This window comes from Ambystoma mexicanum, chromosome 1q (genome assembly GCF_040938575.1).
Source record: "Ambystoma mexicanum isolate Mex_15411 chromosome 1q, UKY_AmexF1_1, whole genome shotgun sequence".
Lineage (NCBI taxonomy): Eukaryota > Metazoa > Chordata > Amphibia > Caudata > Ambystomatidae > Ambystoma > Ambystoma mexicanum.
The window spans coordinates 439,486,951-440,063,666 of record NC_090922.1 but is presented as its reverse complement, the minus strand read 5'-3'; the positions used below and the strand labels follow the sequence as shown (position 1 = coordinate 440,063,666).

Here is a 576,716-nt window from a genome sequence, read left to right as displayed (position 1 = left end):
GATATTCATTTAATCTTAGCCGATTTCTGCCTGGAGTACTGTGACTTCTTGACTCCATGTTTCTTGTGGATTCTTTTTTATGCATCGGAGCGTTATTCTTACCAAGTCGTGATCACTGTTTTGCATATTAATTACCTTCAGTGATTCAGTGTCAGCGATTATATTTTCTGAGACATAGAAGTAATCGAGGATTGATTCCGAGTTGGTATTTCTCCATGTCGCCTTCGGAGGAATGTCACCATTCGTACAACCATTTAACATTTTCATACCTCTTACTTCCATCTCCTCTTCCCATGCTTGGATTAAGCAGACTTTTTTATGTTGAGACATCGACCAAAGTGGAGCTGTTTGTCCTTGCAGTTTTGGACTTTTCAAGCATTCCATGTTAAGGTCACCGCAAAGTATAATTCTTGCATTCTCATCATTTGACAGAGTAGAATCTAACAGGTCCCCTATCGCATCAAGGTACTCCCATTCGTCAGAGGCTTCGTGTTGCCAATATAAGTTTATTATATGGATTGTTTCCTTAATCGCCCCATTCCAGTTTGTGGCAACGTTCACATATTGGATATAAGGGGTCACATTAATGGTCTTTAATATTCGAAGACCTAGATTCTGTTTTACAAGTGTTAAAAGCCCTGCCATTGGATTTCCTTTAGGCTGTCTAATTGCTGGATTCCAAACGATTTCATACCCTTCCACAACTGGTTCGTTCAAGAGCCACGATTCTTGCAGGCAAATAATATGTAGAGGTTCGAGGCCTCCCAAACTGTTGTTAAACAGGTGCACAAAGCCTCTTGTATTCCATGCACCGACCTGTAATGTCGTAGATATAATTTCCTGTTGGCATTATTCTTTCCAAAAGGTAGCAGAAATTAGATGTTATGTCCTGCTTTTTTTTTAATCAATGGTTTTTGTATATCAAACGGTGCTCTTTTGCCCTTTCTCCAATCGTCTTGAGCCTCTTCATAACGTGTTTGGTCCTGTTCTTTCATTGATAATATCGATTTCATACTCACTTCTTTTCCAGGACATAAATCTCGTGAATTTGTTTTTTCACTTTGTTGTTTAATCAGGGCACAGTCTGATTGCGTATTAAAATGTAAATTTTCTGGAGCCCATCTTTCATCTAGAGTCACACGCCTTTTTATTGTTTGTGTTGTGTCATCAGGAATCTGAAACTGAATCGAACGTTTTTCTCTTTTTCTGGTGTCTCTTCAATTATTCAGATTCTTGATGGTTTTATTTTATCTAGTGGTTTACTTTGATCTTCATTACTGGTAGGCGACCCTGTCAACACATTTTGTTCACTTTCACTTTCTTGATTCAGAGCCAGGTCTTCATCATTTGATTCGTAAGTTGATAAATTGGCAAGTTCTTCTATCATTCGATTGTCGTCCTCCTCGTCACAATCATGTACCGAAGCTTGGATTTCTTCATTCGTCACCACTCCTATTAATTTTGTTATCTGGGTTCCCAGCTCAGGGACCTTATCCGTAGGTGGTGATTTGTTTGAATCAGTTTGGATCGTCACATTCAATGATTTAATGTTTCTTAGAAAATTGTTCACATTTTTGTTGTTTGCTTTCCTTTTATTTGGCATGTTTTTTGATTTCTTGGTCTGTTTTATAGTAATTTTTTTGATCGCTCCTTCTTTGGTTGAGCTTTCTCTTCTGGTTTTATCAAAAATGGCAAATGTTTAATTTTTTTCAGTGTGTTCGGGCGTTTGTAGCTGATTGCTGTTATCGTCAGTTTCTGCCGTTCCCGTTTGGTGCTCAACACTTACGACAGTACCAGACACAATCGGATCGGTTGTGTCCACGATCGCTTCAAGATCAATGACGTTCTCCTCTGATAGCGTCAATATGGGCTTTTCAAGGTTATTTGCCTTATTATTTACAGCCTCAACACATGGCAACTCAGTGTTAGCTGATGATGCAATGATTGGTTCAATTTCGTGGGCTGTTTCTTCCACTCTTGAACTCGTTAGTGTTTTGTGGTTTTGTGGTCGTTGCTTAGTATTTCGTCTCTCCGCGTTACCCATTGTAACTCCATCCACAGCACGTAGCACACAATTTTCTTCATTTGTCGTTTGTTGATTTTTTTAAATCAATATGGCCTCCCTTGCTAGTTCAGCTAAGAGACGTTTATCATCTGCACTATTTTTTAATTGCTCTTTTATTTGATCGACAAAGGCATAATTGTTTCTGAGATTATTTGCTGTTTGCGTTTTCATTAATTTCTGCTCCAGATCCATGTTTATTAATTTTACATTTACAGACCCCATAAGCAAGATTTGGTCTTTCAGACTCTCGTTTAGATGCTCATAAAGTTTTAGCAATGGAGCAACTGTAATTGTCAGTGCAGAGATGTTATTAGGTCTCAGCTGATTTATCACTTGTTCGACCAAATCATAGCATTCAGTTTGTAGGCCACTTCTTTCATTTGTGCTGCCTATTCTTTTTTTGTTATAAGTTGGATGTCTCCGTTTGTAGGGGCCTCTTGTCGGCCTTTTGTACTCAGAGTCAGAAGAAGAGTCTTCGCTTGAATCAATTGAATCAGGTGGTGTGGAATTCGATTCAGAGTTTTCTTGTATTTTTTGTTCATTGACTTCACTGTGTGTGGAGCATTGTTTCCTTTGAGTGCAATCACCAACCCTTGTTCGTTTCTGTGAACAAGGAATAGGTGCTGAACTTGACGTTACTCTTCTCCTCTTATTAAGGTGATAAATATTTTGTTGCTAACTTTGAGGGTCCACTCTTTTGTCCTCTAATTTATCACAACAAACTCCATTGATTTCTATATGACTTAAGGAGGCTTTTGTACTTTCCACGTGACCATTTATTTGTTTTGAGTTGTTCGTGGATGGCGAAGGAGTCATCCTTGCATTGATAGTTTCAAGGTCTTCAAGTAACTTGTCTGCCAGGAATAACGAATTTCGCCTTTCTTGCCGTATTTTACTTTGGGAGTTATATTCTGGCAGCACAATCTCCTGAGAAAGTTGATCACTTGGCACTGTGAAAAGTTCAGGCTCGGGATTCCAGATATCTAGTGTTTGGTTTTCAATTAATTAATTCCTCAGTGAGTCAATTGAATCATCAATTTTTGAGCAAGGTTCCGTGAGTCCAGTCACTAGTTTCGTTTTCTCTGGGTTTAGACAATTTTTCTGCAAGGGTTGATTAACATTTTTGTTTTTTTCTGAATTTGGTAATTTCTTGTCTTTGTTATCTTTCTGGATAACTCTCCAAGCTAGAACTCTGAGTGAGGGAGGGGGGGCTGTGAGGGGCTTGGACAGCAGTTTATACAAAACATTAATTTCATTGCTGGCAATCGCCCGGTCGATTCTGGCATTTGGGACAGGATATGTGCACATTGTCGTTTGTGCGGTGATTGAGGTGTTTACATTCCATATATGCCCAAAGGGGGGTACATGAGAACCATCAGGCAGTACGTTCCGGGCCCCGACAGCGCCCCCAACCACGGCTGGCATTTCCCGCTCCTTGCCTTCGGACTTCCCGACAGGTGACAACACTGAGCAGCAGGCATCGCGTGGCGGCCATGACAGCAGGCGGAGCAAGCGGAGGACCAGAAGTGCCGCGGACGGCGTCTCCAGTGGGGGACACGGACACTGATACGGTAAGACATGGAGGGGTTGGAACGAAGCTCAGGGGTGCTTTTTTATCCGTATTCAGAGGATCTGAAACGACAAGTCGCGCCATGCACCGCACCCGGTCTGAGAGCCAACATGACTCTTCGTAGAGCCGGCATGCCGTTGTGATGCAGGGACATGAGCACTATCACAATCATGGGCAGTGTGGATATGAGTCAGGTTTTCAACATCAATAATGGTAGCCGCCCCATCCCCTCCCTCAGCACGTTCACATACCGTTTGGTCCATGGAGTCCCTGGAATCCATTACGTCCGTGCACTGATCCGCTGTTGAAGAAGGTGTTATTGAACTGATTGTATTACAATCAGATTGAGCGGGAGCAGAATGGAGCCTCCGCAACCTTGCTCTAGAGACAGGGGTCCGGAGGCTAATGCAGGGTGTTCTCTGCTTTGCCAAGTCCATTGCTGCAAACAGCACCGGACTCTCTTGAACACTCCCGAACACTCCCAAACACTCCGCGAAGCTCCGCGTGGAAGTGAGGTTTTTAACAAAAATGCTCCTCCTCCTTTCACGAGTAGAGGTAGTAGAGTTACTGCACCACAGTCCAGCAGAGGGTCAGCCACATAGAACACTCCCAAACACACTAATTACTGTATACGTATAATGTATCGCAAAGTTTTGTCAATTCAATTAGAAATTCTGGGCAAATAAGTTATCAATGATATCATGCCTCTGGGCGGGGTTCCACACAGGGATTCATTTCCTGGTCAGATATTTCATTTGTTCGTGCTGCTCTAAAATATGGCAACATGTGGAAACAATCTCTTTATTTGTGTTTGTTCTCCTAAGGACAACCTTTGATGCTGTCCCAGGAGACAAATGGAGGTATTCATTGTACGCCTTAGGTGTCCCTAAAAATCTAACCTTGGCAATCCAGAGTGTACACACAGCTGACATTGAACAGTGAGATATGGCATGGGTCGTGAATAAACAGTTCCTTCTCCTGTCAACATGGGACTCAGACAGGGCAGTGCACAAGCCCCTTTCTTGTACTCCCTACATTTCAACAATTTAGCAGGGGATGCAGAAATGCAAGGCCCATGCTCCCGCTCTTCGCGGAGAGTTAACAAGAATATTGCTCTTAGTGAAAGGGGCCCCTAGGGGTCCCTAACGTCTATGGAAACAAGGCGAGTCACCACACACGATAGATACGCCAGACACGAGGTTGTAGTCCCAAAGCTAGGGTTTATTGCAAAGCAAAAGTCTCAGTTGGTCAACTCGGTCTCACGCCCCGCGACGTGTATCTCTAGACCTCGAGGGGCGCAAGAGAGTGAATTACGTACATCAGTTACATATATACAAAATGCATATCAAACAATCAGCTGTGACATGTTTCACCCCCCCTTTTATTGGGTTTCTTTGAACTTGGTGTGATGATGGACATCTCCGACAACTATGACACCTTCAAACATCTATTCTAGTAACAATTTGCAATTTGTGAGTGCGGAGGCATCTTTCAGTTGTTGAATAGAACACAGCGCTTCTGTTCTTGGAAGCGAGCTACATACGGGGGGAAGAGTTGCATTCCAAACCTTGCTATCTATTAGGTGCTATTCGTGTCCTGGGAGCCGACACGCTCTAGCGGGCTCAGCAAAGGGGGGCCATAAGAAAAGCATAATTCAAGCCTTTAGCTGTATTATTCTAACATATTCTACCATATAACGAGACTGGCTGGGAGCTGCAAAATGATTAAATGCCCTGCAGCTCTGCTTCAAGGCTACATTCGGGAGGGAGCGGGCATTCTTCCTGGTGCTGCCTACGTTTGTGTTTCAACGAACTCTTGTTATCCTCACGGCCCTACGGCCTTGTCCTTTTTACGTGCAGAAAACAATGTTTTACAGTCGAGCAGTGTAAGCGGAAAATATACTGCGAAGCAATAGGAACAGAAAGCAATGAGCAATTGTTAGCAAACAAAATGGCGATTCTTGTTACATCAAAATGGCTGTTCAGTGGCAAACTCGAAAACCTATTTTCTGTCATATCGTGCATGAGATGGTTGGCCCACGGCCACCAAAATACATTTGCGGTCACACAGTAGAGGTATCCATTTTTCTAGACTGACATTAGGTGATGATACCGTTTGATCTTCAAAACTATGATCACGCACCAAAAAAACTCATCCTCTTCTATGATACATTTTTGGCAAAAGGTGTACAGATGAACACCTCAAATACGAAATCAGTGGCGTGCATTGAAGCTAAAACTTAGGTTGATAGAAACAATGATGGATATGTTAGAGTTCTTCGGCTATTTAGGTGCTCGGGTCCACCAATAATCGGCTTGGTCGCATCAGGTCTGGAAGAGCACTTTGGCCTTATTGAGATGCTGGAGAACAATCCAAAGATGCATAAGTGCTTTAGGGCTGACCCACTAAACAATTCTTAGAGATGTATCGTGCACAAGCACTTTCTGCGGCCCTCCTCATAGCCAAACGTTGGGATTTCGGAAATATTAAGAAACAGAGGTACTCAATCCTTGATGGCCCTGCCTCATGACTCCCTGACAGTCCAGGCGCTTGGATTTGAGAACATGGGGGATAGCCCACACTGCCAAACTGAAACCCCTGCTATATTGGGTTAAGGTTTGGATTTCATTTCCCCATGTCAAGCTGCAGTGTGGCTTGGGTTGGTTTTCACTGCCAATTGGGTGCATTGCCTTTATCATGATGAGATTGATCAAGCACTCTGAACCTGCAGCACTTTTCTTAACTGCCTTGAGCATGTGATGAGTGATTTATTAGGGCAGTCATTGACTATGCTATTTGAATATTTATACTGTAAATGTAGTTTGTTATGAGTGTTGCGTCCATAATACTGAACCTTTTGAAGCAGTTTTAGCGCCTTTTGTTGCGTGCTGGAAAACTTACTCTGGAAGCAGCTGCTGGTATTCTCGGGCCTGCAAAGCGGACCTAACACATGTTTGACAATATGCTCAGCTTGCTATCGTTTTTGAAAGTGTGATTTAGACCACTTTTTGGGTAATCTGGTGTAAAATCAACCCAGAATGTTTTCTTCTTTTCTTGTACCAGCGCAGAAAGAGCAGTGGTTTGTGGAGTAGCCAGATTTTTACTTGGAGCCTGGCGCATTAGACTGGGGAAAGTACTGTCCTCAGTGTCATGTCTTACTATAAGGTCTGGCTATTGATCACTGCTTAGCAAGTCTGCTGGGGATTTCTATTTATGATTTTGGACCATTTTGCCAATGATTTCATTTGCGTTTATATTGCCTTTATGTGTTAGAGTTTTTAAATGTTTAATTGATTATGTATTGCCATATTGCAGATTTGGTAAATGTTTGTTTAATGGATTTTATCTGAATAAACATTGTTATTGGGATATCTATGATAGGATATGATTTCATATGGCATTTATAACGCGCCTGTACACAAGTGTTTCTAGGCGCGACAAGACAGGGAGGGCGAAGCAGAGGGAGAACAAAACAACGATATTAGTAGGCCTTGTGTCATTCAGATCGCGCAAGTGCGAGGGGGATCGAGGGGTAGAAGTGCAAAGGGGGAGGGGGAATGAAGAAGTGCCGGCAATCAAAAAGTGCTGCCAACGGGTGGCTCAGTGCAGGTATTCAGAAAGTGGAGCCAACGGGTGGCTAATAAGTGCAGGGCGAGGAGACTGTAGGGTTAGTGCTGGGGAAGCTAAGAGGCAGTGCAAGTTGCAACAGGACAGGCAGGGACCTTGGCCCAGGTTCATAGGGTGGCCAGGTGAACCAGTGCATGGAACAGACAGGTCCTCAGCAGTGGAGAGGAAGAGAGAAAGCGGAAGCGAAGAGGAAGGCCTTCAGTTGCTTTCCGGAACCGTAGATGGTTCCGGAGGCAGGGAGGCTGATTCAGAGGGAGGTCCCAGCTGAAGAAAGAGATCTGCCCCCAACTCTCCGCTTGGAAAAGCGACTGACCCTCAGAGAGTTGGAGGTGGATGAGAGGAGACCTCGAGAAGGGAGATGCTTAGGAAGAGAGTGTTGGAGGTAGTGCAGTCCCAGGCCCCAGAAAGCCTTGTGGACAATGCAGAGGGTCTTGAACTAGATACTTGCCTCCACTGAGAGCCAATGAAGAGATAGGGCTGGAGAGATACGATCCCTGTGCATGAGGCCAAGGACAAGTCCTGCAGCCCTGTTCTGGATAAGTTGTAGAGGATGCAGAGTAGAGGCAGTAAGATTTAGAAAGAGGCTGTTACAGTAGTCCAGCCTTGAGAGGACCGGGGCTCCTGCGATGGTGAGCTTCTGGGGGAAGAGAGGAAAGGAAGAATACCTCTGAGGAGGTGCAGCTGATAGTTTGACTTCTTAGAGATGTCAGGAATGTGAGGGGAGAAGGAGAGGGTGGAGTCAGTGGCGTCGCTAGGGGGACAGGGGGGCCGGGGCCCCCCCTGTGAAACCCTGTGCCCCCCCTTCTACCCCCGCTACCTAATACGAGCAGTGACCATGTGCTCCCCCTACTTTTGTCTGTGCCCCCTTACTTTTGTCTTTGGCTCCCTCTGTGCCCCTCCTAAATTTGATTCCTGGCGACGTCACTGGGTGGAGTCGAAGATAACCACAAGGTTCTTAGCCTCACATGTAGGAGCAGGAAGAGAACCCAGTGTGGGCGGCCAGAGAGAGAGAGAGGAAAGGAGGGAGCTAGTGTTCCGATGAGGAGGATCTCTGTCTTAAGACAGAGATCCATTGGAAATGGATGAAAACATTACACATAATGACATTGGGCAGAGATTATATGCTTAATTGTTTGCCATTCAGAACATCTGGCTTAATTTTACCATTCAGTGAGTCTACGAGCGCAGGCCTTGTCAGCATATCAACCAATCAACAGATAGAGCCAAGCACTGGAATATCCAAGCTTGCTTGGAGAGATGCCTAGGTCAAGCTTTGCTGACCCATGTAAGGTGCAAGCCCAGTGCTTTCATTATGATCCTTTCACCAGAGGGAGCGCCCCATTAGGCGAAGGGGGTGAGAGTGACAGGTTCGCAAATAAAATGGTGCCTTCGTTTTTTATTTAAAAAGTAACAAGAGAACTTGCAGATCTGACAGTTGTACTCACCCCACCGCTGTGCTTTCCCAATGACAAACAGGAGAGGGACTGCAGTATCTCACCTGGCCTAAAACCCCTCATCCCTTGGGGCACTGGATGAATGATTGAGTGGCAAGATGAGCCCTCATCTGATCCTTGTGGGGCCGGAATAGGAAAACGTCTTTATACCGCAGGCATATGCAAGACACGTGTCCATTTATATGCATTGACAAAAATAAACGCTTACTGACTAATGGTTCAGACAAGATAGTACCTGTAGGCCACTTAATGTGAATAACCGCAGGCATTATAAATGGAGCAACATTGATCAAGGAAGCGGATCATCTCCCCACTTGTATCCCCATACTATGTAAATCCCATGCCCTTTTTTTCCCCAGTGGGAGAACTTTTTATAATTGGAGGGAGTAGTGCAGGACTAACCTTAGATAGGTTAGGGAACTTGCCAAGTGTGAAAACATGAGCCGGGAAAAGCAATACGGATGCACGTGTCCCACCTCTAATCTGCAATACGCGGCTCTAAAATGATCCTAGGCCATGGAAATGAGCTTCCTATCAAGTGGCCAGACATGAGTTAGTCTCTAGCCTAAGGGTTTGGACTGGCAAGCAATAGTAAGGAAACAACTTGGGACAGGCTTGCATATAGTTACGCCTTTGCTCACGGTCTCTTGCTCAGTTGCAGCAGTATGGGGGAGGCATGGCGCCCTTATCTGGTCTACTCGTCTACTGATTCACAGTACTCTTGTTTCCGTTGGCCGAAAATCAGAAGCCCCCATTACGCAGGTTTACTTTGGTTCTTTGTTCTCAATTTGGTTCCTTGCAAGCGGTGATACTTTGGCCCAGCCTCGGAGTAGCAATCCTGTAGTATTGAACTTTGAATTCTCCATACTTTCTTCATTGCTGTTCCGTTTGTGAGCACACTAAGAATTAGTGGCGCTTTGTCCCCCTGGCGCATTATGGCTCGGCTACTGCAATGGTGGTGTCTTCTACCACAAACCTGTCTGCTTATTCATCACTGCATAAGGTTCTCAGCTCCGGACTCTGGTAGTCGGATCCTCAAATTTTCATTGCCTTTTACTTAAGCAGCATTATTCAATTTATAGGTTGGTTGAGTCGGTGTTGGCCGGTGGAAAACGTTCAATGGGGAATGTCATCTCTACTGTCTCCCTTCTTGGACTCAAAGGTTAAAGCCTCAAATTCGAGGGTCTGTATTCTCAACTTCAAATTATTCAGCAATGCACTCTGACTCTGGGTATGAGGGCGCCGGCAATGGCGGGGATAACCTTTTGGCTAAATGTACCCCCATACTAAGGGCGGACTGATTGGGGGGCCCTGAGGCAAAAGGTTCAAGAAAACAGCACCTCTCCTTTGGGCTGAGTGCCAACAGTTCAGTGGCATGTCTGCTCTGATCATCTGTGAGTGAGCACTACATTCTATTGGGCACACAACTGTTTAAATTCGTTTATCAGTCAAACTGTCTTCTTTTAAAGGGGTGGTATGGAATGGAAAAGGGTATGCAGGCACCTGTTGCACACCCTCTTTCATACCTTTTCAGGGCTGCTGTTCCGGCGCATGGTCACTTTTGGCACCGCTACCACATCCGCTACTGGCGGCTCCACCCTGCATGGAGCCTCGGTGACGCTGTTGACTGTGGTTCAGTGGACATGATTGCCAGGCCCCACGGTGACTGCGTTTCTGGCTCGAGGGTGCTACCATGTTGCTGGTAGCACGCATGCACGAGGACCATGCATCCCTGTTCCCCGTATGTGTAGTGCACACGGCATGGTGTGTTATTATAGGCAGCGTCCAGGACGGGGCTCACCTTGTGGCGTTCCACTCTTCCTCACTTCACAATTCCTCCTCACTCCGAGAGGTGACGCTTAGTGTTTTTCTGCCGGTTCTCTCCTGGACCCTGCCCCTGGAGCCTGTTTCTTCTTTGCTCCTACCTCTGGACTCAACCTACTCCCAGAGCCTGCTTCATTTTTGCTCCTGTCTGAGTGCTAATTACTCAGGTTGGTGGGAGGGAGCTTCCCTGTGCTGTTCACTCTGCAGACCAGACCCCCGTTTCCACATCATTGTGAAGATTCCAGAACACTTCCTGATCCGGACATCAGGAAACAAAGCGCATCACAGTGCTCACCTTGACATGTGACGCCTCCCATCCAGCACAAGCAGCAAAATGGATGCTCCATAATAGCTGCGTGACGAGCTACAAGCGCTGCGCTCAGAGGTTACCAATCTGCGTGAGAATGCTAAATTTAAGGAAGCACTCCGTATCACTCAGTAACCATCTGACCTCAGTATTGGCTTAGAGTTCATTGGGTCAATCAGGGGCAAAGCACGATGGCGAACCCAGGAAGCCGATCGAGTTCTGTAACCACTGCACAATTCATTCCTGGATCAGGCCAGTGCATTTATCCAGTGTTTAGGCCAATATTTGGTAAATTTTTAGTCACCTTTCCAGAGACACCTTGGCCTGGGCCACCCCATATGTGACCACTCGGAGCTCCTTGTCGTGAGACTTCTCGGGAATTCGAAAATGCCTTCCTGGAAGTATTCAAGTCACTGAACCAGGCCGAGACCAACCCAGAACCAGTTGTTGGACATCAAACCAGGATATCATTATGAGATTGCATACATTAGTCGCTTTAAGCTCTTAGCAAACAGATCCCTGTGGCACGAGATCACTCAACTAACACTTTTCAAGAGACACCTGCATGACTAATACAAGGACGAGCTAGTGTGCATGCCTGAAGAAGCATTCTTACAAGGTATGATTGCCCACATATTTCGGATTCATCACCGACTATCAGGGAGATGGGCCGAGCGTAGAAGGACCAAACGCTAAGTAAATGATGCTTTACCCCTTATGCACCCCACCCGATTCATGCCGTTCGGGAGAGATACCGGTCCAGAGCCAGTACAAACCCGGACCACGATGAGTGCCTCTTACTTACAATGGAAGACAGAGACTAAGAATTAATCGCCTTTGTGTATACTATGAGGGTGATCACCACCTCATACGAAATTGTCCAGTATGCCCCTCCTGCTGGTGGAAAACTGAATGGCTTGTTTCCCGATCGGAAGGAGACAACAGGCATACAAATAGCTATGAAAGACCTTCATTCAAAAGTACTACAGCCCATGACCTGTGCCCTTTTGTTAGCCCGGGAAATTCGGTTGCAGTTGCACTCCGTTCCTTGACCCAGAACGATACCTACCATGGCCTTTTTGGACAGCGTGCCCTCAGGGAACTGTATGGACCGAGGGTTCCTTCAACAGACTGAAATCATGATTCATTGGACGACTCGTTGCATCATTTTCTGCTCAGACAAATGCACATCAATTTGCTGCCAGGGGAACACCCACTATGCGGTCGAAGTATCAGGAACAAATACAGATGCTGCAGTTCCCATAATCAACCCCTGCCAAGCCCTTCTAGCCAATACTATGATTATCAGCGGCTGTTCTCAGAGATGCACATACCTTAACCTCCTCATCAGACGTTTGACTGTGAGATTCACCTCCCTTATGACCAACCTTTACCCAACAGCCATATTTATTCCCTGACAGTGAAAAAGAGGGAGGAACTCAAGAAATAGCTCACAGATTATGTGGAACGAGTATGCAGAACACCGTCCAAATCACTGGTGCCCCCCTTTTTGTGCCCAAGAATGATGGGACCCTCTGCCCCCATGTGGATTTTCACCATCTTAATTACTGCACAACCAAGTACCGGTACACTTTATCGCTGATCAGCAACATCTTAGAATCCCCACACACTGCCAAGGTTTTTACAACCCTGGACTTATTTGGCACATATCACCTGATACGAATAAAGGAAGGCCATGAATGGAAGACAACATTTAAAGATCTCTGTGCCATTTTTAATACAATTTGATGCCCTTCAGCTTGTGCAATAACTCGACTGCCTTTCAATGCTCCATAGACTCCCTCTTTTCAGATCTGTGGGGCCTCTCTGTATGACATCCTCATATGTTCACCATCAATGGAGACTCATTCTCACAGGTGCGAGAAGTATTCAGATGCCTTTATGTAAATCACTTATACGTTAAATTGGAGAAGTGTATGTTCCATTCGTCTAAGGTGGGGTTCTTAGGACATGTCACAAGTCTGTATGGCATTAACATGGATCCCAGGAATGTCAATGCCATAACCATTTGACAAACCTCAAAGAACCTCAAAGCTATTTAGCAATTCCTGGGATTTGCACATTACTACTTCTGCTTTGTATCTGATTTGCCTGACTTGCCTTGAACATCACCCATCTCTTGCGAAGAATGGGACGACTGCACTGAGGTGATTTTTCAATCCTTCAAGAAGGCTTTTGTATAAGTACCTACTATGCAACATCCAGATAACACCTTGGTATTCATTGTGAACACCGATGCATCAGAAAAAGCCATCAGAGCAGTCCAACAGGGCGTGCAATGTGAGAATCCTAGTGCATACTATTCACCGGAACTAGCACCTTGTGAGCAAACCTATTCCATCATTGAGTAAGAGCCCCTGGCTATCAGAGTTGTCTTTGAAGAATGGAGACAACATCTACAAGGCGGTCGGCATAAAGTGTAAATCCAAACCTATCATCACAACCTTCAGTACCCGCATTCTTTGCCCTGATGGATAGCCACTGGGCACAATGGGTTTTCTTTTGTCATGCAGTATGATTTAAATATTAAATGTATTCCTGGTACCCAAAACAAGAAAGCCGCTGCCATGTCTCGCTCCATTTCAGACATAGGAGAAAGAGAGCTGCAAAAATGTATAATTAATCCAGCCAGATATTTCTGTCTTGTTGTTCCACTCTTGGAGCAAGTACACAAACCAACAGCCTGATATGTGCTCCTTCCAGACCTTCTTCAAGTAATGGACAATAATATAGACGCAAAAAATTGTACAATCCACCTTCGGAATTTCAGACATAATTTCTATCTGCAGTCCATGATTCCTGGGTGTCTCAATAAAGGGGATTCTGGGCTACCTCCGAGCTAATCCCACTGCAATTCTGGTGGCCGGAGCTTGAACCACATGTCCAGAAATATGTCAGCACATGTCCCAAGTTCACCTGAGTCAAAACAGAGCACCAAAGACCTTTGGGACTCCTACAAACAATAGAAAAACTACTCTGTCCAAATCACATCATCAATGGACAAACTTGCATCATGGCAGTGGTAGACTTATTTTTCAAGATGGGCCATTTTCTACCCATGTCATGTTTGCCATCCGCTAAATAAATGGCTGACATGTTCTTCCATAATAGTTTTCATCTGCATGGGTTACCGGAGAATGTGATATCTGACCGGGGTAGCCAATACACGTCTTGCTTCTGGATTGCCCTATAGGAAATTGTCTTGCCTTCATTTCGGGTTACCATCCTCTAAGCGATGGCCAGACTGAAAATACAAACCAAACCCTGGAGCAATACTTATGTTTTTATGCCTACACTACACAATCCAATAGTTCTACATATATCACCACTTCAGAATTGGCCTATAACAACGCTCCTCAATTGACCACGGGCCTCAGTCCGTTTGACTGTACATATGGATGGCATCCAAAACTCTTGCCCACTGAAACCATTTCTCCCAGCCTAGTTGTTGATGCCGTTATGTCAGTATGCTGATTGCAAGACATTTAATACATTGTCTTGGAGCCCCTGCTTTAAGCTCAGGTCACAAACATGACAGCAGCGGGCAAAAAGAGGATCCAATTACCAGGTAGGGCACATAGTGTGGCTGCAACAAGACACCTCTTTGCAACATGGCCCTCGCTATGTGGGTTCTTTTTGCATTCTGTGCTGGCTGTCATCAGTAGCCTTTCGCTTTGATTTGCCTTCTTCCTATCATTTACCTTCAGTCTTCCATGTGTCCTTGCTGAAGTCTTAGCCGTTTATCTGATTTAGAAGGTAGCTGTATACACGTCATTGGTTTTTGTGTGCAGCATTCCATTCATGTAAAATATCACATCACATTCATTTTGTGAAACATATTGTATATATATTATCACTGGAAATGAAGAGCTATTAGTCTACAATTGAGGTTTTCTCTGGAGATTAAATGCAAAATAGGCTTGCCTTTCATTGTTGTAATAAAACTTTGATAATTCACTTATAACAAACAATAGACAATTGACATCCTACGTCCAGATGCTTCCAACCCCTCGTCTCTCCCACCCTCCGAAGCAGCGGCTGATTCAATCCTGGTGGCCTCCCCTAATCCCACACAAAACTCTTGGTCGAGGGTTCCCCGATTCCGGAAGAGGAAATAGCCAGATGCGACCCCATGGTGGAGCTTCCACTTCGATCGCAGCTTACAGTCCGGCACCATGATCCGATCTACACTCTCAGGAACACAGATAAGGTTTATTCTTTAAGCAGCGGGCAATATTCCACGACCCATGCCCGGTTCCAAGGCACAATCCATCTACGAGTCCTTGGAACAACCACTACGACTGCTCATAAAGTTAGCCATGTTGGCTACACACTGTTTGATGGCCCCGTTGGCCAAGGGAGGCATTAGACCCGCAAAAGGTCAGCCACCCTCAGTTAAAACTCGGTCCCCCCATTGGCGGCCCGAGAAAAAACCCCACAGGCAGGTTGGGGAATGGCTACACACTCCGCGACATGATGGCTGATTTCTCTATATCTCCCCCTCTCCCCCAAGACTCGTCAACCTCCCTGGTCCTGGCCCCGGAACATCAAACTTTAAGGTTCATCTCCCTGAATGTCAAGGGACTAAATTCACCCGCCAAACGCAAGTCTATCCTACAGAAGCTTCAGAACGTCGGTGCAGCTGTGGCTATGCTACAAGAAACCCATCTGCTGCCGGCAGACCACAGCCTCCTGGGCTCCCGAGACTTTCCGAAGCAACTTTTTTCGTGTCTGGGAACTCCAAGAGGGGTGGCACAGCTATCCTATTCGGGAGGGGCCTGAACCCTCAGATTCTGGACTCTATAAGCTGCCCAGAGGGGCGATACATGGCGGTGAAATGCCTATTACTAGGACAACTCTACTCTATAATCTCTGTATACGCACCCAACTCAGGCCAGGCGCCTTTCTATGAATCCCTTTGTACAACCCTCTCCCTGTTTTTGGAAGGCCAGATGGTGATCGGAGGGGACTTCAATGGGGTCCCGGACCCCTCGAAAGACAAATCACACCCACCCAGCGCTGGAGACCTCGCCATAGCCCTGGCTCTCTTACAACTATTTAGAACCTTGGGGGTGGTGGACTCATGGAGAGTTCTCCACCCATCCGAAAGAGACTTTTCCTTTTATTCCTATGTCCACCGGACCTTCTCCAGGATAGATCTTCTCCTAGTGTTCCCACAAATCTTTACGTTTACAAACGATGTGACGATTGGCTCCAGAATCTTGTCTGATCATGCTCCGGTGACCCTGGAGATCCGAGTCCAGGAACCAGCTAACCCCCAACAGCGCAGATGGACCCTATATGATCCGATTCTCAACGAGATGCCTCTCAGGGACGCAATCGCAACCACGATCTCCAACTTCTTTAAGGAAAACCCCAGTGAGGACACCTCTACCGCCAACACTTGGGACACAATGTAGGCAGTAGTGCGGGGTGAACTAATTGCGCAAGGAGCGGCCTATCATAGTCACAAGCGTCAAACTCGCCAGAGCCTTGAGGAGGATCTTAAAAAGGCAGAAAGGACCCATAAGGAGAAGGGCTGGACCCCTAAAACCACTAAAAGAAAAAGATTGAGGCCCACTATGCTGAACACACTGCCCACCAAATGGCAAAAGCAAAACAGTTTTATTATGCTAAAAACAAAAAAGCAAATAAGCTACTAGTGGCCAAACTTGCCAAAGCGAAGAGGAACAATACAATTGTGGGCCTGCGGGACCAACGAGGCAAGGTCCATTACGCTGACCAGGACAAACTGCGGCTCGCTGCGGCCCACCTAACTCAGGTGATGACCGCTCCAGCGCGGGACACGGAGGAACAGAAGGAATACTTGCGGGGTGCGGCACTTCCCCAGCTAAAAAGAACAGCCAGTGACTCTCTGGAGGCGCCGATCACTGACGAAGAAGTGGACGAGGCAATAAAAGCTCTCAAATCCCGAGCCCCTGGCCCTGATGGCTATACAACCAGGTTCTACAAGATTTTTAAACCCCAGGTATTAGCTCCTTTGGTACAGTTGTTTAACTCGTTCAGGACCACGGGCACTGGAACACCGTCCATGCAGGAGTCAATTACGGTCTTACTACCTAAACCGGGCGGTGATCCGAAAAACCCTGCATCATATAGACCCATTGCCCTGCTCAATATAGATGCCAGTATTTACTCTAAAATCCTGGCGTCTCGTCTGTCTCGATTTTTGCCTGAGATAATCAGTGCGGATCAGAGTGGCTTCCTCAGACACCGCTCCACGGCCGACAACATTCGCAGAGCCTTGGATCTAGTGGAGCTCGCTTCCCGAGATTCCCGGGAGTTGGTGCTCCTGGCCCTGGACGCGACCAAGGCGTTTGACAAAGTGGATTGGACTTTCATGAGGCTTACTCTGGAGGCTTTTGGATTTGGCCCGGAGTTCTTCACCATGACGCTGGCAAATTACAAAGCCCCCAAAACCCTTCTTAGAGTTAACGGCACCCTCTCCTCCCCCATCAACATAACTTGCGGAACCCGACAGGGATGGCTGCTGTCGCCGCTTCTCTTCACTTTAATTATCGAACCGTTTGCCCCGCGGATCAGGTTGAATCCTGCAGTCGAAGGCTTTCAATCAGGCTCGGCGCACCACAAGCTGGCCCTCTATGCAGACGATGTCCTCCTGACTATCACGAAACCCCGCTCCTCCCTCCCTCAAGCCCTGGCTGAGATAACGAGCTATGGCAGGGTCACAGGCTTCACAGTTAACTACCGGAAATCAGTCGCCATGGGAGTGGGCTTGACCCGAGAAGCCAGAGAAGCCCTGGTTCCGCTGTGCCCAGTACACTGGTCGACCAAAGAACTTAGCTACTTGGGAGTTCAGTTACCGGCCAGTCCAAGCGAAACTTATCGGGCTAATTTTCCCCCATTATTTACGAACTTGGAGGCAGATTTGAGACGCTGGGCAACACAGGAGATATCGCTGATGGGCCGTATTACAGCCTGCAAGATGAACTTACTGCCGAGATTTCTGTATGCATACTCCACACTCCCGGTGCCGGTCCCGGCGCCAGCCCTTCAACGCTTACGGAAGAAAATGCTGCAGTTTATTTGGAGGGGAAAAAAACCCAGGATCCCTAAATCCACGATGCTGGGCAACGCGAAACTGGGTGGGCTCGGGGTCCCTGCTTGCAGAAATACCAAATGGCGGCTCACCTGTCTTGTATCCAATCATGGCAAGTCCTTACCAACTGCCCTAGATGGGTGAACCTCGAACAAGCGCAGCTGCCCCTCCCACTATGCTTTCTCCCACATGTCCCCCCTCCAGAACAGCGACAGTGGCGGAATCTCCTGGCATCCACCAAACACACCATTTCGGTGTGGGACAAGGAGTTGAAACAGAAGAAGATCCCGACGGGGCTCAGCCCCCTCTCCCCAGTGTTCATGAACCCGACCTTCTCTCCTGGTCTGTCTCCCTGGAATTTTAAGGCCTGGATTGCAGGAGGCCTAGAGACCCTGGGTCAACTTTTTGAAGGGGGCCAACCCTGCACCTTTGAGCGATGCAAAGAACTTTTTGGGATCCAGGAACGAGATAGGTTCACATATACCCAGCTACGCCAGTGGTGAACTCATCCTCAGACCCGCCAGGCGGCTACTCGTCCCCCCACAGCCATTGAATTGACCCTTAAGGAGCTTCCGCCTCGAGGGAGAATCTCCACTCTGTACAGGTGCCTCCAAACGGACTTCCTAACCTCAAAGACCCAGTATATGGCCCTATGGGAGGCGGATTTGGGCCATCCGATTGAAGACCAACAATGGGTCGACATCTGGTCCCGGGCTCACACCTCCTCATCATGCATCACGAATAGAGAGTGCGCCTACAAGATCCTCCTCCGGTGGTACTACCCTCCCCTAAGACTCCACCACATGAACTCCACGATCAACCCTCAATGCTGGAGGCAGTGCAGCCAAATAGGCTCTTTTTTCCACATGTGGTGGTCCTTCCCCAAGGCCCAAGCCTTTTGGAAAAAATGCCTAGCGATGATAGCGGACATCACTCAGGTGCGACTGCCCTTGGACCCGAGCCTATCCTCCTTGGAGCACCGGTCCCCGGGATCTACCCCAGGTCTGGCCCCAAGGCCAAACTATTGTCACAGTGCCTACTTGCGGGTAGAAACGTGATAGCCCGCACCTGGAAAACGAAGGAAGGCCCTCTCATGCCTTTCTGGTGGATGAAGGTCTGGGACATCCTGATCGCCAAGAAGGTGACGGCTGCCGGAGCAGGCACCTTGCATCGCTTTCGCAACATCTGGGGTCCGGTATTGGAGTTTGACCAAAGGTTCCCAGCCCTGACTTTCAAGCCCCAACTGGCCAGGAGAACTATTCGGGATGGAGACCCCCTACAGGGAAGTGAAGAAGGAACTTGAACCCGAGGGGTGGGGTGGGAGGCGCGTCAAATGGGATTACTGTATGCTACATGTCGCAAGTGATTAAGCTTTGTATTGCCATAACCTGCCTGTTTAAAATAAACACGTTTGAAAAAAAGAATAGACATAGGAGGATTAAATGATCAGCTCAGGATCACAAACCATAGCTAAGTGGTCAAACCAGGACTTAAGCGCTGTCTGCAATTTAGGCATATAACCACATATCTTTCCAGCTCTAGCTTTTACAAACAATTGTTAAGTGTGTTTCAAGAGCAAAATCGATGTATAGTTTTACAGAGACATCTTGAAAAGGGCAAAAATGTCATACTACATTAACCTGACGATATATACATCGTTGTAGAAAAGTATTATTATTATTTCACACAGAAGTCAGCATTATACACCACCCCATTTCTAATTTCCCACTAGCTTTTATGGGACAATAGTCATTCCAATATCGAACTCACTGTTGTGCCTGCAGTCATCAACCACTAATCTCTTCCATTTAAATGCTCTGAGACAAAGCGATGTGCAAGAAGCTATTTGGAAAACATCAGGGAAAGCACCTCTGCCACCCTGCATGTGAAGCACAACCTGAAAAAAGACCAATGGAGTTCTTCCAGTCCGAAGGCTGCAAAGCCATTGAACTACTGACCCTGTGACAGACTAGCCAAGTCAGCCCTTTTGTCTGTCCCAGACAGGTTGTGTGGGGGATAAGGGACACAGGCCATAGAATTGGAATAATTCCAAAGAAATGTGGGACAGTATCCCATCTTACCACTTCCTCGTGTAGTTAAAGGGTTCTGGCTTGGTGTTGTGGTTAAAGGTCCAAAGGAAGCACATACAGGAGTATTTTTAACATGCTGTTGCTTCTGAAAGGCAGAGTGCATGTTGCTATAGTCCCTAGCATGCGATGATCATAGCATGCAACGGACTCAAACCATGCCCACATAGGGTTACCCGATGTCCTGTTTGGGGAGGGGTCATTTTTTTTACTCCCCTCCCCCTGAAGTTTTGGCAAAAATTACAAGTCTTGGTGTCTACAATAGGTGTATAAAGAAATCCTTATCATGGATAGTGGTGCATGCAGGTCAAGCAGAAGCTGCAGGGAAAGTCTAACTGAGTGTGCATGTATGACAGTGCAAAGAGTTGCATTTTTATTGAGGACAGAAAAGACAGTGTACAAATGGGATTGTAGGAGCTGGTCTCCAATCATTTGACCTATAGCAGGCAAACCTCTTAAGAAGCGAGTGCACGTTTTGTCCATAAAGCACATTTGTTGTACAAGTGGGCGGGAGGTTCTAGATGACTCTATGAGTCAAACTAACCCAAGTCTCCCTGAACCACACAAGTTGACACATTATATACATTTTTGCATTGGTTAAAAAACTCCCAGTTATTTTATTACAAACCACCCCCCACATGTGATTGGTTAAAAATCCCTCCTTTCTCAAATACCCCCATTCTCATTGGTGGTTGTTATGTGTAGAGCACACCTCTTTTTAGGACTTTCCCATGGTAAGTCATGACATCATCATACAATTATGCATTCACATACAAACATTATTAAAGCCACTTAAAATTCATCTTGCGAAACTCTGGCTGCCGAGTTTAATCGATTAAAAAAAGCGAACTACATGTAGATTTATAATTGACTGTGTATATATATCAGTGTGCATGCATGTTTAATAACTGTCATATTTTCTTCACAGTGGGTTCTCTATGACCAGTCCTCTTCCATGCATGCGCATTATGAAACTCCTTGTGGCCCAGCTTCTAGGCACTTCGTAGCATACCATATCTGAATCGTATATATATATTTCATTTGTCGATATTGGCATTTATCTTGCTACGCACGTGGAAATCTAAAATGTATCAACTTGATCACAAAGTAACACATACATTAAATTGCAACCTCGTTCTAACTTTGCCACACCCTCAGTCAACAATATGGCATGCACAACATGAACCCCTTTATCTCAGTGGGACCTTTCCCGACCGCCTCAACATTCTCCCCTTTAGTTAATACTTTAACTAATCAACCAATTCTTGTTCTTTAAAACCATCTTCTCTGGGAAAAGCCCTACCATCATCTTTCACATTGGTCCCAATATGAGCATACTCCTACACTGGACAAAACCAACTTGTCCCCCACCATTTCCGCAATCTACCTGCTGCTCCTCACAATCATCCCAACTTGGTAGAGGACAAAAAAAGCTTCAATCTGAGCACTCACGTGTAAAGCGTACCTTGGTATGCTGTGGAAGCGCCTGGACTCTCTGTTGAATGTTGCACACTACTCACCGTCCAAATCCTGTGTAGGGTAATATGAAACACCACTGGGTTTAGGGTGGAAGAAGTAGAAATGCTGAGAGATGCAACCCCCAGGAAAGGACTGGTGTCTTGTGTTGATGTGACATTGGTTACACAGGGCCAACACATAGGTGTCATTCGTGTTTCCCTATACCCTAAGCCCCTCCTCTAGCGTACCACCCCGGGGAAGGCTGGACTCACCTGTTGAACACTGTATGTGGGGTGTGATTTTATGGATACATCCATGCCAGTTGATTCACTAGTGTTCTGCTTGCTCAGACCAGCTGTAGTTCGCTGGATCTGGTTGCTTCTTGTTCTTATTCTTTCAGGCTTTCAATCTCTCACTTTTGTCTTTTGTTTTCTCGTTAATCCTCAGCAAAAGTCCTTCTTACTCTGCCTTTTGCTTTGCCCAGCAATAATCTCTTGATGTGATCTTTTCAGTATTGCTGGTTCCTTTGCTTTTTGTGTCTGCTGGCTTTTTCTGTCTCTTGTACTGGCTTTGCAATGTGATATGGTGCAAATGTCTTTCCTGTTATTTCCTTCCAGGTCAGATTTGCTGCGAAGACTCCGATCCCACCAGGATTCCAGAAGAGGAGGACAAACCTCTGGGTTGCTGTGGATACAGCGCGGTAAGCAGATGTATTCAGAATGTCTTTCTAGAATGTCGATTTAGTTCAACATGTGGGCTGCTGTGGTCGCGGATTTCACTTACTAATGAGATCCTTGTTCTGTCTTTCACAGGTGCTGCTGTCCACGGAGGACGGAGGGACCTGGGAACTGAATCTGTGATGCTGTCGAGCAGGTTGGTAAGTGTTAAGCTGATGCTTACAGTTTAACACAAAGCGAGGGAGAAGGCACAGGGATGGCTTTTATAGCGAGCCCCAACATGTGCACTGGGGCGTGTTTCAAGGTGGTTGACAGTCGGCCTCCCAGTGGCCATATTGAGTGTTAAATTTGAGGCAAAAGCAATGGCCATGTTAGGAGGAATTCCTCCCCATGTTCTGAAAACTGGATAGTGCACTGGATTGGTGCTCTCACATTAGCAATGGTCGGGCTTGGTGAGAGTGCCAGTAGAGCTGGTGAGCACACCAAGAATGTGCCAGTGCGTCCAGCCTTTCCCCCTTATACAGATGTGGGTACCAGAATGGGGTGCACTATCGGTGCTTTGAGTGATAAGGGGGTCCCTAGAACCCTTACTGCTGGTGCCTTTGCTGGTGATCATGACACCATGTGATATGAAACGGTAGTGGTTCTAGATTTGGAGAGAGTCACAGTCATCATGGTATCTGCTTTTGGTACCTCGGCGGAACAACATTGTAAGAGCATTTTACAGGAACAAAGATCATTAGAAAAAAAAATTGTAGGTACTAGAATTCTCACAGCTAGGCTCATCCAAGACAGAACCCATTAAAACAAAGAGTCAAACCAAGAGTCATTTGTGATTCCTGCCTCGTTCTCTATAATCACTCCTCTGCCAAGAGATATGAAAAGAAGATTTTTGTGCACCTAAACAGCCGGTCCTGTTCAGGAATGTTCAATAGAGCATTTGATAATGCTGCTGAAATGTAATTGGACCGCTTGGTCCATCGCAATTGTCCCAACCTTTCTGTGGTCAGATAGAGTGATCGATATGTCCATGTGTGGTGATACGGGGAAAGCAACGGGCACAGGGGATAAAGGGGGCACAGATGTGACTTTGGCCATCTGGCGGGCCAGGATCAAATATTCCTCCAGAATGACAAGGACATGCACATGTAACGTGCTGAAATTTCACACCCCTCACCAGGCTGAAGGCAACTGCCTGTAGGCGTACGATCTGCAAGTCCAAAAAATGTCCAGAATACCAGCGGTACCTTCATCCAGGTCAGCGATGTGCAGCGTGCAGCTACAGATCCGATTTGTGCCAACAAGCACTGTGCAATGACCTTAAAACACAGACAAAAATGGGTAAGTGTCTGTATCTTAACAGGCTTTTCTGACTCCTTGAGCCATATCAAATGGTGTAAATATCTTTGCCACACGTTACCACATTCTTCATTTTTCTGTGCTACCACTTCTTCTGAGAATCCTGTCATTCCTCCTGCTCTGCAACTCTTCACCCCTCACTCCCATTGGTTAATGATTATAATAGCCCCTTTTAAACTCAATTGGACTCTTTGCATACACTGAACATTCTTCTGCTCTTTAGGATCTGTAGCTGAACATTCTTCGTCAACAGGTAAAATGCATGCTGTGACTGCCCGTCGAACTGCCGTTGGACCCTGCACAAAACTAGTTGCACTAGACACATTGGCCCTCATTACGAGTAGGCCACTAACAGCGTGTTCATTAACGGCATGCCGGAACGTGCAAGTCCGTGCCCGCATGAACCCGCTAACAGCGGGTGATTACGAGTGCGCGAGCAGGAGCGTTCCCCCATGCCGGTAGTGGCAAAACCGCCATGCCGGTAAAGGGCCACCAACCCCCCTATACCGGCATTGCAGGTGCTGCCCATTGCGTAACCACCTCATAAGAACCCCTAAATACCGGCACGGTAATACCGGCACAGTATTTCCGTGTTCGCAAAAACAGGACCCGTAAATTACGTCATCGCGCAGGAACGGGAAATGGGCCGCCGGCCATCTTAAAAAACACAATCCATTGCCATCCTCCATAACCACCACTTCTTTCGTGTTGTTGTGTGCCACAACAGAGGCAGGATGTCTAAGGCTACCAAGAAGTCGACCCAAAGGAGGAGAAAGCAGCGTTTTCAGATGCAGAACTCACCATGCTTGCCAACACCCTTGCACAGCAGGCAGATACAATCAGGAGCACTGACCTGAATCATGCGGCCCAAACAAGAAAAAAAGAAATCTGGCAGGAGGTCGCACAGAGGGTGTCGGCAGTGGGGAGCACCCCAAGGAGTGTGCGTGACTGCCGGAAGCCGTGGGACGACCTCTGCCTCCGGGTGAGGAAGATCCTGCGGAGAACAGGAGGGCCGCAATGGCGACAGGCGGGGGCCCACACTCCCCTGTGAAGTTGACAGCATGGGAGGAGACTTCAAGTTCCTTCATCGACCCTGAATCAATCGAGGGAATTGGAGACCAGGAGGTTGGTGCCGCATCATCCACAGAGGAAGGTGAGTGAACCATCACATCCATGTAGAATAAACCATGATGTGGCACAAGTGATGTGGAAGTGAGACTAGGCAAGGTAATGCATGTCCCAAGGCTACATCAACATATCCATTCAAGAATGTGTGCCACACCCTGAACCAGACGCATGCTGAGTGCCAATCCCAATCCCAAAAGAGGTGCTACATGACCCAACCATGCCCATGGAACTCACCACACAGACACCAAACCAATGCCATGCCACCAGCCATGCATTGATTTTGCACATGCTCCCTCAGAACACCAAATGCCACAGCCTAGAAATGAAATGATGCCTGAATGTATGAACACATCACACTGCAATACATCAAAGCTGCCATTTGACAACATCACTGATGACCTGCATCTCTTCTATCCCCCAGGCACCGATGAGGAAGAAGGAATGCAGGACATGGGTGCAGGTCCATCCACTGCACGCCATGGGACCAGGGCCACCACCAACCCCCAGCCCAAGAAACTGCCTACAGCAACAGCCAGTGTACAACGCAAGGCAGTAACCCTGCAGGGGACACCTGCAGCCACAGAACAGCAGCAGCCACCCACAACAGTGGGAGGCGTTTCCATTGATGCCCCGCCAGCCTTCACGGATGTTATGTCTACAGAGGTGGATAATGAGGCTGACATCATGTCCGGAACACCCAACCCAAGCCACAAAACCACCCCTACCCCCTATAGACTCTGAGAGCATGGATGATCCGTGCCTCCATGACTCGGACCTAGGAGACTCGGACATTGGCATCTTTGCGGAGGACAGTGCCCTGGCCGTGGGGCCCATGCAGATGACAGCCACCACCCTGCCAGCCACCACCCTGCCAGCCACCACCATGCCAGCCACCAGTACTCCTGCAACCGACAACTCTTTCGAGGCTCGCCTGGAAAGGGTTGAGGCCAAACAAGAGTCCATGCTGGAACTCATGCGGCAAAAAGTAAACAATGGGAATGAGGCCATGAGGGCCATTGCCACGGCCATTGCAGCCAATACTGTTGCTGTGGAAGCATCGACATGTGCCTTTAGGGAGTGTGTGGGGTCACTTACCCAGGCCCTTCTTGCAAATCTGCCGCAAATGCAGCGGCCACACCTTGGCCCAGCCATGGGACTGACCATTGACACCTCCTCTGCAACAACCCCTTCCCCCTCGGCCCAATCGAGCCCTGTGCGGTTGACGCAGAGAAGTGCACGGCGCTTGACCATGGCACCCCCGGATCCAAAAATCGGCAAGAAATAACAGGACAGGCAATGGCATTTTGAAAAAGTACATTGGTGAAGGGACCATTGTTTGTTGGACACATGGGGACGTTTAGATTCTGTGGGGTGGGAGAGGGAGTTTACTGGGTTATTTCTGGGGTTTGTGGGGTGGGAGAGGGAGTTTACTGGGGTATTTCTGGGGTTTGTGGGGTGGGAGAGGGAGTTTACTGGGGGTTGTGAGGGGATTATGTTCACCATATCACATCTGCTGAAAATACACTATTGTGTGCAAGCAAATCATTGGCTGGACATCGTTCTTTTCGTACATGTACATTTATTGTGTGATGGCGTACAGTGGGGCAATTCGAACTAAAAAAGTGTGCATGTCCAGATACAGTGTGTTGCAGACACATTACTTACATTGTCGATGCGTTTCAAAAGTATTCGTCAATTAGTGCTTGGCGTATAGCTTGGCCATCCCGTGCATCATGTACTGGCAGGGGGGGCTCCTTCGCCTCCGTCTCCATCCCCTCCATCCTCACCCAGCCCATGCATGTCAATGTCAGGTGGCAGTGGTACATTCCTTCGGACGCACATGTTGTGCAGCATGACACAGGCCATGGTGATCTTTGCCACCTTCTCAGGCCTATAAAGGAGTGCTCCACCAGACCTGCTGAGGCAGCGGAACTGCGCCTTCAGCAGGCCAAAGGCCTGCTCAATCACAACACGGGTACGAGTGTGCACACGATTGTACTCCTCTTCATGGCTGTTCTGCGGGTTACGCACATTGGTAAGTAGCCACGGCCCCAAGGGATATCCTCCATCACCTACAGGCAGATACAAATAGGTGTGTGTCACACAGAACTGCCACCTACAGGGAGCACAGTAATGGCAGCAGCTACTTGGTGTGGGCATGCACATGTCCCTGTACATGTACAAAATGTCACCTAGATGCAATGTATACTGTAATGAGGTGTGGTACACTGGATGGGGTTCAATAGATGATTCTGGGTGTAATCATGCATGCACTGGCAGATGTGCTTTGGTAGTGCGCAAATGTGTGGGCTCCAAATCATGCTGTATATTCCTTAATATGCATGGTCACACTCGCCGCTTTGCCACAGTTGCCATCCTATTCATTCATGCATTGCTTGCCATCACGATGGTGCCCTGGTTGTGCTTCTTTACTTGTTGTCATCCATCTGCAATATTTGTGATAAGTGGCCCAGTGATGTGTTGTGTTCTGTTTTGCTGGTTTAGGGGAGGAGTGTTTAGCTCTGCATTCATTCTCCACTCACTGGCTAGTGCAACCCAGGTGCACAATTCCCCCCCCTTCCCACCCAGGTGCAGTAGCCCCCCCCCCACCTTCTGCATCTGCACACATCAGTACCCCACAGCATGGCCATGGGCCTGTTGTGCAACTCACCGAGCAGCCAGGCACGTGGTCCAGCATGTCGCTCCATGTGACGGGGTAGCGTTGAGTTGCGCAGTACCATGGCATCATGTGTGGATCCAGGAACTGGGTTTGTGGGTCAGAATGCAACGGGACGATAAACGATGCCGGTATTACCATACCGGCATCGTTTTTGCCTTACCGGCATACCTTGTAATGAGGCCCATTGTGTCTTCTAACTCCATTTTCTTCAGGATAAACAGCCTCGGAACACCAGAAACATTGGGGGTGAAAGCAGATGTCGCTAAATCCTACAGATCTCACTCTCCAATCCTCCTCATGTGTTTGTACCATACATTATCCGCTGCAAAATCATCTGCATCTACTATTGGTTCAACATTTTCATTATCGTCATTATTCAGGAAATTAACAACAATATTCCTTTTTGGCCTCAATATTATTATGTCCTCAAATTTCATGAGACTGGATAAATGCAAACCATTAAAATCCACATTGTCTGACATCTCAGAACATGATGACAAAAGAAACACAAAAAAATACAAACAATTATTCCAATATACATTATAAATTCAAAGTTTGCTTCTTCTTTTTAAAACAAGGAAATGTAACTCCTGGATTTCTATCTGCACCCCCCTTTTCCACTGGAATGAACTGCGAATGCTTAGGGCATACTTAACTTTGAGCCTGCTACTGTGCTGGTGGAGGGGTGATAGTATCTCTTCGTATATAGCTGATATGTACCCATTTCTTGTTGCCTTCCACCTTCAAAGCAGTCAGAGTCGCGTAAATCACATGGTGTGGCACATGGAAAAGATGCTCACTCCAGTGGCATAAGAAGGTCTGGATGTAAATCCAGTCTCCAGGGAGTACTGGTTGCTTGTGCTGATCATTAGCTTCTTTTCCGCTTCCTCCTGAAGACTGTTGGTGAGAAGACACAACCTGTGGAGATATAATCTTGACACTTTTGGTTAAAGCCCTAAGGTACTCCCTAAACTCCTCACCAAGGACCTCTGTGGTCTTATGTGCATCTGATGCAGTGTGTGCAGGTGAGAGGTGTGTGTAATCTACGCTCCATCATGGTTTCGTGAGGGCTGAGGTGGTGCTCTTTGCCTGGCTGATTTCTCAAATGAAACAACACCAAAGGCAGGGAGCGCAACCATGATTTTCTTAAATCCTCGCACATCTTGGCCAGCCAGGCATTAAGGACCCCATTTAACCTTTCTATGATCCTGTTGATCTGTGGATGGTACACTGAACACAACCTGTGCTTGATATTACAAAATTGGGTTCTAGTATCAGACTTCAAAATCTCACAAATTTCCCACTGTGGAAATACCTACCTCACCAGAAATGTTGCTGCAAACTTCACATCAGGTTGTATGCAGGGACCAACCTAAATCCACCGAGGGAATGGACAAACTATCACAATAAGATACCGGTATTTATTACATCTCATAAGCATATCAACAAAATCTACATGGGGCTCCCGAAATGGCTGAAAGGGCCTCAACAAAACTCACCTTACTGACCTCATGGTGTTGAATACTTTTGAGTTGCAAAAGCTGCTGCCGCCAAAACTTGCTCACAAGGAAACTGTCCCTGCATCACTGGGTCTAGGAGTCTGCAATAGTATGCTAAAGGTTCATGGCCTTGTGATGTTTGTTGGGTCAGGACTGCTGTCAAGACATGCCCGTTCGAATGTTTCTTTTAATCTGGAGCATTGCTGATCGCCACCTTTGTAAAACTGTATTTTGCATAATACCGCCCAATAATGAACATTGGCCTAAGCACATTTCGCATCGCACTGAAAATCCTGTTTGAAATAAACCTGAGTAAAACTGACTTTGCCGCCATCTTAGAATCATCCGCCATTTTGATTGTAACTCCTGCTTTCTGTCTCATGTTACATTGTGTTTTCGACTGCAGCAGAGCAAAGTGAACTTTGAGCTACGTCAACATTGAGGCTGCTGAGAGCAGAATGTTTGTCTTGTGCAAAGGAACCTTGGAGTCCAATTGAACCTCAATTGAAGTGTTGTCTGCACCAATAGCTTCATCCTTATTCAAACATTAGAACTGAATGCTGAACAACTAAAACCGTGTGCCTTTGCAGAAATCCATTGTGGTTGTTCTTAAAACTGGACTTAGATTCAGCTCAAGACACAAGTGAAGATCAACATGGCCGAATTAAACAATGTTGCTACTATTGTATTCTGTCTGTAGGAAAAACATGTCTTAAGCCTGAAAACAATACTGTTGTATTTGTCATGTGAACTGGGCATGAACCCATTTTTGTAACTTATTAGTTTGGACAAGGGCTGTATTAAGGGGCCAGGACTGTATAAATAAAGGATGTTTTGTGATGTCCAGCACTCTCTTCCCTCACTGTGTCTGTTGGTACACACTGCGAGGCACTTGAGTGACAGATATATCTGTACTTTGATTAAAAAGTATACTTGTAACTCTGAACTCGTGATTGGCGTATTTCATTTTGGTGATACTAAGCCTCGATATTTTCCTTTGGTCTTTCACCTTGACTTTCCAAAAGCAAGTTACCATTCTATCCGACCCTTCAACTTTTGAGCTTAAGGGCCCCAAGTTTCTAGAGTAGTCAAAGATCCAAGATCTACAATAGTTACTGAGCGCCAAAAACTGCTGCATTTGTTTCACTGTGACTGGCTGAGGTGTATTCTGAACTGCTGTGGCTCTCTCTGGCATAACTTTCCTTCCTGCGGGCGATATCACTTGCCCCGCTTGCCCACTTTTTGGTCAAATTTGCCAAACCAAATGAGTCAAAACAACATGGAAACGTTATCAGCCACAGCACTCAGTTTACACACAGTAAGAAACAAATGGACACCATTAGGAGTTCGGATCTACTGCAAGGTTTCTTGGCCCGTTCGGCCAATTTAGCGCGTGTCGAACTCTAAACCAATCTTATTTCCTGTTTACAATCAAATTGTGGTAAATTGGCCCCTATTAACCGTGTTAATAAATCTAGCAGAAGGAATAATCAATGGTTTAATGAGGCTTTGAGGATGAAGAAAAAGGAATATCAGCACAGGGGAAAATTATGGCTAAAACCCAGGTCTTCTGCTGATCTTTTGGATGTTAAAGTATCTCTAAAAAGGTACAAAGAGGGCATTGCTGGAGCCAAAGCAGACTGTTTGCAAAAACAAATATATTCTGCCATAAACAGACCAAAAGGTTCTATTTGAGGCCATAAAAATCTTAAATTGCCCTCCATGCACCATCTCGCACTTTGCTTCTTCTTTATCTGTGGCCAACGATTGCAATACCTTTTTTACAGAGAAGATTGATTTACTTAGAGCTTATAAAGATCTAGAAACTTCATTACAATCTAACCTCTATTCGAACACCAACACAAGGGGTGAGACTAATTTGGATGGCTCAAAGTTTGAGTTTCAAACTGTGGATCTGGAATTGGTCAGGAATCTTTTGTCCAACTTAAAACCCACCAACCACAACTATGATCCCATCTCTGCATATTTAGTTAGAAGACATGTAGAAGCCTTAAGTGCCCATGTGCTGGCGATCGTGAATGTTTCACTAACCCAAGGTTGTATCCCAAGGGAACTAAAAATGTTGTATGGTACACCTCTGTTAAAGAAAAATACATAAGACTCAAAGGTTTATTCAAATCATCGTCCCATCGCAGGTCCATCATGGCTGGCCAAGATTTTGGAAAAGATTTTCACGATCCAATTGCAGGCCTTTTTGGAGGATCAGGCCATTCTGGACCTGTATCAATCTGGTTTTAGGCCAGGTCATGGGACCGAGGCGGCATTACTGACAGTCTGGGATGATATCTTATGGTTATGTTGGACCTCATGTCTGCCTTTGACACAGTTGATTTTGAGAAACTTATCTCAAGACTCTCTACCACGGCTCAAGTTTCTGATGTTCCATTGCAATGGTTTATCTCTTTTTTACACGACCGATTCCAGCAGATCAAGCAAGGAACCTTTATCTCAGATTTTCTGAAAGTCAAATTTGGTGTCCCTCAGGTATCTTCATTATCACCATTGCTCTTTAACATTTATATCGTCCTTTTTTGGCAATTTTTACCAAATGTGGACTTCTCTATCACTCGTATGCCAATGACAGGCAGAGCTAAATCAACCTTTGGAAGCCAAGCTAGAAAGTACTTCCATGAACTTGTAAAATAAAGAGCAGGATGGTGCTAACAAGCTCCAGATCAATCCAAACAAAACAGAGGTTATTTTGTTTGGTCCCAAGAACAAGCTGGCCACACCATTATCACAGGTGACTTGTCCCAAACTGTTTGAGGCCTCTACATCATTCGCCTCAAAAGTAAAAACTGTAGGCTACATTTGGCAGTCAGACCTAAGCTGTAATTTACAGGTCAAAGAAACAGTAAAATCTGTATATTATCAACTTAGACTATTAAAACCTTTACTACCACTGATTTTACCTAAAGATCATCCCCTGGTAGTCGGTGCTTTGGTTAACTCAAGGCTCGACTATTGCAACACTCTGCTTATAGGTGCTCTGAAGAAGCAAATACAGCAACTACAGGTTGCACAGAATTCAGCCGTTAGGTTGATTTTCTCATTACCATGACGCTCACGTATCTCACAACCTCAGAGAAATCTCCACTGGCTGCATGTACAACAGTGGGTGATGTTTAATAGCCTCTGATTGCTTTTTAGGTGCATCCAAGGCAATACCCCATGATATTTGGGAACAAACATCTCAATTTACCAACATGAATGCTATTTGCGCTCCTCCAATCAACAGTTTTTGGTGATCCCCCATTCAAACTCTGTTCCATGGGGTGACCGACGTTTCTCTTATGCAGAACCAAGAGCGTAGTGGAATGATCTACCATATTAGCTGCGAAGCACAAAATCTCTGTTGGAATTTAGGAAAAAAGTAAAGACTCATCTTTTCATCTAAAACCTTTGCGGTTAGTGCTGGCTCTGTTTCATCAATTTCTTTTTCATCTGCGCCTAGATGCAACCTCGGTTGCCCGGTTCCCTTGTGATTTGCGTGATACAAATTTTCAAATACACAAATACAAATACCCCAAAATTAGTACCTCTGTCTGGCAGTACTGCCATTTTTCAATGTGCACTTTGTACCCCTTTTCTGCAAGCAGGGTGAGGAGTTATTGAATCTCCTCGAACCTGGTCTTCTGAAGTGTTACAAACTAGTAAATCGTCCATGCGCTGGATTACTCTACTAGACACATGTAAATTCCCCAAATCCATCTGACCCACTCTGTTGAAAACACTCGGAGATTCGGAGTACCACAGGGCAGCCTTGTGTACTCCAATCTCTGACCACGATGCGTAAACGCTGTGAGGTACTGAGAATCGTGGTGTAAGGAGACCCAGAAAATGAATTCTTCAAATCAGTCACTGTGAAGTGGGTCACCCTAGTCGGGATATTACAGAGAATGGTAGCAGGATTCAGTGCCACCGGAAATTCTGCATCAACAATATTATTGGGGGGTGCAAATCCTGGACCATCCTCCAAATGGACACCTTCACCTCCTTCACGGGGTATATGGCCTTGCTACATGAGGACACAGAAGTTTGGATTAAGCCTTGCTTCAACAACAGCATAATGGTCTCATAAATTCCCTCATCCTCCTCTCTAGACATGGGGTACTGCTCAACCCGTGGTAGTATTGCGCCAGGTTTTCATTTTATTCACATTGCTCCACCCTTCTTTAGCAGCCCCACACCATGAGGATTGCTGGTCTGTAAATGGCCCAGCACCTTTCCCAAGTCCTCCTACCAATGTGGCGATGTATTCCTAACGATGAGCATGGTCTGTGGTGCTTCTCTTTGCTCTATCGCGGTGTCCAGACATTTGGTCGACTGAAAACTGGTCGAAAGACATTTGGTCGACGCAATTTCGTCGAAAACCAAATGGTCGAATTTTTTTTAAAATTATATATTTATTTTTCGGGTTTTCGTTTTTAAAAAAAGGGTTTTTTTAGAAAAAAAAGGGGGCTGGGGGGACCCCCCCAAAAAAAATAAAAAAAGGGGTGAAAATAAAAAAAATAAAAAATTCGACCATTTGGTTTTCGACCAAATTGGTTCGACCATTTGTCTGGTCGACCAATTTTTTTCGACCAAATGTCTGGTAACCCTCTAGCGCTATCTGGCAAGGTACCCCAATTTCAAAAACCATCTCTCCTGTGTCTTTGGAGTCCTCGAACAAGTGCTTGTCGGACACGTCCCTTAGTTTTAAGATAGAATCGATGCACAGAAATGTGTGCCACTCTCTGCCTTCCTCAACAGTACCTCAGAGAACCACCCTGTTCTTCCTGATCATTACTGCCTCTAGGAGAATCGTAACAGTGCTGCCTTGTGTTGCCTCTTGCAACACAGCAGGCCGAAACAAAAACTCAATTGGTACCCGCCATGTCTGATCTCGAATTCCCGGGACCCAAATCAACAAAATCATTACCCCATAAAGAAGCTAAATTGAATGTACAGGCACCCCCCTTATTGCGCTGTCACTACAGAATGCATGCAAACGCGCTGCTTGTGTTACTGGATACAAACCTGGAGTAGAGCACACTATACCTTCCTCCATGATAGCAATCAACATTCGAAGCGTGCTCAAGAGATCTCTGCGCAAGAGAATCACTGGGGTATCTGTGCAATACACCACAGGAGCAGATACATGTTGTGTACCTGCCTTGATGCGTAGATCTTCAGTATAAGGAGCCAACAGGATAGCCCCAGAGAATCCCTATATGTCCATCATTTTGCCTGACAAGGTAACTCACCTTCCTTGATGTAAGATTTTATAGCTCATGTATCAACCATGAAAGAAAACGTTCAATAACGTATCCACACACCTATCTGGGGTTCCTCTTCTGGATCGGTGGTAACGGACAGGACTGGAGACATCAGAAATCCCTGTGGGCTTTCCAACTCCTGGTACATATTAGCACCGGGGAGCGAAAAAGGATTCCCTCCAAAACCACTTGCTCCAGTGTAATGAATCACCATTCCTTGAGGTAAAGGATTTATTTCCCATGTCTGTACTGGAGCCTAGCATGGTTGAGGGATACTATAAGTCTGTGAAGGCCTAGTCACTGGGTTCTGTTCAACCTGTACCTCCTGCAATTGCACAGAACCTGGGGCATCTGCTAAGATCCAAAGTTAAATTAAGGTAACCTGTCTTTACAATCTCGTGGCATGTGTCCCAACCAACACTGAATCCCATACAACCCTCCATAGTTATTTCCCATTGGCCCATTAAATTGAAGCCCCATTCCTAAGAACCCACTAAATGACCCACTTTGTCGTGAAAATCCTTCCCTACTCCTCGGAAACCCTCTCATTTGCTTTGGACCGGGAGCATACTCATCCATCCAACCTTGTGTCATACCTGAGTCACCATGTCCCTGTTGTCCCAATTGGCCCTGCTGTCCCTCCATGGAGCTGGTAATCACTGTCTCTTCCAAACAGATTTTCACAAACTTTTTCTAAACAAGATTGGTCTTTGCCTTTTGAGCCTGTTCTTTACTCTCCTTTTCCTTCTCTTGCCACCTTTAACAAAAATGCACAATGTTTGCTTGAATTTCTGGCCAACTCTTGGCCTCCATCCGTACCACTTTACCTAGATCGTGCTGGACTTCCTTGGGGAGTCCCTTCTTTAGGATGTGGTAAAAAATCAACACATTCTTATTCCACGCTTCTCGCGTCTCTGCCCTCCACATCTCCTGAATCAACTTGATACGTGTTACAGGATCATCATTCAACTTCACAGTTTTAGCTAAAATAGAATTCATATCCGGTGTTTTGGGATACATAATCTATAGCCACCCACCCCATACCTGCACCGTGCAATTATTAAAAACTGCTTGATCGTGAGCATTTGAATCCAACTGTACTCCTGGATACCCCGCTTTCCTCCAAAGGGTGTCTGACTGTTCCCCCATTAGAGCCATGAATAAGCTTTTCATGTCCCCTATGGCCTACATGACACCAGCAGTGTTTTTCTCTAATGCATAAATCCACTTCCCTGCCCCTGCAGTGAGTGAAGTGTCTTAATCAAATTATTCTGTTCCATGTGTGACAATAGGACATACTATGCCTTTCCCAGATCCTTCTGGAGCCAGAGAAACTGAGTTGCACCCACTTTTATTGGAGGATTCCCCATCTCTCCCCTGCTACTTACTATGGCCATGCAAGTACCACGGCACATCCTAAGACCCGATGGTGCACTCTCTGTTGCTGCTACTGGAGCAGGAGTTGAGGTTGCTACACCATGCTCTCCATGCTTGACATACGAATCCCATTCCCCTTCATCTCCTTCTCCTGTTATCACTTCTCCTGACACCTCCACAGGCATGGAACCATACTCAGCACTACCATAGGGTGCTGGCTCCCATTCTCCCTGCTCGAACCTTGTACCCAGGGGGGTAATTCTGTTCTCCAGGTCCACAATGACCTCTTTGATAATCAATATATCCAACCTAACAAGAACTTGCCCATGCCTCCACCTTCCTTCCTCTACATACTTTGCCTTTCTATTCCCTTCTTCCTGCTCTTAATTCCTCTGCGGCCGTAAAAGCATTACCTCTTCCTCATCTAGCCTCAGTGTTTCTTCCATTTTATCCCGCTCCTGTGTCTCTACTGCCATTCGCAGCCTATCCCCTATCCTAGCATTAAAAGGCATAATCTCCTCTTTCCCCTCTTTCTTAACCCTTCATCTGCTCTTCTAGCTGCGGGCCTCACTCTTTCTTGTTCTTCCACCCTTAATTACTCTGCAAACCTAGCAGTCAGGGGAGTTATTCCATTTCTGCTCTCCATTCTCAATCTTTCCTCAGCCATAACCATTTAAGAAGTTACCCTTCCACTCTCCTCAATATACAATTCTTTAGGAATTGTAGCTGATGGAGGTGTTATCTGTGTCCATATCGTAACCACGGGAGTGGGAAAATTGACTTTCGAGCTCAGGGTCTGGATACCCTTCTGCGGGTGATAAAGGATAGCAAACATATGGGAGCAGTGCAGTAGGACTTCTCACGTCCTCCTTTTTTGACACTTCCTCTAAGAATCTTCACCTTATAGCCAGGAAGTACCTGAAACGAATGATTGAGTAGAGTCTCCATACTACAACACAACTTACTCAAAATAATTTCACAAATAAAACCAAATCTGGACTTGCAGCACACAAATTCCACCCTGGGAACCCCCTTTTTACCCCTTCCCGGTTTCTTAGTCTTTCCCCACAATCACTCATCTTACTTGCTTACACTGCAATCACCTCACTTAGCTATTTACGTTAGTAATACTTCGCAACCTTACACAAAAGACAGCATCTTATCCAAAAAGCACACGCCGACCAATATCTCTGAGATATTTTCTTCACTTGAGCATAGAAGAAGCACAATGATTTCCATTACAACACTGCTGCTCTCGCTCTATTCATCACTAGTACGGTATTCTCTACAACAATACCATCTTTTCCTGACTACAGTAAGATACCCATTCACTACTTCCGACTAACCAAGAAAAGCCAGGTGAGGGCTCAGACTGTACAGTCAGTGCAGAATGATGGATGTCATGGGTATACTCCAGGAAGGTATCTAAGGGTGGACTTACCATAAGATGCGACCTCACCTCTAGGTGAGGGCTCCAGCCAAATAGACAAGCAAACTGAAGGGTGTCAGGAAAAACCCCACAGTGGATGTGCTGGTGCAAGACACCACCTCACACCCCTAAAATAACAAACTAAGTAAAAATATATACAAAGGACTTAAAACATAAAAGAGTTCACTCACTCCTTCAAAGCATTCACCTGTTCAATCTCTGTAACCCCGGCTAACTCCACACACGCACTCCAATTCTACCCTTTCCAGACCCCTTAAGTTAAAGGAAAACCCTATTTTTCCCTTATTTCCCCTCTTGCTTTACCCCACAAAGTGCACTCACATTAACCCAAAGCGTTCTGGTTTGGTTCTCCATCAATTCGTATTGCACAGCTGGACCACAGTACCACACCTCCGGGGAACAGACAAGCCTTTAACTAATATGGCACACGTAAACCTCTCTTTTTCACTGTGCCTGGAAGACTGGCCCCCGCAGAGGGGTGCCACAGCTGAGTTGTGCGGACAGAAGATCCCCAATGTCTCAGAAGGTCTAGGGTCTCTTTGTGGTCACCAAAGATTTAGGGGCAGGCCTCCAATCAGCTTAACCCAGAGTAGGCTAATCTCTTAAGAAGCGAGTGCACGTTTTGTCAATAAAGCACATTTACTGTACAAAAAGCCTGGATTGGGTAAATGACCCTATGGAGTCAAACTAACCTAATTCTCCCTGTACCTCACAAGTTGACACATTATAAGCATCTTTGCAACAGTTAAAACACTCCCATTTAATATATTACAAACCAACCCCCATCCCATCTTTCTCAAATTCCCCCATTCTCATTGGTGACCGGTATTTTAACAATCCATCTTCAGATTATGGGTAAAACACACCTCTTTTTGGGATTTGTCTGTCGTAGGTCATGACATCGTCAGACAGTTATACATTCACATACAAACATATTTAATTACAAGCCCCAACTGGCCTCAGACGATTTAATCCAAAATGTAATTTGCACATGGTTTGCACTGATACTTTAAACGACATGAGAGAGAGCAGAATGAACAGGTTCCCTTTGAACTGTCGATAACCATCTCACCCACCCCTGCTTACTGGCGTCATTGGAAAATTTGAATCTAACGACTACCTATTCAGCACGCATGACACATCCTGAAAACAGTCGAACCACAGTGTATCATTCAACCATGGGCTCAGGCGTCCTTCACTGAATGTTTATTGGTGGTCAGAATCAAATGTTCGGATCCCTCTGCAAGCCCCAATGAACTTAAAAAAAAATTACATCTGCCTTTGTGATACTACAGGGCCATAAAAGCCCTGTCCGGTTTGTTAGCTGAGCTGACCATCTGCTAAGGTCTTAGTTACTCATTTATCCTTACTCTGGCCACTGAAACTCTGGAAAACCAGTTTCTCCAAGTGACTTAAAATTAATCTTGCAAAACCCTGACTGCAGTGTTTAATCCATTTATAAAAAAAAGACCACTACATGTAGATTTATAATTCCCTGTGTTTGTATATGAGTGTGCATGAATGTTTAATAACAGTCATGTTTTCTTCACAGGGAATCAAACACCATCTTAGATATTAGCAGGCATATTGAAATTGAGGTCTAATTCTGCACTACGGCTAAACCCACAACCCTAGCCCCAAACATGGGAATGAGTGTGTGTATGCAAGAATAGGTTGCATCTTGGGCATCACTGAGAAAAGCCACAGCTGCAGAGATTCATAGACCGTTCATTGTCTCATGTTGCCAGCATTCGTATCCCAGGAGGAATGCGCCCTGCAAGGCCATGAGGGGGTTGTGAACTCCCTCCGAAAAGCAATCCAACAAGAAGGAGGGCACAAGCCTCTGAACTTCCCCCGTCCCAGGTCTAAGGAATAACGGCCAGAATCCCCCATCCCAAGACCCCAGATTTCCAAGGTATCAGCCAATGCCAGATCACCAACCATAAAACTGTTAGGCCCCCCCCTATCAATCAGAAAAGATAAGAAAGTAAGGATCAGTTACCTTCACCAGAAGTAACCTGATTTGTGCTGCGAGATGCCGGGAGGGGCAAAACACCAAGCCCAAAATGAGGGTGGAGAGCTTTGGATGGGCGCTGACATGTCTGGAAATGAGTTAGTGTGTGTGTGTGCGTGTACAAGTTGCAATGACCTAGAAGTATCCACTTAGCTCTTGTCTGCTGTACCAGGTGCACCTTAGGACAAAGATAAAGACTGTATTGTTTTTACTGCACATAATAATCAATTAGCTATAGCTATATGTCTGATGATGTGCAAGAAGAGACCAACGTGGGAGAAGATGAACAGACGGTGCTGGGACCAATGGTCTGGTACCCCTTATGGAGCAGGTACCCTATGTATAGGGTCTCACCAACCAGCCACTCGGATTTATACCCTCTGTAACTTACATAATTAACGGTGCTGTATGCCTTTTTAAAGTGTTGCTCATTCTGATTTTCCCAGAACGCTCTGCGGCGGCAGAGTGCTTTGCTGGTGTATCTCTATTTTTGTAGAAATAAAACTTTCTTCTCCTTGCAAGCAGTGTGCTTGGCATTGACCAGTCGCAAGCACGCAACCCACAGTGGTGTACAGGAGCCATTTTAACAGAATTCCTGTTTGCTCTTTGGATCGTGGTGCAGCTCCTAGGAGTGTGCAGGCCGTTATTGGGACCCCTTGACGGAGGAGCTCGGGTGAACATGTAGATGTAAGTACACCCTTTGCGAGAGGCAACCGATTGGGCAAGAGTGAGTGGGAAGATGCAGTATGTGTGTGTGAAGGGAGAGGGTGAAAGGCCACGTAGCGAGTTTTTGCATTTTTTATTACTATTCTTCTTGAGGAGATAACGAAGAGGAAAACAGGAGTGTGGGATCCTTTCAAAGTAAGCGGAGAAGGTGTCACAATTTTTTATTGTGATAAGGGGATACAAAAGTAGGAGCTCCGTATAATTAGACTTCTAGGCTTCCTGTGTTCAATATATTCTGGGTGGGGGGCGGAGGCAGAGTAGTGGTTGTTGTTTTGGCTTATTATTTTAGTTTATTGTTTTAGTGTATTGAACTATTATTGTGAAGTCAGTGGAGGCAGAGGGAGGGCCTGTGGAAGTAGTGTGTGTGTGAGGTGTGAGAAATGCACAAGTGTGCCTGGAGGGGTGGAGGTGTGGACAGGGGTCCACTGGGAGGTGGGTGCGGAGGACCGGTAGTGACATTTATGATAAAATTGCATGCAGCACATAACTAAGAGGTTTTTTATGTGAATACGACGATGGTCAATATGGGGGTAATGACTCCATTCAAGTATATGTAAAGCGCATTGCCATTGTATAAGGAAAAAATAGAGAAATACAATAAGCAGTGGGTGGCGGAGACGCAATGGGGGATGCGCTGCCCATAGCCAGAGCAGGGTACTAATAACAGAGAGGCATTAGAACACATGAGTACATTCCTAACTGTTTAATATAAGGGTAAACAATTTCAGAAACAGAAAGAGATCTTAGACTTGTGGAAGATGGTAGAGGATTCGAGGGATGTACGTTTTAGGGCAATAACGAGGTTGCCCCAGACACCGTACCCACGACAGCGCCTGGGGAGGCACCACAACCCCTGCTTAAAGTGGGGCTTTATCTGCTTGCTGCCTGCCCAGCCACGGGATACACAAACCCAACGCATGTGCCCCCGCCCACCAGTGCACCACCCCCATATGGACACACACCTAATGTTGTCACTCTGCTGGACAGTAAATCACAGAAGGAATTAGAGAAGGTATTAGGGGCAAATCAATAGGAATTGGCACGATTGAGGGCAATAAAGGAAGGGGAGAGCAACCCGGGATGTGCGTTGGACGAGTGGAGCACTCGAGACATTTTATTTAGACTCGATAGCACCGATATCAAGGATGTGCATGTTGAGAAACACGGTAGTGGCGATCGAAGGGCAGAAAGCACAGGTTATGGGATGGTGAAGTCGAACAGGGAAGCACATCAAGAGGTGCAAGAAGAAGGATGGGACAACATGAAAAAAATTGAGGACGAGGAAGGGGAGGCACAAGGGCGTCCAGAAATGATGCCAGGAGTAGAAAGTTTGTGGGGCGAGCAGCTGAGGAGCAGATTTGAGTGGGAAGCAGAGGCAAGGAAAAAGGTACGTGATGGACGGAAAGCAAGGCGAGGAGTGGGCACACAACTGCCGTTATTGCATAAGGGACCTGAAAGGGCGCATTAAGTGCCGTGGGCTCAGATGGATAAGAACTTTTTTATTAAAACGCTCCCGCGCCTTAATGTCAGGGCCGGGAAGTGGATATACAAAGGGTGGTGGAGTTAATTCTGGGCTGAGAAGCTGATTTTAGGGGTTGGGGCAGGGTTTGGCAGGGAGAGGGGATTTGTGGGAGGGTGGGATGTGATGTGTATTGATCGATAAATCATAATGGTCATCCATATCCAGGCTAAGCAGGCATGATTTGTGGTATTAGTGGCTAGAGAGGCATTTTGGTTCAGCCAGTCTAGTTATTTCTTAGTTTGGCTTGACTTATTTTTTTTACTGAGCATCTCTGATAAAGCAGTCCTGCTAAGTGTAATTACCTGGCTACACTGGCATTTCAGTGCTGCCTGTCTAGCCATTTTTTACTGCAGCACTGTATATTTGTTCTAGGCATCTGTGATAAAATAACCATGAGAAGTATTATTACTTCGACTGGCATTTCGGTGCATCCAGTCTAGGTATGTCTAAATGTGGCCTGGCATGCTTTACAGTGATATGTTATTATGTGTCTAGACTGGACTACATTGTTGAGCAGGTTGGACATGTTTTCACTGTGGCATGGCATTTTTAATAGCAACTCATTATATTAATTAAAGCATTAATGTTCCTGTGCACTGTTGGTGACTTGCATGTATAGAATATTTGGATTGGTTTTACCCTACAAAACAATTGCAAAGCTATGGCCTTTTAGCCAATTATTCTCAGAAAGCATGCCGTATAATGCATTAAACACATCTTTATATCTTTCTCCTAGTGCAGTGTGCAGTGTACCCCTGCAGCAGAACGTTTGTGCATATTGCACAAACATGGTAATCTAGGCCGGCCTAGAGTGTGCGCGACTCGTGATTTGTTTCCAAGTTGTGGGGGGTGGCCCTCAGCAGGACTCCAGGGGGGCCCCCTAATTTTGTGTTACGCCACTGTGACCATGATGTATCCACTTAGCTCTTGTCTGAAAAACCAGGTGCACCTTAGGACAAAGATAAAGACTGTATTGTTGTTTTCTGCACATAATGATCAATTAGCTGTATCCCTCTGTTTAATGACACGTGAGAAGAGGCCAACGTGGGAGAAGATGGCCAGACCGGGCTGGGACCAATGGTCTGGTATCCCTTATGGAGCAGGTAGCCTGTGTACAGGGTCTCACCAACCAGCCACTCGGATTTGTACCCTATGTAACTTACGTCATTGATGATGCTGTATGCCTTTTTAAATTGCTGCTCAGGCTGATTTTGCCAGAACGTTCTGCCGCAGCAGAGTGCTTTGCTGGTGCATCTCTAATTTTGTGGAAATAAAACCTTGTTCTCTTTGCAAGAGGCGAGCTGGGCCTTTTTCCCTAGTGGGTTGCAATTGTTCTTGTGTGAGCCTTGAGGCGTTTCTCTACAAAACTCCTTGCTGCCCGGCTTCTAGGCACTTTCATAGCACACCATATCTGGATTGTGTTTATATTCCATTTGGCGTTTTTGACATTTATCTACGCTACGTGCATGCAAATCTAATATGTATCAACTTAAACACAAGTAACACTTAAAGTAACACAACCCATTCACATTCAACTACATTGGATAAAGAACAGAAGGTGGAGAAAATTAAGGGTGTGGATTTGAGCAGATGAATGGATAGAAGTAATCATCTATAATGGAGCAAGGAATATCAATAAAACGACTATAAAATGTATATTGTAACAGGAAGGAATAGGACGAGAATCTAACTTCTGATGGGGCAGAGACAAGAGTCAAAGTAAAAGAACGTGTATGATAGAGAAAAGAAAATCCATGGGATAGAAAATTCTATGTGGGGGAGTCAAAGAGTTACATGAGAAAGAAAATGTAGAAGGAACAAAAGAATACATGTGAATGTGCAATGAATGCAAGGAGCTATAGAAGGGTTTGGAAATGTAATACGGGACAGAGGATAGAATTGGAGCAGATCAAAAGTATGGGAGGACCAATGAAGATCTAGAAGGGAAAGCAAATGTATGAATGAGAAGGGTTAATAAAATAAAAGAGAAAGAAAGGAAATAGAGGAAGGGGAACTATGTGTACACATAGTGTCACAATACACTGGTTTAACGGTGCCATTCTGGACTGTCAAATGGCACAGAAGTATGTGCCCTTCTTCTATGGCTATACTATTGACTTTGACAACTTATAGTCTTTCTTCCATTTCTCTGATCCGTCCCACTTTTTGTTCTGTAAATCTAGTCATGCAAGCCTACTGTTTTTCGAGAGGCAGTAGCATGGCTTTTCAGTGCGTCAGGGATATTTACTGTTAGTTTTTGGGGGTGGGGGAGAACCATTCGAGGAGAAAATGGATGGCAGGGTGCACACAATCTTTCCTCTTTGGGGCTACTACTGATCCTGCCTCATTATATCCAGGTGCACTTGTAATGCCGTTGCAGTGTCTCCAGTCTGATATGATAGAGGTACCTGAGTGACAGGCAGGGGTGTTGCTAGGGGGGGGCTAAGGGGGCTATAGCCCCTAATCTTTTGGTTGTAGCCCTGGATAGAATCTCAGGAGCTACAGCCAAAAGACTAGCTAGCCCCCAGTCCCAACAGTTCCGACATCAGCTTAGCCCCGGGTCTTTTCCAGACCTAGCAACTCCCCTGGTGACAGGTGACCATGTAAGGTGCCCCTCATGTCTCCAAGCCCCAATCATGAAACATTGCAGGACCATTTTTTAAATCCTGGATCCACCACTAACAGCAGCTACTGCTACCACTGTGTCTGTTTAAGCGAGCTGTGCTTCTGCTAGTACTGTCCATGTTGTGCATGTTTTGGGGGTTGGAGTTTTCACTGCTGATGTCCTTGTTTATTGTAGAATAGGAGGGAAACGTGTACCACTACGCTGGATATGTCATGTGTGGAAGGCGTGCACTGCAATTGGCCGGCATTGCAGGGGAGCGTTCACCACTACTGCCCAGTACGTGGCTCACGGTTAAAACATACCTTCTGAGATGGGGCAAGTCAGAGCTTCGCAAGTTCAAATCCCCAGCAGAGAGATGTATTGCGCCTTCATTTTTCCGAAGTCCATAACTCGAGCACCTTTAATAGCTGTTATTGCAGAGATGATACGCGGTAGGAATACGGCATAGGGATCTGTATTATTTATCATAAGTGATATATCTATTTTGAGATGGAGGTTTGCACTGCTATTATTACCGAGGCTTTCAAAACAACGCCTGTGTGCCACTTAGTCATTGGCATGTAATCCTTACCAGATAAGGCTGGAAGGCGACACAGTAGTAGCATTTGTCTTAGGGGAGTATTTAGACTCCCCGATGACGAAAGGGCACAGAAGGTTCCTTTCCATCCAGGCGATGGAAGGGAACCTCCTGTCCCACGACGGATTGCATAAACAAAAACGAAGCAGCAGTGTTATTAAATGTGCGGTCCTCGATGTCCGTCTGATATTGACTGTGGATTTATGAATTGTGAGAAGTCAAGCTGGCTCTCACGTGTTTGCTTGAGAGAAGTCACCCATCACTCTGTATGCCAGAGCGAGGAGTGTTTCATGTGGTGGGTGCCATTTGAGAGGAACAACGTTAATAGCCATTATATGGTGACTGTTTAAAAAGGAGTGGAAGAAATGTGAATAATCCCCTTAGACAACGGGATAAGACCCCTTTAGTCATAGGTCTCAGATGTTTTGACAGCAGAGCATCCTGGTTGCCACTGTCATAAAACCGCACTCTCGCTTTTGGAGATGACCATGCTGTTCCAGTTTTGTCACGGGTTGGGGAGGCGCTGGCACTGCTACTGACCGTGATGTGAAAAGGTTTGCACTGTTACCCATCAGGCTGAACCTTTCCTACAGAGATGACACTTGCACTGGTACTGTATGTGCTGCAACTGCATTTTGTGGCAGGTTGAACTAACACTGCTACTGACTATGCAGGGCCTGTTTTGTGAAGGTGGCTACCTAGGATGGAAGCTTGCACTGCTACTGCCTGTGCTGCAACTGCATTCTGAGAAAGGTTGAAATGGCACTGCTACAATGACGTGCCGGTCAAGGGATGAATATCGGTTTCTAAACCATCAATCAGCCCCACACCTCTAGTACACCAGAAGGGAGCCAAACAGATTGGGAACACAAGTAAATTATAAACCTCTTTGTCCAATTTTGGTAACGTGGACAGAACGGCAGGCTTATCTCCGCAAAGTTGAGGATCATTGGTTAGTTTCAACACAGTGAAAATACAATTATTGCCCAATGATAAAAGGGATTGTCCAGTCAAGCTTGTATAAAAAGATCTACTTTATTATTATTACAACAGACAGTTCTAACACACTACAAAATACAACCCACTCTGTAAAGGAACAAAGAGGACAGACAGTTTCACAAAGGAAAGGAATGCACTCTGGATACTGACAGGAGGATAGGCGGTAAAGCAATCAGTCTTAACTAGTCACGGTTATTTGGTTTCAGCACCAAGGGAGCAAGAGGTCATAAATGTCACATGGGGCCTTCAGAGAAGGACCAGGGGAGCAGAACCACAATGCACCCCGTGCTTGAGATGATCTTGATGCTCAACAGCGTCGAGTTGGTTCCAGGATGCTTTGCAGCTCCTGTGACAGAGTTCAAGATGAGAGACAGCTGCGGGTATCAGGAAGCTCAGCCAGCAAGAATTGGTTCAGGGGTACGTGGCCAACCAGCGAGCAATGCGGACATGAGTCCTTCAGAGCTCCCAGGGCCGCCGGCTTTATCCTGCAAAATATCCTGCAATTCCGGGCAAAAAGGGGTGGATCTACATCGGCTTGGTAGTGATGACAACCCGAACGAACTGACAGCAAAACGGTGGAAAGCCGCGCTGAACTACCGAAGATATTGGCAATGAGGACTGTGACTGTTGGCGCGAGGTTCCCGGGGTAAAATGGCTGCTGGGCTAAACTGCGCAATAGGGGAGCATCGCCGGTAGCAGAGAACCCCCTGTGAGGAATCTCTTGGCAGCATAACCAACTACGTGGTGGTTCCGAGAAGTGAAGCTACAGAGTGCAGACACGTCCTGGCATATCATTAAGATGCTGCTGCCAGAGAGCTGTGGAGACGCTGCGTGAGGACCGGGAGGCGGGTATAACGGCTGCCCGGGACCACTCATGGTTCAGGGACTGGTGGTGCACACCCAGAGCAAAAGAAGGAGATAGACTGTGAGAATCCCCGGGCACCAACATCCTGCACGGAGAGCCTGGGGCGGATCGAGAAAGCCCCCCTCCGATCATCCAACCGTCACCTTGGGCTGGTGGAGAACCACCGCCGACGTGCGGAAGCACGGGGGCCTGTGGAAAGAACGGCCCCTGTGACCTGCTGAGCGCCCCACCTGAGGGGCTCATGATGGAACCGGACTCGAGGCCAAGGCCCGAAGTGGCGGCGCACCAAAGATAAACCGAGGGGTTGTCGGGGACTGTGGGAACACACAACGGTGCGCTTCCCTCTGGACCTGGGATACCTGACAATATCTGCTGCCTACCCTACAACAACCTGGAGGCCGGGTAGGCGTGGAGCCCCTGCCTGTTGCCCTCCCCCGGACCATACTGCAACCCGGCTCCCTGTGAGGGGGGGAGCCGTTGCCGCACAGAGAGCCGGGAGTAAAACCTGGAGTGTTCCGGGAGGAGAAGAACCCGAATATCAGGTATGGCGGCGGAGACACCTTATAGCCCCACCCTCCGGGGTGCAATATCTAAATAGGAGGCGGAGGATGCTGGGCCGGGGGAGTAGGGAGAGGAACATACACAGACACTTGCCGGCAGTCGTGCGCTGGGTGAGGCAACCCTTTCTAGATACCTCATCTAAGCTGTGGGGAGACTGGACTGCAACCACATCACACCTGATAACCCCCCGCCTTGCGGCTGCGCACTGTTAGTCCCAGGTTGCTGAAGCGAAACTGCCTGGCTCCTGCATCTTTGTGAGGGAGGAGAGAGCCAACTCAACAATCACAAACACAGACATCCTGTTCTGGGTGGGGATTAAAGCGGCCATGCTTGCTATCTGCCATCCCCTTGATGCCGCACATGTAATTACCCTTGAGGAGGATGCTACCCCGCATACAGAGCTAATTAGCGGCAACGCTTGTCCCTCCTACACAACAGTACAAAGCGTAATAAAAACGGAGGACAGTGAGTTTGGCACCACGGATCAACCTCTGTGAGCAATAGGATAGGAGGTGCTGCTGAGGTCACATAGACTTTACCCTAGTGGCAAATACCATAATGGAAGGAACAAGGTGACCCTAAGCAGGCTGAGAACTAATTTCAACAAAGGTACTAATCTTCTTGCCTATTGGAGAGATTGGGGAAAGTTATAAGTGAAGCAAACACCTGGGGAGGTAACTACTGGTCAAACCCTGGCTGGGGCACTACCACACCTTCAAAGCACCAAGAGTAGCACGACTGTTTGGGCACAACTGCAGTCCCCCTGGGAGTCGGTCTGACCTCTGCCAGGCCGCAGTGGCATCAACACTAGATATAGTGAAGGCCGGCCACGGGAATACGGTCGAACATCAGCATGGGCAAAGAAAAAACCAAGAAAGTTATTACCCAAAGCAAAATGGAACAATACACAACAACCATGTCGACCTCCCCAACGCAACAAACAAAATCAGGAGACACAATGAATGCGGAGGACAGCATCTCTCTGGAGGACGTGATGAATGCTATCACTAATTCAAGAACCTCCATGGAGAAGAAGATGGACGGGCTGAATGCAGATGTGTCTCTCCTACACCATGATCTGCAGAAATTGATCTCTCGCACAGGAGAGGCCGAAAAACCTGCATATCTGAAACTGACGAAGGGATCCGTACGATGAACCAACAAATGACCGGAGTGATGTCTCGTCTCAAAACACTGGAAGACCGAGTGGCGGAAGGCGAGGATAGATTGAGACGCAATAACATCCGCTTTCTTGGCCTGCCCAAAAAGAACGAAGGACCATGTATGGAATTATTCCTCGAACAATGGCTGATGGAGCTGTTTGCTCCTAAGACATTTTCTAAATTCTTCTCCATTGAGCGGGCCCATCGAATGCCAACTGGACGACCCACGCCAGGAGCACCACCGCGTACGGTGATTGCCAAATTTTTGAATTACAAAGATCGCGACGCCCTGCTCCAGATGGCTAGAAATAAAGGCTCTGTTACATACAACAGATCTCGGATTGCCTTTTTACCAGACTATACTAGGGAAGTACAAAGGGTGAGACAATCCTTCGATCAGCTTAAGAGATGCCTACAAACACTCAACGTCAAATACGGCCTACTATTTCCTGCATAACTTAAAATTTACTATAATGGCACAAAGGTGTATTTCACAGACCCTAGAGAAGCATGGAGATGGTCGGAGCAGCACCTCAAGGCGGATTGGAGGCCAGACGGGAGTAGTAGAAGTGGCAGATCCAAGAACCGACCTGTGGGGCAACCACTAGCGCACCAGCCACAAGACCCGTAACAGGTGGTGGAACCGCTCATGGATAATGACTGAATGTAAGTGGCTAACTCCACCGTGAACTACAACCATCACCCAGGCCACAACGACTTGGTCGATGCATAGCTATGCTTAGTTACTGAAACGCAGCGCCTATCCCTGTTTCTGCAATGGATGCTGAGCGGCTCGATTTGTGCCCCACCCCTGAGTCGCTAGAGTGCTTATTGGCAGTGCAACTGGTTCTTTATAGTTGAGGCAATTTATGCCATAGGTTTGTTCTGACCAGGTAGCCTTCAACCGTCAGCAATGTTCAGGCGACAGATACTTCATGTTGGGCCGGAGTATGGGATGGGGAAAGGGTTGTTGAGGATTTTATATTGTTGGGTTTTGATATGCGTCTATTAAGAAACTCCGATACATTCACCGACCATGCACACATCACAAGCCTGCTTCATATAACTGCGCATGCAAGCCCCGTTAATGACCGCTAACTACGGTAAATCCCTCAAATTTCTTACCTGGAATGTGAACGGCATGGGCTCTGGAATTAAATGAAGTCTCATTACACAATTCCTTAACAGACACTCCCCTGACATGGCCCTCCTTACTGAGAGACACTTAGCGGGCTCGACTTGTAACTTTTTCCGCAGGACAAATTATCACACTGCGCTCCATGCAGGATATACCATACATCAGGGGTCGGTTTGTGGTAATGCAGGGCACACTTTGGGGAGAGACACTGGTCATTGTGGCCGTATACGCTCCGCCAAGACTTGGAGACGACCTTATAGATGAAATAACTACCCTGGTGGCAAAATATCAACCTGGCATGTAGATCTGGGGGGCGATTTTAATGACGTTATAAATAACACACTAGATCGAAGCCACATTCGTGGCCGTAATCCGAACACCCACCCAAAACTAGCAACATTTGCGACAGCACTCAGCTTTTGCGATATATGGAGGGAACTCCACCCAACAGACAGAAGCTACTCATTCCACTCGGAGGCCCATGCTTCCCTATCCAGATTAGATTATTTCTTTATTCCGACCCCAAAAGTAACAGGGTAACCACTGTAGAGCTGCTTCCCCGAGGCATCTCGGATGACTCGCCTCTGGTGATGGAGCTACGTGTGGACAGACCTACCCGCCCCAGGACATGGAGGCTAAATAGTTATTATCTGGGCTTCCCTGAACTCATCGAGCGCATCACAGAGAAATCTAATGATTACTTTGACATAAACTCTACCACAGTTGACAGCCCTATCGTACTATGGGAGGCTTATAAAACAGTGCTCAGAGGAAAAATAATCTCCTGGATGTCCAATAAAAGAAAGGAACAATCAGGGAGGGTGATGGAGGCTGAAAGGGAGGTAGAAGAATGGGAGGCTAGATATATCCTGGATACTTCCCCTGAAACAGATCGGTCCCTTCTCAAATCTAGGGAATGTCTTCGGAACATTACGTTAGATCAGGGGTCCCCAACCTTTTGTGCGCAATGAGCAAAATTGGCATATCAAATTAAATGGTGAGCAACATCAATTTTTAGACGGAACATATCGGCGCACAGTTGGCGGACAAATGATTGCAACACAAATTAGAAATGTAACAAAGTTAAAACTGCGTATAGAACATTTAATTTGCAGTACTTAATAGTTATCTAGAACACATGTTATTCTAGTCAAGGAAATGTGCAAGGTCTTTAACTTCATTTGACGTTATTTTGAGGAAATTAAGTGATGAGTTGTACATTTTGAGACATACAAGACCAGTCCAGCTGTTCAAAAATTGAATGGGAGTAAATAAACATTACCAGGGGTTTCAGGCTCTTTAGCAAAATATTAGTGCAAATATATGACAGTAAAAATGGCCACAAACATAGCACTAATTTTTCAGGTCTACTGGGATTCTGGCTAGGATTTTATGGGATCTTTAATGGGAAATGGTGCATACAAGATCACCAATACTGTTCCACAGTCATTGATGACTGTATTGTGGATTGTTTTTTTCGTCATTCATGTTATGAAATTTTACATTTCTTGTTGATCAAAGAGTATACACAATCCTCTTGAGTTCATTTCCCAATGGCCAGGGTAGGCACCACAAAGAAGCTGGTTGGCGATGCCTACGCTCCAAAAGGAGGCATTGGAAAGAATTACTAATTCACAAGAAATTAAGATATATCCTTAAAACTGTTGAACAGTTCATAGGCCACAAAGGAAAAGTGTCCCATTTTTTGAGTCTTTAGTAGAAACTATCCAGGACAGAGCTATTGGAAAACCATGCCCCCAAGTTCAGGAGGTCCAGGTTATACAAAGGGATGCACCATGGTTCGATGCAGAATGTAGAATCTCGAAAAGAAAAGAAAACTGAACCATGATTTAATGAGTGGTGTGTACACTGCTGGTCAGATTCATAGTTTCAAAATAGCATAAAAAATTGTCTTAGGACAAAAGAATTTGAGAAACAATGGGCCATACTAGGTTTGAAGTTTAATAAAGTTTTGAAAAAAAAGAAACAATGGGAGCTTTTTGAAAGACACAATCGTTTTATGTTTATTGCTGTTGTCAAGACAGGCATTATGCCATCCCGTTAGACAAGTATTTCTTGGATCACCAGCCCCTGACGGTTATTCGCCAATTCCCTTACTGGACATTGGGGCTCATTAGGAGTTTGGTGGCATCTCAATGGTACCGTTACTGCCACTTGATCCAGCGGTATCACTGCCAGATTCCAAATGGTGGTTTGGCGGTGTTAGTCCCCAATTATGGAGTCCGTAGCACTCCAGGGTGGATTTTGTCGGTATTTGATTGATAGTAATGTGGTGTAAGTTACATTTTATTGGAGTCTGTGACAAATCTGTGGATGCTGTCCCTTCTCCCCTAGTGGGTGGGGGGGGGAGACCATTCCCATGGGGCCAGGGCGGGATGTCCTTGGTACAATAGTTCTCCTGAGGGTGATGCACAGGGAGAGGGTCACATGGGAGAGGAAACCCCTCATGGGACTAGGAACGGCCCTCCCCTGAGAACGCGATATCCCCACCAATCACCAGGCCCTAGACACCCCTTCCTATAACCAAAGAACAACCCCTTCCCAAATAGGCTCATGAGCTATAGTCGCCCTGCCATTTCCCTAGATAAGTACTGGGACTATGATCAGCACAACTGACCCAAGGGAGATCAAGGGTAGAAATACTAAGACGAGGAAGAATGGAGAAGAGTTGAAAGATATGCTATTGACAACCACTGAGACAAAGAAGATGACTGGAGGAATGTAGAGTGTTTCGCATAACCAACTTGAGCATTCTAGACAACTTGGAATAAGTACTGGGATGAAGAGGAGGAGCGGAGGCATGAAGAGTTCTCCTAAAAACCACAATGAGCAGTCTAGTTGTTGCTGTCTGCTCATAGAAAAGGAAGAGAGACTCAGGAAGAAGTTGTCTAGTCCTCCGTGGAGGAGCTGCAGGAGCCAGCATGGTGCAGGAAGGTGCAAGGAAGCACATCAGGATGCCAAGAGAGGAGCTGGGAGGACAAGGGCCAATCCACAGTGGAATGACCAGAAGGCGAGCTGGCAGAGAGAAGCTCCCGGGTTTCCTGCAGACTGGGAAGTGTGTGAAAGGAAGACCACACTGCCTGGGAAAGATTGACACTGCAGTGTTCCCGGGCAGACCAGAGCCCACTACAAAGGGTGATCACTCAGGCTGGCTGGTGGGAAACTAGGACGGTGCAGTCTGCATCTAAATAGTCACAGTACCTGGCAGGCACGGGAACCAAGTCTGTCCCCCAACAAGAGAAACTTAAGTGTCTGGGACCCACCAAACAAAAGCAACATGAGTCCTCTTCCTTGTGGCGGTACTTGGGAGGAAAGTGCTCCAAGTACCCACACACAAAGAAGAGGTGTCTGGAACCCACTACACGAGAACCACACAAGTCATCTTCCTCGTGGTGGTACATGGGAGAAGAGGGCTCCAAGTACCCTCACACAAAGAAGGGGGTCTGGGACCCACTACATGAGAAACACACAAGTCCTCTTCTTCGTGGTGGTACTTGGGAGTAGAGGGCTCCCAGTTCCCCGAACATAAAGCGTGGTCTGGCACCCAATCCCATGAGAAGAAGCAAAACCACAAAGTAATTTACTAAGGAGCGTACTTGGAAGGGAAGTGAACCAAGTTGGCCCAAACGGAAAGAAAGAAGCAGAGATCTGGGACCTACAAGAGAAGGCACCAGGGCAAAGGAGTCATTGCTCCTGGTTGTGGTTCAAGAAATGGAGAATTGCCAAGAGAAGGAACCAGGACAAGGGAGTTGTTGCCCCTGGTTGTTGCGAAGTTTGTGCAACAGAGAAATATCTAAGAATTTTAAAAACTTTGTTTTACATTTGAGAACTTTGGTTTTGGAACCTTTGTTACTTGGAACCCTCTGATTGGATCTACAACATATTCTTATGAATTAACAAGACCTTTTTGTTTTTTATAGTTTAGTCAATAGTGTGAGGGATGGAAATAGTCTTCGAACTTGTGACAGTGGACTATTTACTTTAGACAAGACATCTTAACAGTTTCCTTAGTTTTGGTTGAGGTAGGGAAACCCCTCTTATCTTTAGGGAAAGGCAGGAGTTTCCCCAGTCCCCCACCCTTTTACATTCAATAAAAGTATATGTCAATCAACATGAGCCTACGGTGTCCGAGTTCTACTTCTACACTCTTAAAGGTCACTAATGTTTTTTTAAGTCTTATCCAACGGTGATACACAGACATCTCAGCATCTGTCCAATATACAAGATTATGGAATTATACATTGTTTTCTAACACCAATAAAGGTGACAAGCAGGGATGCCAGTTGGTCCCAATGTATTCCTTTTCGATGTTGATTCGAGTACTTCTGTTAGGAAAGTTAATCCACCCTCCACCTGCAGAAGACACAGCTATTTTGGACTTGCCCCCAGCAGGTCTCCAACAGGGCCTGCCAAACACAAGTTACTATTTTGGGAATTAAAGTTTGAAATTAAATATAGTAAAAACAGAAATAATGGTGTTCAGGCAAAGGGTGAAACCTTGTAGCTAGTTTTTAAATGAATGTAGAGATGAGGAGGCAGTCTCATTTTTATTTGAGCCTACTCTTCTGAAAGAGCAGTGCTTGTGTCAGCCATTTTAAGAAGATTGCTGAAAAGGCATCATTAATGATTAAATGGCTTTTTAATTTGTTATTTCAATTTTGCGGCATTCTGATTGGAGAAGTATCTGGATGTATATAAAACAAAGGTCTGTTCCATGATTTTAAGGCCGCAAAATCTAGGGTGGTTAGAACTGTTATTTCCTGGAGGGGTTGCAAAATAAATTCCTGTGCCAAAAGGGTCTCCCTGCAGATACACCTGGTAGCGCCTTGTGAGCAGAAATGGAGGTGTTCAATTTTAAAGTGTCAGGCCAGTTAAGAAAGTTCCTTATTTTTTAAAAGCATGTCCGGGATTTTCTGATAATCATAAAGTGAATTTCAGTGCAAGTGTGATTATAGCCTCCCCTGGTGAAGAAAAATACTTGTGGTTATGGGCGGTTGTAAGGCACTATCCATTTGGATAGGGATGGGATATAACTAAATTTGGTGCACTGGTCAAACCCTGGCTGGGGCACTACCACACCTTCAAAGCACCAAGAGTAGCACGACTGTTTGGGCACAACTGCAGTCCCCCTGGGAGTCGGTCTGACCTCTGCCAGGCCGCAGTGGCATCAACACTAGATATAGTGAAGGCCGGCCACGGGAATACGGTCGAACATCAGCATGGGCAAAGAAAAAACCAAGAAAGTTATTACCCAAAGCAAAATGGAACAATACACAACAACCATGTCGACCTCCCCAACGCAACAAACAAAATCAGGAGACACAATGAATGCGGAGGACAGCATCTCTCTGGAGGACGTGATGAATGCTATCACTAATTCAAGAACCTCCATGGAGAAGAAGATGGACGGGCTGAATGCAGATGTGTCTCTCCTACACCATGATCTGCAGAAATTGATCTCTCGCACAGGAGAGGCCGAAAAACCTGCATATCTGAAACTGACGAAGGGATCCGTACGATGAACCAACAAATGACCGGAGTGATGTCTCGTCTCAAAACACTGGAAGACCGAGTGGCGGAAGGCGAGGATAGATTGAGACGCAATAACATCCGCTTTCTTGGCCTGCCCAAAAAGAACGAAGGACCATGTATGGAATTATTCCTCGAACAATGGCTGATGGAGCTGTTTGCTCCTAAGACATTTTCTAAATTCTTCTCCATTGAGCGGGCCCATCGAATGCCAACTGGACGACCCACGCCAGGAGCACCACCGCGTACGGTGATTGCCAAATTTTTGAATTACAAAGATCGCGACGCCCTGCTCCAGATGGCTAGAAATAAAGGCTCTGTTACATACAACAGATCTCGGATTGCCTTTTTACCAGACTATACTAGGGAAGTACAAAGGGTGAGACAATCCTTCGATCAGCTTAAGAGATGCCTACAAACACTCAACGTCAAATACGGCCTACTATTTCCTGCATAACTTAAAATTTACTATAATGGCACAAAGGTGTATTTCACAGACCCTAGAGAAGCATGGAGATGGTCGGAGCAGCACCTCAAGGCGGATTGGAGGCCAGACGGGAGTAGTAGAAGTGGCAGATCCAAGAACCGACCTGTGGGGCAACCACTAGCGCACCAGCCACAAGACCCGTAACAGGTGGTGGAACCGCTCATGGATAATGACTGAATGTAAGTGGCTAACTCCACCGTGAACTACAACCATCACCCAGGCCACAACGACTTGGTCGATGCATAGCTATGCTTAGTTACTGAAACGCAGCGCCTATCCCTGTTTCTGCAATGGATGCTGAGCGGCTCGATTTGTGCCCCACCCCTGAGTCGCTAGAGTGCTTATTGGCAGTGCAACTGGTTCTTTATAGTTGAGGCAATTTATGCCATAGGTTTGTTCTGACCAGGTAGCCTTCAACCGTCAGCAATGTTCAGGCGACAGATACTTCATGTTGGGCCGGAGTATGGGATGGGGAAAGGGTTGTTGAGGATTTTATATTGTTGGGTTTTGATATGCGTCTATTAAGAAACTCCGATACATTCACCGACCATGCACACATCACAAGCCTGCTTCATATAACTGCGCATGCAAGCCCCGTTAATGACCGCTAACTACGGTAAATCCCTCAAATTTCTTACCTGGAATGTGAACGGCATGGGCTCTGGAATTAAATGAAGTCTCATTACACAATTCCTTAACAGACACTCCCCTGACATGGCCCTCCTTACTGAGAGACACTTAGCGGGCTCGACTTGTAACTTTTTCCGCAGGACAAATTATCACACTGCGCTCCATGCAGGATATACCATACATCAGGGGTCGGTTTGTGGTAATGCAGGGCACACTTTGGGGAGAGACACTGGTCATTGTGGCCGTATACGCTCCGCCAAGACTTGGAGACGACCTTATAGATGAAATAACTACCCTGGTGGCAAAATATCAACCTGGCATGTAGATCTGGGGGGCGATTTTAATGACGTTATAAATAACACACTAGATCGAAGCCACATTCGTGGCCGTAATCCGAACACCCACCCAAAACTAGCAACATTTGCGACAGCACTCAGCTTTTGCGATATATGGAGGGAACTCCACCCAACAGACAGAAGCTACTCATTCCACTCGGAGGCCCATGCTTCCCTATCCAGATTAGATTATTTCTTTATTCCGACCCCAAAAGTAACAGGGTAACCACTGTAGAGCTGCTTCCCCGAGGCATCTCGGATGACTCGCCTCTGGTGATGGAGCTACGTGTGGACAGACCTACCCGCCCCAGGACATGGAGGCTAAATAGTTATTATCTGGGCTTCCCTGAACTCATCGAGCGCATCACAGAGAAATCTAATGATTACTTTGACATAAACTCTACCACAGTTGACAGCCCTATCGTACTATGGGAGGCTTATAAAACAGTGCTCAGAGGAAAAATAATCTCCTGGATGTCCAATAAAAGAAAGGAACAATCAGGGAGGGTGATGGAGGCTGAAAGGGAGGTAGAAGAATGGGAGGCTAGATATATCCTGGATACTTCCCCTGAAACAGATCGGTCCCTTCTCAAATCTAGGGAATGTCTTCGGAACATTACGTTAGATCAGGGGTCCCCAACCTTTTGTGCGCAATGAGCAAAATTGGCATATCAAATTAAATGGTGAGCAACATCAATTTTTAGACGGAACATATCGGCGCACAGTTGGCGGACAAATGATTGCAACACAAATTAGAAATGTAACAAAGTTAAAACTGCGTATAGAACATTTAATTTGCAGTACTTAATAGTTATCTAGAACACATGTTATTCTAGTCAAGGAAATGTGCAAGGTCTTTAACTTCATTTGACGTTATTTTGAGGAAATTAAGTGATGAGTTGTACATTTTGAGACATACAAGACCAGTCCAGCTGTTCAAAAATTGAATGGGAGTAAATAAACATTACCAGGGGTTTCAGGCTCTTTAGCAAAATATTAGTGCAAATATATGACAGTAAAAATGGCCACAAACATAGCACTAATTTTTCAGGTCTACTGGGATTCTGGCTAGGATTTTATGGGATCTTTAATGGGAAATGGTGCATACAAGATCACCAATACTGTTCCACAGTCATTGATGACTGTATTGTGGATTGTTTTTTTCGTCATTCATGTTATGAAATTTTACATTTCTTGTTGATCAAAGAGTATACACAATCCTCTTGAGTTCATTTCCCAATGGCCAGGGTAGGCACCACAAAGAAGCTGGTTGGCGATGCCTACGCTCCAAAAGGAGGCATTGGAAAGAATTACTAATTCACAAGAAATTAAGATATATCCTTAAAACTGTTGAACAGTTCATAGGCCACAAAGGAAAAGTGTCCCATTTTTTGAGTCTTTAGTAGAAACTATCCAGGACAGAGCTATTGGAAAACCATGCCCCCAAGTTCAGGAGGTCCAGGTTATACAAAGGGATGCACCATGGTTCGATGCAGAATGTAGAATCTCGAAAAGAAAAGAAAACTGAACCATGATTTAATGAGTGGTGTGTACACTGCTGGTCAGATTCATAGTTTCAAAATAGCATAAAAAATTGTCTTAGGACAAAAGAATTTGAGAAACAATGGGCCATACTAGGTTTGAAGTTTAATAAAGTTTTGAAAAAAAAGAAACAATGGGAGCTTTTTGAAAGACACAATCGTTTTATGTTTATTGCTGTTGTCAAGACAGGCATTATGCCATCCCGTTAGACAAGTATTTCTTGGATCACCAGCCCCTGACGGTTATTCGCCAATTCCCTTACTGGACATTGGGGCTCATTAGGAGTTTGGTGGCATCTCAATGGTACCGTTACTGCCACTTGATCCAGCGGTATCACTGCCAGATTCCAAATGGTGGTTTGGCGGTGTTAGTCCCCAATTATGGAGTCCGTAGCACTCCAGGGTGGATTTTGTCGGTATTTGATTGATAGTAATGTGGTGTAAGTTACATTTTATTGGAGTCTGTGACAAATCTGTGGATGCTGTCCCTTCTCCCCTAGTGGGTGGGGGGGGGAGACCATTCCCATGGGGCCAGGGCGGGATGTCCTTGGTACAATAGTTCTCCTGAGGGTGATGCACAGGGAGAGGGTCACATGGGAGAGGAAACCCCTCATGGGACTAGGAACGGCCCTCCCCTGAGAACGCGATATCCCCACCAATCACCAGGCCCTAGACACCCCTTCCTATAACCAAAGAACAACCCCTTCCCAAATAGGCTCATGAGCTATAGTCGCCCTGCCATTTCCCTAGATAAGTACTGGGACTATGATCAGCACAACTGACCCAAGGGAGATCAAGGGTAGAAATACTAAGACGAGGAAGAATGGAGAAGAGTTGAAAGATATGCTATTGACAACCACTGAGACAAAGAAGATGACTGGAGGAATGTAGAGTGTTTCGCATAACCAACTTGAGCATTCTAGACAACTTGGAATAAGTACTGGGATGAAGAGGAGGAGCGGAGGCATGAAGAGTTCTCCTAAAAACCACAATGAGCAGTCTAGTTGTTGCTGTCTGCTCATAGAAAAGGAAGAGAGACTCAGGAAGAAGTTGTCTAGTCCTCCGTGGAGGAGCTGCAGGAGCCAGCATGGTGCAGGAAGGTGCAAGGAAGCACATCAGGATGCCAAGAGAGGAGCTGGGAGGACAAGGGCCAATCCACAGTGGAATGACCAGAAGGCGAGCTGGCAGAGAGAAGCTCCCGGGTTTCCTGCAGACTGGGAAGTGTGTGAAAGGAAGACCACACTGCCTGGGAAAGATTGACACTGCAGTGTTCCCGGGCAGACCAGAGCCCACTACAAAGGGTGATCACTCAGGCTGGCTGGTGGGAAACTAGGACGGTGCAGTCTGCATCTAAATAGTCACAGTACCTGGCAGGCACGGGAACCAAGTCTGTCCCCCAACAAGAGAAACTTAAGTGTCTGGGACCCACCAAACAAAAGCAACATGAGTCCTCTTCCTTGTGGCGGTACTTGGGAGGAAAGTGCTCCAAGTACCCACACACAAAGAAGAGGTGTCTGGAACCCACTACACGAGAACCACACAAGTCATCTTCCTCGTGGTGGTACATGGGAGAAGAGGGCTCCAAGTACCCTCACACAAAGAAGGGGGTCTGGGACCCACTACATGAGAAACACACAAGTCCTCTTCTTCGTGGTGGTACTTGGGAGTAGAGGGCTCCCAGTTCCCCGAACATAAAGCGTGGTCTGGCACCCAATCCCATGAGAAGAAGCAAAACCACAAAGTAATTTACTAAGGAGCGTACTTGGAAGGGAAGTGAACCAAGTTGGCCCAAACGGAAAGAAAGAAGCAGAGATCTGGGACCTACAAGAGAAGGCACCAGGGCAAAGGAGTCATTGCTCCTGGTTGTGGTTCAAGAAATGGAGAATTGCCAAGAGAAGGAACCAGGACAAGGGAGTTGTTGCCCCTGGTTGTTGCGAAGTTTGTGCAACAGAGAAATATCTAAGAATTTTAAAAACTTTGTTTTACATTTGAGAACTTTGGTTTTGGAACCTTTGTTACTTGGAACCCTCTGATTGGATCTACAACATATTCTTATGAATTAACAAGACCTTTTTGTTTTTTATAGTTTAGTCAATAGTGTGAGGGATGGAAATAGTCTTCGAACTTGTGACAGTGGACTATTTACTTTAGACAAGACATCTTAACAGTTTCCTTAGTTTTGGTTGAGGTAGGGAAACCCCTCTTATCTTTAGGGAAAGGCAGGAGTTTCCCCAGTCCCCCACCCTTTTACATTCAATAAAAGTATATGTCAATCAACATGAGCCTACGGTGTCCGAGTTCTACTTCTACACTCTTAAAGGTCACTAATGTTTTTTTAAGTCTTATCCAACGGTGATACACAGACATCTCAGCATCTGTCCAATATACAAGATTATGGAATTATACATTGTTTTCTAACACCAATAAAGGTGACAAGCAGGGATGCCAGTTGGTCCCAATGTATTCCTTTTCGATGTTGATTCGAGTACTTCTGTTAGGAAAGTTAATCCACCCTCCACTTGCAGAAGACACAGCTATTTTGGACTTGCCCCCAGCAGGTCTCCAACAGGGCCTGCCAAACACAAGTTACTATTTTGGGAATTAAAGTTTGAAATTAAATATAGTAAAAACAGAAATAATGGTGTTCAGGCAAAGGGTGAAACCTTGTAGCTAGTTTTTAAATGAATGTAGAGATGAGGAGGCAGTCTCATTTTTATTTGAGCCTACTCTTCTGAAAGAGCAGTGCTTGTGTCAGCCATTTTAAGAAGATTGCTGAAAAGGCATCATTAATGATTAAATGGCTTTTTAATTTGTTATTTCAATTTTGCGGCATTCTGATTGGAGAAGTATCTGGAGGTATATAAAACAAAGGTCTGTTCCATGATTTTAAGGCCGCAAAATCTAGGGTGGTTAGAACTGTTATTTCCTGGAGGGGTTGCAAAATAAATTCCTGTGCCAAAAGGGTCTCCCTGCAGATACACCTGGGAGCGCCTTGTGAGCAGAAATGGAGGTGTTCAATTTTAAAGTGTCAGGCCAGTTAAGAAAGTTCCTTATTTTTTAAAAGCATGTCCGGGATTTTCTGATAATCATAAAGTGAATTTCAGTGCAAGTGTGATTATAGCCTCCCCTGGTGAAGAAAAATACTTGTGGTTATGGGCGGTTGTAAGGCACTATCCATTTGGATAGGGATGGGATATAACTAAATTTGGTGCATTAAGTCAACTCAAAATAACTCCAAAAGCAAGAGCTTGTCCAATGGAAAAAGAGTCAGATGTCCAAAATATACATATGCTGCCCACTTTAGCCTTATATACAGACTTGCGTACGCAGATAAGATGGCAAGGAGAAATCTGTGAAATAAGATCCCCAGAGTGCAGGAGGCTGGTGGTAATGGTAAATTTAAATGTACCTACTCCTCAATAAATTAAGTGAGTGTGCAGGAGGAAGCACAAAGTGCACTTGCAAAATAGGAGTCAAAGAGTTATTTTTCTGTTCATTTGCCGTTGTTTCTCTGTTTTGCATAAGCGTGGAATGCATGGGAGCTATGGTATATATAATTAAGTGTAATGATCAGGCTTTTATATATAGCAAGTTTGAATATGTTAAAGTTGTTTTTTTATTTTGGGCTTGTTCTGTGTGAATTGTATGAAAAATATGAAACATATTTATAAACGTTGCTGACTTAATGGAGAAGTACGATTAAATATTAATTAGTACTTCAGGTCATTACATGGTAGGCTTTAAAGATCACTTCATTGGGCCTTTGCAGGTTACCTCCTGTGAATTATTTGGGAATGTTATGGCAAATGTTTTGTTTTAAAACTCCTGAAGGCTGTTGCATTGGTGAAAAAGTGGTTAGGAATAAAAATAATACCTTTCTCAATTATGTGGAGCCTATTTTCTCTGGCCAAAAGAGATTTTACACAAAACTTAGTGGCAAACATTGGTCAAACCTTTGAGCATTTGATGACCACTTCATAGAGGGGTGTGGTGGTGTTAACTAAGTATTTGAATCAATTAATTGGCTTGTTAGTTTAAACCTATTAACAATAACGTAATCAGATTGGAATACAGCGCAAAGTAATTGTGGAAAATGTGGCTTGAATTTACTGTATCTGCCCATTAACCATGAGCCAGATGGGCAGAGTATCAAACAATTACCATTTTTCCACTAGGATACTATGTAATAATAAATATAGGTGACACCAAAATGAATAGTGTCGATAAATATGCATGGTAGCATCAAACACATACCTCACTTATACAGAATGTGTGCATGCACATTATTTAATAAAGGAAAGTTGGGTATGCATATCACCTCATTATGCTGATAATAGCTGTACCAAGGAACAGAATATGCCAATTTTCTCCATGACACAAACATGGTTCAAATATTTTACTCATTAATACATTTGTCAGCTGGGCAAAGTAACTGGAGATGACAGGGTTTTAACAATGACACTACCGTAACAAGTAAAGACATTTACTGAAAAAAAGTATAAAAATAAGCCAGCTGGAAACACAGCAGCTCATTGGCCAACATTCTTGCACTGTCCAGGACTCTGTCCTGACTACAGTGCTACTGAGGTCTCATCCATTCAGCACCTCCTTCTAGGGCTCCACACCATGGGCCAGAGCAACTGGCGAGCAACAATTTAGGGTGCCGTGAGCAAAATGTTGCTCCCGAGCTACACGTTGGGGATCCCTGCGTTAGATAATGCCAAACAGGCACATTGGGAATCTAGGGCTCGGATTACAAACACAGCGATAAAGCGAGCAAGATGCAGGGCTGGCTGGAGAGGAGGGGGAAAGGGAACCGATATGTCAGAGAGGTTGTGAACGAGCAGAATGAAAGGGCCCAATCAGACCCAGATATAGCAGAGACCTTTGCCAGCTTCTATGCTGCTGTGTATCGAAGCCCGACGTCCCCAATAGATTCCTCCTTCCTAGATAATATCATGCTCCCGTGGCTGACCGAGCAGCAGAGGGCACAACTAGACTGTGAATTTGCTGAGACGGAAATTGCGGAAGCCATCGCCCAGCTGCAATCGGTAAAACAGCGGGCCCTAATGGTTTAGGGAACAGGGTGCCGTCCCTCCGGACCTGCAGAAGGCTAGCATCATAATCATCCCCAAACCGGGCAAACCCCCAGAACTATGTGCCTCCTACAGGCCCATCTCATTAATCAAAGGGGAGGCCAACATTCTCGCCAAGCTGCTAGCCAATAGATTGCAGTAAGTCATTTCCTCCCCAGTGCACCCTGATCAGTGTGGCTTCATTCCACATAAATCGACCTGAATGAAAATACGCTGTCTCCAACTACTTATGGAGCGTGCTCCTTTTCTCGATACGCCACTGGCCCTGCTAGCCATTGATTTCGAAAAAGCATTTTATTCGGTGATATGGGATGGCCCCTGGGAAGCAATGAGACGTATGGGATTCCGAAAGACCTTTCTGGGGTAGGTGAACTACTATATGAGGCCCCAAAAGTAGAGGTGAGGGTGAATGGATGGCCCTCTAGGCCCTTCCCATTGAGCAGGGGAACTCGACAGGAATATGATATGATATGATATTTTATTTGTATCGCGCTCGTACACAAGTGTTTCAGAGCGTGACAAGGCAAGGGAGGGGAACAGGGGAGAACAAACAATGATCTTACTAGGCCCAGTGACACTGCGAACGTGCAAGTGCATGGGAAAGGGAAAGGGGAAAAATGCATGGGGGAGTAGAAAGTGAGGAGTAGCAGAGAAAAGATAAATAATAATAAATAAAATACATAGATAATAGAGGCAATAAACAGTGGTAGTCCAGCCAGCAAGTGGCAAGTGGTGTGTTTACGGCAGCAGGCTGGGTAGGACCAAATAAGTGCAGAAAAAGTAGAAAATGGGGGTGGAGGTGACTGTATGGGTACAGATACAGTCCCCAGTTCAAGGGGTGGTTAAGAGGCAGTGCAGGCGGGTGGCAGGGTGAGCAGGTACCTGGGCCCAGGGGGCAGAGGTTGGTCAAGTGCACAGTGCCAAGAGAGAACAGATCAGCAGGGGAGAGAGGGAATGAAGGCAGAAGCAATGAGGAACGTCTTGAGGTGCTTCCGGAACCGGAGATGGTTCTCCTCACATTTTAGAGTGGCAGGGAGGTTGTTCCAGAGGGAGGCCCCAGCTGAAGACAGAAGTCTACCCCCAGCCCGTTTCTTAAAAAAACGACTGACCTTGAGGGAGTTAGAGGTAGAGGAGCGAAGAGCTCGAGAGAGGAGGTATTTGCGGAGGGATAGCTGAAGGTATTTTGGACCCAGACCCCAGAAAGCCTTGTGGACAATGCAGAGGGTTTTGCATTTAATCCTTACATCCATTGGGAGCCAATGGAGAGATTTCAGAGCTGGAGAGATATGGTCCCAGGACTTGAGGCCAAGGATAAGTCTTGAAGTCCTATTCTGGATTAGTTGCAGATGGTGGAGAGTAGAGCCAGGTAGATTTAGAAAGAGGCTGTTACAATAGTCCAACTTAGAGAGAACCAGAGCTTGGGAGACAGTGAGCCTCTGGGGGATGGAGAGGAAAGGCAGAGTACCTCTGAGGAGGTGCAGTAGGAAGTTAGACTTTTTAGAGACCTCAGAGATGTGGGCGGAGAAGGAAAGTGTGGAGTCAAAGTTGACCCCGAGGACCCTTGTCTCCCCCCCTTTTTGCACTAGCAATTGAACCACTGGCACAATGGCTCCAGCAGGTCGATACATGGACAGGGTTTAGGTGGCTGGAAGGTGGGGAGGATAGGGTATCCCTCTAAGTCGACGAACTTCTAATATACTTAAGCAATCCGATCCTATGGTGCCCAATGGTAACACAGATGTTGGCACGTTTTGGCGAATTCAGCGGATTGAAGGTCAATTGGGGGAAATCGGTTCTCTTCCCGGTGAAGGGCGGGGAACACGCAGTTCCTGGTGACTGCCCATACCGGGTGGAGTATGAAAGCTTTCGATAGCTAGGTTAACTGTTCTCTGGGGACCTCTCAGAGTATGTATCTCGTGATCAGCACCCACTTACTAACCGGCTTACACACGATGTCCAACACTGGGCACTCCTCCCCCTAACGCTGATGGTCAGGGCTGCACTTTTTAAGATGATGGCATTACCATGCTTCCTGTATGTGCTACAGAATGCCCCACTTAAAATCCCCGATCCAGAATTTGACCGAGTTGAGAGCCTCCTTAGGAAACTTATATGGGGAGGAAAACAACCCCGTATTGCATTAATTACGCTAAAAAGGTCGGTCTGGGAGGGAGGCATGCGGGTACCATGCCTCCAATCCTATTACTGGGCAAGCCAAATGGCAGTGATTAACAATCTGCTCCATGGTGCCCGGGAACTACTGCACATCAAGGCTGAACTGAGGGGGTGCCAGAGCATTCCGCCATTAGATATGATCTATCAGACCTCCCCCACGGACGATGGAAACGCATATCGCCATAATCTGGAGACAGGCACATGCATGCATTGGGTGGGAGAATAAGGTGACCCTGATGCAACCTCTCTGGCACAATAGCAATCTTGCAGAGATTGGGACACTTATATTGTGGCCGAGGTGGGGGAAGCCGGGATCACCAAAGTGGGTGAAATCCTTACTGACTGAGTTATTACCCCATTTGTAACACTGCAACAGAAATGTGGGCTCCTAGAGACCGAGCACTATCACTATATGCACCTTATCCATGCCCAGAGGAGACACCTGCCAGCACTTACCAATGCCCCCAAATGCACACTCCTGGAACGCAACCTTCTTGTAGAACATATACCCACCAGAGTCACCTCCATCCTGTATGATGCTGTGACGGCCTTTGCCACCAACCAAACAGCTGACCAATCTTAGATTAAAATGGGAAACAGAGGTGGGGGCCATTGACCCGGAGGTCTGGATGCAGGTCTTAATGTACCCGCGAGAAATCGCCATTACCTCCAGGCTTCATTTGATACAATTTAAAATCCTCCACAGAGTTTATTACCCCAGGGTTGCGCTGTATAGCTGGAAGTGAGCTTCTAACCCAAACTGTCTGAGATGCCGGGAGATGGAGGGCACCTTTGTACACATCCTGTGGGAATGCCCCCGGATCTAAACTTTCTGGAGACAATGCAGTGGCAAACTAGCTGCGGTCCTGGGGAGAACTATATTGCTCAATACCAAAATACTGCTCCTAGGTGTCCCCGATGATAACACTGTCAACAGATGGGAGAGACTATTCTTGTCCATGGCAAGCAGACTCATAAAACACAACATAGCCCAGCGATGGGGTGCACTGGAATGCCCGGGCCTGGCTCAATGGATTGCTGATGTGGATATGTGTGCAGCAACTGAACACAGAATATATACGGCACAGGGTTGCCCAAAGAAAGCAGATAAGATATGGGGGAAATGGGAGGAAGGGACGGATTGAAAAACTTTTGGAATGTCAAGTCAAGGCTGTGGGGAGCATTGATGGGATTTTATATACTTACATACATGAGTGTTGTGTATGCCTACCAATGCTGTGATGTGTTTTTAGCAGGGAGGTAAATGTATGTTCCTAGGATTTGTTTTGAAAAATAATAAAAACTGTTTCATTAAAAAAATATATATCGTCTCTGGGCTGGTTGGGTGGATCTGGAAACGCTGGTCGAGGTGTTTTGGGCGGCTTTAGTGAGGGCAGCGTGAAAACAGTCAGTGGTGCAGCCAGTCGAAGTTCGAGGGCTCGACTGTCTCGAAAATGTCCTTAAAAGATGGACGCTGGTTGAGGCTCGTTGTGGCACTCCTCATAGCTTCTTCACAGGGCTCATGTCGTCCTTTAAGGTGGACGGCCCAAAGCTGAGGAGAGTGCTTGCAGGCAACGGCCTTGTCCTTTGTTCAGAGACTCTTTGACACTTCCCATCTAGGAAGCTTGCTGGCAGAACATAGCAGGACACGCTGTGTGCTGGCTGGGTACCGGTTCGGGCGCTGCTGGACGGGTCCTCTGAGGTCGGTATCTCCCTCTGTCCCCTGGGAGATGTTTAGGGGAGGAATCTTGCTTGCCTCTTGGAAATCCTGGCCTTCCTTCACTGGCGGAAGCTGTAAGGCAGACTGTACCTTCATCCAGGGTCCAAATGAGTCCTTCTTTTTACTCCTTTCAAAGTCGTCGGATGATATCCTAAGTGAGGGGCTCAGCCATCATTTAAAGCCAAATGGGCCCCAGCTAAGCCTATGTTAATGAAACAATCCTGGGTCGCTACCAGCAATCTTCTGTTATCCGTGAGGTCATAACCAGAGTGCTTTGAAACAGGAAAGGTAAGGGGTGACAACATGTACTAAGTCCCACCCATCTTCCTGTCTGTGATGGATCAAGGGGTCTTTCTGGTTAATTGAGCTCTCTGTGACTCCTGATGGAAGCGCAGGTCTCCCTTGAAATTTGTGGTGAGAACAGACCTTCTGTCTCCATCAAATTACATACTTCTTCCCTCTGAAAAGGGGTTCCTTGCAGGGGTTGCCTACTATAAACAGTTGTCCCACACATGACAATCACTGCGCTTCATACAGAGGGGTGGGAGCTAGCTTCAGCTTACACATTGCATATCAAAGATGTGTTGGTGTTTCCTATCCCTTGTGTTATTTCTGTGACCAGGCCTCTTTGCAGGCCTGTTTTCATCTAACTCTCATCAATATGCACGGCCACCACACAGAACTTTGACAATAGAACAGGGCGGATCCATGAATCATTTGATATTTTAGTTAGGCTGGCCATGGCCGGAGGAAGGTGTCGCATTCCCCCTACAGAAATGCTTTGATATACCTGTGGCTGTCACATTCCAGCTAAATGTGACAGGGAGGACTGCACCTGTAGGCTGCTTCCCCATGGAGTACACTTGACTACGTGTTTGTTGTGCAGCGAGCATAGAAGCATGTGTGCGGATTAGCCCCACACATTTTCTGAGGTTGATCTCCCATCATTCATTTTAATTAAAAAACTTTAAAAAAAGCCAAGGCGAGTGCACACTCCCTGTGCAGATGGTCGAATTCCTCAGAGAGGCATTGTGGAATGAAAGCTGGCACTGCCACTACCTCTGCTGGAATTATATTGTGAGGCAGGCTGCTCGGCTCACTGTGCTGGTGAGGGGGCCTCTCTGATTCATCGCCAAATCAAAGGTCTGCTCACCAACACAATGAAAGTGCTCACTGTGATGGTGAGCAGGCCTTTTATTTGGGGGATGAATGGTGCTGAGGCCATCTTTCTGTGATGGTGAGCGGGCCCCTCTGATCCGTCACTGGCAAATCTGTGCCATTAATTCTGCATATCAAAGGCCTGCTTACTGTGCTGGTCAGCGGGCATTGGATTTGCCCCTCCCTTTCCCGGCAACCCCAAATTTGAGGATTTGAGGATGTAGAAGCGTGGGGCTACCATGTTCATGCACATACGCATTCACGCACGCACCCATACACATTCACTCTCATATCCACACATGCACCCACACAAAATACACTATTTCATTCATGCATCCATGTACATATGTTTTTCTAACCTGCTCTGCCCCAGTCCAGAATCCACTCCGCAAGGTCCCGCGATGCTCAGGCTTCTGCATAGCATGAACAGGCACATGGATGCAGGGAGCGCTTTCTGGTTCCTGAACATCCACACAGATGCCTGAACATCCACAGGGGAAGCGCCCCCTTGCACATTCAGAGCTCCAGTACCCCAAACAGCATCCCCAATATGTCATGCAAGGCTGGGGAAGCAAAATGCCACTGGCCTTGCATGACCCATTGCCAATGTGTGCTGGGATACAAACTGTCAAAGGGAAACTATGTTTTCCTTTGACAGTTCAAGCCAGTCCAGGAAGCAGCTAAGGGAGTGCTTATGGTGGCTCATTTCCAATGGGTGGGTCAACCGCCCCTTTGCGCATTAGGGACGAGCCACCACTGTTAAATTGCAAGTCCACTTAATGATGTATACAAGACTGTAGGTGAATAACTGTTATTGACCATGGAGTTCTATGCCATGCCGGAATTATTTAAACAATACTCTCTCACAGGGCTGCTTCTATGGCCCTGTCAGGGGAGGGAAGGAGCCAGGGCCTAGCACCCCAAGGTGCTGGAATGAATGAGTGCAGGAAGGCCCCTCCCAGCCCTTCCTTGCTCAACTGGCAGTTTCTCCACCACCAGGAGATGCTGGAGCAGAAGAGCCACAACCGGGAGCCACGGGGAGGGTGATCCCGGTGCCAGACCCCAGAGGAGAGGGTGGCACAGCAGCGGGGTGCTGTGAGGAAACAGGTGCCACCAACACTGCGAGGACTAGGGCATGGAATGGCTATTGGCGAGCTGCCAGTAGCACACTGGACCCGAAAGTGGAGGGGGGCAGGGCCAGCTCCAGTGCAACCACCTTGGTGCATCGATTAAACTAACACAGCCGCTGGAAGCTGAGTAGGGCTCCAGCGGACACCGCCTTCTGGAGCCCACACCCAAGAGAAGCCACTAAACCACCAGGGATATTTTTATTTAATAAAACAAGGCCTACATGAAGGCCAGCTTAATAAAAAAAGCCACTAAACCACCAGGGAGTCTTTTTAATGAAGAAAGGCCTAGATGAAGTCATGTAAATGAATGTGGCAGGTCTGCATAGAGACAGGGCGGAGCATATAAGCCCTTGTATGCCTTCTCAGTCACACACCCTCAAAACAGGTAACTGAGTGGCTAGTGTTAGTAGACCAATCCTGGGAGAGGGTGAGATATTTAAAGGGGAGGGTGTAAACAGCTTAGTGTAAGTTAGTTGGGTGAGGACAGTAGGCGCAGAAGGACATCCGAGAGACAACAAAAGGAGAGTGTGTAAGGAGTGTGGCGCTTACTGGAGAGAGGATTTTGTGGAGTGTTTGTGTGTGAGAGTAAGGAGTAAGTATAGTAGAAGTAGAAAAGCAGTAGGGGATATAGGATTAGTTGTATTGGGTGTAATGGAGTAGTGGTAGGAGAAGAGAGGAGGCAGTGGTAGTTGGACGTTGGTGGTAGTAGGTGGGAGAAGTCATAGTACTAAGAAGTAATGAGAGTAGCGGCTATAAAGAGTAAAGAAGAGAGAGATAGAAGAGGTAGTAAAGTTGTAGTAGTAGATCAGGAGTGGTAGCAGCAGTAAAGGCAGAGTAGTAGTACCAAGAAGTGGCATTGGTAGTAGAGAGGCATAATAGTGAGAAGCAGCAGTGGAGTAGGAGTTGAGGTAAAAGCAGAGAGGTAGTAGTAGCATAGAGGTAGCATTGACAAGTCAGATTAGTAGGAAGGAGGGAGGAGAGAGTAGCAGAAAGTCGAGTTAAAGTGGGGCGGCCCTAGTGTCAACTTCCCCAAGATGCTGGTTGGCCCTTCTCTTCCCGAGAATCCCATCATCCGAGTCTCCAGTCTTGTAAATTGTGGCAGTTGTTATATAGTTATATATCAATCTCTTATAATATTAATATGCTGGAGTCTCATATCAGTAATCTATATCCTTTAATACTATGTTCATGCACATACACATTCACACACGCACAGATACACATTCACTCTCACATCCACATATGCACCCACACAAAATACACTCTGGCATTCATGCATCCATGCACATATGTTTTTCTAACCTGCTGTGCCCCAGTCCAGAATCCACTCCGCAAGGTCACGCGATGCTCAGGCTTCTGCATAGCATGAACAGGAACATGGATGCAGGGAGCACTTTCTGGTTGCTTTACTGGCGCAATAACTCTTCTTATTGTCTCTTGGAATATCTCTGCTGCAGAAGAAATGCCAAAGCTCAATCTTTTGTACCCTCATGCATTGTAAACGTGGTTATGGGTCGTGAATCCAGGTCAATCACATAGCTGATGATATGCTTGATTTAGATCCGATTTTGTGAATCTGGTGGCTTGATTCAAACTAATTATCATGTCCTCAATACTAGGCCCTGGATGTCGCTCCCTCTGTATTGCTGTGTTAGGAATCCTCATATCCACACATAACCGAAAGCGACCATCTGTTTTAGGTACCACTACCAACGGCGATACCCATGGTGTAGGTCCGCCATCAACCCTCTCAATGATGTCATTGGGCCTCATTACGACCCTGGCGGAAAGGGGTTTGCGCCAGCGTTAACAGCGCCGACCCCTTCCGCCTTACTACGAGGTCCCTTAGCGCCATGGTGATTTTAACGCCTGCTTTTTGCAGGCGTTAAAATCCATGGCGCTAAGGGACCATGGAGTTAATTACGCCACCGTAATTTACGGTGGCGTAATTAACACCTTTCCCACTCCCATTATGCCCTATGGGGCAAGAATGGGAATGGGGAAGGGTAAAATGGGGATTGGGGACTTACCGCCCCGCCAAGGTCGGAATGGGGCGGTAAGTCCGCCAACCACCATGGCGGAATTGGCAGCTTAGCGCCATGGACCATGGTGCTTATAGCGCCATGGTCCTCCGCCATGGTCGTAATGAGGCCCATTGTCAATTAGTTGCTGTAATTCCTGAGACACTTTGGCCTGCAGATGAAAACCTATTTGCCTGGGGTGCTGAGGAACAGGACAAACTGATGGATCAATATGTAAATGTATCACACTACCCTATAGCTTTCCAACACCCCGAACTAACCGCAGAAACTTCTCTTTTATCTTTTCCAAGTCCAATGTCACCTTTACAAGTGTGCACACATTGTGATGCTGCGAAGGCACCCCTTGTATCTTTTTCGATTGTTTATACTTAACATCAATCAGTTGTAAATCCGTGGCAGTTTTGCAGCTAATGAGGCATCTACCTACTGCTGGAGTGCCTATAACATGCATGTCAACTGCCACGCAACGTCCATCATGAATCAAATCACATTGAAATTGTCCTTTTGATAATAGTGGTTATTTAGCACACCATTGAAATATTTTTGCTCTTGATGGTCTTAAAGGATATAATGCTGATATCCCTTCATATGCCCTTTCACTCATTACATTCACTGTTGCACCAGTGTCCACTAGAAACAGTATATCTTGACAACTTACTCTTTACTATATCTATGATACTCCTGATATTGATATTGATCTTTGTTCCCATACTCCTCCTCCACTGGCGGGTTTTCAGAGGGATCTCCAATCTGTGTTTCTTCCTGATTCTGACCCTGTTACGCTTTCACAGCTCGATCTTGTTCCAGACCCCTCTGCTCAGACATTTCTATTTGTAGATTATCCATTGCTCTTACAAGTCGCTCCTGCTAGTCCACTTGACTTTGTCACCTCTTTCTCTGGAAGTGGTCTTACATTGAAACCTCTTTGACTATCATACCTATGGTTTGAAACCATTGGTGTGTTTGCGCTATATATACGTGCCTGACGAGGTGCTGCTCCAGATGACACATTAGAATATCTCTTCTGCCATGGTACATTTTGTCCTATCGCAGCAATAGTGTCCTATTTCTTTGGATTTTCTATGTTCGCCACCTGTGTATCAACTCTCTCATAGACTCTTGCTAATTCAAGTACTTCTTTCAATGGAAGCAGTTTTTTTAACAGATGTTTCCTGAATTGAGATGACACGCATCCTTCAATTTTTCGTAATCTTATTGCTTCATTATCATTGCAATTTGCAAAGTCACAATATACAATATACTGCCTTTCGTTGTAGTCTTAATGCAAATTGTGCAATGGATTCATTCAGACCGTGTGTGCATTGGTTGTATATATATCTCTCATAATGCTTGTTTGGAGGAATTACCAGCCTACTGCTAATTGCTGTTACCAAAAGTTGATATGTAATTTTCTCCTCTGGAGGTATTGTCTTAATAACACTGTTCAGGTCTTTACCAACTAAATTTATAAATATATCCAATTTATTTACTGAATTTTGATTTCCAACTGCTCGTAAAAAACTGCTCAAACTCATCTAGTCACTCTTGCCATCTTTGACCTTGATCTTCTTGAGGGTCTAGACTAAAAGGGTTTGGACTCCTTAAATAACTGACTGGATTTATGGGTACTGATACCCCAGATACAATTTGAGTAGAATGTGTGCTTGAGTCCCCATTTGCATTGTCAGATGACATTTTATCCAATGTTTTATTTTATTTATCAGTCTTTTGACTTTGTTATCCAATACATTTTTCTTCTTTTCACTCTTACTGTATTTATTTATTGTTTTGCATGCAGGTTTATCTATGTCTCTGTTGTGGGCTACTTCACTTCAACTTGTTCTCCAATATATATATATATATATATATATATATATATATATATATATATATATATATATATATATATATATATATATATATTTTTTTTTTTTTTTATTTTTTTATTTGTGTTATTGTTTCAGCCTTTTATTGTCATTTTACTTTCATTCTCTTTCATTTACCAATGCTGCTTAAATATTTCACTTTCACTTTACATGAACCTCCAATATTTCACTTTGCTTTGTTTACTTTTGTTGTGTCTTGACTGTCGTGTAGTCAGAAGAGTCCTCTGTCCACAAATGCCACACAGAGAGAGTAAAAATCACTCTCTGTACAACCTTTGAGGCCACAGGTGGGAGATGATCTTCCGGAGCCGTGGACTTCTGGGAACCCCTGGACCACTGCAATGAAATCACTGGTTAAGAATCAAGCCTAGACAACATTCACAAACCAGACAACAAAGAAGTGGAACGGTCTTACCAATGGGTGACAGTGATGTTTCTTCTGAACCTATAGGAGGGGTTCCGGGACCCACCAGTGCCTTGTTCCCGGCACGGGGCAGTAAGCTCCGGAGATAGGTGGCGATGCGTGTGCCGGGCCCACCTGATGTTAGAATCCAGGCAAGGAAACCAAGAAACGTAGTACCAAAGGATGTAGCCAGTAGTAGTCCAGAAAAGCAGTCCGTAATCCATAACAAGAGTTCCAAATAACCAAAAACTGGAAGCCATGGAAATCCGATAGCAGTCCTTTAATCCAATCTGAGGTCAGTTCCCAAACAATCCAAACGTGAGTGATCGAAGTGCCGAACAGTGTCCAAGTAAACAGCTGTGAAGCACCGAGTACTATGATGCGGCTGTTTAACTAATGGCACTACAATTGTTTTCCGGTCATGTGACCCGCGACTGCATCCCGTGATCGTGCCTTAGTAACACGTGAGCGGGAGGCGTTGGTCACGTGACACAGAAGCAGGAAGCAAGGCCAGTCGCGTAACCACCAAGGAATACGCCAATGGAGCGGGCGTCTCCGTGAGCGGGTGGCATGCTGAAACACACGCCTTGGCACACGGGGAGTCAGGGAGAGCACACGTGGGTCCCGGACCCGGGCAAGAGGACGGGGTGGAGTGGAGGTATGGGGACTGGAGGTTTGGGGAGGGACTTTGGGTATACCGGGAACCCCGAGGGACGTGACAGAGCCCCCATCCAAAGGCCCACAACCCAGTGGGCACAAAGGATTGTCCCTATGGAAACGGGCCACCAGGCGGGGAGCACAGACGTCAACTGCAGGGACCCAGGACATCTCCTTTGGCCCAAACCCAGACCAATCCACCAGATACTGAAGGCGGCCCCTACAGATATGAGAACCCAAGATACCAGAGACCTCGACCACATCGGGGGAAGACACAGACACCGGGGCCGCAGGTGTACGAAGCCGCGTAGGACCGGGACAGGGCTTGAGGAGGGAGACATGAAAAACCGGGTGAACCCGCCAAGACCTCGGGAGGTCAAGACGATAGGCTACAGGGTTAATGACCTGGGTCACAACATAAGGCCCCACAAAATGAGGCAAGAGCTTGCGACAACCCACTAGTCGCAAGTGGCGAGTCGACAACCAGACGCGGGATCCCACTGAATAAAACGGGGCCATCACCCGTTTTTTATCCGCCTGAGCCTTCATGGATGCCTAAGCCTCGAGGAGGTGAGTCGAGGGCTGAGCGTGGATGGAGGCAGGTCCCTAACACAAGCAGTGGCAGCAGGGTTGACGGAGGAAGGTAGGTCAGGGATGGGCAGAACACGGGGGTGTTGACCATACAATACATAGAAAAGGAAAAACCCAGTGGATGAATTTTCAGCATTGTTGTATGCGAATTCTGCGAGATGCACCACTCGCAACCAGGACGTTTGCTGCTGCAGGGTCAGGCAACATAAGTACTGTTCTAAGATTTGATTGAGCCTCTCGGTTTGACCATCCATCTCGGGGTGCTACGCTGAGGAGAAGCGAACGTCGATACCAAGTAGTTTGGTCAAAGTACGGCAAAAGCGTGATGTAAATTGAGAACCCCTATCTGAGATGAGAACCGAGGGCAGCCCGAAGAGACAAAAAATGCTCTCAAAGAACAATTTAGCCAGCGCAGGAGCAGAGGGGATGCCCTTGCATGGAATAAAGCAAGCCATCTTGGAAAGCAAATCAATGACCACCCACAAAGTATCAAAACCCTGGACCCGGGGCAATTCGGTGATGAAGTCCATGGTTAAAGTGTGCCAGGGTCTGGGAGGAACGGACAAAGGAAGTAGAAGACCCACGGGATGACCCCTACGATGTTTACATTGTGCGCAGACTGCGCAGGTGTTAACGTGGCATTCTACGTCCCTCTTCATGGACGGCCACCAGAACCATCGTTTCAGCAACGCCAATGTACGAGCCTGGCCAGGGTGTCCGTGAATAGGGGCGTTGTGGGACCACTCTACGGCCATGTTGCGGGTGTCTGTCGTGGGTAGGAATGGACAGTCGGAGACGAAGGGCAGTTCGTCATGAAACGTCGGATCCCATTCGGACAATTGATCCGGGCGTAGGGAGACCCAGTTCCGAACCGCTTCGAGTAAAGGTGGAGATGGGGTATATAAACAAACAACCTTGCCGTAGTCCAGGAGGGTGTCAGGAAATGCCGGTAAGGCAACCCCCCTCAGGGGAATGAGACAAGGCATCGGCCTTACCGTGGGCCGAGCCCGAACGGTGCTTGGTGACAAAATCAAAAGCCGCAAAGAACAAATGCCATCTGACCTGTCTGCTATTGATGCATTTCAGAGATGCTAAATCCTACAAGTTTTGGTGATCCAAATATACCGTGACCTGGTGTTTAGCACCCAAGAGGTGGTGTCGCCAAACACGGAAGGCATCCATGACTGCCAGTAATTCCTTTTCGGTCACTGTGTAATGGGATTCGGCATTGGTGAATTTGCGGGAGTGAAAATCCACAGGGTGAAGCCGACCAGTGGCGGGGCAGACCTGTGATAACACCGCACCCAAGGCAAAGAAGGAGGCATCGGCCTCCACAATGAACGGTAGTTCTGGGTCCGAGTGTTGTAGAATAGGGGCATTAGTGAATGCTGTCTTTAGAGCCTCGAAGGCCCGTTCGTGTGACTCCGTCCACAGGAAGGGAATACGAGGACTTGCCAAAGAAGTGAGGGGAGCCACTAGAGACGAGAACCCAGAGATAAAGAGCCGATAGAAATTGGCAAAGCCAAGAAAAGACTGGAGCGCCTTCAGGGTTTTGGGAACAAGCCAGCCCAACACCGCCCGTACCTTGGAAGAATTCATGGCCAACCCCCCAGGTGTGATTTGAAAACCGAGAAACTCCACGGTGTCTTTATGGAACTGGCATTTTCTGGTTTACCGAACAAAGAGTGTTTTTGCAGACGAGAGAGCACCTCTCGTACATGTTGTACTTGTTCTCTCAGTGTTCGGGAGAAGATTAGAATGTCGTCTAGGTAGACCACAACAAACACATCCAGGATATCGGAAATAACGTCATTCATGAACCTTTGGAACATGGCTGGTGCATTGCACAGGCCAAATGGCATGACCGTATATTCATATAGCCCATAGCGGGTGCAAAATGCGGTATTCCATTCGTCTCCAGGGTGTACACGGACCAGATTGTAGGCACCACGAAGATTTAATTTAGTGAAGACAGAAGCGTGGGTGAGACGATCGAGCAAGGGCGTGATCAGAGGACTGGGATAGCATTTTTTTTCTGTGATGGCATTGAGTCGGCGGTAATCCACGCACGGGCGCAGATCGCCCTCTTTTCTGGGGATGAAGAAGATGGGACTGGCCGCTGGGGAAGTGGATGGGCGTATATGGCCTAAGCGGAGGGACTTCTGAATGTATTCCTTCAGGGCCAGGTCTTCAGCAGGGGAAAGAGAATATATCCCGCCTGTAGGAACGGTGCTGCCTGGGACAAAGTCTATTGGGCAATCGTAGGGACGGTACACCCCTACGTAGTCTTGGTATTGGGAGGGAACAAGTGTAGAAATCAGTCCCACTGTATGGTGTCCTATTGGTGGGACCGTGGTATCCCCTATGGTCAAGTGAGCTATATCCCCCAAAACCTGAGCGGGTGTATTGTCATTTGTGATTGCAGGAAGACAATAGTGTTGGCATAGGTCTGACTCAAAGTGTACAGAGCCTGTTTTCCAGTATATCAACGGGTTATGCTCCTGGAGCCAAGGGATCCCCAGTATTAGGCCAAACTGGGGCATCGAAATAAGATCGAAGCTCAGGGTTTCTTTAAGTATAGCATGAATAGTCAGGAACATCGGGGCTGTCTGTTGTTTAATGGGCCCAGAAATCAGTGATGTACCATCAACCGCCTGAACCGGTTCTGGCCTGGTTTTAGTCAGAAGAGGTAGATTTAGGGTTTGAGCAAGCGCAATGTCAATATAATTGCCCGTGGCCCCAGAGTCAATGATGATCGTGACTGGGTGTGAGACATTAGGTGTGGGTTGAAGGATGGCTTAAACCTGTACTGGCCTGATGCAACCAAATGCAGGTACAGGATTCGGGGGGTAGCAAGAAGCGCTTGACCTAGCCCCCGGTTCTAGAGTCGAGCATTTGGGTTTTGGGTTTTGGCCGGCGAGGGCATTCCTTAACATAATGGCCAGTCAGGCCACAATAATAGCATGCATTGTCCACCCTCCTGCGCTCTCTCTCTCTCTCTGTGGGTGTAATCGGGCTTCGTATGCCCCTAATCTGCATGGGTTCATGACTGGTGTTGGGAGCGGCAGAGGTGGCAGATGACATTGGAGTATGAGCAAAACCGGCCTCAGCCCTGCGTTCAGAATACCGGGCGTCCACCTGTAGGGCCAGATCAACTAAGTCCTGGTACGTAGTTGGCAAGGAGGGGATAACAGCAAGTTCATCATTCATGACGTTGTTCAGACCCCTATAGAACACGACTGCCTTTTTACTTTCGGGCCATGAGGTCTCTGCTGCAAGCTGGTTGAACCTGGTTATATACTCGATCAAGGGCCCTCTCCCTTGTCCCAGATTCAGGAGTTCCAGATCCCGGGACTGCACCTTGTGGCGAGTGTCGAACACTTGAGACATCTCTGTGACCAGCAGGTCGAAATCATAAAGGGCTGGGTTGTCGTTTTCCAAGAGGGGGTTAGCCCAGGCGGCAGCTATGCCAGCTAAATATGAAAGGGTAAATGCAGCTTTAGCGGTTGAGTCTGGAAAGGCCTGGGGCCTGCACACAAAATGTAGTTTACATTGATTTAGGAAGGTCCTAAACTTACTGGGATCCCCATGATACGTCTCGGGAGCAGCCAACGGAAAAGGAGAAGGAAGTACCACAGGCATGGGGTTCTGAGGAGATGGAACAGGAGGCGGGACAGGCTGTGGGGCTGGTGGCGCATCCCCGAATTCAGCATCAGGGGCCAAGGGGTGTCTAGCGCTTTGGATATTATCTAATCGTTGGTGAATGGCAGTGTTTGCTGCGGCCATGTCTGCACGTAACACGGTTATGGTTTGGACCAAAGCAGCCAAGGGGTCGTCCGTGGCACCCTCCATTGCCTACACGACAGGATGGCTTCACAGTCTGTTGTGTCTTGACTGTCGTGTAGTCAGAAGAGTCCTCTGTCCAGAAGTGCCGCACAGAGAGAGTCAAAATCACTCTCTGTACAACCTTTGAGGCCACAGGTGGGAGATGATCTTCCGGAGCCGTGGACTTCTGGGAACCCCTGGACCACTGCATTGAAATCACCGGTTAAGTATCAAGCCTACACAACATTCACAAACCAGACAACAAAGAAGTGGAACGGTTTTACCAATGGGTGACAGTGATGTTTCTTCTGAACCTGTAGGAGAGGTTCCGGGACCCACTAGTGCCTTGTTCCCGGCACGGGGCAGTAAGCTCCAGAGATAGGTGGTGATGCGTGTGCTGGGCCCACCTGATGTTAGAATCCAGGCAAGGAAACCAAGAAACGTAGTACCAAAGGATGTAGCCAGTAGTAGTCCAGAAAGGCAGTCCGTAATCCGTAACAAGAGTTCCAAATAACCAAAAGCCGGAAGCCAGGGAAATACGATAGCAGTCCTTTAATCCAATCCGGGGTCAGTTCCCAAACAATCCAAACGTGAGTGATCGAAGTGCCGAACAGTGTCCAAGTAAACAGCTGTGAAGCACCGAGTAGTATGATGCGGCTGTTTAAATACTGGCGCTACAATTGTTTTCCGGTCACGTGACCCGCAACCGCATCACGTGATGGTGCCTTAGTAACACGTGACCGGGAGGCGTTGGTCACATGACACGGAAGCGGGGAGCAAGGCCAGTCGCGTAACCCCCAAGGAATACGCCAATGGAGCGGGTGTCTCCGCGAGCGGGTGGCATGCTGAAACACTCGCCTTGGCACACAGGGAGTCGGGGAGAGCATACGTGGGTCCCGGACCCGGGCAATAGGACGGGGTGGAGTGGAGGTATGGGGACTGGAGGTTTGGGGAGGGACTTTGGGGATACTGGGAACCCCAAGGGACGTGACAACTTTTATATGCCAGCACTTTTATTTGTGACAAACTATAACCTCATTGCTTTCCTTCTGCTCCGTTTGTCAAATTCAAAACTTTCAGTTTCATATCATGCCATTGTTTTTTTTGGATCCTGTCTCATGTATCAGTGTTGTTATGAGAGTGTTTCAAAATACGTCTTTGTGTCAATATGGTGGCACGTTTTTAACGCCTTTGGGTGCTTTCCTCTAGTGACTTCTTCTGTGTTTTCCTACGCACGTCTTCCGCAGTTCAGTGAAACGCTTGCGCTTCAAGTAAGTACGTTTGCCGTTCTATTTTGAAAGATGCAGTGCCTTTCTCAACCTCACATGCATATTATTTATAATACTGAATGCCCCCTTTTTTTCATTTTGATAATATGCCGCTTTACACCTATGTGCGCGCCTTACCTTTCTTTCATTTGTTCCAATGTCCTTCAGCTTCCTTTTCTTTTTCCACGTTATTGTTCATTCACTGTCCGTTTATTTTGGTTGTTTTTTTTTCTTCTTTCTCTGTCTCTTTTTCTCAACGGTTACGTTTCCCCTCGTCGCCATTGTTATATATCAATCTCTTATAATATTAATATGCTGGAGTCTCATATCAGTAATCCATATAATTTAATATCCATCGTCTTACTGCCTTCCCCTCTACATTCCATTCCAGATCCCTAGACCCGTTCCAACTTCTATTACAGCATTCTACAATTACTCTTTATAAAAACCATATGCATCTAACAACACTCATCAGTGGTAGGACCATCACATATATGACATGCTAGGTACAGCAGCAGAACTGAAATGCACAGTAATTAAATATATCCTTCTCCTTATTTGATTCAGCTGTGTGACTTCTTTTATATCTCTTAAAGGCATGGTCTAGTAAACATTTTTATTGTCCCTACGGGTCGGCCATGTTTTTTTAAGCCTAAGTGGCTCGATTTTAGAAAACTTTCCTATGGACCTTACCCGAGTTTTCGTCCATTAAACGCACGCGAAAACAAGCACCAGGGAGCCGCCATTTTCTGATAATCCTATCTTTTCCCCCATCGCCCTGGCTGACCTGCTTTTGCGGCACTAAATCAATTCCCCCGCCCCTGAGCCTGTCATCAGCAGACTCGTACCGCCCATTTCCCAACGCCAAAGCACGTCTTGTGTCAACATTCGCTGCGATTCAGCTAATTACGTGTCGCCATGGAAATGGCAGGACGCCTCTTTCCTCAATAAGTATAAACAGACCGTTTCACAACACACAGCAGCAGATTTTTGATTCCATTCCTCTCTCTGTGTTACTTTGAGTATTCTGTGACTCGTTTCAGTGCTCTGGTCAGCTACCTTCGCTGCTTGTAGCCCGTGTGAACAGATACCAGTACCACCGCTATAAATTATTTTAGTTTGTTTAACACACAATGGCTACAATAATGCCCTACATGTACGAGCCCGAGTATACCGAGGAGGAACTACTGGAAAGGGAAGCACGCGAAAACGATGGGGATTCGGACGGCAGTTGGCAGGACGAATCAACAGATGAAGAGCCTGGGCCTAGTCGAATGGACGGCGTCTCCACCTGGTGCACATGCAATCGGTGCAAGCTAATGCCAACTGAGGACGAGAACTGCTGCTGCCGAGAAAACTCGGGATGCTTGGCCTACATTTCGGAAGGCGAGCCACGACCGCAATGCATCACCGAGCTGCCAGACTTCAGGGCAGCCTGCCTCACAAGGGCTGTGTTGAGAATAATGAACTTCGCGCAACTGTTTGTCCTCGTAATCCGAGTAACGAGTAAGTATAGTCTGCTTGTCATGCCACTCCTATTTCATGTTCTTCTACTATATCCAAAATTACATCTACATATCATTATAACGCATGTAAGTCGTTCAATAGTGTGCATTGTCTAGATAGCATTGTCCGTGCAGAATGCCATTAGTTACAAGAATTGTCATTGACAACAAACGTTTATTAAACTTATCTTGGTCATTTAAAAACAGTTTGTTTCATTCCTTTTCACAGGTAGTACAGGCTGGTGGCCTATCGTTCCTTTACATGGTGGCTCCGCGGGAGGCTTGGACACCGCGTTCGAAGAGGGATACCCGCCTGCGCCGTTCGTGCCATTAGAGAAACGTTCCCGAGAAACGTTCCCGAGTGACAGCGGTCAGTACAGGGGATTTTCTCTCGCTGTGCTGCAACCTGACCTGTATAATCTTTAAAGTCTTTTTAAATGAATCAAGTGTGTCTCCATTCAAGGATGGACGTCAGACATCAGTGCTCCGAATGGGTGAAGGTCTGGTCGCTGTGAAGCAGGGTGGTCACTATCTATCTAAGCTAACATAACATATTCTCGATAATGCATGCACTAAATAACACTTGTTCAAAGTCTTTCAGTGGGTTATGTCTCTAGAAAAGTCACACATATATCTATACTAACAATTACCATTGGATTATGCAGGCCTTAGGGTCTTGACCACTATAATACACCAGTTGAAGTGTGGGTCTGTGCTCACAAGAATCTTCGGTATGTGGCATTTGTTATTGATAAGCAATGATATACTATCATTGATATAAAGACGATATACTATATATTGATATAAAGGCGGTTCGCGCCAGTGGATGAGCGCTGGCATGGGGGGCTCTCAGGGGCGCGAAAGGCCAAGGTGCCAAAGTACATGTGCACTTCAAAAGGTATCCCACGCCAAGGGGTCATCGGTCACATGGCCTCCTCAGACCCCGTGTCTCCAGCCAGGCCTCCCCTTGAAGCAGGCCGCCCCCTGCAATCCACATAAGTGTTTCTCCATTCAGCAGTCTTCCTGTGCCTTATCTGCATGCCCCAGGCTCATCCATCCCACCCCCCTGTATCAAAGGCGGTTCGCACCGGTGGATGCGCGCTGGCATGGGGGGCTGTCAAGGGCACGAAAGGCCAAGGTGCCAAACTACATGTACACTTCAAAAGGTGTCCCACGCCAAGGGGCCATCGGTCACATGGCCTCCTCAGACCCGGTGTCTCCAGCCAGGCCTCCCCTTGAAGCAGGCCGGCCCCCCTAAGACCACGACATACATACATCATTCATTCACAAACACACCCCTGTTTCTATTACTTTATAAACCACTTGATATGTCTCATGAGAACATCTTTGTGCTTTGCAAGTCAACTCCTGAACGTGTTACCTGGCAACCACTGAGATCGGCGCTAATCTGCTCGTCGTCGTGCTATCCGTGAACTTCTGTGACCGCTTAGAGCAAACCTATCAGTGTGCTACCTGTGGCCACCCACCTATTCTCCTGCAACATACTGCTCTGCTTGCTGAATCCAACTGTTTGTTGGTCAAGGTAAGGCCATGTATCCTAGTCATATTTCGCAGATTTTTAAATTTCTATCTATTTGCGAGTTGAGTACACAATAGTGCTAGGTTCATTGGTCTCATTGCTATTGACTTGAGTTTCCATTGCTATGCTATGAATAGATCTATTTATTTTCATCTGTGTCTATTGTCATCGAATTGCACCCTTCGGGGGTCCAGTCTATAATGTAAGCATGTTTCCTTCTCGTGCAATACAGAACATCGAAGGGATGAGTCACATGTTCAGTTTTTAGTCACATAATTTATACATTTCTGCAACTTATGCAAATACTAAGCCGCACATAATGAACTGGTATAGTTCCTGCGACCAAAACAAACCTTGCATTGATCATTGTATGATTCATTTACTTTTGTATCAAATCTTTATTCTTGAAGATTGTATAATAATGTCGATATTTACTTTTCAGATTTATCAACAATGCCTGCCTGTTCGATTAGCGGTTGCCCTTCGAAGACTCATGCTAAATCTGAAGGCACTACAATGCATGTATTCCCGAAAACTGTTGATCGAATAAGAGAATGGGTCAGACATTGCGGATATCCACTGCAAAAGCTGGAAAGTAGAGTCCAACAAGTCTTACAGGACAAGAGGGGTGATCGATACCGCATCTGCAGCCGGCACTTTTCCTTGGACATGTACGCAACATCTTGGGTAACAAAGAAGAATAAACGGCGAACGACACGGAAATTGCTCAAAAACGCTATTCCCACTCTATTCGTCCACATTCCGCCACCGGTGAGTCAAGTGTCCGGATTTAGCTTTAGGCCTTGCGGTAGTGTGTAGGTATTCGAGCGGATTAATTGATATTGTAGGTGTTCTATCCCTTGTAATAATTTCGATATTGATATGAGTGTATAGTTTTTTGAATAATGACATTTACCAATATATTCTTTTTCGATTTCATAACCCACAAACGCAATGTATATATATGGGAACAGGGAACTGTGCTGTATTGAGCATTTTACAAGTATTCTGTCGCCTTACATGACTATTTTTAATATTGGCATTTCATTATCAATCATTAATTCACCTTTACAACTTCTTGACTATCCCTTGAATCTGAAGCAAGAACATTCTACATCCTTGACGTGGTCCCAGTTATCAACCACTTCTAGCGCGTATCAGGTAATCTTACTAGTCTAATCCGCTACAGACTTGTTTTATGCATGTCAAGTAATATTTTTATTTTATCGTGTAATCATTTTACCGAATGTTTGGTTAGTGCTTTCCAATTGATATACACCTTAGTTATCGTCCACTGGTGTTTGTTTTCAGATATAATTAGTGTTCTCCATACTAATGCAAGTACTGTCTTTCAGGGAGATGCTGAAGCGTCCGCCACATCTACAACATTTCTAGATGTTCTTCAACAGCAGGAGGTATGGATACTGACAGCTCCATCGAGCGTCATCATCAGAGCTGGAATTCTTGTCGTTTGATTGTTCTACACAATGTTTCATTCCTGGTTAGCCGTTGATATGTACCTGTGCTGTCGACCCCAGGTGTGTGTTATGTTTTCACTATTGTAATCCTCACTAATGCAAGTACTATGTTTCAGGGAGTTGATGGAGCGTCAACCCCTGCACTTGATGCAGAGCCTGACATTCAAGTAAATCCAGGGGAAGTGGAAGCGGGACCACGCGTATACGAATCGGCGCAACAGCTTTCGGAAGTGCGCACTAAATTTGCAACATCCATAGATATTCTTCAGCAGCACGAGGTATGGATAATGACAGCTCCATCATGCGTGATCATATAACGTGATTCCATTTGCTATACTTTCTTCCCTATTAACGCAAGTGCTGTGTTTCAGGGAGACGACGAAGCTTCCACTACAATCACAACATCCAATTTAGATGATGCAGATGTAAATAAATCGGAGAAATAAGTCAATGAAATGTGATCATATTTAGATTTTCCTTGATTCTTTTGGACAATGCATCATTTGCGGTTATCTCTTTATATGTACCTGTGCGTTCGACCCCAAGTGTGTGTTATGTTTCCAATATTGAAAACCATACTAATCCAAGTACTGTGTTTCAGGGAGACGGCGGAGCGTCCACCACAATCACAACATCTCATTTAGATGATGCAGATGTAAAGGAATCGTTGAAATCAGTCGATGAAATGCGATCATATTTATATTTGGATTTTCCTTGATTCTTTTGGACAATGCATCATTTGTGGTTATCTCTTTATATGTACCTGTGCCGTCGACCCCAAGTGTGTGTTGTGTTTCCAATATTGAAAAGCATACTAATGCAAGTACTGTGTTTCAGGGAGATGCGGATGCCTCCTCTCCAATACAACCATTCATGTCAGTCCATGCAGAGCCAGAGGTATGGATACTGACAGTTCCATCAAAATAGATCATCACTGGTCAAATACTTGTCGTTTGATTGTTGCACACAATGTTTAAATCGTGTTTGGCTATTGAGATGTACCTGTGTGTTCGTCCTCACGTGTGTTTTATGCTAACAATATTTTGATACATAGTAATGAAAGTTCTATGTTTCAGGGAGACGATGGAGCCTCATTCCGTGCTGTCTGTGCGGATACAGAAAATATAGTCGTTGCAGCGCAAGAGGAAAGGAGGACATGCGGAAACGAATCGGAGCTACAGCATGCAGATGTTGAAGGTCGAGTCAAAAATGTTGCAAAGAAAAAAAAACAAAAAAAGTTTAGTTACAAACAGTTCATAACTTGAAAAAAATGTTTGTGCTGGGGACTATTTTATGTTTTTTTCCAGTCAATTCTACTACACTCAATCTTGTGTTTAAACTGAACATCCCTTTTCCAATTTCTCCTCCAGTTACCCGTGGGTGTCAGAACTATACACACACAGACAGTGAAGCGAATGAGAGATGTGGCTTGCCAGACCGTGTACACTATGGAGGAACTATTAATTGAGGCGAGGTGTGTTCAGGCTCGAGATGCTCATGTCCAATGGCCAGAACATGAATTAACTGTGTTTGGAGAGTACAGCAAAGTTGCATTGGACCATAGCTACAGTGCGACCGCACCACCACAAGAAGATGTTATTGAATGTATTGAAGATAGCTCTGAAGTAGTTGCAGATCAATTTACACAATCTACACGCGCCAAAAATTTGCCACCAAAAAACCTGTCGACATTGTTGTGTTCTCCCATCAATGTTGAAGTAAAAGATGTCGAAATGACAGAGAATGAACCAGCCGCAGCATCCATAGACGCATCAGAACTTGATATCAGCAATATTACTTTCCAATGTGTTGAAATCTCCACAACGTCACCGGCCAAAACAACGTTGACGCAGGATGACAGTCTAATGAAAGAGAGCAAATACATTGTTTGATGGAAATTATAAGTATGCTGAAATGTGTGCATTCCATTAGAGGGAAAGTATGTGGGAAGCCATTGATTAATGTGACTCGTCAAATAAAAGGCAGTAACGTCAAACTAAATGCCGCCTGTAGAATAAATCATAGGTTCTCATGGTCTGCACAACCGATGCTGGGGAAACTGCCAGCAGGCAATCTACTGTGTGCAGCTGCATCACTTTTTAGTGGCTCCAGTTTTAGAAAGTTAGAGGCTTTCTTTCAGTTTGTGGGACTCCATTTCATTTCTAAAGCGCTGTACTACATATACCAACGTGATTATCTGTTTCCGGCCATTAGTGATGCTTGGAAAATTGAACAATTGTCTCTAGCAAGTACATTCGAAGGCAAACGATTCAGGCTAGCCGGCGATGGACAGTGCGACAGCCCTGGATTTTCTGCCAAGTACTGCACCTACCACTTTCAGGACATGGATAGTAAGAAAATTGTGAGTTTGGTGGTCGTGCAGGTAACACAATGTACATCGTCAGTGGCCATGGAGAAACTAGGATTTATAAAATCAGTGGAATATCTACAATCAAGGGGAATGCACATCGACCTCATAGCCATGGATAGACACGTTTCAATTGCCAAGACAATGAGAGAGCAGTTCCCACTTATTAAACATCAATTTGACGTATGGCATCTTGCTAAATCAATCAATAAGAAAATCTCGGCTGCAGGGAAAAAAAAGGTTTTGGAAGTATTTTGCAGTGGTCACATTCAATCACCAACCATCTTTGGTGGAGCTCAAAAACTTGTGAGGGGTCAGTGGAAATACTACTTGAAAAATGGCGGTCACTGATGCACCACTCTACCAACGTTCACCGCTGGACAGCAAATGAACATTTCCACCAATGTGAACATGGCCCTTTGTCCCCAGAGGAGGCACGGAAGAAGACGTGGTTGATTCCATCTTCACCGACACACAAAGCCATTGAGAAGATTGTTTTCGACAAAACTCTATCAAGAGATTTGAGAGGACTGACAGAATTCTGTCACACAGGGGATTTGGAGGTGTTCCACAATATGTGCCTAAATTACAGGCCAAAGCGCTTGCATTTTAGCTTTTGGGGCATGAAACATCGCACTCTACTAGCGGTCTTGGCCCATAACAGCAATGTTCGACGTGAACAATCTAGGACTAGGGGTAAAGTAAGGATGCCTCCCTACACTAAGGTTTTTTCAAAACGAAGTAAGCAATGGGTGATCAAACCAGTCTATGATGAAATGCAGTTCGACTTTGTGAAAGGCCTTATTGTTGCTGTGTTAGAGAAGCAAAGATATGGAATTTTGGACGTTTCTGTGCAGAGCAGTGATCCATTGCCACCGAACATTGCGACTGTGCCATGCCCACCCGAAGCACAGCTGATTCTGAAGTACAAATCCCGGTTTAAATAATTGCAATACGATTGTCTTTTTGTAAATAAATGTTATTGTACAGTGTACCTGTAAACCTAACCCCTACCTTCACCATCATGGGTGGCGAACAAGCTGGGTGTCATCTTTGAATTCTCTCTATTCACCTCACATATGTGTATGTATATATTTTTCTCATGTCTCATCTCATGTAAATGTAAATGCTGCGCACTGTTAACGGAAGGGAGGCTTGCGTATTGCAAATAATAAAACAAACAAACAAACAATAAATCTCACTTTTAACTCAACTCCTGTGGTACTTTATACTTTCCCTGACCTTCCGCAAAAATATAATGTCTCAATTTGGGCTGCAAAGCTCGCAGACAACAGGGACAAGCGGGCCGTGGCATTTGGGAGAGAAGCCAGTTCGCATTTGCACATTGAGGCGCTCTACATAGACGGATTCTAAGCTTCAAGTTCTCACAGATGCCTATACTATGTGATGTTGCAAATAAAGAATGCGAAGGACAGCGCCCAGATGAGGCCCACAAGTCGCACTGGAAGTATAAGGGTCTATTGTTTTTTGACCTTGAGACAGAGACCATGCTGAAAGAACTACATTTGAAGGGGGTGCGCAATAACGTAAGAGACGATAAGGCAGAAAATTCAGAAACTAGACCGAGTTTAATTTTAGTTCAGTATACGAAAAATTGTTATCAAGAGCACGGTCCGTTTTACAGACTGCATTACGAAGAGACACAATGGAAATTTCAAATATAATGTAAGTAAATCTTTACACGCTTTTATACCGGAATGAAGATTTAATGAATGGATGCATGAATAAATGAATGAATGAAGAGCTAGGAAAAGCAAGTAAAACGTGTTCGTAGTGGGCACATGGGCATGCAGGTCCACTGGTCTCACCGATCTTGGTCCTTGGCCCAGCCACTTTTCCTTGCACTGCCTACCTGCACTACGGGACTGTCTCTGTATCCTTCAGCCCCTTCTCCCGGCATTTACCTTGCACTTGCCACCAGCTGGCCCTATTATTTAATTTGTATTCAACTAACCATGTACAGCCCTTCCCCATGCGCGATCAGAAAGACACCTGGCCTAGTAGGATCGTTGTCTGTCTGCCCTTGTTCCCCACCTGCCTCGTCACGCCTAGAAACACTTGAGTATAGGCGCGTTACAAATGCCATATCATATATCATATCATTCCTCACGCATGTAGACTAACTGTTGTTTATCATTGTGTGTTGGCCTCGATTTATCTCGTTACTTTTCGCATTGATTTTTAGAGATGAACATACTCCATTGAACTATCCTTGCAAGCAAATAGTTTCTGATTGGCCGTAATAAATGAAATGAGTAATATTAATGAAATTCGGCTAGCGAGCCTAATTATAATTTTTTTGTTTTCATAACAGGTATTTGATCCCATTCTGCCACTGCCATCTGTTTGAGACAACGGCGGATGGATTCTTCAGCAGACACCTGCAGCTTTGTGTCAACAACTGGAGCACGATCACCATATTATGGGACGATCGCCAAGGGCCCACATGCCCTTAGGCTGTACTAGTGGCTAGAAGCAACATATCAACCTTTACGCTGGCCTAGTGCCTGCTTGATGGAACAGCCTTGTGGTTCACCGTGCTTCCAAAGTGATTATTTTTACGAAAATGAACACCCTGTGTACCATAAAGGAACAGCGCGTGACTCAAGATGAAACGGAACAGTTATTGCGGATACAGATAAAAGAAAATAAATGGCTTTCGGAGTTCATATGGCAATTGCTGAATATTCTCTAAACATTTAATGTCAAATAAATGTACTTTACCAAATGTACCGTGTTGCTGTTTCATTTTAAAGTACAGTTTCGTATTCCGAATTGTGGCGCGCTGTGTTGTGAGTTGATCTGTGTTGGTTTCCGGGTTCTGTCTGGAGTCGCGCAGAAGACGACTGTGCGCGTTTGCCTACGCAGCACAGTAACGTCACGGAGAGAGGCGGGGAATATGAATGTTTTGATAATGTCAGGCTCAGGGGCGGGGGAATTGATTTAGTGACGCAAAAGCAGGTCAGCCAGGGCGATCGGGGAAAAGATAGGATTATCAGAAAATGGCGGCTCCCTGGTGCTTGTTTTCGCGTGCGTTTAATGGACGAAAACTCGGGTAAGGTCCATAGGAAAGTTTTCTAAAATCGAGCCACCTAGGCTTAAAAAAACATGGCCGACCCGTAGGACAATAACATTTTTTACTAGACCATGCCTTTAAGCACAAGGTAAGGGTGGGCTGCACTAACCTGCCTTAAACCCCTTGAAAAGTGTCAATTCCCTGGCATATACATTTCCATGTACCTTTTTTGGGGCACCTGGGTTTAATGTTACACACTCATCCAAAAATGGGAACAAGGGAGAGATTGGTTGGAGAGAACGTTTATCTCTTGTGTAGGTTAACCAGCAACGTAGATGGGGAGTCACAGACATTTGCGGACCCCCACAGAAGGACTGGTTCGGACTGACCTGAGATTGAAAGAGGTTTTTCAGGGAGATTTCAGTGGGAGATGTGACTCAACGGGGCGCCTACCCACATAGAGTGGCAGATCTGATACAAGTTTAGTAGCATTGTGTTGTAAAGGTGTGGGTCTTTCTTTCCTTCTCATGTTTAGTCTTTTGCCTTATCCCAAGGTGGCACCTGGAGCTTGACTTCCTCCAAGGGGTTTGTTGGCACTACTTGCAAGCAGTCTCTCAATTCCTAGTGCCCACAGGACCACTAGTGCCATGCATTCTTCCTAGGTCCATCATGGTTTGGGGCCTAGGGTCTGTGAGGCACTTTTCGCCTTACCTCTCTCCAAGCAGGTGTGGCCTCCCATGGGAAGCAGGACAACAACTGGAAGAAGACACCTGTTTACTAAGGGGTTGAGCACTTGTTGTATGTATTAACCCACTTGCTAGACACTGACTTCCCTGGAGGTCACACCTAGCTTTTGGAACGGACTGCAACTTTTCATCCACATATCTCTGCATCAGGCCCACCACAGTCCAGGGGCGTTACTACGGAAATGGTGTCGCTGCCATGTTAGTGTGTCTCAAAGCAGGGAAAACATTGCTTGTCATGAGAAATCACAGTCGTTGCCCTCCTTTTCTGCAACAGACCACCATTATCTCGATGTGTAATGTGTACATGACATGAATGTATGCATGTATGCATTGTGTTTTACAGTATCGATGTGATTACTACGCCGCCCATAATGTCGTCTTTAAAAAAGCCGACTTCCATTAAGGCACGGCACAGTGATCACATAGATCACTCTGCCCTGCAGCCGCAACGCACATCCCACTCCCCTTCCTACTTACCTTTCGGCAGCACACTTCTGTGTCTACCGCCGACTCACCTCTGACGTTCGGCGTCAGTTTCTTCCACCTACGTGGGTCGGAGCTGGTGCTGCAGGATCCTTTTACAAAATGTTTTCTTCTTTTTTTAAATACACTTTTTTGTCCCCCGCTCTCCATCTAATGGAAGCCGAGGACACCTCTGCAAACCCCGACTCCCATTACAGTGTCCAAATGGAGCGGGGACACCCCCGCAACCCCCACTCCGCTTGGTCTCTGTAATCGGAGTTTGAGGGCCTCATTACAAGTGTGCCGGTCCGGTAACAACGGTGCCGATAAGACTACCGGCACCGTTGTTACCTGACTGGCATATTACAGGTCTGCCTGTCGGAGTTGCTGTGCCCAGAAGGTCTGACCCTGCAAGACACAGCGGCCTCGGTAGCCAGACTTACACGGAAGCACTGGTACCGTTATTAACAGTGCCAGTGCCTCCGTGTTCCCCATTCCCATAGAGTCCTTTGGGATTCTATGGGAATGGGGAATTCCATTTTTCTGGCGTCTGACTTTCTGGACCAGCGGGTTTAGAATCCCCCGCTGTTAACGGCAAGCCAGGCGCTGGAAAAATTCACACGTCTGGCAGCAATCTACCGGTTTTACCGGCACGGTTACCGCCGGGCTTGTAATTAGGCCACGCATTTTTGAAAATGATGATTGCGCAGTAAATGCCCATTCGGCATTTTCTAGTCGGTATTTTGGACCAATACCTTTCACTCGTCCAGACTGATCTTGTGTAACTTGCATGGAGCAGGACAGTTCCTTGAAAACGTCCACAGACCCTCTCGCACTAGTTTCAGATAGAGCTCAATTCTAAGACGCATTGGATATGCTAGGACCCTACCATGTCTTGCCATGCAACTGCAGGAATGCGCTTGTACCAAAAGATTACTATAAGTGACGAAAAGTAATAATCATAGAAAAAGTCACACAAAAGACTTGTTATATTTCTTTAAGACATTTTATTTATGTATTTGTTTTTTATAACACTCCTAATACAACACCTGAGTATGGTTTCTATGTGCAGATCTGTGATTTGAACATCTGTTGCTCTGCAAAGACCAGCGTGCTTCCCCTGTGCTATCCTCTGTTCAGAGAGGGTTGACCTGAAGCATTAAGCACCACACGTGGTGTTCATCTGTGGGGCAGTCTCTTAGCAGATCACATTAGATCAGTCATTAAATAAAGATGTTTGCATAATACAGTTTCATTGAGCCGTCTGCGCTTCCCATTTTTGTCTGGTCACCGGCCACAGTTCTTTTAGTCTCTTCCTCAAGCTGGTCTGGGAAAATGGAATCATACGGGGAAGGAAAGTATAACTTTCCAGACTCACATGAGAAAGAAACTTTGAGCAATATCACCAACTACTTGTTATTGAAGTCCAAGTGCCCAGAACCCTATCTGAAAGAGGCCGAGTCTGTGAAGGCTGCATTCTGGGAACTGAAGCCCAAGTACCCAGACCAACTTGAAGAAGCAATTGCAAGGATAATCTCAACCTGCTGGGAATTGGCCCTCTGGACATTAATGGTAGGCTCGCATGAGACAGGATCTTGTGTTATTTTATACGGACATCGTATCAGATACGCCCCAACTATCCACATGGAAAACACATCATCAGTTGACTTCTGGGGAATACAAATGTTGATCCCTGGGTGTAGAGCCAATCATCTTCTGCATCATAGGTGTCACTGTTTTGGACCCCATAATGCTCTTCTTTTTCAGTAATTCTCTCAGTGGTCCCAGTTTTCCAATGTAGATGTGCATAACTGTATGTGCGGTCCCATCGCTTTGACTTTAGATGTCAGCTTTTTAAATCTCCACTGCTTATTCTAGGGCTAGCTAATGACGTTGCCTAACCCATTTCCATAAATTCCGTGGTAATGAGTTATGGGATTGTATGATATGATTTTCTCCACAATGTCTTTTATGGCATTCAGAGGTTAAGCGAGCCACTTCACTATTGACACTTTGGCTTGACAGTGTTACTGGTGGGCTCTTTCATGGAGGGGGAACCTCAAAGAACTAAACCTTTCCTTGTAAGTCTCTTGGTTGAGTCCCAACCACTCCATGTGCTTGGAAGCTTTTTTAAAAGTCTCTGTCTGGGATAGGACTTGGAAAAGTCAACCTAGGGTTAGTAAGGTTTCTTACAACCCCAGCTGAGCAAAGCCACTCACTGTAGAGCATGACCAAGCAGCACGGCTGAACTAAGGAAGGGGGCACTGTTCTGTAGTTCAGTTAACACTTGGCAGAACAGGTAAGTAAAAGACCCACACAGGTACATTATCAAAATAAACACTTTTTTTGCAGATCTATACAAAGGCACGTCAAATAAGGTAAGTAAAAATACAGCAATTCAGACATATAGCTCACAGTAGGTCACCCACAATGGCTTCCAGTTCACTTTTAAATTTCTTGGCATAAAACACAGATATTCAATGCAATCTTTTAGAGTAGGGAGCAGGTGATGTTATCTCACAGTGTAGTAACAAAATCATACACTAAGCTTTAGAAGTCCCACCCTAACCTACCCCGAGTCTCTGTAAGTCTGTGAATGGTTTCAAGGGGTTCCTGAGGTTGGAGGTCAGTAGTCAGGAGGACAAAGCCAGCTAGTGCAGGTGCAGCACTTAAGTTGAGTCAATTCAGGTCACTTGTAGCAATGCAGAACAGGGCCTTAAGAGGCCTCCCGCATGATACTCCTGCAGTACTGAGGCTGGGGCATTTGGATGAACTCTATTTGAGGTGATGATAGCTCACAAATGCAGTAAAGCCTTTGGATGTTTTTCTTTTGGCTGCAATCTGTCATTCCCCTTGTGATTGTATTACTTGTTTGAGGGCTTGGATTTGTGAATCTGCTTTGTGAGCCTGGGCAGTAAGAATTTTGTCAAGCTGCTATTACCAATCTGCCAGTCAGAACCAGTGTGTGGTTGTTGTGGGAGCAATGGTGTCTCCTACACAATGCTGTTCCATTATGGCGCAGACCACTGTTGTTTTGCCGTTCTAGTGTTCATCAAAGATGGCGTCCGACACTGACCGCATCATGTTTCCCATTCATCAAAACAATGAGAGACACGAACAGCTTTGCTTCTCAAAGCAGGTATGAAGCTTCAGTTTGACGTTCCTATTTGAATTCTTCCTCCTCTCTGAATCCTCTTGTTCCCCTCCTGTGTTTTTCCTGCATTTCTCTATCCATTCTATTCTGTGGATTCCATTTTCCCCCGCTCTACCTCTGTGTTTATCCGCTACGTTGCTAGTGGTCTCCTGCTTTGCTCTATCTTCGCCTCCGCCTATACCTATGCTAGCGGACGCCCGTTCCGCTCCGACTGCATCTCTAACTGCAATTATGCCAGCGGTCTCCCGCTTCATCCACATCCTGACCCCAGCTATCTTCCATCAGCAACTGCTACTCATGTAGCCTATAATTTCCTGGACTTCTTCAATGGACCATCTTTTTCAAGGGTTTTTCAGGCATTAGCCTTTTTCCCTCTATGACTGTGCGTCTAGGTCTCTCTCCTGCCTTCCAATTTCAGTCCTGGAACGAGTTGAGTAGTACAGAGCGCTTGGTGCCATGTCTCGTCTCCTTCCTACATTCAGGACTGGTGAGTAGGAATCCTTGTCTGCAATCTGACACTGCCAAGGTTTTTTATCAAAGACTCTATGGTGGAAAGTTGTTCTCTCTAATCAAATTTGAAAATAAGTCATCTCAAAATGGATGTATTTTTACTAATTGTCGTCATAAACTTCTTTTACTGTTATACCTTATCCCTGAGTAGGACGAATCATCAGGTTCTGATGATCCCACTTCCAAAACCAGCAATTCATACAGAAATATTTTCTCCTTTTTTTGTAAAAAGAAATCATAAAAGGAATAAATAAACAAGGCAATGAAAAAGAAATTTCAACTGGCCACATACCATTACGATGAAGCATATCATTTAACATTCAGGTTCATATCTCCCTTACTAGTAATCAAATTAAGCTCCTTTAACAGAGCACCCACCTCCAAGGTAAGAAAAGTTTCCATTACCGAAATCAACCTGTTCCAGAATGCATTTGAGAGGAGCGAATGAGGGTCATGAACAAACCTTTGGAATTTCAATACTCTCAGGGGCCAAGTTTCCGAACATTCCATCAGCGAATGGCGAATAGATTGTATAACATTTGCATCACATTTATCACAGAAATTTGTCGGATAAACATCCCCCTGTCGGACATGCAGAATCTCCCTCGTTGAGAGTAGATTAAGCCTTAGCCTCAAGAAATTCATCTGTACAACTGAATCAGGAAATTCCCTTAGGTATTTCGGGACCGTTGACCTAGGTCTATCGATTAGAGATGGTGAGGACGATAGTTTGCAAAGCCTCATATTAACTACAGTCCTAATTCACTCCATATGATGGAGAGCCTCCTTCACTTTCATCGGATTAGAGATTGGAGTGTAGATGTCAGTATCAGCCGCTGCCAACGTTTCATTACACCTAAGTTTTAGTTTATTAAGAAAAATAGATGTGGAGTTATCCAGAGCAATTGCAACTTCCTCATACAGTGAAGATTTGGGGGGGACCAATATCAGCCTATACAGCGATACCCATTTCCATTCCATCCATGCACCAAGAGAGATGAGGCCAAGTTCGAATCTTAGACATGAAATGGGGACACTGTTCGGCAGTGTCAGTGTTTTTTTTTCCACATTTTGCTTTCTATTTTACTCCAGTCCACATCTAGGGCCAACAGATTGCATTCCATTCAAAAAGTGATTACCGGGACCACCTTACCAATATAGAATTTAAGAAGTGGGAGCATGGAAAATGTACAATATTGGAAACACATTTTTTTCATTTGGGCAGTCAAAGTTACAACCTTTAATTCTATGGTCTGGAGTAGGTCGACTTGAGTGGGGCAGGCTTTTAATTTAGAGCCCAAATAAGTAACCTGTTTGGACATAGGAATGGAAAAGAGTCCAGTTGCCAAAAAAAAAAATATTTTAGATTCTTTAAAGGATGTTTAAAAACCATGATTTTTGATTTATTTGGGTTGATTTGAAGATCATTTCCATTGGCATAGTCTGATAATGTAGACAATAAGTGTTGTAGACCGATTTGTGAATGATCTAAAATCACAATATCGTCAGCATATGCTAACCAATTAATTTTCATGCTGCCCAATTTAGGAGCCACCAGGCCACTTTTCTCCAGCCATTGCCACAAATCAGACAAGTATAGAATAAAGAGAAAAGGTGCCAACAGGCATCCTTGGCGCACCCCCCTTTCTATTTTGGTAGACTGGGAAAGAAGGCCTGATTGAGACAGGCAGACTTTTAGTGATGATCTTTCATGCAACTCTATCAAGATAGATAACAAATTATCTGGTAAACCCCATGATTTTAACTTCCACCACAGTTTATTCCTATTAATGGTATCGAAAGCCTGGGTAAGATCTACCCAGGCTCCGAATAGGGGGAGGCTCCTTTTATGTATGTCTCTGAACTTAGACAATTGAGGATTAGAGTGCTGAGGTTGGTAGAAAGCTCTTCCAAAGCCTGTCTGTTGCTTAGGAATAATCCTAGTTGCCTCCGCCCATTTTTCTAATTCGGTCAGTATAATGCCCGAGAAGATCTTCCCATCTGCATCCAAGAGCGATATGGATCGATAATTCAACAGGGATTGTCGATCGCCTTTTTTATAGATGGGGATTATGATTGATTGACGCCATGATTCTGGGATCGTTTTTGTGAGAATGATTTTATCAAACAAATTCTTCAGGACTCTGGACCACAATTCTGGGTTTATTTTGAGGACTGCATTACTCAAACCATTAGGACCAGGCGCCCTAGAGGCAGAGGATTTTTTATTAGTTTCTCAATATCCTCCCTTGTGTAACTCAAAGACCAAGTTGCAGATATTTCAAGATTGTGTATCCCGAGGATCAAAGGAGCTGTATACTACAGCGAAATAGTTTAACCAGGTAGATTCCTGAATCATAGTATCCTGGGATTGGCCAACTGATGCTTTCTGGAGCTCACAATTGACCAAAAATTGCGGGAATTTCTTGCACAAAAGGCTTTTAACATTTCTTCCCCCTCTTTCTGTCTCTTTAATTTTTTTTCTTTCATAAATTATTGAGTCGAAGTGATATTTATTCTGTCAGCGGTAGATAGTAGGGCCAGAGAGGGAGGGATTTAAGTCCCACAGAAATTGACTAAAATGAGTTGTTGGTCTGTGAGCTCATTAGTTACTAAATCTAGGTTGCTGTTGAGAGTACGTCCCCCTCTCTCAAATCTCTTCAAGCAATTACCTGCAGAATTCACAAATAATTTCTCAGAGTAATACTGAGATTGTGTTCTATGGTTGAGGGAAAAAGTGGCTTCTAACATGCGATCGTCATCTGCATTTCCCTCAGTTATTTTGAATTTCTTACACTTATCAAACAATTGAATAGAGGTAAAAGCATAGTCAACCATTGAAACCACCCGGTCCCTCTGCCAAGTATGTCTGCAAGGGATATCACCATGGACATTACCATTGAGCATTCTTAGTTCCCGATCTGTCATAAAGCTACACCAAGCATAGCCTCTGTCATTCATCTCTTTTTCTGAGACGTTGTTCCTAGTTGTCTTAAGGCACTGGGAATTGAGATCACCCATAATGATCACCTGGTCGTCTGGGAAACAGACTGAAAAATCCACTAGCAGGTCAGACAGGCAGCTCAGGAATTCAATTAGAGGGGTAGACATGAGGTTCCAATACAGATTAATTATAATCCAACCGGATTCCCGATCAGCCCCTCTTCTTACCACCCTGATTGCCAGTATTCTCTTGACATCACTAGATAACAAATTAGAAGCCCCAAACATCAAATTGCTACACAGAATAAGAAGGCCACCGCTCAGACGTCCTTTTAGTCCTCTTGATGCCATCTGCTGGAAGGAGGAAAAGCCATCAACATTTAGGATATCTGAAGCCAAAGTTTCTTGAAAGAGGACCACATGAACATTTTGTAAAATATAACACTTCTTCAATTGTTCACAGAAAGAGTTAAAGCCTCTTGTATTCCAAGATAGACATTTTACTTCCTCCTCAAATAGAGCTTCGGTTCCAGTAATCGGAGCTTCAGAAGAACTTGAGATATAATTTCAGGGACACATTCCCACATGGCTGGGAGTGTTGTAGATGGATTTATACTATTCATTACTTCAGGTGCTTCATTTCCCTTTACTTGAGGGGGAACAGTTGAAATGTGGAAGCCTCTTGATGACCAATCTTCTGTTGCTCCTAGGATAGTTTCAAATGCCTACTTTGAGGTCATATGAAGCTCTGCCATATTTGTCTCAAACTGTAGAGGAAAGTTCAGTTGTTGAATGTCAGTAGTTGAGAGGAATGTATTTCCTTCTCTTCACCATTACAGACACTCTGCTACCAGAAATTCACTTTCCCAACCGTTATTGGGCTTCATTACAAGTTTGGCGTACAGGAAAAAGTGATGAAATGCTGGAAACAGAATAACCGCGACCTTACCACCATTGTCCCGTACTGAGGATTTACCATATCAGAATTCAGCTCACGGTGAGCCAGCAAAAATCCCTATGGGATCCTAGAAACTCCACAAATTGAGATTAGAACTACCGTACCACACTCTTAACCTTGCATTAAATCAGCTGGACCGAGTGGCGATAATGATAAATGAGTTTGGAGGTAATTCTGTGTAAAAAATCTCTGAATTACCAATGTGCATTTTCTTTCTCTTTGCTCACCATTGTAGGCACACTGGTACTCATACTTTGCTTTGCCAACGGCCAGTGTGTTTACTAACTTCTCTTGGTGGGCTCTTCCATTTACAATTTTATTTGACAGGATCCCCAGTAGGGTATGCAGGCCCTTGCTCCTAGAACCTCCATAGTTGGTAATACATTGAATTTGAGACAGGTATAATCAAGTCTCGTACCTGGTCCTGGGAATTGCATGATATATTTTGGGATCATGTTAAATCTTGGGAAATGTTATATATAATCCTATGAATTCACCTAAATCAGTAAAGTTCTGATCAAAATCTAGTTCTTGGATCACAGGGCCAATCATTGTTTTTACATGTTTGACGGGGCTTGCTGTGTGATTAATATGAAGTAAAATGACATGTTCATTGGCAATTTTTCTAAATGTAGTCAGGATTGTGTTATAGGCCAGGGGTGCTTGATTCACTATTTATTTCTTTAATGAAATATAGTAGTGTATCAGGTGCAGCCTTCAGAATGCTAACGTAAGTGGTGGGCATCCTCTGCTTCGCCCTCATACTTACTGATGTTAGTCCAAGCTCCGCCCTTCTATATTCAACCAGAGTACACTTTGGAAGTCCAAAGAAGTTTAAGCTTTTACTTTTCGGTTTAGCAACAGATTTCAAATGTCTAGGAGACCAAATTTCACAACTCTTTAAGACAATTGCAGACAGCCTGGTGGTTATATATATTTTTACTAAAGGACATAAACTGTATCCTCCAATTTGCCACAAGTACTGTTTTAATAAAGAACAAAACTTGGGAACATTTACTGGTTAGAAGCAAAATGTGGGTATTCAAGACAGTTTCTGATCTATGCCATCTATACTATCAATTTCACTTTCACAAAACTCTTTGGTCCTTCTCTTCTCCACCTATCGCCTCCATCGCGCTGTAGTGGGAATTTCTCTGAATCCTTGTTCTAACCCCTTCTGTGTCTATTCCAACCACTGTCTCTTTACTGTCAAGGACATATGACCGGAGCACAACCCTTGCTGACTCCCTGTCCACCTGGACTCTGCTAGGCAACTCCAAGATCTCTGCAATGCTCAGAAAGTGTGTATGTCTTTGTGCCCTCACCACTGCTTACTGTCAATGCCTTGGCCAGGGGTCTGCATCTGTCATTCCCTGCAAACAACGCTGCTCTTCAGCTCTGCCTTCGCTCTCCCAACATTTGCAGGATCCCAGCCAGAGGCGTAGCCAGGGTAGGGCCTGAGCGGGCAAGGCCCACCCAGAATCTGTAGATGCCCACTCAGTAGCTCTGTGTGGGCATTTACAGATGTTAATGTCACTGCGGTGGGCCCAACTACATTATCTTCAGGCCCCACTTGTTAAACAATCCTGGTAACGCCTCTGATCCTAGCATTGTCAAGAGTACACTTTCATCAGCCGACAAATCTTCACCAGTTTCTTCTTCCTGTTCATTCACCTGTGGGCCAGTCAAATGACTCTACAAAAGACATATTATTGATGATTCAAGGTTGATTTTCAAATTATAGGGGTCACTTCACTACAGCTGGTTTAGCAACGCATGAATTGATTCCTGTGTGATCTGGAATATAATATATTGCACAGCTTCACTTTATCATCCCCAGGCTAATGGCTTTGTTGAACGTGTAAACAGTCCTTAATGTCTGTGTACAAATAGCCTTATTGGACAAAGTTGATGGTAGGTAGGATGCTGAGCTCATGCCAGAGGCAGCAGGAAGCAGGCGTACGTGGACCCGCGCAGCATAAAAGTGCGTGCAAACAACAAACAAGCTCAGACTCCAGGATGAATATACCGTTCCTAGCAGCAGTGGTCGTGGGATACCGCAGGAGGAGGAGGAGGATAGTCAGGCCCAGAATTTTCACACCCAGAACCAGCCTTTTTGGGATGCCTGTTGACCAGGTGTATGGGAGGTACAGGTTTCCACCTCACATAATACTCGACCTGGTGAGTGAGTGGGAGGATGACCTCACATCACCCACCCTGTGCTCCCAAGCACTCAGCCCCCTGGAGAAGGTCCTCAATGTACTGCACTTCTTGGCCACTGGATCATTTCAGCGGACAAGTGCTATAGTGGGGGGGTGTCACAGGCCATGCAGTCACGCTGCCTACACCAGGTCTTGGCCATCATGACTGCACGCCCATCAGTCCGCAGGCACATATACCTGCCCAGAACACCTGCAGAAAGGCAGGCTGCCGTCCAGGATTTCTACGGGGTGGCACAATTCCCCAAAGTCCTAGGTGCCATTGATTGCACCCATGTGGCTCTACGTCCCCGCAGGGCATCAGAGCACATCTATAGAAACCACAAGCACTGGCATTCCATCAATGTCCAGGTAGTATGTGATGCCAAGGGAATCATCAGCTCAGTATATGCCAACTATGCAGGGTCCACCCACGACAGTTTCATTTAGAGAATGTCAACCCTAAACCGGGACCTAGAAGCTGGGCGGCATGGCGATACATGGCTGCTCGGTGAGTATAAATGCCACAGCACATGCATGCATGTCAGATACTGAGTAATGTCAAAACCCCACTAATGATACCCATCACCACCTCCCCAGGGGACAGTGCCTACCCTCTGAGCACCCACATGATGACGCCAATTCGGAACCCCACCACGCCACCCGAGGTAAGATACAACACAGCCCACATTGCAATCCGGGGCATAGTGGAGCGCACATTCGGAGTGCTCAAGTCACGCTTTTGCTCCCTTGACCGTTCTGGCGGGCAGCTGTTACACGCTCCCCCAGTAGTGTGCAGGATCATAGTGGCAGCATGTGTCCTGCACAATATCACAACACGCCGGGGCCTGCCTGTGGACATGGTGGTGCCCCCACATCCCCAACACATGCACGGCCGCTGTGCATGGGAGGGGAAAGGGCACGGGGTGAGGCAGCTGGTGGCTAATTACTTCACCTAAAATCACACTCCTGTGGAGTGCACACAGCCCTGGCACGTACCATCTGACAATCAATGATGATGACATAAGGGACAGTCAACTGTCACAACCATACCAGCCTGAGATTGGTCACCTGGAAGTGTTATATTGTGTGCATTCCTACCTACACAAACACCACCAATGCTGTGTCATCAAAAGACACACTTCTATGTTGCTAAATTCATTTCCCCCTTGCAAAATACAACATGACAACAGTGCCATGTCACCCAACCCCTCCCCAGCACCGCCACCCAAGACACCATGGCATGTCATGCTATGTGAGAGCAAACAAAGCAATCCCCAAAACCTGACACAAGTGTCACAAAGTACAGTGTCCCTAATGGAAACTGGCCACACACAATATGCTTCCAGTAATGTAGAACTAACAACACACATGACCAAATACTTCCCAACAATACAATGCAGCTACACAACCTCAAACATAGCAAAAACATGACAGTACTAAGTTAAAGTAGTGGTAGTCTTACAACCTGATTATGCCAGCACATCGACCCCTTCCAACTGTAGTGTTGCTGCCACGCAAATGTGTAAGTGCACTCCTTACAACATGAACTCCATCTCCAAAGTAGACAGCCTTGTCAAGACATGAGGAATGAACCTGCAAATTAGGAGGAAGGCATGGATGCACAAGCACATATCAATACACCATGCAGTGTACAATACAACAACAATATCCACTAGGAATGTATACACAGTATTGACTACAGACTGCCCACACAGCTCATGGGAGTCCAACGTCACTGTGTAAGTCACTGTCACTTGGGCACACCCTTTGCAAGCCCATGGAAACGGGAAGCAGGAGGGGTGTGTGTCTCACGAACCCAAGCATCTAACCCAAACTCAGGACAAGCCTGCATGTGCCCAGCCGGATTACAGTGGATGCCCACGGGAGCCACATAAGACAACACACTGAAAAAAAATCAAAAATCAAAAATCAAAAATGGCCATGTGGGGGCTGGGAGGGGGAGGCCACCAAGGAGGTCCGAGGACAGGGTGCGCACCAACAGCCACCTGTGTGGATGTTGGGAAAAAAAACACCTCCATGGGCTCATGACCTGCACGGCTATGCCAATGTGGGAGAACTGCTGCTGTCGCTCTCATCACCCTCTGCTGCTGCATCAGGAGGTGGTGGTGCTATGGGAGGAAGCCCACGCAAAGCCCTGGTATGGTCCTCCATGGCAGCAAGCATGCGGGTGTGGAAGGTCTCGTTCTGGAGGATTATAGTGCGGAGAGCCCCATGCAGCACCTGACGTGATGCCCGGATCTCATCCCGAGTTGCCTGCATCTCAGCTGAGAGCGAACGTGTGACCGCTCCAGCTGCTGTTCTGTCCTGAAGTTAGTGGAAGCCTCAAGGTCAACAAGAGTCTCCCTGAGGTGATGGAGTTCTACCCTCAGGGCTTCCCTGTGGCCCTGGGACTCTATTGATATCGATTGGCGTAGAGTCTCCAGTGCTGCCCGTCTGTCCCTGTTGGATGCCAACATGTCCTCCATGTGTGATTGGCAAATGGAGTCTGTTGCCTGCTGTAGTTGCTCCATCTGCTTTTCAGGGGGGACAATGGAAGTGGCCACCCTCTACATTGCTTGAGCCATCATCTCAACTGATGCTACCTGTTGGGTTGCCATACCGTACATGGATTGTTCCCAAACGGTATTGCCTGGTGGCGTACGGCCACCGCGTCGGCGGGCTCCACACCTGTTTGGGGCAAGGCGATCTGCGTCTTGCTGTGCCGGCACTGCCTGAGGCTGCAGGACTGCATTCCCCCTCTGATCTGCTGGCCCAGGAACAGGATCAGATGTTGTGGAGTGTGACCCTGCATCCGTAACCGCCAAAGGTGACTTACCAACACTGACATCCCCATAGAGGGTTCTACCCCTGGTGCAGGTGGGTTGGACAGAACAGAATCCCTGCCAGAAACACTTACCTGTGACAGCACATAGGTCTCGTCATCCGAATCAGCACCTGAATAGAGGTCTGGGGAGGTGCAACCAGAGACACCCATGGACAGAATGGTCTGCAGCAAGATTGCGTTCTCACCCACCACCACACCAAGTCCCCCACTGGTGCCCTGTCGTGCCTGAGATTGCTCCTGGGTCTGCACCATCTCCTCAACCTCAACAGCATCAAGTGCGTCATCACACAGATGGCATGTACCATAGCCATGGTACATTCCACAAGTACATCCATATGTCAGTGAATGAGTACTGTCAGCCATCCATGTGAGATGGACATGATGAGATGAAAAATGCTACATAGTGTGACAAAATACGCATGTGCCACACACTGAAACAAATCCAGTGTACAAAAATACAGTGATTGCAGGCCGATGTACACATCAATGGTTGCACTTCAACATGACAGGAAACAACTATCATGTTCCACATTCAAACAGGCCCCAAAAATGTATGTGATCAGGCCAATACTCAATCAGCCTGCATGGTCAAATCATTCACCTAACAAGGTAGCACATGTGGGCCAATGTGGGGTTCATCAATGACAGAAGCATGTCACAAATGTGACAATAGGGCTGAGGAGTGTGTAGCAAAAGTGGGAGAATTGAAACAATCAGCCTGAACAGACACTGAAAAATACAAACAATGTTGTTGCAAGATGCCACTTCAAGGGCAACTGCTGTAATGTTGCGCTAAATTACTACTGTGGGCAGAAGGGATACTGTCACACCCAAATCCAAGGCCGCTGAATGTTTTGGATGAAGCACATGGGTGACCCATACACACCCTCACCTGGCACTCAATCAGAACCCGTCACCCAAACAACATACACATGCATTACACACACATGCATGGGCACTCACCGGACAATGCATCATAATCAGGTAGTTTTCCCACACCTTGGATCTGTTCCTCATGTTCAGTGAGTTTGTTGTCCTCTTGTGGAGACCCACCGCCAGTCACCAGAGTAGCGGCATGATTTGAGACCAGCTTGTTCTTTGCTCTGCGTTTCAGGTCATTCCACCGCTTGTAGCAATCATCAGCTGCGCGCCTCACAAATCCAAGGGCACTTATGCGGTCCGCGATTGTCTGCCAGTGTGCCCTATGTTGACCAGGTGTGGTCTTGCACCCTGCAGTCACCAACATTTCGCGGCTATGTGCCGACACATAGGACACAAGTGCATCAAGTTCCGCGTCATTAAAGCAAGGCTTCCTTGACGTGCCGGAGTGTGTAGCCATGTCTGGGGTCTCAGCCTGTCGTGCCAGAGCACCCTTCTTCCTCTTCTTTAAAGGTGGAGCGGAGCCAGAGTGGCTTACACCGCTCTGGTCAGTAGGGGCAGAATCACCGGTGGACTGGGTAGTAGGAGTGTGGGAATGCACAATGACCATAGGTCTTGATGCAGGCATTGGTTGCAGGGTAATGTTGGCATGGGGAACGTCAGTTTGATGGACCTGGACTGACACTGTCCTGGCTGGGAGAGTCAGAGCTGGGGCGGATGGAGCTGCAGCTGCCCCTGCAGCCTCCCCACCCTGCATACTTGGGGCAGCAGATGACATAGCTGCCCCAGATCCACGTGGCTTGGTGACAACAACTTGCACCATCACACGTGGCCTAGACTTGCTGACCTGGGAGTCAACCTGTGTCAGGTCAGGTGCCACAATGGGCTGGTCCAACAGGGGCTGAGCTGGGATGGTGTCAGACATGTTTCCCTCAACCATGGGGGAGGGGCATGGGTGTCCCTGATTGTTCCTCCACACATGGGAGTATAGCGGCACCCTGCAAATCCCGCCCACGTCCCCTACTGTGCCGACCACGCCCACCTTTTGAAGGTCGGCCACCTTTGCCTCCCTTACCGCTTGGTCGCCTTCCAACCATGGCACTGATGTTGTTGTGCGTATGGGAGTTGCAGTAAACTATTGTCCTGGGCAATTGGGGGTCAAAGGGGTAGGATACTAGATGGAATTCGTACCCTAGTGCTCTAACAAGGCTGTCTGTGACCCCTGGGGGAAGATGACGGGTCACGCAATGCACAGGCAGCCCAAAATCAAAAATAAACATGCATGCAACCCCTCGTAGACCACGTGCGTGAAAACATGAACCCGCACTACGCTGTGGCACCCAGAAACACAAAAATAAGCGTATGCGTAATACACGCAGCCTACAATGACCTCTGAAGGGGAACGCGACACACGGGGCAAGCACAGTTGCTAAGTATGTGCGGAACTCACCGTCTGCCTGGAAAAAGAACGTGAAAAATACACGCGTGTGCGCGTTGGCAACACCCCCGCCAAAAGAATTGTACGCTGTCTGAGGAGAAAGGACAAAAGGAGAAGTGAACTCTGTTTGAGGAAACAGGCCCAACAAAAAATCAGAAAAGAGCTGTCAGAGGTAACAGGGAGTACGAACTAGAAACGCTGTGAAGTAATTGCGTGTGAATCAACAAGAAGTACAGATTTCACCCACTCGCTCTCCACGAAAAGCACATACATGGAAATGGCGTCCTACACGTAGCTTTTAAACTGGCCCATACGTACACATCAGATACGCGTGTACGTGGGCCCTTTCCTCCAATTACACGCGATGACACTCGGACGTGCAGTTTTTCCAGGTGTGCTCTGTCATCACGTGCTATGAGGGAAACGCCCGCGCGCGTAATGTAACTTACGCGCTTACGCGCTAAGGCGTTGACACTCGTACGTGCAGTTTTTCCACATGTGCTCTGTCATCACCTGCTATGAGGGAAACGCCCGTGCACGCAATGTAACTTACGCGCTTACGCGCTAAGGGCCTTTGGTCCAATGAAATCGCGTGCGTGTGCTGACGCGCTTACGCGCTAAGGCCCTTTCCTCGAATTACACGCTGACGTGCAATTTTTTCACGTGGCAAATCACTCAGTATCAAGCTGGCCACGCGAAAACACACGGAAGACCACGCTCCTGCCCAGAAGGCTGCATTACTGCCCCCCAGAGCCCCGAGCACGCTCCCACCTGCCATCTGCTGCTGCCTGACTGCCTGCTGCCCAGGTGCCCTGCCATTTGCTGCCTGCACGTCAGCCAGGGGTGTAGTTGCTGTGACCACCCCTGCTGGAACCGGAGACTCCCGACTGGGATTCCATCGCTCCACAGCCCAGCCCCAGGACCCAGTTGCCCATCCACTCCTGCCTCTGGGGTTGCCATGTCCAGCACAACACCATCTGGCAGCACTGGCAACCCCCAGCCAGAGAGGCAGAGGGCCACCAGCTTCACTGCCACCGAAGTTGGTGTCCTGGTGGAGCAAGTCCTGGGGCAGTATGATGCCCTCTTTAGAAGTTTGCGCGCCGACAATGAAGGACGGACCAGGATCTGGATGGACATTGTGACTGCCATCAACACGGAGGGGGTGGCAGTCTGCGACTTACATCATGTCAAGAAGCGCTGGGAGGACTTCAGGTCCGGGACCCTCAACAAGGCCCGGTGCCTCGCTAAGGCAGCGGATGCCAAGGAGCGCCGGGGCCAGCTGTCGAACCATCAAATGAGGGTCCTGGAACGCATATGCCCAGCGATCTACGTCCAGATCCTTGAGAGGCAGACCCGTCTGGAGTCGAGCGGTAAGTGTACATGCATGTTGATAGTACGCTGTGCATGTCGTGGTGTGCCAGTAGTGTGCAGGTTGCACATGTGTTTATGTAGGGCCATGTAGGGATGTGTATGAACATGGGCGTGAGGCTGCCACATGTGAGTCCTCTCAGTTGTGAGACACATTGATGGTGTATGTGTTGGTAAGCATGCTGGGCAAATGCAGGTGTGGGAGCACACATGTTTGAATTTCTGTGTATGTACATTGGCATGGTTGTGGCATGGATGGTGGTTAATAAAGCATGTATCTGCACTGTGTACATGTGCATGTATGTGTATCTGACAAGTGTACAACTGTGATGCAACATGGATGCACGTGACACTGATATGTAGAAGGATGACTGGCAGATGTGACATGTATGTTGATCTCATCACTGCAACAGTTGGAGGAGATGTAGACATGCATGTAAGTGTGGTGGCGTGTGTGCATGTCTAGTGCACTCCTTGTGTTTCATGTAATGTCAGGCTCACCTTTGGCTGTTCATGCTGTTGTATGTGTATGGATGGTGCTGCCTGGTTCAATATTGCTGTTGAAATGTTCATGTGTGTGAGTTAAAATGACATGTGTGTCGTGGAGTGTGATGCCGTGTCTGTAGTTAAACAATGCCACTCATGTGCAACTATCATGTGTGTATCAGTCCATTGAAAAAGTGCCCTGATGCCTGTGTTTTATCTCTCCCTGTCTGCAGCGTCAATTGAAGAAGAGGGCGGAGAGGGTGCTGTGGAGCACAGCGGCAGGGATCATCCCGCCAGCCGGAGAAGCAAGGCCCGGCTCCCCTCACAGGTTGTCATCTTGTCGGGGAGTGAGGAGTCCGGTGCCACGTCCCAGGCCGCAGCGCCGAGGGAAGGTCCAAGAGGCGGAGGTCGGAGTTGGACTCCTCGGCAGCAGAAGGGGCAGCTGAGACCCCACAGGGTTCGACGGAGGAAGATGGCACGGAGTCATCCAGGTTGGTGGGGGGTTTGGTGGAGGAGGAGGCCCTGCAAGGGACATACACAGGGTCTGGAGGTGTGGATTCCACTGGTGCTAGTGGTGCAGTGCAGGGGCAGGGACAGGAGGCAGCACAGGCCACCGCGGAGGTGCCTGTGTGTAATCCTGTCCCCGATCCTGTGACTGCATCATCCCGCACCAGCAGGGATACCTACGTCCAGACCCGTTTTCAGGGAGGGGATCCGCTTACAACAACTGGCCTTCCTCTCCCTGCGGACATGGCTATCCGGGACCGGGTTGAGCCTGTCCTGGGTGGGGTGGCGTTGCGTCAACGAGCCATGCAAGGTGACCTGCAGACTTTTCATGAGGATGGCTCGTTGACCGCGTTGACCTACTGGGAAAGCTCACCAGGGCCGGATTCCTCCGTTTGCTGGATCTTGTTCCGACCCCCTCCTCAACTGAACCCCCTATGCTCCAGTCGTACTCCATGCCATCTTCCCACCCATGTATCACCTGGGTACCCTGTGCAGCTGCCTCTGACCCTGCGGCCAGGCTGGTGGAGGACACATCCTGGCCACAGTTGGGAGTCGGACGTCCAGCAGGGGTGGCCACATCAACAACTGCACCCCAGCCGGGGGAGGATGTGCAGGCAGCAAGAACCAGGGCACAGGCAGAGGCACAGCAGCAGCAGCAACAAGGTGGGAGCCATGATGGCTCGGGGCCTTTGTCATTGGAGGGGCAGGCATCGGCCAGAGGGCAGGAAGACCCAGGACTGGAAGTGTCTTCTGTGTGGCAGCGGTTAGGCCATGCTATAGATGCGGAGCGGCAGCGGGCAGAAGAGGCACGGCTCACGATGGTCAGTGCGGAGAACTCCATGCGGAGGGCCCTGAGGCGGGCCGAGTGCCTCGAGGCAATACGCAGGGAGTTGGAGGAGAACATGTCGTCGTCCCTGCGAACCCTCGGGGACATGGAAGAGGACCGCCTCCAGGACACTGAGCAGGAGTTCGTTGATGCCTAGGCCCGGGACATCCAAAAGTGAGCCGTCGGACTAGCCCGCTGCCATTGTAAATAGTTTTTAGAGTTAGGTTTCCTTTTCGTTTTCCTTTTATTTGTGGTCAATGGACAATGCCACACACATTTGTATATAGCTATATTTTTAGGTAGTTTCTTAGGTAGGTTTCATTTGTTTAGTTGGGCTCATGGACCCTTTACATCGTTGGACAATGGATTGATATATTCTTGGGATTTTTGCACATGGATCAATGGATTTTTATTGTGAACAATGGATTGTATATAGTTACATCATGGATTCATTTGGATTTTTTTTTTCATTATGGACATGGAGTAATGGTTATTTTTTTCATGACAGTGTATTGTAAATAGTTGGACTATGGATTGATTTCGCATTTTTATTTATCATTATGAACATGAAACAATGGATATCTTTTTTTTACCTTTTTTTAGATTTGCGTTGGTGGAGGGAGAGTTTGGACTTTTTTTCTTTCCAATTTTTTCGCATTGCTTATCATTTTCATTCTTTCATCTTTTTCACATGCTTTTCATTTCATGTTTGATATTTTGGTATGCTTTCATTTCATTTATTTATTTATGTACATAATACATTTTCATATTTTAGTTCCATGTGTGGGATTTGCTCATTGGGTTACATGTGAAATTGTGGGTTCACACAGGCAATGCCAACCAGTGTATGTGTGTGATGGACATGTGTTGATGTACATAGTTGAGTTTTGGTTTGCGTCTTGAGATAGGCATGTCAGTGTGGGGTGGATTGGGAAATCATTGCGTCTCAAGAATGTGGTGGCGTGATGTGGAATTTATTGGTGTAGAAGTGGGCCATGACTGTGCATCTTTATTTTGTGTAGGGGGGGACATGGGTGGGACATGAGTGGGGGCCTGCTGGCAGGTGCCCCTGACTGCTGGGGGGTAGGGGTGCAGGGGGACATGAGTGGGGGCCTGCTGGCAGGTGCCCCTGACTGCTGGGTGGTGGGGGTGCAGGGGGACATGAGTGGGACATGAGTGGGGGCCTGCTGGCAGGTGCCCCTGACTGCTGGGGGGTGGGGGTGCAGGGGGACATGAGTGGGACATGAGTGGGGGCCTGCTGGAAGGTGCCCCTGACTGCTGGGGGGTGGGGGTGCAAGGGGACATGAGTGGGGGCCTGCTGGCAGGTGCCCCTGACTGCTAGGGGGTGGGGGTGCAAGGGGACATGAGTGGGGGCCTGCTGGCAGGTGCCCCTGACTGCTGGGGGGTGGGGGTGCAAGGGGACATGAGTGGGGGCCTGCTGGCAGGTGCCCCTGACTGCTGAGGGGTGGGGGTGCAAGGGGACATGAGTGGGGGCCTGTTGGCAGGTGCCCCTGACTGCTGGGGGGTGGGGGTGCAAAGGGACATGAGTGGGGACCTGCTGGCAGGTGCCCCTGACTGCTGGGGGGTGGGGGTGCAAAGGGACATGAGTGGGGGCCTGCTGGCAGGTGTCAGGACCCAAGATTGGAAACATTGATATCGCTGGCGGTTCCGACAGTGATCGGTCTAGTCCTCACCCAACATGGCGCCCAACATGACGCTGGAGCTTATATAATCCGGCTCCGCCCACTTTTCGGCGCGTTGTATCTGTTGTTTCACTCTCTCAACGCTCCGACTTTGGATTATTGCCATCCTGTGTATACCTCCTAGTCCTCATTTCTCCTTGTTCCTTCCCTTTATCCCTATTCATTACCTTTCTATTGTCTCCGTGCTCGCTACAGTTCTGCTCGGCGCTCACGAGTGCCGCTGTTACATCTGCTGCGGTACCGCTTCCCTATTTCTTCTTGCTCTAAACTTCAATCTACCTTACTTCAACCTGCTACTCTGGCCGCGAGGGTGCTTCTCGCACTGGGTTCCGCGTCCGGGAACAGGAGTTTCCTTACTGGACTTGCTATCGGCTGTTCCTTCAGCCCTTCGGACTGGTAATTTCTTTCTTTCACAGACACGGAAGCGCTGTGCTAGTCGCCTCGGCGATTCTTAAAGCCTTTGTTACTTTTCTACCTTTTTCTACCTTCCCGGCGTAATACCTTCTGGCGAGTTGTTCCTTTCCGTTTCGCCGCGGTAGGTTAGCGCTGCTTCAGACTACTTGATACTTTTCAGTTGCCTTCTCCCTGATTTGGTACAGTAGTCCTTTCCCTGTTGCTTCTAACTTCTATATCCTTTTCTTTTCTTTACCTTCCTTTTCCTACCCTATTCACAGGGTCTGCTACCCCTTACTCCGTACCTTGGCTTTTGTCTCTTGGATTCCTACCTTCAGCTACACTGACTACGTCATCACCCCTGACATCTTGGAACTGCAAATTATAGATCTGTACCATCAAAAGGACCTACCTTCCGAACCCATCTATGGACTAGGGTTTTTTCCGCCTTCGGGCTTTTAACCTAGAACTGAGGCTGGCCCCCTGGGGTTCCCCGGTGATAGGTCCACTCTTCTGTCAAGGTGGCCTCCGGAGGGGCCAGACCTTATCTTCACAAAAAGAAGACCAGAACACAGAAAAGCAAGGTTCCAAGGACTAAGGAGAAGCCAGGCAAGGTTGAGACTAATCGTTGTGTACGTACCTCGGAGGAATCAGGTGAGGAGAAAGGGGAGGCGGACTCGGATCCGGACAGAATACAACGCCTGAACCCTAACATGGCTTCCTTGGAACAATATCAAGAGCTGGTGGCGGCAATGCAGAACCTCACAGTTGAAGTCCAAGCTTTGAGGACAGAGAACATAGCACTCCGACAGCAGGTAGTCCTACATAGAGACGAACGTGGAGATCTACCTGCGATGCCCCTTTCCTTTGGCAAGTACAATGGTTACCCGGGAGGAATGAAGGAATTCCTTGATGCCTGTGGTGTGTATTTTGCCTTCCGTACCCATGCCTATGAATCGGCAAGATCTAGGGTTGGATTCATCATTGCCAATCTCACAGGAAATGCACTGGCTTGGGCCACTCCTCTTGTTGCCAGAAACGACCCTTCTTTGATTGATTATGATCGTTTTATAGAGGGCTTCATGGAACGATTCGACAGACCAGAGGTATTCTACTCCTCCTTAGAAGCTATCCTGGATGTCGAACAAGGGAACACAGACGTCCAGACTTACATCGCCCGCTTCCAGAGACTAGCAGCTAAAGCAGACTGGCCCGATTCAGCTCAACAAACTATATTTCGGAGAGGACTGCACGACGAGCTCAAGGACGAGTTAGCTTGTGTAGCCCGACCAGTATCTTGTCAGGAACTGATGACCTTAGCATTACAGATTGAATTCAGATTAACAGAAAGATGGCAAGAAAGAAGACGATTCAGGAGCAATCCTCAGTCTCCCAATCTACCGAACCCTTCTCCAGCAACCCGGACCAAAGCCCCTTCGGAAGAACCCATGCAAGTCGGAATTACCAGGGGACCCCTTACACCGGGAGAGCGTAAACGAAGAAGAGAGACCGGGTTATGTATGTATTGTGGTTCCGCCAAACACTTATTGAGAAACTGTCCGGAAGTGCCACCCCGGAGGAAGGAAAACTTCAACCCCCGATCTACAGCAAGGGAAGTCTCGGGGGAAGTGCCAAGTACCCTTGCAACCACTCAAGAACCATGAACAACCCTGAGGAAAACAACCTGATGGTGTTCCAAGTCACGTTATGGTTATCTCCTTCGAGTTCCATTGAGGTACTTGCAATGCTGGACTGTGGAGCTGCAGGTAACTTCATGGATGCGAACTGGGCTATAGAACATCACATAGCTACCAAACGTAAGATAACTCCCATTCCGGTAGAGGGCGTAGACGGTCGACCTCTGTCATCCGGTCCTATCACCACAGAAACAATACCACTAAGAATGGAGATGAGCCATTACTCGGAATATCTGGTCTTCGATCAGATCAGAGCAGCCCATTTCCCTCTGCTCATCGGTATTCCATGGCTAAGGAAACACAATCCCCACATCGACTGGAAGGCTAATAGAGTGAGCTTCAACTCACTCTTTTGTAAGTCAACTTGTATGGACAACATGGTTTCCTCCACTCATCCTGAAGCAGAACCACATCCTACACGGAGTTCGACAATCATAGCCTCAGTTCCACCTCAATATCACAAATTCTCTGAGGTATTCATAGACATTCAACCCCGTGATCTTCCCCCTCACAGACCAGAAGATTGCGGCATTGACCTAGTACCTGAAGCAGTGATTCCTTTCGGGCGGATGTACCCTTTGTCACTCCCAGAAAGGAAGGTCCTACGAGAATATCTGGACTCTAATCTCCAAAATGGGCTCATTCAAGAGTCGAGATCAGCCTGTGGAGCCTCCTTATTCTTTATACCAAAGAAAGACAGCTCCGAACTGCGTTCATGTATTGACTATAGAGGGCTTAATAAGGTGACGATCAGAGACCGGTATCCTATGCCATTAATCCGAGACATCTTGGAGGCGGTGCAAGGAGCCGTATATTTTACCAAACTGGATCTAAGAGGCGCCTACCATCTCCTAAGAATAAGAAAAGGCGACGAGTGGAAGACCGCGTTTCGCACTCCTTTCGGATTATTCGAATACCGGGTGATGCCATTCGGCCTGGTCAACGCCCCCGCTGTCTTTCAGAGGCATATGGATAAGGTGTTCGCAGACATGTTGTTTGTCTCGTGGTGGTGTATCTGGACGATATCCTGGTATACTCCCGGTTGCTAAACGAACACAGGTCTCTGGTGAAAAAGGTACTCCAACGTCTTCTTGAACACCAGCTTTTGGTGAAACCGGAAAAATGCAAGTTCGAGACCACTTCCGTATCCTACCTGGGATTCGTTTTATCCGGTGAAGGCATAGAGATGGACCCAGCCAAGGTTAAGGCTATCATGGAGTGGAGAGAACCCAGCACTATCAAAGAGCTACAAAGCTTCTTAGGGTTAGCCAACTTTTATAGAAGATTTATACCTACCTTCTCCAACCTAGTGCTTCCTCTCACATCCCTGCTCAAGAAAGGAGTCAAGTTTGCCTTGGGAGATGAACAAAGGAGAGCTATTCAGACTCTTAAGGAATGTTTCTCCTCCGCTCCCATTTTGATACAGCCGGATCAGACCATACCATACATCCTGGAGACGGATGCTTCGATAGGAGCAGTAGGTGCCATCCTATTACAGAAGACAGCTGATGACTATGAACACCCAGTGGCGTATTTCTCGAAGACCCTCACCAGTAGTGAACGGAACTACTCCGTCTTAGAGAGAGAACTCTTAGCCATCAAGTTAGCCTGCCAAGAATGGCGACATCTCTTACAAGGCGCAACCCATCCCTTCGTGATCAGAACTGACCACCGCAATTTCCGAGTTCTACAACAAATGGAGTGCACCAATGCCCGACATGCCCGGTGGGCATATTTCTTCCTACAGTTCGACTTCATAATAACCTATATCCCGGGCACAGAAACCAAGAAGGCAGACGCCTTATCACGAAGTATTGGGGACAGTTCAGGAACCTACAATGAACATGACCACCTTTTCCCAAATCTCAAAGTCTTAGCCTCCACTGTCTCATTTTTCCGAGATCTGATACCTCATTATCAGTCCGGTGCAAGACTACCCGCCACAGTCATCCAAGGCCAGGATGGACTGTACTATCATGATCACGCCCTTTTCATTCCCACCAAGGATCTCCAGAAGCTCGTCCTTTCGTGGTGCCATGATACCCCCTTGTCGGGTCACCCGGGCATCAGAAAGACCTATGAACTCTTGCAAAGAGGCTTTTGGTGGCCAACATTAAAGACTGATGTATATCAGTATGTTACCTCTTGCTCAATCTGTGCCTCTAACAAATACCGAACTGGTAAACCGCTCGGACTCCTACAACAACATACTTTACGGTCACGACCATGGGAACATATCTCTACAGATTTCATCGTCAATCTTCCCCCTTCTGAGGGTATGACGGTGAGTATGGTCACAATAGATTAATTCAGCAAACTGGCCCATTTTTCAGCTTTTAAACAAATTCCTTCTGCTTCTGAGACAGCTGATATCTTCCTCCGAGATATAGTCCGTCTACACGGTCTACCCCAGACCATTATATCTGACCGGGGACCTCAGTTTACGTCCAAATTCTGGGCTTCGCTTTGTCAGGCCCTGGGTATCAACAGAGCCCTTCCTTCGGGATACCACCCCCAGAGTAACGGACAAACCGAAAGGTTAAACGCAAACCTGGAACAGTACTTAAGGTGTTTCTGCAGCACACAACAAGAGAGATGGCATTGTTTCCTTTCTCAAGCTGAGTTCGCCTATAATAATACCCTGCATACCACTATCCAAATGAGCCCTTTTTTGTGCACTTACGGATTTCATCCCAAACACCTACCAGGGTTTGGCTCCCTAGCCACTAAGATTCCAGCTCTGGACGGCGTGTTACAGGAACTTCAGGAGGTTCATAATCTCGCCAAGAAGGCACACCAACTCAGTCAACAATCACAGAAGAGATGGGCAGATAGGAACAGAGCTTCCAATCCTACATGGGGACCAGGACAACTAGTCTGGTTATCTACTAGATTTCTTCCTAGATGGGTTCATGCTGGAAAATTCTCCCCCCGTTATCTTGGACCTTTTTCCATTCTACAACAGGTCAACCCGGTTGCCTTTCGACTCAAACTTCCTGACTATCTCAAAAGGGTTCACCCGGTGTTTCACGTCTCTTTGCTCAAGGAGTACAAAGTAGACCCGTTCCTTAGACCCATCCGCAGGAGTCGAGCCCAGGCACATTCCATCCCAGAAGAATACAAAGTAGCATACCTAGTGGACTCCAGATACCACAGAGGTCGGCTCCAATACCTGGTTCACTGGAAAGGCTATCCCGTGGAAGAGAGGTCTTGGGAACCAGTAAGCCATGTTCATGCCCCTAGGCTCTTGAGAAGGTTTCATCGCCTTCACCCGGGCAAGCCGGGGGGTACCCCGAGAGGAAAGGGGTATACTGTCAGGACCCAAGATTGGAAACATTGGTATCGCTGGCGGTTCCGACGGTGATCGATCTAGTCCTCACCCAACATGGCGCCCAACATGACGCTGGAGCTTATATAATCTGGCTCCGCCCACTTTTCGGCGCGTTGTATCTGTTGTTTTACTCTCTCAACGCTCCGACTTTGAATTATTGCCATCCTGTGTATACCTCCTAGTCCTCATTTCTCCTTGTTCCTTCCCTTTATCCCTATTCATTACCTTTCTATTGTCTCCGTGCTCGCTACAGTTCTGCTCGGCGCTCACGAGTGCCACTGTTACATCTGCTGCGGTACCGCTTCCCTATTTCTTCTTGCTCTAAACTTCAACCTACCTTATTTCAACCTGCTACTCCGGCCGCGAGGGTGCTTCTCGCACTGGGTTCCGCGTCCGGGAACAGGAGTTTCCTTACTGGACTTGCTATCGGCTGTTCCTTCAGCCCTTCGGACTGGTAATTTCTTTCTTTCACAGACACGGAAGCGCTGTGCTAGTCGCCTCGGCGATTCTTAAAGCCTTTGTTACTTTTCTACCTTTTTCTACCTTCCCGGCGTAATACCTTCTGGCGAGTTGTTCCTTTCCGTTTCGCCGCGGTAGGTTAGCGCTGCTTCAGACTACTTGATACTTTTCAGTTGCCTTCTCCCTGATTTGGTACAGTAGTCCTTTCCCTGTTGCTTCTAACTTCTATATCCTTTTCTTTTCTTTACCTTCCTTTTCCTACCCTATTCACAGGGTCTGCTACCCCTTACTCCGTACCTTGGCTTTTGTCTCTTGGATTCCTACCTTCAGCTACACTGACTACGTCATCACCCCTGACATCTTGGAACTGCAAATTATAGATCTGTACCATCAAAAGGACCTACCTTCCGAACCCATCTATGGACTAGGGTTTTTTCCGCCTTCGGGCTTTTTCCCTAGAACTGAGGCTGGCCCCCTGGGGTTCCCCGGTGATAGGTCCACTCTTCTGTCAAGGTGGCCTCCGGAGGGGCCAGACCTTATCTTCACGAAAAGAAGACCAGAACACAGAAAAGCAAGGTTCCAAGGACTAAGGAGAAGCCAGGCAAGGTTGAGACTAATCCTTGTGTACGTACCTCGGAGGAATCAGGTGAGGAGAAAGGGGAGGCGGACTCGGATCCGGACAGCAGGTGCCCCTGACTGCTGGGGGCTGGGGGTGCAAAGGGACATGAGTGGGGGCCTGCTGGCAGGTGCCCCTGACTGCTGGGGGTGGGGGTGCAAAGGACATGAGTGGGTGATCAGTAGTGCAAGCTGACATGTGGCTTGGCTGGGGGGCATGCTCATGGTAGATGGGCTGCCTGCGGGACATGACCAGGGGTGCAGGGTAGTCCCCTGTGGTGTGGGCTGCCTGCAGGGGCTATGGGGGGTGTAGAGGGAACACCTGGGAGGACCCACACTGCCAATTCACGTGTAGGACTCCCTGCACACCCCGAAATTCAGTACCCCACTCTGACAGCAAAATCGCGTGTGACACTTCCTGCGCACCCCTGAAATACACGTACCCTGCTCAAATCACATGTGAAACTTCTCATGCACCCCCGAAATACACGTACCCTGCTCAAATCGCGTGTGAAACTTCTCACGCAACCCCGAAATACACACTGTCATGATTTACCCAACTCCCTTGGAAGCAGACCCATAACCCAGGTTCCGAGTGCCAGCCAGTCCCAATTGGGACCTTTTGGACCCTGTCCTGGCGCCAGTGGCGCCAGGCTCATAAATATGCCCAGTCCCAGCGCTGCAAGCGCCGGGCTCATAATGCTTGGGTGGACTTACCTGCAGCAGACCATGCTGCTTACTTACCTGCCAGTTGAACCCCTGATCCTCTTCTGTTTGGGACTACTTTTCCTGTTGGGTGGGGCAGGAGCCACTCCCTAGGTTCAGAACACTGGAACTCTTCTGGAAAGCAGGAACTCTTTTCTTACCTAGGCGTGGCTGTGGAAGGAGACACCTAAGCACTACAGGAGGCTATTTAAACCACACCCGATGGATGAATCTTGCTTTGCGTTATTCTGCATCCTCTGCAGCAGAACGCTCATCGTGTCTTCTGCATCTGATCCTGGGCCTAAAGGAAAAAGGCTTACCATCCTGAATCCAGTCTTCAGCAACATCTATAAAGACAAGAAAGAACAGGTTAGCACTACGGTCTTCAGTGACAGCGCATCTCTTACCTGGTCCATCGGCTGTCACCAACGCCTCGCGCAGCATTCCTGCATCTGAAAGACAAAGGCTTACCTACTCTTCACGCGCTCCGGAGGTCATCGCACTGCATTCCGGCATCTGAAAGACAAAAGCTTACCAACTCTTCGCACGCTCCGGAGGCCTTCGGCGCTGCATCCCGCATCTGTAAGACAAAAGAAGGTGTGTTTAAAGACATTGGGTAACGTTCAATACTCACGTGCCATTACTCCATCCACGCCGAACTCAGTGGCCATTCCAGCATCCTTCAGCAGCTCCAAACTGGTACCTGCAAAATAAAAGGACAGTTAGTGCGCATCGTGAAGCAAGCAACAAGCGCTTACTTACGCGCTTCCAGGCACTTCTATTCCGCATACGGGTCCATCCTCAACTCACTTCAGCCAGTCAACCGCCATCGCCGGAACCCTGCAAAATAAGAGACAGCATTACAAAAGACTTTTAAAGACATTTGAAATATTCGGAACTCACCGTTCGTGAAGTAAACGACGGACAGCAGTCCTCTGAAGTCAAGAGGCCTGCGCTACCTATCCAGTGAAGAAACTGGTTACAGCACCCTGCCCCGAGGCAGATGGAGAGCTCGGCGTTCACTTACCTAAGGTGAGAGCGTTAACCTTTGGGGTTCTACAGGAGAGGAGAAAAGGAAAGAGATAGGGACACCCCAATAACCCCAGTTCATTAATCCCATATTTTCTATCTGCAGACATCTTACTCTTCGAGTCAGGCATACAGTGCACAGAGGTCCAGCCCAAAGAGCCAACCGGGTGGTGCACATCACTTTTGAAGATACGGTAGTCGCCCAGTCAAGACCGGCGAGAATCAGGTGAGCGTTACAGAACGCAAAGCCTACCGCAAAACTCTCGCCCAGGCGCTATGGAAACCTCGGATACCGACCACCTAGCCCGGTTACTTGGGGAACTAAGGGCAGAAGTGCATGCAGCTCGTCAGGAAACGAATGCTCTAAGAAGGGAACTAATTATTTCCAAGGAGCGAACAGACGATCTTGCTAGACAATTGCTACAGTCACAAGCCGGACAGACCCCGTTACCCGCATCAGGGGCAAATCTTCCTTCAACATCCCCTATGAATCCAGTGCAGATCAACCTACCTGGGAATGTACCTCTGGCTCCGCCCGAACGATTTTCTGGTGACCCAAAGAGGTTTGCAGTATTTATCAATCAGTGCCGGTTGCATTCTTTATGCCGGCCAGCAGCCTTTCCAACTGATCAAGCTAAAGTAGCTTTTGTGCTTTCGTACCTTAGTGGCAATGCGGCAGACTGGTCGATCCCTCTAGTTAATCAAGATGATCCGGTTCTCCATGATTTTCAAGCCTTTCAGCTTAGTATGGAAAAACTGTTAGCAAGACATTCACAGGGGCAGGCCTTGGACAATGAGCTTCTTTCGTTGCGACAGGGTAATCAAGACCTTTTGGCTTATATTGCATCTTTCAACAGACTAATAGTGGAAACTCAATGGCCTGAGGACAAAAGGATTACGCTGTTTTATAGAGGTCTACGTGGAGAGCTCAAAGACGTTTTAGCCCAAGTAGTGAATCCCCCACACGACTGTTCGGATTATATAGACTTAGTCGTTCAAATAGATCACAGACTGCAGAACAGGAAGGCCGATCGTTCCAAGTTTGATGCTCGAGTATTTTCCAAATCACCAACTCCTTCCAAAGGAGTAGACTCCGGGGAACCCATGCAAATAGGGGGCCTGAAAGGACCACTAACACAAAAGGAGCGGGAAAGGAGAAAACAGTTGCAATTATGCCTCTATTGCGGAAACTCAGGGCACTTTCTTCGAGACTGTCCGGTGAAACCAGCCAAGAAGGCGGTAGGAGCTGCAGTTACCAAGGTCACAAACTCTGAGCAGGGAAACAACCTCGCCCGACAAGAATAGAGGTCCTCTTGCCGAGCCTTAAAACCAGTTCCGTGACCTCGCATTTCGTGATACCTATGGTCCTCATGAGCCCTGATCATCCAGATCGATTACATGCGATTGAAGCTTACGTCGACAGCGGTGCCATCGGCAATTATGTGGATCAGGAAATGGTTTTGAGGATGAATCTAACTCTTTGTCCGAAGGCTGTAAAGGACGTCATTACTACGGTGGATGGTACGGAGATAGCCTCCGGACCAGTAACGCATACCACTCAAGAAGTGACGCTAGTAAGTCAAGATGGACACCATGAGAAGATCGTGTTCGATGTGATCAAGGCCCCTCAGTTCCAGATTATTCTAGGGATACCTTGGTTAGAGAAACACAATCCTCGGATCGATTGGCGAGCAAGAACGGTTCAGTTCCCAGAATGTGTCTCTACTTGTCACCCTCCAACTGGTGTTGCTCTAGCAGCAATTTCTTCGGAGACTCCCCAGTTACCTCCCGAACACCTAGAATTTCAAGATGTTTTCCGGAAGGATCAGGCTAACTCTCTACCTCCTCATAGGTCCTATGACTGCCAGATAGACCTGATACCTGGATCTACTCCTCCGTGTAGCAGAATTTATGCCCTCACCGAGCCTGAGAACCTTCACCTCCGACAATACCTGGATCAATACCTAGCGAATGGGTTTATTTGTCCTTCTAAGTCCCCTGCTTCTTCAGCTTTGTTCTTCGTTCCAAAAAAAGAAGGGGACCTTAGAACTTGTATAGATTACCGCGCCCTGAACCAGATCACCGTTAAGAATAGATATCCGTTACCTTTAATCCCTGAACTCATGGACCAAGTCAGAAGAGCATGCATATATACAAAGCTGGATCTTAGAGGAGCCTACCACTTGGTACGAGTAAAAGAGGGCGATGAATGGAAGATGGCCTTCCGCACCAAGTATGGGCTATTTGAATATCAGGTCATGCCCTTCGGGCTTTGCAATGCCTCGGCCGCCTTTCAATATTTTATGAACGATGTCCTCAGAGAACTCATAGATGTATGTGTTGTCGTTTACATTGACGACATCCTCGTTTATTCTTCATCGGAATCTGAACATCGGAAACACGTGAAAATGGTCCTCGAGAGGTTGCGTCAACACAGACTTTTCGCTAAGTTGGAAAAATGTGTTTTCAACGTGACTGAAGTTGAATTCTTGGGATTCATATTATCACCTAGAGGAGTGCGTATGGATTCAAGGAAGGTCGATGCAATTCTCAAATGGCCATCACCATCCTCCGTAAAAGGGGTTCAAAGCATGTTAGGCTTCGCCAACTTTTACCGCAGGTTTATCCCCGAATTCTCTCAAATAGTCCAGCCCATCATCGCCTTATTAAAGAAAAACAAACGTTTTGAATGGTCTACCGAGGCGGAACAAGCTTTCCAGAATTTGAAGACAAAATTTATCTCTGCACCAATTCTAAAACATCCTCGCCCCGAACTCCCCTACATCGTTGAAACTGATGCTTAGAGCCTTGCCATGGGGGCAGTTCTATCACAGAAGGACCCAGTAACCAATCAGTTACATCCCGTGGCATTCTGGTCTCGCAAATTCTCGCCTCCTGAGATCAATTACACTATTACTGATAAGGAACTTCTGGCTATCAAGTCTGCCTTTAAGGCTTGGCGGCATTATCTTCTGGGGGCCCGACACACCGTTACTGTGATTACGGATCACCGAAACCTGCAATATTTGAAAACTGCAAAAGCCCAATCCTCTAGACAACTCTGTTGGGCACTATTCTTTGCCGAGTTTGACTTCATAATTACCTATCGACCTGGTACAAAAAACGGTAAAGCTGATGCCCTTTCTCGGATGGGAGTGGAGGAACACTTGACCAACCCTAAACCTTTACCTATCATTCCCGAACAAAGAATTCTGGGTGTAATAACCACACAATCCATAGAGGAAATTAAGGATAAAACCAGGCAACTTATAACTCCAGCAGAAACACAGAATTGGCATCTGCAGGGAAAGGACTTTGCAGTAAAGGACAACTTATTGTATTTCCAAGAACGATTATACCTGCCCAGCACAGATTTACAGAAAAAGGTGATCTCTTGTTATCACGAGTCTCTAATGGAAGGACATCCCGGTATGGCCAAAACCTCAGAAAAGATCAAGCGCTACTTCTGGTGGCCGTCTTGGAAAAAAGATATCAGAGACTTTATAATGTCCTGTGGAGTATGCGCCCAAAACAAGAGTCAAAAGGAAAGACCAGCCGGCCTCTTACGCCCTATTGACATCCCACCTCGCCCTTGGCATACGCTTTCTATGGACTTCATCACCGACCTACCTCCATGCTCCGGATACAATACGATCCTGGTAATCGTGGACTTATTCTCCAAGATGGCGCATTTCATTCCACTCAAAGGCTTGCCAACAGCAACAACTCTGGCCCGAGAATTTCTCGAAAACATTGTCCGACTGCACGGTTTTCCTTCAGTGCTAATTTCGGATCGAGGTAGTCAATTTATTTCTCATTTTTGGCGAAGTTGTTGTCGGTCGGCTCAAATTGATGTGAGATTATCGACCAGTCACCACCCTCAAACCGACAGACAAACCGAGAGGACCAATCAAACTCTGGAACAGTATTTACGCTGCATGCTGCAACAAACTGAAAAAACTTGGAAAGATATCCTTTGGATAGCCGAATATGCCTACAACAACTCTGTCCACTCAGGAACTGGGAAAACCCCGTTTTTTCTTTTATACGGCTGTCACCCTCGAACCTCAGAGTTGGATCCACCCCAAGATCTTGGAACACCAGCAGTAGACTACCTGCACTCTACAATCACCCAAGCTTTTAAGGAAGCCGTTTCTCACCTTCAAAGGGCTAAGGAACAATACAAGAAAGGAGCAGATCAACATCGGAAGGAAGCCCCCCAATATCAAGTAGGAGATCAAGTCTGGTTATCCACCAAATATCTACCTCTAAAAGGACCACGCACATTCAACCCAAGATACCTTGGTCCCTATTCCATCACTACCATAGTAAACCCAGTAGCGGTTAAGTTGGACTTGCCCCCTCAGATGAAGATACATCCGGTCTTCCACGTCTCTCTTTTAAAACCCGTGCAACCTCAAACCCGACTAACTAAATCTCCAAAACCTATCCTAGTTGATGGAGAACTCGAGTTTGAAGTCAAAAGCATCCTGGACTCCAAGATCTCCAAATCTAAGCTATTTTACCTAATGGACTGGAAAGGCTACGGCCCTCAAGAAAGATCCTGGGAACCTGCAGAATATGTCCACGCTCCTCGTCTAATCAAAAGATTTCATCAAACATTTCCTGACAAGCCAAAACCCCCGGGGAAGCCCGGTTTGGGAGGGGCCTTGAGGGGGGGTACTGTCATGATCTCTGCTTCCAAAAGGCCAGGACTTACCCAACTCCCTTGGAAGCAGACCCATAACCCAGGTTCCGAGTGCCAGCCAGTCCCAATTGGGACCTTTTGGACCCTGTCCTGGCGCCAGTGGCGCCAGGCTCATAAATATGCCCAGTCCCAGCGCTGCAAGCGCCGGGCTCATAATGCTTGGGTGGACTTACCTGCAGCAGACCATGCTGCTTACTTACCTGCCAGTTGAACCCCTGATCCTCTTCTGTTTGGGACTACTTTTCCTGTTAGGTGGGGCAGGAGCCACTCCCTAGGTTCAGAACACTGGAACTCTTCTGGAAAGCAGGAACTCTTTTCTTACCTAGGCGTGGCTGTGGAAGGAGACACCTAAGCACTACAGGAGGCTATTTAAACCACACCCGATGGATGAATCTTGCTTTGCGTTATTCTGCATTCTCTGCAGCAGAACGCTCATCGTGTCTTCTGCATCTGATCCTGGGCCTAAAGGAAAAAGGCTTACCATCCTGAATCCAGTCTTCAGCAACATCTATAAAGACAAGAAAGAACAGGTTAGCACTACGGTCTTCAGTGACAGCGCATCTCTTACCTGGTCCATCGGCTGTCACCAACGCCTCGCGCAGCATTCCTGCATCTGAAAGACAAAGGCTTACCTACTCTTCACGCGCTCCGGAGGTCATCGCACTGCATTCCGGCATCTGAAAGACAAAAGCTTACCAACTCTTCGCACGCTCCGGAGGCCTTCGGCGCTGCATCCCGCATCTGTAAGACAAAAGAAGGTGCGTTTAAAGACATTGGGTAACGTTCAATACTCACGTGCCATTACTCCATCCACGCCGAACTCAGTGGGCATTCCGGCATCCTTCAGCAGCTCCGAACTGGTACCTGCAAAATAAAAGGACAGTTAGTGCGCATCGTGAAGCAAGCAACAAGCGCTTACTTACGCGCTTCCAGGCACTTCTATTCCGCATACGGGTCCATCCTCAACTCACTTCAGCCAGTCAACCGCCATCGCCGGAACCCTGCAAAATAAGAGACAGCATTACAAAAGACTTTTAAAGACATTTGAAATATTCGGAACTCACCGTTCGTGAAGTAAACGACGGACAGCAGTCCTCTGAAGTCAAGAGGCCTGCGCTACCTATCCAGTGAAGAAACTGGTTACAGCACCCTGCCCCGAGGCAGATGGAGAGCTCGGCGTTCACTTACCTAAGGTGAGAGCGTTAACCTTTGGGGTTCTACAGGAGAGGAGAAAAGGAAAGAGATAGGGACACCCCAATAACCCCAGTTCATTAATCCCATATTTTCTATCTGCAGACATCTTACTCTTCGAGTCAGGCATACAGTGCACAGAGGTCCAGCCCAAAGAGCCAACCGGGTGGTGCACATCACTTTTGAAGATACGGTAGTCGCCCAGTCAAGACCGGCGCCTCTGCGAGAATCAGGTGAGCGTTACAGTACCCTGCTCAAATCGCGTGTGAAACTTCCCACGCACCCCAGGGATGCACGTACCCTGTTAAGCGGCTTCACTTCAACACTACAGCTAAGTCAATGCCTAGTCTGGGATGCTGATGGAAACCCTTATTTATATATTTTTATGGCAAGTTATAATCTGGATGATGAACCCTTGTATAACACCCCTCTCTGAGAATCCCCCTGACCCCACTGAGCCAAGAAGTAGATTTGTTTTGCAAATTTAAAAGGTTTATTTGGAAAATTAAACAATATATATATATATATATATATATATATATATATATATATATATATATATATATATATATACATATATATATATATATATATATAGATATATATCACACTTCTATAAATAAATTGATAATGGATAGTACACTTGTGAATATGAGCAGTAATCAGCAATAGGTAATCCTACAGTAGCACAGTTCTTTACAATCAATGAGGAGCTAGTATATGATGGATAAGGTAGCAAAAATACTTTTATGGTTTCAAGGGAAAAGTAATGAGGAATAAAATGCAGTACAGAAATACTTGATATGATTTTAGCAAAAGATAAGATAATCACTTTTTCTCTGGCAATTCACCCCCCCCATGCAATGTAAGAAATGGAAGGAGATGGAAAGAGGAGCACACAGTTCTCAGGAATGCAATCAAATACAATACGAAATTCAGTTCCCCCCCAGCAAGCTTAGAGGAAACAGGTAGAAGTTTGAAACACAGGCCCAAAATGCTTTTAAATGTGATGGCAATGGATGGGAAAATGTGCTAACTGATTTTAATTCCCTCTAGAGATTCAGGGTGAGTGAGAGATGCTTGTTGGTATGAGTTCAGGCTCACTTTAGCAATGCTCTATGAGTTATTACCAGGTTGCAAACGGATTTTAACAAAGAAAAGAATGGAGCTGCTATTTTGACAAGTGGAGAAATTGAGCCAAATCGCAAATTGCGGTAAATTTCGCGAGTGTGTAAATCGCGATTGCGAACAAAGTATAGGGAGTAGGAAGTCGGTTCTAGGTTCGTTGGAAAGCCTAGAATCACAGCTTTAAAATGAAATGAAATTTCGCTCCTAGCCCAAACGGTTGAAGAGATACGGACGATTTAATGAAGGTAGATTTTCGGATTTAAAGTAAAACTCAAAATGACAGATGACAGTTTTCAGTTTAAAAGATGACAGAATGACACGATTCTAGGAGGCTGTTCTACTTAGGTTACAATAGTTTGGATTAGATTATTTTAACTAAGAGATTGGGTTCTGCACAGTTCTGGCGGATACTCACTCCTAATTTTGAAATGAATGAGCCTCGTCACGGATCTGGTCAACACGTCCAGCGGCGGTTCTCTCTGCTCGGCGGGTCAATCAGGCACCGGTTCTGCTCACAGCGATCCGGATCTCTGGTTCTGCTCACAGCGGTCTGGGTCTGGTCTGCGGTTCCGGCAAAAGTTCTTGGCAAAGAATTCAAACAGCTCGCCCGGCTGTTGAATAGTTTTCAAAAGATTTTGAGGCCTGCTGACAAATACTTTTGTTTGCAGTGGGCCTTCTTGGTTCAAAGTTCTGTAGTCTCTGTTTAGCTTGGACGTCTAAGTGTTGGATCTCTGGATGTGAAGTCGTCGGTCAGCATGCTCCGCAGCAAATGGAATTGAATGTCTCTACCTGTCCCAGCAGTCCCTTTTTATGTGTTTTAAAAAGTGGGTGGAGAGGCTAGCATCACTAAGCCTGCCCCTCTCTTGATTTGATAGGTCAATAGATTCTTTGGTCCCTGATTTGGGAAGGGGTAGTGTGTCAGAGTGATGTCATTTTTATGACCTGCAGAAATGACACTCCCCTGGTCAATGTGCACACAAATCTATTCCTGATCCAAATACATATTTCCCAGGTACACAGTTGTTTGACATCACATACACACATCACATATTACTAAAGATAGTGCCTGTCCCGACTCTGGCGTTTCTAGGAGCTTGCATTCAAAAATGGCAACTTATTTTCGATTTTGGTGGGTTTTGCAACATTGGTTTTTCATCAAAAATTATACAAAGGTACATTTCCCTTCCACATATATCCCAGTAACTGTCCATGTCTCTAGCTCAAATACAGTGTCTACAATATTCATAATTAGCGGGGTTTTGCCCCAGAACATGGTACAAATTGGAGTTTGGACTCAAATCATGAGGGCATTTTCCATACTAAGACTCTCAAAGTTGTACATTCCTGTCATTTGGTTACTATAAGTTATCACTGTTTCTATAAAATATATATTTGTTGCAATTCAACTCCCCAAAGTGTTTGGGTCCGCCTCCAGAAGTCTGGGTGGGTCAGTGATCACATGTCTCTCCTTGCTGGCAGAGAGCTGTTGACAGGAAACACTCAAAATTAACATACCCCATTCAACTGAAAGAGCCTTTTGTGTGGGCTCCAGCAGGCTGCCTGGAAGTCTCTCCTCAATCAATCAACAGGGTCATGTGATATCCTGCCTCCTGGTGTGGGAATCTCTGAGGTGTTAAGGTTTCCCAGCCTCTTGGCCTCTGGGAACAGCAGGTGGCTAAGATTTTCAATTAACCAACATGCTTTGAAGTCCCTGTTGACTCAGGTCCCTTTGTCAGCCAGTTCTCCTGTCAGAGTTTAGACCGCTAGCGCCGCCTTGGGGAATTTGAAAGTACTGCATCCATTTTTGAGTTGTCTTGAATTTGACATGAGATTTTTGCTATTGTTTTTATAGGCATCCTGACATTAGAGTGGTTATGTGGGACCCCCCCACAAGAAGGTTGAATCTTTAGAGTGGTCTTGTGCCAACTGCGCAGTTCTCCTGGATTCTGGCGTGAATGTGGGCGGCGATAGCTCATCCCCACATCCACCCAGTCTATTGATTTAGTTTGTTCTGGGATAGAATAATGGGCGGCGACAGCTCATCCCCACATCTGCCCATTCTATTGATTCAACATGGGTCAAAACCCTTCACAACCCCACTCGCACAGGGCCAATATTCCCGGGGTTCGCGTGAGGTTTTACACGCGAAAGGGCCCTGTGCGAGTGGGGTACGTGTATTCCTGGGGTTCGCGTGAAGTTTTACACGCGAAAGGGCCCTGTGCGAGTGGGGTATGTGTATTCCTGGGGTTCGCGTGAAGTTTTACACGCGAAAAGGCCCTGTGCGAGTGGGGTACGTGTATTCCTGGGGTTCGCGTGAAGTTTTACACGCGAAAGGGCAATGCCCGTGCGCGATATGTCACAGACGCGCTTACACGCTAAGGGCCTTTGGTCCAATCAAATCGCGTACGTGTGCTGACGCGCTTACGCGCTAAGTGCCTTTCCTTGAATTACACACTGACGTGCAATTTTTTCACGTGCCAAATCACTCTGTATCAAGCTGGCCACGCATACACACACGGAAGACCACGCTCCTGCCCTGAAGGCCATTTTCCTGCCCCCCAGAGCCCCGAGCACGCTCCCACCTACCATCTGTTGCTGCCTGACTGTCTTCTGCCCACGTGCCCTGCTATTTGGTGCCTGCACATCAGCCATCTGCAGGGGTCCAGTTGCTGTGTCCACCCCTGCTGGAACAGAAGACTCCCGACTGGGATTCCATCGCTCCACAGCCCAGCCCCAGGACCCAGTTGCCCACCCACTCCTGCCTCTGGGGTTGCCATGTCGGGCACATCTCCATCTGGCACCACTGGCAACCCCCAGCCAGAGAGGCAGAGGGCCACCAGCTTCACTGCCACCGAAGTTGGTGTCCTGGTGGAGCATGTCCTGGGGCATTATGATGCCCTCTTCAGAACATCACGCGCCAACAAGGAAGGACGGGAGAGGATCTGGGATGACGTAGTGCTTGCCATCAACGCGGAGGGGTGGCAACCCGCGACATCAAGCACGTCAAGAAGCGCTGGGAGGACTTCAGGTCCAGGACCCTCCACATGGCCTGGCGCCTCGCGGAGGGGGGCCGGGCACGCATGAGTAACATCCAGATGAGGGTCCTGGAACGCGTAGGCCCAGCGCTCCACGCCCAGATCCTTCAGAGGCAGACCTGTCTGGAGTTGAGCGGTAAGTGGCCAAGCATTGCTGTGTGAGACAGGGCATGTTGCAGTGTGCTGGTAGTCTGATGCTTGCCTGTATGTGTGACATAGGCCATGTATGGATGCGTGTGTGTGCAGGGACATCATGGTCATGCATGTGAGACCAGTTATGTGTGAACCACATGGTTGGTGCATGTGTTTTAATGCAACATGGGGAGCTCTATGCGGAATGCACACACGAAAGCATGGCTGTCTCTGTTCCTGGACATGAAGGGGGGTTGAGGAATGGGTGCTGATGTCATGTACATGTATGTTGCACATGTGTGTTTGTGTGCCTGAGAAGTGTGTGCGTGACTTTGAAATGCCATGGATGCATGTGACTTTGAAGGCAACATCTTGGTTTACAGGGGCCCTTCTACATGGATGTTGATGTTGATTGCAGGCGCCGGGACTGTTTCTGCATGTGTGTTGCGTGCATTCACCCATGTGTTGTGGAATGACAGGATGGAAGTGACATTTGACAGTGCCACTCATGTGTTATTGCTTCCTGTCTAGTGTGTTTTGTACTGTACCCTGATGCTTGTGTTCTATGTCTCCCTCTACGCAGTGTCAAGTGAAGAAGAGGGCGGAGACGGCGCTGTGGAGCCAAGCGGCGGGGATGCCGCCACTGGGCGGCGACGCAAGGCCCAGCCACCCTCCCGGGAATTACCATCATCCGGGAGCGAGGGGGCTGGTGCTGCGTCTGCCACAACGGCTGTGGCGGAAGGGCCGGGTGAGCCCCCACAGGGGCTTCCAATGGTAGAAGATGGTGTGGAGACATGGTGGTCTCCACAGAGGAGGAGGAGCCGCACATGGGGCCTGGTGGGGGTAGTACCACTGGTGCAAGTGGTGCAGTCCAGGGCCAGGGTCAGGAGGCAGCACAGGTCACCGCGGAGGGGCCTGTGCATGTCGCTGTCCCTGACCCTGTGACTGCACCACCATGCACCAGTAGGGAGGCCCTGTCCCAGGCCCGTCCCGTCCGCAGGTAGGGGAGGGTGCCATGTCATCTGCCACTCCACTACCTGTGGATGAGGGGTCCCACGAACATATGGGCTCCGTCCTGGTTGGTGTCGTGTTGCGCACGCGTGTCATTCGTGATGACGTGCGTTCTTCCTGGGCGGAGAACGCACGCCATCACGGAGAGCAGCCTCGTGACGTGGCACTGCTGGGAGGGGCCCTGGTTGGTGGGTTCCTACATGTGTTGCGCACTCTGGCGGACCTCTCCTCCTCTGTGGAGACTATGCGCCAGTCGTTCTCCACACCGTCTTCCGGCCCAGATCCCACCAGAGCCCCCTGTGGACCTGGCCTGACCAACACAGCCAGCTTGGTGGAGCTCACATCCCTGCCACAGTCGGGAGTCGGCGGCCCACCAGGGGTGGACACCACAACTGGAGACCAGCTGATGGAGGATGTGCAGGCACCATCAGACACGGCACATGGACAGCAGCAGCAGGAGCAGGCTCTAGGTGGGAGCAATGATGGCTCGGGGCCATCAACATCGGAGGGGCAGGCATCGGCCAGAGGGCAGGAGGACCCAGGAATGGGAGTGTCTTCCGTGTGGCACCGGTTGGCCAGCAGATAGGTGGACTGCGGCGGGCGGAAGAGGCGCGGCTCACCATGGTCAGGGCGGAGTTCTCCATGCGTCGGGCTTTGAGGCGGGCAGAGTGCCTCGAGGCAACTCGCAGGGAGTTGGAAGAGGCCATGAGTGCCTCCCTGCGAGACCTTGGGGCCAGGACAGAGGCCCACCTCCGGCAAATAGACATGGAGTTCGATGATGCCCTGGCCCGGGACACCACAGAGTGAGCCGCTGGACTTTCCCGCCGCCATTGTATATAGTTAGATAGTGTTAGGTTTCCTTTCGTTTTTTCTTTATTTTGGTTGCGCTTGGACAATGCACCATGTTTTTGTACATAGTTTTTTATTAGCTAGTATTTTTGATAGGTTTCATTTCATCAGTTGGCCTCATGGACCATGAATTGTTCATCTGTACATAGTTCGCCATTGGATTATTCTCTTTTTTTTATTTTCACCATGGAGCAATGGTTTTCACTTTCTTTTTTCCTTTGGATTTGCTTTGTTGGACTGTGACTTTGGACACCATTTCTTTTGGATTTCTTTGGATTATGATTTCTTGTTTTTTATTCTTTTACAGACATGCAGCTTTTCTTTTATTATTCCCATTGTTGTGTGTTGGATTTTGATTACATTCATGTTGTGTTTAATACATTTTTTTCTTCGTACTTCGATGTGTGGTATTACCTCATTGGTTTCATGCATGTCATGATATGTGTTTTCACATTCACTTGCACCCATTGTGTGTGTGTTACGGACATGTGTTCATTTACATACTTGCCAATGGGGTTGTATCATGTAATTGCCTTTTCTATGTGGGTGGATGCAATACTTGGTTGGGTCTTTGGGCTGGGGAGGCTGGCCATAAGGGCCATGATTGAGGATCGTCATGACCTGTGGGCAGGGGGACATGAGTGGGGGCCTGCTGGCAGGTGCCCTGCACTGCTGGGGGCTAGGGGTGCAGGGGGACTTGAGTGGTACATGGGTGGAGGCCTGCTGGCAGTTGCTCTGCACTGCTGGGGGCTTGGTTGCACGGGGACATGAGTGGGACATGAGTAGGGGCCTGCTGGCAGGTGCCCTGCACTGCTGGGGGGTGGGGGTGCAAGGGGACATGTGTGGGGGCCTGCTGGCAGGTGCCCTGCACTGCTGGGGGGTGGGGTTGCAGGGGGACATGAGTGGGGGCCTGCTGGCAAGTGCCCTGCACTGCTGGGGCGTGGGGGTGCAGGGGGACATGAGTGAGACATGAGTGGGGGCCTGCTGGCAGGTGCCCTGGACTGCTGGGGGGTGAGGGTGCAAGGGGACCAGAGTGGGGGCCTGCTGGCAGGTGCCCTGCACTGCTGGGGGGTGGGGGTGCAGGGGGACATGAGTGGGGGCCTACTGGCAGGTGCCCTGCACTGCTGGGGGGTGGGGGTGCAGGGGGACATGAGTGGGGGCCTGCTGGCAGGTGCCCTGCACTGCTGGGGGTTGGGGGTGCAAGGGGACATGAGTGGGGGCCTGCTGGCAGGTGCCCTGCACTGCTGGGGGGTGGGTGCAGGAGGACATGAGTGGGGGCCTGCTGGCAGGTGCCCTGCACTGCTGGGGGTGGGGGTGCAGGGGGACATGCATTGGTGATCAGTAGTGCAAGGTGACATGTGGCTTGGCTGGGGGCATGCCCATGGTGGATGGGCTGCCTGCGGGACATGACCAGGGGTGCAGGGTAGCCCCCTGTGGTGTGGGCTGCCTGCAGGGGCCGTGGAGGGTGTAGAGGGAAAACCTGGGAGGACCCACACTGCCAATTCACGTGTAGGACTCCCCGTGCACACCCCGAAATACACGTACCCTGCTGAAATCGCGTGTGAGACTTCCCGCGAACCCCAGTAATACACGTACCCTACTCGCACAGGCCCATTCGCGTGTGAAACTTCCCGCGCACCCCCGAAATACACGTACCCTGCTGAAATCGCATGTGAGACTTCCCGCGAACCCCAGTTATACACGTACCCCACTCGCACAGGCCCTTTTGTGTGTGAAACTTCCCGCGAACCCCAGTAATACACGTACCCCGCTCGCACAGGGCCTTTCGCGTGTGAAACTTCCCGCGAACCCCAGTAATACACGTACCCCGCTCGCACAGGGCCTATCGCGTGTGAAACTTCCCGCGCACCCCCGAAATACACGTACCCGGATCCAATGGCGTGTGAGACTTCACGCGAACCCCAGTTATACACGTACCCCGCTCGCACAGGGCCTATCGCGTGTGAAACTTCACGCGAACCCCAGTAATACACGTTCCCCGCTTGGCGTTTGCTGTTTGGCAACCCTGTAAACTGGTCCAGGGTTAGCGCAGCCCTTTGCGCTGGATTGGGGATTTTGATGGATTTTCCTTGCGCGAGGGTGTTCTAGGGGGCGTAACTGGCGCTGCTGCAGGGTTGCTGTGCCACTCTGCGCCACGGCTGGTTTTGGAGGCTAAAATCCATGAATACGCGGTGCGCGGAAATCGATTTTAGCGCACGCGGCTGGCGCAGACATTCCCACGCGCACACTGTGCGCCAGCCGCGTGCGCCACTTGTGCGCGAAATTCTATGAATTACCCCCATAGTATTTTATGAACAGTCTGTTCTAGCACTTTATGACATTGTTGTGAGTTTCTTTGAAGGAATAAGGAAATGTATTTTATGGTCATGCAAATGTTGAGGTGCAAGTATATCACAGTATGAAGACATGTTGTAAACTCAGGTACGACTGTAAGAGTGATACTTTAGCACAGGAGAATTGATGTTTGTGATGTGAATAATGATTGTGTGAATGTTATATATAATTATTTATAGAATGTGATATGCCGATGACTTATGGCAGTCGATGCTAACTATATTTGTATAGGACTATTTTATGTAAAATTAATTGTACTTAAAAACAACAATATAAATAAATAAATAAATTATCATACCTGAGTAATAAAAACACAGCAAATTACAGGGCTTAGAAACGATCCATCTGCATAAACACTGTACCTATATTGGCAAATTAATATTATTAATGAAGGAATACGAGGAGCCTATTTGAGGGGTCCAGGATAGGTACATTTAACACCATTTTAAAAAAATGAATAGATGAATACCGCACATATTGGCCTGTTACAGGATCATGATAGTTTTCAAAATGTGCAGATTTCCAGCAAGGCATCTTGTGATGTCAAGAAAGGGGTGAAACCATGCTAGTTTTGTGTCACTGATCAGGTATAGTTAAATCCTTGGGCACACTGCATACAGAATGGCAGTGTGCAGTGTCCCTGTAATGATTTAAGAAATGTTGAACAAGGCTGTTCGCATAAGCGATTGTAAGTACGGGAATGTACAGTGTTGCAAAATACTGGCCTTACAGTGAACCCAGTAAATCAAAATCAACAGACAGCTGTTGATGGTTGATTTTAGATGATTGATAAAGTGGTAATATTAAGCAATGGAGACAACTGGTGGATGAGTTTCAAATTCCAGAGGATGATCCAATGATTGCCTTACACTCACCAATTGTAGAAGCTCCTAAATCCAGGTGGGCACGTACATCTATATAGGTGGTCCAGTCCCAGGTTGAGAGGGAACGGCCACACTGATTCGGGACAGTATGATGGATAACCTGCCGCTCTCAACCTATAATGTGATTGTTGGGGTGTGCTGGGTATGCACTACCCCACAGGTTCTGGGAAGGTTGAGTTAGTTACTAAGGGGCTCCTAATTGCAAATACCAATGTTTCAGAAAAGTAGAGGTCCATTTATGTACCCACAATGGATCATTTAATGACCAAGCTTTGGGGGATCTTGAGCAATGAAACACTAATGAATATTTTGCGCAGCAGGGCCCCCCTATTTGCCAATTGGGGAACAACATGTTTTTTGATTATGTTAAACGTCCTTACAATGACTTCTTACATGTCCAAGGTGGCTGAGAGCACTGGGCTTGCTAGGCTCTTGATGGAGGCTTGTTGCATGGATGTCACGAGGATGAGGAAGTGGTCTGTGCATATTTTGCATGTGATCTTGTACAGGAAGGCTGGGCATGATTCCGCTGGTAATTGGGTGGGTAATGGGTTTGTGAGCTGCAGGTACATGGGTTATTTATTGGGTGGGGGCTGAAATTTAAAACACTGTTCATTTTAAATATATGTATACCAGAAATTCATAAATACGGGTTGGATGTTCTTAAGTGGCAGAATAGCCCAAGTTGTGTTGCCGTTTACCAAAGATCCCTATCTATAATTGACAATGTTTATTTTGGACACGAGAAGAGACGATTAGGTATTTTAATGGTGGATTTTGAATGTGTCAATGGAAGATTTGGTATATCCACCATCTGCACATTTACACTCCACTGTGTTGGTTTTGTTTGCATTAATAGGACACTAGTTTTGGAAGGGTGAGCGGGGAGGCGTGTGATCTAATTTTAGAATGCTATAAGGGAATGTAGACATCCATTGCCATTTGGCAGGGGACTTGGAGATGTATGGTCCAGTCTATACTGGGGAATCAACCTCTTACCTCTCATGTGCCAGTTCATCATTACTGGAAGCCGAAACTCAGGTACAGCATGTCTAAATAGCTATTTCACTCTTAGAAGCAGGATCTAGGCCGTAACTCCAACCAATGGCATCAGACGCACCAACAGGGGCCTCAAGGTCCAGTCCCCAAGAGACATATAGGTGCACTTTTTTCGGGATATCCACGCAAATTACATTTGAATGCAGTGGCTCTAAGTGGGGAGTTGTTTGCATAGTCAGTGCTGATATGGAAAACCGGGCATGGCTGAGTCTCTGGTGGAATGGACTTGGAGAACTCTGCTCCAAAGGATGCATATCAAGCAGTGAGCAATGATCGAAGTGAGTGGGAACGGTCGGGAGCGGTGTTCCACTACTTTCATTTTATTCTCTTTACCATTCCACAACTTTTTATGACCATATTTATCATTCTATAGAGAGGATTTATCCGTTCATATCCCTGTGCAAGTGTAAAGTTGTAATAGGAGCCTTAGTTACTAGTCACTTAGACGATTGCAATGCCCCGGCTGCAACACCTTGCCACATGTTGCACTCTGCTTCCGCCTACCCTCTCCCCTGCCAAGACCACAGTTCCACTATGTTTGCCAGTACACTTCTATCACTGGCGGTGAGACCTTACAAGAACTTGAAGACCACATCACTCTAGCATTGAAAGAGCTCTATTGGCTCCCTGTGGCACAAGGGGGGCCCCGGGGGGAACGCGAGCCCCCGGGGAGTTTTTTAGCGCTGCACACGGCCAGCGACTGGCCGTGGGGTGCAGAGCGCCCCTCCCGGGGTATTTAAGGGCTCAGGGAAGGTTCGGGAGGCAGGCGACGGTTAGGACTTGGCGATTGTCAGGTCCTGTTGCCTGCTCCCGAGCCTTCCCTGTAGTGCCTGGGGCCTAGGTGGGCGTACTTAGAGCAGGTGAGGAGGGGAGTATTTGAGAGGAGGGAGTTTAAGTTTCAAAAAAAAAAAAATAAGTCGGTTACTTTTAGAGTGACATAGGAGGGGTGCCGTAGATAAGACACCCCTCACATCTTACCTTATCTTCGGGCCGCCGCGCTTTCAGCCGGGTTTATCCCGTGGGCGGGGGGGTGTGAGGGCTCCTGGTTTTGCGACAGGGATCTGGGGGGAGCGGCAATCCGTGCCGCGAGCGTGCTTCGATTTGGCTTCAGGCCACGGAATTAGCAGAGCGGCGGCGGCTTCTCCGCGGCTCATTAAGTGGGTGTGCCCGCTGTGAGCGAGCGTTTGTCTCGGTCTGGTGGGCCGGGCAGCGGGTTTAAAGGGGCCGCGTCTTGCATTCTTGGGAGAAGTGCGGTGCTGTCTGGGCACCGCCAGGGGGCAGCGTTTCGCGACAGGGAGCAAGCACTAATTAGTGCTGTTTTTCTTTATAGTGTGTTTCTGTGCCCCCCCTTTTCCCGGGTTTTTGCTAGCAGTAGGGAGGGAGGGGTTTTTATAAGAAAGTTTGTTAATTAAGATTAAAAAAAAAAAAAAAAAAAAAAAATTTAAATTTTGCAAATTAGTGTAAGGAAAGCAGCATAGCGGCAACACTGGTAATAATTGGTAATTAGGTAAGATAATTGGGTTAATTTTTCTCTCATTAATTATCAATTTAAGGAGGTTATTTCCGGGTACTCACTCGGGTGGTGTTTTTGTTTTGGGGGCTGGTTATTTAGCGTTTAGGTTTTCGCAGGGCCAGGGTGTTTTCCTCGGGTAGGTCCCGGCTCGGGGGCGTAGAGTAAGTAGTTTTAGTTAAAGGGGCATATTTTTGGGCACACGCGTTTAGTGTGCACTATGACAGGCCGGGGGGCGAGCAAGAAGGGGCTGGTGGATGCCGGGGCCTTGAAGAAGGCCCTGGAAATCATTAGCAGGGCAACTAAAGCCCAATTGGAAGGGGCGGTAGGGGAAGTTACGGGAGAGGAGGAGAGCGGTGGGGGCCGGCCGCAGCGCAGAGCGGCGGCAGACGGTGCATTGGCGGCTGTGGTGGCTTGCACCCCTACGGCAGGGAGAGGGGAGATTTGGGAAGCTAGGGGCAGGAAGATGAGGAGGGAGATAGACAGGAGGGCGGATGGGGGATTAAGGAGATCAGGGGGGCAGCCAGGGAGGGAGGAAGGGTATGATAGCGCTAGGGGAGAGGGTAGGGACCAAGGGAACACCAGTGGGGGCAGGGGTGGGGGGCAGGTGGGGGTGGCGGGGCAGAGAGGAAGAGGGGGTAAATACCTGCAGAAGAGCGCAGGTGGGAGAAGGAGGGAGAGGTCCCCGTCAATTGAGGAGGGTAGGGTGGGGCGCGGAACGGCCCCCCCGGATAGGAGGAGTGGGGGCGGAGGGCGCTGCGCAGCCCCCGCTGTGCAGATGGAGGAAGAGGGTTTCGGTACGGCCCCTCCTCGGTTAGCGCAAGGAGAGCCTAGAGGGCGCAGCGCAGCCCCTAGCAACGAGGATGTCAGGGTGGAGGTCGGAACGCCTCGCCCAAGAGAAGAGGACCAGGCAGAGGTTCCCACAGCCCCGCCGAGAAGACGTCAGAGGAGTGGCGGGGCGGAAGCCCCGGGCTCGGAAGAAGATCAGCAAATCATCTCGGGCAGGAGCCCGCATCCTCAATGGTATTTAAGGGGTGATGAAGTTGGTTGGGAGGAATACGGGGGGCAATGGGAATTTGAGGATTACAGGGTGGAAAGGGAAAGGGCGGAGGAGAGACGAAGTTCAAGGTGGGACAAGGAAAGGGAAGTACAAGGGGGTCGGGGTGAAAGGGGTCAAGGAAATTATTGGCTGGGTGATTGTGCTGACATGTTTTGTCCCCGCAGCAGGAGCCCTCTAAGAATGGAGAGGAGGAGCACCGGTGTGGATGCCAGGCCGCAGATGGCAGGCGTGGAAAGAGGTGAGCGGTAAAGGGAATGGTCATCTGCATGGCAGAGAGGGGTCACAAATAGGGGGTTGGGGGATGACCGGGGTGGTCTTCAAGGTGTGATGAAGGAGGTCGGGGTGCAGGCTTTTGGAGCCGAAGGGGTTGAAAAGAACATTTGCTCAGTGGAGGTCCAAACGGACAAAGTGGTGGAGCCATTGGGGCTCGAGGTGCAGGTGGGAAAAGATAAAGAGGTGGAGGTAAAGGGAAAGGAGAAGAAATTGCCATACATGGGGATAACAAAACCATTGGGGGCACATTTGATGGCAGCGACCAGGGAGAAGATACAGGGAGGTGAATTTGTGGATATCTTCAAATTGCTTCATAGGGAGGTGAGAGCGAAAGAGGGGTCTAAGGAGGAAGAGAGAGAGCTGGCTTCACGCCCGAGGGTCCCGGTGACCATTGAGAATTGGACGTCGGCGTTTATCATTTATGCCAGTGTGTATTGCGAAAAATTCCCGGAGCGTTGGTGGCCCTGTTTAAATATATGGATGTAATAAGGAAGGCTTTTACGAGTTTTGGGGGCTTTGCCTGGGTAAGGTATGATGAGGAATTTAGAGCGAGAATGGCAGAGGACAGTCAGGCGGTCTGGGGGGAGATAGATATGGATCTTTGGCTGCAATGGATGGCCCCAACGAGGCCTGCCCCGACATTGCACACAGCAAGTGGGCTGCCTGTGCCTTACCGGCCCTTTCTTGGTCGCCCCGCCCATGAGGTGGCGGGGGGAGGGGGCGGAGGACAGCTTTCGACAGCATGTTGGGCGTTCAATAAGGAAGGCTGCACGAGGTGGATGTGCAAATTTAAACACGAGTGCAGCAAGTGTGCGGGTCGGCATCCAGTTACGGATTGTTTTCAGGCAGGGGACAGTGGGGCAGGGCGAGGAGCGGGGCAAGGAGGTGGGGGGGAAGGACCGCAGGATAGGTAAATTGTGGCGGGCTGGTAGTTCGGGCTCAGTTAACGTAAAAGGAGGGGGGGGCACAAGGTTTGTTGAAAGGTTTTTGGGGGTGACGTAAAGGGGGTAGGAGAAGGGTGAGGAGGAAGAAGAGTAGGTAGAGGAGGGCCGCAGGAGGGATGTAACTGTGGAATTTGTAAGAGGCGGTGGCCGTCGTTTAGAGGGCAGGGACAACGGTGGCGAAGCTCTCACGCTTGCCGCACGACAAGGTGAGTAAGCTTCAGGCTGCATGGACGGAGGTGCGGGAGCACCTCTGGTGCAGCTAGGGGAAGTGATGAGCTGGGTCTGCATGGACGGGGGTGCACTAGGGCCCCTGGTGCAGCTGGGGGAAAGACGTGGAGCAACGAAGCAAGGTGCTGTAAGAGGAATTTATGTGGAATGGACTGCATGGACGGGGGCACAGGTTTGGCCCCTGGTGCAGCGGTGGAGTGGAGTAAGGAAGAAAAAGGGGCCTGCATGGACGGGGGTGCACTAGGGCCCCTGGTGCAGGGGGAAACAGGTGGTAATGGACGCGAGGATCTTGGAAATGAGTGATAAGGAAGGGACTGCATGGACGGGGGTGCAGGTTTGGCCCCTGGTGCAGGGGCGGGAGGAACAATAAAGCAAAGGGCCTGCATGGACGGGGGTGCACGTGGGCCCCTGGTGCAGGGGGGGGGCAACGCAGGGCCAATACTAATAAGGTGATGGAAGGTGGGGGGGAAAAGGGGGGAGCAAGGGGGTAATAGTTTAGAGGAAAGAGGGGGTCTAAGTAGGTTTAGGTGTATGGTATAAAGGTTAGGGAAAGGGGCGAAATATCGGGGGACGGTAGGAGAAGATCTGAGGTGTGCGGAGAAGGTTAAGGAGATGGCCAGAGAGAATAGGGTACTGAGGAGGTGTTACTAGTGATGTGGGAAAGGTTAGGAGGTTGGAACTCATTCATTCAGGAGGGGTGCAGCATCTGAAAGTAGCAGGGTGGGCTATTAAGAGGAATAGGTGAAAAGGTTGGGACGCTGGGAGTAAGGGAGATACAAAGGGTATGTCAGGGACCGGGGCAAACGGAATGTCTTTATAGAATTCTTTCAGTAGGTAGCAAGAGTGTTGCATTTATTAGGATGTTGTTGATTTGTAAGTGATTTTGTAATTTCTTTTTCAGATGCTGCTAAGAGGTCCGGTCAGATGTCAAAATCTGGTTTTTGGGACATTATAGGTTTAAGTGGGCGGGGAAAGTAGCTGAAAAAAGGGTTGTTGGCGGGCAACCGGGGTGCAACTATAAGGATGTTGTGGTAAGATGTCCGGGTTTGGGAGGCTGGGCTGGGATTAGTTGCTTCCTAGGTTGGCTGGGGTGAGGGAAGCTATGGGCCTTCAGATGGGGGGGATTAGTTTTGCTGGGGAAAATGATCTGGTGAGGGATACGGATGGCTCTTCTTAGTTTCTGGGCGGGGAGACTGGGTAAAAAGTTTGAGGTAGAAAAGTTTGGGGGGGTGGGGCAGAAAGAACTCCTCGGGGGAGGGTTTTTCTGGTGCCGAGGGCATGGCCCCTTTTGATGTGGGGGGAGGGAAGCACAATGGGGGAATGACACGGGAAAGGAGGGGGTGGCGCTGTTTGCACAAGCAGGTCACCCCGGGGGATCAGGTATTGAGCCTGGAGGGGCATGGCCCCTGGGGAGAAAGCGGGACGCCTGGAAAAGGGGCAAGGATACGGTAGGATCTAAGGGATCATTAGGGAGGAAATGGGTTATTTAATTATTTAATTGTTGGGGGAAAATGGGAAATGTTTAAGTTATTTATTTGACTGTTCAAATAGCTATTTAGTTTGTTAGGCCATGGAGCCAGTTAAGCGTTTTTGATTGTAAGCTTTGGCCTGTCACATTAAAGCGACCTTTTCCACTTTTAAATGAGTCTGGGTTTTTGTGCAGTAAGCCAAAAGGGGGACCCGGGGGGAACGCGAAGCGTTTCCCCCCGGGGAGTTTTTTGGCGCTGCACATGGCCAGCGAGTGGCCGTGGGGTGCAGAGCGCCCCTCCCGGGGTATTTAAGGGCTCAGGGAAGGTTCGGGAGGCAGGCGACGGTTAGGACTTGGCGATTGTCCCGCCCTCCCACCCCTTCATTTTGTTTAAGGAAGTTAGTTATGGAATAGGGGGGGGACGTTCGTCACAGGATTATGAGGGGGGGGTGTATGGTTTAGGGGTCTGTTAAGAGGGTAGGGAGGGTGTTTGGTGTGACAGGTCAGGGCATCGGGAAAGGTGTGTGTAATATTGTTGCTGATGTGGCAGGTCAGGCTGGCTGCAGGTCAAAGGTAAGAGGAGTTTGGTGTAGAAGGGAGTTTCAGGGGGTCAAAGTTGGTGGGGGCGCCGGGGGCATGGCCCCTTTTGATGTGGGGGGAGGGAAGCACAATGGGGGAATGACACGGGAAAGGAGGGGGTGGCGCTGTTTGCACAAGCAGGTCACCCCGGGGGATCAGGTATTGAGCCTGGAGGGGCATGGCCCCTGGGGAGAAAGCGGGACGCCTGGAAAAGGGGCAAGGATACGGTAGGATCCAAGGGATCATTAGGGAGGAAATGGGTTATTTAATTATTTAATTGTTGGGGGAAAATGGGAAATGTTTAAGTTATTTATTTGACTGTTCAAATAGCTATTTAGTTTGTTAGGCCATGGAGCCAGTTAAGCGTTTTTGATTGTAAGCTTTGGCCTGTCACATTAAAGCGACCTTTTCAACTTTTAAATGAGTCTGGGTTTTTGTGCAGTAAGCCAAAAAGAAACTGATTCAAGATTCTGTGCACCGGATTCAATGCAATTAAGTGAAAATGTCCTAAAAAATGCAAAGCTAGTTCCCAACTACGTCCCAGCTGTTGTCTAGGGCACTCAATGAGAATCTGATAATCAAAAGCTGCACCAATCACTAAAAGGAGGGTAGCAGCATAACGAGGCTGGAGCCCAAACTCTGGCACGTGATGCACTGAACCCGAGGAAACTATGAAGCTGCCATCTACGAAGATGCCAAATTGGAACAAATGGGTCCAGACCAACCAAACATCTCTTAAGATTTGATGCTAGACGCCTCCTAGTTTTCGATCTGCGTTTGTTACCAGCTCCTCGACTGCAGGCCGCATGCATGTTCCTTAACCAAAAACCTTGGTGCGTTGCTAAGTGGCCGAAAGACTAAGGGTCTGATTGATGAAAATGTTTTAACACGGGAAAGTCCCTTTGAAAACATGTTTGTAAATCAGGCCCAAAATGTCAGTGTATTAGAAAACAATGTAATACATAAAGACATCTTAGAAGTTCAATAAACTACGATTATCTAAATGTGTACGTGCAGTGGGCACGATGATGGCAACTGGTTCCAGTAGAGCCCAGCAGAAATGTGAGTAGTAAGTAGGTTCTTCAACGCCTCTGGCTCCCCATCCCGGAGCTCTAGAAGCCACCAAAGGCTGCACCAGTCAACTCTGGGGGACACAGAAAAAAATTGAGTCTGACTCTGTCTCCTTGGAGCAGTACAATTCCTGAGCCTCCTTGCAACTTCCGACAGTCACATCTTTTTCATCAGTGGTATGTGGAATGTTCCTTTAATTTTAATTAATGTTGATGGCATGTTCCCATGTAGTCTGTTTTCACTTTTCCAGGCCTGCTAATGCAGTCCTTACTTCTATGAAGCGCGATTTCCCCCTCCAATAGGACTTGAAACTCTGTGATCAAAGCCGCGTGTTTCAAGTAAACAGCGGCTCGTCGAGTAAACTGCAGCTTTGATCTGTGAGCTGGAGTGGAATATACACTACCGCGCTTTGTGCGGCGAATATGGAGGGATTAGCGGCACTGGGGGCCGGCCATTTACGCAGTCACGTCGCCTTTGTAGGGGTCTGAAAAATGAGAAGTTCCCGCTCATTCTGAGGAAAATATGACACCAGCAGCGCCTGGGGTGGTGCGCTCTGGCAGAGGGCCAAGAAGGCGATAATTATTGGGGTCCCGCTTTGCGGTATCACTTCACTGGAGCTTGATGCAAAAACGGCAGCTGCTTCTCTCATCAAAGCCAACCAAACCGCCGCCAACTTCAAGCAGCGCTTTCATTTTTTAATACGCAGCTTACATTCCAGTGGTGTAATATACAAAAGTAAACTAGGCATTGCAAATCCAATGTCGAGCCTAGTAAAAACAGACCTATCACTGGAAAGACGCTAAATTGGTGCTGACGTCCTACGAGAATACAGCCTAAGAGGATGTGACGTGCGGCGTAACAGAGCAGCCCACGCAGACGCTGAGTTGGGCCACTCGCTTGGAACATTGTGCGGTATACACGAACAATGCTTGCACGTCCGCTATTTTAACGTTTTTCAAAAGAGCACAGTCGTCTAGGGGAACACATAAGCCTGAATATAATAAATTAAAATGAGCATCAGTATACCTGTGAGGCAGAAAGTTCCACTGTGAAGCTCAGGCTGCATCGTGGCCGACATTCTTTCCCTTGGTGAATGGGGGGCGGTGGTGGCAGGATATTTGAAAACGATTTGGGGTGGCCCTCTGACCTACCGCGGTGAAAACCTGACTGTATATATCCATAATATAGATTTTTGATTAGGTGTAGGATTTAAAAAGGAAACAGGCATTTAAAAAAAGGTACATACGTTTTTATTTGGGGCACAATCAGTTTCGGTTGGTGAGTTTTTTTAAAAATCGCTGGTGCCCCTATCTGATCACAAAATCCATATATCATGTTATGTTGTGATGATTTCTACCGCGCACCACTGCCATTTGCATGGTCTCTAGGTGCGCATGTGGCTCTATCCGAAAAGTAGGTGGGATTGATTAGTGAGGGAAGAGGGATATAATAGAGGTTGTACTTTTCTGTTAGATGTTTGCAAAACCAGGAGAAACTGGCATCTGTGCGTGTCTGCTTTCTGGGTGTGCTTTTTTTTTGACTGGGCTTGTTGTGTCCGTAGGGGTAGCATCAAGTGCCTGAGTTGTTTGCTGTTTTCAACTGTTTGGTCTTGTGAAGTAGTTAGCAGTGGATGTTTTTTTGTGTGTAATTTTGCTGGCCTTTTGGGCTTGTTTAGTACATTCGAGGTATGTGGTACATAAGAGGTGTGGTTGTTTTATTGTTGGTTCGTCGATCCGTATTGTCCCAGAGTATGGTTTGTGGGGATGCTCGTTTTTATGCTTGTCTCAGTGAGTTCAATAGCCAGGTTTTCAGTTGTTTTCTGAAAGTTCGTTGGTCTCCAATCGTTATTTTGTCTTTCGGTACTGAGTTCCAAAGTTTGACTATCAAATAGAAGAATGCGGTTCCTCTGAATTTCCTTTTCTCATAGTGTTTCGTTTCTATTTGAACATCGTTGCTCTTTTCTTCCTGGTTGGTAGCGGTTGATTTTATCATGGAGAAATGTGTCTCCTTGGTAGTTTAGTGATTTGTGGGCGCTGCCGATGGCTTTAAAGTTAATGCATTCTTTTACTGGTAGCCATGGTACACTTCTCAGGGATGGTGTGATGTTGTCTATTCTATTTAGTCCCAGGAATAGTCTCGCTGCACTATTTTGGATGTGTTGCAGTTTCTTTGTGAGGCGTTCTGACATTCCAAGTTAGAGACTGTTTGCATAGTCTAGTCTCGATAGTACCAAGGAGATGATTGTGAGGGTTCTGTGTATGAAGTTGAGTTAGGGGAGTCTCCCTTTTATTAGACAGGAGGTAGAAGCATTTTTTGGGTATTGCATTGACTTGTGATTCTAGAGAAAGTTTGTTGTCCTTGAGGATTCCTAGTTTTTTCTATCACTGACAATGTCTTCTGTTGGGTTCCCACCCCTGGTGGCCAGCTCACGTATGTCTGTGTTACATTGTCTTCTGGAGGGGAGATCATTTCTGCTTGGGTCAGATTTAGCTTCAGATTGTTGTTTGTCATCCAGCTGTATATGTCGGTGAGGCATTTGATGAAGGTGTTTGGCTACTTGGGCCGAGGTTATCTTGAAGATGAGTTGGGTATCGCCTGCTTAGTTGTGGGCATTCAGTCCTTGGGTTTGAATGAGTTTCATTAGAGGGGACATGTACATGTTGAAGAGGAGCGGAGAGAGGCTTGATGCTCGTGGTACGTCACAGGTGATGTTTTTGATGTGAAATGTAAATGGTGGTAAGTGTGTTCTTTCTGTTCGGTTGGTGAGGAAAGATTTCAGCCTTTGTAGTGCAGAGTTTTTTATGCCACATTCCTAATGTCTCTTTATTAGTGTTGTGTGTATGATTGTATCAAAGGCAGTTGAAATGTCTAGTAGTATCAGAGCCAATTGGGTGCTGTTGTCTGCGTTTATTTTTAGGGTGTCCCATATGGAGAGAATTACTGATTCAGTTCCTTTGATGGGTCTGAAGCTGACTTTGGAGTGGTCAAGTATTCTGTTGCTTTGTACATGGTTGAGTAGTAATGTGTAGATGTGGGTCTCTTTTTCGGAAAGCGCTGTTCGACAAGGGCTGTCAGTGGCTGCACCTCCGACTTTGCGGGACTTTCAAGATTCAACGAGCGATTTCCGGTTCCATTGGATTCACGGTATGCATCCTGCCCCAAGCTTTGAAAAGTGAACTTGAGAAAAGACTGTCAAAACTTTTGCAATCTTTTGCAGTCCTCACAGACTTTTGTCTCCCTTTTTCCCAATTATTAGAGGAAAGACTGCTGGACCTGCCCCCTCTTACCCACAAAGCACTATAACTTTGCAGGATTCACGCTTTTGCGCGCGCGCTTTTTCGGAAAGCGCTGTTCGACAAGGGCTGTCAGTGGCTGTGGTCTGCTGGGGTAGAGGGGTGAAAGCAAACTTGCATGTGAAAACTTCCTATAATTTTTAAGGCATAAGTACAGAAGCCTAATCGATATCACTGAGTGAGAGAGGGTATAATTTTATCATTATTCTTTGCTTTATTATTTTTTTTTTTCCAAATCAAGTGTCTTGTTTGTATTTAGAGTATCTATCTATATTAACCTATTTTGTTCATTTATATTAATGAAGTGATTGATTGCTATTGTTCCACTCCTTGTGCAGCAACACTAAGAAAAAAAACATGACATCAAAAAAGTTTACACTTAAATTTGGCATGCCAGCGACGGCGACTGTCGCGCTGCTGCAGTACAAACCACAACTAACTACAACGAAGCGCTCCCAGGCAAAGTCTGCGCTGCCAAGAGCGTGGCCGGGGAGTTCCCTTCTCCGCCGTACACACTCGCTATCTGCGGACATTCGCTCCTTTTACGATATGGAAATCCAAACTGGAACATGTATGGGCTACGAGGCAAACAGAATAAAAAATCCAATAGAAACACTTATGACGGAGCAACAACCAGAGGAAACAACCTCACAAGTAAAGAGCCGAGATAGGAAGGATGAGAACCCTCAAAGCAACGGACAACCAGCGCCTGAACACGCCAGTAACAAATTATTTAATCCATCATTAGTTGATCATTCTAATTGCAATTTGCAATTACCAGTCATCCTGCCAATTTCATCTAAGACAATGTCCAGTCAAATTGCTGTTGAATTTAGCGAACCAGTAACTTCGCAAGACTTGCCGAATGTCAACACTGAAGTGATTGCGGCTGAAAGTAAATTATCCATTGACAAAATGGAGCATGAGGCAATAGCGCAAAAAGAAAAAGAGACTTTCGGTGAACAAGAAAGATCACAATGTTTAACCTACCAGGCATCCAAACAGGGCCATCAAAATGAGTTCACGGACACAACACTGGAACTGGCAGTAACATCAGGAGATCTTCTTATGAAAGAAACACACCAAAGTATTGCATCTACAGAAGAAATAACAAAAGAGTGTGCATTGAAAGAAGCAAAACAAAGCGAGACAGCTACTAATAAGCCAATGCCAACACCCCTCCAACCAATGGAGCCTATTATATGCTCAATCGAAGCCCAAGTGAAATTGCGCAAGGCATATGAGCACTTAACCTTGATGGGGGAAATTGATTAGGACGCGCTCGATTTCATGGATGCCTCCTTGAGTTCGGACAACCCGGAAGCCGATGTTCTATACATCTGCTCAAACACTGGAGATCTCATACAGCTCCAAGAGAGTCACACACAGAGTTTGTTCGACAAACCAGATATATCACCGACTAACCCACAGGGGTGTGCTTGCAATGCCATTGATGATGCTCATTCTCCTCAGCCTAACACCTCAGCTCAATCAGATGCTCAAATGGTAAATGAATCTCCTTCATTCATTGCTCCCACTCCAAGGCGGACAAGATTCCTTGATGAACCACGGGAATCTGATTATTTCATTCAAAATGCACACACAAAACGTTTTTCATTCCCGGAGGCTCCGGCGCTTAACAATACGCTTAGCGCAATGAATACGGCTCTTCTGGCGATAGCGAAATTGTATGAAATGCTAGATAGTAAAATGACAAATCAAACGACCTTACTCGAAAAACTGCTAAAAAAGAGTGTCATCACTGAATCAAGTCCGGAGAAATTAAGAAACTTAGGAGCATCACGAAATCATGCAGAAAAACCAATGGATACTAAGGGAAAACCAGAGTGTTTAACTCTTGCATACAATTATGGGCCTTCGAAAGAATCAGGAACAGCTGAAAACAATTTATTATTACTGAAAGATTCAGAAAAATCAATAGTAGAAATCATCGAACCTTCGATATTACAAGTCGAAACGAACTTGCGAGAACTGGATGTTCAACCACATCCGAATCAACATACTGGAAAAGAACCAATTGCAGTCGTAAATTCCTTACTGGAAGCAAGTAGTCAATCGCAATCAAGTAAAAATATATTCGATGTATTTGAATCGAGTAACAAAGGCCAAACAATCCACGCCAGTAAACTTAAGCCGACTGAGTCTGGAAATCAAATACAGGATAAAGCCAATCCTCAAGCTGGCTCTAAAAAGACGACAATGAAGAAGCGCAAGTATGTAAGATTACAACACAAAAACCCGAAGCAAATGAAGCTTCCACAGACAACAATCGCATCAGTACAAAGAACAGTGCCATATGAACCTCTAGACTCCTTATTGGCTCTAAACAAGAAATTAACTCAAGCAAGCGGAGAACTAGCCTTTCGAGATGTAAATAAGTTAATCACCCCTGCAATAAATACAACTATGTTCAAAGAAAAGAGTCCAGCAATAGTGATGGAATCATGTCCTATCGCTAGTGCCAATGAGCTGCACCGACTCACGACGATTGAAGCTTTAAGAGAGTAAATCAGAGAATCTATTAAAGCATATCAGAATCATCAAGCTGAGAACACCCAGAAAAGTGACCCTTTCATAACTCAGGTAGCTAAATCCAATAATGTACCCATATTTACAAAAGCTCCTGACTCTCTGAAGACCACAGCATCTTTTGTTCAGAATCCAGAAGGATTGAGAGAGCAAGCCCAGGGACACATTGAAAAAGTACTGGAGAACTCGAGTTTAGCAGTTAATTCACAGTGCCAAACGCAAGCCAATCTTGACGTTTGCAAAATTCAACCAACTACTGTAAAAAATGTTTTGCCTAACATCTCATCCCAGCAAGATCTTCGTGAGTTGATCAAAGCGTATATTGAATCATACATAAGTGACACAGGTCATTATATCTCCATGTCATCAAAGCAGTCTAATGGAGCCTTTCCAGAAGTTGGGCAGTTACTACAAGGCCCAAGCATACGGGGCAGATCCAATGAGCAAGAACTAAGTGTGCCTTCAAAATCACTTACTCAGACCCAGCTATCCTTACAAGCGTTGGCGAATCCAAACTGGCAAAAGCCGAACAAAAGGCGAGATGTCCCCTGCCTGAACTTGAAATGTCGAGAACATCCCTTTCAAACATATGTGCTTAATTGCACAAGCATATTAAATATATGCACGGAAATTGAAATCTTGAAAGAATTAACATCATCTGATCTCAACTTGATTGAATTTGTCAGTCAAGATAACACATCCGAAGCCAACATCTATATTAAATCCGCCCTAATATACAATCTAATATGGCAGGCCAGAATGGACTTATTTGATATGGGATTTGCGCTAACACAAGTAAACGGTGCTTCTAATGATCTGGCAGTTAAACCACATGTAAATATCTATCAACCAAGCAATGACAGACGAAACCCGGCAATGCTATCAGTGAATAATGGAAACAGGTCATAACAACTCAGCGCTCAAACTTCCATCAAATTAATATCATGGAACACAAGAGGCAATAGACATTTCATAAATTCCAAATTAAGTACGCTTGAAGATTATGATGTCATAGCATTGCAAGAAACGTGGCTAATGGAATCTCCAGCGTGGGATACTCATATCATCTTTAACACTTCAGCACTCAAAAAGTCAAAAGGTAGGCCATCAGGAGGTCTTTTACTAGCAATCAAAAAAGTCATGTGGTTTCATCGGGAAAATGCACCACTCTCCATCCCCGTACTTTCAAGTTGTTAATCTCTCTGTGACAAATTTTAATCTAACCATTATGAACATATACTGGAGTAGACTGAATCTTACGCCAGAATTTTTTTTTACCACCCTCTTGTGGCATCTTGATAATATTGCAGCAGATGCGAATTCTGGGGTAGTCTTCGTAATGGGAGATTTAAATCTGCACCTTCTATCAACTCAAAAGACCCTATGGACGAGCGATGAAAATATGTGGAATAAAATTATGAAGGAAAGAGGTCTAATTATGCTCAACAATGCCTGTAAGGGAAACAACTCTCCGTGTAACACATGGCAAAGGGGCACCGTCGGTGCTATTCTGGATTACATCTATGTAAGCAAAGAATTCCTGCCACAAATTCAATCAATGGTTATTGTGCCAGCGACTGAAAGTGACCACAACAAATTAACCTTAACTTTTTCGACCCCAGTTCCATGGTATATGGAGGAGGTCAACGAAAAAGTTGCATGTGTTGCTATTAACAATCAAGGCAATCGTCTTAGATGGAATCCTCAAAATCTCTGGCACTTTGAGAAAACACTCCATGAGATGTACAATGACAATCTAACTAATACCCAGAATTGCCATGTGACCAAAATGCAATTGTTCAAGCAATCTAGTTCCTCGAAATCTATAACCAGGATCAGCCATCGTCATCCGTTTAACATGCAAATCCAACAAGCCAAAATCAATCTAAAAAGAGACATAAGAGCTTTAATACACCATCCAGTTAATTCAAGAAATATGATGCGAAATCAACTTAAGAAAGCTTACGCCCAACGGCTGAAGGGGCTGAAAATTCAGCTGCATCAGCAGAATAGTGAGCAAATGCTCAGCCACCTGGTAAAGAAATCGACCAGTGGCATTTGGGCGTGCATGAACAGTGTATCTACAAGCCCACAAATAGCGCTTCTGAGTAATTCAGTACAGACAGAAGATTGGAAAAGGCACTTTGAATATCTTTATCAATCACCCTTTAAGAATTTAGACAAAGAGTTTCATCTGCATTCCATACCATGCGCGTTCCAAATTAGACTGAGTGACATCTTAACATGCATTAAAGGCTTGGCCAACTCCAGAGCCAGTGGACCTGACGGTCTGCATAATGACATGTTTAAAGCGTATCCGTATGAATGGGCCTGCATTCTTATGCAAATATTTCAAAATACACTAACAACCAAGCGAATACCCCCTACCTGGAAACAATCCGTAATAGTGCCAATATTCAAAAAAGGCAATAGAGCGGATCCAAAAGCCTATAGGCCTATAGCTCTCTTAGATTGTCCTGGTAAAATCTTTGGACGATTAGTTCTTACTAAATTTAATAAAAGGCTGGATAGCGGTTACTTGCGTGATACCTTCCAAACAGGTTTTATACGGGAAGTAGGTACAGGAATAAACATTATCACCTTAAATAGTATCATTTATCGAGCACAAGAGAAGAAGGAACCGCTATATATCGCCTTTATTGACTTTCGAACAGCGTTTGACGCTGTCCCCCGAGAACTGCTGTATTTAAAACTAATGAATAAAGGTTGCCCATGGTCAATCCTTAAATGGACAATTGAATTTCACACAAACACCTCAATTCAAATCAGACTAAACAGTACAGGTCACTTATCAGAGCCAATTAAGACCACTCGCGGATTGAAACAAGGATGCCTTCTGGCATCAGCTTTGTTCACTTTTTTCATTGCAGATATTAAAGCACGATTTGATTTGATCGTGACGGATTCTCCGAAAATAGATAATGTTCATGTTAAGCACTTATTGTATGCAGATGATATGGTGCTGCTCTCTAAAACACCGAATGGCTTACGTGTTTTATTAAATGCCTTGGGAACTTATTGCGAACAAAACCATATTTCTATAAATGTTTCAAAGACCAAAGTTATTCAATTTGGCACTCCCAGACAGAGACTTGAACATCATCAATGGCCTTTATAATCAGAAAAATTAGAGTCAGTAGATGCTTATGTCTATCTGGGAACACTAATTACCCACCATCCGAGTACCCTGAGTTATGAAAACCATATAAAGAAAAAAGCAATCATGGCCCTATCCCAGGCACGAGTAATTAAGGCTAAGTTTTGTAAGTTTTCTCTGAAACCTATCATAATATATTACAAGCAAAAATTTGTGCCGTTTGTCACATATGGCAGTCACATATGGATTAAAACCTATGAGTACTGGACCACCTTGGAGAGTACCTTTTGGAAACGGGTTTTGAATCTGCCAATGTCGATTCCTATAGTGTTATTAAGACATGAACTAGGACTATTGTCATTATATGCAATATACAAATGGAAACTGTACAGAAAATGTTTGATAGCAAGTGCTCGAACATATAAAGGATTGATGTACATCGTAGCAAATTACTTGCTAAAGTCAAAAGATAGTTTCCCTATATTATGGCGGACGAAAGCACTGAGAACCCTAAAATAACTAAACATCTCTGACGGCACGTTAATTAAGAGGCCCAATGCGGTCAAAAAACAATTATGGAAATTAGACTGGATAAAAACAAGGGAGGCTTGCTCCATGTACACATCTTTTAAAAACAATCCGTTTAAATTAAAACGATATGGCATGATTGAACATTATATGATACTTTTTCCTAACTCGCGTCAAAGAGATGATTTCATGCGCTTTCGTCTAGACATATGGCCCACTCATGAGGTATTATGCAGAAGGAAAATATTGCCACCAGATTAATTAGAGGAAAGACTGCTGGACCTGCCCCCTCTTACCCACAAAGCACTATAACTTTGCAGGATTCACGCTTTTGCGCGATCAAGTATTTTTAGATTTTATGGTTGAAACCATGCAATCAAAAGTTGAGAAAGAATAATAATTGATATAATGTTAGAATATTTAGAAATGTTGTATATGAATTCTGTTTATGTTTATGAATTTTTAGCTGAATTTGACACTATTGAATTTTATATGAATTAATGTTGAAAAAATCAAGTATTTCTATACTTGATTAAAACAACAATAAAGAAAAAAAAAAAAAAGATGTGGGTCTCAAGGATTTTCGTTGGGTAAGCTAGATTCAATATATGTCGGTCGTTGGTAGGATCTTCCCCATTTCCTGTTTCAATTTTTAGGAGGGGCTTGATATATGCTGGTTTGAACATTTCCGATACTATTCCTGTGTTTAGGGATAGGATCATTAGTAGTCGGAAGTATGAGGCTGGTGTTCTGTTGTTGAGGAGGGAATAAGGAATGGGAAGAGTGAATTCAGTGCAACTATGTAAAGGACTTCTGTTAGGGGAGGCAGCTGTGGGCCGCATAGATTATAATACCAGACTAAGGGCCTCATTACGACCCGGGTGGTAAGTACCGGTCATTACCGGCATGGCGCAATTACCGTGTATGTGCTGGCAATAGACCGCTAAAAGCGGCCCATTACGAGTTCACGGGCATGAGCTATGCGCCATGCCGGTAATGACCTCACCGCCATGCCGTAAAACCCCGAAAAAAAAACCTTACCGGCATCGACTGAAGTGGAAATAGCTCCTCCGGCATCCAAGCCTTCGGCATTGCGGTTCCGCTTATTAGCGGTGACCGCTAATAAGCGGAACCGAAAGTAGCGCCATCGCACAGGAATGGGAAAGAGCACGGCGGCCATCTTTAAAAACACAATCCATTGCCATTCACCACAACCAGAAGTCATCTGACCCCCGGAACCCTTACACACCTCCACCGCTACCTTTTTTGCATTTAACCATGCCAAAAGTTGTGAAGAAAATGGGAGATCGCCAGCGCAAGGAGCGCTTCTCCAGAGAGGAGCTGACAATGCTAGCTGGGACACTGCAGGAGCATGCAGATGAGGTCTTTGCAAACGAGATGTCCCGTCCAGCACTACAGCGGAAAAAGCAGATTTGGGCAGAAGTCAGCCAGAATGTCAGTGCCGTTGGCACCACACCCTGCACACAAAAAGAATGCCGTAAGCGCTGGGATGACCTGCGTTTACACATACGCAGCATACTCTCTGCAAACCGCAGCATGGGGATAGCGACAGGTGGAAGTGCAGAGTCCCCCATCAAATGACAACCGTGGGAGGAGATATGCGCCACCACCATAGGGGCAGAGTCAATTCACGGAGTCAGGGACATGGAGCGAGGAGCACCGTCATCGGCCGATGCAGGTAGGTGTCCCAAATGATACAATGCTAATACCACCAAGATGATGTCCACCTGAACTGACAGTGCAATGATGCAGAGCAGGGTCCACCAGACCCAGAGTACAAGACTGCCTAAAGGCAGTGCAGAGCATCACCTTGTCCACATGCTGAATGCACCCCATATGTGTAAGGCCACACGCCTCTATGCATCATCCACCCAAAGGCCAGCAACTCGTATGTCACTCCCCCAATGTCAATCATCTGCCATTCCACATGGATGCAGCCACCCCAATGCATGCCCGATGCCTGTAGACCCATCATTAACCCTCTCCCTCTACAGGTCCCCCCCAGGCACGCAATCAGACAGTGGTGATGAGGACAGCAGGGAGGAAGATGGAACACCATGTAAGAAGGCCAGGGCCGAGGAGTGACAACCCCCCCCACTTCAAGGGGCATAGGCCAAACGGCACCACATCGGAAGGCCAAGACAACATCTCATGCCACAGCACCAATGTGCTCTACGGCCCCCACTGCAGCGCCCAGAACAGCCACCAACACCCAAGTGGCAGCGGCAGAAGGGACTGCATCGGCTGCAAGCAGCACAGTGGGCAAGACAGCTGCCACAGCAGCAGTCTCTGATGATGAGGAAGAGGATCAGCTGCATGTTGCAACTCCCACCACAGGCCCCCTACATTACCCACAACTGTCACCATGCAGCATGCGCGACACCAGCATGCACGTGTAGTCTCTGGATCAATCATGGCCTGCAACTCCCAGCACCACACCAACTGTGCCTGAGGAACATAGTGTATTTGAAACCCCTCAAAGATCCACCGCAGCCCCAACCACCCAAGAGGGGATCCAGGACATTCAGAGGTGCCAGCAGGAGCTCACTGGCCTGTTGACGCAGCACATAACTGAATGTGGGGCTGTAAGGGATGACATCCGGGAATGTGCTGCGTCTTTGAAATCAGCCATTGAGTCTTCCTCTAAGGACATTTGTGCCGAATTGGCAGCGGTGCGGCACGTCCTCAGTGAGATGGTGGCAGCGATGCAGGCCATGCGTCCAACACAGTCATCTGAACAACCGGGTACATCATGAACTGCTAATTCAACCAGGACCAGCCTCGTGCGGAGGTCTGGCAGGAACCTGCAGAGATCGGACAGGGGGGCACCTGATGCTGGAAGAGGGGGAGGCCAGCAGGCACAGCCATGCGACCACTGGTGCAGCCTACTGCACACCACGGGGAGGAGTTGAGGGGGGGAGAGGGTGTGTGGGGGAGTTGAGGGGGAGAGGGTGTGTGGGGGAGTTGAGGGGGGAGGGCGGAGAGGGTGTGTGGGGTGGAGGGCTTGTTCACTTTGTCATAAATCTTTAATACACATTTTGGTAACTCATAATTCACATGTGTGGACATTGCTTATTGCGTACGTGTGCTTTATTGCTGAACAGTCTACAGTGTCCATGTCCCTGACACACCCAGTGCCCGGAGTGCCATCTCCATGTCACACTCCCCGTCCATGAGTGCTAGAAACATAGGTTGATCAGAGTCCGACGCATGTCACGTCCCTTCTGTGCATCGCTGCCTCCCTGAGGTGCTGCCCCATCCCCACCCTCCTCATCCTCATCGTCAGGTGGTTGCAGTTCAGCGTCAGGGGGCAGGGGCACATTCCGTCTGATGCACATATTGTGTAGCATGACACGTGCCATGACGATCTTTGCCACCTTCTCATGGCGGTACAGGAGTGCCCCACCAGACCTGCTGAGGTAGCGAAACCGTGCCTTCAATAGGCCAAATGTCTGCTCAATCACCACACAGGTACGTGTATGTGCACGATTATAGTCCTCCTCGTGCCTGTTCTGTGGGTTCCAGAATGGGGTCAGGAGCCACCTCTTCAAGGGATAGCCTGCATCACCTGCATGTGGGCAACAATGTATATGTGTAAGTCATCACATCAAATGAGACCTCATTAAGTGACACCAAAGCATGCATTAATTTGTTCATTTCAACCCCGTTTCCATGCATGAATGGAGACACAAGATACATGTGTGTATTCCTCTAATGGACTGGTGTGCGTGCCATCAACTAGTGGGCGCAGGGGGGTCCAGTTCCTTGTGAGTGCTCATGCACTGTGTTAGTCCACGGCGGTTGTTTCTGTGATCTGGCAGATGTCCAGTAATTTGTATGCTTTCATCCTGGCACCTTTGATGTCAGCCTCATGATGGTCTCACTACGCACAACAACTGGTGTCATACAATTCAGTTGGGCCTCTGTGTCAGTGTAGTGGTGTATTGATGTATTTGACCCTCATGTGACTCCTTTGTACGCAGTAATGGGGGACTGTCCTTTCAGTTGATGGTGCTTGGTGCTATGTATTGGCTATAGTCATTGCTTGTAGCTGCATTGTGTTGAGGGGGATGCGATCTGATTTGGTACAGTGCACATGCAGATGGCTGTGGAATGGTTGTGACACTGCTTCATTTACATGCTAGGGCTGCTTACGTCTTGCATTATGTGGTCAGATGTCAGGTCCAGTCTGGGCTGCTTTGGGGTATGAGCATGGTCCATGCCCTCTGGCACTCGCAGCCAGGTGAAGTATGCATCTATACCCCAATCACCTACCCACATCACATTTAAATGGGTCTCACATGCGACTCACCGAGAAGCCAGGACCTCTGCCTTCTTTCAGCTCTTCGGAGTGGGGTAGTTAATATGATGGGAAATTAATAAAGTTCAACAATGGAACTCATCAAGTTATCCAACCTTAAAGCTAAAACCAGGGAAAGCACTCGTCAATTTACATTAGGAAACTTAGGGCCTCATTACGACCCGGGCGGTTAGTGAATAACGATGCCGGTAAAGGATTACCGGCATCACTTACCGCTCCGGCCGATTATGACCTGATAAACCGGTATTAGCGGCACCGTAATTAACGGTGCCGCTAAAAGCACCAAGTGCGCGGGCATGCGACCACCCATGCCGCAAATACCGGCATGGCGCAAACAGTGGAACATTACGAGTCACGCGGACATGCAATTAACGCCCTTTTAACTTACAGAGTGATCCAGGGAAGCGCTACAAGCAATCTTGCCAGCTACCTTGTTGGGGTATATACCCAGATTTTGGAATTTCGTGGGACATCCTGGGATAAGAGTCTCACACAAGTGGTAAGCGGAGTATGCTCAACCAATAGTTACCATCACGGAATTAGTTACAAATTACCATTGATCGCTCGCCATGACCAAGAGCCATTCAGAAAGATGATATAACAACGATTAGCTCCTTATTTACATACAGGACTTTTCCTGTTTTTACAGCTTATGCTATACATATATCTTTGATTGTAGGTTACCAGGCTCTCCAGAGTAGGAGTTCAAGCTAATAGAAGGCCATTGAATTTGATTGAACATCAACCAATACAACGCATTTTACACATTGAATATCCAGGTGATTATGGATCATTAAAACATGACAGACTTGTAATTAGAAAATTGTGTTAAAATGAGTATGATATTAAAACTTTATATTATTAACTACATCTTTTAGGTTGACAGAACAGATACAAAAGAAAGGGTGAACTAATCCTCAAAAAGGCGACCTTATCCCCGAAACGCGTAGAGTGCTTAAACACACAAGGATCATCCAATGTGCAATGTTTTTCATGAATTTGTTAATTGATTGAAAAAGGAATTTGTGTGTTTAATTGTTCACCTCAACAGACCATTGGGTTCACAGTATGAAAGAGCGCATAATTAAGGACATTTTGTATACTTATGTTTTCCAACATGTGACGTTATAACATTGTTAGGAATTGTCATTTATTCAACTATATGCTTTGATAATAAGAAAATAAGGATCACAATATTTTTACCAAAATCGAGTTATTGTTGTTTTTTTACAATAAGCGTGGAAACGACTATATTCTAAAAACCATCAGATGGTGAAACTTTTGTTTGTTTTATACAATAACATTTGGGTGTGCAGGGGATGGGAGAGTTCCACAAATTTGTGGATGACTGTTGTTTTTACATTGGTTAAGTACAACCTAGTGCCAAGGTTGGTTTTCTCCCCGGCACCCCACTAACTATCTCTAAAAACCCACAAATTAGTAATTGAATTTAGGTGTGCACAGAGCAATTTTATTCACATTCTAGTCAGGTGAAATGTGTGGACATTACATTTAATGTGGACTGTAGTATGATATTTGAACCACAATTCCCTCTGTCAGCAACCTTCCTCATTTCATGTGTGTTTTGGCTTTCTTTCAGTGTGTAATGTGCTTTTTTTCACAAGGGTACAGGTAGTGAGTACGATCTGTCTCTTTAGGTCAGGCAGACTGGATGCTCCACTTCAAGAGCTTCTTATATAGAATCAACGTGACTGTTTTATCTTTCTACGGCCTATCATTTTGGGCATGCCACAATACTCTACTCTGTACTGATCTTACTGTAGTCTAGAGTTTCCCTAATGCTGCGAGAATATGTTATTATATCAAATTCTTACATAAAGCGCTTCATGCCTGACCCCTCCAATTTCATAGTGCTGTAACAACGGTGATATTAGATTACCAAATGTAATGATACCCAATTTATTAATCTCAGAAGGATGAAGGGCTGATAATGCACTGCCAAGATTTGAACTTGGAAAGTGCAGGCATGCACATGTCACAGTCGAGCATTTAACTTACTGAGCCATCCACTTAGTGCACTACAGTATGATGTCTGATCAACTGTGCAGCTGAAAAGAAATATTTACTATGTTTTCCCCGCACCATCTCCTGACCGCTGTTCTCTCTAGTCCTTTTTCAATACAAAATATAACATTGATATTATCGCATTTCCAGGAAGTGTACAATTATCTATTTGTCCTGCTTCTAAGCACTGTAATAAAAATTGAAATAATAGGTGTTATATTATTAGGAAATGTAATCCCCTTAGTCAAGGCATTACCAAACGTTGTGGGTATGCACATGCAAGGAGAAATGCCTAAATGTTAGCATGAATAATTCCATACAAAGGTACAGAAGGATGTCATAGACTTAAATCAGTGTTGCTTTAAGAATGACTGCAGTGATTCTTACTAAACTTGAAACATGCCTCTTCAAAAATCATCTCCCAAGCAGTTCTTGCTTCCATGTGATATCTACAAATCTAATTTGTTTGGGCTATGCTGAAACTATTGCATTAGAGTACAGATAGTGATAAATGGCATATGCGGAAGGACACACATCTTGTCGGTGTTATTTGTTTATTTGGCCACCCATTGACTGCCCATGGCTGTGCTAATCCCTATGTCCATTCCTACCCAGTTCCTAATCCTCGCGGCCCAAAAGACCTCCTCAGGGGACTGTCGGAGATTGCTTGAATTAAGCGTTACATCAAACTTTCCAAATTAATTGCCTGAGAGTGTTCTTTCAAAGCAGTCTTTTGAGAGTTAATGGCCCTCATTACGATACCGGCGCTAAACCATGGCGCTATTAGCACCATGGTTGCTGCCGGTATCGTAACATGTCCGCCATTGTGAAATGGGGAAATACCACCCCATTCCAAGGTTGGCGGAGCGGTATTTCCCCATTTCCCCATGGCCCTTCCCCATTTGCATTTTTGCCCCGTAGGGCATAATGGGAATGGCGAAGGCGCTAAGTACGGTACCCAAATTGCGGTACCATAGTTACCGCAAAGGTCCCTTTGTGGGTCTCTACTTTAACGGCTGGTCTAGACCAGCCATTGAGGTCGGGTCCCGCAAAGGGACCTCGTAATTAGGCGCTAATGGGTTAACGGCGCCACAGCCTTTTACGGCGCTGTTAACCCATTAGCGCAAGGGTCGTAATGAGGCCCAATTACTTTATTGTGGCCGTAAATGCACTACTAGTGTAATACAGATGACCTAGCCAGGTCTGCCTGCCTCCACTGGATTTATATGCACTGCACATGTCCTTCTCTGAAGTCCTGTTAGAAACAAGCGTTGGCAAAGCCAACAGATTCAGCTTGTGTATAAGTACTAGGCACTGGCCAGTGTCATGACCCTTGTCCCTGGCCCTCACTGGCAAGTCAGCCTTCCAGTTAGGGCCAGGTCAAAGGCCTTAAAACCTCATCCAAGACTCTCTTGGAGTCAGTCCTGGCGCCTTTGGCACCAGGCTCATATCCATCCTGAAGACCAACATTAGAATGGGACTATTTACTTGGGACTATTTAACTTGGGGGGGTTCAGCCAACATGGAGGCACACACATAGCTCAGTTACAAGGAACTGAGCTATGCCGTCAAGTCTTTAGGGTGTGGCAGGCCTGGGACTACTTTACCTGGACTACTATGGGTGTGGCAGGCCTGGGACTATTTTACCTGGACTACTTTACCTGAGACTATTTAAACCGCACCCAAACAGCAGAACATGCTTTGCGTTATTCTGCTGTGGGCAGGTTAACGCTCACCGTGTCCAGTCCTTTGATGCCAGCTTACCTGAAACCAAGGACCTGCAGAGAGAGAAAGAACACTACGAAACTTACCTGGAACAGTATCCTGTCTTCAATCCATCGCCGACTTCAGTTCCACTCACCTAAAGGTACAAACTCCATCATCCTGCACCGCATGCATCCTGGAATACCATAACCTGGAAAGAGGAGAAAGAAAGACAGCTTTAGTAAGCGTTTACTCACGTTTCCTCCTGAATGAAGAAACCCACACAATTCTTACCTGGGTAGTCATCTCCTGGTCAGTATCATTGCTGGAACATTACAGCGCTCTGCGAGGAACATCGCAACCTGCAAGGAGAAGAAAAGACACAGGTTAGCAATATAAAAGGCAAAACAGCGCAGCGCATCGCGCTTTACTCACCGGACAGCATCGCGCACACCGCTCTTTCGCCTACCGGCCCATGCTCATCTTCAAACTGCATAACAACACCAAAATACCTTTCCATACCTAAAAGGAAAGAAGCAAGACATTATTGTTCGAAATAAGAGGAACATAAGAACTGCATATAAAGACTTTAAGGCAGCAAACCTACGGAGTCGCAGCAGGCCTGGATTCCCACAAGGGGGCTTGCACCAGTGAAGTAACTTGGTCGCTGCTTGCCCCCCACATCTACGCACCCCTGCCATGAGGAGCAGGACGGCGAATCCACCTTTTACAATATTAAGACCTACCTTTAACCAGAGGCCTTACCAAGGGACGGGGAAAGGGTTTCAGAGTGCAAATTATCCAACTAGGGCTGGGTGGCGTCCCCGTGGATACCAGGTGAGCGTAACAGAATGCAAAGCCTCAATAATATTATCCACCTGGGCGTCATAGAGACTTCAGAGACTGACCAGTTAGTTCAGTTGTTGGGACAATCACGCGCTGAAGTACATTCAGCCAGGCAAGAAACCAACGCTTTTAGGAGGGATTTGATTGTTACTAAGGATCGTACCGACGAAATAAGTAGACAATTGTTCCAATCACAGGCAGGCCAGACCCCATTGCCTGGTAACATTCCGCCAGCACCTGTACCAACTTCTTCCACCAATTCAGTACAAATAACCCTTCCTGGGGCAGTTCCTTTAGCTCCACCTGAACGATTTACAGGGGACCCCAAGAAGTACGCAACAATCATGAACCAGTGTCGTCTTTATTTCCTTTGCAGACCTGGGGCTTTTCCTAACGACCAAGTGCGGGTTGCTTTTGTCTTGTCATATCTGAGTGGCAGTGCTGCGGATTGGTCGGCCCCATTGGTAAGTCAGGATAACCCGTTGTTACATGACTATAGGGGTTTCCAGATGGAAATGGAAAAACTCTTTGCTCGTCATACCCGCGGCCAAGCATTAGACAACAAACTTTTGTCACTCCGTCAAGGAAGTTAAGACTTGCTTACATATATAGCAACATTTAACACACTAGTCGTTGAAGCTGGGTGGCCTGGGGAAAAAAGGACCACACTATTTCATCGGGGTCTAAGAGGGGAACTAAAGGATGTCCTTGCTCAAGTGGTTAACCCACCTAAAGACTGGAGAATTCATCAACCTTGTGGTGCAATTAGATCACAGATTACAAGACCGAAAAGCGGACCGGATAAGGTTAGACACTCGAGCTATGTATGTCCGGTCAAAGGATAATATTCCACGTACATTTGTAAAACACGGTAGAACCCATGCAAATCGGAGGTGTATGGCCCCCTTTAACTAAAACTGAAAGAGACAAGGGAAAGGCAACAGCAATTATGCTTATATTGCGGAAAATCAGGCCACTTCCTCAAAGAATGTCCAGTGAAACCACCAAGGAGAACCTTTGGAGCCACAGAGAAGGAAGATAATAACAAGGAGTCGGAAAACTACCAAGCCCGGCAAGCGTAGAGGTCCGCTTGTTAAGCGAGAAGGATGAGACACAGACCTCACACTTTGCATTACCAGTAATTTTGATCAATCACCAACAACCGTCTCGGATGCATGCTGTCGAAGCATATATAGACAGCTGAGCAGTTGGGAATTATGTAGACCAAGATCTGGCAGCAGAGATGGGGCTTTCCTAATGCTCTAAGTCGACTACTGAAAAAGTTACTACGTTGATGGGACAAAAATAGCTTCCAGACCAGTAACCCAATGCACAGCAGCACTAACCCTACTGTGCCAGGATGGACACCGAGAATCTATTGCTTTCGATCTCATCAAAGCTCCTCAGTTTCGACTAATCTTAGGGATGCTATGGTTGATAGCTCACAACCCTCTAATAGATTGGCGTGCCAAGAAGTTGGCCTTTTCCGATGATTGTACTCACACCTGTTATTACCATGAAAAGGGGAAAGCAGACTTATGTACATCTGCTACTCCCAGTACGGCGGCGATTGTACTAGGTGTGACTAGTACTCTACCTAATGAATACCAAGATTTTCAAGACGTGTTCCAGAAAGAACAAGCCAATACTCTACCACCGCACAGGCCCTACGATTGTCAGATCGACCTCATACCTTGTGCGCAAATTCCTTGTGGTCGAATCTGTGCACTTACTGAACCAGAAAACCTCCATTTGAAATCTTATCTTGATCAGTACCTGGCAAATGGATTTATCCGCCCATCTAAATCACCGGCAGCCAGTCCCTTATTCTTCGTACCAAAGAAGGAAGGAGATTTGAGGACTTGCATCGACTATTGCGCATTAAACCAGATCACAGTAAAACACCATTATCCGCTGCCCCTTATTCCCAAATTATTGGATCAAGTCAAAGACGCCCAAATCTATACCAAACTGGATCTTAGGCGGGTGTACCATCTTGTTCGAGTGAAGAAAGGAGACGAATGGAAAACCACCTTTCATACCAAATACGGCTTGTGTGAATACCAGGTAATGGCTTTTGGACTTTGAAACGCTCCTGCTGCATTCCATTACTTTATGAATGATGTTTTGCGGGAGTTAATCGACGTTTGCGCCCTGGATTACATTGATGGCAGCTTAGTGTATTCTGCTACAAACGAGACCATGTCAGGCATGTCCGATTCGTCCTTACTAAACTCTGCCAACATAAACTGTATGCTAAACTCGAAAAATGCTCTTTTCATGTCACCGAAGTGGAGTTCCTCGGTTTTATCCTCACACCAATAGGTATCAGAATGGATAGGCACAAGGGAGATGCCATTCTTAACTGGCCGTCACCAACTTCATTTAAAGGAATCCAGCGTATGAAGAACTTAAGAAAAATTCACTTCTGCTCCAGTTCTACGGCATCCTCGCCCTGACTGTCAGGCTAGAAATACGGGTACCTCTATTTTGAGACCGCAAACGCATTTTGGTGGCCGTGGGCCAACCGTCTCATGCACGATATGACAAAATATAGGTTTTCGAGTTTACCAATGAACGGCCATTTTGATGTAACAAGAATCGCCATTTTGTTTTCTAACCATTGCTCATTGTTTTCTGTTCCTATTGCTTCGCAGTATATTTTCCGCTTACACTGCTCGACTGTGAAACATTGTTGTCTGTATGTGAAAAGGACAGGGCCGCAGGGCCGTGAGGATAACAAGAGTTCGCTGAAACACAAACGTAGGCAGCGCCATGAAGAATGCCCGGCTCCCTCCCGAATGTAGCCTTGAAGCAGAGCTGCAGGGCATTTAATCATTTCACAGCTGCCAGCCAGTCTTGTTATATGGTAGAATATGTTAGAATAATACCACTAAAGGCTTGAATTATGCTTTTCTTACAGCCCCCCCCCTTTGCTGAGCCCGCTAGAGCATGTCGGCTCCCAGGACGCGAATAGCACCTGATAGATAGCAAGGTCCGGAATGCAACTCCCCCGTATGTAATTCGCTTCCAAGAACAGAAGCGCCGTGTTCTATTCAATAACCGAAAGATGCCTTCGCACTCACAGATTGCAAATTGTTACTAGAATAGATGTTTGAAGGTGTCATAGTGGTCGGAGATGTCCATCATCACACCAAGTTCAAAGAAACCCAATAAAGGGGGATGTTAAACATGTCATAGCTGATTGTTTGGTATGCATTTTGTATATATGTAACTGATGTACGTAATTTGCTCTCCTGCGTCCCTCGAGGGCTAGAGATACACGTCGCAGGGCCTGAGACCGAGTTGGCCAACTGAGACTTTTGCTTTGCAATAAAACCCTAGCTTTGGGAATACAACCTCGTGTCTGGCGTCTCTATCGTGTGTGGTGACTCGCCTTGTTTCCATAGACGTCAGGGTCCCCTAGGGGCCCCTTTCAAGATGGCACCCGAATAAGGACCCTCCCCCACTTGTTCCATCGCGCAACGTTGTAATTGAGAAAGGCAGAGAACGGCGAGGACGGGACAATCGAGCCGGGATCAAGAGGTGTTCGGGGCGCCCTCTAAAAGTGATGAGAGACTCCTTTGCAGATCTGCACACATCTGATCCCTGATCGACGTGCCTGGCTAGAGAACAAGGAGGCGAGGGCCCCAAGACGAGGCGGAAGCCAAGAAACGCAGACACAACGTCCTTTGGTGCGTCAGTATACAGACGACTTGATTTATCAGGTGCGTCATTCCCCGATTCAAAGCATCCTGATATTGGTTGAGAGTTGACTTTGCAAAATCAAACGCCCTAGGTAAGGTTGATTAACCAAGGGGAAGGTTGAAACATGCCTTGGGTATTGTCCACCCTAGCAGGGTTTCTCCGCTGTGGTAGACAATCTTTGGAAGATGGCCAAATTGCACCACCTGGGGGAACGTCCGCGTATGAGATGTATGTGAAGAATGTAGTGGGTGCGATAATATTCTGTGAGACTTGGCATAGGCAAACCAGAAAGCAACAAGACCATCAGTGGCCGATTAATGGTACTTTTGAGATAGCGAGGATAGATAACCTGGAAAGGGTGTTGATAAGAAAGAAAGCACATCCTGCAGCATTTGAGACTATTAAAGATTGGAGGAAGGAAGCAATGCTCTGATTTAAAAGCAGAGCAAAGCATGCGCGCCGGCATAATTCGAAAGGTGAAGTAGCGGATGAGAAAGAAGAGGAGGAGTGGACTGAGAGTCTAAGAAGGGCAGGTAGGCGTGACCAGTTGAATATAGAAAAGATATACCCACAACGAGAATTACACATAGCAGATGAATTGATAGAAAATATATTGACCCATACAAAACAAGGCCCAAGATCAGAAGTAAGACCAGACACGTCAGTAGCTATTGCCCAGCCCCCTTCCGTAGCCCAAGCTCTCCCTCCAGTAGCTCAAGCCCTCCCACAGCCACAGACCGCGCGCGTAACACTTCCTATTAGCCAATCAGGCCCACAACAGACACTCCCTGTTCCCATTGTCCCATCCGGACCTCCTGCCTCAGGCACAGACTCGGTACCATCCGTTCCTCCTGGGGTTGAAGTTGAAACCACGGGGGCAAGAGGCGGGACTGACCAACGGGGGTGCAAGAGGGTGACCCGCAGCGCAATCAGCAAAGAAAGGAAGGTGGAATTGCAGCAACATGCAGAGATGTATATAGACAGGAATGATGGGACGGTAGCAGTGGCTTCGATATATGACTTTCGTAGAAGCAACGAAAGACAGGTAGTGTTGGAATACATGGGTGAATATTTGGTGGAGAAATGGAAACAGCTAATTGGGATTTACCACTGCAGCGATTGTTAGATTTGAATGCATTAGCACGCTGTAGAGAGAGGGACGAAGAAGTGAGAGAACATGTATATAGACTTTTGAGCTTAAAGATGAATTAGATAATGATTATGCCGAAATGTTTGCTACACCTGGGTACAGGATTAGGGACATCAGGAGAAATAGGAAGGAAATTGTAGACCCATATATACAACGACGACATTCAATGTCGTCAGTACAAAGGGGCGATAAGTTAAAAGTATGTATACGAGAAGCGTTTTGATGGATGTCGGATCCTAGTATCCCCACAGTGGAGATACACGAGATATTTGATGAATATTCCATGCCCATGAATAGAAAAGCACTACAGTCGATGGCTGAACATTTATTAGACAAAGATATAAAAAACAATAAGGCCAGCCCACCCGAAATAATGGCAGTATATAGAAGAGCACTAGAGCGAGGGACAGGAGAAACAGCCCTATCATTGGATCTGGGAATATTGTTACATCTAAGAGAAGGGGGGGGCGGTAAGTGGGGCATTTCCTATGAGAGAGGTCCCACCTACCTTTGTGCCCAAAGTGGAGGTTCACGCAGCGGGCGGTGCAGCGGCGCAGGTGACACCAGCCCATTACACCGCCCAATATGTGCATGTCCCCTTTTCCAGACAGGAGGTGAACAACATAAAGCAGACAATTCCTGATGTAAGAAAGAATCCTGCAGGGTTTTACAAGGAAGTAGAGTCCTGCCTACAATCATCCGTGCTTACCATGGGTGTTATAGACCTAATATTCCCAGTGATCCTGCCAGCAGACATATGGAAACAAATAAGGAAGGTAGATGACACAACGGCCTTTGGTGCCACATGGGCGGACTTGATAATAGAAGATAGAAATAAAGCGGTTGGAGGGACACCAGGAGCGAACCTGGCGGCGTTACCAGCACGTATAGTACAGAAGTTAAAAACAATTGTCCCAGAGAAAAGAATCCAATGGGACAAATTGACTGCATGTGCACAAGGCAAGGATGAGTTGGCTACAGATTATTTTAATAGATTTGAAGAAATATTCACAGACTTCAGTGGGCAGGATGTGGGTTCGGAAGCAGGAAAGAGGTTATTTGTTGACAAATATGTGAGGGGGTTAAAACTTCCAATTCAGGATCTAATAATGACATCAGAGAGTGCATGGCAAGCAAAAACATTGGGCAAAGTACTGCATATGGCCCAATATTATGAGCGCAGAGTGACTGCAGGAAAAGAAAAAGAAGAGAGGGATAGGGTAAATCTAAAGACACGAGTATTAATGCAGCAAGTAGTAGGACATAATAGAGGGCGAGGGAACGCACAAGGAAGGAGTAATTTGAATATGCATGGGGGAACAGTGGGACCGAATCAGTGTGCATATTGTAAAGAGGAAGGACATTGGCGAGCGCAATGCCCGCATCTACAGAATAGAAATGGGTCTGGTCGGCAGAGACAGCAGAGAGGACACCCAGACGCAAATGGACCAAATAGAAATAGTATGCAGCAGCATCGTAATAAGGGAAGTAATCAAAACCAAGGCCAAAACCAATATGCCCCAAGCCAGAGTCAGGGAAAGCAAAATCAACAATATGGAAATCAGAGTGGGGGAAATAGAGGGAAGAGTGGAAATGTTTTCGGTACACAGCCAAACACGTATTACAGTAATAGTAATGATTACACATTGGACGATGTGTTATTTCCCCAATAGGACAGCCCAGGACAGGGGTCGGAACCAGTGTCTATTCCCGTGAATCAGAGAGGACCCTACGTAGAAATGAGAGTCGGGAATGAGGAGCACCGCTTTCTTGTAGATACAGGAGCACAGAAGTATTCAATAGACCATCACTTGGTTCCGGGTATACCACTGTCAGGGCAAAAGAATATTTCTGTAGGGTTCGCAGGTACACCAGTCATAAACCCAGTGTCCAAACCAGTCCCAGTTACCATATAACCATTTACTGAACATTGTCCTTTCCTTCTAACAGAAAATTGTGGAGAAAATTTGTTGGGATTAAATTTGTTGAAAAAGCTACGTTCTGTTATACATTGCACGGCAGACGGAGTGTTTCTAACGATATGGCCACACGATGCCCTTGTGTCAGAATTCATGTCTGAAGTGTTACCAGGGGAACTAAGTAAAGTACCAACCTATATATGGGCAATGCATAACAACGATGTGGGATGTTTCAAGATAGAGCCAGTAAAGATTATTTTGAAAGAAGGTGTTACCCTACCGCGAATACCCCAATACAAAATTTCGGTTGAAGGTGAGAAAGGATTGAAGAGTATTGTTGCTGATTTGGTGAAATTAGGGGTAATCGAGGAAATCACAGGCAGTACATGAAACAGCCCGATTCTTCCAGTTTATAAAAAAGGAGGTAATGAGGTACCATACCGTTTCATAATTGATCTACGCGCATTGAATAAATTAGTAGATCCGCAATTTCCTCCAGTGCCAGACGTCACTACAATATTGGCAATGATACCTGTTTCAGCAGAATATTTTAGTGTAGTAGATTTGAAAAACGCATTCTTTAGTATTCCAGTGGACAAGGACAGTAGATATTTATTCGTGTTCACATTAGGAGGACGATCATTTACATTTACGCGGATTCTGCAAGGTTACACGGAAAGTCCAAGTATTTACAGTAGAGCATTAAAAGAACAGCTAGACATGCTGGAATTACCTATGGGTTGTATACGTTTGCAATACATAGACGATCTATTGCTAGCTGCAGACACAGATGAGATTTGTAAAGAAAGCACTGTATTACTACTGTCACACCTAGCAGCACATGGCCATAAAGCTAGTTTGAAGAAATTTCAGTATAATCGAAAGGAGGTGGCTTATTTGGGCTACCTACTTTCGAAAGGAGGGAGAAGACTAACGCCAGAACGCATAGAAAGTATTTCTTGTATGCCTATTCCAAAGACACAAAAAGGAGCCAGAGCCATTAAAAGGCATGGCTTCATATTGCCGACAATGGATTGGTAATTTTGCGTTAATTGTGAAACCATTCGTGAATTTAACTAGAAAGGATCCGGTTATGCCTTTGCAGTGGGATGAGAAATGTCAGAAAGCATTTGATGGATTGAAAACTGCATTATGCTCGGCTCCAGTTTTGGGTACGCCGAACTATGAGAACATTTTTAGACTATTTGTGTTTGAAAGTGAAGGATGTGCATTGGCGGTTTTGACACAGGAACAAGGTTGAAGAAATAGGCCGTGCGGCTATTTTTCTTCTGCGCTGGACCCTGTGGCGTGCGCACTACCACGATGTTTGCGATCTGTTGCAGCGGCTGCTGCGTCAGTGAAACAAACGGAAGGGATGGTATTGGGGCACACTTTAATTCTGATAGTGCCACATGCCATAGACGTTCTATTAAATAGGACACAGACGCAACACCTCACTACTGCTAGATTGACAAGATATGAGATTATCTTGTTCACGCCCCATATCCAAATTATGAGGTGTAGCGCTTTGAATCCTGCAGAATTAATGCCAATGACCTTAAAAGAAATTGGGAAGAATGAATCACCCCCCCCCCATGATTGCTTAATGGTCACTGAGGAAGAAACCAAGGGAAGAGTTGATTTAAGTGATATTCCACAGAAAGAGCCGGATGGAGAGTTATTTTGTGACGGCTCATGTTTTAAATTACCTGATGGCACGACAACTGCCGCATACGCTATCACTACCCTAGAGAGTGTTGTAGAAAGTAAAAGAATCCCCTATAATTCAGCACAAGCCGCGGAAATAATAGCATTGACCAGAGCCTGCGAGATTTCTGAAAATTTGAATGTGAATATATATACTGATAGTCAGCATGCTTTTGGAGTGGTTCATAACTTTGGTCGACTCTGGGCAGAGAGAGGGTTTCTGACATCACATGGTGCCAGAATTCAACATGATTGTATGATTGCTGTCTGCACTCACGTTTCCAAAGCGCCTAGCAATAGTGAAATGGGAGGCACATAAAAAAGTAACATGCAAAGTAGGAGAGGGAAACGCGTTTGCAGACAGAATTGCGAAACAAACTGCCACTTATTTCAATACCAAGATGATGATGGTTCAGACAAAGGAAGTACCCTGTATGATAAAAGATGGAGTTGCGACTGTCAAAGAAATGCAGGCCGAGGCTACGGCCGATGAAATAAAGGGATGGGCAGAGGGATCTGCTGAGTTGGATCTGGAGGGTTGTTGGGTGGACAAGGGAAATAGAAACTAGATATTGCCAAATTCGTATGTGACTGCAATGGTCACAATGGCCCACAGCCCTATGCACATCTGTGCCAAGAAAATAATACAGCACCTTTCTACAGTATGGCAGAATGTAAACATAAAAAAGAATGCAGAGAGGTTGGTGCAGAACTGTACAACGTGTTTACAACACAATGTAGGAAAGGGAACAGTAACTCCAACAGGCAGTTTTGGCCCGCCTTCCATGCCATTTGAGGTAATCCATTTCGATTTCATAGAGACGGAGAGGTGCCAAAACTTAAAATACTTCTTGGTGGTGACCTGTGCATTCAGTAAGTGGGTGGAGGCATATCCTTTGAAAGACTGCACAGAAATGAGTACGGCAAAAGTAATGTTGAAGGAGTACTTTTCCAGATTTGGCTTGCCCCGAGTCCTATGGTCCAATAATGGACTGCATTTTGTGGGTGCAGTGGTATTACAGATATGTGCTGGTCTCCAGATTGATAAGAGTTTCCATAGTTCAAGGCATCCGAGTTCTGCCGGTCTTGTGGAGAGGCACAACGGGATTCTTAAATCAAAGATTAGCAAGATTTGTGCGGGAAGCAAGTTGAGTTGGGTGGATGCATTACCAATAGCACTATTATGCATGCGTACGTCTGTACAGGCTAAAACTGGGCTCTCCCCGTACGAAATCATAATGGGGAGGCCGGCGAATGTTTGGTGCGCACCTCAGCCAAAGCGACTAAGCGAGATAGAACATCCTGTGCTTAGTACTTATTGTGGCCTTTTAATGCAGACATTGCGTTTGATTCATCAGCAGGTGCAGGAGGCATTACCAGTGATATACACCGGTCCGGGGCACGTGCTGGAGCCAGGAGACTGGGTGCTGCTAAAAAACTTTGAAAGAAAGTCATCATTAGCACCCAGGTGGCGCGGGCCCCATCAAGTACTTTTGGCGACGCAGACGGCAATACGGGTGGATGGAAGGAAGTTGTGGATCCATGCCACCCATGCCAAGAAGATTCCAACTGCACTGAAAGACTTGCCTGACACTGAGGACCGGAAAGAGACAGCGGTCCCAGAAACTAAAGAAACTGTTGCCAGTGAGCAGCCACCTAATCTGCCAAAACGAGAAGTGAAACTCGAAACAAAGCCTGAGACGATTGCCAAAGAGGGTGAAAGGCAAAGAGTGCTCCAACGTTGCCCAGCAAAATCGACATCACTGCTAACCGACGCGAAATCTGCCTTGCAGATACCAGCAAAACCAAATTGTGTACCCCTTTGGCACCCACCAGCACTTGCCGGCACGCCAAAGACGGATCTGCACCATTGGCGCGGCGCACACCAGCACCTGCAGTAGTGCCACAGGCTGACTTCAAGCCTGAATCTGGAAGTGCACCAGCACTGTTCACGGATCATACGATACCAGGAGCAAGGTGATACAACCTGCGGCCTCGGGAGACAAAGTGATCCGCAGTCTATTTGGTGTTTATGTCAACCTCTGGTTCAGCTCATGGACGGAGAAGGAACCAGAGGTGTAGAGGAGAGAAGCGTGAGAATTGTGCAAGTCGGACAATTCAAGACTCGCGGCTCCTCAGTGCGATCATAAAAAGTACATGTGTCCTGAACAAGAACGGACAAACTGGGAACACATGGTACTATGGCAAGTGAGATAACCGATTAACAGTACATGTGTCCTGAACCAGAGCGAACAAGCTGGGCGCACATGATACTAAGGCGATAGGATAACTGATCAAAGGTCCTCTGAGCAGTAAAAGAGGGGACAAGTGATCTCGCCTAAAAACGAATAATCAAATCCAGGCTAAAAAGGACAGACAGAAATGAACTGTGACAATTCCATTGAACTTATTAACATCAGAGCAAGCGCGACGAAGAAAGATATCCACAACGAACTGTGATAAAAAAAGAAGAAGGACGACGAGAAACATGACGGGACCGGTTCCAGCCTCCTCCTGCTCCACCACCGCTGAGAATGAGTCAGTTATAAAGACTATGAGTTTAAGAAAAACGCATGGTAAAACAAATTGTATGCTGGTACTAACGATAATAATGTGCTTTATGAGCGTGGTAGCACCAATATCGACAGCCCTAATATTATGGTGGATAGAAACAATACACTCATTAGAAATGTTTTTACCAATAAGTAATATAGCCACTACTGAAAGCCCGGTTCAGGTGATCACTTATACCCTACCCCCAATGGAAGAAAAACACAGGGAAGGTTTTGGAAATAACACCTTACTGCTGATAATGAACATGACACATGCAATCCTGAAGAAAACAAACTTCTGGGTATGTGCCCATTTACCACAGCATGCCGGGAAAAGAATAGGGTGGTATGTGCAGCCATTACCATTAAGTTCTGCATGTAGTGCATCTTTAGGTGCAATGTTCTATGGGAAATGGAATGAGGGTAATACGGGTCAATTAGACAGAACCAACATGAATGAGTTTGAGGAGATAATAATGAAGCCTGTGGGTTGTTCCATTTTCCATAAAGCACAAGTAATAGCCCCAGAGCCCACGAGGAAAAGTACACGAAAGATAACACGACAAAATAGACGAGATAGATTGTCCCCACCAGAAAAAACATCTGTAATGACGTTTCGTTTAAGAACAGAAGGGAACAAAGATTCAATTCCCCCATCCTAAACTGTGAATTATACCCCAAAAACTGTCCCTTTTTGTCTTAAAAAAAAGGCTCTTTTCCAGTCGGAACATATACTGGTTGTATGAATACAGTGGTACTAAGATGGGAAATAGAACCAGTATACGTAGGTGATCCAGTTTATTTTATATGTGGAGAGAAAGCATACCCTTGGTTGCCCATAAACTGGGGAGGTACTCCTCTTAGAAACAGCAGCCATGGCCAGATTATCCAAAACCAGAGTCAAAAGGACTGACCAAGGTGTTTTAATAGCAACTGATGTAGCGAAATCATTCATTACATTCTTAGGACAGATAGTGAACTCCTATAATATAAGGCAACTGTCCAGAATCCTAAAGAATACAATAAACACAACAACAGATATATTATTTAACATGATGTTGGAAGAAAGAGGAATCAGGTTAATGACACTGCAAAATAGAATGGCTCTTCATTTGATCCTGGTTGATCGTGGGGGAATTTGCAAAATAGTGGGATCAGGATGTTGCGTCGATGACTATTCCCCCACGATCTTTGAAGCAATAAAGAAAATGCATGTTCTAAGCTCTGAACTCCCTACTGGAGAAGGGAGCTGGGGAATAGGATCTTGGTTTTGGGGAATACCACGATCGTGGGGATGGAAGTTGATCTCAATATTAGTAGTGGTGTTGGGAATATTCCTAACGTGCGTTTGTTGTATACATTGTTTACCCATAGTTTGCGCTGAGGTAACTGAGGGACGTACGGAAGGATGCATGCATATGATAACAAAGAAAAAACAACCTCATGATCGAACTAGCCCAGACCCAAATGAGATGAGAGCAGTAAAAGAGTTGATGGCAATAGATATTGATGAAGACAATGATGTCCACGATAGCATACAAGACTCAGACATAAGTATTTCAGATTCATCATCACTAGAGGAGGTTTCAATAAATAGATGAGACGTTTGGCACACGGCCAAAGGAAGGTTTGTCAGTCTAGAAATACGGGTACCTCTACTTTGAGACCGCAAACGCATTTTGGTGGCCGTGGGCCAACCGTCTCATGCACGATATGACAAAATATAGGTTTTCGAATTTACCAATGAACGGCCATTTTGATGTAACAAGAATTGCCATTTTGTTTTCTAACCATTGCTCATTGTTTTCTGTTCCTATTGCTTCGCAGTATATTTTCCACTTACACTGCTCGACTGTGAAACATTGTTCTCTGTATGTGAAAAGGACAAGGCCGCAGGGCCATGAGGATAACAAGAGTTCGCTGAAACACAAACTTAGGCAGCGCCAGGAAGAATGCCCGGCTCCCTCCCGAATGTAGCCTTGAAGCAGAGCTGCAGGGCATTTAATCATTTCACAGCTGCCAGCCAATCTCGTTATATGGTAGAATATGTTAGAATAATACAGCTAGAGGCTTGAATTATGCTTTTCTTACGGCCCCCCCTTTGCTGAGCCCGCTTAAGCATGTCGGCTCCCAGGACGCGAATAGCACCTGATAGATAGCAAGGTCCGGAATGCAACTCCCCCCGTATGTAATTCGCTAACAAGAACAGAAGCGCCGTGTTCTATTCAATAACCGAAAGATGCCTTCGCACTCACAGATTGCAAATTGTTACTAGAATAGATGTTTGAAGGTGTCATAGTTGTCGGAGATGTCCATCATCACACCAAGTTCAAAGAAACCCAATAAAGGGGGGTGGTAAACATGTCATAGCTGATTGTTTGATATGCATTTTGCATATATGTAAATGATGTACGTAATTCGCTCTCTTGCGTCCCTCGAGGTCTAGAGATACACGTCGCGGGGCGTGAGACCGAGTTGGCCAACTGAGACTTTTGCTTTGCAATAAAACTCTAGCTTTGGGAATACAACCTCGTGTCTGGCGTCTCTATCGTGTGTGGTGACTCGCCTTGTTTCCATAGACGTCAGGGTCCCCTAGGGGCCCCTTTCAAGACCTCCCTTATATAGTTGAAACAGATGCCTCTAGCATGGCTTTAGGAGCTGTTCTCTCACAAAGGGACCCAGGAACTGGCCAGTTACACCCTGTGGCCTTCTTGTCATGAAAATTCTCACCTCCCAAACTCAACTATGCTATCACAGACAAAGAACTCTTGGCTAGAAAATCAGCTTTCAAGGCATGGCGACACTATCTCCTTGGTGCTAGACACACTGTCGTGGTCATAACTGATCATCAAAACCTGCAATACCTAAAGACAGCATCCCGTCAACTGTGGTGGGCTCTTTCTTTTCTTTGCTGAATATGACTATGTGATCACATACCGGCCAGGAGTCCGAAACGGAAAGGTTGACGCCTTGTCCCGCTTGGGTGTTGATGAAAAGGTATACATAACTCCAGATCCAGTAGCCATCATTCCAGAAGACAAACTCCTGGGTCTTACGACAACATTGACACAGGGTGAACTCCAAAACAAGATCCAACTCTTAATGGATCCCACTTTCTCACAAGAGTGGTGTACTCAAGGAGAAAATTACACCATTAAAGACCAGTTACCATATTTTAGGAACCGTCTATACTGCCAAGTAAAGATTTACAAAGATTTACAAGAGCAGGTTATTTCGGGTTATCACGACTCCCTGATTGAAGGTCATCCTGGAATTGCAAAAACTGTAGCTAAAGTAAAACGATACTATTGGTGGCCCACATGGCGTAAAGACATCATACAATTTATCAAATATTGCGGTGTGTGTGCACAAAACAAGTCCCAAAAGCAGAAACCAGCTGGTCTTCTCCAACCATTGGAAATTCCTCCTGCACCATGGCACACACTTTCCCTTGATTTCATTACAGATCTACCTCCCAGTCAAGGATGCAACACCATCTTATTAGTTGTAGACTTGTTCTCTAAAATGGCACATTTTATTCCTTTTAAGGGTCTTCCAGATGCATCCAATTTAGCAAATGTATTCCTGGAGGAAATCGTACGGCTACATGGCTTTCCATCGGTCTTGATCTCAGATCGAGGTAGTCTGTTCATATCCAACTTCTGGAGGAAATACTATTCAAAGGCCCAAATTGACATTAGACTATCCACAAGTCACCATCCTCAAACAGATGGCCAAACAGAAAGAACAAACCAAACCCTAGAGCAATACTTACGTTGCATGTTACATCAAGGGGAAAGAAATTGGAAGGACTTGTTATGGATAGCTGATTATGCCTATAATAATTCATCACACCCTAGCACTGGACAAACCCCTTTCTACACTATATATGGTAGACATCCACGTACTTCAGAATTGGATCTCCAACCCCTTCGGAAATGCCAGCAGTTAAAACCCTAAACATGACTATTTCCCAGGCCTTCAAAGAAGCAGCAGAACATTTACTCCAAGCCAAGAACAGACAAAAGAAATTCACTGACCAACATCGTAGTAAAGCCCCCAACTATCAAATTGGAGACAAGGTCCGGTTAGCATCAAAATATGTGCCCATAAAAGGGACTCAGACTTTTCATCCCCGATATCTGGGACCTTATTCTATTGAATCCATAATAAATCCAGTGGCATTTAAATTAGCCCTACCACCCACTATTCAGATTCATCCTGTGTTTCACGTATCACTCCTGAAACCGGTACAACCCGGTACTCGGGTTACGACACCACCAAAACCAGTATTAGTTGACGGAGAACCAGAGTTTGAAATAAAGGATATCCTAGACTCAAAATACACCAGATCCAAACTATACTACTTAGTTGATTGCGAGGGATGCGGCCCTCAAAACAGATCATGGGAACCTAGTGAATACATTCATGCACCTCGCTTAATTAAAAATTTCCATCAGAATTACCCAGCCAAACCAGGACCAGGCAGAAGTGCCACCGTGAGAGGGGTCTTGGGGGGGAGTGCTGTCATGACCGTTGCCCCTGGCCCTCACTGGCAAGCCAGCCTTCCAGTAAGGGCCAGGTCAAAGGCCTTAAAACCTCATTCAAGACTCTCTTGGTGTCAGTCCTGGCGCCTTTGGTGCCAGGCTCATAACCATCATGAAGACCAGCATTAGAATGGGACTATTTACTTGGGACTATTTAACATGGGGGGTTCAACCAACATGGAGGCACACACATAGCTCAGTTACAAGGAACTGAGCTATGCAGTCTAGTCGTTTGGGTGTGGCAGGCCTGGGACTATTTTACCTGGACTACTTTGGGTGTGGCAGGCCTGGGACTATTTTACCTGGACTACTTTACCTGAGACTATTTAAACCGCACCCAAACAGCCGAAAATGCTTTGCGTTATTCTGCTGTGGGCAGCGTAATGCTCACCGTGTCCAGTTCTTTGATGCCAGCTTACCTGAAACCAAAGACCTGCAGAGAGAGAAAGAACACTACAAAACTTACCCGGAACAGTATCCTGTCTTCAATCCATCGCCGACTTCAGTTCCACTCACCTAAAGGTACGAACTCTATCATCCGGCAGCGCATGCATCCTGGAATACCATAACCTGGAAAGAGGAGAAAGAAAGACAGCATTAGTAAGCGTTTACTCACGTTTCCTCGCGAATGAAGAAAGCCACACAATTCTTACCTGGGTAGTCATCTCCTGGCCAGTATCATTACTGGAACATTATGGCGCTCGGCGAGGAACATCGCAACCTGCAAGGAGAAGAAAAGACACAGGTTAGCAATATAAAAGGCGAAACAGCGCCCCGCATCGCGCATTACTCACCGGGCAGCATCGCGCACACCGCGCTTTCGCCTACCGGCCCATGCTCATCTTCAAACTGCATGACAACACCAAAATACCTTTCCATACCTAAAAGGAAAGAAGCAAGACATTATTATTCGAAATAAGAGGAACATAAGAACTGCATATAAAGACTGTAAAGCAGCAAACCTACAGAGTCGCAGCAGGCCTGGATTCCCACAAGGGGGCTTGCACCAGTGAAGTAACTTGGTCGCTGCTCGCCCCCCACATCTACTCGCCCCGCCACAAGAAGCAGGACGGAGAATCCACCTTTTACAATATTAAGACCCATCTTTAACCAGAGGCCTTACCAAGGGACCGTAAGAGGGTTCGAGAGTGCAAATCATCCAACCAGGGCTGGGTGGTGTCCCCGTGGATACCAGGTGAGTGAAACAGCCAGGCACTTCTATTAAATGCACAGGCACTTGCACAACTTTGCACCTGCTATTATGGGGGTGGACCTTTAATCACCTTAACCAAAAACAGGCCCACTACTTAGGTAGCAGGTACACAGTTGTACATAACGCAAGTTTATTGTACAAATTCTCCGGGGAGCAGTTAGATGGTGCTGCAGGACCCAACTAACCCAAGTCTCAACAATACATCAGTTGCAGTTTATATACGTTTTTGCAACAAAAAACACTTCCAGATACATTGTATTACTTTCCACCCACCAAATACAATTGGACAAGACCTCTTAAAAAAAATCCCATCTTTCCCCTATTCTTCCCAATTTAATTGGTCAGGCTTATCTTCATTATTATCTTCAGATCATATTTTAAAACACACCTCTTCTTTGGATTGGTTCTAGTCGGTCCCGGCGTTGGTGCATAGTTCAAACATAACTATTGAAAACATAATTGATTGCTAGCAATAGTTGTCCAAAAACCTTTAATCTTTAACTATGATTATACATGGTATCGCTGACTTATTTAAGCAAATAGAGGAAGGACTGCTTAACCACTATTTCCCTTGAACTATAGATAGCTATCTCCATTCCAAAGGCTTCTGGTGCCTTTAAAAAGACATTCTAAGTTGTGCGGCTATATACAACCTCTGATGACCTGGAAAAATACTTAAAAGAATAAATGAATAATCCCCTCTAAAGATTTTAATACAAAGGGCAAGATAACATTTTTTCCCTTGCAACTTTTCCAATCTACAAGGCTCCCACTTTATCGCACAAGTTGAAACTCCTAAATAGTTTTAGGCATTTAGCTTATCCCATGTTTTACTACTGACCAGAATAAACAAAAGAACTCTTTTGGTCACGCTCTCAAACATCAGGAGATTATATCTACCATATACGAGACTTATCAGGCCATGAACTCGAGTCTATTTCTGCAGATGCTGACTGCAAAAGATTGGGATTACTCATTTATCTGCCTTCTGTGTCTGAAAACCTGTTAACAAGTCAAAAATGCATTTTGCAAAAGGGCCCTAACCACTTTGTTCTGATTCATTGTAAAAGGGCACTTATTTTTAGATTAATGAATTGCCCATGTATTTATATTAAGGTACCTGTATGTCTTTACATTTGGTAGATTTGATACTTCATCTTTCTTCGCACATGCAAACTAATATTGTATCAGTTCTGAACAAAAAGTAAACCGCGCTGTGTTTCCTGCACCTCCAGTCATCAATATGGCACTCCCAACATTAATTCCTCATAATAGAAGGGACCCTCTCTGACCACCCCAACACTACCATCAATGGCCAGTTAATACTTGCCCTGGCAAGTGCCTTTTCCATGTCTACACAAAAACCAAAACTGTTGGTATTGCCAATGCTTGTTTTTATACTGGCATGCACCAAACTGAGTGAGACTGGTTTATCCATGGATTGGCAGTGAGATGATAGCGCATTCACACAGAATGCTGGGAAGAAAAATAATCAGAATCTTACAAATAAATATATTGTTTTTACATCAACCCGTTGTTAAGATACTCAATTTGATTTGACCTTTCCCACAGTTGTATTGCTAATAACATTTGACTTAATGGACGGATTTGGCTGCAATGTTCCAAAACAAATATCTGTGACAGGATCGTGTAAATTTGAATTTCTTGGGGAAAGTCCTTGAATGCTTCAAAAGTTATTACAGAAACAAAAAAAACATTTTCCCGGAGTGTCAGTACCAACACAAGATTGAAACAGGGGTGTGTTCTTCAACCCCTCTTATTCAATCTATACATATCTGATCTGGATGAGGCATTGAACGCGGTTCGCAATTTTCCGCCCTGCATATGGGGTGAGACAACATCTTGGCTAGCATATGCTGATCATACAAACCTCATGGATCTCACGGCAGTTAGCCTACAATGCTCCATCAATGCCCTTTCTGCCTATGTTGCCACTAACCACCTATGTATCAATGTGTCTAAAGCAAAAGTCTTAGTGGTAGGTAATGAGATCAAATGTAATTCTACCTTTGTCTGGAAATTAGACAACTCGAGTTTAGAAGTTGTAGATAGATACGTCTATTTGGGCTTTCCCTTTTGATCTTCTATGCCGCATCCTTTCTATGGAGAATATATTACAACCAAAATTCTTAAGAAGTGGCTGGGGATAAAGAGGTTCATAGCAAGGAAGGGTGGTAATAAACTAGATGGTCTGATGACGATATATCGAACTAGCATTATACCAGGGGTTGACATACAGACTAGAGATACTATTTTAGTCACATATAGGGCGGATAGATAAGATTGAGGGAAGAATCCTGAGATCCATTCTGGGTATCTCTAGAGCAACACTGGTTGAAGCACTTAGGTGTGACCTGGGCTTACCTTCCATCAGGTCGATTTGGCTCATTAAACGCTGCAAGCTGTATATATAACTGCTTACATCCTCGGATGATGGTAACACACCCTCTTGGGCCTTAATGCATCTACGTTGTACTCAGGAAACCATAATCCATTTTCATTTGCATTAAAGAAAGCAGCACTAATGCACTTTGCTAACATTACATTTCTGATAGATAAAATGTTGGAATTATCTAATGTCTTGGCAATTCTTAAGCAGAGGACACAGGTTTGGGACATGGCTGTCAATATCCAAAAACGGCATAATAAAAGGCGCTATCAGGAATATTGCCAACAAGGCTTCCGAGTAGATTCCCCTTGTACATATCTAATTAGAATTTATGATGGCAAATTAAGAAGATTTTCCATTTACGGCTTAACATTTTGCTGACTTTTGAATATTACTGACGGCTGGTTTAATGTACCTTACGAAGGCAGAGTATGTTGGCTATGCAACTTAGCAGTTGAAACTAGTCGTCATGTACTAACCCAGTGTCCCTGTTAAGAATTGCAATATTCGAAGGGATATCAAGCATTATTAGCGCATGATAAAGGTATCCTAGGTGATCAATTTTGGAACACTCTTGTTGGAGCCACTTTGTTAGTGATAACATGTGCAGGATATTATGTGCGGAAGGAGACCCTGATATTATCTGATATTATTTGGGATACATCCCCTATATGATAACTATAGTGCACGTTAACTCTACCGTAAGGATCAGAATAAATATATAGGATGTTGGACATTCTGTCCACCATCTGGGGAGTGCTGTCAAATGACCTGAAATGTGGATGAGCACATATAAAATGCAGGCCACCTGAGGGCGGTGACAAAGATTTGGATCCCAAGAAAGAAAGAGGAGATAAAGACAATGAAAGAAGAGAATTTGGTCAAAGATTCGACCAGAGGAGGGAATGTAGAGGAGCAGGTAGAAGCTAGCCTATCAGTTCCTGCCCCTTGGCCACTGTCATATTGGAACAGTCAGAGAAGAACCAGAGATATATGAACCTATGTTGAAACAATATGAAAATACTAAGTAATGATGTAACTAAAGCACTAAGAGTAACTAAAGTATTCATGGATCTAAAGAAAATAAAGTAACTTACTGACAAATAACTGTAAATACGCTGTAATGCAAGGTAGAAAGACAATCCATAGAAGCTTGCTATAGAGGAATATATAACATGACAATGACGGCCATATTAAGAAAATGAATGCTGGCTCACGTTCAACATAACCAAGCTACCTCAGAGACAGGATGAGGCTGTAAGAATCAGGAGACTCATGAAAAATGTTTTGTGTGTAGAGCCGACGAACAGTCAAGGTTAGCCCTGAGTAAACAATTCTATTTTCAAAGGATAAGCACAAAGCACAAAAGGAGTACGTGGATAAGCGCTGAATGTGGGACATTCTTCAATAGATGGAAGAAGATGAAAACATCTGTGAGAGCCAAACTGTTAGTCAATTAAGGGTCTATAAAGGTCATATGAGATAGAGTGAGCAAGTCTCTAGAGGCCAAGAGGAGCAACAACATTGTGCATACATTGAATCAAATAGCAGTAATGGAAGGATGAAATGGACACATTTGTGGTATCTGCACATTTGACTCAGAAGTCAAAAGCAAAGGAGATTCATTAGAGCCTTAAGCTGAGATAATGGTGTGCTCACATTCCCTTGAATGTTCAGAACAGTGAGCAGGCACAAGGTCAACTAAAAATGGAAGACTTTGGCTGATGGCCTACCGATGACAGATGATGGACTAATTGGGAAAATGGGGAGTATTCTGATGGGATTCAAACACCTAGGTTTTTTTCCTAGGTTTTTTTTCACATACGTTCTGCTAAGGAGCCAAAAGTCCAAGGTTGGGATAATATGCCAACCAGTGAGTGGGACTGGGGGACAACCTAACATATGATGTTGTAGGAGCCAATCCACTGTTGCTATGTCCACTATAATCAGTCATATACATATGTATAGGTAGTTCAAGGCGTGCCCTACAGGTAAGGGGTAGCCAATTGTGCACTAATACTTATATGTTCTAAAAGTAGATATGTTCCCTTCACTAATCCCTTCCCTTGATAGGTTTTGTATTTTGCCACATAGATTGATGTGATAGATGATGCATATTGGGGTATAAGACCTCCATGTAATCAAATTTGGTTGTGAGTGTGCAAGCATCAGTCAGATGTCTGCCAATTGACCCGCTTTATTCAATTGATAATAAAGCCGTACTTTGCCATATTATTTGAGTCTTTCTGATTATTTGGTCTAAGATCTGTTATTGTCATTCCATATAGCATAAAAGACACTTCAAGGGCTCTATTGCGCTATAAGGAAATCATGCAGTATACACAACCTGCACTGTAAGCCCCATGCCAAATCCCTGCTTGCCCTGACATGACATCCTTGGAACCTGATAGAAGTCATTTTCTTTTGACAATCCAAAATAATCCTTATCTGTAGCTTCTGAAATATTAGCACATTGCTAGTTTGGACAATATGGCCAAATAAATACACAATGAAAATAGAAACAATTGTGACATGTCTTCAAAAATAGCAAGTAGCTTCACACAATCACCATATTTATGGAATTCCTTCCACAGTCTCATGATGTTTTCAAACCAACGTTTAAAAAGGACCTTTTTCAAACAATATTTCTATCAATTACATCTGGGAAGACGTGTTCAAGTGCTGAATTGCCTGAATGGCAGAAGACTGGTCTCAAATACCCACTTCAACACTTAACCAAGGTGTGTTCTCCTGGGCAAATTCTTTCATATCACTACGCCTTATTTGCCAAAATTAGAAGTCTCTACAAGGTATTTTCAGCTCACACTGTCAGGTTCTTGAAAAAAAAGCTTCACTCCTGATATTGCCACATAGGTAAATATTACAGTGGCAATTCCTATACTGAATGTCACAGAGTATTTGTCTCCAACCTTACTCATGGCAACATATTTTTAATGTAACTTCCCATGCTACTGAAGAGCAGGTCCCTGGAATGCTCCTCCTCACGCCCTTCAGCATGACATCCTGAGGAGTTAAGAACTTATAAAGCAACTCACTGTTTGGACAGCCCACAGGAGAGCCAGTGACATCCACATATGTGAACAGATATTCTCTTAGGCAGCCATTCAAACCTGATCCATTCAATGGGCCTCATTATAACTTTGCCCGGTCTGGAAATAACAGTGCCTGTAAGCTTACCGGCACCGTTGTTTCCGGACCAGCAAGTACATGTCTGGCTGCCAGAGCCATTGTGCCCGACAGGTCTGACCCTGCCGGGCACAGCCCACGGTAGGCAGACTGTCACGGAAGCACTGACACCATTAACAACGGTGCCGGTGCTTCCGCGGTGCCCATTCCCATAGAGTCCAAGAGGACTCTATGGGAATGAGGACTTACGATTTGCCGGCTCCGGACTTCCCAGACCTCCGGGGTTGTAATGCCCCAGTGTTACCGGAAAGTCAGGCGTCCGTACATTATTCAGAGTCTGGTGGCAACCCACCGGTACCACTGGCAGGGTTACCGCCAGACTCAGAATGAAGCCCAATGTCTATATGGATACAGGTGCCACTACCCTGATCATGAATCCAAAAGCCTTGATGGGTCAGATTGACTAACAATGGGAAATCATTGTGCTGACGTCATTAGTGACAAAACGACATTAGTCACAAAGTAAACTCACAGCCATGCACAAAGTTACACAAACACACACGAAGAACATGCTTACACAGTTCTGTAGATAGAGGACAGATACATATACATACTGTCAAAAGATTTTATTATTTTTCTCATTAGCATAGTGCGGAAATGCTGAACGCAAGGCAAAAGAAGAGATGCTTATGGCAACTAACCCTATGAAACTACAGGATCGTATAAGAGGCCTGAAAGAAGCGAATACTGCTAAGCTATAGGCAACATAGCACAGTATGAATATAAAAAAATCATACTATAACTATAAAGAGGTTACATGCAGCCCCAAGCCACAGGGCGAGAGATGAAGAAAAGCAGAACTGAACTACGCTGCACAGAATAGCAGACCAGGGCTTGCAGCCAAGGTCAGAGACAATCAGCACATTCCGAAGCTAAGAGAAACAGAGCCATTTACAGAAGAGCAGAATAAATCCTCATAAATCTCAGACCAGAGAGCTCGATTTCGTGGTCCTCAATCACATGATGCAGCCGAGACAGACAATGGTCATTCACCCGCGGTGGGAAGATGAACGGTTCTCAGCAACACAGACATGAAGTGAAACATGGAATCGTTAAAAACTTTGCAATGCTGAGGGAACTCTCACAGGCAGAAGTGGAGCCACTAACAGTTAGTTACATTGGGAACACATAGGGCCTCATTACAAGGTTGCTGGTCCGGTAAAATTGATGCCAGTACGGTAATACTGACTTAGTTTACTGGACCAGAGTATTACAAGCCGCGATGCCAGTGTCACCGGCATCAGCTGGGACCCGCAGGTTCCAGCCTCACCCCTGCAGTTATGAGCGTCGACTCGCAGCAGCCATACCAGTGACACCGGCATGTCGCAGTTAAGTGCCCATTAGGAGGTGCTCAGACATGCAATTACCGGCATGGAGATGCTGGTAATAAGGAATTGAATGATGCCGGTAACACCGGCATGGCTGTGCAGGCGTTAAGAGGAATCAGGTGTGTAGAAACCTGCCACAGATGCACACAATGAGCACAGGTGGAAGCAATGGAGTGTGGCACAGCACAAAAGGAGCACTCTGACACACCACACCCCTCCCAAATCCACAATGCTAACATTAGCACTTGCAGTATTGGAGCTGGAGGACATGCATGCACTAGTGCAGAGGAGGTCCCAAATAAAGCCTGCACTCCATTCACCCATTTTGAAGTTCCAGGAATGTTCACACCAAAATATGTGACGTATGATGAGCAAATAAAGCAGCAGAGAGCCGCAGTGGAGCTCTGCCCAGTGCCTTATTAGAAGGGCAACACTTATTGAAGTACCAATACCCAGAAAACCATGGACAGTAAGGTATCCATTGAGGAAACCCTACCAGCAAATGAAACGAAATGAAGATTGCCTAAGTACTGTCCTGGAAGAAACCAAAAAGGCGTTAATGGAAGACGAATGGTGACGTCACGAGGGCCCGGACTAACGTGCAGATAGAAGAAATGACAACCAAAAAATTACACACAGAGACGAAACGCCATGAATAAAGATATCGTGAACCTAAAAGGGGAGAATGATGTTGAAATACAAAGAAGTTCAAGCTGTAAGCAAGATAAAGATATTCAACCAGTTTACACCTGTAAATATGCTTGGAACCGCAAGAATGCTAAGGAAATAGTGCAGCTTGCTATGCTAAGTAGAAAAGTAGTGCGGCAAGCGGCATTATACAGAAACTACTTCAAACGAAGTACCTTATTATAAGTATATTTCCACTTTGCAAACAAAGCAGAACCAACCCAGGTTACTAAAGGCCAAATGAGCAGAGATTCATATTTAGCAAAACGAGAAGAGATGGCTGAATCGAAACTCGGCAGAGGCAACTCATGCCAAGGAAGCCAAGGTCATACCAATAGAAGCTATGAACAGTAGTCGCTTTTAATTGAAACTTAGAACAGAATATCCTGCCTCTGAAGGATCGAGATAAGAAGGCGAAGTCAGGTGGCGGTTGAAATGAAAATCAAATACACAAATTGAGAGAAAAGAGACAAATTCATGGTGTGGGAATCACGTGATCAGCCGAGCAAGAAGAAGCACGGGTTCACACCTACGCATGGCACCAGGCTAAATGAAGATATCAGGATCTTTCTAGACTGAAGATGCAGTTTCGGGGCCAACCACAGTGAACTAATTGACACATGGCTATTAAAGTAATGATTGATTGTAACCATAATCAGAAGAAGGCTGGGTAACGAAGGGGCACCCTGCACCTGGCTGACCGTTCTGCATGCTGCTAAGCAAAGTAGAAAATTATGCATGGGGTTGGTGCCAAAACAATCAAAATGGAACAAATAATCTAGGGTCCTATAGTTAGTAGAACCAATGAGACGTCGTACTTTTAGTGAAGTCTACAGTAGTCATTTTTGAAGGAAGGGCTTAGACGCCCACCTGACAGTGTTTACCCAATCCCCTCACTCTGTTACCATATACAGATATAGTACCTACAGTAAAGTTACCTTTTCCTAACCAATACAATTGCATTTTTACTTTTGATTGTTACGCATCAATTATGATGTGTTTTGAGTATAAATGTTACAACTTGTATGAAGTTCGTTGGAGCTGAAGCAAAAAGGACGATCGCATCACTGCTGATATCCAAGACTCCCCGTTTTTTGTACTTGTCATTAAAATGACTCCCTTTGCCAAACCATTGAGTTGTCCTTATTGATTGGTGTTGGAGTAATGAATCTGCACCCCATCCATTTTAAGTGTGCAACTATCTTGTCTTAAAGTACTTCTGAGCAAACCTCGGCTCTATGGGCTGGCCGGGGGTCTTGGAGTACACTTTGTATCAGAGATCGGATGGTTATCGATTATCGATTATTGATTAGAATAAGACACCCATTGACCATCGACATAAAGTAACTCTAGGTCTTCGGCAATATCACAAGTCATTTGCCATTCGGCTGAGTAGACCGTGAAGCTCCGCGTAGACAGTGGTAGTGTAAAAGAAGTCTGCAGACCAGGGTCTGAAGGAACCTGTGTTACCCACCTAACCTCTTCCCATTCCTACGGGCATCTGAGCGGGCGAAAAAAGCCGAAGAAGGCGGTAACAAAGGCGGTGATCCCGAGGGTCCAGAGAGGAAAAATGCGAACGGTGAGTGAAAAAGACTCTGTGTTTTGGCAAAAGTGCATGCTTTAGAACAAGTAAATGGAAAAGGTAATGGAGGGAGGCGGTGAGAAAAAACAAAATATAGTTAGAAGTAGAGAAGAAAGTATATATCTAAGGGGAAGGGAATAATGACTCCAGAATAATTAAGCAAATAGAGAGAAGATACCGGGGTGGACACCCGAGAAGAGAGAGGTTACCAGGGAGGACACCCGAGAAGTCAGATGATTCTCCTTATTCCTACACTTTTAATATAAGCGGCTAGAAGAAATGTGTATCCATCGTCCCAACTAAAGGGGAACAAATAGACTACCAGGGCGATTAAAGACGCCGTGAAAGGGATACGTTTAAACTCCATGTCGGTGTAATATTTAGAGGCAGAGATACATGTGACCAGCTGGTGTCCATCTAGTCTGTTAAACGTCTGTTTTACATGTTGTTTGTTGTGCCATCACAAGTCGAAAAATTTCCTTTGTGAAAACTGATTTTAATTTTACACGATTGAATAGCTAAGATAATGTTGCATGCGAATCAATGTTTTTGAGTAAAATAGAAGATGTACAATTTTGTGGAAAAAATCGGGATTGGAGCTTGCAATATTTAGTGCTCGCTCATATTGTTGGAAGTTGTTTAAGTCACGGGAAGCGTTGACAAGTGTTATATAAGGCGAAAAGGGAACAGATTTAAGCATGGAAGACATCATTCCATTGGCAGACCTATGCAAACAGTTGGCAAAACATGGACCTAAGTAAAAGAAAATACAGCAAAGAGTGGGTTAAAGGAACTGCCCACAAAATGTTTATGCCATGGCCACAGGGTGGGTCCTTATCTAAAGCTGTCTGGCAACAGATGACGACATATTTGCAAGCCACATACACGGGCAAAAAGTTAGACAAACGCCTCACTGTTCTAGAACTTTGGAAAATGTATGAACAGTGAAAAAAGGAAGAGGAGCCGCCAATAGATTGGATACTTAATGTATGCACAGAGGGGGGTGAGGCGCCTACTGTGCCACCCGCCCCATCCGAAACGAAGGTTGAAGAAAATAAAGACAAGGGGTTATGCCTGCTGAGAGAACTTAAAGCAGCTACAGGGTACAGTAATACAGCAAATGAGTCACCTACGCAAAGTAGTGACGAAAATCAAGGGAGAGAAAAGGATAAGGATATCGCCTCCACGGTCCCAAGTGACAAGAAGAGATGCGATGATGAGAGAAGGGACCAGACACAGACAAGTGCATCTCTCAATAAAGAAAGAGAAATGAAAAGTTGGAAGGGAAACGAAGATAGAACTGATGAGATAGCATTCACAAAAAATGAATGGATGGGAGGGCACATTTTATTGAAACTCGATGGCAAAGGCATTGATGATGCGAAACAAAAGGAGAGATTAGACAATGTACAGAGAAAGGGGAACGAGAAGGAATTAAGAGATGAAAGAATAAGGAAAAAAATAGACAAAGGCGGGAACAGCTATATCGCGAAGAGCAAGAAAGACAGCTCGATCGCAGACAGGGAGCAGCCCATGATCAAGACAGACAGGAGCAGCAAAGGTCAGAGGAAGAGCAAAGAATTTGAGAGAAGAGAATGAAGAGATGGAGGGATGAAGAAATCCAAAGGGCAGATGAATGTAGAAATGAAAAGAAAAATGAAGAAGATAGGGTTAAAGAAGAGGCGAGGAAGCGCAGAGAATTCGATGACGATGTAGAACGTAAGTGAAGACAGAGAGCACAAGATCTTGAATATCTGGAGAGCGAGGTTAAAAAACCTGATCCAGTGGTAGATTGGGAAGACATCGAAGAATTAATCCCTGCGTACGATTCAGTACCAAGAATGCCTAGGGCGAATATCGAGGATGACTTTGACACCAGAAGCATCAGAGAAATGATCGATAGAATATATGATGAAATGGGGTTAGAACAAACACACCAAGAGGGTGATGGCGCCTGGAGGGCACTCAGCTATACGACACTGAGGATGTCTCCCAAAGTAGTGGGAATAGAGAACTATCCCTGGCTAGACTAGAAATAAGTAGGAACAAAGACGACACAAGAAGTGACACAAGTTGGGCACAGACAATGTCCGACTCAGAAAGGGAAGAGCACGAGGAAAAAGAGGAAGGGAGAAAGCACGAAAGACGACTCCCAAGGAAGAAAGGGATAAGGTGGACAGACACTAGTGAGTCTGCACCGAGGGCATCAGAGTCAGCCACAGTCAGACCGACATGAAGAAGTACCTCACGGTCAGAGGGGGGTGTCATCACCGCCCTATGTGGACAGGCTAAGGTCATTGCCAGGCAGGCGGCGATGCAGGAATATTACCCCTGCAGACTGGAGAATAATGAGAGAAGAGAGAGAGAACTATTCATCCCAATTGTGGAGCAAGACCAGAATATATTCCATGGCCACACATGGATCGAGAAAACTTGAAAAACAAGCTTCCAATGCTGATATCGGGAGCCAGAAAATGGATACATGAGCTAGAAAAAATGACAGGAGGGAATATGTTAGCTATAGGGGATATCAAGGGTCTCCTAATCGCCATACTTGGTGAGAGAGCAGATGATGTGTGGACACGGGCAGGCTACCCAGGTGTGACCACAATTAACCCTGCACATGATGGAGCTCCATTTAACAATTGCAAAGCTGCATTATGGAAGGCACTACGAGTGCTTTACCCAGACACTTCCGATATGAGAGCTATAATGACGCGTAAAATGAAGGAGTCTGAGGATCCTTTGATTTACATACAGAATTTTCAAGACGCATGGGTACTCGAGACTCATGAATCTTGGACGAAATCTATACCTGTGTTCTACCATATATTGTGCCAAGGGCTGCCAGAGCCGGCACTGAAACAGCTCAAGAAATTGGTAGGAATCGAGGCTAAACCTTGCGCAGAAATACAGCTGACCATCGCACACTATTGCAGGCTGCTGCAAGAGAAGAATCGCAAAAAAGAAGCTGCACGAAAGGGTGAGGAAGCTAAATGGGTGCAGAAGAAATTGTAAAAATATGCTCTTGTGGGAGCAATGATAACTAGCACAGCTGAATCGAGCATGCAGCAGGTCAATAATCTGCAGCAGACTAATCAGGGCAGTACTGGGTTTTACCCCAGGGGAAGAGGATTCAGAGGAAGGGGATGGCAAAGTAATCAGGGAGGTTTTCAGAATAATCAAGGAGGTTTCCAAAACGTGCAGAATGGCAATCAAGATATGTCAAATGGGCAAATGATCCGACCACCGCTAGTATGTTGGTTGTGTGGGATGACTGGGCATTTAGCATTCACATGCAGAAACCAAGGCATGATGCAAAACGGCCAGCCAAGATATGGGAGCAGGGATGGTGAATCCACCTGCAGTTTTACAGCAGGGAGTTGCACAGAATCACACGGTTCAACAGCAAACACCAGGAGCTCAGCAAAACTCACAGCCCCAACATATGGTGAATTTTCCACAAGGTCAGTCCCAACAGTCACAGCGAGCTCAGGGCAGACCATGAACACTGGAATGAGGAGTAACTCTGGTAATGGGGGAAGTCCATTCGCACAAGGTGGGACAAAATTATATATGGACTAGGACAGCTCACTGGGAACCCTGATGTGTTCTATCCTATCAGTGACACCAGATCCTCACTGGGAACCTAGGGTTGGTGTCATTATAGGGGATAGAGAATATTCCTTCTTAGTTGACACGGGTGTAACACGCTCGTGCATACATGAAGGCAAGTTTTCCTTGTCCGGCGAGGCCTTAGATACTCAGAGTTTCACAGGAGCTACAAGTTGTGTTCCCTTCACAAACACACTTCCAGTCTCTATAGGAGACTGTGAAATGAATGGGCCGTTATTATATTCACGTCAGACCCCAGTAAACATTCTGTGTCGAGATTTAATGACGAAGTTAAACATGACAATCTCATTCACAGAGGAGGGCATAATATGTTCAACTCCAGGAATGCACTATTCAAATGTATGTGAAATTAGCAGAGCATACACAGGACACACAGCTATTAGGGCCATACCATTAGAAACCAAAATGTTTGCATATGGTATGCGCATACTATCGGCAGGGCGGCCAGGCCTTGCAGACAGAATCATGAGAACCCCAGATGAGTTTCTCTTTAGACCAAGAATACCGATGCACAAGGAGAAGCGACACGTATTTCCCTTGAGGATACATACAGTTGCAGTACGAGGGAGAATGGCCTTAATAGATGGTTATGACGATGAAGGCCGACAATGGTGCAGAGTAATTGCCATTGAAGAAGGATATCAATCGATTGACATCACTGATGACGATCTGTTTGAAGAACAAGCAGATATGGGAGAGACAGTGGTGGAAGTGAGTCTCACTTTTGGGTGAGAATGATCAAAAGAGAAGTGCCTCAAAGAATGATGTTGGCACGGAAACGTCATGAATATTTTGATGACGACATGGCCCAGGTGCCTGTCTCAGTATCGACTACAGGACCCTATGACATAGACCTCCTGAAAGGGGTTGGAGAAGTGAAAATTAAGCTAAAACCATGAGCAATTTTACCCAAAGCAAGACAATATCCCATGTCCAGAGAGGCAGATGAAGGGATTTTTAAGACAATTTCAGCTATGATGGAGCAAGGCATCTTAGTGACGTTAGAGTCGTCATGCAATACCGCGGTTTATCCGATCAAAAAATCAAAGGGAGGGTCTTGAAGGCTAATCCAGGATTTACGCCGAATAAATGATATTGTTGAGGCCGAGTTCCCTTTAGTCCCTTACCCGGCTACAATCCTATGCAATATACCTGTTGAGGCAAAATATTTCAAGGTGATTGACTTGAAAAATGCATTTTTCTCAATCCTGTTGGACCGTGACTCGCAAGATCTGACGTCATTCACATTCAGACAGATGCGTCTGAAAAGCACAAGGCTACCCCAGGGGTACTGTGAGTCTCCTTCTATTTTTTAACAGAGTCCTACAGATGGACCTGAGCAATATTGCCTTGGAAACTGTTGTCCTGCAATACGTGGATGAAATCTTAACTTGTAGCACAACAGAAGAGCAATGCAGGCATGATTCTGTTCAGCTATTGGCTATACTGGCTGAGAAGGGATATAAGGTTGACAAGGAAAGGCTACAATATTGTCAACAAGAAGTGCTGTACATAGGCCAGCTGTTCTCACATGAGGGAAAGAGAGTGACCCCAGAAAGGGCTAAAGCCATACTGAACACATCTAAGCCACACACGATAAAACAGATGCACAGCTTTTTAGGCCTATGCAACTATGTCAGAGCATGGGTCTTCGACTGTAGCTCTTAAACTAAGCATTTAGTTCAGGCCCTAAAGAAGGGCCAAGTGACGAAAGAAAAGATTGAATGGTCTGAGACCATGGAGGAGGGATTTGCTGAACTCAACAAAGCTATTTGCACAGCACCAGTTCTAAGGATTGCCAGAACTGGTGCTGACTTTTGGCTTTTGTCAACCTAAATGGTGCAGATGAGGAAGCCTAGCCTGCACCATGAACCAGGATACCTGAGAACCCTCCAGCAAGAAGGAGCCATATAGATGCATTCAGGGATGTAGTGATTGCAAATTACAGGAAAACACTAAGAATCAAGAGGAGCATGCATAGAGATGACAACGATCTAAATGACTACCTGGATAGTAACGCACATCTGAGAAACAACATTTGGTACCAGCACATGAAAGAAGTTGGAAGATGAAATTTAGGAGGGGAATGCTTTGTTTGTGCACTCCTACCATACGGCATGGGGAAGTTCAAGAGCTTCGTAGCAGTAGAAATTGATGTTCGGACAGCACACTGTCTGTCACACGTGGCAATGTGCAAGACTAGAGGCCAGTTCATGGGAAGTGATGCCTCACTGAAATGGGCAACTGAAGCAACTGAAGCAACTGATCCAAATGAAGACGATTATGTCCAGGACATAAAGACGAGAAACAATGGAAAGACGAAACACATTGTGATCAGATATGAGAAGCCTCGAGTTAAAGGAGCAGAAATCAGAAGAGAAGCGAACCAGAAGCTAAATGTCCAAGGAAAAACCCCAGAAGAAGCTCGGAGATGGAAGAACAGAGGCCAAATGCAGATTTGGGGAACAGTGCTTTCACCAGACGGATGGGAGAAAGGAGTAGTGTCTGCAGAGCATGGATGGGTTTCGGTCACTACGAGCCCACCATCAACATAGTGCGAAATGGATGCAAGCCATTATGGCCAAAACGTGCAACTTTTGACATAGGTCAAAGACAGAGGAGGACCCTTGCAGATAGTGCCACTGGAAAGCCCAAAATTCTGCTTCAGGAATAATGGCATGAAAAAAATGGGAGAGAATCAGAACTGTGGACGAGTTTTCGATGCTCCAATAATTGTTCATGTGACTGTCGTAATTATGAATCATTATTGGGCATGTGGATCTAAAGCATACATCAGACTGCCAAGAGACTGGGGAGGTATATGCACAATAGTGATTGTCCACATTACAGCATTAGTGATCCCGAAAAGTGACCTCAATATTGACAGTTTCCCAAAAGTAGATGCTCACCTGAGGAAGAAGAGAACTGTGGAACTGCTAGCTCGAATGAAGAGAGAGAATTACTTCTCTGCTAAATCAGAAAAAGCCTTTCACACAATCCCATATGAACACAGGCTGTTTAGCCTCACCTCATCAGTGTTCACAACGTTTTTCGTGCCGAAAATCCAAGTTTGAGTAGATACTAAATGGTTACAGATAACCAGATGGGAGTTACTGCAAACAATCAACACGACCATAAAAGGGTTCAATGCAATCAAGGAAGAGATAAGAGCCATCTGACTGATGACTCTCCAGAACAGATATGTCCTTGATATGATCACAGCTATGGATGGAGGAGTTTGTGCAAAAATCGGAAGAATCATGTTGCACATTTATACCTTCTCACGATGAGGAAAATGGAACTTTAACAGAAGCTATAAATATGCTGACAAGTCTGCAGAACCCGATGATTAATGAAGCTAACAAAGTTGATGATGACAGCTGGTTTGGAGCACTGTTTTCATGGGGCCCACAGTGGATGGCAGACGCATTCAACTTCTTGGGAGCCCTGCTAGTGATGATATTACTAGGATTTTGTGTCATCAAGATAATAATCTGTCAGTGCCAGAAGCCTGCTAAGAAAGCCATAGGGATGAAGATCATGATTGATGTCAAGCCAGGATGGAAGCCCAAAGATCTGACTGATGAAGAAATAAGAGACATTGTGAAGACCAGCATTCAAGCACCAGAAGGAACAAAGTTTCTGTATCCCAGGAAGCACAGAAATTATGTGGGAAGGTGGATTTATTGCAGCCCAAATGGACAATGTCAACTGATGACATGGAATAAGGACAAACATGTAAGTACAGCAGGAAGCCTGAAAGGAGTAATAATGATATGGACTCCAAAGAGACACTTCTTCAAACCATAATGTATAGACCCGGAGGAAGAAGAAAGAATGAACCCAGATGATGGAGTGAAGATGAATACAGAAGAACAAAGTAAGATGGACCCAAGGACGAAAGTGAAAGTGTTTGATGAATCGGCCAGAGGGGGGAGTGTAGAGGAGTTCCCAAATAAAGCCTGCACTCCAGTCGCCCATTTTGAAGTTCCACGAACGTTCACACCAAAATATGTGACGTATGATGAGCAAATAAACCAGCAGAGAGCCGCAGTGGGGCTCTGCCCAGTGCCTATTAGAAGAGCAAACCTTTGAAGTAATGATACCCAGAAAACCATGGACAGTAAGGTATCCATTGAGGAAAACCTACCAGCAAATGAAACGAAATGAAGATTGCCTAAGTACTGTCCCGGAAGAAACCAAAAAGGCCTTAATGGAAGACGAATGGTGACATCACGAGTGCCCGGACTAACGTGCAGATAGAAGAAATGACAACCACAAAATGACACACAGAGACGAAACGCCATGAATAAAGATATTGTGAACCTAAATAGGGAGAATGATGTTGAAATACAAAGAAGTTCAAGCTGTAAGCAAGATGAAGATATTCAACCAGTTTACACCTGTAAATATGCTTGGAACCACAAGAAAGCTAAGTAGAAAAGTAGTACGGCACACGCCATTATACATAATCTAACTCAAATGAAGTACCTTATTATAAGTATATTTCCACTTTGCAAACAAAGCAGAACCAACCCAGGTTACTAAAGGCCAAATGAGCAGAGATTCATATTTAACAAAACGAGAAGAGACGGCTGAATCAAAACTCGGCAGAGGCAACTCGTGCCAAGGAAGCCAAGGTCATACCAATAGAAGCTATGAACAGTAGCTACTTTTAATTGAAACTAAGAACAGAATATCCTGCCTGTGAAGGATCGAGATAAGAAGGCGATGGTAAGTGGCTGGTGAAATGAAAATCAAATACAGAAATTGAGAGAAACGTGACAAATTCACATTGTGGGAATCACTTGACCAGCCGAGCAAGAAGAAGCACGGGTTCACCCCTACGCATGGCACCAGGCCAGATGAAGATATCAGGACCTTTGCAGACTGAAGAACCACAGTGAACTAATTGACACATGGCTATTAAAGTAATGATTGATTGATTGTAACCATAATCATAGGAAGGCCGGGTAACGAAGGGGCACCCTGGACCTGGCTGACCATTCTGCATGCTGCTAAGCAAAGTAGAAAATTATGCATGGGGTTGGTGCCAACCCAATCAAAATGGACCAAATAATCTAGGGTCCTATAGTTAGTAGAACCAATGAGACGTCGTACTTTTAGTGAAGTCTACAGTAGTCATTTTTGAAGGAAGGGTTTAGACGCCCACCTGACAGTGTTTAGCCAATCCCCTCACTCTGTTACCATATACAGATATAGTACCTATAGTAAAGTTACCTTTACCTAACCAATAGAATTGCATGTTAACTTTTGAGTGCTACACGTCAATTATGACGAGTTTTGAGTATAAATGTTACAACTTGTATGAAGTTCATTGGAGTTGAAGCGAGACAGATGGTGTGCGATGCACGCAAAATCATCACTCATTGCTGTACAAGATTCTCTGACTCCGCACTTGACGCCATGGTGCTGCGCAACTCCACGCTCACCCACTACATGGCACGACACTCTGCAGAATGTACCTGGCTGCTGGGTGAGTCTAACCACAGGGCCATGCGGGTTGTTGAGTGGGGGGGTCCCAAGCATAGTGAACGTGTCTGCTGGCTGGGATATGAGGGGTGTTGGAACATAGCATAGGATTGCATGCATGAGGAGCACAAGTGCACACAGCATGCATTAATCCATCATCACTCCTGCAAACAGATGTAAACATTACCATGCACTGGGTCGGGCAATAGAAGGCAAAGTCAGATGCGGAATCAGACCTAGCAACCTTCAAATTCCCAACCAGCACAACAACAACCACACACAATAGAATGGAAGAAGACCACACACAGCGTCCTGGGTGACTCCAACTGTGACCTTAATAAATTAAACAGAATGTGCATCACAGCAAATTGCTTGCAGATGTGCAAGGCCTACACAGCTGTGAGCACATTCAATGAATAAACACATTGCACACAGCAGCACATGTATCAGGAACATCAGAAAACATGACCCACATGTACCACAATGCACCACTTTCTAGTGACAATGCATGAATTACATGATCTCAGCAGAGGAATCACAAGTCATGCTGCCCTGCCTGAGAGAAACCCATCTGCCACACTGAATAATATCAGTCACTGCACTCAGTCCACAGGTACACCGCAGATCTGTATGCCCATCACGTCACCTTAAGGGAGACCTCCAAGTACAATGGGTCAAGTATGAAGAAGATTACAATCAGCTATCATTGACTAACACCAATATATGTGTGAGAGGAGCAGGACTCATCCAAAGTACCTTTGTTCCACCATGCCAAACACAACCCAGCCCTATCGCAGAAATGTAACCCTTCACCCGTGGGTCATACCAGCAATGTAAATGTAACCTATTCATATGGGAGAGGGTGTGGAAAGACATGTGAATGGAGACATGCATAAGTAGAATGCATACTGGGGATAGCACTGTGTGACATGAAGCCAATTTGGCCAATGCGTGATTATCCACTGTACATGCACAGTTCATTTCCATTGGTAACACATCAATGAAATCTGAGCCCATCATGGACATTTGGAATTGATATGTGTTAGTGCAGCTTCACATTGAATGGTCCTTGGAACCGCAACTGCGCCGATCCCCACCCACCCATGGGTCACCCTTAAATACACTTACCTGTCTCATTGAAAAATTGACATGTCATGTACAGTAATGTATCCTTAGTAGCTCTTGATCATGAACACTACAGGCAGTGTCAACATGGGATTAGCAAAATAACCACAAGTATCCATACTTTTCCTCCCTTGGAGGGGATGCCGGGTATCCCCCGAAGGGCTGGCTCATGACCCCCATCAGGCAACCAGTGAACAGGCATGAAGAGGACTACAACTGTGCACACATACGCACTTGTGTCACCATTGAGCAGACATTTGGCATGTTGAAGGCCGGGTTCCACTGCCTCAGCAGGTCGTGGTGGGGGCCTCATGTACGGGCCTGAGAAGGTGGGAAGAATTGTGGTGGTATGTGGTGGTATGTGCCATGCCCCCTGACATGGACATGATGCCGCCTGAGTATGATGATGATGATGAGGAAGATGGTGGAATTCCCTAGCGGCACAATGTAAATGAAGGATGTGCGATACAGCAAGATTTAATTGCCCAATAATTCTGATGGACTGGAAAAGAGAAGGCACTGAGCATGGGTCACACTGGGAACTGGGCACTGTACACAATTAAATAGACACGCACTGAAGAAGCAATGTCCACTTATGTGTTTTTCTTTTTCACACCAGCTGTATTGAAGAATGTATAACTATTTACAAATTTGCATTACTACCTACCATTACTGATCCCTTACATTGACCCCACAACCCCTCCCCCACTATCCCCACACAATACCCCAACACCCCTTCCCCATCTATCCCCACACACAGTACCCCAACACCCCCTCCCTCCACTACTCCCACACCCAATATGCCAACACCCCCTACCCCACTACCCCCACACCCAATACGCCAACACCCCCTCCCCACTACCCCCACAACACCTTCACAACTACTCCATCCCCACATGCACTAGTGACTAGTCCTATTCAAGCCCCCTTTTTGGAGGAGGGAGTTCAGCGTCTGTGCGGCAAACGAGTTGCTGTGAGCATCGCACATGGCTTGTTTGGGTGGAGCTGGCTGGTGTTGTGCTGGTGGATGGTCCAGGTTGTGGGGTTGTGGTGACCTTGTGCTGTTCGACTATGGCGGTTGCCAACTGTGTGATGGCCTGGGCCATGGCAGACATCACAGCATTGCCTTCCCGCACATGCCTGGCGATGCGGCAGATGACTCTGCTGACCATCCTTGCCGTGTCTTGCAGAGCTTCCTGCATTGCCTGGCGAGTCTGTTCAGCGTCTGACACATACTGTGTCACTAGGGCCTGCATTGCCTGCTGGCGCCCTTCCATGCGTGACAGTCACCCCTCGAGGTCCCTGATATCCTGTAGACCAGGTACTGGCAGGTGAGGTGAGCTGTGAGGGCTTGCAGGGCTGAACCCAGCGTCTTCGCTGTGGGTGACAGGCCCACTGGCCTCCACTGTACCGTGTGCACCAAAGCCTTCTTCAGGTGTGGCACCTGTGCTTGCCCGCCTGGGTGGCGTTGAGTCGGCCTCCTCATGCTTGCTGTGGCCTGGGGACACTGCCTCCTCCTCCTCCTCACTGTGCAGTGCTGATTGAGCGGCCTCACCCTGCACTGCAGATAGTGCCACCTCCTGCTCGCATGCCACGGCAGATTCCTGCTCTTCCACTGGAAGTGACTCCTGTGCGCCAGGTGTAGATGTTTGCCGGGGGCAATGCCGGCAGCAGTGGATGTGTGGCGGGGATCCTTGCTGGAGGTTGATGGCGGCTGATGGCCAGCTTGAGTTTCTTGTTGGTGGGGGGCTGTGCTGTGGATGTAGTGCCACGCATCTGCCTCGCCGTGGAGGTAGACGGCTTCTGGCTGGAAGCGGTGTCTTGTCCGCAGCGGCGATGTGCATCGGCTCTCCGGGGAGTTGTGGCATGTTTGCCCTCACTGTCTGTTCCTGTGCCTGTGGGGGACAGTGAGGCAGGGCATTAGTTATGGGTGTGCATCCATCTGATATAAATCCATGCTAGTATATTCCGAGACATGTGCATTCTCATGGACATGTTAGAGGGGCTGGCATGGTACACACAAGAATGGGGGGTGCAGCATCGCTGCATCCTTCTGGTGCGTTAAGAGTATATATGGGGTGTGTGAGACCCTCTTTTTTGATCTCGGGGGCCTAAGTCATTAAGGTGTCGGACAGTATATATAGCGAAGCAACTTAGGCTACCCCACCTGTTTGGCTCTGGCTGGTACTCTTGTGTTGTGAAATACTACCGGCCAGTGCCAAAAATGTGGAGTAGCCTAATATCCTTCTGGTGCAGTCATGTTGAGCACGTTGTTTGTTTGGTGGGGTAGAGGTGTGTAATGGCCTGCGTGTTGTGGCCATGCCACAGGGGCTGTATGGTATGTGCTGTTTCATTATGGGACTGATGTGTTCCGATTCAGTACGTTGATGCATGTTTACTCTGTGTGTATGCACATGGTGGGTGTGACAGGTGTGCAACAGGTGGTGATGATGTGCGCATCTTGCCATGAGGTGACACGGTGGTGACGCCTGCAGTTATACATTGATGTGTGTGTGTGGATGTGTGTGTGTGTGTGTGTGTGTGTGTCCGCATGCAGATGGTACTTGTGTTGGCAATACAGGGGTCATGTGGGGTGTGCCAGTGGGGTTTGTTTAATGTGTTCATGGCAGGGACATTGCAGTTTTGTGCGAGGTGGCTTTCCGTGGGTGCAAATGCTGCAGGAATCTGGTGCCGCCTACTTGGCTATTGCACTTCGCCATTGCCATTGGGGATGAAGGTGTGTGGTGTGCATTTGGGATTACGGTAAGGGACACTCACCATCATCATCTGTTGTTGGAGCTCCCATCTCCGCATTTCCGACACCCTTGATTCCTTCCATATGGATGACGGTGCTACAGGTCTCCTCCCAGGACGTCAATTTCAGGGGGTATGGCTGTCCGCCTCCTGTGGCCATGCCCTGGCTGCGCTCTGCAGCAAGGAGGTTTCTGACCTGCAGATGAAGATCGGCCCATCGCTTGCGGCAATCACAGACAGTCCGCAGTATTGTCCCCACTGCCGACACCTTGCGGGTCACCTCCTCCCATATGGCTTTCTTTCGTAGTTGTGCTGGCCGCCGCAGGTTAGCACAGAAGACCACATCCACATATTTCACTAGGGTGTCCGCCAACATGTTGAGCTCAATGTCACTGAATCTTGGTTTCTGGCAACTGATAGTGCCTTGCCTGGATTACATGTTCCTCAGGATTCTTGCTGCCTACTCAGTTCTCCTGTTGTACTGCTGTAGACTGAAGATTGCAATGGATTGCGTTTTAAAAGATGGCCGCCGTTGCATTTCCTGTTCTGGCGCGATGACGTTGCTTCCTGTGCCGGTATTACCGGCATCGGCATAACGATAATAACGGCATCGTAGGTGCCGGTGCCTGCGGCATCGTGGATGCCGGTATCGAGGGTTTGGGAGTCGGTAGCAGCATGTCAGTGCTACCATTACCAGCATGCCAGAATGTGCGTGCACGCTGACTCGGAATCTACCGTAGATTCCGGCAGCAGTGCTACATGAACATGGTAGCACCGGCATGCCGGAAATTTCATTTTTTAACAGCAAACTCGTAATGAGGCCCATAGTCTTTCTCATCACCTAGAGAAGGTGCACAGAGCACTGTGAACAGAGCTGCGGCCCAGGCCTGGGGTGATCAGCTACAGCCAATCAGGGAACAGAAACCCAGGGGTGGATGTCAGAGGCCAAGGGCCAATGGTAATCCTGCGACCCTGCAACAATTTAATAGATATTTTCTTGGGGAAGGGGCAGGCAAGTCACCTGACATGTGAGGACCAATGAAGTAATATCTATAGGTGCTGTGCATAGGCACTACCACCCCACTACCCAATCCTGTCTTCTCGTAGGTTTTTGGGGAAGAGCATCATGTTGTGATGCAGAAATTGAACAAAATGGCCCGGCACAGGCTTAGGAGCTGTGAGTTCTGGAGATTTCAAATGTCCTGTATGATCTCTGTCTGTTTGTATAATAAATGACAGTTCTAACTTGCCCTTGGCTGAGTCCTCTGTCTGTGCACTGGTTGGGGGGGAGGGGTTGTTGGGCCATGGGACCTGAAATGGTGAGCTCGTAGTGTGACCCCAGTCCCTCTCATATACCTAAGTCAACAAGTTGGTAGCAGAGGGATGGTTCACTACACCCGTTCGGCATAATCCCCATCTTCCACCACAGCGCCTGGAGGGCTGTGAGGTGCCTCAAGGAAAGTGAGGCCAATGGGAGGTGCATTCCCATGCAGAGGCTGTCATGAGTAACAACCCAGAACACAGCGCATGATGGTTCGCTGTTTGCTAACTGCCTAGCAGCTGTATGGCTAGCTCTGCTGATGCAGTAGCCAAACACGTCAGACATTAGTGCCATTATGGCACGCAGAATGGGGGAAGACGAAGACCTGCTACAATATATTCAGGCTATTCAAAAGCTTTGGCGCCTTGAAACGCAAGAAGCGTAGGATAAAACATTGGCATTATTCTGTCATATACTATGCCAAGGGTTGCCAAACAGGTGCAAAGGCACGTCAGGACCCGGACGTACCAGATTCTGCTGGATGCGAGACAGAGGTTTTGATTCGGTCCAGCGCCCCGCCGAGCTGTTTAGCACTTGGAGCATACGGCAGCTGCACAACATATTCCGGTGGCTGACAGCGCACAGCGACGCCATTTTCGAACTAGTCTTGTTCATGGGCAGCTGCGGAAAAGAACTGCTATGAGCTACCATGCATGAGACTTTTCGATCGTGGAATTTAGATCGTTTGCATATCCTGTTTGGGCAACCATCTGCAGCGCACCACTGCCATTTCATCCGCCTTGCCCTTCCTCAAGACGGAACTTTGATGTCCTTGCTCAGATACCAGTCCACAGAAGATCACTTAGAATCTCCACTATTCGCATAACACATGGAGACACATCGACTTACCAGTTGTTGTGTCGTAGACGCGCCCTCAACCTTTCATTCGTCTGTTAAGGTTTATGAAGTGTTTTTCAAAAGCATTTTTCAAATGCCCTATGCAACCTAGATTGTTTCCCCCATAGATGGGTTATACTTTTGCAAGCATTTTAGCTTTGTTTGATTGCATCATACAGTGCTTAACCTTTACCCCTGACAGTCCCTGACGAATTTCCTTGCACTATTTTGCACTTTGTATGGAAAGAAACCTTTTGGATGAATCTTGTTGTTAGTATGTGGATGAGTGAATGATGGTGAGAATGAATGGAGTGTTGAATGTAGTTTAACTTGCATATTTGCACAGCATATGACACTTTATTGACACCATGGACATTACAGGGCTATTGATTTGAAAGCCCAGTAAACTAACCAAACTACTGTCTGACCCTATTATTGCACTGTTTTAAAGGTGTTGAGTAGCATCTCCAGCAGGAGGAATACATATTGTGATATGATCATATCCATACTGTGATGTTTAAGACTATCTCAACCCCACCCCCACCCCTTTTTTATACTACTATGACCATTGTGTGGCGCTAATTTGTAAATGAATAAAATTGTTTATTTTTTGACATATCTGTTTTGCTTCATCATTTAATGGACTAAGAGGCATTTATTCTTGAGTTTCACTGGTTTCTCCTTGGCATTTACCTGGTAGCAATAGAGATTGTTGCCCATCTAACCCTGTTGTATGTATCTAAAGGTGATGTACCTTAATGAGGGTCGGTTAGAAGTGGGTTCTCCACTCCCTTAATATCTTGTTGTGTGTGCAGGTGCAAAGGCAACTGAAGAAGCTGGTGGGAATGGAAGCAAAACCATGGTCAATAATACAACTCACAATGGTACATTACTGCAGGTTAATGCAAGAGAATGTGAGGAAGAAGCGTGAGGAAAAAAAGCAGGAGGAGGAGAAGTTAGTACAGAAGAAGCTATCTAAATATGCCATGGAAGGGGCAGTATTAACAAGCACAGGAGGAGAAGGGGCACCACAGACACAGTACGCACCACTGCCCGCAGGAAGGGGGGGTTCATGGGGCAAAGGGACATGCAGCATGGGTTTCAAAGAAGTGGGGGGCCACCAAGGGAAAAAGGGTATGGGCAACAAATGCAACAGAACCAAGCGGGATTTCCGAGAGGGAATCGGGGGTACGGACAACAAATGCAGCAGGGTCCACATGGTTTCCCTGGAGGGTATAAGAGGCAAGTGAGAGAACCGCTCCAGTGTTGGGTGTGTGGACAGATAGGACATATCTCAAGTGTGTGTAGGAGCAGGGGAGCAATGCAACAGAATGGGGGAATGCAATACCAGCCAGCATACCCAGGGGAACAGAAGAGTTCTATCCCCAGGACAAGACACAACAACAAGGACAGGCACTGAACGCATACCCGCAGAAACACACCTCCATGACACACACACCACAAATGCAGTCACCCGTATAGCAGCATTCGCAAACACCACACATGCAGGGCAACACACAGCAATTACACGCAGCACAACAAATACTGTAGATGCAGAACAGCGCACAACCCAGCGACGGGACAATTGCACGCACGGACTCCATGACAATGATTCCCATAAGTAAATTGAGTGGTCACTGTAGTGGGGGCAACCCATTCTTGGGATACTGAATGTTCTTATACCCTCAAAAATAATAATGGCATGGCTCTCAGGGATTCAAGGCAAAATGTGGCGCCTCCCAAATTAGTACATATTCAGTCAGGAAATACCATTAGATGAGAAGGAAGGGACAGTAGTGCCACTAGAATTAGAGGCAGTAATAGTGGGGGACCACTGGAAAGCAGTGCATGGGACCTAGTGCCATCGGAATTACCATGCAACACGGCTGTGTACCCTGTCAAAAAGGGGGGTCATGGCATTTCATGCAGGACTTGCACCCTCTTAACCACATTGTAGAATCAGAATTTCCTTTAGTTCTGAATCCGGCTACACTTTTGTGTAGCATCCCCACTGAAGCTGCCTACTTCACGCTCATAGATTTGAAGAATGCATTCTTTTCTACACCATTATATCCAGACTCTCAGGACTTAACTTCATTTCTATATACAAATAAGAAGTGGAAACATACAAGACTTCTTCGGGGATACGGTGAATCACCTTCCATATTCAACAGGGTACTCCAAATTGACCGAGGACACGTACAGATGGAGAGAATGGTTATACAGTACATAGATGACCTATTGACTTGCAGCAAGACAGAGGAATAGTGTAGAAATGACTCAGTGCATATGTTGACAGTACTAGCAGAAAAAGGGTACAAGATAGACAAAGCCAAGTTACAATATTGCCAGACAGAAATGGTGTACATTGGACAGATGATATCCCAAAATGGCAGAAGAGTAACACCAGAAAAGGCAGAAGCAATATGCAGAACAGCAAAACCCACAACTGTGAGACAAATGCAGCAGTTTCTAGGACTCTGTAATTACTGCAGGACATGGGTATTCGACTACAGCCCCTACACTAGGCCCTTATTGAGCGCACCTAAAGAAGCACAGCGAGGGGAGGGCATATTAGAATGGACAACAGAAATGGCTCAGGCCTTTTATGAGCTCAAAGAAGCAATATGCACAGCTCCAGTGTTAGGGATCCCAGATTATCAAAAACAATGTGTCCTATTCTCACACTCCAATGGAGTAGTTATGACCGCAGTACTGACACAAAAGACAAGCATGGAGCACAAGCCTCTAGCATCCTACAGTGGGAAATTAGACCCAGTCATGAGAGCACACTATCCATGTGAACACGCATTGTCTGCAGCCGCGTTTGCAGTGGACAAATCTGCGAGTATTACCATGGGATGCAGCACCACTCTTTATGTGAAGCATGCTCTCTTTGCAATACTGGAAAGACCAAAATGCCCATTGACAACACACAGAGCTTCGGGGTACGATGTTACTGTCAACCCAGCTCTCAGGATAGTGAGATGCAGACTTGTCAACCCGGTGACTTTTATCGCTGATGTCTTACAGAGGGGACTATGCACACGACTGCACAGCAAACATAGAAGAATTCAGTGACACTAGCAAGGTACAGGAGGACGCACTTGAAGGGTGAGACCTATTTTACATTGAAGTGTCATCAACAATTGACCAAACGACTGGGGAAATGCATACTGGGACAGCAGCTGTGAGATTGAGACAGGACGGGACAAGTAAGGTAGTGACAAGCGCACATCTGCAGTCATACTATTCAGCACCAGCAGCAGAATTAGTGGCCTTAATATTGGCACTAGAGCACAACGGGAGAAGGAAGTGACAATGTATCCATATTCAGTTTACATGACATCCACATTGCATTCTGGGCAGTAGTATTGGCTGAGATGGTACTTATGGCGTGCAAGACCACAGCCTGAGAATTTATTTTGAAAACAATTACTTTTTTTAAATGGAGGAAATGGGCTCACTGGGTCAGATTGGAGCATAAAACGGTCTCAGGCACCAATGAAAAAGTGGCCCACAGTTGCAAATGGTAATTCATTCCTTTGGTGACAGACTGTTTGAATAGTAGCCAAGGGTTTTTCTTTTGTTCAAATGTAAGCAAATTGTGATGTTTAAAGACTATTTTTCCAGCAACAATGGTGAAAACTACTAGCTGCATAGTGAAGTAACTCATCAAACTGGCCCACATTGACCGGAAAAGTGCCCCTTTTTGACCCAAAGAACTGGCCCACACTAGCATTTAGCATTTTTGGTTTGGGCATTTCCCTATTGCCCTATAGGCCAGTCAGAGCCTGGTGGCTCATCCATAATGGGTGAGGGGGCGTCAATCCAGTGACCCCCTCACTCATTATGGAGGAACTGAGGAGCCGGCCCTGTGAAACATTGAGCACTGCCTCAGCTGCTATTTCCAGCTAAGGGAGTGCTCCTGGGCTGGCTGAATTGTCAAAGAGAAACACTGTTTCCCATTGACAGTTCAGTTCCCCAGCTGCACATGCTCACTGAGGCATGCAAGGCTGGGAACTGCATGTCTGTATGTGCGAGGAGGAGCTCCAGCGCCTCCTTGCACATACGGACAGAGCAGCCTGGAGCAGGGCATTTCAACACCCACACGCAGGCCTCTGCACGCATGTGCAGGAACCAGGAAGCTCTTGCCTCCCGATTCCTGTTCATGATGCGATTTCTGTTCATGATGCAGGAGCTGGAGCACTGAGGAGGAAACATCAGGACCGGGGCAGAAGGTACGTCTTTGTTCATTTATTTTTTATTTAAATATGTGTAATATGTCATTTGTTCTGCCTTCTGGGGATTATGGTATTATTATGTATGTAGTCTGAACATATTTGTGTTGTTATCTCTTGTAAATGAATAACAAATGACCTATTCTGATGCAGGCTTCAACTTTTATATAAAGAGAGAAGCTATGTACTATTCAGGCACCTCACTTCTCCACTCTCCATAAAATACTGGTTGTGGAACAACCTGAAGTCGGTACGAGTGTATGATATGCGCAAAATAAATCTTACCTTTTAATTTTGAAACTCTGTCTCAGATACTCTACTTTGTTTGAATTATAGTGCTTAGAAGACTCAAAATGGCACGCAATGTTGGGCCCGACCGAGGATGTGGGCACTTTGACTAGACATGACAGAGAGGAACCTGCCAAATGGACTGCTTGTATTTGGGCATCCCTGCCATCATACTTATTTGCAGCTGACACTGGCCTTCCTCGGCGGACTTCTCTCCATAGATGCACTCTCCTGGCTCACGCCACTACGAATTGCCCGCAAAATATCGCCCAGAGCAATTGAGACAGAACTTTGTTAGTAGGTATAGATGTTTGGCAGGTAAGACTTGGTTGGTGGGGTTAAACCGAAGATATTTGCAAATACCCTCTTTTACCAGAGAAAATCAGAATGTTTTATGATGCCTGGTCCCAATCAACTCTGGAAATGTTGGTCAGGACTTTGTTGCGTTCGCTCTGCAAAGGACTTAGAATTTGGTCAGCCTGCACCCCAGAAGGTACCCCGGCATACGAGATGTATGTCAAATACGATTTAGGGGTGATCGTATTTAACAGTTCATTGCATAAAATAGACTAAAGATATGTCTAGTTTACGATAGCCAGAAAATGGGTTTTTTTATGTATCCATAATTCACCATTTAGAATCTGTATTATTAAAGAATAAGGCTAGACCCTCCGCCTTTGATGTTATCCGCGATTGGCACAAAGAAGCCATGCAAAAGATCAAACACAAAAAGAAATTTGCTCGTAAACACATGTCACAGGCTCATAAAGCTTTGGTTCATGATCAACAAAAATATCAGCAAAATAATAGAGCGATAGACAGAGATTGTCAGTTACAAAGAACAAGACTTTATCATGTTATACTTACTACTACCCAGGATCCCATAATAGAACAGATCCTTAATAACCCTCGCCATCACCTCCTTCCGTCTGCACCCCCTCCTCCGTATGGTCAACCACAGAGTACATTGGTATTAGGGCTCCCAGGCCCTCAACTCCCTCCCACTCTCCCAGAAACCCAAAATCCTGCCACTCTATCAAAAGAAGATTATATATCAGATGCCAGCATAAATTGTCCTAGTGAGCATATATATGGCACAGTGACTAAAAAAAAGGCAAGGATATTAGAACCTTTTATTAGGAATACACGAGCCGCTTTAATGCCTACCCAACGAAGTAAGTTGCGAGAGCAGGCTGTTCAGTCACTATTGAGCGGAGTCAGACAGAATGTGGTTGATGAAGTACTTGAAACCCAAGGTCCGGAGGGACTAATTTTGTTAGAATGTTTGGGTGATGAGATTCGAATCCAGTGAGAACAGAAATTGCCTTCGGCCGTTCCCATGGAATTGCAAGATTAGCTGCCTTCTCTTGTCATACGGAGAAGGATGCCTTTTCACACCTCGGGATGCCTTTTCACACCTCAAAGGACTTTGGGAGATATTGGATGAAATGAAAGGACTAGAGAAAGCTCGATTGGATTTAGAAACTGAAACTTATACTTCTGAATATGTCCAACAGCCTGTATTTAACACAGCATGTAAAGAATTTTGTGTGTCGGAACAAGAATTACAGTTAATTACACGTGCCGCTCTTAGATGGGCCTCCACTTTGACCTCTCTTTCAGTCATTTGCAGTACCTTTTGTGAGTATGCTCCCCAGATGCATGCCATGAAAGTAATGTTGGATGCAATTATACAACAAAATGAGGATGGTGAGTTACAGAAATCTATGGATTTGCAACACTTGAAACTTATAATAGACAATACATCCATAATGAGTATCCCAGAGCAACTCAGGCACTTAACGGCACTTAACGGCACTTAACGGCACTTTTAAAATTATGAAAACTACCTAGTTGTCAGCTCCCTATGTGGGAGGTGCCGCATGTTTATATACCACAGCAGGCTATTCTTCATGCTCAAGGAAGTCCTGTCCTTGATAATCAAGGGAAGCCAATTATACAGCCCACTAAATATGATACCAATTTGTTCATGTACGCTTTTCTAAGTAAGAATTAAATACATTACAACAGACCATTCCTGACATTAGGAAACAATTTACAGGGTTTTATAATGTATTAGAAGCCGTTTTAAATACCTCTGTCTTCACTAAGGATTTGGAAACGTTGTTTTCAGTAATTTTGCCATCAGATATTTGGACACCAATTAGAAATGTCACTGATCCTGCAACTTTAGGGAGGACATGGGACGCACTTTTTCAGCTTGATGCTGACAGGACAGCTGGCGAAAGGCCCGCTACTGCAGTACACAACCTTCCCACTATGATAGTTGCACAACTTAAAAGGGTGGTACCCGAGAAAAAGATTAATTGGGATAAGCTCGGCGCATGTGTGCAGAATAAAAATGAAAGATTAACAGAATATTTTAATACATTTGAGTAAGTATTTATTGATTTTTCAGGACAAGAAATGACTATTCCAGCAGGGAAACAGTTATTTGTAGATAAATTCCTCTGACAATTGTTACCTGAAATTAGCGTTCTTATAATGCAATCCGAGAGTGCTTGGTAGACATTTTGCATATGGCTCAATATTATGAGAAGAGAGTAAAGGTGGAAAAGGAGAAAGCAGAAACGAACAAAGTGGATATCAAGGCAAGAGTGTTAATACAACAAGTACAACATGGAACTAGGGCAGGGCCATTTATTGGTTCGAGAGGGACAGGTATTGGTCCATTTGTACCATTTTTACTGCCAGGTCCTAATCAGTGTGCATATTGCAGACAGGAGCGCCACTGGAGGGCACAGTGTCCATCCTTGTTGAATAAGGGAAGCAGAATGTATCAAAGAAGGGGAAGAGGACATCAGGGAGGACAGGTAGGATGTAGGGGAGGATGGGTACCACTTGGGTTGACGATTGGCTCTGCGCCAACTATTACAGTCCCTATTAACTCCAATGTTTTCGATAATCCAAGCAAGTCTTTTGTCACTAATCAATTCAATATTGAGGATTTCTCTTGGGATTTCTCAGGATAGGACAGCCCTCAAATGAAAATGGAACCAATCCCCAACCCTGTGGAACAGTCAGGGCCCTACGTTCACATGAAAGTTATGAGACAGGAGCATTGATTTCTAGTAGACACAGCGGTGCAAAAGAGCTCCATAGATCATGCTAAGGTTCCAGATATTCCTTTGAGTGGGCATACTAATATTTCAGAAGAGTTTGCTGGAACACCTGTAGTTAGTAAAGTATCGGCCACAGTGCCTGTCCTTTTAGGACCTGCAGTTAGTGAGATACCATTCTTATTCACTACACAATGTGAAGTAAATTTGTTGGGGATAAATTTGTTGAAAAAGCTGTTTGCTACTATTTATTGTACACCAGATGGAGTGCACATTATCGTATGTCCATCAAGAATGAATCCGTTTGTAGCAAAACCTTTGCCACCCAAGTTTGATAACATCCCTGATACTTTATGGGCAGTATCAGATAATGAGGTTGGTCTTAGGGATATTTCACCAGTAAAAATACAAATTCGACAGGGAGCAATTTATCCGCTTTTTTCTGCAGTACGAGTTATCTCCTGAAGGTTATTCAGCCCTTGAAACTATTGTTTCAGACTAAGTAAAACAAGGGATCATAGAAGAAATAATGGGGAGCATCTGTAATATTCCCATTTTTCCTGTTTTTTAAAACGGGGACACGGGTCTACCATATTGTCTTGTTATTGATTTAAGAACGATTAATAAGATTGTAGTGCCTCTGTTTCCAATAGTTCCAGACATTACTACCATTCTTACCATGATACCACCATTTGCAGAATATGTTTTAGTAATTGACTTTAAAAATGCATTTTTTAGTATACCATTACAACCAGAAAGCAGATTCGTGTTTGCTTTCTCCCTCAGTGGGAGAGTGGATACTTTCACTAGAATACCACAGGGTTATACAGAAAGCCCAGGCATTTACAGTAGGGCACTTAAGGAGCAGTTGGATTCCTTCAAATTACCTCAATCTGTTGCATTGATTCAATATATTGATTATTTGCTTATAGCAGCTCCCACGGAGGAACTCTGCAAGCATGCAACTGTATTGTTATCTTCATATTTAGCCTGCCATGGTCATAAAGCATCTTTGAAGAAATGTCAGTATTGTAGACAGGAGGTAGGATATCTTGGGTACCTCCTGTCTAAGCAAGATAGGAAACTAGCACCTGATAGAATACAAGCGCTTTCTAAAATGCCACAGCCAAAAATGCAAAAACAAGTTAGAGCGCTTATAGGCGCTGCTTCCTATTGTAGACAATAGATACCCAATTTGTCGCTTATTGTCAAACCTTTGATACAACTCATGACTAAACATGTACAGGATCCATTGCCATGGACTGTTGAACATCAAGACGCATTTGTTTTGTTGCGCACAGCGCCTTGTTCTTCTCCCGTTTTAGGGACTTTGGATTATAACAAAGAATTAGTTTTGTTTGTGCATGAAATTGATGGATGTGCTTTGGTTGTTTTGACACAGGAACATGGAGCAAGGGATAGACTGTGCGGCTGTTTTTCCTCCATGTTAGACCCTGTTGCATGCGCTTTGCATAAATGTTTGCATGCAGTAGCAGCTGCAGCTTTGTCTGTAAAACATTGGCCCTCGTTACAAGTTTGCCGGTCCGGAAACAACGGTGCTGGTACGCATACCGGCACTGTTGTTTCTGGGCCAGTAAACTATGAGTCTGCTGGCGGGTTCCGTTGCGCCCGCCATGTCTGACCCTAGCGGGCAGAACGGCACCCACCAGCTGACTTTCACGGAAGCACCGGCACCAATATTAACGGTGCCGGTGCTTCCATGGTCCCCATTCCAGTGGAATCCTATGGGACTCCACGGGAATGGGGATCAACATTTTACTGGCGCTTGACTTACCGGACCGCCGGGGCTCTAATGCCCCGGTTATTCCGGCAAGTCAGGTGCCGGTAAATCATTACGGGTCCGGCGGCTACCTGCCGGTTTTTCCGGCACAATTACCGCCAGACTCATAATGACGGCCAATGTGAAAGTAAATTTTAGGTCACTCTTTAACCGTGATGGTACCTCACTCAGTCAATGTCCTTTTAAATAGGACTCAGACCAAATATATGACTACAGCCCGACTTACCAGATATTAATTGATATTGTTTGCAATTCATATCAAAATTAAAGGAATAGTGAGCTCAAAAATATTATTGCTTTAAAAGATGGGCAATAATCCAAAACATACATTAAACATATTTTTAATGAAAGTTCCTATGTAAACTTTTGAGCAAAGAGACTCAAAGCGTTTACATGGGAGCATCCATTTTGCCATTTCAGGCAGCCTCCTCAGCTCATGTTAAGCTCTGCCCTGGCGGCACTAAACAAGCAGCAAAAGCCCCCTACTGGGAGCTTTTGCTTACTCTAGTCAGAGCAGAGCTCAACATAAACTGAGGAGGCTGCCTTCACTATCATTTTACGTTTTCGGTGCTCCCCAAGCCCAGGGAAGCACAGAAAACATAAAATGAAGGCAAAAAGCAAAGGTGCAGCAATTACAAATACAACATTGTTGTATTTGTGATTGCTGTGGTTGGAAAACCACGTAAATCATAAATACAAGAACATTGTATTTCTGACTGTGGTGGCTTTCGCGTGGAGTCTCCTGGGCTCCCCCAACGCAGGGGAACCCAGGAGACTCCAAGCGAAAGCAGCCGCAGTCAGAATAACAACATTCTTGTATTTGTAAATACTGTGGCATTTACAAATACAACAACGTTGTATTTCTCACTGCGGTACCTTTTGCTTGGAGTCTCCTGGGCTCCCTCATGGTTGGGGGAGCCCAGGAGACTCCAAGCGAAAGCCACTGTAGTAAGAAACACTGTGGCATTTCGAAACACAACTGTGTTGTGTTTCAACCCGCAGTGGCTTTCACTTTCAAAGGGAAAGCCGCTGTAGGCAGAAACACAGCAGCATTTGGAAACACAACCATGTTGTGTTTCTGCCTGCAGCGGCTTTCCCTTTGAGTCTCCTCGACTCCCCTGAGGGAGCCCAGGAGACTCAAAGTGAAAGCCGCTGCAGGCAGAAATACAACGCTGTTGTATTTCAAAATGCTGCGGTTTTCTTTGTAAGTTTCTCGGGCTCCTCCCACTCAGAGGAGCGTGAGATACCTAGAAAGAAAACCACAGCATTTTTAAATACAACAACATTGTATTTATGTTTGTGGTGGCTTCAGCTTTGAGCCCAGGAGACTCCAAGCTGAAGCCACCGAAAACAGAAATACAACGTTTTAAAAGCTGCAGTTTTCTTTCTAAGTTTTCCGGGCTTCTCCAGCTTGGAAAACTTAGAAAGAGAACTACAGCTTTTATATGTGCAGTGCTTATTTAAAAAAGGAAATAGGCACTTACATAGATCCAGCTTTCCTGCCTACATTCTCTGGTCTCCGGCACCAATAAAGCAAAAGCCACTCAGTGGTAGCTTTTGTTTATTACAGCCGGCTGGCTTTTGCTTCATTAGTGCCTAAAGGGCAGCACAGGAGGCTCATCCATTTTACAAAATGGATGCCTCCTACTGCTTAAAATGTTTGAATTTGCGCTTCATTTGCTCAAAACTTTACATAGGGACTTTGTTTAAAAATATTTTTATATTTTTAAATATAAAGGTAGAGGCACCGCTTTCTACCACCTAGCCGCGAAAACCTGGAACAACATCCCAAAATTAATAAGGAACACCAAAGACCACCTTAAATTCAGAAAATTACTAAAAACCTACCTCTTCAACACCAGAGAATAAAACCAAAACAACAATAAGACAAACGAATCATCAAAAAAGGACAGTGACAAACCGCTAGAACCGACAGAAGTACCCGGGGCACCAACAGGGCTGACGCTGGACACAGGGGTCCACCCGCGAGACACAGAGAAACGGATACAACTACTCCAGCCAACCCTTACCATCCCCCACCGCCCTTACAGCCACAACTAGGTCCCACGAGGCTGTGGAACAGACAATATACCACCAATCACCACACAACCGGGTGTATGGACACTAGCAGCGGCGCTAGTCATGTGGAGGGGGGAGGAGCATGCAAGGTTATTAAGGGAGCGGGCGGAGGGGGCAGCTAGATCCTCAAACGGCCTCGAATGGAAAATCGGGCACATACCTCCTGAGGCTCAGGGTGTACAAGCATCCCGTCGGGTAAGATTACACGGTTCAGTCCAGGATAGAGATGACTAACGAATACCACTAACAATTTCCTTCTCTGCATACACCTCTCAAACTCCAAACCAAACACAACCACAAACCTCTAGCGCAGCAAACCGCACGAACTTCACTACACTGCAACAACAAAACAAAAAAAAACACATAGACTCGCACATCAGCACACGACGACTACCGGCCGCATACACCCCAGGCCCAGCCGACGGAACCACCGGGCTGAGGCTGCCAACAGCACATCACTGCAATCTTGCACTTTTCCAGCCTCCACCCACTAACCCACCATCCCCCGCCTCTTTCAGAGCCGCCAGAGCGCCAGGGGACCACTCCGGTGGTGATAGTGCGCGGTACAAATGACCTTTAACATTAACATTAACATTAACATTAACATATATATTTTTGATTATGGGCCATCTTTTTAGCCAATAACATTTTTGAGCACACTATTTCTTTAAGTGCTGCAACACATTTAACCCCGCTGAACTATTACCCATGCCAAATTAGGGTATCAGGGATATAGTGCAGCCGACCATAATTGTATCTTTGCAACTGAGGAATACACCAAGGGCCAAATTGATTTGCGAGATACCCCCCTTCCGCAGGTGGAAGAAGAATTATTTTGTAACCGATCATGTTTTAAAATGTCTCATGGAACTACAACCGCAGCCTATGTGGTAACTACTTTAAAAACTATAGTATAAACTAAATGAATGCCCTTTAATTCAGCACAATCAGCAGAAATCATAGATTTAACTTGTGCCTGTGAATTATAGGAAAATCGTTCTGTAAATATTTTTACTGACACTCACTACACTCTCAGAGTAGCACATAATTTCAGAAAACTATGGGCAGAAAGAGGATTTTTGTCTTCACATGGAACTAAAATACTGCATGGTTCCTTAAAATTACGACTGTTGTCATCTCTAACGCTACCAAAGAAACTAGAAATAGTTAAATGTGCTGCACATCAGAAAATAGTGACTGAAATTCAAAAAGGAAATTATTTTGCTGACTCCATAGCTAAACACACAGCTTTAGATTGTACCTCAGGGATGTATAATGTTGAGAATATAAGAAGAGCTCAGGACTTAGGATGTATGGAAGAGACCTCTGTCAGCATTAAAGAGATACAAGCAATAGCCACTGAAGAGCAGATCTTGGAGTGGGAAGACAGCTCTGCTATGCAGGATGAAGAAGGGTGTTGGGTCAGGAGGTATAAAAAACAGTGGATGCTATCTAATGCTTATGTGCCCCTGGTTGTGCGTATGACCCACAAACCGGCCTACATACATGCTAAATCTATTTGTAAACTATTGGAAAATATTTGGTGTAATTCATTGATGTCTAAGCCATAATGTAGTTCGAGGGACTACAGTGACACGCAGGAAATGTTGACCCTCTTACATTTCCATTTGAAGTGTTGCATTTTGACTTTATTGAATTAGAAAAATGTAATAATTTGAAATATGTGCTAGTAGTAATCTGTGCCTTTAGCAAATGTGTAGAGGATTTTCCCTTGAAAGATTATACCGCTATCTCTACTGCGAAAGCTATCTTGAAAGAGTATTTTCCCAGGTTTGGATTACCCAGGGTAATTTGGTCTGATAATGGCCCCCACTTGATAGCATAAGTACAACATAATGTGCGTAATGTATTGCAGATCAAAAAGAAATTTCACACAGCTAACCATCCCCAAAGTGCAGGGTTAACTGGGCACCACAATGGAATTTTAAAGAACAAGATAGCTAAAATATGTACGCACAAAGGACTTAAATTGCCAGATGCTTTACCTTTAGCATTACTCTCTATGAGGACTACAGTTGTGTCCAAATCAGGGCAAGACCCTTTTTAAAAAAATATTTTTTATTAATTTTCAAACAATAAATAACATTATTCGTCTATTCAACCAACCCCTCGCCCCCCACCTCTCACCCCCAGACTAATACCACTTGTGATGTCTACCTCTGATCTATATTAACCTGCTTGAACTCCACATCATAACCCTATTTCGTGGTTTGTGGTGGTTCGTGTATCTGAGACTGTCCCCATGCACAGGCGGCTCCAGTCCTTGTAGCATTTGTTTCCAGGCCATTAAATTCATACTCTGCTCCTCCTGCCCCAGCGGGATGCTTCCTGCCAAACAGCCGTATCTGCCAGTGACCATTTCTCGATGTTCCTCAACCACACACTTATAATTGGGCCTCTACGTGTCTTCCACCCCATTGCTATTCTCTGTTTCGCCAAGATGTACACTAGATCTCTCAGTTTACTAATGTGTCTCGTCTGCTTTGGTCTCGAGAACAAACCTAACAGGTATGCCTTGGGAGAGACCACGTCTGCAGATAGGCCAATCTTAGCTAGGGTCTGGGCCACCTCCTCCCAAAATAGGCGTATTTCGTACAGGACCAAAACATGCATCAGGTCTGCCTTGATCAGGCTGTATTTTGGACAGGCTAGTTCTGCTGTCTTACTAAATGTTGCAAATTTCTTAGGAGTTAGATACGTGCTGTGTGTAACATACAATTAGATCAACTGTAGTTTTGCATTTCTCGACACTTTCTTGTGGTACCCCATAATCCTATTCCAGGCCTCGTTTGGCAGTTGTTCTTGTAAATCTCCTTCCCAACCTTGCTTGACCTGAATTAGATTGTTTTCTGGCTTTTCCAACAGGAGCTCATATAATCTTGATATTGTGTGTACCCCTTCTGAAATATCATAGAGTGTTTCTATTGTTTCGTCTTCTACCAATACTCCACTGTACCTGGCCGTTTCTCTTTCAAACTATGTAGAAGTGAGACGTAGGTTATTTGCTGCCCAACTTGCACTCCTGATTCATAGCGACCTCATTAAAGATCTTTGGCTATCCTTCTTTCAGTATATATCACCCAATGTCACCACCCCACTGGGTTCCCAGTATTTCCTAACATTCAGCCTAAGCTGCGCATTCTCACTTTTAAGTGTCACCAGTGACATCTGTGGTGAATAGGGAGAGTCTTTGCCCATAAAGCTGCATGCCCTTTGCCAAACCATCATGCCTAGCTTCAGTAATAGTGGGGGTCTGCGATCCTGTGGGACTGTGGCCCACACCATCTCTTTCAGGAAGAATGTGGTGCATGCCGGTTGCAATAACTCTGTATCTTGGAACTGTTCATCAGATAGCCAATACGTGACGAACTGTAGTTGTCATGCTACAAAATACCCCTCAAAATACAGCACTTTTATCCCTCCTTGTTCGTATGGTCTCTACAATTTCTCCAGTGATAATCTACACCTTGAATTGTGCCGTAGGACAGCAAGTTGTGTTTAGTGTTCTAAAGAAGACTCTGGGTATGTTATGTGGGGCGTTCGTAAAATAATGAAGCAGCCTCGGGAGCCCTACCATTTTCAACAATGCGGCCCTCCCCAATAATGAGAGGGGCAGCTTGGCTCAAAATTTCATGGAGTTCCCTGTTTTATTCACCGCCTGTACCTTGTTCTGCACGTGTTTGACTTTAGGATTGTGGAAAATGTCAACTCTCCAGTATCTAAATGTGTCCATTTCTCATTTAATCAGCAATATTGGCACCACTCCTCCCAAAGGGTTGTCCTTTTGTACCCAGCCAGGGGGAATAAGCTTGACTTCTGTTCATTTATTGTAATCCCCGAGAGGTCTGTGTAGCGCTCGAACGCATCCAGAATGTCTTGTAAATTGGTCACGGCTATTCCTTTATAAAATTGTTATGGGCAGACCATGGGCAGACCAGTAAATCTTTGGGGTGCTCCAAGAACACGATAATTGAAAGACATTGAGCACCCACTGCCTGTTGATTATGCTAAACAATTGACTGAACAATTGCATTCTATCCACCAGCAGGTGAAGGATAGCTTACCGGACACAAATATACGAGAAGGACATCGGGTGAAGCCTGGAAACCTGGTGATGGTCAAAAACTTTCAGCGAAGCACTGCACTGAAACCACATTGGTTAGGACCATACCAGGTGTTATTGGCCACCCAAACTGCAGTTCGAGTAGAGGGGAAATGGTATTGGATCCACGCTGCTCACATTAAATTGGTTCCTTTGCACTCGCCCTCCGATGAACATCATCCTCTTTCAACTGAAATAAAGGATTCTGGCACTCCTGTGAGTTTGTCAAAATCAGAGATAAAGTGCCTCATTACACGGACGACGGAGGACCAAGGTGCTATTAGCACCTTGGTCCATGCCGGTAAAATACCGGCACCACCTTGGTGGAAAGGGGAATTACCGCCCTATTCCAAGGTTGGGGGGCGGTAATGCCCCCTTCCCCCATTGCCCTTCCCCATTCCAATTTTTGCCCCATAGGGCATAATGGGAATGGGGAAGGCGCTAATTACGGTGCCGCAAATTGCGGTACTGTAATTAGCACCCTGGTCCCTTTGCGGGTTGGTTTTTAACGCCTGCTAAACAGCAGGTGTTAAAGTACCTACCCGCAAAGGGACCTCGTAGTAAGGTGATAAGGGTTTACCGGTACCGGTGCCCTTACCGGTACCGGTAAACCCTTACCGCCGTCCGTGTAATGAGGCCCTTAGTCTTGAAAACAGACACCAATCTTGTTCGAAAATCATACTATTCCGGGAGCAACTAGATACAATTTAAGACCCAGGAAGGAATAGGAGTGCCCACTGGAAACCTACAAAGTGCAGATCTGGTTACTGAGGTCAGACTGTGGCCACTGAAAACCTACAAGTGCGGGTTTGATATTGGGGTCAGCTTTGCACCTACGCAAAATCATCGTGTCTTGATCCCTGTGCACACCAGGAGGTAACGGGGTATCAAAGAACTGAAGAAGAATCTGCATTATGGAGTTGCATCCATTCAGTAATCAGACTCGAATGAAAACAAGGATGTGATTTTACCTTCTTGCTCACATAAACTATGGACAAAGAAAGATCGTACATGTTAGGGAGAATTCTCTGTTTAGGCTGAATTTCCTACCCTTGTGAGTCCCCCAGCAGCTTTGCTGGATTTTTTGGGCTTTATTTTTTTCTCCTGCCAAGAGTGAGACTCTTTTACCCTCACTCTTGGACATGATTTGAGTGTGTCTCTTTGATTCTAGATGTGTTTAATGGGCTATGGGGCCTTTTACTCCATAGGGCTTCATGTGTTTTTGTGATGTGTGTTACACAGCACCCTTAGTGCAGTAACACAGGGGTGTCATAGTGACCCCCCAGTATAGACTCCATACCCTGGGACTGACTACTGTCTCCCAGGGTATGTAAAGTCACCATTGACTTTACTAGTCTCAAATTCTGAACAGAACCAGTACAAACCATCATTTTGTGGACGTACTGGCCGGGGCATTTCGATTGCCCCGTGGTCTGTTAGTCGAGGGGGCACGTCTCCGTCCCCCCTGATCAAGTTTTGGCTGGTGGCAGTGGATACTACTTTTTATATTCAACCGCGAATATATCCCTATGGGATTTCCCATTGTTCGAGGCTACCAACTTTAATTATTTAATTCCTATAGCCTCGAACATACCGCCGGTTTATTTATTTAATATTAATTCTCCGGTTGGTATTTTTTGCCAGAACTCGGTTCTAAAATGGCATTTGTGTTCCCTTCTGTGACGCCAACCCAAGTTGAGCCCTTTGTTCCACTATTTTGGCGGGCTTCTCCACAGAAGCCCTCCAAAGTGGTGCCACTCTGTCTGGGGTACTTAGGAGGGGTGGAGGGGGATTCAGGCACCCTGGACTGAGTTGCCTAGGCAACTCAAGTCGCACTCCGTCGTGATTGGCCCAAGTGGTGAGCCGGCCGGCTCACCACTTAGCATGTTTGAGTGACAGCTAGGCTAAGTGAATGGGGGTTTTCTGCATAAAAGCAGGGCTTTGGGGACTGGAACTTCAGAAGTCGCCACAGGACCTAAGAATCCGACGAGGGAGAAGCTGAGCCGACCTGCTACGACGACACCACCGGTGGAGCCCTGCTGAACCGTCTCACCACTTTTCCCAACGACAGAGGAGATCTCCAGCCCAGAGAGTCTTCTTCCTTCGACTGGTGGGGATAACCAGTCTGCTTCCTTTTTTGCTTCCTGGAGCATCTCGTGGCCGCCTTGCCTGTGCCAAGCACCCCGGCAACCGGGATACCACGTTTTACCACTACTGCGAATCAAAGGGTAGTACCTTTAACCAGAAAACTCCGCGGCTGCTTTCTTCCCTGGCAGTGCAACGACCTTCATCTTTCCTCCACATCGAGATCTTCTCTTCCTCTGGACAACACCGCGACTTGCACCCGCTGCCAGGAACAATTGCCCCGCTGGAGGATCCTTTCCACATAAGGTACCGTGTTCCGCCTGGCTTCCCTTGCAACTGACTGTATGGGGTAGATTTAGCCCCCGGCTTTTGACCCTCGGTTAGCCTGGGACACCCTGGCTAAACTTTTCTGAGCCTAACTAAAACCTTTCTGAACTCCCTGCAAGACTTTTTAAGCCTGTTGTCATTGTGTGATCTTGGGTGCATTTGTGCCCTGCTCTCTCCAAGAGTGGGCCCGGCCTATGAACTTTGGCTCACAAGTAACTTTTGACTTTCCTGCCTTGCTTAAGAGTTCCTAAGTATTAGTGTGGTGTATTTCCCTACATTCTGCCTTTTTCCCCTCCCTTGTTCGTTAACTTATTGGAGTGCCATCTATAGTTAAGCGCTCACCTCTGTCTGGAAATAAGTGGTGTTAACTAAGACTTGTCTGATAAGGAATAAGGAGTGTATATATAATAATAGTAACTGTGTTTAGAGTGAATTACAATTATAGTGCTGGAGTGTTTCAATAAGTGTGTTTTTAAATAAATAATTATATACCTTGATACCAAATCTCTGGTCAGTGTTTGCTTGTGCTATTGTATCTGAGTGCCTATTGTGTATACTTTGCATACTGCCTAACTCTTCTTGAGGGAAGTCTGACTGCTCAGCCACAGCTACCAGGTAAACCTGGGTGGTACAGACTGCTACCAAGTGGGTTTACTGCCAACACCTGTAGTCCTAAATCTTTTGCAGTGGTCCCCAAGGGAACTGCACAGGTGTCTGCCTAACAGTACAGTAATATTGATATTTTGCACGATTTTAGTAAGAGGAGTTTCTGCCTTCTTCTGGTTCCTTGAACATGATTCTGTGCATCTTTTAAAGACACTTCTTCCTAATGACAGTAAAGCTACTACCAGGCTCCCTTTAACCCCTCATATCTTAACACATACTCATGAATGTGTTTCAAAGATATGGGTACCGTAATAATTCCTATGTACAGGTTTTGGATAAAGTTCAGAAAGCCATTAATAGAACAAATTGTTGACTTTGTTCACATGTTCCACAGAGTGGAGATGGTGTAGGGATACCCTATTATGCAGTCCCAGTTAATAGATCAATGATGTGTGCTGTACTTCCTTTATCTCATAGTAGGTTGATAAATTATTGGGATAGAGCACAAGCTCCTCCTGGAAGGATAATGTTTAACACTACTATTAAAAACCTTGAAATATGTAATAACACCCTTAATAGCAATCGTTCAGGTCTTAATATGGTGTCTCAACTCCCATGGAGATCCTAAACTTCTTATATGAATGTTACATATCCTTTGTTCCAGGTAACTCATAGGATAGGAGAACCTCTGTCTGCTACAGGTAGGGATAAATATAATATTCGATCCTTTGATACTATTGTTGATTATACCAATTATACTAATTCCATTCTTCCTTATGTGAATTGATATTATGTTTGTGAGGACAGGAAAGTATATCAGTAGTTGAAGAGGGGTTGGACAGGTGTATGTTATCTTGCTAATATATTTCCTGGGGTTTATGTGGCCTCCACATATAATATATACAAGCGTGTAAAATTGCAGAGAAGAAAAAGAGAAGTGGACCAGACTGATACTGATGCCCAGGTAGCAGAAGACTTTGGGAAAGGAATAATATCATTCTTAGGTGTGGCTCTTAACTCTAGAAGCATTCGTAGACTCAGTAGAATGGTAGAAAGTATGTTGAACGAGACTGCATATACATTTGCGAATTTAACAACTGAACAGAATGCTATTAGATTGGTGGCATTTCAAAATAGGATGCTATCTAATGATATGAGGGGTCTGTAAATTAGTGGGCTCTTCTTGTTGTATTTTCCTACCAGATAGCGCTAGAGATATCTTTGTTGCTACTGATCAATTACATGTTTTGGGAGAAGCAGTGTATTATGAGGTGGAACAGGAGAACAGCTGGTCCGAATGGTTTCTGAGTCTGCTAAAGGATTGGGGATGGAAATTACTGTCTATATTATTAGCGGTCTCTGGGTTAATGTTAGGTTGTTGTTGTTGTCTCCAGTGTAGTCCTTTATGTTGTTCCTTTTTATCTCAGAATTGTGTTAGGGTAGAAAAGAGAATTAAGCCCCTCCCCAAAACTAGTTATAGAATTAACACTATGATGATGCAAGGAATACAAATCCAGAATTTAATGGACATAGATATTGAAAGTCTAACCGATTTGGGCAAAAAAGGAGAGTTTGTTAGAATGTAAGAATAATATGCATCTGTGTTATCCCTTAGCGTATTCCTTTTTCGTGATCAAAATCCTGTTCTTTCAGTAATATTCCAAATGGAATCGCATTTGTCAGTCATTGAGTAGAAACAAAATAGAAATGTGTTCCTGGCTTCCTCTGTCAGTCATTACAAGAAAAGACTGTGTCTGTGGAGAGGGCATGTATCAGTCGCCTTGCCTGCACTGATAAACTTAGGTTAAATAACATTAAGTATAGGTCCATATATTCTGCCAAGTAAGTTATGTTGTTCCAACATAGCTCTTAAATACTGACTGCACTAAGCAGAGGTTAGTTACACATTGAGTCACAGTGGTCAGCCTTCCCACTTTGTTAAACACACAAAAGGTATCTTTTTAAGGTTATACAAATAGGGTGACTATTGTTAGAACATAGGGCAAGTGGATTCTGTATTTAAGGCCTCATACATAAGTCACTGTCCATGAACTGGCCAAAAGAGTTTGCCATTAAAGCCATAAGTAAAGTGGAAACTCGCAATAACAATAACTGTTGAATATGTATTTTTTTCTGCCTTCTGGGGATAAGGGCATTATTATGTATGTAATCTGAACATATTTGTGTTGTTATCTCTTGTAAATGAATAACAAATTACCTATGGTGATACAGGCTTCACCTTTTGTATAAAGGGAGAAGCTGTGTACTATTCAGGCACTTCACTTCTCTGCTCTCCATGAAATACTGGTCGTGGAAGAACATGAAGTTCACTCAAGTGTATGATATGCGCAAAATAAATCTTACCTCGTAATTTTGAAACTCTGTCTCAGATACTCTACTTTGTTTGAATGATAGCACTTAGAAGTCTCACTGTGTGTGATTAAGATCTGTATTACACAATGTTGCAAAACAACTGAGAAAACGATAGGGATGAAAGTGATAGTGGATATAAACATTGAAGAAGAAAAGGACAAGATAGTGGAAGAAAAAATAACCTGAAGGCAAAGATCAAGCAATGGCCACTATTCCCTACAGAGAACATGCAACGATGCCTTAGACAACAACAAGTACTGGGCAAAATGGGTATGGTGCAACTCGGAAGGAGACTGCAGTTCCATGACATGGAGTTTCGATGACCATGCAAATTAATATGGCCATCTTGGATGAATAACAAAGATATGGCTGTCAAAAGCAAGGGTGCCTAAGTATGGTGGTTCGGTAGACAAGCCGATCAGAGGGGGACCGAAGAGAGGGTCCCTGTAATGCCCCTCCTCGCCCCCGTCAACATGACAGCCCGAAGAGTCAAGAACGCACAAAGAAACTCTGTGTTTGGACAGCCCACAGGAGGGCCAGTGACATTCACATTTGCAAACAGATATTCTCTTAGACAACCATTCAAACCTTATCCAGCCAACGTCTTTATGGATACAGGTGCCACTACCCTGATCATGGATCCAAATGCCTCGATGGATCAGATTGACTAACAACTGAAAACCATTGTGTTGATGTCATTAGTGATACCACGACATAGCAACATTTGTCACAAAGTAAACTTGCAGTCATGCACGAAGTTACACGAACACACACTTGCTCCCACAAAGAACATGCTTACACAGCTCTGTAGATAGACAGATACATATAAATACTGTGAAAAGCTTTTATTATTTTTCTCATTAGCCAAGTGCAGAAACACTGAATGCAAGGCAAAAGAAGAGATGCAGAACTAGCTTGCAGACGCTTATCGCAACTAACCCTATGAAACTACAGGATTGTATAAGAGGCCTGGAAGTACTGAATACTACTAACCTATAGGAAACATAGCACTGTGTAGATATATAGAAATCGTAGTATAACTATAATGAGGTTACATGAGGCCACAAGCCACAGGACGAGAGATGAAGAAAAGCAGAACTAGGCTGCACAGAATAGCAGGCCAGGGTAAGAGACATGGAGCCATCTGCAGAAGAGCAGAATAAATCTTCATAAATTGCAGACCAGAGAGCTTCATTTTGCGGTCCTCAATCATGTGATGCAGCCGAGACAGACAATGGTCATTCACCCGCAGTGGGAAGACGAACGGTTCTCAGAAACACAGACATGAAGTGAAACATGGAATCGTTAACAAAGTTGCAACACTGAGGGTGCTCTCACAGGCAGAAGGGGGGCCACGGGGGGAACGCGAAGCGTTTCCCCCGGGGCGGTTTTTGGCACTGCACACGGCCAGCGAGTGGCCGTGGGGGGCAGAGCACCTCCCGAGGGTATTTAAGGGTCCAGGGAAGGTTCGGGAGGCAAGCGACTGTTGGACTTGATGGTCAAGTGCTGTTGCCTGCTCCCGAGCCTTCCCTGGTGTTAGCTGGGCCTAGGGGTGTGCAAGTTAGTGAGGTGATGCAGGGGAGTGGTGGTAGAGTGGGCGGGCAGGTAGTTTGTTAGTTTAAAAAAAAAAAATAATAAATATATATATATATATATATATATATATATATATATATATATATATATATATATATATATATATATATATATATATATAATATTGTGGAATGTGTAGTAGGGGTGCCGTAGATAAGACACCCCTTGTCTGCTTACCGGCGGGTCCCATGTTTTCTGGTGCGTGGCGGTAGGGAGGTCCAGGAAGTTGGTGGCTTGAGGGCTCTGGGGGTGCTGTGGGGGATTTTCTTGTCGGGCTCTTCCTTCCTTCGTTCGAGTGCCGGCGGGGTGTTGCAGAATTGTGAGCAAGGGGTTTAGCGGCTTTCTTTTTCAGCCTCAGGGGAATTCCCTTGTTTATTTAGTCAGGCCGAGGTGAAGGGGTGTGTGGGTGGGGGTGTTCCTCGTTAGTTAGTGTGCACGTCTGTTTGCCCAGGCAGTATCAAGTTTGGCTCGAGCTACGATAGAGGGCACTGCAGTTCCCTTAAAGGGACAGCTTTGATTTTCATTCTGTCAGTGGGGTGTGGCCTCTGAGCCGCCAGGGGGCAGTGTTCTACTGTCTTTCTAGGCCCCAATTTGAGTGGGGATCCTGGTTTTGTGTTTTTCTTCTAGTGGTTAGGTTAGGTTCAGGGGAAGGGGGGTTTTAGGGCAAGGGTTTTATGAAAAGGGGGGATTTAAAATAAAAATAATAATAATATTTTTTTCTTTTTTCCAGAATAATAATTTGCTATATTCAATATATTGGAAGTATAGATTTGATTAACACTTTTGGGTGTTAGGAGTTTTTTATAGCCCAATTTTCTTTTGAGGTTTTTTCACAGGCTAAGGATAGGGATCCACGGGTAGGTATCTGGCTCAGGGGCTTACCTAGGTAGTTTAACTTGCAAGGGGCATATTTTAGTGCACACCAAGATTATTGGTGCTCAATGGTGGGCCAGGGAGCTAGCAAGAAGGGTCTGGTTGATGCTAGGGCTCTGAGGGAGGCCCTGGAAATTATCAGCAGGGCGTCTAAGGCCCAGCTGGAAGGGGCGGTGGTGGAGGTTACAGGTGAGAGGGAGCTAGGTGGGGGCAGGCCGCAGCGGAGAGCTGCGGCAGATGGGGCTCTCGCGGCAGTGGTGGCTTGCACCCCCGCGGCGGGGAGAGGGGAGGTCTGGGAATCCAGGGGCAGGAAGTTGAGGAGGGAGATAGATAGGAGGGCGTCCGGGGGATAAATGATTTTGGGTGGGGAGCCAGTGAGGGAGGGAGTGAATGATAGCCCTAGGGAAGCCAGGAGTGCGCAGACAGAGGTGGTTCAAGGGAACTACGGTGGGGCGGTGAGGGGGCGCAGAAAGGGGTGACAGGCCAGAGGGGAATTGGGGGTAAATACGTACAGAAGAGTGCAGGTGGGAGAAGGAGGGAGGGGTCCCCATCAATTGAAGAGGGTAGAGTGGGGCGCGGAACGGCCCCCCCGGGTAGGAGGAGTGAGGGCGGAGGGCACTGCACAGCCCCCGTGGGTCAGGTGGAGGTAGAGGGTTTTAGAACGGCCCCTTCCTCGGTCAGCGCAAGGAGAGCCTAGAGGGTGCAGCATGGCCCCTAGCGATGAGGATTCCAGGGTGGAGGACGGAACGCCTCGCCCGAGAGAAGAGGACCAGGCAGGGGTTTCCGCGGCCCCGCCGAGAAGACGTCAAAGGAGTGGCGGGGCGGACGCCCCGGGCTCGCAAGAAGAAGATCAACTCAACTCGGGCATGAGCTCGCATCCACAATGGTATTTAAGGGGTGATGAAGTTGGATGGGAGGATTATGTGGGGCAATGGGAGTTAGAAGGTTACAGGGCGGTAAGGGAAAGGGGGGAGGAGAGAAGAAGTTTGAGGTGGGATCTGGAAAGGCAGATGCAGGGTGGTCGGGGGGCAAGAGGTCGGGGGAACTGTTGGCTGGGTGAGTCTGCTGACATGTTTTGTCCCCGCAGTAGGAGCCCTCTAAGAAAAGAGATGAGGAGCATCGGTGTGGACGCCAGACCGCAGACGGCCTGCGTGGAAAGAGGTGAGGGGGAAAGGGAATGGTCATCTGCATGGCAGGGAGGGGACACGAGAAGGGGGATGGGAAATTAAGGGTCTGGACTGCAAGGGGTAAGGAAAGAAATAGGTGTACAGGCCATTGGAGCCTTGGGGGATGAGAAGAGCATTTGCTCAGTGGAGGTCCAAACGGACAAGGTAGTGGAGCCATTGGTGCTCGAGGTGCAAGTGGGAAAAGAAAAGGAGTTTGAAGTGAAAGGCAAGAAGAAAAAACTGCCATACATGCGTATAACAAAACCGTTGGGGGCGCACTTGATGGCAGCGACCAGGGAGAAGATTCAGGCGGGGGAATTTGTAGATGTTTTTAAGTTGCTCCATAGGGAAGTGAGAGCAAATGAGGGGTCTAAGGAAGAAGAGAGGGAACTGGCTTCGCGCCCAAGGGTCCCGGTGACTATTGAGAATTGGACGTCGGCATTTATCATTTATGCCAGTGTATATTGTGAAAAATTCCCGCAGCGTTGCGTGGCCCTGCTTAAATATATCGACGTAATTAGGAAGGCGTTCACGAGTTTTGGGGTTTTTGCCTGGGTACGCTATGATGAGGAATTCAGAGCGAGAATGGCGGAGGACAGTCAGGCGGTCTGGGGGGAGATAGACATGGATCTTTGGCTGCAATGGGTGGCTCCAACGAGGCCTGCCCCGACATTGCACACAGCAAGTGGGCTGCCTGTGCCTTAAAGGCCCTTTCTTGGTCGCCCCGCCCATGAGGGGGCGGGGAAGGAGGCAGAGGACAGCCCTCGACAGCATGTTGGTCGTTCAATAAAGAAGGCTGCATGAGGTGGATGTGCAAATTTAAACACGAGTGCAGCAGGTGCGCGGGTCGGCATCCGGTTACGGTTTGTTTTCAGGCAGGGGACAGTGGGTCAGGGCGAGGAGCGGGGCAAGGAGATGGGGGGAGGACCGCATGCCATGTAAATTGGGGTGTGCTGGTAGGTCGGGCTCAGTTTATCGTAAAAGGAGGGGGGGCACAAGGTTTGATGAAAGGTTTTGGGGGCGATTGAAAGGGGGTAGGAGAGGGGTGAGGAGGAAGAATCGTAGGTAGGGGAGGGCCGCAGGGGGGTGTAACTGTGGAAATTGTTAAGGGGTGGTGGCTGTCGTTTGGAGGGCATGGTCGACGGTGGCAAAGTCCTCACGCTTGCCGCACGACAAGGTGAGTAAGCTTCAGGCTGCATGGATGGAGGTGCGGGAGCGCCTCTGGTGCAGCAGGGGGAAGTGATGAGAGGGGTCTGCATGGACAGGGGTGCACTAGGGCCCCTGGTGCAGCTGGGGGGAAAAAGTGGAGCCACAAAGCAAGGTGCTGGAAGAGGAATTGATTTGGAATGGTCTGCATGGACGGGGGCGCAGGTTTGGCCCCTGGTGCAGCGGTGGAGAGGAGTAAGGCAGAAAAGGGGCCTGCATGGACGGGGGTGCACTAGGGCCCCTGGTGCGGGTGGGAAACAGGTGGTAATGGAAGCAAGGAGCTTGAAGATTAGTTATATGGAAGGGACTGCATGGACGGGGGTGCAGGTTTGGCCCCTGGTGCAGTGGCGAGAGGAGTAATAAAGTAAAGGGCCTGCATGGACGGGGGTGCACATGGGCCCCCGGTTCAGGGGGGCAACGCAGGGCCAAATTAATAAGGTGATGGAAGGTGGGGGGGCAAGGGTGAGCAGGAGGGTAATAGTTTAGGGGGAAAAGGGGGGCTAAGTGGGTTTAGGTGTAGTGTTTAAAGGCTAGGTGAAAGGGGCGAAATATAGGGGGACAGGTAGGAGAGGACCTTGGGTGTTTCCGGAGAGGGTTAAGGAGATGGCCAGAAAGGATAGGGTACTGAGGAAGGTGTTACTAGTGGTGTGGGAAAGGTTAGGAGGTTGGAACTCATTCATTTAGGAGGGGTGCAGCATCGGAAGGTAGCAGGCTGGGCTATTCAGAGGAGTAGGTGAAAAGGTTGGGACGCTGGGAGTAAGGGAGATACAAAGGGTATGCCAGGGACCGGGTCAGACGGAATGTCTTTATAACATTTTTCAGTAGATAGCAGGAGTGTTGCATTTATTAGGATGTTGTTGATTTGTAAGTGATTTTGTAATTTCTTTTTCAGATGCTGCTAGGAGGTACGGTCAGATGTCAAAAATCTGGTTTTTGGGTCATTCTAAGGTTAAGTGGACGGGGAAAGAAGCTGAGAAGAGGGTTGTTGGCAGGCAACTGGGGTGCAACTATAAAGATGTTGTGGTAAGATGGTCCGGGTTTGGGGGGCTGGGCTGGGATCAGTTGCTTCCTATTTTGGCAGGGTTGAGGGAAAACTATGGGCCTCCAGATGGGGGGGGGTTAGTCTTGGTGGGGAAAATGATTTGGTAAGGGATACGGGGGTGGCTCTTATTAGGAAAATAAAAAGGGTTTTTTGTTATGGGTCGGACAAGTGTGGCCTAAAGCAACTGTAGGGGGGACTAAGTGTTTGCCACAGAGAGTTGGGAGGGGAGCGAGAAATGAGGGTCCGATAGAGTGGGTAAGGAAGGGGATAAACAGAGAGATGGTAGAATTTTGTACATCGGTGTCAGTACAGGTTTTGGACCGTAAGGAGATGGTTTAGGAAGGATTGATGAGATTTAGAGAGGATGGGTAAACTTTCCGGTTTTGGGGAACAATCATTATATGGCGGACTTGAGCTCCTGGCTGGGAGATTGGTTGAGGAGTTGGAGGTAGGAAAATTGGTGGGCGGGGGCAGAAAGAACACCTCGGGGGAGGGTTTTTCTGGTGCCGGGGGCATGGTCCCTTTTAATGTGGGGGGAGGGAAGCACAATGGGGGAATGACACGGGAAAGGATGGGGTGGCGCTGTTTGCACAAGCGGGCCACCCCGGGGGAACAGGTATTGAGCCTGGAGGGGCATGGCCCCGGGGAGAAAGCGGGACGCCTGGAAAAAAGGTAAGGAGACGGTAGGGTCCAAGGGATAGTTAGGGAGGAAATGGCTTTATTTAATTATTTAATAGTTGGGTAAAAAATGAGAATGTTTCATTATTTAATTGGTTGTTTAAAATATGTCTTTAGTTTGTAAGGCCATGGAGCCAAGTAAGCGTTTAATTGTAAGCTTTAGCCTGTCACATTAAAGCGACCTTTTCCACTTTTAAATGAGTCTGGGTTTTTGTGCAGTAAGCCAAAAGTGCCGGCTGGCACTAACATTCGTACATTGGGAACACAGTCTTTCTCATCACCGAAGGTGCACCAAGCGCTGAGAACAAGGCTGGGTCCCAGGCCTGGATGGAAAGATCAGCTCCAGCCAATCAGGGAGCAGAAATCCAGGGGTGGATGGCAGAGGGCAAGAGACAATGGTATGATATGATATGATAGATTATTTATAACGTGCTTAACACCCAGAGGTTTCTAAGTGCAGACCCAGGGATCGAACCTGTGTTGCTCCATGTCTTCATGCTTCCAAGGCGAGCACGTTGCCACTGAGCTATCATCCCAAGAGAATGGTAATCCTGTGTACCTGCAACAATGTAATAGATAGTTACTTGGGGAAGGGGCAAGCAAGCCCCCTAACATATGAGGACCAATAAAGTCATATCTATAGGCGCCATGCATAGGCACTACCATAACTATCCAATCATGTCTTCTTGTAGGTTTTTGGAGAAGAGCTCCATGTTGTGATGCAGAAATTAAACAAAATAGCCCGGCACGGGCTTAGGAGCGTTGAATTCGGGAGATTTTGAATGTCCTGTATGATCACTGTCTTTGTGTAATAAACGTCAGTTCTAAGGCGCCCTTGGCTGAATCCTCTGTCTGTGCCCTGTGAGCCGAAACAGTGAGCTCGTAGCGTGATCCCCAGTCCCTCTGGTATACCTAAGCCAACACTACCTTTGCATATTAAAGCCTCATTCCGTGATACAATGTTCTGTAATACCAGTGATGTCACTATTTATGCAAATCGGGGGCGGGGGGCACATCTTTTGTGGCCCAGAGTTCATCAAATCCTAAGGCGGGCATTTTACCTGTAACCTCTGTCAAAGTACAGCAGTACAGCACTCTGCTGTCTCCCGAAGACCAAAAAAAATGGAACTGTGTACCTGCACCAGAATAAATAAGCCCTGCCTTGTTATACAGCGCTTGTTCATGAAGTCTTCCGGCTTCATGGCGCTGCTGTTCCTACTGCGAAATCAATGGTAACCGTGGAAAATCTTTGACATCTGCGTGCAATCTTTGTTGCTCTAGTGAAAGGTAATGCCGCCTGCAGACATTCTATTGCTGTCCCGGTCCAGGCCGGCACGGCGGCTGCAGCCCTGCCGCGTCTTTGTGCACGTGCGCGGCTCTGGAGACAGCTTTCTATTTGAGGACAATAGATGTATTTGCATGGCGCTCGCGCCAACTTTATTATGAGCTGACCTCGGGCACGCGCTGAGGCTCCCCTTTACACATCCGCGGTGACACACTGGGGAGGAGGGCAGCGTCATCGTGTCAACCCTGGTCAGCCCCGTAGCTCTTATTCTGGGGTCTTTATAAGGTTCGCCAACACAGTGTCCTTTAGTTACGCGGAAGAGGTGGGAGGGAGGAGGCGAGGTACAGAGGGGAGTGCAGGGGAGGGAGAGGAAGGGGTGGGGAAAGGTGAGGGAAGGCAGGGGAGGGGCGTAGGCGGTGGCTCGCCTCCAGCAGCCTCGGCACACACTTACTGTGCATGTCTAGGCTGCAGGAGTTTGGCAGGAGGAGGAAGTGAGTATGAGAGACTGTGAGCGCCTTGGAGCAGTACAAGCCGGTGCGCGAGCGAGAGTCTGAAACTACCCCTGTGACTGGATGTGACCAGAGCCGGCACTGACAGCCTGGAGTCATTCCTCAGACCAGGACTGTGAGCACCAGGCAGCCTGGCGCGACAACAGCTCGTCGTGAGACAGGCGCTAGCCCTGCCTGGCACCAAGGACCCAAGTGCCAACCCTGCCTCGGGCCACAGCTCTGCGTGAGACAGGCGCAAACCCTACCCGGAACCAGCGATCCAGCCTGCTACCAAAGTCCCAAGAGCCAACCTGGTCTGGGGCCAGAGACCCGGGAGCCAGCTCTGTCTTGGACCAGAGACTCAGGAGCCAGCAACCCAGGAGCCAGTTCTGTCTTGGACTAGAGACCCAGGAGCCAGCAACCCAGGAGCCAGTTCTGTCTTGGACTAGAGACCCAGGAGCCAGCAACCCAGGAGCCAGTTCTATCTTGGACTAGAGACCCAGGAGCCAGTTTTGCCTAGGACCAGAGACCCAGGAGCCAGCTCTGTCTAGGACCAGAGACCCAGGAGCCAGCAACCCAGGAGCCAGTTCTGTCTTGGACCAGAGACTCAGGAGCCAGCAACCCAGGAGCCAGTTTTGCCTTGGACCAGAGACCCAGGAGCCAGCTCTGTCTAGGACCAGAGACCCAGGAGCCAGCGACCCAGGAGCCAGCTCTGTCTTGGACCAGAGACCCAGGAGCCAGCAACCCAGGAGCCAGTTCTGTCTTGAACCAGAGACCCAGGAGCCAGCAACCCAGGATCCAGCTCTGTCTTGAACCAGAGACCCAGGAGCCAGCAACCCAGGAGCCAGTTCTGTCTTGGACCAGAGAGCCAGGAGCCAGCAACCCAGGAGCCAGTTCTGTCTTGGACTAGAGACCCGGGATTCAGCTCTGTCTTGAACCAGAGACCCAGGTGCCAGCAACCCAGGAGCCAGTTCTGTCCTGGACCAGAGACCCAGGAGCCAGCTCTGTCTAGGACCACAGACCCAGGAGCCAGCGACCCAGGAGCCAGCGACCCAGGAGCCAGCTCTGTCTTGGACCAGAGACTTAGCGGCCAGTTCTGCCTGGGGCGACTTGAGACCCAAGGGTCAGTCCTGCCTGGGACCAGAAAGCAAGAGACGCCGAACAGCCACCTGCCCTTTATAAGCCCACGCCGTGAAATCCCGGGGCCATAATAAACTGCCTAGCACCAACTTCTCCAGTGAGACCCCTGAGCCACCATCACTCCCTGGGACCAGATCGAACAGTGAGACCCCAGAGAGTGACATCCCTGTCAGTTGTCTGTGCGCACCCGAAGCCAGCCCCTGGAGCTCGGCCTGTCATTCCCACCGGAGACACCAGCTCTAATCTCTGCCCGTTACTGGAGTTCCTGGAGCCGGGGATCTTTGCTCGGGGAGCACCGGCAGCGGGTCGAGGAGACAAGACGAGGCCCTGGACCCCCTCGCCGCCTCCCCCGTCCTTCCCGGATTCAAGATGCCCAGGGTTGTCCCGGACCAGCGCAGCAAGTTCGAAAACGAAGAGTTTTTCAGGAAGCTGAGCCGAGAGTGTGAGGTGAGTTCCGCGGGCGTCTGGTGAATCGCGGGCTGTTTTGGGCTTGGAGATCGGCCACTTTGGGGCGTCATGGCAATACCCGAGGCCAGGCCGAACGTCTCATGGGGGACATGGCATGGGAGTGTATGCAGGAGTCATCAAAGGCACCGAAGCTCCCCCGGTGTAGTGGTCTGGAGCCAGAAAGGGCATAGAAGCGCCCCTGGATGCACCGTGGCAGCACCCCGGGCTGACGGCCTAGGGCATCAAGGGTGGGTAGGGAGCCTGCCATTGCCGTAGGGGCCTGGGGCACTGGGAGGGGGGCATAGAGCCACTGACGGGCTCCGCGTTGAGGCTCTGCGCCCAGGAGTGAATGTCCAGACGGGAGCTGGGGCGCGCCGGGATTGTAGGGTGCAGGAGAGAAGGGCAGCAGAGCATAGCATACGCCCGCCGCCCTTCTCTGCCCGCGGCGCTTCTACACCCGCTAGAAGGGGGATGCCGAGAGACTGGGCCTGCCGGAGGCGGGGTGGGACCTTTCAAAGACCCTTCTCTCGCCCAGCCCAAGACAGATGGATTGGCACCCTAGGCACCGACAGATGCGCCGCGGCGGGCATACCTTCCTCCTCGGAGGGGGCGGGTGGGTTTCGTGAAAGTCACAGGGCTGTTTGGGGGCAGCGATAGGGGCGTTTGGGTGAGAGAGCGATGATTGGGGTGCGTGATGACGCCTTACATGGAGGGTGGCACCCACGGGACGGGGGTTAGGGGGGAACTGGGGTACATCTGGAAAGGGGGCAGACGCTACATTGGTTTCTGCAATCCCGCTTCACACCGGAGCCCAGCTTCTAAACGCGGGGCGGGGTATCGGCGTACTCTGGTTTCCAAGACGAGCGCGTTGCCCCTGGTCCATCCTCCCGGCCCTGAGTAATGGCGCAACGTTGCGGACATTGGAGGAGCGCAGGATATTTGGGGGCAGTGGCTCGGAGAGATGGGGAATGAGGGTCTGAGGTCAGAGGCGCGTGTTAAAATGGAAAAGTGCCGTGTGGCACGTTTTTCATGAAGGCATGTGTAACGGGAGAAGCCCCCCACTCCTGTGAAGCCGCGATTTATGGCGTGGCAGCAGCCTTGGCAACCACCTCACGTGTGAGGGGCTGGCAAGGACTGCATTCAGAGGCCAGAACACCCTTCCTGCACCAGCCAAAGGATGCGGACATTAACGCCTCCCTTGGCACACCCATTCTCCCATTATGTAGATGCATTTCCCAGACTGCAGCACCACTTTTCTAGTTCAATGAAAGTTTAAGAAAACTTTCCTGAATTAGGAAAGTGGCCGTCTTTTGAGAAATGCTCGCTAAGCCACTGGAGCACATGTTTCCCCTGCAAAGATAGATTTTAGCAGCTTTTGCTGCTGGAAAGCGCAACCCCCGCCCCCCAGTTTCCAACACCTCCACGCTATATTTAGCACCGGCTCGGAATCAGGCCCAAGGTGTGGTAATGTTAGGACCTGGGATATTGCGGAGCAGTAATGGGGGTCATGGGAGAGATGAGGCGGTTGTGGGGCAGCAGCGATGCGGATTTTGGAGGCAGGCGCAAGGATACTGGAAGAGCTTGGAGGGGATTTTGGGACAGGTGACATGGGAATATTGGGGCATCAGCGATGGGGTGTTGCGGCAGCAGGGATGGGGTTATACGTATAGTGAGGATTGCTGTAATGGGGTAACGGAGATAGGGATGTTGGGGAAGCGGTGATGGGGATGTTGGGGCAGCAGGGATGGGAACATTGGACTAGGAGGGATGGGGACATTGGGTCTGGAGGGTTAGAACATTGTCTATGCAGGGGAGGGGCCCCTGGGCAGCAGGGGTGTGGATATTAGCCAGCTGCGGGGGGATATTTGGCCCTCAGGCATGGGGTCATTGCCCTGTCAGGGGCTTTTGGAACAGCAGTTATGGGGATAATGGGGCAGTTGTGATGGAGATATTGAATCAGCCCGATTGCCCTAAAGGGCCAGTGGTTATGGAGAAAATGGGGCACCAGCAATGGGATGATGGGACAGCATTTAAGGGGATTTTTGGGCAGCGATGATGGGGATAGTTGGGCAGCCGTGATGGGGATATTTGGGCGGTCGTGATGGGGATATTTGGGTATTGGTGAAACGAATAATGGAGCAGCAAAGCTGGGAATATTGAGGAAGCCGGGATGGAGATATTTGGGCAGCCGGGATGGGGATATTTGGGCAGTCTTGATGGGAATGGGGATATTTGGGCATTGTAGAAATGGATAATGGAGCAGCAAGTTTGGGAATATCGAGGAAGCCGGGATGGAGATATTTGGGCAGTCGTGATGGGAATGGGGATATTTGGGCAGCCGTGATGGGAATGGGGATATTTGGGCAGCCGTGATGGGGATATTTGGGCAGCCATGATGGGGATTTTTGGGCATTGGTGAAACGGATAATGGAGCAGCAAGGCTGGTAATATCGGGGAAGCCGGGATGGAGATATTTGGGCTGCCATGGTGGGGATATTTGGGCAGCCGTGATGGGGATATTCGGGCAGCCATGATGGGGATATTTGGGCATTGGTGAAACAAATAATGGAGCAGCAAGGTTGGGAATATTAAGGAAGCCGCGATGGAGATATTTGGGCTGCCACGGTGGGGATATTTGGGCAGCCGTGATGGGTATATTTGGGCATTGGTGAAATGGATAATGGAGCAGCAAGGCTGGGAATGTTGAGGAAGCCGGGATGGAGATATTTGGGCAGCCGGGATGGGGATATTTGGGCAGTCGTGATGGGAATGGGGATATTTGGGCATTGGTGAAACGGATAATGGAGCAGCAAGGCTGGGAATGTTGAGGAAGCCGGGATGGCGATATTTGGGCAGTCATGATGGGAATGGGGATATTTGGGCAGCCGGGATGGGGATATTTGGGCAGTCGTGATGGGGATATTTGGGCATTGGTGAAACGGATAATGGAGCAGCAAGCCTGGGAATATTGAGGAACCCGGGATGGGGATATTTGACAAGACTGGATCTTGGTATTGGTTGGCTCTACCTGAACCCCAGCCCACTCAGCACAGTGAGCCCGGCCTACACTACCCCCACTACAGCCGCATACCTTAAATTCCTGATTGCGCGCTAATTCCACTACAGCAGGGGACCACCTCTCCCTCATTAGTGGTTTCGCTCTACCCCCTCTACCTGTCTCCTCTTCCTGGCCACTTAGTGCCCGTGCCCCTACCAAAACAATGTCCTAAATTCCCTGTTGCAATGTCTTGTTATTCAGATTTTACACTGCACCCATCCCCACCAGAGGGGTATTATGGCACTGACCCTTGTCTGGATAGGGGCATCTTTTCACCCAGTCCAGGGAAAACCGGGCCGTGCTCTATGTGTGGGCGAGAGGTTAGAGAAAAGCAGCTAGGCTGAGTGCAGGTAGCATATAAACAACAAGACATCTGGAAAGGTGCAAGGGACGCGAGGGGTTGGCGGGAGTACTAATGGGTGTACAACGACCACCTTACTTGCCGTGTCCCCTGCGATCCAAACACAGTGTTGGATTTCACACCAAGCTTTCTGGAGCTCTGGCTGTTTCCCCCTGCCTATAGCACCCCCACCACACACACACTTAGCACACCTTGCCTCCTATCCCAGTTAGCAGCGGGCCTGCTTCCTCCTCAAGCTAGCAGTGTGTGCCTGCTTCTTCCTCATGCTGGCAGTGTGTGCCTGCTTCCTCCTCATGCTAGCAGTGTGTGCCTGCTTCCTCCTCCGGCTAACATTGAGTGCTTGCTTCCTCCTCATGCCCGCAGTGTGTGCCTGCTTCCTCCTCATGCTAGCAGTGTGTGCCTGCTTCCTCCTCATGCTAGCAGTGTGTGCCTGCTTCATCCTCGGCTAACATTGTGTGCCTGCTTCCTCCTCATGCCCGCAGTGTGTGCCTGCTTACTCCTCATGCAAGCAGTGTGTGTCCGCTTCCTCCTCATGCAAGCACACTCATGCTCGCCATGTGTGCCTCCTTCCTCCTCGTGCAAGCAGTGTGTGCTTGCTCCCTTCTCATGCTAGCAGTGTGTGCCTGCTTCCTCCTCACGGAAACACTCATGCTAGCACTGTGTGCCTGCTTCCTCCTCATGCTAGCAGTGTGTGCCTGCTTCCTCCTCATGCTAGCAGTGTGTGCCTCCTTCCTCCTCATGCAAGCAGTGTGTGCCTGCTTCCTCCTCAAGCTAGCAGTGTGTGCCTGCTTCCTCCTCATGCCCACAGTGTGTGCCTGCTTCCTCCTCATGCCCACAGTGTGTGCCTGCTTCATCCTCAGGCTAACATTGTGTGCCTGCGTACTCCTCATGCAAGCAGTGTGTGCCTGCTTCCTCCTCAGGCTAGCAGGGTGTACCTGCTTCATCCTCGGGTTACATTGTGTGCCTTCTTCCTCCTCATGCAAGCAGTGTGTGCCTTCTTCCTCCTCATGCCCGCAGTGTGTGCCTGCTTCCTTCTCATGCAAGCAGTGGGTGTCTGCTTCCTCCTTATGCGAGTACACGCATGCTCGCCATGTGTGCCGCCTCCCTCCTCATGCTCGCAGCGTGTGGCTGCTCCCTCCTCATGCCCGCAGTGTGTGCCTGCTTCCTCCTCATGCTCGCAGTGTGTGCCTGCTCCCTCCTCATGCCCGCAGTGTGTGCCTGCTCCCTCCTCATGCCCGCAGTGTGTGCCTGCTTCCTCCTCATGCTCGCAGCGTGTGCCTGCTCCCTCCTCGTGCAAGCAGTGTGTGCCTGCTTCCTCCTCATGGAAGTACACTCATGGTAGCAGTGCATGCGTGCTTCCTCCTCATGCAAGCAGGGTGTGCCTGCTTTCTACTCACAGAAGCACACTGATGCTAGCATTGTGTGTCTGCTTCCTCCTCATGCAAGCACTGTGTGCCTGCTTCCTCCTCATGCCAGCAGTGTGTGCCTGCTTAATCTTCTCGACTTCTTCCCCAGCGTGCCCTCGTTTATATCTCAATTAGCAGCGTACCGGGGCCCTGCCCATTATCAGTTTGCCAACTGCCCCAATTCTTAGTGTGCCTGTTTTCCCCTGGCATGGTGTCTGCCCCTCCCCATTTGCAGAGTGCCACCCCTTCGTATGATTGACTTCGATCCATGTCAACACCACAGTTTTCAGACCACTGCCCAACAGCCATGTGCCCGCATTTCTCACCGCTTGATGCCCACCTCGTGCCCGCTGCCACCCTTCAGATGGATTAACCCGCCCAGCCCCCACCGCGCCCCCCCCCATCAGCCCCCCCAGAGTCAGATGTGTACGAGCCCTCGGGCAAGCCAAGCACTGTAAAACTGTATTTTTTTCTCTTTTGCAAACTTCCTCTCTCGCTCTCTAAATTTAAACTTCCTGTTTCGAGCAGACAGGAGCGTTGCATGTCAGACGGCAGTGGCAGGAGGCCGAGCCGCAGTCGGGGGGGGGGGGGGGTTTGGGGGGGATAAATGCATATGTGAGCCCAGCCCCCGCCCGCCCAGAAGTCCTCGGCAGATACCGAGGCCGGATTTCTTGAGCTGTCCCGCCAGCCCCGGATTTCCTCCCCGCTGGCAGCCTGCAGGAACAGATAGTGCCAGCCCATCACGACCCCGAGGGCCTGCGTCGTGCCTGCTGCGATAGCACGCGTCCTCTCAGTGGCTAGAACAACTTTCCTCAAATTCCGCGGGAGTCCCCCTACACACGCGCCTCTCCAAAATCGCGCGCTTTACCGTTGCGCAGAAAAAAACCACTCCAATAGAGATAGCAGAAGTCACAGTGTCTGCGTAGACAAGGGCCTGATTTACTCAAATGTTTCAACATGGGGGAAGGTCCCATTGAAAACATTTGTAAATCAAGTCCTAAGTCTTGGGGCCGACGGGGTTGGATATTATAACGTCCTGTAAAAAGAAGGGAGCATTCAAGATCCAGCTTAGTACCCAGGTTTCCACATAACAATTCGAGGTATAGCAGGTTTATTCCCAAAAGGTAGCCATTATTCTTTTGATCCAAACAGTCTTTGCTGGTAGCAATTCCTGCAAATGAAAAGAAGCATTTGTATCATATAGGCCGTCTTCACAACAGGCCGCAATATGGCAGAGGCCTCCTTCATGGAGGCTCATTCACGCCACATCACCTGAGCAGTGAAGCTGGCATAATGTGTATTTAAAAGCAAATATTATACCAGAGGGCTTGGTGATTAGGAGTGAACCAGTTTTGTTTCTGGACGATTTGGAATATCGAATGAACTTCAGCCAAATTCTAATTAAATGCAGTAGAGATTTTACGGTTCTAACAATCACCACCGCTCAGAGAACTTGTGAAAAGATTCAAAAGGATCTCGATGAGGAAGAAAATAAATGTAGTGAAAACGCAGCCCTAAGCAATGCCACGGAAAGGCTGAAGGAGAAAAATATACAAATCGACCAATTCAAAAAGGTTGCAATGATTAGGAAATCTAAGAAACTTACACGAGACATTGGGTTAGAAAATAAAATTAAGGAAGCTAACTAAACAAAACACTACTCTCAGAGACCCTGCAGACAGCGGGTAAACTTTTCAGGGTCATCAAGTTTGGGTTCCCGGACAGATGACCAGGGAGACAATAGCTACTAGAGCCAATCACTAATCAGATGGCAAGGGAGGTCTTATCCCATTTTTTTAGGGAGAGGAGGCCCCAGACAGAGATAATGGGGTCCCGGTCCAAGTGTAGGCAGTGGAACTAGGGCCCCCGAATGACTCAACCCTGCAGGAGATGAGCCAGGTTGTAGAAACAGATTGGGAACTATCAGTTTTTAATCTATCAGGCAAGGAACAGACTAAAGATGCGATATCGGTGTGGTGGAGTAAGGGCCTGTAATTTGTCCCCACCTCTGGAACGAATTGGCCTGAGAATAAAGTCAGAGGTGGGGACAAATATGCCAAAGGAAATAGTGACCTTTGTGAAGTGCATTCTGAAAGAAATAGAACATTTCAAAACCAAAAAGCAATCGATGAGAAACAACCTAACAAACATGGAACAGAGTGCACTCAAGAAACTAATTTAACAATCAAAACAGCAGACAACGCGGGATGTATTGTAGTGCAATCTCATGAGCAGTATATAGATGGTTATGGATCTGCTCCAACATATTGAAACTATCAACCTTTGGATAGAGTCCCAGCGCCTGGAATAACAAAGGCTGGAGGCCACAGAATTTGGGATCAATTGGAAATGGTTCACAGAGCAGGAGTTTGAGTACCTAAATCATCCAGAAGGAACAACTCCCTTATTTTATGCTATACCAAAAATTCACAAAGATGTGAAAAACTTCCCAAGAAGCCCAATAGTGTAAAACTGTGGCTCAATTTTGGAGCCAGTGAATAGATTTATTAACTCTTTTTTAATACCAAGCATTATGCTTGCTAAATCATACCTACAAGACACTACAGATACACAATCAATTGCTTTGAGGGGCAGCCTTTGGACTCCACTAGGGAATCACTGGTCATGGTCGACATAACAGCCCTATGCACCAGTATCTTGCAAATAGAGGCATTGGATTGTGCCCATTCGGAATTGACCCTACATGATTTACAAAGAAGGGTATCCATTGGCTTCATCACTGAACTCCTTCAAGTTGCCCTACCAAAGAACTTTTTCAAATTTAATGATATATTTTACCAACAGGTGAATGGCACAGCAATGGGGGCCACTTTTGCACCGAGCCTGGCGATCATGTACATGGCTTGTTTTGAGGAGAAATATATTTACTCAGCAATGACCCCTTCGTGTTGAAAATCCGCCATTGGAGGCACTTCATCGATGACATTATCTTTATATGGAAGGGAAGCGCAGCAGACTTGGAACAGTTTTGGAATTGGGTGAATAAAAATCACTATCAATTGGAGCATGGAAAGAATCCATTTTTTGTATCTTAACATCGCACACCAAAATGGAGCCCTTCACTGTAATCTCTTTAGAAAGCAGATGGACAGAAATACCTTACTGTGTTATAACAGCTTTCACTTCCTTCCGCTGAAACAAAATCTGCCATATGGGCAGTATTTAAGAATACAGAGAAATTGCTCATGCCTGAAAGATTATGAAACACATTCAGCCTCCCTTACCTAGTGACGGAAGGCCAGGGGATACCCCGAAAATCTACTGAGTGACTCCCAAAAGTGTGTCATGTTAATGCCATGAGAGACTCTGCTAGCCCCGAGGCTGAGGGTTGAGGAATATAAGGATACGAAAATGACCTGTGTAACAACCTATAGCCAGAGTACATCTAAAATAAGAGCGATGGTGAAGACATATTGGCCCTTGTTGAAACTAGCTTTACCGCCACTTCCAAGAATGACCCTTAAAAGGTCAAAAAACCTGAAGGAGTACCTAACGCATTCACAGTTTCAGAAGAAAACTGTTAAAACCTCGCTGTGGAATCTTAGACAGATGTCAGGTCACCACCCATGCAGAATCTGCGCAGTTTGTAGATTTACAAGCAAAATAACATATTTTCCTGTGCATGTCCGGCAATGGGAACTGAAACAGTTTACGAACTGTAAAACAGCCAGTACCATCTACTGTATTCAATGCCCATGTGGCAAAAAATATGTAGGGCAGACAAGTAGGCCTACACACAAAAGAGTCGGGGAACATCGGTCAGACATTAGATGTAAAACACATGCAGGTCCCCTGGTGGAATATTACATGTCACACCACCATTCGGCCGATGATATACTATGGTGGATTTTGGACACAGTGAAAAACTCCTCCAACACCTACATGGCCCTTCTACATAAGAAAGCAAGGTGGATCCATAAATTAGGATTGCACACCACCGGACTGAATGAGGAACTGACCTTCTCATAGGCAAGAGAAATGTTTTTGACATCACATTGCCTTATCTCTGATAGCATCATTTTTCAGCACGAATGAAACGGGACATACATCAGGCCGGATGCTGTATGTGTAATAATACAGTTGTGGTCTCTACAATAAGATTTATACAAATTGGAAAGACATGAATGCACAGCATTAAAGTGAGGTACAATATATACTCATACGAGGGCCACACTGCATGCACAACAAGACCCATGGGCTACCCAGGCCAAAGTCTTCTCCACATTGGAAATGAAGCACTAGTCATCCAAGTACTAACAAAGTCTTTACAAGACCGGGAGAAAGTGGTTACTCTTGTCTATCCGGCCCACCAAAACAGGCAACCATTACCAGAAGAGACGAAACAAGGCACAATCAGTATCAAGGCAGAACAGTAGCAATCCAACACACAAACAGTTATTATATGGGAATCCAGCACCACCTTGAGCTAATGTTTAGTCTCAGCCAAACTACTAAAAGCAAATACGAGGATATGGAGCAGAACATCGGTGACCGCTCCAATTGTTTACGTCTGGTCACCATGACGACGAGTGTCAATTACGTGAATATAAAATCGATGTCCCTCGGTTTGCATCGGACTTGGCGAGGAAAGCAGGAGACGCGACTGCCAAACGCCACCGGTAAGCCTCACCTTCCGAACAGTGTAGGAATGTCATAAAGATGTACTGGCTGAGCCTAGGCCGGATACTAGTGATGCAAGGTTTCTTTTCCCTTGACCTGCTTTTATATATATATATATATATACACATTTCTATGTGTATATGTACACATTTCTACTCGTTTTTTCCACCTTCCAGCGTTCAGACTAACAAGGTGACACAGGAACGCCCGTACGGCTAATGCCAGCATTGGAAAACACAACCGGAGAGTGGAGGACATGTCCAAGGTGAGTATCCTCCAGAAACAGGCTCCATTATGAGATAAAAATGTAAAGCCTATGTGGACATACATTTTTGTAGTTCTGCACTCCCATGACTCTGAGCATGGGTGCCGGGGGATTGCGAAAGTTGGTTTATGGCACTCTCCTCACTAGTGGTGGGCACAATGGGAAGGCACTAGCACCAATTGATCAAACTAATATGGGCCCAGGTGGACAGAGTGCCTCCATTCTAAAGGGTAAGACTTTTAGTGGGGCAATTTACAATCAAGAGAGAGATGTGAGGTAGTAAGAAGAAACTGTTACCAATACAAATATTTTATACATATACTTTCAGACTAATACAAGCTATTCGGATGAAATATAACCGCCCAAGCTGATGTTGTACTCACAGATAGACATTCAACTTCAGGGGTAAGCACATTTTACTTTCACACGCTGCGAGTCGGGTGACTTACAGAATCTTCCTGGTTTTTCACACAGTGTCTGGCCAAAAATCAGGAAACTGGACTAATGAGGCCATACACAATAGACGCAAAGGGGAATATGGAGATGCTAAGCAGGATGCAAGGCAAGTAGCCAGCCAGATTTTAATGGCAATGCAGTTTGGTACTCTAGAATTTACTGTATATATTTATTTTTCGAAATGCAACAGAAAGAAGGAGTTGCGTATACACTTCTGGTTTATGTTGTTTTTCAGGGTCAGGTGACAATAACATGAGGTCCTGAAGAAGGCGGTTAACTTGCTACTCCCCCGAAACATCAGGCTAGCACAGAGGGGCCGTCAGGACTCTCCAGCAAGGCCTTTTCATTGCAGGAGAAATGTAACTTATATTTTCTGAGATGTAGACCCTGTTTTAAGAATGTTCATGTAGTGGATTTATTTGCATAGCAGCACTTGGGGGTTTAGAGGAATTATAAACACTTGGGGACAGAAGGAGAATGGTTGTTGGCCCCGTTGAGATGTGTTGCAGGTTAATTTGTATTATAATGATGTTTGTATTGTTTTCATAAAAATACATTGTAATGCTGTATATTTCTTGAAATAATCGAAATCCCATCTTAAATGTTGAAAAGTAAATAGGTTGTAGATAACTTGACACTAAATTCATGAAGAGTGTGAAACAAAAAAAAGAAAGAAAAACAAAATAAGATTATGCACCAATAAACATTGCAATTGGTTGTGATCACTGAGTTCCATGAACTTTGGTCTCTCATTAGTTGAAATTAGCCGTAAAAAAATAAAACAAAATTTAAAAAAAAAATGTAAGAGGGTTGGGTATATATTTTTGTAAAAATATTTATTCCAACCCATCATACCCAACACAAGGGTTTCCCTTGTGTGAAGGAAATGTGTGGCGGCTGGCATACCTCGCACACCCTATTCGGTTCTTTGTTGGGAGTATTGGCCTGACTTTAGGGAGTAAGTGAGCTTCTTATCTGAGCCCTGTTGGCATTTCAGTGGCAGGTAATGCCGTAGCATCGTGTTGGTTGGAATGCCAGCCTGGGCAAAGGAGAAGATGTTAGAGCCATAGTTTTGGGGGGTGAGCAGGAGTGTGGGGGCAGACAACCTATTCCACCACCTTGCCCAGAGTGCCTTGCTGTCACCAGGCCTGCTGTGTGGGTTTCCAGGCCGCATTCCGTATAGTTAGCGTAAGGAGTCTAGGAGAAAATGGGCAAAATGGAAATGAAAACCTCCATTTTATAATGCATATGGAAGCTCAGCAATGCGCCAGACGCCACGTATGGGCAACTGTATGCACCCTAGTAGTTATTTTGCCAATACTGTGTCTAAAGTTTGTAATAAACTAAGTGCACAATAAAAAATAAAAAAATAATGTTGGCAATACATGCCTATTATGTCACACCGTCGTAGAATATTTATTTGCTAACAGAGGTCCCCGCTACCCTCACATGTATGCAAAACGTGGTTTGAGACTGGATGCATTCTGGTGCAGTTGTTACCTAGGCTCTTTTTTGCTGATTTAGCAGATATTAAAACCGTGTGGGGCCTTGCCCTCCGCGAATGGGAGTATGGTTACACAATGCACCGTATGCAGACGATGTTGCGCTCATAGTGGATGATACTGCGGTGGGGCTGCAAGATCCATCTGGAAGATCATCCCTTTAAGACAATACACGTTCCATTCTATCTTAGACTAAAAGTGGGTGTCAGGCGTTGCGGTTGCGCCTGTGTGGGAGAATGAGGATTGTAATTGAGCTGCTAACTGCAGGGTGAGTAGCATACAACCAAAAGCTACAGATACTGGAGCGAGAGTGTGATAAGAATCACCCCTGTGCAGCTGCTACACACTCAAATCTGTATAAGTCAACAAGTTTATTAACATCATAAACTGCCACAGATGATTACTGTACATAAGCACTTGAAGCGTCTTTGGTGAAAATGTTAGTGACTGCCACCGAGCGGGAGCTGTGTGTAGCTGCAAGGCAAAGGAAACTCTTGCCTACTAGGTCAAGATATGGACCTCCTCTAACTACCACATACTTTTGCCCATGGGAACCAGCCCTTTTGAAGACTTGCCTTTACATTGTCAACATTGCACGCAATCAGCCTAATCCCAGTAGGACTTCTAAAATACATTGTGTTCACAGTTTTAAGACAGCATGATGCTTGCCTTGATAAAGCCCAGATGGGGGCGAAACTCGTGGCCATGCAGTTGGCGGTCTCCTTTTTGCTATTTGTGGCAGGTTGCATTGTGATTCATTTACAATAAGATCTGATGTTCAGTTACTAGAAAGCCACTTACTAACATTTTCACCAAAGAAGCTTCAAACAAGATTCATTCTATAGGGGCATTTAGATGACAGTGCAAATTGCACGGGTAAAACCGCATTTTGTTATTCATTTCTTATAATGCGCAGCACGCCCAAAGGCCTCAGTGCGCGCCAAATGAACATGGGGGTAGGGCGCAGTCATGTCAGAACAGGCTGGAAAAGATCAGGTCATAAAGCTGAATGGGGCAGGACATAAAACTAAACTAGCTAATCTTTAGAATTAAAAGGGAACATTTTGATAGCTTTCTTAAAATAGAGTTCACGTTTTCACTTCGGTGCACATAGGTCCCTTCTGTTGAATTTTCTTTGTTTGCACTACGAAGTGCAAACGTTGTTTGCTAAACCTGCTCTTGCAGTAATAACACCCTTTTTGTATACATCGCAGTGCAAAAAACTGTAAATGCCACCTGGGATGTCAGACAGCAATTAAAACGGACTCCTATGGAATCCGCCTAATTTCATTCCCTGGGAAACCACTTGTGTTCCTGCTGGTGAGAAACCATTTGCTTTTGGCAGGCCAAGCGGGAAAGTCGAAGCAGAAATGCATTTCGTTACATGCACCCACTCGTACTGTCTAAACCTAGAAAATCCCCAGAGTGGTAAAAAGGTGTAAATAATTTTAAACAGCTTTTAAACCGGGTTACACCACTTGTTGAACCACTCAGGTGGACTGCAAAATGACCTCTTTAATATGGAAAAAAGGTTGGCGGTTTGGGGTTTCAGGTTAAGTGGCAACTATGGTAGGATGAAGTGGTGTTACTTTGAGGATACTCGACTGGAAACTGCATCAGTTCTGTTGCCTCGGTTGGGAAGCGCACATTGATGGAGCTGCACACACACCTGAAAACCTGATGAAGGGTTTCCCTCTGTCTGGTCTCCATAGGCTCTGCATGACCTGAAGATGCCGCAGGTGATGTGGACAGGCTAACGAAATGGCGCTGCTAGAGCCGCATAAGGGGCAAATATCGTCAACACAGGCACGCCAGGCTTCAGTTTGGTCTACTCTGCAGGCGAATCCTAAGGATGAACCAAAATGCTACATTTTCATGAAAGAGGTTGAGAACCTCGTGGACTACTGTGCTTATTAATACACTGCACTGGATGAAATTATTCAGAAGAGCTTAGAAGTCTTTCGAGAAGGAGGCGAGTAGCCAGAGGTGTAGCCAGGATTGTCTAACAAGTGGAGTCTGAAGCTAATGTAGTTGGAGCCACCAGGGTGACATTAACGTCTGCAAATGCCCACACAGCATCTGTAGATGCCCACATCTACAGATTTTGTGTGGGCCTTGCCCGCTCAGGCCCGATCCTGCCTACGCCTTTGCGTGTAGCTCATTTAATTTTCCCAATCTTTCTGGGCTTTGCTTCCAAGCACAGTCGCATTGACAACATTGTTCGTTTTTCGAAGAAGTACAAAGCGTGTGGTGGAGTGGGAAGATGCATGCATGAATACTTGGCATGTTATGTTCCAGGGTCTTGCTGGAAGGTGGCTTTTTTCAGTTTGCACGGCACCTGGTGCTACTCTCACAGTACACAGACCGAGGCTTGGCAACCAGCGTGGGGGAGGAGGTCACAAAATCCCCTCTACACAGACCAGGCTCTGTGCTGTAAGACCACGATGGTGGTGATGTGTGCACGATATAACATACACATGACATAAGATCAGTAGTGGAAATGGACTTATTGGCTTCTTACTGGGGTGTCCCACCTAGGGAGTAAAAGGTTTTGGCAACCTGACCCTTGTACGCTGTCCTTTCAGCAATGTCCTTGTGTTCATGTGTGCTCTGATGCCTGCAGGCTTTGGTGCGTGACAAATAAATAAATAGCACGCAGGGGGGGGGGACGGGGACTGTGGGCCTGGCTGCCGGGGGGAGGAACTGTAGGTCGGGTATTTTAGTCACCCCCATAAACACGTGCCTAATAGCCCCTCAGAAGCTTAATCATGAACACCTGGAAAATAGCTCAATTTTTGTATAACATCACTAAATTTAAAATGTGCACATCTTTTAAACCCCAAAAAATACACATCAATATTTCATCTACAGTGCAATATTGACAATGGATTTTACAGAGCTCCTGCTCAGTCCTTGAATATGTCTTGTGGGGAAGTGTCTCACTTGTGAACATAGCGATCAGGGTTCAAAACCTGCCCCCCCCCCCACAATCCCCGCAGTAACCTAGCATTCTGAGATGAATCTGGAGTGCTTGTGGATTTCCCTGGATTGTAGAGCTGGATAAAATAACATAATAGTGTGAATATCAGAAAATAGTCTTGTTTAAGCTTTGGACGCACGTGTGGGGTGCTCAGGGGGGGATTCTGAATTACAGGGGCCAGGCAGGTATGTGTGTAGTAGCCAGGTTCTCACAATTGTAGGTTGAGCCCAAATCAAATCAAAATGAACATTTTTTTAAATCAACAACGTCGGCTGGTGGGGAGGAGGATCGTTTGGTTACTTTTTTTAGGCTTGCCATTAAGGGTTACTATATTTGTAAATGGTCACCATTGACATGTTCCAAATACTTTATAGGCGTAGCACGTGGTGATCAATTGCCATCTGGCAAGGGTGCAGAAGCCCTGGCTTTTTTAAATGTGATTAAATAAAATCATGCAGGTAATTCCATCTCAGAGAGGGTGATCTGCTAAATAGATCCCTCTTTCATGAGCTCTATGCCAAAAGCAGGTGTCCTGCTGCACCAGTCTCCTGATCTGCAGTGCCTGCTCTCCAGTGGCCCAGAGCAGATTCAGAGGGCACAGGTGCCATTTTAACAGGTGCTGTGACAGCCAAGTCACTTCAGCACTGATACTGCATTTGAGGTCAACGCCTCGGTTCCAAAAGTCACATAATTGTGAGGAATAACTATTCTGGTGGCCGTTTAATTTTTAAATGTAAACCCATACCTAGGTTTAGGGTATGGTAGATATTAATTCACACAACTATAACAAGCCATATCTGAACTTTAGCACTGTGAGCCCAGCTCAGCTGTGGAAGGATTGTGTGTATCGTTGGCCAGGCACCTTGGCCCTGCCTATGTGACTGTGCCTCTCCTTTGATCCTTTTTGAGGTCTGGCAACACTCTTCGATTGCAGGTAGCCTCCCAGTAGGAGCTACCCAGGGATGCAGGAATCCTTTCAGCACCAAGTAGTTTAGGTATGATGTAAGAAGGCAAAGACCACTTGTCACACGCCCAGTGATTAGCCCCTTAAAAGAAGCTTGCTTTTACCCAATCACCTGTAGACTTTTGCATATAAAAGATGGGGCGTCCCACTCCTTCTTGGATTTACTTTTGGACCATCCAGGCAGAAGGAAGAATTTGCATGGACCTCTTGTGGGAGTGTTGACTTTCCAAAGTCTTCCACCAGTGAGGTGAAGATTGGGCATCCAGGGCAGAGGCCAGTTCTGCTCTTTAACCATCCCCACAGCACAATGGGTGTGACCTGTTGCTGGAGCAAGACCTGTCTCTCTGCCAGCTACACTGGTACCCAGGACCTCACTGGAGATGGCTCCTACAGGTGTTTGCCGGCCTCCACTGTGTTTGGGAGAATGAGAATGAGGACCTCTCTTGTCCCTGAGGCCTTGGATTGGGACTCAGCAGCCTGAGAGCCAGAACAGCCAGGATCCATGCGCTTGCACTGTCGAACCGCTGTGAGCCATGTTTAGAACCCATTCTAAATAGTCAAACCAACAGGACCCTTGAGAGATTCCTTTGACACTTGCTTGATCTTCAAGCCACTGTGCCGCACATTTGAACAAGTTTTCCACTGCACTGCACCACCAGCTGAGCTTGTCGTTGCCCCACCTCAAACTAGCTCATTGCTACAATTGCCATCTTCAAACCACTTATTGAGCCACAAGCCCACTTCCGTGTCGATCCAAATAGACAGCCAAACTGACCCTGGTGGCCTCATTGAACCATGACCTTCGAACGCAGGATCGAACCGCTCGACTTAAACCGATGCATCTATTCACCAGCGTTTTTGCCATTGAACCGACTGTCGAACTGACCCTGGTGGCCCTCACAATCAGCACTTCTTATGAACACTGCTTCAAACAGCAGCGAAACTCAGCTAGCTCATCACCTGCGCCTCATCCGGGACAACGCGACTGCCACATTCAAGCCTGATTCAAACCGATCTCCACAGCACAAAGAAACCTGGTTCAACACTTTTGAACTCCCAAGAAAAGCAGAAAGGTGTTATTGATGGTTTATTGCCTCCATGGTCTATCTTTGGTCCCTAGAGACTTTTTATGTTACGTTTTAATCCGTTTTTCGCAAAAGAACATATCATTTTATAAGCATTGTGGTCTTTGATTGCCTTTCACCTCTATTGCGATACCCAGAGTGCTGCATCTTTCTGACTGTGCATATTCTGTGTTTTTTCCACAGGGTTGGGTTTTTGTGGTGTTTTTCTATTTTCTATTTAGGTATTATATATTGTGTTTAATTAAAGTGTGTGTGTGTGTGTTCATATGTGTGTGTATATATGTGAACAAGTGCCCGTTAGGGCACTAAAGGCCTTGCTGGCTGACTCCTAGCTGAAAAATGTTTTCAAATTAAAATGAATATATGACAGACTTTCTATGTCTGTCTGTTCTTCGCTGCTTATCCTGTGCGACCTTGATCCCGTTGGTATTTTTTGCTTTCTAATATATATATATATATATATATATATATATATATATATATACCTTGATTGGACATTGCTTTAATTTTGGACTGTTGTACTTTGCTCTTTAGGTTACTACTGGATGACATTCGTACTCCCCTTAAGAGTATATAGCCTGCCTTCGCCACATGTTACCACAAAAGGCAAAGGCGGGTTGTCTCTCGGCTGTGCCAGTTTCACCTTTATGATTGGGATCACTCTTGTTTTGTAGAAGTGTGAGGGTTGAATAGGCGGTTTTACCCACTACTTATGCGTGTCATCCTGCGGTGGTGAAGTCCTTTCGTCACACACGTACACGCTCACCTGTAATGTTTTCTCAAGATCACAACGTTGCACTTCAGTGCAAACCCTGCTCCCCTCATGGCTCATCGCTTTACTGCCTACCTGGGGCAGCTTCACAGACTTTATCTAGGGGTGTTTGGACAGTCAGAGGAAAGGTCAGCTGCAAGTGGGCCACTGCTTAAGAGCTTTCCCTCTGAAAGTACACCTCATACTCCCTTCTCGTGGCCTCCCGCTATGCCCCACATATGACAATATTGGTTTGGCTCAAGATCAAGGGGCCTGTGGGAAGTGGCACCCATGTCAGTAGAGAGAGGAGAGAGTACTGCCCTGTTCTTCATGAGCATGCCCCTGTGAAGAGAGGCCATTGGAGGGCCTGAGACAGTGGGCCTGTGGGAAGTGGCACTGATTCCAGGGGAGAGAGGACTGCTGTGTTCTTCATGCACATCCTCCTGTGAAGAGAGGTAATTGGAGGATCTGAGACTGTGGGAAGTGGCGCCTATTCCGTTAGAGAGAGGACTGCCATGTTCTTTGTATGCATGCCTCTGTGAAGAGAGGCCATTGGAGGGCCTGAGACTGTGTGAAGTGGCGCCCATTCTAGTAGAGAGAGGACTGCCACGTTCTTCGTGCGCATGCTCCTGTGACGAGAGGCCATTGGAGGGCCTGAGACTGTGTGAAGTGGCGCCCATTCTAGTAGAGAGAGGACTGCCACGTTCTTCGTGCGCATGCTCCTGTGAAGAGAGGCCATTGGAAGGCCTGAGACTGGGGGAAGTGGCGCCCATGCTAGTAGAGAGAGGACTGCCACGTTCTCCGTGCGCATGCTCCTGTGACGAGAGGCCATTGGAGGGCCTGAGACTGTGTGAAGTGGCGCCCATTCTAGTAGAGAGAGGAGTGCCACGTTCTTTGTGCGCATGCTCCTGTGAAGCGAGGCCATTGGAGGGCCTGAGACTGGGAGAAGTGGCGCCCATGCTAGTAGAGAGAGGACTCCCATGTTCTTCGTGCGCATGCTCCTGTGACGAGAGGCCATTGGAGGGCCTGAGACTGTGTGAAGTGGCGCCCATTCTAGTAGAGAGAGGACTGCCACGTTCTTCGTGCGTATGCTCCTGTGAAGAGAGGCCATTGGAGGGCCTGATACTATGGGAAGTGGCGCCCATGCTAGTAGAGCAAGGACTGCCATGTTCTTCGTGCGCATGCTCCTGTGACGAGAGGCCATTGGAGGGCCTGAGACTGTGTGAAGTGGCGCCCATTCTAGTAGAGAGAGGACTGCCACGTTCTTCGTGCGCATGCTCCTGTGACGAGAGACCATTGGAGGGCCTGAGACTGTGTGAAGTGGCGCCCATTCTAGTAGAGAGAGGACTGCCACATTCTTCGTGCGCATGCTCCTGTGAAGAGAGGCCATTGGAGGATCTGAGACTGTGAGCTTGTGGGAAGTGGCGCCCATTCTAGTAGAGAGAGGACTGCCATGTTCTTTGTGTGCATGCCTCTGTGAAGAGAGGCCATTGGAGGGCCTGAGACTGTGTGAAGTGGTGCCCATGCTAGTAGAGCAAGGACTGCCATGTTCTTCGTGCGCATGCTCCTGTGACGAGAGGCCATTGGAGGGCCTGAGACTGTGTGAAGTGGCGCCCATTCTAGTAGAGAGAGGACTGCCACGTTCTTCGTGCGCATGCTCCTGTGAAGAGAGGCCATTGGAGGGCCTGAGACTGGGGGAAGTGGCGCCCATGCTAGTAGAGAGAGGACTGCCACGTTCTTCGTGCGCATGCTCCTGTGACGAGAGGCCATTGGAGGGCCTGAGACTGTGTGAAGTGGCGCCCATTCTAGTAGAGAGAGGACTGCCACGTTCTTTGTGCGCATGCTCCTGTGACGAGAGGCCATTGGAGGATCTGAGACTGTGAGCCTGTGGGAAGTGGCGCCCATTCCGTTAGAGAGAGGACTGCCATGTTCTTCGTGCGCATGCTCCTGTGACGAGAGGCCATTGGAGGGCCTGAGACTGTGTGAAGTGGCGCCCATTCTAGTAGAGAGAGGACTGCCACGTTCTTTGTGCGCATGCTCCTGTGACGAGAGGCCATTGGAGGATCTGAGCCTGTGGGAAGTGGCGCCCATTCCGTTAGAGAGAGGACTGCCACGTTCTTCATGCGCATGCTCCTGTGAAGAGAGGCCATTGGAGGGCCTGATACTATGGGAAGTGGTGCCCATGCTAGTAGAGCAAGGACTGCCATGTTCTTCGTGCACATGCTCCTGTGACGAGAGGCCATTGGAGGGCCTGAGACTGTGTGAAGTGGCACCCATTCTAGTAGAGAGAGGACTGCCACGTTGTTCGTGCGCATGCTCCTGTGAAGAGAGGCCATTGGAGGGCCTGATACTATGGGAAGTGGTGCCCATGCTAGTAGAGCAAGGACTGCCATGTTCTTCGTGCGCATGCTCCTGTGACGAGAGGCCATTGGAGGGCCTGAGACTGTGTGAAGTGGCGCCCATTCTAGTAGAGAGAGGAGTGCCACGTTCTTTGTGCGCATGCTCCTGTGAAGCGAGGCCATTGGAGGGCCTGAGACTGGGAGAAGTGGCGCCCATGCTAGTAGAGAGAGGACTCCCATGTTCTTCGTGCGCATGCTCCTGTGACGAGAGGCCATTGGAGGGCCTGAGACTGTGTGAAGTGGCGCCCATTCTAGTAGAGAGAGGACTGCCACGTTCTTCGTGCGTATGCTCCTGTGAAGAGAGGCCATTGGAGGGCCTGATACTATGGGAAGTGGCGCCCATGCTAGTAGAGCAAGGACTGCCATGTTCTTCGTGCGCATGCTCCTGTGACGAGAGGCCATTGGAGGGCCTGAGACTGTGTGAAGTGGCGCCCATTCTAGTAGAGAGAGGACTGCCACGTTCTTCGTGCGCATGCTCCTGTGAAGCGAGGCCATTGGAGGGCCTGAGACTGTGTGAAGTGGCGCCCATTCTAGTAGAGAGAGGACTGCCACGTTCTTCGTGCGCATGCTCCTGTGACGAGAGGCCATTGGAGGGCCTGAGACTGTGTGAAGTGGCGCCCATTCTAGTAGAGAGAGGACTGCCACGTTCTTCGTGCGCATGCTCCTGTGAAGAGAGGCCATTGGAGGATCTGAGACTGTGAGCTTGTGGGAAGTGGCGCCCATTCTAGTAGAGAGAGGACTGCCATGTTCTTTGTGTGCATGCCTCTGTGAAGAGAGGCCATTGGAGGGCCTGAGACTGTGTGAAGTGGTGCCCATGCTAGTAGAGCAAGGACTGCCATGTTCTTCGTGCGCATGCTCCTGTGACGAGAGGCCATTGGAGGGCCTGAGACTGTGTGAATTGGCGCCCATTCTAGTAGAGAGAGGACTGCCACGTTCTTCGTGCGCATGCTCCTGTGAAGAGAGGCCATTGGAGGGCCTGAGACTGGGGGAAGTGGCGCCCATGCTAGTAGAGAGAGGACTGCCACGTTCTTCGTGCGCATGCTCCTGTGACGAGAGGCCATTGGAGGGCCTGAGACTGTGTGAAGTGGCGCCCATTCTAGTAGAGAGAGGACTGCCACGTTCTTTGTGCGCATGCTCCTGTGACGAGAGGCCATTGGAGGATCTGAGCCTGTGGGAAGTGGCGCCCATTCCGTTAGAGAGAGGACTGCCACGTTCTTCATGCGCATGCTCCTGTGAAGAGAGGCCATTGGAGGGCCTGATACTATGGGAAGTGGTGCCCATGCTAGTAGAGCAAGGACTGCCATGTTCTTCGTGCGCATGCTCCTGTGACGAGAGGCCATTGGAGGGCCTGAGACTGTGTGAAGTGGCACCCATTCTAGTAGAGAGAGGACTGCCACGTTGTTCGTGCGCATGCTCCTGTGAAGAGAGGCCATTGGAGGGCCTGATACTATGGGAAGTGGTGCCCATGCTAGTAGAGCAAGGACTGCCATGTTCTTCGTGCGCATGCTCCTGTGACGAGAGGCCATTGGAGGGCCTGAGACTGTGTGAAGTGGCGCCCATTCTAGTAGAGAGAGGACTGCCACGTTCTTCGTGCGCATGCTCCTGTGAAGAGAGGCCATTGGAGGGCCTGAGACTGTGTGAAGTGGCGCCCATTCTAGTAGAGAGAGGACTGCCACGTTCTTCGTGCGCATGCTCCTGTGAAGAGAGGCCATTGGAGGGCCTGATACTATGGGAAGTGGCGCCCATGCTAGTAGAGAGAGGACTCCCATGTTCTTCGTGCGCCTGCTCCTGTGAAGATATGTTGTTGGAGAGCCTGAGACTGCTTTGTGTGCGCTTCTTCTATGTGGGAAAGTTTGAGGTGGAAAGTATTTACTTTTTTATGAGTATTTACTTTTCACTTTGATTGAGAAAAATGAGTTCTGCTGAAGTTTAAGGAAATGTAATACAAAATAAGAAAGGTGGATGAACCTGTCATGCCTAACATTGTATTGCACTACAAATGTGTACACACTGGTGGGGGGTGTTCTTTAGCAGATTGTGTAGAGAGGACAAAATGATCAAAACAACTAAATATTGATAGACAAGTGAACTGTATCACCTTGAAATGTATTCATACACAACTAAAGGCCCTGAAAACATCTTAAAATAAGAGCAAAACTTTACAAAATGGGCACTAACCCTCCATAGCTCTCAGCCGTCTTACTCTCACTGGTGGGTGGAGTGAGGTGTGCTTGGTGGGTGGGGATCAGCTGCTCCCATTGAATTAAGTGGGAAGAGATGCAGTGTGGTGTTAAATGATGTCCAAGGCGGATGAAACTGCTGAGCTGAGAGGCGTGCCCCCCCCAGGCCCCAGGTAGAGCGCAGTGGTCCTGTTATGGACACACGGTCCCACCGGCTTCACGCACAGGCACCACCTGTGCACCTTTAGGTGTTCATGAGAAATGTATGCCCCCCCACCACCACCCCATTCCACTTGCACCATGTTCCTCTCCACACCGTGAGATCATTGTGACGGCTCCCAGTGGCTCAGGGTCCATTGGAACCGAGACGACCAAATGCATGATGGGTTGAAAGATGACCACGGAACCAGTTTCCAAAGGGTGTGCCGCTTGTATTGGGCGTTATTGCTAAACCCCCTGCTGTGGCATACCGGATATCAGCTGGTGAGGCCTTCCTCCGTGGAAGGCGCCTCCTGTACCGTAAGCAGACGCACGCCTCTTGCTGTTATATCGGTGCAAGGCCAGCGGGACCGCTGTTTCCTCCATTAATGGCGCCAATAACCATATTAAATGTATCTGTATGTTTTGTAAAGAGCCACCTCGTTTCGTTGGGTCTAATCTTTGCAGGGGGTATTGGCGAGTTGGACTCTTCTTGGGCTTGACACCTGATGCCCTCTCTCTCTCTCTCTCTCTGCAGATCAAATACACGGGCTTCAGGGACCGACCGCACGAGGAGAGGCAGGCGCGCTTCCAGAACGCCTGCAGGGACGGCCGCTCCGAGATCGTAAGTGTCCGCTGCTGCACGAGCCTCTCTTCTGCGCATGCGTGTGATTTTTAAATGGGTTTGTTCACGTTGGCTAGGTTCCAGAATGGAGTACATCGGAATAAGATGGCAACCTGCACAATGGGGCATAATGAGGTGGTATATCGATGTGTGCAGGATTACAGTTTCAAGTGGGGGAGCCGGGATTACAGTCCACTTATATGTGTTGGATCTTAAATGGTCACGTTGTCGAATGTGAGCAGCTCACACCCGGCCACTGTCTTTTCGTAAAGGTCTGCTACAGATGCGGCATTATCAATAAGTACAAGGAAAAGTGGGGGCGGTGTCTGGATGAGCTACTGACACCGGTATAGAGTCGGGTTTGCACACCTGTATCTCTGGATTTTCTCCTGCTTCTCTGTGTCCCTTTGTTCACCCTTTCTTCTTCTAAACCCTTAATCCCCTCACGTCGCTTGAAGCACCTGGGTATTTGGCGAGGCCGCCATTTCGCTTCTTTGTTAACCCACATCCGCGTGCTGCTTCCTGCCGTTTTCACAGTCAGTGTATTTTGGGGGCTTTGACTTGAACACAGTCTATACCCTGCACTCAGTCTGTGCTGGAGCTAAAGAACCAAAGCATCATGGGCAGAGTTGAACCAGGACGTTTGGCTTAGCTGGCTCCTAGTGCCAAAGCAAGCCTGGCAAAAGACCCATACATAGATTAGACACTGCCTCACAGTGGCACAACACCATTGAGCTCACCCTCTTCCAAATATTGGGCTATGTTGACTCGACCTGGCTGACCTACAGAGCCCATGTACAGAACAGGACGCGGATGTTAAACAGCCGGTCTTCCCTGTCGACAAAGGCCTGGCACATTTCACTGTTAGCCCCTGCATTCATATGCATACATTTTTAGGTTTCATAAATCGTCATGTGGGGTGAGTACTTGCATGCCAGGGGAGTGATTAGAAGGGTAGAGAGGGGACAGGGGACTGTTTATTAAGTTGGTGCTTTCAGACTTAAAGGAGTGAGTTCACTGCTTGTAACATTGAAGCTTCACTGGAATAGTGTTATTAGAATATGTAAAGAAGTTAGATGCCCCCCACACAAAAAGGCATACCCCTCCCCCAAGTTAGTACCTCTCCCAAGATTTGACGAGTTAGCCCCCCCCACCCTGAAATGTAGGTTACGCCGTGCCCATGCCTCAAGACACAACCTTGAACTGGATTATTGTATCCACCGCTGCCCACCAACAGCACAGAGCCCATAACTGCTCTCCCCGTTTTGGAAGCAACTGAGAAGTGAGATCAAGTTATTTGTCCAGGATCACACACTTTGGTTAAGAGCTGAAGCTGTGGTTGAGTTAGGCTACTTCCGACACTTGAGCACAGCATTACCTCATCAAAATATGTGTCAATGTATTACTTTAAAGGGCTAATAGAATGCTTTGTTTTATACAGACTACTTGAAAAGTACATACAAAACATTATACACCATACTGATAAACATATACATCCCTAAAATAAGCAAAAATAGTATGATTGTAGATTTATTTTTCCCATCCTTGATGGAAGATTAAAAGTATCAGAATGCAGCAAAAAAAATGAGTTTTGCCATTGTGTTTTAAAGACTAGAGTGTGACAAGGACACCAGCTTGTGGTCATTTTTAACACAGGCCTTCAGCATATTATGCATGGTGTGAAGAAAATGTGAAGTTCCACAAAAGGGTAATTTTTTTTTTCATTTTCAAATAAGACGTTATGGAAATAAACAACTAGAGCTGTGGGGGTACGGGGGTTGGTGGGGTCTTAGAGGTAAAAATGCACCCACCTTTCCAATTGGTATCACCTAATGTTAACAACTGGATGGCCTAATACAGACATTGCCATGATTCTGAATGGTACTCTCAATTACCCCAAATACTATTCCTTATCACTTGAGTCATTACTCAGGGAAGAATGTCCGAACCCTTCCACGGGCGAACCTCCTATCCCACATATGTTTTCCTCTTCTTTTTATCCTTGTTTAAGCATAAGTGGATCTCTGGACAGCACTGTGCAGAATCACAGTAGCAGCTCCTACCCCACTCTTCTCATCAATAATGGTAAGCAGCACATTCATTAACGCCTTAGAAAGGAAAAGACCATCTCCATTGCTCAGCGCATCACTGACATGCTTAAGGCTTTGAGTCGCAACGGGCAGGGTACATCTCTATCGGTAGATGACATGTATTTTAAAAAAAAAGATGCCCACGTGTTCCCAAACGTGCCCTCCCACGCTGTCAAGTTTGAGTTTCCATTGGTAAGGACTGCCACACTTGAGCATGCCACATCGGTCAGGTGACCACCGTTTCAGCTGATAGCAGGAGATGGGCCATCAAGCAGTCCTTTGGCGACGAGCTTTGAAAAAGTTGGTCATGGAAGGCACCTAGTTAGAGGGCATTGGGTTACATGGGTACCCACCCCTATCACCTGAACCTCACCCCAGCCCCCTGGCTAGAAAGGTTTGCATACTTTTCAAGCCATCTTTTTAAACATTTCTATGTTTATAAAAGATGGCTTGAAAAGTACACAATTCAATCCATCTTTTATAAAGATTTGACGATGGACAAAGCCAGAGGCGCCTTTGTCCATCGGCGACATTTTATATAAGATGGCTTGAATTGTGTACTTTACAAGCCATCTTTTATAACACAGAAATATGGCACAGAGTCCCCAGGTTCGCCAAGAGTCGAAGCCGCCTCAGTGTCCTGGGAGGAGGGAAAAAAAGGACAGTAACTTCCTTTGGTGACCCCTCATGACTGGCAGGCACTTCTGTCAGCTTGCGGCTGCGGCGGGATAATGTGTCCCGCCAATGTTGTGGTGGGACTGGGAGGCACCTGCAGGGCCCCCGACTCAGCCCCAAGTTTTGGAGACTGCCAGGGCCCAGCCTGTTAGGCAGAATCCTGTGCAGGGGACCACTGCACAGAGTTAAGACTACAAGTGGTAATACAAGTTCACCTTTGGTGCAAGCCTGTACTACACAGTTATAGTGGGAGCAGTAGCGGAGCAGCCAGGCTTATCTCAAGAGTAAATGAGCAGTAGCAGAGATTACACAAAGGGACCACAATTACTGTGACTCAAGCAAACACTGACTCAAGGTTTTTGGTTAAAAAGTAAAAGTACATTTATTTTTAAACCATCTGTTCACAAAACACTTCACTTCTATTAAATTAAAACCACACTTCAAATACATTACACATAACCAATCCCCCTTGTGCAGAACAACTCAAGGTAAGTACCTTAGCATTTGACAGACCAGTGTTATGAAACAAAAGACGTTACCGGGAATACATATGCGATCACTTTTTGACAGTAATGACAGTTCGGTCTTACTAAAGATACGCGTACCTGCGGGAAGAAATGTTACCGGAGTTAAAACACACTTAGCACCTGAATTAACACAAGAGGGTTGGGGATAAAAATCATAGGCAATAATTTTGTCAAGGCAGACAGAATCAGAGAACACTTTCTAACAAGAAGATAAAAGCCAATAGGCCTGCGCCAGTGTCAAGTGCAACAGGGTTCCTGTTGTCGAGGATTACACAGTCAGACAGTTCACGATTCAAGGTTGGCAGGAGTACTTGGATATTGGCAAAAGAGGAAGCAAAAGTTATAAGAGGGAAGGAAGAAAAGGACAAGCCTTTGGTGAGGAGCAAAGGGTTCACCCTAGTTCCTCGAAGTCGGACACAGTACCTTATTCTTTGAAGAAGCTGGTGCCACAGCAGTTGTTCCTGGTAGTTTCCTGCAGACCCACGGTTCCTGGAGCTTCAGTCATGGGGACAAGAAGGAGGACGTCTGGAGTGATCTGTAAGACCCAGCGATGAGGCCAGCAGCAGCGACGGTGAATAAAAGGTGTGCTCCTTTAAAACAGGAGAGGCTCTTCAGCTGGCTATCAGGCCCACTACAGCAGTGTGCAGCGATTTCGACCACAAAGAGGATCCTCTGGCTGTGGAAGATGAGCTGGTTGACCCCACCAGGCTCAAGGGAAGAAGACTCCAGACTGGATCCTCTCTGGTCGTTGAAGGGTAGATAGCTCAGGACTGCAGCAGGGGCTCTCACTGGGACTCTGGGTTGCAGCAGCCGTCTTCTTCTCCGCTTCTCTTCGGTTCCTTGCAGTTCCAGTGGTGACTCTGACTTCCAGCCTAAGAGAGTCCTGCCTTTTATGCGAAGATTCCCCATTCACACAGCCTGGCTGTGAATCACAAAGCATGGGGGTTGTCCAGCCCGGACAACCACCTCAGCCAATCAACACAAAGTGCGACTTGGGTCTCCATGGAGACCCTGTGCAGGGGGTGACTACACCCTTCCCCCACATTCAGCCCACCTAGACACCCAGGCGCCAAGAGGAGGGCTTCTCTGTAGAAGCCCGCCAAAAGACGGTGAACAAAGAAGGCAAACCTGATTTGCCGAAAACACAAGAAGGACTTTAACAAAAAGAAATGGTGACTAAACCCGAGCGGAGCCGAAATAGAAAGTATTTGGGCAAACGGGTTTAAGTCCGAGGCTACCACATTAGCCTGGAACAATACCACGTTTAATGTTATAATCGCGGTCGAAAAGTTAGGGTGGATACCACTGCCACCAGCCAAGTCTAAATGTTAAAAGAGCAAAACAAAGCTCAGAGAGACACAGACAAAAAGGGGTAGGAATTAACCCTTTCTGATACTCCATGTAAGATGGGGTGTACTGGGTCTGTAGTTTAAAAGTGATTACATAAAGTTAATGGCAACTTTACAAGTTTCTGGGGGACAGTAGTAAGCTCCAGAAAAATGGGGTCAGTGGGAAGTCTAAAAGACAACCCTGTGTCACTGCACGTGCTGTGTAACACACACAAAAAGTGGGGCTCATGGAGTGGTGTGCTCCAGAGCCCAAGATCACACAAACAGTAGAAATACACATGGCAAAACACATGTAAGAGTGGGAAAAAGGCTCACGCTCTTACCAGGTGGAAAAAATAAACCCCAGAAATCCAGCAAAGCTGCTGAGGGACTCACTAGATGAGGGAAATTAGCTATAAATGAGAATTCTCCCTTACACAGGGCCCAGTGCACTTGAAGAACTGTCCTCACCAATGGAAACAGTGTGAACCAAAACACGCACCTTCAGTTTGTGAGAGCTGTTCCTAATGTTCATGCCTAGCTGACTACATCATAGCCACCGAGTTGTGATGTCAATAAACACAGAGCGGAAGCACAGTTCTTGGGTGATTGCCAGATTGGTTTGCGCCCCAGAAACGCGGCATAGGCACTCACTCTTAGCTAGATAGACTTACTAAAAGTGAAAGATAGCCTTTCTAAAAAATACACTATTTTAAAAATGCTTTGCCACCCTTCAACTACTTTAAAACTGGAATATTCATTATCAAGGGGGTAATATGCAGAAAAGTGCAAAATAAAGCGACAGTAGAAGACAGATGGCTGCTGCATCTGCACAAAATAAAAGTATAACTCTGAGCAGAAGCTAATGCGCTGCTGTAGAGATGTGTGAGTGGCATATTCTCGCGTCCCAGCGGTGTCCGTGTCGGATTCAGCATCGCAGTTTGTGGATGAGCTGAGTTCCATTGGGTAGAAGGACACCCATATGTACGGCGCTGGACGACTGTCCCTGCTACGAGTCATTTGTAAGGCCTCTGGTTGGCCTTGTAGCACCAGGGTCTGTGTACAAGCATGCATATAGAAGCAGCAAGCAGATGTCATCTTATCTTTTTGGCGGCCATTTTGACTGCAGTGTCCATTTTACATTTTTAAAAGGGCGCTCGGCCATTTTAATGAAAGAATTGTGGTGGTCCTTGTTTTTTCTCCCCCGCCCTCTGCCTCTTGACATCTTCGTTTTATCGGAATGTGGTTCAATATTGTTTTAATTGGATGCTCTTAATTAGGATCTCTCACTCTCCCTGCACTGACCTGTGTTGACCTTAGATTTATGCTCTGTCAAGCACGCCGGCGTCAGTAGCCTGTTGATAAGTGAAAGTGCTCTCTCTCCATTTTTTCTCAATAATAGTAATCAATGTGCATAATAGTTGCTTCTCCTGAGGCAGAATTGTTTCAGTTGCAGACAGCTAATTGGAGTCACAAATAAGGCTAAAGCTGCAGCACCAAATGAGCAGCGTCCTTCGCGCAAAGTCACATTTATGCCAGACACATAATGTTTATATAAGAAGTGGCTCAATCTTAAAAAGCTCGACTCGAATGATGGCGTAAATCATTTACATAATAATTCAAATCAGTTAAAAACCTTCATATGCATAGTCTTGTAAGGGAATTGGAACCAAGCCTTTAAATGCTGGATTCACCTCGCTTATGCTTCAAATCGGTGTGAAGCAACTTTCAAACATAGCGTTCTAAAAACTTAGTTTGACTCAGGTTCACCCATTGAATTCTAAATAAAGGCTAATTAAAGAAGAAAGTCTGATACAAATACAGTAAGCCAAAAAAATATATATATATATAAAAAAAATAAAGGAAATGAAAAGAAATTATGCAAAAACAGAAAAAACGGCCACAAGTTCGAGCTGAAATCTTCGGGCTCAAATCTTTCAAACCATTTCGAATTTCTGCTCTAAATAGGTTAAGTCACTCCAGATGATTCGAACTCGCCTTCTTTGGTTCAAATCACATTCAAGGCAGCTCAGCCAACCCATCATTATATTATTCTGAGAATTTGCTTTTGGAGTGCACCTTATCACAAAACCAAAATGGTGATTGGAAGAAAATGATAAGATTGCATAAGATGCAACCTCCGGTAAGTGGCCAATGCTGGAATGAGCACAGGCTCCGAGCTCCCTATTAACTCGCTTGAGAAGGAATGTGCATGCTCCCGGGGTAGCATGGGGTCTACAGGGCCGTGGAGGATTTCAGCCCCCAGTGCTTAGAGTCAAGACCCTTTTCTATTAAGCACCAAAATCAGCACCCCCCAAAGATCCCCTAAAGGACAGTTTAAGGGATTGCTGTCAGGAGTGCTACAGGTTTCTCTCTAAATGAGCACTGCGTCCCGAGTCATCAGCAGATGCTGGGCAGCCATTATCCGTTTCTGTGTACAGGCGAGAGGTGCATGTACTAATGTCACCTTCACGGTGCAAATGATCTTCTCCCCACTAGCATGCCCTGGGAGCCCTGAATCTTCATCCCACCCATTGGAGGCTGGACTTACAAAGGACCATCATTTTTTAGGGCGCTTTGGCGCAGCGTCAAACGGAGATAAATTTGCACCCATCAGGGTGGGGGTCATCCACCGAACAATCCATGCCAAGAGCTTCCACCACTGCCTCCACGCTGTGCCTTGTCCTTCTCGCATCCCTGCCTCACCCAAACCCTCCACGGAAAGTCTTTTCCAGCCTCCCTCTCCAGGCCAGCACCCCTTTTCCCAATTCCTCAGGCGGCACACGATCAATGTACCTGCGCTGCGTGTTATGCAGCCCACCCGCCGTTCTCCTGCGATGAGGTCTTCTCTCTGTGGTGTTTCTTGACTGGCCTCTTTTGGGAATGGTCCAGGAAACGCAGTCCAAAGTTTATGGGTGGACTACTTGATTTTGGAATCCTGAAATGTATTCATCTTGTATACTGGTCAAAATCACAACCGTTGCGGTTTCAAAGCACCCAGGCTTGTTGGAAGTTGGAGTATTTTTGCCCCTGTCTGGGGTATCCAGACCGTAGTTCGCAGAGGAAATTAAAACAGAAGGGGCTAAGTGGTGGGGGAAAGTGGGTACTGAGAAGGCAAACCTGGTGGTTCAGGTTAAAGGTAGGATATTGTTTGCGATAACATGGCTGCACAAAGATCCAACTAAAGTAGATCCTAGGTCAGGATTGCAGCAGTTAACAGGTTAAATCATGAGGTGTCTGAAGGACAAAAGGATGTTTATCTGAGGACTGTTTCAGAGCGATAGATGGGTATTACTAAAAGTAGTGCGTGGCTGCGGGATGGGCTCGAGATATGCTCAAGCAGACCCTTGAAACATGTCAAGTTTAATTGCCTGGGGCTTGTTTCTTCATCACAAATCTCCAGAATTGTCATTATGGGAATTGCAGGTGTGGCAAAGTCAAGAACAGACTGTGTGATAGGCGAAGTAGGATGGAGACCGGCTGGGCAAGTAGCGAAGGATAGACCAGATACAATTGCGTACTTTTGTGTGTGAAATGTACCAGTGATCCAAGCTTAATTTTGGCTCAGTGGTGGTTAGGCTTTGAGGTCTTCCACAATGGCTGGCGGTCATTGCTAACATGGGTGTGTTATATAAAATGCACCCGGGACGACGGAGACCAAATGCCCTCTTCCCGAATCCCTCAGTCCCATACAGCCATAGGTGGGAAAGCTGCGCGTTGCCATGGGTGCGCTTAGCCGAGGGGAGTCTTGGAACTCTGGCTCCCCGGGGATCAATGCCCTGGACCGGGGTTCCTAGGAGTTCTCATCTTTGGCTCCTTTCTTCTGCATGCCCAGGGCAGTCCTGTTCGTATGGGTCATTTTCTTGCAGGATTATTTGACTGACCAAATGACTATTTTAATGGATGAACACTCCTTTTATTATAGTAAAACGTTCACTCTCTTTTTATAAATTCTAGTTACGATTTCATAGAACTTATGTCACACCTGTTTGATATTTGTGTGCTTATTTGAGCTAGGACGGACCTCAACAGGCACCTAAAATGTTGACTTGTAATCCAAGTTAGGTACAATTTGAATGCCCCAATGAAAAGATGAGCATCATTAATTAAACAAGCATACGCTATCCTTTGCATTGCAGTTCGCAATCAGAATCTAAGGTTGGCGGATGAAAAACCATCAGCAATTGACAATCAGATCACAAACCACTTTTACAAAATCGAATGGGTTTGACAGCACAACATCTGCGAGTGGCGAATAACGGTTTGGAGACAGTAGCTTCTACTAGGCTTTCTAGGTGTGACGAAATGACTATTGCTCCGCAGGAGTACAGGGAAGAGAAGTGGCTAACTAGCCTACTCAGCCCCACAGTACTATCAAACCAGCAGTGACCCTATCATAGAGGTGCTACAGGCACAGCTGAACAGGCACATCTCCTTTGCCTTTTGTGGCAGGGCACGCCGAGGGCAGGCAGGAGTCGTCAGGAAGGGTTGGAGCTGGTCACAGTAGCTACCCAAAAACCATAAGTGCAATTGTTGCAAAACAAAACCATTTCCAAACATAGAATTTTAATCATAGAATAAAATTCAATAAACTCACTCTAAACTTGAGCAAAAGCCACCCTAGCAAAGAAAGCACAGAGCTGTTGTAGACTGCCTCACTGGGTAGATGAGCAGGGGTGTTCAGGCACTTATTTGGCACAGTGTTCAAGAATGGCTCAGAAGAAAAAGGCAGTGAAGCGGGGGGAGGGGGCTGTAAAAGTCATTATGTTCCCAGAACCGGACTAGCGGGTCAGGGGCTCTTCACAGGACCTTCTTTTTCTCTTTAGGGCGCAAAAGCACCAAGACAGGTTTCGAGGAGCTTACCAAGGTGATGATTCAGCAGGAAGTTCGTGAGTTGGTGAACTGGGTCCACCACAAGGGGCCTGATGCATGGCAGTGTTTTATAATGGCGCAATCCCATAGGAAAACATTCCATGAATCAATGTGTGGTCCAAGCAGCAATGGAACGTGACTTGGGCAAGCATGGGACAGACAGGCAATGTCCAGGTCGGTGAAGCTCAAAAACAGTTACATTCAGGAATTAATGCCCAGAAATATTCCTGGACATGTGGGTTGCTGGAAGGCCCAATCTGGGAACAAAGCTGGTCCTTCTGTTACGCACTCCCACTCCAGGGAGGTTTGGCTGGCACCTACAGGGAACCCTTCACCTCCAGTGAATAGAGTCCTGGTTCCAGTGCAGCCAGCAGTGAGGCCTTGGTTCAACAATGGTCTTCCCCACTGTTCGCTGCCAATGGTTAGGGGACATAGCTCTCCTCTGCCTTGGATGCCTTCTTTCTTCACCTGTATTGCAGAGGACTTTGGAATGGACTGCATGCCCAACAGAGGTCCAAACAGGCATCCTCCTCCTTCTCTTGATATTCCAAAGATGAATCCGAGATGAGGGCCGAAGCAAGCCTGCTATAAAGGGACTAATCCCCATTGTTGGAACAGGTGCCCTTTGCCTCATGACATCACACCCGGAGTAACTTGCTTGCAGGAAATGGAGGGGTAAGAAAAGGAACTCCAACAGAAAGCGAGAGGGTGGAACCCTTTTCCAAGCCCACATTCCCTCTCTGGCTACTCAAACCCTGCTCCTTCCCATGCCTTCTGGCTTTAAAAGGATTCCAGTGATCGGTGCCCTGGTGTGAGGCAGGCTTTGTCAGTGCTACCTCTGAAGCATCTTTCTCAAGAGACATCCTGGGAGACGTTTCTATGCCCTGGGAGGAATTTGTAACCCTTCCTGCTGGAGAATCAAAGAGACATCATCCTGGCTTTTGTTCCACATGTCAGGCCTGGATACAGTCAGCCTTGATGCCAATATACATCATTTCTGCCCAAGCTATGCCCTGCTTAGTGAGCTGACACTGGTGTGATACTAAAGTAAGGTATGAGCCGAGCCGTAGTTTGAGATCCGCCAAACAAGGACTGATCAATCCCAGCCTCCCAGGTAAAGCCACTGGTCTCGGTCGAGCTTTTCCGAGCCTGGCGACTTCCCACTGGAACAAACTGCCTTGCAGCCTTAGACTGGAAAGCAACATCCAACTCTTTAGGAAGCAATTGAAGACATTTCTCTTCAAATAATTAGGCAACTACTACACCACATCATGTTGCCATCTTTCTGCTTCTCCTCTCTCTACTCTCTTTTTGTGTCGTCCCGTTAATCTTCGTCCTTGTGCCTTCTTTCGCGCCCTGATGCTTGCGAGCTTCGGCGCGTTACAAATAAATAAATAAATAAATAAAATAAATGTGGCTTTATAATTGTGTGATTCCAGCAGTCATCAAGCCAAACCAAATATGGCTTACGTTTACAGATTTACCCGCCACCAGACTTTCTAGATTCCACAATCATTTTCATTTAAGTGAGAGGTTCAGACAGTTAAAATGGCACCTCTGCCTACAGGGACTTTTTATCCCAACAACTTCCAGGGATGTACATGTGACCTCTGAACCTGCGGTATGACACTGCAGAGCTGGTGCTGCAGATGTCCATAGACTGGATACAGCGAGGCACATGTGCGCTATGATTTTGTCATGGAGCTTTTATGAAAGAGTGACCCGATTAGCAGGCCTCCCTTTTATAAACAGAATTGCCTGCATCGTTTGATTTAATACAAATCAAAAAAGCCAGGGCTTAAACAATTTTGCAGATGGCAATCCGTCAAACTAGTTCCTTCAGCTTGGCAAATGTTTGGAACTTTCATATGGGCCAGAAAAGGATTGAAAGCTGTAAACCGCTGTACATTGGCAGAGGAGAGGCGCCAGTTCCTCCGTGGGAGTCGTGAACTACCTCCATGTGGCTGACCTCATCCTCTGTTTCACAAAGCTGACCACTGAGCTTGAGACTTGCGGGTAAGCCAGGGATGTAGGAGAATATGTTGTCTGGCGATGTGAAAATGTGTGCTTCCTTAACTCCCAGAATGGATAGTTCATTACACTTTTCTGAATCTATAGCTTAAGTGTCTGGGCCGATATACTAGAATTGTTTTATGCAGTGTTATATTTGTGCATTTGTATGACAATGGGCCTCATTACGAGGCGGGCGGCTGCGGAATGAACGGTGCCGGTAAGATACCAGCACCGTTCATTCCGGGCCACCACATTACGAGTTTGCTCGCGAGTGGCGGTAGGCACGTCTGGGCCAGACCAGAAGTCCATACCGCCGCCCATGAGCAGACCAGCATGCTAACAACGAACCTGTCATTAACGGGTCCGTTGTTAGCATCCTCCCCATTCCCGTTGAGCCCTATGGGGGCTCGAATGGGAATGGGGATGTACTGGGTCCGGGTCCTGAGAAAAGGGAATTACCGGGCCTGCAAAAGACGGAATGGCCCAGTAATTCCCTTTTTTCGGGACCCGGACACGAGTTTGGAGGCAGCCATGCTGCTAAGAACAGCATGGCTACCTCCAAACTCGTAATGAGGCCCAATGTTTTGTCCGAGAAACAACTTATAAAAAAGCAGATGCTTGGAAGCACTAGTCACTGTGTATGCACTAGAGACAGAAATTATGCATTCATTTCAAAATAAAGAACTAAAATGGTGGATTGTACTCCTTGGAGATCATCTAAACGAAGAGACTGTGGGGTCTGCCGCGTACCTGGGCACATAGACGTGGGCATCCCACGATGCACCTGGCAGTGATTATCAGCAATCAACTGCAACTTTCTTTGAGTCCCAGTTCCTTTGATTTATAAAAAGTTCTTCCTCTCTTCTCCATTCCTTTCAAGCTCCCAATGTTTGGGAACGTATTGCTATGACCTTCTCCACACCTGGAAGTACTTCTCGTTGGGGGGTAGGTCTGGCATGGGCAGAATTATGGCAACACTGCTCAAAGACAGGCTGGCAATCGATGCCCAAGCCAGTAAGTGCAGCCAATATCCTAGACACAGGGTGATTTGGTCAAGCGCCCACAATACAGACCCAGAAGAGGCTGGTGCCATCCAAGGAACTGATTTTAAGGCGGCGCTCAACTCTGCAGTCCACTTAATTGCTTTTCGCTATCCACATGTGCATTTATAGCGCCGTGGCTGCCTTGCTTTCTTCATAATTAGGGATGACAGCCCCATAACGCTTTTTTTGTATATTCACCTGAGTATTTGTCCTTGATACCACTGGGGAGACGGCTCACTGGGTATTATGTCTACTGGGGAAATCTATGCGTCAACTGTGGGTCACGTGGTCGAAACCTTTTGAGGTCGATAAAATGATGGCCATTGACTTTGCTAAGAGTAGCGCTTGTTGCGGATTGGGTGAATATATCCACAGTGTGTAAACACCCTCGTTAGTATTGTTGTATTACCTGTTTAATGCACGCAGGCTTGACCATCAATAGCTAAGGTCTGGTACAATGCTGCATTTGGAATGTACAACGTATAGTTTGGTAAAATAGTCGTGTACTTCTAGGACCATGAAGAACGGTGAGAATGTACTATCAAGACGGATTATTCAATGTGCTCTTCATTCATTTTAATCACTGAGGACACTATTCAAAGATCATCCCTAATTTTGGGGAAGGATCTTAATAGAGGTGGCATAAATATGCTCATTTATAAAATATAAATCCAAAGACATTGGCAGTCAGATAGGGACCAGCACAGTAATTTAGTTTGCCCGGTTCTCTGCTTGGGTAGCACTGCAACCCGCTGTCTGAATGGTGCCATGTCTCCTGGCACCATATTCTGGATGGGTGGCATTCAGCGGGCACATTATTTAGAGGGCGCAGCATTGTCCGCTGCAGCATGGTTGATGGCAGCGGTTTGCCAAGCAGCATTCTGTGCTTGGTTCCGCTGCCCGTGCACAGCGTTTTTGAAGGGAGTCATTTCGCCTGGCATTGTACACATGACCGGATTTTATGGTGCACACAACTTTCCGTCATGCATCCAGTGCCTTGCTTAACTCTTGCCAAAAATATCATAACTGTCTCCAAAAGCTATTTTCAGCGAATATTCATGGAAACTTGTTATTCAATTGCTTCATTTGGCTTCAATGAAATATATCCTCTTGCTGTGTGTGTGGCCCTGAGCCACCCCACCCTTCAATAGGGAAATGGGCACGAACCCTAGAGTTTTGGAGAAAGAATGGACTGGGCAGCATGCACACACATGGAGTCTATTTTATTTTTTATTTTATTTTTTACAAAATCGGCTGCAGATATTCACACAAAATCACAAATTTACAGAATTCAATAAGATCTTTGGCCATGCAGATGGTTTGGACAAGTCCCATCAGTCCTAGCCACCATAGTCACTGGTGAAGGACAGTGAGAATTGAAGTCCAAAACATCTGGGTGCTACAGGTTGCAGACTCCTGTGGCCTAACCCTATAAGAGTAAGTAACAAGAGTAACTCGCCATCCCAGTGTCCAGAGGTTGGTGCTCACAATGGGTCCCGAAAATTCTTGTCAGGAAAACCCAATCAACCTTGTGAGTTCAATCAAGTCTTCTTTTCAGGTGTGGTTTACAAGATCTGTACAGCCAGGGACTTGAAAGAAGAACAACCACCCTTCCTAGTGGTGGGGCCCTCAAGTCAAAATCTAAAGCAGCAGCGAGGACGACTACATAGAGGCAAGAGAGCCCGGCAAAGCAGGTTCCATCGTTTCGATGAACGAAGAAAGGCAGATCTCCCAAAGATGAAGGTACCACGAAAAACGACTATGGTTTGGGCGAATCGGGAGAGTCCCGAGGAGAGGAGCAGATGAGGAAGCGTATTGTAGTCTCAATCCCTTTTCAGGCGGCGGCAGCTTCCAACACCAAGGTCCGACGACAGGGGTGGTAAAACGTGATGTCAGTGATTAAATGGCCCAGAGGCTATCTCAGCAAGGAAGACAGAGAGAGTCCAGCAGGAGGATGGAGGAGGCCCATGACAGACAGCAGAAGCCTAAAATCCAACCCGGAGACACAGGTCAACTAGTATGGCCAGATCTGGTCCTTAAATTGCAGCAATGGCCCACAAATGGGGGATCCCTTTAGCACATAAGTAACACATTCACACACACAAGCAAAGGGGCTGGCCCAGACCAGCTCACCAATCACACTGAGGGATTAGAAATAAAGGGTTAAACGGCCAGCCAATCTGGTTGGCCTCTAAAATTGCCAATCATCCTAAATGAATCCCACACAGCCAGCCCAGGGCCATGAACTGGTCTACACAGTTCAAACTACTTCAGAGGGTGCGTGGCTGGGCTCATAGAGAGCCCACATAAGCAGAAAGACCATGTTATGCCTGCCTCATACTTTCCTCGAAAAAGGAAGCCCCTAATACAAAATGGTTGCAAGCAGTACCTAAAAAAGTTATATTGGTACCTTAATTGCAACCAAAAGGTACAATGGGCTATTGTGCAGCAAATGGACTTGCACAATTGGTGAAGCCAAAACTGAATTACAGTTGCCAGCAGCCTACTGCCTAAAACAGCATTGCTGTTCTCTATTGTCTCGGTTGCTGCAGGCACGCCATTGTGGCTGTAGCGTTCCCTCCATGCCAGTTGCAGCTTCCGGTTCATGTACGGTGCAGGCACGCCATTGTGGCTGTAACGTACCCTCCATGACAGTTGTAGATTCCGGTTCATGTACGGTGCAGGCACGCCATTGGGGCTGTAACGTTCCCTCCATGCCAGTTGCAGCTTCCGGTTCATGCACGGTGCAGGCCGCCATTGTGGCTGTAACATACCCTCCATTCCAGTTGCAGCTTCCGGTTCATGTACGGTGCAGGCACACCATTGTGGCTGTAACGTTCCCTCCATGCCAGTTGCAGCTTCCGGTTCATGCACGGTGCAGGCACGCCATTGGGGCTGTAACGTTCCCTCCATGATAGTTGCAGCTTCCGGTTCATGTACGGGGCAGGCACACCATTGTGGCTGTGTTTCCTCCATGCCAGTTGCAGCTTCCGGTTCATGTACAGTGCAGGCACGCCATTGGGGCTGTAACGTTCCCTCCATGCCAGTTGCAGCTTCTGGTTCATGTACGGTGCAGGCACGCCATTGTGGCTGTAACGTACCCTCCATGACAGTTGCAGATTCCGGTTCATGTACGGTGCAGGCACGCCATTGGGGCTGTAACGTTCCCTCCATGCCAGTTGCAGCTTCCGGTTCATGCACGGTGCAGGCCGCCATTGTGGCTGTAACATACCCTCCATTCCAGTTGCAGCTTCCGGTTCATGTTCTCGAGTGTGTTCATTTCTAGTGGTTAACACCTGGAGGACTTTTTTATGTTCAAAAGATGGAAGTGTTTCAGAGGCACCCGCTTTCCTCAGTGTTTAGGATCCAGTTCCTTATCGGTTGTATTTAGGATCAATGAGGTCTCATGAGGCTGGGCCTGGTTGTGTGCTCACCACTGCTCTTTAGATCTCCTTGGTTGAGGGCCTTCCGTTCTCTCTTGCTAAAGGGCGTTTCTTTAATGTGAGTTAGGATGTTGTATGTTGGTCTGAGGATGAGGAAGAGGGTGGTGAGGTGAGGTGGCAGTCGGAAAAGTGAGGCTACGTTTGTGAGGCCCTCCTGCAGAAGATTCTGTGCAATGCGTGGCGTGCTGAGTGTGCTTCTCTTTTTCGCCGTTTACATTAAGGTGTAGCCTGTTAAACAGAAGCCATGGAGTTTTTCAGAAAAACAAATCATGTCCAAAATTCTATCGTTTGATAATGGCCTATTTTTTAGATCACTATGTATATCGGTGAAGTGGGTCTTTGAGGGAGATGTTTTGCTACGGATCACAAAATGGCTACCCTACATCAGACCCAGGGTAACAATGAATGGATCCGCTTCAGACCGAGAAAAGGTATCCATGTTGGGTACCGCCTGGGCTGTTTCTGAGACAGGCGTTTTATCCTAAATATAAATGGATCCATTGCTTTGTTATAAAATGTGCTGAAGACACAATTGGCGGACACTGCAAACCCTGCACAAGGAAGCCAAGAGCCACCTAAATATCTGCAGTGCCTGGACAGCCATACAGGTGAAAATGGCCTGGGTTTAATGTGGTATGAATCTATGTGTTTATTTCGATATTTTGCACAGTTCCAACCTGCCTGATTCGGTCAGAATTGTTCCAGTGGATGGTACTGCTTTGCACGTGACAGTGGTTGACATGCGTGGTGTCCATGGTTGAAAATGACCCCCCGCGTGTTTTTATATGGTGGAGTGATCCAAATGAAAGTGAGTGGTGGTCCCTAGTAGCTTTCAATGTGCCTTGGCTTCGACGCGAGGAGGCACCCAGTATGATTAGTTCGTTTAGGGAATGCCCTCACCTGGCGGTACAGTTCAATAGGTGGGGCATATCACAACAAGAACTATTGAGTGGAAGGTCGCAGGCTGGATTGGAGGAACTCTAATGAAATGCGCTACACCACAATAAGGTTAGGGACACTCTTGAGGGGCAAAAGGATGCACATGCCTAGCGTGTACTGACTCGCGGGTGTTGCGAGTAGCGGCATTCTAACCGCACTTGACAGGCAGAGAGACGTGGGGCAGCCCCAGCTACGATACTATCAAAAAGTTTGGCCTCAGGATAGTAAAAATAGCAGGGGCTACAATAGATCAATATTTTTGCCTGGTGCAGAATGATTGGTTGCTGGCAATTCTAGTATTCTATTCATTACCCCCAATGCATCTATATTTGGTCACTCTTATTTTAGGGCAGATTACGTTTTGGGACCCCAGCAGTTTCCTTTTTGCACAATAGAATAAAGCCCATTGGATCCTCTGCTTGCAAAGTGAAAGGACAGGACGCACTCGCTGTGACGCAGGTTCACTTTGCCAAATTCAACCGGGGCAATCGTAGCCACAAATAAAAAAATAGAAGAACAAATATTCCAAAACAATGTGCACACTCAAACTAGCTCGAATCTCTTTCCGTTTCCTCTAAAGCTAGTATTTATGTCCAAAACCGAGCCTGTGCAAAAAAACATAGCTTCACTTTAAGACTAGTCCTGCAAATTACTGGCAATCAAACATTTTGTATCAGCCAGTAGTGTTTAGGACTTTCTCCTTTAAGAGATGGCATATTTTATTATTCAGCTGGATAGCCGCTCAGTTATTCACCCACCAGTGAGTATAGTTGTGATGGCTGTGTGTTACACGACAAGTAATTCGTTCTGAGTTACACGTTTGTCATGGAGGCTGAGTACAGCAGTGTGTTGGCCTGACCAGCATGAGGGGCTGGCGCTGTCCCCTTTATGCTCATTGTTATTCATGAAACTGCATATTTGGCACAGCAGTGCTGGAGTGCCCCGAACTCTTGTTGCTTGTTGTGTGACTAAGACTGATTGACAGTTAAAAAAAAAATAGCAAATAAGTGTGGGTGCTCAGAAATACGCACTGGGGCTCAGCCGTAGCAAAGTCCCCCAAAGACCTGCTTATTGGTATCAAGTTCATATCTCTCACCTTCAAGGGTGCCTTTTAGTTGCCCTCCAGTGTCCTCAGCCTTTGTACTTCCGGGGTACATTACTCTGGATATCTCGTCTTCCCAGGTTACATATATCTCATCCACATGGAATCAAATCAACTAATGGACCAATCCCAGCTAGGTTTCAGACCAATGAGAATATCAGAATCACACTACTTTCCATATGAGACGACCTAACGACGAATGCTGACAACAACATACCATCAGTTCTTATGCCACTGGACATAGCAGCTTTCAACAGCATCAGCCACACAACCTGAATCAAGAGATTACAAGAATCCGGCATCCAAAACTCTGCACTGCAATGGTCAAAATCTTCCCTCGGACCAAACCGAAACAACTTATTTACCCTCTTGCACCTCGGTAACCAGAACCACCAATGGAGGCATCCCACAAGGACCAAGCCTCTCAGCACACATGGCCCCTCTCATGAAACTACTAAAGAAAATGGGCTAGCATGTTACAGCTACACAGAAAACACTCAATACATGTTCAAGATGACTACTAGCACTTACACAATCAACTCCCTGAATAAGGACCTCAACAAAATGATCTTCTGGATGACCATGAGCAACCTAAAACTAAACTCAAACACAACATAAATACTTATCAACCCACCCAATGACAATCAACCACAAACTTCACTCTATCGGCCTCCAGAAATGGGAATAATACTGGAAACCGCAATACAAAATCTGGGAGTACTCATGGACACTGGATTTACACTAGAACCACAGGTCAACACACTAGTACGAAAATGCTTCTACCAACTACGCTCAATCAAATGCATCTTTCCATACCTGAGCTTCCCATACTGCATCCTCGCCATGACGTCACGTATAATGTCAAGAATAAATTACCCAAACAGCCTATACCTAGGAATGCCTGACTACCTCACCAAGACACTACAGTGCATCCAAAACACGATGACAAGAGTTCTAGTAAGAATGAATAGGAGGGAACATATCACCTCAGCCTTGAGAAGCCTACACTGGTTTTCCAGTTCTAAGCATTGTGCATTGCTCACAGAGCACTGCATGGACAGGGAGTGGAATTCCTCCAATTCAAAATCCCCACCTAAGAAGGACATTGAGATTACGCAGTGACATACGAATAGAATCAAGGTAAAGCGAGAACAACAAGTACAGAGAAAGTGCCTTCTCTATCCTCCTAGCAAAACTATGGAATGGAGTCCAAAAAGAAATCTGGACAACAGAAGACCATCTGAAATATTGCAGGAACTGTTAAAAACCTGGCTATTCCATGCAGCAGTATCGAGATCCGACCACAACCCTAGGATAGGAAACCGAGTACACCAGGCCCCCACAACAATGCCACCACTGCACAACCTGACACATTTTTAAGAAATGACCCATCAAAATTAATACAATGACCAAAACCTGTTTAAGGAACAACATAACACGACACAACCTGACAACTTCCTCAGCAAATGAAACATCAAAAGCAACACAATTTCCAAAATAAATTTTAAGGAACAACACAACAAATCTTTAAAACAAAGTAAGATCACCAAACAGGGCTAACCTTTAACACCCATCCCCCACCTGCCATAGAACGCAGGACTCATACCTGGAACAAAGATAAAACCAGAAACACACTTTCAAGGCAACATAAAACATGCCCGCAAAACCCAGTCCAGCAAAGCTGTCCAAAGAATAAAACAGACTAACAATCTCCCTTTTCAAACACCTTACTCCCGACACACAATTATGACTAAAACAGATGCTTTGGTTCATCACAACTTCGTCACAACTGTAAACCTCTCGGAACCAATTGCTGAAGCCCACCCACTATGCACAGATCCCCACCCCCCGCGTCTACCATCTTGAAACATAGACCACCTGCGAAACCCTACAACCACGTATGAAACTCCCCTGCACATAGTGCAGTTGCTACTGACTTTATTGGCACCAACAGTGGAGCACAACACCTTGTTTTTTCCCGCAAGGCCCATAACCTCACCCATCTTCTCTTTCTGGTCCACGAGAGCACCTGGAGGGCATGACCATGTCATCAGCGCACGGTTCAGATCCCAGTGACATAGCATACATCATGCCTGCCTGCAGTCGTTGGATTTCTTCGATCCTGTGGAATCCCGTAACCCTAATTCTTCCCCTTGATCTCCTAGCGAATGTTCACAGCCTCCACATCTAGCCCTCAGAGGGTTGCCATTTTACACTCCTTGGGGACTATCTTCCCTTGTTCTTAATTTGCCTCATTCTGCTCTGTCAGCAGTCGGGGCTTCTTCTAGACCGTGTGCAACATCGAGTTACCTTGGGATTTATATATTTCCAGCCTATGCGGGGAGTAAACGAGCAGAATAATTGCCCTGTTAATGCATCAGGCCTAGATGCCCCATTAGCAGTACTGTTGGGGGCGGGGAGAGGGGCACGTGCAAATGGTGGTCAGTTAAGAGCCCACCACACCCAAAGGGCTTCAGCAGAAAGAAACTAACCAGCGTACGGTGGGAAACGTGGAACAAATGGCGCTTTGCGGGAATTGTCCTTGAAGAGACAGAAGCTCAGAAAGGCCAGTGTAGTGGCTCAGTATTCTGGGCCTATGGGGGCCACTTTAGCTACAGTTTGTTGTGCAAGTCGCCATTTGTAATTAGTGCGCGCCTCTTTGTTTAGCGCCCAGATCCTTTCATATGCCAATTCGAGCCTGCTGAGCAACACACTGTGCTATGATTTCTGGACTTCACCGCCACCGCTGCCCCCTCTTGGGCAGCAGCAGCGCAGGCGCAGTGCAGCGCCCTGAGGGCCCTGCATCCCCTGTAATGCCAGGCCACCGGAACATGGCCATAATTGGTGGTTATCGTGGCTCGAGCACTCCCTGGGTTGATTTTACAAAAACATCAACATCCTTTCTAAATCGCTTAAAAGCTGCTCGGTCCATTGCTTTATTGTGTGCTTTCATCTTCAAGAGAAAAATACCGTTTTTATGTTTTAAATTGCCGTTTTTAGGGACCTCCAGCGGACAATACTTTGTTGCCGTCTGATCTCACACACTGGATACGCATTTAAACACCTCGATGGAGAGGGAGGGAGCAAGTGAAGAGCGTTCACAGTTGCTAACTGGCCCCTTGTTGTACATAACACGTTATCCTGTTGTGTCTCGTTGCATGCTGGGGCTTGTAGTTCCGTTTGTTGCCAGTATGGACCTACAAGCCGTGGTGTAGCCAGGACGTTATGCTGCGGAGAGCTGCACCTGGAGGCACATAGGCCTAGGGCAGAAGTCTCTCTGTGCTATGCTGTGGTCTGTCAGAGAGGCAAGTTGGGCCCTGGAGAAATGAGGGGAGCCACGCACAGCCTGTCTGCACCATTGCCTGCAAGTCACAACATGCACAGTACTGCTAGCCAATATGGGGTTCCTGGTGGTTTGAGGGCACGTGCCAACCCCGAGGGTTTATATCTGCTTTCTTGGTGCTGACCTACCTCAGCTGCAACCTTTGCACTCCTGCACATTTAGTCCAGTCTGCCTTACTGCACAACAGTAATGTAGAACAAAGAACTCGTTTTCTTAAAGTGCTAGAAGGTTCAGTGAAAACGTGAGTGCTGCGAGTTCTTACAAGCTCCGATCAACCTTTCATCTTTCAGAAGTAAAATGAGGAGCAATTGAAAATAATTAATAAGAGGTGAAACTGAATGAACCTATTTAAAGTGCTTTGGCAAGGAAGTCCTGCCTGAATCAGATCAGTAATATTACACACTACTAATGATCCAGTTCTAGTTGCACCTGGCGTATCCATCGCCAATCTAGCACACTTTCTCCCTCTGGCTCTGTCTCGCTCTCTGCACTCTTCCTCTCTCTTTCCCTCCTCTCTCGCTGCCTCTGTCTCTTTCTATGTGGGTAAGAGTCACATTTTTTTTATTTTTTTTATCTACTTGATTCAATTTTACAAAATACATTTTTTACAAGTTAACGAAAAACGAACATTTCGCATCCTTTCCAGTTTTGTTATGTCCATTCCAACTTTAGGAAAGAAAAAGATGAGGATGAAAAGCAGAGGTAAGAAAAAGGAATGATGCTCAGCACTGAGCTAATTGTAGACTTGGGAAATGTCTCCTTTCCCGTCTGGCGGAAAAATAAGGACTCTCGATCTGGCCTCGTTCGGGATCTTCAAGTTTCAAGTTCACAAAGAACTGCAAAACTGCAATCACATAAGAGGTGTTGTCTCCCTCTATTGATCTATTCCACCAGTCCTCTTCTCCACATCTAGTCGACTCTTTGAATATGTGTGCTAGATGTCTGCTTCTCAGATTCGTCAAGTTTGTGCATGTCAGTAGCAAATGTCGCAATGTCTCAATTTGATCCTTCTTTTTGCAAAAACATTGAGAGTCACATTGTCAGGTGTGTGTTTGCTAAAGCCACCCCAGCCGTTGCTGACAGGAATGCGACCAGAGGTGAAAACATGTCTTGAAGGGTGACTGTGATTGTTTTTTTTCAAAGCAGATATTAAAAAACAAATCTTTAATGTTAATTTCTAATGGATCACTTCCAGTAGATAAATAGTATTAACGGGAAGCTTACACCTGTCTTACTCAGCAAAGCACATTACCAACGCCCAGAATAACCATATGCATTATTTTCTGATAAAAGGTTATCATTCCAAGATAGACAGACTGGTACATTCCTATTATATACTCTTTCAAAGTGCTTCTATGGCAAAGCTGAAGGGGTCAGATAACATGCGTGAAGGTTCCAGCTGCTTTGCATAACATGAAAGAGCATTTTTGGAGCATAAGAATGTCCAGAGATCTTTCAGTAAGAGTTGCATTCTTGCATCCCTAAGCACATAATGGCTCGGTGCTCATTTCATGTTTCCTTACACTGACCCATATTTACGGATTCGGGGCGTCACAAGGATTTGGATGCAAGGATAGAGTGGCTGTGACATCAGTTGCTCAGTGTGGCCCAAGGGCCATTTCATTGTCCACAGAGATTTCCATCCAGGTCTTTGGACAAGGGCTGTGCACATGCTAAGTTCCCACTGTGCAGACATCCTAAGAGTACTATATAGAGAGGATATACAAGAGGTCAAGTAATGCCTCCTGGTTCATAAAACCATTTGTGTAATCATTGTGTGAGCATTCAAATATCAATCTCTCACGCTGAATTTCCGCATGGTGCCAGCTGGTTGATCTGGCGCCAGTGCACAACAGATATGAATCTTCCCAGATGTTTCGATTCTGGAGAGTTGCGCGTTCCGATAAACACTGCTATCTAATTGGTGTTGGTGGTGGAGGGATCTTTCAAAGATGACTCCATTCAGCATGATTCTTTCGTAAGTGCCTCTGTGCATCGAAAAGGAAGAGGTGCCGGGGACCCCGCAACAAGCCCCTTTAGCACCCACTGTATTATGCCAGGCTAGAAGACACCGGCCTGTAGCTTCATCAGCAGAGGGCCTTCACTCCCTCCGTTCCTTTAGCACTCATTCCTCTCCCACTCACACACAAATGCAAAATGCAAAATATGCACATGCTGTAAATGCTGATATCAACGAAGGAACGTTTGCCAGTAGTGCCGGGCTGCAATGGAGGCGACACAGGAGTAGAGGTTCCTCCCCACAATGTATCTTTTTTTTAAATGGGAGTCGCTGTGCATCATCGTGCACCACAGCAGTGAGTGGCAGTTTGGGCAGTTCAGGTTAGGGGGAGCAGTCCCTGACACCAGCTTACAACTGGAAGCCGCCTGGAACCTTGGTATCTATCCGCGCAAGCTTGTCGTGAGAGACCCTACGCAGTTTGGCACTTGTAACCGCAGCAAAGGTGTTTAAGGCATTTAAGCTCCAGTAGGACGGCTTGCTAGTTCTAGCATGCCCGTGCATGTGGGTCTATGAGGCTTGAAGCCCATCTGCTCCACCACGGAACCAAGACGTGTGATTATTACCACTTTTCCACTTCCTATTTTTACTTCTGCGGTGCACCGGGGGTGGGGGGTAGTGTGGACGGGGGGGGCTAGGGGGAACCAAGGCCGGCAGTCTCGCTGCTCCCATTCGGAATTGGCAACTGTGGGATTGCTATCATTTCTCCACTTCCAGGACCTTGAAAAGTACCTCTTCCTGGACATTGCACATGGATTCCCATGACCATGGAGACCAAAGAGCCCAAGGTCCTGGAGACATGCATGGTCCTATAGACATTGCTCCTGGATTCCCATGACCATGGAGACCAAAGAGCCCAAGGTCCTGGAGACATGCATGGTCCTATAGACATTGCACCTGGATTCCCATGACCATGGAGACCAAAGAGCCCAAGGTTCCGGAGACATGCATGGTCCTATAGTCATTGCACCTGGATTTCCATGACCATGGAGACCAAAGAGCCCAAGGTCCCGGAGACATGCATGGTCCTATAGACATTGCACCTGGATTCCCATGACCATGGAGACCAAAGAGCCCAAGGTCCCGGAGACAAGCATGGTCCTATAGACATTGCACCTGGATTCCCATGACCATGGAGACCAAAGAGCCCAAGGTCCTGGAGACATGCATGGTCCTATAGACATTGCACCTGGATTCCCATGACCATGGAGACCAAAGAGCCCAAGGTCCTGGAGACATGCATGGTCCTATACACATTGCACCTGGATTCTCATGACCATGGAGACCAAAGAGCCCAAGGTCCTGGAGACATGCATGGTCCTATAGACATTGCTCCTCGATTCCCATGACCATGGAGACCAAAGAGCCCAAGGTCCTGGAGACATGCATGGTCCTATAGACATTGCACCTGGATTCCCATGAACATGGAGACCAAAGACCCCAAGGTTCCGGAGACATGCATGGTCCTATAGACATTGCACCTGGATTTCCATGACCATGGAGACCAAAGAGCCCAAGGTCCCGGAGACATGCATGGTCCTATAGACATTGCACCTGGATTCCCATGACCATGGAGACCAAAGAGCCCAAGGTCCCGGAGACATGCATGGTCCTATAGACATTGCACCTGGATTCCCATGACCATGGAGACCAAAGAGCCCAAGGTCCCGGAGACATGCACGGTCCTATAGACATTGCACCTGGATTTCCATGACCATGGAGACCAAAGAGCCCAAGGTCCTGGAGACATGCATGGTCCTATTGATCCAGTGGATCTGTTTGATGTGTTCAAGGAGGCAAGTTACTTGACCGTGGGGATTAGGGGCGCGGAAGCTTGCTCTGTGGTGGTGTAAGAGGACAGGGGAGCCTGCCGCTGAGAAACATCCCAGGTAGCGCTTACCCCACTGGCAGCGAATCAATCAATACCATTGGAGGTTCTGTGCATTCTGCACTTTTTTCATTGGCTGTTGTATTGCGGTGAAAGGGGAGACAGAAGCCCGCTGCAGAGAGAACTCTTGGGTGCCCTTTACTGCCTGGGGGGCAGAACAAACTGATATCATTGCACATTCTCTGCACTCTCTTGCATGAATTGTTGGTGAACGGGGCAATTTGGAGGACTGGAAGCACGTTAGTCACACTTTACTCCAGTCCACCTGCTCAGTTGTATAATCTAAGCACCCAGTGGTTCAAAAGCAAGTAATTCTTTAATTAATTTGTCCAATTATCTGCTGAGTCTGATGACCCTTCCCCTTTCTCCTTATGTATCTGACACTTGCGCATGATGTGGTGGTGATGAAGACCGCAGATTCGGGTGCCTGGCAACGGAAATCATTTTTGAGCTTTCCCTGTTGCTGGCACATCCTGTCCACTTGATCACTCTTCTTTGCTTAATTCAGCTACTTCACCAACTTTTAGTGCACAATATTATGGTTGCTCCCTTGGCTCAATGGTGTCTTAGATGTTTCCTGCACATCCTCCTTCTTGGTTTATTCCCACCCATGGGCCTTCTTGATTTATTCCCACCAATGGGCCTTCTTGATTTATTCCCACCCATGCACCTTCTTTGTTTTTTCCCACCCATGCACCTTTTTGGTTTATTCCCACCATGTACCTTCTTGGTTTATTCCCACCCATGCACCTTCTTGGTTTATTCCCACCATGCACCTTCTTGGTTTATTCCCACCCATGCCCCTTCTTGGTTTATTCCCACCCATGCACCTTCTTGGTTTATTCCCACCCACGGGCCTTTTTGGTTTATTCCCACCCATGGGCCTTCTTGGTTTATTCCCACACATGCACCTTCTTTGTTTATTCCCACCCATGCACCTTCATGGTTTATTCCCACCCATGCACCTTCTTGGTTTATTCCCACACAAGCACCTTCTTGGTTTATTCCCACCAATGGGCCTTCTTGATTTATTCCCATCCTTGCGCCTTCTTGGTTTATTACCACCCATGCACCGGTTTATTCCCACCCAGGCAACTTCTTGGTTAATTCCCACCCATGGGGCTTCTTGGCTTATTCCCACCCATGGGCCTTCATGGTTTATTGCCACCCATGCACCTTCTTGGTTTATTCCCACCCATGGGCCTTCATGGTTTATTCCCACCCATGCACCTTCTTGGTTTATTCTCACACATGCACCTTCTTGGTTTATTCCCATCAATGGGCCTTCTTGATTTATTCCTACCCATGCACCTTCTTGGTTAATTCCCGCCCATGGGCCTTCTTGGTTTATTCCCACCCAAGGGCCTTCGTGGTTTATTCCCACCCATGCGCCCTCTTAGTTTAGTCCCACCCATGCACCTTCTTGGTTTATTCCCAATCATGCACCTTCTTGATTTATTTACATTCATGCACCTTCTTGATTTATTCCCACCCATGCAGCTTCTTGATTTATTCCCACACACAGGCCTTCTTGGATTATTCCCACCCATGCACATTCTTACCTTTTTCCTGCATATGCAACTTTGCGTATTACTGCGCAGGCGCCCTCATTGGTTTAGTCTCACCCATGGACCTTCTTGGCTTATTCCCACCCATGGACCTTCTTGTCTTATTCCCACTGTGAGGGTCTAGGAGTAAGAGACGGACACAAGGGTGGCATGTTGATTGGCAAAGACATTTATTAACAAAACAAATGAGGGGGATTTGGAGGACATCCTAACTAGTCCTATCTGTAAGCGGGGTTTCCCTGCCTCAACACAACTAGCTAATGAAACTGTATGTGTCAGAATGTCAACATTAAAGTTAACTGTCCTTTGTCCAAATCCTAACCTATCCCTCACAAGCTAAACTTAATATAATGTGACACAGGAAATGTCTTTTGGCTGCCGTCCTGCAGCCCTGCTTTGCAGTTCATAACAAAAGTTACAAAAGGTGTAGAAAAGCAACCAAAAGTTCCACAAGACTCAAGGGGTGATTCCCTTTGCCCAGAGTCTTTCCAGCTTTATCCAACAGTATTTCTGTCTCATCAATGTTCAGGATATGTCTTCCTCTATGTTTGGCAGACCTGTCTCTTCCAGGACCTTTTTGAGCAGACCCAGCTTCCAGGGTACTGCGACGAGGAAGAATGGCATGGTTCTCTTTCCCAGACTGTGCCGAGGGTCCCTGACCCTGGTTTCTCGGTGTTGGGGCATTCCACGAGTTTGGTTTCACCGTCCTTCCCTCTGGTTCAACTTCCACCCACAGCCTTGATTTACTCTCATGCCAAGGTCTCCAAGTGTCACTTGTACACAAAGGTTTTGTATTTCTCTGTATCACTGATCTGTGTGCACCTCCCCAGCACGGGTCCCAGGCATCCTTTACTTGGTTAATCTCACTGTTCTCTTTATCTGACACGCCTTGCTGCCACAGACTTGGTTTACTCACCTGCCAAGGTCTGTTAGCCCCCTTTTCTTGGTTAGTCTAACTGTTTTCATTATCTGATGCTTCTGGATGCCACAGATTTGGGGTACTCCCCTGCCAAGGCCCGTGAGAGTGAATTGTGACTGTAAATTTTGTATTTCCTCTCAATACTCTTTGGGACATATTTTTACAAGTGGATCCCAGGCCCTGTGATCTTGGTATCTCGGTTTCTGAGGAAAGGGTTTCCATACAGAACTCTCCCCCAACTGCTCACTTACCATGCCTCAAAGTCACTGGTGACTTTGGTGCTCTCTGGGGACCCCACCCTCAGACTTAGCCACCCTGGTACCTGTGGGGACTTGGCTTTCATCCTCTGGTCGGTCGCAGGCCTCCCCGGGCTTCCTGGGATCAGGCCAGCTCAGTGGAGCCCTTGCTGCTTCCTCCGGCATCTGTTTGCGACTCTGCAGCTTATGTTCAGACCTGCCTGGCCCTTCACCACCCAACCACTTGTCTCTGACACTCGTGGTGCTGCTAACATCCTCACCAGCCAGCCTCCAGCCTTCCCCTCCTCCGACGTATCCTGCCAACACCGTCCTTCGCCAGCTGTGTCCTGCAGCAAGCATTTGCTGTACTCCCAGTCCGTACCGAGAGATGGAAGACTGCATCACTCCGTTCCCTCGCCTACTTTGAATGACAGCCAGCTAATCACCAGATGCGATAGACTACACTGCATGTCTTGGTTCTTGGTATCAATCCATATTGCTCTTGGCCTCTTCCTCATCCTTGTACTACCATGGGGAACCTAATGGGATTTTTCCTTCCTAGTTGTTTCCACCTGTGGTGTAGAGCAACAGTACATTGGGGCATCATGTGGGGGTGTAAGAGAAGGGTTTTGGGGAACTGTAGTAGGGTCAAAGGGGATACTGCATTTTCCCAAAGTGGTCACTACTCTCAATGGCCTCCACCCTCCCCATGAGATCCTCCAGCTGAGTACCATCTCCAGGGGGACTATCGGGTAGCGGCCTCCCATCCCTGGCCCCATGGGATTGGTCGCCCTCCCGGGAGAAGCGACGACTTTGAGGGATTCGTCACACCACTCATGCACCTTCTTGGCTTATTGCCACCCATGCACCGGCTTGGCTTATTCCTGCATATGTATCTTCTTTGCTTATACCTGCATATGCGCCTTGTTGGCTTATTCTTGCACCTTCTTGGCTTATTTCCACCCATGCACCATCTTGGCTTATTCCCACCCATGCGCCTTCATGGTTTATTCCCACGGATGTCACTTCTTGGCTTATTCCTGCACCTTCTTTGCTTATTCCCATGCATGTGCTTTCTTGGCCTATTCCTGCATATGTATCTTCTCTGCTTATACCTGCATATGTGCCTTTTTGGATTATTCCTGCACCTTCTTTGCTTATTCCCACCCATGCGCCTTTGTGGCATGTTCCCACCCATGTGCCTTCTTGGCTTATTCCTGCATATGGTCCTTTTTGGGTTATTGCTTCACCTTCTTTGCTTCTTCCCACCCATGCGCCTTTTTTGGCATGTTCCCACCCATGTGCCTTCTTGGCTTATTCCTGCATATGCATCTTCTTTGTTTATACCTCATATGCTCATTTTTGGGTTATTCCTGCACCTTCTTTGCTTATTGCCACCAAGGCACCTTCTTAGCTTATTCGTTGTGGACTCCAGCCTGTAGGATTTCTTTTAATGTTTAAAATGTGTCTCTGTCTCTGAATTTAGCTAGCTTTCCGATTACATTTCGTTACGGTTCCCTACACATACCTCAAGCTCATGGCCCTTCCAACATACTGGAAACCCCAAAGGGAGACGCACGTGATGATTTCAGCATGTCCTTTCTTGGAACCTCCAAGTATTATTGTGAAATGAATTTGTTTTCCATTTTCTTTGTGCCTTTTGCTCTTTTTCTGACTTCTGGCCGGGAACCCACCTACATGAACCCTTGGGCATGCCGCGACCCCACCCTTCCCTATCCCCTTTCCTTCCGGGACGCCTGTGGGAAGTAAAGCATGCAGTTTGTATATACATGCAACGATATTAGTGAGGGATTGTGTATCTGGTTTGATTACGCTGTTAATTTGTAACAGACTTCCTCTTGGCAAATTAAAAATTCCTTTGATGTTAAATTGTTTTGGAAGTGCTCCCTTGACTGCTGATCGTATCTTTGGTGATGAGGCAGTTTGGAACCGGTTCCATTGAGGTCTGCTCCAGGTTACTCGCTTCTATAATAGACTTTTTTGACATTCTTCAACGATGTACATGGCCTTGTGCAACCTTAGGTACTCGATTTACTTTCCATCAGGATAACGATTCTCCGATAGCAAGGATCGGGGATGTCGTTTTTCCGTCCTTGTTTTGTTGCCGGATATTGGTCTTGGCGGTGTGGTGTACTGTACCAGAGGTGTGGTCTAGCTGAGGTGTGCTCTCCTGCAGATTCAGTCTGGTGGTGTTCTCTGTGGTCTAAGGAGATGTGGCGCAGTGGCCTAAGGGGTCTGGTCCTGTGAATAGGATGTGGTCTGAAGTGGTGTTAGGCTGCAGTGTAGTGGAGGAGTGGTGATCTAAGGGTTGTTAGCATGTGTGGAACAAGGGAACCATGTTCTTCACTGGTTTATCATCTGTGGACCTGGACTTCTCACTGGTGTCTCAGAAAAGCTGTGCTGGGCTGATCACTTTAGCAGCCAGTACACTTACTATAGGTGTTCCAAAGCAGAACGGGCATATCACTGTTTAAGATGCTTGGACCACGTTTTGCTACTGCAGCTGAGCGTAAAATGCAATCAGATTTTCGGAATGACCAGCAAACATGCACAAACTCTCCAAAGTGCACATTTCTCTCATACATGTGCATTGTGAGTATCCTAAATACAGGACTGGGTTTCACTGGGCAGTGGGCCCAAACCAAAGTGTAATGGCTTAGTGGTGTTTTGCAGCTGGGCTCAAATTCCACCATTGCAATTTAGCCAACACGTCTGAACCTGTCCACTTCATGTAATCTTATAGTACCTATCCTGTCAACATTGACAGTCCTTCAATATGTAAAAATTGTCCGTTCATAAGAGTGATTTAGTTTCCAGGGTACAGAAGTCTCACTCGTGGTTTAACTGACTATAGACTTGCTTCATGTATAATAACAGCAACCTTTCCTATATTGCATACCCTTCCTGTGTTGCATACCCTTCTTATGTTGGATACCCTTCCTGTGTTGCATACCCTTCCTATGTTGGATACCCTTCCTGTGTTGCATACCCTTCCTATGTTGGATACCCTTCCTGTGTTGCATACCCTTCCTGTGTTGGATACCCTTCCTGTGTTGGATACCCTTCCTGTGTTGCATACCCTTCCTATGTTGGATACCCTTCCTGTGTTGAATACCCTTCCTGTGTTGGATACCCTTCCTGTGTTGGATACCCTTCCTATGTTGGATACCCTTCCTGTGTTGGATACCCTTCCTGTGTTGGATACCCTTCCTGTGTTGGATACCCTTCCTGTGTTGCATACCCTTCCTATGTTGGATACCCTTCCTGTGTTGGATACCCTTCCTGTGTTGCATACCCTTCCTATGTTGGATACCCTTCCTGTGTTGGATACCCTTCCTGTGTTGGATACCCTTCCTGTGTTGCATACCCTTCCTATGTTGGATACCCTTCCTGTATTGGATACCCTTCCTGTGTTGGATACCCTTCCTGTGTTGGATACCCTTCCTGTGTTGCATACCCTTCCTATGTTGGATACCCTTCCTATGTTGCATACCTCCAAGTCATTTGTTTCTTAGCTCGCCAATTACAACATACCTTGAAAGCCAAGCCATTCTTCTAATCTCATTAGATGTTTGGAGACATGCATCTTTCTGGGCATTTCTAATCTGTAACCTTTGCCTATGCTAGGTGTGTGCATCTTCCACATGGCCAGTCTACCACCTGTGTCTATGCTTCAGGAGTTGCACAGCCTGCAAGACTTCTAATCTGCTTCTCGCATCCATGAAAGGTCTATGGTACCTTCCGCATTGCTTCTCATACTTGTACTGAATTTCTGCTAGACCGTGCTGCCAATCTGCTGCTGTTGGTAAAACGTGTACCTATCCTAGAACACAAATACCCTCTTCGTTGACTGCTAAGGATATCCTTGAGATGCCACTTGTTTGTTCCGATTGCTGCGTGCATGGAGGGATTCGGGGATTCGGGGATGCCGGAAGGAGTGCCTGTGCTTATTTCGATCGCTGCAGCATGTTATTGGGATGGTAGGTGGGCAGAAGGCAGCTGCCAAACCCAGATGATTGGATCCCTTAATTTCTTTTGTTAATGCCTGTGTCCCAGACCCCAGAAACCCCGAATCTGGACTCGTCTGTATTGATGCATGAATGAACGGTCATTGCTATAGGTTGCCTTCCCGGAAACCAGTGTTGCTCTGTTAGACTTGCAGCTTAAGTTGATGTTATAGAGAAGAGAGGGCTCACACTCTGCTCCACCATGCATTTTCCAAGGAATGTAGTTAAAGGTGTCAAGAATTTAAAAATGCACCAGCCACACGTGTTCACTCATGAAAACAGGACATTTTTAAGCTCATTTTATTTTGTATCTCAAAACGAATTAAAATGTGTAATTGGTTGGATGTTTCTTTACGGAAGTGTGATTTTAGGACTTGATTGGATAACACTCAAAGCAGTGGCACACGTGTGTACACAAGTAGAAAGAATCCCTGCAGTGTCCCTTTTGCAGGCAATAGTAGCTCTCCATTTGTTTCAAAATGGAAGCCACTCGATATATAGAGGTGCCACAGCTAAAGCAAGCTTACACATAAGACAAGGGGAACTGATTAAATAAAAAGTTTGTAATTAAGTTAATGATCAACTTTGCAAAGAAAATTGATGGGTCTCAATCCTGCCCATGTCTTTGCTTCTGCATAAGCTTTACCCACGCGCATCTGTGCAGCATTCAGTAAGACCCAATAATGGACGGCTTCCACTCAGCGGCATCTGTTTTAGAACATCCTCATCAGTCCTCCTGCTTGCTCCTCACTTGTCCTGGACACTCCTCGCTCAGACTCCTCCTCCTAACCCTCCTCACGCGCTGCAGCGCATCCTCACACGTCTTCCTCACATATCCTTATACGTTAGTCCTCCTACCGTTCCTCACTCATCCTGCTTAATTATCCGTAATCCTCTGGAAAAGCAGAATGCGCAGAAGCGGGGATAATGTGCGGACCACCAGCGGTCATGCTTCCCCTATGCACTGAGTTTTTGCAGCTCACAGGCTTTACTTTGATGTCAAGCGCGGTTTCCTTCGTTACAGGTTCTTACTCGAGGGAACCACTTCCAAACAGGGCTGCATTGCCCTAACTACTGCTGCCTGCTGACTAGTGGGGTCACTTCAAATCAAAAGTTTAGTTTCGATCATTCACCTCCATAAAACCAATCACAATAAAACATTCCATAAAATCACAAGTAAAAAATATAGTTTGTGCATAATACCAAAATACAAAACAGACTAGATCACATCATCCTCATACACGAGGGCCCTTTGTTACTTCTGTAGTCGTCCTAAGCATGACTCGCCTTCCGCACGCTGTCTGCAAAAAACACCCAACACCGAAAAGGACCACAGGCTTATCCGAGGAGAGCAAAAACAAAAGGGTGGCCTGGCAAGACCTAATGCCACTCTCTCGTAGAAATGTGACTCCGAATTTTGTCCAAAGGTCTTTGAATAATGGGCAAACTAGAATAAGACAGGATAAGGTCTCGCTCCCGCCGTACACACAATTGCAGTTTGGGTCCCCCCTCCAAATGAATTCCAGAACTGAGTCACGGCTCCCACCGGCAAATGGTTCAACCTGAATTTAGTCGCGAATGCTCTGTGCAAAGGCATGGTTACCAGACGCAGATGTACGGCCGATTATTGTGAGGGGCTAATGGTAAATTGGCCCTCACCTGAGTTTTTGATAACATTTAGTCTTCCCTTAAAGATGACAAAAAGGCCAGAGCTCCATCTTTAACCTATAGCTTTGGGAGACCGCTCGGCTGTCCCAGGTCGCTATAGTAGTAGGTTTCCAGTGAGAGCTTACCTAACAAAGATTTTATATGTGCTAACCAACCTTGCTACAACCGCTTTGAGTAATTATGTTCATAGTTAGATCCTTATTGCGGGACTGTGAGTGCCTGTCCATGATAAAGCCCACAATGCAATGGGCCTTATAAAAAGAGTATCTGCGAGGTAGGCCGTGCCAGTTATCAAATGCATGGAATATACTGGTGTTGAAGGGAGGACCATAAGCAGCCTTCGCAGGAATGCATTTTCCAGTTTTTGTAAACAGGCGGCCCTCGTATACCCCAATATTTCACACCCAAAGGTGCCGGTGACATTGGCCTTCCCAGTGTATACTTTGATCATATGTCCCACTGAGGAATGTCCAAGATTCTTAGCTAGTCTGAATATTCCCCCTGCGGTTTGGCCCATCCTGATGCTTAATTTAGAGATAGGATTAAGCATCAGGATAGGATTTCAGTCGGTTATTGAACCTCAGCCTTAAATAACCAAAACAAGAGCAACGTTCCACTTTCTTTCCCTTCAAAAACATCTGCCGCTCCCGTTTAGGTTTCCTGGACACAGACACAGTATAGCATTTACTGCTGTTAACACGCAGCCCCCGTTCCCTCTTATATTTGTTGCCTGCAATGACGATTTTTGGCTATGAGAGCAGCGTCATCAGCATAGCTGAGCACTGGCACCTGGCACCACAGCGGGGCACATCAAAACCAGCAAAAGGCTCTAGGTGGGAAGCAAGACTATTTACGTACAAATTAAAAAGGATTGGGCAAGACCATAGCGTTGGTGAACCCCCTTGTTTACAGCTAAACAATCTGAGAGTTCACCATTCTGATCATACCTTGCACATACCCGTGTATTCTCATAATATGACTCTTATCAGCCGTGCTAGGGGGCCAGGTGCACCCATGTCTCGTTAAGACTTCCACAATAATCCTCTATCTCGATGGTCGAACACTGAACTAAGGTCCATGAAAGCCACATGGACAGAGGAATCGAAAACCCAACCGTGCTTTGCCAAAATAAAATACAGATTAAGACTCTGATGTATCGTACCAGTGCCTGGGAGAAAAGCTGATTGGGTGTCTGGCAAAATGCAATGGTCAGCTGGCCAGTCCTCCAGCCGCTGCCAAATAATGCCAGAGAACAACCTGGATGTCCCGCCTAGGAGGGTAGCAGGTCTGTAGGAGGAAGGAAGGCTTTTATTACCCTTGTTAAATATCGGAACAATAATTCCAAGGTTCCAGCTCCGCAATTTGATCTGCCGTAGTAATCGCCTTCAATACCTGTGTGAAGAAGGGGGCCCATAGGTTCAGCAAAGAACAAAATAAGTCATTCGGGACACCATCCGGACCAGGGTCCTTGAGTGATTTTTGTCTTGAAAGGACAGAGATAACTTTCTTCAATGTCACCGGATCAACACACCCCTCTGTCACATCCCCCATAATATTGCCACTTGCGATGGTGTGCACACTATCCTTGCTACCAAACAACTAAATACCGTGATTTAGCCAAGTGTCTCCTGCTATAAATGCCTAAGGCATAAATGAACCCCCCGTACCCAGACTGCTAGTATTCGTGGATGCGATGTTCCAGAAAGCCTTGAGTCTGAGCTTTCTGAGGCCGGGCAATTGGAAAGGGCAATGTCCTTCCTCCTGTCTAAAAGCATAGATGTATGTTCCCTGCGCCTTAACCGAATTTCAGTAGGATCCCCAGTTGACCTTTATAATGCACCAAGGAGCAGTCTTTTCTTGATCTTACGGTTATCAGGCAGCCGTGTAGGTGATAAACGATGGCCTCTCTTCGCTCTGGAAATGCCCTTGCAGACCTTGATGTGATGGGTTTGTGTAAAATGAAATGCATTCAGTGTTCTCACACAGTGTCACGTGATGTGCCTGTGGTAACTGAGATGAATGGTGGAAGATCTGCGGTGACACAATCCTAGACCTAGAAACGTTACCTTTGATAGATGTGCTATAGAAAATAAGGTTTGCAAACGAAACCTGCGCACCGTTTTTGGAGTTTGGTTTTCTTATGTGTGGGCTCATTTTGGTGAGGTCATAAAAAGGGACAGAGGCAAGAAAAGGCACGGGGAACAGTTCTCCACGTAGTTTACCACCTCTGTGCTATTTTGGACATGACTCCCTGCAAGGCCGCTCTGCATTTCCCGCTCCATGCAGGGAATCTGCATGCATCTCTGCCTGCCTCATCATTCTTAGGTGGGCGTAGAGGCATGCAAACCTGTGAATTATGCTCATCCCTTTCTAGCTAAAAAGAGCCTCCCTCCCAACATCGTCTAGCTCTACCTTACTGTTGGGGAGAATCCCCAGCTATGCCAGGTCGATACTGGAAGTTCACGGACTTGGAGGGCCCAACACTCTCCCCCAGAATACATGGAGGGCTCAGTCAACAGCAAGTTCAAACTGCGGTTTATTACAGCCAAAACCAACAGGGATCGATGCAAGAACTCCGAAAAATTCCAGCATGTCACACAGTAAATGGCACGCAGGCCTCTTTTGTCTTGGAAAAACGTCACTGCTCCGTCATTACTCTCTCCAGAAACCTATCATGGCATGGGATTGGCCGTCAGGAGCACATTTACCTATATGTGTACCTATACATGTTATTCCACTGGCTCTTCCATGTCAGCTGGCAGGCCTGTTCCATCCCCAATTTACTAACTATTACATTGTTGCAGTGTTGTGGACTTACCATTGGTTCATGCACGTTACTACCCACCCCATGGGTACTAAACTGTGATTGGCTAGAGCTGACGTCCCCTGGCCTGAGACCCGGAGCGGTTCTCAGCTCACTGTGCACCTTTTCAAGGTGATGAAACCGATTATGTGTCTGTATTTTAGCTTGTGTGCACCACCTTTGCCTTATGGGAATATTCTCCTGCTCGGGCCAACACTTGTTGCAGTCCATGTCCGGCTGCCTGGCATCAGCTCTCCTTTCTCACCACTGATCACTGTCCATTGTCTGCTTCAGCTTCGTCACGTGTTTGGAAACCACGAAAGTGAGCTCTGCAGCTCCGAATTGTGAGGATTTATTACCTTTTTCTGCAGCCGGTCGCTTTGTCATCTGGGTATTGGAATGTCTTCTGTATCTCTTGACCTTGGCTGCGGGTCCTGTCTCATACGTCTTGCTCTCCATCCAGCCTGAATCAGCTCAGCTCGTCCCTTGCTCATTTGTCTGAGGCCTTCTGTAATTTTCCAAAACCGTATAATGCAGTTTACATTGTCCACGCTATGCTATATTCTACATAGGTTAGTCACACTTGGCTCTGTCAGGTCCCATAGGTGCTCTTGCAGTTCCATAGGGTTATTTTGTTTTAAGCATCTGCAAGCTTTGCTCAGGATCTCTTGTGCCTTGCAGTTTCGGCGTTACTGCAATTGACTAATGGCAAAAATAATATAAGCAATGACAGTCAGCCTCATTCTAAGTCGGCCGGTCTGGTAAAAAGTGCTAGTATTCGTGCATACCAGCACTTTACCGGACCGGCCAACTATGAGTTAGCCGGTGGGGCACCTGCCTTGCCTCCAGCTAAAAGCTGGCAAAAAAAGCCCTCATTAACGGTATCGGAAAGGTGCCACTAATGACGGCAAATCCCCTCATTGTGTCCATGAATGGAGATTTACACTGTCACTCTGGCACTCAGAAACTGGCATCAATGCCGCCGGACTGAGTGCTGGAAACAGTATCTACATTTGCTGGTATCCCGACAGCTCTACCGCCAGGATACCGACAAAGTCAGAATGAGGCTCAGTATGTATATGTATCTGTCCTCTAACTATATAACTGTACGCTCATGTTCTTCATGTATTCGAGTGTGTGTTTGTGTCACAAAGTGCAGATGGCACGTTTGCTTCATGTCTAGCGCTGCTACATTGTGGTGTCTCTAACGACATCAGCAACATGGCTTCTTGGTGCTTAGTCCAGGCTGTCCATATAGGTGTCTCTGACCAGGGCCTGCTGCTCTTCATTCACACATGGATAGATTTGTACCGCACCTGGTCTGTATGGCTGGCTGACGTGCTACCGCTCAACATATTTGTTGATAATTGGTGCACTTGGGACTCGTCTAAAATAGAATGGCTGATTGCTGTGTTTTCTGGCCTTCCTCCTTGTCAAGAACTGGATGGGTGGGGTGGTGTCAGGATCCCAACTTCGTCTTCATTACGTTTAGTGGTCCCTATTCTACAGCAGGCATGGAAATCAGATTGGTGTTCCCTAAGGAGTATCTTTGGGGAAAAGAAAAAGGAAAGCTAGTCTGCCGAACACCCATGAAACAGTGAAAAAGGGATTTGCTTGGCGACTGTTTGGTAAATAATGTCACTAGGAATCGACAGAAATGGTGGCTGCCATGTTTATTCATGGCATCTGTCATTACCAATTATAGGCAGAGAGCTGATGCAGGCACAAAACCCCGGTATCACCCAGGGACCACCGGTTCCTGCATAGAATTGAACTAGTACAGGCTACTGTTGCCATCTCCTCTTAGAGCACAAGTCTGTAAACCTGGAGCTACCAATAAAATCAATCAAATCATTGTTTTTTTTTTAAATGCAAAATCGAGGTGCATGCGTCATGCTGAGAGTTTGAAAATATATGATCATCATGTGTCAGCAATCAAACAGCATCTGAATCCGCCAGCCTTGCTGCATGTCACCGAAGGAAGTATAATGCAAATAGGCCACTGAATGCCAAATCCTGTTTCCTGCATAAGGAATGTGCCCGTGCTGTAAGTCGGCCAATGGAAATCTTCAAGGATGTAAGACACTGTAGAAATCCTACACTGCAGAAACTTCATATGCCCCAAAGGATCAAGTCAATGAATACAGTGTGTATTTTATGGAGAAAATCCAAACTATCCAAAATAGAATCACCTCCAAGCGTCCAAATGAATCTGTTTAAGCGCCTTTCTGCATCTTCTGGCCACTGTGAAGGCCATTACTCTCCCTGCTGTTTTTGTCTGGAAAATGCCTTTTGGCTGCCACTCCCTAATGCTTCTTTTCAGGAGTGCATTTGTCCTGGGTCATCAGAAGCGGTCCATGTGCTACTGATTATTCTATATTTGTACACCGATTTCTTGACCCCTTGGATTACTCCATTTGCCAAACAATCAGCAATCATGACTTATTTGCTGTTTTTGGGGGCCATTCCTTGGGAGGTGTCTAGCAGATCACTTTCCCTTTTCAGACTTCTTGCACAGGATTTGTATTGTCTGCATGGAGCCTCTGGGAGACCCGGTGGGCAGAGCGCGTCCAAGATGCACAACTCCATCTATGGAGGGCCATCCATGGTGGATCTCCATCGCCCAAGAGACGGGCTTGGTGCTGTTCAAGATTAGAAGCCTTACTTTCTCGACAACTTGACCCCGCAACCACAAGCTTTCTTTTGGCTTCTTCTTATTTTATTCTATTGTGCATTTGTAAGGTGCTTATACATCAAGTACATTGTGTTTGAAAGTGCACACAGGGCAACAGGGAGGGAACAAGAGAAAGGGCCTCATTACAACCCTGGCGTAGGAACATGGTGCTATTAGCACCATGGTCCATGCCAGATTCCGCCATGGTGGATGGCGGATTTACCGCCCCATTCCAAGGTTGGCGGGGCGGTAAATCCCCACTCACCATTGCCCATTCCCATTTTTGCCCCATAGGGCTCAATGGGGATGGGGAAGGCGCTAATTAAGGCACCATAAATTACGGTGCCGTAATTAGCACCAAGGTCGCTTAGCGCCTTGGGGCCTCATTACGACCCTGGCGCTAATGGTTTAACGGTGCCGTAAAGAGCGTTGGCGCCGTTAAACCATTAGCGGCTGATTACAAGGTCCCTTAGCGGGTTGGAGGCTTTAACGCCTGCTTTTTGCAGGCGTTAAAATCCAACCCGCTAAGGGACCTTGGAGCTAATTACGGGAACCATAATTTACGGTGCCGTAATTAGCGCCTTCCCCATCCCCATTATGCCCTATGGGGCAAAATGGGAATGGGGAAGGGCAAATGGTGAATGGGGAATTACCGCCCCCGCCAACCTTGTGATGGGGGCGGTAATTCCGCCATCCACCATGCCTGAGACCGGCATGGACCATGGTGCTAATAGCACCATGGTCCAGCGCCTGGGTCGTAATGAGGCCCCTGGACTTTAACGCCTGCAAAAAGTAGGCGTTAAAGTGTGAATCTGGCGTTAAGGGTTTACCGGCGCCGCAGCCTTTTACGGCGCCGTTAACCCCTTAACGCCAGGGTTGTAATGAGGCCCAAAAAAAGTAAATATAACAATGTAAGATAGAGGTGGACCTGCTGGGCCTTGTGAGCATTCAGAGCGTGCACGTGCAGTGCAGTGCAGGCTATTGCTCAGCATTGCTCACCTAGTCACAATGTGTCTCTTTATTATCTTGGCATCACTCCTGTCCTAGTCTCCTCTATAAAATCGCTGGGTTTTAGTCTCCAGTCCAATATTAATGTTAAGGGCCAGATTGCCCCTCTGATAAGATCCTGTTTTTTTCCACTGATCCCGTCTCAAAAGATGAAACCTTTTATTTCTTCCTCCGATGTGCGCAGTGCTGTTCCAGTGTGCTATCTCAGCTTGTCAGGGGTATCACCGTGTGGGCAGACCTTCCCACTGCCCCCTTGGCACAGTCAAAGACTGGACTCCACTCTGTGACTTGCTTGATTATTGCCATGCACGCCATTTGAGCACTTCACCTCCCCTACATCCCCCCCCCCCCGCCCCTACTTTGATCCCTCTATCTTGGTTACCCGTTCATATGACCACTTCTTTCAAGATTTGCTGCAGTAAATGCAGAGTAGAAGTGTGACGCCTCCTGGCTTCACTGGCAACCAAGTTAGATATATCTGGTGCTCTTTGACTTGTCAACAGTGCTGATATTCTGTGACGAAATAGATCAGATTCTGCCGCTCGCATTTCTTTCTGTTTATTGACATTGTAATGGTGCCTTTTTTCTTTCTGCCTGTAAAGTACATTACGGGTGTGGCGGTAACCGTGCCGGTGATCCCGGAGGGTTGCTGCCAGACCTGAATAAAATTACTGGCACCTGACTTCCCGGTAACACCGGGGTTATTGCAACCCCGGCAGCTGGGAAACCAGGCGCCGGTAATTCTGTTAATCCCCATTCCCATAGGACTCTATGGGAGTGAGGACCACAGAAGCCCTGGCACTGTTGTTAACGGTGCCAGTGCTTCCGTTACGGTCTGCCTACCATGGCCATTGTGCCCCGTAGGGTTAGACCTGCCAGGCACACCTACTCCGGCAAGCAGACCCATAGTGTGCCGGTCAGGTACCAACGGTGCCGGTAGGCTTACCAGCACCTCTGTTGCCGCACCGGCACACCTGTAATGAGGCCCAATGTGTTCTGTTTACATTGTAAAGGGTGTTTTATATATTACTTTTACTACGCACTTTTGGAATGCTCATACGCTGACCCATACATTTAAGCTTTGGGTGTCTTGGGTGTGTCAAAATGTAGCAAACATGTAGCTGTGCAGAGCTGAATGCTAGGGTCTAGGTCATTTCCCCTCCTTTATGGGAACTTTCCTGGCACTCAAATGTCTACACCAGCTTTGCCCAGCACTTTGACTCTGCAGTTATCCTAACCCACCTACAATGCTAGCCCATGCTTAAAGAACACTGTATCATATTCATTGGTAATGATGTTTTTCAACATGAGAATGAAGGTAGCCATGCCAGCGATTGGTTACTTGCTCTCTAGTGTACGTCAAATGTCTAATGTAATGTTATGCCTTGCTGGGGTCCCTCTTGCTCCACCTTCTTCCTTCTTGCTCCTCTCCCACCCCCTCTTCCGGCAGAATATGGAATGCTGCAACTGTTCTTAGTCATGAGCTACCCTAATGCCCTCCTCTTTGCTGTCCCAAACCTCACCACTCAGAATCTGGAATGCAGCCTGCAGGCTTAGCTATGAAGGACCCATACCCTCCTCTCTAATCCCTCGACCCTCCCTTGCTGTCACTTACCTCTCCATCTGGGAGGTGCGCTACAGCTTGCAGGCTTAGCTATGAAGGACCCAGACCCTCCTCTCTAACCCCTCGACCCTCCCTTGCTGTCACTTAGCTCTCCATTTAAAAGGTGGAATGCAGCCTGATCTATCAAGGACCTATACCCTCCTCTCCAATCCACTCGACCCTCCCTTGTCACTTACCTCTCCATTTGGGGGTGGGATGTAGCCTGCAGGCTTATCTATGAAGGGCCCATACCCTCCTCTCTAACCCACTCAACCCTCCCTTGTTGTCACTTACCTCTCCATTTGGGGGGTGGGATGTAGCCTGCAGGCTTATCTATGAAGGGCCCATACCCTCCTCTCTAACCCACTCAACCCTCCCTTGTTGTCACTTACCTCCATTTGGGAGGTGGGATATAGCCTGCAGGCTTAGCTATGAAGGACCCATACTCTCCTCTCCAATCCACTCGACCCTCCCTTGTTGTCACTTACCTCCATCGTTGTCACTTACCTCCATTTGGGAGGTGGGATGTAGCCTGCAGGCTTAGCTATGAAGGACCCATACTCTCCTGTCCAATCCACTCGACCCTCCCTTGTTGTCACTTACCTCCATCGTTGTCACTTACCTCCATTTGGGAGGTGGGATGTAGCCTGCAGGCTTAGCTATGAAGGACCCATACTCTCCTGTCCAATCCACTCGACCCTCCCTTGTTGTCACTTACCTCCATCGTTGTCACTTACCTCCATTTGGGAGGTGGGATGTAGCCTGCAGGCTTAGCTATGAAGAGCCCCGGCCCTCCGCTCTATTCCCTCTTTGTCCTCTTTGCTGTCCCATACCTCTGCCATTAGGCCATACAGTGCTTAATTTGTAAAAAAAAAAATAATAATAATAATAAGTGCGGGTGATCAAATATTTCCTGACACGCAACATGACATGTCAGGATGAGCAGCTCCCCACCCATTGTTGCCACCACTCACAGCTGCTGCTCATGCTCTCAACATATATGGGATTAAAGCTACAACTCCCACTGGCTTCTTGTGGTTGATGGATGTACTCACTACAGGAGATGCGCGATTTATAAACACCAATCAACATACAAATAAAATAACATCCTCGTCGTGTCTTGTCATGAGATAAATGTTTAAGCGTGTCTTTAAACACAATCATCATTTAAATGTTGCTCTGATTCCATAGGTGTGTATTATGTGACTTGCAGTTACAATAATAAAGAGTTGCCAAAACACTGCATCATAATCAAACGGTGTCTGAGACAATAAGTGCCGGGGCTGAGGCCTGGCAAACACCGCCACAAATAAGCACTGGCCATAGGATGCGACTGTGGGCTTGGCTGTGATTGGCGGCGACCCTCCCCTCTGGCCCTCTCTGCTGCTGCTGCTTCCCTCTCTCATCACGGTTTGCGCTGTGGCCTCTCTGCTTGGCTTGCAATGGCCATCGCTTTCTGTCCCATCCCTTTCCCATCAGGTTTAAAAGCAGCCTCGCAGCTTGGCCACGAATTCGCCTTGACTCCCTGATGGTAATACCGCTCGCTCCTATACTTCGGGTGCAGTCTAAAGCCAAATAAAACTCCAAAAATAAATAACGGCACACACAGGCGCCCATTATATTAAACTTGCAGCGGTGCACGTGGAAAGCAAAAGCCTGCACTAAACAGAAAATGTCAAAGGAAAGTACAGACACGTCAATAGCGAATTGAGCTGGTCCGATAGCACAGTGAGTAGGGCGCTCGCTTTGACATCTGTGCAGAACCAGCTGACACAGACTCGAATCCCAGCAGTGCCAAGCTCAGCCTTTCATCCTTCCGAGGTCGATAAATGAGCGCCACTCACCGTGGAAATAATAAGCAGCGCTCAGATGCATGAGGGTTCGGAGTGCTGAATTAGTATTATTAAATGGTGGAAAATATAAATTCCTTCTTTTTACCTTATTCATTTTACTTCCCTCTCCCGGACCCGAAAACCTGCAAACCTGTTTGAAAAACCAACATATATATATTTTTTTAACCATAACCAATTAACACCCTTTTCTGATACCAGTAATTTCTGCAAAATCCCCAATCAATTAAAAATGGAGGCTGTTTTCACATGAATGTTTTGCACACTGCTGAATAGACATTACACCGTTTCAGAAATGGCTCCCTTACACTCTGTGTCGCCGTGTCACCGTGTCAGGGAGAGCTCTCCATTACACTGTGCTGGGACATGCCTGCTCTCCAGATTTACCAATGCCAAGGGGGGCGGGGAGGGAGGGGTCACTGAGACATGCATGCTTTTCCGAAGACCAGGGGGGCTGTGTTGCTGCCAATTACGACCCGAAATGCCATCATCCTCCACCTTGAAACAATGCAAAATGAAGCTGGGGCTGCACGCGCCAAGCAGCTCATGGGGGATAATGCGGTCTCAGGGAGGACGGCGGCATTCGATGTTCTCCCTGCTTATATGGCCTGTCTATTGGTATATGTTATTGCTCTATTGGACTGTTTCAGTGTTGCTTATGGTTTCCAGCAGAGCCAGGGGAGGGGTTCCATGTGTTTTTACAGAAAAGTTGTCTCTGCGGCATTTTTATTTTTTGTGTGCAAGTCTTTAACCTTTTATAATTATTAATTTATTTATTGCTTAAAAATGCGGCGGGAGACCCCTCTCGGGCCTCTCCATCACACACACTCCCAGCCCCATGCATTTTGCAGCACACTATCTCAGTGAAGCGTGCTCCCTCCATTACGCTGCCCTGGGCAGAGGGGAGCCGTGTGAGCTGCTCCTATGGAGTGGCATCAGGGAGCGGCCTAGTCTTGGGTATATCTCTACTGGCACTGGGCAAAACATGATGTTTGGGATGAGCAGAGATCCTGGCGTGGGGGCCTGTGGAAGCCAAAGGAAAGCTCCAGTGATAGTTGGTGGGAGCCTGCGGGCAGACTGCCCCCTCAGTACCCGTCTGCTGACCTACTTACGGTACACTTACCCAGGAAGGGTCCAAGTGGGGGATCCAGTTGGAGTCTTCCAAATACTGGGAGCCCAGCTGGGCCTGCAGGGGCAGTCTTCAGATGCCATGTGGTGCCTGGCTTGGGTGTGCTGCGTTCAACCCTGGGAAAGAACTTGAGTAGGACCCGGGCCTTGGAAGGGTTTCTTCAGATGCCATTTGGCGCCTGGCATGGGTGTGCTGCGTTCAACCCTGGGAAAGAACTTCAGTAGGTCCCGGGCCTTGGAAGGGTTTCTTCAGATGCCATGTGGCGCCTGGCATGGGTGTGCTAGGTTTAACCCTGGGGAAGAACTTGTGCAGGACCCGGGCCTTGGAAGGGTTTCTTCAGATGCCATGTGGCGCATGGCATGGGTGTCCTGCGTTCAACCCTGGGAAAGAACTTCCCAGTAGGACCCGGGCCTTGGAAGGGTTTCTTCAGATGCCATGTGGCGCCTGGCATGGGTGTGCTAGGTTTAACCCTGGGGAAGAACTTGTGCAGGACCCGGGCCTTGGAAGGGTGCAATGTGGTCGTGGCGACTGATGGATTAGAGCCTGATGGCAGACATGGCCGAATGCAGGGCCCTGCCACGAGTTTAATTGGCATTCTCCTCCACCACATGGGGCTTGAAGATGCAAATGAGCCAACACCAGCTAACATCTAATGCATATATATGTATATATATATATATCTCCCAGTCATGTTTTCTATTTTTTTAATACATTATGCTTCATTGATTTTACGGAAATACAGAAAATGACACACATGTGACGTGAGAGACACGGTACCAAGCAGAAATAAGGTGGCAATTATGGCCCATCAAGGTAACAAGAACGTGCATATCTTCCAATGGTGCTTTAGCGGTAGGCGGGGATTGTGTGATATCACAAAGTAACTAATCCAATTACAAGGAATCCAAAATAACTAATTTCAAAATAACGAATTTGGGAAAAACCTAAAAATGGGTCTGCGAGTGGGAATAGTGGTTTTAGGGGTGAGGAGGTAAAGTATTCGGAACAAACAAAAAAGGAGGGGATTTTGGAGGGGGAACCACTCCAAAAAAAGGAAAGGAAATTTGTTATTTTGAAATTGGCTATTTTGGTATCAGTTGTAATTGGATTAGTTATTTTGTGATTCTGCATAATCGCATGTAACCGCTTTAACTTCATTCCACTTTAACGTGGTTAAGTTAAAAAAGAAACAAAAAAGATAGGCAGGGGCGAACAAAAAAAAGATAAGCGGGGCAGAGCTCTCTTGAGTTCGGAATGTCTCTGAACACTGGAGACAGCTGACTACAGTGGCTGATGGATCAGTGTGCTATGGTGGCTCGGGCTTTTGATTTCCCTAGTTCCGAACCCGCGGAGGCCATTTTGGTCGGACTCCGAATCCTAGGAAAGCTGGGTCAATTCCAAGGCATGTGATAGAAGCATGGGCCAGGGAAGCAGTGATCAATGGGAGGGATCCCAAATTCGACGGCTACACACTTGAGTGTGTTTTATGTGTGCAAAGGGGAACATTCCCTCAGCATTAGGATTTCTGCTAATCTCGCATTCTGCATGATGGTTGGCACTCTAATATTGGCGCACTCGCTGCTCAGAGGGCACCAGCACGCAAGCAAAGTGTCACAGATGATTCCTTGACCGCACTCGGGACCACTTGGCGGAAGGTGGTGGCACCACGCACTCCACTTAACTTCGCCCCGTTCTTATTGGAAAGGGAATGCGTTAAATGTGTGGCAGTCCGGCGACCTCTAAATAAGCCTGCGCGCGGTCAAGGAATCCTCCATGAACACCCCGTGTGTGTGGAAGCACTCTGAGGGCCGCCGCGCCAATATCTAAAACCCACCCCCAAACCACAAAAGGGGGAGACTTGAGGAGAAGTCTGCTAAGACGCAGAGATCTAACCAACCACCGTGCCTGCATTAACTCTAGGGCCGCCTCCGGCTGGGAAGAAAGACGGAGGGGAAAAAATGATAATCGTGTGGCATAAATAACCATATTTTATTTGGCAACTGAAACCCCCTACGCTTCACTGTGAGGCCCAGACCTCGGCTGGAACTTGAAACACCAAACCCTAACGTCAGCAAAAAGAAATAGAATTGACTCAATGCTATAATTTCTCTCTGAAGCACCGATGGCAAATGACGTTAAAATGGAATCAGATGTTTGTAACTCGATGCGGGGAGAAATGATGAGTGTGTGCTTTCCTGACTTTTAAGAAGTATTGTCTTTGCTGCCGGGCTGGAGACATAAAGTGATGTAAAAATAAATGGCTGCTTGCATAATTTATAAAATGGCCGGCTCCCTGATCCTGTTTGTATTGATTTCTCTAAAAGGCTTTCGTGGCCACGGGAACCAATCTGTCTCTGCAGTTTTTTCCGGCCAGCTGGCAGGCGGAGCAGCGGCAAGCGCCCACCCGGGAATACGTGGACTTGGAGAGAGAAACGGGCAAGGTAAGCGGTGAACACCCTCAAAAGAGACTGTGCATTGACACCATGGCTTCCCCTTGGGCAAGGAGTGGGCGCCCTCGTGCATGCAGTGCCCCGTGGCTTCCCGTTGGGCAAAGAGTGTGCACGTCCTTGTGCTTTTATAACATGGCTTCTGGTTGGTTAAGGAGTGTGCTCCCCCCGCCCCCCGCAGACATGTCATTTTGTAACATGGTTTATGGGTTGGTTTCAGGGACGTAATTTCTCCAAAATGCTAGGGGTAGAGGAAGTGACATCACACGACCCTTGACCTCTGGTGTCATTTGACATCACGGGAAGAGATGGAACAGAACCTTTCACCCCTTGGCAAAACGGAAGTGGCATCATATAGCATTGTTCCTAAGTACACTATGAAAAATATGGTTATGATATCACTATAATGTGATATGCTTTTCATACAAGAATGGCTCACCATATATATCGTTAATATCAGTGTGTATAGGCCCATATAACCAAATTACTGTGAATGCAAGATGGCGTCCAAGGCCAAATGATAATGATGCGTTATTATATAGCACTTGCGCTTAAGCGCTTTTTATAGAACAAATATACATACAATATCACCCAACCTGTGTGGTACTCATATCGACCTCAGAAGGATGAAAGGCTGAATTGAGTTGTTTAAGAATAGACTAAATCAGTGACTCGCCCCCTGAAGTGTGTCTGAAATAAACCTTTAATGAATCTAGCAATTATTGTATAGAATTCCAGAAAGAGAAATTATTTGTTATTCTTTCTTATTTAGGGTCACTGCTCAAAGTGTTACACTTGCGGAACCCCCAGTTTTTTTTAAAGAGGCCGGAACAAGAAAGCCGGCTACTCCAGAAACAAGGAGCCACATGGTCCTGGCCACCAGCCAGGATCTTACATTTTAAAAAAAAGTTCAAAAACGTTTTAATTTCCTTTTTTTTAGGGGTAGCAAGGGAGACCACAGGGGTAGCAAGGTAGACCTCGGGGGTCAACATTGCAACCCCTAAGTGACATCCCTGGTTGGTTTAGAGTGTGAGTCCTCATACGTGTCCTTGTGCTGTAACTACATGTCTACAAGCTGGGCAAGGAGAGTACATCCTCCTGCATGTCATTGTGCTGTAGCAGCATGGCTTCTGATTGGGGAAGGGTTGTGTGCCCTCCCACGTGTCATCGTATATTAATATCATGACTTCTGGTTGGATAAGGAGCAAGCACCAGCATGTAAATTAGGCTGTAACAACAAGGCTTGTAGTTGGGCAAGGATTAGGTACCCTCCCACATGCCACTGTACAGTAATACCGTGTCTTATAGTTAGGTAAGGATAGTATGCTCCCACACATGTTATTGTGCAGTGGCAAGACTTCTCATGTGCCCTCATACATGTCATTGTTCAGTAACATGGCTACTTTTTGGAAAGGTAGCCTGTGCCTTCATACATGTCATTAAAGGGAAACCTTGCTTCCTTTAGGGTAAGGAATGTGCGCCATCACGCATGAAGCTGCGCAGTAACATCGTAGCTTCCAGCTAGGTAAGGGGCGTGGCCTCTCCATTGTACAGTAATAAAAAGGTTTATGTTTGGACTAGGCCAATGCATGTGCCCTCTTGTATCATTGTGCTGTAACAATATTGCTTCGGGTAAGACATGTGCGTCGTAAGCGGTGTGCGTCTTCATACATCTTGGGGTTTAGTGAAGCTCCTTGTGCCACTTTTCGGCCACCTCAGACCGCTGAGGAGGGAGGCTAGCAAGAAGGACAAGGCAGGAAAAAGACAACTAATCATGGGAAAACTGTAGTACAGGGGAGTGTCGTGGATGCCTTCCCTTCCCAGTGGGTGTGTCTCAGCCCTGTGGCCGTGATGTCATGAGTGAATGATGGAATGCATGCAGATTATGGGAGGTTTGCCTGTAACCTATGTGACTACGACTTGAATAAAACAAACCTGCTTCTACACATCCGACCCGCTGGACTTTGTATTACTACATGCATAAGTCTGCCTTTAGGACAAGCACAGTCATGCATGGGCAGGTAAGTGAGTCAGGTGATGAGTTCCCATTAGGAGATAGGATGTGGAGGAGCAATAGGATCCCGGAGACCAAGTCTCAATCAACCTGAGGACACGCGGACAAGATGGGGTTCAAGGCTCTGCAGAACTTCAGGAAGTCCTTTTTTAGCCTTTTGTTAAGCTGGGAGGGAGCCCCATTCTGAATATCTTTCCGCTGTCCCCGAAAGCCTTACGTGTGGTCTTTTGCATGTTGGGAGGCTCATCAGACGTTGTCACGATCATGTAACGCTAGTCAGGGGTTGCATCCAGCACAGCGTTCAGCAACACCATGGCTTCCAGTTGGGTATAGAATGTGCGTCGTAAGCGGTGTGCGTCTTCATACATCTTGGGGTTTAGTGAAGCTCCTTGTGCCACTTTTCGGCCACCTCAGACCGCTGAGGAGGGAGGCTAGCAAGAAGGACAAGGCAGGAAAAAGACAACTAATCATGGGAAAACTGTAGTACAGGGGAGTGTCGTGGATGCCTTCCCTTCCCAGTGGGTGTGTCTCAGCCCTGTGGCCGTGATGTCATGAGTGAATGATGGAATGCATGCAGATTATGGGAGGTTTGCCTGTAACCTATGTGACTACGACTTGAATAAAACAAACCTGCTTCTACACATCCGACCCGCTGGACTTTGTATTACTACATGCATAAGTCTGCCTTTAGGACAAGCACAGTCATGCATGGGCAGGTAAGTGAGTCAGGTGATGAGTTCCCATTAGGAGATAGGATGTGGAGGAGCAATAGGATCCCGGAGACCAAGTCTCAATCAACCTGAGGACACGCGGACAAGATGGGGTTCAAGGCTCTGCAGAACTTCAGGAAGTCCTTTTTTAGCCTTTTGTTAAGCTGGGAGGGAGCCCCATTCTGAATATCTTTCCGCTGTCCCCGAAAGCCTTACGTGTGGTCTTTTGCATGTTGGGAGGCTCATCAGACGTTGTCACGATCATGTAACGCTAGTCAGGGGTTGCATCCAGCACAGCGTTCAGCAACACCATGGCTTCCAGTTGGGTATAGAATGTGCAGCCTCATACATGGCCTTGTGCGCTAAGACCATGACATAGATTGGGGTATGGATCGTGCACCCCCACACATGGCCTGGAGCAGTGCCATGAAGGCTTTCCTTTAGAGGTAGCTTTTGGCCTGCTTTGGCTCACTGCAGAGGGATGCGAGTCCCAATTGAGACCCCAATTGAGACCTCACCAAAGACCGCCCCACAGTTTGGTAGAAAATTCTGCTCCCCTTTTCGCGAAGGACAGGCATCCCACCTTCCTTGGGGCATCTTTTTTCGAATCTGATTGGGCTGAACTCCTTCCGCTGTTCAAGACCTTTCTAGTATAGTGCAGGGATTCCCACTTCTGAGAATGTATTGCAGTGCAGAGGTTCTCCTACCTTTCATAAATAGCCTAGAATCAAACTAGAATTAGAATGAGTCCTGCACTCATCTGTGTAATTGTTCCCATTTCAGGGAGATTTTCAGTAAATCTGTGGTCTTGTTTAGTGATATTATAGATAATCATGCTCCCTTCAGGGAGATTATTGGCCTATTTCCGGGTCAGGGAGACTGCAGAACAGTCCAGTAGATTAGTGAGACTTAGAGTGTGTAACATCTCGACGCTAGGGCCTATCCTGGGAAAATTCTAAAAGTAACCAAAGCATGAGTACACCATAATCACCTTTAGCATGGCTTCAGAAAAGGAGCATGTGAAGTATCAACTATGAATAAAAGTGCATATCTGAATGGGGGTGTCCAAAAGAACCAAAAGGGATACCTTTACTCAAGAAATAGGATGTTTGCCTTCAATGGCTTTTGAAGTTCTGCTATTACTTTGAGAACACTGCTGAATTTCCTGTTTATGAATGGTTGTGCCACACTCTTTAATTCAATAGCATGTTTCTATAATTAACTTTTAATAGCAATATTTTTCATGATTTGTTATCCATTCATCCGATTCTATGTTCTTTAATCAACAGCTATTTTTCCGCTGGGTTTTTTAATGAACATTTTTCAATAAAAAAGCCCATCGAAAAATGTATTTTTTGGGGGTTACACGAAAGACAATCGGGTTTTCGCCGCTTTCATGGTACAGAAAGCGCCTTGGTGGACCTCCAAACTCATATGTTATCCTTAGTAGAAAGGAGTAGATCATGACTGCTAATACTTCTAGATCTTAGCGCTGCCTTTGATCTTTTGGACCATAATGTCCTACTAAATAGGTTGTCGGATACGGGTGGCTTGGCCCCCGAGACTATAAGTTGGGTTAGGTCCTTCCTAGAGGGCAGAAGATCGGGGGTACACTGGGGAGACGCATCCTCTGAGGTAGAAACTATCTTGTGTGTTGTCCCCCAGGGAGCATGCTTGTCGCCCCTGATTTTTAATATGTACATTGTTCCCCTCTGTAGAGAATTGGAAAAGCTAGGCTTTTTCTTTACTAACTATGCCGACGACTTCCAGCTATCTATGGAGCTGTCAGGAGATTACCTGGAGGATCAGCATAGATTAAACGAAGTCTACAGAGTGATAAAGAACTGGATGACATCAAACTGGTTATGTTTGAACGCAGGCAAAACGGAACTAATGATTTATGGACCCAAAAAATCGAGAGAGGCACTAGCTCCTACCTTTGCGATTTTTATGGTAGAGGACAGCCTTGTCAAAGTGGTCGACAAGGTAAAAACCTTGGGTGCACACCTAGAGGCCTCCTTGGATGCAGGGGCCCAGGTAGAGGCTATTGAAAAAAACACCCGATATCATCTCCGAGTACTGAGACAAGTTGCCCCCCTAATTTCCAAAGAAAATCGAGTTAAGCTAGTAAGAGCAGTTATCTTGCCGCATCTAGACTACTGCAACGCTTTACTAGGGGGTGCCAGCAGAGAAGACATCCTCAGATTGCAGAAAATTCAGAACACTTCTGTGCGAATAATCCATGGTATGAAAACGCATGAACCTACCTCTATGGCTAGAAGGGAACTGCACTGGCTGCCAATACAGACTAGAATCACTTTTAAAGTATTGACTATGTGCCATAAATGTATCTATGGGACGGCCCTGACTTACCTAAGAAATAGGATTACCATATACCAGCCTACAAAAAATCTTCGCTCTACCTCCACCTGCCTTCTACAGGTGGAAAGGACCAAGAGAGCTCGTGGAAATGGACGCTCCTTTCCAGTGACTGCATCTAAGGCATGGAATAATCTACCGCCTGGCCTTAGAGAGGAAAGTAACCTCCTATCGTTTTGAAAACGTTTGAAAACAACACTCTTCGTCTAACTCTCGGCTCAAACTCACTGAACCTTTTCTGCTTGTGTAGGAGCGCTTAGATGCCTGAGGGCTTTGGCGCTTTATAAACGACTTAACATAACATAACAAAACCCCCACTTGTATTTTTTTTTTACTATTCCCAACGCCGCAACCCTTTATATGCCCTTCCCCCCAACCCCCCTATATTTTTTTTGATGTTTTTTTCAGCAAAACATTTTGGTTAAAAAGCCCATTAAAAAAAATAGCCATCGATGAAAGAACGGTATGCGCACTCCGCCACCTCGCATTGCCAATGCACAGCCGTCGATTTGTCGAAACCGTGTTGAGGATCATTACACATAATATGGGTGAAAGCAATGTGAAAAGAGGTTCGAAATCCATTGGAGACCTGTCCTCTCAAACGAGGGCCCATTTCAAAGTCTGGCCACAGGTGACTGTGAGCACGTTTTATTTGTACCTATTTGTTTTTCCTTTGGTTTCAGACACAGGTGAGTTCTTTCTTTGTGGTCTTCTGAGGTCAACAAATTGAGCATTCATGACGTCTATTATTACAGCGCTTAGAGACGGGAGAAAACTGCCAGGAAGCACCCAGTAGAAATCTTATATATCTAGTCCAAATATTCCTGCTGGTTAAAAATAGACATCCTTTACAAAAGAGAATTCCTAAATCAGAGGGGAAGTAATAATACAGGCGCAATGTTCTGCAATTGAACCTGTAGGGGACCTTAAAAGGAAAGGACCCGCTTCCAGGATCTCAGCGGCTTCTGCTTGCAAAACACGCACACACTTGAGAAAAGCCCTGGAGCTCCATCTGCAATGACACTTCAGACTACTCCTAATCAGGGAAACGGGTAAAATGTGCTAATGAGGGACCTACCTTCTGCAAACGTGGCCCTGGTTGCAGAATCAAGAGATTCATAGGCTAGCGGTGGCCAGTTGGGTTTCCAGGAGGGTTTTGCCCAGGATCCATTGATGTGTGAGGACAGCTGCGTAGATGGGTTGTTCTCAGATTATCCTGACCCGCACTAGACTACCTATTCCAAAGATGGGCTGGTAGCCTATAACAGGCGATCCAGAAGCCAAAGGAATCCTAGAAAGTTCTGCTTCATGCCATTGTATGGCTAGCAATGGAATCCCCAGTAATAACAAGGATTCGGCAACCTTGCGCGACAGGTATAAACCAGCAGTGCATGAAAGGATGTGAACCTTCTATCAATACCCACATATTGGAACCTTCAAAGGCCAGCTGGGGACAATGCAGCGTCGAAAGATGTGAAAGCAGCACAGCCACATGGGCACCACTTTTGCGCTAACACAAACTCTCCCAATCTCTTTTCTTGTAGGGTTTATCAACTTCGCATTAGAGCCCGCGGTCCTAAGTTATGTAACCATTTTAAAAAACGATCATATCAAAGACCGATATAGAAAGGCTGCTCTGTGCTCGCACAGAGAAGTCTTTCTAAATCAAACTGGCACGCCCCTGCCGTGCATGAATACGTGCAAGGGCTGACGGGATGACCAGGACCCGGAAGCAACGTCTTGGGAGAACGGGTAAGTGCATGTGTGCGTGTCTGTGTGTGTTTTGTTTTGGGGGAGTCTTCTGTGGGGAGGCAGTGGCGGGAGATCAGGGAGTGAATTTCAGGGGTGAAACCCCCAATTTCGCATACATCCGGCAAGCTAGGGTGGGGGTTGGGGGGATGCAACGTAGTATTTTCACTTTTAGTAGGCCGCCTAAAATCGCCAAAAGAATTGGTCTTTTTGTTAGGCGACCTACAAAAAGCAAAAATAAGACATGGGAGCGGCACTCACACCAATAAGGTGCCCGGAAGCCAGCCTTAATGGTCGTTGCTTTAGTTGGAACTATCATAGAGTGCTTAGAGCATCTCATCAACGCAAATACCACCACCGAACCTGCTAAGTGTATTAGCACCCATTGTTTGGGAGGCGGGTGACTGTTAAATTGGGGAAAATGAAGAATAAATTGAGAAAATGCTAGGCTTTGCCATTTTGCCATGGTGACGCAGCGCTGTGCACTGTGGGAGGCTTGAAGTTGGGGAGCCGTCACCATCACTCTAGAGGAGAAGAACGAGATCTGCTCCGGCCATGGTGGAACCACAGTGGATGGCCCCAGGAGACAGACCAGGACGGGAGCAGAAAATCAAGGGGCAGGGGCGGAGGGACCCTGCAGCAGCCAGGAATACTCTGTGTGAGGTGAATAAAGATTTCAAGTGAATACCAGGCATGCGTGCCTGCAGTTCACTGAAAGTCCTTGTTCCTGATTGGCTGGGCCAAACGAACTGTAGAAATAGGGTACTAAATGGTGGTTAGCCGGGCTAGGGTTTCCTAGGTAGTTTCTTTCTGAATTTGTCTTGGATACTTTACTATTTTCCAATTCATTTTTCAGTAAAGGAGTGTTTCTTTGGTATTGGTCTCTAAGCTAAATGGTTCACTGGAGTCTCCCTAAACCTTTACATAAGAATGTCACTGACATTCAGGGACAGAGCTGATTTGGGACACTGAATTTATTGAGAGAGTGTGACTCCCCCCCCATGCTTACCGTCAAACAGATCCATTTGTTTGTGATTTGTACAATGTTAAACAGTTGCAAATGTAGCACATAAAAATGGTTATATTTGGATGGGATGACATCATCACCTAGGTTGCTTAAGGGATGTCCTCATGACCAAAGCACAATCAAAGGACTCTCTACCACGTCCTTACTGGACAGTGGACCTGTCCTTACATGACAATGGGCCTGTAAGCTAAGTTAAAGGGCCTGAGCCCAGGTTACTCCTGCATAGTGTTGGGCAACATTTGCTCTTCCATCTTTCTATTCTCCCTGCCGGTGGCTTAGGGTATGTTTACACCCACTATGCATAGAGCGCCCTTCGGAGGTCGAAATTGCCAAGAGCTGGGAGCTATTTAACTTCTGGTTAAAGCCAAGGGGAGTCTGGTTAACTTGAAACCAGCAGCTACCCGGAGCTACTTTTGACTCCCCAGGAAAGTTGTGCTATACAAACATAGGTATGTGATATTAACAGTGAGGGTTAAGGAATGTGTGTACAAAAAATAAAGGACCCACCAAAGGGACAATTTAAAGCATATTCCATAATATATAATGGGAAAAAAGGAAGTTTCCATCTTGTTCACAAGTTCAATTTGCTGCACACACTGTACTAGCTCCTGGGTCCCCAGAGGTAGCTCCTGCCTAAAGGGTGATGCCGATAACTAGGAGCTGCTATTTTCTCCTGGTCAAGAAATCCTAATTTTGACTCCCGCCTGTAGCCATGATATGAACAGGGATGGACGTGACAATGCTATGTCTATTGTCATTTCACTCTGTACTCCACATCAGGACGTGTTTCATTAAAAGAAATATTAAGCACAAACACAGCCGCCAAAGTATCTGCACTTAGAAATAGGAGCGTAATTCCAGGGGCCCTGCCCTTTAACTACTAGGGAGTTTTATTCCAAGGAACACATCTCCCCCTATTGGTTTTAAGATTGATGAAACAATACAATTGTGACAACAGAGAAATAAGAACTATGGATCCACTCTTGTGTGCATTAGAAAGGACTGATACCCCACCATCATCATCTATGCGCCATGCACCCCCATAACCTTTATCATATTGTTTAACCCCTAATTCAATGCACAAGTGGAAGCTGGGAGTTTGTCAATCGTCATGGTATATTCCGACCTGACACTCATAACAATGTCTAAACCTGAAGGCAGCACCACTGTTAACATCTCAATGGCAGCCAGATGGACAATTCGCAAAGCTATTCTACGGTCTGTGAAGGCATCATGAAGGAGACACAGACAACCGATTCAAATTCGGTCTCAAATGTTTTATTTAACTTAAAATGCAGGATGGAGTAAGGCCTCACTTGCCGTAAGAAAACGAAGGATGGTCTGCGTCAGGATGTCTAAATCAAATGATTCTCTGTGTCTAAAACCTATACTTGCCTTCACAACAAATTGGATACAATGTGTAGAGAAGTCAGCCTCAAAATGAATAGTGTTCAAAAGAAAGTGTAGAGTTTCTCCCGGCTCTTGGCTTATGATCAGCTTCCCCTTCCGCAAGTTCAAGACAGTCCACAAAAGATTAGGGTTCCCTTCCCCAAGAGTTCAAGTCTTCCAGCTTTTCAAAACAATGCAGTTCTTTGGGACACATCCCAGCTCTCTTGTCATTATTACTCTTCACATGTTCATAAAGACAAGCCTGTTTCTTGACTTTAAAATGATGTAAGCAGCTGTTGCACAACACATGCTTCTGTATGAATACTTCCATTGGCTTCCTCCATAAAGGGCACTCTGTCTAGGTGCTGTTATCAAACAACACGGTCCACCCATTACAGGTTACGCAACCAATACCCCTTCTTAGCTGCTTTCCATCAACAATTGTCCACTGCTTTCCTTGAACAGTTAGACTTGTTCCTTTCATCAATGTTACACTCTTCCAATGCTTTACCGTGGCCTGGTTTGCCACCATGCACTTGGTTATACCTTTTGTATTATTCTGGCTCTTGCCAATTCAGGTTTTCGCTTAACCTACAGTTGCTTGAACTGTGTTAACTTTGTTCAACACTTGGCTTTGCTTCTCATACCCTTCTTGGTAGACTTTGCCAACACTTGTTTCTCAAACAGCTGTGTATTCTTCTGGCTCTTGCCAATTCAGGTTTTCTCTTAACCGGCAGTTCCTTGAATTATATTTAATTTGCTTTTTCTCTCATATCCTTTTTGATAGGCGTTGCAAACACTTGTGTCTCAAACAATTCACTCTGCGGTATCTCTTACTTGCACCACCTTGTTTCCATTCCATTCACAAGTACTTATAACTTGCTTTTGCTTTACACAGCCTTCAAGTGTTTTCACAATGTCTTTCAATTTGTTCGGTATTCAAAATACTTATTTCGGCATTCAAAATTGCTTGCTGCAACTTTCAGTTTGTTCAACTTTCCAACTTTTGTATAACTTTCAGTTCATTCGGTAGTTAAGAGTGCGTATTTCAAGCTACCGGAGTGCGCCGGTATGAGTGTTTCCCTTTTATCACTCACCGGTTCCACACGGCAGCTCCGATCAGATTCTCTCCTGCTCTCTGCACTGCTGTCCAGCTTCCTGTGTCTCCGCTCTTCCTCCGCGCACAACAGAGAAAGCACCGCTCACTCTGCTGGCATGCTGTGGCCACTGGAGTGCCTCGGCGCACGCCCAGCTCCTTCTGCATGCACCCAACAAGGAGGGTTTGCAGGCCTTCTAGACTCTCCCTTGGCAGGCCTCTGTCACGGCATTTCGTCTCTCCTGCCCGACATGGCTCTCAACTCCTGTGCCTCCTGCTCCTCGTGTTCTCCAGCTCGTGTTTGCAACCCGCTTCCGGGTTCCTTTCTGTGCCTCTCTACTTACTGTAGAGCCAGGCTTCTTATATCTATTGGAATGGTTAACGGCCCACAGGTGTGGATCATTTAGTTCAATTGCCTGACCTTCATGAAACCTATTAGCTGGACATGCCAGGTTAGTCCAGTGGTGCACTTCCATAGCCCTCTTCTTCATCTCACTACCAAAGTGGTGTTTGGGGAGGTTTGAAAAGGAAGTGTAAATTACTCTGTGCTGTCTCCTACTCATCTTGGTACTTGACTGATGTGTGTCTGCATCAACAACATAAGGTGAACATGTGTTTATCTCACCTAAATGAGGGTCTGTCCTCCTAGTTGGTCTCTTCCTCGTCCCAGTGTTGAGGTGATCATTTTGGGGAACATTTCAGAGAGAAGAAAAGGGAAAGGGATGACAGTAACATACAAAGTCTTGAGGGATAGAAGGTTCATTTTGGAAAGGGAATGGGGGATAGCTCAGGGGCAACATGCTCGCCTTGGAGACAAGACTACACCGAGCAACACAGGTTCGATCCCCAGGTCCGCGCTTAGAATCCTCTGGGTATTAAGCGCGATATAAATGACCTATCATATCATACCATGTCTCACCTAAGGATGTCTTCTCCCCACTCCCCAAGTCCCTTCCAACCGGGTGATCCTCCCTCTCATATCCACTCCCAGGGTCAGGATCCAAAAGCGATGGCCTTTTTCAGGCCACCTGAGAGGATGATTTAAGGGGAGAAGAAGTGAGGATGCCCTCCGGTTCCTCACAGGTCACCGACGTGTTTTGTCGACTTGGAGGATTCGCCAGTGTGAGGCAGTTATTCATTTGATTTTTGTTGCAGTTTTTGTAGCCACAAACCTAAGCCAAAAGCATATCAGTGCACCCATCGAACAACACAACAAAACTCCCCTAAAATGGGATACATTAGACCTATATCACAATGTGGAAAATGCCTAAATAATGTAAACGGCCATAAAATGATTATCCTAGATTAAACCTATTCATAAGATAAAACCCGAGTATGTTCTCCAGAAACTGCCATAAGATATGTGATAGCAAGATGGCCTGTGCCGTTACAGAATAGGGAAGTGTTCCGTGTTTTCCTGAAAGATGGAAGGGATGGACAAAAGTGGAGTGCTACGGACAAGGAGTTCCGTAGAATAGGAGCATATTAGGAGAAACCTTGTTTACAAGTTTTTGCCTTTTTTGAACCCCAAGTCTTAGAACATGTGGCCCACGTGCTGCCAGAGATTTAAAGCTTGTTCAGCTAAATGCAGAGGTTTTCCCAGCCTGATAGCTTTATAAATAATACGAGTTGTCTTGAAGAAAATGTGTCATTCCAATGGAAGCCAATGCAGCGAACCTAAAATAGGGGGGTCGTGATCGAATTTCCTGTTTCCTACCGCCAGCTTTACTGCAGCATTAAATACAGTCCTCCGAAGTAGCAGTACAGATTTCTGAGCCCCCCCTCAGAACAGCATCCCCCCCCAACGATGTGAGCAACAACCAATGCACGCACATCTGCTTGACATGAAACTGCTGGCAAAGCAGGTTGTATAATCTTCAGGACAGAGCTGAGAGTCTGAGCCTTTTTCTCCGCATTTGGCATGCTTCCAGAGTGTTGAGTCTTAAAGGGTAGTTTATCCAAAGCAATAGCGATGGCACTGTCAGTGGGAGTGGGTAGAATATGTCTGCTTTGTAGGAGCTATCAGAAAGCAGCTGGCTTCTTCCCGCCACGCCCCCTTTCCTGGGATGGTCCATAGTTTCTTATGTGCTCTGGCAATTAGATTTCTCAAAACATTTCAGTGGGTGGCAGAGGATGAAATGCAAAATGTTTGGCCTGTCAAATTGGCCATAAGGTCTTGTGATGATTAAGCGAGTCAAGGAGAGATGCGGGATAAACATGAAAGGCATTGTTTCTCCAGGTGCCTCCACCTTAGGGGAGCACCTTCTTCCCATTCCTAAATAACAGTAAACAAACTATGAAACAGACACTGCTCTGTGCAGCAGGAAAAAAACACTACCCCAGCAACGATACAGGAAAGTGAATACAAACCAGGGTCCATTGTTCGGTATACAGTTCTTTTGCCGCGGAATTTTTCATTGCGGGACTATTCATCGCCGTTTTATTATCGAAAAAAGAATCGTATCTTTTTTTGGGGGGGGTGGGGTTAAAAATGAAATAAATATCTGTGGGAGAAAGGGAATAATTTAAAAAATAAAAATAAAGGGTGGTTTGAAAAAAAAAACGATGTCTTTTTCGATCAAAAAACGGCGATTGAAAAGTCCCGCGACGAAAAATCCTGCGGCAAAATAACGTAGAACCCATTGTTCATGCCGAGGAAAGTGAGTACATTTGGATTTTTCAGAATAGCCACATGGTGGCTCCCACTTGAGTACTATTGAAGATAGTTATTGTCACAAGATAGTTCCCTACATACTAAATCTACTTAACAGCGATTGGAGGGGCGGGCTGTACAGAGTATCAGTCTGCTGCCGGGATGGCCCCCAGCAAAGCAGCAGGTAGTTAAACACCTGGTCCTGTCTGCTAGTCGAATCATTATTGCCATTAGCAGCCCCGCAAACATATCCAGTGGTAATGGGTTTTGATTTTTGCAAGATAAAAACCCTGCACAAAGCTTCGTTCCAATCAAAATAAAGTATAAACAAGATGGCCACCATGGAAATGGCAAAAGGCACTATAATCAGAGCTCGTTTTCCATTTCCATTGACAAAGCTGCTGCAGCAAGTAATTCCAGTTTTTAAAATGTCATTTAATTTGGGGTCGGTGGCTGGAGGCAAAGGGCTATCCAAAGTACCAACTATCTTGTTCAGAACACAAGCTTATATCATTGGATTAAGCCTGCGATCTGTGCAACCCGATTGGCTGCTACAGCCAGAGGGTGGGAATTAGGTGTGTAGTCGCAAGGAGCATGGCATGTGCGATGCGTTGTCATAGTCAGCCTCCGCACAGCTGGAAATTCCAAATTCCAAGAGCAATCTAGGAAAACTCAGTTTCCCACAACCATCAGTAAAGGTTATCAAAGGCAATTAACAGATTAAATGGTATGTTACCAGGTTATATACTGCACACCATCACCAATTGCAAAGTCTCTGGGCGTTCTGTTGAATCTGAAAGAGATGGGGGTGGGATAGGTTAGTTCTGGGGGGGGGGTGCAAAATAGCTTTGCTGCTGTGTTGATGCGTTCAGTTTGGAAGCACCCTAGCTACCCTGCGTGGGTCTTTTTCTGGGTGGTCTGTGTCGAGGGCATGTACCCATTTCTGTCCCTATGGGAGCATTTAGTGCATGTGGAGCCGGGTGCATTGGCAGGGGCGGGGGTATGTAAGTTGCTTGTAGAGGTGTACGGTTCTGGAGATGAGTTTTTTTTGCTGCAGCATAGTTTTGGGCTTCTTCGTTGAAAGACGAAGGCAGGCAAGAAAGGGGGTGTCTTGGTGGAAACTGCACTATTCGCATGTGCTGCTTAGTTGTAGGTCTAATCTGAGAAGGAGCCAGGTTATTTAGTTATTCAGGGGTTTCAAAGAGCTACATTGCAGCCCCTTGCTTGATGTATATGCTGCAATCGTGGAGGAAATGTATTTTCTATTATCCCCCAATAATAAAAAAGAAAACAATGGCGTTATGGGTTAACATTGACTGTGTACACTGCAAATGTCATCACTTGATAATATATTTGGGAAGTGCTGCACAGGTGCAGTGTCCTCCCTTAAAATGGCTGCTTTTCGGGCCACTGGGCATGTGTACCTCACACCAGTCTATCCTACCTAACTGAGCCAGACTAAGGGGAACAAAGAAGTGTTCTGTTTTCAGTTAATTGCATTGAAAGAAATGGTCATTTAAAAGTTAGGTGGGGTAAGCAGTCATGGGGGTCTGTGAAATAAACTGAATATGAAGTCGAAAGAAGGCAGCGGGGGGGGTTGGGGGCATTGGTGTGGCTTCAATACTAAGGGGGGGATCCCCCAGGGTGTTTCTTTTCTTCGCTCAGCCTGCAGATGGCAACCTCCAAAACCAGCTGCTATTTGAGCACAGCTGAAAGCCTTTACTTTACTTCTCCATTTCGAATCTTAGTTTTATTTAGTGATGGCCGAACCATAACATGCTTGACTCAAATCATGTTCTGAGTGAGAAAATGTTTGTCTGAATCAGAACCGCTATAGGATGGACCCATGTGAACTAAGCTGTCAAACAGACAAGGGACCTTGTTTGTGATTCAAATCATTTCAAGTCAATTTCAACCAAAGACTTGAATTACATTCAAATTGATGGCAAATAAATTGAGGCCTGCTTTCAAAATGTTGACACATGAAATAGAATGAAAACAAAAAGAAAGTCAAAAGAAATTAAACGAAACCTGATTAATGTGAGAAAGGTTCGAGTTGGTTGAACAAACAAGTGCTCTTTTCTGTGAGAGTCTTTTGAATCTTGGTTATATCTTTTCATGTTTGCGCTGGATGAACCGCATTACTGAAAATTCATGGCACCGCAAACGGCATCGGCTCGAGTGTAAATGCAGTGCAGATTCATTTGCAACAGTGCTGTTTCAGCTGTGCCTGTGCAAACATATATGGATGTGCAAAATGCATTTGTGCTACCAGGATTTTTTGGGAAACTTGCCCCAGATAGCTCAAATCATTAAAAACTCCATTGTTTTAATAGGTTCTGTTCAAATTCGCCAAAGCTATTTCAAATGTCCTTCAATGCTGGAAAGTGATGGACGCTTTTAAATGAAAGTGCCCCATAGCACACATACCATTCTTTGATCCTTATTCTTGTGAAGAGGCTTCATCAGTCAATAAATGCAAATTGCCCAGCTGTGCTAACTGGCCCCCTACCACAAGGAGCTCCCTTACCCACGATTGGGCTTGCAGCCAGAAGCAATATACATGCCTAGACTGGCAGCGCCCTTACTTCTAAAGGAAACAGTCCCAGCATGCAAAGTGTTCTTGATTAATACACCCCGATAACGGGGCTCTTGATGACCTGACGCGAGGGCCTAATCCTGATTTCCCCAAATTCTTGCAGTCACTGTTTTGGCGCATGCCCAGAGCCTAGCACTGCCTTCTCAACCCCATTTTTGTCCCAGTGCAGAAACTTTATATTTTGTTGCCAATTAGCTACAGAATGTCTTTCCAGGAGTTTAAGAACTGTTCCGACTTTTCTCTGGAGGTTTAAGGAGCCATCCCAAAGTAGATTTTCCCAAAAGGAAATTTTGATCAGTATCGCCGTTGATTTTTATTGAGTGTTAGTTTTTGTTTTTTATAATTGTTTTTGAAAAATCAATCAATGTTTTAAAGAATCCATTGATTTCATGAACAAATCAATTGTTTTGTAAAAAAAAAATCACTTTGTTATTAGCGAACGTTTTTCTTCTGTAACAAATGGTTGTTTGCCTTTTTCTCGAGGGAATAATACCTGAGGTGAAATGGGTGGGAATGAAAATCCGACAGCAGAGTTCAGAACAGAAAATGCACAATGTATTCTTATGCAAATAATTCACGCCATTTGTGAGTGAAAATGCATAGAAGGTTGTGGTTTGATTATTAGGTTTTGCTTTTGGCTGCTTATGCTTGAGGCACATTTCTGAGCCGAAGCCCTTGCTGCTCTACCCAGGATTCATTGCAGTTGGTGAGCGGTTATGGAAATCGAACTGTTTGCGCCGAGTAAACAGAACCAGCCCTGTTATTTAAGACGTTCAAATATTGAGAAGCTGACAGAAGCATAATCGTTTAAAAAGAACAGGTAATTCTGGTTTGGTTTGATAAAGTATGAGACTGGAGTTGTGTCTTGCATTGATCCAGTGCTCGTGTTTAGTCGCAACTTCACCTGCACCGAGCCCTTACCTGAAATTCAGGCCCTTTGGCCGGCCGGTCGGCAGGGAGCAGACCCATTCAATTTTTCACAGTGGAGTCATTTTCAATGCATCGAACTGTGTGCTATGGCAGAGGGTAGCCAGGTTCGGACTGCGCTAAAGGTCAATAGGCCAATGCCCAAAACATCTGGCAAACAGGCTAGTGTGAGCCTCTTTTGTGGGTCAACGTGTGGCAGTTTAATGAGTTGATGCCCAGTTCAGTTGGTAGTTTGAATAATATAATTCTGCCAATGTGCTTGAAAATGCACTATCTGGCACCCATTGTACCATCTGCCTAAATCGGTCATTGTGAAAAGCACCGAATTGCGATTTGCCGATGTGTGCAACTTTTAAAAAACATTTTCATTCCTGGGCTGATTCTGTGCAGGTTGTGGACAGGCCCACACAGTCGCACAAAGCAGGATATGGGGTGACTGATAAAAGAATGAAGCCACATTCGAATTCCTATCTCTGAGCGCCACAGGAGTTCCAAGATGCGGCTGGATCCAGGATCCTCCTTTGCTGGGGAGGAGTGTCATGAAAACTCACACCTGCGTCTTCATCACAGGCAAGGCCCCATCCCATGCCTTGGGGAGGAGAGCAGGCAGAGTGGGGTTAACCCCCATCCATACCTGCCTACATTTCCTAAAGAAAAACCCAGAGGATGACGCCATCGGACGCCCCGCCCCCTTTTACCCGGGACCCCGCCCACATTTTATTTTTTAAACACAAATCAACGCTCTCGGTATTAAACCGAGCGTGAAAGGAATAGATTCCTGGTTAAGCCATAAGTGCTAAAAACATGTAAGATGGTGACTTGAATTATGCTTTATTATGGGGTGGGGGGCTGGCTCTTATTACACACAATCAGGTCTGTATTCTAACGGAGGGTTGTATGGTGCACAAATGGACGCGCTTGCTCTGTCTTACTTCACAAAATGCCCGCACTGTGAACGCCTGCACGTCTATACCGGTGTCTTAATCACCAGTCAACTTGTTTGTGGAGTTCCCCGCTGAGGGTGCAAACGGGCAATGGGTAAATCCTGGAGACCCAGAAAAAGAGTGTAAAAACCTGCAGTCTCCGGTATAAACCCAGAGATTAGGCAAGTGTCCCTCCATCAGGTTCGCATAAACCCATTAATCTGTTTTCCCTGTTAGGACTCTAGGGTAAGCAGACTTCCGACATAGAGACCGACACAGGTCCAGAAAAGCCATCTGGGCCTGTACTGAAACATCCATTCACTTCACCCATCACCTGTTTACAGTTTCTAGATTTTGTGTATTTTGTTTCCTCGTCATTGTTCTGTTTTCCAGAGTATTGTGTAAAAGTATTGTGTTAAAATCTGTTCTTGGACCTTTCCTTTTCTCTCTTTGCACCTCTCTCATTACCCCTTTCATCTCCTCGTTTGGCATTTCCCATCACTTCTATGCTGACGATACTCAACTCTTTCTTTCTTTCTCCTCCTTCTCACCTGACCTCCACCTTAAGCTCTCCTCCTGCCTCACCGCTATCAAGAACTGGATGTCCTCCCGCTTTCTCTCTCTTAACACCGATAAAAATGAAGTCCTTTTCTTCCCCTCTAATTCTCTTCCCCCTCCCTCCCCTCCTCCTTTCATTCACTTTCCTCCCTCTAATCTCTCGATCTCCCCCCAAGCTCGCAATCTAGGTGTTCTTTTTGATTCCTCTCTTACCTTCTCACAACACATTTCACTCACCTCCCGCACCTGCCGATACCACCTCCACAATATACGCAAAATCCGTTCCTCATCACATTCCACGCCACCAAACTCCTAATTTCCTCTCTCATCTTCTCCCGCCTTTTCTACTGCTCTTCTCTGCTCTTCGAAATTCCAGCATCACAACTTGCCCCTCTTAAATCCATATACCACTTTGCTGTCCGTACCCTCTGTCTCATTACCTCCCGTGACTCCATCTCTTCCTCGCTCTCATACCTTGGTTGGCTACCTTTCCACTCACAGCTTAAATGCTACTTTCTTTGCCTTGTCTTCAAATCCCTCCATGATCTTGCTCCTCCTTATCTCTCCTCCCTTCTCTCCTTCTACTCCCCATCCCGCTCCCTCCGCTCCACTGACATTTCCTCCTCACTGTTCCCCCTTCCCCCTGCGCTTCCTCCCGTTTCCGCTCATTCCAGCTCCTTGCACCTTTGCACTGGAACTCACTCCCTCTCACAATCCGCTCTTGCACGACCTTCGCCTCATTTCGCACTTCCCTTAAATCCCTCCTCCTCCATTCTCCTCCTTGAAAACTTCCCCTCTCACCCTATTCCTCTGTCCCCCCTCCTACTCCTCTCTCTTCCTCTTCCATTTCCCTTGCACTGTCCTACTCCCCCCCCACCTCCTCCCTCTCCCCTTTTCCACCCCCCCTCAGTTAATTGCTCTTTACACTGTTTTGTTGAATGATTCAGGATGTAAATTTGCTCCCATTGTTAAATGTTATTGGTTCTTTGTATTTTGTTGTTCCATTGTGCAGTGCCTTGGTGTAAAGCGCTCTATAAATAAATAAATCAAATCAAAATCAAATCAAAGGTACATAACATTACAGTAAGTTGCTGGTTTACAAAAAGACGGAAATACCCCCATGATCCTGATGTGCGAAGAGGCCAAGCTGCAATGGCAAGCAAGAAAAGATGGAAAGGAAGGACGGACAGCACCAAGAGCGAAGAGCCAATGGTGGATGCTCTGATTACTTAATGGTAATCTTCATTACTCCTAGTCCTACTCTTCCTCATCACAGTACTTACCTCATGAGGCCCTGCCTCCGACACAGGACCTTCTTTTATTTTTACTATGCCCTATAACTTCTCTTCTCCAATGACGTCATCAAGTTTAAGTAACATTTTTCCTGCCTCTGGTAGGTTGGACTTTTTTTTTTCCGGTACGGGTCGCCGGGGAACAACGATTGCTGGCCCCCTAGTGGGGCTGTGTGGTGGGGCCTTCGGCTCCAGCAGGTGCGGCAGTGCTCCTGGGCTCCCTGAGGGGCTTGGGGCCCGGTTGAGCTGGATTGCCTTGTCCGGTTTTCTGCGGGGCTGTAGGCTGGCACTGGGCATCACGGCCTGGGTCCAACGGGCCCAGGATAAGGTAAGGTGCTAGGGACATGGGGGGTTCCCAATGCTTGAACGGGGTGGAGCATGGGCCCACCAAGGACAGCATATTTTAATGCATTGTCTGTTTTTCAGCCGGTGAGGCCATGCATCCCTGCCAGGTTCAGAATGTTTGTACTATTCACCTGATGTGCACCGGAGGCGGGTGGGGTCCGCCTCCGGTGGTGAGGAGAGCGTTTCCTGCAAAGCTGTTTCCGATTGGTTATGACTTTCTGGCCTCGTTTAAATGGCGGCTGGCGGTTTCTGTTGTTTGTCTATAATCCCACGGACTTTGGCGGTGTACCAGGATTACTTTGGTCTCCGTAAAACAGATTTCGAGCATTGGGTAAACATTCTGCAAAACGCAGGCCTCTTGTCGTGTCCTCTTCTTCGTCTTCCTCTTCATCTGAGTTGTACAGTAGTAGAAAGAAGAAGACAAAACGTTTTTCCCTGTCCAGAAAGGAGTTAAAAAAGCTGCTCAGGCATCATAGAGGGGTCACAGCTGTGCACATGGACATAAGCCCCAGCTTCTGTCTTCCTCTTCATCCTCTTCTTCTGGCGCTGAGTCCTCGGCCTCTTCCTGTTCCTCAACGGCTGATGCAGAGGGGAAATATCTGGGCAGGGAAGGTGTAGAGGAGGTGTTTGCTCAAGTTTCAGGGCTGCGTGGCGTTTTTAGAGCCCCTGGTACTGGTGGAGGGGGCTGACCCTTCTATTCGCCAGTATAGGCATACCCATAGGAGGGGGCTGCCATTGGTACCTGATATCCGGAAAGCTATCCTTCGGGAATGACGAGACCCTGTGAAGATTGCGATACCCGCTTTATGTCCAAACTTTACCCATTGAAAGGAGGTGAGACGTTGCTGTCTGATCCAGTTGAGGTTGGCGATATCCTTCCCAGCCTGGTGGGTCGCTCCTCTTTGTCAGCTGAGGAGGCGGCTGTCCGGGACGTGGAGGTAATGAAGGGATCGATATCTCGGATTGAAAGCGTCCGAGTGGGTTGGGAGACACAAAAGAAAGGTGAAGGTATATAGAGAAATACAAGAGGAAAGGTGAGGAGGAGCAAGTGCTGAATGCATGCGCCATTGAAAGACGAAGATGGCGCCTACAGAAGAAGAAGCCTGTTCAGATTTGCGGAACTAGTGGCAATGTGGGATGCGTGAGGAAGCTCAAAATGGAGGCGCGTTGCACACTTGCTGATGCTTTCTGAGGGAAGATCGAGTCCAGAAGAGCACACGAGATCGAATTCAAAGGAGTGCAGAAAAGAAAGGATTACGGACTGAATGCGTATTTTATTAGGTAGTAAAGCGATTAATTTTATCACGATGACGGATCAGATAGTGACAGGCGGGTAATGGAGAGAGGCGTGGTTAGTGTGAACAGAGACATAGAGATCCCGTGCGCATTTGGATGCGGTGGTGGCTCATCGTGGAAAGACGAGAGAACGTGCCCAGGGGGAGTGGCTTGTGGATGGTGCTGGAAAGAAAGGACTCTCAGTTTTGGTAGGTTGAAGAGGAAGAGAGATAATAAAAAAAGAAAGCATTGATGTGTTGACGGAAGATGCAATGCATCAGGCACAACAAGCGCCTCATTATGCCTCGTGTTTGTCTCCAGCTGATGATGAATGCATGAGCTCACTGTTTACCCTCCCACGCAGGGTAAATTAAGCACTTCTCACTATTGAGTGGGTGGATCTAAAGGCAACCGGCCGGGGCACACAAAATGAAGAGGCATGCAGCGGAAGTATTGAATAATACGCCCATTTAGAAATAGCAAAGAGAGGGGTCCCTTATCAAACTGTTGCAGGGCGTCTTTTCCTATTATAACCTTTGGAATGTTGATAAAGCGTTTTTATTGGACAAACTCAGGCTGTACAAGCCGGCATAGACCTCGGATTGTTCAGAATGCCACATTGAAAGCAGCGCTGGGACGACCTGCAGCCAATTCCCTGTAACCGCCTGTGTAGATGTTTGCACTGTGAACAGGCCCATGCATAGGTACCCACAGCCAATTCCCCAGGACTGCCCAGGCGGACTTCAAGTACCCACAGCCAATTCCCCAGGACTGCCCAGGCGAACTTCAGGTACCCACAGCCAATTCCCCAGGACTGCCCAGGCGAACTTCAGGTACCCACAGCCAATTCCCCAGGACTGCCCAGGCGGACTTCAATATTATCAACACGTCCCTGCCTACCCCTGTTAATGTAAACACCTAAAGTGGTGTGGACATTATCCCGTGGAAATAGAGACCACTAACCCACCTGTTATAAAGACGTACATATATTGTTTTTCTTCCATGATTTATGCCCCGTTCCTTCGTTTTTCTTTTCTCTTTCTCATGAAAGAGTAACTCAGGATATAATCGCTTTCTAGGCCCCGTCTGAAGACTGTGTAAGGCCTTATGGGCCCATAGATCTTGTTAAACGCCTTTACTGTGCTCAGGCCTTTAACTCAGTCCTCGTGGCCCTTAACGCAGCGTACGGCCCTAAGACAGGGTCTATGACGCTTAATTAGAACACTGGAATGTCGGCATTCCCATGTGAACAATGTGGAAGAGAGCAGTAATGGCTTGTACACGCCTTCCATCCTAACATTTCAATGTTCCTCCTTTGTTTTAAACAGAATATTCTACCCTCTTTTCTTGGAATGCTCTAATACCAGGCATGTACCCATCCTCAGATCATTGCTAGGTGCCAAGGTAACATCACTTGGGCCAAAGGCTCTTACCACTCGCTATTGCCCTCAGCTTGCGATCTTATTGCTTAATTACATTGTTATAGTCAAAGAATTCGTCCATGGATCTTTCTCGAAACCAAAACTTTGCTGTCCTTTCTTTTGACTAAGATTGGCAGAGTTTTATTTTTCTAGATCACTATTTAGAGAGTTTCCAAAATGTGGTCATTTAAAAGTGCAGCCTATGTTCCTTCTGTTAGTTTATTGTTTTCTGTGTCTGATGGTCAGACGCTTCTCCAGGCAGAGAGTGGGAGGTAGATCTCTTTCCTCTGGAGGTGCCTCCCTCTGGAACAGCCTCCCTGGCCCTCTCAAACGTGAGCCGGACCACCTGAAGTTCCGGAAGCAGCTCAAGACCTTCCTTTTCACTTCTGCTTTCTCTCCCTTGCTGACCTCCCTGTCTGCTGCGCTGACTGGCTGCCTGGCTCCCTTTGGATCCCAATGGGCACCAGGCTCCTCCACGACCTGTAAGCACCCGCACTGCCTCTGACCCCCTGCGCACTTAGAGATTGTATCTGTAGCCCTGCCACCTCCTTGCACTACCACGGCTGCACTTACTCAGAGCAATGCTGCCCTGATGGCACTTCCCCCCCCCCCCCCCGGCACGTCTCCTATACGTCTGCCCCCTGCACTTGCACAATCTGAATGGCACAAGGTCCACCTTCATGTCTCCCTTGAAGAACATTACCAATTAAACCTAACAACACTGCGATGAAGTGCATAAAGAACCTACGGGCAGCCAGTCTAATCTGCTGAGCGAATATTAGAAGCCTCGCCAAGCAGTGATCGCTCCATCACCAGTTGGGCATCCAACAGCAATGGGTCCCCACTTACACCACTAACGATAATCATACCCATACATAACTTTCACCTACATTATCGCCCCGGCTGTGAATCAGTGTCAGTGCCGTGAGCCCTGTGTGACGTTTCATGTAGAACACTTACAGTCTGCAGCATAAGAGCAAACACTGTGATGGAAGTTGCTGACCAAAGGGTATAGGGGCTGGGCAAGGTCAGGTAGCATGGGTTTCTAGATTGCTTTAAGGGAGGTAGGATGAGCCAGAATGATCTTAGTTTGGCTGGCAGGTGAGAGGATGTATGCCTTTATCCAGGATGACCTACAGCCCAGAGCTAGTTGGTGAGAGCATGCAGTCACACTCTACGGGGAGGGATACATCTTTTTCTATTGACGGATCAATCTTTATTTATTGATATTTTGGCTTCAAGCAAATGGAGGCTTCACAGGTCCAAGTTCTTATAGGGATTGGGATTAGGTATTTGTAAAGATAAGTCTGCTATGAGCTGAGGCAGGGCCTTGCAAAGTGTGTGGAATGATGTAAAGAACTTGCCAGAATTAGCACATCATTTCTTAACAGCACCCGAATAAACACATACATGAACAGGGTTCGATCATTGCTTCCATTTCCCGCTGTTCTGTTTGATGGATCACTGTTGGACTGTGGTAACGGACAGGACGTTTGTGAGAACCATATGTTTATTTATTTGTTTTTAAATGCAAGGTCGTTTTATGCTGTGACCACGAAGCAGGTGCTTTCTCCAAGAGTATAGCTATGTGCATTGGTTTGTCACACGCTTGTGCAGTGATTTGCACAGCAACGTGTGTGTGTGTGTGTGTGTGTGCGCGCGCACGCTGTGTGAGTGTTGTGTGATGGAAGTTTCAAAGAAATGCTCCCCAAGAGACAACTTTCAGGCGGGTCTCCATGAGGTTCCTGTAGGCCAATGTGAGAAACGTCAACGGGCTAAAGGGGCACAGAACGCTGGATGCCAAGAACATCAAGTGGGCAAGCGAGCAACTGGCAAATTGAAAGGCCTTGGTTAGGCGGGTCTGGTGTCCAGGCGAGAATGGTGAGGAGATGGTCGCCTAGGCCTTGAGTGTGGTAGGGAAGGGTGAGATACTAGAGAGTTTGTACAGCTTTGCCCCTGCTCTAGGTTCTTCAGGGAGACCTGGCATGCTGGAGCGGGGGACAGAGATTTAGTTGTTAGTTGCTAACATTGGCCAAAGTCAACAGAGTTTCCCCACAAAATATGTCTCCCTACTGGGGATCCAGAGTGGCTTAGGTCCAGTGCCTCCTTAATTAACCCATCAGCAGAATCCATGGTGTAGTCCGGTTCATGCCATGAACTGCTTTGGGTGGCGTGCTTCTCATATCATAGCCTATGGGAAGAGGGGACGGGAACCAGAACCTCACGCTGTTAGTCAGCATGCTCCTAAAGATTGATAGGCGTGCACCTCACACCATAGCCAGTGGGAGTAGTGCATGGCCTGTTGTGACAAGAGGGGAGTGCACCAATATGATAGCGCCCTGATGTGTGGATCGGAGAAAGTGTCATTCTGGTGCAACCTGTTGTCTATACTTCCATGGCTTGTAGATATGTCTGTTTATGCCCTGGTCTGGAACAGCACTCTCTTCTGTGGTGTTGGTTTGTGGTGGTGGCACACATTCTCTGGTGTTTGGGTAAATACATGAGTGGGTGCTCCCCACTGAATTTGGTCCCTTGATTGATCCTTGAGGCTGCTGTTGCCCACATATCTAGCCACGGTGGTGTCATCGGAGGCACAAAGGGGAAAGTGAAGAACTGTGCTCTGAACTGGGTCCCCATATTGTATGAAATCTCAATGGATCCATCAAGTGATGGGGATATCAGTTGGGCGACTCCTGTAAGGGGCAACGTGCTATTTGAAGAAAATAAAGCAAGCTTGATGGATTAGACAGCATAGCACCTAGAAGGTGCTAGGGCTATGAGGAGCATGAACTGGTAACAAAGTGTTACTGTGACAATTTGGAGAACTGATTGTGTCCACTGAGTAGGGTACAGTACCTGCCACTCAGTCCTGCATGCTGTTCACTAGCCAGCTACACCCACACAGTTCATGTTCACACGCAGGTCAGATGAGCAGGGAGTTAAGCACTTACTACAGAGATTAGTGTTCACCTGGTGGGCTCACAGGTTTCGTCCTCAGCATAATGAGTTATTAAATAACTAGTGTACAGGTCCATGTACACAGGCCAAAGGGCAGGTTTTCATTGGCACGGTAGGACCACTAGCTCCCTCTAGCGGTGACAACAGGCAAAGCTCTGCAAATCGGACCGCTTTATATCCTTAGGCAACAGCTCCCTCTGGCAAAACATACTGTGCATTTGGGCAGCCTCTACTGCGCATGACATCTTCAGCCAAACATACATCTGGCCTTTTATTATATAATAAGAGGTAACACCAATTATTCACAGAGTAATGTAAATGCCAAAACTGCAAGATTAAAAAAAAGCCTCCCCTGGGACGGTGTAGGTTTAGTATGGCCCATGTAGAGACCCACATTTCCTCACTGTTTAATAGTGTGAGTACATCTAATAATAATAATAATAATCATGAAATTCACACTTTCTCGCAGTTGGCTGAAAGTCAGCAAAGGCAACTGGGACCAAAAATTCCTTTAGTGTTGGCTTTCAGATGCTTGTAAGGATGCAGCGTGCTTAGCTTTGCTGTTTCCTCTCTGTAGATCATTCATCCAATGAAGCTGTTGCCTGAGCCTTACAAAGGCAGCGTCAGGCACACCCTGGTTGGATGAATGCTCCTGTCACTCCATTACCTCTCGTCCCTCTTTACCCTTCCAGCCTCATGCTTGGAAGAAGGTGCACATTGATCCTAAGCAATCAGGGTTGCAGGTGGGTCTGTTTGGTGCGGTTTCTGGTGCTTTTGGGTTACAGTGAACGGTGGCAAACACTGGGTTGGTGCAGTTAGGAGCGATTCGGTGGTAAGGGGTGGAATAGGCAGATTGGCCATTAAACACAGCAGCCTGGTATCAAAACGCCCAGGGCTGTTTCCGGTTGAGTTAGGGCTGTCTTGCTGCAATGGGTAATTCCTCCATTAACTCCCAACAGAGCCATTGTAGTAACGGGGAGAAGCTGTCTTCTTTCTGTACAGTGCTTCTGAGTGGAGAGAGAAGTGTTTATTTGTAAGTTAATATACTGATCAAGCTGAAATGTGCTGTTTTGAAAATGCAAACACAGCTCGCCATACCTGCTTATTTAAAGAGATAATTTTGCATCTGCAAAGTTCTAGAATTGTCCTGTGTCAGAGGGATTAGCTCATTAATTCCTGGCCTTTTGCTTTGCTTTAAGTGTTATATATTTAATTACACAAGGATTCAAATGGAAAAGCAAGAAAGGATGTGCCTTCCTACCGGATGTGTGCCTACTTAAGGGCTATGCACCTTTCATTGCTATGCGATTGCTTTACAAGTACACCGGAGCTACATTTCATTTCTAAAATAAATATAATGCATATCTAATTTCGCTTCTCAGAAAAGACTTACTAAGTGTTACTGTTCCTGTACTTTTATTCTAAAACGAAACTGTTCCGGAATGGTTTCATTTTAAAATAAAAGTGTAGGAAGGAGTTGAAACTTGCACTTCAGTGCACTGCACTGGGCGTTCCCTTAAACAGCAGGTGCATGTGTTTGGGGGTTTGTATTGTGCGTGGGAGGGGGTGTGGTGATGGGGTTTGCAGGGAGCACTGGTTCCTCCCCTGGTTACTTGCAGATCCATTTCTCACGATTGACCACCCTACCCTTTTGTTAGATGCCCACTCTCTTGTTTCTCTGCTCCCTAACCTTCTTCTTCCCCCCATGATTGTAAGGAGCCCCATTGCTTCCGGAAGCTCGGCCCGCTCTCAGCAATTACCCTGATAATAATAATAATGCCTCATACATTGAAATATGGGTAGTTGTGCTATCTATGTCCTATACATAGAACAAAGCGTCATGCCCGCAACATTGGTGCTGATTGGTCGATTTTTATGTCCACCTAAATTATAATAATAATTGTTCATTTATAAAATGCTTAATACCAGAGACCCGAACTGGGATTCACCCCTGTGTTGCTATGCGTTCTCTTGTTTCCAAGACAAACGTGTTGGTCCCTGAGCTATCCTCCTCGGGCCTTCTGAATGAGTTTTCATTTCTGACAACCGTTACAGTAACCAGGTGTACAGTTAAGAAGGCAGTGATGGCAGGTAAAAAAAATGAATTTTAACATCCTTGTTATACACCTGCAATAAATACACAGACACTGAGGTTTTGTGGGACAACCGTCTTTATTTTTTCGCATGTGTAATGTATAATGCCTAGCGTTTTCTTGGCTGACTGTGGCAGTTCCTGTTTCCCCCTACCACTTACCTAATCCTTGCCCGGTCACATAACAATGAGGATACAGTGGTGTAACCAGGAGGAGGAGCGGAACGACTGCCTCCCTCTAGCTCCTCCTTCAAATCCCAGCACACCCTCACTGCCTTCCCTGCCTTCAGCTTCCAAGCCTGGTTCCAAATATGTCACCATATAGACCGCACTTAGTCCGCACTTACTGCAGCTTACTGGTTGCTAGGCAACCAATTTCAGATCCACACCGGGCCCACACGTGTGTGATTACTTCTGCTGCCAGGCTTCCAGGCTTCCAGAATCCTCCTACCCCCAACAGGGGTGTACATTCCAAACATACATGACGTACAATAACACATTTACAGGTGCAGTATGAATTCCTCGGAAGGACACCTGTACAGTAGCACAAAGACGAGAACAAGTGTTGAGTCAGTGTATGAGGGTGAGAACAAAGTGGTACATATACCAGGGACAAAACAAAACAAACCTACACAAAAATAAGAAACAGGTGACTTAACAAAGGTGACATTAACCTAGGGGAGCAGGTTCTTCAAACGAAAGAGGAGAACTGTACAAATACACAAAATTACACTATTGCAGAGTGGTGGGATCAGATAGGAAGGATGGGGGAGCTCCCCTTTGGCAAGTAAGTAAAGTGTTAGCCGCATTTTGAAGATAGCCATAGTCAGGCTGGCTTTGATTGTGATGGACAACATGTTCCAATGGACAGTGAGGTTGAGTGCAGAAAAGGGAGCAGCTGTGCATGGAGAGCCAACCTGCATGTGTACGTAGGTAGAAGTGGGGAGGATGTAGGTAGGTCATAGAGAGTGCAGTTAGTGAAGATGAGGACTTTGTCTGGGGATGGAAGGAATAGCGGGGAAAGCTAGGCATGGTCAGTAGTCCAGTTTGTTAAACAAGAAAAGGGCGGGGGCTAGAGATTTGCAAGGTGGTGCCCAAGACATTGACACATTTTCTGAATGTTGAGAAGGGTCATTTGATCAGCAGATGCAGAGATAGTGATGAATTGTTGCAGTCAGAGATCACTATCAAAGAGAACTCAAATGTTCCGATTTCTAGGGGAGGGAGCAAAGTCGGACAGAAGGAGATAGGAGAGGGGAGAGCAGGATGGCGTTTGAAGCAAAAAGAAAGATGGCTTCTGTTTTTGAAGTGTTCAGCATGAGGCAGCAGAGAGCCATCCTGTGACAGATTGCAATGAGACGTTTGGTAATTGAATGAGAGATGCCTGGTTTGAAGAAGGGAAAGGAGAAAAAGATTTGAGTTTTGTCTGCAAAGGGGTGGTAGTGACAGCCAAAGGATGAGCTAAGTCTTCCTAGGGTTGAGGTTTAGAGGGTGAAGAGCAGAGGTCCTGATCCTGCGGGAATTCCGAGACTGAGAGGGTTTGGGGGAGAGGACTGTGAGTTCCAGGAGATTATAAAGGAGCAGCATTCGAAGATAGGAGGCAATCCAGGCAAGAGACGCTTTGTGAAAATGAAGGTCCTGGAGAGTGAAGAGGCGGAGATAGGAGTGGTTGGCGGCGTTGAAAGTGGCGGGAGGTTCTGAAGGGTGAGTATAGAAGAGAGTTTGGAGTGGTGAGCGTCAGAGGGAAAAGTAGAAGAAATGCATGTGCTCATCCTCGGTGGCGTGTTTACTATGGGAGCCAGATTGAAGTGGACCCTAAGGCCAGGATCCTCAATGTACTTAGTCATCTGGTTGAAGACCACCGGCTCAAGGACCTTTGAATAATGGGGAAGGAAGGAAACTGGGCGATACTTTGCTGGTATGTTCGTGTCATCAAAGGGCTTTTTCAAAAGGGGTCTCACATGGAGAGAGAGATGATAAAGAGCACAGAGAGATAAGGATATGTTATGAACACTAATTAAGTCTTTAATCGTTTAAAGGAGCAAACCGGTTCGTAAGAGCAAATGGGGTTGCTAGGAAAACAAGGTGGGTTTTGGTTGCAAAGGATGGGTGCTAATTCTGTAGGAGGGGTAAGGGAGTAGTTGTTGATAGTACAGGGGCGGGGCATGTGCAAGTTTCAAATTTTAGAAAGAGAATTTTACAGTGGCAACGCTGGCAAATGTGGGCAGAGGCATCATGAAAATATTTTAAAAGGTTCTTTTATACTGTTGGTGGTCCAAAATCTATTCGATTTTAAATGTGTTACCCTCCTGAAATAATTGTCAATTGCCTGGCATGTTACCCTTTTTTTCTCGACAACTGCGCCATATAATGGATCATTTTAACCCATTTGCTTTAAGAAAATTCTTGGGGGGCATCCCAAACCCCCTTAGGTTACTTGCGGTTCCACTGCTATGCTGGGTCGCACTCCTTCTGGGGTAATGCATTGCCCCTCCAGCGGAACACTTCACCAGCCTCCACTGCCTCGAACCGTTCAGAATGCTGGTGCCACCTCAGGAGCCACCCACCCTCAATGGCACCAAAAGCTGCCCCCGTCACGTTGCGGATAAGACACAACAGTGCCAACGTCATGCAATCTAGGGCAGGGCTGCAGGTACAATGAACAGCAGCAGCAGCCCACCCGTCCCTCTCCCCACACATGTACACTGTGGAAACTGGGACGGCCGGCTGCTGCCGATGGACCTTCATGCAGGCTGCAGCACAGAGGCACTGCTAGGTGGTGGGGGGGCTATAGCCCCAGGTCTTTTGGTTGTAGCCCCGGATAGAAGCTCAGCGGTTACAACCAAAAAGCTAGCTAGCCCCGAGTCCTGACAGCCCAGACATTAGCCTAGCCCCGGATCTTTTCCAGACCTAGCAACACCCCTGGTGCAGCATTTCAGGCTTTTGTTAAGTTAGTGCATGTGCTGTCACTCTTGTACCCTTGCATGTAGATGCACACGCTTAACGTTTCTGGATGCTGTACAGTAAATGGTTGGTTCACATGGCAAGCCCTAGCTGTGGGCTTCACACGGATATCCTCACACTAACCATCCTCCCATTGTGATTGATGTGCCCACCCTCAAACCCTTGTGTCCATTTCTAAATGCTTTTTGTACTATCCATTCATCCCCATGTCACGAATACCTTTATCCATCCATAAATCCTCACTCTAACATGTGCCCTTTAACTTGCATTCACCCCTCTTCAGAACACTTTATTCTTCCCTCCAGAACCATACACTTGCACAGTCAACTATCCTCTTAATCATTCATTAACCCAACCTCGCGTTCATTCATTCATAAATCTGCATATTCGTACTCATTCATTCAACCTTACTCCACCCTCAGTTTGTCTGTGTGCATGAACTAAAATAAATAAATACAATACAACAGACCAAACTATTGGCTTTGGCAATGCTTGCTTTATCTTTCTGTGCAGTACATCGGAGCACGGTGGCATGTGTAGTGCATGGGTGAAGAGAAATACGCTACACATTTCTCAACAGCTATAGACCCATGTTACCTGCACTGCTGGGGGCATCCCAGACCGTCTGCCCATAAGGTAGCACAGAGGTTTGAGCGCTAGCTGCTGTGATTTGTGTGTGATCTGTAGGTCGCAAGTTCTAAACCCGGACAGGCCAACTCAGCCGTTCATCCTTCCAAGGTCAATAAATGAGTACCAACTTGGTTTGGGTGATATTGTATGCAAGTATCTTCTCTGTAAAGCGCTTTGGTGAAAGTGCTATATACACAACACATCATTACCTGCCCCACCTAACTGCACCCGACCCAACCTAAAGGCAGCCCCAGCGTTCATGCTTTCAATGAATGTCTTGATTAAATAAATGAATGCCTTTATGTTACGCCGGTTGACCGTGGGGTCAGGCGTGATCATGTTTTCTCCATATGTGGTTCTCGTAGGCCGATGAAAGCATCCAAGGGCCAGTTGGCACCTTATTGATGGTGTGGGGTCCCTTGCTGGCCTGTTGCCCTTTTACACTGGCGACAGTCCCTCGTAAAGAGGTGGGCATTTGCGTTTATAACACAGCGACTGTCATGCGTGGAGAGGTCCGAACCAGGCACTGCACTCTTAGCTAGATCAAACATTCTGCGTTGGCATGCACGAGAAACAGTGCTGGCAGCAGGGGTCGGGGGTACTCGCACTGGCGTAACGGGGGGCCCCGCAACCTCATGTTCTGGAAGGGGGCCCCACTTGGAGTAAAAAAAAAAATTTTTTTTTAATTTTTTTTTTACATTTTCTTTTTGAATTCACTCTGCATTTCTAAAGAAATGATTTCTGTAACAGAAATCATTTCTTTATGAAGGCAGAGTGAATACAAAAAGTGCGGCGGTGGCTACCCCCACCCCATGACATGAAGACCCTAGGCTGGAGCCCTATGACTTCAAAAATAAATAGTTTATTTTTGAAGTCACTCTGCCTTCATAAAGAAATTATTTCCGTTATGGTTCAGTCCTTAACGGAAATAATTTCTTTATGAAGTCAGAGTGACTTCAAAAAGAAACAATGGGCCTCATTACGAGCATGGCGGTAGCTGTGCCTGTATGGCAGGCACGGCTACCGCCATGCTCGCTACCGGCCCGCCTCCCGCGATTGGGCAATAACCGGCCCATTACAAGATGAATGGGCCGGTAATTGCCCATTCGCTGGTGGCGGAATTGCCGGGCTCCCGATCCCCATTCTGCCCACTAGGACAGAATGGGGGTGGGGAGCATGGTTGCGCCGGCACCGTTGATAAAGGTGCTGCCGCAATTACAAGTTATGCTCGCAGGTGCTGCACAGCCCGCCCGGTAAGACCTGGCGGGCTGTCAGGAACCCGAGAACAGAACTCGTAATGCAGCGGGACGGTATTAACGGTGCCAGTGCCTTACCGGCACCGTTCATACCGTCACCGCCAGTGTCTTAATGAGGCCCAATGTATTTTTGAAGTATTATGGCTCCCCTCAACCCATGACGTGTGCGTTTGTGAGTGTATGGTGAAAGGATGCACACTGAAATGTATGGGTGGCTGCCTGGGTGTGCCTGTATGGTGAAAGTGTCCACACTTAAATGTATAGGTGACTGTGTGAGGCTATGGTGAAAGGGTGCACACTTAAATGTATAGATGACAGCCTGTGTGAGTGTATGGTGAAAGGTGCACACAAATGTATGGGTGGCTGGGTGTGCATGTACGGTGAAAGGATGCACACTTCAATGTATGGGTGGCTGCCTGGCTGTGTGTGCCTGTATAGTGAAAGGGTGCACACTTAAATATATGGATGGCTGTGTGTGCGTGTGTATATATGGTGAATGGTGTGTGTGCTTGTGTTCAGGGGCGCAACAAAACCTACATTTCAGGGGGGCTAACTTTTCAAATGTTGGGAGAGGTGCTAACTTCACGTGTGGTGGGGAGGAGCAAACTTATTTGTGTGGGGTCATCTAACTTCTTTACGCATTTTAATGAGACCATTCTAGTGCAGCTTCAATGTTACAAGCAGTTAACTCTCTCATTTAGGTCTGAAAGCACCCACTTATGGGCTGCTGTGAGAATGACTGGTCTCCTGTTTCCGCTCTACCCTTCCAATCACTCCCCTGGCATGCAAGTACTAAACCCACATCACAATTTCAATTGCTTAAAAAATTTGGCATTTGAATGCAGGTACTAACAGTAAAATGACGTACATTAGTAGTTGCTGGGCCGGGCCCTTGTTAATGGCAAAACCCAGGTGCCGTTTAACATCTGTGTCCTTTTCTGTCCGGCAACTGCTCTGAAGGTCAGCCAGGTCAAGTCAACATAGCCCACAATTTCAGTGTGGGGGGGGGTGGAGTGCTGAAGCCCAGTCAGCTCAATGGTGTTGCACCACTACTTGTGTTTAATGCCTTTATGAATTATTGATAATCTTCTTTACACCTAGCCCTATTCATCCTCATCCCAGTACTTGTGTATGAGGCAGTACTTGTGTTTGAGGCACTATGCCTCATACACAAGTACTGGGATAAGGTAGAGGTACATGAAGGTAATGCCTGACTTAGCTACCTGTAATCTTCATTACTCCTAGTCCCACTCTTCCTCCAGTACTTACCAGTGAGGCAAGGAGCCTCATACGTAAGCACTGGGACAAGGAAGAGAGACGTGGAGGTAATTCTGGGCCAATGAGCTGATTTTGGAGGTTGGGGTAGGGGATGGGAGGGAGAAGGGATGTGTGTGGGGGGGGGGTGTGCAATAAATCATAATGGTCATCCATGTCCATGCTAAGCAGGCATGATATGTGGTATTAGTGGCTAGAGAGGCATTTTGGTGCAGCCAGTCTAGTCATTCCTCAGTTTGGTATGACTTTTTTTAACTGGGCATTTCTGATAAAACAGTCCTGCTACGTGTAATTACCTGGCTAGACTGGCATTTGGATTCTGCCAGTCTAGCCGTTTTTTTACTGCGGCACTGTATATTTTTCTGGCCATCTGTGATAAAATGATATGTTATGATATGATAGGTCATATATAACGCACCTGTACACAAGTGTTTTTAGGCACAACAAGACAAGAGAAGGAAAACTGAGGGAGGACAAGACAAATCATCTTACTAAGCCTTGTGTCATTCAGATCGTGCAAGTGCGAGAACGAGAAGGGGAAAGGGAGGGGGGAAGTGCAAGGGAGAGTGGAGGGGAAACAGGGCAGCAATACTCTGAGTAAGTGCCGCCAGGCCAGCGCGGCTCTGGGTAGTGCAAGGAGAACAAGGGATTGTAGGGTTACAGCTACAGCCACTAACTGCATGATAGGCCTGGAGGCAGTGCAAGGGTGACTGATCAAGAAAGAGCCTGGACTCAGTGAGACAGAGGGTAGCCAAGCAACCAGTTGGTACAGCGGACAGGTAGGTCAGCAGGGGAGGGATAAAGAGAAAGCAGAGAAGAGGAACGTTTTGAGCTGCTTCCGGAACTTCAGGTGGACCGGCTCAAGTTTGGGAGGGTCAGGGAGGCCATTTCAGAGGGAGGCGCATGCAGGGGAGAAGGATCTACCCCCCCACTCTCTGCCTGGAGAAGTATCTAACCCTTAGGGCTCGAGAAGGAAGGTATTTTGGTAGATAGCATTGGATGTAGTGAAGATACCCGCCCCAGAAAGCCTTGTGGACAATGAAAAGGGTCTTGAACTTGATCCTTGCAGCCACCGAGAGCCAGTGGAGAGATTTCATGGCTGGAGAGATAGTCCCTAGGCTTGAGGCCAAGGATAAGTCTTGCAGTCCTATTCTGGATTAGTTGCAGAGGGTGGAGAGTAGAGGAAGGCAGATTGAGAAAGTGGCTGTTGCAGTAGTCCAGCCTAGAGAGAACCAGAGCTCTGGAGACAGTGAGCTTCTGGGTGAAAGTGAGAAATGGAAGAGTCCCCTTAAGGAGGTGCAGCTGGTAGTGGGATTTCTTGGCGACGTCTGAGATGTGAGGAGAGAAAGAGAGAGTGGAGTTGAAGTTGACACCAGGAATGAGCGATAGAGGAGAGTAGGCTGAGGGGAGCCTGAATGAAAGCTGAGTGTCATCCACATAACACTGTAAATTAGAGGAGAAAGTAGAGATCAGGTAGGTCAAAGGGGCCAAGTAGAGGTTGAAAAACCTGGGTGAGAGGATAGAGCCCTGGAGAACAACACATGTAGAGAGAGGTGGCGGAGTGAAAGGGACAAAGTTAGACCTGGGAGGGGCGGTCCAAGAGGAAGGAGGTCAGCCACTCCAGGGCCTGATCCTGATGCCCAGGTTCTCACAGAGTCAATTGATCAGGATGGCGTGGTTGACAGTGTCGAAACAGAGGAAAGTTCCAGGATGATGAGGACAGAAGGAATGCTGGAATCAAGGTTAGAGATCAGATCTTCACAGGTGTTCAGCAGAGCAGTCGCCATGCCTCTGGCAGCTCTTAAGCCAGACTGATGGCCATGGAGACAACCAGCAGATTCAGTGTGGAGTGTAAGCTGGCAGTTGGCCAGCTTTTCCAAGAATTTGGGAGAGGGGAAAGTTCCAGTGGCAAAAGAATTATTACAGAAATTGGCCAAGGCTGGATCGTGTCAATGTGGTCCTTGACGGTTCTGGAGGAGCAGACGAGCACCTTTTTCAATGACACTTCCATAGATGGGACTTGTCTAGAAACCTTGTCACGTGTTAGAGAGAAAGAGGAGAAAGGAGGAGGAGAGGGAGAGATGGCCAAAGGGGGGCGAACGAGGAAGAGGGAGAGGAAGAGGAGATAGTGGACAGGATGACCTGAGTTTTAGCAGAGAAGCGAGAGGCCAAAGCCGTACAGAGGGCCTGTTGAGGGAACAGGAGAGGTAGAAACCGCAACAGGATTGGCCAGTTCCTTGCAGATTTTAAAGAGTTTGGCTGCGTTGTTAGAGGCGTAGAGACGTAGGCTTGAATGTGTGCTCTCTTCTTGATGAGTCTTATTGCTTCGACTGGCATTTTGGTGCAACCAGTCTCGATAAGTCTTAATGTTACTGTAATGTTATTATGTGTCTACACTGGTCTACATTGTGCAGCCAGTTGGACATGTTTTCATTGTGGCATGACATTTTTAATGGCAAAGCATTAATGTTCATGTGCACTGTTGGTGACTTGCATGTTTTGGATTGCTGTTACCCTACACAACAATAGCAAACACTGTGGCTTTTTAGTAAATCTTTCTCAGAAAGTGTGCTGTATATTTCATTAAAGCACATATTTATATCTTTCTCCTAATGCAGTGTGCGTCATACCCCTTCAGCAACACGTTTGAACGTATTGCGCAATCGTGGTAATCTAGGGTGGCCCAAAGTGTGGCCCTCAGCATGGCTTGCAGGGGGGCCCCCAGAGCTTGTGTTACACCACTGGCTACTCGGAGTGTAGCGGCTGGGCCGGGGGCACAGCCATCTGCATAGCTAGCTGAGTAGGGCAGAGCAGGCGAATGTAGCACTCAGTCCTCACTGCTCGTGCTGTATGTAGCGCGAGATGGAAGCCCAGCAGTCATGGTCACTCCCATGCCACGAAGGCAGTGCAGAACTGGCGGCCCTTCAGGACCAAGGCCGGGCGGCCCCTCAGACAATGAGTGGCACCACAGTGACACCTGGGCTGAAAGGAACCCCCCACCACAGGGATCCTAGAGGGCGGGCGCTGGGGCAGATCGAAGGTTTTATTATGTAGCTGTCCTCCTCCGAGAGCACATAAACGGCACCTTTAATCCGGCGCTGCCTCTTTTACTATAAAGGTGTTAGTTGCAAAATAAATAAGTTTGTTCATCATATATAAAAAATTCATAGTGCCTGCAAAAATTCAAATGTATACTTAGTAATACCAATAAATGGACTATGATGTTATCATGTACCTTTAGGGTAGAAATGCCCAATATTTGGGGGGGATTAAGCAACTTTAGTCTGTCTTCTTGTTCCTATGACTGCAAAGTGGTAGCACGCATGCATGTATGTATGTGTGTAACATGCATCTATGTTACTATTGGGTTTTATATTGTGCATCCCTGGCTGGGAAGCACAGCGTACTGTACAACATATGGGACCCAATAACACGGGCACAATTGGGGAGATAGAACAGCCTGGGCAGAGTTCTGTGCTGCAGGCCGGGGATACAGGCTGTGTGTGTGCCTGTGCTGTTCTATAGTTAAATATGTGAACTGTTTGCAACTGGTTTGTGAAGTATGTGTGGCATTTGTGTTTGCATGAGATTTTGCAGTAGCAAAACTCTTGTAGAAAGGCTCGCATACAAGGGCTATAATCTAGACACATCAAGAAGAATTTTTCCTCGTGGTGGCCACTAAGGGCATTGGCCATTGAGTTTGTGTGCACTATTTACATGCTAAATATTACGATTATCTCCAAATAGCACGGACCCTCAAGCGTTACCCCTCCAGTGGAATCCATCTTTCTGTCCGCAATCCTGTGCACAGTCCCCCTCAAGGGTGCTGAGGTGGGCGTACATTCAGGGGACGAGGGTGTTTGGCCACCCCAACTTTTGTGACACACCATTTTGTCCCACTCATTTGGCAGGGGTCCCTTTCATTCTGTCCCACCTACCCCCCACTCTCCCCAACCTTTTCTGCAAAGTTACTCCACTGCGCTGAAGGACATGTAAAGGTTTTTCACCCTCGAGCGAAGAAAGGGAGGCGGCCGCCCAATGTCTGCATTGGGGGTGGGAGGTTGGGTGGGGGTGGGGGTTGTGAAGCGTGTTTATGCAAAGCCCTGTAGTGCTGTGTCTAAAATTAGGAACGCCTGAGTAAATAAGGCCCAGGCGGGTCTGGGGGAGGAGGACGGGCACGGATAAATACCTGCTAGGTAAACCAAGCGCTTGGCAGGCCGGCCATGTCTGCTGCGCATAGTTGTTCGGTCGCCAAACAGGTTGGCAGATGAGCCCAGCAAGACACAGAGTCGTCATTGTGCGGACCAACAGTTTCCTCAAACATTTCCCATGGCGGATGGACCCAGCGGCAGCAGCCGCCATGTGTATGTTGGCCAACAGCGCCCGTGTCAGACACAGCGTGTATTCTGTACACTTCACCTGACTGAAGGCTCTGGAAGGACTCCAATGTGCCTCGCCAACATGTTGCGGAGACGAAAATCGGTGCTTTGGGGCCCATATCCTTTCGTTGCATCTTGAATTGAGAGACCGTGTTCAAGACATCTTGTTCAAGATGTTATATCTAGTTAATTGTGGCCCTAACTTTTCAATAATCACCAATGAGACGAAATCTCCAACAATGCGATTGTTTTTGATTCATGGCTGAGGTTTGGTTTACCTGTTATTCACACCCTCTCCGGAGGATAGCCCCTACCTGTCCTGGGAGGATAGTTCAGGGGCAACGTGCTCGCCTTGGAAGCAAGATGACACAGAGCAACACAGGTTCGAGCCCCGGGTCCACGCTTAGAAACCTCTGGGTATTAAGCACGTTATAAATAACCTATCATATCATACCCAGGCTGCCCAGCAAAATATATATCTGTTGGCAGTCTTCAATCTTTCCACCTTATGGTTGTGGCCCTCACTTGTGTTTACTCTTCACAGGGAAATATTCTGTGGCGCAGGTTGCACAATCATTGGATGCTTGACAGCTGCTTACTTTAGCTAATAGCCAGGAGATGAATGCACCCAAGTGCCAAGACACAAGCCTGCTAAATCTGGTCGAAATCAAATGCTAAGGCTAACATCTGGCAGTGTTATAAGGGGTCGTCGGGGAGGAGGCTTTCTGGCTTTCCAACTACGGATCTGTCGCTCATCTGAAAGAGTGCACATGAATTTAAATGTCAAATATTGGGTACGTACTGCACACAAATCCCCTGCGCTTCAGAGTCACTCAGATGCCTTCAGCTCCGTTACCAGATCCAGCAAAACTCTGCAAGAGTGAGCAATGGCAAGGCCATCTCTATTCCCAATTACTATTGAGGGTTCATTTTGACTCAAAGGCCGGAGATTGAGAGGCAGTCTATCAGGCGTCCTGCAGCTTCCGCTGAGCAAGGAGCACGTGCTCAACCTCATCCTTGATCACTCATCTTCTCTTGACTGCATCATCCTCCCGGCATCTGAACTGAGAAAAGGGGCATCGAGTGAGTTGGTAAAACGGGTGGTTCCGATCTTTTCAAAGAGTCCCTGTTCCTGCCATCTTTGCATACTTACGAGACGCTGCAGCATGTCATCCACGCGCACTAGGACGTATTCCAAATGCATACCCACAAAGTTCACACTCAGAAAGCCTATTATCTACTAGCACTAAGGTTTTTCTGGATTCTGCCAGTCCTCTATCTCTTTCTACTTGACCAGAAGTTGACTCAGCGGATGTGATGATGAGACTGGGGTAATCCTCATTGGACAGAAAGACTGGTCAACCACGTAAATCCATTTGACAAACTTCCCACCTTTTGCAAGAAAATTCCAAGTACAACAAATATTTCTGGGAACCTGCGACTGTTCCAATATAATGCACAGTCTAAAAAAAAACAGGAGGAAGTCAAATTAAACGTCTGTCAACGTCAAAACATTTTTCAAAACTAACAGTAGCTGAGATAATTGTTAAAATTGACTGATCCCCTACAAACTACAATGTAGCAGTGCTTTTTACTTGGGATTTTTTTCCACCCCAATGGACAGATTGCAGTTCTCTGGGAGCTAGCCAGCCACTTCTTCATGAGCTGTGTGAGGAACCAGGAATGAGAAATGGCCTCAGACTTATGGTTTTGTCCATAAACTTTTCTTGACAAAGGAACAAGGTTTGGAAAATGCTCCTCTGTCCCTGCACTAAGAGGTGCTTTCCCTGCCTCAAATACAACTAAGCGTCTGTCGGATGTCAGAACGTCCAAAGTAAAACATCCCATGTCCAAAGTACTATTCTGGTCCTCACATTCTAACAAAATTAACTGTAAGGTGAAAAGGGTAATGTATATGGCCTTGAGTGATTTATAAATGTTCTAAAAGAAAAATGCTTAGCTCCAACACAAAAATTGCAGAAGGACACTGTTCCTTAGTCCAGAGGGCGGTTCCCTTCCCCGGGATTTCTCTTCCCTTTGTTGTATGTTCAAAGATATCAGTTCCTCGAATTTCTCTTACTCACAATGCAACGGTTCCACATAAACAACTTGGTTCTTTATCTTGTTAGGATACCTGGTGTACTCTCCTGCCAGGTTTCACACCTTGTTTCCTTGGTTTCACACAGCCTTTGGCTAGTCCTGTTATAGCCTTCTAAGGACACTTTTAGCTGATGTATTTCCTATACACTGTTCAGTTTATCCTTGCCGCTTGTGTTTTTCTCTTAATCTACAATACAACTGTGCCACAAAAAAAAACAATTTGACTATTTGTCTTTATCTTGTTAGGATACCTGGTGTATTCTCCTGACAGGTTTTTACTCCTTGTCTTCTTGGCTTCAAACAGCCTTTGGCTAGTCCTGATAGATCCTTCTCATGACCATTTTAGCTGATGTATTTATTTGAACTCATCTGCACTTGCCTGGTATGTTCTCCATCCAGGACTTTCTTAAACACACTTGCAATTTCCTTGTATACTATCCTATAAGGGCTTTCTTTAAACACACTTGCAATCACCTGGCATACTATCTTGACAAAGCTTTATTTTAAACACTCTCGTAATTGCCTGGTATACTCTCCTGCAAGAGCTTTCTTTAAACACTCTTGTAATTGCCTGGTATATTCTCCTGCCAAGGCTTTCTTTAAATGTGCACACTTTGCAGCTTTACTTTGGGGGGGGTAAACTCACTTCAGGGCTTTTCTCACATGTGCTCTGCACACACTTTTAAACGTAATAGTTTCTTGAGTCTGCTTTATTTAACACAGTACCTGCCTGGTACACTATCCAGCCAGGGCTTTTCTTCAATGAGTATTGTATACACTCACAGAACTTAAAGCCTCTTACGTTTCGTTTGATTTCACTTTTTACTTAAAATTCAGTATTTTCTTCTCTTTCATGTATTTCATTTGTATCCTTTAAATTTATGCGCCTTCGGCATGTCTGCCCATATGCCCTGGTGTCCCTGCTTCCCTTTCGGGCACTCACCAGCTCTCGCTGGAGTTCTTTACTCTTCCCACGGTCAGCTGGTGGTGGTTGTTCAACTTCTCTTTCCATTTTACTGCCTTCGTTCCTCTGCCAAAACGCTCCTCATGGTTCTTGTTGGGCTCGTATGTTTTCCATTTGGCTTTTCGCAAGGGAAACGCTGCTGCTCCGCATCTGGAAACGTCCAAGAGCTCTGTATTGGCTTCTGAGGTTCTTGCAACTTGTCTCCTCTTGTGGTCAGCTTTCCACTTCTGTTTTCTTGAGCCGGGTGGCTCAACGACAATATATGCAGCCCCACAGTCGCTCGGTCCATCCCAAGAGAAGCAGCTTTCTCCCTCCAGAGTGCGCTCCCCAGTCAGCTGTTGCTGCAATTTGAATCTCCCGCCTGCTCACAACAACTAGAGTGCAGCCTGTATTCTTGGTCTTTTCCATTCTGCATTACTTGGCACATCTTTCTCGTCCCAGCATTCACCATCACATCCATCACAGCTGACATAATTGAATGAGTGCATTACTTATTTATACTGCATGTGTCCTGAACCAAATTGCCTCTATGTCCTTGAGGCCCAGTGCAATGACAGTTCCCTTCTATGTAAAATACATGATGTTTTTGTATTTTCATACATAAGCTCCATACAGGAAACGTTTTTTATATTGATTTCTGTCACCTGCTTCCCTAAATCTGAAAGATTCAAAAGTGCGCTAGAAGACCCATCTATTAGCTCAGCTGGAGGAAGGTGTTCTCTGAACTTATTATACAAGTACCAATACAATTGCAATTATATCTGGACTAGCTATGTTTTTTATCCATCCAGGGGCTAGTGGAATTATTTTGTTTAGTCTGCAGTTTAAGCATTGGCATTTAGGAAGGCCAAGATAGATTATGTTGGAACAGTGAAGCCCAAAACCCATAACATCTACAATACAACTGTATTGGCTTTGTGACGAATCAGATGTGATCATCCCAAGGACCCTGGCCAGGAACCCTTCTCATGTGACCAGGGAAAGGAAGACGCTTCCTGATCCTGACACTGAGGGTGGTGTTGTGCGCGAGGATCACATGGGAGGGGACTCGGGTCAGGAGGATTGAGAGAACCCTCTAACCAATTTCATTAATGATCCCACAATCTTAATGGCTGCCTGATAAATTGATGCCTTTGGTGTTAAAAGGAATGCTCTTAGTACTGGGACGAGGAAGATAGATTCAGAGTCACAGAAGTATGGTGTACGGTCTAGTGGGTATAATGACACACACCTGAGCAGGACTTTCAAACATTTAAAAAACCCTCAGTTGTGGGCCATTAGGGAAAAGCAGCAGGAGAAGCAGTGGCAGAAGCAGTGGGAGCAACTGAGGCAGGTGGAGCAAAACAGAGCTGTCGCTGTAGTAGAAGCGGGATGCTGTGTTGTGGAGGTAACAAAGGTCGGAAGCCCAGTGGAATGCAGAGGACGCGCAGTGGGAATCGGTACGAAGACTCGCTGTCCTGAGGGAGGGAGGATCTCTCCTGGTCCTGCGTATGACTCCGGTGTGTGGCGTTCACTGGAGTGCAAGCAGAGCATCAAAAGCTCCAACTTTAGGAGGTGCGAGTGAGGAAAACATTACCGGAGCTGTCAGAGACCTGTTGCGAGCCCAACAAAGGAAAATGGAGCAGCAGGTCCATTGGATGCGCATAGAAAGACCAGTGAGTCGGCCTGTGTCAGGTAACCATGGGGCATTCCAAAGCAGATCGCTGCCTACCGATAAAGATTTTGAATACCAAACTATTGAATGGGAGTCAATTAAGCACAACTTGTATAGTCAGAGATATTGGGTTGAGGATCATTGTATCCAGCATTGTCAATGGGTGTGCAACTCATATATTAAGAGAGATTGAGTTGGAAACATTGTCAAAGCCAAAAGGGGATAACATTTAATCAGAGTGTAAAAGAATATTGCAACCACCTTTCCAAAGCCAAAAGGGAAACATATTTAAACAATGTTAATGTAATTTAAAGAGAAAAGCACGTGTACAAGAAAACTGTAACAAATATTACCAAAGCCAAAGAAGGTCAATTAAGGAAAACCAATGTTGCCAAAGCCAAAGAAGGGAAAGTAAGGAAAACCAGTGCTGCCAAAGCTGAAAATAAAGACTGTTAAGAAAATAAAAGATGGCGGAATAGAAGCCCTCCTTGTAACAATTAGCAAGAGCGAGAGGAATATGGTCTACATTGTGTGGAGCAAATGTAACAGAATTAAAAATATTGGCAATGTGTTGTGAGCTATTTCTTGGGTTTTACTTTTCTATATTAGGGATTGAAGTGTGGAATGCTTGAAGCAGCCTCACCACAAAATAATTGCAGTGTTAGGGGTTTTATCCTGGCAAGCGAGTATACCAAGAAAGGGACTATTAGGGGTTAGTCCTGGCAGGTTAGTGGACCAGGAAGAAGATTTGAAGTACTGCAATGTGGTAGACGGTTGTGGTGGCAAGAAAGTGGCAAGACCATTTAATGCGCTGTGATGAACTGTGGTAAAACCATCCTGACAGAACTTTGTTCTTTATGATGAAGAGATGTGGGAGTAGTTATGCTTTTCAAAGAAGAGAAATTATTTTGAAAGCTGACTTGACAAAGTCTTTTTGTTTATCGAGCAAGAACTGTGGAACTTTGACAAGTATTTTGAGAAGTGACAAATTCTGGATCACCATAAGATTGTTCAAGTGGCAAGTGAAAGACGTGTGGAGTGAAAGGACTTTGTGCTGCGCTTGAAGCAGAACTTGGCTATTGAAAGCAACTTTCTCAATTTGAATTTTGGCTTGGGAAATCCTGAATTAATCCTGGGCAAGGGATCCGACCCGGGTTACAAGGAGGCATGTTTGCAAAGTTTATGTTTGAATCTAACTATTATTTTTGGCCGTATGATACCTGCATGATTTACTGTATGTATAAGTGTGAGGGACAGATACCTTTTTAAGAGTGTTTTCCTTTAGTCTTTGTTGGACATGTAGGGAAATCCCAATTAGGTTAAGGAAAGCAAGGTGTTTCTTCCACCCTTATTATGTAATAAAATGGCTACTTGTGAAAAACCCCTATCTATTTGTCTGTCTCGCATTTCTGACTCCTCACAGTCCACAGGCCAATACAAGAAATTAACTACTGTAGTGATTTGTCATGGGCAGCTTGGTTTATACATATTTACATGTGAAACTACAGGAAAAGATCTGACTCAACAGAGTACTCTGCAGCACACACAAAGCATCTGAGAAATTGAGCTACGTGCTCTGAAGGCAAACATCAGTGGAGAGGGAACTAGGGTTGGTATGGACAATATGAAAAACTTTCTAAATACTCTCCATCATGACAACGGGCCTCATTATGAGGTTGCCGGTCCGGTAACAACAGTACTGGTATGCTTGCCGGTACCATTGTTATCGGACCGGCAAACTCCGAGTTGTGCCGCGGGTGCCTTTCATTCCGCCAGGTATGCCCTGGCGGAATGAAAGGCACCCTCGAGCACAGCATGACTGTACGACCGGCACCATTATGAATGGTGCCGGTGCTACAGGCATCCCCATTCCCATTGAGCCCTATGGGGCTGAAATGGCAATGGGGATCTACCGGCACCCGCGAAAGGGCAATTACCGGCTCCAGCGGGGTCGGAATACCCCAGTAATTGGCCATTTCGCGGATGCTGGACTTTCATGCCGGTATGGAGGTAGCTATGCCGCTCTTACCGGCAAGGCTACCTCCAACCTCGTAATGAGGCCCAATGTGTTTGATTGCATTATGAATACTAAACAATACTGGTCCTATCCGCAAAAGTACCCACACTTTCTGGTGCAAAAATACTCAATTCAGACAATGTAATCTACCTCAAATCTCTGACTTTCAGAAGAAGGGGTTTTGTGGCTCTCTGTGGAGTCAGTCCTGTGCCTGTCTTCTGTAAACTGTTAGTTCCTCTTTCATTGGTGTTTCCTTCAGTACTTGTCCCATCAGGCAGAGCATGACCCGAAGAAAATGTACAGAGAGACCAACACTGTACGTTCAGACCCCTGCATTATGGGCCAGCTTTGTCTCGTTTTGGACATATGTGCAATTGAAGATTAGGTAGTGGGAATTCTGGGGAGTAGCTGTGCTGTGGGATCGGCATCATGAAACCATCCTCAGCACCTAGGCTTCTGAGACGAGTGGGATTGATATCCTGTGGAAGCAGAATCCTGGCGACATTGAAGGGAATGTTCCATGCTCGGCCCCAGTGGCTGCTACCCGACACAATTTGAAGGATCATCACGAGCGCCTGGACTACTTAACATAACTGCCTGATGCATGATCCAAGTGGCATACTTTTCCTGCCATTCCACTGCTGACCATCGTCTAGAACGCTGACATGCCCTTTCCTTCCTCGTCCTATAAGATTCACCAGTGAAATAATCCCATTAAACTAATTCCTTCTTTGCCACTCATTTTTGCCTTATGCGATTCACTCTAATTTACATTGAAAGTAGCCACCTGATGAGTAGTTACGACCCTGGCACCTTCTGTAAGATTTGACTTTCTATTTACTTCCCTATATCTGTTTCCCTTTTTCCAGCCACCCGGTAACCTGGAGGCATATTACACGGATGTACGTTAAAAAATCGAGTTCCAAAAGATCGAATTACAAAATTGTGAACACCACTTGCTCGCATTTTGTAACTCAATCTTTTGTTTTTTGGTCCCCCGCCACGCATGCAATGTATGCGGGGGACACCCCTGGGACGCCCCTGCAACCTCCCGCTCCCCTTGTTCGGTATTTTGGGATTCTGTCTTTTCAACCAGGCCGAATCCACACCAATTGTGCATTCAGTCTTTTTTTCGGTCTTTTTGTGCAAACCCATACTACACGTCTAGCTGTCAATTTCCTTGCCATAATATAGGTCTGGGTTTTGGGTCAGCGAACTGAATTGATTGTGTATGTTCTTCGTTACCTGTTGTCTTAAAGTACATTGACACTTAATGCTTTAGTAACCGGTTGCTGCCATTAAGCTTTTTCTTTAGATTCACATTAGATGGGCAAGTCCTACAGTTCCAGTTCTGTGTTTAGCCACTTCTTGTTTAGGCTCTTCTAATTGCAGAGCGACACGGCTTTAGTTTTGCAAAGTTTGACTGATCGTGTTATAAACCACTGTCCGGCGTCCTTTCGCCGATGTCTTTTCTTGTCGGGTCAGGATCCATCCAGTGGCTGCCACTATGGAATTGATCGTTCCCGCTGTCAGGACACTTCAGTTCCGCAAGCATGGCTGCCTCCGTTACTTCTGTTTCCATCATTTGGTGAGGTTGTCTGAAAGTCTGACAATGCAGACCTCTTAATTTCTTGTCGTCTTTCCTTCCCCCGTCCCCCATGTCATCTGCTTTTTGTCCCCCTATATGTAGTAGTGGATTCCACGACCTGTGGTGCTCCTTGCAGCTCTCCCGACAGAACCATTATACGCTGCCTTCAATAGGGATGGTGCACTCCAAGAAGTTAGCGGTGAAGACCTCAGGATGCTGGTGGCAGGTGATCAGTGCCTTTAAGGTCACTCTGGGATTGGTGGAAGGCAGGGCAAATGTCCCCAAACGTGTCCCATGAGGATATGTGGGTTAACGAACCAAACATTTGGAGACCAGTGAATATTTGCAGCTCACTTTTAAGGGTGCGATCGAGCCACTCCGCAACCTCCTCAATGTACTGGAATTCCCCCGCTACTACTCACGACCTCCCTCTTCTTCCCCTCAACAGCACAAGAATAGTCTAAATAAAGGCCTGACTATCGTGAGAGGGCCTGCCATTTTCTGGAATGGATGTGTCACGTGTTATAGAGCTTTTGGGGGTGGGGAAGGAATGTCACCATCCTCTCAGAGCACTCATTTTGTACCAATGGGTGACCATGTACTTTTCCAGGCAAATCTCCATAAAAGTTCAAAACTTTAGCAAGCCTTGAACCAACCGAAAATCAGGCAGTACGGTTTATCCCCGACAGGTTCGCCCAGTACTACATAGGAGTCATAATCCTACTGATTATTTTTAATGAGTGTATGTGCTTCATCTGTTCTACTCATGAAATCAAGAAAGCGAAACGTATCCAGGTGGATGTGGGACTGGGCAGGACAGCTGCAAAGGAAATCCCAACCTACATCACACACCATAATAAAAAACTCTGGCAGGATAAGAACTACCCCCTAAGACATTTGAACAGCCAACAAACATTTGTATGCAGTCCCATTGTGATGCTGGAAATGCATTGGAGGGACAGGGCCTCCCTGTCCTTGTCCTGTAGTCCTTTTTCATATGTGTTCTGTATTGTTTTCTGCCCAGGAGTCCATGAGGGACTCCTGGCAGTGCAGCTCTTCCTGTTTTTGGTTTGGTGTACAGACCCATGGGATACCCTTATGGCACCCATGGGTGGGGGTACAACCCTGTGCCCCTAGTGTATGTTTTTGGGCACCTGTGGGTGGGCCGCAGAGCAGGGTATGGGCTGGTGGCAGCTCCATACTGAATTTGACAGGTGCTCTGAGTATCCTCCATTTTGGGATACCCAGGCCCTGCCATTGGAATCAGTTGATTCCTGATGGAAAACAAGATGGCCCCTGTGGCCTCTTGCTTTCTATTGCCTGTTAACTTGTTTTCCCAAAGTCCTGAGAAGCCCTGACTCTGTCCCTTCCCCCGACTAGCTGTTGGGTGGAAGTTCCATATATGGCGTTGTTGTGAAGTCCAGCCCAGACTGGCTGGAGCCTTCCCAGTGACTGTATGTTGTGGGTACACCCTGTGGGTGGTACCTGGGTGAATGGAGGGTGTGACCAATATGCACTTCTTGTTGTGGCTGTCTGGTTTCTGGTATGAGAGACAAAGACTGAGACAGCCCTGCCCGAAACTGGCCTGAATGCAGTGTGTAGTGTTGAATGGCTGGGTACTTGTCCCAATCCACATTCCTTGTTGTGAGTGTCTGAGAGGGAGGCGGATGGCCTGAATGCACTGTTTGCCTGATTGGCTGACTGACTGCATGAATGCCCTTCTGTATGATTGGCTGCTGAGTGTGAGCCAGCAGTTTGGATGAGAGACAGGATAGTATATCTGGGGACCTCTCACCACTGGAAATTGATCAGAAGCTGTGTCTACACTTGAAGAGTAACTGGAACTGCTGATCCTCGACGCCCAGCTGGAAGAAGAAGACCTGCTGTTGCATTTGCTTCGACCTGATCTGAAAGCTGCCGAAATCGTCGAAGACTGATCCGAGAGAGGACCTGGTAAGGCGCCCTCTTCCCGTGCTTCGGGGGACCATCGAGCACCGCTGACCTTCGCCGAAGCTCCCTGGGAGTCAGACCCTCGAAAGGCTGCCGAACAGAGACAGGACCGCCGAGGAGATCGAAATGAAGCACCCGGACTTTGCCGCTTTCGAAGTCCATTGCGGTCAACCGGGGTTTGCAGGTTTGTTTAACCGCTGGAGGCCCGTCGAAGTTGTGTTGCCCCAGAAGAGGGGATCACTTGACGCCGTGCCACTGACGACCGGAGCCGCCCGCTCCTTTGCCTAAGAAAATTTGAATAGAAGGACTCCCTTGACCGCACCGACAACCACTTTATCCTGCCGGAGAGTGTCAAGGCCGCCAACGCGCCGAGGAGAATCCGCCGGTGGGTTTCCCACCACCTGAAGGCCACAAAGACTTTGACGACACGACGCCCTTGCTGGGACACAGTTCTTCTGAAACTCTTTGCTGTCCAGAACTATCAAACGCCAAGCTGCCCCGCACACCTCATCCTCGCAGGACGTCGCCGACGAGCACTGCCTGGATCGACGCTGTGGTCTCGGCACCCTCGAACTTCTCATCGACGCCGTCGACGCCAAGTTCACTTTCTTTGATGCCTCCCGACAATCTGTGGCTCCTGCTTGAAAGGGGGTCACTCAAGAAGGATCCATCGACGCTTCTTCGAAGAACTCTGCTACACAAGGTACATTGGGGGGGTAAAAACATTATAGGAGGAAATAAGACTATTGAGCAATATATGGACTGGGCTTGTGCTATATATCTTTATTTTACAGGTTGCCCAGGTGGGGTGATCTCCACACAGAACTGTGTCTAGGTAGCTGGCCAGTAGTCTGCCAATTGTTTCAACCATCTTGCTTTCCTTCCCATCTCTATTGCTGGTTTCCTTATTATTGATCTGTGTGACATTCTAACAGTATAGTTGATGCACTTTAATGAGATCTGATAATATTGGTGATACCACTTTAAAATTGTATATATTTACCATTGTTGATTTCTGAGTACAAAGTGCGTTATTGTGATAGTGTACATACCTTTGAATATTAATTATATAAAGACTGTGTTTTCAGTAATACAGTGTGTGGATATTCCTTTGTGGGGGCTTGGGGACTACACTGTACTTAAGAACCAGCCTGCATCACCTCCTGAGAAGCTAGGTCTTGATTGCTCGACAACGTTACCAATAATAGAGAATCTCGGCTGGGGTCCTCTGTGCCTCTCCTCTGCCATATAGAGAGCAGAACTACAGACACCCCCCTCCAGTATTTTAGACCCATAAAACTAAAAAAGGTATAAACATATCTTCAGACCTGTTAGTTTGAATCCCATGCACCAATCTCTTGGGGTGTTTGGGGCTGCACTATTATTTACGGCGTAGCTCCCATAGCCCGGTCAGATTTTGGGGGATTGTGGTGTCTGTTTAAATCTGAGCAATAGCTAAGACTCTTCCACTTTACGCCGTGGCCTGCCAATGGCCACATGCCGAGGAACGGATCCTCGTCAGCTGCAAGCCTGGGAAGGGATTTGATGGTGGGCCATCTGCCATTTCATAGACCTGGGTGGGGTCCGCAGTCATCCTCCTCTCTGCTCCTCCATCTTGCTGGGTGGGTGCTGGGGGACCTGTGGTGCAGCACTTTAGCTCTGTCGAGATGATAATGTGCAGCCCGCTGCACTGGGAGCCTGGCCGCGGCCCTACCCACTTTCCCATTGCAAACCTGAAAGCAGGGAAGATTGTGCTGGCAGCCCCAGGTGTAAGCAGCGGCTTGATTTACTCCCCTGCAGATTAGCCCCCCTATCTTTTTTTGAAGGTGCCCCATAGCACATATATCTGTGGCAGATGAAAGTCATCCTAATTAGCAAAAGAAGCCCTTGCATGTTTAATGGGTGGCCGGTGATCTGGATTTTCATTGGCCCTTAAGGTGTAATGTTAGCCCACCTCTTCTTGACCTTCTGCCTTGCTCACCTTTTTCTTATTGATGGCACCTACTTGCCCACTGGACTGTTGGCAATAGATGGGTAGGTCAATGCCACATTACTCCCCTACCCTCGTTTCTTCCTTTTTTCCCCCATTCCCCGCTAATTTATTACAATCTGCTCCATCTACATGTTCTTTCCACCTTGTGCTCCTTCCCATTTACCCTTTCTCACCTTTTCCAGCCTGTTCTTCTCATCCTCCCCCTTTCTTCCTTTCCACTTATTGACTACCTCCCCTCTTACCCGTGTGCCACTGCAACCTCCCCTCTTCCGTTTCTCTGTTTCGCATGCACCTTTCTATCCCTCTTCATTCCCCTGCACGTCTTTCTGTTCTGTCACCTTTTGTACCCTCCTTTTTTGTCATCTCCCTCACCTTTCACTCCTCTCGTCCTAGTGCCCCCTGTTTCATTCCTGCCTTGCATTCCTCCTTTCCTAACGCACCCTTGCTCTTGTCCCTACCCGTACCAATTATTTCCCCTCATTTTTCTCACATATGCCCCCTTACAATTCACATTCTCTGCCTTCAGTTTGTTCTCATTTCCCTTTCTTTCCTTGTCTGTCTTCTCCCGTGATTATACTTAATGTCCCTCTTCCTCCCACCATCTGTGCTCCCCTTCCTTATGCATCCTCCTGTCCGTTGTTTTCTGTAGCCATATGCTTTCTTGCCTCCTCACCTGATCCCTACACATGCTCTACTTCCTTTCCAATCATGGGACTCCCTAGTCTCACCAGGCCTCCTTTACAATTATCTCATTGTTTTCTTCTCTGCTGCGCATGGTGTGTCACGTGTGAAATAAGACTGCTACTTCTGAAAGTCTCGGGGCATACCATTTCACAATGCAGCCAGGCACACAGTCAACTCACTTCCTCAATGCTCCACATGCACACAGCACACCATTTCTTACTTGCCAAGAGTAAATTCTCACTTGCCATTGGGGGGTGCCGAGTGCAAATGTTGGCCCTGTTTTAGGCCCTACTGTTTACATGCCTGTTGTTCCAGAAGGAACAACACACGTATTTGAACCACCTGGTGGTCAATTCGGGTTCAGGTATTTCATCAGCCAAAATTCTCCACACACATTTTGCTTTCATAAGATCAAGAAAAAAAATGTAATTGGCTTCTTATAGCATGCTTAATGCCGGAGTCCAGCCTCTAAGCACAGGACCGGCTTTTGAACCTTGGGTATCGAGCAACGCCCTATAGGCAGGAGCTACCTCTGGGGTGCCAGTAGTACATAGCACGCCGCAAATGTAACTTGCAACTTTCTCATGACAGACCAAAGTACTTTTTGTGCCCATTGTTCATGAACTATTGTGTTTGAAATCTGTTCTAGATAGTGCCCAAAGCTTTATAAATGTTCCCATATACTCAAAGTTAATGTTACATAGGTATGTCTGTATGTCACCTGTTAGCTAGGGGAGCGAAAGGTAGTTGCTGGTTGCTGTTGGCAAAAAGGTTGCTAGGCTCTCCTAGGCTCCAAGCAGGCGGTAAATAGCTCCTAGCTCCCAGCAATTTCGACCCCGGAAATAAGCCTGTCCTATAATTCACCCTAACAATATTTTCAGTGGAATTATAAACACAGCACCTCCCTGCCACTCACGCTCCATGACGCATGTTGTAAGAAGCACTGTGAGTGGCTCATGAATCATCCAGTGGGTTAAAAGGGACCCTAGTCAGCTGATTGCGCAGTATTTGGTGAAATATCTCCTCCCTCCAGAGCCCATGCCTAGTGTCACTGTGTGCATGCCCTTCACAGAGGCCTACTTTTTTTCTTTTAAGAATGTCTACCCTCCCAAGGTTTCGTTTAGAGCTGCCCGTTTTGCAGCCATTTTTCACTTTTTTACCGGTACAGGTAGGCATGTTTCTACTTCACCTGCATCCTTCCAATCCCCTTCGCTTGCTAGCTTTCGGGTTAGCTATATACACACTATAATGGTTGCAAGCAACCCTTTTGCCATTATGCGGCAGCACAGGTGAAAGCATAGTGTGGTTGGAACTATGAGAGAATGAGGAAATGGCCCAAAATGTCGACCTCACAATTGTGACAGCCAAAATGGCCGATTTTTTTTTTTAAACACCCCCTTTACACCACATATTTATGTGGGGGTGTATGGGATATTATAATAATATGGCGGGACTGCGGGGGGGTCTCCCCCGCATATCTATGTGTGGAAAGGGGGTTTAATTAAAAAAAGAAAAGTTGCCATTTTTGGCCGTCGCAATTATGTGTGGTCGCAGTGATCACATAGATCCAAGAATGATGGAGAATGGCATTGGTTGAACGGCTCTCAAGGGATGATGCAAGCAGCCAGAGGGTATTAATACACGCCGGACTGAGCTGGAAGGACACCGCAGGATGACGGAGTCCATGTTGGATGTGGGACGACAGAGGGCGGCAGAGACACACAGCATGGAATCTGCTACATTGGCGTGTGTTATGCCACAGAAAATGGCACGTATTTTTAACTTCAAACATTGTATTCAATCATTTTTGTGACACTGTGTTGTCATTATTATGAATCCCCATTCACAAGTAACAGGTTCGATTTGCAGAGCTTAAAGAAGCTATTGTGTGTGTGTGGATTGACCGACTTTCAGAACAAGTTCTGGTTGGTGTGGAGTGACCAGACGTCCCGGTTTTTGGTGCTCTGTCCCCCTTTCTCAAGATTATGTTTTCATTGGAAACCGCAGTGGTCCCGGTTTTTGGTAGTTGGTCTTCTTAGCTGGCAGGCAGGAATGCACAATCTGACACAGAAGAAATGCTGCATTTTACAATTTAAGATAGTGTCAGTTTGTGATACATTAATTATGATGTATGTATTTGAACAGCAACACTTAAACCCCCTTCTCCTCCAACCTGTACTGAAGTGCAGTGCCTTGACAGCCACTTTCAAGAGTTAGTCCTACTTTTATTTTAGTTGCCCTGTCCCAGTGTTTTAATTTTAAAGTCTGGTCACCCTAGGTTGGCAGAGACCAACAATTGTTTCCGGTCTTCTTATGCACAGCAAAGGAATAAAGAAGGTTCCTGATAACACTCTATGGGCCTCATTACGACCCAGGCGGTAAGTTACCGCCTGGGCCGTGACTTTACCACCATGGCGTAAACTACGTTTACGCCATGGTGGTTGGCGGATTTACCGCCCCATTCCGACCTAGGCGGGGCGGTAAGTCCCCAATCCCCATTTACCCTTCCCCATTCCCATTTTTGCCCCATAGGGCATAATGGGAGTGGGGAAGGCGTTAATTACGCCACCGTAAATAACGGTGGCGTAATTAACTCCATGGTCCCTTAGCGCCATGGATTTTAACACCTGCTAAAAGCAGGTGTTAAAAGCACCATGGCGCTAGGGGACCTCGTAATCAGGCGGTAAGGGGCGGCGCTGTTAACGCTGCCGTTAACCCCTTACCGCCTGAGTCGTAATGAGGCCCTATGCGTTATTTCGCGATGTGATTTTTTGTTTCATAAAGGTGATGGGCGGAACTGGTTTGTTTGCTGTGCAGTCTGATAATTTGTAAGCCATATGCCGGCTTTTAATAGTTGTCTGCCAATAGTCCTCCATTTGTCCCGGATTCCTCCACTTATGTGCGCTGTACTGCTATTTCCAAATGTAATGATCGCCAACTCATGGCCTGTGGAAAAATAAACTACACGTTTAACGCGGCCAAGTGTTGAAGGTGTCTTAATGCAGGCCGTGCACACATTTCTGCAGTGAGTGCTTAACATGCTGAGCTATATCACAAGGATGTGTGAGAGATACTGCTTTTCAATTCAGAGCACGAGTCCTGAATGCTTTCTCTGGGCAAGGATGCAGTCACTTCTGGTTGGTCTCTGCTGACATGGAAGACGTGACACGTGCTAACAAAACCTTTACGGAAACTGTTGAAAATGAGACTTACCCCAGACACTAAACTCTCCCGATTTCTGTTTGGAACTTAATTGAATTGCAGAGTAAAAATGTGTTTTCTCCATAGCGCCCTCATATCAACATAGATTCGAGTATGGCGTTGTTGTGTAGTGTACATCTTAAGAAGCTTGCACGCGCCTTTTTTTCACAAAGAGGCCCCTTCTTGGAGCAGACAAGTCACTACATTGCGTAAGTAACGGGAAGTGCTTTGCTGTTGCGGGGCGACTGCTGTTTTCGCAGTTGGGAGGCTGCTTGAGCAGTTGGTCCGGCCGTCGCCTGCAGCCTTAACTCTCTAGCGAGCCCTTGTCTTCTGAGGGATGATTCAGGGTCAGGTGGGGTGTCTGTGCTCGTCCAGCACGCATGCATCTGACTCCCGCGTGAATGGGCCTGGGGCGGTGAGTCAGGGATGAATGGCCTCCCAAGGAATGCCCCCCGTGCTGCTGCCTGCTGCTGGGAATAGGCTGCGGAGGCTGAGTGAGCGCGCGCGGCTCACTTCCTGGGGGCGGCCCGGGCCCTGCCGAGGCGGTTGAATCATTGGCCCGTGGGCGGCGCGCGCTGCGCCTCCACTGTCTGAGAGAGCGGAAGTGGCCTAGCTGCCTGGGAGGCAGGAAACCGTGTAAGCACTTCTTTTCAATACCAGATGTAGGGCACCGATAACCCCTTTTCAAGGATGCTGCTCATTACCCCGACCCGTTTAGTGACTCATAGCCCTGGTCTCTTTTAAGGTTTAATAGTAAATCTTACTTTTACGTTAGTGACTGATCACACAGACCAGGCAGACCATCATTGGAGGCACTCAGCATACGCCACAGCAGCTACCTTTGCGGGCTTGCCCACGGGCACACAGGCCAGCCCAGGAGTGCTGGGGGCACCCAACACACTCCGATCATTGCAAGGATGACCCTGTGACCTCAGCTGCCAGGGGCTCCCAGACAAGTAGCTGCTCTGGTATCACCCAGAGGGACAGTGGCCTGGGGGCATCCAGGTTATGCATGCTGGTCTGGAGGCACCCAGATCATCAGGACAGCTGGACCATGATCACACGGTGTGGGCCTGCAGGCCCTAAGAAATGATACACAGGGAAACAGTATCATTACATGGAGCCTGCCGCCGTTCTGGGGCACGCCGTTCTATGCTGGCAGGGGCTCCTTTTATTTACAGTCAGTCATGATGTTGTCATGACACATCATTAAAGGGACAATACATGTTCCATATATTCTGTGACCAAAAATCTGTAGGAATCATAAAGTTTCAAAAATAGTCAGGCGAGGAGGTAATGATAGGAAAAGGGCACATCAGCAGCCCATTGTCATTGAATGAGCCCGCCGCCGCGGGTGCATTCAATGACAATTAGGCGCCTGCCGCGCCTTCTGCTACCACGCCAGCTCGGGCGAGCCCTTGAAAGACTCCCCCGAGCTGGCGTGGTGGGGGGGCTAACGGTGCCCTTTGTCAAAGGCACCCGCGGCAGAGGGGCACAGTTAGCCCGCCGCCGTGGGCGCCTTTTACATCAAAACCCTGCATGCCGCGCCTTCTCCTGCTATGCCAGCTCGGGGAGCCCTTGAAAGACTCCCCAGAGCTGGCGTGGCCAGAATTTTTTTTTACAAAAACATTTTTTTTAAAAACGCTTAAATCGGTAGGGTTGGCAAGTATGCATGTTCTTTAAAGGGAAATGCCACAGTGACTTCCAACGAACCAAAAAAATAATGGGGCTCTATTATTGAAGTCCTGCAGAGATGTCTATGTAACATGTGGATAACATGTTTGAATCCAAGAGAAATGGCGCAGTGGGTTAACTAATACCCATAGGGAGATATCTGTGTGAGCTACCTTTATGCAGGTTCAAATACCACCAGTTGACTAGATCATTAAAGTTATAGATTATCTTTTAAAATCTGATATACATCAGAATCCCTGTAACTCCCAAGATCATACAATGGGTTAATTTGGGTTGCAACCTTTGCTGGGAAAAATATTGCTTGTGGAATTTAAGCACAGGGCTTTAAGTGGGCCGGGGCCAGGTGGGGCCAAGTCCCGGCAGGCTCCGAAATCTTGTTTTGAGACGGGGCCCTGCCGCGGCTCAGTAATCTCCCCAGGCAGCCCCGGCCACTACATGACAAGGTTTTTTTTTCTAAAGCCAGAAGCTCGCACTCGCGTGCAAGAGCTTCAGACTTCAGAAAAAAATGCCTTTCATCCATAATGGTGGCGCCGCACCTGGAAGGCATCCCTTCAAGCAAGAGATGCCTGTGGGCCGGCGCCACCATTATGGAGGGAAAACTGAGGCAGCCGGAAGCGTAGGCCTTGTTTTCTAAATCCTTAAGCTCCCGCGCATTCGCGGGAGTTTCAGTCTTTAGGAAAAAGGCCCTAGCTGGCAAGAGGCAGCACCACCATTAAGGCTGAATAGGCGAGGCACTGGCCCCTGCCAGGCAAGTTTATAGAAAATTAAATGCATTGATCAGCACCCTATGCACCACTAGGGAGAGGGTGCTGATCTCTACAAAAGGCTGTTTGGCAGGGAGGCCTGTAGCCCATTGAGCCGGGGCCATCAGGGGGCGTGGTCTAATGAGCCAGGAGGTGACCCCGCCGGTAGGCCACGCCCCCTTGATGAGCCCTGGCTCATTTTGCAGTGCCACTTAAGGCTCTGCTTAAACGTTTTCCTCGAATTGGTGCAAGCAAGTGATCAAAGGGAGGCGAGTCCAAGATGTCCCTTTGTTGTTCCCCCTCTGAGAACAATTTTTAAATAATAGGTAAAAAGGGTGCATTGGGTAAAAATCTGAATTACTGGCAACGGCCACAAATATTAAATTACTGTCTGTTAGCAACGCTGGATGGTGGTACTGCTGTGAGTGTGGACAGGGGGAAGGGGTTTCTGTAATCCAGAGAGAGTATTTGTAGGGCTCGGTAAGGTGTATTGGTGCTGTGTGGGCAGGGATTGTGGTGGCTGCTATTGCTGCAAACAACGAGAGCAAAACTTGAGTTATCTATCAGATGTCAGTGGGAACCCTCAGCTGGAACATACCCCTATTGGTGACAGCCAGACATATATCATTTCAATGTAATCCGCTAGTTATGACATCACAACTAGCTGATTATGTTATCGGCTAGTTTGGGCATTATCATATTGTACAGGACCCATCTGACATCTCTGCTCATAGGCCCCTACATCCTGAAGGCTCAGCCCGCTCAGAGGCTGTTCCTTGGTATGAGGCCCATCCCCACGACAAAACTCATTCACACTCTGAGGCCCATCACCACAGCAAGGCCCATCCATGCATGTCAGTAGGCTCAAACTAGGAAACAGTGCTTTAAAACATTTTCGAGAACATGTATTCTCAATGCCTTGCTGTTTAGGATAGTTAAAAGTGAACATGTGTAATCATCAGCTAACTTTGGTTTTGTATTCTAAGAATTACAAATCTGCAAAATTCCCAAATTAAGGATATTTTAAATCACCTCTGAGTTCTAAGCCTGTATGGGGTGCTCAGCCTTTCAGCCTTTTGCTTCATACGGCACAGACATCCCCATTTGATGTTTATTAGCATATAAAACATAGCCCGAAATTGGATGTCCATGAAAATACTGAATGGAAAAATGGCTGCATCTTTTTTTTTTTTTTATGCAGGAGAGACGCCTGCCCGCCCTTCCGCCCACCTTAAGTATTACCCTTGCCCCACCCCACACCTATATTTTTTTTAAAAATCCCAAAAATTCACAAAAAAGGTGCAGTCATTTTTCTATTCAGCATTTTTCTAGCAAGCATTTCTACGGATACCCCCACAATTCAATAACATATTTGCATTATTTACAATCGCAGCAAATTACTCATTGGGAATCATCAGCTGGTAAATTGTGGAAGGCTCTGAAGCACAAGTAGAAATAGAGAAACAAAGAAGCCCAGCCTTTGGCTTTCCAACTGTAATGGGTGCGATTTATAGTAAACTCCACAGAAAAGACAAAAAAAGGCTAAACATCTTCATTTGCCTGCTATTATAGATTTGTCATTGGAGAGAAGAGAATTTCCAAATTAATCGAACAAATTAAAACCAGTATAACAGTGAAAGCAGTAATAATCAATTTATATTACTACTGTGCATTAATCTCTGATAGTCTACGTACTCTGAATTATGTACCAGCAAGATCGGTCAAGAAAGCTAAAATAACATTTGTACTTTTGGAACAGATTCATACGATTAATGTTACACAAAAGAAATTTGCTCTAGCTATAGCTATTTTCAAAAGTGGCATTAGTTGTGACAGCATGGCTGGTGTCATGGTTTACCACAGCTGTAGACTGTCAGGAAGCCAGGACCAAAGAGCATCAGGATCAGCAAGCACTTCTGAACGCTGTCTATCGTGCTGCAAGACTCATGCATCTCTCCAGCCAGCCCCTTTTTAATTGATATTTTTTTATTTTGTTTGGTAATGCATGATTATGTCTTTCACGCCCTGGCAGTAGGACGGACATGACCAGTAATGGCCCGCCAGCCCGAGCCATGGCTGGCCCGACCAAAGCGAGTGACTCGAAAGTCGGGGCACGAAAGCCATTTGCACCCCAGGGTTTTTTCGGGGTACGGATGGTTTCTTTTTCCCCTCTGGAGATTTGCGATGCTTGCACAGCCAATCCCCTGAGGCCTGAGGGGGAAAAGGAAAAAAGGAAAAAAAAAATGGCCGTCCCTAAGTCCCTTTAGCTTTTCTATGGCAGCGGCCAGGATTGGAAAGAGCACGCAGACCGGAGCTTAAGCTCCGGTCTCGCAGGTAAGATGGAGGGGGTAAGGCGACAAGGAAGGGGTTTGTTGGTTTTGGGGGTGGGAGAGGTTTGGAGGCAACAGGCATAGGCTCCCTTGCTAGTTATAGGACATTTATTTGTATTTGAGAGTAATTTAAAAAAAAATTGACAACATTTTATAATAGTGTGACAATAGTTTAATTTGATTTCCATGAATGTATATGATTTATTATATCTGGAGGATGACTTTTACTAGGCAAGTGACACCACATTCGAAGTAGAAGTCTTCGTTCGAGGGACGAGACGTGCCGCGTATCAGCATCTCGTAGCCTGTGGGGATAACTACATTTCCCAGGTCCCCAGGGTTCACACGCCAGGTCTGACGCGTTTGATAGGCGTCGCAGCCTATAACTGGCCCGCGTCAGTGCAAAGCGCTGACGGAAAGCCTGTTAGAGGCCTGTTAGCAGGCGAATTACGGCAGGAAGCTCTGCCCGTTGCTTTTTGGGACAGACTCCTTATCGGAACGCAGGTGAGGTACACGGGGAACTATATGTTGAGCTAGAACCCTGAAAAGATACTTCGAATGATAGCATACACAAATGCAGAATTAACGGAGTTGGGGGTGAGGGGAGAGTCTCTTTCCCTGCATACACTGGACAAAGTTAGGAACCTGGGCATTGAGAGGAGGATGAATACTGGGACTTTTCCCACAAAACATATTAAAAATGGAAAATTGTTTAAAGCAGCCCTTCTGAATGTCAGATCAGCAGTCAAGCATGCCATAGAGATTCATGGCTTTATCCTATCACAAGATTTAGACTGCATCTTTTTGACGGAAACTTGGTTCAATGGCACCTCTCGGGCCATGTATCATGTTCTGGTTCCTGAAGGCTACGTTATACAAACTATAGATAGAATTGGAAAAAGAGGTGATATTGATATTGATATTTTATTTCTATCACGCTCGTGCACAAGTGTTTCAGAGAGCGACAAGGCAAGGGAGGGGAAGAGGGGATAACAAAACAGCCATCTTACTAGGCCCAGTGACATTGAGAATGCGCAAGTGCATGGGAGAGGGGAAGGGGAAAAGTGCATGGAAGGGGGAGAAGTGGAAAGTGCGAAGCAGATGAGAAACAGATAAATAATAATGAATAAATAAATAAATAATAAAGGCAACAGACAGTGGTAGTGCAGCCAGCAATTTGCAAGTGCTAGGTTTAAGGCAGCAGACAGGGTAGGTCTGATAAGTGCAGGAAGAAAAAGGGGGGCCTGTTTGGGTGCAGATACAGACTCTAGTCGCAAGGGGTGGCCCGAAGGCAGTGGGGGAGGGTGGCAGGGTGAGCAGGTACCTGGACCCGGAGGACAGAGGGTGGCTAGGTGCACAGTGCCAAGAGAGAACAAATCAGCAGGGGAGAGGGAGAGCGAAGGCAGAAGAAAAGAGGATGGTCTTGAGGTGTTTCCGGAACCTGGAGATGGTTCTCCTCAAGTTTTAGAGTGGCAGGGAGGCTATTCCAGAGGGAGGCCCCAGCCGAAGACAGAGATCTACCCCCACCTCGTTTCTTTGAAAAACGACTGACCTTGAGGGAGTTAGGGGTAGAGGAGCGAAGAGCTCGAGACAGGAGGTATTTGCAGAGGGATAGCTGAAGTTATTTTGGACCCGGGCCCCAGAAAGCCTTGTGGACAATGCAGGGGGGTTTTAATTTAATCCTTGCTTCCACTGGGAGCCAATGGAGGTGGTGGAATATTGGTTATTATAAGAGAAACACTAAAGTTATCCCATCTGCAATCTTTAGAATGGGATGATTCTACCCAGATAGGACATGCATGTATTCATTGCACTCCTACTAGAACTATAAAAGTCCTGTTTGGGTATCGTTCACCAGCTCCTGCGAGAGCATTCCTCGATAATTTAGATTTCTTTCTGGCAGAGACGGGTAGCGAGCATAAGGAATTGCTATGCCTTGGTGATTTTAATATTTGGGCAGAGTATATGACCTCCATAGATACTAAGGAACTATTAGGGATTTTGAATGCCCATTGAATGAAAATGTTGGTCACCTCACCCTCACATTACCATGGTCACTGCCTTGATGTATTACTGTATAGAGGGGATATTGTAAAGTTGTTGGATACTGTCCCAGTATCATGGACAGATCACTAAGCCAGATTGTTTAAACTGGCTTTGCCAGAGAAAACCTCAGAGATGGATGATAAGGGTGTGAGTGGTCAGTTCCGTAAGGCTAAAGACTTATTAAAGATTTCTGGGGAGGATTTGTAGCAAGCTTTTGCTCATATTGATAGCTCTTTGCCCTGTGAGGAGTTTTTAACATAGGTACAGAGCTCATGGACAGGCTGTGCAAAGAATTGGCCCAATTTCAACAAAGTAGACACAGGAAAGTGACCAAATCGTGGTTTTCGCACAATCTTGCTAAACAAAAGATAGATTTGAGATCTCTGGAGAATAACTGGAGGAAAAAGCGCACAGGTGAGAATTTAGGGCTGATTAAGATCACCCAAAGAGAGTATATAAAGGCCATGTTTGAGGGCAAATCAAAATTCACGGTACAGAAGATCGAGAAAGCTGTCAACAGACCCCGTGAATTATACTCGGTGATCTCCCATTTTGTGGACCCAAATGTGCGTCATCCAAGCTAGAAACTTCACAGACACAGGTAGATGCTTTTAATAACCACTTCATGGAAAAAATAGACGATTCGAGAAAAGATTGCTCAAGCCACACTGATCGATCCCCAAGAACAAGTGGAGGTGGGTGAAACCATTAGTCCAGATAAAGTGACGGTGCAGAAACCATTTGAATTTATGGAAGTCTCAGAGGATAAGATATGCTCCTTACTTTCTACCTTGAAGCCCACTAATTATGTTTTGTTTGCAATCCCATCGTCAGTGGCTAAACGCGTAGCCACGGACATTGCTCCATTCATCAGAGAGTTTGTGAACAAATCTTTAATGACAGGCATAGTCCCAGCAAATCTGAAGAAAGCAGTGGTTACCCTGTTGTTGACAAAAAGCCTACTTAGACCCTAAGAATCTTCTGAATTATAGACCTGTGGCAGGACTACCTTGGCCGGCAAAAATTCTGGAGAAAGTTGTTACGTCACAGTTGCAGGAATACGTGGAACAGGAAAGCATGTTGGATCCTCTGCAGTCAGGATTTCGTCCAGGATTTGGAACAGAGACTGCCTTATTGACAGTCTGGGACGATCTCCTGGAAACGGCAGATCAGGGGGACATGTCTCTGTTGATTATGTTGGACTGATCTGCCGCATTTGACACAGTAGATCACAAGATCCTGCTGAAGCAATTAAGGGAGGTAGGAATGATCTCCGGACAAGCCCTTCAGTGGTTTAAGTCATTTTTAACCGGGAGGGAACAAAGGATCAGGCTGGGAGATTTCCTGTCAGAATCCTTCCTACAAAGGTGTGGGGTCCCACAGGGGTCCTCACTTTCTCCTCTGCTCTTTAACCTGTATGTTAAACCCCTCATGAACATTTTGAGGAAACATTGCATCAAATTTCATTCGTATGCGGATGACACTCAAGTATATTTAAAAATTGAGAGATCGGAGGAGACCTTTGAATTGGTGGAACAGTGCCTTAAAGAGGTACAGATGTGGATGTCTGCCAATCAGCTGTTGCTGAATGCTAGCAAGGCAGAGGTTGTGGTATTTGCCTCAAAACATCATTGTAACATACCAAGCAGGCGCTGTTACCCTGCCTTTTGGGCGTACAGTTGGACTTTGCCCAAAAAATAAAATATATGGGCTGTATATGGGAAGATAACATGGGATGTGGAGGGCAGGTTAGCGTAAAGGTGCAGTCAATGTTTTATACTTTATGACTGCTTAGACAAATTCTGCCGTTCATAGCGAACGAGGATAGATTAACAATTGTGGGAACTCTTGTTAATTCGAGACTGGATTATGGTAATGCATTGTTGTCAGGTATATCAGCATTCCAGTTGCGAAGACTGCAAGTAGCCCAAAATGCTGCAGTCAGACCAGTGTTTAGGGTGGGAAAATCTTCTCCCATCTCAGATCTCAGAAGATCAACACACTGGCTGGCGTTGAGGGAGCGCGTCGATTTCAACATTCTCTGCTTTGTTTTCAAATGTGTGAACAAAATTGCCCCAAGGTATCTATCGGACAAAATAATGACCTATATTCTGAGTCGTCAACTTCGTTCATGTGATAAGAACCTGTCGCATGTCCCGCGCTCTAAATGTGTGAGCAAAGTGGATCGAAGATTTGGGGTATATGGACCAAGACTCTGGAATAAGCTCCCAGGAACCATTCGAGAGTTGAAAACCCTCAAGTCTTTCTGGAAGGCTGTGAAGACCCATCTGTTTTGCTAGGGAATATGTATCACTAGCTTGTGCCCTGTGCAACTTATCATTTGATCGGATACTATTGTGACAATTGCAGACTGACTGTTATCTATGTCATCAGCGCCAAGACACGATTAAGTTTGTTAGGTGCGTGTTTATAAATGTGAGTTTATAAATGTGAAATTACATTGCAGTGCAGCACAATGATGGAAAACGCATGTACCACAAACAGCATGGAAACAACAGACACTCTTGAAAGCAACATTCAACAAATCTCTCCAGAATTTAGACAGTAGCCCTTGCTGCTACAAAATGGATGATCCTATAACAAAGCATTTGCCGTGATGCACTCGTCAGATGAGCTGCACATTTGTCTGGGAGATTGTATGCTTCTCCTACGTGTTGCAGTTCTCCGTCTTTAACTTAAGTAGATGGGAGAGGAATGTTGCCTCATTTTTGTGGCCCAAAAATACTTGCCAATGTTTACCCATGCATCATGGAGCATCCTCCTCCCTTTTCAAAACAATCATTGTAAAAGACAACAGTTTTGGCGTTTGACTAGACGTGAGATTTTCTTTTTTCAGGTACTGCCATAATGGTACCACCTTGCCAAAAGATGGAAAAAGCTGGCAAATGGTGCATGTTACTGGGCATATTATGGTGGGGACTGGCAAATGTCTAGCTAATGCCTGTACAAGAGCCAACAGTGTTGGCTTTGTCAATGCTTGTTTTTAACAGAAAGTCAGTGCAAGGAACAGATGCAAGGGCCCACATACTGATTATGAAAGCACACTTTAAGCCAATTTTACAACACCAGGAGCTGCTTTAGTTTATTTATAGGTGCAATTAAGCCACTACCTTTCGAAAGGCTGCCAAGAAAGCACATAGCTATATTCAAAGAGACCTCAGGAGAATGTTTTGGGTGGGGAGGGGCAGGTACCCGCCAGCAGACTTTGACGGAAGCACTGGGACTGTTGCACACGGTGCCGGTCTTCCGTCCTCCCCATTCTCATTTGAGTCCTCTAGGACTCAAATGGGAATGGGGAGTAACAATTGCCGCCGCCTGACTTACCGGACCACCAGGCTGTAATGCTCCAGTTATTCTGGCAAGTCAGGCGGCGGCAGTAATTCATCACGAGTCCGGTGACAGCCTGCCGGTTTTACCGGCACAGCTACTGTCAGACTCGTAATGAGGCCCATTGAATCAGACAAGGGCGGCAACAAGGAGAGGCACCCGCTTATCTGCTACTCTCTGATTTTTTTGTGGTTGAGTTACACAGACTGTAGAGCAGCTTATCTGGAGGCCTGGTCCTTATGAAAAAAAGAAAAACTATACAACATTGTTTCCAAACACGTTTTAGTAGCCTGTGCGGAAGGTCCGCAATGAGGGTGGAACACGCGTGCAGTCCTTGCATCCGTCAGACCTGTTAATCTTGGCTAATAAAGCAGAGTATAAAATAGCACTGCCCTATAAGACAATTTACCTCAAATGGATGAAAAGTGCAAGCTTTTTATTCAATGGCTGTGCAACCTGTGGCTTTGAGCTGTAGTCGAGCTTTCAGGGATGGCTGCTAGTTGTTGCCGGTGCCTGTTGTGTGACTTGTTTTAGCTGCGCTAAAGGGTGATGGGTTCAGACGTTGCCTTTGTAAAACTTGTTGCCTTCCTCTACACATATAGGCTGTGTATTGCAGCTGCTGAAGCAAGTCCCAGTTACATTCAGAAATGCTGGAGAGGAAATGTCAGTGGTGGGGCTGAGGTGGGTTGCACTTCAGTTAACATTAATCTGAAAAGTGTGTGGTTGCTCTGGTCAAGCAGCGCGGGCAGGCAATTTCCCTCCTTCGAGCGGGAGATTAATGGAGAGGAAATAACGTGAATGTGTTTAATTGACCTTTGTGAGGGGATCAGTGGCTGGGTGGGCGTCGGCAGTGTTCTGAATTCAGGACACAGGAGGGTCCCCGCTCTATAATTCTTTGACGGCTTCTGTGTTTACCAGACAAACTCCCAGGCACTTGCTCAGTCTTTTTTTTTCTACAGGAAGCTGCAAAGACCTCTACTTGAGACAGCTCACGTCTGGCTGGTATCCAGGAAGTGAAGCGTTCTGTCTGAATGGACCAACGCAAGGGGAGAGAGGGCGGGACTTCTGCTGTTTCTCAAAGAAACACGAATCCTCCCTCCTATTTGAAGGAGAACAGCAAACCCAGAGCACTATTTCAAGTTTTTAAAGAATCAAATGATTAGATTCCCTTGAGGAGGAAGCGCTGTTGCGCATTTGCCTTTGATTCATAAAAACGTGGGCCGCAGCAGACTCTGAATGGTTGAGTGCACGCCAAGAAATAAGGCCTTAATCCAATTCTTGGCACCAATGACGATCTCCCGCACATACTCCAGGGGTCGTTTCCTTGTGCTTTACAGCATCTGCCTGGATCCTATACGTGTTGGGCCACACCCCTTATAGAATTTCAGCATTATGTAGTCACTGAGAGCTTTGGTTGCAGAAATGTTTATCTTGCAAGGAGCTTTCAGGCTGGAACTCTGTTAGCCCTCAAAGGGGCTCGATTTTTGCTCTATTTGTTGATGCTGTTACCGACCCACTTGGAGGCATTGAATGACATATATATTATGCTGTTAGGCCGAATCCTGTGCAGTGCCTTTAGGGACCACTAGACACAATTAAGACTACAAGTGGTAGTACAATTTCACCTTTGGTACAAGCCTGTACTATACAGAAAAAGCGGTAGCAATGGCTGAGCAGCCAGACCTAGCTCAGCAAATGAGCAGTAGTAGAGATTACACAAAGGACTACAATTACTGTGACTCAAGCAAACACTGACTCAAGGTTTCTGGATAAAAAATATAAGTACATTTATTTTTAAACCATCTGTTCACAAAACATTTCACATCTATTCAAATAAAGCCACACTTCAAATACACTAGACACAACCAATTCCCCTTGTGTAGATAAATTCAAGGTAAGTACATTGGGATTTGACAGATGGGTGTTGTGAAACAAAGACGTTACCGGAGTACATATGTGATCACTTTTTGATAGTAATGACAGTTCGGTCTTACTAAAGATAAACGTACTCGCGGGAAGAATTGTAACCGTAATCAAACAAACTTAGCACATGAATTCACACAAGAAAATTGGGGATAAAAATCATAGGCAATAATTTGTCAAGGCAGATAGAATCAGAGGGCACTTTCTAACCAGTAGAAAAAAAAGTGAATAGGCCTGCGCCAGTGTCAAGTGTGACAGCGGGACTGTTGCTGAGGATCACACGGTTAGCACAGTTCACAATTCGAGATTGCCAGGAGTACTTAGATAGTGTCACGAAAGGGAGGCAAAAGTTATAAGAGGGAAGGAAGAAAAAGGACAAGCCTTTGGTGAGGAAGAGGGGTTCACCCCAATTCCTCGAAGTCGGACACAGTACCTTATTCGTTGAAGAAAGCTGGTGCAACAGCAGTTGTTCCTGGTAGTTCCTGCAAACTCACGGTTCCTGCAGCTTCAGTCGTGGAGACAAGAAGGAGGACGTCTGGAGCGATCTGCACTACCCGGGGAAGAGACCAGAAGCAGCGAAACAACAGTGAATAAAAGCTGCGCTCCTTTAAAACAGGAGAGGCTCTTCACATGGCTATCCAGACCACTACAGCAGTGTGCAGCGATTTCGACCACGAAGAGGATCCTCTGGCTGTGGAAGATGAGCTGGTTGATCCCACCAGGCTTAAGGGAAGAAGACTCCGGACTGGATCTTCTCTTGTCATTGAAGGGTAGATAGCTCAGGACTGCAGCAGGGCTTCACCGGGACTCGGGAGTCGCAGCAGCCGTCTTCTTCTCCGCTTCTCTTCGGTTCTTTGCAGTTCCAGTGGCGACTCTGACTTCCAGCCCAAGAGTCCTGCCTTTTATGCCAAACTCCCCCATTCACACAGCCTGGCTCTCAATCACTCAGCAGGGGAGTTGTCCGGCCCGGATAACCACCTCAGCCAATCCACACATAGTGTGACTTGGGTCTCCAAGGAGACCCTGTGCAGGGGGTGACTAAACCCCTCCCTCACATTCAGCCCACCTAGACACCCAGATGCCAAAGGAGGGATTCTGGACAGAAGCCCGCCAAAGGTTGGCGAACAAAGAAGGGAAACCTGGTTTGGCGCGAAAAGTAAAACACAAGAAGGACTTTAAAAAAGAAATGGCGACTGAACCCGACCCGAGCCAAACTAAAAAGTATTTGGTCAAGCGGGTTTAAGTTCGAGGCTAATATAATATCCTAAAACAGCACCACGTTTATATAGGATAATCGCGGTAGAAAAGTTAGGGTAGATACCACTGCCACCAGCCAAGTCTTAATGTTAAGAGAGCAAAACAAAGCTCAGAGAGGCACAGACAAAAAGGGGTAGGAATTAACCCTTTCCAATACTCCATGTAAGATGGGGTGCACTGGGTCTGTAGTTTAAAGTGACTATATAAAATTAATGGCAACTTTATCTGTTTCTGGGGGACAGTAGTCAGCCCCAGAAAAATGGAGTCAAGGGAAGTCTCAAAGACAACCCTGTGTCACTGCACTGAAGATGCTGTGTAACACACACAAAAGTGGGGCTCAAGGAGTGGTGTGGCTCCAGAGCCCAAGATCACACAAAAAGTAGAAATACACATGGCAAAACACATGTAAGAGTGGGAAAAAAAGGCTCACACTCTTACCAGGTGGAAAATAAACCCCAGAAATCCAGCAAAGCTGCTGAGGGACTCACTAGGTGAGGGAAAGTAGCCATAAATGAGAATTCCCCCTAACATATGTAAAACAAAGAGATCCCCAGTAAACCAAGCCCACAATGTACACAGAGGCTCTGCGAGTGTAGCCAGGTGATCCAAGGCATTGTCTGTTTTTTTGGGAGTAATCAGACTGGTCATGCGGGGCTTTTTCGGTGGTATCCATTCTCTCTTCTAGCTTCCCAATTTCCGCTTTCAGTTCCCAGGTGGATTGCTTGATCTCTTCTTTCAGTGCTGTGAATTGGTCCTGCAAGGAGGAAGTTATTATGTCCTGGAACTCTTCCAGGCACTGGAACAGTTCTTCTTTGCTAGCCGCCATGGCGTCCACGCCCCACTTAGGTAATGGCGATTCAGGTGGGTGTTACTTCCTTTTCTCCCCTGCTCCCACCGTCTTCTCCCGCCAACACTGTTGAATACCCCCTTCGTGAGCCTTGGGGGCATGGGGCTGCTGAGGCGAGGTGATCAACCTCCCCGGGGTTCCCTTTGTCTTTGAACGTGGCATCGTCCAGGCCCCCACCAGATACGCACCCCCTTGAAGTTTCCAACTTGCCTGTGGGGAGCCCTCCTCCTTCTCTGGCCCTGAGCTCGCCTCTATTGGACCAACTCAGCACTCCACATGACCAGATCCTATTTTGCCTATATTATGTGCATTCTTTGATGGTTTTCCACCTGCCGCCTGTCCAAGGACATGGTATACGGTAGCCTTTCTCACACCAGGCTATCCGCTGAGGCCCCCACTCTCTCCCAAGGCCCCAATGGTTACTTCTAAGCACCTGGTGTGGGCCCCATTGACCAACAGAGGGCCCATTCCCCACTTGACAGGCAGAGCTTTTAAAGTCTGTGATCTGGAGTTTCCAGACCTCCGCACCAGCATGTTAGGCCAGGTATCCACAGGGACCAGGCTATCGCTCTGGGCCTGCTCCACTCAGCAGGAGGGGGGTTCCATGCCTCCCCTTCTTTCTCCTCTTCCAGGGCCCCGTGGCCTTCGAGACTCTCACCATTAACGTGGGGATGGGGGCGAGCATACCGCCGGTTTCACTGTGAGGGGGGAGTCCACGTAGCCCCACCTCCCATTAATGCACAGACTCCATAGCCCACTCTTCTAAGCTCTCTGTGGTGATGGGTCCGGCCTCTGCTGTCGGCTCTAGCTCCCTCTGTCCGAGCTCCTCGTGTCCAGCACTGCATCTCATGTGCAGGTCAACCCGCTTCAGGTTCTCCACTGAACTGCCGACACTCGCTATGAGTACCCGCGCACTAGCAAGTCTCCCACATTGTCGGTACCGGATCCTTTGATCTAACATAGACGGACCAGGTTGTCACTGTGGAGCTCCTGAGGTTTCCAGAGCTCTGCCGGGTCCACACCCGGTTCCTACTGCATCACTTCTCTGTTTCTCTGCTGCCCCGCAGGGCCTCACTATGCCGCTTTCATACTCTGCTCTCACAGGGGAACCCAGCAGTCACCCTGGAGGGGTCTGCTGTGTGTTGAAACTGGATTGTCGTGCTATTATGAGAAGGCTCGGAGGGAGAGCACAGTTTCTACGTCCTCTAGCATCCGGCAGCCATCTTGAGTCACCCAACCGCACTGTTTGATACTTCAAAAAAGCCTCACTCCTGATATTGCCACATAGGTAAATATTGACCGTGCCAATTCATATACTATACTTCACAGTTTGTCTCCTGCTTTACTCATGGCATTGTTTTTTTAATCTAACTTCCCATGTTACCTTTGAGTATCAAAGACTCATTCTATGATCTCATTTTCTGTAATATCACTGATGACACTATTTATTCAAATAAGGGGGACTCACACATCTTTTGCTGTCCAATGCCCCGTAAATCCTAGGGGGTATAGGGGCTCCCACCTGGGCAGGAATAAGCAACCAGATGCTGTATGCAGATGCCATTCTTTTTACTCTATATCCCCAGAGTCCGATCACCTGAAAAACAATGCCAGAGGCAGAATACAGCAGCATATCATGGTTCACGGGTAATTGAAATAAATCTAAACAGTGGTGCAACCAGGGAAGCCTGTCGCCCACTTGGGAACCTGATTCATGCTCTGTCTGTATTCCCACCTCCCGGTCAGGTGTGGCTAAGTCGTTGACCAAAAAAAAGAGAAAAAATGCACAAAGGAGTGAGCCACGTATTGAGCCCACAGGCTGCTAGGCAACTTACATGAGAACCCACCCATCCAACATACTTGTTCCTTCCAGAGTAATGCCTGTGCCCCACCTGAATGGAGAGATGGCCAAAGCAGCAGCGTGTAAAGGTATGTTTTTTAAAACAAATTTGTATGCTTGCATTTTTTGATGTGGTGTGTGAGTATGCACGTGAGTGCAAGTATGGTTGTGTGTATGTGTGTGTGTAAGTGGTTGAGGGAGTGTGCCCACAAGTGAGTGCATGTATTTGTGTGTTTTTATGTGTAAGTGTTTGAGTGAGGGTGCGTATGTGTGAGTGCGTCTGTGTATCTTTGTGTGTGTAAGTATTTGCATGTGTGTGCGAATCAGTGAGTGAGGTGGGGTCAGTGGCCTTCATCTGGAACAGTTATTTACAGTGGCAATGCCAGCATGTATTGTGTGTGCAATTTCAAAGTGAGTTTTAGTGGTTATTGTGGCATATAGTGTGTGGGCAGCATCATAAAAGTGATTTATAATGGCAAGACCGGCATATACTGTAGGTGCAACATCACGAACGTGAAATACTATGGCAATGCTGGCATGTATTGTGAGCGCAGCTTGATGTTGTGAGTTGCACTGATAATACATTAAATTGATTTACTGTATGAATGCTGGCATATATTGTGGGTGAAGCATCATGAAAGAGATATACAGTGGACATGCTGGCATGCATTATGGGCTCAGCATCATGAATGTCATATAAACACAAGATTGGCATGGATTGTGGGTGAAGCTTCAACAAAGTGTTTTGCAGTGGCAATATTGGCATGTGTTGTGGATGCAACATCAAAGTGATTTACAGTATGCATGCTAGCATATACTGTGAGTGAAGCATCATGAACCCAGATATACAGTGGCAATGCTGGCATATGTTGTGGCCACAGCTTGTTGGAAGTGATTATGTGGCAGTGCAGCTTCTTGAAAGGTATTTGAAGTATGAATCCTGGTATGTATTGTGTGCATGGCATCAAAGTGATTTACAGTGAGAATTTTGGCCTACATTGAGGATACAATTTCATGAAAGGGATTTACAACGGCTGTGCTGGCATATAGTTTGCACAAAGGCATCATGAAAAATGTTAAATGGTTCGGTGAACAGTTATGGCCTAGCCTTTATTGGATTTCTATGTTTTACTCTAAAGAGCCAATTATAAGTTGTACAGATTTTTACCACAATTCTCTCACAAATGGTGCTGTAAAAGTACCATTAAAGCCCATCATTAAAAAAGAAATCTATATGGACAATCCTGCCAAACTGGGGCTTAGGGCTCCCTCACTTGCATGGTCACTCATGTTAATGTGAGGGGGGTGTTAATGCCCATCAATGTACACATTTACCAGCCACCAATGAACTTGAAGAATTATTTACAATACTGGTGTCCCTTCAAGAACCACATACCCCATCTTGCACCAAACGCTTCCTCTGCCACTGAAATCAAACATATGGTACTGAAGAAAAGCAGAAGTGAAAAGTTGTACCGTTTTGCCGATGACTATGATTGACTGGAGGGAACTCATCAGCACATACGCACTAACACTGGCATTTTACTCAATTCAATTATTGTTTTTCCCCTAAAATGACCTCCCTTCCTTTGGGTCTTCATCAATTGAGACATAGGGTTCTTATCTGTACTTTATAACTTGCAGTCCCCCAAGTCTCCTCGCCACAGTCACTGCAACGAAATATATTGAAACTACGCATGTGTGAACTTTATCAATGGTTCTTTTGAAGGCTACCATGAACGGTGTACTGTAGCGTGACAAGCAGCAACAGTGGGCATTGTTATCAAGAAACCCTTATGGTTGTAGTGTACGTCAATGTGTATTTTTGGATTTGCAGTTGTGCAAATGACCCATGCTTGTTTTTGGGGTGTCTGCATGCCTGTGAGGGAATGCTATGTATTTCCTGAAAAGCATTGCTTGTAATTTGTAGTTGCCTCCCGTATGTAGTGACAGTCTTGTGTTGGCCAGCTCTGGGACACCTAACTTGCATGGACCAGCACGCGGATTAAACCAACCGTTGCTCTTTAATTGCTCTTCGCATCCCTTTTGAAAAGCAGTGGGGCTTTTCTCGCCGTGATTAGCGTCCTAGCCTTGTTTGCTGCTTTTATTTGACTGTCAAGGCTAAACCCCAGCGAGCCCAGAGATTGAACCGAAGGCCAATTCCTCCGTTTAATTAAAGAAATGGCCCTACATTGCGTGATAAATAGTCTAGCCGAAATCATTGTGCACTCAGAATATGGTGCTATTCCCAGGGAATTTCATTCAGGGAGTTCTTGTGTGTGCTGCGTTGAAACCATTTCATAGGGGACGATCTTTACCTGGACTGAAAGAGCTCTGTCATGCAGCACACACACTCTCACACCTACAGCACACACATGCAAGGAAGCACAGACTGCTCCCAATGGTATGTATAGGCGAACTGCGTAGGGAAGTCATTGGAGAGACGAGCCATTTCATCTACCCCGTATCGCCCCACCTCAAACAGGCAATGTATTTTGAAGGGCTAGCTAAATTCCTTTTGGTTGGCATCCGGGTGTTTTTTCTGAAGTCCGAGATGAGCCCTAGAAATGTGTTTTTAGTTTACATACACTGTGCGGGATGCAGTGTTTTGAGGTAAGCATCACACACCAGTAACTTGAAACATTGTTGCTGGGCATCTATGTGACGAAAAGTTGCGGACGGCAAATAAAGCATGTCAAATCCGACAGTGGATCCTTTGATTTGCTCATTCGTGTCACTACTGATAAAAGGCCGATCATGGAAACAAAGACCAATTAAGTTTAGTCTAAGAGTAGGTTCTGCAGCCGACATGTGTTTCGCTCGTTTCTGCGTGCTTTTTCAAGGCCATTTGTTCTGTTGGTTATTTTTTTACATTCGCTAACTATTGATGCGCCGGGGCAGGTTAGGCCCAGGTTGAGTGGTCTACCTTAAGCTTGGGAAACGTGCTGAGGGGATATGAAAAGCACGTCAGCATACATAATTTACTCTTAAACATACCCTGATAAGCAGTTGCTTTCCTTATTAAAGTTTTGTCATCAGTGACCCGTATGCAAAAAAAATAATACTCACAAAAGAAGGAATTACGGTCGGAAATGACATGCCTATCTAAGCTGCCGCTTCTAAGAAAGTGTGATGCTGTCCCCAGACATAGCCCCGCGCCGGCCCTATGTCCTCTTGGGAGGATAGCTCAGGGGTAACGCGCTCACCTGGGAAGTGAGACAATATGGAACAATACAGGTTCGATCCCTGGGTCAGCGCTTAGAAACCTCTGGGTATTAAGCGCGTTATAAATAACCAATCATAATATTTTAGTTTCTGCACAGTTCTGGGCCGGCGGCCTGTTCCACCTGCAGTACTCGCCACACATGCCGGAGCCTGCCTTACCGCCACCACCTACGCAGCATGTTTTGCCTTTGGCCAGGAATCTACATTGGTGCCTTAAATGCCTGGTTCTGATTTTCCACAGGTCTATGCAGTTCCTTCATGGATTCTATGGTGGCAGAGCACTGCGTTTTGTTTGTGGGCCATTCTACTCAGCTTCCGATTTCCATCCCCCCTTTGTGCTGTGAATGGTGTGTGGGGCGCAGGCGAGCACAGGAACTATAGAAGCCCCTGAATTATGACATCACGTGCATGAAAAAAAGTTAATATCAATGTTCAAGTGAGAAACGGATGCATATTCGTTGCAGCAGTTATATGTTGCTATATACCTGATATGTAATGTAGGTTACATCTTTTATGTATATCATGTATATGACATATGTAATATAGAACTTATGCATTTCATGTAAGTAAATATATATATATATTTCCAAACCAAAACGGTCCGTACACGTTGAAGATGCACTCCTCCACCTCCAAATGTATGAATGAACACAGGAGAGAATACTTCAATTGGCACACAGTCCTTTATTTTTGGATCTCTATGCATGGGCACGAAGCTCGTATTAGGCGTTTTGCAACTGACCTGTTGCTTGATCACATACAATACAAACAATGTGAGATTACGCTCTATATACATGAAAGTAGTCTCTATGGTCACACTATGGTGCACAGTCCCTTCTTTATGTTTGCACCATGTCTCTCAGAGCCACAGACCGTATAAAAGCGGTCGACCATGTTGGAGCGTTAAGTTTACAATGACCTTAAGACCATATAGTCAACAGTTGCAGATGAGAGTGCAATTTCGCAACAGCATTCACAAAATGTATTTAGAATTCAAATTGAATCACAAGATGTCAAACCGAGATCTATATTTTTTAGATAATGGTTAGGTGTAAATAGGACCATATGCTTAAAGTGCTTAGTGCATCCTCATCAAAAAGGTTAACAATGTAAACATTCAGTTTCCAGCTATACACCATGACCAAATAAAATGAATCATTAGACACCATGAATGGAATAGGGTGCATGTGCAAAGTGCACTGCTCTGCATCATGCATACATTGCATGGGATTTCTAAAGGGCATATGTGAATGTATCAAATGATTCCACTTAAAATATAAAAACATGAAACAAAGCGCGAGGTAAAGTGCATGGTGCTTACCTCTTGGTAAAAGCCCCTTTTTAAAGTGCATACATACTGCTTAGACCTGGGTGTCCACAATAAAGTGCATAATGCGCTAAAGTGGCATGTGCATCAAATCATCAACAGGATAACTCTATTAATGTACATGGTGCTTAACCTGAGTATCTCCAATGGGAGCCATGATGTTATCATTGTGCAAATATGCAAATTAAAACTAATGAGTTCACACTTGATCTGATGATTATTAAACATACAATATGCACATGCTAGAGTAAAACCATAATAACATGAATTTAAAAGTGGTACCAAACACACAGTTCATCAAAGGAGACACATTGATAAAGAACCCCATTACTCTTGAAAGGACCTAGACTACAACTATAAAACATGTAGTGTATCCGCATAGTAAAAATAACAAGAAACCACCATGTCGCAGTGACCTGTCACAGATATGAAAACTTATCAACACTTTGAATAAACAAGCCTGATGGAACAGTGCACAATGCACTTCATTATGGGCTAATGATTAATCAATTAAAGTAATGCCCTTCATATACTTTGGAAAGTTGAAAATGTGCAAATCAATGAACCAACAAAACACCAAAAAAATGCCAAAAAGCAAAACCCGTGACAGTAAGAATATGAAGAATATATAGAAACATATTTTTTAGATACAAAGTAAAAAATAAAACACAGAAAAGGATGTAACAGAACCAAGTAGAAAAAGATGTTTCAGAACCAAGAAGAAAAAATCAACAAAAAAGGGAACGAGAGAAGAGAAAAATGTGTGCCGCCAACAGAACATAGTCAGAAACAAATGACCTTCATGATTTAAGGGCATTGCCTGGTTTCCAAATTCTCACCTCAAATATGCATGTCATGAATAACGTCACTTCATAAAATCAATACATGGAATCATAGACATATCACAAGAAAGTGTGCAATTCTTTGTCTAGGAAATTGAGTTTTAAAATCGAATATTGTCTTGGTCTCTTGCTCTATCAGTTCTCCGTTTCCTCCTCTAATTGGTGAAGGCATGGTAAGTAATCCAAAGAACTTAAAACCTTTCAAATCATTTTGATGTGCTTCTGTTGCTATATACCTGATATGTAATGTAGGTTACATCTTTCATGTATATAACATATGTAATATAGAACATATGGATGTAATATATATATATATATATATATTCAAGGAAAAAACTTTGGGTGCAGGGACATTAAGGTGAGCAATACACTGTAATAAAACCCTTGAAATTAAAGGAAACAACTTTAGTTGCAGGGACGTTAAGGTGAGATGTGACATGTGATGTCATCATTGTGGCTGTAGTCTGCGCAACAGGGGGCGCGAAGGTTAAGGTGGCTTTAGCTGAATTTCCAGGGTTTTGTTGCATCAAGTTCTCACCTTAACGTCCCTTCCATTTCAAAGGTTTTGTTAGAGTGTATTGCTCACCTTAACGTCCCTGCAATTTAGGGACGTCTTTTAGGGGTCACCAGGGGTCACACTTGCGATCCCTGGGGTCTCCCTTGCTACCCCTAAAAGAAAAAGTAAAAAACTATTTTTTAAACAAATTGAAGCTCCTGGGCTGTGGCCAATGCCATGTAGCTCTTTGTTTTTAGCGTGGCTGGCTTTTCTGTTCAGGCTTCTGAAAACAAACAGTGGTTTCCACAAGTGTAAAAATTTGAACAGTGACCCTAAATAAGAAAGAATAGGAATAACAAATAATTTGTCTTTCTGGAATTCTATACAATTATTGGTAGACTCATGAAAGGTTTATTTCGGGTACACTTCAGGGAGTGAGTCACTGATTTAGTCGGTTCTTAAACACCTCAAATTCACAATGCAGACAAAATACTCTAAAAAGCATTTAGAGTAGAATAAGTATCCATTTCGGACTATGTATTTTGCTTTTCGCAAGTTGCAGTTCTAGTATGTTTTTTTCTGCTGATTCATATGGTGATCCATTCTTGTATGAAATGTTTATCACGTAACAGTGAAATTGTAACCATATTTTTCATAGTGTACTTAGGAACAGTGTTATGTGATGCGACTTCCTGTTTTGTCAAGGGGTAAAATATCATGTTCCATCGCTTCCTGGGATGTCATATTGGGGTGGGGGTCAAATGATATCACTTCGTGTGATGTCATCAGAGGTCAAGGGTCATGTGATTTCACATCCACTACCCCTGGCATTTGTGTGAAATGACGTTCCTTAAATTTCAAAGGTTTTCTTACAAAGTATTGCTCACCTTAATGTCCCTGCAACAAAAGTTTTTTCCTTGAATTTCAAGGGTTTTGTTATTCCATAGATTTTCGAACACTTCCAGACCACTAGCATGGTCTTTCTCCATGGTCAGTGGGCATGGTCTTTGGCCGTGCCCACTGTCCATTTTAAAATAAATGCTACCAGACCACTAGCCATGGCATTCAGATTGCAGGCTTTGAGAACTCACAATGTTTTTAGGAAATGCGCAGTGAGATTCAATTATTTGCCATGGAGCACACACTTTGGTTAAGCAGCGTTCTCCAAGCGGTACACCCCTTTTCGGTGCCATCATTTTGGCATGGGGCGATTTGGTACGTCCATTCTGACCGCAGCTGCCATTTAGGCGCGAAGGTCATTCCGGCGCCGTTATTTTGGCGCGAGGGATGTTCGGACGTGGCTGACATTGCAGCCACGTCTAAATGCCTTCATGCTAAATAAGATCACAGGACTGCACTGCAAAAAACCTTGCCACCTCCCACTTGCGTTGCTTTTCCTTTAATTAAATAAAATTAGTTAAATTTAAAAAAAACATACAGCTTTGAACACTGGTCTGCCAGAGTTTGAGGCTCAGCATTTAACTACTAGGCAGCAATGACTTGGTGCTTCTTTGTGCATACATTTCATACTTAGCCAATAATGCAATATGTTCAACGATAAAATGCTTGGTAGGAAACTTGTGAAAATCCAAACAATAACATAATTGTAGCATAATGGTTAAGTGCTGCGTCCGAACTCCTTAAGGCCAGGGTTCTCTGATAGCAGTGTTCAGCATAAATGTGATTTATAAAATTTAATTTGTTCTGTTTTATATAAATGCGGATGCTGTGTGTTATGAGATATTTAAAACTAAGAAAACACACTGCATTCAGGACCGTCTGCCATCCATGCAGTAACCGGGACCGATCGTGCTTAGTTTCATAGCGTGGAAGGATGCAGCCCCATTAGGCCATGTTTCTCTGAGTGTTCTTCTAAGGGGGGGCATATATTAGGCAACATGGCCTTAGTGGCCTGTCCCCTTCCACAGCGGGGTTCGTCCCAGTTACTACAGGCATGGGAAACCCACTGTTGCTGTAAAAATACCTATTTTTTGATTTTTTATTATTGAATGGGAGACTACAAATACAATAATGCAATTCAGCAAAAGGCTAAAAATTGCAAAAACTGATAGTAGTATGGTTTAGAAAAAAGTAAAAGTATCACATGTCCATTCAGTTGCGTTACTGTAGATTTCTTTGAATACCATTTTCCCTAATGTGATTTCACTGAATCCATTTCACCGAAAATGGTAGGGGAAATGGTATATGTATAATGCATAATAGGTGGGGTGTGAGGTAAGGGTATAATTTAGGGTAGGGAGGGGTGATGAGGGTTGCAGGGGGCTCGCATTAAAAAACAAAAAAAGAAGTGGTTTTTCGGTGAAATGGATTCAATGAAATCTCCGGTAGGAGAAATCTATTTGAAGAAATCACATACATCCATTCATTTGCCTGTCCATGCAGTAACCAGGACTGACCCGGCTTAGCTTCAAAGCGGGCGTACCCTGCTTAGCTTCAAAGCAAGAAAAGGTCCAGCCCATTCCTTTATGTGGTCTTGCAAGTTTGTCTCATATTTCAGGCAATAGGCTGACCCCTTCCTCACTTTGAAGCTAAACAGAGTCTGTCCTGGTTACTGCATGAATGGGAGACCTGGATGACAATTGAGTCACTGGCCATAGCCAGTGATTTTTCACCCCCGACGTCACTATAGTTATAAAACTATCTTTTCAAAAAGAAATTTTTAAAAATCTAATTGCGAACTACACATACCTGCGGTTATCTGTAGTCCTTTGGAACCTCAGATATAGCCACGGCCAAAAAACAAAAATACTTCCCTGTCCCCCCAGGCCATCACCAAGTGTCCGACTCATCTGTGCCAGCTCCCCCTACTCCTCACCTCCCCTGCCTTCTCCCTTTCACCCCAGAGCACATGCTGCTTCTGTGATGCAGTTTGCTTTCAGATGTCAGCTATAGCCGAGGCTACAAAAAGCTTTGTCTTGTAAACTCCGTCCTTGCACCTCCTCCAACTCCCAAATTTCTCTCAGTGCTTTCTAGCCATCCCCCCATCTCTACCCTGATGACATTTGTATGTTTTTATACCTGCAAATAGCTTTTTACTGTGTTTCATTTTCCCATAACCTCGGCTATAGCCGCAAGTATCTCTTGCATCGAGAGAAAAACAAGATGGTGGTCGTTTCATTTCTGGAAACCATGATCCTGCAATGCACCATGGGACATATAACTATAATGTTTGTGGAAGGTAGAACCCCTTTCTCCGTCAAATTTGTTAATAACTATGCCATGGAATAACCCAAAACCACGCATGGCTCTCGAGTCAACGCTTTGTGCCCAAGTTGTTTCGAACTTAGTCTAAATCCGTCCAGCAGTTTAGGCTGTGCGCTTTGGCAAAAATTGACCTTTTTTGCCTATGGGAAAATAAATGGGAAGTAGGCAGAATCCGTTACTCGAATCAAAAGTTATTAACTATAGAATTTTGAGGGGTTCCTATGTGTCTCCGACTTACCTTAACTATAGGGAAGCCTTAAACTGTAGGGTTATGCTATGATATTTATAATGTGCTTAATACCCAAAGGTTTCAAAGCATGGACACCGGGATCGAACCTGTGTTGCTCTGTGTAGTCTTGATTCCAAGGCGAGCACGTTGTCCCTGAGCTATCCTCCCGAGACAGGTTTGTGCTGTTATTACAATGCACTTACCACTTTATCTTGTGAGATCATGTTTACATATATTTTGCGCTAGTCATTTTGACTTGAGTGACAATGTTTACAATCTGCAGGGTTTGTGTTATTACAATGCACTTGTCACTTTATCTTGTGAGATCATGTTTGCACTTATTTTGCACTCATCATTTTTCACTTGAATGACAATGTTTACAATCTGTACTATCCAAGCACCTTATGACTATTTGTCATTCCTTGTATTGATATATGATATGATATGATAGTTTATTTATATAGCGCCTAAACACAATGTGTTTCAAAGCTCTTCAAGGCAAAGGAGGGAACAAGGGAAAATACAATGCAATTCTTACAGGCCATGAACAGTAAGGATGTGAAATTAACTATCTTACTCGGCCTGACGACATTTCAGAAAGTGCAAGAGCTAAGACATAGATAAGGAAGGGCGGGGGAGAATGGGAAGGAAATGGAAATAGACAGGCGACTACCATGCTAGGCCTGATGACATTTCTGGTAGAGCGGGAGAAAGCAAAAGGTGAGGAAGAGGGGTTCAGAAAGGGAGGGGAGGAACAAAACAAGTGCCTATTGTACTAGGCTTGACGACATTTCAGATAGTGCTGGAGTGGGTGGGGAGGAAATAAAGAAGTAAGGGGGGGAGGAGACAGACGAGGTTGCTATCATACTAGGTCCAGTGACAATTCTGATAGAGTGAGTGAATACAAGAAAGTAAGGGGAGGAGGGGAGGAGATAAGAAATGGGAGAGGAGGAGAGAACAGAGAGTAAGCAGTCATAAAGAGTGGAGAAGCAAGAGGGGAGAGCGAATACAATTGCAGAAGTCAGTAGTAACACATAATGCTGCAAGCCTGGATACAAGATGAAGATGGGAACAGCGTGATTCAGGGCCACCATGAGAAAGGGTGATGCATTGTGAATCAAGGAAGTCCATAAAAGTCAAATCCAGCATTGCCCACAAGACGGTGATGGTGAAACCAGAATGTATTGGGACATACTCCTGCAGAAGTAGGCTGGACGGGGGAGGGAAGGAGGCAGTGCAGGGTAGAAGAATCAAGCAAAACAGGCAACACCTGTGTGCAAGAAGGGTGGGGGGCACAAGGGAACATCATGGGGGGACCAGAGGGGTTGGGGGGGCCTGAGGGGACAGAGGGGGTATACACATTTTGGTGTATGCTTACCTGCTGTCTGAGCAGGGGGTTGGTCCCTGGGTCTTCCTGGTTAACAGGAATTGCCTTTTGCTCTGTCAGCCCTTTGCTTCAGACACCCGGGCGAGAGACACCCTTGATCTAAGAGTTTAGAGCAGAAAGGAAGAGGCAGGGCTAAGAAGGTGGGTGCTGCTTAGGCCAGGTGACCTAGATCCACTTGCACCTGCTCCCCATCTGCAAAGGAAAAGAGGCTGGAGGGCTCCTGGAGACAGGGGGTGGGGGCAGGGTAGAAGAATCAAGCAAAACAGCCAACACCTGTGTGCGAGAATGGGGGCGGGGCACAAGGATTATCACGAGCGGACCAGAAGGGTGGGGATGGCCTGTGGGGACAGAGGGAGTAAACACATATTGGTGCATTATATTTATTGTTGATATGAATTGGTAACCAATGGTTCATTGTATTGAACAGGTCACTTTTTCAATTTTGCTTGTTTCAACATACATGGACTTCAAGCACTGTGGCGTTATTCATTCATGTTGGCCGACTTTCAGCTGCTGTGCGGACCATTTTCCATGCACTTAACGGTCATATTTTAGCACCAATCTATAATTGGCATGGATTTTTTATGCTGGGTAATATTACAGATAACTGCAATTGCCATTGCAGATTGGTTGCGATGATAAGCAGTTTTCCAGCTATTCAAAGTTTACCAGATGGCCTTTATATGTGCACTAAGCGTGAATGGCTTTCTGTGCTTGGAAAGACAAGCTAAGAGGGCCGAAATGGTCGCATGGCTGTGTAAGGCATCAGTGCTTGAAGTATATGTATTTTAAAAAGTATCCTGTCATAGTTACTGGATGACATGTGCTGCAAAAGAGAACAGGAGAAGCACCCCGTTCTTCCCCATTCTCCATTCTCCCGCTCTTTCTCCAATGATTGTAGCGACACCATGAAAATGTGCTCTTTCAAAATCCTCGGAAAGTGGATGCGGATCGCCTACTGGGCCCCAAAAGCAGCGGTTGAGCGCCATCAAAATTGAGGCCCATGTATTTTAATGGTCGAGCAGGGTCGGACTGGCTTACAGCTGGCTCTGATACCAATGTAAAAGTAGCCCACAGTCGCATGGGCAATCAGTCCCTTCTGTGACAGACTGCCTGAGTAGTACTCAAGAGTGTGTTTTTTGATTAAGTGTGTGCAAATGATGCATTTTAAAGAATACAGGGATGATTCATTGAATTATTTGCATGTAGAATGGGGCGCAAATCCCTGTTTGTCGATTCATGTAATCGACTGCGCTGGACTTTTCCTGGACTTGTGTGGAGTTCGCGCAGGCTCTGTATGTCTCTGCGTGTCATCGAGTGCCTTGCACGATACACCGCACGGAGCATGGGCATGGCTTGCGCAGAGTGCTGGGAGGGGGCGGAACACAGAAAATGTGGAAGAATAAGCGAAAAAGTAGACCTTCTGAGGGACGGCAATCCCCCACACGCCCACAATTGCACCAAATGACACATATTCATGGAACCACCCGTTCAACCTCTTGGCATATTAATGGGCACGCAAATCCCTCGATCTCTATGCCCTCCGGAATGGGTTTGCATGTCGGCTACAGAGGTGCGTGTACACAACCGGGGTTCCGATCTAACTTAGGGGTGCACGTACGCAGTCTAGCAGGGTGCAAAAATGTTTTACGGAGGTTCGCACGCAGATTTTCTGAGTTTTTACAGTTACGATTTTTCATATGCATGTTGTTGAGGTGCCGACACCATTATGAGGGATGCTGCGCAGGGCTCCCGAGATGCAGGTCTGCTTGCGGGCGACCCACGCACTGTTTGAAGGGTGTGTGTATTTTTTCCCAGTTGAGCACGCAAAGGTAGCTGTTCTGGCTTTTCATGCTTTGCGTGGGGGCGTGTCAGGGGCATTCTGGCCACGACTTGCATATACGGTTACTTTGCGCAGTAAATTCCATGAATACGCGGTACATGCATTTTTTATTCTGCGTGCAGGTCCATGCAGTTTCCTTCTCGGCGCACGTCCCTTGTCGGATTTTTGCGCACATTTCCATGAATCGGGCCCTATGTGTTCAGTATACTGTTCAAAACTACTAAATACGTAGTGTAATAACTCATAAAACAGGCACATTTTGACCAAAATATTGACCCATACTACCACCTCGGACCTTCACTTCAGGCCTTGCCTTTTTGCCCTTTGGACCAGTTGGAGGCGGTGGTAAAGGCACACGTTATGGGAAACAGGTTCAGATGAAACGGGGGTGTGGGGTGGCTTTTAACTTTGAAATCCATCAAGAAAACCTACAGCAACTGAGCGACAACACCGCGCGCTGAAGTTCACTCCGGTTTTATGTTTGTTATGGTTCCTATTTAACGGAAATTGAGCCAAACACTTTCAAGTGCCACTTGAAGCGAAGTGAAATATTGATGGAAGAGTGCAACCGGCCCTGGCACTGCCCCTCTGCCGCCTTGGCAGCCTAATGGAAACGAGCTAAACTGGCAGGCAATCTCTAGTCTGCGTACCCTGCTCACGCAATGCTCTGTGACTGGAGCACTCAGCGGATAAGACTAGCGTGTAGGTGCAGAGGGGACAATGTGGGCAGCAGAGGCGTCGCTAGGTGGTGCCTGAGGGGGCTATAGCCCCAGGTCTTTTGGTGTAGCCCTGGATAGAAGCTCAGGGGCAACAACCAAAAGGCTAGCTAGCCCGAGTCCCAAAAATCCCGACAATAGCGTAGCCCCGGATTCTTTTCCAGGCCTAGCAACACCCCTGGCAGTGGGCAGGATTAGTAGCCAGTTTCGAGGGGAGAGTCACCTGGTCGCACTGGACCTTATATCACACCAGCTTCATCTTAGATGCTTCTTCCGTTCAGCTGATGTTTTAGGGTATGGAATGCGTCAAGTGGCATGACGAGTGGTAACATTCAACTTGGAGATGACAATGGGGATGGTTTTAGCTGCCAAGCATCCCCTTGATCCGAGGAGGGGTCCGTGCCCTGGTGCACCACTCTCCGTGCTCGAGCCTCTCAGCTAATTCTGCTGTACATTCGGCAGGGGCGTTGCTAGGGGGGGCTAAGGGGGCTATAGCCCCTGATCTTTTGGTTGTAGCCCCGGATAGAATCTCAGGAGCTACAGCCAAAAGACTAGCTAGCCCCCAGTCCCAACAGTTCCGACATCAGCGTAGCCCCGGGTCTTTTCCAGACCTAGCAACTCCCCTGACATTCCGTAACCCAGGGAACGGGGTCTTCTTCCATTTTCTTATGGAGGATTCAGCATGTCACCGATTGACAAGTTTACTAGAAGTTTCTTGAGGTTGTTCACCTTCTTTTGCTGCAATCCTGGCAGATATTGACTTGGCTTTGGCCTGCTATGTGAGAGCCTGTCCCCACCCGTATCTGCTGGCCTTAACCATCGCATTTCTAGCCGCGTGTGTGCGGTGGAGGCGCTCCAGATCCCGTGCATGTTCCGTGACTTGAAATGCCAGGGTCAGGAAAAAGGGGAAAGCAGTTGTGTACAGATAACAATAGTTGTTTTTATTTAAGCACTTGCCAGCACATTGCTTTACTTAATCTGTATCCAAGTTTCGCAGTTGGTTTTCTATCTTTGCTTCACCTCCCAGGAGCAGGCTGTGGTGTTTGAAATAATTGTTATTGACTACAATCTTAGAAACATATATGACTGCACTGCTTTTCTGAATTCACGCGCTATGACTAGGTTTGAATGTTGTCCTAACTCGCCCGTGCTCATCAGGCTTTTTCAGGATTAGTCATTTCAAATATGGTCAGGTCCAGGTTTCCAACATCAAAGTCTCTGGCTTCCCGCAGTCTCTGAACCATCGCTTGTGCACCACTGTCTCCTGCGCTGGATGTCACGGCAATTGCAGTCCTCCCAGGAACCTCACATCTTTGTCTCCGCTGCACTGGGCTCGGTTGCTGAAGTGTCTGTAATACAACGTTCACAATTCTGCTCTACTCTGTTTGAACTTGTCAGCACTTCTTTCCTTCTTTCTTTCTTTATTTAAATTCATATTGCGCGCAGACAGCCTTTGGGCATCGAGGCGCTGTTACATGTGAAGAGCTTAGTTACAGGAAGCATTCCACTTCTGCACCAGGTTCATCGGACTCTGTCACCTATTCATGCTTTTTTAGCATTTCACTATTTGATCAGTTTAACTTAGCTCTCTCACAGTTGGCCCACACGACTGGTCTAGCGCTCTCACAGTTGATCCACTTAACTGGTCTAGCGCTCTCCCAGTTGATCCACTTAACTGGTCTAGCGCTCTCCCAGTTGATCCACTTAACTGGTCTAGCACTCTCACAGTTAGCCCATTTGACTGGTCTAGCACTATCCCAGTTGATCCACTTGACTAGTGCTCTCCCAGTTGGCCCACTTGACTGTTCTAGCACTCTCCCAGTTGATCCACTTAACTGGTCTAGCACTCTCACAGTTGACCCACTTGACTGGTCTAACGCTCTCACAGTTGCCCCACTTGAATGGTCTAGCACTCTCACGGTTGATCCACTTGACTGGTGTAGCACTCTCGGTCTAGCGCTTTCATACTTGGCCAACTTGACTGGTCTAGCGCTATCATATTTTACCCACTTGACTGGTCTAGCGCTCTCACAGTTGACCCACTTGAATGATCTAGTGCTCGGCCCACTTGACTGGTTTGGCACTCTCACAGTTTACCCACTGGACTGGTCTAGCGCTCTCACAGTTTACCCACTCGACTGGTCTAGCGCTATCACAGTTGATCCACTGGACTGGTTTAGTGCTCTCACAGTTTACCCACTGGACTGGTCTGGTGCTCTTTGTACTTGGCTTTGATTTCTTAGCGCTGGATTCACTTAACCAAGTTAATGTTCCCTCACTTGATGCACTCGTCTTTCTTCATACTTGCGCACTTGGTTTTCTTGACTTGCATAGTGCCTTTGCACTGATTGCAGTGGTTGAACCACAACTTTCATGAGTCAATTCGTCACTGGTGTGATTCACCGTATTAACGCTTCTGCGCATGCGTCCCGTATTCCTTCATTTGCTTGGTTTGCCAGTGCCACTGCTCTCCTATGAGGTTGGAAATACTGCTCCAATAGAGCAATTCTTCTCTGGTTTGCTGAGTTTTATAAGTGCCTCAGAGTGTACTTCAGCTCTTCTTAGCTCCCTTGGTTTCTTAGTGCCTTTGCACACCTTGGAGTGTTGGAAGGCTCCTTGAGTGTTTCAACGGCAACTAACATGGAGCATTTCTTCATCTCTGGGCTCCCCCTTACTGGCTTCCCTCGCATCACCTTGTGCATCTCAACTCTCTGGCTTTGAGTCCCAATTTTTCAACTCCTCCTCTAGATCTCTACACACGCCTACCCTTTCTCACTTTCACACCAAGGCATGATGGTCTAGGTTTTTGCAGCAGCTCACTGGGGAAGTGCTAGAGCTTTTTGGGGACAGCCTTTCTTGGCCCCGATATTGTTCCCACCACAGACGCCTTAGCGACCCAGTGCTTGTCTCTCTGCTGCCCTGGACATCGCTGTCTTCTCTAAACTGCTTCGCCGAAGTGACATCTCGCATGGATTGTTGTCCATCAGCATCTCGTCAGCGTCCTGCGCTCCTGACCCCTCCAGCATATCCACACCACTGTCGTCTCGCCACCAGCTTTCTTCAACTGCCTGTTGCATGGATCTCGACTACGTGGGTTCTTGAAACGGAGTAAACCCCTCCAGCACCCCTCCCTATCTCTGGTGGCCTTGCTTTCTGTCGCCTCACTATTTAACTCCCCTCACTGCTGTGATCTTCCTTCTCTTTCAATGACCCGTGGCTTCGCGCTTGTCGTCAGGTGTTCACTGCCATGGAAAAAATACTCAACTATTCTTGTTCTCTGCAGTATGAATGGGGAACTTCATGGCAAAGTGTAGATGATGTGTTTCCAAGTTCCTCTTGTTTCTCTGGGAGATGAGTCTCGGATTCGTATGCTTAGGCGCTTGAGGGTATTGTAGACTCTTTCTGTTGGGGTTGATGTCTGTCCTTTCATGAGCTGCATCTCATAGTCATGGGTACCCTCCTAGGTCTGCTTGCTAATCATGGCTGGGAGAATTGCTGCAGGCCCAGAAGCCTGGTTTGCAAAGCAGCAAGTGCATTCTTTCTGTTGGGCTTGTGACTATTTTGGTCCCCACACTTTGCAGCCAAATAGGATGATAGTTTTGCTCCCACAGTCAGTCTATTGGCAATGCCTACTGGATCTTGCAAGCTCATGCCCTCCGTCTCCCTTTCCAAAACACAATGCAGCTCCATCAACATGCCTTGCCTCTGGACACTGTGGTACTTTCAGCAGAGTTTGCGCACTCTGAAATGAGACTTAAGCCACGTGGGAGACGAGGACAAGCAGTAAGTACAAGTTGCGCAATTCATGGCGCATTTCATGGCGCACACACCGTTCCAAACTGTTGTGGTGCAGTTCAACTTTTATAGTTGCTCTGAAATGGAACCCTTCTCTTTTGTGCACTCAGCCTCTGGTTTTCATTTGGGTTTCCCTCTTGTCCCTGTGCATTAACCTAAGCATTTTTCATGGATGTACATTGTACCTTTTATAAAAACACAACATTTTAATCATAATGACTGGCAACCCAAATGTTATCTAGCTAATCTGTGCCATTACATAGTAGGGCCAACCCTATGCAAATCAGTCTGGACCCTGCCACCTAATAGAACATTGCGGTGTAACCTGGAGGGCACGTCCCCGCTTCACATTAACACTGCAACTCTAAGCATATTTACCCCTTGTCTTACCTCATCAGTGGGGTACAGATTAGTTCCCTAGGCTAAACGAGCAGATTGCCCACATCTGCAAATACCCACTTCCACTCAAAACTTCATAAACACACCAAAAGGGGATGCATGGAAAACTTAGACTCACTCATTACTATTAGCACCTTGGCGGGGGAGTCAGCCAATCGGGTGGCTAGGAACGTGAGATTGAACCGCCATTGAAAGCCTGTGTTCCATCCCACCTGACGGCTCGCTCCCCCACCATCATTTTCCCAACCCTCCGTCCCCTTATCCTTTTTTTTTTTCATTCTCCCCCACCCACTTAACTTATTTGGGCTGCGGCGGCCCTTGCCGCACAGCCGCACCTTCCGCTATTCTCCCGACCGCCGTTATGGAAAGGGAAGAGGGGCTCTGTATGGAGCTCCACCTTCCCTTTCCATGGAGGCCATCTTTAGACAGTATTTTCAGTCATTGAACGGGACCTGCGAGGGGTCCCTTTCAATGACTGAAAATACTTTTTTTTTTTGCATCCAGGGTTACTGCTTTGGTAGCCTGGGGTGCTAATGGCCTTAAGCCCCCGTTCTTCCCCCGTCCCCCCCCCCCCCCCCAGGGCTGGAACGGGGTGAACGGCCCGGAGTCCTCGTTAATGGCCGTCGCTTCACTCGGCCCGTTAACTTGGGCTGCTCTCGGCCGTTAACTTGGTCTGCAGGGCGTTACCCCCGTTCCAGCCCCTGTAATAGGGGCTTAACACCCCAGGAATTTCTTTGGACTGCTTTGCACTCCTTTGTTTTTTAGCCTGTCTGTGTTTAACTCTATGCCCTAAACGAGCCCTCTCAAAACACCACGCTCCTGAATCTGGGAGCATTGGTTTGCAGGCGTTACATTGACGTTCATTAGACAACGCCTCGACTCTCGCTCTTTAGAGCAGCCTGACCCCACGCTGCATATCAAACCTTTTTGGATCCCGTGTTGAGAACAGACTGCACGTCCAGGATATTTGATCCGTCTCAGCTGCTGGCAATTTCCATACATAAGCTCTTAGGGAAATAGCCGGGAGGAAATTGTTCTTTTTGCAAATGGAAGTCCTGGCCGAGGCATTGCAAGCTCTTTTCCCTCCGTGAGACTGAGTGAGTGGAGCAATAGTGCAGCCATCCATCCCACTTCATTATGTCTGCTGTGCTACATAATACTAACCAAGCAATATAAATAAATATATATACATATTATAAGCACGCCCCTTTACTTATGGAAAGATCCCTAAACAGTTTTTAGTTTTGCCTGTGGTGTGCTAAAGCGCCACCTATACGCTAAAAATATTGCATTGGAGTACAGTTAGGTGAGAGATCACCTGCGACGAGGGACACGTAGATAGCTGGTGTTGTTTGGTTATTTGTCCAGCCAGTGACTGGCCGTAACCCTATTAAGCTGTAAGCCCCTTCCCGCGCCCTGCCTTCCCCTCTTGTCCAAAACACATCGTCCTGGTATTTCTGAGCTAGCTCTATCTAGAAGTAACCTTGAGTTTTGGCCTGGCATTCATGTTTCTGCAGAGATTACTTAAAAGCTTCATGCAACTATAGCTGTGCTACTGATGTAATACAAATGTCTTAACCGAGTATGCCTTCAGCCATGTGATTTGTATGTGTCCCTTGCGCTGAAGTCCGGTGAAAGATAAGCATTGACAAAGCAAAAGGTTGTGGCTTATCTATCCGTGTCAGATAGGCAGTCGCAGTGTAGCACAGGGCTCAGGAACCTCAGCAAGTACACACAGCATCACCGGGTACAAGCAACTTGGCACTGAGTACCGCAGAAGCACTCGACTCACAACCGGAAGAAAACTGCATTGCTGCGTGGGCTCTGGTGCCAATACTTGGGTTCTGTATCCGTGGGTGGGCATTTCTTAACGGCCCCTGGTCGGTGAAGAGGGGCACTGATAGGTGAAATCTTCCCACACCTCGCCGCGCTGATGTGAGGAAGCCGGAGTCTCGAGCACAAACGTTTCCTCCAAGTGCACAGCCTTCAACAAACTTTGGGGAACAGAATATTTGGTCCCACCGACGACTAGCAGTGTTTTGGCTGAATTTTCCAAGCCAACTCCAGGAATGATCCACTATCTGTCGCTAAAGTCCCGGGTGAAATTAGATTACGTATTGTGAAACAAGGGTCACAAATGCCACCAATGGAGTGTCACAATAAACGATCGAAATGGCAGTGTTGGCAATATGTTTCTTCTAGGAAGTCAATACGTTTGCTTTAAAGCAATATTTGCCCAAGAGGCTGTGCCAGGTGTTCAGGCCCTTCACAGCAGAAGCCATTTAGAAATGTATTAGATGATCCACTGGGTTCCAAACACGAACACTAAGGCCATGTTGCATCAAGGAAGGCAATCGTAGACTGCCACTTAAGCAATGAGTTCCAGGTGCAAAGCCACAATCAGCCAAGCAAAAACGATTCCCTTCACGTTTTTAGTTTGTTAAAAACCAAAAAACTAGAACGGCTGTCAACTCCCAAAAATTGAGAAAGAGGATTTCTCCAAGAGAAAGATCAGGTGTGTACTTCACTTCCATTCATGATGCACGTGTGCATAAGTAGCAAATACGCTCTTTTGTCTCGGGAGGATAGCTCAGGGGCAAAGTGCTCACCTTGGGAGCAAGACAACACAGAGAAACACAGGTTTGATCCCCGGGTCTGCGCTTAGAAACCGCTGGGTATTATAAATAACCAATCATATCATTAGAGTATGTGCAGCCTGCCCATGTCTCTTGTTTTTTCTAGTTCAGTAAATGTTTGCTGTTCATTGCAGGCTCAAGGCCCATGGCCGAACCAAAAATGCAAAATGCTGCAGTGGATCATTTTTTTTGGGTCAAAGTGGCCTACTTTTTTGGCCAATGTGGGCCAGTTTGATGAGTTACTTCACTATGTGTCTAGTAGCTTTGACCAGTGTTGCTGAATAAATATTCTTTAAAATGCACAACTTGCATCACATGTTATCAAAAAACTCCTCCTTGGTATTATTCAAACTGTCACAAAAATAAGAATTGCCCTTTGCAACTGTGGGCCACTCTTTCATTGGTGCCCGAGACAATTGTATGGCCCAATCCGACCCTTGTTCATTGTATCCATCTTGCCATAGGCTGCTTGAAACACTTGGCAAGAAATCCGTCACCATTGGGAGGGCCTCAGCTTTTCATGTGTAGCTGGGGCGTCAAATAAAAGGTCTGCAGCTGGATTATGTTCCTGAAGCACCATCATCAGTTCCTCCACATGGTCAGTGTACACAGGGCTTTAAGTGGGCCTGGGCCAGCCGATGCCAGGCACTGGCAGTCTCCAGAAAGGGCTCCCGAGCCAGGGCACTGTCGGGGCCCACCCCCAATGAGCAACAGCCAGCCGACACCCGTGCAGAGGCTGCACGGTTACACGAGCTGCCTGCAGGTGTCAGCACTTCGGTTTAGAAAAAAGAAAAGACATTGGGCCTCATTACAAGTTTGGAGGTAGCCATGGTGCTATTAGCGCCATGGCTGCCTCCAAAATCGTGTCCGGGGTCTGTGAATGAGGAATTACCGGGTCATTCCAACTTTGGGGGACCCAGTAATTCCTCATTCACAAAACCGGACATCTGTTCTGGGTCCCACGAGGGAACCTCGTAATAGGGCGGAATGGGTTCTCCAGCGCCGGCACCATTACCGCTGCCGGTTAAAGCCATTCCACCAGCCTCGTAATGAGCCCATTGCCTTTCCTTTTTTCTAAACGAAGTACTGACAGCTGCAAGCAGCAGGCGTAACCGTGCAGTGCGGGCTGCCTGACGACTATGTACTTGAAACAGGAGGTGGGCTGGACTGCCCAGCTCTCCTTCTGTTTCGATATGATGACTAGTTACTCGCATCAGCCAGCATGATGCTGGCTGATGACTAGTTACTCGCATCACCCAGCATGATGCTGGCTGATGACTAGTTACTCGCATCAGCCAGCATGATGCTGGATGATGACTAGTTACTCGCATCACCCAGCATGATGCTGGCTGATGACTAGTTACTCGCATCACCCAGCATGATGCTGGCTGATGACTAGTTACTCGCATCAGCCAGCATGATGCTGGATGATGACTAGTTACTCGCATCACCCAGCATGATGCTGGCTGATGACTAGTTACTCGCATCACCCAGCATGATGCTGGATGATGACTAGTTACTCGCATCACCCAGCATGATGCTGGCTGATGACTAGTTACTCGCATCACCCAGCATGATGCTGGCTGATGACTAGTTACTCGCATCACCCAGCATGATGCTGGATGATGACTAGTTACTCAAAAACAAAGGGAGAGACTGGGCCCTCCAGCCCTCCTCCTGTTTCTATTACAGACCTTTCATTCAAGGAGCCGCTGGTTAAAGCGGGTTCCTTGAATCAAAGGGCTGCCAGCAGTGTGCGAGCTGGGGCACACTGGTGTCACACCTTTTGGTGCGCCCAGCCCCTTCTTTTGTTTAAAAGAGGGTCTGGGCGCATCAAAGGTAATAATGCCAGTGTGCCCCAGCTCCAACTTTTACCAACCGCCCGCATCCCACCTGCCCTTAATCGTGGGGGGTGTTCTCGTTAGAGGGCGTGTCCTTAGGCCACACCCCCTAACTAAGCCACCACCCCTTGATTACCAATCCCACTTAAAGCACTGAGTGCACATTGCATAGTGCAAAGTAAAGACTCCATTCACCCTGCTGTGACTTTCCGTATCATGAGCGAAGATGCTTTCATAAGTAGCTGCTTAACTGGAGAGCACCCCCCACTGAACTCAAAGCAAAATAGCCGCAAAAGGATACAGTGATGAGTGATAGTCCAAGCAACCGAATAGATGCATAGAAATAAAGTGACCGTACCATTATAATAATCAGTTATTTATAACGCGCTTAATACCGAAAAGGTTTTGAATCGCGTACCCTGGGTTCGAACCAGTGTCGTTGTGCATCGTCATGGCTTCCAAGACGAGCGTGTTGCCACTGAGTTATACTAACCAATCGGCATCAAGTGTCTCGAAAAAGCAGAATGCTATTTTAAGGCATCGTTCACAAAGAGAGAAAGATCAAGCAGTCATGAAGTGTGCCATGAAACCTCCCTATTTACAGGAGCACACCCTTGCAAGGATTCCTCCCCGGACCCATTTTCAGTATGTGAACCCAGGATGAGTTTCCAATCATGACTAAACTACTAGATCACGTTCTAGAGCCTGGAGCAAAGTATTAGCTGCGCCATTACTTACTCCCTTACTTTAAAAGAGACCCGGGTAACAAGATCACAAGATCACAGTGCACGAATAACTCCAACCGTAAACGTCCATCCCAAAGTTGTGTCGCAGTTTCAGATCCCTACTGTCCAAACCCTTTCATATCTGAAGAGGGTGTATTTCCAGGTGACATTTGCCTGCTGCAGTAGCGGCAGCGGTATCAGGCCCTCCTCCAGCGGTGATATGATGTGTGCACCATTCTTTCTAAGAGGCACCCAATGTTCTCATGGGGTTGAGCACGTGCTGCACTGGAATGCTCCTGCGCACTGTTGCTATGGCCATCTGAAGTATTGCAATATTCATGTATATTAATTACCCTCTGACTTTTATCCAATTTCTCCTGCAGTTTGTGCTGTAAAAAATGGCAGTTTGTGCTGATCTTTCTAAAAATATCTCTGAAGGCAAATGGCGCTCTCCACCCCCCTGGGTGGTTTCAGCCGCCTGGCTCACTTTGCTTAGGCGCTACTAGTATTCACTTGCACTAACGAACCTCTTTAAGAATCCGCCACTGCTGTTACCCTTTTAATTCTTATCATGTTCATGGTGTGGCCCACCTGGCACCCTGGCTGTGTGAACTTGACACCGCTGAAGCACACCCACCATTGTCAGCCATCTTGATTTCCTTCCTTCTCGATTTTGCAGGTGTACCTGAAGGCTCCCATGATACTGAACGGAGTCTGTGTCATCTGGAAAGGCTGGATTGACCTGCAGAGGCTGGACGGGATGGGCTGCTTGGAGTTTGATGAAGAAAGAGCGCAGGTAGGCGCAAGGATTTTCTTGCATGTTCCCCAGTTTCTGGGAGGGAATGAAGAAGGGAGGTGGCAGGGATGGAGTCTGGTTGGGAGAAAGTGCTCTTAATGCTCACAAAATCCCGCGAGTGGGAACAAAATATGCTGCAGTTTAGAACTTGGCCCGTGTTATATAGGGCAAAAAGAGCCTGAGGGTGATTGCCTCTCGGGCATCCATTTATCCTTCCCTGTTCCGTTTGCGGCCCCCTTTTTCCTGTTCCTTTGTTTCTTTGTTATTTTTCTTTTTCCTTTCAGTATACCTGTGCCACCTGGGGCATGATAGCCCCTTCCTTCCCCCAGGGCACCCATGAGTCTGCCTTCTGCCTACCTACCTGTGATGAACCATCAACTTCCGGGGTACCGGTGGTCCAGGGATGAATATTGGTTTATAAAGCATCAATCAGCCCCACATCACTAATAAACCAGAAGGGATTCGAAGAGATTGGAATAACAAGCAAATTATTAACCTCCCTGTCCAATTTTGGTAACGTAGATGGAATGGCAGGCTTATCTCCGAAAGGTCGTGGATCGTTGGTTAGTCGGTATAGTAAATAATCACAACAGTTCAAGGTTACTTGGCTTCAGCACAAAGGGAGCAATGGGTCTTAAAATGTCTCTAGGGGTCTTCTGGGAAGGACCAGGGGGACATAACCACAATGCACCTTGTGTTATGGGTGTTCTTGGTGTTCGACAGGGTTGTGTCAGCTTCACTGCGCTTTGCAGGCTTCTGTGACAGAGTTCAAGATGAGTGTCAGCTGCGGGTATCAGGTGGCAAGGCAGTTCGGTACGCAAAGTTGGATAAACTGATCCAGGCTGGTTTACATGGTGGCTTGGGGTCAGGAATCATTGTCTCAGTGCTGGTTGGTGGTACTGAAGCACTGGTTGAGATGTCTCAGATGTCCTTCAGCAACTGTAGTGTAACAACAGTCAGTGTTGCAGTCGGTTGCAGCTCAAGGAACTCAACTGGCTTGAAAATGTCCTTTAAGGCGGACATCTGTAGATGCTCATCAATGCGCTTCTCCTAGCTTCTTCACTGGGCTTGTGTTGTCCTTTAAGGTGGATGCTGGTAGATGCTCGCTGAGGCACTTGTCCCAACTTCTTCAATGGGCCTGTGTCGTCCTTTTTCGTGGACGGCCCAAAGCTGAGGAGTGTGTTGCAGGAAGCTGCCTTGTCCTCGGTTTTGGGTTCTGAGACCTTCTGGTACTTCCCACCTAGGAAGCTTGCTGCAGAGCCTAGCAGGGCATGCTGTGTGCTGGCTGGGTACGGTTCTGGAGCTGCAAGAGGGTCCTCTGGATTCAGTATCTCCCTCTGTTCCCTGGGAGATATTTAGGGGAGGGATCTTGCTTCACTCTTTGAAGGTACTGGTCTTCCTTCACTGGCGGAAGATGTAAGGCAGACTGTACCTTCAGCCAGGTTCCAATGATGAGTTATTCTTGCATCCTTTCAAAGTCTTCAGATGGTCTTCACAGAATAGAGGCTCTCACTCTTTTAAAGCCAAAGGGCCACAGGGATTGGTGCAGGCCAAGCCTACCTTAATGAACCAATCCTGGGTCCCCACCAACTATCACCTGTACACGTGAGGTCATAACCAGAGTGCTTTGCAACCAAAAAGGTAAAGGGGTGAAAACATGTGATAGTAAGTCCCCTCATCTTCCTGTCTGTTGTGGATCAAATTGTCTCTCTGGTTAATAGGGCTCTCTGTGGTTCCTGATTAAAGCTGAAGCTCTCCCTTGAAGCTGCACCATGACCAGACTCTCTGGCTCCTGCGAAAAACATTCTCGTAACTTATGAATGGGGTCCACCTGCGGGGTTGGCTACTGTAAACATGCAGCCCCAGACATGACTGCTCACTGTCAATTGATACTGAGGGTGGGAGCTAGCTTCAGGTTGACACAGTTGCATAAGAAAGGTTTTTGGGTTTTCCTGTCTCCTTTGTTAACCTCTACAGCCAGGCCTCATGTGGGCCTGTTTGAAGTACACCCTATTCTTATGAGAATCGCTGCCACCAGCTGCAGTGCCCAACAAAAGGGCAGGGCAGATCCATGGAGCCTTTGTTACTTAATCAGGCTGGCCATGTCCAGGGGATTGATCCTCCCCCTTCTGGAGATGCATCGTGTACTTCTGCTGTCATATCCCTACTAAATATGACAGGGCAGACTGTGCCTTATAAGCCGTGTCCACCAAGAGTACACGCTTCTATGCATTTTTTGTGCTGTGAGCATAGGAAACTGTGTGTGGATTATCCCCACATATTTTCCGGAGGTTGGTCTACCATCATTCATTTTAATAAAACATTTTTAAATAACCCAGGCGAGCGCACACGCACCGTGTGGGTAGTTGAATTCCTCACACTTCCCGAAACTACCACTGAGCTGTTAGTGGTGAGGGGAGGACGCCTGAGTGCCTCCCTCCCTCAGGTGGCCCCCTTGCCTGTCACACCAACGTATCCCCCTGATACCTCTACCTTCAGGGCATGCTGCCCTTGCAGGTCCCAGGGCACAATGCAAAGCTGCCTTCATTCCTTCTGAGGTCGCAAATGGAGTTCCACTTTTGTGGGTAATAATTGCTCATTGTACCACCTGTTTAACAAAACACTCGGAAACCACTAGCCCTCTTATGTGGTGCTACACAAAACACCAGGGGCCCGATTCATGGAACTTTTAGTATGGTGCAAAGTGACTTTGCACTGCCAACAAACACCCTGATTCACAGAGCGGTGCGAAGTGTATTTTTGCAGTGCAAAGGGACTTTGCACCATGCTAAAAGTTCCATGAATCAGGGCCCCAAGTGTTATTGTCCAGCATGGGTATGGGCAGGCCCACATGGAAAATGTAGCAGCTAGAAACATAGCCAATGCTTCATGGTCATACAGGGGGCAGAATTAATAAACGGTGTGCTCTGGCACATGGGGCAGTTTGGTGCATGTCTGCCTGCACAGCCATGTGTGCCTTTTTGTGCAAGCTGCTATGGCACCAAGGAAGGTACGCTGTAGTTGGAGGTTCCTAATTACCATATGGTGATTTCTATGGTAATTATGGAAGTCATTGTTTTAGCACTGCATGCACTTTAAAAATACATTTGTAGACAGTTTGTACCTTCATGCTTGCACCATCGGTTAGATTGTGCGAAGACTGAAGCACGTCCAAGAAACAAAGTGAGACCACTTTGTTAAGAAAGGCGCATCTCAGTTAGCCCCAAATAGGTTGCCAATATTTAATATATTAGAGATTAGGTATCCAGTTTATGATATAAAAGTAATGAATTTCAAAGAAATATTTTCAAAGAAATATTTTAACAGGAATTGTTTAATTCACATTCCTGTGATGTTTGCCGCCAAAATTTGTTCATGTAAATCACACAATGAGTTTGCATCTCCAATTGCCCATAATACTCTAGTGCCAATGCATTTCGGAATTAATCCTTCATCAGGGCGGTATCATAGCAACAAACAATTAATAAAATATGACTTATTACATTGTTAATAGTATATATACATACAACAACCATTGTTTAAGGGTTATTACAAAAATCACATACCAATCCGCGAATCACGTCCATTTGTAGAGATAATGAAAAAAGCAAAACGGGATACCAATTAGTTAACTGGAGATAGTGTGCATATTCTCTCTTACAACTATGCGTGCGTGTCATACCTTAGTCATGCCGAACGCTGAAATCGTGGTGTTGTGCGAGGATACAACACGATCTACAAAAAAGTTTAACAAAAACACTATGTCATCCTCAAGTCTTTCCGTAGATAAGGCCTGTGATAACGTGACCGCAGAGTGAGCCGCTTACAACGCGCTAGCGTTAGTTTACCTTTCGTTTTAAAGGTCACCATGGAGACGGTGCCAGGCGTCGTGGTCCAGACTGGAGCACGTACGCCTCGCGCCCCACCCTCGGGCGAAAGCCAGGGGGCGGGGATGTTTCCATGGTGACCAACCCATTCGAAGTAGACGCGCGTGATTGTAATCTCATGTCTACTGAGCCAGAGCAATTAGGGGACTGGCAGTGTGTATTCATTTAGCGGATCATAATAATGTGTGCAAGGTTAAAGGTTCAAAATGACTTAATTTGAGTAGTAAGGCATATAAAATAAACCATAGTGTTCAACCATGGAACATGTATTCTATTACTATGATGTTATTTTAAGCAAAGAGTTTTCACTATTAAGAAGACATAAACCTAGATCTTGTGTAATCTTAGAAAAAGACATGGCAAGGAATATAAAATGCGGTTAAATAGCGGAACAATAGCAGCGGTTGTCTTCATAGAAAATATCAATCTACTGTGAATAAAATCTAGAGTTGATTCTCTTTTACAGACATGATATTATAAGAAACACATAAAGTTTATTTCTTCATTGAGCCCCCTTGGAGTCAGGGAACTCAAACGGTCTATCCAAAAGGATTCTCTTTGATCCATTTTCCTTTGGAAATTCTCGTGGGTGTCTCTTTTCAAAACCACTTCTAGGATAACAAAGCGGATTTGAGCCAGGTTGTGTCTCTTCTCATCCCAATGTCTTGACACCGCTGAGTTCAGATTGTGGTTCCTTATGCATGATCTATGTTCATTCCACCTAAATTTTGCTGCTCGTAACGTCTGACCCACATAGTACAGTCCACACGGACACTTGATGGCATAAATCACATTAATTGAGTCACATGTAGCGAAATCTTTCAATCTGATTGTCTCTCCTGTATGGGGATGTTTCACTGTTTCTCCTTTCATCACATAACTACAATTGCTACAGTTCAAACAAGGAAATGTTCCAATTCTTTCTGTGAGTTTCTTCTTAAGTATAGGTTTTGTTTGAACAAGTCTGTCTTTTAGGCTTTGACTTCGCTGATAGGCAAATGTGGGTACTTCATTAAACAGGTGTTCTACTCTCTGATCACATAATAATATGTTCCAATGTTTTTTAATGATACACTTAACTCGGTTACTTTGACGTGAGTATTTAGACACAAAGACCAGTGGTGGAGCCGACTTTTGCTTAGTTGTTGTCTTCAATAGGTCTTCTCTGCTTTGTGTGGCTACTCGTGACTGAGCTGTATTTATTTCTTCTTCCGAATATCCCCTCTCAAGGAACTTTCTCCCCATTTCTTGAATGGCTATCTTGTAATCTTCCGGGTCACTTACCAATCTTTTAACTCTAAGCATCTGGCTGTATGGAAGGTTTTTTATGAGACTCGGTTGATGAAAGCTAAGGCGTTGTAATAGATTGTTCCGATCTGTAGGTTTTCGAAAAATGGTGGTCTGATAACCTGTGTTAGTAATCTTAATGTCTACATCCAAAAAGTGGATGTTAGTCAGGGAGTGTTCTTGAGTAAATTGAATGCGGGCATCTATGCTGTTAAGATATGTAAAGAAGTTGAGCAGTTCTTCCTCTGTATCTTTCCATATTCCAAATATGTCGTCGATGTATCTGATCCAAAGACCCAATTTTGGGTACCAATATTCATTCTGTAGTATGTTTTCAGATTCAAATTTGTACATGAATGAGTTAGCATAAGAGGGGGCCATAGTGGCTCCCATGGCTGTCCCAGCCACTTGGAGATAGTAGTCTAGTAGTCATTCTTGTATTGGAAATATGAGTTATTGCTAATAAACTCCAGGAGTACCATTATGAATTATTTCTGAGCTGGTATCTCTTCAGCATTCAGTAGCATCCATTCCACCGCCTCACCCCCTAGATCGTGGGGGATCGATGTGTAGAGGCTTTTTACATCGATGGTAAAACAGATGTTGTTGCAATTAAATGGAGTTCCGTTCAAGAGGTGTAAAAAATGGGTTGAGTCCTTGATGTATGTATTGGTTTTTCGAATCAGTGGCTGTAAAAAATAGTCCACATATTTACCTAGAGGTTCTAAGATGCTGTTTATCCCTGCTACAATAGGTCTCCCAGGGGGTTTGATGAGGTCTTTATGTACCTTTGGAAGGGTATAAAAGTGTGGTATTTTCGGGTGTGAATTGGTCAAAAATGTCTTCGTATGGTGATTAATCCACTCCAATTCCTCCGCTTTATCTAGTAAAATCTTCAAATTTATTTTTATCTCAGGTGTGGGATCTTGTGTCAATTTAGCATACGTATTACCGTCACTTAGTTGTCTCTCACATTCTTCTTCGTACTCTTTAGTATTAAGCAGTACTAAACCTCCTCCTTTGTCCGCAGCCCTTATTGTGATTGCTGGATCACCATATAAGTCACGTATCAACCTTACTTAGTTCATGAGGTTTCATGTTTCGAGGTGACTGACCTTTAAACTTAAGTTTTTCAAAATCTCTCGTAACTTGTTTCTGGAAGATTTCAATTGAAGGTATACTTATTGGAGGGATAAAGGTACTTTTACTTCTGAATTCCTTGAGTTCTGCTTCTTCCCTAGCTTCTTGATGGTCCAGTTCGCTAAAGAACACCTTTAATTTCATCTTTCTGATTAGTTTAAAAAGTTCTATTTTAGACTCAAATAGTGTGCTGTCATATGTTGTACAAATGTGGGTACTTCATTAAACAGGTGTTCTACTCTCTGATCACATAATAATATGTTCCAATGTTTTTTAATGATACACTTAATTCGGTTACTTTGACGTGAGTATTTAGACACAAAGACCGTGGTGGAGCCGACTTTTGCTTAGTTTTTGTCTTCAATAGGTCTTCTCTGCTTTGTGTGGCTACTCGTGACTGAGCTGTATTTATTTCTTCTTCCGAATATCCCCTCTCAAGGAACTTTCTCCCCATTTCTTGGATGGCTATCTTTTTTAGACAAAGGAAGAAGAGAACGAGACGGGGGAGGAGAAAGACCCAAAGGAAAACCCAATACGAGACTTGAACAAAAGAGAACATAGTAATACATTTATCAACTAGTGTTTTGACTGATAAAGAAACAGAAACATTACAGAAAGGCCTGAGTTTTGTTCCAACATATGACAGCACACTATTTGAGTCTAAAATAGAACCTTTTAAACTAATCAGAAAGATGAAATTAAAGGTGTTCTTTAGCGAACTGGACCATCAAGAAGCTAGGGAAGAAGCAGAACTCAAGGAATTCAGAAGTAAAAGTACCTTTATCCCTCCAATAAGTATACCTTCAATTGAAATCTTCCGGAAACAAGTTACGAGAGATTTTAAAAAACTTAAGTTTAAAGGTCAGTCACCTCGAAACATGAAACCTCATGAACTAAGGTTGATACGTGACTTATATGGTGATCCAGCAATCACAATAAGGGCTGCGGACAAAGGAGGAGGTTTAGTACTGCTTAATACTAGAGAGTACGAAGAAGAATGTGAGAGACAACTAAGTGACGGTAATACGTATGCTAAATTGACACAAGATCCCACACCTGAGATAAAAATAAATTTGAAGATTTTACTAGATAAAGCGGAGGAATTGGAGTGGATTAATCACCATACAAAGACATTTTTGACCAATTCACACCCGAAAATACCACACTTTTATACCCTTCCAAAGGTACATAAAGACCTCATCAAACCCCCTGGGAGACCTATTGTAGCAGGGATAAACAGCATCTTAGAACCTCTAGGTAAATATGTGGACTATTTTTTACAGCCACTGATTCAAAAAACCAATACATACATCAAGGACTCAACCCATTTTTTACACCTCTTGAACGGAACTCCATTTAATTGCAACAACATCTGTTTTACCATCGATGTAAAAAGCCTCTACACATCGATCCCCCACGATCTAGGGGGTGAGGCGGTGGAATGGATGCTACTGAATGCTGAAGAGATACCAGCTCAGAAAGAATTCATAATGGTACTCCTGGAGTTTATTAGCAATAACTCATATTTCCAATACAAGAATGACTACTATCTCAAAGTGGCTGGGACAGCCTTGGGAGCCACTATGGCCCCCTCTTATGCTAACTCATTCATGTACAAATTTGAATCTGAAAACATACTACAGAATGAATATTGGTACCCAAAATTGGGTCTTTGGATCAGATACATCGACGACATATTTGGAATATGGAAAGATACAGAGGAAGAACTGCTCAACTTCTTTACATATCTTAACAGCATAGATGCCCGCATTCAATTTACTCAAGAACACTCCCTGACTAACATCCACTTTTTGGATGTAGACATTAAGATTACTAACACAGGTTATCAGACCACCATTTTTCGAAAACCTACAGATCGGAACAATCTATTACAACGCCTTAGCTTTCATCAACCGAGTCTCATGAAAAACCTTCCATACAGCCAGATGCTTAGAGTTAAAAGATTGGTAAGTGACCCGGAAGATTACAATATAGCCATCCAAGAAATGGGGAGAAAGTTCCTTGAGAGGGGATATTCGGAAGAAGAAATAAATACAGCTCAGTCACGAGTAGCCCACAAAGCAGAGAAGACCTATTGAAGACAAAAACTAAGCAAAAGTCGGCTCCACCACTGGTCTTTGTGTCTAAATACTCACGTCAAAGTAACCGAATTAAGTGTATCATTAAAAAACATTGGAACATATTATTATGTGATCAGAGAGTAGAACACCTGTTTAATGAAGTACCCACATTTGCCTATCAGCGAAGTCAAAGCCTAAAAGACAGACTTGTTCAAACAAAACCTATACTTAAGAAGAAACTCACAGAAAGAATTGGAACATTTCCTTGTTTGAATTGTAGCAATAGTAGTTATGTGATGAAAGGAGAAACAGTGAAACATCCCCATACAGGAGAGACAATCAGATTGAAAGATTTCGCCACATGTGACTCAATTAATGTGATTTATGCCATCAAGTGTCCGTGTGGACTGTACTATGTGGGTCAGACGTTACAAGCAGCAAAATTTAGGTGGAATGAACATAGATCATGCATAAGGAACCACAATCTGAACTCAGCAGTGTCAAGACATTGGGATGAGAAGAGACACAACCTGGCTCAAATCCGCTTTGTTATCCTAGAAGTGGTTTCGAAAAGAGACTCCCACGAGAATTTCCAAAGGAAAATGGATCAAAGAGAATCCTTTTGGATAGACCGTTTGAGTTCCCTGACTCCAAGGGGGCTCAATGAAGAAATAAACTTTATGTGTTTCTTATAATATCATGTCTGTAAAAGAGAATCAACTCTAGATTTTATTCACAGTAGATTGATATTTTCTATGAAAACAACCGCTGCTATTGTTCCGCTATTTAACCGCATTTTATATTCCTTGCCATGTCTTTTTCTAAGATTACACAAGATCTAGGTTTATGTCTTCTTAATAGTGAAAACTCTTTGCTTAAAATAACATCATAGTAATAGAATACATGTTCCATGGTTGAACACTATGGTTTATTTTATATGCCTTACTACTCAAATTAAGTCATTTTGAACCTTTAACCTTGCACACATTATTATGATCCGCTAAATGAATACACACTGCCAGTCCCCTAATTGCTCTGGCTCAGTAGACATGAGATTACAATCACGCGCGTCTACTTCGAATGGGTTGGTCACCATGGAAACATCCCCGCCCCCTGGCTTGCGCCCGAGGGTGGGGCGCGAGGCGTACGTGCTCCAGTCTGGACCACGACGCCTCGCACCGTCTCCATGGTGACCTTTAAAACGAAAGGTAAACTAACGCTAGCGCGTTGTAAGCGGCTCACTCTGCGGTCACGTTTTGTGCACTACAGAAGCTTAGTAAGTACAGGAGTAATAGTTAGATTTCACAGGCCTTATCTACGGAAAGACTTGAGGATGACATAGTGTTTTTGTTAAACTTTTTTGTAGATCGTGTTGTATCCTCGCACAACACCACGATTTCAGCATTCGGCATGACTAAGGTATGACACGCACGCATAGTTGTAAGAGAGAATATGCACACTATCTCCAGTTAACTAATTGGTATCCCGTTTTGCTTTTTTCATTATCTCTACAAATGGACGTGATTCGCGGATTGGTATGTGATTTTTGTAATAACCCTTAAACAATGGTTGTTGTATGTATATATACTATTAACAATGTAATAAGTCATATTTTATTAATTGTTTGTTGCTATGATACCGCCCTGATGAAGGATTAATTCCGAAATGCATTGGCACTAGAGTATTATGGGCAATTGGAGATGCAAACTCATTGTGTGATTTACATGAACAAATGTTGGCGGCAAACATCACAGGAATGTGAATTAAACAATTCCTGTTAAAATATTTCTTTGAAAATATTTCTTTGAAATTCATTACTTTTATATCATAAACTGGATACCTAATCTCTAATATATTAAATATTGGCAACCTATTTGGGGCTAACTGAGATGCGCCTTTCTTAACAAAGTGGTCTCACTTTGTTTCTTGGAAGTTTTTTGTTGGATTAGGTCCTAGTGCCACAGGACCGTTTTTGAATCGGCAGCTCCAGGCGAGAACATTATGATCCACCTACTGTATAGTGAATTCAGTATTTTTTTAATATAAGCAACTATTATAATATGTGGTGCCCTCCTCACCCTCTTTTTCTAAGACTGAAGCACGTGGCAGCGCTGTAAACGTTTCTTTGTGGTTTTATAAAACCAGATTCTAACTTGTTTTTTTTTTTTTTTAACAAAAGGAAAAGGGAGTATGGGGGCAAAAATGTACTGAGATTTATCATAATTTTAAGATTACCTTTTTTCTAAAATAATGTTTTCATTATAAAATAAGATGAATAACCTTTCACTTGTGTACGAGTGCCATATAAATAAAAAAATATCATTTCATTTCTCAATATGTTCTGAGACAGTGGGCCTCATTATAAGTATGGCGTTAAGGCAACAATGGCGTTGGTATCGATACCAGCACCGTTGCTACCGTACCGCCATACTAGGAGTTCTGCTTGCGGGTGCCCTTGCAGCCACCAGGTCCGACCTGGTGGCCGTACCAGCACCAGCGAGCAGAACATGATGATAGCACTGGTACCGTTATTAACGGTACCGGTGCTACTCCCCATTCCCATTGAACCCTATGGGGCTCAATGGGAATGGGGATGTACCGGGCCCAGAACCCGCAAAAGGGCAATTACCGGGTCCGGCTGGGCCAGAATAGCCCAGTAATTGCCCATTCACAGGTGCCGGACCCGGATGCGAGTTTGTAGGGAGCCTTGCTGGTAAAACCGGCAAAGCTACCTCCACCCTCGTGATGAGGCCCAGTGTGTCTGTTAATCAGTAAGCCCTACATCACCGTACCTTCAACCAATCAGGTCACAGAGATCGTCACAATTTGCAACTCCTCACTTTGCAAACATAGGCAGTCCTGCCAGCCTCCACCACGCCCTGCTTCGGCACATGCCCTTTATTAGAGGATTAAACGCTCTCCCATCACCACTCCTCTTCTCCTTGTTTGCAACTAAGTATGTACAGTGCCTCTCCTCTGTATTGCATGTCTCTAAGATGTCTGTAACAGCGCCACGATGCCCCTGGGCTCCTGCGCTCTTTATAAATGTTAATAATACATAAATAAATAAATAAATAAATAAATAAATAAATAAATAAGCTGGCCTTCTTTTATTAAACCTGGGCCAAAGAGGAAGAGAAAACAGTTTTACCTGCTTTGGAAATGGGAACTTCCACCCAGGCATTTTCTTTCACAGCCAGACTTAAAGGGCCCCTTGTTGAGAACCTGCCCATGTTTGTAATTTGATGGTATATTGTGCAGATTCCAGGCGGTGATTTGCCACAGGCATGCATCTAGACCAGAAGTATTCAAACTGTGGGGTTCCCCCCCCAGGGCGCCGCATCCCCATTCCCAGGGGGTGCCGGGGGGGGAGACCCCCACCTGAAATGAAAAATAATAAGTAATGTTTTTACATTTTCTTTTTTTAATTCAGTTTTTTTTTTTAAGTGGGGCAGGGGGAGCCCTGGGCAAGGGTGGCTCATCCATAATGGGTGAGGGGGTGTAAACCCAGTGGCCCCCTCACCCATTATGGAGGACCAGCCCAGTGAAACATTGAGCGCGCTCTCAGCTGTTTCTTCAGCGGAGGGAGTGCTCCTGGGCTGGCTGAACTGTCAAAGGGAAACACTGTTTCCCTTTGACAGTTCAGTTACCCATCCACACATGCTCAATGAGCCATGCAAGGCTGGGGGGTGTTTTTCTTCGCCAGCCTTGCATAGCTCATTGTAAATGCTGACTGGAGAACTGCATGTCTGTATGTGGAGGGGGGAGCTCCTGAGCTCCTGCGCTCCTGCGCCTCATCACACATACAGACCAAGCAGGCTGAAGCGTGGCCTTTCAGCACCCAAGCTCATGCCTTCTTCCTTCCCGATTCCTGTCCATGATGCAGGAGATGGAGCGCTGGGAAGGAAACTTCAAGCCTGGGGCAGAAGGTATGTTTACGTTCATTTACTTTTTATTTAAATATGTGTATGGATACGTGTATGCTTGTGTTATGAGCGAGTGTATGGTGATGGGTGCTTGTGTGAATGATAGAGTGCTTGCTCTGTGAATGTGTGTGTGTCTCTGTTAGGCAGAATTATATGCAGTACCCTTTGGGAACACCACACAAAATTAAGACTACAAGTGACAGTACAAATTCACCTTTGGTACAAGGCTGTACTACACAGTAAAGTGGTAGTGATGGCTGAGCAGCCAGACTTATCTCAGGAATAAGTGAGCAGTATCAAATAGTTACACAAAGGACAGCAATTACTATGATTCAGACAAACACTGACTCAAGGTTTTCAAGTAAAAGAATATACATGTATTTCACTCTTCAGTTGTATAACATTACACTATTATAAGCAGTTTAAAAATCACACTCTTAATACACCACACCACTTCCCTTAAATCCCAGACAGGTTAAGCTCACAAAATGAAGTGTGAGCAAAATGGCACTCCAGCAATTTAAAAGGGAGGGAAAGACAAAGTTAATAAAAATTGAACCACACCAACAGGTAAGTACTCAGGGCAATAGAGCAAGAGGAACTACAGTCATAGAATCAGGTCGAAAAGGCTTATTTCCAAAGTCAATAGGACAGAAGTCTTTTGCTCAAGATCACACGGTTCAGGGTAGTTCGCGGTAAAGTTTTTGCCACGGATTTCGGACAAGGTTGGTTGGTAGAAAAGTTAGTTCAAAGAGAAGAGAAGGACAAGCCCTCGGATTGGAGAAATATTTCCCACACTTTCCCCGCGGCTGAACGAAACGAGCAACCGGGTTTGCGCAGTACCTTAAAATGGAGAGGAAGCTGTAGCTGAGGTGGACGTTCCTGGTAGTTCCAGCAGGCTCACAGTTCCTGAAGCGACTGTCGGATTGACACGAAGTAGGAAGACTGGAGGGTCCTGCACTACCCAGGGGAGAAACCAGCAGCACAGCAAAACAACTAATAAAAGGGGCGCTCCTTAAAACCCAAGCAGGGTCCGACCTTCCTGGCTACCCGGCCCACTGTAGCTCTGTACAGCGAATTTGACCAGAGGAGGGTTTCTGGCTTGCAGTTTGGGCAAACTGGTTGGTCCCACCAGCTCAAGGGAAGAGGTTTCCTGGAGGATCTTCTCTGTCATCTGATTTTGAAGATTCGGACCTGCAGCAGAGCTTCACCGGGCGGTTCAGTCGTTGAAGGGGTCCTCTTCCATCAGCTCCTCACTGGTTCTTTCGTTCTAGTGGCGACTCTGCCTTTCCAGTCCCAGAGACCTGCTTTTTATGCAGTTTTCCCCCATTCATTCAGCCTGGCTGTCAATCACACAGCAGGGTGGATGTCCTGGCAAGGACAGTCACCCAGCCAATCAAACAGGAGTGCGACTTGGGTTACCAAGGGTACCCATGGCAGGGGTCCTAAGACCCCTCCTTCACATCTGCCTACCCAGACCTTCAGGTGCCTTAAGGAGGGCTTCTGTGCAGAAGCCTGCGAAAAGACGGCGAACAAAGGATTCAACCCCAGTTTGGCGCGCAGAGAAGAACACGAGAAAGACTTTGACAAAAAGAAATGGTGAATAAACCCAGCCGGAGCCAAAATAAAATGTATTTGGTCAAGCGGGCTTATGTGCGAGGCTAATATAATAGCCTAAAACAATACCATGGTTATATAAGATAACCGCAGTAGAAAAGTTAGGGTAGTTACCACTGTCACCAGCCAAGTATTGATGTAAAGGGAGCGAAACAGTGCTCCAAGAGTAATAGACAAAAAGGGATAGCAATTAACCCTTTCCAATACTCCATGTAAGATGGGGTGTACTGGGTCTGTAGTTTAAAGAGACTACATAAAGTTAATGGCAACTTTACATGTTTCTGGGAGACAGTAGTCAGTCCCAGAAAAACAAAGTCAGTTGGAAGTCTAAAAGACAACCCTGTGTCACTGCACTGAAGGTGCTGTGTAACACATACAAAAATGGTGCTCATGGAGTAGGTGAGGCTCCAGAGCCCAAGATCACACAAATGGTAAAAACACACACAGCAAAACACATGTAATAGTGGGAAAAAGGCTCACACTCTTACCAGGTGAAAAAGAAAATCCTAGAAATCCAGCAAAGCTGCTGAGGGACTCATTAGGTAAGGGAAATTAGCCATTTATGAGAATTCTCCCTAACACTGTGTGTTTGTGTTGGTCCGTGGAGCTGATTTTGGTGAGTGGAGGGGCAGACGTGGAGTTGTACAACAAAGGCACTTTAAAAATGCCTTTGTTGCAGAATCCATCTTTCCACCTGCCACAATCAGCTCTCCTTCAGGGGCACTGTTGAGTCCAGGGGACAGGGATGGTACTTTTTTACTGGACATCTTTCATAGATGTCCAGTAACAAAATATCATGCTTTCCCCTGGGCCCCCCAGTGCCTTGCATACACACATTGGGGCTGATTGATGGAATTATTTGCGCCGAAAAACTGGGATTTGTGCGCCATTCTGCCCGCAAATCCCCATTTGTTAAACAGGGATTTGCGGGCAGAATGGTGCACAAATCCCTGTTTTTCGGCGCAAATAATTCCATGAATCAGCCCCATAATTATGTTGATCGTGTTAGGCTCTGTGAGGCCCAGAAGACAGGGATAGTATCTTTTTAATGGACATTTATCATAGATGTCCAGTAAAAATAACAACGCCTGCCCCCTGGGCTGTCCAGCGCCTTGCATACACACATAATCACATTGATTGTGTGACTGTGTTAGGCACTGGGGACCAGGGCAGAGGGATGGTATCTTTTTACTGGACATCTATCATAGATGTACAGTGAAAAATGCCATGCCTTCACCTTGTGCCCCCCGGGACCAATTGCAAACTGTTTGGCTTTTTACCCAATTGTTTTTAAAGTATAGTCTAAAAAGCAACTTTTTAACCCATTATTTTAAAACATTTCACAGGGGGACAAACCTCCCCCGAACACCCGTTAGTTGGTTTGGGCTACCTTGCTCCACTTGGTCACTATGGTATATCTGGGGGAAATATTTATGCCCCTCCACTTAAAAAATTCCCCTGCCTCCACTGCCCCTGTGAATGTGCTGGGTGCGGGTTTGGGGGGAGCTCAGGGACTGTGGTGGGAGCAGGATGGGTGGGGGGAACAATGGGATAGTGGTGGGAGCAGGGTGGGGAGAGCGCAGGGACTTTGGTGTGAGCAGGGTGGGGAGATCCGAGGGTCTGGGTGGGGAGAGCCCAGGGACTGGACTAGGAATGCGATGAGGGAGCCCAGAGACTGTGATGGGCGGGTGCGGGGACGGTGGGCAGGGGGTGTTAGCATACTTGGTCAAAAAACATTTGACCTTTTACTTTTGACTGAATTTTTTGGAGTCTTTTTTGGTCGAAATGGGGAAAGGGAATGGGAGCAGGATTGTGGGCGGTCTCCCCCTGCATATTCGACCAAAAAAAGAGCAAAACAAATTCGATCAAAAGTGAAAAGATCAAATATTTTCGACCAAGTAGACCCAAACCGATGGGAGCAGGTGGGGGAGCCAAGGGACTACTATACTGGGAGCAGTGTGTGGTGACGGCACATGATTCTTCATAGCAATTTGGACTTACTGTCCATTTGGCATTTTTGGGGGTCTCGGTCTGCCCACATTTTGCTCATGGGGGGCCCTCAGGCCAAAAAAGTTTGAAGACCACTGAACTAGACTAAAATTCTGGGGCTGGAAGGGGGGGGTTAACACTTGAAATATTCGGATAAGGGCTAACTTCAGAGACTCTGAGAGGGGGACAAACTTACTTATGTGGGGGTATCTAACTTCTTTACACATTCTAAACTAAAGAGAGCTTCTGGTGAAGCTTCAATGTTAAAAGCAGTTACCTTCCACCTTCACGTCTGCAACTAGCCACTTAGAGACTGCTGTGAGAATGAGCCTGTCCCCTCCTACCCTTCCAATCACTCCCCTGACATGCAAGAGCTCACAGCCCATCACTATTTCAATGGCCTACAAATATATGCACACGAACGCAGTTGCTAGCAATGAAATGCTGTACATTCGTAATTGCCGGGCCTTTGTCAACAGTGCAGACCGGGCTAGTAGGTGAGCCAGGTCAAGTCAACATAAGGTGTCATTTCGGGGGAGGCGGGGCTACAGCCCAATTTGCCCAATAGCCGTTGCGCCACTGCTTTGCCATGGCCATTGTTAAACCCTATGCCGCGTTATGCCTCCCTCTGTGCTTACACTGAGGGCACGCACTGTGAAGAATCAGGACAGTCAGGAGCTTCTATAGGGCAGGAGGAGCGGGCGTCCCCTTGACGCCATGTCACATGTAGCCTTAGGCTGCAGGACACTTGCCTTGGGCAAAAGGAGCAATTTGCCGCTTTTCAAGGCTTTGGACGTTTCAGCTGCAATTAAAAATGTAACGCGTCGAATCCCCTGCTGCCAAAAACGCTCGGTTTCCAAGCAGCGGATCTGCTCTACTTTCCAGACTTAGGGCCAGTATATCTTAAATTGTCCCCAGGGGAGCAGTGGGGCCTGGATTGTTTTTTAATGCCTGCTCGACTGGTGGTAGACAAATGAAAAAAGGGCAATGTGCGTCGGAAGGGCGAGTAGGGCCGGCTCAGATTCCATGCGTAGGCCTGTGGGTGGACTTTGCCATGACTGCTTGAACCCCCGCCTTCAATCCTTGTCTGTGGCATCTGAACTAAAAGTATATTGCTAGCTTGGACAACATTGCCAAATACAGGCACCGAAAAAATAAATGCAATTGTGAAACTGTTGGAAAAACAGCAGTTAACTTCAGTCAGTAAAACAGTCACATTTTTTCAATGAATTCCACCGTGAGAGTGTGTTAATTAGATAAACCTGTACGCGAAATTCATTTGGAACATTCATATGGGTTCATGAGGCTCGAGTTGGAGGCTGGCTGGGAGCATGCGCTGCACACGTGCACATCTTTGTTGTGCATTCAGTGAAGCTGCGCTCTCTACGCTCTCAACGTTGAATGAATGCACGCGAGACCCGCCATCAACGTCACTCCCACGGCGACACTCGGCCGTGTGTTGTTCTACAGCGCTGCGGCTGCGCCCTCTATCACCGTGTAACACCACAAGGCTGTGACTGCCGCCGAGTCTCTGGGCCTCATTTACAGCAGTGTTTTTCAGTGGGACAGCTCTGTTGAACAACGCGTGGTAAAGCAGACCCTCTGTCTCTCAGGGTGAAGCGGCGGGCTCGGCTGTCCTGCACGACCTAACAACTAAAGAGTATATTTGTGAGAACGCTCAGAGCAGATCAGAACACTGAGCCCTCAGCTTCGCTCGAGGGACAGAGACTTCCTCCGCGAAAGCACTGCTACAGTATTCGAACTCTGCCCTGCCGTGCAACAACACGCGGCACGCTGTGGCAGAGGAGGGGGGATTAGAGTGGGGACTAGATATTCACCAGCCATTCCTGTTTTGACGTGGTTGCTTCTGCTTTGTGTAGTCCAGATCCTCAAAATGGCGGCACAATCTTCAAGACGAGCGCAGGGCACAGCAGTACAGTCCACCCGGGCAGACCATATGATCACTTGGGCTGCGTGACGCGGGAGGGGGTGTCAGAGAAGCATGGCATTCAAGGCACCAATCTGCTGTCCGGACCCCTCGACCCCCACTCTAGAACAATGTGTTTGCTTCCAGGCCAGGGGCTGTGGCAGGTCGGATCCAAGATCTGGGGAGACATATTTTGCCAGATCTCGGACCCGCAAAATGCAACCCAAAAATCAGCTGTGTTGTAGAGGAGCAGATGGACACGTCATCCCTAGCACGGCTGCCCCCTCACTTCTCCTGCATATGGAACAGCAGGAGAAGGATCCCAGGTAGGGCACCAGGTAGGATCCCAGTACCACATTGAGTGTATGAGAGACGACATGCACTCAGACAAACATATCGAATGTGCACTCACACTGAAAGGGTGGAAGGGTGTCTGCAAACACCATCGGACATTAAAGAGCTATAAGTGAAATCAGACGAGCACAGAGTGACGTCATGAGGGAAAGACACACTCAAACTAAATGCAAATACTTAAAGAATGATAAAGTAACTGGAGTCATGAGATCAACATGTAATCGAACACGAAGAAATCATATGCACCAAAGAAATAAGTGAGGACATATGAAGTGATTGTATATATGCAGAAACACAAGGTAGCTGAGAAATATAGAAGCCTACGCAGAAGAAAACATAACATAGCTAAGGCACCCATGGTGGAAAGATGGACCGGACTTGTGTTGAAACCAATCAAGCTACCTCAGAGAGGGACCAGGGCTGCAGAGTCAGGAGATGCTGGAAAAAAGGCTTTATTTGAGGAATAAAGAGGAGTCTCTTCACCTGGGATTAAGGATGCCACATCAAGGAATAATTGCAGGGCACAAGGGGAGTTAAGAGGATAAACCATATACGTAAGACATATTTCTTTTAGATTAAGCAAAGAGGAAAACATCTGCAAGCACCAATTATAGGACAGTCAAAGATGTGAAAAGCCTATGCAAGATGGAGTTAGCAAGTCTCCAGACACCAAGAAGAGTAATGACACCCAGCCTAATTAAATCAAATAGCAGCAAAAAAAGGTCAACATGGACAAAATTGTGATCTCCTCACACGTGATTAAGACGTGGAAAACAATGGCTATTCATTAAGCTTCAGATGAAGATAGTGGTGTACTTACACTCCCTTAAAAGTCCCAGAACAGAGAGCAGGCTCCAAGGTCAACTATAAAGGAGAAGCCTTGGCTTGGGGCCTGACCGATGAGAGATGATGGACTAATTGGACAAGTGGGTAGTAGTCTGACATTGCTCTCTGCACCTGAGCTTCATGTTGCTTACGTGCTGTTAATGGACCGAATGTCCAAGGATGGAAGAGAGTGCCAACCAATTAGAATGGCCTATGCAATGGTGGACCATCCACTGTTGCAGAAGCCAATCTGCTGCGGTTTTTCTACTATTATCTATATTATACGTAGTTCGAGGTAGTTCCAGGCGTGCCTATTTGATAAGGGACAGCCAATAATGTTACTAAAACCTAAATAAGCTAACGGTCTATATGTACCCTTAACCTATCCCTCCGCCCGATAGGTTTTTACTATTTGCCACGTAGGATGACATCATAGCTGACGTATATTGAGGTACAAAGCCTTTGTGTAACTGAAATGTATTCGAGAGTGTGTGAGCTACATGTTATGCTTGCAAGAGTTCTCTACTTTATTGAACTGATACTAAAGTAGAACTTTGCCGTATTCTTTGAGTCTGTGTGGTTATTTGGGCCTGAAATCAACTATTGTGGTAATCCCGTCCAGCAATTGATATGCTCCAAGTGCTACTGCACATTTACATTTACAGCTATGCACCTGAAGAAGGGGAGCAACTGGCTCTTCTGAAGAATTCGTTGTCTTTAGAGGAATATTACAAAGATGTGCATAAATGGAATGCTTGACTGTTAGTGAGCTGAGTGTGCGGGGGATGGGAGTGTCCATAGATTGGACACCTACTCTTTATGCTTCTGATAATCACTCAGCTTTAGGGTCTCGATGCTGCTTTTCTGCCACTATCCCATCCCTTTTTCCTCCAGTAGTATCACACCTGGCGGCAGGTTCTCAAATGTGACTTACTACTAAACAAGGTGCATCTAGCCCCCTGCATCACACTGTGAATTAGGATCTGGATAATCATTCCTGCATGTCCCAATCCTGGGCTTTCATTTCACCATCAATTGCCTTGTGATGATTGTAGCCTTCAGAAAGTGACTACAGTTGTCAGATGTGTCATGAGCTACAGTAGGCAAGCTGTCTTCAGAAGCAGTAACATATCAACTCTGCTGACCACAATGGGGTCCTGTAGGCATGGGCATCCTATTAAAAATACTCTCCTACTGATGTTAAATAATCTCCTACTACATTTTTTTAAAGTGCATTGCTACTTTTAGGAAAGTCATCCAGAGGGCTGTGAGCCATGCAGTTATAACTTCAATAACTTCTATGATGCAACTGCTGAGCTCTGATTCCCCCCACGGCCATAGAAGGCCGCTTGGATAATTAAGGACATTGTTTTACGCCCACCAAATCCCTGCTATAGTTTCTACTCCTTGCCTAACAGCTTTCCCCGTAAACCTGCCCTTGATCCTCCCACTTACATCAGCGGCACTTCACGCATGCCTCCATATATGCTGTCTTCACTCTAGAAGGCAAAGTTTCACCCTGAAAAGTGCAATATTGTGTCATCCTCAATGTAGTATAATCCCCTTTGCAGATAGTTAACACATGACTCTTTCCCCCACTGAGCACTCCGAGGTGTCAATACACACAGAATTTAGGAGATGAGATAAGAGACAGAGATCAGCTGCTGCAGTGGACCTGTGGCTTGGATTCTCCCTGCACCTGGGCCCTGCAATCCGGGATTAAAGATGGCAACCAAGACCACAAAGCCCTGAAGCGCGTCCGCCTAGCTGGTGGGAAAAGGGGAAAGTTACATAAAAGGAATATGTCCACAAATCATTTGCGGAACTAAACAAGAATTGGCAAGCGACCCAGGTGAGAGCGGCGACTCTGGATCAAATACTCAGTGAACACAACCATGAACAGGAAAAGTGGCCTGCCAGGGTTCGGCAGCTAGAAGAACACTACTAGTCGATGCTTGACAAACAGGAGGCTCCTGAGAATAGATCCCATGGAAATAGCATCTTGTTCAGAGGGATTCCTAAGGAGATTTAGGACACTGACCTTGAAATCTATGTGCTGGACCTGCTGTTGGAAATACTCTGGCTGATGGATAGCGCTTAACAGGGCGCACATGGTATTTTTGCCATTCCAAGACAGTAAAGGCCTTCTACCCGCACATTCATACACTTTTACAAAATCCAAGAAGACGTACTGTGCAAAGTCCACAATTAACGGGGGATAACATTTCGAGCCACCGCCTTCCATTGTTCTCAAGTCTTTTACAAAGTGACCCGGTGGCAGAAATGGAAGAAACTTGCACAAGCAGCAACATAATTGAATGAGAGATGCATTACATAATGTTGTGGTGTTCCTTACAATCTCATGTTTGAATATCATGGTCAAACCAAAGCAGTGTCCAAGATTGACGATGCAGCTGATGTCTTAAGAATCGAAGACTTGACATCTCTCACGCATAAACTGCACATTCTGCAAAAGATCACAGATAAAGGGCAGCATGGACCTGAGGGCAGCTGAGAAGGGAGCACTGCCAGGCTGAAATGTCTAGGAAAGATGAGGGGGAAAAGAACCTGGATCCCGGATTAGAGGGGTCAATCAAGATGTGAAAGTTGAGATGAATTGGACGCTAAGAGGATACTGCAGGGCTTGAATACGGTTATTCGCTGTGGTCTGGGCAGGGGGTTGAGTTCTCCTGGCAACTTTCTGGAGGAAGTATTGAGATTCATGGTTTTGTTTGTGGGCTTTGTCGTTAAAGTGTAAAAAAAATAGTCCATAGGCGCCCCTCTGCGAGAACGAACACGACCCATTGACCTGTTCTTTGGGAAGGTACCCACTCGAGAGTCCGCAGCCACACTTTAGCTCATTGTACCTTTCAGGGATGGGAAATATCCATTTGCATATCAGTCTTTGTCCCGCCCACATGGGCAGTCCAGCACCGAAATGCTGTGTTAAGGTGGTTGAGTGTGTTTTTCATCTGGAGGAGAGGTAATTCAATTGATAGTTATGGGTTTCTTGTGGTTTTTCTTGCCCAAAAGAATTATTGGAGGGGTGGGTCTGGTTGGGGGATCAATGTTGCATTTCAAGTGTTTGAGTGAAGGAAGTGTGGAGGTGCAGGCCTTGACTTGCCTGCTCACATAGGTAATGCGGTTGGAGGTTAGGTACTCTTCACAGGAGGACGGCAGGGTATGAGGAGTATATACAAAAATGTTTTTTTTATCACTTATCGTATTCATGGGATCGTTTTGTTTGGCATATGGGATGATGAATTCTGGGGAAGGTGACGCATGAGGTTCACATAAACCAGATTATGCAGCTTTCAAGCAGTTACGGCTCGCCGTCAAACCATATCATACCCATGATTGAGTATCAATTTGTCAGTTTAAATGTACAAGGTTTGATCCTGGCCAGGCTTGCAGAGGCTTGATAGATTTCATGTGGATTTTTCACGGATTCAAAAGACCCCCACTCCCAGTCAGTGCAATGAAATACAGTTTTACCACAGATTTTTGGACAGAGTTTTTCCTCGATGGAGGTGAAAACAAGAGACGTTGCAATTCCGATAAACAGTATGGTGCGTTGGCAAAACACGTTGACAATGAAGGACGATTTGTTTCGATTAAAGGGGCACTGGGGAGAAAGACACTAAGATTTCCCTCTTTGTATGCCCCCAATGAGAAACAGAGCCATTTTGAATCCGATTTCTCTATCTAATCGAAATTTGCAGAGGGCTAAATCCTAATAAAGGGTGATTTCAAAATGTTGCTAGATCCCCACACTAGACAAATCAGACATTCCAGAATGTACTAGGCTCTGCCACAGACTGGTGCAGAGACTTGCGCACCTTCACCTGATTGACATTTCTAGGCACGCCAACCTGTGGGGGAGGGCATGACTACTCTCACTTTTCTCACGTACACAAGAGGCACTTTAGGATTGATTTACTCCTTTTGTCAGGGCTATTATTGCCTAGGTTAGGGGATTCTAAAATAGGTCAGAGCGTCCCATCAGACCACGCTCCAGTGTTTCTCACTTTAAGCCTGGAGGGCTAACACCTAGGAAAAACCACAGTGGTGGCAAAATGATGCTCTATTACTGGATCCGGCAGAGGTTGAAGTAATATCCTGCTCTGGTCGGCAGTATTCTGAGGAAAATTATGTTGGGTTTTTGTTAGTAAGGTGCCATGCATTGCGAGTAAGGTCGTCGTCCAGGTGGTCATTATTGAACAGAGTGCAGATTATTCTAGGGGTAAGAAGAGAAACTACAGATAGCTGAACAAGCTCATTAGACGTCTGAGTCAGTCCGGGATTGGAAGAGGATGCAATGTACCAAGAGTAGGATGGGATCTTTCCTCTCTGACCGCATGGTCACATCGAAGATGAAGACTCTGTAATTGTACTATACAAGAAGAAACAAGGCGATTAGAATCCTTGACTGTAAACTCAGTCGCCTCCATTTTAGGAACCAAAAGGCAACACTTACAGATGTAGAGGGCAACATTCATTATAGAGAAAAGGATCTGGAGGGATGGTTTAACAATCATACAGCAGGCCGCCATTAAGTCAAAAAGGGGAAGGCCCTCAGGGGGCCTGCTGACAGCAATTAAAACTTTGAGAACAAAATTCATTAAATTAATTTCTGATAATTTCCCTGGTATTAGACTGGTTGCAATTCAGATTAATCATCTGGTTAATACCCAATGCACATTGCTCGTAAATTTGTATTGGATCCCGGCGATGAGCGAGCTGGACTCATTTTTAGATGCCTTGTCAGATTTGTTGGGCAATTGGTTATCCACAAATGAGTCTCATGTAATTCTAGCCGGTGATTTTAATTCATATTGCCTGGTGCAATGAGTAAAAGCCATAATGTACTCCAAGGGAAAATATGGTGAGCCATGTTCTTGCAATGGGGATTGTGCTTTGTAAATGGTAATGTTACAGGTGATCTCCCAGCAAAGGTCACCTGGAAAAGCGGTGGACAATCTTCAATTGTTGACTATGTAGTCCTCTCTAAATCCATGTTTGACATACGTACCTCCCTGCAGGTGAAGCACACCACTTCTAGTGATCATAATATGTTGTGGGCATCATTTAAAATGGACTCTAACATAAATAATTGGACCAAAACATTTAAAAAAGGTGGCTCCACTCTGATGAAAATAATTGAAGAATTTGTTAACTTTGCTTCAGAGGGTGAGTTGAGTACAGTTTGTTGCAGGCAGAATTAAAAAAAAATGTTGTGGAAGAAAGAAATGCCAAAAGACCTACAGCCATGTAGACCTAGCCATGAACATAGTTTTGATCAGGAAGTATGGGCAAAGAAAAAGAGTTACCGGCAGAAACTACACCACCTTTCTCTAAACCACTTGGATGTCGAGGGCTACATGAAAAAAAGAAAGTTGAAATCACAAGAAGGTATACAAATTGGATATGAACCCACAAACATGATGGTAACACAAAACAGGGAGTACATGCACAATAAATTTTGTAAAAACAACAAACGCAACTTCTGGTCCATAATTAACAATATATGTGTACATGTAATCCCCAAAATGAGTTGCAGGGTAGCGGGGAAGTGAAGCAGAATGGCATTCCCTTTGGCTCAAAATGAATGGTGAAACGAAAATCTGAAAGGCTTTTCTGAACAGGCGGCCTGGGAATTGGAATTTGACAAAGATGATATAGAACGGGTTATTGCCAAAGCCTCTTCTTCTAGGGCCGTGGGATCCAATGGGTTTACGAATATCACATTGAAATCAAACAAATAATTGTGGGCCTTTTTGCTTGACATGCTCTTTAAGGATGTTTTAAAGCAGCGGTCAATGCCAGAAACATGGAAGTAATCAATCATAATACTGATTTTTTAAGAAAGGGAATCATGAGGATCCAACACATTTTAGGCCAATAGCCTTCTTAAACTTTGATAGTAAAGTCTTTGGTTCTCTGGTTCTCGAAGAATTAGTAGCATGGGCCATGGGTATTGATATCCTTTTGAAGTTCCAGACAGGCTTTATATGGGGGATGTCAACTACCCTCCAGGGTATAGCCATCTCAGTTTTGAGAGACAAGGTGGGGTAATCCAAAGTGGCTCCCGGTCGATTATTATATGCATCTATGATTGATTTCTCAAAGGCCTTTAATATGGTCAACCAACACTTTCTGTGGCAGAAGCTGAGGACATGGAAAATACCCCTGGCTCTACTATCCATTCTGGAATTCATCCATGAAGACACCAGGATAGAAATTGGGGTGGTTATGGAGGGTAATCTAACAGGTTCTATACCCACTACCAGGGGGTTGCGTCAAGGTTGCATACTGGCCCCATCTCTTTGTAATCTTCATTTATCAGATCTTCAAGGAGCCTTGCAAGAGGTATCATTGGTTAGCCCAAAGATTGGAGGATTAGCTAAAAACTGGCTGGCGTACGCAGATGATGTCGCCCTCCTAGACATGACACCTATTGGCCTGCAACGGTTATTAGCGGCCATGAGTATGTATGCAAAGTATAATGAATTGATCATTAACTATAAAAAGTGTTGCATAATTCAGTTCAATAAACATGGCAGAAAGAAAGGTAAATTAAAGTGGTTTCTTGACGGCATTGAAATCGATGTCATGAGTGAGGTCATTTATCTCGGCTTTTGTTTGGTAGGCCATGCCAATAAGGAACTTATTATTAAGATGATAGAAAATAAAATAGATTAGTAAAAACATCAAATGAGGAGAATCTATTGTAAGTTTAGTAAATGTTCTATTAAACCCTAAATAAGATTTTATATTGGAAAAGCGATTCTCAGGATTTTATAAGGATTGGTGATTGATGCACTATCGTTTTCTCTGACATGGGAGAGATTTGAAGGTAGGATTTGGAAGAAGGTTTTGTCATTGCCCCCTCAATTCCCATGGCATCACTAAGATACAAATTGGAAATCTCTGCTTTTCAAGTTTGGGTTCAATGGCGAGTTGTTTTATTAATGAGTAAGTTGTACTCGCACATTGTAAATTCACTATATGAGTCCCTTCAGTTGGAATTAAATAGTAAATCTTCCAATCTCCTGAACACTTTGGACTCTAAAACCATTGACATATTGGATCTTTTCGGGAGGCCCAAAATTGATCTGATATAAAATCCAAATTGGGTAAAAAAAAACATAGGTGACTGGATTGAGACGATAACAAAAGCACACAGCTGTGCCATTCATTCTACTTTTTCATACCTGTATAAACCCTTGGGCTCTCTTCCAAAATACCTTGAACAATTCCCATGCCCTAACACTCAAAGTCAATTTTTACGTTTTAGGTTGAATCATCTACCCACTGGGGACATTTTATATGTTCGTTCTAAGGATCATGATTCATCAGAAATTGTGCTCATTGTAAACATCCATTGGTTATTCAAACCCTTAAACATATTGTTGCAGAATGCACAGAACTGAAAGAAATAATAACGAAATACTTAGGGCTTTTTTTCCAGCTCAGTAATGATGTTTGTACCGAGGGTTTGTGGAATTGGTTAAATGTGGACAATGAAATATTTTTAGTGATGATGCTTTGAGAATTACGATTACAAACAAAGTATTGAGGCGAAACATATATTTGCTGATTGTTAAAATAAATGTATTGTAAATGAAATGAATGATTACTTATGGTAGATAATAGGTAGTAGTATTTTATAACTTTAGGGCACATTTAATTAACAGTTTTAGAATTTTCAATGAAGGATACATAGTCTATTTTAAAAAAAGGTGTGTATGGATTTGAGTAACTCTTGCTTTTTTATATATTGTTTAACTATTGTATAATGTTCTTAACTAATATCTATAACACTGTATAAGTATGTATTAAATGCTTTGTGAATGGCCAAGGTTTTGGCCTTAACACAATACAAAAAAGGATACATTACGAGTAAGGTGGGATTCTTTCAATAAACTATTGGAACCAGAGACAGTTGTTGAGGGTGAACAGCAAGAGGTACTTGGGAGGCTGAGGTTCACTTGTATATTAAATGAGGTGATGGACGAACCAGAGCAGGATATGACACTTGAAGAAATAGAGCTGGCCATCAAATCCTTACCACTGAGTACAGCCTCTGAACTTGATGGCTGCACAACTCGATTTTACAGGCAATTTTGTACGACTAATTGTGAAGCCACTGCAACACTTGTTTAATTCCTTCATGACCTCAGGTTGTGTGTCCGATAGCTTTGCCGGTTGATAATCACATAAATTCTGAAATGTGCAAAACAAAACAGACTGTGAGGTCTATTACCCCATATGACTCATGAACACAGGTGCAAAAAATACTCCAACATCCTCGCAAAATGACTTGCCAGGGCACTATCAGATCTCACCTACCCAAATCAGACTGGATTCAGGCCCGATAGGAAAGCCCATGATAACATTGATTAGGCAGTAAACAACATGAAAGGGTAGAAAGAGGGGGCCAACTAGCACTCCTAGCTCTTGATAAGCCTTGAGCATTTGGTTGGGTCATTTGTGAATATTTCTGCTTGATCCTGATGTATTGTGGCATTTGTCCTAGGTTCCTAAGGCTTGTCATGGCCAGTGGTAGAAGTGTACCAAAAGAAGTAGTGGAACTGTGACCCCGGCTGGGGACAGAATAGGCAGGAAGGGAACTATATGCAAACATTTTTTCAAGGCTTGCAGCCATGCCGGTTGGCAGCCAATTGAGTTGAAACAGATTTCAGTTTAGCTGTAATTGCTATTGAGTGGTAAAATGGAGATGTGTGCTTTAACTTCACAAAGAACAGTTCTGGAATGGTGAAAATGGTTGCAAAAAGTAGTGGAACTGTTAACAGTAAAATAATTAAAGTAGTGGAACGCCACCCCCGAACGTTCCTGCTCACTTCGACCACTGGTCATGGCTAACTATGAAATAAAGAGCAACCGTATTAGGTTAAGAGGTGAGGTGATGTAACCAATCAAACTCCTCACGGGTGCTGGGCAGAATTGCTTCCTGTCTTCCCTTCTAGTTGCCCTTGCCATGAAGCCAACCACCACTGGGTATGGGATAGGGAGGCTGCAAGAGGCATGGTGGCCAGGGGCACAGAACACAAATTGGCTTTGTGTGTCCACGCCATGGTTTATTTTTTAAGGAAGAGCTCAACCAAATGAATTGACTTATTAGAAGAGTTTAGAAGTGTCTCTGGCTTCACTATAAACCTCAATAAGTCCAAGGAGTTTAATATCGCCGAGGGTGCAAGGGTCGTGATGGAGAAACTTATGCCTTTACCTCAGGGGAAAACAGTTTGGAATATTTGGTAGAATAATTAGCCAGAGCTACTATAGTATACACATATAATGTTAGTGCCATTCTTTAAGAGCTTGCAAGAGATTTGGAGAAATGAAAGAAGTTGGAAGTGTGTTGGTTTGGTATGATTAGCTCCCTGAAAATGAATACATTAGTCTGGTTATTGTATGTTTTCCAGGCGGCTCCCATGGCATATACTTTAACTCAGGGTTGTCCAACTCCAGGCATCAAGGGCCGGGATCCTGACAGGTTTTCAGGATATCCCTCATTGACATTCATCAGATAAAAATGTGCATACATTTAGAAACATTGTATACAAATGTATCTTATGAATATTAATGAGGGGTATGTTATGTTATTTTACTTTGCATTTATATAGCGCCTTATGTACCATTGGTATGGTCTGAAGGCGCTGGTAGGTTGAACGCCCTTGGGAACCAGAGTTCAAGTCAGTAGAGAGAGTAGAGAGAGTCAAAGGTAGTGTGAGCACCGGGTATGTGTGCAGCTGGTGCAGCATTTGTGTAATAGCTGCTTCTTAGCGGTAGGTGTGCTGGTTGAGAGATCAGGAGTATGTGTTGGTTCTGGCAGGATTTATCCAGACCGAATGTGGCTGCCTTAGGCCTTAGGAGAACGCCTGGCTGGGGGGGGGGGGGTGTAACCAGCAGTGTTTACATAGAGTGATGGGGAGTATGCGGCAGATGTTGGTATGAGAACAGTTATACCAAATGATGTCATAGTATCTCTGTGTTCTAGTTGAATGATGGTGTAAAGAAGAGCGTAAGCGTGGTGATGGGATATGATGGGTTACATGCTCTTTCAAACATTCCATGCACTCCAAACCATTCCATGTATGTCATGCAATTCTATGCACTCCAATCCGCCCCACGCACTCCAATCCGCCCCACGCACTCCAATCTGTTTCATGCATTCGAATCTGTTCCATTTACTCCGATCCGTTCCGTGTATTCTAAGTTGTTTTATGCATCTCATCCACATATTTCACCCGTACCACCTACAAACTTCGTCCGTTCCATCCACATAATTCACACGTTCCACCCACATACGACGCCCGTTCCATCCACATACGTCATCCATCTACATAAGTCACCCATTTCATCCACATACATCATCCGTTTCATCCACATACGTCACACATTCCATCCACATACTACACCCGTTCCATCCGCTCTACGCATTCAGCGGCTCTACATACTCATCCGCTCTATGCATTCTTTCGCTCTAGGCACTCATCCGCTCTACATGCTCTATGCACTCATCCGCTCTAGGCACTCATCCGCTCTACGCATTCATCTGCGCTACGCACTCATCCGCTCTAGGCACTTGCATGCTCTAGGCACTCTCATGCTCTACTCACTCATTCGCTCATACCCACTAGTCTGTTCGGGGCACTCTTTCTCTGTTCGGCGTACTCTTTCACTCATCGGCTCACCCATCACTCATCCGCTCCCCGCACTCATCCGCTCCCTGCACTCATCCGTTCCCCGCACTCATCCGCTGCCTGCACTTATCCACTCCCCGCACTCATCCGCTCTATGCACTCATCCGCTCTATACACTTGTTCTTTCCACACGTTCATCTGCTATATGCACTTATCAGCTCTACAAAGTCGTTCGCTCATACGCAGTTATCCACTCTACACACTCATCCGCCCTACACACTCATCCGCTCTACACATTCCTTTGCTCTAACACATTCATTTGCTCTAACACATTCATTTGCTCTACACACTTCTCTGTACTTACACACTCATCCGATCTACGCACTCATCCGATCTACACACTAATCCGATCTACACACTCATCCGCTCAGCGCATTCATCCGTTCCACAATCCATTCTAACGATTTCATCCACTCCATTCACTTCGTTCATTCATCATGCATTTCATCCATTTCATTAATTTAAATCTCGTTATTGTTTTCGGACAATTTATTCTTATTATCCATTTCACTGCTTTGATCTACTTTACTCATTCTATTCTGTCTGTCCTTTTATTTTATATTAGCGGTTATTAGATGTCAATTTCTCGCATCTAGTAGTTTGTTGGATTGGTTTCATTGAGATGCTGTTATTCTGTTTGGGTTAGTTTGCGTATGGGTTGGTTTTAGGGGAAGAGCCAGGTTTTTAGTAGTTTGCGGAAAGACATTAGATCTTCAGTTAGGCAGATGTGGGGTGGGAGTGCGTTCCACAGCGTGGGGGCCAAGGATGAGAATGATGATCCGCCTAACCTGACTGCGTTTGTTTTAGGAATGACTAGGAGGCCGGCAGAGCTTGATCTTAGAGTGCCTAGAGGGTGATGGGGTTTTAGCTTGTCTTGAAGATATTGAGGTCCGGTTTTATGCAATGCTCGATGGGAGATGCATAAGATTTTGAAATCCTGAAAACCCTACATGGATCCGGCCCTCGCGCCCACTGAATACGGTCCTTAGCATCGTTTGGCTGGGTAAGCCCCTGAGGGTGCCCTGCAGTGTGTTGGTTGGATCAGTTGAGGGCTAGGAGTCCCAGATCTGACTATATACCTCAAAATATGACCCTAGCTTTCCCAACTGAATTGTTGGCTGGGGTCACTTCCAAACAAACAAAGGGTGGAAATAGAAAAAGCAGCTACTAGTATCCCACTCTCTCTATACTCTAATGTTAAGCACCATGTGATGGGCGCAGAGCAGGACTTCTGCTGTGTACCTCTGGCACTGCCCATCCCACAGGGATTCTCTTCATAAGCAAATAAGCAGGTAGGACTGAGCTCATCGATAGGGCGCTTGCACTGGTTTTTGACTATCATGCTTTATGCCCAGGTGTGAAAAAGAGGCATTTGAAAGTGGAGGGCCGGACATCTGAAGACACTCGGGCAGCTGTACGAAGGGGGAACAGAGCTTGATTTTTAACAATGCGCGGCCTCCTTTTAGTTTTGGGGCAAAGGAGCTTTATACCTACACGCAACTGAGACACTGATCACGCACCGAGATACCAAATCTGCAATCAACCTGAGACTTTCGCTGTTAGAGCTGTATTTGGATAACAGTCCTAAAGACAAAGAGACATTTAAAGGTTCTACAGGGTCATAGACTGAGAGGATCCACTTGAACGGTGGGAAAATATGGTCAGGTGGGAGCACGGTCTGCGGAGGGCAATCTGGAGGAGCGTATATAACGACTCGCAATGTACTACAGTGTGGGAAGGGGCATATAAACTACTTTAGGTGCTATCTGACACCTGACAACCTCTGCCCACAGTCTTCATAGTGTCTTCCTGGGCGCCTTAACCGTGTTGGAGGGGGTGTGGCTAGACAGAGTACTCTTATGCATGTAGTAGATTTTGCAGAAAGCTCAGCTCACTTATATTTCCTGTACGATTGACCCTCTGGTCATGTTGCTGGAAAATAGGGACGACCAGGGGCTCTACGCTATGTTTGGTGTGTGATGGCTTAACTCTTGGCACACATACCAAGCACTGCCAAGGTTGTGTTGACACAAAACATGGAAATCCAAGGAGGAGCTGCTATTGTCAGTGTGGTGGGTGAAAACATGGGAGGTCACTGTTATGGGAGAAATCTTGTCCTCTATGAAAAAGCCCAGGCTCTTCCTGGAAGTGTGGCCTCACCTTGCAGACGACTTCCAGGAGAATGGTCCCGACGTCTTCACTATTCACCTTTTGCATAACGGTGAATTTTGAAGATAGGATGGTTGAGAAGTCGGGGTGGCTGAGGAATAGAGGGTCCTGACTATAGTCATTTGAGGGTGTTGAAGGTTGAGGACCTGTGAGGGACAAGTCCTGATTGACTGAACTTTACTGATGTATTCTGTGAATGATCTCTTTGGCAGCAGAGCACCTACATGACCCTGCTTGGCTGCCAAACGCAGCTGCCCATTGTTGTATACTTAGAAATGATAAGTGTTGAATTACAAATAGAGTTTTGAAAAAAAAACAACGAGAACCAATGCCCTATAATATTAACAAGAAACAATGCCTATGAGACAGGAAGCTTTTCTATCATTCACTTCAGGGACTCAGTGTGCGCCCCCTGGCCTCCCGAAATTAAGACTATTGCCACTGTAGACTTTTCAGGCTGTCGCCAAAGAAGGAGCTACTATTTCCCATGGCCCCCGGTCCATGCAATGGTAGCCTCCCCACTGGTTCTTATTTGTAAGTGCTGCAGATCATTGAACTATTAGTCTGAGCCGTCCTCTTTTTATAGTTCCCAATATCCGCGTCCCCCACCTGGTTCCTGCTGCATCCTGAGGTCAATCCAGTGTGATTGTAAATGTGGATGCTCCACCAGACCTTGTGGCCTACAGGGGTCGACGGGGAACAATAATGTTTCTGATCAAAGTACTATGCTATCCCGAATAAATAAATACGGAAAAGGGCATTTGCGGGCATAGTATACCATGTGTCCGTTTTGCCGAGCATTGGGCTTCATTACGAGGCTGGCGGTAGCCGTGCCTGTATTACAGGCACGGGTGCCGCCAGTATTCGTTTTTTGCCGGCGCCCAGAAAAGGGCAATTAGCGGGCCATTGCGACCTTCTCGGACCCGGTAATTGCCCTTTTCTGGGCACTGGAAAAAATGATTTCCCATTCCCATTGAGCCCGATGGCTCAATGGGAATGGGGAAGGTGGTAGCACCGGTACCGTTAATAACGGTACCGGTGCTACCATCATGTTCTGCTCCTGGATGCCAGTAATGCCTCCAGGTCAGACCCGGTGGCTGCAAAGGCACCCGCATGCAGAACTCGTAGTTTGCCGGTACAGTAACAACGGTACCAGCAAGCTTACCGGTACCATTGTTACTGTACCGGCAAACTCATAATGAGGCCGATTGAGATTGGATAAGCATGGGCTAAAAGCAGCTCCTGGGATTGGATAAGCAGGAGCTAAAAGCAGCTCCAGTGTATCCAGCATTAACCAGTAAGCAGGAGCTACCACTGGGGAATGAGGAGCTAGTACATAGCGTTCTGCGAATCTAACTTCTACATAAAATGGAAAAATCTCATATCTATTATTTATGACCCCTTTATGCTTTAAATGTTGTATAGATGTGTCCTCATGTTTATTTAAAGATTGTCCCAAACACAAAGAATTAAATTCACATAGGTGTGTTTGTTCGGTATCAGTTGGCCTGGGGAGACAAAAGTAGCTCCTGGTAGCTGTTGGTGTCAAGCTAACCAGGCTCTTCTAAGCTACAAGCAGAAGCTAAATAGCTCCCAGCTCCCCCCAATTTCGAACTCCTCAAAAGCAATATTTAAGAAGGGACATATGGAAGCCCCTGGGGAATAAGCCACGTTTAAACCCAAGGATGGCTAATCGGCTATCTCCTTTCAGAATTCTGTGAACAAGCAGTAAAAGTAGGTACTAGGTTTCAGAACAGCTTTCCTCAAAATGTGCTCTAACACCTTGAAGCGTCTCATGTTCTCTATGGAATTACCAATAATGGTCTCAGATTCAAAGAACCGGACAGACTCAAAGAATATGGCACAGTACTACTTTATTATCAGCTAAAAACAAAGTAGGGCAATCTGGCGAACAACAAACTGTAGTCCACGCACTCACACTTAGGTTTCGATTATATAGAGTCTTCATACCTCGATATGCATCATCTATCACATCATCCTACATGGCAAACTGTAAAACATATTGAAGGGATAGATAGGTTAAGGGAACATATAGACCTACATATCACATAAGTATAAGTAATATCACTGGTTGCCCCTTATCTGGTAGGCATGCTTTGAACCACCTCTAAAAAGATGTATAATACAGATTATAGCGGAATAACAGCAGCGAATTGGCCTATGAAATATTGCATAGCATATTGTTATATAGAACCTTTGATTGGTTGGGTGTCTGTCCCAACCTTGGACTTTCATCTTGTTAGCAGTACATAGGCAAAACGAAACTCGGCTGCAGAGAGCAATGTCAGACTTCTACCCACTTGCCCAATTAGTCCATCATCTCTCATCGGTCAGGCCCTAAGCCAAGGCTTCTTCTTTATGGTTGACCTTTCAGCCTATTCGCTGTTCTGGGACTTTCAAGGTAGTGTAGGTGCACCATTATCTTCTTCTAGAGCTTAATAAATAGCCCTTGCTTTTGACTTCTAAATCACATGTGAGGAGATAACGATTTTGTCAATTTCGACCTTTTATTTACTGCTATTTGATTCAATTGAGCTGGGTATCATTACTCCTCTTGTCCTCTGGAAACTTGGTTGCTCTTCCTCAAAGAAGCTTTTAATTGTCTAATGCTTGGCACTTGCAGATTTTTTCTTCGTTGTTTAATCTAAGATGAATATGTCTTGCGTACATAGCTTATCCTCTTGACTCCCTTTGTGCCTTGCCATTATTCCTTTATGTGGCATCCTTGATCCCAGGCCAATAGACTCCTCTTTGTTTCTCATTTGAATCTGTTTTTCCAGTGTCTCCTGACTCTGCAGCCCAGGTTTGTCTCTGAAGTAGCTTGATTGGTTTCACCAGGAGCCCTGCATGCACCTTTTTCTCATGGCTGCTTGAGTCATGTTGTATTATCTCTTGCAGCAAGCCTCTGTATGTCTTATCTACATTGCGTTTCTGCGTATATACATTCACTTCATCTCTACTTACTAATTTCTTTAGCGCATTTGATTCCTTCGTATTTGATTATATGTTAGTCTTGTTACTCCAGTTACACCTTCATTCTTTAAGTATTTGCATATCTTTTCAGTGTGCCTTCTTGTCTGTCCTACATGACGTCACGCTGCCTTCATCCAATTTCATTTATTGCTCTTCGATGTCCAATGGGGTGTGCAGACATCCTTCCACCCTCTCAGTGCAAGGGCACATTCATTGCGGTTCTCTGAGTGCATATCGTCTTTCATACACTCGAAGAGGTAGTGGGACAATACCTGGTGTCCCACAAAGGGCATTTCTCCTGCTGTTCCAATATGATGGAGGTGAGGGTGAGGGAGCTAGGGATAACATGCCCATCTGCTCCTCTTCAAAAGCAACGGGATTGGAAATTGACTCAACTGGTAAAAACAATGGATCTCAGCAGGTTATCATGAAAACTTTGTTTAAAGGAATTAAAACCTAGCTGAAGACCCTCAGCAAGAATAGTCTGATTGTCATTGAAATTGCAAAAATCTTCTGGCAAAGGTGCTTGATTGGCTGCACCATGAAAAGGATTCACATAGTGCCACATGCCACTCAAAAGGAAGATTCAGGGAGCTTTTTATTACTGTCCAATCTGAATAGAACAAAAGCAGAGCAGAAAATATGGATGGAAACATTTTTCGACAGTGAAACAGCCCAGAAGAAAAAGTGAATAGGAACACTTTCTAGACACCAGCTGCCGGGGAACGAAAGACTTCCTAAATAATACAGACAACAGGTGTCAGACACGTCATGGTGCAAATAAACGTCAGCACGTAAAGAATGCCATCGGAGCTCACAGGGGGCAGGTTGGCCTTTAGATTGGACATTCTCCTCGCTGGCCTGCAGCCTGAAAACCTCCAGGGCTGGTCTCCTGGTGAATTGGGAATCACTGCCCTCCTCCCTTCCCCATCAATGAAAGGGCTGCCTCAGCAGCGACAAAATAAAACCACCTCAGTGTATTAGAACAGAGGACCTCTGAGACTCTTCATTACCTTGCTACCATCATCATCATTGCAACCAGTTGTCTGGTCACTAGTCATCCACGTCTACGCAGCACAGCTCTTAGTCACTTGCAGGACAGATAGCTCACTGAGTTAGGTTCTTGCTACTGAGATCTGTCTTCACACTCAGGTCACATGTTCATATACCAGGAGGCCCCTCTCACTAGTTCATCAATATGGGGTTGTTGAGTTGTGCACCAGTAAAATGGCTCATATCAAGACTGGTACGATGAAGCAGCTAGACATTGAGATTGGATAAGCAGGAGCTAAAAGCCGCTCCTGAGATTGGATAAGCAGGAGCTAAAAGAGCTAGTACATAGCGTTCTGCAAATCTAACTTCCACATAAGATGGAAAAATCTCATTATATCTATTATTTATGCTTTAAATGTTGTGTAGATGTGTCCTAATGTTTATTTAAGATTGTTCCAAACACAGAGAGTTACATTCACATAGGTGTTTTTGTTCAGTATCAGTTGGCCTGGGGAGACAAAAGTAGCTCTTGGTAGCTGTTGTTGTCATGCTAACCAGGTTCTTCTAAGCTACAAGCCGGGTCGCAAGCTTTCTTTCAAAATAAAGTCTCATCATTTGAGATGATTTTCCCCATGGCACACGCACAACCTTTTCAAGCATATGAAAGAGAACATGAATCCCTTGCTTGATGGTGGAGCCTTCTTGGCCAAGGAGTCCAGGGCTTGTTTTTCAGCAGCAGTGCTCTTGAGAGGGGAATATTTGAAGGGGGTTTGAAACTAGGCTGCCGTCTCCTACTGCCCGGGCTGCCAATGGCCACCCAGTTGGCCCCTGGAAGCTCACCTCGTTGTTCGGATGTCTGCCCGGCCGAGCACCTGACTTACTAGACGTATGTCAACAGGATCTAAAGATAGACGTGATACTGTCCTGAATGCTCTGTGCATCCTATGAAGGAGCAATGAAGGGCTCGATCAAGTGCATTCTGGGCAATGGGGAGAACGTGCATCTATCAGACTCTTCTATGGGGAGCAATTATAGCAATGATATGCTCTTTAATGGCAAGAATGTATTGTTCGGACATCATTCAGGCTTCTGCAAGACTACAGAGAAGCTCATCAGTGAGAATTGTCTTCATATCTATTTATGGAATTCATTGCTGCCAGAAGTCCTCTATATGTACACACATGGCAGATGTATGTTATGGAGTGGACAGTCACTCCCATGGTGTTGGCACTGATAACCGATGTTGTTACCCAATGCCTTCATTCAGGCTGTTTTGGGGACTGGTCCATAATCCCTGTAGAATCACATTCTCCAGCTCATGCTCTGAAGGACGAGGGGCTGAGTGGGCCGGCTCGGACTCACACCTGCAACCCTGAGGCTCGGCCGAACACGGATCTCTGCAGTGGATGCCCTCGCGCAAGGATCCACCTCTGATCTGTATATACTCCGTGAAATTCAGCAGGTGTTGGAGGCCACGCCACCTTACCTCCAAGCTGACCCACTGCACAGCCTAAGAACACCCGGGTGGCATCACTGAGGACATCACTGGTGTCATCATCAGAGGCGTGGTTGTCTCTTATTTGGCAAACATCTGTCCTGTGGTTTGGGATGTGTGCTTTGGCGAAAATTACACGTTCTCCCTATGGGAAAACAATGCAAACATTGAAAAACCCACCTTTTCCAACTCTTTATATCTTTTAACTGTAAAACAGATTTGCACCAAATTTTCCAGCTGGGAGGCGATGGGGAAGGGGGCAGTCCAGACAATTTATTTCAAAAATGTCATGCGGATCTGTTCCACGTGTCAGAATGGATTCGACACAGAATGTTCTCATCACATGGTCAGGCAGTTTTACTGAACACATGCGCAGTGGTTTATTTTCACATAATTCCAGATGATGCAATCCTTCTGAAGTATAACATCCTTAGGTCATGGGGATGATGTCATCCCAATGAAGTATTTGTTTTCTGTACCTCGTTCTCTTCATTGACACCAGAAATGCATTGATTTCTATGCCATAAACAGCAGCAGAATTCCCAGGCTCCCTCTCGCGGGTCAGCCAAGCCAACATGAGGCTCATTACGGGTTGGCCGGGGCCTTATTAACATGCCGGAAAGTACGCATACCGGCATGTTACCGCACCAGCCAACTACGAATTTGCCAGTGGGGTGGAAGAATCAGCTCCAACCAAGAGGTGAGTCCTCTAGCCTACCGGCAAAAATCGCCGGTAATGCCGGCACCTGTAATACCGGCAAATCCCCCACGGAATCCTTAGGGACTTCATGAATGGGGATTAACACCATCAAACTGGCACTTGGAATCCTGTGTTAATACCGCTGGACCGAGTGCCAGGAACAGTGTTACCATTTGCGGGATCGTGGTGGATTTACCACCAGGTTACCAGTATGGTCATAGTGAGCCCCAATGTCTGCTTTCTAAAGAATTCTGCAGTCAGGCTCCAAGATACAAAGTGCTGCCGAATGGAGGGGATATCCTTCGGAGGGTTGTGTCCAATCCACTGCCGAATACTCAGAATAGGCACTTGCAACTTCCTGTTCAGCTGCCAATAGGAAGGAAACGTTGCTGCATTTGGGGTGATGCGACTGTAAACTGAAGTGGCTAGTTTTATCTTCTAATGAAATTATGACAAAGTCTGTTTTGGTTTTTTATAAAGCTATGACATCATACCTTGCAGCTGCTTCAGAATCCTTTGAGGCTCGGCTGCGTGCTACAATGCCGTTACAAGGCATGGCCAAGGCGGGCATACCGAGTGGGCATCCGAGCACCACAGGGCCTGTACTGGGGCCCAGGTCCATAGGCACTCAACTAAGTACCTGAGATGGCCCAGAGCCCCAAAGTGCCCTCAAATGCCCTGTTCCAGGGTTTGGTGGCCCCAAGGACGTTCTCAAGTTACGGTGGGCATCAGTTTGTACGTTTGAAACTAGATGCACAGCCTGGTACCCGAAGGACTCCGGCTGAATTGGCATCCTTATTACTGGGATACCCTTATAAGAATACAGAGACAGAACAGAATGTTTCAAGGTTGTCGTCAAGGTGATGCATGCACCCCCACCCATGGCGGAGGACCATTGCTACAGTAAGTACATGTTTCTATTTTTCACCATCTGGCATGAACGACAAAAAACATAGGTGCTCTGGTGCGTGTATCCAACTTGGACTCAAGCTGGCTTTTCTGAAGCTTTTTGGGGTCGGTGGGTGTTGGCTTCTGTGTTCAACCAAAATGTGCATGCAGTGGTGGACATGATATCCAATCAGATGGTGTTTGTTGTCCAGTGCATCCCTTTAGTTCAACCACGGCACGCGCGGACATTTGTGGTAGCAAGTCTGTCTCCGGCTAACCGGTACCTCTTGTGGTTTCCAGCACGAGGACGCTCTGGCCCAGCAGGCCTTTGAAGATGCACGCAGGAGAACCCGCGAGTTCGAGGACAGAGACCGGTCTCACCGGGAGGAAATGGAGGTGAGGATTTTACGGCCACTCTGTCAGTAACTGGTTAGTACCTTCCTGTAAATACTCATTGTTTTGGTGCATGCCGTGCTGCTGGCCCTCACGACCCTCCCTGGTTGTTTCCATTCTCACTATTGTTTCATTTACTCACATTTACTCTCAGCGATGGACCCTCTTTACAGCCAACTTCGGAGCTTTGCACATCGTGGTCACTACCCTATAGCCTAGAAATTCACTTTCTTCTGCTGCCTTCCTTCCTGGACTTCAGCTGGCACTGTTTTCTGTATGATGTACATCTCAATATCAAACAATTGCAAATGGTTTAATTTCTGTCTGTGTACAATTTGCATTTTGTCAATTTATGCCACTCTAATGCTAAAGGACTACCATGATCCCTCACTATTGCTGGCTAGGGGAGGTGAGGGTTGTGGTCCAACATATGTGGAGAGCTGTAGCTTACAGGCGTCCTGCACTCGGGAAGCTGAGCGGTGTTGCAGTGTAACTACTTGCACCCTCTAGTGACAAGCTCTAAAATGGAGGGCAGTTGAACCCCTATGAGGGGAAAGGATTTCACTCCACTGGTTTTATATGCTTTCATTACATTTTAACTGGATAAAGATGAAACGGTCTTGCTAAACCAGGGGTCAGCAACCTGCGGGCCTACAGATGTTTGGGACTACAACTCCCATGAGCCCTCACCATACACCAGGCTGGCTAGGGATGATGGGAGTTGTAGTGCAAAACATCTGAAGAGCCAAAGGCTGCAGGCGTGTGTGCTAAACCCTACGTTTAAAATGACACCTTACTGAATGAGGTTGCCATACCCTGTCATAAGACATCAAAGGGTCATAATGGAATCCTCATTGTTTGGGATTATTGATGTGTGAAAAGAACTTGCTCTTTTTCCTTTTCACTAGATGAGTAAGAGGTCTGTAACCTGTGGCTGGCAAGATGCAGCTGTCCAGATGTTTTGTCGCTGACGACGGGAAAGACCCGAAGAAAATGGAGGAGGCAGCATGATAACCTCTGCAGGGTCCTGTCCTCCTACAACTTGTTACCCTCCCTCTGGGAAAGTGGAGGGCAGTGGGCGGAACGGCGCCAAACAACCCAAAAGCCCGCGAAGGGCAAAACAAAGGAAAGAGGCGGGGCGAGCCACTTTATAATCAGCAGGGTCCGATTGCAGAAATATCTCGCTCCTGCAGTGGGACCCTGTTGACTCGCCGTGCCAGTGGAAGGATTTCGTTTTGTGTGCAAGGACTTTGTGAGGATTTCGTGGTTGCGGCTGGAGGGACCTCGCTGGACGAAGTACTATCTACTCGGGCAGAGCGCGTCGGGAGCAGAGCACACCAACGGAGGACCAGCGCGAGCAACGAGCTCCTGCAACAAGGCATCGGGTGCCGGGAGCCTCATCACGAGACCAGAAGCATCCCGGAGGCGACCCGGAAGCCAGCTGAAGGATAACGCCGGTGAAGAAGGGAGGGCAGGTACGGTTGTGTAGCCGTAGCCCTGAACAGAAGCCCGGGCTGCCCAAGGGAACATCAGCAGGCGGGGCGGTGGGGGAACTGAGACTGCAAGTGTCGACGCTTTCGTCCGCTGCCACGGTCCCGCCCAAAGGAGACGGACGCACCGAGCGGGCGGCCGCGAGCAGGACGACTTGGGCTTGCACCACACGCACCTACAGCACACATAGGCGGAACCGCGGCCCCCAGCCCGAAAGGTCCCAGACCCCCCAAGCGGGCTCACGGAGGTCAGGCCGCGCACCAGCTCGCTGCACACCGGGCCACAAAGGCAGCAGCAGGAGGAGGGAGTGGCGGGCGCCGGCATACCGCTCAGAACTTGCCTGACGCTGTGACGCGTAGGAGCAGAGCCGGCTTTCCAAAAGAGCAGGCGTGAGACGCAAAGCGCTCAATAAGGCCGGGGGCAAGCAGGCAATCAGCGTAAGGACACCAAGGGGCAAGGAAAAGACAGTGAGCCACGGGGAACAGCAGCAGGAGTCCCAAAGGTGAAAAAGAACAGGCAGTTGGCCCAGCAGCGGTTCCGCAAGCGATGGATCTAGCAGCCTTTTTGGAGATGGCCAGGGTAGCAGCAGCTACACATGGGCCAGATTGAATGACGACAATGGTGGCCCAGCCAGGCCAGGAACAGCTTGGACACAGCCACAGGTAGATAACTCACCACTCATGTTTCAAGACAGCGCCAGTGAGGCAACTGTGGTGGAAGCAGAGATTCACCGCATGGGAGAGGATGAGGAAGAAGAAGTGCAAGTGAAGAAAAGAAAGAGGACATTGACGGCAGAGCCGCGGGTTGCGGACACCAGAGATAAGGTCATTGAAACCCATAACCCACCAATCTGTTTCGAGGTTCCTGCCGTGCCGTGGGACTCCTTAATGCCGCGCTGTCCGATTATTCAGCGCGAATCAGCTGGCATTGCTGTTCTTCGTGATTGCAGTCACAGGTAAGTAGCGCTCAGCAGCTATTGTGCCTGTAGGCTTCCCTGGCTTGGCACTGCCAGCGACCCGCTGTTCAGCTTGGGCGAGGCACTGCTGGAGTTGGGCTATACATATATAATGCCTCTGTTGTTCCAGCAGCAGAATCGGCCTGCACGCTCAAACCCTTGCAAACCGCTTGGAACAAAAGGCACTCTGTACACCCAGACTAGTGTTAAAATGCCTCCTCCTGTGCAATGTCACAGCACTGGAAGGAGCTGGAGGGGGACCTTTTTGGAACTGTTCCAAGCCAATTATGTCTGAGTGTGGGGGGATTGCCTGGCGGAGGAGGGGTTCGGGGCACGGCAGAGCTGGCAAGTGGCACTCGCCTCTCTACCAACACCTCTTGGCGTGTGTATGTATGAAAGACAGGCCCTAATGACCGTGATTAAGGGAGACTGCTGCTCGGCCGCGTCCAGAGAGGAGAGAAGGATTACACGAGCCGAAAGCCGTGGGGGACGAGCTGACTATGGTTTGCACTCGGACTCCCATCAGCCACAGGCAGCACAGTCCATGTTGAGGGCTCATGGGAATGATAGTTCGAAACATCTGGAGAGCTGCAGGTGGCAGAGCCCTGGTTTAGTAGCACGAGATGCTGCAAAGTGCATTGCTTGGAAAAGACAGCATTCAGCCAACTCGACTTTCGGGAATTGAGAGCCGACTGCTGAGCTCCTCTGTTTGCCGACAGCTCCAGGCCAATAAGGGTTATTTAAAAATCGGATGGCCAACCCGGGGGCAGGCTCTCCCACCCCCACAACTTTGAATGACTATACAAGCAGACAGAATCACTTTCTGGAATAGCCCACAACATGCTCCGGGAGGTGGAGAGTGGATTTTTATCCAAGACAGCAAGCCCAGTTTTGGAAGCTCCCTTTTATGTTGTCGTCAATGACTTCAACTCCAGTAAAGGCCGCTGTAAATCAGCACAGGCGTTGTTAAAGTGCTGACCTCTCACACCTTCCAGCAAGCCGGCACTGTTCCTACACCCCATTGGTTGTTCAAGCACCCTCCCCCCACTGCCAACCAATCATATGTGTGCTGTAACCAAAGAACTAACATTTCTGACCGAGTTACCTGAACATCTACCCAGTGCTTGCTTCTTAGCAATTTCACTTAATTATACCAAGGCCACAAGATAAAGTGGAGTTGGGGGGATGGACCCCCGTATGTTTCGGACTTCCTCGAATCGGTCCGGTTTGAGTGCTGCCTACGGCTCGAGGCCAAGCCCGGACAGATTTCTTGGGAAAGTTCTCATCTGTTTTGTTAATAAGAAAAGTGGCTTCTCTCAATCATGGACCTTGTCTCCTCTAAGGCAATATGGCAGTGCTGGCAGCAGTTGCTAGGCACCTCATCCTTATAGTGTAGACAAAAGCCTACAATGCCCAAGGATGCCACATATAGTTATGTTATGTTTGCATTTATATAACGCTCTATATATCATTGGTATGACCTCAAAGTGCTGGTAGGTTGAACGCTCTTGGGGACCGTAGTCCAGGTCAGTTGAGAGAATAAGGTGTCATGGGGTGCTTGGGTGAACCAGTTATGTATAGGCCCAACGAAGACGTTAACAAGGATAAGGGTCCCTTTAGGAACCCATGGTGCGTAACTGCCATGCAGAGGACTAAGGGTAATTGAGATTCTTACCTTCACACTCAGTGTTGGTACATCTTACATTGCAGAGCATGACTATTCCAAGAAGTAATCTTATGCACAGCAATCAGTAGGCCTTGGATTCCTTCCAGCTAATGAAGCGTTAGAGCCTGCACCGGAGGCCACCATTGCGAGCTAGGTGGCTGCCATCCAAGCTGGTGGTCCAAAGACGAAGGCAGGGGTCTCTAACGTCACCTACCACGCAATAGTGGCTGATGGTAAGGGATCAAACGTTATTAGACCTTGCTCAGGAGGGGGACAAAGTCACCATCAGCTAGGGCTTCCTGTGGCACAGCTTGCCCGTGTATCCATGTGCATTTCCCTGTGTGTGAACATCACAAAGGGAAACATGTAATGTAGCCACTGCAGATGGTTCGAGACCCTATTCCAGGCTCATTGATTGGCTAGAGATGAAGGAGAAGCATAGAATGCAGGCTTCTACTGTGGAACATTGGTTCCACCATCTCGATTACCTAAAGAGAAGAAAATAGGACTGGCTGGGCTGAGGCCCTTACCTAGCATTATGGGCCCTGAAAACCTAGTTAAAGACTACGAGAGAAGCAAGGACCTTCGGTTACAGGCCCATAACATCCATTACGGACAGAGGGTTGGGTGTATAAAGCTATTATAAGCCACGTCACTCTTGATACTGTGTGGCATGGTTATGCAACCCCTTGTGCTTACTTATGGCACTCACTGACACTACAGGAGATAGGGCTTGTGGCAGAGTCCATGTTATTTGCTTTGTGTGAATAGTATCAGTGTGTGCGCTCTACCCGTGGTTTAGGTTGTTCGGATTCTTCTCTTTTGTTAATAGCTGACTTGTACAAACCTTAGTTGGGGGTCAGTGGCTGCAAGGCTCAATAGGGACCAATATTCACCAGTCGGTCTATTTTATGGCAGAGTCCCTGATCCAGCCCAGGGCTCGGATTCCCCTTTCGTGTGTGAGTGCCCCACCTATTGACTGATGGGCAATAGGACCCTAACTTTAAAAAAGATCCATGTAGTAACTCTCTCATGCACTGCAAGGTCTGCCAGGGCTGTGTATGGTTGACTTTATCGTCTCCCTATTAAGCCCCAACTGGTGGAGAAAGTAGAATCATTCCATCGACCTAAAGGGAACCCGTTAAATAACTCTGCAATGTTAGATGCATATGGAGGAACACCTAAGGCGGAGCCCTCTACCTTTATGACAGTCTAAAAGGTGGTCCACAACGCGGACCCTATTACCTGACAGTAATTAAGCTGCCAACCAACTGGCCTGCCTATACTTCACCGCTGCATTGAATGGCACAGTAACTACTGTGAAAGTAAACTTGACTAAACTCCTTTTCTTTACTTTACAACTGGCACCTGATTGCCTTGACAGGTGGATGTCTTTCTGGGTGACCCTCACCGTGAGCAACCCCAACCCCCACCTGTGGGGATAAGGGGCTTAAATAGAACTTAGTTAGGTTTCACATGAACTGCCAGTGGGGCAACACATGTGTTCCAACCAACCCTGAGGACATCTGTAAATATGCACCTCACCTCAGACTCTGTGGAAAGGTGCCACCCCTTTTGCTACACTTCACTTCACCATCCTGCTCCTGCCACAATATGTTTGGGGACTCACTGGGGACCCTCTGTTACAGAGTGACTGCCACCCTTTTGCTCACTTCTTGTATATTTATTTGTATACCTCAAGCCCTTAATGTCAATCCATAACGATGTCCAATGCCTTGCCTGAGTGCCTCGCCCCTGCGCTAAACACAAGTTATCCCTTCTTCAGGGACCTCTGTCATTAGGTCTTGAATGATTGACATAATGTCAGTTTTCCTGTCATCACCATTTCCACTTGCGGAGGGGAGAACCTGAAGAAATCCTAAATGGGACTCTTCACAGTCGGCGACTCTGTTCACAGCATCACTACCTGAAAAACAGTCTGTTCCGTTTTCCTGCCTCACAAACTCTCCTCACAGTCAGCCCCTGCTTCTCCGTCCTCACAATCATTGACTCTGCAAACTGTTAGTCATACAGTCACAGGGAAACATCTACTCCCTTCCGGCCTCCATGGAGACACCATGGTTCCACCATCTTCCAGATCCCTGCCACCGCACTGCAGAGCAACCCAACCAATCAACAACCATCATTGCCTCACACCAGGAACTGCTGATCTGAAAGCCTGATCCATTAGACCCCAGACCCACTTTGACCCACTTATTGGTGAGGTGAATAAGGAAAAGAGCATCACGGGCCCTCTAAATTACACAGGGGTTACACTCACTCATTATCTGGCTATCCAGGTGATTTGGACTGCAGCTCCCATGAACACTAGCCAGCATAATAATCAAGGGTGGAGGATCATGGGAGTTGCAATACAAAACACCTGGAAGGCAAAATAATGGTTTAACCATTGCTTTTGTGTGTACACTGTGTATAAATAATTCTATAGTCCTTTTTTGTAAATTAATTGACTTGGGCAGTCGCAGGGAATTGGATGTGTTTACCCCCACACTCCTGGTAGCCTTCGAATGCATCATATTGAACTATCTGCGGGCTGTGCTAACCAATCTGTGGCTATACTGGTTTGTATAGCCCACAGATTTTCCAATGAGAGCACTCCTTGACCGTTCCGATGGATGTCATATAAATGGATGCCTCTAGTTTGTGGCGCCATCCCTGTCCTAACAAGGCCATTGAATACTCCCCAAAATTGCTGACGTAGTATAGTGTCGGTGAAGAACCCTCGTGCCCAGCAGGCTGTTGGTTTCAAAATGGTCCTGGGCCACTTGAACCACAGATTGCGTTAACATTTCTTACAATAAGCAGATCTAGGATCTGGCAACTAGGTATCAGTGTCCAAGGTCATTAAGCCATCAAGCATTGCAGCTCCCCCCCCCCTTGCCTACACCATAACCTAACTCTGAATTCAGGATTTCATCGGACTAAAAGCAAATACAAAGATAAGTGAACAAATTGAGTCTCATTGGCTAGTTCTCATAGTGGAATCTCACTGGGGCTAAAGAGGGCAATTTTATTGATACACACTTTCAATTTTAATTCTTCCTGTATTATAGATATCTTATCTGAAAAGAGTTTTCAGGGCTAGGTCCTGGGAGGGGAGTAAGACAATGTTTAACAGTATTAAAAAAGACCTTACGTTTGGTTACAGGTTGACAAAATCTGAGGTAGATTAAACCAGGGTCACAAGTTGTTCCCACGGAGAGCGGGCACCACAGAGATAGAGATTCGGGAGATCTTTTTGTGATCTAAGTTTAGAGCTATGATTTCTCATTGCGGACTGGATTTGTTGAAGCCCATTTTCCTGGGCCCGGGTTTCGCGCTATGGCGAGGCACCATTGTAGCGCCCACTCCTGCTCTGGTCCCTCTTACAATGCAGGGGGCACACCACAAAGTCCAATCCCAACCCCACCCATCACACTCACCTTGTGCAGGGGACACCACCACAATCGCCATCAGCCCCGCTCTGTTCCCTCCCACGACTTTACTCTTCAACATGCCTCGCCCCCTCCCCTGGCACACACAGCCAATCCCCCCCACCGCTGGCCTCAACTGGTTCCATGTGTTAATATCCCAGCAAAGATTTCACCATACAAGAAAAGTGCCATATTTTTTGCGGTGATATTAACCCATTAAAACTTGCGGGGGATACCCCTGCAACCCCATATTATTTTAAAGGGAGTGGGGACACCCCTGCAACCCACACTCCCATTTACCCCAAAAATGATCCCCGCTAATAATATGGCCTATGGCCGTTCCCGGCGACCATATGTATGGCGATATTATATGTATGGCGATATTATATGTATGGCGATATTATATGTATGGCGATATTATATGTATGGCGATATTATATGTATGGCGATATTATTGGTGGGGATAATATTACCTGATACTCCTCAACTCTCATCCCTACCACTTTGTCCTTCCATTGCCACTTCCTGGAGACAAGCCCACTCTTCCCTACCCAGACACCCACAGTATGGGAAACCAAGGGAATGGCACACAGCTAGATTGTGCTCTTTCCCGCTTTAGAAATGGTTGCCCAATCCCAATGAATGTTTACCAACACGAGCTCAGCAGGCAGGTTCCCTGAAGGACGCGCCTATGCTTTGCCTTATGGGGCATCCGGAATAGAAGGGCACGAGTTAGAAAAAGAATGATGGGCTGCAACAATGAAATGGAGCCCAAAGTTGGCATCACATGTTACAGTAGGTGTGATTTGTGAAGCAGTTTACACAACCTCTTGGTGCTGTAAATGATGGGTGAGTACAAGCTCGATTACGCCTTTTCGGACATGAACTGATCTTGGTTCAATTAATGCAGCGTTCCAAATATGGAGAGATTGGCAATAATGCCAATTCCTGCACCAGAGCCAACATGGTGGCTAGTTAGTTAGTAAAGATCTGCCTGAAATTAATTCTGAGAATCATGAAGTGTATCTGGAAAGAAAAGGCAGTTAGAAAAACAGATTAAGAAATAACAAAGGCACTTGGGGGCAAGATGCTGAAGGCGTAACCATGCCGGTGCGCGAGATCCGGTGCGCGAGATCACTCGGTGAGGTAAGTGTTTGCCTCTGACAATGTGTGCTACCTGCGGGCACACGTTTAAAGCCCTGCAAGGTCAAGTCATCCTTACCAATGGTGATACATTGAGTATCATTTCATTGAGTGATAACGACTCCTGTTGTAACCTCAAAGCTGCAGGACTGTGGCATGACTGTGGTGTTACTATGTTTTATATTGTCAGGAGGAATCCAACATCAGAAGAACTCAAGCATACCTCAAGACCCCATTGCTTGCAATCCAACAGAAACCATTTCAAAATGGCTGTCCCACAAGGATCCCTGTCACAGAGACATGTCCGGACACATTTTCCAATGTCCCGCCGCATGTAGTCCAAGGTCTAGACTCACTATACTTTTACAGGTGCCCATTTGCAGGAGACTGGGACAAACAGCACTGGTGGGACAGCCTCTCCATCTGAGAGTGCAAGTAACTAACACTTAACATTGTAGTCAAAGAAACAATTCTTTCCAGCATCTTTGAGATAATGGTAAGGGGACTCTCTAGCGATGCAAATTCCTTTTCTCATTTACCATTTACTGCATCATCAACAATCACGAACAATAGCTTTTCTGAGCTTCTACCGGCTTTCCTTTCACTGGATTGCTTGATTTTCTTGAAATCGCATTTCAGATGTATTTGAATTCATAAAGAGGATACATTATTTTAGCATTGTTGCTACTTAATATTAGATATCATGGTTGCATAATATTAAAGGGTCTTCTGATTCATATCTGCACATAATATCATTCAGCTCTTTCAGCTCTAAACAAGAACACACTTGCCAGCTTTTTAGGCTCACAGGAAACATTGCATCATCTGCCGGGGCCCTCCAGGAACACACTTTTTAATGATGCCTGTACCCACAATATATGCCAGCGTTGTCACTATAAAACTCTTTTCTGATTAAACAAAACCTTTTTAGAGATCTACAAAGTGCAATTGGTAGATCTCTCAAAAATGGTGTTGTTTATTGATCGATTCATTATTAACAGGTTTGATGTTTTTAGACAACAAGTAGCAGCTCTTCACACCCAGGAGTACACACACACATCAGAGTGGCATTGCAGCATTAGGCAAACCGGTGCACTATTTTGGACAACTCTTTCATGATGGTGCATACAGGGCACGTCATTGGCACTGTAAAGCACATTTCTATGGCGCCTTTGCCCAAATATATAGCAGTATTTCCAGTATAAAATACCTTTGTGATTGTGTCCACAAAAGATGGCAGTACTGCCACTGTAAAGCACATGTTCATGATAATTGTATCCTCAATGTATGCCAGCGTGGCTTTGCACAACTCTCTGACGTGCTGCCAGTGACCAAATCTATATCAATATTGACACTATACAAGTCAGTGGTGCTGCCTACAACATATTTCAGCAATGACACTTTAAAGCACTATGATACTGTGCACACAACATGTGCCAACATGGTCCTTTAGAAGACGTTTTCATGTTGGATGTGCCCAAATATATGTGAGCGCTGCCACTGTAAAACACTTTCAAAATGCTGCACAAAATATAGTCCAGCATGCCAATGAATAAAATAAATGCATGCTACCAATGCAGTCGTGCAGAAGCCCTTCCCTGCCAAACTAGCCCATATTTACGTGCTTGCATCCCACTAACACACACACAGCTATAAACGCATGCATTCAAACTCACAGACACAGACACAGACGCACACTGCATAGCACTTGAAGCACACATACCAATACTATTTATTTTTCAAAGTACCCTTCTTCGCAGTGCTTCCGCCTTTGTTGCCCGCTCCGCCGGAAGCAGGAAGGCAGTGGTGGTGTCGAGGAACACGCTATGTTATGTTAGTGTAGTTAGGTTAAGTTCATAGGTTTATACTGCACCGAATCAGCAGCCACTGGGCTGGAGCGAGTTTTGCCCGCGTGCCGCTGATTAGTTCCCCCCTCCCTCCCCTCCCCCAGCACGGAGTTCTGGCCTGTTTACCAGGAGACCAAGCGGCAGGCAGGTGGGTCACGTGAGTGCACATGGATTTGGAGGTGGGACCGATGCGGGGCAGCTGTGCACTCTGCCCATCTGCCCTGCCTCTGCCTGCAATGGCCTACCTACCCATTGTTTCTTTTTGCCACCTGCTGAGAGCGGGCGGAAATTACAAACCCATTTCTGAGTGTCTTCAATGAATTCAGAGTTGCTGTGTGGACGGTGGTGTTTATTTCGCCCGGCAACGCCTTGGCCCCGATGCAACGCAGAGGCTTGATAGCGTAAACCCATACACATGTCTGCCACAGTATAACTGTAGGCTCCGTGTGCCTTACATATCTCATTATGCTGACGTAAACAGAGTTTAAAGCGCGCAAATGGCTTATAAGGGAGCTCCACTTACCCCGTGCCTTTTTTCTGCTTGCGTAGTAAAATGCTAACATATAATTGGGGTAATGAGGACCACGTGTGTCTGCGAAGCATGAATCGCTTTAGATTTCAGTGGATCGCGTTACCCAGTAAATGCTGTCAGATGAGGCCGGCTGCCAGCGCCTTCCAGTAAACGACAGCCCGGATATAGCACGCTGCATGGGAAGAAACTGGTCTTGGATAAACAGAAAGGCTAGAGTGATGTTGCGTCCAAAAGCACCAGAAAACAACTACAATTTTTTCATTGAATGAGGCCCTTTTCCAGAGAAAGATTGATGTTCTGACCAGTGGCCTAACACAAAATGTGGGGGCCCCCCTGCGTGCCATGCCATGCTGAGGGCCCCCCCCAACACGGCAACAAATCACGGGTCGTGCCACACTCTGGGCCGGGCTAGATTGTCACGCTTGTGCAATGCACACAAACGTGCTGCTGAAGGGGTATGCCGCACACTCCACTAGGAGAAAGATATAAATATGTATTTTAATGCAATATAAATACAGCACACTTTCTGAGAAAAATTGGCTATAAAGCCACAGTGCTTGCATTTGTTTTGTAGGGTAACACCAATCCAATACATGCAAGTCACCAACAGTGCATAGGAACATTAATGCTTTGCTATTAAAAATGCCATGCCACAATGAAAACATGTCCAACTGGCTGCACAATGTAGACCAGTGTAGACACGTAATAACATTACAGTAAAGCATGCCAGGCCACATTTAGACATACCTAGACTGCTTGCACCAAAAGGTCAGTCAAAGCAATAACACTCATCAAGAAGAGAGCACACATTAAAGCCTGCATCTCCGCAGCCTCTACCAACACGGCCGAACTCTTTAAAATCTGAAAGGAACTGGTTGCGGTCTCTACCTCTCCTGTTCACTCCAAGGCCCACTGTAGAGCTCTGGCCTCTCTCTTCTCTGCTAAATCTCAGGACATCCTGTCCTCCATCTCCCCTTCCTCTCCCTCTTCCTCTCTTGGCCCCCTTTGGTCATTTCTACCTCTCCCCCTCCTTTTTCCTCTTTCTCTCTGACAACACCTGACGAGGTTTCTAGACAAGTCTGATCTATGAAAGGGTCGTCCAAACAGGTGCTCCCCTGCTCATCCAGAACCAAGAATAAAGAACCATATTGACATCCTTGCTCCAGCCTTGGCCGATTTCTGTAATCACTCTTTAGCCACTGGAACGTTCCCCTCTCCCCTTAAGCACTCTCTTATGCACCCACTCCTCAAGAAGTCGTCTGCTGATCATACCTGCCCGGCAAACTATTGCTCATCTCCATCACCCCTTTCTTGGGCAAACTCTTGGAAAAGCTTGCCATCTCCCAGCTAACTCGCCACACTGAATCTGTTGGTTGTCTCCATGACCATCAGTCTGGCTTCAGAGCTGCCAGAGGTATGGAAACTGCTCTCCTGAACACCTGTGAAGATTTTCTCTCTAACCTTGATTCCAGCATTCATTTTGTCCTCACCCTCCTTCTTTCCTCTGCTTTCGACACAGTCAACAACGCCATCCTGATCAATCGACTCCGTGAGAACCTGGGCATCACGGATCAGGCCCTGGAGTGACTGACTTGCAAAAAGACTTCTTTTTTAAGTCATATGGCTACCCCGCACCCCATGACTTGGAGCCCTCCAGCCTAGTGTCTTCCATGTCACGGGTTGGGCGGAGTCCTCAGACTTCAAAAAGGAAGTTTCTTTTTGTAGTCACTCTGCCTTAATAAAGAAATGATTTCTGTTACAGAAATAATTCCTTTGTAAAAGCAAAAGAAATATTGTGGCTGAGTACCCCAAAAGGAAATACACCAAACACGGGTTTATAAAGATACACAGATCTTTATTCTATAACTGTACAGTTTTACAAAGAAACAAAGTATCAGATAGCTATCCGGCCCTCAGTACATCACAGCGAATACCAGCCCTTTCGGTGTGAGAAGTAAGAGGTACTGGACGTCTAAACATTTACACTTTTTATACAGTTCTGATCGTTATGTCCAGCCCCCCTACAGGTTAATAATACTCGGTCCAGGGTTCGTGCCGAGTTCACTTCTAGTTTGTCCAACTATATGCATGTGGATTATTTTTGCTAAACTACTTCTAGTCACTTTACGAGTAACTCCACGTCTCAATGTCCATACATCCTGAATCACTATCGGCGATATCAATTGCCATGAGTTCAGATACCGAGATTTCCGTCAGCACAAATTCATTAGATATTTTTTCTGGGGCGTATACCTTGTGCCCTAATGTACCTATCGCTTGTGCACAACATCCTCCTAACATCGAACACATACCAGGAAGACATTGTATACAACAACAAAGAAACAACAGAATTCCTAAAATAATCAGCAGGACTGAAAGTAGCTTCCATCCCCAAGATCGTAGGAAGTCCCAGAACCAAGCACTAAGATCCCAGTTTCCCTCAGCAACATGAACTTCTGAACTGAGAACATGCAGATTTTGAATCGCCCTAAAGATAGTTGTGGAGGAATCTGGCACGAAAACACAGCAAGCGGACCCCACTAATTTACATACCCCACCACGTTCAGCCTGGATGACATCTAATGCCATCCGGTTCTGGAGTGCCACTAACCTTATTGCTTTCTGTTCTAACGTCATATTATAGAGTATGTCAGTGGTCCGGTTGATGGTCCTCTCCAGTACTCTCGCTAGTCTCCTGATATCTTCTGAGTTCAATATTTTTCCCCAGAATGGCACAAAGGATTTAGATACATCGCCCAGAACTTGTGCTGAAGTATCGCAATTCTCGTCCCGCCGAGGACGAGCCTTTGAAATTTCTACCGTGCTAGCAATGAATACTCCGGGTAACAAAATCCCTAAATAACAGGTTCCCTGCCAATCCCTGGGTAACCATGGAAATGCTACATTACCGCAAACAAAGTAGACAAGTTCGCCTACATACAAAGGTCTGTCCTCACTAGTTAAATTTGCAACATTGGTGCAACCCTTGAAATCACCCATTGACTGAGTACCATTCCTCTGTATGCAGAAAGAAACTGAATCGGGGCTGTGGTTGACAGTATAAGAAGGAGGGGAGGCATCCCTATTGCCTATAGGAGCCATCTTGAAAGAGATCAAAGATTGAAAAGGACGGGACAGTCTGTCAGAAGGCCTAATAGAAGCAACATTAGGTTTGCTCCTATTTGCAAAGAGTGAGCATCCCAGGGGCGTTAGAACACGTTTTTCAAAATCGTTCAAGTTAGTTCCATCAAAGTTCCCGAGACGCTATTGTTCCATCGGCCAAAGAATAGTGCTCTAAGAGAAGCATAGCAAGCAGTTGTCAAAGGTAGAGGATGAATATACCAACCCAGCCCCTTATCCCCGTGTTGCGGTAAATGCGAACAGACCCAACAGTTGGATTTGTTAAAAATGGCATGTGTAGCATTCATAATGACTAATAGAGTGTTGTTGTCATAACTCTGTCTGTGCTGAGAGTCTCTAGGAGATAGAGTGTGCAGATGCACGAAAGGAGTAGAAACAGTGGGTACATTTTCAGTGGGTAACACATTTTAAAGCGGATGTACTCCTTCTAGATACCAGAATCCTAAGACAATGACTATTGTAAAACCAGTTAACATTATCAGAAGAAAACAATATGTTTTCGGGGCCCACGCGTTTGATTGTTCTTTTTCGTGACTGGTCACACAGTCTCTTATCTGTTCCGTATGAGCGGGAGTGGTTGCAGGCATTGTTTCTTCAAACGACTACACCAATGTTATTTGCTGGCGATCTCCAGACTGAGCGTCTTCTTAGTCCTTTCACAAACCCTAGCCAACAGAATCCCCTTATGCACAAATGATCGGGCCAAAAAAGCAAGCCCATTGATGATTCTTCTTTGGTAGCACAGCCGAACCGTGCAGTAAGTCTACTTCCTCGGACACAGATCGTACCTTGTGATCCCTGGTACTGAATGATCTGTGAACAACGTGTCGTCACTTCCCGATGGAAGCGACAAATCCAAAATGAGATTGGATACAAGATTCGGAGCAATTTTTGAAAACGGAACTGTTGGAGAGTGTGGAGATGAAGTGGCTGTTTCCCCAGGCCCCACAGGCTCAGGTAGAGTCTCCGACGCACTCTCGATTCTGGTTGCTGCTTCGTGATCGTTGGTTACAGCATTGGTGAGGGGTTCTGTATCTTCTGTAGCGTGTGGCAAAGGGTACGGAATTCTCTTGATGTGGGACGTGTGGATCCAGTGCTTCTTGCCTGCTTTTCACACCGCCGTCTGTGTGACCAGGAGGACCTGATGGGGGCCCTGCCAACGAGGTGCGAATCAAGAGGATCGCTCAAATGATTTTGTGAGGACCCAGTCTCCCGGCCGTATGCTGTGACCGGGGCCCTCGTACTTAACCGGTAAAGCCTCTTGCACCTGGTGATACAGATTTTTAGTTAACTGGCCAGAGTAATCAGAAAGAAGTACATTTTCGACCTCTCGTAAAGAAGGAGGCTTTGGTATATTCCAAATGTTAGCTGGCCTACCCATGACCACCTCAAAGGGAGAGAGCCCACTCTTAGTTTGAGGGGTCATCCTCATGGACAATAACACAATCGGTAAGGCGTACGGCTATTTTAGTTTGGTGCCGGCACACGTCTTAGCGAGCTTGTTCTTGATGATGCCGTTGTGTCTTTCTACTAGTCCAGCACTCTGTACGTGTCTGGCCGAATGGAACCATTTATCGATCTATAATCCCGTGCATATCTGCACAATTACAGCAGCGATAAAATGTGGACCATTGTCCGACCAGATGACTCTTGGCAAACCAAATCTAGGAAAATATTCCTTCAGCATGGTCTTCGCCGTGGTCATAGCGGTGGCATCTTTGACAGGAAAAGCTTCGACCCATTTGCTAAAGGCACAGATGACAACTAGTACGCATTTAAAGTTGTTACAACACTCCATTTCAAAGCGGACAGAAGGTGGACCAAAACTACCCCTAGGAGTCGATGTGGCCTTTCCCACATTATGTTGCAGACAAATCATACACCCTTGAACGAAACGTCCAGCTACCTTAGGGCTTTTATCATTTACCCACACATTATGCAACATTTTGGTGACCTTACGAGCACAAATATGGGTGGGACCATGAACCATAACAACCATCATCATAATATATGCATCAGGCAGTAACCATTTCCCTTCAACTTTGTCCACCCAACACCCGTCATCATCCAATTTCGCCAAACCCTCAGCCCATTTCTTAGATTCCTCTAACGTGGCATCGGCTTGAATGTTCTTTACGGATTCAATACCCTCATCCAAAGTACAGGCATTTGTGGCTTCCCTTGAAGTATACATTTCTGAAGAGAGATCAGTGGCAGTCTGTTTGGCTATCTGGTCAGCAAAAGCGTTCCCTTTTCCTACATTATCTACAATCTTCTGATGCACTGCGCATTTTATAATAGCTAGCTGAGTAGGGAGTGCAAGTGCTGAGCGTAACCGTACTATCAAGGAGCCATGCTGGATTTTAGTGCCATGTGAGGTCAAGAAACCTCTTTCCGCCCAAAGTCTACCGAAGTTGTGAACCACCCCAAAGGCATACTGGCTGTCAGTATATATGTTTACGGTAAGCCCTTCGGAAAGTTCACAAGCTCGGGTCAATGCTATAATCTCTGCGGCCTGCACGGAGTTATGCGTGATTCTTTTGGTCTTCACGACCGTGCTCAATGTGGTGATTGCAGAAGCAGCTGTGGATGTACCATCTGGGAGTTTGAAACAGGACACAGCTTCCCTTGTGGATTGTTCAAAGGAATGTCTCTTAGATCGATTCTGCCTTTGGTCTCTTGTTCTGTAGTGTAAAGGCAGTCATGTGACTCTTCGTCACTGCAAGCAGTACCTTGCGGGAAAAGTAAAAGTTCAGCCGGATTAAGGACACAACACCTCTTTATTTGGATGTGCGGTGCAAACAAGATCAATTTGTATCTTGTTAATCGTGCGGAGGTGAGGTGTTGCATTTGTGTTCTGTTTAATAGAACATCTACAGAGTGAGGTACCATCAGGGTTAAAGTATGGCCTAGGACCATTCCCTCGCTCTGTTTCACGGACGCAGCAGCAGCAGCGACAGCTCTCAAACATCTTGGCAAAGCGCATGCAACAGGATCAAGGGCGGAAGAAAGGTAGCTGCACAGCCTATTCTCCCCTCCGTGTTCCTGCGTTAATACAGCCAAAGCACATCCATCACATTCATGCACATACAACACAAAGGCCTTTTCATAGTTTGGTGTACCCAAAACTGGTGCCGAGCACAATGCAGTCTTGAGCAGATCAAATGCTCTCTGGTGTTCCAAGTTCCAAGGCAATGGCGAAGAAATGCCCTTCTTCGTCAGAGCCAACATTGGTTTAACCACTAAAGAGAAATTTGGGATCCACTGCCTACAGTAAGAAGCCATTCCTATCAAGGCTCTAACTTCTTTCTGTGTATTCGGGACAGAAATTCTAGAAATGATTTTTATCCATTCAGGCATCAACCTTCTTCCCTCCTTTGACAGGAGATAGCCTAAATAGGCGACCTCCTGTCGACAATATTGAGATTTTTTAAGCGAAGATTTGTGTCTATGTTGTGCTAGGTGGATAAGCAACAACACTTTGCCCTCCTTACAAGCGCTCTCTGAGTCAGCAACTAAGAGAAGATCGTCTACATACTGAAGCAGTGTACAAGTAGTGGGCAACTCGAGTGTGTCAAGCTGCTCTTTCAAAGCCCTACTGTAGATACTTGGACTTTCCGTGTAACCTTGCGGTGCACGGGTGAAGGTAAATGAGCGTCCCCCTAAGGTGAACGCGAACAAGTATCTACTGTCTTTATGTATAGGGATACTAAAGAAGGCGTTCTTTAGATCCACCACACTAATGTGAGTAGCTGAAGCCGGACTCCTGGTTAATATTGTAGTCACATCATGCACAATAGGAAATGGTGGAGCAACGATCTTATTGATGGCACGTAAATCAATAATGAAACCGAAAGGAATTGCATTATCGCCTTTTTTGTACACGGGCAAAATCGGACTATTGCACAAAGTACCTGCAATTTCCTCAATCACCCCTCGATGCACAAAATCGGAGACAATGCATTTCATAGCTTGCTCACCATCGACCGAGATCTTATACTGGGGAATACGTGGCAACTTCACTTCATGTTTCAAAATAATCTTAACGGGCTCAATTTACAAAACACCAACATCATTGTCGTCAATTTCCCACAAACACTCCGGAACATCACTGAATTCCGGCGGCAAAGGTCTGGTCAAAAATTGAGAAACAGAAAGTTGCTGTGGTGAAATCGTCAAACGTACTCCATCAGAAGAACAATTAATTACCGCCTTTAATTCCTTCAACAGATTCAACCCCAACAAATTCTCTCCACAATTTGTGGTCAAAAGGAATGGACAGTGGTCTGTAAATGGACCCAAAGAAATAGGTACCGGCAAAGAAACCGGACAGACAACTGGTGTGCCAGAAAACCCTACAGAAACATTGGTTTGCCCTGACAGTGGAATGTTTGGAACCCGTGAATGGTCAATGGAACACTTCTGTGCCCCTGTATCTATCAAGAACAGATGCTTCCTATTTCCCACTATCATCTCAACGTAGGGACCTTTCTGATTAATGGGAATAGGCGTCGGTTCCAAACCCTGCTTCGGGCAATCCTAGCGAAACAGAATGTCGTCGAAAGGAAGTTCTTCAGAGAGGTAAGCGGCAGAAGGATGATCAAAAATGTTTCTATTATCCACACTTGGTGCCTGATTGTCCTGTGAAAAAGGTTGCTGTGAATCCTGTAAAAACTGACTTCTACCAGGATCCCCTGCCCCTGGGCGGCCTCTGGATCGTCTACCCATATTCCCAAATGCGTTATTCGACCTCTGCTGGAGGATCGGGCATTGTGCACGCCAATGACCCTCTTTTCTACAATAAGCACATTGGTTTATGTTTAAAGGACCCAATGGTGCATTTCCCTGTGGAACGTACTAACCCCTAAATTGCGAATTTCCCCCTCTAGGGCTTCTAACAATTTGCTGCAATAATACTTTTGTCTTTAAGTCACCTTTTCTCTTTTCTACTCTTTCTTTTTCGTTATTGACACGATTCTCATAGTACTGAGGCATATGCAGTACTTCTGACTGAGACTTTGCTTGCCAAGCGCTCTCTGAGGACATAATTTGTGACTGGATGTCAGGCAGCAAACCGCACACAAATTTGTCCACGAATAGTCGTTTCCCAGACTCTGTGCTTGTCTTGCCCACTGTAATCTGAAAATACTTGTTCGAACCGATTAAAGAACTCGGTAGCACCCTCAGATTTCCCTTGGACACAGGCAGTAAGCTTGTCCCAAATAATCCTTCTTTCAGGAATTATAGCTTTCAATTTTGTAACTATTCTATCAGGCAAAGTTAATATTACCTGCGGTGGTCTCTCACCAGCTGGCCTTTCTCTATCGAGTCTAGCCATATTATTCCATGTATCTTCCAACCCTGGTACATCATCTACAGTCCTAATCGGCTTCCACAAGTCAACAGGCAGGAGTACGGAAAATAACAAATCAATATCACTTAAGGTGAATACTGATGATTGCAAGACGGACTCTATTTCTTTGTAGAACCCTGTCGGATTCTTCCTAATAACGGGAATAGATTGTTTGATGGTGTTCACTTCCTGTCTCGAGAACGGGACATGAACGAACTGTGACACATAATGTGCAGGAATATCTTGAGCAGGTGTACCCGTTGCAGGGTCAGCAGGAATCTCAACTTTTGGGACAAATGTCGGGGGAACCTCTCTCATAGACAACTGAGAAGTAGGCAACTCCGAACGCTTACTAAGTAACAGAGCTAGATCGAGCACTAAAGCAGCCGAAGAAGTGTCAAACGAAAAAGCCCTCTTATAAATACTCAATAACTCTGCGGGACAACAAATCTTTCTTTTTACGCATTCATCCTGTAGGTACTCTACCATTACCTGTAGCAGTTTCCTCTGCATTTCTGGCGTGTACTGACTGTACGTGTCATATACTTCAACGGAAGTTATCGATGTGTCTGAGATCCACCTAATCGCATCTTTCATACAAATTCGCGTTTCCTCATTTATCGATTTACAAGGAAAGAATTGTTTCTGTACTAACATAGCGTCCAAACTATCACCATCTACATCTTCATTCCTTAACCTTTCCAACTCCCTTCTATACACAAAAACCCTCTCGACATGCTCATGTACTTTCTCCGCAGTATCTCTACAAAATGCTAAAGTATTCCGCTCCCTTAACCCTTGTGGGAGATCTATATAATTTAGCCTGTTCCAGATTACACATAAATGAATTCCTAATCCTTCAATAAAAACGTTTTTCTCAGGTAAATTGTCTAAATTACAGAGAGTGGCAAGAACATCAGCTTGTTCACCCCTCTCCATGCAATGTTTAGCCCATGCAGTCAATTCATGCTTTCTCTCTGAAGACACAGTATTACGAGTTACAACCCTCGATCCCGCTCCCTGATCTGCTACAAGCTGTGTAGAACCACTTGGAAGAGGGAGAGTAGGTAAATTTTGAACATTCAGAAACAGAGGTACTATCACTGGTACAGCAGGCAAACCCACCGGACGCGTATCAGTAGGCAAAGGTGGAGGAGCAGATGGAGGAGCAACCACAAGATGAGGAACAACAGCCGGAGGAAGAGGAACATTAAGAGGAGCAATAGGAGGCACAGGAAGAACTACGGGAGGAGGAATAACAGCAGGAAGAGGCAAAACAGCAGGAAGAGGAACAAACGGAGGTGGCGCAGTGGCACCAGGCCTTTTAAAAGTTAATTTAAAAGTTTGTCAATGATCTCATCAGATACATGAAAGTCTTTAGAAGGATACATTTTCTGGATACCAAGTGAAAAAGCCCTATCCATATTCCTAACTGACTCAGACTGTTTATTCTGGTCATATGCCGGCGCGCTTGCTTCTCTCTACTCTTAAGCTACTGCATATCTTCTTTCTTCCAATTTTGTAATACATCGAATGCTGCAGGTCTAGCCTTTTTCTTCAATAATATGGATTCTACGTATTCAATACGAGGGATTTCAAAACTATCATTGATTGGCCACTGAAGTTCGGAAGCATGTCTAGTTTGTCTGTGCCAAATATCATTAAATACTATACTACCAATACCATGCTTACAGTACATAGTACATGCCGGCGACCCCTCCATTGGTGCCGGTCGGCCAAATTCCAAAGATTGTCTGTCACTGCGGAATAACGCCTTGAAGCAGGCAGACAATTTCTAAGGCATATCAGAATACTGGTTTTACCTGGTCAATAATTGCACTTGCAAGTGTAATGCACCAAAACAAATGATCAGGATACTTAAGAATCGGGTCACGACTCACCTGATCAAATCCTAAGGAGGTCCGATCGGATTACAAAGTTCTAACTAAGGTCCCACGTGGTTGGTGATTTCGGCAAATCTGCCCGCCTCGATATATGGACCCTCGTCAAGATGCCGACTCGGACCGTGTGCTCACCGTCCAGGGATCGGGTTGTGCAGCGCTGCTGAGTTGTTGCTTCTCATCCAAGAAAGGGGCGCCCTTTTACACCATCCGATCCCGGTATGATAGCCGCGTCAACCTTCAAGGAGCTGGCATCAATCTTGAGGGTCCCTATTCGGGCGCCATCTGTAAAAGCAAAGGAAATATCGAGGCTGAGTACCCCAAAAGGAAATACACCAAACACGGGCTTAAAACGATACACAGATCTTTGTTCTATAACTGTACAGTTTTATAAAGAAACAAAGTATCAGATAGCTATTTGGCCCTCAGTACATCACAGCGAATACCACCCCTTTCGGTGTGAGAAGTGAGAGGTACTGGACGTCTAAACATTTACACTTTTTATACAGTTCTGATTGTTATGTCCAGCCCCCCTACAGGTTAATAATACTCGGTCTAGGGTTCGTGCCAAGTTCACTTCTAGTTTGTCCAACTATATGCATGTGGATTATTTTCAGTTTGTACATCAACAAGTCATAATGGCAATAGTGTATCTGGATTTATCATTAAGCCTTAGTACATGTCCTATACAATGTAGTTCAACAAGTGTCCACGTTCAGTATTTAGACAGCATTGTATTTGATGTATGTCTGCGGATCGGACTTGTTGGTGCAGGTAATCCTCTGTCTACAAGTCAGGCGTAGGACAAGGTCTCTTTACTCGACCCAAACATTCGGCCAACAGACAGTTTATGCATTAACTTGTGTACAAAGGTCAGGACAGCTCAGTTACGAGCGGGAAAAACTGTCTGCCATTTTAGAACACAGAATTACTTTGGAGTGAGAATCAAAATGGCGAATGGACCTAAAATGGCAGCTAAGTCGATCTAAGATCGAAACTTTGCAATGCGGATTTCTTCGCTGAGCGAATGGGCTTAGGCCAATATATACAATAAAGGAGGCACAATATCATATCCCGTTTAACACCTTCATTAATGCAAAGTGAATTCAAAACTAAACTTTTTTTTATGTTGAGAAAAAAAACTATTTTTTTTAGTGGAGCCCCCTCCCAGGTCTTGGGTTGGAGGGACCCCCGGCACCGCGGGTAGCTGTGGCAGCGCCTCTTACGCCAGTGGTTCTGACTAATGCATCCCCTACAGGGGCCTGTGTTTGACCTCATGGTCACAGGTTCGAATCCCGGCAGGTCCACTCAGCCCTTCATCCTTCCGAGGTCGATAAAATTAGTACCATTAAGTAGGGTAACAATAAACATCTGTTATTAGTGCCAAGATGCCCCTATGGGGGTGAACGTGCGCTTTATGAATACGTATGTTAATTTTTTTTTACAATTGTATTCAGATTTCAAAGCAATACATCAATTGTCAATACAACGTCACGATAGCAACACCATTAAAACACAAAAACAGTGAATATCAATATGTAACTTTATACATAAAAGGGGGGGGTCCGGCATACTCCATAGACATCCAAAAAATGCTAAGCAATGCAATTTAAAAACAATATAATGAAAAATGCAGGTTTACCTTACTATCCCGGAATGACCTCTTCTTCTAACTCATTCATTTTTAAACCAGATTTCAGAAGCTGCTCCAGAGTTTATCAAACAAATGTCTTTTTTTCTGCATGTTCTGCAGGACTCTTTCAAAAATACTTGAAATCTAGCATTCTCTTGTTAAAGCCAGCGAAAAATCCTTTCTTTCTAAACTACACATGTTTTTATTTTCAACTTCTGTTCAAAGAGTTTGAATGTTCTGTTGGCAGAGAGGAGTCGTCTCTATCCTGTGGCCCTGTCACAGAGCAATGAGCAGGGCTGCCAGTGGCGGTGTAGTTTTCTTTTGCCCACTAGTCTGGGCCCTGCCCAGCAGGTAGGTAATTGCCAGCTTGAGGCTAGAGTAATCTGCAAACGCCTAATGGCCCAAGTCAAGCCCTGTAGGTGGCCAGGTGTCCAATGCATCGACATGCATCCGAAGGGAACAGGTGCCGATTAAGCTTTAATAAGCAATAATAACACGTCAGCGTTTATCACAGAAGAACTGGCCCACTGCCATGCCTACAACCCAGGCAACATATGGTATGTGGTGTACAGCCTTGGCGGCAGAGGTCCAAGTGGGCGGAAACTATAGGGTACGACGTTCCTCTACTTTAAACATTGTTCCCTTACTCTTTTTTACTTGGGCACACCGTTCTCGGACGGTGCCCAACGTTCAGTAGTTGATGTCGTTTCTTGCCTGAATTGCTGCAGGTGCGTGTGATGCTTTCTGGGGGTGGAGCCATTCCCGGAGGATTCGCTTTGTGACTCTTGGCTGGGAGGCAAAGGGTATGCGACTAGAGGTGGGGTCAGGATTTAAAGTGAGTCACCTCACTGGTGCCCATGGAGGTATCGGGCCATTTTGAAACATAAGATACGACCGCCGCCTTCGTTGTGAAGCAGGCCTTTCCACAGGGTAGCTCTGTTCCACCCCGAGGGCCTGTTTTACAAAGCGCTTTTCAATGGGGTTTACACATTGAAAAACGCTTTTGTAAATCAGGCCCTGAGCCTGCTTACTGGCGCGTCTTATGTTCTTTTGCTGCACGAACACGCGTTGATCGCAATCTGCGACTGCTGCCGCCTGACGGTGCTTACTCGAGGCAGCCTTGGGCGGAAGATGTAGTGATCAGGTGACTGGATTAATGTAAAGAATGCCTTCTAGTAGGATACTGGAACGGTGCCATATTTTCATAGGTTAATATTTTACTGGTGGCAATCGGTGAGGAGGTCTCGCACTCCCTTAACCTCTCGCTCAAAGTAAGCAGCAGAAGCTAGGTGGGCGGCGAGAGGTGGTGGTGGTCGGCATTTGAGGTGCGTCACGGTCACCCCACCAGTGCCCACGCAGGTGGCTGCCACTCCGGGCCGCTTGAGGCCCGCAGGTAACATAGGCTCGCTCCTCGAAGGGCTGGACTAAGCTCTGTCCTCCTTTGGATGAATTGGGTAGCGCAAACGGCGCATTCTAGGTGCATGGAATTTAGGCATTCGGTTTGCGTTGTCTAATCTAATTATGGTCATTAAAACCACGCTAACAGCGGGATCTTTGTGGGTTATAGAGCTTCCCGTTAATGCATCCGCCTTATACGATAAGTTGTGTGCCAGTCAGCATCTGCCCCGATACACTATGGAGAGCACCTTGCAGGGGCGTTGCTAGGAGGGGGCTGAGGGGGCTATAGCCCCTGATCTTTTGGTTGTAGCCCCGGATAGAATCTCAGGAGCTACAGCCAAAAGACTAGCTAGCCCCCAGTCCCAACAGTTCCGACATTAGCGTAGCCCCGGGTCTTTTCCAGACCTAGCAACTCCCCTGGCACCTTGCAAGGGGCGTCTTTCCATAAAATGGACACTGCTGCCGGTGGATAGGATATTGGGAGTGGAGGGCGAGGCTATCGAGGGGGAGGGGGGTTCCCAGGAAAGCGCTCCTCTCTGCAGAGATCACGAACACTGTGCTGGCTAAATAAAGGTTTTCCTTTCCAAAACTCGAGCAAGTCAGCCCTCCACTCCCTCAACACGGCAGAAACTGCGTCTAAATGGCGAGACGTCTGAAGGCCTCTACACACAAGGTATTAATCACAACATACAAGTTATCCAGCTGCACTTGTAAGTACCTACACAATGAAAGAAACCGCCTGCTGCATCTCCAGCAAACCTGATTAACTGACTACCGTTATATTTGGTAGTAATAACACCTTCTGATTCAGCGCCTAGAAGACAGAGACATCTGGCATGATAGCAACTATTGTAGCTGGATATTAAATATCCGGGTCACAGTAACCTCAACACGTGCACTATTTTGAATTATGCACATAGTGATACGCGCCATGAAGCAGGGTCACTCTAGATCATGCCCGGGGCATCCAGTCCTATATTGGCAAACCCTATTCTCCAGCTGTGCCTTCAGGAATATAGCAGAGTACAGGAATCCAAAAGACACACGAGAGGAAGGCTTCTGCTCAGGGGATGGTAGAGATATAGCAGAGAACAGAAATCCAAAAGACACACGAGAGGGAGGCTTCTGCTCAGGGGATGTTAGAGATATAGCAGAGAACAGAAATCCAAAAGACACACGAGAGGGAGGCTTCTGCTCAGGGGATGTTAGAGATATAGCAGAGTAGAGGAATCCAAAAGACACACGAGAGGAAGGCTTCTGCTCTGGGGATGTTAGAGATATAGCAGAGTACAGGAATCCAAAAGACCCACGAGAGGAAGGCTTCTGCTCTGGGGATGTTAGAGATATAGCAGAGAACAGAAATCCAAAAGACCCACGAGAGGAAGGCTTCTGCTCAGGGGATGTTAGAGATATAGCAGAGTAGAGGAATCCAAAAGACACACGAGAGGAAGGCTTCTGCTCAGGGGATGTTAGAGATATAGCAGAGAACAGAAATCCAAAAGACACACGAGAGGGAGGCTTCTGCTCAGGGGATGTTAGAGATATAGCAGAGTAGAGGAATCCAAAAGACACACGAGAGGAAGGCTTCTGCTCTGGGGATGTTAGAGATATAGCAGAGTACAGGAATCCAAAAGACCCACGAGAGGAAGGCTTCTGCTCTGGGGATGTTAGAGATATAGCAGAGAACAGAAATCCAAAAGACCCACGAGAGGAAGGCTTCTGCTCAGGGGATGTTAGAGATATAGCAGAGTAGAGGAATCCAAAAGACCCACGAGAGGAAGGCTTCTGCTCAGGGGATGTTAGAGATATAGCAGAGTACAGGAATCCAAAAGACCCACGAGAGGAAGGCTTCTGCTCTGGGGATGTTAGAGATATAGCAGAGAACAGAAATCCAAAAGACCCACGAGAGGAAGGCTTCTGCTCAGGGGATGTTAGAGATATAGCAGAGTACAGGAATCCAAAAGACCCACGAGAGGAAGGCTTCTGCTCTGGGGATGTTAGAGATATAGCAGAGAACAGAAATCCAAAAGACCCACGAGAGGAAGGCTTCTGCTCAGGGGATGTTAGAGATATAGCAGAGTAGAGGAATCCAAAAGACCCACGAGAGGAAGGCTTCTGCTCTGGGGATGTTAGAGATATAGCAGAGAACAGAAATCCAAAAGACCCACGAGAGGAAGGCTTCTGCTCAGGGGATGTTAGAGATATAGCAGAGTACAGGAATTCAAAAGACCCACGAGAGGAAGGCTTCTGCTCAGGGGATGTTAGAGATATAGCAGAGTGCAGAAATCCAAAAGGCACACGAGAGGAAGGCTTCTGCTCAGGGGATGTTAGAGATATAGCAGAGTGCAGAAATCCAAAAGACCCACGAGAGGAAGGCTTCTGCTCAGGGGATGTTAGAGATATAGCAGAGTACAGGAATCCAAAAGACCCACGAGAGGAAGGCTTCTGCTCAGGGGATGTTAGAGATATAGCAGAGTGCAGAAATCCAAAAGGCACACGAGAGGAAGGCTTCTGCTCAGGGGATGTTAGAGATATAGCAGAGTGCAGGAATACAAAAGACCCACGAGAGGAAGGCTTCTGCTCAGGGGATGTTAGAGATATAGCAGAGTACAGAAATCCAAAAGGCACACGAGAGGAAGGCTTCTGCTCAGGGGATGTTAGAGATATAGCAGAGTACAGGAATCCAAAAGACACACGAGAGGAAGGCTTCTGCTCAGGGGATGTTAGAGATATAGCAGAGTACAGGAATCCAAAAGACACACGAGAGGAAGGCTTCTGCTCAGGGGATGTTAGAGATATAGCAGAGTACAGGAATCCAAAAGACACACGAGAGGAAGGCTTCTGCTCAGGGGATGTTAGAGATATAGCAGAGTACAGGAATCCAAAAGACACACGAGAGGAAGGCTTCTGCTCAGGGGATGTTAGAGATATAGCAGAGTACAGGAATCCAAAAGACACACGAGAGGAAGGCTTCTGCTCAGGGGATGTTAGAGATATAGCAGAGTACAGAAATCCAAAAGGCACACGAGAGGAAGGCTTCTGCTCAGGGGATGTTAGAGATATAGCAGAGTACAGGAATCCAAAAGTCACACGAGAGGAAGGCTTCTGCTCTGGGGATGTTAGAGATATAGCAGAGAACAGAAATCCAAAAGACCCACGAGAGGAAGGCTTCTGCTCAGGGGATGTTAGAGATATAGCAGAGTACAGGAATCCAAAAGACCCACGAGAGGAAGGCTTCTGCTCAGGGGATGTTAGAGATATAGCAGAGTACAGAAATCCAAAAGACCCATGAGAGGAAGGCTTCTGCTCAGGGGTGCACCCAAACATACAAGGATGGTCACATCCAGGGATGACCTGTCCATAATGGGTAACCGGGCTACGCAGGCCCAGTGAACACTTGCGTGCTCCCTTGGCTGCAGCGTGCAGCTGTAGAAGCGCTCCTGGGATGGCTTTCATATTGGGGAAACAAGGTGTCCCTTTATATGGGGTACCCCAGCTGCACTTGCCCAATGAGCCATGCAAGGCTAGGGGTGTTTTGCTCTTCCAGCCTTGCACTACACATTGCTCATGCTGACTGAGATATTGCACCCTAAATTAATGAGTGGCGGGCATTCCTGTGCTTTGCCGCTCATTAGAAGGACCTGGGGCAGTGAGATCCTGCTGCTCCGGGCATACAAGTCAGAAACCAGGACCCAGGAAGAGAGATTTAATTGACACTTCTTCCTGGTTGCTACCAGCAAGCTATGATATGATATGGTATTTGTAACGCGCCTATACACAAGTGTTTCAAGGCGCGACGAGGCAGGGAGGGAGGGAAACAAGGGGAAAACAGACAAACGATCCTACTAGGCCAGGTGTCATTCAGATCGCGCAAGTGCAGAGGTAAGGGGAAAAGGAGGAAGTGCAGGGGGGAGGAGGTGGGGGGGAAGTGCAGTACAAGGTAAGTAGCGTAAAAAATAATAAATAATAAATAAAAAGGGCCAGCTGGTGGCAAGTGCGAGGTAAGTGCAGAGCAAGTGCTGGGAAAGGGGCTGTAGGGATACAGTGACAGTCCCACAGTGCAGGGGGAGCCAGGGAGGCAGTGCAAGTGGAGAGTGGCTGGGCCCTGGACCGAGGTTGCTGAGAGTGGCCCAGATGCAGGTTTAGTGCTGAATTCAGTGGGGAGTTAAGCAGGATTAGCAGGGGAGAGGGAGAGAGAAGGCAGAAGCGAAGAGGAAGGTTTTGAGGTGCTTCCGGTGATGATGAACAGGTAAAGAGTGTGTGTGTGCGTAGAGAGGGGGATCAGGGGGATAGTGAATGTGAGTGAGTGACAATGCATGTGTGAGAATGCTGTAGAGAGGGAGCCAGGGAATGTGAGTGAGAATGAAAGGCAAAAGGAGTCTTCATATGTGATGATCTTGGCATAGATGGGCACAGCCAGGATGAACATGTTTTTTGAAATACATGGCATCAATACTGGCATTCTGCGCAAAACCCTTGTGAGCATTCTTATGTGGAAATACTGGCCTACATGGGCACAGCCAGCATGGACATGTTTTCCTTAACTGGCATTGCATCATGGACAAAGCCAAAATGATTGTGTGGGGATACTGGCCTATATTGGCACATCCAGTTTGGACATGTTTTCTTGTAGTGGCATGACATTACTACAAGCATTATGGGCAATGCCAAGGGGAGTGTTTTTACTTGGAGATACTAGTCTCCATGGGCACAGCTAATATGAACACATTTTCTTAACCTGGTATGGCCTTGTTGCTGGCATTATGGTCAAAGCCAAAATGAGGCTTGATGAGAATAGTGACCTATTTGGGCACAGTCGGCATGGACATTGTTTCTTGCAGGGACATGGCATTATGGGAAACGCCACAGTGATTGTTCTTCTGTGGCAACACTGGCATATGCTTACCCAGCCAGCAAGGGCATCTATTTACAATGGCATTATGGGCAAAGCCAACATCAGCGTGTACTTCTTATGTGGGAATATAATGACACAACAGGCAAGGTCTGGCATTATGGGCAAAGCCAGCATTATTGTGTTCTTATGTGATAATTCTGCCATATATTGTTATAGGCAGCATGGATTTTACTTCTTACACTTAATTCTGCTATGTGTTATGTGCAAAGACATCATAAAATTAGCTTTTGTGTGGCTTTTTGCCCAATTTTCCATAAAACGTGTGCTATAAAATGCAACCAAATCTTTTTTTTAAAAATGTATCAAGTGAGAACACCCCCAGCCCTCCATAGTTGATTGGGGCTCCCTTGTTACTCTCAGTATCTCGCACACATTCGTGGGAAATATGTATGCCCCTCCAATGAAGCAATTCACTAGCCGCCCCTGGACACATCCCCGACTGGAGAAGCTCACGTGACAAGGGAGGTCAGTGGGTTGCCTAAGTAGGCGAGCATCCATGGCCGCTGTCTGAACTGTCTCTAATTCAGCCCATCCCCGGTTTATTGGCTCCCCTCTCAGACGCCTTAGGATAGGTGTTTCAACTTTGCACATCAGAACACTTGACATGTCTGTTGTTTTCGGTTTACTGTGGATAAAACATTGCCACCCACCCCTCCTCATAGACCACCGCCCAGTTTTCCTGTAAACAAATGTGCCACAGTCTGCATGGAAAACAGTGCTGCAGCAACCACTCACTGTGTCACTACACACACACACACACACCCTGTACCACATAGCCATGGAGCAGTAGATTAGTTAGATACGCTGAGATGGAGTTGCATCACCAAATAGAACAGTCACTTGTTGAGCACACTGTCCTGAACTCAAAGGTTTGCAAATGAAAGAGCTCTGTGGCTGTCAAGGGCACGTGACATTGGCAAGATCAGATGCACCACGCTTGGACAGATTATCACAGCCTTGTATGTAAGGTGACCAGATACACACAAAAAAAGAATGGGACAGGCCATAGACAGAGACGTAAGACTAAAGTAAATACAAATAACACTGTAGTCCTACTTCTATGTCGCTGGCCTACTGCGCGGGGGGGTGTGCTTACATGCGCACTACTCTCATTGGAGGAGAGGGTCGGGGGTGGGGAAGTGGGAGGAAATGGGGCGTGAAAAGCATTTCACGCCCCCATTCACGCAGGAAGAGTCGTGCCGGGACCTGATTTGGGGATTTCGAAATTGGGTCCTGGCAAAAACCGGGACCATAGCCACCCAACCATGCAAAAGCGGCGCAGGGTTTCTGAAATGAAAAACTCCCGAGATCCCAGGTCGGAGGGTGATTTCCCCAGACTATCCTGGGAAAACCGGGACGTTTGGTCACCCTACTTGTATGGCACCTTCTAAACCCACTCTACATACAACCCCATTTTAGCTGCACATGAGCATGCCCCGCTCCATGCCAGAGCGACCTTCTGACCAGCTCAACGTGCATTAGATCCACTTTGGGAAAATCAGTACGTGCCAATAGCAGGTCAGGCACACAGGGTATCTGCCATGCGGAGTGTCATGGCGGTCCCGGAGTGGAGCGCCTCGCCTGGATACTTGCATCTAACTACTGTAAAAAGCCCATGATGTTTCCAGGTGTGAGACTGACAAGAGTATTGGGCAAATGCAAGGCTGCTGTCGTGCTCCCTGCATTAAGCATGTTCTATTTCTTTAAAGTGGGGTCTGAAAAACCGCTTTAGTGGAAAAAGAAGGATATGATTGACAGTTTCACGATGGTGTTTGTGACTGGTGTACCCCACCTGGTATTGCACATAATGCCTCACCACCATAGCAACACACATTCTGACACCGCTTGTGCATTCACTTCTCTCCAACTTAGGTGCTGTTCTGGCACATCAACACACCTGTGTGTGCGCAGCATAGTGACGTTGCCAGAAGTTGTGTCAGTTGCTTGTGGTGTCTATATGCATGTACACCCCATGTACACTGCATTGCTTCCATTTTAAATAGTACCCTCCCCCGTTACCACAGAGGTGGCCATCCTCATCAAAATACACTCTGTCAGTAGATGCCGTTGGTGGGACCGAAGCTACTCGGCTATGGCCTGAATTGCTCGTAATTGAGCATGCACACAGTTCCCCGTGACTCGCCCACATGCACTCAGTCCATGCACACTGTGGGACAAGAAAAATACACCTTTGATGCATCACCCCAGCATGTATGTCACGCTCGCCCACTTGATGGTCCATAGGTCTGCATTTATATTGATGTTGCAGGTCGTGTTATCATTATAATGGCACTATGTGTGAGTGTGTGCAGACGCATTGCTATGCCACTTGTGTGCATGCATCGGATGTCTTATTAGCACAGCGATGTGGGCTTCTTTTTGCTAGTGTTGGGTGCTGCTACTTCGTCTGTTGACCCAATGTGCATTTCCACAGTCTGTACTTGTGTCTTGATTTGGGTGCGCGTTCTCTTGCGTTGCGTGATCATGAGGATGGTTTCTTTGATATTTAATATTTTATTTATAACCCCACAGCACATATACCTCACCCCTTCATCCTAAAACTCAGCACTTCCTCCACTATCCTGTTCCTATATCATGCTCTACTGTTCTTGTCTCTGGTTCATGTTTCTATCTCCCTTGCATCATCTGGTTTTATATCCGGTATCCAGGCATTGTTTCGAAAAAATAGTTTCGCATGCCAAAAGTTTCGACAAAAATGCATCGAAAAAATGAATTTTTTTGTAGGTGAAATTTTTTTTGTTTACTAAAATGGGTGTTAAGCGGTAAAAAACAGGGGTTGGGGGGCAACCCCCATTAAAAAAATAATTTAAAAAATGCATTTTTCCACATCCTCTCATCCATTGTTAAGGACACTGGTCTTCTGTGCTCTAAATCAATGTTAAAATGTATTGTTTTACCTGTCAACTTAATTGAATGAATATTAAAACATTCTGACTTAGTCACAGCAGTCTGAACACATGGAGGATGGTTATTCAGCCTGATTGGCCCATGTGACGTCCAATGAAAGCACGCGCGTGCTATTTGACTGGGATGTGGTGGCCCGATTCGTAATGGCGTCAAGCAGCCGCACAGGGAATTTCCACCCCTAGAACACAATCCCTTCTAAGAAGCTCTGTCCTGGCCTTGAGTAATGAGTGCATGAAATTAGAAGGAACCGAGGACCGCGCCAGTGGAAGTGACTCCTAATGCGTTCCAGATTGCAGTTCCGCGGAGGGAAGGGGCTTCAAATTCCCCGCCTGCCTCTGCGCAACGATAGGCGCCAACCCCGCTCTCTGGGAACGGTCGGCCACCGCTTGGCAGCATATGAAAATAATCATGTATTTAGCACTTTATTTATACAGCCTGTTGGTTCCTAGCACAGTGACACTCCTAGCCCCTAAATCTGACGGGATTATCTTTCATTACGCCTCACCAGAGCAAATGGCTGAAGATCTGCGCACACGCACAGCAGCTCCCTGTTCCTGGAACCTCGACGTTTACCAGAAGGTTCTGCTGCCCCTCGAGCAGAGTCGGCCGTCCAGAGATGTTCTCTGAGAAGGCAGACACAGATCAGACGTAATGAGCTGGATAATTCATGTTTTTGCTTGCGTGAGACCGGGGCAAGGGGGCCAGGGCCAGGACGGTGCAGTCTGGCAAAGGAACTGGGTGCGGCAGTGGCACAAAACAGTGTCAGTGGTGTTGTAGTCCTTCCAGTGCTCTATAATTGTGTTTCTTCCTGATAATAATTGATGTGTACAGAGAATTGATTTCCGCTTCAGGAAGCGGCATGTCTTGCACGCGGAGGCATCTTGCTCTGTGATCTTTTGCTCTTGGTCATGCATGATTTCGTTATTGTCCACAATGCAAGCTTGTTGTGCAAATGCAGAATAGTTGCATTTGCACTGTAAGGCTCTTTACTTTTGTTTTTACTAAAAAACCTTAAAAAAATAGCTGCACCAACTTGAATCACAGCCTCCATTTAGGATCAAACAATATTAACTGTGGGGTGCAGTGCACCCTAGGGTCTTGAGTTGCATCTGATAGGCAACTCGGGCAATGCCCGAATTGTGTATGATGTCACTGCGAACCACGGCACGGAATAAGCCCTGCCTGCTGTGATTGGTCCTCCTTGCATGTCTTTTCCAGTCCCCCCAGCGGTGATACCCCCATTTACCAGCATTGCTTGGGTTGAAAGGCAAGGCATAGAATATACCTGGACCACCAATCCCCCACACTACCCCAAAACGGAAAAGAAATACCTGGCAGCCTGCCACCATCCCTCACTTTCTTTGTGTTCTTCCGTCTCCCTCCTCATCATCCAACAGGGAAAGGCATGCCTGACGTCCTGCCCCCCCCCCCCCCACTCAGACACTTCTGTATGCGGCCTTGCCTCCACCCTGAGTCAAAACGGGATAAAGTATAAGTTGCACCCCGCCACCGTATCTCTCCACCAATGAAGAAAAAGAGTACCTGCCGTCCTGCCTCACCCCTTCATGTCTCTCTCCTTCAACACCACTCCTCTCCCAGTGTCGGGGGGCAGAGCCAGCATCAAACGTTGTGGGGGTGGGGGGTGCTGGATGACCGTTTTGAAGGCTGGGCATGAGTGGGGCCATTAATCCATTGGGCTGTCGACCACCCTATCCACTTCCTCTGAGCCCAAGAGACTGTATAGCGATTACGCAAATCTAAGTTATTTGGCCGAGGCAGAAACTACCGCGGCCGTGATGTTCACATGGGAAAGGTGCGAACTACCAAATGTTCGCACCTTTCTCATGCGAACACACATACATACTCACACCCACACACACAACACACCCATAACACCCCCCCACCCACACCCTCAGCATAAACAAACCCCACTTACCTTCATCTTCACGCTGGGTTCCTGCAGCGCCAGTTCCCTTTCACTTCCATGATCGGGAACCGGCGCTGCAGGGTCCTTTTCTTTTCTTTTTTTTTTTTTAAATAGAAGGCTGCAGGGGTGTCCCCACCATAAAGTATAGTATAGTTACAATGCTACCACCAAAGATTCGAACTTTTGGTGTTCGAACCTTTGGTGGAAGCATTTTTAGAACTTTTGGTCATTGCGACCATTTTTTGTCGGTCAAATCGGCCTATACCCGATTACGCCTTCCTTTGGCCAATCGGATGAATCTTTCATCCTCAACGCAGAGGCTACTTAGTTTCAGAAAGAGATGCGAATGATTGGAGGCGTGGGCCATCTAAAAGCTGAGAACCCGCAGTGGATCTGCCGGCAGGTTGAGTGCTGCCGCACTCTCAGGAACCTACACCCTGAACTGGTAAGATAGCTCAGTGAGTTAAGCACTTGGGTCTGACATCTGTGTTCAGCCTGCTGGATAGTGGTTTGCAAACCAGCGGGTCCCACTCAGACCTTTCTCGCCGTGCCGACTTGAGTACTATTATGTTGGTTAGCAATAGCACCGAGGGTTACAGGCAGTGGTGGAAGTGGGGAAAAAAAAAGAACTAGTGGTACTCTGGCTGCAACCAAAAAAGGTGGGTGGGCGATGGCGGAACAGGTGTGGAAGTGTGTGGGGGCATGGCAGGTCAGGACTTGACCTTTGGGTTGCGGTGTTCAGTGTCTCTTTGTGCATTGTAGCTACTCTAGACATTGGCTGCGATAAAGAAACCAATGACACTAGATTTGCCCCTGACAGACGACCTATCAGAACCATAAATTCATAAATAGAAACATTTGATCCAGCTGTGCATGCAGATTAAACAAACCAGTATGTGAATCATAATTTACACTAAAACACACAATTACAACTATAGTTTAAACACATTTTGATTGGCCATAAAATGTGAACTGCGCAGGACTCTATACGTAGTCAGTAGGTCAGAATGTCATTTCCCTACATGAATAGTACAGGAGGTTAATGCATGTATGATCGGTGGCAATTTAATGTTCATTTTTAATTACTGAATCGTTTCTCTTAATGAATACTTTTATTTGTAAGTAACAGTAATAGAAATTCAGTTCTTTGAGCAAGCTCCTACCCATGCGTTAAACTCAATACGCTTTTCGGTAGCCAGTAACCATCTGGCCCCCAGCATTTCAATTTAATCCAAGCATTAGCAAAGACAACATATTTGACTTTTGTGTAGGCACGGGATAGGCATTTGCCAGGCACTGTCCTAATGGTACTACCTGACAATGAGATGCAACAGCTGAAACTGGTGAGATTATATAGGCATATGAGTGTGTTGATGTGCTATTTAATACCTAAACACAAGCCAAAACTGTTAACTTTGTCAATGTTTGTTTGGATAGGACTTCAGGAACATAAACAGATCACGAGGTTGACGGCACACTTGTTAAGACATTTTTATTAAATCTGTAGATCTTTTGCAGCTGCAATTAAGCCATTAACTCTTAACTCTCCACAGACTACTTTGAAATAACACAGACAGGGGATAGCTGATGTTACTACTTGATAATGCTAGCTCAAAGGTATCGCAGGAGGATAATGTGTTTTGGGCGGGCAGGGAGGAGCCGTTAGTGGGTGGGAGTGGACATGGGAACCAACATAGCCATAGTCAGTCAATGGGTTGGTAAATAACTAAGCCCCACCCTCAAATTGTGTGATCCTCCTCACATGTCCTCTCCTTCCTAGCTTTACTCCAGAGCAATACTTTCGGCTTATAACCACATAATACCCAAAACTAAACATGGACTGAAATAAAACTACTTTAAAAGCAAAGCTCTGTGGTCAGGTGTCCCTCTGTTCATCGCTCCTCTGTTGCTTGGCTGTTCTGGTGTGTCACCCTCCTCTCCTCCAATCCTTGGTTTCCTTGGGAGCTGTAGGTCCGGTCCACCCCTTGTCTGGTCCTTGACTCCTTGGTGAGTCACAGTCAAAAACATACTGAAGCAAAAGTCTTCAATTTTCAGAGTGCTGTGTCTGTTTAACGTGCACTTTGAAAGCCTCGAATTCTCACATTTGCGTGGTGTGTCAATCTAGTCAAATTTGCTATTGATTTATATGGTAACAATAGCTAATGTAAAATCACTGTACCTCCCACCCTAACTGAAAATACATGGCGGCACACAGCCTGGGCACCGAAAAAAATACAAGTTATACAATGGAACATAAGCCATCTGACCCACGTATATGCATTGATTTTTATTAAACACCAAACTAACCCACCACGGATACGCAAACACAACTCCCCACACTACTTACGCACCACTCTGACAGACCTACAGACAACCACAGAAACTAGCACCTTAGTAGCCTGAAGTGCACATTAACGCATGTGCAAGCCATCTCACAAAATATCTAAAACGTACACTGCATAGAGCCGCACCTTCACATCTGCACACATCAACATTGTAACAAAGCAGTCTTGCTCTGGTCCCCCGCTACCATATTAATCTCCTACCCCACTAATCCTAAAGCTCTGAGAAAGTGAGAAAATGGCAGCAGGTGTGCTATAAACTATGCAATAAAATAACATAACAGGACATAGCAGAGAGTTTCACTCATTCTCATGTGGGGTTGTAGTCTGCATTGCCCAAGCAACTTTGGTGACTGGCAGCAACAGGGTAGAAAATTAAGGTTGGCTCTGCCACCGTCGGCCAAATATTATGGTTTAATGGACTAACTGGCTGCTGAGACTATGTATTTTCCTGTCATACCAAGTGAAATAGGTCTGAGGGAGGCCCAGTGCTCAAATAATGACATTCTAGGTGACAGATTTAGGCCCCACTAACAGAGGAACATGAGTGTACACCATTTTTTTCCTACCTTTATGTCTCTCTCATTGCAATTGTGTCTTTTTTCAAATAGTATGATTAAGCTTGCACTATTTGAAATAAGGACTCCCATTTTTGCAGTTAAGTCAGAGATTAATTAACTAATTGACCAGGATCACAACCTTTGGCTAAACAGTAAAGAAGGGACTTTAACCCCCTCTGCAAATTTGACCACATACCTTTCAAGCTTTACTTGGTACAAATATTTAAGTTTTGGATTTCAAGGCCTTCAATAATACTTTCTTATGGAGTTTACTTGTAAAATACAAACACATGCATAGCAAAGCCACATAGCAGCATGTAAATCCTTGTAGCAGCATGTTAAGCCAAAAGAATATTATTGTGACTATAATTTTTACATCCTGAATGGCAAACTATACGTCCCTACAAGTGCCAGAATGCAAGAGAATACAAACCTGAACAATCTATTTAACCCCACTGCACTTTCAGCGATTTAAGACCCACAATAAAAGAGGTTGTGTAATAAGCTCAGAGAGATGTGGGGATTCTTTGTCATTGCGATGGACTGGCGGGGGGGTGGAGGGGAGTGGCGCAGGGTTGGGGAGGTTGCGCGCGCACGCGTGACTCTGGAAACTGGCAGTGCTTGAATGTCCAGTGTGAGCTGATTCTATATTGGTGTCGGGAGAAAGAAACACGCTTTTCTTGAGCCTTTGAACTAAAGGTACGCTCTGTAAAAAGCAAAGCAACTAGTGGTACGCGTTCCACTGATTTATATGACACTTCCATCTCTGGTTACAGGTCCAAGAAATGGAAGGAATTCGGCATGAAAAGCTGTATGAGAGCATGACCTTAGGCAGGAGCACAGATGTGGAAACACACGCAGGCCTTTAAATCCAGGCATGGCGGATCACGAGGCCTTCCCATGTTCGTGCTGCCTGAGAGGCGCTACCCCGGTGGGACGCAGGATTTGCAATCAGGTCATGTTTGGAAACCTTGTTGCAGTGGAGAACTGTCTGCACCTCTGCAGGGAATGCTGAGCTGTGTGAAGACTGCATTTCCCATATTAATTCTCCCAGAGGAATGAGGGGAGAGATTGCATAGCTGACTGCTAACTCTGTCACCGGTTAGTTGTTGCCCTTAGTACATACTCTGCGCGTGTGTCCTTGCACCCGTGTCTGCCTTAAACAGCGCTGACCTCCCCAGGACCTGGTGCCTTAAAGCCTGAGGTTCTGGGGGGTGGGGGGGAGGTAGCACTTTAAAATCCACGATTAACACGACTGCCCCACCACCATGTTTGCGAAGCAGAGGTAACTCCACCCAGCCTGCCCTACACCCACCAGACCAGTGTAGGATTTCAGAGGCAGGCAGGGGTGGATTTCAGACACTCCGCCGCCCTCTAGGCCTGCCTGCCCCTGGGGTCTCCTGGGACCAAGCACTGATCATAAGAAGGAGTCAGAGGGTGTTGAGAAAGTTCTATTGGCTGGTGGACTTGGCTTACAGGCACCCATGCAAGTTATTGTTTCCCGCCGCCTTTGGGAATGGGTCCTGGGGAGTCTGTTGTTATATTGTATATGTCCTTTTCACTTTGCTATGGGAAAGCTCTGCTAGTTTGTACATGGGAACGTCACCTTAATGTCACTTTATACTTGGGGTTTCCCCTTCAGAGGGGTCACCTCTCAAGCATGGCATGAGCGAAATCAGTAAACCTACTGCAATGTACAGCGCATGGCCCACAACCGCGAGCCGTGCTCTACCGTGCACTCCTTGGCATTCGGTCATTTTGTGCTAAACATCTAGGTGGCCAATAGATGTAGTTTGTATTATATGAAAACGAATTATACATTATTTAAAAATAACTCGGAAAACAAGCTCTTTTTCCATACAGTGTTAACAATTTGCTCTGTGCTCCTAAATATAGGAGTTTGCCCCCCAAACCAAGTACCACTATCAGTAGATGGCAAGAGCCCCTCCTTTCTGTCTATGCAAAAAGGACGAGCATACTCGACCTTGGAACTTAATCCAGGAGAGTGGGCAAGTGTTTGAAATGAGAAAAGTCTCAAGGCATTTGTAAATGACAGGTTCTTGTGAAGGTTTGCGTCCTGCTCGTTTTCCCCGTAGACATGGCTGGCCAAGCCGAGGTCCTGAATGCAGCACGCAGGACCTCCAAATATTTTGTGCATGCCAAGAGAGTGCTGGATCTGCTTTCTATGGAGGCACAGAAGGTGTCAGGTCTAGCCCAGGGCTCCAAAGAGTACTAATTGGGGTGCAGAGCGATGGTAGACAAGAAGGATGAGGGGAAGGCTGGAGTTGGCCAGCTAGAGTAGAACCCCAGTAGGTGGCGAGCCATGGCAGAAAGGGCACATAGGTCAAGGCCACTGGAAGTCATCTCAGGGCCATGAGGGCAATGCAAAGGGAGCAAGGACAATGAGGCGAAAAGGAACACATATGGAAGCTATGTATACTCCCTGTTTCACCCTAAAGAAGACTACAAAATGGAAGAGGTAATTCCGAGGACGAGTATAATACTGGATCTCCCAAGAGTTATGTCTCTATCATCGAGGAACGCTCCAGTGGACCGTGACCACGTCCCGTCCTAGACCAGGGAGCTCCGCATGTAGTATTTCCCCTGCCCACCGGTTATATCTGTGGGCACTGGCTCACAGAGGACCTAGTCCACGTTCACGAGGAGGAGGAGCAGAGCTGACCACCTGGCCATTCAACAGCATGTAACCATAGAGAAACAAAGCTGTGGAACAGCAGAATAAGAGACCCATGTAACGGGGTAGGCCAAGATGGCATGGAGCGGGTAACCCAGGCACAACAAACGTAGGCAGAGAAGGCAAAGCGGCCTAGCAGACCTGCTTTAAGGGCAAATATCCCCAGATTATGAAATTGAGCCACAGGAGGAGTTTGTATTTGTAGTGAGCGGGAGTTCATGTGAGAGTAGACAGAAAATCACTGGTACTGGTGCTGCTGGCTCAAAATACTTTGGAAAACTACTTCCAGGCATCTGGGACCCCAACCTTTTAGGACTGGTTTGTCTCAGTACAGGTCTGCTAACAATCTGATGGGGATATTCTCTGAGGCGGCCGGCCAGATCTGCCAGTAACAGCCCTACGGCACGGTGTTAGGGTACCCTTTCTTCGTTTGGGCCCTTAACTTGTCAGGCGAGCTGTTACAGGTAGGGTTAGTCCGCCGCCTCTGGGAATCGTGCCTAATTATGCCACCATCTCATGTTGACAGTCAAACCACTGGACGCTTCAAATTAATACAGCAGGAAAGACTTAACTCGTGTGTAACAATACTTGTGAATTTAATCTGTATTTTCCATTTTCTTGCAACTGTATCCGAAAGAGTTTGCATAGCATTGAAATAATGTAGGTATTTAATGATTATCATAATGTAGTTCTGCATTTAGGCCAACAATGTATTTCACTTCAGAAAAAAACAATTCACTGTCCAGCAGATTATCCAATTATATAACTCTACTTGTTTCGTCCGAATACTCTTCATCAGGAGTTGTGTTTCTGAAAATGACACGCAATATAAAATATTTTTTGGAAACAAACAACTGAGCCTCTATTTCCATAAATAAAAGGGAATGCATACATTGAGCAGGCTAGTCGACATATCTGTTTTTGCCTTGCTACCAAGTTCATCATATGCAGAAAGCTTAAGAATAGCACCTGTTCTCCGATACTTCAGGTGTAAAAGGGAGTTTGTGTTACCACATCCCATGGATCTACATTGTCTTTCTGCAGGTGCTGTGAAGGCATCCTGAAGTAGACAGAGACAAAAGGTTCAAGATTGGTTGTCAATATGTTTATTAACTAAAAAAAGGCAGGATGGAGTAAGGCCTAACTTGCCCCATACTAAGGTGGGAATTTTCTACGTAAAGAAAACTAAGGATAGTCTGTGTCAGACAGTCCAAATCAAAAGTCTGTCTGTCTTTCCCTCACAACTAACTGTATACAATGTGTAGGGATGTCAGCATCAACATGAATAGTGTTGAAAATAAAGTTCTGAGCTTCTTCCAGCTCCTGGCTTGTAATCAGCTCCCCCTTCCCCAAATTCAAACAGTTCACAAGGTATCAGAGTTCCCTTCCCCAAGAGTTCAAATCTTCCAGCTTTTCAAAACAACACAATTACATGGGACACTTCCCAGCTCTCTTGTCATCAATACTTTTCACTGGTTCACATAGGTAATTCTGTTTCTTGACTTGAAAATCGCATACGATGTTGTCGCAAAACACAAGCTTCTTTATCAATACTTTCATTGGCTTTTTCCATAAAGGGGGCACTTGGTCTAGGTGCAGTTGTCGGACCACACGGTCCACCCATTACAGGTCACGCAACCGATACCCCCGCATATCTGCTTTCCATCAACAATTGGCCACTGTTTTCCTTTGACAGTGAAGCTTGGTTCTTTCATCAATGTTACACTCTTTCAACACTTTACTCTGGCTTGATTGGCCACCATGCACTTTGTTGCACCTGTATTCTTCCGGCTCTTGCCAATACAGTTTTCCTCTTTTAGCTTTGGCCAATCCTTGGTTTCTCCTCTCATACCCTTCTTGGTATACTCTTGGCTTTGCCCACACTTGTGTCTCAAACATTCCATTCCATGGTATCTCCTGCTTGCACCACCTTGCTTTCATTCCATTCACAAAGTACTCATAACTTGCTTTTGCTCTGTGCGCCATTCACAAGTGCTAATAATGTCTTTCAATTTGTTTGGAATTCAAAATTACTTGTTTCGGCATTCAAAAGTGCTTATAACACCTTTCAGTTTGTTCGATATTCAAAAGCACTTCTTTAGACATTCAAAAGTGCTTATGACACTTTTCAGTTTGTTCGATATTCAAAAGTGCCTTTTTCAAGTTCTCTCTGCTTTGTGCATAATCAGTCATTGGATTATCACTAAGCCATGATTGGGTTGCCTTAGCATTACAAAAAATGGTATCAGGTAATATTATCCCCATATATATGGTCGCCGTAAATAATATCACCGGGAAAAGGTTGTGGCGATATTATATGGGTGACCATATATATGGGGACAGGGGCAACAAAAACAAAAAAAAATGTTTTTTTAAAAACAAAAAAAAATAATAAATTGGGGGTTGCGACGGTGTCCCCCACATGTTCCATGCAATAATATCGCCACATAAAATGGCCATTTTTCGGCGATATATTTGCATGGCGACATTATTACATGGAACCCAAAAAATGACATTGCTATTGCTATACTACACACGGAAGTGAATCTAGGACATTTGATCTTAACAATTTGATCAAAATACAAATCGATCTAAAGATATGATCTAAATATAATTTGATTGCAAAATTCTGCCCCTCCTACAGCTTTTCTGTATGTTCCCGTCCATGTATTTGACTGCAAAGTAGTCTGTGTAACAGGGGGACCTCCGTGGACCCCACTTCTACCTCTGCACTCATCTACTATTTTTCCTTTTTTGCGGTCTATGTTGTAATTTCTCAGATGAAACTGTTTAGGTATATTATCCATTCACTTGTTTAGACGTTGTGCCTGCTCTGGAGACCTAAAAGCACCGAGAGAAGTTTGCACTGCCTTCCAGTTGAATCTCGCTTTCTCGCGACACTACGGGTCACGAACGGCTGCTTCCCACAGGTTCTCACTTCCTGAAATGAAGGCGACGCAGATCATCACGTGCTACGTGACCAGAGGGGGTCGCCGTGCAGACCTTTGCTTACAGAACAAAAGTGGCTTTACTGTTGGAAGTGCTTTCCAAGCTGCTGTTTTGTTTTTTTTCCCCTCAATGGTTTTAATTTGTGCACAGTTTTTGGCGCTCAGCCATCCCGTTTTTAGACTTCCCAGCACTCGGTCTATGGAATGCGAGCTTAAGCTATAATGTTGTTTATGGCAGGCGTAGTATTACTGTGATGGAGGCCCGCAGACACTCAATACGTTTGCCTGCTGCCAACAAAAATGCTGCCTTTAAAAACCATGCAGCCATAGGCGTGTGCCAAACAGCTGGTCCTCAGTTGCCCTGTTTGCCTGCCACATTGTCTTTCATGTATTGTTCTTAAGAATCATCAGCCTCCATTGGGATAAAGTGCAGTATACTGCATGATGATTTGCTGAAGCTGCCCTGACCATGTGATTTCTGAATTGACAGCAGTTGCTGTTGGTTTGTGTCAAGTATAAGTGGTAGAAGTGTACGAAAAGAAGTAGTGGAACTATGCTCCCTGCTGGCCTGCCCACAACCCCCATCGCCACGCCCCCTCCCACGTGCAATCCAAACCCCCAAACAAAAGCACCTGCTGTTTAAAGGCACTTTCAGTGCAGTGCACGATGAAAGTGCACATTTCAACTTCTTCCGACACTTTTATTTTAAAACGAAACCATTCCGGAACGGTTTCCTTTTCAAATAAAAATACAGGAATAGTAAAGCTTAATAGAAAAAAGTAGAGGACCACTGCCCCCACCCACTTCGACTACTGGTCAGAACAGACAAAGAAAGGAGACAATTCAACAGACCTCCTGCCCTGCAGCCCATAGCATCGCAAATTTAAAGACATGGACACGCCTCGTTAAGTGAGCACAGCCAGTTGCGCGCGTCCTTCAGAAATCTGCACGCCATCTATAAGTATTAGGCTGAGCCGACTCAGCCATTCATTCATCCATGGTCTGCAAATGGAGTACCATTAGGTTGTGTAATAATAGCACATGCTGTTAGAGCGCTTAGAAGCAAGAGCAAACTAACATGATGACCAATCTTTAAACAAATCATTGGATTATTATTATGTTTTTTGGGGGGAAGCATCTGAAGACCCTTAGTGGCCTGCTGACCCCCCTGCGTTAGCAAATATGTGATTGGGAGTTAAAATATCAGCATTTCATACAGGAACCAATCAAATGTCATTGGATATGGAAATAGCTGACAAGGATTCTGGGTTCCACCTGTGTGATTCTGCCGCCAAATGGCTGACAGAAGTTTCCTGCATGCCCGGCGTTAAACAAGAGACACAAGTTTGGGGCCCAGGGGCGTAGCCAGGATCACAAGTGGGGCCTGCAGCTGATGTAGTTGGGCCCACCCCAACGGAAGTCCGCAGAGGAAAAGGGGTTTGCGCTCCCCATTTAAAAGTGCACAAGCAACCGAGCATAGCGAAAGAGCCCGAACCAATCAAGGGGCATGCAAGGAGTCCCCCCCGCCCAAAAATATTTAAAATAATGTGTTACGTGGAGCATTTTACAGCACAATGTCTGTAAACTATCGGGTGAAAGTCATAACGTTTACAGTCTGATTTATATGGTAATAAGCCACAAAGGTTACAGTCAGTTTTGTAGGGTAAGACATGAAAACACCCATGATGCCTTGGCGTGCTAAATGGCAGTATTCTGCCAGTGTAAACAAATATTTTCATGCTGATTGTGCCCAGACATGTCCATGCTATCTGCACCTTTATATGCCAGTATTCCTACATAAAAACACACTCATGTTTGCTCTGTCCATAATGCCAGTAATGATACTGCAAGAAAACACATCTATGCTAGCTCTGCCAATATATGCCATTATCTCTACATAAGAACATACTAATGTTGGCACACTCATGTTTGCTCTGTCCATAATGCCAGTAATGATACTGCAAGAAAACACATCTATGCTAGCTCTGCCAATATATGCCATTATCTCTACATAAGAACATACTAATGTTGGCTTTGCCCTTAATGTCAGTAAAAATACCATGCATCCTTACAGCTTCTCTGTCATTCACACGATCCTCCAGAAAATTCACAATGCAATCTCATTCACACGCATACTCACATCCCCACACACCCTTAACACTGCACTCATCCAAGCATGCACACGTACACAGCCACCCCCTTGAATGCCTGCATACAATCCTCGCACACACGCATACAAACATATTTTGTTGCTCACCTGTTTCTCTCCAGACCGCACTGATGCCACCACCTCCTCAGCTGCACTACAGCCCCCCCCCCCTTCCTTTCTCCACACAGAAAGGAAGCAGGAAGAGCTTCCTTGCTCCTGACATCCAAGGTGGAGCCAGAAAGCCTCCATCCTGCCTGGGCCCAACATGCCTCTCTCTGGACAAACCTTGGTGCTATTAGACCACTATGCTGGTGACTGGTGAAGTATAAAAAAACTCCTAATGTAACAAAAAGGAAATCCTAAAAGCCTAAATATGTTTAATCAATAAAAGGGTCGCCTGAAACTATTGTGACATAGTGGGACTATGTTTTTAGTGTACATAATGTAGGGCTGTTATGCAGTTGCAGTACAGTGGCAACACTCCACACCAGGTGTTTATGAAGTTTGAGTTCCACATGTGCATAAGTCATTAAGCCGTTTCCACTGAACAGCAACATAAGTTCATCCATTCACATTTCCTAAAGCATAACACAATTGGCCAAAATCGGAGTCCGTAGCAACATCAGATACCATACGGGTTTGCACCTTAAAATGGCGGCCTGCAGTCAGTGAGGGATGGCCGCAGGCTCCCCACAGTCCTCCGGCCGACAGGTATTCGTGGTGTTATTGATTCTAAATCACATGGCTTTGGGTTATTGAATTCCAACAATGTTCTCAATCTATTTTCAGCATCAGATAAATAAACAGCCCCTGTGGCGGTTGAAAATGCGCCTACTCCTAGAATTATGTTACCTTTTTAAAACCTGCTCTATAATTAACATTTTCCAAAAGCAAACACTATTAGCAGGGCGTGGATTTCCATAGCGCAATACTTAAGCTGTGTTTGGCATTGAGCGTCTGCATTCTCTGTGTTGATCAGCGTTGCCCTTAGACATGGCAATGGCATCAGTGAAAGGCCTGGCTGTGAGCTTCCAGTGCCCTTCAATACACTGCATCCTCCTACCTGAAAGTAGACTTCCTTCCTAAAAACCTGCCTTCGTCTTGCTGAAAAAACACAAGTGGTGTGATCCTGGGAAAGGGAACACCTGAAGCTTCCTGGAGCCGCCGAGCAGCCTGGATGTTGGACTTGGAAGGTGTCCCATCTACCGGCCTCGATGCGATGAGGGGTAGGCTCAACCAGCACCAGGCTCGGACTGGCCTATAGGGCAATAGGCCCATGGCCGAACCAAAAACGGAAAATGCAGGTGTCGGCCACTTTTCTGGTCAAAGTGGGACACGTTTTAGACCAGATTGTGCCAGTTTGATCAAGTTAATTCTCTCTGCAGCTAGTAGTTTGACCAGTGTTGCTGAATAAATAGTCTTTAAAATGCACAATTTGCATCACACTTTATAAAAAATACACTCCCTCTTGGTTACTATTCAAACAGTGTCACAAAAGGAATGACTAGTCATTTGCAACTGTGGGCCACTTTTTCATTGTTGCCCGAGATAATTTTATGGCCCAGTCCGACCTTGTCCAGCACATAGAGTATATTTCTAGGGAAGCTACCTTTTGGGTCCAGGACCATCCATTCTGGCATTCGAGGACGTATTGGATACGTAAGAGATGGATTTGGGGTTATCATGTCTAATGACCTAGAAGCAGGCCCACTGGTGAGCCCCTCCCCCCTAAGTCCCCGTGGCCTTCAAGATGTTTTGGCCTACAACTCTCATCATCCTTAGCCTGTATGTTCGATCATGAGTGATCATGGGAGTCATAGGACAAAATATCCAGAATGGCACAGGTTGCCCACTAAAGGACACTGTGATGATAAGGTTTGTGGGGCTGTTACCCAGTTTTCACTTGATATTTGAGAACCCTGCAGTGCAGTGGGCGAGAAGATTGTTGGAATTCACATGAACACGTTTAACATTCAGGCTAAAAATAACATGATCTCCTCACTGTCCACACTTTGACTATATGCTTTTGTGGATTATTCTATCCGTCTAAGACATTTGTCTAGCGCTAGCAGCCCTAACAGGCAACCAAGCACTAGGATACATAGAATAGAAAAATACTATTTCTATATCATATTTCTGGTCCTGCAGGAAGGTATAGGTGATAGCATGGATGCCCTGTTAGAGGGCTACCTGGTCACATAGGCTGAATGCCGGGCTATACAACGGCAATACCTATTTATTTATTTTACAGTTGTATAAAGCGCCACACGCGCTTAGGCCTCAGAGCGCACAAATAAACACAGACAAACAAACAAGGAGGAATCAGCGATGAGAAGCCAGGAATCAGCAAGGGCCTACCAGGGCAAATAAAGCTCCACATACATATTGTGCTAGGGCCTTGTCATTACCTGGCATAATGTGCATAGAATTGGGTGTTTCTTGGAAACAAGCCAGCATATTGTGTGAGCACCAAGGCACATCAAGCCAGAAGCGTAGTTTTGACATTGGCAGCCAGATATGATGCCATGATCAGGAAATATGAAGCCAATACCCTCTACCCGGTGGGTGCATCTTCCATTGTAATGGCAATATCTGACATTTGCTATAAGTACCTATAGAAAATGTTCCTTTAATGCAGAAAATTGGAATGTGATTGCGGTAAATGATCACGATAAGCCGGTAAGATAGCTCAGTGAGTTCAGCGCTCGCTGATGCGATCTGTGTGTGATCTGCAGTTCGCAAGTTTGAATTCCGGCCAACTCAGCCTTTCATCCTTCTAAGGTCGATAAATGAGTACCAACTTTGGTCGGGGGATATTGTATGGAAATATGTTATCTGCACTTTGGCGAACACGCTATATAAATAATATGTCGTCACCAGGCCGCCCCAAGGGCATGCGGTGTGCCATTCCTGCAACACTGATACACCCTTTATGCAACACTTTTAAGCACACATGAATCCACAACCACATGTATACAAATACATCAAAACACAAAGAAACACTAACATATAAAAACATCCCAATCCACGCATCCATTTACTTTCCACCAAAACCCTTGCACAAAGACCAGACAATATGCGCTAAAAACAAGCTCAAAGTATTGCCTCGGCCAATCAGTGCTTGTTCCCATAAGTAACCCAGTTATGACAGTGCCATTATGCCGTACCCTCCAATTTCCAGCTTTGCAAAGTGGGCATGGACTGATGGGTTGTAGATCTGGCCCCAGGAAGGGACCACATGACAGCCTTGTGCCGACTCCCCACTGGCACCCCCAGTCCACAGGTTTTTAGAAACAGTTAACTAGTCCAGGTATATGCAGCTTTCAATTGGCTCAAATACTCCTCAGTATCGTTGTGTCAGGCAAATCAAATGAAACGTACGTAGACAGCAGAGAAAATATGGTAAAAAAATAAATATATATATATATATATATAAATAATCCAAGAGGAGAATGTCCAATAACAACACTAGCAAAGTATAAAAGGCATCCACCTTTTAAGCCAAACAATGTATAATGAAATATTCCAAAGAAAACAAAATCCAAACCTTAGAGGTGCACTTTAATGGCACTTTTATGTGTTCTAGTGGGTAAGCGTCTGCATTGGAAACATGAAACCTGGTCTGCAATCCTAGTAGCTGAACCCTTGAGCAAGCAAACTTTTTTTTAATGCTGGCTTCAAAACACAGAACCAGGGTTGTGTCTACCCATTGAAAAAAGTGGGCAGACACTGTTCACCGACATGTGTGCCCTGAAAATCAATACAGGGCCAGAAGCAGAGAAAATATCGTCTCCAGGATGACAACTTTTCTGGTCACATCCTTGGTATATATTCAAGGCTCACTTGCATGCTCCATTGAAGAAAATATTACATTCTACTTAAGCGCTTTTTGCCTTGGTAAATATAAATATGTGGAAATAAGGCGAATAGCTAAAACAGTTTTGTGCAATATGTTTAATTGTGCTGGAGCAAAGCACAGATTTTAGGCAGCTAACTGCTGCTTTGCATGGGCTTTCAAAATAAAAATGCCCTTTTGAAGTTCTTAACACAACAATGGTCTCTTAAATAGGCCACCAATAGTCAATTGCACTCACTTTAAACACTGTTTTAAGAAAGAAAGTGATCAGCAGTGCTTATGAGGCCCGCAGGGAGGGGGGCATTTGTCTCTCCAGCGTCACAGCAGGAGGTTGACACCAGAAGAAAGAAATGGGAACCAAACCTCAAGGGAGAACAGACGTTTTTGAAAAAGATAATCCAGCAAGCTTCGCTGTCATCATGCAGGCTGCAGCGTGCGCCACTCGTGAACTCAGAGTGCACTGCATCAGGTTTAGGTACTCTGAGCAGACGGCCCTGCTGCAGCCTGCAAGAGGAGGGAGTACACGGCACCCTGGGGCGGGGGAGGGGCCCTAGGAGGCGTGGGGCCAAGTGCAGCCGCACACGCTGCGCACGCCTAGCGCCAGCCCTGCGTAAGAGGTGTGAGAATGCAATGCAGGCTGCAGCGTGCGCCACTCGTGAACTCAGAGTGCACTGCATCAGGTTTAGGTACTCTGAGCAGACGGCCCTGCTGCAGCCTGCAAGAGGAGGGAGTACACGGCACCCTGGGGAGGGGGGGGGGCCCTAGGAGGCGTGGGGCCAAGTGCAGCCGCACACGCTGCGCACGCCTAGCGCCAGCCCTGCGTAAGAGGTGTGAGAATGCAATGCAGGCTGCAGCGTGCGCCACTCGTGAACTCAGAGTGCACTGCATCAAGTTTAGGTACTCTGAGCAGACGGCCCACGCTGCAGCCTGCAAGAGGAGGGAGTACACGGCACCCTGGGGGGGGGCCCTAGGAGGCGTGGGGCCAAGTGCAGCCGCACACGCTGCGCACGCCTAGCGCCAGCCCTGCGTAAGAGGTGTGAGAATGCAATGCAGGCTGCAGCGTGCGCCACTCGTGAACTCAGAGTGCACTGCATCAGGTTTAGGTACTCTGAGCAGACGGCCCACGCTGCAGCCTGCAAGAGGAGGGAGTACACGGCACCCTGGGGGGGGGGGCCCTAGGAGGCGTGGGGCCGAGTGCAGCCGCACACGCTGCGCACGCCTAGCGCCAGCCCTGCGTAAGAGGTGTGAGAATGCAATGCAGGTGGCAGTTTCCCTCACATTCTGCCCTCTCACATCCCCCTGCGTGGAAATTGCAAACTCTCAAGAGAGGTTTTGCCTACAGCGGAGGGGCTGGCTCAGGGCACACGGGGCTTAGAGTGAGCTCTTCCAAGGATATCAAGTGCTGGGCATGTTGCCGGTTCCTAGATATGCATTGGGCAACTGGTTGTGGGGAATGGGGTTTGCTCTCTACCCATGTGGATCATTTAGAGGACTTGGACAAGCCTCAAAGATGCAACCCCTATTTTTGCATTTGCACCATTGTTTCAGACGTAGAACTGTGAAAAGAAAAATTCTTATGCCAAGCATGAGCACTTCTATGTGGCAATGAGAAATGTTGCCAGGGCACTGCATAGACCCGAGTTAGCAGTGCACTTTCTCTTACACTTGGCTACCAAGAGAGGAGGACAGGTGCAGCACAAAGGGCAGCAGGACTGCCACATATCAAAGTGCATCCCTTCGTGCTTCAGGGTGTACTTTGATGTGCAGCAGCGTCCACCACGCCGTCCCCTGTACACTAGTTGCTACAAACTCTTCAAGTGGGATGAATGTTCTTTGTGCAATTTATTCAGGCAGCTACAATGTAATCACCCCACTTGCAGAATGCATTGCTTTTGTTCACGTGCCTTCGTAAATGGTGCACACAAGTGAATGAAACCTTCAAGGGAACAGAAGTATGCAGCTGGGGGTGCAGCTACAAGAGGGACTGAATCCTAACGATTTGCATAAAAGCAGAGCCTTGTGGGAACATAATAATGACCACAGAATGGTATATTAGAAATGTCTGCGATGGCGATTAAAGCATGAAACCCCTCTGAGCAAATAATGCAAAATGGGGTCTCTGCTCATTTCATTTGTCACAATACTCACCCTAACAGAAAGGTGTCTGTAAACCAGAAGCTACATTTTCTAATTATGTAACTGAAGGCTTCCCAGGAACCATTAACAAGAAGACAGTGCATATGCATGGATTTGGGGCTTGGGCTGTTTCTGCACAGAGTTCGTAAATCACTCTGACCCTCTCACTTATCACACGTCTTCTGAAGTGCTGCTTATGAGTGACAAGGATAAACCTGCAGTGGTGGCTGGTCAATTTTTTTTAACTGGAGGGGTGTAAATATTTGTCCCAGATATTCCAAAGTGACCGATCGTAGCGGCGGAGCCCGCACTAATCGAGGGGGGTTCGGGTGGGTTCTCTCCCTGTTACATTTTTTTAAATAGTGGGTTAAAAAGGTGCATTTTAGAACACACATTTTAGAAAAATTGGGTAAAAAGCCAAACAGTTTGCAATTGGTTTTGTATTGTAACTCATGAAAATATCCAATAGATGCACAGCAGCATTTCTCCAACACATTTTCTGGATGCCTTTTCCCACAATATGTGCCAGCATAAAACATTTTCACACTGGCTGTGCCCATATATTTCCATGCTGACTGCAACATTATACCCTATTATTCCCATATGAGAACATACTCATGTTTACTTTGCGCATAATGCCAGTAAAAATACTATAAGAAAAAATGTCCATATTTATCCTGCAAATATATGGCAGTATCCCCACATAAGAACATACTCCAGCTGGCTTCACTATTAAAAATGCATGCCAAAGTATGAAAACATGTCCAAACTGGCTGCACTAAAATGCCAGTCAATCTACATAATAACGCTTACCATGATTGTTTTACCAAAGATGCCAAATACAAAATGTCATGCCACAGAAAGAAATGGCTAGACTGGTTGTATAAAAATGTCAGTCTACCTTTGTAGTAACACTTATCATGCTTACTTTATCAAAGATGCCCAATGTAAAATGTCACACCACAATAGGAAATGGCTAGACTGGCTGCATTAAAATGTTAGTCTAGCTACATAATAACACTTATGATGCTTGCTTTATCTACCATGGCCAGTACAAAAAATGCCATGTCTTGTCCATGGTGCGCCAGCAACTTGCGCTCAGACATAATTGCATTAATGATGAATGTGATTATGTGGGAGGCACTGGGGGGCAGGGGGCAGATGGGTGTAAGGAGCTGGGGTCCCAGGCTACAGCCATGGCATTTTTTACTAGGCATAGATTAGGTATGTGATTGGGGGTTTGAGAGAAAGTGTCACTTTAATGGAGGCCACTACCATGCCTCTGAAGGCCCTGCTCTAAAACAGGCTGTGTGAGGAAAGAGTCATAGACCGAGCAAATCCTGCACATTACGACACGTGCAACAGACACGGCTTGTTCTGCTTTCTCATTGACTCTGGTATAAAAAGGACGAATAAAGATAATACCTCTGCCTAACAAATGATGTTTCAGCACATAATAAAATGTACTCGTTTTTACACATTCTTTGGAATCCTTTGAGTAAATACAAATTTTAGACAAATTGAGATCTGATATAACAAACTATCCATTGTGGTAACTGTGTACTCATTTACCCAATACTATTATACTAGCGGGCAGCTCCCCACATCCTATTATGGAGGATCTGAGAGGAAGAGGCCAAGGAGTAGGGCAGTCATGTGCTGCATGGCTCATTTTCTGGGCTTGTTTCCACGTCCTACCCATAGATTCAGGAACTGGTACCCAAGGCGAGGGGGGGAGGGAGGGAGAGAGTGAGAGTGAGAGCGAGAGTGAGAGAGAGAGAGAGAGAGAGAGAGAGAGAGAGAGAGAGAGAGAATGAATTAACCCAATGAAGCCGCTCATAGGGCATTGCAAATACCAGTTTGACAATGTGATTTACTGGGGATCCCCGGGATAGCCTTGTTGAGGATGGCATCACCATTTTCTGGGGACTATGTATACATGTACCAGATAAATGGTAATCCAACTCGTAAAAAAATTGCATTCCGTTGTTTCCCCAGTGAAACCCATTGTCATGCTTTGGTGATATCCCATTTTTCAGTTGCTGCACCGGCTATGCTTTACTCTGTGATCACTTTTCTCTAAGGTAATGTAAAAGCCCACATGCAAATGTATTTCAAGGGGGCAATGCTGGCACTGCTTGTTGATACTGGCTTCAAAACGTTCTTTTGGTATTGAAGATGGATTTTACTGCAGCATCACTGGCATGCATGCAACTGTTGAAACAGCCCTGGCATTGATAATATCCGAGCTGGGGCAGTTTGAAATTGGCTCAGCAGTGTGAAGATTGGCGTGCTAGTATTTGAATTGACAAACTGGCATATCGAGCTTCCCTCTGGCATATTTAGTAACATGGCATGTCGTGGTAGCAACACCCTTTTAGCTATTACTTATTTTATTTAATGGCAGTTCGGATGATATTTTAGTAACCAACCCATGAACGATGATGTGATTTAGAGGCTACGTCATCAGGCCCAATATTTGAACCCGGGTAACATTAAGTAGCATCTGATATATTACTGCCATTTTCCAGGAGTGAGTTGGCTACTCTGCAGCCAGTGTTTTTATCAGACACTTAACTTTCTATTAAACAAATATGTGATTTGATGGGGCAAAATGCTTCTATGTATTGATTGATTGGTTATTTATTTTCTAAGCGCAGACCCGGGGATCGAACCTGTGTTGCTCTGCTTCCAACATGAGAGTGCGTTGCCCCTGAGCTATCCTCCAGAGACGATGAGACGATGATCGCGACTTTGCATCTGAATTACTGGAATATTGCATTGGTTTCTTTATCCAATTTTATACTAACAGTTGAGCTGTAAATCGTACCATTTTGAAGCATTTAAAAAAAAATGCTCTTGAGAGAGATGTACCCCGTGGCATCCCATCGCCCCTAAACTTGAGATTGAACTCGCCAGCACAATTTAGGGAAGCCATTTGCAATCAACCAATTTAAAGGTTTACCAGCTGGGCACGAGGGATTTTCCAGAGTAGGGTATCTACTGTAAATGGTGCTGTCCATACTCTATACAGGAGAAATGTCAGGCGCTCCCTCTGAGGACCGTGTCAGTCTGGTGCCTTCCACAGGGTTCCCCAACAGCTTGCATTGCCTTAGGCTTTTCTCAGCCACGTTCTCTTGCATACTGCACTTGTGTCTTTGTCAGTCAGATTCTAGCTTGCTTTGTGTCGTGTTATGCCATTAGCACGACCAGCCCTTAGTTTAAAAGGAAGCAGGAAAATACCCGATTCTTTGCCGTCCATTTGTGTGGGGAATGCTGCCTGGTGATGGGTACACCTTCCCTCTGCCCCCTCCTTAACCTAGACATCTCCACATCACACACGCAGCTGTTCAGGGTCTCAAAAACACTATTTGTAAGTTACATTTTTACAGCACAATCAAACATGTGGATAGAGATAATATAGGCCAAAAATAAATATCGATAAATACGGACTGGAATGTTGGGAAAATAAACACCATAAAAGCGGGAGCCTTAAAGGCTTGGAGGTATAAACAGACATATTTGCTCTGGTCGCGCCATTGGGAACCTGAAACAGCGTCCTCTGGGAGTGCATTGCTGGTGGGGCGGTCCGGCCGGGCAGGGCGCTTATAAATATGTAATGACCATTGATCGTCCCTGGCTCAGCCCCTTTCTAACCTTCATTGACTGAAAGAAGATGCTTAGGTGACGCTTTCCCCTGATTGGCAGACTGGATTGGTTTTCTTCCGCGCCAAGGATTGATTGTTTGCAGGGTTTTGCGCTCCTGCACTCACTCAGCGCTCAGAAAGCGGTTATTGTTCTGTTCTTTAAGATGGCGGTGATCGTGTGGGGAGATGTGGTGTGAGGAGGGTGGGCAGATTGCTTTAGAAGCTCCCGGGGTGGCAGATCGGCGTGCTTCGCGGGTCATCATGGTGTCAGCCTTCTAATGGGCCCGGTGTACTGGTAAAGCAAACGGGGCAAGGAGTTCCAAAGGGACAGGGTCACTGGAGAAAAAAGGCCAGACCACCAAAGTCTTGGCCCCTCAATATGAGATTGTCGGTATCATTGCAAAATGTATTACTGTTACCACCAGTGGTAATGGAAATTAATGGCCTGCTCGGGCGTGTTGGTTACTCTCCATTCTGAAGCCCCCACAAGACTGCATTGTGGAGTGGCGGTATTACCGCATGCAGTAGTATCTTGGGAAAGCGCTATGTGCTAGTTGTCAGGTCTAATTTATTTGCTGAAAACAAAAGGCACTGGAGTCTTTCCTTTACTTGTATTTCTCAGTGGCAGTTGTAACCCGTCATGATTGGTTTTTTATAACGCGCTTGATACAAGCGAGTGGTTTCTAAGCGCGGGATCGGGATTCCAACCTGCATTGCGGTGTGTTGCCTTGCTTCCAAGACAAACGTGTTGCCCCTGAGCTATCCTGTAGTTGCATCGCCCTCGTTTCCAATATAATTGCACAACTACAGATGGAAATGGTGCAAAAATAAATACCATAAAACCAGGAGCCTCAAATCTAATCCGTTCCATTGCAGAGTTTTAGTTGCACATCCATATGGGGCGTGGTGAACATATTGCGCCCAGAGCATTAGGTCTATATGCAGACTGATCATAATAAAGACACTGCCCCCCAACGCATGTTTCGCAGCTTTATCAGGGGGTCCACTAATACGTTTCCAATCGGATCTCTATGCTTCTAGGAGCATTCTCCCCAGCGTATGAGGAAATGCCAGCCAATGAATTTCTCAGTACATGGGGGGAAATGGGGTGCCCCTTCTGTTCACATGAAGAATACACAAAGACTACACTGAGGGCAAGGTGTTTATCATGTCCCATACGGATCGGCAACGAGAACAGTGCAATTGAACTGATAACATTGGAGGACAGTGTGGTGCAACAGCACTGACCACAGCTAGCACTGAGACACAACCGTATCATCAATCAAAGGAAATGCTCCAGTGTCTTTTGTTTCGGGTAAAGAACGCTGTTTGTCAACTAGCGCAAAACAAAACCCAATGTGGCAATCTTAATTCAAATCCTAAATTGCACGGATGGCAACACGTCTATTTGCACTTAAGTCCAAATGGTTCCCTATGTTCTATGCAATGTTTTGCTCCCCCACCACGTAGCAGAAAAGTAAATAGCAAAACACAGGCAAAATCGCCTGTACACCGTTACACTGTACACTTTTAGGCTGTGACCGTCCATCTTGATGCACTGGCCCACAGGTGTATACAACCAGAGCCTATTGACAGAGCTCATCAAATAAAATGTATGATTTGTGATCAACACACTTGCCTTGAAAAAGACCCAGGTTGGGTGAAAACATGTGTCGGCTGAGCGTTTTAATAAATCACCAACGAATATAAAGCAAAAAGACTGCTCCAATACTTTGTAAAATCTGTATACATTCATACAAGGAGTCATTACTTCAATGAACCAGCGCCCGGGTGATACCGGTTCTTCAACCCAATTCACTCTGTCCCTTGCCGAGACAGAAGAGCACTGTCTTGTAAGACCCCCCTCACCGGCAGCAGGTTCTACTTACTTTCATAAGATCAGCACAGTGATCTGCAAATTCTAGTGCTCTACCCACCCTGCAAACATTTACACTGACCCTCAAATGTAGTGGACAGGTCAATGCCCCCCGCAATGAAAGACTGCGGGAGGCATTCACAGTGGATTCTAGAGGTATCCCTGTGGTTTCAGCAGGTGGTAATTGCCGCAGAGACCACATGAACCTAGTGCACTACCGCCAGCATGAGCACACATGCTGGCGGTAGTGCAGACGCCTTTGTTTGCCGGAGCAGGGAGCAACAGGCAGACATCTAACGTCCGTCTTCCTCACCACTGCCCACCCCCACCTGACAAATTGTTCAAAATCCAGTGGATCAGTGAAAAAGGTGGTAAAGGTTTCCCACCAGTTTCCCCACCTTTTTTGCCCAGCTGGGGGACCTGCAACGTGATGCCCAATCTTTTTTCCAAGCTCTTCAGCAATGAAGCCTTGGCAGGGGGATTCCTCTGTTCTTCTGCAGCATATGTTGCCCCAAAGATTCACACAGGCCTTGTAGGCGCAGCTTATTTGGATTTCTATTGAATTTCTTTGACACCTAAGCGCTGAACAGAGTGCCCAGCTGTGCACTCACATGAGCAGATAAAACAAAAACCAAATGATCAATGGGTGATATAGAGCGCAGAGAAAGAGGAAGAGACTTCCAATTCTTGAGGACAAGAAGAGCAAATGAACACACACTGGATGGAGCACATGGGCACGGGGGCCCTTTAGGAGAAAAAGAGATTCAGAACAAAGTGAGCGGCTTGGGAATAGAAAGAGATTAAGGAAGAAAGATAAGGAGGAGCCGGGCGTAGAGGAACTTGAAAACAATAGAAAGGAAATTAAAAAGTAAGCAATTTTCAAAAGAAAGCCAGCACACAGAGTGCAGAGTAGAAGTGATTGAGTCACGGGGGGAGAGGGTGCAAAGAACCAGAATTGAGCACTGGTAGATAGAATGAAGGGGGGCATGCTGAGATGCAGGAAGGCCAAGGAGAAGAGAGGAGCAATAGAACAGTCAGGAGAAAACTAATGAAGAAATAAGGAGTTTAGTGAGGAACTGACAAGGTTTGTAGCGGCAGGAGTGAGAAAAAGAGGAGATATGAGTAGAAAAGGATAGGGCAGCATTGGGGATAACGCCAACATTACAGGCAGAGTGAGAAATGGGGAGGGAAGGGGGGAGAGAGCGAGGAAGGGGAGCGAGGTGGAGGAATAGTCAAAGCAAGGAAAACAGAACCTCAGTTTTAGAGGGATTGTGGTGGACATAGTGAGAGGACATCAAAGATTGACTGGCAAGGAGACTGGCAAAGAAGAGTGATTAGAATCAGCAAAAGAGGGGAAGGATAGAAAGTCTCAGGAGCTTAGCTAAAGGGAAACACGCTCAACTTGGAAGCAAGACGATGCAGAGCAACACAGGTTCGATCTCCGGGTCTGCGCTTAGAAACCTCTGGCTATTAAGCGCATTATAATTAACCAATTACAATTACAAAAAAAGATTTGCGAATCATCCACATAGAGGTGATGGGAAAAGCCAAAGGACAAGATAATAGAACGCAGGGGGAAGTGTAAAGAGAAGAGAGACAGGAACCGTTCCTTGGGGAACAGCATGTAAAAGAGGAGAGGTGGAAAAGAGTGACCAGCCCAGGAAACAGAGAAAGTGCGCGCTGAGAGGTAAGAACGAAACCAGTTCAGAACAGAATCGCAGAAAGCTAATTTGCTGAAAGAAGAATTGCGCGATCAACCATATCGAATGCGGCAGAGAGAGCAAGGAGACTGAGAAGCAAAGAAAGTTTCGATTAACGAGAAGAAAGAACTGGATTAATGACGGACAGAAGAGCAGTTTCCGTAGAGTGGCGAGGTCTAAAGCCGAGATTGAAAGGAGGTAGGAGAGAGTGCAAATTAATGGAGGCAGAAACCTGGGAATAAACAATGCGCTCCAAAAGCTTAGGAAGAAAGGGAAGTAGAGATATGGGACAGAAATTGGATGGCAGAGAAGAATGAAGGATCGGTTTCTTCAGGACAAGGAGTATAGAAGCAAGCTTGAAATGAGAGGGAACTACAGAAGAAGAAAGTGAAGTATTAAAGAGGGCAGTGAGATTGGGTAGAAGTGACAAGTAAAGCGAGCGGATTATAGGAGAAGGAGGAGAATCACCTGGGGAGAAGTAGGTTGCGCCCCAGCTAGCGTGGAAGAAACATGGCCACCTGGAAGAGGGTGGCATGCAGACATCACATCACAGGGGGGAGGGACTAGAATGGACCGCATGCAGTAACGCAACTGCCTCTTTTACCACCATTGTGAATGTGGGCACTCCTCCACTGCCAAGGGGACTCTTTGTAGTCCAGTGTTTTCAAACCTCAGAATCAGGAGGAGCGTTAAACCCGATAGTGTTCTGTAATATTGCTCTGCTTGTTCTACCGTTGCCGACACCTTCGCGAGGGAGCCTTAGGAGTGTAGCATTGGCGGGCGCATTCCTGGTGTGGAAAAGTCTGGCAGGGAGATCCCGTTTTGATTGGTTCTGCAGATGGTGGATAGGTGCCAAGGCTGGAATGTTCCCTCTCTGGCATTGGTAACCAGTGTAATGAGAGACTCTTCTATGGAGTGTGGCCTTGGCTCTTATGGATGCTCTGAAGATGAGCTCTGCTGCTTCTTGGTATGCAAGGCTGCACGCCACACAACCAACAATCAGCAGAAAGGCCCTCTGGGGGATGACTGTCCAAAGCGACCTTATGCATCGCACAGATCAGCAGTCTAAGTATCAGGCGAGGCACCTTCCATGGTTCTCCAGTGGGTAAAGGCACACTCCATGGAGGCTAACACGAGCAGGGCAGCTGCAGGCAACATATGGGCAGCTGCTGGAGCTGAACCAACCATAAGGGGCTCATTTTCAATTGAGCCACAGCGTGAATGGCAGGCGTAAAAGCCTTGAGTAAAGCTTTAACGCCTTCCATTCACGCCAGGGCTCATTTTCAAGCATTGGTGGAGAGGAGGTGGCGGAACGCAACTTGCGTTTCTGCCGCTCCCTCCCTCTCCACCATACACATGCTCCAGCATCTGCCCCGGGATGGATTTTCATGCCGACACAGATGCTGGAGATCCCTGTGGGGTCCGCCTGCCTGTTATGCCAGCGTGCCAGGCATCATTTACTCACTTTGCACTGTGGAGTGCAAATGTGAAGAGCAAAGGGCGGCGTACATGCTTGTACAGCACCTTGTACCCTTTACATTTGCACACAGCGGCGCAAATGATGAAAATTTGGCAGAGGGAAGCCGCTTACTTTACAGTATAAACGTAATGGCTCCCCGCTGTCGAATTCAGTTTTTATTGAAAATGATCCCCTAAATGGTGTTGAACAGCGCAAGCGTGCAACGAGGGGCCATTCAAGAACAGCCATAAGGGATGGAATTGGAACTTAGTTTCCAAGTGTGCAGTCATCTTTAGACCTATACTTCGTGTCCAACCAAATATCCTGGCCTATATGTGTGCAATCACCTCTTCCCCCCCCCCCGCCCACCCGGGGTGTCATTTCCGAACCCATCCTCTGGCCGAGCTGTAATTGTCCTGTATGCTGCACCTCGCCCCGGTTTTAGATGTGCAACCAACTAGGCTTCAAGGGTGCAAACATGCCCTGGCACAGTGGCATCGCTAGGGGGATGCTGGCGGGCCCCTCCTCTGAAATCCTGGGCCCCCCCATGAACACCCTATACCTCAGCTGGGCTACTTTCTCTGCACTGTCTGCAGTGCTGTGTCTGTCAGCACAGCACACACACAGGGCCGCAATCAATGCTGCCACACAACAAGGAAGAGCTATTAAGTTCCCCCTGCAGCCAAAAGCAGCCGCTCCAATCATTAGCGACTTAATGGTTTAGTGCCTACATTCTGATGGGAGGGGAGGTGCAGTGGGGAGTGATAATTGTTGTGCACAAAAGATTTTCTTCAGGAGTGCTTCTGACGTCACATATTGCCCTTTTATTGGAATCTCCCCCCTACTTTTGTCTGTGGCCCCCCTACTTTTGTCTGGGGCCCCCCCTCTGTGCCCCTCCTAAATTTGATTCCTGGTGACGCCACAGCCCTGGCATAAGCTTCTTCTAGGCAACCATTCCTTAGCAGCATAGACTTCATAGTAACAATCCCCCCACCCCAGGTTTTGCAATCAATGCCCAGTTTATCTTTGATGCAGCACAGTCCTCCAGGAGAAGTGCTTGCACCTGATGCTGAGGGTCAAGAGGAGAATGGGGCACCACTTACCCCAGCAGCATCTGGCACCTTCAGTGGTGGGTCCGGCCTGTGTATCTTTGCCTGGAGCACTGTGCAATCAAGCTATCGTTCTGGCAGTATGATAGGGTGTGGCTCAGCTTTCCCCAGCAGCATCTGGCACATTCAGTGGTGGGTGTGTCGTGAGCATCTTTGCCAGGAGCACCGTGCAATCAAGGTATCGTTCTGGCAGTGTTAGAGGATGTGGTTCTGCTCCAAGCCAGAGTTCTTCGCAGTATCTACAGGTTGCAGAGGGAGATCCGCGGCTGGTGAATATACTGGGAGGATACTTATAATAGTATAACCCTTCCTTGCTGTGCAAACTACTAAATGCAACCTAAACATGACATCACTTCCTCCTGTATAGACGATAACGCCTCTGTGCACTGGAAACAGGGCAGGGAACGATGTGCACCTCGCTGTGTCGCTACTTCCTAGGTGTCTATAACTGGAAGCTGTTGGTGGGATCCCAAAACTACCCAGGATAAAGGCTGGGGAACCTGATAGAGCTGCTTCCTTATACCAGTGCGGGGAGCCTTACTTGCACCCTTCTGTTTTCCTAAAGGTGTATTGGCATCCATGAGGAGGGTATAGATCTCTCCTCTCGCTCCTCCACATCGCGCGTTGGAGTTAGGTTTCTGCAGGTTGAGTATAGACACTTCTGCGCTGATCAGTAAACATGTGTCTCCCAAAGTCTCCCTCCCACCAACACTTCAAAGGCTCATCCTGTCTTGCATGGTGTCGCTGAGGCCCTAGAAACCAGAGTGCTTCAGACTCCTCTGGCCTGGTGGTCCCAGCGGCAGCTCTGTGGTGGGCTCTAGGCCTGCTGCTAGCTAAGCGTCTTGTGGTGGAGACCTGGGAGGCATGTGCTCACTCTCCGGGACACTATGCTCTTGTGAAATACCAGGCTTCATCATACGGGGAGAAAGGTTTATCTTCATCGCTTGGTCACTGAGCACATCCCAACAGGTTTCCCACCAATCGGGAGTCTCCTATGCCCGGCTGGCTGGGGTTCTGCAGACTAAGCAGGAGGCACCCCCTGCTTTACATAACACCTACCTACCGCACATCCAGCGCGCCTAATTCTGCCATGACCTATATCATGCACACAATTTGTGGCTTTGAGCTCTGGAAGGATTTTTTCAACTTCTCTGATGGATACAGGCCGAGAAGAAAACTGGGGGATAAGATGTTGTACAGTCCTCAAGGGTCTCCTAACAACATTGGAGGAGACTTCAAGGGACCGTTGAGCTACGATCTAGGTCTCAATAGTGCTCCTGATCTTAAGAATCGTGTTGTTGGACGTAGTGCATAAGCTTATTACACCAACCAGGTGAAGCAGTTGGACCAATGGCGATGGCATGACCTTCTTTAAGAATACGCAACAGGTTGAAAAGATCTTTAGAAGAGTTCACAGCCAGGGAGATTTTGCTGTTATACTTCTCCTTCTTGAAAGCTAATAGTGCTGCCCTGTATCGGGACTCAGACATGGCCCATTCCTGATTCTGTTCAGTGAGACTAGATGTACGCCATTTTGTTTTCTGCTCGCCTCTTGATCCTATGCAGTTCCTCACAGTAGGGCTATCAATAACAGGGCTTAGCTGTGATCTGCCTGAGTGGAGAGACCGCATTCAATGCAGTTTTCAAAAGAACTATGGTAACAGTCAACTTTCTGGTCATGGGATGTTTCCAGAAAGGCATCCTTGAGTAAGGGCCTGAGTTTATGGGCCTTAATCTGGCAGGTGATTTTGCGAGAATTACGACACATTTGTGTGGTGCTAACAGGAGTGCCCAGTGCTTTCCCAGGCATGGCTAGTTCAAAATATAGCCCTAGATTGTCAGACCATGGGCATTTAAAGGGGTTGATGTTAGAAACGACATTGCGTTTGGCAAGAATCCAGTCTCTGGTACACTCCTTTTCTTGTGTTGGGCCACAAACAAATTGGGAAAGTACAACTCTCTAAGAGCTGCCTTGCACTCTGATGCCTCTTTATCATAAGGGTCCAGAAACCCTACGTTGAAATCTCCCACAATAATGTTGCAAGTTCTTAACATTTTCTCCAGATTCTCAGTCCTTATGTCTAGGCAGTGGGAGTGTGGGAATTGGCGCCTCTTCTGCTTGGGTCATTAGTTCCTTCCTCAGGACCAAGCCCTTTGGCCGCAGGAGAGGTGTATCTCCAGTTTTGCCCCACAAGGGGGAGCATTGTATTTTACGATCACCCCTACCCCTCATGCTCTCCAAAAGGGGTTGAGGATTGTCCTCCAGCACGGCCCGGCCAACTACGTGCACTGCAGGGGGCCTGTGCACAGTCTATATGACTTTGTGTCCCATGTTGTATCATCTTTACTGCAAGACAACTCCTTATGCATTTCTTCTGAATCTTGCAAATTCTGGCTTCTTTTTTCTAGATACAATTTTGATTGATTCTTCTGCCAAGTTTAAATGCAATCGATACATATCTTAAGAACAATGGGTGGAGTAACCATTCCTCAGATCAAGGTTGACCAACTCCAGGCCTGAGGGAAGGATCCATGTCGGATTTTCATGAGACCCCTCATGAATATTCAGGGGATACATTTGCATACAATGATTCTAAATCAATGCATTTTTTTCCTTGTGAATATTAATGAGGGATATCATGAAAACCTGTTGGGTTTCTGGCCCTTGAGGCCTCGAGTTGGGCAACCCTGCCTTAGATGTTTGCCTTGATATTCACTAGCACGTCTCGACTGGAGGTCTGCTATTTTTGCCTCTCCAGGTTTTTTAAACTATCAATACAATGGTAGGAGTCGTAGTCCAAAACATCTGGAGAGCCACGGTTTTCAGATCCCCGATGTGGACCAAGGACTGCCATAGTTCTCGCTTAGGGACAGGAGTAGACACTCACTGGGGGTCTGCAGGGGTTGTACATACCTACCTGTACATACATATCTGTGCTCTCCAATGACAGGAGCCCTTTATTTCATGTTCATTTTAGGGATTTTAAATAAGCTCTGCATGATTTATCACATGTTCTTTAAAAGCAGCCCATAGGAATCAATGGACCTCATCACGAGTTAGGCAGTAGCCTTTAAATGCAGCAGTAAAGGTTTTACCGCCACATTTAAGGGATGGCCCTATCATGAGTTGGCGCTTAATGGACTGTTTTTACCTCCAGCTTTTTTCTGAAGGCAAAAATCCCATTTAGTGCCCTGTTTTCTGGGTTATTACCGCTGGCTGTATTAGCGTGCGGTATTAGCACAGAAACCAATGGGGAATGGGGATTTACCGTTAACGCCCAACCTGTCATCCGGTGGTAATACTGCCGGACCGTTGGGCGCGACCGCTGTTACAATTGGGTGGTTTTAGAGCCAGGATACCGCCCAACTCGCAATGAGGCCCAAAGTGTTTTTAAAATAAGTCATGTGTGCAGTACGTGGATGCATATTTCTTAAAAGATGGATGCGAGCATCAGTGTACAAAGATCCTCGTGGTGTGGTGTAAACTTTGGAAAACCTCTCTTTTGATACAATATCTCCATCAATTGAAGTGTCAACTCCCTTCTCTGGTGCTGTCTCACAGTCACATGTGCCCTGCACTCACGATTCTGGATATTTCTTTTATATTCATTGGAAAATGTTTACAGAGACTATGAGTCGCCTTCTGTGCTTGTTCTGCGATGTTAGAATATTATTTTTAAAAGTGTATTAAAAAACCCACATACTTCAAGAAACCAAAAAGCGTTGAAAATCTCTCTGACCCTCGTCCAGTAGCTGTTTCACCGACGCAGACTGATTTCTGATGAAGGGAAATCCTGCCCTCTAGTGGTCAAAATGTGAAACGTGTGAGGCTTATCCATTGTGTGCCTGCTTAAAAGCTTTGTGTACATGACCGTGTTTATGTTTGCCTAAACCGCCAGTCAAGAATCTGCTGGCCTCCCACATGTACACAACCGCCTCTTGAGCAGGCTCAGACTGGCCTACAGGCCAATAGGACAATGCCAGAACCAAAAACTTGAAATGCTAGTGTGGCCAGTTTTTTTGGTCAAAGTGGGTCCCCTTTTCACAGGAGCTCCCGGCTTCTAGTGTCCTCGCCTTTTCATCCTTAATGGTTGGGTTGGCCGCCGCCAGGCATCCCTTTAAAGGAATGCCTGGCGAGGGGCAGAAACACCAATAAGGATGAAAACATGTGGTGCCGTCCCCCCCCCCCGCATCCTTTTATATAAGTGATGCCAGGCTAATCACCCTTGAACCCCGGGGTTCGAGGGTGATGTTCCCTGCAAAGGGATACTTGGCAGGGGCGGTGCCACCATTAAGGAAGAAAAGGAGTGGTATTGACCCCCGCTAGGCATCCCTTTAGTTAAGAGATGCAGGGATCAGCACAGGGCAGAGGGGGGTGATCACTGCAAAAAAACTGTCTGGGGTCGTCTGCAGCCTATCAGTCCATTAAGACAGGGATCGTTAACGGGGCGTGGCCTAAGGGGCTGTGGGCAACCCCTGCCAGTAGGCCACACACCCCTGACGATTTCCCATGCCACTTAAAGCACTGGCAGGAACCATTGCTCTAGTGCCCCTTCCCCCATTTCCGTTCACCCAAGCCTTTCCATAACTTTCATCTGCTTGGTGTCCATCTAACGTTCTTAAAAAGGCTGAAATGGCAGTTATTCTGGCAGGCTTTCGCCAGTTTGATGGGGGCAGGGGGACTTGACCTGTCCTCCCGCCCCCTTTCCTTTAGTTTTATCTAAGGATTTCCATGCAGTCTGTATTAGCAGGAGCCACCGGGCTGCACCTTTGCCTCCTACTACAAAAGAAAAGGCAAGCAATGTACTTGTGCAGCTGCTGCTCTCCGGAAAGTTGAGGCGTAGTGACACAGTGAGGCGGGGTGACACAGTGAGACGGGGTGACACAGTGAGGCGGAGTGACACAGTTCGGCAGGGTGACACAGTGAGACGGGGTGACACAGTGAGGCGGAGTGACACAGTGAGGCGGTGTGACACAGTTCGGCAGGGTGACACAGTGAGACGGGTGACACAGTGAGACGGGGTGACACAGTAAGGCGAGGTGATACAGTGAGACGGGGTGACACAGTTCGGCGGGGTGACACAGTTCGGCGGAGTGACACAGTGAGTGGGATGACACAGTGAAGCGGTGTGACACAGAGAGGTGGGGTGACAAGGTGAGGCAGAGTGACACGGTGAGGCGGAGTGACACAGTGAGGCGGTGTGACACAGTTCAGCGGGGTGAAACAGTGAGACGGAGTGACACCGTGAGGCGGGGTGACACAGTGAGACGGAGTGACACAGTGAGGCGGAGTGACACAGTGAGGCGGTGTGACACAGTGAGGCAGGGTGACACAGTGAGACGGAGTGACACAGTGAGGCGGAGTGACACAGTGAGGCGGTGTGACACAGTTCGGCAGGGTGACACAGTAAGGCGGGGTGATACAGTGAGACGGGGTGACACAGTTCGGCGGGGTGACACAGTTCGGCGGAGTGACACAGTGAGTGGGATGACACAGTGAAGCGGTGTGACACAGAGAGGTGGGGTGACAAGGTGAGGCAGAGTGACACGGTGAGGCGGAGTGACACAGTGAGGCGGTGTGACACAGTTCAGCGGGGTGAAACAGTGAGACGGAGTGACACCGTGAGGCGGGGTGACACAGTGAGACGGAGTGACACAGTGAGGCGGAGTGACACAGTGAGGCGGTGTGACACAGTGAGGCAGGGTGACACAGTGAGACGGAGTGACACAGTGAGGCGGAGTGACACAGTGAGGCGGTGTGACACAGTTCGGCAGGGTGACACAGTAAGGCGGGGTGATACAGTGAGACGGGGTGACACAGTTCGGCGGGGTGACACAGTTCGGCGGAGTGACACAGTGAGTGGGGTGACACAGTGAGGCGGAGTGACACAGTGAGGCGGGGTGACACAGTTCTGCAGAGATGCTTAGCCCTCAGCACACAAGAAATGCAGGTGACGATTTACCAGAAAAACAGGTTTTACAGATGCCACTTATATGCCTCGAAGAACAAAAGAAATAGCCCTTCACTGCACAGTATTGTTCCAGTGTCCTCTCCTGCTCTAGCTCACCCGCTCTCTCGCATGCTCTCTCTCGCTGTCTCCCTTGCTCTCACGCCTCTGTAGATTTCATTTTTCTTTCTTTCTTTCTTTCTTTCTTTCTTTCTTTCTTTCTTTCTTTCTTTCTTTCTTTCTTTCTTTCTTTCTTTCTTTCTTTCTTTCTTTCTTTCTTTCTCTCTTTCTTTCTTTCTTTCTTTCTTTCTTAGTTTGATGAAGCTATTTAATAAATAGTTCTGCGCTCTTAGTAGACAAAGATACTTTTCTGGAGCAAAAATGCATGTTTTCAGCTAACACGCATACCCACAATGCATTGCTCAGTAGCTCTGTGCTGGGGGTGGACTTCCAGGGATGGCTGCTGGGGGGTGCTGTGGCGCAGCTGCCTATTCCACTCTCAGGTGGAAACTTGCAACGGTGGTATTTGGTTTTGAAAATCTGCCCAACTCTAGACATGATCCTTCATTTTTGGTAAAGGTTTTTTATGCACCAATATTTGGATATATGGGATTTATGGAGGGGGTTATAAAAGTTGAAACATATATTGAAACGTGCATTGAAATCCTCTGCTCCTACCTAGTGCAAAAAAAAATCACGCACTGATCAAGAGCAAATTAGAACTATAAGCTGGCGGCCAATTCCACATGAAGGCTGTCTTTCTTAATGAAAATCCCGCAAAGGGGCATCCCAGAAATCTGTTTATTTATTTTGTTGGTAGGGTTCAACATTTGAGATGTGTGGATGCCAGGCTTACACGTATGGGAGTGGCAACCAACATGGGTCTGCGGACCTAGGTCATGGTCTACTGACCCGCTCGACTAAAACATTTTTGGAGGGGTGCAAATTGTCATTCACTGCGAGAAGGTTCTGACCCGTGGCAAGGCTAGGGCGTGCCCCAGAGAGAGGAATACGCCATCCATTGGCCGAAAGAAAAGGTTGATTTGAACTGTCTGGTCGGGAGTTCCAAGGGTTGCAAGCGCTGACCCTAGAGGGTGAGGGGTATGAGCATTTCTACATGGTCCTCGCAGTTATAGGTGGAAACAGTTATTATCAATCTGCAGACCCCTTGGATTCTGGTCATGCTCTAGGGTAATTGCAAAAACTGTGATTAAGAACACTGCTACCATGGTAATGTACCTGTGGAAAATGGGTCACAGGGAAACTGAACAGTGGACATGGCCAACGAGCATGGCCCAGGAAAAGTACCCGCAGGGCAATGCCTTAAGCTATGCTTGTGTGTCGAATCAACTTCCGGGGCACCAGTGGTCGAGGGATAAATATCAGTTTCTAAACCATCAATCAGCCCCACACCACAAGAGATCCGAAAAGATTGGAAACGCAAGTCAATGATCAACCTGCTTTGTCCAATTTTGGTAACATGGACAGAATGGCAGGTTTATCTCCAAAAGGTCGTAGATCGTTGGTTTGTTGCAACACAACGAAAATACAATTATTACCCAGTGATAAAAGGGAATGTCCATTCAAGGGTTTATACACATTTCTACTTTATTATAATCACAACAGACAGTTCTAGCAACACTATGAAATACAACTCACCCTGTAAAGGAATGCAAAGGGCAGACAGTTTCAAAGAAGGAAAAGGGATGCACTCTGGATACTGACAGGAGGGTGGTCGGTATAGTAAATAATCGCAACAGTTGAAGGATACTTGGCTTCAGCACAAAGGGAGCAATGTGTCTTAAAATGTCTCTAGGGGGCTTCAGAGAAGGACCACGGGGACAAAACCACAATGTTCCTTGTGCTTTTTTTAAAATGTATTTTTTATAGGTTATTTATAACACGCTTAATACCCAGAGGTTTCTAAGCGAGGATCGAACCTGTGTTGCTCTATGTCGTCTTGCTTTTAAGGCAAGCATGTTGCCGCTGAGTTATCCTCCTGAGTCTCTTGTAACTTCTTGTTGTTTGACAGGCTAGAGTCGGTTTCAGGGCACTTCTCAGCTTCTGTGACAGAGTTCAAGATGGGAGACAGCTGTGGGTACCAGGTGCCAAACAGTTTGGTGAGCGAAGCAGGACTGACAGCTGCAGGCTGGCCCACACAGCGGCTTGGGATCAGGAATCGTTGTCTCAATGCTGGTCGGTGGTTCTGAAGCACTGGTCGAGAAGTCTCGGATGGCTTGAAGTGACTGTGGCATAACAACTGTAAGCGTTGCAGTCGATTGTAGCTCGAGGGACTCGACTGGCTCGAAAATGACCTTTTAAGGCAGACGTCAGTAGATGCCTATTAAAGCACTTCTCCTACTTTCTTCACTGGGCTTGTGTCATCCTTTAAGGTGGATGGCCCAAAACTGGGGAGTATGTTGCAGGCAGCTGCCTTGGTTTCGGTTTCAGACACTCTCTTGCACTTCCAACCTAGGAAGCTTCAGAATGGTTATGATGGCACCAAGCCATGATATATTGTGGGAGTATACAAATGTCTCTTTTAAAAGAAGGCAGATACTGTGATTCATCCCCTGTAGTCCTCTCACCTCCCTGAGCCTTTTCTCCTCTCAAGTGATCCTCTCACAGAGCTCCACCCCCAAGGTTTGGATCAGGAAGTATCTGCCTTTCCCGGGGCCACCAGGGAGGAGGCTTTAGGCAGGGATTCAGTGAGGGATCCACAGGATTCATCACATAAATCCCACCCATCTTCCTGTCTGTTGTGGATCAAAGGGTCTCTCTGGGTAATGGAGCTCTCTGTGGTTCCTGATTAAAGCGGCAGGTCTCCATTGAAGCTGTAGCAAGACCAGACTCTCTGGCTCCTGCAAATCACATTCTCATACCTTATGAATCGGGTCCCCATGCATGGAGGACTACTATAAACACTCAGTCCGAGTCTCGACAATTCACTGTCAATTGATACTGAGGGTGGAAGCTGGCTTCAGGTTTAGACAGTATCATGTGAAAGGTTGTTGGGGTTTCCTGTCTCCTTTGTTAGCCTCTGCAGCCAGGCCCCATGTGGGCCTGTTTGAATTACCCTATGAATGGTATGCAAATCAATGCCACCAGCTGCAGGGCCCAACAAAACGACAGGCCAGATCCATGGAGCCTTTGTTAGTTTATCAAGCTGGTCATGGCAGGAGGAAGGCTTGGTTCTCTCCCTTCTGGCGATGCATCATGTACTTCTCCTGTCATATACCAACTAAATACGACAGGGGGTGACTGCACCTGTAGGTTGTGTCCACCCAGAGTACACAGGTCGATCTGTACGTCATGCAGCAAGCTATAGAAATGTATGTGGATTAGCCCCCACAGATTTTCTGATCTACCATCATTCGATTTCATTTAAAAATTTCAAAAAAGCCCAGTTGAGCATACACCCGCCGTGCAGATGGTTGAATTCCTCACAGCTGCTCGTTCGTGCCTTCAGGGGCACTGTGCCATGGCATGGCCAAAGGCTGCCACTGCAAGTAGAGGTTCTGTGCTTGGGCAACGCATGTGAGGGTTGTAGGTCATAGGAATGACAACAAATGGATCGACGGGTCAAAGGATCGACACAAAAGGATCCCCCCAACCCCTGTTTTTGTGGTAAAAACCACTTTTTTTCCCTAAACGAAAACCCCCAAAAAAAAATATAATTAAAAAAAAAATGTGATCCTTTGACCCGTCGATCCTTTTGTGTCGATCCTTTGACCCGTCGATCCTTTGACCCGTCGATCCTTTGAATTCGATCCTTTGACCGGACACCTAATGTGAGCACATCAGGTAAGTGCACTGTGCATGAGGGATGGACACAGAGCATGTTCTGATGCAAGGCGGAGGATGGTCACTGTGCCTGGGGTATGACTGCAGCCAAAAGCACTGAGGAGCAGCATGGCCAAAAGCCATGGCCCACAGAAAGCGCCTGCATGGTATGACCATAAGCCATTCCCTGTCAGTAGCGCAATCAGACGCACAGAACCCAGGCATGGCCACATGCTCCACTGTGGAAAGTGGTACAGTGCCTGGAAGGCCATGTGAGCACTTCAGGTAAGGTCACTGTGCATGTGGCATGGACGCAAGCCATGCTCTGTGGGCACTCCGGGAGGGGTCATTAGACCTGGGGTATGACTTGCAGGCACTTTAGGCACAGTCACTGTGCCGGGGCATTGCTGAAGGCCCTGAGGGAAAAGCGGAAAATAATATTCACTTCTCCTAGTATCTCTAGTCCTTCCCCTTCCAATGCATTCTTTAGGCGTGACTTACACAACTTCAATTCCTCCCTTCTACGACACCTGTATTAACTTCCATCCTTCTCTCGCAATTTTTTCTACCCCCTCTGCCGAAGAAGCTGCGTCCACCCTTCCTTCATCTCTTGCTTCCAGCCTCGACCAACTTTATCCTCGTTCTCCTTTTCAACCTAATCGCAAACCTGCCTAACCCTGGCTTTCTCTCCATCTCTGTGCAATGTGCTGCTTTCTTCGTCGCCTCGAAAGGCGCTGGCTCAAACTCCGTTCTCCCACCAATCACGCCACTTCCTTTTCCTATCATACTCTCTGTCAACAGTATTAACTCTGTCAAACGCATTTATTTCTCTGACCTTCTCCATACTCCATCTACTCACCCTCAACGTCTCTTTCAAACACTAACTCGGCTTTTTTCTCCTCCTTTACCTGATCCTTCTATTAATTCACCCTTATCAGCATCTGACCTCGCAAAGTGCACTCTTCACGCTGGGACATTCTACTCTCACCCTCTTATAACCCCTCTCCTTCACCCCCCTATGCCTTCCAACACTATCTCTAACTTCACCCCCGTTTCTGACTCCCGAGGTGGCTCTCCTCCTGGCTAAAGCTCACCCCACCGCTGCCCCTACTGACTTCATTCCTTCCTCACTCATTCCTAAAATCTACCCGCTGCTGGTACCCTTTCTTACCTCTTTTTTCAATATCTGTATCTCTACTTCTACCTTACCCTCTGCTTTCAAACATGCCATCATCATTCCTATCTTAAAAAACCTACAGCTAATCCCCCTTTTGTCTCAAACCTTCGTCCTATATCTCTCTTACCCTTTCTATTTCAACTCCTTGAGCGTCTTGTATATTCTCAAATTTCCTGATTCATCCCTGGTCTATCTCTTCTTCCTCCCACTCAGTCTGGCTTTCATCCCCGTCACTCCACTGAAACAGCCCTGACTTGCATGATTAACTCTCTTCTCACAGCTCGTTATTCTAAACACTCCTCTGTCCTTATTCTTCTTGACTTCTCTGCTGCTTTGGACACCGTTAATCACTCTTTGCTTCTGGACTCTCTCTCCTCATTTGGCTTTCATGGCTCTGTTCTATCATGATTTTCCTCTTATCCAACCGTACTTTCGTTGTCTCCTGGGGTGGCAACACCTCTTCGCCCGCAATCATGGTGTTCCTCAAGGATCAGTTCTTGGTCCCTTTCTGTTCTCCTTATATACTTCTTTCCTCGCCCCTAAAAATCTCTTGTTTTGGACTATCTCACCACTTCAATGCTGATGACACTCAGCTCTTTCTTTCGTTCTCCTCTTTCACGCCTGACATTCATTCCACTCTTTGAACTAGTCTGTCTGCCATCAAATCCTGGATGAGCTCCCACTTTCTCACTTTGAATTCCGGATTTTAAGAGGATTCAATTCAACACTACAGCTAAGTCAATGCCTAGTCTGGGATACTGAATGGAAACCCTTATTAATATATCTTTATGTCCAGTTCATGCGTTCTGGATGACTACCCCTATATAACACCCCTCTCTTGGAATCCTCCTGACCCCACTGAGCCAAGAAGTAGTTCTGTTTTGCAAGTTAAAAGGTTTATTTGAGAATTTAAACAATATAGATATATATCACACTTTATAATAAATTAATAATTGGATATCACACTTAATCTGATATGTAATCAATAATGGATAGTCTGGCACTAGCACACTTCTTTATAATCAATGATGAGTGGTTATAGGATGGATAAGATAGCAACAATACTTTATGGTTTCAAATGGATGCAAGGTGGAATGAAAATGCAGTACAGAAAATACTCAATATGATTTCAACAAAACAATGTAATCACTTTTCTCTGGCAATTCCCTCCCCCCTTTTTTGCAATGCAAGGAAATGGAAGGAAAGCACACAGTTCTCAGAAATGCAATCAAATGTGATTCAGTTCACCCCAGTAAGCTTAGACTACAGAAGTTTAAAACACAGGCCCAAAATGCTTTTATATGTGCTGGCAATGAAGTGAAAAATATATGCTAAAAATGCTTTTAATTCCCTCTAGAGATTCAGGGTGAGTGGTATCTAGTTAATATTAGTCCAGGCTCACACTAGCAATGATTCAGGGATGATTAGCAGGTTAAACGAACTTTTCTTTAACGGAAGGCAAGCAGCAGCAGATTTTTACACGTGGAGAAACTTGCAAATCGCGGTAAAATTCGCGGGTGCGCCGGGCGCGATTACAGAGGAACTACAAGGACTATCACTATCGTTTTGGGGTCCTAGGATCTCAGCTTCCAGATGAAAGTTACTGCAAGTCTCTAGCACAAACGGTCACGGAGATATGAGCGATTAAATAAAGGTCGTTTTTCAGATTTGAAATTTTAAAGTTCAAAAAGACAAGTGCAGCTTGCAACTAGAAAATGACAGGTGACAGCTTTACAAATGACAGGTGACAGTTAGGAGGCAGTTTTACTTAGATTAAAATAGATTGAATTATATTATTTTAACTAAGAGATTGGTTCTGCACAGTCTTGCTAGGTACTCACACTATATTCTTGAATTAAATGGGCCTCGCCACGGATCTGGTCAGGTTTTAGACTGGACTCTGGTCTCTGCACTTCACAGTGATCTGGGTCAGCTCTGCTCTCTCTCTGGTTCTGGAAATTTGATAGATTTGAAGTCTCTATGTCTGCTCTGTGAAGGTTGAGGGAGGTAAAGTATGGATTTTCCCGGCAGAGCTTCCAGCTGCAAATGGATTTGAAGGTCCCTATCTGTCCTGTCTGTCTGCTTTTATGTGTTTTTAAAATGGGTGTGTGTGCAGCATCACTAGGCTCTACCCCTCTCCACTTGTCATTGGCCACTTCATCCGCTTCCACTTGATTGGGGGAATGAAATGAAGTGTCATCATGATGAGGTCTGTTTATGATACAGAGAACCCACCCCTGTCAACTTTACACACAATCTATATTTGCTCAAAAAACATATTTGCACAGGTACACATTTGTTTAAAATTACATGCACCCTTCACATATCACAGGAGGTATCCCCTGTTCAAACTCTGCTCTTCCTGGGGGCTTGCATTCAGAAATGGCACATATTTCACTTTTTAACTGATTTTGCAATGTCGGACATTAACCCAAATTTACACACGTGTGCACGAGGAGTATGGACATTAGTTGATGAAGTGTCAGATTTTTCACATGCACACATTTTGAGTAATATCCTCTTTTCCGCTAAAACCCCCCTGAACATACCACCGGGTCCTAACACGTCTTAAAATGTGGGCAGAAAAATCACAAGAATTATGGTATCATTTAAATAATTTTCACAAGTCCGCTCTATGAGTTATTCATCTTTTTAGAGTTATGTTCTGGCCCCAAAGGGGTGTGGTTTCCCCCCAGCACAAGGTTGAATTTCTGGTTTTTCCAGTTCTGCCAAGCCAGCTTGCTCTCACAGGCAGTGCTCCTCCCCTGTCCTTCCAGGAGGAAGCTCCATTTACGACTCCCGCCAATAAAACATTTGCCTGAGTCAGGACAGGGCTTTGTTCAGAGCTCCTGTATTCTGTGGGGGCTCCCCTTAATTCAATTATCAGAGAGATGGCATATCCTTAGTGTGGCCAGCAAAAGGCAGATAGGCCTGGGAACACAGCTGTGACTCAAGTTTCACTCCTGATGGGGGTAGTTGCCAGTCAGAATTCAGTTCCTTAAGCCAGGTTTCAGATAAAATGTCACTTTTTGTTACCCAGTTTAAGTCAAGACAATGTTTACATATGCAGCTAGAATGCTGATTCTAAGTTTAAAACTATGACATTTAAACAATTGCAACCTATGTGACACTCAAAGTAGGTCACTCATTTCTTTTAAACATTTAGATTTTTAGTGTCTTTCAGTCCAAATTTACTTAAACTGCTGAAATCCACAGCTCAGCCAGTCTTGTTATAAACCTTCAAGTCACTTCAGAATATAACTTTACATTGGATCCACCTCTCAGTAAGTCTTTCTTTGGCATGTTTTGGGTTCATTTATTCAGTTTTCTACAAAAAAGTAAAATCTGGTGTTGTTTTAAAACACCGGCTTTTGGATAGTGGTGAGTACTGGTATTGCACCCCTTTTTGGGATTTAAGAAAATGAATTCCCAACAGTTATGGGTTTGCTTTTGGCAATCAGCATTGCCATTCCCAATGGTTTCAGACTACTGTGTGGGTAGTCCAATGGTGGTTTTAGGCAGTGTCCTTCTGTGCCCATAACATCGGCAAAATGGGTGGCAGCCTATTCTTCATGCACTTCCCTGTGCATTTTCTGGGAAGCTCTGGCCATCATGATGTTTTCCATGTCAGTACTGCACAGTTTTGAGGTATGGCTTGGATGCGTGGATAAAAACATCCCACAGGATAGACCGAAGTCTTATTCTTTCCCGCAAGCACTCTCTTACCACAGTCCCCTCCCCCATGTATCTCCTTTCCTTCTTCCAACCTATCCATCTCCTCTACTGCCTGCAATCTTGGTCCCTACTTCGATTCTAACCTTTCCTTTGCTCACCATATCTCTCTCACATCCTGCGCCTGTCGATTTCATCTCTACAGCATTCTCAGGGTCCTCCTTCCTCACTTTCCATGCCTCAAAGATTCTTTTTTTTTTTAAACTTTATTTTCAATGTAGAGAAAGAAGACATCAATTTTAAAAAGCAATAACATATTTACAAAATTATATACAAATTCACAGAAACATCAAAAACAATAGTATCTATAGAAACGAAACCCACCCTAATCCGCAGTTCACATCTCATTGCCTACAAAATCTAATTCAATACAGTTCCAAAAATCTCCCCCATATCGTTGCAAACAAACCATTTTTGCCTTGTCTCCTATATAAATGTTCCTCCATAGCTGCCAAATCTCGCAGATTCTTATCTGCTCGTTAATGTTTTCTCAACTTTTATATTATTCTGTCACCTTCTTTGGTCTTCCTCACTCATGTCTTGCTCCTCTTAAATCTATCTATCATTCGGCTATTCGCTCACTTTGTCTTCTCTCTTATCGTGACCCGATCTCTTCTTCTCTTGCCTCACTTGGTTGGTTGTCTTTCCACTCTCAGCTTAAATACAATGTTCTTTGCCTAGTGTTCAAATCTCTCTACAGACTTGCCCCTGACTATCTTGCATCTCTCCTTTCATTCTACTCTCCCCCTTGTTCTCTCTGCTCCTCAGATCTCTTTAGACTGACCGCTCCCCGTCCTCCCTGCGTGCAATCCCGCTTTTTCTATTTTCAGCTCCTCGCCCCTCTTCACTGGAACTTGCTCCCTCTGCCCCTTCGCTCTATTACTTCTTACTCCTTATTCCGTTCCTCCCTAAAAACTCACCTGCTTCAGTACCCTGATTGATTGTTACCAGTTGTACCAGAACCATGTTTTTCACCACTGTTCTTATGTTCTGTTGATCTCTTATGTAAAGCGCTTTGGATAAAGGTGCTATATAAAGAACAATAAAAATGCAAAAGTACAAATACAACATATTTTGTTTAGGGTATACATTCCCTAGCTGCTACAGAGGGTAGGTGTGCTGTGCCTAGGGACTATGCCCCAGTCCCAATACCCACAGGGCCCACCTGCTTTATTCTAGCCGTCTTATCCGTAAATGAAATTAGATAGACCTCTGTCCCTTTTTCCTGTAATACTTGGCTCCTGAAACTGTGAACACAAAGCGCGGCATTAAAATGTATTATAAGCTGCAGACTTGTTTTTCACACCCGCATTTCTGCAAAGTAAGACTGCCTATGATGTCATTGAAACTGAGAGAAAATGTATGGTTTGCTGCACATGCGCAAAGGTGATGCCATGCAGGTTTCTTTGCATGTCAGCTGGCTTTGCACATGCGCAGCAAACCACGCATGCGCTATTGGCTTTAATCATGTCATCAGCAGCTGTCTTTTACCCAAGCATGGACGTAAGTCACAAACGTGCCATAGTACAGCACAGATTAGTCAAGGGCAGTCCTGTATATGGTGCAGTGGTCGAAGTGGGTGGGAGCGATGCTCCTCTACTTAAGTTTTATTGTTCCTATACTTTAATTTTAAAAAGACACCATTCCAGAATGGTTTCGTTTTAAAATAAAAGTGTAGGAAGAAGTTGAGAGTTGCACTGAACGTTCCCTTAAACAGCAGGGGCTTTTGTTTGGGGGTTTGTATTGTGCGTGGGAGGGGGCGTGGCGATGGGGTCTGTGTGGAAATGGAATAAAAGCCTTCCTTAGCAGGATAATAGTTTTGACCAGTTGTATAGGACCTACAATTGAAACATTTTCCCATTTGTTAAAAGGTTCGAGAGCTTCAGAGAGTAATCATTATTGTTATTTTTGAATCGTTATGCACATATCCAAAGCACTGCATCTGGGCGCAAATGGTAAGAGCAAGCAGCTGAGATAAATAGTGAATCAAAATAATTATTGAAAAAGGTAGGTTTTAATTTTTTTTTCTCTTCAATGTTATGTAAGTGTTCTCATTGAAGGTCGGCTGATGTATGAGTTGCAAGCTCATTGGCCAAAGATGGAAAAGCATCTATCGCTGCGCCGAACAAATTTAGATGTAGGAATCATAAGCAGATGTTAATTTGCAGACCAAAGAGTGCGCTTTGGTTGGTAGGTCGAGATTTTAGCAGAGAAGTAATGGTGGGCCAGCCCATGAAGGCCCTTACAAACCAAACTGAGGGTCTTAAAAAGGATGCATTGCTGAACTGGCAGCCAGTGCAAGCTTCTACAAAATGTTGAAACCGGAGCAGCTTTGAGGAGGCCAAAGAGTAGCCTAATGGCTGAGCTTTGGAAACATTGAATGCATTGTACATGGTTTTTAGGTATGCCCATAAGGAGGGAGTTACAATAGTTTAATTCAGAATTGACCAAGGCTCCAACAACAGCAGGCCGGTCGTCTCATGAGATCAAAGGCAGAAGAGGTCTTAGCAATCTCAGTTGGAAGTGAATAGATTTAACCATTTCGCTCACGTGAAGGTTACTATTCACATTTGCCTGCCAAACACACTCAAGGTTTTCTACTTTGGAGGTGAAAACCGTTGGTACGTCAAAGATTGCCGGACAGAAGAAGAATGGATACAGATGTGTAAGTTGCTTATTTGCGCCGAAAACAATGACATCCATCTTGGAAGGGTTTAGTTGGAGTTTGTACTCCAACATCTAATGTTTAACTTTATATGCACCGGCTAACACTCGATCAATGGCATCCATAGGTTTTTTGTAATCTGACATAGATTTGAGTGTCATCAGCGTATGAGTGATAGCTCAGGTCAGATTGAGAACTAATATTAAGGAGAGGTCGAATGTGCCGCTCCACATTGAACTAAAAGTGAATCTGAAAGAAAAAAATCCCATCTTTACTTGCTGAGAACGATCAGACAGAAAAGAGGCAAACATTTCAGTGAGTCCTCTGATAATCGTGCAACCGTAGCTAATGCTGAGATAATAATATCAAAGTCGACAGTATAGAAAGCAGCCGGCAGGTCAAGCATGACCAGCAGGTTGAAATCCCCTTATCAGCGGTTGATAAGATATCATCCCAGACAGTCAACAGCACCCTTTTGGTACCATGCCCTGGTAGCAAACCAGATTGATACGTGTCAAGGATACCATGAGCCTCCATAAAGCTTTGTAATTGGACCATAACAATTTGGTTGTACTAGTTTAAAAAGTGCATGTTTTGAACTTCTAACATTTAGATTCTGCAGTTGCTAGGAGAAAGCCTTTGTGATGTCAGAGCTGCTCCTTCCCCGCTTCACATTCAGATGAGAATGTGTGGAATAGAGGTCTGGTGGTTCAGGAAACACGCTGACTCAGGTATGTAGTCACAAGTAGGTTTGTTGTGGACTAGGATACACATAGAGGATTCCAGGTAGGTAAGTACAGAGGAGCCAGAGAACCGGGCATCCCACACCCAGGATGGTCGGATGTAACTGCCCTAACTGACAGACTAGGAACACCGACATGGAACAATGACACCAACACTCCACAGCATCCCTCTCTCAGTCACGCACCCAATATGCCATCCAGACCAAGACAGACAGATACAACAGAATGTCAAAGGCAGCATCAGTTATTACGTTTAACATATGATAAATAAATTATTTCACAGACGCTGGATTTAAAGTGGGGCTGACTACTCTATCATTGAGTGTAACAAATTATCCTGATGGCATCCACAAGTGTAACATATGATGGGGTCATTAGGTGTCAATTTCTCAGGAAATAGTTACTGAACAATACTTTGATTTCCTAAAAACTGGATACATTAGTAAAAATGCCCCATATAACTATTCCCCTTTTTCGGTTTGTGGGGGTCCATCGAGCATTCCCGCCGGAGTCCCTATTAGCGGCTGCTGCGAATATAAACATATGCATTATTTTTCATAATGTCACCGCTTCAGGCAAAAGCTCCCGGCAATGTCATGACGGAAAGCAGTGAAACATCAAGCAGAGCCTTTGCCGGCAGAAGACGGCCTTGCTCAAGATCAACCAGCAATGGCACGTGTGGGTGCCCCCTTTCCACTCATCAGTCAACGTTAGTGAGGTTTCACCCTCATTAAGGTGGGAAGCTCGGTAACACCTCACCAGCAAAAGTAAATGTTATGGTTAGTAAAAAGGCGGGAAACAGGTCCCCAAAGGCAGCATCTCATTGAAAGTAAACATTCCAAAAGTGTAACCCTCACAGAGCCCCCAGCGCCCTATCAAGAGCTTCTCCTTAGAAATAGCAGCTGTGACATTGCACTGTTTGCACTCGCCTCGGTTGCACTCTGTGTAACCTCGCCTGACGCCAATGCCTTCCCTCTGCAATGAAGACTCGATTTGCTGCCAGAGGAGTTACCCCGAGAATGACAGAACACAGGCCACATTTCCTTATTAATTCCAACTACACAACATGGCAGTCTGTAATATCTGTACAAAAGCCTGGAAATAATGTTCTTATTGCAGGCTAGTTGTGACAACACAACTGTCCTGTGATATGAACATGACATGACAACCACTCTGCAATCAGTTATTACACTTCTGTTGTGGCCTCACAACAATGCCTGCAGCTTGAGCCAGCAGAGAGTATTCCAGCTGTCACTGCAGCACTTAAAGGCATGACAAGCTTTTCAAATTCCTTGCTTGCAGAATAGTTTTCTGTGACACATTACAGCCATTAAATGAACTGTTTATGGTGGAATGTTTAATGCGTGCACTGTGGACTTTACCTCATGTGAGCAAGAATCTGCTTGTTAATACTTATTTTAAAACACAAAATGAACTTTTTTTCAATACATTTTATTACACTGTTTGAACTTTTTTTTCTGAAACACGCTAGGAGCTGCATTTTTGATATTTTTAATCCAAACAGATTCTATATTGATTATAAGGACCAGCAAATGGAAGGTCTCTTAAGTTATATTAATCAAGAGGCAGGGCATTAAAGGCAATGGGCCTCATTACGACCCTGGCGCTAATGGGTTAACGGCGCCGTAAAAGGCTGTGGCGCCGTTAACCTATTAGCGCCTGATTACGAGGTCCCTTTGCGGGACCCGACCTTAACGGCTGGTCTACACCAGCCATTAAAGTAGGGACCCGCAAAGGGACCTTGGTGCTAAGTACGGTACCGCAATTTGCGGTACCGTAATTAGCGCCTTCCCTATTCCCATTATGCCCTATGGGGCAAAAATGGGAATGGGGAAGGGCCATGGCGGCATGAGGAATTACCGCCCCGCCAACCTTGTAATGGGGTGGTAATTCCCCCTTTCTCCATGGCGGAGTCGGTAAGTTACCGGCATGCACCATGGTGCTATTTGCACCATGGTTTTCCGCCTGGGTGGTAATGAGGGCCAATGACAGTGTGTGGCCATGTATTATAAGGAATAAGTACCCCCTACCCTACATAGAAATGATATTGCAAGTCACCTTGGGGTTCTGTGATCATATCAAGGAACTCCGCTTTCTTCTTTGTTCCTTTATTTGGTCACGAAACTCCTCAGTGATTTGCAATACCCTCATAATGTAGGGTAGGGGGTGCCTTATCCCATATAAAACAGATTCTTTATTCTTACTTTTCTACTCGCCAATTTAGATTTAAGGTGTTTGTTTTGAAGCCTTACAAACGGGCGTCAAAGTGTAAAAAAAAAGAGTAGTGGAACAATGGCGGATTTCCCCGAAACTTAAGGGAACGTGAAACCCTTTACTTTCCACCATCTTTGACCTCTGCTTACATAATGTCAAAAGCGTACATATGTAGCAATGGCGGACTAAATTTCATGCGTGAATCAAGCGTGTACTTTGTTTCAATATGCGATAGGGCATACTTCAATAGCCAAACCGTTTTTTGGGTAATCAAAAGTCTGTTTGCATGATGTTATGTATCTGAGATGAACTCAGCCTTAGCATCAGCTGGCAAGGTTTTGGTTGGTTAACATTGTTTGGAATCTGGCCCAATTTATAGTAACCAATGAACTGCAATGGATTTAAGTAGGTCGGGAGTTTTTTCATTGATGAAAGTGAAATACCTACTTTTAAGCTGTAACATATAGGGAGTAAGAGTAAACTGGTATTAAAGGCCCTGAAAAGAGATCTGGGCCCGGCATAGGGGATTCAGGAAAAACACAGCTAGAAACACTCCTGGGGTCTCCCTCCTTGTGTAACCAACACAGAGAATGAATTTGTGAGCTGCTTGCAGTTTGTTATTTTTGGTTCTTCATGATAAAATGCGCAGAATGTGGTGTTCAGCCATCATGCAGGCCACGCTCGTGCTGTTACTCCCAACCCCCGTTTCATTCAGCCCTTGGAACAGGGATTTAATGCCGCTAGCATCTCGGGTTACCAAAGCCGTAACCCGGGGTGCAAAAAGAAAAGTATTTTCAGTCATTGAACGGGGCGCGCCTCGTGCGTCCCATTCAGTGACTGAAAATACTGTGCTAAAATGGCCACCATGGAAAGAGAGCCCCTCTTCCCTTTCCATAGCGGTCGTATAAACTGGGAAGCAGTTGCAGCGGCCTGCGCCACAGCAACAAACGGGTAAGTGGGGTTGGGAAGGTGGGTTAGAAATGGAAAAAAATGAAATAAGGGGACGGAGGGTGGCGGGTAGATGCCGGCCGGGGGAACCTGCAGTCCAGTGGCTTGGAGCGCGGGCTGAGATTGTAGGTTTCAGCCCACGTTTCTAGCCACATGATTGGCTGGTTCCCCGTGCCAGCTGCTAATGACAAATAAGTCTGCCTGGCACATTTCTCTAGCTGAACTGTCAAGGTGAGGAGGGCGAGGGGCTTGGGACTTTTGATCTGCTGCTGAAAATTGGCCTTTTGCACAATCTCAACCATGGTTCATCGTTAGTGTTTCCTTTTCAGAAATGAATAACTAAAATGTGGGTAACCTCTTGCCAAAATTAAGCTTTTGTTGTAGGGTAAGGACCTGAAGGTCAGACAGTTTGTTGTTCATTGCTTACTGCCTGAGGGCCCTCAATTTGCCCCTGGCCTTTGGCCTTTTAGATTGTTGCAGCCGAGTAGCAGGAGTCACACTATTTAGAGTCGCAGGTTGGCCCAAGTCCTGTGTATGTTTCCAAGCATTGGGAATCTTAGACACATTTTCCAGGGGGGCCCACTTCATTTTGAGTTGCGTCTCCGCTTAGTCAGTGTAGGAGTATACCTCCCTTGCAGGCATTGCTGTGCTATTATTGCATCGTCCAGGTGACTTGATTTGTGAAACCATGCAATGGATTTCATAGCATTTGTAAAACCAAACAACCCGGGTCCACCAAAGAATTATCTTACGAAACCGGGGACAAAGACGGGTATGTGCTGTTGAGGCTATGGAGCTCATTTTCAATGAGCACTTAACGCAAATGAATGACGTAAAAGCCTTGCAAGGCCTTTACACCATTCATTCGTGTCACGGCTCATTTTCCAGGATGTGTATGGTCAAGAGGAGGGGCGGAATGCAACTTGCGTTTCCGCTGCCTCACTTCCTCTCCGCCATGCATTTGCACCCGTGTGGATTTTCATGCTGGGGCAAATGCTAGAGATGCCTATGGGGTCCGCCTGCCTTATGCACCAGCATAAAGCAGGCTGACCATTTACAATTAAACACTTTCTGACATGCTTGCATGCCGGGCAGCGGCCACTTGTAACTGTGAACACTGCTTACCATGTACGCATGGCAAGCAGCGTTGACAAATAAAATGAAACACTGCACAACATGCAAGCATGGCAAACGCCACTCCCAATTAAAAGTAAACGCTGCCTGCCATGCAAACCTTGTATTCGTTTTGAGGAGAGATCTGAACATTCCCCAACATCATTTACTCAATTTACGCACTCCATGCACACATTTGAAGAGTGAAATCCTCTTTCAATTCAGGGCAAAGATCTTCACTTAATATCTACAAACTCACGGGCTGATGGGAGTTGTAGTTCAAAACATCTGCCGAGCCAAAGGTTGCAAACCCATGCGTCTGGAGAAGAGCAGAACAAGATGTTAGGGTGCTTGAGACCGACAGAGTGACTTGGAGTGCTAGCTTGTTTTAGCTTCAAGTGTGTATTTGTCCTTTCAGCTGCTTTTGTGTCTTTAACAATGTGCCAAACGTTCTGTGAGCTCAGCCAGAAACGGAGAATCGGCGCATTATCGACGCCTTTAGGCCTGAGCTTAGCTTGGCATGTCAGCAGTCTCTGTCGATTGGCATTAGGTAGTCGTACAACTGTACCAGATCTGTAAGCAGGCGCACCACCATGCTTCATAGCTGGTGTGGAGCTTGAATGGAAGCAGAGCACGTATGTAACAAAACATATGGATTCCTGGGCAAATGATCGGACCCTATGAGCAATGAAATTGCTAACAGGCTGGATTGGCCCTGGACCGCCATTCTCGTTCAAATCTTGCAACCTCCCCAGTATTTCAATGGGAGTCAAGGTTTCTCTGCATTATAGCGCCATGGCGTTTTACCGCCAGCCATCGTGCTCGTGTGGCAGCTAGAGGGTAATTGCGTCCATGTAGAAGATGTTCATTAGCAAGTGCTGGTGTAGTTGAACGATGGCTACCCAGGTGCAGTTAGGTTACCCAAGGATGGTGCCTGGCCTGCCTGGCGCCCCATCAAGGAGTGTCCCCTGGATGCCCCTTTGCAAGGGACGGGTGCATTGCACAGTGCCCACTTAACTGCACAGAGCGAACATGAATATATTGTGTTCCAGGGTTAAAGTTCCCAACTGCTTTACTAATAAGAGGCCAGCCAGAAGGCATGATTGCCACCAACCAAAGGGACACATGGGGCATCATTAAGACCCTGGTGCTCCCGTAATGAAGGGGGCCGGTACGGGACCGGCACCCTTCATTACGGGAGCGCCGATTACGAGGTTCCCTTTGCGGGACCCGGATCAGACACCTGGTAAAACCAGGCGTCCTTTCCGGGTCCCGCGAGGGAAAGAGGGAGGTAATAACGGGCCAGATGTAATCTGCCCGTTATTACCTCCCTCCCCATTCCCATTGAGCCCTATGGGGGCTCAAATGGGAATGCAGAATGGTTCCTGCAAGGAGGAATTACCAGAACCCGATATTGGAGCCCGGTTTGGAGGCAGCCATGGTGCTAATAGCACCATGGCTGCCTCCAAACTCGTAATGAGGGCCATGGCATGTCAAATAGGTGTGGATGCCAGCCAACAGTCAAGGTGCCATGGTAAGCCTGCTAGCCTTCAAAGCCTGTGAGAAAGCAGATTCCATCAGTGCAGCAAAGGCGTGTAGTTTCAAGGTCAGGTACAGGCCAGCAAGCTTTGAAGCGCAATCCGTTTGTGTCGTTGCTTTTGTCTGTGTGAGTCTGCATATAGTCCAGGATCCAGAATGAGCTTTGGGCTTTGGAAAGCTACACAGGCAAACACACCCCCGGCCTTGGGTCAGGAGAGAAGATTCCACCAGTTCCCTTCACACTCAGGATAGTTCCCCTGAGTCAAGCCTAAGTACGGCCCCCATCAGATCACTTAAACCTTAAAGCCCTGCCTTTGGAACTCACATCTGCCGCGGTATCGAGTCTGGCCGCTGCTGAGTTTCCCTGAGATTTTCTTTTCTTTCAAATTCGTTCTTGGCGATTTCACGCCCCGCTTCCTGCCCGAATACTTACCTTGGCCCAGTAGGAAACCCACCACTGCAGCGCTTGCGAAAGCTTTTCTGGTCTTACAGTCTGCTTTGGATTACCACGCTGGGGAAACCATGGATCGCCCCCTTTGGAACTCCTAGCTGCGCTGCCAGTGCAAACCTGTTTGCCACCCTGGACAATGTGGCATTCCCAAAACCATTGGTGCTTGTTTGGGAAAAATAGCACCCCATCCTATGGCTGAACACTTAATCGTGCATTTTCTTTCAACCTGTTTTGTGGCAACATTTTAATGCACAAAGCCAAAATAGGTTTTCATGCCTGCTTTTGTGCTGTGGACCTGTGTCATCAGAAATTTCCACTTGCTCAGGTAAGAATTGTTTCTACCGGGTACATGGTGTGTTCGGAATATCTGCTCACTTGCTAATGACAAGGATCCAGGTAATTCCAGTTGCAACTTGACACTCATTGGTAGCCCCTAACAGCACATATTGGTCGAGTCGCTATTTAACCAGTTGAATTTGCTTAGCTTTTCTCAACTGGACATGTTTATTTATTTATTTGCGCATTTATGAAAGCGCACCAAGCCCGTGGGCATCTAGGCGCTGGTTACAGTCAGCAGCAAACGTAAGCAGATAGAGTGAATGCAGCGGTGGAAGTGGAGGAAATGTCAGTTAAAGAGGTGGGTTTTGAGCTTCTTCCTGAAGCTGTTGTAGGACGGTTCATCTCGAAGGTGGAGTGAATGCAGCGGTGGAAGTGGAGGAAATGTCAGTTAAAGAGGTGGGTTTTGAGCTTCTTCCTGAAGCTGTTGTAGGGCGGTTCATCTCGAAGGTGGAGTGAATGCAGCGGTGGAAGTGGAGGAAATGTCAATCAAAGAGGTGGTTTTTGAGCTTCTTCCTGAAGCTGTTGTAGGACGGTTCATCTCGAAGGTGGAGTGAATGCAGCGGTGGAAGTGGAGGAAATGTCAATCAAAGAGGTGGGTTTTGAGCTTCTTCCTGAAGCTGTTGTAGGACGGTTCATCTCAAAGGTGGAGTGAATGCAGCGGTGGAAGTGGAGGAAATGTCAATCAAAGAGGTGGGTTTTGAGCTTCTTCCTGAAGCTGTTGTAGGACGGTTCATCTCGAAGGTGGCGGGCAAGGTCAATCCAGAGAATGGAGGCACGTCCCAGGAAGCTGCTACCCCCCGACCGCTGGAGGTTGAATCTCGGGGTGATTGGGAAATGTTTGTAGGGAGTTCTGAACGGTCTTTCCAGGGTGTGTTTTTTGAGTTTTTGAGCAAGGTAAGGTGGGGTTTTGGTCAGACAGCGATGAGTGATGAAGAGTATCTTGATGAAGATTCTGTCCTTGACCGGGAGCCAGTCGGTGGCTTTTCTCGCCTAAGTGATGTGGTCACACTTCCCAATGTCTAGGGCCACTCGCAATGCATTGTTCTGAATAGTTTGAAGTTGTCGCAGGTTTTTGGCAGAGGTGCCGCAGAGCAGTGAGTTGCAGTAGTCTAGTTTTGAGCAGACAAGGGCTCATGCAACTTTAAGCTTGTTCTGAGCGGACAAGAAGGGTTTGCTGGCAGTGATAAGCTTGGTAGTGTATCCAGATGTGGAGGCAATGTGATTCACATGTCGAGTCATGTTTAGAGAGAAGTCGAGGTAAACATCAAGCGCTTTCATTAATTTGGCAACAGGAATGGTGTGACCATCGATGGTGAAGGCTTTGTATGATTCGTGTGGTTTAGCTAGGTGAGTCGGGGAGTCAATGAGGAAATGCTCTGTTTTATCATTGAAACAGAGCTGTGAGTAGCCATCCATGATTGTATGATCTCGGATATTGTATTTACTCTAAGGGAGTCTTGTGTGTGGTTGCCGGTGAGGGGGACAATGATTTGCGTGTCATCAGCGTAGTTGGTGTATGAGATGCCCTACGAGTCAAGGTGGTCAAATAGTGGCTTGGTGTAAATATTGTATAGTGTGGGAGGCATGCAGGAGCCTTGTGGAACTCCTCAGGTCATTGGTGTTGGATACGTGGAGACTTCGCCGGTGAAGACACGCAAGGTTCTGTCAGCTAGGAATGTGGCAATCCGGTTGGCAGCGTATAAAGAGAAGTGAGCTGAAGAAGTAAGGTGGTGGCAGAGTGTTTGGTGATTGAGGTCAAAGGCAGCGCAGAAGTCGGGGAGTAGGAGGAGGCAGAGGTTGCCTATGTTGTTAGCTTTTGTCAAGCTTGAGATCCAGAAGAGCTGTTTCGGTTCCGTGCTTAGGGCGACCCTAACAATGATTTTCAGAAGGGATGGGACAGTAGCGATAGGTCGGTAGGTAGTGGGAATAGCAGGGTCAAGGACCGTTTTATTGTATCACAGGGGACATCCATGATTCTTTGAGGCCAGATGGTTCTGTGCCTGTGTTGAAGGAGTTGATAATGGTGACAATAAGTGGGAGAAGAGGTTCGGCACATTCTTTTACGATGGAAGCTGAGCAGTTGTCTCCTTTGCATCGAGACGGTTTGAGGCCTTCAATGATGTTGCTGAGAGAGGACACACAGATGAGATGAAATTTGAAGGGAAGTATGTTTCTAGGTTCCCCATCCGGTAAAGTGTTGGGTGGGGGATGGCAGTATGCTAGATAGCTTGGTTTTGATCTTAGCTTGCAGTAGTGCAATTTTGTTTGTAAGTTTCTTTTGGATGGTGTTACATCATGAGTTGCCTTCAATGATGGTAGATGGGGGCAGCTTTTGCGATTCTGATATTGAAGTCAGCAGCTTTGGCAGTGTGAATATTTTGTCTGTAGGGGAGGGAGGTCTTGGCAAAGTGGGCTTTAATGGCAGGAGTGGGTTATTTGTGCCAGGCAGCAGTGGCTGCTCTTTTATTTGCACGGGTGTCCCTGAGCTCCGTGGTGTCCCAGGAGTTTAGATGTTTTTTTTTTTTAGCTTTTTAGCTTTCTGGGCTTTGAGGGTGGCCACGAGGTCTACAGTGTTGCTGCGTGTACTAGTGTAGTAGGGGGTATCGTAGATGGGGGAAGGGGCTGCCTAAGGAGTGGGATGATCCGGGCACTGGTCAGGTTGCGGGTGCTGCGGATCAGAAGAGGCATGCGTAAGGTGGTAGGTGTGGCGCAGGGTGTTCTGTGTTGGCTTGGGCATGCCATGGTAAAGGAGATGGTATGGTGGTCTGACCATGGGCATCCAAAATCCAGTCTAGGTCATGGGAGTGAGTGTGGTTGGTGACTGGCTGGGTGCAGTCTAAGGCTACCATGGAGCTGGACAATGGGGTGGCTGCTTATACTAAGGGGTCGTTGTACTCAAGGTAAAGATCACCCAAAATTAGGAGTTGGGTGGTAGGCTTAAGGCTGGATAGGATGAGTTGGGAGAGGTCTTTGTCGAATGTGACGAGCGGGCCTGGAGGATGGTAGATTAGGTGGCGGGTGATGGTGGTGTTCGCGGAGCGTTTTACTTTGGCGGATATGGCTTCGCAATTTGTTAGTGGGGTTGCACTGATGGAGTATAGAGGAATAGTGTCCTTGTAAATCAGGGCTACACCACCTCCTTTTTCCTCAGTCCTGTTGCAGCGTATTATAGCATAGCCACTGGGGACTGCTATGGGGAGTGCAGGGCCGGCGCAAGGCATGAGCCAGGTTTCTGACAGTGTGAGGATGTCAAGGTTATTAGAGGTGATTAGATCGAGGATGTCATGAGCGTGTACTACCAGGGACCTGGTGTTGAGAAGGGCACATTGGAGTGGGGGAGGCGTGAGTGGCACTGCTCTGACCTGGGTGGTGTTGGCCTGTGCGGTTGTGTATGGTGGGGAAGACAAGGGGTGAGATCAAGGCTGGTGAGCCATATGATATTTGCGGTGGGCATTGTGCTGTCTGCTTGTGGGAGACTGGGCCTCATTCCGAGGATGGTGGTAGGGGGTTAACGGCACCGGTAAGGATGTCGGTGCCGTTAACCCCCTACCGCCACATTCCGAGGTGCCTTAGCGGGTCCCACCAGGAACGGCTGGTCTGACCAGCCGTCCTTAGCGGGACCCGTTAAGGGACCATGGAGCTATTAGCTCCTTCCCCATTCCCCTTGAGCCCTATAGGGGCTCAAATGGGAATGGGGAATGGTTTTCTGAATGGGGACTTACCGAGTCCTCCAAGGTTGGAATGACCCGGTAAGTCCCCATTCAGAAACACTAGATCCTGACCCGGGTTTGGAGGCAGCCATGGTGCTAATAGCACCATGGCTGCCTCCAAACTCGGAATGACCCCCGTGTGTAGTTAGTGAGTGGGGCAGAGCATAGAGCCAGGTGCGTAATGCGTTCACGAAGTGCACATGGATTGGTCTTGGATCTGCACCGCTGGGCTGGTGAGGGCTGGTAAGGGAGAGGCTGGTTGACGTCATGGCGGAGTGGATGTTGTGATTTTCCCTGGGCACGGTGTGGCTTGGTTGTTGACCATGCTAGCAAGGAGGTTAGGCGGTTTTGGTGCAGGTTGGGATATAGTGGCACATATGGGCAGTGCAGATTGTAAGCTCAGGCATGCCGGGCTATTTAGGTGCGTGATGTGCTGGTGAGGCTGCTTTAGGTGTGTGCTCCCTATTGCAGGCTGTGCTGGGCGCATGTTGTGCTGGTGCTACTGCTGGGAAGGTTGCTTGGGGTGTGCGTTGCCTGTTGCAGGCTGTGCTGGGCGCATGTTGTGCTGGTGAGGCTGCTTAGGGTGTGCGTTGCCTGTTGAAGGCTGTGCTGGGCGCATGTTGTGCTGGTGAGGCTGCTTAGGGTGTGCGTTGCCTGTTGCAGGCTGTGCTGGGTGCATGTTGTCATGTTGTGCTTGTGAGGCTGCTTAGGGTGTGCGTTGCCTGTTGCAGGCTGTGCTGGGTGCATGTTGTGCTGGTGCTGGTGAGGCGGCTTAGGGTGTGCGTTGCCTGTTGCAGGCTGTGCTGGGTGCATGTTCTGGTGGTGCTGGTGAGGCGGCTTAGGGTGTGCGGTGCCTGTTGCAGGCTGTGCTGGGTGCATGTTCTGGTGGTGCTGGTGAGGCTGCTTAGGATGTGCGTTGCATGTTGCAAGCTGTGCTGGGCTCATGTTGTGCTGGTGAGGCTGCTTAGGGTGTGCGTTGCCTGTTACAGGCTGTGCTGGGTGCATGTTGTGCTGGTGCTGGTGAGGCGGCTTAGGGTGTGCGTTGCCTGTTGCAGGCTCTGCTGGGTGCATGTTCTGGTGGTGCTGGTGAGGCTGCTTAGGATGTGCGTTGCATGTTGCAAGCTGTGCTGGGCTCATGTTGTGCTGGTGAGGCTGCTTAGGGTGTGCGTTGCCTGTTACAGGCTGTGCTGGGTGCATGTTGTGGTGGTGCTGGTGAGGCTGCTTAGGGTGTGCGTTGCATGTTGCAGGCTGCAGACCCCTGCTCTAGAGGCAAAGGATGTCAGGGATAAAGGATTTAGAAGGATGAAGATGTACACGCTCCTAGTCCACCAAACTTTAAAGGTCGGTTGTGGGACTATTGCTCGATCCATCATAAGGGCAAAGCTTGACTATTGCACCTCCCTTTACCTGGATGCAGGGCAAACACATGCCTTCATCACCACGAGGTAATACAAAATGTAGCAGCCAGGATAGTCTGCAGCACACTTAGATGAAATCACATCTCGAGGCTACACTGTCTGCCAGTAAGGTCAGGGGTCCCTTTCAAACATATGAGTCATTTACAATGCGCCTGTACAAGTGTTCCTATGGGGCTCATTACAAGTCCCCCGGGATCCCGCCGGTAATTCTGGCAGGATACCGGGGGACTTTCGTACCATCTGCGATGCCCGATATCCTGGTATTACTGGGATATTACGGGTGATGGGTGGGGGAGACGCCGGTATATCCCCATTCCCAGGGAGGGGCACCTTGGGATGGGGATGCCGCAATCACGTGTGAATCCGGAAATCATCTGCCGGTAGGGGCCTGAACTCCTGGCAGATATCAGGCCTGCCGATAGATCACAGCCCCTAGCTCGAGACTTGGAGTTTGCTGGTTCTAATGTGGAGAGCCTTCTTTCCAGGTAACTGAGCACTGCGTGTAGATATCTTCTGCGTGCAGCATATCAACAAAAACAAATATACATGGCAGCTTATCTTAATTTGCATAATTCGTATCACAATACAGTGAAACCTGGCAAGGGAAATAAGTCGTGCCAACAGCACCTCATTCCTTATGTACTTTTTTAATCTAATTAATTTGTCTGCTGTCAAAGCATCTCTGAAGTGCAGCTGTGATTAGTGTCGGGAGATCCATAATCGAGCACACGGGTACTAGAGCACGACTCCTCTCTCAAACATTAATCAAAATCCCACATCGATTCTACATCCCAGCTGCAATTGACCTAAAAACCACATCTGGGCAACAGATTGAACTCCTTCAGATGCGATATGCATATTCAACGCACTCCCTTTGGTGTTCCGGAACAGCCATGCTCTGTGCACCCGGGCAGCTCCCTAGACAGCAGAGTCCTGTGCTTGCAGTTCTGAGCCTCGTCCAAGAACCCCTTTCATGGAAGCATCCAACCCGTGGCTTCATGACTGCAGGAGTACATATCCCAGAATGCACAGCAAACTAGATAACATTGGTTGGATCTGCTGGAGTTGCAACACTCACAAAGCAAGCTATTCCTTGGAAGCACATCTCGCCACAAGAAAAATCCTACTTCACCAACTGGTGGACCTCGCCATGGCTACTTGATAGCGGAGAGGCGGGAATACCGTGTTAGCCAGCCAAACTTTGTACGTTATTGTTTGTTTTTTTATTCAAAAAAATATTTTTTAAACAGTATTTTGCAGCAATTATACCTTTATTAGTCTAACTCCATATTTATGACTGCTAGCTTTCAAGACCACAAGGGTCTCTTGCCCAGGCAGTATTAGTACAACTGAAACAGAACCTTAATTTTAAGCGAAGAATAGTTTGAATACAAGTGAGGACAGGAAAAGAAGAAACAAGTTTGTATTCTATGGAGTGTAGAGGGGAAATGTGAATTTGGTGGAAAAAAATAGATACTACTAGCTCCTCTTAAATTCAGATGTTTGTCTATGCCTGTATGCTTTGAAGCTCCCATCAAGGGTCCTCCTGCTCATATCCCTGATGCCATGCCCTCGTCCATGCCTCTGCCGTTCTTTCAGAGCAACAGTGCATCCAGAATTCTGCCAGTGAGCCTGTAAGCAGGTGCAGCTGCTGATTAGTCTACTGGTTGCACACGCTACGCGGATCACCAGCTCTCTGTCCATGTGGCAGAAGAAGCAGCAGAGAATGTTCATTTATGTGAGTGCATTTGACGCTGGTTGGAGGTCCCCGTATCATGAACAGAGGAGCTAAAGATAGGCATAAGTTACGCCTGTCTTTACGCCTCCATTCGGTCCCCGTAGCATGAACGGAGGCGATAAAAATAGTCATAAGGTACGCCTGTCTTAACGCCTCCGATCGGTCCCCGTAGCATGAATGGGGGCGCTAAAGATAGGCATAAGTTATGCCTGTGTTAAAGCATCCATTCGGTCCCCGTAGCATGAATGGAAGTGCGAAAGATAGGCATCAGTTATAAGTTACGCCTGCCTTAAGCCTCCATTCAGGCTACAAGAAATGTTAATTGTTTTGGAAGGCCGTTTGCCCTCCACCTTGAAAAACAACTTGTTTTCACGCCAGCCTGAGATTTTCAAGCCGGCTGGAAACCAAGTACGTCGAACAGTGTTTAATTGTTATTGTGAGTGCTGCTTGCCTTGGAAGCATGGCAAGTGGTGCTTACAATTAAAAGTAAATGCTGCCAGGCATGAGAGGCAGTGTTTACTTCATTTGTACTACAGAGTGTATAGGTGAAGGGCAAAAGGCGGCGTGCACACTTGGACGCCACCTTTTGCCCTTTACATTTGCACCCTGCAGTGCAAATGTTGAAAATGTGGTGGTGGGGACCTACTAAAGGCTTGTCCTGCTCCCCCATGGCACACTCCTGGCATTCAGGCACAAATAATGCATAGGAGACCAGATGTAGAGAGAAATGGGCTGTAATGCAAACACATCAGTGCATGGGAGGGCTTCTCACTGCTCTGCCCCTGCCAGGCCTGGCTCATCTTTATAAACAAATGGAGTGGCTAAATCCATTCTCGACCCATGAAACAGTACGTATGAGCACGTATAATAACAAAAAGGTCAATTTCGGAGAACAGGAGAAAGGAAGCCTGCGAAAGGCTTTCTGTGTCACATCTACGAGGTAGCCGCAGGCAGCCTCTGGCCTTGGGATTTGAACCAGCAGCGTCGTCGCTGTGTACATTCTCAGCAGGGGCCTGAACTGGCCTGGGCAGCCTGAGGCATCACGCATTCCCACAGCTCAGCTCAGCTCTGCCACCTCGCTTGGCAAGGGAGTTTCAGCTGTAGTCCACTCTTTAGGCCAGTCTCATTGCATCCGATGTGCCTCAAAGAAACCAAAAGAAATTCAGCATCAGAGATGGTAACAGGACTTGGCTACGCCTGAGAGCAAATATGCTAGGTTCCTCCATCAAATTGCATGTCTTATCAAATGAGCTCCACAGTGTTGCAGAACCAGGGGATGTTCTAAACTGCATGCTGTGAAGGAATGAGATCACTCTGGACCTTCTTCGTAATAAAAAATAAAATGAAGTGTGCCTCCTATTTTGGCTTCATTACTGGCCACAGCATCCACACAATAGTGTGTTTAATAATGACAAGGGAGGGGGGCGCCCCTGCCGGCAGGAGGAATGATGCATTGCAGATAAGTTACATGGCCAGAGGGTGTCATGGCTGACAGTGTGTCATCAACACTTCCCATCATCGATTTTACAGGTACAGTCCTTTTTTAAAGGTACCCTGTTGCTAGTTTCTATTCAAGGGCACTATTGATCGTTGGCCCTTGTCCATTTCTAATATCTATAGAGTCTAACCATGTACTGCTAAGAAATGGTAGCCGGGCTTTGACTATCCATTGCTCAGGCAGCTTTGCCGCTCTCCACTAAAACTGATCGCATAGCAGCGGGGTGTGGTTTCAGAGACATGCTCATCTTCATTCCACATGCAGGACCAGGATAAACATTGGTCCTGCAAATGTACTGCCAGGCATTGACCCTCAATACTGCAACATATGTAGAGGTGGCAGTGCCCAATGACCGCTGAGACATCTTGATAGGCACTGATTGCCGAGAAGTCCTGAAAACCACTGACCCCAGACAGATGCTACAATTGAGGGGCACGGCACCAATCTGACCGGGAAGTAAATCGCATGCGCCCTCTGTGCTGAATGGCTGCTTTCTCCCCGTGCAGAGCAGTGCACTACAGCACAGGCCGGGGTTCGGGGTAGGGCGAGTCGACCAGTGCCGAGAGTGACGCCGAGTGTTGAGGAGGCAAGAGAAGCAGGCATGCAGCAATGCTTGCCCAGGACGGCCCTCGAGTCTGGCGCTGCGAAAGCACTGAATTCATTAAGTTCTCATTGATTTCAGGTGGGGACAGCACTGGTCCGTGCCGTGCAACCGTGCCAATGCCCGTGAATTGCTTTGGCTCGGTGAGGAGTCGTGCTCGGTCGCTGGGGTTTATATGCAGGCGTGCATCCGCATACAGCGAGGCCGCAAACTCTGTGTTGTTATGGAAGTGGCTACTTTTGAGAAGGGACCCAGTTAGCTGCTATTTTCTACATTGCCCGCTATGAACGTTGCTCTAGCGAACCGTGTGTCGGCTTTAATTATCACCACAAACCGGTCCCTGGAGGAATTCAGACACTTCACATGAATCCACTGCTTTTCAGTTAAATGCTCGGTTACATAGTGTGGTGGGTTGAGTACCTGTGCTGGGCATACAAGATGCATTCTTCACTGCCTCCATTGAAGGCAAACCCTTAATAGTAATGGGGATACGCCACATGATGTGTCATTAGCCCATTGCAGTTGCCGCAGGCAGGCATGCCTTCATTCTATTCTGCTTCACGATCTGCAGATGTATTGCAGGTTTGGCTAATATGTATTTGTCATAATGTGAGCTAAATATGACAAGGGTGTATAACTCATTTTATTTTATCTGTACATTTGTATAGCGCACACACAGCCTTGGGCATCGTGGCGCTGTTATTTGAGGGGAACTTGGTTACAGGGAAGGTACAAGTGGGTTAAGCATTTACATATTGTATATTTATACATATTTGATCATAGGTTATGAATAGACTTTGCAAGTGAACAGGAGATGCAGTAAGTAATCACATGAGGTGAGTGTGATGTTTGAATTTGAATAACCAGATATAATGAGACTTTCTTTTTTTTTTGCGTATCAAACAAGCAGATATCATAGCTGTAAAATAAGGTTTAGAAGGGAGTTTTATTCGTGCCCGCTTTCATTGACCAATAAGGAATTTGGTAGGTAACTGGTGCTATGTGTGAGTTTTCAGAAGAAAACGTTCCATCACAACTCCAATGACTTAAATATTTGCATATTACTTAAACATTTACATATTCGAAAAGGCACTGCCTAATAACAAAGAAACAGCTTAAAAAACAAATGCCCCAGATTTCCAAATCAATGCCTGTTCTTGGGACACCAATGGGAACAGGTGAAGCCCATTTAGTTAATCAGTGTTCTAAGCCTGGTGTGTGTGCTGAGAGCTCTGTAGCTGAATGCCTGTCTCCCATTTTGTTCTGCAGGGTGGTCCTGTGGGGCTTGGCCTTTAATCATCTTAACCAAAAACAGGCCCACCACTTAAGAAGCGAGTACACGATTATACATAAAGAAAATGTATTGTACAAAAGCTCTGGGGAGCGGTTAGGTGGTGTTGCAGGACCAAACTAACCCAAGTCTCAACAATACAACATCAGTTGGCAGTTTATATACCTTTTGCAACAATTTAAAACACTTTCAGATACTTTACTACAACCCACCCCCAAATCTGACTGGACAGAACCTCTTCAAAGAAATCCCATCTTTTCCCATTTTTCCCATTTTCATTGGTCAGGCTGGTCTTCATTATTATCTTCAGATCATATTCAAAACACACCTCTTCTTGGGACTTGTCCGTAGTGGGTCATGGTGTTGGTGCATGGTTGAACGTTAGTATTGAAAACATAATTCATTGCTAGAAATAACTGTCCTAAGAACTTTAACTTTAAGTGTGATTGCACATGGTCCTGCCGACACATCTTGGCAAATAGAGGAAGGTCTGCATAAACAGGATTTTTGTTGAACTACAGATTGTGATCTCCATTCTGTAGACTCCTGCCTCCTTAAAAAAAGACCTTCTAATTTATGCAGCCTGATCTGGAAAACACATACTGTCGGACCCTGACCTCTGGCCTCATGTTTCATACCACCAAACAAATGACTAACCCCCCTCTAAAGGTTTTAATAGAAAAAGCAAGATAACATCTGTTCCCTTGCAAGACTGTAAACCTTGCCCTGCTCGTACGACCTTATTACCAGGTAACTAATTCTTTTTTCCGACAAGAATGTCCCTGCTACTTAGAATGCATGTGTAACAACTAACAGTGGAGAAAAGCACTCCATTGTATGGATTTGTGTTTTTGTTGCATTTGCAGTTTTAATATTGTATCTTTCTACATGCGTGAAAATCTAATATGTATACATTCTAAATAATTATAACACTAGAAGTAACATATAATTCACTTGCTCTGCTTTCACGCCTCATCTCCTCCTTCGCTTCCAACTTCTAGTGTTATGCAGATGACACACAGCTCTTTTTCAAAATCACTGCTGACCCTCTTGCACCCTCCATCATCCCTGACTGCCTATCTGCCATCCAGTCCTGGTGCACCGCCAATGATCTCTGCCTCAACGCCTGTAAAACTGAGATCCTTCCCATTGGGACACTCAGGACATTGCCAAGAAATCCCACATTCAGCTCTTCCTTCTCAAAGGAATTCTCCCTTTTCTCACTTTCCCCCAGAGGCCCAATGTGACCCAATCCCTGGTTCTCTCTGGGCTTGACTATTGCAATAGCCTCCCCCTGAATCTACCATCTTCCACTCTGCAACCCCTCCAACTAATCCAGAATAAGGCAGCAAGACTTATCCTTGGCCTTAAGCCTTAAACCCAGGGACTGCATCTCTCCTGCACTAAAACGTCTTCACTGGCTCCTGGTTGCTGCACAGATTAAATTCAAATCCCTCTGCATCATCCACAAGGCAGTCTGGACCCAGGGACCACACTATCTTCAACTTTTTCTTACTAAATACTCCCTCTCTAGACCACCACACTCCTCTGGCTCGAGCTCTCTGTGTGTAAGGCGTTTTGCTAAATGGAGAGCAGGAGATCTTTCGCTTTCCTCAGCTGGCTCCCTCATATGGAACAGCCTCTCCTTCCCATACATTCACGACTGCCCATCGCCTGTAGACAGATAAGCAGCATAGGATTAAAGAAATGTCCAATGAGGTGGGCCTCAGTCTGCAGCAGGTTCTCCATTACAGTGCCAACGTCCCCCTTGTCAGGCAGCTGGTGTCTTGCTGGAAGTCTCACAGTTGATGGCTTTGGTACTGCGAGGAAGTGAGTACTTGGACTAGGCTAAACTGCATAACACAGCCTTTTCCCCTGAATCCCCTCCTGAGCTACAGTCACCATCTACTGCTAAAAGATGGCACCCAGACCACCTTTGGCTCACATGGGCATTAACTCCATTTCCTGAGAGCCTTGCCTTTGGGCCATAATTTGATAACAGTACTCTAATGTACTACAGAAGGTGGAGGGGATGCCACATTTCAAAATATGTTGAGGTGTAAGTTTGGGGTGATGGGACACTTTGGAAGGCTAGAGAGCCATTGTAACTAAAGGTGTACTAGAATCTATGAAACCCTGCACTTGTCATCTGCTTACCTACCTCTGGATAGTCAATATCCTTTATAGTGCTCTTCTCTTGTGATTGCTTCGCAAACATATAGACACATTGCTGCAATGTTCATGTTAGTCATTTCTTCCATTATGATCTGTAACAAGACATAAGATCCACCATCCCACTGAGTCCTGTCTCATTCACATCCCATGAAAGTGTCCCTCGCTAAAGGAATAGTCTGATTGTTTTGAATATGTATTCTTCCTTTGTTGTTTGTATTCCTTAGATAACCAAGAACTTTGGTACTCTGTAAAAAATAAGAATAAACAATTTCCTGACTATAAATGTGCAAATTTTCACTCTGCAATCTCATATTCTAACCCTAAACAGTCCTTTTGATGATGCAGGGAAGAAGACAACAAGACCCTAGTCCGGGCTCGAACCTTGGAAGTGGGGACGACCTCAAGCTACGTTGATCAAAACCAGGCGCAGTTGTGCCGGGAGTCCTTCCAGATGCAACGCATGTACTTGGAGGAAGACAATGAAAGAAAGACCAGAAACTGTGATAGCTGGGTGCACCTGTGCCTTGACTTGCGGCAGTCGCAACCTCACCACGAACTGCCACCGTTTTGCACTATGTTCATGTGACAAGGCCCACCTTTCCAATTTTAAGCATGTAGACAATAGTCAATCTGTGTGCATTTTTTAAAATATATATATATATGTTTTTCTATGCAAGCATATCTTGTTGGCACTGTCAGAGGGAAATGTGTGGTTGTGTGACAAAAAACCAAACAGGCCAAATGTTTGTCAGATGAGACTGAGCGAGTGCTTCCACTACTTTGAAGCCTCTATGTTCTAAAGTTCTTAGGATTCTGATTTTTTGTATTGGACTTTTTCATCTTTTCTGCGATTCTTGTACTTTTGCCTTATTTTAGATACTGTGTGTGTAATGTGGGTACTGTGTCCTTCCTTTGGGGTTTCTTTTTCACAGATTCCAAATCTGCAGGAGATGTGAAAACCTCAATATTTTTGAAGTACATGTCCGAGCGAGTATCGCTAGCATAGAACCACGGCGCGGGTACATGTGTGATGACGTTGCGGTTCCTCCTCACAAAGGCTCTGTACCACCCAGCCTCTTTGCTTCAACGCCTAAACAACTGCAATGGAAGAGGTGACACTACCTGAAGTCAAAGTCTGTGTCGCCAGGGAATTCCTCTTCAATATTTGTGAAAGGATTGTTGGTCACTGTTTCCTGCGAATGAATTGCAAAACCATACATGCTCACCTCTTTTTCATGAATGATCGGGAAGGCCAAAGTTGGATGTGAGCAGAGGACACAGAGCGTCAACTGGACCACCCGCATTCGGCGGGCCGTGCTCCGCCACAGGTGTGTGGGAAGGAAGGTCCACCGAGGCGTGGAGGTCTTATTTTGGGTAGGGTCTGAAAGCCTTTGAGTGATGAGATTGTAAGGCACAAGCATTGTGGAAAGGGTGAAGCGCCTGGTATTGACACCAATGGATCGAGTTTCCGGAACTGTCTCACCTACTGGGAAAGTTGGAAATCTCGCTTTTGGACTTCTAGAGAGTCACCCATCCACGTGACATTGAAAAGCATTGTGCCGAATGGATTGTAAGCGGGATCAAAACAGAAATTGATGTATGCAAATCACTGGTTCTAGACCTAAATGTAGACATTGTCGAAGGCTGGTCAGTTGCGAGCTGTGATTAGCAAAATAAACGACGCATGTGCTTTAAGGTCATTGAGTAGGGTAAGAGATTGTGAACTCACCAGGGAACTTCATGTCTTGTTGGTAAAGTCCTCTGCAGCTTGCAAGGTGTATAGCCCGAGGAAACTTGTCTTTCCTTGCACGATGGCGCAACACCTTTTCCTTAATGAGGTCAAGCAGTGAGTGGATGACTCTGCTGTGAGAGTCAAAAATGTTACGTTATGGTGTTTGTGACGCAAATACAAGTGTGGCCTGGAAGCATTCAGAGCCCTAGTTAATGGAATACTGCACCTAACTTGTCCCTAGAGCAGTGGTCTCCTTTTTTATCCTGAATCAAATCCACATCGAGTCATGAAATGTTGGCCACCGAATGCAGGCTCTGTTAATGTTGTCTCATTAAGAGTGAACCAACACTCATTTTTAGTTTTGGCTACTAGAGGGCACTGTAAGCACTGCATATAGGCCAAAACTGTTTGCATGAGAAGTGAAGATAGGGGAGATGTGGGATGCGAGGAGGGAGATACAGCCTGTTGGGGGGTGTTTGGCTTTTACCCACCAATTGATCACCCATGGGCATGCTAGCCCCTAAGGACATTTCCACCCACTAGCTGCCCCTCCAACCCTTCTCCTCCCCATGATATGATATGATATGTTATGATATGATGTGGAACTCTTTGAGCTATTGAGCTATTTTAAGAAATGCCATTGTTATTTCTAAGTATTCTTCTGTAAGGCAAGGCTTACTTGCAGCGGCAAACCAGACCCTTGTATATTAGAATTATGGTAAACAAGAGAGTAAGCAGTAATTGTGTCCTTGCATCTGTTCTTTGAACTAAATTCATGCTAACACAAGGATTGGCAAAGCCAACAGTTTAGCTCCTGCATAGGCATAAGAGAGGCATTTGCCAGTCACTGCCATGATATGCCAGGTACTAAAACTATTAGCAGCTGTTGCCATCTTATGGCCAGGTGGTACCATTATGGCAGTGCCTGGCAATGCCTACCCCATGCCTACACAAATGTCATAAATGTTGGCTTTGTTGATGCTTTTTGAACCTGGCGTGCACCTCCTGGTCATTGTACCGTGGCCTGCTAGTACGTGTCATCTCCACAGTCTGAAGATCACTGCTCCAGACCTTTTAAAATTCTGATTTTACAAATGCAATGTCACACAGTGTTGCTGCTGCACATATCCCTATGCAGCAGGAGGGGATGTGACCAGAGTGTTGATCTCTGCTTCTCCAGTGAACCAAACAGTGTGATCGAGGGCGACTCAATGGGCCTCATTACGAGTGTGGCACTAAGGGGTTAACCGCACCAGGAAGGATACCAGTGCCCTTAACCGCTGCATTCCGAGGTCCCTTAGTGGGTCCCACTAAGGCCGGCTGGTTTTACCAGCCGCCCTTAGCAGGAGCCGCCAAGGGACCAGGGAGCTAATAACGGCCCGCTATTTGTGGGCCCGTTATTAGCTCCTTCCCCATTCCCATTGAGCGTATGGGGGCTCGAATGGGAATGGGGAATGGTTTTCAGAATGGGGGCTTAACGGGTCCTCCAAGGTTGGAATGACCCGATAAGTCCCCATTCCGACTACCCGGTCCCGGACACGGGTTTGGAGACAGCCATGGCGCTAATAGCCATGACACCCAATATGTCCCGTTGTGGCTTCGCTCCCCTTAGCTAACGAAATAGTGGGCGCTTTGAAACAGGCTAGCTAAAAATATTGTGCACAGAAATGCATGGGCTAATGAGAAGCATGACACAGGTTGAATTGTGCTTTATTAAGTGATATGTTGAAAACTAAAAAAAAAATATAATTTGCTGGTAGGAAAGAATAACATGGTAACTGCACAGTAACATGTAGTCAGTGGGACTGGGTATGTGTTTGGTTCCATATGCCCTTAGGGGGCCTGTTCCCATACTGATTTGGCGGTCTGTTCGTGGCCGGGTTCAGGCTGGTTGACAGCAGGTCAGTGTCTATTTTGCATAAAGCACCCTCGTGGCTGGCACTGACCCTACCATTGCTTACAGTAAAGACCATCCGGCCCCACAATGCAGCTTGCAGGCATGTTGGTGTCTGCTCTGGGAACCGAGCACTGCTGTGTGGGGCATCACTTCTGCTAGATCCTGATCAAGCGCCCCCTGGCGGTAGCCCAGGTCTCTTACACAAGTACATAACAAAATCAATAGTCACAAAACAATCTGATCGTGTAATATGGCTCCCACATAGAAGTACTGGAATAATAGCAGTTATTATTATGGTGCTCAACCTAGATCCACTGGGTCTACCACTTGGGACAGATGTGATCTAATGGCTATATTGGTGACTGGTTTCTAATCCCAGCTTCCCACAAGGCTGCATTGTGTGATTTTTGGAAAATAACGGTCTCCCTGTACCACTGTTCCCTTATCCACCAAAGCAGCAAGTGCAGAGAAGGGGAACAGACGCTGGTATTTAGCCCTATATATAAAAGAAACGTGACAGCGACATTTACATTTGCATGTTCCATAAAAATGTCCACTGCTACGAAAGTCGATATGGGTTACATGTGGACTGTCTCAAGGACCAGGGCTTTAGGTGTGGCTCATTTGGGGCCGTGGGCGTGGCTTGCATGGTGAGCGTGGTCAGAAAAATACTCAAACCATAGTAAGGTACGCAAACAAATATATATAAATGTATGTAAGCATTTATATATTTGTGTGCGTACCTTACTATGGTTTGCGTACTTTGCAAGTCATCTTTTGTAAATATTGAAATAGGTTGCATATTTCTATGTTTATAAAAGATGGCTTCCATAGTACACAAACTATGGAAAGGTGTGCACATAAATATATGAATGCTTACATGTATAGATTTGTTTGCGTGCCTTACTATGGTTTGTGCACTTTTCAAGCCTTCTTTTTTTAAACAGAAATATGTAACATATTTCGAAGTTTATAAAAGATGGCTTGAAAAGTACACAATTCAAGCCATCTTTTATAAACCTCGAAACATATCATGCAGTCCCCAGGTTCGCTGAGGGCTAAATACTCCTCAGTGACCTGGGAAGTGGAAACAAAAGGACAGTAACTTCCACTGGTGACCCCTCCTGCAAGGGGTCACCAGAGGAAGTGACAGTGACTGACGTTGCTGTGGCTGGTTGGCACTTCTGTCAGCTTGCCTGGCTCATTGGCGGGCACATCTCCTGTCACTGCTGAGGCCATGATGTGGTGGAACGGGGACCCCAGCTCAGCCCCACTTTTTGGAGACTGCAGGGGCCTGGCCCCAGCTCACTTAAAGCACTATCAACAACTAATTTTAAATAACATCTGGCTGGGTGGCGGCCAGAGAGCTGAGCTGAAAAGCGGCAGGGATCTCTCTTGCTTCATCTGCAGGCCTCGTTCGCCTTCACGCTATGCCCTCAAAGAACCCGTACGTGGTTTTGGCCCTGTTCCTGCCTACGTTGGCTTTCTTCCTGGGTCTCCTTGGTTACATCTCTTTGACGCACTACATTATTTGCATATACAGTTGCACGCGTTTTCAATCCAGTGCTGGACTCCTGCCATTTCAGTGTTCAGCTGTAAGAAAATCACCTGTCAGATTTGCTCATGACCCTGCCCCTGCCTATACATTGCGTGCTGTGCATTCTGGGTACAAATGTAAGTAAGCAGCCATGTATAAACCGTGCAGACTGCCACCCTAGTGAGCTTCTGGCCCGCAGGCATGTCCAGGGAATGGAATGTGCCCACACGCACTCAGGGAACATCTGGACACTCGGCTCCTGTTTTGGCAGTGCCCCCGTGCAACATTATAGTAGCCTTCCCAACACTCAGGTGTCGAGCTGGTGTAGTTTACAATGCATATTTGTATATTTTTCATTCTGTGTACCATAAAGCAAATGTATTCACTCGACAAATAGTTGGAGGAGGGGAGACATTCAGACACCCACAACACTGTAAAGGGATTTGCCAGCAGAGATAACACACATGCCACAATTCCATTAAACTGCGTTGTCCACTGGTTGCAGTTCGTGGGTACAGGTTTTCTGACATTGGACTATCTGTGCCCAGTAGAAAAAACAATGTAAACTACAGATGAAACAACATGAACACATGACTTGTTGGATGTCCAAGATGGCATATGCCAGCAATTGGATCCTACAGAAGCTTTTTGAAATTGGCCATACAGAGTTTCCACCCGCGATAAGGGATGCCTTGCTATGCGTTGCCCCTACAGGATCCCTCATTTCCACCAGGGATAATGCATCTCTTGCTAGGTATTGTCCTTCAGGATCCCTCGCTTCTACTAGGGATAATTCATGTATTGCTACGTGTTACCTCTACATGATCCCTCGGTTCCACCAAGGATATTTAAAGTCTTGCTACATGTTGACCTTCAGGATCCCTCATTTCCAGGGATAATGAATGTCTTGCTAGGCATTGCCCCTAGAGGATCCCTACTTTCCACCAAGGATAATGAATGTCTTGCTAAATGTTGGCCTTTCAGAGTCCTTCATTTCTCCCCGGAATAATTATTGTCTTTCTAGGTGCTGTCCCTACTGAATCCCTCGTTTCCACCAGGGATAATGAATGTCTTCCTTGGCGTAACCCTACAGGATCCCTCGTTTTGAGCAGGGATATTGAATGCCTTGCTAGTATTGCCCCTACAGTATCCCTCATTTCCACCAGGGATAATGCACGTCTTGCTAGTTGTTACCTCTACAGGCTCCTCATTTCCATCAGGGATTATGAATGTCTTGCTAGGTGTTGCCCTACATGATCGCTCATTTGACCTGGGATAATGCATGCCTTGCTAGGCATTGCCCCTACAGGATCTCTAATTTCCACGTGTCTTGCTAGGCGTTGCCCCTACAGAATCCCACATTTCGACCAGGGATAATGCATGTCTTGCTTGGTGTTCGCTCTACTTGATTCCTTGTTTCCACCAGGGATAATGAATGTCTTGCTAGGTGTTGCTCCTACAGGAGCCCTCGTTTTGACGTGGATGATGATTATCTTGCCAGGCATTGCTCCTATAGGAACCCTACTTTCCACCAGGGATAATTAATGTGTTGCTAGATGTTGGCATTACAGGATCCCTCATTTTCACCAGGGATAATGCAAGTCTTGCTAAGTGTTGGCCCTACAGGATCCCTCATTTCCAATATCAACAATGCATTTCTTCCTAGGTGTTGCCTCTACAAGATCCCTTTTTTCTACTGGGGATAACGAATATCTTGCTAGACATTGTGCTTGCAGGATCCCTTATGTCTGCCTGGAATAATACATGTATTGCTAGGAGTTGGCCCTACAGGATCCCTCATTTCCATTGGGGATAAGGAATGTCTTGCTAGGTGTTGCTCGTACAGTATCCATGATTCCCAGCATGGATAATGAATTTTGTCCTTGGTGTTGCCCTACGGGATCCCTCATTTTGACCACGGATAACGAATGTCTTCCTAGTGTTGCCCCAACAGTAAGCCTCATTTCCACCAGGGATAATGCATGTCTTGCTAGGAGTTGCCCCTACAGGATCCCTAACTTCCACCAGGGATAATGCATATCTTGCTAGTTGATACCTCAAAAGGATCCTTTGTTTCCACCAGGGATAATTAATGTCTTGCTAGGTGTTGCTCCTACAGCATCCATCATTTCCACTTTGGATAATGCATGTCTTCCTAGGTGTTGTCCTACAGGATCGCTCGTTTCGACCAGGGATAAGGAATATCTTGCCAGGTGCCCCCACTACATGATCCCTAATTTCCACTAGGGATGATGAATGACTTGCTAGGTGTTGCCCCTGCAGGATCCCTCATTTCCACCAGGGATAATGAATGTCTTTGTAGGCACTGCCAATACAGGATCCCTCATTTCCACTGGGGATAATACATGTCTTGCTAGGCATTGCCCCTACAGGATCCCTCATTTCCATCATGGATAATGCATGTCTTGCCAGGTGTTACCCCTACAGGATGCCTCGTTTCCACTACTGATAATGAATCTGTTGCTAGGTGTTTTGACCTTCAGGATCCCTAATGTCCAGGGACAATGAATGTCTTGCTAGGTGTTGCCCCTAAAGGATCCCTCGGTTTGACCAGGGATAATGAATGTCTTGCTGTTGTTTCCCCTACAGGATCCATCATTTCAACCATGGATAATGCATGTCTTCCTTGGTGTTACCGCTACCGGATCCCTCGTTTCCACCAGGGAAAATTAATGTCTTGCTAGGTGTTACCGCTACAGGATCCCTCATTTCCATCATGGATAATGCATGTCTTGCTAGGCGTTGCCTCTACAGGATCCCTAATTTCCACCAGGGATAATGCATGTCTTGATGGGTGTTACCTCTACAGGATGGTTCTAGGTCAAAGGATCGAGAGTAAAAGGGCCCGAGAGGTCAAAGGATCGACACCAAAGGGTCGACAGGTCAAAGAATCGAATGTTTTTTTTATTTTTTTCACATTCTTTTTTTTTGTGGGGGGTTCCCCTTTACCCCCCTTTTTTGCTAAAAATCACTTTTTCTCCCTAAACGAAAACCCCCAAAAAATATATTGAAAAAAATGTGATCCTTTGACCTGTCGACCCTTTGGTGTCGATCCTTTGATCTGTCGACCCTTTGGATTCGATCTTTTGACTAGACACCCTACAGGATCCATCATTTCCACAGTGGATAATGTATGGCTTCCTTAGTGTTGCCCTACAGGATCCCTCATTGCCACCAGGGATAATGCATGTCTTCCTAGGCATTACCCTACAGGATCCCTGATTTCCACCAGGGATAATGCATGTCTTGCTAGTTGTTACCGCTACAGGATCCCTCGTTTCCACCAGAGATAATGAATGCCTTGCTAGGTGTTACCTCTACACGATCCCTCGTTTCCATCATGGATAATGAATGTCCTGCTAGGTGTTGCCCTTCAGGATCCCTCATTTCCACTAGGGACAATGATTGGCTTGCTAGGCTTTGCCCCTACATGGTTCCCTGTTTCCACCAGGGGTAATGCATTTCCTGCTAGGTGTTGCCCATAAAGGATCGCTCATTTCTACCATGGATAATTCATGTCTTGCTGTGTGTTGCCCCTACAGGATCCCTCATTTTCACCAGGGATAATGCATGTCCTGCTAGGCATTGCCTCTACAGGATCCCTCATTTCCACGAGGGATAATCCAGGTCTTGCAAGGTGTTGACCTTCAGGATCCCTTGTTTCCAGGAATAATGAATGTCTTCCTAGGTGTTGCCCCCAAATGGTCCCTCTTTTCCAGCATGGATAATGAATGTCTTACTAGGTGTTGCCCCTACAGGATCCCTCGTTTCCACCAGGGATAAATAATGATTGTCTTGCTAGGCATTGTCTCTACAGGACCCCTCATTTTCACCAGGGATAATGCATGTCTTGCTAAGTGTTACCTCCTCATGATTCATCGTTTCCACCAATGATAATAAATGTCTTGCTAAATGTTGCTCCTACAGGATCCATCATTTCCACCATGGATAGTGCATGTCTTCCTTGGTGTTGCCTATAGGATCCCTCATTTTGACCAGGGATAATTGATGTCTTACTAGTTGTTACCCAAACAGGATCCCTCATTTCCACCAGGCAAAATGCATGTATTGCTAGTTTTTACCTCTTCAGGATCCCTTATTTCCACCAGGGACAATGGGGGTCTTTCTGAGTAGGGCGGTAAGGGTTAACGGTCACCGTTAACGAGACCGGTGCCGTTAAACCCTTACCGCCCTATTCCGAGTTCCCTTTGCGGGTTGGTACTTAACGCCTGCTTTTTGCAGGCATTAAAAAACCAACCCGCAAAGGGACCTAGGAGCTAATTACGGCACCGTAATTTACGGTGCCGTAATTAGCGCCTTCCCCATTCCCATTGAGCCCTATGGGGCAAAAATGGGAATGGGGAAGGGCCCTTGGTGAATGGGGAATTACCGACTCCGCCAACCTTGCAATGGGGCGGTAATTCCGCCATTCACCATGGCGGAGTCAGAAAAATAACGGCGTCAACCAAGGCGCTAATAGCACCTTGGTTAACGCCAGGGTCGGAATGAGGCCCAATGAATGTATTGCTAGGTGTTGCCCCTAAAGGATCCCTCCTTTCTACCATGAATAATGAATGTCTTGTTAGGTGTTGCCCCTACAGGATCCCTAATTTACACCAGGGATAATGCATTTCTTGCTAGGTGTTGCCCCTTCAGGATCTCTCATTTCCACCATGGATAATTCATGTCTTCCTATGTGTTGCCCCTGCAGGATCCCTCATTTTCACCAGGGATAATGTATGTCTTGCTAGGTGTTACGTCTTCATGATTCCTCGTTTCCACCAGGGACAATGAATGTCTTGCCAGGTGTTGACCTTCAGGATCCCTTGCTTACAGGGGTAATGAACGTCTTGCTAGATGTTGCCCCCAAAGGATCCCTCATTTCCACCATAGATAATGAATGTCTTACTAGGTGCTGCCCCTACAGGATCCCTCATTTCCACCATAGATAATGAATGTCTTACTAGGTGCTGCCCCTACAGGATCCCTCGTTTCCACCAGGGAAAATGATTGTCTTGATAGGCATTGCCTCTACAGGATCCCTCATTTCTACCAGGGATAATGGCTGTCTTGCTAGGTGTTACCTCATCATGGTTACTCTTTTCCTTCAGGGATAATGAATGTCTTGCTAGGTGTTGCTCCTACAGGATCCATAATTTCCACCATGGATCTTCCTTGGTGTTGCCCTACAGGATCCCTCGTTTTCACCAGGGATAATGTAGGTCTTGCTAGTTGTTACTGCTACAGGATCCCTCATTTCCACCAGGGATAATGAATGTCTTGTTAGGTGTTACCTCTACAGGATCCATCATTTCCACAAGTATAATGCATGTTTCCTTAGTGTTGTCCTACAGGATCCCTCGTTTCGACCAGGGATAAGGAATATCTTGCCAGGTGTCCCCACTACATGATCCCTCATTTCCACTAGGGATAATGAATGACTTGCTAGGTGTTGCCCCTGCAGGATCCCTCATTTCCACCAGGGATAATGAATGTCTTTCTAGGCGCTGCCAATACAGGATCCCTCATTTCCATCATGGATAATGCATGTCTTGCCAGGTGTTACCCCTACAGGATGCCTCGTTTCCACTACTGATAATGAATCTGTTGCTAGGTGTTTTGACCTTCAGGATCCCTCATTTCCAGGGACATTAAATGACTTGCTAGGTGTTGCCCCTAAAGGATCCCTCGGTTTGACCAGGGATAATGAATGTCTTGCTGTTGTTTCCCCTACAGGATCCATCATTTCAACCATGGATAATGCATGTCTTCCTTGGTGTTACCGCTACCGGATCCCTCGTTTCCACCAGGGAAAATTAATGTCTTGCTAGGTGTTACCGCTACAGGATCCCTCATTTCCATCATGGATAATGCATGTCTTGCTTGGGGTTGCCTCTACAGGATCCCTCATTTCCACCAGGGATAATGCATGTCTTGCTGGGTGTTACCCCTACAGGATGGTTCTAGGTCAAAGGATCGACAGTTAAAGGGCCGAGAGGTCAAAGGATCGACACCAAAGGGTTGACAGGTCAAAGGATTGAATTATTTTTTTTTTCACATTCTTTTTTTTTGTTTTTTTGGTGGGTCCCCGCCACCCCCCTTTTTTTTGCTAAAAATCACTTTTTTTCCCTAAACGAAAACCGCCCAAAAAATATATAATTAAAAAAAAAAATGATCCTTTTACCTGTCGACCCTTTGGTGTCGATCCTTTGACCTGTCGGCCCTTTGACTAGACACCCTACAGGATCCATCATTTCCACAGTGGATAATGTACAGCTTCCTTAGTGTTGCCCTACAGGATCCCTCATTTCCACCAGGGATAATGCATGTCTTCCTAGGCATTGCCCTACAGGATCCCTGATTTCCACCAGGGATAATGCATGTCTTCCAAGGCATTGCCCTACAGGATCCCTGATTTCCACCAGGGATAATGCATGTCTTGCTAGGTGTTACCTCTACATGATCCCTCGTTTCCATCATGGATAATGAATGTCCTGCTAGGTGTTGCCATTCAAGATCCCTCATTTCCACTAGGGACAATGATTGGCTTGCTAGGCTTTGCCCCTACACGGTTCCCTGTTTCCACCAGGGGTAATGCATTTCCTGCTAAGTGTTGCCCATAAAGGATCGCTCATTTCCACCATGGATAATTCATGTCTTGCTGTGTGTTGCCCCTACAGGATCCCTCATTTTCACCAGGGATAATGCATGTCCTGCTAGGTGTTGACCTTCAGGATCCCATGTTTCCAGAGATAATGAATGTCTTCCTAGGTGTTTCCCCCAAATGGTCCCTCTTTTCCAGCATGGATAATGAATGTCTTGCTAGGTGTTGCCCTACAGGATCCCTCGTTTCCACCAGGGATAAATAGTGATTGTCTTGCTAGGCATTTCCTCTACAGGACCCTTCATTTTCACCAGGGATAATGCATGTCTTGCTAAGTGCTACCTCTTCATGATTCATCGTTTCCACCAGGGATAATTAATGTCTTGCTAAATGTTGCTCCTACAGGATCCATCATTTCCACCATGGATAATGCATGTCTTCCTTGGTATTGCCCTAGATGATCCTTCATTTTGACCAGGGATAATTGATGTCTTGCTGGTTGTTGCCCATACAGGATCCCTCATTTCCACCAGGCAAAATGCTAGTTTTTACCTCTTCAGGATCCTTTATTTCCACCAGGGACAATTAATGTATTGCTAGGTGTTGCCCCTACAGGATCCCTAATTTACACCAGGGATAATGCATTTCTTGCTAGGTGTTGCCCCTTCAGGATCTATCATTTCCACCATGGATAATTCATGTCTTGCTGTGTGTTGCCCCTGCAGGATCCCTCATTTTCACCAGGGACAATGCATGTCTTGCTAGGTGTTGCCTCTTCATGATTCCTTGTTTTCACCAGGGATAATGAATGTCTTGCCAGGTGTTGACCTTCAGGATCCGTTGTTTACAGGGGTAATGAATGTCTTATTAGATGTTGCCCCCAAAGGATCCCTCATTTCCACCATGGATAATGAATGTCTTACTAGGTGCTGCCCCTACAGGATCCCTCGTTTCCACCAGAGAAAATGATTGTCTTGATAGGCATTGCCTCTACAGGATCCCTCATTTCTACCAGGGATAATGGCTGTCTTGCTAGGTGTTACCTCATCATGGTTACTCTTTTCCATCAGGGATAATGAATGTCTTGCTAGGTGCTGCTCCTACAGGACCCATAATTTCCACCATGGATCTTCCTTGGTGTTGCCCTACAGGATCCCTCGTTTTCACGAGGGATAATGCATGTCTTGCTAGTTGTTTCTGCTACAGGATCCCTCATTTCCACCAGGGATAATGAATGTCTTGCTAGGTGTTGCTCCTACATGATCCATCATTTCCACAATGGATAATGCATGTCTTCTTAGGTGTTGCCCTACAGGATCCCTCGTTTTGGCCGGGATAATGAATGTCTTGCTAGTTGTTACCGCTACAGGATCCCTCGTTTCCACCAGAGATAATGAATGCCTTGCTAGGTGTTACCTCTACATGATCCCTCGTTTCCATCATGGATAATGAATGTCCTGCTAGGTGTTGCCCTCAGGATCCCTCATTTCCACTAGGGACAATGATTGGCTTGCTAGGCTTTGCCCCTACATGGTTCCCTGTTTCCACCAGGGGTAATGCATTTCCTGCTAGGTGTTGCCCATAAAGGATCGCGCATTTCTACCATGGATAATTCATGTCTTGCTGTGTGTTGCCCCTACAGGATCCCTCATTTTCACCAGGGATAATGCATGTCCTGCTAGGCATTGCCTCTACAGGATCCCTCATTTCCACGAGGGATAATCCAGGTCTTGCAAGGTGTTGACCTTCAGGATCCCTTGTTTCCAGGAATAATGAATGTCTTCCTAGGTGTTGCCCCCAAATGGTCCCTCTTTTCCAGCATGGATAATGAATGTCTTACTAGGTGTTGCCCCTACAGGATCCCTCGTTTCCACCAGGGATAAATAATGATTGTCTTGCTAGGCATTGTCTCTACAGGACCCCTCATTTTCACCAGGGATAATGCAAGTCTTGCTAAGTGTTACCTCTTCATGATTCATCGTTTCCACCAATGATAATTAATGTCTTGCTAAATGTTGCTCCTACAGGATCCATCATTTCCACCATGGATAGTGCATGTCTTCCTTGGTGTTGCCTATAGGATCCCTCATTTTGACCAGGGATAATTGATGTCTTACTAGTTGTTACCCATACAGGATCCCTCATTTCCACCAGGCAAAATGCATGTATTGCTAGTTTTTACCTCTTCAGGATCCCTTATTTCCACCAGGGACAATGGGGGTCTTTCTGAGTAGGGCGGTAAGGGTTAACGGTCACCGTTAACGAGACCGGTGCCGTTAAACCCTTACCGCCCTATTCCGAGTTCCCTTTGCGGGTTGGTACTTAACGCCTGCTTTTTGCAGGCATTAAAAAACCAACCCGCAAAGGGACCTAGGAGCTAATTACGGCACCGTAATTTACGGTGCCGTAATTAGCGCCTTCCCCATTCCCATTGAGCCCTATGGGGCAAAAATGGGAATGGGGAAGGGCCCTTGGTGAATGGGGAATTACCAACTCCGCCAACCTTGGAATGGGGCGGTAATTCCGCCATACACCATGGCGGAGTCAGAAAAATAACAGCGTCAACCAAGGCGCTAATAGCACCTTGGTTAACGCCAGGGTCGGAATGAGGCCCAATGAATGTATTGCTAGGTGTTGCCCCTAAAGGATCCCTCCTTTCTACCATGAATAATGAATGTCTTGTTAGGTGTTGCCCCTACAGGATCCCTAATTTACACCAGGGATAATGCATTTCTTGCTAGGTGTTGCCCCTTCAGGATCTCTCATTTCCACCATGGATAATTCATGTCTTGCTGTGTGTTGCCCCTGCAGGATCCCTCATTTTCACCAGGGATAATGCATGTCTTGCTAGGTGTTACGTCTTCATGATTCCTCGTTTCCACCAGGGACAATGAATGTCTTGCCAGGTGTTGACCTTCAGGATCCCTTGCTTACAGGGGTAATGAACGTCTTGCTAGATGTTGCCCCCAAAGGATCCCTCATTTCCACCATGGATAATGAATGTCTTACTAGGTGCTGCCCCTACAGGATCCCTCGTTTCCACCAGGGAAAATGATTGTCTTGATAGGCATTGCCTCTACAGGATCCCTCATTTCTACCAGGGATAATGGCTGTCTTGCTAGGTGTTACCTCATCATGGTTACTCTTTTCCATCAGGGATAATGCATGTCTTGCTAGGTGCTGCTCCTACAGGATCCATAATTTCCACCATGGATCTTCCTTGGTGTTGCCCTACAGGATCCCTCGTTTTCACCAGGGATAATGTATGTCTTGCTAGTTGTTACTGCTACAGGATCCCTCATTTCCACCAGGGATAATGAATGTCTTGCTAGGTGTTACCTCTACAGGATCCATCATTTCCACAAGTATTATGCATGTTTCCTTAGTGTTGTCCTACAGGATCCCTCGTTTCGACCAGGGATAAGGAATATCTTGCCAGGTGTCCCCACTACATGATCCCTCATTTCCACTAGGGATAATGAATGACTTGCTAGGTGTTGCCCCTGCAGGATCCCTCATTTCCACCAGGGATAATGAATGTCTTTCTAGGCACTGCCAATACAGGATCCCTCATTTCCACTGGGGATAATACATGTCTTGCTAGGCATTGCCCCTACAGGATCCCTCATTTCCATCATGGATAATGCATGTCTTGCCAGGTGTTACCCCTACAGGATGCCTCGTTTCCACTACTGATAATGAATCTGTTGCTAGGTGTTTTGACCTTCAGGATCCCTCCTTTCCAGGGACGATAAATGACTTGCTAGGTGTTGCCCCTAAAGGATCCCTCGGTTTGACCAGGGATAATGAATGTGTTGCTGTTGTTTCCCCTACAGGATCCATAATTTCAACCATGGATAATGCATGTCTTCCTTGGTGTTACCGCTACCGGATCCCTCGTTTCCACCAGGGAAAATTAATGTCTTGCTAGGTGTTACCGCTACAGGATCCCTCATTTCCATCATGGATAATGCATGTCTTGCTAGGCGTTGCCTCTACAGGATCCCTCATTTCCACCAGGGATAATGCATGTCTTGCTGGGTGTTACCTCTACAGGATGGTTCTAGGTCAAAGGATCGACAGTAAAAGGGCCGAGAGGTCAAAGGATCGACACCAAAGGGTTGACAGGTCAAAGGATCGAATTTTTTTTTTTCACATTCTTTTTTTTTTGTTTTTTGGGTGGGTCCCCGCTACCCCCCTTTTTTTGCTAAAAATCACTTTTTTTCCCTAAACGAAAACCGCCCAAAAAATATATAATTAAAAAAAAATTTGATCCTTTTACCTGTCGACCCTTTGGTGTCGATCCTTTGAACTGTCGGCCCTTTGGATTCGATCCTTTGACTAGACACCCTACAGGATCCATCATTTCCACAGTGGATAATGTACAGCTTCCTTAGTGTTGCCCTACAGGATCCCTCATTTCCACCAGGGATAATGCATGTCTTCCTAGGCATTGCCCTACAGGATCCCTGATTTCCACCAGGGATAATGCATGTCTTGCTAGGTATTACCTCTACATGATCCCTCGTTTCCATCCTGGATAATGAATGTCCTGCTAGGTGTTGCCATTCAAGATCCCTCATTTCCACTAGGGACAATGATTGGCTTGCTAGGCTTTGCCCCTACACGGTTCCCTGTTTCCACCAGGGGTAATGCATTTCCTGCTAGGCGTTGCCCATAAAGGATCGCTCATTTCCACCATGGATAATTCATGTCTTGCTGTGTGTTGCCCCTACAGGATCCCTCATTTTCACCAGGGATAATGCATGTCCTGCTAGGCATTGCCTCTACAGGATCCCTCATTTCCACGAGGGATAATGCAGGTCTTGCTAGGTGTTGACCTTCAGGATCCCATGTTTCCAGAGATAATGAATGTCTTCCTAGGTGTTGCCCCCAAATGGTCCCTCTTTTCCAGCATGGATAATGAATGTCTTGCTAGGTGTTGCCCCTACAGGATCCCTCGTTTCCACCAGGGATAAATAGTGATTGTCTTGCTAGGCATTGCCTCTACAGGACCCTTCATTTTCACCAGGGATAATGCATGTCTTGCTAAGTGCTACCTCTTCATGATTCATCGTTTCCACCAGGGATAATTAATGTCTTGCTAAATGTTGCTCCTACAGGATCCATCATTTCCACCATGGATAATGCATGTCTTCCTTGGTATTGCCCTAGAGGATCCTTCATTTTGACCAGGGATAATTGATGTCTTGCTAGTTGTTGCCCATACAGGATCCCTCATTTCCACCAGGCAAAATGCATGTATTGCTAGTTTTTACCTTTTCAGGATCCCTTATTTCCACCAGGGACAATTAATGTATTGCTAGGTGTTGCCCCTACAGGATCCCTAATTTACACCAGGGATAATGCATTTCTTGCTAGGTGTTACCTCTTCATGATTCCTCGTTTTCACCAGAGATAATGAATGTCTTGCCAGGTGTTGACCTTCAGGATCCGTTGTTTACAGGGGTAATGAATGTCTTATTAGATGTTGCCCCCAAAGGATCCCTCATTTCCACCATGGATAATGAATGTCTTACTAGGTGCTGCCCCTACAGGATCCCTCGTTTCCACCAGAGAAAATGATTGTCTTGATAGGCATTGCCTCTACAGGTTCCCTCATTTCTACCAGGGATAATGGCTGTCTTGCTAGGTGTTACCTCATCATGGTTACTCTTTTCCATCAGGGATAATGAATATCTTGCTAGGTGTTGCTCCTACAGGATCCATAATTTCCACCATGGATCTTCCTTGGTGTTGCCCTACAGGATCCCTCGTTTTCACCAGGGATAATGCATGTCTTGCTAGTTGTTTCTGCTACAGGATCCCTCATTTCCACCAGGGATAATGAATGTCTTGCTAGGTGTTACCTCTACAGGATCCATCATTTCCACAAGTATAATGCATGTTTCCTTAGTGTTGCCCTACGGGATCCCTCGTTTCCACCAGGGAAAATGCATGTCTTGCTAGTTGTTACTGCTACAGGATCCCTCATTTCCACCAGGGATAATGAATGTCTTGCTAGGTGTTGCTCCTACATGATCCATCATTTCCACAATGGATAATGCATGTCTTCTTAGGTGTTGCCCTACAGGATCCCTCGTTTTGGCCGGGATAATGAATGTCTTGCTAGTTGTTCCCCATGCAGTATCCCTCATTTCCACCAGGGATAATGAATGTCTTGCTATGTGTTGCCCCTACAGTATCCCTGTTTCCACTGGGGATAATGAATGTCTTGCTGGTTAGTGCACCTACAGGATCTCTATATTCCACCAATCGATAACAAATGTCTTGCTAGGCATTGGCCCTACAATATCCTTAAGTTTCATCAGGGATAATTCATGTCTTGCTAGGTGTTGCCCCTAAAGGAGCCCTAATTTCAACCATGCATAATGAGTGTCTTGCTAGGTGTTGTCCCTACAGGATCCCTCATTTCCACCTGGGATCAAGCATGTCTTGCTAGTTGTTACCTCAACAGGCTCCCTCGGTTCCACCAAGGAGAATTAATGTCTTGCTAGGTGTTACCTCTACAGGATCCCTCATTTCAACCAGAGATACTTAATGTCTTGCTATGTGTTGCTCCTACAGAATCCATAATTTCCACCACGGACAATGCAAGTCCTCCTAGGTGTTGCCCTACAGTATTCCTCGCTTGGATCATGGATAATGAATGTCTTTGTAGGTGCTCCCATTACAGGATCCTTCATTTCCACTAGGGATAATAAAGGTCTTGTTAGGTGTTGCCCCTACAGGATCCCTATGTTCCACCAGTGATTACGAATATCTTCCTAGGCATTGGCACTACAGGATTCTTAATTTCCACCAGGGATAATGAATGTCTTGCAAGGTGTTGGCCATACAGGATCCCTAGGTTCCACCAGGAATAATGAATGTCTTGCTAGGTGTTGTCCTGACAGGAACCCTCCTTTGCAACATGGATAATACATGTCTTCTAAGGTGTTACCTCTGCACACATTCCCTTGTATCCACTGGGGATAATGAATGTCTTGCTAGACATTGTCCCTACAGGATTCCTCATTTCAACCACTGATAATGCATGTGTTGCTCGATGTTGCTCCTACAGGATCCATCATTTCCACCATGGATAATGAATGTCAACCTTGGTGTTGCCATACAGGACCCCTCGTTTTGACCAGCGATAATGTATGTCTTACTAGCATTGCCCCTACAGAATCCCTCATTTCCACCAGGGATAATGCATGTCTTGCTATGTGTTGCCCCTACACGATCCCTTATTTCCACCAGGGATAATTAATGTCTTGCAAGGTGTTACCTCTACAGGATCCCTCATTTCCACCAGGGATAATGAATGTCTTGCTAGGTATTGGCCCCACAGGTTCCCTCATTTCCAACAGGGATAACTAATTTCTTGATAGGAGTTGCCCCTACAGGATCCATACTTTTCACCAATGATAATGAAAGTCTTGCTAGGCATTGGCCCTACAAGATCGTTCATTTTCAACAGAGATAATGCATGTCTTCCTTGGTGTTGCCCCTAAAGGATTCCTCATTTCCTCCATGGATAATGCATGTCTTCCTAGGTGTTGCCTCTATAGGATCCCTTCTTTTTACTTGGGCTAATGCATTTTTTGTTAGGTCTTGCCCCTACAGGATCCCTTATTTCCGCCAGGATAATGAATGTGCTGCTAGGTGTTGCCCCTACAGGATACCCTGTTTCCGTCAGCGATAATGCATGTCTTGCTAGGTGTTGCCCCGACATGAGCCCTCATTTCCATCAGGGATAATGAATATCTTGCTAGGTGATGGCCCTACAGGATCCAACATTTTCACCAGGGATAATGCATGTCTTGCTAGGTGTTTGCCTACAGGACCCCACTGGGGAAAATTAATGTCTTGCTAGGCATTGCTCCTACATGATCACTCATTTCCACCAGGGATAATGCATGTCTTGCTAGGTGTTACCTCTTCATGATTCCTCGTTTCCACCAGGGATAATGAATATCTTGCTAGATGTTGCTCCTACAGGATCCATCCTTTCCATCATGAATAATGCATGCCTTCCTTGGTATTGCCCTACAGGATCCCTCGTTTTGACCAGGGATAATGAATGCCTTGCTAGTGTTGCCCCTACAGGATCCCTCATTTCCACCAATGATAGTGCATGTCTTGCTAGTCGTTGCCCCTACAGGATCCCTCATTTCCACCAGGGATAATGCATGTCTTGCAAGTTGTTACCTCTACAGGATCTAGGTGTTGCTCCTATGTGATCCATCATTTCCACAATGGATAATGCATGTCTTCTTAGGTGTTGCCCTACAGGATCCCTCATTTTGACCAGGGATAATGAATGTCTAGGTTTTACCCCTTTAGGATCTCTAGATTACACAAGGGATAATGCATGTCTTGCTAGGTGTTGTCCCTACAGGAACCCTCATTTCCACCATGGATAATGCATGTCTTTCTATGTGTTGCCTTTACTGGATCCCTCATTTCCACTGGGCATAATGAATGTCTTACTAGACACTGCTCCCACAGGATCCCTCATTTTCACCAGGGATACTGAATGTCTTGCTAGATGTTGCCCCTACAGGATCCGTAAATTGCACTATGGATAATACATTTCTTCCTCAGTGTTGTCTCTACAAGATCCCTCATTTCCAGTGGGGAAAATGAATGTCTTGCTAGGCATTGCTCCTACAGTATCCTTCATTTCCACCAGGGATAATGAATGTCTTGCTAGGTCTTGCCCCTACGCGATCCCTAAATTGCACTATGGATAATACATTTCTTCCTCAGTGTTGTCTCTACAAGATCCCTCATTTCCAGTGGGGAAAATGAATGTCTTGCTAGGCATTGCTCCTACAGTATCCCTCATTTCCACCAGGGAAAAATATTTTCTTGATAGGCATTACCTCTACAGGATCCCTTATTTCCACCAAGGATAATGCATGTCTTGCTAGGTGTTACCTCTTCATGATTCCTCGTTTCTACCAGGGATAAGGCATATCTTGCTAGGTGTTGCTCCTACAGGATCCATCCTTTCTATCATGGATAATGCATGTCTTCTTTGGTGTTGCCCTCCAGGATCCCTCGTTTTGAACAGGGATAATGGGGGTCATTACGACCCAGGTGCTAATTGCGCCAACTTTACCACCATGGTGTAAACTATGTTTACACCATGGTGGATGGCGGATTTACTGCCCCATTCCAAGGTGAGTGGGGCGGTAAATCCCCATTTCCCATTTTCCCTTCCCCATTCCCATTTTTGCCCCATAGGGCATAATGGGAGTGGGGAAGGCGCTAATTACGCCACCGTAAATTACGGTGGCGTAATTAGCATCATGGCAGGTTAGCGCCATGGATTTTAACGGCTGCTAAGAGCAGCCGTTAAAATCAGAATAGGCGTTAAGGGTTAACGACGGCGTTAACCCTTAACGCCTGGGTCGTAATGAGGCCCAATGAATGCCTTGCTAGTGTTGCCCCTACAGGATCCCTCATTTGCACCAATGATAATGCATGTCTTGCTAGTCGTTGTCCCTACAGGATCCCCCATTTCCACCAGGGATAATGCATGTCTTGCGAGTTGTTACCTCTACAGGATATAGGTGTTGCTCCTATGTGATCAATCATTTCCACAATGGATAATGCATGGCTTCTTAGGTGTTGCCCTACAGAATCCCTCGTTTTGACCAGGGTTTATGAATGTCTTGCTAGGTGTTCCCCCAAAGAATCCCTAGTTTCCATGAGGGATAATGAATGTCTTGCTGGGTGTGCACCTACAGGATCCATACTTTCGACCAGCGATAATGAATGTCTTGCTAGGCATTGGCCCTAGAGGATCCTTCATTTTCACCAGGGATAATTCATGTCTTGCTAGGTGTTGCACCTAAAGGATCCCTCATTTCCACCATGGATAATGAATGTCTTGCTAGGTGTTGCCCCTACAGAATCCCTCATTTCCACCAGGGATAATGCATGTCTTGCTAGGTGTTACCTCTTCATGATTCCTCGTTTCCACCAGGGATAATTAATGTCTTGCTAGGTGATGCTCCTACATGATCCATCATTTCCACCATGGATAACACATGTATTCCTTGGTGTTGCCCTACAGCATCCCTCACTATAACCAGGGATAATGAATGTCCTCCTAGTGTTGACCCTACAGCATCCCTCATGTCAACCAGAGATAATGCATGTCTTGCTAGTCGTTGCCCCTCCAGGATCCCTCATTTCCACCAGGGTTAATGCATGTCTTGCTAGTTGTTACTTCTATAGGATCCCTCGTTTCCATCAGGGAGAATGATATGTCTTGCTTGTTGTTACCTCTACATTATCCCTCATTTCCACCAGGGATAATGAATGTCTTGCTAGGTGTTGCTCCTCCAGAATCCATATTTTCCACCATGGATAATGCATGTCCTCCTAGGTGTTGCCCTACAGAATCCCTCTTTTTGATCAGGGATAATGAACATCTTTCTATGTGTTCCCCCTACAGGATCCCTCTTTTCCACCACGGATAATAAATGTCTTCCTCTGTGTTGCCCCTACAGAATCCCTCATTTCCACTGGAGGAAACGAATGTCTTGCTAGGCATTGCTCCTACAATATCCCTCATTTCCACCAGGTATAATGCATGTCTTGGTTGGTGTTACCTCTTCACGATTCCTCATTTCCACCAGGGATAATGAATGTCTTGTTAGGTGTCGAAATATAAGATCCCTTGTTTCCAGGGATAATGCATGTCTTGCTAGGTGTTGCCCCTAAATGATCCCTCATTTCCACCATGGATATTGAATGTCTTGCTAGGTGCTGCCCCTACAGGATCCCTCGTTTCCACCATGGAAAATGATTGTCTTGATAGACATTGCCTCTACAGGATCCCTCATTTCCACCATGGATAATGCATGTTTTGCTAGGTGTTACCTCTTCATGATTCCTGTTTCCACCTGGGATAATGAATGTCTTCCTAGGTGTTGCTCCTACAGGATCCATCATTTCCACCATGGATAATGCATGTCTTCCTTGGTACTGCCTTACAGGATCCCTCGTTTTGACCAGGGTTAATGAATGTCTTGCTAGTGTTGCCCCTACAGGATCCCTCATTTCCACCAATGATAATGCATGTCTTGCTAGTTGTTTCCTCTACAGGATCTCTCAATTCCACCAGGGATAATGCATGTCTTGCGAGTTGTTACCTCTACAGGAACCCTCATTTCCACCAGTGATAATGAATGTCTTGCCAGGTGGTGCCCCTGCAGGAGCCCTAATTTTCACCATGGATAATGCATGTCTTCCTATGTGTTGGATCTACATGATCCCTTATTTCCACCTGGGATAATGAGTATCTTGCTAGGTGTTGCTCCTACATGATCCATCATTTCCACAATGGATAATGCATGCCTTCTTAGGTGTTGCCCTACATGATCCCTCATTTTGACTGGGGATAATGCATGTCTTGCTAGATGTTCCCCCTACAGGATCCCTCATTTCCACGAAGGATGATGAATGCCTTGATAGGTGTTGCCCCCACAAGCACCCTCATTTCCTCCATGGATAACGCATGAATTCCTAGGTGTTGCCTCTATAGCATCCCTTGTTTCTACTGGAGATAATGCATTTTTTGTTAGGTCTTGCCCCTACAGGATCCCTCATTTCCACCTGGATAATGAATGTGCTGCTACGTGTTGCCCCTACAGGATCCCTTGTTTCTGGCAGGGATAATGCATGTCTTGCTAGGTGTTGCCCTACAGGATCCCTCATTTCCACTATGGAGAATTAATATCTTGCTAGGTGTTGGCCCTACAGGATCCTTCATTTCCACCAGGGATAATGAATGTCTTGCTAGGTGTTGGCCGTACGCTAACCCTAAATTGCACTATGGATAATACATTTCTTCCTCAATGTTGCCTCTACAAGATCCCTCATTTCCAGTGGGGAAAATGAATGTCTTGCTAGGCATTGCTCCTGCAGTATCCCTCATTTCCACCAGGAAAAAGTATTTTCTTGATGGGCATTGCCTCTACATGATCCCTCATTTCCACCAGGGATAATGCATGTCTTGCTAGGTGTTACCTCTTCATGATTCCTCGTTTCCACCAGGGATAATGAATATCTTGCTAGATGTTGCTCCTACAGGATCCATCCTTTCCATCATGGATAATGCATGTCCTCCTAGGTGTTGCCCTACAGAATCCCTCGTTTTGATCAGGGATAATGAACATCTTTCTATGTGTTCCCCCTACAGGATCCCTCTTTTCCACCACGGATAATAAATGTCTTCCTCTGTGTTGCCCCTACAGAATCCCTCATTTCCACTGGGGGAAACGAATGTCTTGCTAGGCATTGCTCCTACAATATCCCTCATTTCCACCAGGTATAATGCATGTCTTGGTTGGTGTTACCTCTTCACGATTCCTCGTTTCCACCAGGGATAATTAATGTCTTGCTAGGTGTTGCTCCTACATGATCCATCATTTCCATCATGGATAACGCATGTATTCCTTGATGTTGCCCTACAGCATCCCTTGTTTTGACCAGGGATAAAGAATGTCTTCCGAGGTGTTGCTCCTACAGGATCCATCCTTTCCATCATGAATAATGCATGCCTTCCTTGGAGTTGCCCTAGAGGATCCCTCGTTTTGACCAGGGATAATGAATGCCTTGCTAGTGTTGCCCCTACAGGATCCCTCATTTCCACCAATGATAATTCATGTCTTGCTAGTCGTTGCCCCTACAGGATCCCTCATTTCCACCAGGGATAATGCATGTCTTGCAAGTTGTTACCTCTACAGGATCTAGGTGTTGCTCCTATGTGATCCATCATTTCCACAATGGATAATGCATGTCTTCTTAGGTGTTGCCCTACAGGATCCCTCATTTTGACCAGGGATAATGAATGTCTAGGTTTTACCCCTTTAGGATCTCTAGATTACACAAGGGATAATGCATGTCTTGCTAGGTGTTGTCCCTACAGGAACCCTCATTTCCACCATGGATAATGCATGTCTTTCTATGTGTTGCCTTTACTGGATCCCTCATTTCCACTGGGCATAATGAATGTCTTACTAGACACTGCTCCCACAGGATCCCTCATTTTCACCAGGGATACTGAATGTCTTGCTAGATGTTGCCCCTACAGGATCCGTAAATTGCACTATGGATAATACATTTCTTCCTCAGTGTTGTCTCTACAAGATCCCTCATTTCCAGTGGGGAAAATGAATGTCTTGCTAGGCATTGCTCCTACAGTATCCTTCATTTCCACCAGGGATAATGAATGTCTTGCTAGGTCTTGCCCCTACGCGATCCCTAAATTGCACTATGGATAATACATTTCTTCCTCAGTGTTGTCTCTACAAGATCCCTCATTTCCAGTGGGGAAAATGAATGTCTTGCTAGGCATTGCTCCTACAGTATCCCTCATTTCCACCAGGGAAAAATATTTTCTTGATAGGCATTACCTCTACAGGATCCCTTATTTCCACCAAGGATAATGCATGTCTTGCTAGGTGTTACCTCTTCATGATTCCACGTTTCTACCAGGGATAAGGCATATCTTGCTAGGTGTTGCTCCTACAGGATCCATCCTTTCCATCATGGATAATGCATGTCTTCTTTGGTGTTGCCCTCCAGGATCCCTCGTTTTGAACAGGGATAATGGGGGTCATTACGACCCAGGCGCTAATTGCGCCAACTTTACCACCATGGTGTAAACTATGTTTACACCATGGTGGATGGCGGATTTACTGCCCCATTCCAAGGTGAGTGGGGCGGTAAATCCCCATTTCCCATTTTCCCTTCCCCATTCCCATTTTTGCCCCATAGGGCATAATGGGAGTGGGGAAGGCGCTAATTACGCCACCGTAAATTACGGTGGCGTAATTAGCATCATGGCAGGTTAGCGCCATGGATTTTAACGGCTGCTAAGAGCAGCCGTTAAAATCAGAATAGGCGTTAAGGGTTAACGACGGCGTTAACCCTTAACGCCTGGGTCGTAATGAGGCCCAATGAATGCCTTGCTAGTGTTGCCCCTACAGGATCCCTCATTTCCACCAATGATAATGCATGTCTTGCTAGTCGTTGTCCCTACAGGATCCCCCATTTCCACCAGGGATAATGCATGTCTTGCGAGTTGTTACCTCTACAGGATATAGGTGTTGCTCCTATGTGATCAATCATTTCCACAATGGATAATGCATGTCTTCTTAGGTGTTGCCCTACAGAATCCCTCGTTTTGACCAGGGTTTATGAATGTCTTGCTAGGTGTTCCCCCAAAGAATCCCTAGTTTCCACGAGGGATAATGAATGTCTTGCTGGGTGTGCACCTACAGGATCCATACTTTCCACCAGCGATAATGAATGTCTTGCTAGGCATTGGCCCTAGAGGATCCTTCATTTTCACCAGGGATAATTCATGTCTTGCTAGGTGTTGCACCTAAAGGATCCCTCATTTCCACCATGGATAACGAATGTCTTGCTAGGTGTTGCCCCTACAGAATCCCTCATTTCCACCAGGGATAATGCATGTCTTGCTAGGTGTTACCTCTTCATGATTCCTCGTTTCCACCAGGGATAATTAATGTCTTGCTAGGTGATGCTCCTACATGATCCATCATTTCCACCATGGATAACACATGTATTCCTTGGTGTTGCCCTACAGCATCCCTCACTATAACCAGGGATAATGAATGTCCTCCTAGTGTTGACCCTACAGCATCCCTCATGTCAACCAGAGATAATGCATGTCTTGCTAGTCGTTGCCCCTCCAGGATCCCTCATTTCCACCAGGGTTAATGCATGTCTTGCTAGTTGTTACTTCTATAGGATCCCTCGTTTCCATCAGGGAGAATGATATGTCTTGCTTGTTGTTACCTCTACATTATCCCTCATTTCCACCAGGGATAATGAATGTCTTGCTAGGTGTTGCTGCTCCAGAATCCATATTTTCCACCATGGATAATGCATGTCCTCCTAGGTGTTGCCCTACAGGATCCCTCGTTTTGATCAGGGATAATGAACATCTTTCTATGTGTTCCCCCTACAGGATCCCTCTTTTCCACCACGGATAATAAATGTCTTCCTCTGTGTTGCCCCTACAGAATCCCTCATTTCCACTGGGGGAAACGAATGTCTTGCTAGGCATTGCTCCTACAATATCCCTCATTTCCACCAGGTATAATGCATGTCTTGGTTGGTGTTACCTCTTCACGATTCCTCATTTCCACCAGGGATAATGAATGTCTTGTTAGGTGTCGAAATATAAGATCCCTTGTTTCCAGGGATAATGCATGTCTTGCTAGGTGTTGCCCCTCAATGATCCCTCATTTCCACCATGGATATTGAATGTCTTGCTAGGGGCTGCCCCTACAGGATCCCTCGTTTCCACCATGGAAAATGATTGTCTTGATAGACATTGCCTCTACAGGATCCCTCATTTCCACCATGGATAATGCATGTTTTGCTAGGTGTTACCTCTTCATGATTCCTGTTTCCACCTGGGATAATGAATGTCTTCCTAGGTGTTGCTCCTACAGGATCCATCATTTCCACCATGGATAATGCATGTCTTCCTTGGTACTGCCTTACAGGATCCCTCGTTTTGACCAGGGTTAATGAATGTCTTGCTAGTGTTGCCCCTACAGGATCCCTCATTTCCACCAATGATAATGCATGTCTTGCTAGTTGTTTCCTCTACAGGATCTCTCAATTCCACCAGGGATAATGCATGTCTTGCGAGTTGTTACCTCTACAGGAACCCTCATTTCCACCAGTGATAATGAATGTCTTGCCAGGTGGTGCCCCTGCAGGAGCCCTAATTTTCACCATGGATAATGCATGTCTTCCTATGTGTTGGATCTACATGATCCCTTATTTCCACCTGGGACAATGAGTATCTTGCTAGGTGTTGCTCCTACATGATCCATCATTTCCACAATGGATAATGCATGCCTTCTTAGGTGTTGCCCTACATGATCCCTCATTTTGACTGGGGATAATGCATGTCTTGCTAGATGTTCCCCCTACAGGATCCCTCATTTCCATGAAGGATGATGAATGCCTTGATAGGTGTTGCCCCCACAAGCACCCTCATTTCCTCCATGGATAACGCATGAATTCCTAGGTGTTGCCTCTATAGCATCCCTTGTTTCTACTGGAGATAATGCATTTTTTGTTAGGTCTTGCCCCTACAGGATCCCTCATTTCCACCTGGATAATGAATGTGCTGCTACGTGTTGCCCCTACAGGATCCCTTGTTTCTGGCAGGGATAATGCATGTCTTGCTAGGTGTTGCCCTACAGGATCCCTCATTTCCACTATGGAGAATTAATATCTTGCTAGGTGTTGGCCCTACAGGATCCTTCATTTTCACCAGGGATAATGATGTCTTGCCAGGTGGTGCCCCCACAGGATACCTCATTTCCACTAGGGAGAATGAATATGTTGCTAGGTGTTGGCCCTACAGGATCCTTCATTTCAACCAGGGATGATGAATGCCTTGGTAGGTGTTGCCCCCACAAGAGCCCCATTTCCCCCACGGATAATGCATGTCTTCCTAGGTGTTGCCTCTATAGGATCCCTTGTTTCTACTGGGGATAATGTATGTTTTGCTAGCCATTGCCCCTACAGGAACCCTCATTTCCACCAGTGATAATGAATGTCTTGCCAGGTGGTGCCCCTGCAGGAGCCCTAATTTCCACCATGGATAATGCATGTCTTCCTATGTGTTGGATCTACAGGATCCCTTGTTTCGACTGGGGATAATTAATGTCATCCTAGATATTGTCCCCTACAGAATCCCTCATTTGCAGCATGGATAATAAATGTCTTCCTCTGTGTTGACCCTACAGAATCCCTCATTTCCACTGGGGGAAACAAATGTCTTGCTAGGCATTGCTCTTACAGTATCCCTCATTTCCACCAGGGATAATGCATGTCTTGCTTGGTGTTACCTCTTCATGATTCCTCTTTTCCACCAGGAATAATGAATGTCTTGTTAGGTGTTGAAATTCAGGATCCCTTGTTTCCAGGGATAATGCTTGTCTTGCTAGGTGTTGTCCCTAAATGATCCCTCATTTCCACCATGGATATTGAATGTCTTGCTAGGTGCTGCCCCTACAGGATCCCTCGTTTCCACCATGGAAAATGATTGTCTTGATAGACATTGCCTCTACAGGATCCCTCATTTCCCCAAGGGATAATGCATGTTTTGCTAGGTGTTACCTCTTCATGATTCCTTGTTTACACCACTGATAATTAATGTCTTCCTAGGTGTTGCTCCTACAGGATCCATCATTTCCACCATGGATGATGCATGTCTTCCTTGGTGTTGCCTTACAGGATCCTTCGTTTTGACCAGGGATAATGAATGTCTTGCTAGTGTTGCCCCTACAGGATCCCTCATTTCCACTAGGGATAATGAATGTCTTGCTAGGTGTTAGCTCTACATGATCCCTTATTTCCACCTGGGATAATGAATATCTTGCTAGCTGTTGCTCCTACATGATCCATCATTTCCACAATGGATAATGCTTGCCTGATTCGGTGTTGCCCTACATGATCCCTCGTTTTGACTGGGAATAATGTATCTCTTGCTAGGTGTTCCCCCTACAGGATCGCTCATTTCCACCACGGATAATGCATGTCTTGCTAGGCGTTGCCCTACAGGATCCCTGATTTCGACCAGGGATGAGGCATGTCTTGCTAGGTGTTACCTCTACAGGATCCCTCGTATCCATCATTGATAAAGAATGTCCTGCTAGGTGTTGCCCTTCAGGATCCCTCGTTTCCACTAGGGACAATGATTGTCTTGCTAGGCTTTGCCCCTACAGAGACCCTTGTTTCCACCAGGGGTAATGCATTTCCTGCTAGGTGTTGCCCATACAGGATTGCTCATTTCCACCATGGATAATTCATGTCTTGCTGTGTGTTACCCCTAGAGGATCCCTCATTTTCACCAGGGATAATGCATGTTTGCTAGGCATTGCCTCTACAGGATCCCTCATTTCCACGAGGGATAATGCAGGTCTTGCAAGATGTTGACCTTCAGGATCCCTTGTTTTCAGGGATAATGGATTTCTTCCTGGGTGTTGCCCCTAAATGGTCCCTCCTTTCCAGCATGGATAATGAATGTCTTGCTAGGTGTTTCCCCTACAGGATCCGTTGTTTCCACCAGGGATAAATAATGATTGTCTTGCTAGGCATTGCCTCTACAGTATCCCTCATTTTCACCAGGGATAATGCATGGCTTGCTAGGTGTTACCTCTTCATGATTCATCGTTTCCACCAGGGATCATTAATGTCTTGCTAAATGTTGCTCCTACAGGTCCATCATTTCCACCATGGAAAATGCATGTCTTCCTTGGTGTTGCCCTACAGGATCCCTCATTTTGACCAGGGATATTGAATGTCTTGCTAGTTGTTGCCCATACAGGATCCCTCATTTCCACCAGGCAAAATGCATGTATTGCTAGTCATTACCACTACAGGATCCCTTATTTCCACCAGGGACAATGAATGTCTTGCTAGGTGTTGCCCCTAAATGATCCCTCCTCTCTACCATGAATAATGAATGTGTTGTAAGGTGTTGCCCCTACAGGATCCCTCATTTCCACTAGGGATAATGCATTCCTTGCTAGGTGTTGCCCCTTCAGGATCCCTCATTTTCACCAGGGATAATGCATGTCTTGTTAGGTGTTACCTCTTCGTGATTCTTCGTTTCCACCAGGGAAAATGAATGTCTTGCCAGGTGTTGACCTTCAGGATCCGTTGTTTACAGGGGTAATTAATGTCTTGCTAGGTGTTGCCCCTAAAGGATACCTCATTTCCACCATGGATAATTAATGTCTTCCTAGGTGTTGCTCCTACAGGATCCATCATTTCCACCATGGATAATGCATGTCTTCCTTGGCGTTGCCTTACAGGATACTTCGTTTTGACCAGGGATAATGAATGTCTTGCTAGTGTTGCCCCTACAGGATCCCTCATTTCCACTAGGGATAATGAATGTCTTGCTAGGTGTTAGCTCTACATGATCCCTTATTTCCACCTGGGATAATGTATATCTTGCTAGCTGTTGCTCCTACATGATCCATCATTTCCACAATGGATAATGCATGCCTGCTCCGGTGTTGCCCTACATGATCCCTCGTTTTGACTGGGAATAATGTATCTCTTGCAAGGTGTTCCCCCTACAGGATCCCTCATTTCCACCAGGGATAATGCATGTCTTGCTAGGCGTTGCCCTACAGGATCCCTGATTTCCACCAGGGATAATGCATGTCTTGCTAGGTGTTACCTCTACATGATCCCTCGTATCCATCATGGATAATGAATGTCCTGCAAGGTGCTGCCCTTCAGGATCCCTCGTTTCCACTAGGGACAATGATTGGCTTGCTGGGCTTTGCCCCTACAGAGTCCCTTGTTTCCACCAGGGGTAATGCATTTCCTGCTAGGTGTGCCCATACAGGATTGCTCAATTCCACCATGGATAATTCATGTCTTGCTGTGTGTTACCCCTACAGGATCCCTCATTTTCACCAGGGATAATGCATGTTTGCTAGGCATTGCCTCTACAGGATCCCTCATTTCCACGAGGGATAATGCAGGTCTTGCAAGGTGTAGACCTTCAGAATCCCTTGTTTCCAGGGATAATGAATTTCTTCCTGGGTGTTGCCCCTAAATGGTCCCTCTTTTCCAGGATGGCTAATGCATGTCTTGCTAGGTGTTTCCCCTACAGGATCCGTTGTTTCCACCAGGGATAAATAATGATTAGGCTTGCTAGGCATTGCCTCTACAGTATCCCTCATTTTCACCAGGGATAATGCATGCCTTGCTAGGTGTTACCTCTTCATGATTCATCGTTTCCACCAGGGATCATTACTGTCTTGCTAAATGTTGCTCCTACAGGTCCATCATTTCCACCATGGATAATCCATGTGTTCCTTGGTGTTGCCCTAGAGGATCCCTCATTTTGATCAGGGATAATGAATGTCTTGCTAGTCGTTGCCCGTACAGGATCCCTCATTTCCACCAGGCAAAATGCATGTATTACTAGGTTTTACCTCTACAGCATCCCTCATTTCCACCAGGGACAATGAATGTCTTGCTAGGTGTTGCCCCTAAAGGATCCCTCCTTTCCACCAGGAATAATGAATGTCTTGCTAGGTGTTGTCCGAAAGGAACCCTCATTTCCAACATGGATAATACATGTCTTCTAAGGTGATACCTCTGCACACGTTCCCTTGTATCCACTGGGGATAATGAATGTCTTGCTAGACATTGGCCCTCATTACGACCCTGGCGGAGAGGGGTTTACGCCAGCGTAATGCATGGCGTACCTCTCCGCCAGATTACGACTTTCCGTAGCGCCATGGTGATTTTTACGCCCGGATTTTCCGGGCGGAAAAATCCATGGCGCTACGGGACCTCTTGTTAATTACGCCACCGTAAACTACGGTGGCGTAATTAACGCCTTCCCCACTCCCATTATACCCTATGGGGCAAAAATGGGAATGGGGAAGGGTAAATGGGGATTGGGGACTTACCGCCCCGCCAAGGTCGGAATGGGGTAGTAAGTCCGCCAACCCCCATGGCGGAGTTGGCAGCTCTGCGCCATGGTCCATGGTGCAAATTGCACCATGGACCTCCGCCAGGGTCGTAATGAGGGCCATTGTCCCTACAGGATGCCTCATTTCAACCATTGATAATGCATGTGTTGCTAGATGTTGCTCCTACAGGATCCATCATTTCCACCATGGATTATGAATGTCATCCTTGGTGTTGCCATATAGGACCCCTCGTTTTGACCAGCGATAATGCATGTCTTGCTAGCATTGCCCCTACAGGATCCCTCATTTCCACCATGGATAATGAATGTCTTGCTAGGTGTTACCCCTACAGGATCCCTCATTTCCACCAGGGATAATGCATTTCTTGCTAGGTGTTGCCCCTACAGGGTCTCTCATTTCCACCATGGATCATTCATGTCTTGCTGTGTGTTGCCCCTGCATGATCCCTCAATTTCACAAGGGATAATCCATGTCTTACTAGGCCTTGCCTCTGCAGGATCCCTTATTTCCACCAGGGATAATGCATGTCTTGCTAGATGTTACCTCTTCATGATTCCTCGTTTCCACCAGGGATAATGGATGTCTTGCCAGGTGTTGACCTTCAGGATCCCTTATTTACAAGGGTAATGAATGTCTTGTTAGGTGTTGCCCCTACAGGATCCCTCGTTTCCACCAGGGAAAATGATTGTCTTGATAGGCATTGCCTCTACAGGATCCTTCATTTCGACCAGGGGTAATGGCTGTCTTGCTAGGAGTTAGCTCTTCATGATTACTCTTTTCCATCAGGGATAATGAATGTCTTGCTAGGTGCTGCTCCTACAGGATACATCATTTCCACCATGGATCTTCCTTGGTGTTGCCCTACAGGATCCCTCGTTTTCACCAGGGATAATGCATGTCTTGCTGGGGTTGCCCCTACAGGATCCCTCATTTCCACCAGGGACAATGCATGTCTTGGGAGTTGTTACCTCTACAGGATCAATATTTCCACCAGGGATAATGAATGTCTTGCTAGGCGTTAGCTCCAGAGGATCCCTCATTTCGACCTGGGATAATGAATGTCTTGCTAGGTGTTGCTCCTACATAATCCATCATTTACACAATGGATAATGCATGTCTTCTTAGGTGTTGCCCTACAGGATCCCTCGTTTTGGCTGGGATAATGAATGTCTTGCTAGTTGTTCCCATGCAGTATCCCTAATTTCCACCAGGGATAATGAATATCTTGCTATGTGTTGTCCCTACAGGATCTCTCATTTCCAGTGGGGTTAATGAATGTCTTGCTGGTTAGTGCACCCACAGGATCCCTATATTCCATCAATCGATAACGAATATCTTGCTAGGCATTGGCCCTACAATATCCTTAATTTTCACCAGTGATAATGTATGTCTTGCTAGGTGTTGCCCCTAAAAGATCCCTAATTTACACCATGGATAATGAGTGTCTTGCTAGGTGTTGCCCCTACAGGATCCCTCATTTCCACCTGGAATCATGCATGTCTTGCTAGTTGTTACCTCTACAGGATCCCTCGGTTCCACCAAGGAGAATGAATGTCTTGCTAGGTGTTACCTCTACAGGATCCCTCATTTCAAACAGAGATAATTAATGTCTTGCTATGTGTTGCTACTACAGAATCCACAATTTCCACCACGGATAATGCATGTCCTCCTAGGTGTTGCCCTACAGAATTCTTCGCTTGGATCATAGATAATGAATGTCTTTGTAGGTGCTCCCACTACAGGATCCCTCATTTCCACTAGGGATAATAAAGGTCTTGCTAGGTGTTGCCCCTACATGATCCCTATGTTCCACCAGTGATAATGAATATCTTGCTAGGCATTGGCACTACAGGATCCTTAATTTCCACCAGGGATAATGAATGTCTTGCAAGGTGTTGGCCATACAGGAACCCTCATTTCCAACATGGATAATACATGTCTTCTAAGGTGATACCTCTGCACACGTTCCCTTGTATCCACTGGGGATAATGAATGTCTTGCTAGACATTGTCCCTACAGGATGCCTAATTTCAACCACTGATAATGCATGTGTTGCTAGATGTTGCTCCTACAGGATCCATCATTTCCACCATGGATTATGAATGTCATCCTTGGTGTTGCCATATAGGACCCCTCGTTTTGACCAGCGATAATGCATGTCTTGCTAGCATTGCCCCTACAGGATCCCTCATTTCCACCAGGGATAATGCATGTCTTGCTATGTGTTGCCCCTACACGATCCCTTAATTCCACCAGGGATAATTAATGTCTTGCTAGGTGTTACCTCTACATGATCCCTCATTTCCACCAGGGATAACGAATATCTTGCTAGGTATTGGCCCCACAGGTTCCCTAATTTCCAACAGGGATAACTAATTTCTTGATAGGAGTTGCCCCTACAGGATCCATACTTTTCACCAATGATAATGAATGTCTTGCTAGGCATTGGCCCTACAGGATCCTTCATTTTCAACAGAGATAATGCATGTCTTGCTAGGTGTTGCCCCTACAGGATCCCTGATTTCCACCAGGGATAATGCATGTCTTGCTAGGTGTTACCTCTACAGGATCCCTCGTATCCATCATGGATAATGAATGTCCTGCTAGGAGTTGCCCTTCAGGATCCCTCGTTTCCACAAGGGACAATGATTGGCTTGCTAGGCTTTGCCCCTACAGAGTCCCTTGTTTCCACCAGGGGTAATGCATTTCCTGCTAGGTGTTGGCCATACAGGATTGCTCATTTCCACCATGGATAATTCATGTCTTGCTGTGTGTTACCCCTACAGGATCCCTCATTTTCACCAGGGATAATGCATGTTTGCTAGGCATTGCCTCTACGGGATCCCTCATTTCCACAAGGGATAATGCAGGTCTTGCAAGTTGTTGACCTTCAGGATCCCTTGTTTCCAGGGATAATGAATGTCTTCCTGGGTGTTGCCCCTAAATGGTCCCTCTTTTGCAGCAAGGATAATAAATGTCTTGCTAGGTGTTGCCCCTACAGGATCCGTTGTTTCCACCAGGGATAAAAAATGATTGTCTTGCTAGGTATTGCCTCTACAGTGTCCCTCATTTTCACCAGGGATAATGCATGCCTTGCTAGGTGTTACCTCTTCATGATTCATCGTTTCCACCAGGGATCATTAATGTCTTTCTAAATGTTGCTCCTACAGGTCCATCATTTCCACCATGGATAATGTGTGTCTTCCTTGGTGTTGCCCTACAGGATCCCTCATTTTGACCAGGGACAATGAATGTCTTGCTGGGTGTTGCCCCTAAAGGATCCCTCCTCTCTACCATGAATAATGAATGTGTTGTAAGGTGTTGCCCCTACAGGATCCCTCATTTCCACGAGGGATAATGCATTCCTTGCTAGGTGTTGCCCCTTCAGGATCTCTCATTTCCACAATTGATAATTCATGTCTTGCTGTGTGTTGCCCATGCAGGATCCCTCATTTTCACCAGGGTTAATGCATGTCTTGCTAGGTGTTGCCCCTAAAGGATCCTTCATTTCCACCATGGATAATGAATGTCTTACTAGGTGCTGCCCCTACAGGATCCCTCGTTTCTACCAGGGGTAATGCATGTCTTGCTAGGTGTGACCTCATCATGGTTACTCTTTTCCATCAGGGACAATGAATGTCTTACTAGGTGTTGCTCCTACAGGATCCATCATTTTCAACATGGATCTTCCTTGGTGTTGCCCTACAGGATCCCTCGTTTTCACCAGGGATAATGCATGTCTTGCTAGTTGTTACTGCTAGAGGATCCCTCATTTCCACCAGGGATAATCAATGTCTTGCTAGGTGTTACCTCTACAGGATCCATCATTTCCACCATGGATAATGCATGTCTTCCTTAGTGTTGCCCTACAGGATCCCTCAGTTCCACCAGGGATAATGCATGTCTTGCTAGGCGTTGCCCCTACAGGATCCCTGATTCCCACCAGGGATAATGAATGTCCTGCTAGGTGTTGCCCTTCAGGATCCCTCATTTCCACCAGGGAAAATGATTGGCCTTCTAGGCTTTGCCCCTACAGGATCCCTTGTTTCCACCAGGAAAATGTATTCCTGCTAGGTGTTGCCCCTACAGGATCGCTCATTTCCACCATGGATAATTCATGTCTTGCTGTGTGTTGCCCCTACAGAATCCCTCATTTTCAGCAGGGATAATGCATGTCCTGCTAGGAATTGCCTCTACAGGATCCCTCATTTCCATGAGGGATAATGCAGTTCTTGCTAGGTGTTGACCTTCAGGATCCCTTGTTTCTAGGGATAATGAATGTCTTCGTAGGTGTTGACCCCCAAATGATCCCTCTTTTCCAGCATGGTTAATGAATGTCTTGCTAGGTGTTGCCCCTACATGATCCCTCATTTCCACCAGGGATACTGATTGTCTTGCTAGGCATTGCCTCTACAGCATCCCTCATTTCCAATAGTGATAATGCATGCCTTGCTAGGTGTTACCTCTTCATGATTCCTCGTTTCCACCAGGGATAATTAATGTCTTGCTAGCTGTTGCTCCTACAGGATCCATCATTTCCACCATGGATAATCCATGTCTTCCTTGGTGTTTCCCTACAGGATCGCTCATTTTGATCAGGGATAATGAATGTCTTGCTAGTTGTTGCCCATACATGATCCCTCATTTCCAACAGGCAAAATGCATGTATTGCTAGGTTTTACCTCTACAGGATCCCTCATTTCCACCAGGGTCAATGAATGTCTTGCTAGGTGTTGCCCCTACAGGGTCTCTCATTTCCACAATGGATAATTCATGTCTTGCTGTGTGTTGCCCCTGCACGATCCCTCAATTTCACAAGGGATAATCCATGTCTTACTAGGCCTTGCCTCTGCAGGATCCCTTATTTCCACCAGGGATAATGCATGTCTTGCTAGGTGTTACCTCTTCATGATTCCTCTTTTCCACCAGGGATAATGAATGTCTTGCCAGGTGTTGACCTTCAGGATCCCTTGTTTACAAGGGTAATGAATGTCTTGCTAGGTGTGGCCCCTACGGGATCCCTTGTTTCCACCAGGGAAAATGATTGTCTTGATAGGCATTGCCTCTACAGGATCCTTCATTTCGACCAGGGGTAATGCATGCCTTGCTAGGTGTTACCTCTTCATGATTACTCTTTTCCATCAGGGATAATGAATGTCTTGCTAGGTGTTGCTCCTACATGATCCATCAATGCATTATCATGCATTATCCATCATTTCCACAATGGATAATGCATACCTGATTAGGTGTTGCCCTACATGATCCCTCGTTTTGACTGGGAATAATGTATGTCTTGCTAGGTGTCCCCCCTACAGGATCCCTCATTTCCATCAGGGATAATGCATGTCTCGCTAGGTGTTGCCCTACAGGATCCCTGATTTCCACCAGGGATAATGCATGTCTTGCTAGTTGTTACCGCTACAGGATCCCTCGTTTCCACCAGGGATAATGAATGTCTTGCTAGGTGTTACCTCTACAGGATCCCTCGTTTCCATCATGGATAATGAATGTCCTGCTAGGTGTTGCCCTTCAGGATCCCTCGTTTCCACTAGGGACAATGATTGGCTTGCTAGGCTTTGCCCCTACGGGGTCCCTTGTTTCCACCAGGGGTAATGCATTTCCTGCTAGGTGTTGCCAATACAGTATTGCTCATTTCCACCATGGATAATTCATGTCTTGCTGTGAGTTACCCCTACAGGATCCCTCATTTTCACCAGGGATAATGCATGTTTGCTAGGCATTGCCTCTACAGGATCCCTCATTTCCACGAGGGATAATGCAGGTCTTGCAAGGTGTTGACCTTCAGGATCCCTTGTTTCCAGGGATAATGAATGTCTTCTTGGGTGTTGCCCCTAAATGGTCCCTCTTTTCCAGCATGGATAATGAATGTCTTGCTAGGTGTTTCCCCTACAGGATCCCTTGTTTCCACCAGGGATAAATAATGATTGTTTTGCTAGGCATTGCCTCTACAGTATCCCTCATTTTCACCAGGAATAATGCATGGCTTGCTAGGTGTTACCTCTTCATGATTCATCGTTTCCACCAGGGATCATTAATGTCTTTCTAAATGTTGCTCCTACAGGTCCATCATTTCCACCATGGATAATCCATGTCTTCCTTGGTGTTGCCCTACAGGATCCCTCATTTTGATCAGGGATAATGAATGTATTGCTAGGCGTTGCCCATACAGGATCCCTCATTTAAACCAGGCAAAATGCATGTATTGCTAGGTTTTACCTCTACAGGATCCCTCATTTCCACCAGGGACAATGAATGTCTTGCTAGGTGTTGCCCCTAAAGGATCCATCCTTTCCACCATGGATAATGAATGTCTTGCTAGGTGTTGCCCCTACAGGATCCCTCATTTCCACCAGGGATAATGAATTCTTGCTAGGTGTTGCCCCTACAGGGTCTCTCATTTCCACCATGGATAATTCATGTCTTGCTGTGTGTTGCCCCTGCACGATCCCTCAATTTCACAAGGGATAATCCATGCCTTACTAGGCCTTGCCTCTGCAGGATCCCTTATTTCCACCAGGGATACTGCATGTCTTGCTAGGTGCTACCTCTCCATGATTCCTCGTTTCCACCAGGGATAATGAATGTCTTGCCAGGTGTTGACCTTCAGGATCCCTTGTTTACAAGGGTAATGAATGTATTGTTTGTTGTTGCCCCTAAGGGATCCCTCGTTTCCACCAGGGAAAATGATTGTCTTGATAGGCATTGCCTCTACAGGATCCTTCATTTCGACCAGGGGTAATGCATGTCTTGCTAGGTGTTACCTCTTCATGATTACTCTTTTCCATCAGGGATAATGAATGTCTTGAAAGGTGTTGCTCCTACAGGATCCATCATTTCCACCATGGATCTTCCTTGGTGTTGCCCTACAGGATCCCTCGTTTTCACCAGGGATAATGCATGTCTTGCTGGTGTTGCCCCTACAGGATCCCTCATTTCCAACAGGGACGATGCATGTCTTGGGAGTTGTTACCTCTACAGGATCCAATGTTTCCACCAGGGATAATGAATGTCTTGCTAGGCGTTAGCTCCACAGGATCCCTCATTTCGACCTGGGATAATGAATGTCTTGCTAGGTGTTACCTCTACAGGATCCATCATTTCCACCATGGATAATGCATGTCTTCCTTAGTGTTGCCCTACAGGATCCCTCAGTTCCACCAGGGATAATGCATGTCTTGCTAGGTGTTGCCCCTACAGGATCCCTGATTCCCACCAGGGATAATGAATGTCCTGCTAGGTGTTGCCCTTCAGGATCCCTCATTTCCACCAGGGAAAATGACTGGCCTTCTAGGCTTTGCCCCTACAGGATCCCTTGTTTCCACCAGGAAAATGTATTTCCTGCTAGGTGTTGCCCCTACAGGATCGCTCATTTCCACCATGGATAATTCATGTCTTGCTGTGTGTTGCCCCTACAGAATCCCTCATTTTCAGCAGGGATAATGCATGTCCTGCTAGGAATTGCCTCTACAGGATCCCTCATTTCCATGAGGGATAATGCAGTTCTTGCTAGGTGTTGACCTTCAGGATCCCTTGTTTCTAGGGATAATGAATGTCTTCGTAGGTGTTGGCCCCCAAATGATCCCTCTTTTCCAGCATGGTTAATGAATGTCTTGCTAGGTGTTGCCCCTACAGGATCCCTCATTTCCACCAGGGATACTGATTGTCTTGCTAGGCATTGCCTCTACAGCATCCCTCATTTCCAATAGGGATAATGCATGCCTTGCTAGGTGTTACCTCTTCATGATTCCTCGTTTCCACCAGGGATAGTTAATATCTTGCTAGCTGTTGCTCCTACAGGATCCATCATTTCCACCATGGATAATCCATGTCTTCCTTGGTGTTTCCCTACAGGATCGCTCATTTTGATCAGGGATAATGAATGTCTTGCTAGTTGTTGCCCATACATGATCCCTCATTTCCACCAGGCAAAATGCATGTATTGCTAGGTTTTAACTCTACAGGATCCCTCATTTCCACCAGGGACAATGAATGTCTTGCTAGGTGTTGCCCCTAAAGGATCTATCCTTTCCACCATGGATAATTAATGTCTTGCTAGGTGTTGCCCCTACAGGGTCTCTCATTTCCACCATGGATAATTCATGTCTTGCTGTGTGTTGCCCCTGCACGATCCCTCAATTTCACAAGGGATAATCCATGTCTTACTAGGCCTTGCCTCTGCAGGATCCCTTATTTCCACCAGGGATAATGCATGTCTTGCTAGGTGTTACCTCTTCATGATTCCTCGTTTCCACCAGGGATAATGAATGTCTTGCCAGGTGTTGACCTTCAGGATCCCTTGTTTACAAGGGTAATGAATGTCTTGCTAGGTGTGGCCCCTACGGGATCCCTCGTTTCCACCAGGGAAAATGATTGTCTTGATAGGCATTGCCTCTACAGGATCCTACATTTCGACCAAGGGTAATGCATGTCTTGCTAGGTGTTACCAATTCATAATTACTCTTTTCCATCAGGGATAATGAATGTCTTGCTAGGTGTTGCTCCTACATGATCCATCAATGCATTATCATGCATTATCCATCATTTTCACAATGGATAATGCATGCCTGATTAGGTGTTGCCCTACAGTTAGCATGTCCACCCTTAGATAGAACTGTGAACGTTAGCATGTCCACCTTAGATAGAACTGTGAAAGTTAGCATGTCCACCCTTAGATAGAACTGTGAAAGTTAGCATGCCCACCCTTAGATAGAACTGTGAAAGTTAGCATGTCCACCCTTAGATAGAACTGTGAACGTTAGCTTGTCCACTCTTAGATGGAATTGCGAATATTGGCCTGCGTCGCATCTAGATGGAACTGTGAATGTTAGCATGTGAAAGTTGCATTTAGAAAGTGTGCCCTACAGCCTCTCTGGCAAATGGAACTTAGAAGTGCGCCCAAGATCCTCTGTGAAAGTTGCATTTAGAAGTGTGCCCAATAGCCCCTCTGTGAAATTTAGAAGTGTTCCCAATAACCACCCTGTGAAAGTTGCATTTAGAAGTGTGCCCAATAGCCCCTCTGTGAAATTTAGAAGTGTTCCCAATAACCACCCTTTGAAAGTTGCATTTAGAAGTGTGCCCAACAACCCTCTGTGAAATTTAGAAGTGTACCCATTAGCCTATGTAAGAGTTACATTTAGAAGTATGCCCAATAGCCTGGTAAATTGAATTTAGAAGTATTCCCAATAGACTCGCTGGAAAATGGATTTTAATAGTGCGCCCAGTAGCCTCTTTGTGGAAAATTGAACTTAGATATGGGCCCTATATCCTCTGTGAAAGCTGCATTTGAAGTGTGCCCATTAGCCACGCTGTGAAAGCTGCATTTAGAAGTGCTACCAATAGCATCTGTGAAAGTTGATTATAGAAGTGTATCCAATAGACACTCTGGAAAGTTACATTTAGAAGTTTGCCCAATAGCCTCTCTGGAAAAATGAATTTAGAAATGTGCCCAGTAGACGCTCTGCGAAAATTGCATTTAGAAGTGTACCCAATAACCTCTGCGAGAGTTACACTTAGAAGTATGCCCAGTAGCCTCGCTGATAAATTGAATTTAGAAATGTTCCCAATAGCCTCTGTATGGAAAATTGCACTTAAAAGTTCGCCCAGTAGCCTCTCTGTGGAAAATAGAACTAAGAAGTTCACCCAGTACCCTATCTGGGAAAGTTCCATTTAGAAGTTTGCACACTGAAAGAACATATAACCATTCATACCACACCCCACGCTTACTCTCTCCTTTACATCACCACCCAAATAGAACACAGAGATACTATGACACCATTCGGTATAACTGTTCTCATACGAACATTCCGCCGCTTACTCCACATCATCCTATGTAAACACTGCTGGTCTCACACCCCCAGCCAGGCGTTTTCCCCAGGCCTAACGCAGCCACATCCGTTCCGGATAAATCCTGCCAGAACGAACACATTCTCCTGATCTCTCAACCGCCACACCTACCGATAAGAATCAGCTATTACACGTGTACCGCACGAGCTGCACACATATCAGGTGCGCACACGCACCTTCTGACTCTCCCTACTCTCTCTACTGATCTGAACTTCGGTTCCCAAGGGCGTTCAACCTACCAGCGCCTTCAGACCATACCAATGGTATATAAGGCGCTATATAAGTGCAAAATAACAATAACAATAACATGATCCCTCTTTTTGACTGGGAATAATGTATGTCTTGTTAGGTGTTCCCCCTACAGGATCCCTCATTTCCACCATGGATAATGCATGTCTCACTAGGTGTTGCCCTACAAGATCCCTGATTTCCACCAGGGATAATGCATGTCTTGCTAGTTGTTACCGCGACAGGATCCCTCGTTTCCACCAGGGATAATGAATGTCTTGCTAGGTGTTACCTCTACAGGATCCCTCGTTTCCATCATGGATAATGAATGTCCTGCTAGGTGTTGCCCTTCAGGATCCCTCGTTTCCACTAGGGACAATGATTGGCTTGCTAGGCTTTGCTCCTACGGGGTCCCTTGTTTCCACCAGGGGTAATGCATTTCCTGCTAGGTGTTGCCAATACAGGATTGCTCATTTCCACCATGGATAATTCATGTCTTGCTGTGAGTTACCCCTACAGGATCCCTCATTTTCACCAGGGATAATGCATGTTTGCTAGGCATTGCCTCTACAGGATCCCTCATTTCCA

General features: G+C 46.4%; 1 protein-coding gene across 4 annotated transcripts; it reads left to right on the top strand.

Annotated features, from left to right (window-relative positions):
* The first annotated feature begins 231,139 nt into the window (after positions 1–231,139).
* On the top strand, positions 231,140–535,391 carry CBFB (core-binding factor subunit beta). Of its 4 annotated transcripts, none has more exons than XM_069640155.1 (6): positions 231,140–232,802; positions 255,587–255,673; positions 302,764–302,880; positions 396,343–396,459; positions 435,759–435,854; positions 534,042–535,391. In XM_069640155.1, the coding sequence occupies exons 1-6, from the start codon at positions 232,725–232,727 to the stop codon at positions 534,108–534,110; spliced, it is 564 nt and encodes a 187-aa protein (XP_069496256.1). In that variant the 5' UTR covers positions 231,140–232,724; the 3' UTR covers positions 534,111–535,391. The 4 variants fall into 4 exon arrangements, with proteins under 4 accessions (XP_069496256.1, XP_069496282.1, XP_069496271.1 ...); XM_069640181.1 differs by having other exon boundaries at positions 534,025–535,391; XM_069640170.1 differs by having other exon boundaries at positions 435,759–435,887.
* Positions 535,392–576,716: the final 41,325 nt, after the last annotated feature.

What these genes read in the sequence shown, in the direction of transcription:
- CBFB (XM_069640155.1), top strand. Translation starts at nt 232,725, where the DNA reads ATGCCCAGGGTTGTCCCGGACCAGCGCAGCAAGTTCGAAAACGAAGAG. An exon ending in GGGACGGCCGCTCCGAGATC is followed by an intron (nt 255,674 to 302,763) that starts GTAAGTGTCCGC and finishes TTTCTCTAAAAG; the next exon opens with GCTTTCGTGGCCACGGGAAC. An exon ending in TTGATGAAGAAAGAGCGCAG is followed by an intron (nt 396,460 to 435,758) that starts GTAGGCGCAAGG and finishes TGTGGTTTCCAG; the next exon opens with CACGAGGACGCTCTGGCCCA.